Source organism: Jaculus jaculus, chromosome 3 (genome assembly GCF_020740685.1).
Source record: "Jaculus jaculus isolate mJacJac1 chromosome 3, mJacJac1.mat.Y.cur, whole genome shotgun sequence".
Taxonomy (NCBI): domain Eukaryota; kingdom Metazoa; phylum Chordata; class Mammalia; order Rodentia; family Dipodidae; genus Jaculus; species Jaculus jaculus.
The window spans coordinates 133,462,713-134,007,112 of record NC_059104.1 but is presented as its reverse complement, the minus strand read 5'-3'; the positions used below and the strand labels follow the sequence as shown (position 1 = coordinate 134,007,112).

Genomic DNA, 544,400 nt, shown 5'->3' with positions numbered 1-544,400 from the left:
CTACAGTTGAGACTCAAATGTGCTGTTTCTCCTCCAGTGTGGAGGTAAATGTTATAAGTAGTGATGTAAACATCTTGAAAAGTCAGATTAGGTGTGATATGTTGAAATAGCTCGGTGTATTTGGTGGGGTCAGTAGAGAAAGAACCCAGACCTTTTTTTGATCTAAGAGAGGCCAGAAAGTGAGAACAAGATATGAACATTGAGGATATTCTCAGCTCTGGCAATTCCCCTTGAGGAGGGTTAGGAGGCCAGAGTGGATATTGTGGAGGTTTAAGAAAGTAAGGTTTTTATCAAGTAGCCACAGAGGAGGAGACAAGCTAGAGGAATGAATGCAGTGTGAGGGGGGTTGATGGCAGACAAAGGGGAAGAACCTGGGTCTCCACTGCAGCTGTTAGAGGAAGGAGGCTGCACAGGCTGAATGCAGTCAGCTGAGAAGCAGCAGCGGGAGGCTGGGAAAACAGTCCATGGCAGTAGAGCAGCGGAGTATATAGGGAGAGATACCAGTTTTGGGGGTGTAGGCAGCTGGAACTCGAGGCAAAAGTGCATGGAGAGGAAAAGAGTAGTCAGCAGGTCAAACCTGGTAGAGGTGCCTTCTAGAAAAGCAGGCTTTTCCTTAGTAACTGGATTTAAAAAGCACTGCAAGATTGGCAGAGGTAAGGGAGGCTCTTCTGGTAGAAACAGGCTCTAATATATAGGGCTTCTAGCCATTTGCCATTGTGCTATAGGAAATTGTCTAAATCTGTAAGAATTTTTAGATCAGAGGTACCATCTTCAGTCCATCAATTGTCATCATCTCATTTATATTGTGGTAAACCTGCTGCAATAGAAGATCAGTTTCTTAGGTCTGATCTGACCTCTCTTCCCTTGGGCAAAACATTTTGAGATTATGTGAAAGGCATCCAAAGGGAGAGAGGCTTTAGATGCATGAGACTGAGTCATATGCATGACAAGGTCTGACAAGTCCATCAGGTAGGGCGGGGTAAGGGATACACAAGCATCTCCACACATCTTTTAATCTCTCAAGTATGTGATTCAAGGTCACACCAGAAACTTGACAAGATAACAAGCATCCTTCTTTGGGAGCTAAGGAAATATGATTTCTTGCTCAAGTGATATATCATCTGGCTCAAAGCTGAATGCTTTCCAAAGATGGCAGGTGTCCTGGTGACCCTATAGACTCACCAGAGGAGAAAGAGGACCAGTGTTGAGTGTGGCAAAGCAGGGGCAGAAGCAGAAGGAGGGAAGGGGGTTAGCTCCAGAGAGTAATCTATCTTGAAAGTGCCTCTATCCAGGTTACAGCACCATCTGTGTCAATTCAAAGTTGAGAATAGAGGTTTTAGAATCAGATGATACCTGGGGCCAAAGTTTTATTTACACCAAGCAACAGGATGGTGGGATTTGGAGTGAGAGGAAAGGAACTCTGAACTGCCTAATAGAAGAACAGTGATTATAATCTGTTTTAGGGAGGGAAATGAGGATCTTGCATTGTGCTGCACAGGGCACATGGGATGGGAGTGTGAGGGTGGGTTGATGCAAACCTCCATGATCAGGTTGTCTGGACCCCTTGTTGCATTCTTTGGAGAACTAGGCCTGGAATGTCATCTCTACCCAGAGCCAAAAGTGGTGGTTGGAATTAGCAGTCTTTTCTCAACCCTGGTGCAGTGAGGCTTAGTCAATCACCTAACAGCAGGTAGGGATTCCAATATCTAAGACCTGGTCCAGGCATAGTTGTTTGAAGAGAAGGAAAGAGGTGGTGCTCTTGAAATCTAACACATTTAAATCACTGAGGCAACCACAGACTGAGAGTCAGAGGAGAGAAGTCCATTTATAAAGCAAATAGAAGCTGAAAACAAGCCAGTGTAGTGTTTATGATAAAGTAGGCCTCAAAAATTGCTCAGAAGAGATAAAGGCCACTACTCATTAATAAAGTGAACAGTTCATCAAGAATACACATAGCAAGAAACATGGGGGGGAAAAAAAGAATACACATACAACATTGGGACTCCTGATTTTATAAAATATAGGTCCTGACACAATACTAGTAGATGACATGTTCACTCCACTTTCATCTACTGAGAGGCCCTCCAAATGAAAATTCAACAAGGACACTTCATATTGAAACAATACCATATAGAATGCACATTCCTCTCAGCAGCCCACAGAACAGAATAAAATAGACTACATTCTAGGCCACAAGTCAAGTTTTAACAAATAAAAAAAGAGAGAAATGTTTCTTTTTTGTTGTTTGAGTTTATTTGTTTTTGCAGTATTGGGGACTGAACCTAGGATGTTGTGCTTATTAGGCAAGCATTCTATGACTGAGCAGTAATGTAGAGTCTCCCAGTTAAGAAAAGCCCAGAGCTAGGTGAATACGATGTAGAATTCTACCAAAACCTTAAGACCAAATACCTACACCTCTTGAACTGTTCTATGAAGTAGAAGGGGAATGAAGACTATCAAACTTATACTATAAAGTTATTCATTACTCTGATATGAAAAATGCACGAGAATACAAAAACCCATATACACCAATTTCCCTGATAAACCTAGACACAAAAATTCTTTTCTATAAGTTTGTCTTTCTCTTTGTTGGCCTGTATTCGATCTGCCACCTGGTCTTCTAGCTTAGATATTCTGTCCTCTCCTTCATCCATTCTACTGGTGAGATTTTCTACAGAGTCTTTTTTATTTCATTAACTGTGTTATTCATTGCTAGTAATTCTGACTGGTTTTTCTTTATTATTTCTATTTCCTTATTTATGTCTTGTATTGCCTTCTTTATTTCATGAAATTGGTGGCCTGCATCTTATTTGATTCCTTTGATTTCCTCTTTAAGTTCCTCTTTGACTCCTTTGATTTGTTCTCTGACTTCTTTGAACATATTTACAATTATTCTTTTGAAATCTTTCTCAGGCATTTCCTCTAACTCGTTCTCACTGGAGGTCATTTCTGATGCATTAATACTTTTAGGTGGATTTATATCATCTTGCTTTTTAGTGTTTCTTGTGTTATAATGTATATATTTTTGCATCTTGGATTAAGTTAATGCTTGGATTTTCTAGCTAGTTGGGTATTCTTAGCTGTATCAATTGATTTGATGTTATATATTTTCAGGGTAGGAGCTTAAGGTGTTAGATGTGGCTCTTAAGACTCTGAGAGTATCTACAAAGGTGCTCCTAGGGGTTGAGTTTCCCTGTTATGGGAGTATTCAAGTAAGCTGAGTGGAATAAAATACAGGTAGATTCTAAAAGTTAACTAAACTGTACCTATTCAGTCAAAAACAGCCCCAAGTATGTATGCCAGAGTAGTTATTATAACAACCAGATCCTCTATCAACATAGAGGTTAAGATTTCTGGTCTGTTGAGGGATCCAAGTCAGCTTGTGACCAAGTGAAACCCTTCCCTGATGCAAACCCAGTTACCTTGGATGATTTTGGTCTCAGTCAAGTTGCTGCCTGGGTTGTCGGGCTGCTGTTCTGATTTCTGGAGCTGGGCACTGGCTTTTCCTGCGGGGCAAACCAAGCCTGGCAACTGTGGCCCTGCAGATCAGCTCCCCCGCTGCTGGAACTGCTGCTGCGAAAGCTGCCTCTGCTGGGTCTGTCAGCAGCTCAAGCTGCTGCTGCTGGGTCTGCTATTGTTGCCGCTCCTGGGTCTGCTGTTACCGGTACCAGAGCCGCTGATGTTGTTCCCGGACTCTGCTCCTGCTTGGGTCCCTTTGTCAGCTCAAGTTGTCATGGCCGGGTCCCGGGCCGCTGCTCTGTTCGCTGGAGCTGGGCTCAGGCGGTGGGGGAGGGGAGGGAGCCGCGGCTGCTCTGGTTCTCTCGCTGTTCCACGTGTTCTTCTACCACCTCACGGTCTGCTCCTCCGTTGCTCGCTGCTGCTCTCCCCTCACGTTTCCCGAGTTGCGGAGAGCGCAGTGTGAGGGGAAAATCCCGCACCTGGCATTTCCTGCAGCTGGAGCCGAGTCTGGCGGCTTTCTGGTGCGCCGGGGCTGCAGTGGTTGGCGGAGCTGCCGGAGCCACTTTTGCTGGCCTGTGCGGGCTCTGGATGCTCTGGATCTCTTCTACTTCTCCGCTGCTGCTTCAATTTCCTATACACCTCACTTTTTAGTAAAAGTATATTTTGCTGAGTTTTTTTTGGTCTTTTTCCCCCCAGGCTGCTTTGGCGTGGTACCTATGCCGCCATCTTAACCGGAAGTCTCCTAGACACAAAAATTCTTAACAAGTTCATGAAAATCAAACTCAAGAGCAAATTTCATTTAAATTTTTTGAGGTAGGGTCTTGCTCTAGCCCAGGCTGACCTGGAATTTCACTATGCTTTTCTTTTATTGAAAATATTTTGTATGCCACTTGTCCAGAGCTTTTCCTCGTCCTTCTATGTCCATTCTTCAAAGGACTTTTCATGGTGTCCAAACTATCCTTCATGTTCCATCCATGGTCCTATATATACCTATATATATATATACCTATACATACCTATATATACCCTAAATATCCACCAGAAAACTCTTAGATCTGATCAACATTTCAGCAAAGTAGCAGAATACAAAAATCAGTGTACAAATATCCATATACCAACAATGGACTTGCTGAGAAAGAAATTCAGAAAAAATATTCCGATTCACAATAGCTTATACAATGTGCCTAGGAATCAACAGCCACCAAGGTGAAAACCCCTCTACCCTGAAAATGTTAAGATGTTGAAGGGGACATTAGAAGATGGAAAAACCTCCCATGTTCATAGGTTGGCAAAATTACTAATCTACAATTTCAGTACAATATCCATCAAAACTGCAATGTCCTTCTTCCAACTAGAAAAAAAAAATCTTCTGAAATTATATGAAAGACAACAGACCCCAAGTATCCAACTCAATCCTAAGCAGAATGAACAACACCTAAGGTGTGATAATAACTGATCTCACATATAGCCATAGTAACAAAGCAACTTGGCATCAGCACAAAACAGACACAAAGACAATGAAGTAGAATAGAGGCTCAGAAATAAACCTGCAGTCGCCTTTTTAAAAAATTATTTTTATTTATTTATTTAACAGAGAAAGAGGGAGAGAGAGAGAGAGAGAGAGGATGGGCATGCCAGGGCCTCCAGCCACTGCAAACAAACTCCAGATGCATGCGCCCCCCTGTACATCTGGCTAACGTGGGTCCTAGGGAATAAAACATGGGTCCTTTCGCTTTGCAGGCAAATGACTTAGCCACTAAGTGATCCCTCCAGCCTAGTTACTTTCTTTTAGACAAAGGCATAAAACATGTTTGGAAAACAATCTCGTCAACAAATGGTGCTAGGAACACTGGATATCCACATGAAAAAGAACAAAAATAGACCTGTATCTGTAATCCTGAACACCTAAGTTCAAAATGTATTAAAGATCCTCTGAGCATGGTAGTTCATGCCTTTAATCCCAGCACTTGGGAAGCTGAGGTAGGAAGATGGCAGTGAGTTCAAGACCAGCCTGAGGCTAAAGAGTGAGTTCCAGGTCAGCGTGGGCTAGAATGAGATTCTGCCTCAAAAAAAAGAAGAAAAAAGGTATTAAAAACATTAATGTGGGATTGGAGAGATGGTTTAGCAGTTAAGGTACTTGCCTGCTAAGCCAAGGGCCTTGGTTCAATTCTCCAGGACCTATGTAAGCCAGATGCACAAGGTGGTACATGCATCTGGAGTTCATTTGCAGTGGCTGGAAGCCCTGGCATGCCCATCTTCTCTTCCTCTTTCCCTCTCTCAAATAAATAAAAATAAAATACTTAAAAAACAAACATTAATGGAAGATCTGGAACTCTGTTACTACTAGAGGACAATAGCATAGGGAATAATCCCCAAACTCAACAAATGGGATTACATGAAATTGAAAAGCTTCTGTATGGACAAGCAACCCATCAGTAAGTGAAGAGAGCCCACACAACAAGGGGCAAATACATAACCATACATAGGACAGGGCCGTCATATGTAGACTGCAAACATTAAATGCTGCAAATAAACGAACACACCTAGTGTGTGTGTGTGTGTGTGTGTGTGTGTGTGTGTGATATGAAAGTACAAAAGGGACCAAGAGAGATTGGGGAGAGTAAAAACATTCTGCCAGGTAAGCATGAGGGCCTGATCCACCCCGAATTCCATCCCCCAGAATACATATAAAAAGCTGGCCATGGCCACCCATGCCTGTGAGTCCAATATTGTGGGGAGCAGAGACTGGAGAATGGCTGGGGCTCACTGGTCAGCCAGTATGACCAAAAATGGCAGCTCTGGGTTCAGCATAACACTCTGTCTCAAAGAAATAAAACAGAAGAGAGATAGAGGAGGGCTTCTGACATTCTCTGCAGTCTTTGCACGCGTGCACTTGGAGGGTGTGCATCTGAACACACACATGCACAGACCCTGCACACAAACACTACCACACATACTATACTACCAAAAAAGAGAAGAAACTTTAAGAAATTTTACAAAAAGAAAAGGTGCTAAGAGAGGAGTGGAAGCAGTCTAAATGGAAGGGGAAAGGGTGGAGTAACAAGAGAGAGTAATGGAATATATGTGGCATGAAGAAGGGGAAATATTTGGGGGGAAGGAGACTAGCAAGAAGGGAACAAGGAGAAATGGGGGATGATGGTGAGGGAAGAGGATAAAAACAAGTATAATGACATAAATGTGAAAAAAAAATATATATAGCACATTGAAACCCATTTCTTTGTATGCTTACAAAAGTAATAAAATCAATAAAGTAATTATTTTTGTTATATGAATTTTGCCTCAATAAAAAAATGTTTTCAGTCAGGCATGGTGGCACATGCCTTTAATCCCAGCACTCGGGAGGCAGAGGTAGGAGGAGTGCCATGAGTTCAAGGCCGCCTTGGGACTACAGGTCAGCCTGGGCTATAGTGAGACCCTACCTCGAAAAACAAAAAACAAAAAAAAAAAAGAAAGAAAGAAAGAAAGAAAGAAAAGAAAAAAGTTTTCAGTGGCAATGTTGAGTCTAGAGGCCCAAGATCATGGGGCATATGTAGGTGTTCTGTTATTCCTGTTTTGTCTTGTGAGCTACTAATTGGGTCCTTGCTTTGAATCATTCATGGCTGTTTATTTTCAGTGAGTCCTCAGATATAAAAATTGTTGGATATTTTATTAAATGTTCAAGATTAGAAAATTTTCAGGATTCCAGAATTACCAGACCTAAGGAGGAAATGCTCGATGCCCTAAGGAAATGTCTAATGTCCAAGAGGTGGCCACTGGAAGTCCCACCTATGTGGCAACTCCAGATGCCAAGGGTGGCACTCAGTGGAAAGGACCATTCTAACGGAGGACACGAATTGGTTCTGGAGGCTTCTGAGTAGCATCAGCACTGGTGCCTTTGTTTTTGAAGTATGCTCTCCAGAAGATTAACTGGTTCTCAAGTATGAACTCCATAGTCCCAAGAATGCCCATTGCCATGGTCCCAAGAATGCCCGCTGCCCACTCATGGCAGAACTAGGGAAAGACAAAGTAAAGTTGGCTAAGGCCACTTGGCTGGATGACAGCAGTGCTCAGCGTCAGATTGTCCTGTCTGTGGACTTCTTATCGTCACTCTGCTTTTGCCAAAAAACTATGTATATTGAAGGACAGAGTGTGTGCAGAAGTCCAAGGAAAGCTTACTGCACCCAGCAAGGATGCAGAGCTACACTCAGCCTCACAGCTAAGGAGTAAAATTGCTTCCACAGTAATTCTCGCCTTCCTGATATTGCTGGTTTTCTCAGGCACTCCCCACCCCATGTCGACCTTCTGCTTCTTTTTTTAAATTGAAAAATGTTTTCCCTGTTTCTATGATGTGGCGTAGCTTTCCATGGGATATGTGAGCGAGCAAATTGCCTGCTCATCCCAGACAGTTCCCCGGTGCAGACCAAAGAAACAACTGTGTAAAGTCTAGCTCAGTGGGTGTGATGGCTAAATCTCCAGCTGTCAAACTGACAGGCTTTAAAATCACTATGGACACAATTTCTGCTCCTGCCTGTGGGGAATTTCTCCTCACGTATGTGAGGGATTTTGGAGGACCCACCCTCACTGTGGGTGGCACCATCCCCGGGGCTGGGCTCCTAGACTCCAGAAAAAGGAGAAAGCTAGCTGAGCGTTCATCTTTGACGACTTTCTCCTTGCCTATACGTGACGCCACATTGTGCTCCTGCCCTTCATCCCCATGATGAAACTTCTGGAAACTGTAAGCGTAAATAAACCCATAAACTCCCGTAAGCTGCTTCCGACAGATATTTTGATTCAGCAATGAGAAAGAAACTGATAAAGTAGGGCAATGAGTTTATCATGGTTACTTATATAATAAGACTCACGGGCAACCGAAACACTGAAAAGTCCCATCTCAGCATGTAGTCATGAAAGTTACACCCCAGGAATCACCTGCCCAAACTGCAGGCAGTTCTTCTGAAGTCTCCCCTCCCCCAACCATTTTAATTTCCTGTATAACCTCAGAGTGGCAATACGAGTCCTGCAACATTTCCGAGCTTCCTGAGTCTCGTGAACTTTGTTAGTTTTCTTGTCTTATGAGAGCCCCTCTTCGCACCGGGCGGGAATGCTTCAGTCCAGAGGTAATAGCCACCAACAGGTGCTTATCACGTCGATGGATATAGTCAGTGTTTGAAAGCCTTGCTCCTATCAGGGGTGGGCATCTAACACTGGTTGGGGATGGTGTTCCTTAGTATACTGGAACTGGCATTTAGACCCTTCTCGAGCCTAAACTATCACATGTAAAACTAGTACTGGTGGGCGCTGTGCCAGTCAGAGAGAGGCAGAGGACACGGGAGATAGAAAATCTCATTTGCCTACAGTATCCAGTGACCCGTTGAACCTGAGGCCTAGCTCTATGCTGTCATGAAATTTTGAAAGATTTTCCAGGATGCCCTTATACCAGGCCTGCAGACTGGACCCTTACAGCTCACTTAACTGACTCCTGCCAGGAATCTAGAGGGTGGGTAGCTCAAGTCTACATTCCCAGACTCCCTTGCAGCAAAGGTTGACAGGTGACTTAAGACCTACCAAGCACACACACACCCTGCAGGAGACTTGGAGAAAAGCATGCCAGGAGAGTGACTACACATAAATGACCTTCCTCAGAGCGGACCAGGACCTTGGATTTTTGGAGTACCAAGGAACAGGAAGTGGAGTTTATAGAAATATCATCGCATCTCATCAGGTATTTCACTTGGCTGAAGGATCATAGTTAGGTCCATGATCTACCCAGAAATTCACAACCTACAGAATAGGCTATAACAAATTTCCTTCGCTAAATAAATGAGTATATTCTGTAGTCTGAAACTAGGAATCCTGATTTATACAGAAGCCAGTAATAAATTTTTCTTATTGATAGTTGGAATTGGAAGACTATCACAGGCAATATAGTTTTAATCAATATAATTCAACATTGGATATAATATATTCCAAATTGTCTATTAATAACAGCCTTTGAGGGGTTGAAGAGATGGTTGTGTAGTTAAAGGCGCTTGCTTTTGCAAAGCTTGCCAACCCAGATTCAATTTAGAACCCATATAAAACTGGATATAAGTGGTACATGCATCTGGAATGCCCCCCACATGCCATAGGCAAATTAACTTTCTAAAAAAATCATTTGGAATTGATTTTTTATAAAAATTTCTCTTTGATCCAAATAATAGATTCTCCATTTTTAGACAGCTATGACTATACCCTGTAGGTTCAGACATCAAGACATCCAAAATTTCATTTTTCTCAAAAGGGATAATTTTAAGTCATTTGAGTCATGGGGAATATCTGATAGTTGAAACTTCATAAGAGATTTAAAATAGAAATGTCCTAAGCCAGAGGCACAAGGGGGCACATGCATCTGGAGTTCATTTGCAGCAGCTGGAGGCCCTGCGTGCCCATTCATCTTCTCTCTCTCTCTCTCTTTCTCTCTGAAATAAATAAATATCCTTTAAAAAGGGCTGGAGGGATAGCTTGGTGGTTAAGACACTTGCTTACAAAGCCAAGGGACCCAGGTTCAATTTCCCAGGACCCACATAAGCCAAATATACAAGGGGGCACCTACATCTGGAGTTCGTTTGCAGTGACTGGAGGCCCTGGCACACCCATTAGTCTCCTTTATCTCTCTTCCTCTTTCTCTCTCAAATAAATAAATGAAAAAAAATCCTTAAAAAAATCATAATTCTGATATCCTCACCAGAATTCTGAGGACTCTGAGGGCTGGAGCATTGTTCTGGTACCCGCATATAATGAGCAATAAGATTAGAATTAGAAGCCTTACCTAATCTCATCTCTCCACCACAGCATGGTGTCTTAGAAGCAAGTTTTCAGAGCTGAAACTTGGCTAGAAACAGCATAGGAAGAAAAGAAGACCCTCACAACATGTTTTGTATTTATGAGCATGCTAGCAGACTTGTAAATCAGAGGAATGGAGCTGTGAAAGATGCACTTGGCTCAGCCCCTGTTTGCTATTCCTTGTGTACTGGGAGCTATCAATTCAGAGGGGAGAGCATGAGTTCACAGTTCCAGCCTGCCTTCTTACTCAGTACCAGCTCTTCCCACATCACATGCACAATGCCTCGTTTCCACACACAGCCCTCCGTACAGATCAATGACTAAAGTGTGTAATGGAAATTTCCACTAAAAGAAGTTTCAATTCTTCCCCAAAACCACCCACTCCAATATAGGAAAATAGAATCATGACAGCAGTCTGTAGCAATTGTCAAAAACAGAAATGTTCACAATGGCTGGGAAGGATACAATTAAAATGCACAGGCAGATTGATGGTATAGGATGAGCCTTTGGTGGTGCCTCTGAGAAACAGTGCAGGTAAGGGGGAGAGAAGCCTGCTGCTAGTAGCTGCTCAGGGTCCTACAGGAGCCTGAAAAAGTGAGGCCACCAACCAGCTTAGAAAGTAGGGCCACTCTTATGATCTGTGATATTCATCCATCAAACTTATAAGGGCTGGAGAGATGGCTTAATGGTTAAGCACTTGCCTGTGAAGCCTAAGAACCCTGGGTCAAGGTTCGATTCCTCAGGACCCACATAAGTCAGATATACAAGGTGGCACATGCATCTGGAGCTTGTTTGCAGTGGCTGGAGGCCCTGGCATGCCTATTCTCTATCTATCTGCCTCTTTCTGTCTGTTTCTCTCAAATAAATAAATAAAAATAAACAAGAAAAACTTATAAGAAAAAAAAGGCCACTTTTCTGTATAATCTCTGGGGACTGTGACTGTCTGGTACCTCAGCTCCTGAGTTACTGCCCATTCAAGAGCCTAGAGAGTCTCTGATGTCTGGAAGACACCCCAGATTCCAGCATCAGTATTTGTTTACAGCAACAAGAGGCCGTAGAGCATGCACATATATACATGCATGTTCACACACACACACACATGTGCAAATAAATTTAAAAAATAAGGAACAAAGAGACCATTCTACAAAAAGCAATTTACAGATTCAATACAATTCAAATAAAAATTACAACTACATTCTTTATAGAAATAGAAAAAAAATCTATTTTAAAGTTCATATGGCAGCACAAAAGGCCTTGGATAGCCAAAAATGTCTTCAGCAAAAAGAATATTGTTGAAGACATTGCCATATCTGACTTCAAACTATACTATTGAACCATCGTAATAAAATCAGCATGGTCCTAGAACAAAAACAGACATGTAGATCAACAGAACAGAATAAAAGATCCAAGTATAAATTAATGTAACTATAGCCACCTGATTTTTTTTTACAAAGAGGTCAAAACACATACTAGAGAAAAGACAGCATTTTCAACAAATGGTGCTAAGAAAACTGGATATGTACATATAGAAAAATAATTCTAGATCCTTATCTCTCACCATGGGTAAACATCAATTCCAAGTGGGTGAAACCCCTCAGTATAAGACCTGAAAACCTGAAGGATTAGAGAAAAAAGTAGGGAGAACACTTCAAGATCTGTGTAGGGAAGGACTTTCTGAATAAGACTCTAGTAGCCCTGGCAATAAACAAATGTGATCTTATGAAACTAAAATGTTATTTTACAGCTAAGGAAATGATCAACTGAGTCAGTAGATTACCTACAGAATGGAAAAAAAATTTCTCCAGTTATACATCTTCATAGAATTAATATCTTGAATATACAAAGAACTGAACAAAAATCTTAGCAATAAAATATCAAATATCCAATTAAAAATGGGTCATGGAACTGAACAGCGAGCTCTCAAAAGAATTACAAAAGGCCAAAAAACAGTTTTTAAAATGTTGAACATCTTTAGCCATCAGGAAAATACAAATTAAAACTACTTTGAGATTATATCTCACTCCAGTCAGAATGGCTATTATAAAGACAAGTGCCAGTGAGGATGTGGGGAGAGAGGAACCTTTAGTCATTTTTGGTGGGAGTGTAAACTGGTACAGTCACTATGGAAATCAGTATGGAGCTTCCTCAAAAACCTTGTTCCATGTAACAGCTATACCACTGCTGGACATATACCCTATGGGCTCTACCCTCTACTTCATAGGTATTTGTTCTTCATGTTATTGATGCTGTATTCACAATAATAGGAAACAGGATCAGCCTGGGTGCCCAACAACTGACAAATGAATAATGAAGATGTGGTACATATGCACATGGAGTTTTATTCAGCTGTAAAAGTATGAAGTTATAAAATTTGCAGGAAAATAGATGGATCTGGAAAACATTATACTAAGTGAGGTAATTCAGGCTCAGAAAGACAAATGCCCCATGTTCTCTGTTATATATGAATCATAGCTCTGCATATTTATATTTGTTTGTAAATTGAAGTAAGAGTTACAATAGAGTCCTAGAAACTAGAACAAGGCTTGGAGGGAAGAGAAGCAGGGAGGGGATCATAAACAGGCAAGCAGGCAGGGTGACAGAATACAGGGGGTTGGGAAGATCTAAATGGGGGCAGGGGAGAAAGGGAAGAAGATGGATAAATAAAACAAATAAGTCATATATAAACCTACTTTTTGATAGCTAATTAAAAATGTTATATATAAATATGGAGAGAGAGTGAGAGCACAGAAGTACCTTGCCTAGGTGGAGAAAGCCTCAACCTGAAACCTTGCAAATAACCCCAGTGCCAGAGGTGGGTCTCCGAGCCCCAGTGAGTTGTTGGTCAGTGAGATCCCTAAAGTCCCTCAAACAAAGCAGGCTATTGCCAGCGTTTGGGTTTCCCACGTAAACTAAATGGTAAGACCCATTGCTGAAGACAACACATGCTATGGTGGAGGTACACTGAGAAATCAAGCTGAATCTGAGCTGGAAGCCTCTTTCCTGCTGGCCAGTTGACAGTGCTGGAAAGTGTTGGGCTGCAGGGAGAGAAAAAAGTTATCAGCTACCATAACTAGAGGTGGGTCCTGCAAGCTACACAATCAACCAGCCAGGCAAGATGTGCCTATAGATCTATTAGCTACTGTTAGCTGTTACCTTCTCAGTGCTGGCACAAATCACCCAATCAAACAGCTGCTGGCTAGAAAGGGGTTGTTTTGACTTACAGACTCAAGGGGAAGCTCTATGGTAGCTGTGGACACTGGAGCATGAGCAGAGGCCGGACATCACCTCCTGGCCAACATCAGGTAGACAACAGTAGCAGAAGAGTGTGCCAAACACTGGCAAGAGGAACTTGGATAGAATGTCCATTAGCCTGATCCCAACCACACAGCTCCTCCAGGAAGGCTATCTCTCCCAAATTGCCATCAGCTGGTAGTCTGCATTCAGAACACATGAGTTTATGGGGGACACCGAATTCAAATCACCACAAGGTGCAATAATGGCACATAAGTTATGGGGACAACTTCAGGTTCAGTGTTTGCAATAGGTGACTCTGAGACAGACAGTTTCTTGGGCCCAAGGTTGTATCTAATGTCAAGTGGGACAGTGCTGGGGTGGTGTGGAGTGAGAGGGTAGGAGACTGCAAACCCAGGTAAGTTGGCCTGACTCTGTAACATTCCATCTCTCCACCATCACTGGAGCTCTATCAGTTCATTCAGCTTTATTTAGTAGCATTTTAACTTTAAAAATATTCTCTTATGAGCCGGTCGTGGTGGTGAACGCCTTTAATTCCAGCACTCAGGAGAAAGAGGTAGGAGGATTGCCATGAGTTTGAGGCCACCCTGAGACTACATAGTGAATTCCAGGTTGACCTGGACTAGAGCGAGACCCTATCTTGGACTCCCCCCCAAAAAATTCTCATGTTATTTTGATCCCCCCTCATCCATTTATCTAATCTTGCTTTTGAACTTTTTCACTATTGGGATATTTCTCTGTATATCTCCCCTTGTTTTCATTTTTCTTTTTAAAAAATACATTTTATTTATTTGAGAGAAAGAGACAGAGAGAGAGGAAGGGAGGGAGGGAGAGAGAATGAGTGCACCAGGGCCTCCAGCCACTGCAGATGAACTCCAGATGCATGCACCACCTTGTGCATCTGGCTTACGTGGGTCCTGAATAGTCAAACTGGGATCCTTTGGCTTTGCTGGCAAATGCCTTAACCACTAAGCAATCTCTCCAGCCCTGTTTTCATTTTTCTAATCTCTTGTTCATATCTCTTCTCCTCTACAACATCGTTCTCCACTGCCCTTCTTCTTTCTCCTTTTGTACATTCAATCTAGCTTTCCCTCTTTCTCTCCTTTCCCTGTCTCCTTCCTTTATCTCATTCATTTACTATTTCCATACTTACCCCAAATAATTTTTAACTTCATAGGACATCCTACATTAGTTTAACATAAAGTTCATAGCATATTCTATAGTGATTTTATCATTTTCTATGATCATTGGTGAGGTTTAGCAGGCTGTAATTAACTTTTAGGATGTTTTCTGTATCTCATATGGTTTTATGTTATTGCCACAGCAGTTCTTTGGCCCTTTGCTGAGTAGTACTAAAAACTAAAACTTCAGAAGTAGGCTGCTCAATAAACAAGGTTCCAGATGAGATATTCAACCGACGGATGCACAAATTGCAACACAGAGATTTAAAATCATGAAAAAGCAAGGCAACATGACTCCTACAAAAGATCATAACTCCTCAGCTAATGGAACTCAAAGATACTGAAATAGGCAAAACTCCAGATGATGATTTCAAGTTTTCTGGCAAAAAGAATCAATGGCCTGAGACAAATTCAATCCATGTAGAGAGGCAAGGAAGCAATGTAGAGGAAAAGCCATCAAAGTGGATGAGCAATCATCATGGAAGAAAATTTCAATAACAAAATTGAGATTTTGATAAAAGACACAGATAGAAATGTTATAAATGTAAAAGTCAATGATTCAAAGTATCAACCCACACTGGTAAGCATCCTCAACAGATTTGACCAAGTAGGCAAGGAAGACAAGGTTGATGAAATACAGCATTCAGATATCAATAAGGTGGTGCAGGGGAGATGGCTCTGTAGGCGAAATGCTTACTGTACAAGCATGAAGACCTGAGTTCGGATCGCCAGCACCCACACTTGTTTGCTTATTTGCTCTGTCTTTCTCTCTCATTAAAACAAGGCCAGACTGGCCAGACTGTTGGGCTTGACTCAAAAAAACAAAACAAAAAAAGAATACCAGGGCTGGAGAGATATCTCAGTGGTTAAGGCACTTGCCTGCAAAGCCAAAGGACCCTGATTTAATTCCCTAGGACCCACATAAGCCAAACACAAAAGATGACGCATGTGTAAGATTGCACATGGGCCCAAGGTGGCACACATGTCTGGAGTTTGATTATAGTAGCTGGAGGCCCTGGTGTGCCAATTCCCTCTCTCTCTCTCTCTCTCTCTCTCACTTGTTCTTGGTTTTGATCTCACTCTCACTCATAAAAAAGACCAGTCTGTTGGGCTTGCCTCAAAAAAAAAAAAACACCAGGGCTAGAGAAATTGCTGAATGGTTGTGGTGGTTGAGGCACTTACCTGCAAAGCCAAAGGACTCAGGTTCAATTCCCTAGGACCCATGTAAGCCAGGTGCACAAGGTGGTGCATGCATCTGGAGTTCATTTGCAGCAGCTGGATGCCCTGGCATGCCCATTCTCCCCCCTTCTCTGTCTCTCAAATAAATAAAAATAAATAGATATTTTTAAAAAATGCCAACACAGAGGAGGAATAGAACAGGGAAGAATAAATTTCAAGGGAAGAATGTTTGAATGTCTGAGCAAAGGAGAGTTAGGAAGGCATTCATCATATTCAGCACAGTGAACCAACAAAACCCTGATACTAATTGTGGGTGGGTGGGAGTAAATAATCCACTGAACCTACAAAGCAACCAACAAAATGACAAGAATTAGCACATTTTTCTCAATAATAACCTTAAACACAAATGGCTTCAACTCACCAATAAAGCAACAGAGTGAGAGACTGGATTGAAAAACTAGATGTAACTAACTATTGTCTCCAAGAAACACATCTTACTGGTAAAGATTAACCCAGACAGAGGAGCATAGGATGGGAAATAATCTATCAAGCGAATGGAAACCCAGACTAAGCTTGTATAGCTACACTAATATCTGATGAAGTAGACTTCAACTTAGTAGTCAGAAGAGGCCACTACATAATAAGAGGAACACTTAATAAAAAAGATAAAACAATTATAAATATAGACATATCAAATGCTTGGGCTCTCAATTTCATAGAAAAAAAAGCACCAATGGGACATAAGAGGTCATGATAACAATCCCAACCAAAAATCAACAGATAAAGCTTTGAACTACACCATATAGATAAATTTGTGAGATATAACATCCAACAGAAAGAGAATATACATTTTTTTCAGTGGTCTATGAAATCTTCTTTGAAATAAACCTCATTTTAGGCCACAAGTCCAGTCTTACCAATTTTTGTGTTTTTCAAGGTGGAGTCTCACCCTAGCCAAGGCTGACCTGGAACGCACTCTGTAGCTTCAGGCTGGCTTTAAACTCACAGTGATTCTCCTATTCTTGCCTTCCAAATGCTGGGATTAAAGGCATGCACCACCACCTGACTATTGAAACAATCTTTTGCTTATCATAGCATAGTACAATAAAACTAGAAATCAATAACAACAACAACAACAAAAAAAACTAAAGATGTGAAAAAATACATGGAGACTGAGCAATATGTTCTTGAATGACAAGTAGGTCATTCAAGAAATCAAGAAGGGGCTGGTGAGATTTCTCAGTGGTTAAAGGTGCTTGCTTGCAAAGCCTGATGGCCCAGGTCAAATTCCGCAGTACACACTTAAAGCTGAATACACAAAGTAGCACATGTGTCTGGGGTTCTTTTACAGCAGCAGGAGGCCCTGGCATGCTCATTCTCTCTTTCATTCTCTTCTTCTCTTCCTCTCATAAATAAATAAATAAATGAGATCAAGGGACAAAGAAATGGCTTAGTGGTTAAGACACTTGCCTGTGAACCCTAGGACACAGGTTTGATTTCCCAGTACCCATGCAAGCCAGGTGCACATGGTGGTATATGTGTATGGAGTTTGTTTGCAGTTTTTAGAGGTAGTAGTCCACCCATTCTCTCTCTTTCTCTCTCTCTGTCTCTCAAAAAAAATAAAAATATAAAAAAGAAATCAATCAGGAGATTAAAAAGTCCCTCAAATCTAGCTGGAGAGATGGCTGAGCTGTTAAGGTGGTTGCCTGCAAAGCCTAAGGAACCAGGTTTGATTCTGCAGGACCATGTAAACCAGTTGCACAAGGTAGAGCATGCATCTGGAGTTTATTTGCAGTGGCTGGAGACCCTGATGTGCTCATTCTCTCCCTTGCTCTTCCTCTTTCTGGCTCTCAAGTAAATAAATAAAAATAAAATATTTTTCAAGCCCCTAGAGTCAAAATGAAAGTGAAGGCCAGACAGAAGGCTCAACAGCTATTTGATTTTCCTGTGCAAGCATGAGGGCCTGAGACTGCCTAAATTTGGATCTCTAGAACCCAAGTAAGCAGCTGGCCATGGCCACGCACATTTTTAACCCCAGTTCTGTAGCACACAGAGGTCAGAGAATTGCTATGGTTTGTGGTAAACAGCAAGCTCTGGAATCAGTAAGAGACCATACCAAGCACAAAGAAGCAGGTGAGTGAGGGAAGGAGACATTTGATGTTCTCTGACATATGCAGGTGAGCTCATAAGGCACAGTAGGTGAGTGCACAGGGTGTTCTATCAGTACATATATATGGACACATGATACATACTACACACACACACACACACACACACACACACACACACACACACATACACGGGAAACTTACCAGAACCTTTGAGATACAGAAGTCAGTTCAAAGAGGAAAATTTATAGCTATGAGTACTTATATTTTAAAAATTTGAAAGATTTCAAGTAAATAACCTAGTGATGCATCTCAAGGTCCTATAAAAACAAGAATTCAGACCCCAAAGCATTAGATACCAACAATGAATGTCAAGGCAGATATTCATGAAATAGAGACTAAAAAATGCATAGACTTGATCAAAGAGCTGTTTCTTTGTAAATATAATATTAACAAAACCCTAGCCAAACTAACTGAAAAAAAGAGAAGACCCAATTTAATAAAATTACAGATGAAAAGGTAAGGTTACTGTAGAACTCCTAGAAGAAACTGACAAATTACTAGACATATATGACCTACAAAAAATATACCAAGAAGAGAAAAACAATTTAAACAGATCCATAGCCACAAGTAAGATTAAAATTCTAATAAAAAGTTTCCCAATAAAGAAAAGTCCAGGACCAAATCAATTCCCTGCTGAAGTCTACCAAACACCAGTGCTCCTTAAACTGTTCCATAACAGGTGCGGAAGGAACCCTACCACACTCATGCTATAAAACCAGTGTGGCCCTAATACCAACTGGATAAGGGCACAACAATGAACAAAAACTGTTAACCAGTTTTCCCAGGATGCACAAGTTCTTGCAAATCGAATTTAAGAACACATTAAGAAGATTACACACCATGACCAAGTTGATTTTATTCCTGGGATGCAAGGTTGATTCAACATATTCAAATCAATAGATGCAATTCATCACATAAATAGACTTAAAGACAGAACCTACATGATCATCTCAATCAATGCAGAAAATGCCTTCAACCACTTTCAACATCTCATCATAATAAAAGCTCTAAGTAAACTAGTATTAGGAGGAGCATACTTCAACATAATAAAGGCTATATGTGGTAAACTTATAGCCCACATTATATGCAAAACTGAGAGCATTTCTTCTCACTCTGGAATGAGACACTCTCTCCACTGTAATTCAATATAGTGCTCAATGTCTTAGCTACAGCAATGAGAGAATGAAATTTTAAAAGGACATAACTACAAAAGAAAGAAGTCAAATTATTCCTATTGGCAAATGACATGGTCCTACATGTAAAAGACCTTAAGAGCTCCACCAGAAAACTCTTAGGGTTGATAAATACTTTCAGCAAAGCAGCAGGAGACAAAATCACCATACAAGATCAGCAACTTTTTACTATACCAATAATAAACTTTCAAAGGAAGAAATTAGTGAAGCAAATCCCATTCCAAAAAGCTTCTTAAAATCACTGTAATAGGGCTAGGGAGATTGCTCAGTGGTTAGACATGTTGCTTTCAAAGCTTGCTTGCCTGCCCAAGTTCAATGCTCCCTGTAAAGTCAGATGTACAACATGGTACATGCATCTTAAGTTTTTTTTATGGTGGCAAGAAACCTTGGAGTGCCTATGCTCTCTTTCTCTCACCTAAATAAATAAATAAATAAATAAATAAATAAATAAATAAAATATTTTAAAACCATGCAATAAACCTAACCAAGGAAGTAAAAACTTCTTTAGTGAAAACCTTAAGTCACCAAAGAAAGAAACTGAAGAAGACCTCCCATGCTCATGGATTAAGAGAATTAATACTGTGAAAATGGCTGTATTGCTGAAAGGAATGTACAGATCTGACTTCTGACAAAGCTACCAAAAACATATATTGGAGAAAAGATAGCCTCTTCAACACATGGTGTTAATAAAACTGGTTTTTATGTGAAAAATTATGTAACTAGAACCATATTTCTCACTCAGAATAAAAAAGTAGTTCAGGGCTGGAGAGAGGGCTTAGCAGTTAAGGTGCTTGTCTACCAAGTCTAAGGACCCACCCAGGTTCAATTCCCCAGCACCTGTGTAACCAGATACACAGGGTGGGGCATGCATCTGGAGTTCACTTGTGATGGCTCTCTGTCTGCATATCTCCCTCCCTTTCTCTCTGACTCTCAAATAAATAAATAATTAAAGGGTTTTAAAAAGTAGTTCAAAGACACATGTGATAGTAAAGTGGGTGGTGGGATACTGGATGTAGAAAGGTTTAAGTGGGGATGGTTCAGGGTGATGGGGGATAGTAGAGGGTAAGGTTGAGGTAACCAAAACATAAATGTTTAAAAAAGTTCATCTGGAAACCTACTACTTTGTCAGCTAACATAAAAATGTCTCAAAGACCTTCATGTAACACGTGAAGCATTGAAACTGTCAGGAGAAGACATAGGTAAAACATTCCAAAATACAGGCATAGACAGGGAGTTGTTAGACAGGATTCTAGTAGCACAGGGAATAATCCCAACCACTGAAAAACGGGATCACATGACATTTAAAAATTTGACAGTCAGTCTGGACAGTTGTTTTTGCTGTTAAGGCACTTCCCTACAATGCCTAAAGATGTAGGTTCAGTCCCCATGTTCCACACAAAGCCAGACCCACAAAGTGGACATGCATCTGGAGTTCCTTTGCAGTGGCTAGAGGCCCCGGTACACCCATTTTCTCTCCCCATTCCTTACAGATAGATAGATGAAATGTTTTTATAAGTTTGATAGTCAAAGCACAAGAAGAATTATTATTAGCCTAAATAAGCTTGTTTTTAAAAACTCATATTTGACTTCATTCAAAATTTAAATGTTAGCTGGGTGTGGTGGCACACTCCTTTAATCCCAGCACTTGGGAGTCAGAGGTAGGAGGATCACTATGAGTTTGAGGGCACCCTGAGACTACATAGTGAATTCCAGGCCAGCCAGGGTGTAGCAGACAGGTTCAGGTTCACTGAGATGAACTTCCAGACCAGGCAAGATCAGAGGAAGGGACTTATTGAAGCTTACAGATCCAGGGGAAGTTCCATAATGGCAGAAGAAGCTGGCCTGCTTTCACAAGACCAAACACAGAGAGAAAAGCACAAGTCAAAAGCCACACAGCATAGCACACTTCAGGAACTCCAGTTAGGCACACTTTGCATATCTTTAGATTGAAATCTCAAACCCACCATCACACCTTAGGGCTGGACCTAAGATTCACCCAGTAACACTGCCTCCAGCCAGATGGCTGCAGATCTAAACTACTACCTAATAAAACACTGAATATGTTGGGGGTTATCTATTCAAACTACCACATTCCACCCCTGGCCTCCAATGGATTCATAACCATCACACATTGTAAATTGTATGCAGCTCAACTTCAGAGGTTCCCCACAGTCAAAACCAATTTAAGATAGTAAGTCCTATAAAATCAAACACATTAAATACTTCCAACATATAAAGGCACAGAGGAAATATTTTCAACTGGTATAATGTATAGCAAGGAGTGACTAAAGCAATACAAACTCAACCACCATTAAACAAGCATCAGACTTCTGCATTTCAAGTTCAATATAACCAGAGACTGACAGTCTCCAGATTTTCCAGTTCCGCCCCTCTAGCTGAGCAGAGGAGCCAGGGAACACTTCCATTCCAGGCCAGCACTGCGCTCTATGGTAGCCCGTGTACAGTCCTGATATATCCAAAATATCTTCAGGTCTTCATGAAAACCATGGTCCATCATCCAAAGGCTCTTCCAGCCTATCAGGGCATCAGGCCCTGCCTCATGCTGCATCTCAACAGTGGCTCCTGGAACCGTGTGCAATTCATGACCACTCCTCACATTTTTCATGCTTCTGAAACCAATACCAGGTGTGCAGGACACAGCCACATTCTTTTTTGTTTTGTTTTTTGTTTTTTTGGTTTTTTTTTTTTGTTTTTTGAGGTAGGTTCTCACTCAGGTCCAGGCTGACCTGGAATTAACCATATAGTCTCAGGGTGGTCTCAAACTCATGGTAAACCTCCTACCTCTGCCTCCCGAGTGCTGGGATTAAAGGTGTGTGCCACCACACCTGGCTCACAGCCATATTCTTAATTCAGGGAAATAAACTGTAATCTTGAAAAGCAGGTTTCTTCTCTATTCATCGAGGAAAAAATGGAGTCACTGAAGATAGCAGGGTAGCAACAGACACAAGTGGGCCATCCACATTCCTCAGGGAACCACCCAACCACTATCCCTTCTTTGCCTAACAATGCCCCAGGTCTAGGTTTCCTGCCTCCTTATCTCCCACCTGGGCACTTCTGGTCTCCCACCCCAGCTTTTTCCCTTCCTTGCCTTCCCCCAACTGAAGAGCTCTATATAGCTCACTATCTGTAATCTCAAAGTTGACTGTGCTCTCTGCTCTTGAGAGTCAGTCCTGGCAGCTCATGTTTTTTCCCCAATAAAAGCTTCCATCTTTGCCTCAGAGTGGTCTCTGTGGTCTTGGTCACACCTGAGTCTTACATCTGGTGCTTGTGACTCAGAGAGGAGGCTTCTGGTTGCCCTCTTGTGCAGCCAGACCTCCTGTCCCCTGACCAGACCCCCGAGTTGCCATTTGACTCTCTGAAGGCTTCGGACCATCTCTATCTTATATGGGCTCTCACGCCCACCACAATTCAGCCTCACCCTTCTGCCCGTCTCGGTCTCCTCCGTCCATCTTGGTAAGCACCCTCTCAGGTTGGCCTGCTCTCGGGTTTCATCCCTCCTCATGGAAGCCGTGCTGGCACCCCAGGCTACACCTCTCAGCCGTTAGGCCCTAACCCCAGGTCTCCACACCTCGGGTCTCACTCTATGGTCTACTATCCCCTAAGGGGTGCCTTTTGGTTCAGCTGCACCATATTGGGACAGCCGCTCTCCCTCCCTCCTCGCCCTCTCCCTCTTGACCTCTCAGCTTCCACAGACCACTGCTTTCACCATAGGGAGCACAGTTGCCCTCCTCGCCCACTAACAGGCTATAAAGGTGACAGTTGTGACCTGTCCAAGTGGGAGGTGCAGGCCCTTTCACCTTACCAGGCCAGGCGTTCATAATGGTGTTCTGTGTGAACCCAGATTAAGCCCTGGTTTATTTTTCTCTCATCCTGTGGTGCTCTTTTCCTGTCTCCTTAAGAATGTAAAGCCGGGCTGGAGAGATGGCTTAGCAGTTAAGCGCTTGCCTGTGAAGCCTAAGGACCCTGGTTCGAGGCTCGGTTCCCCAGGTCCCACGTTAGCCAGATGCACAAGGGGGCGCACGCGTCTGGAGTTCGTTTGCAGAGGCTGGAAGCCCTGGCGCGCCCATTCTCTCTCTGTCCCTCTATCTGTCTTTCTCTCTGTGTCTGTTGCTCTCAAATAAATAAATAAATAATTAAAAAACCCTTAAAAAAAAAAAGAACGTAAAGCCTCTAGGACTCTTGGACGACATCTTATCTTTCTCTTCAACTCTGCCAATTTACAGGCAAATGGTCCAAAATACCCTGTTTTTCACTTTGTATGCAAGGCCTCTCTGCTCTACCTGCTATCCTCACCAGGTCCTTCTAGCCACCTGATCCCAACAGCTCCTCTGGCTCCTCCAGCTTCCTCAGCCTCTCCTGATGTCCTGCCTGGTAACAAGGTTTGCTTTTAGTCTCTGGAGTTGTAAATGGAATAGAAATTTAAAGTGGGAAAGCATAACTTCTGAATAAGTGAATGAATGAATGTATGAAGGGGAAATGGTTGTCTAGAATCTATATGGAAAGTGCACTTAAAATGAATGTGTGTGTGAGGCTGGATGGGCCTCACAGCCCTAAGGCTGCAGGATGGTTTCTGCTCTGAGCAGTACCACGTCATTGTGGGATGTTTTACACCAAGCCCACTGTACTACATGGCGTAGCCAATTTTTACTGTTGAGAGTCCCCCAGAAGGAACACTAAAAGTAATTAAGATCATAGGAAAAAGAAATGGAAGATTCTCTTAAGGAGTTGTAAAATGGCAGGATCGAAAAGCTGCCTTATGGCCCTGAGGGAAGTCCAAAACTCTCCCTGGAATTTAGAAACAAAGAAAGTTAAAAAAAAAAAAACAACAAAAAAAAAACTTAGAGCACCAAGGAAGTTCCAACTCTCCCTGAAATTTAGGAAGAAAAAAAAAAAAAAAAGGTTATTTCTTAGCTTCTCTTCCTTGCAGAGCCAGAGGGCTGCAAGCACAGGGAATGTCAGGATCCTGGCCCCAGCATGATGATGAATGAATGCCCAGTTGCTATAAACAGATGGGGAATTCTTATAAGAAATTTGTAACTGTTTTATATTTACTTTATTTTTCCATGCTTCTATGGAATTACTAACAGACAATAGCCTCAAGATTTATATTTAAACTTAGAAGTACCCAATACTGAGTTTGTAAAAAGAAATTCTAAAGTTTCTAATAATGTTCAAATCTGCTTTCATATATTTTTAAAATTATTTGTTCATTTTTATTTATTTATTTGAGTGCAACAGCCAGAGAGAGAAAAAGGCATATATATACATATATAGCATATATATACATACATACATATATATATATATATATATAGAGAGAGAGAGAGAGAGAGAGACAGAGACAGACAGAGAGAGAGAGAGAGAGAGAGAGAGAATGGGTACACCAGGGCCTCCAGCCACTGAAATGAACTCCAGATGCATGTGCCACCTTGTGCATCTGTCTAATGTGGGTCCTGGGGAATCAAGCCTCGAACTTGGGTCCTTAGGCTTCACAGGCAAGCACTTAACCACTAAGCCATCTCTCCAGCCCTGCTTTCATATTTTTAAAAAATATGTTTCAGGAAAGTTATAAGAAACAAAGTTCCAAAATTGATATGTTTATTCTGGGTAAATAGTGTAAGTCAAATCTGATCTACTCTTTCTTTAAAAATGTTATTTCAAAAGGCCTTTTGAGGAAAACTTAAATGTTCATATTAAAAGTCTTATGGTAAGGACAATAAACATTTTTCTTGGTAGTTATGAGATTGACTGACTAAAAAAGATAAACTAGAGGGAAAATTTTATATGTTGGATGTTAAATGTTTGAAGAAAAAGATAATTATAGAGTGGTTACATAGATTGTAAAGTAAAAGTATGTAGATAAAGATATGAGTAAGCTTAGACAGAAGGCTGAAGAGAAAGTACTTAGTCAGATTACAGACTTCTTGAGATATAAAATGACTATTAGCCTAAGGCTTACATCACACTAACAAAGTATGGCCCTGGCTGGTAGTGGGTTGCTATGGTATTTAGGTTGTAAACTTTAACTCATTGATGTTAATCTGATCATAATAATGGTCGTAAAAGACTAAATTTAGAGTACCCAACCAAGTTGACTAGACTCCTCTATTTGTCAAAATTTAACTAAATCTTAAGGTTAAAATTGACACATTAATATTTAATTGTCTCCTCAGGTTATTATATCTAAAACCCTGCCTCAAAAAAAAAAAAAAAATCTCAAAGAGGAATTATTTACTCTTTTTTTCCCTATATTATAAGGTAAATAGACCACACTAGAAACATTAAACAGCATTTATCTGTCACACACTTAAAAACTATTTACTTCATGGTGAGTAAAAGAAAATTCTGAGCAAAATTATGTTGTGATCTAAGATGTAATTCCTCAATTCTTCCAACAATCAGTCTTAATACTTTAGTTTTAAGTTATGTCATTACTGAACAAGTTTACCAAATTATCACAGGCAGAATTGTAGAATTGGTTAAGGTTTGAATAGTTATAGATTATGTTATAAAATTTTGTGTATGTTTGGAATTCAATATAGTTCTATAAAATTGATTTGGGAGAGATTAAAACTATTTTTTTTTTTTTTTTGGCTCAGCAGTTAAAGGTGCTTACTTACATAGCCAGATACACATAGTGGAACATACATTTGGAAATTGTTTGCAGTGCCAAGTGGCCCTCACGTGCCCATTCTATCTCTTTTCCATGAGACTTGTCTCCTTTCTTTATTAGATCATGGCATTTTAATTCAATTCCTTTATTCTTTGGGTATGGTAAATATAGCTAAATTAATTTAGGAACTAACTTATAGATTGATGGAAATCTTAGTTAACTTTTAAAAGTGCTAAATCTCCTCATAAAAATATGGATGTATGTATTATATAAAGGTATGCCACTTCTGATGAACTTTAAAAATTATATATTTTGCATGTCTTCATATTTAAGCCAAAAATGTTACTACTTTATATAGAGTTCTTGTTTATTTTAAATTCTGTCAACAGATTTTTTTGTTCATAGTTTACTCTGTGTATCCTCATATGCCTTAAATATGTAAACTCTACTTTTTGTTAATATCAGAGTTCCAGATATCAGAGTACTGTAATTTGCTTTATACAAAGGCCATGATGTTTAGCTATCAATAAGCATGCATCATCATGCCTGGCTAAAACTCTGTAATTTTAAGATGATTCTTGTCTTGCTTATGCTAGTTGTGCTATATGATTATCACTGAGGTTATAATCTAAGTTTCATAAAAAGTGACTTATTGTGACTTTATTCTTAGAAAAACTGAAAAAGCTCCACATGTCTTACGAAAATCCACTGTATGCAAACAATGTTAATATAGTTTGTCTAAGCTTCATTTAACAGTCATAAATATTACTTTTTATTAATGCTTATTTTTATTTACTTATTTATTTATTTGACAGAGAAAGAGGGAGAGAAAGAGAGGGAGAGAATGGGTGCACCAGGGTCTCCAGCTACTGCAACCAAATTCCAGACAAGTGCGCCCCCTTGTGCATCTAGCTAATGTGGGTCCTGGAGAATCAAACCTGGCTCCTTTGGTTTTGCAGGCAAACACCTTAACCACTAAGCCATCCCTCCAGCTGCTTTTAAAAAAATGTTTATTAAATTAAATTAATTAATTAATTTGATAGACAAAGAGGAAGAAAAACACACACACACACACACAGAGAGAGAGAGAGAGAGAGAGAGAGCGACAGAGAGAGAGAGAAATATTTCTTTAGTTCAACTTTAAAATTGTTCACTGGTAAAAGGTACTTATTTAAAAATTACTTTGTGTCTGTCATAATGTCTCTAATGTATGTTAAAATCAGGCTTGCTTAAGTCAACAATAACCAATTTTTATTTTATTCTTTAGCTACCTATAATCAGTCTCAGTCAAGGTTCCATTTAATTAATTGTCTCATTTCTGGTATCTTAAGTTCATTGCTTATAGAGATATACTTAAAACATGTTTCCTGCCCTAGAAAAAAAACCTTAAATTGCTGTTCAACTTCCAGTTTGGGGGTTAATTGGCACTTGCATTAATATACAGACTAGCCAAAGTTGTTTTCAAACATAGATCATAGGTTTTTATACTGTCTTGTCTTTTTCCTGGTATACAATATCTAGATTAGATCAATTGCCTTAAAGTTATTGATAAAATATTGTTTTCAGGGCTACTAAAATTTTCTACTTATACTTATAACTGACAGATACTTAAAAGATAGAATGTATATGCTTTCTATGTCCCAAATATAGCTTACACTGTTACCTGACATCTAAACTTAAATATCAATCAGAATGATTTTAAACTATTATGTCGTTCTCTAACCAGATCTGCTTTGCTAACCAGATATGCTCTGTACCCTTTTTAACTAATCTGTTTTGCTAATCAGATACATATAGTTTCTCTGAGTGAGTGATAACCATATGTAGAAGCCAAAATCAATTGAAAACACTAGAGTTAAAAGGATAACCAATATTTTGATTCCTGCTCCCAGGACAAAAGGCCACAGGAGATGATGGGACACTGGAACTTCTAGCCTCTGGTAATTTACCTGTCATCTTGATCAGAGAGGATATGAAGACCCAGAAATGAATTCCAGGTCAGTGTATCTGCAATAGGAAAGTCACATTGGAGTAAAATCAGTCTTCCAGGCTTTCCAAAAGAGGGAGGGCTACTTGGTCAGTACAGCCTTGACTTATCAGATGACAATGCTGAGAGTCATAGAACTCCTCACAGGTCCCTAAAAGTCTCTCCTAGAGTGTCATTATTGACTTCCCAAAACATACAGTTAATTCTGGCAGCCTACATGGTCTTAAGCACCCAGTGAGAAAAATATAACTACAAAATATAACTACCATGTAAACAGTGATTCAGGCTAATAGGTTCCCCTATCTGATGTTGTCTTACAGTACTAGACTCTAACATTAATGCAAGTCATCTGCCTCTGCCTGTCCCTGATTAACTTTGCCTTCCCTGATCCCACCTCTTCCCACTTGCTTTAGCCAAAATCAGAACTTTCCTTGGGCCCCCTCCTTCCTTAACCCTTACCCTATATCATCCAGAAATAAGTACAATGCCACCCCAATGAACACTTTCAAACTTAAACTCTCTTGTGTTCCTACTCTTCCTCTTATCCCAAAATGTCCCTTTGCCTTCAGTCTTGCCCCAAGCCCTTTATCTCTCACCTCTGAATGTTCATCCTCCCTTTACACCTGGCATTTTGATGTCATAGCTGTTGACAAGCTTTACATGGGGTCCACAGTGCCCATGTCTTTCACCTTCTCTATGAAAGCTGTCTGCCAGTGACTACCCCAAAGCCAGCTCAATACAGGGATGTTATGAGAGAAGTCTCTGCTTTGCTCAAGACCAAGTTGTAGCAACATACTACACTGGCCCTATCAATCTCACCACTCTGCAACCTCTAGCCACCATGAAACTGCCTCCTCATCACCTGCTCTGAAGAGGGAACCATGGACTACAATATCCAGCCTCTCCCATAAGAACTCATTGTCGTATTGTCAGCATGAAAAAATTAACTTTAGATTCTTATCATTAGCAGCTTATTAACACTTATCATTAAAAGTTTGAAAGTTAGGTCAGTACAAAATGTAGTCACAGCAAGAGGGTGACAGACACAAGGAAGTAGGTCATTCACATTCCTCAAGAAACTGCCCAGGCATTATCGTTCCTTGCCTAACAATGCTCCAGGTCTAGGTTTCCTGCCTCCTTATCTCTGACTTGGTCACTTCTGTTCTCACACCCTATGGCTAATGTAAAGAACAAAAGAATTATTTTTTCCTTTCTTATCTCCCCCCAACTAAAGAGCTCTATACAGCCCACTATCTGTAATCTCAAAGTTGGCTGTGCTCCACTCTTGAGAGTCAGTCCTGGAAGCTTGTGTTTTTCCCAAATAAAGGCTTCAATCCTTGCCTCAGAGTGGTCTCCGTGATCTTGGTCACTCCTGAACCTTACATCTGGTGCCGTGACCTGGAGGAGGCTCCCAGTTGCCCTCTTGGGAGGCCAGACCTCCTTTCCCCTGACCAGACCACCAAGCTGCCATTTGACCTTCTGAAGGCTTCGCACCATCTCTGTCTCATACAGACTTTCATATGCACCATGATTCAGCTCACCCTTCTTACCTTCTCCATCTCCTCCCTCTTTCTTGGAAGTGTCCCTTTCAGGTTGGCCTGCTCTTGGGTTTCATCCTTTATTGTGAAAACCATGCCTGCATGCCATGCTGCAACCCTGGACTATTAGGTCCTAAGCCCAGGTCTTGAGAAAGATGCACTCTTGACACCCTGGGTCTCTGGCTCTCTTTTCTACCATACCCTAAGGAGCCATTTGGTTTGGTTACCATCTCAGAACACTTCCTCTCTCATCCTCCTCTCCCTGTCTTCCCTCCTGAGCGCTCATCTTCCACTGCCAGCTACTTTGACCATTGGGAGCACAGTCCCCTGCCTTGTCCACTAATAGGCTAAAAAGATGACAGTTGTGACCTGTATAGCCTCTGCCCATGTGGGAGGCGCAGGCCCTGTTTACCCTAATAGGCCAGGGGGTCATATTGGTGTTCTGTGTAAACCCAGCTTGAGCTCTAGTTTATTTTTCTCTCGCCCTTGCTTTGCTCTTTCCCTGTCTCCTTAAGAATGTAAAGCTTCTGTGACTCTTGAACAACATCTTTCTTATCTTTCTCTGCAACTCTTTTTGGCCACAATAGAAGCTGGACAGTGGGTCTAAATGGCCTGAGAATGGTACTTTTGATTTCCAAATTGTCACTGATAAAAAAAATAAACTTCTGCCAATATACTTGGCAAATGGTTCGAAATATTCTATTTTTCACTCTGTATGCAAAGCATTCTCTCTGCTCTACCTGCTATTCTCACCAGGTTCTTCTAGCCAAGGTCTCGGGAATATGCTGTCATTCAGCCCCTCCCCTATATTTGTCCTCACCCTCTGCTTTTGAACCAGATGCCATAGAGGACCTGACCCCAACAGCTCCTCTGGCTCCTCCAGCTCCCTCAGCTTCTCCTGACACCCTACCTGGTAACAAGGTTTGATTTTAGTCTCTGGTGTTGTAAATAAAATAGAAATTTAAAATGGGAATGTATAACTTCTGAATGAATTAATGAATATGCGAAGGGGAAATGGTTGTCTAGAATCTATATGAAAAGTGCACTTGAAATGAATGTGTGTGTGTATGAGTATGTACATGGCTCACAGCCTTAAGGCTGCAAAATGATTTCTGTTCTGAGCAGTGCCATTTCATTGTGGGGATGTTTTCCACCAAGCCCACTGTGCTAGATGGCATAGCCAATTTTTACTGTTGAGTGTCCCCCCCCACCATTTAGGAACACTAAAAGTAATTAAGATCATAAGGCGGGAGCAAGATTCTCCTACTCTTAAAGAGTTATAAAATGACAGGAGCAAAAAGCTGCCTTGTAACCCTATGAAAAGTCCAAAACTCTCCCAGAAATTTAGAATAAAAAAAGAAAGGCTCTTTCTTAGCTTCCCTGCAGAGCCAGGGGGCTACAAACACAGGGACTGTCTAGATCCCAGCCCCAGCATGATGATAAATGAATGCCAAGTGGCTATAAACAAATGGAGACTTCTTATAAGAAATTTGTAATTGTTTTACATTTATTTTTCCATGCTTCTATTGGACTACTAACAGACAATAGCCTCAAGATTCATATTTAAATATAGAAGTACTCAATACTAAATTTGTAAAAACAAAATTTTCTAAAATTTCTAATCATGTTTAAATCTGCTATCATATTTTTTAAAATGTGTTTCAGGAAATTTATAAGAAACTAAATTCCAAAATCTGTATGTTTATTCTGGGTAAATAGCATAAGTGAAGTCTCATTCCTACTTTTTGTTTTTGTTCCTATTCTAAAGGTACTTTGGAAGAAAGGTGCTGAAAACAGAAATATGAAAATTGAGATTGGTTTCCATCAAATTTGGCTATGGCTTCTGATGATCTTAGAGGAGACCCCCAGTTGTGCATTGCCTTAAAGATCACAGGTACATTTTTCTTTGTTCCCTGAAGTTGAAATTCTTCTGGTGAAAAATTTTGATCGACATTTCAAGAGGAAAAAATGCTTTTATGTCTTTCAATTTTGCTAATTTGGACATGGAAGACATATGTGTTAATAGAGACCTATGTAAATTGATATGTACAGCAATCTATTTCACCCTGATTGTCTTCTTCACTTGTAGAAAATTCTCTTGTATTTTTTTTTACAAATAACATATATGAATTTTTAAAAAACTTTAATTTTTTTTATAATTAACAGCATCCATGATTGTAAATACCCCATGGTAATTCCCTCCCTCCCCCCACTTTCCTCTTTGAAACTCCACTCTCCATCACATCCTCTCCCCCTCCCAATCAGTCTCTCTTTTATTTATTTATTTACTTTATTTTACTTTTATTTAATTAATTTATTTATTTATTTATTTTTGGTTTTTCAAGGTAGGGTCTCACTCCAGGCCAGGCTGACCAGGAATTCACTCTGTATACTTAGGGTGGCCTCGAACTCTCGGCAATCCTCCTAATTCTGTCTCCTGAGCGCTGGGATTAAAGGCGTGTGCCACCATGCCTGGTTTTTCTTTTATTTTGACTGAACTTTATTTTTAACAGAAACTATGCATTATTTAATATGGTTATGAAATAAATTTTATTTATTTTGGTTTTTCAGTGTAGGGCCTCACTCTATCCCAGTGGGGTAGTTTGAATTGATGTCCCCCAACATATTCAATGTTTTACTAGCTTGTAGTTTGGATCTGGAGCTTCCTGGCTACAGACAGTGCCTCTTAGTGTTCAGCCCTAAGGTGTGGTGGTGTGTTTGAGATTTCAATTTAAAGATATGAAAAGTGTGTCTAGCTGGAGTTCCTGAAGTGTGCTGTGTGTGGCTTGTGCTGTCTGTGTGTTTGGTCCTGTGAAAGCAGGCCTGCTTCTTCTGCCATGATGGAACTTTCCCTGGATCTGTAGGCTTCAATAAATATCCCTTCCTCCATAATTGTGCCTGGTTTGGAAGTTCCTTGCAGCAAACCTGAAGCTGTCTGCTACAGAAGTTGGTATGAGGACTGGGCTAAGATGAACCTGGCCATGAGGATGTTGATCTTTTGAAACCTTTGTTTTGGAGGAATGGGCATGGACTTGGTGCTTGCAACTGAAAATGCCTTCTGGAGTGATAAGCCAAGTTTTATGGACTATTCTTTTTAAAAAAATATTTTATTTATTTAAGAGAGAGAGAGCTGGGCATGGTGGTGCATGCCTTTAATCCCAGCACTTGGGAGGCAGAGGTAGGAGGATTGCCATGAGTTCTAGGCCACGCTGAGACTCCATAGTGAATTCCAGGTCAGCCTGGGCTAGAGTGAGACCCTACCTCAAAAAATAAAAAAATTTAAAAAAGAGAGAGAGAGAGAATGGGCACTCCAGGACCTCCAGCCACTGCAAACAAACTCCAGATACATGTGCCAGTTTGTACATCTGGCTTTAATAGAGAACTAGGGAATCGAACCTGGGTCCTTTGGCTTTGCAGGCAAGCACCTTAACCACTAAACCATCACAGCCCCCAAACCTGGTATATATATGCTGGCTTTTCAATATAGGGTCGCACTCTAGTCCAGGCTGACCTGGAACTCACTATGGAGTCTCAGGGTGGCCATGAACTCATGGTGATCCCCCTACCTCTGCCTCCTAAGTGCTGGGATTAAAGGCATGTGCCACCACACCCGGCTTAAAACCTGTTGCTCTCAAATAAATAAATAAAAATAAACAATTAAAAAAATACAAGGGATAATAGTCACACTGAAGTGGATGCAGCAGAAAACTTCCAGCTGCCCTCCTTCACTTCATGTCTGGGGTCCCACTCCCAGTCACACTGGCCTTGTGGACCCAGGTGCAGCTGTGCACAAGGGCTTGCCCCCAAGCTTCTGGATGATTCTCCTGTCTCCACCTCCCTTCTTGCCCTAGATGCACTGGGATTACAGACACTAGCACTATGGCCTCAATGTTATGGACTATTCTGATGAGAGGTTGAGAATGCTAAGTGCAGACAGTATTGAACTTCGAGGCTTGGTTTATGAATTTTCTCAGGGGAAGAAAAGAATGCAAAGGACTTTGTTGGAACTGGGCTACTAGCATAAGAACTGGCTGCATTCTGCTGCCCAGGCCCAGAGGGTTTGATCAAGGTTAAATTTGTAATGGACTGATGTGCTTGGCTAAAGATAATTTGCCTGAGAAATTTAGAATCTTTAAGCTGGAAAACCTTAAGCAAGTTAAAATTACAGGCACTAAGACTGGTTTCAGGTTACTGAACCTGCTATTGTCAAAAAAATTAGCTATCTTAAGGAAGATGGCCCTACTGCTTTACATTAAAACAATGGAAAGGATGCCTGAAGAAAGACTATCATAGAAATGCAAACTCTTTTGGAAAGAGTTGACTGGAGAATGGAGTGACTAAGACCACAGAGACCTCTCTCAAGCAAAGATGGAAGCTGTTACTTGGAAAAAGAAACCATGAGCTGCCAGGGCTGACTCTCAAGAGCAGAGCACAGTCAACTTTGAGATTTCAGACAGTGGGCTATATAGAGTTCTTCAATTAGGGGAAGTTGAGCAAGGGAAATAGCTAGGGTATGAGACCAGAAGTGGCCATGTGTGAGATAAGGAGGCAGGAAACCTAGACCTGGGGCATTGTCAGACAAGAAGGGATAATGGCTCAGTGGTTCCTTGAGGAATGTGGGTGACCCACTTCCATGTGTCTGCCCCATCCTGCTACCTTCAGTGACTCCATTTTGTCCTGACCCAACATTCCAGCCTTTTGTTAATGATAAGAGACTAAGGTTAATTTTTTTATGTTGACTATAAGGGCAATGAGTTCTTATGGGAGAGGCTGGATAATGCAGTTGATGGGTCTCTTTAGGGCAGGTGATGAGGAGGCAGTTTCATGGTGGCTAGAGGTGGCAGAATGGGGAGATTGAAGGCGCCAGTGTAGCATGTTGTTATTACTTGGTCTTGAGTGAAGCAAAGAGTTCTCTCATACTATCCCTGCATTGAGCTGGCTTCAGGGCAGTCCCTGGCAGACACCTGTTATAGAGAAGGTGAGGGAGATGGGCTCTGTGCACCCAGTGACAAGACAGAAGGAAGAATAAAGGAGTTTGTTACTCTTGTCGAAATGCCAGGTGTAAAGAAAGGATATATATTTGGAGGCAAGAAATGGAGGGCTTGGGGCAAGAGGAGGCAGAGGGGCATTTTGGGATCAGAGAAAGAGTAGGAACACAAGAGAGTTTAAGTTTGAGAGTATCCATATGGGTGGCATTGTACTTCCTGGATGAGATAGTGTAAGGGCTAAGGAAGGAGGGGGCCTGAGGAATAGCTCTGATTCTGGCTAAGAGAACTGGGAGGAGCTGGGATTAGGGTAGGTGAAGTTAATCAGGGACAGGCAGAGGCAGACGGTATGAGTTAATGTTAGAATCTAATATTATAGGTCAGCATCAGACAGGGGAGTCTATTAGTCTGAGTCATTGTTTGTATTGTAGTTAAGCTTCTCTTACCAGGTGATTAAGACCATGTAGGCTGCCAGAATTGACTGTATACTTTGGAGATCAATAATGACACTCTAGGAGACACTTTCAGGGACCTGTGAGGAGTTCTATGACTCTCAGCATTGTCATCTGCTAGGATAAGTCAAGGCTGTGCTGACCAAGTGGCCCTCCCTCTTTTGGAAAGCCTGGAAGACTGATTTTCCTCCAATTTGACACTCTTGTTGCAGATACACTGACCTGGAATTCATTTCTGGGTTTCCACATCATCTCTGATCAAGAAGACAGGTAAATTACCAGAGGCTAGAAGTTCAAGTGTCCCATCATCTCCTGTACCCTTTTGACCCAGGAGCAGTTTCTATATCCCTACTTCCAATAAAATCATGCCTGCTTATCACACCATTGTTTAAAGAAGCCAACTGAAGAGCTATGCTAGACATTTAGAGTTGTTGGACATAGTTGTGAGATGACTGGTGCCAGATTTTTTCCTCTTTATGCTTGAAAGCATGAAATAAAGATGGAAACATTTGACATATACTACTTACACCCCACCAGGCATTTCTTCACTCCTTTTCTCTTACAACAGAACCTGGACTGTCTGAGTTCTTCATAGCTTTGCATGCAGTCCCAGCCACAGAGATTGGACCTGTGTTTGTCTGATGCAATCAAGGCTCTGTCCACGGGCACAGAAGAGGTTTGGGACCCAATTCTAGATGATAAGATATTAGAAAAGTCTCCCTGGAGGGAGACTGTGATGGATTTCTTAGTTTGTAAAGTAAGATACAAGGAAAAGACAGCTTCCTCGTCTGCTCCAGACATTGTAAGGCAAGAGTGTGCAGACCAGAGTCTGCCAGCCCTGGACAGCTAGCGGACATGGGGGTTTGGCAGACAGAGGCTGGGGAGATAGCGGGCTTTAACCACAAGGCTGAGGCAACACAGTCCTGCCTTGCTTGGGGCTTTGTACTATATGAGCCAATCAATCTCCTTATCTTTTAAGTTGCCACAGAGTGGGTGTTCAATTACTTGCAGCTGAAAGTGCTCTGAGTGACACAGAGATCCCTGTCTAAACACACATGATGAATTTTCAGAAGAGCCAGGATAAATCATTAAAAGAAAAGAAAATCCTAAAAAGCTGTCAGAAGGGAAAAAAGACAGATAGTTCTCAAAGGAAGGCAAATCAGACAAGCAGAAGACTTTCAGCCTGGTCAGAAGCTGGAACCCCATGGGGCAGATTTCTAAGTCTGAGGGAAGATGGCAACGTGCTAACAGTCAAGGCCAAATGATATGCAGCGTACAAACACTCTAAAGAAAGTCTTGAATGCCTATGGATTAAAGAAATTAACTTCGCATCATTTTTTAAAGAGGTAATGAAAAAGAGTACTCCAATAAAGGAAGACAAAATAAAAAAAAAAAAGAAAATACAAGTAACAAAAAATCAGTAATTCCAAATCCAGATGAGCAGTCTTTTTTTTTTTTTTTTTTTTTTTGGTCATTTGAATGTCTTGTTCTAATTTTAATGGAAATGCTTATAAAGTTCCACTAGTAACATCATATTTGCTGTGACTTAGTGTTATTTGTTTTTATTTTTGAGCAGTTTCAGCTTTCAGAGAAAACTGAGGATTACCAAAAGACACATCTCTCACAATTTCCCCTTATTTTTTTACATCTTATGTTGAGTTTTGGACTTTTGTAACCATAGATGAGCCAATACTGACACTGTAGCTTCTTTTGGCTGAGAAAGTTTCTTTGTAGTTTTAGCTTATTCAGATTTTTATCAAGTTGAGCATAAAGTTTTTAGATCTGAGAAATTAATCAAGAGGAATACAGTTCCTCTTCATTTACTAGTAATATATATTATTAAAATTCCAAAGTTAATAACAGTGAGAAAGGTGAATTCACCAAGTACTTAGATGATTTTTTTTGGGGGGGGGGAAGCTTAAATTCTTAACTCACAGACCACATTCAATAGCAAATTACATGTATAATGAAGATCTAAGCTAGGCATGTTGGTGCACACCTTTAACCCTAGCACAAGTACCTAATACAATTTAAATGTTATGTAAATAGTGGGAAATGTTAAAGTCTGTACATGATGTGAATGTGCATTTAAAAAATATTTTATTTGCCAGGAGAGAGAGAGAGAATGGGCACACCAGAGCCTCTAGCTACTGCAAGTGAACTCCAGATTCATGAGCCCCTTTTGTGCATCTGGCTTTACATGGGTCCTGGGGAACCTAACTCAGGTTGTTAGTTTTAACCACTGAGCAACCTCTCCAGCCCTGCATGGGCATGCTTTCACACACTTCCAGCCCATGGCCTGTTGAATCCACCCATAGGTGTGTGCTGTACACATTGCTCTTCAACATAGCACTGTCATCTCTAAAGTTGTTTGGAGAAGATGCATTGCCAGGAACACAGAAATGAGTGTGCACAGATGTTCAGTGCAGGACTGTTTGTAAAATTGCATGGGAAGTTGGTTAACTCAGTTATGGTACACAGACACAATGGAATCTGGTGTAACAGTTAAAAATGAATTGGTCATCTGGGCATGGTGGGGCATACCTTTAATGCCAGCACTCAGGGAGGGGGGCAGTGGGAGGAGACACTGTGAGTTTGAGGCCAGCCTGAGACTACATAGTAAATTACAGGTCAGCCTGGGTAGTGAGAGATTCTACCTTGAACATGCCCCTAAAAAAATGAAAAGAGCAAAAAGATCTAAGTAGAAAATCAAAGCCATGAAAGAAGAAAATATGGAAGAATGTTACTATAATCTTGGGGTTGGAGAGCCTTCCCAACCAAGAGCCAGAAACCAGGATCTATAAAAGGAACAAATAGATTAAATTACATAAAAAACATTTTTAGCCAGGCATGGTGGTATAAATCTTTAATCCCAGCACTTAGGAGGCAGAGGTAGGAGGATCACCATGAGTTTGAGGCCACCCTAAGACTATATAGTGAATTCCAGGTCAGCCTGGGATAGAATGAGACCCTACCTCCAAAAATATTTATTTATTTATTTACTTATTTTGGTTTTTTGAAGCAGAGTCTCACTCTAACTCAGGCTGACCTGGAATTCACTATGTCTTCTCCGGCTGGCCTTGGACTCACAGTGATCCTCCTACCTCTGCCTACCAAGTGCTGGGATTCAAGGTGTGCACCACCACGCCCAGCAAAATAAAAAATAAGAAAAATTAAGTCTGGGCTGGGACTCAGTAGGTAAGAGGGCTTGTAGCTAGCATGAGGCTCTGAGAGGACCTGGGACTGCTATGTTAAGCTGGATGTGCCTGTGCACACGTGTATTCCTAATCCTGTGGGGGAAGCAGAGACTGGAGAATCACTGGGAGTCCCTAAAAAGCACACGCACACTCCTTCCAAAAAGGGGTGGGGGGAAGCTGCCACTAGCCAAAAGGATACAGGTAAGGTAAGGAGATGCTAGCTGCCAGTGGTTGGGGCATGGAACAAATAGGTAGAGTAAGAGGTTGTCAGGACTGTGAGGTTGTTCTTAGGGTACTATGACAGGTACGTGATGGCACCATAGTGACAATGAACCCTGATGTAAATGATAAACTCAGAGGAACAATGATGTGCCAAAGTCAATAACTATCACATACAACACATACAAAAAATTTTTTAATCTGAATTCTATCCAACCCCCAGCCCCGAAAAGAAATGAAAGCTGCCCCCAGCAAAAGAAAACAGACAAGATAAGAATATCATGTATGCAGCGGGGCTGCAAGGCAGTGGGAAAGGGTGAGTGGCCAGAGAAAATGAGGTAGGTCCTGAACCCACACCAGGTTAGTTCCAGCCTATAGTGAAACAAGGCTGGGCCTGTGGTGAAGACTTCCCAGTGAGGAAGGCCAGTGGGAATCTCAGGGCAATAAATAGGATTCTGGTTGAGCCCATCGTGGCAGCTGGTGGAGTAGGGCCCTGGTCAACCTAAATAACAAAGTGAGACTCTCCAAAGAGATGCAATTGTTCAGGAATGAGTAGGGGACTGTGTGCTTATTATGACAGATCATATCCCAAGAGAGTGAGGTAAGGGGGAACTTCTAAAGGAACAAGTGAGAAGCCTATGTAAACTGTTTAGAAGTGAAAGCCATGGGCACAGGAGCTTGTTGCTGATTGGTCATGACAGTTACAGCCCAGCAACTCACCGTTACTAGGGAGACGTCTTCATAGGAACAGCCTTGGCTGCAAAGCCGTGGTCTACTAGGACTGCTTGTGGTTAGGATTAGCTGTAACTGGAAAGATGTCCTCATAGGAGTGGCTTTAACTGCAAGCTTATAGTTTGGCAGTACTTTTCAATAGTTCTTCTGATCAGGAAAATATTCATGAGCTCCCCCTACACCATGACCTCCCAGGTTCATTGAGCTTGGCTCTGACATAGTGACTCCATTTTTCTATTGACAACTTTCACATCCACCCATCAGAGGGATGGAAGGAAGGGATGGTTAGGACAATGAGACCCACCTCTTCTAAGTGGCTTTCTTCAGTCTCATCTCTCTGCCTCTTACCACCCCCTCCAGAGGCAGAAAAATCTCACTCTAGCTGTCTCTCAGTTCTCTCAGTCCCTGCCCCATGCCATCTCTGATGGAGTGGCAACAGGTGGGAAAAGGGAGATGAGAAAGGCACCTTAATACCATTTCCTTCCCCTACATTTATTTACTCTTAAGGGCTTTAAAAAAAAATCACACCATATAAATTCACCAGAAACAAAAGTTAGGGGCTGAAGAGTTGGCTTAGTGGTTTAGGGGCTTGTCTGTGAAGCCTAAGTACCCATGTTCAAATTCCCAGATCCCACTTAAGCCAGGTGCACAAGGTGATGTTTACACAAGGTTGCACATGCGCACAAGGTAGCGTACACATCTGGAGTTCTATTACAATGGTTGGAGGTCCTGGTGTGCCAATTCTCTCTCTCTTGCTCCCTCTAGCTCTTTCTCTCTCTCATTTAAAAAAAAAAAAGCCAGTCTGTTGGGCTTGCCTCCAAAAAAAAAAAAAAAAAAAAGTCTAGGAGCTGGAGAGATAGCTCAATGGTAAAAGTGCTTCCTTACAAAGCCTGACAGCCTGGGTTCAATTCCTCAATACCCACATAAAGCCAGATGCACAAAGTGGAGCATGTATCTGGAGTTTGTTTCTAGTAGCTGGAGGCTCTGACTCATCCATACTCATTCTCTCTCTCTCTCTCAAATCAGTAAAATATTTTTAAAAATAGTTTGGTCATGGAGGTGCACTCAAAAGTCTGAGGCAGGGGGATAATGAGTTTGAAGTTAGCCTGGGCTACAATGGTCTCAAAAAGAAATAATAGGTGGTAGATCAGTTTATAACATACACATAGCCATCGAAGCTCAGGTGGTTTGAATCCGAGGTCCCCAGAAAAGCCATGTGTTTTTAGTGCTTGGTTCCCAGTTAGTGACAATTTGGGAAGTGGAGCCTTGCTGGAGGAGGTATGGTGTTGGGAGCAAGCTTAAGGGTGGTATAGCCAGCTCCCCCTTGCCAGAGCTCAGTTCACTCTCCTGCTGCTGTTTTCCACCTGCTGTGGCACAGGTGATGCCCAGCCTCTGCTCATGCCATGTTTTCCCCTGCCATTGTTAACTTTCCCCTTGAGACTGCAAGCCAAAATGAAATGTTTCTTCCATCAGCTGCTTTGGGTCAGGTGCTTTGTCCAAGTAATGCAAATATAACTACAACAGGAGCACTTCAAGTGAAAACACTCTGATTTCATTTTATTTGAGTTGTGTAGGGTTGCACTTATTATCAACCCCAGAGCTAACTTGTGGTGATAAGCAGGGAGAATCCTTCATTCTCCAGCTTTTATCTCTGGCAGTATCCTTGAATTAAGCCACTGATGCAAAGGTGGTTTAGGTATCTGGGGATGTAGCTCACTTGGTAAAGTGTTTGCCTAGCATGCATGAAGCACTGGATTTGATTCCCATCAGTGCATAAACTGGACATAGTGACACACAGATGCAATTCCAACAATTAAGAGACAGGAGAAGCAAGGGCTCAAGGTCATCCTCAGCTATAGAGAGTTTGAGACTATCCTGGAAATCCAAAAGACTTATCTAAAAAAGAAAGGGAAGGAAGAGGAGGAGAAAAAGAAGAGGAGGAAGAGGCGCAGTGAGTCTCATTCCCTCTCATGTTCATGTCTTCCTTACATTCCACATGCTGCCATGGGCTGAAGCAGCCTGAAGACCCTCTCAAAATGTAGGCCCCTTGATCTTGGGCTCCCTACCTTCCAGAACTGCAAGAGATTTCTGTATTTTATGAATGACCCAGGCTCAAGTGTTCTATCACAAGAGCACAAACTAGACTGAGAGAGAGAGTTATAGAGAGAGAGTTAATCAAGAGCACTAGATAGGCACCGAGTCATCCAGGCTCTCCACGTGGCTTCAGGACTGAAGCTGCCACCTCTGGCATGATCAGGAGAGGGAAGGGGGAAGTGCCCACCGGCTCCCCATGCACAGCCCCTTGGCTGAGGAGGCCCAGCCACCTCTCAGTTTCAGGTCATTGGTTCCCTAAGTCACAGCTCAAACGAGCCACACAGGTGCCCTCTCTCTTCTCTCAAAAACACAAGGCCGTTACTTTCACTGCTGCAAAAGGGCAAATTCCTCCTTCATCATCCCTGCTAGCTGAGTAAAGTAGAAAAAGAAGCAGCAAGGCCTCACTTCTCTCTCCAGAATGCACACGTTGAATTGTCACACGTTTACTGGCAATCCAGAGGCAAGCATCTGGAAAATACAGCTTTGAACTTTCTAGACTCAGGAAGCACCCCCAAGGAAACTGACTGGAGGTTAGGTGGCCGAGGGGGCATCTGCTACAGCCCATTCCTGCTGGTGTCCTGTCCTCATGAGCTGTGACACACTTACCACCACCACTCAGTCCCTTGCATCATAATTTTGCAGCATGACCTCCCCTCCCAGGAACAGGCATATGGTGTGCTCATACATGTGTGTTCCAGAGTGACAGAGAGGGGCTTTCTGGAAGACAGGTCACAGGCATATTCATGAGGCTGAGGTACTTTGCTGAGTGAAGCAGAAGCCATATGAGCCAGAGCCACATTGAGCATGTGTAAGAGCAGATCTGACTGGAAGTAGTTTGGGGAAAACAAGGCTACTGAAAGAGCCAAAGTAAAGCAGGGGCTGACAGTTCATTCTGAGGGGGTTAGGTATTGGCCATCCAGAAAGTTGGGACTCAAAGCATTGGTTTTCAGAGCTCATAAGACTTGATAAATGCATGTGAAGAGCTCTGTTGTGCTTTGGGGCTACTTTCAGTTTGTTTCCCACTTAATTCTCACAGGCTTCTAGAGAGAGAATGTCTAGTCTGGGGCAGGAAGGATTGTCTGTGGGTGGCCCTGGAAGATAAGAAGCACAGAGAATGGAACGAGCACCTGTTTAAACTGCTCAAAGACTTTTTCATGGAAGCACAGGGAATGGAGATCAATAGTGACGTCCTGGGGTACACCAAACACAACCTAGATTTAGTACTTAAGGGCCCAGCTATTATTTAAAACCTTTTCAGTGGTAATTAATAAAACTCCAACCCCAAATGGCTTATATATTTTAAAGGAGCAGATGAGGGACTTATTGGCTTGTGCAGTGGGAACTTCTGGGGAGGGGACCATCGGGCTTCAGGAACTGCTGGACAGAAGAGATGAACATCCTGTTGCCTAGCAGCCCTAATGATAGCTGTGATTGTCCCAGCTTTGACGGTCCCACCCCATCCCAAGAGAGTGGGTTCTCTGATTGGTGGATCTGAATCACATGTCAAACCCTGCAGCTAGAAAAGGGTGAGGCCCAGTAGAGAGAAGGAAGGAGGGCTAGTCCCCTAAAGAGAAGGGACCTTCAGCCTGACACCAAATAATAATTTAAGCCCAAATTTGGTTCAACACCTATAAGGAGAAAGCAGGACTTTCTCAGGTTGAAAATCCTGTCATGGGGTGGAGGGCTTTTCTCAGAACCATTTCTCTCTTTAGCGTGAACATCCGGCTCAGCAAGTCTGCAGGGGCATATTAAAGTATAAAAGGCACCGAAACAAAATTGAAAATAAAATTTATGACCCCTTTTCAAACCAATATCCTAAAGCTGACCAAGACGACCAACCAGATAGAGTTCCTTAAATTGCAGGAGAAATTTAACGGACACTTATATTAAACCACAAGCATGCAGGGGGGAGTCTGGTCATTTTCTAGCTCCCCAGGGAAGGGATGAAGAATGTCTCAAAGACTTTGCTTGAGATAGAGAGATGAGGTGTGCTTGCCAACAGTCAGCTCATTTCTTCCTTATTTCTGCTAATCTCACTGATGCTCATCTATTATAGGGTCCTCAGGCCACCTCAGCAGCCCCCCATATTACTGCAGAAAAGTTCTAGTGAAGTAAAAAAAAAACTTTGATTTCTCTGGCTTAGGAGATATGGCGCCTATCGCCTATTTTAGTTCCCTCTTGCAATGCAGCCATTCTTCTTTGGCAGAATGGCATAGGAAGCAGTTGTCAGGGCTGCCTACGAACCCTGCAATATACCCACATGTGCACATACACATCATGGAGATTCTTTTCAAAGGGGCTAAGGGAAGACTCTAAACTACACTGACACTTCAACCAAAAGGCTCAACATATTCCACAGGACTGGGGCTAACTTTCCACTATAGAGAGTCCATCTTCCATTCATCTAACAGCTCGCTCTCTCTCTTTCTCTCTTTGAGGTATGGTCTTGCTCTAGCCCAGGCTGGCCTGGAATTCACTGTGTAGTCTCAGGCTAGCCTCAAATTCACAGCAATCCTCCTCTAAATTTGTATTTTTTTTAAAAAAAATTAGCTTTATTTATTTGAGAGAAACTGAGAGAGAGAATTATTAAATGGTACACCAGGGCCTCCACACACTGTGATCAAACTCCAGATACATGTGTCACCTTGTACATCTGGCTTACATGGGTCCTAGGGAATCAGACCTGGGTCCTTTGGCTTTGTAAGCAAGCTCCTTGACCACTAAGCCATCTCTCCAGCCCCTTCTCTCTTATTCTTTGCTAATAGGACTCTGGCTATGTCTGGATAGCATCATGTTCAGTGTGATGGTAAATCGTCATTTTCACTTTTACCAGATTTAAAGGCACCATGGAAACACCTCTGGTGTCTGTGAATTTTTTGTTTATTTTTTTTGAGGTAGGGTCTCACTCTAGCCCAGGCTGACCTAGAATTCACTATGTAGTCTCAGGGTGGCCTTGAATTCACAATGATCCTCCTACCTCTGCCTCACGAGTGCTGGGATTAAAGGTGTGCACCACCATCCCTGGCTTAGTGTCTGTGAATTTTAGCAGAGGAGGAAAAGACCCACCCTGAATGTGGACAGCATCATTCCATGGGCTGAGGGTCCCACACAGGATAAAAAGAAGTGAGTGGAGCACCAGCATTTACCTCTGTCTGCTTCCCATCCTCAGAAGAATGTGAGCAACTGTGTCATGACCCTCCTGCTCCCACGCCTTCCTGCCATGAAGGACTGTATCCCTTCAAGCTGTGAGCCAAAGCAAATCCTTCCTTCTTTCAACTATTCTTCTCAGGTATTTTGTCATAGCATTGAAAAAGTAACTAATATACTTAGCAACTAGGAACAGATCACGAGTCCCTCCACTGGTAATTGGAAGTTCAGGCAAGCATGTGACTAGCTCTGGGCAGTGAAACATAAAAGAAAAAAATCTATCAGGAACTTGTGTATTTGTTTTCCTCCCTAATTGGAGAGAAGCATCTGGAGAAAAAAGTGTTCCTTTTTTGCTGTCCTCTGTCCTCCAGTTTTGTACATATGCTATCATGCAGTACTGTTTGGAGCTCCTGAGACTATCTTAAACCAAGAATCGAAGATCTGACTTGCAGTCTCTGATCCACCATGTGAATGCCTGCTCTCCCACTTTTTAAGGTTCGGTAATGATCCTTATAATGCACAAGAAGGAAGTACTGTTGCTATAACAGAATACCAAAGCTTAGGAACTTTATAAAGAAGTATAGTTCACAGTTTTGTAGTCCGCAAGTCCAAGGTCAAGCAGTCCATCTCTTTGACCTCTGGTGAAGTCCCTCTTCTCCAGGCAGGAATGTATGCAAAAGAGATCACATGGTGAGAGGAAGGCAGAGGGATTCAGGATCAGGCTTGCTAATTTTGTAATAGTCCATTCTTGCAATAACTGCTCAGGGTCCCATGAGAACTTCAGGAATCCTTTCTGAGTGCAGATCCCTAGTAAACTCCAGGTTCCATTAGGCTTTACCTCTTAGAGGTTCCACCATCCCTTAATATTGCCACATTTGGGATTTCCCTTGGGAGACAAACTATATCCAAAACATAGCATGCCATATTCTGTTATTTGCTCCTTAAAGCAACTAACTATTACACTCACAGTTACCCATCTGGATTGAGACAGGACTGGGATGTGATGTTCAGCCAGTTACCATGATATTTATTTGGGGTCACAAATAAATTATCACATGAGTGATATACACTCTGTTGCAGTCAGGTTCGCATTGCTAGTAGAAATCACCCAACCAAGAGCAGCTTGCGGGAGAAAAAGAGGTTTATTTTGGCTTACAGGCTTGAGGGGAAGCTCCATGATGGCAGGGGAAAATGATGGTATGAGCAGAGGGTGGAAATCACCCCCTGGCCAACATCAGGTGGATAACAGCAACAGGAGAGTGTGCCAAACACTGGCAAGAGGAAGCTGGCTATAACACCCATAAGTCCACCCCCAACAATACACTGCCTCTCGGAGATGTTAATTCCCAAATCTCCATCAGCTGGGAATGTAGCATTCAGAACATCTGAGTTTATGGGGGACACATGAATCAAACCACCACATTCCACCTGCGGCCCCCATAAACTTATAATCATATGTGATGTAAAATGCATACCTTCATCCAACTTTAAAAGTCCCTATAGCTTTTTGGACAACTGCAACAACCCAATAGAGGTAATGTGATAAATGGTCCAGATTCTTTAGGAAGGAAGGTATGGGTCACCCCTCCAGGTAAAGAACCAAGACCTGCTGAGGTGCTTGCTGAAGGTGGTAGAAATACAGAATGGGTAGTAGAAGAAGGCAGTTACAAATACCAGCTAAGGCCACATGATCAGTTACAGAAATGAGGATTGTAATTGAAATGTTTCTGTCCTACCTTGATACAGAATGTTTGTACATATCTACACCAATATTAAGATTATACCACTAGTTAACTGTTGTTGAATTTATATTAGACCTATTATATTAGAGACTAAGCTTTGTGTTGGGGGGAAGATTCTGTGGCTCCGGTTGTAGTGGGATAGCTATAACATTTTAGAGGGAATTATGAGCTTGTTACTGTTTTCATTTGGAAACTAAGTATGATATAAGGAGATATGATTTGGTGTCAGGTTGACAAGGGGTGGTTTTGTGATAGTTAAGGTGTTGTCAACTTGATCTGTTTAGTAATCCACAGGAATCCCTTTGGGTGGGTCTCTGAGGTTGCTTCCAGGAAGGATTAACTGAAGGAGGAAGTCCTTTCCCCAGAGAGAGAGACCTTCCCCCGGAGCGGGCTGCCCTCTCAGAGGTGGACTTTATATAAGGAAGCTCTGGGTGAAAAGAGTTGCTTCCTTCCTTCCACTTGGTACTTGGCTGCTGGAGCTGCTCGCTGCCTCCCAAAGTTTATTGAAGACCAGCATCAGCTGAAGACCGGCGTGGATCGAAACCCAGCAGCTCCTCAGGAAGCTTCCAGGCCTTCAGTGCTGGGCTGGGATTGCTGAGGCATCCAGCAACGTGGACTGAGCAGCCACCTGGTTCTTTGATTCTTGGGCCTGCAAGTGCTATTGGACTACTATAAACTAATCCAATAAATTCCCTTTTTAAAATAATTCGTTCTAGCAGTTCTGTCCCTGTAGAGAACCCTGACTGATACACACTCCCACTGAGATCACATCTCCAGTCTCATTTGGACTCGCAGGGAGCATTCTTACCAACAGCTGTCAAGTCTAGACTTTTCACATGGAGCTAAAAGAAATGCACAATTATAGAATTTTTAGACATAACATAAAAGGCATGTGACTCTGAGTTAGCAGTGACTTTATTTATTTTATTTCATTGTTTTAAATATTTGTGCTTATTTATTTGCAAGCAGAGAGAGACAGAGTGAAAAGAGACAGACAGACACAAAGAGAGTGAGAATGGGCAAGTCAGGGACCCCTAGCCACAGTAAACGAATTCCAGACACATGTGGCAATTTGTACATCTGGCTGTATGTGGCTACTGGGGAATTGAACCCAGGTTGTTAGGCTTTGTAGGCAAGCGTCTTAACCATTGAGCCATCTCTCCAGCCCAGCAGTGACTTTAGATACAAGACGAAAAGCACAATCCATGAAAGAAAATATTGACAAAACAGATTTCATTCAAGTCAGAAACTTCTGGTCTGTGAATGACACTTGGGAGAGTGAAGAGACAAGTCACAGATGGTGAGAAAGTACTTGCAGAGCACATTACTGATAAAAGACTTGCATCCAAAACACAGAAGAACTCCTCTACATCAATAAGAACACCAGTAATATGAGCAAGCAAAGTAAAAGCAAGCAAAGTTGCTGAGCCGACTGAAGATGCGCACCGGTGGAAGCCATGCTTAGCTCAAGGATGCTCAACATGCATGTCATTAGGGAGTCACAAAGTAAAACATGATTGATGTGCAATGCACAATTATGAGAATGCCAGAACCAAAAATACCAGTAATGCCAAGTGTTGGCAAGGGTGCAGAGTACTGAGAACGTTTGTTCACTGAGGGCAAAATAGAAAAGTGAATGACTTTGGGAAAGACTGGTTGGTGATTGCTTATATCAAAACATAGGCCTGGGTTGGAGAGATGGTTCAGAGGTTAAGCACACTTTCTGCACAAGCATTAAGGCCTAAAGGAACCTGAGACTGTCCAAGTTTGAGTCTTCAGAACCCTTGTTAAACAGCTAGATGAGCCTAAGTAATGGTACCAAACTGTCTGTATTTATTGAAAAGAAAACTAATAAATTAAATTAAAAAAAAAAAAAACAGCTAGATGAGCTGTCCCATGGAGCAAATCAGAGACCTGGGAATTGCCAGAGCTCATGTTAAAAATACATAAATAAAAAGGCAAGCTCCAGGATCAGTAAGAGGCACCAGCTCAAAAAGGAAGGGTGGAAGGGATGGTGAAATGGTTTAGCAGTTAAGATGTTTGCCTATGAAGCCTAGGGACCCTGGTTTGATTCCCAGAACCCATGTAAGCTAGAGTGCATGCATGTGGAGTTCGTTTGCAGTGGCTAAAGGTCCTGGCACACCCATTTTCTCTGTCTGCCTCTCTCTCTCAAATAAATAAATAAAAATATATTTTGAAAAGAAGGGTAGAAGAGCAATGTGGCAGGACAGCTGACTTTCCACTCCTGACTGCCACCACTGGCTAATACACCCCGATGCAAGCAAGCACATGGGGTGCCTTAAGGGCACAGACACATGCACGCATCTCACACATACAAGCAAACAACTTAGACTGACAGTCCAGCAGCCATCTTTGATGTTTGCTCAAATGAGCTAAAAACTTTCATCCACACAGAAGCCTGCCACTGGGTGGCCTGGAAGCTTTGTTCCTAACTGTAAAACGTGGAGGCAACCAAAATGTCTCTCAGTAGATAAATGGATCAAGAGTGGTGCATGCATGCAATGGAAGATTATCCAGCACTAAAAAGAAATGTGCTCTCAAGCTACGAAAAGACATGGAGTGACATTTAATGCATATTACCAAGTGAAGGAAGTCTATCTAAAAAGGCCATCTACTCTATAATTCCAACTGTGTGACATTTGGGAAAAGGCAAAGCCACAGAGATGGTTGCTGGAGAGCAAAACAGCTAGCTGGGTTGGGAGAAATGACGAATACTTGAGCAGGCCTCAGCCTGCTGAAGCCATCCTCTGTAACACTACAGGGCATAATGTTGTATGTCTGTTCACGCTCATAGAATGTTCAGTTTTGTAACAAACTATGAACTTTGCGTCATTACGATGCCCCAGTGAAGACTACACAATTGTTACTCTGGTAGGGTTAGAATGTATGGGGATAATGGGAAAGGTTGTATGCATTGAGGGGCCAGCAAGGAATATATAGGAACTTACAGTACTTTTCCGTTTAATTTTTCTATGAATCCTAAACTACTTTAAAATTATTTTGTTAAAAAAAGCAAAATATAGGGCTGGAGAGATGGCTTAGCGGTTAAGCGCTTGCCTGTGAAGCCTAAGGACCCCGGTTCGAGGCTCGGTTCCCCAGGTCCCACGTTAGCCAGATGCACAAGGGGGCGCACGCGTCTGGAGTTCGTTTGCAGAGGCTGGAAGCCCTGGCGCGCCCATTCTCTCTCTCTCCCTCTATCTGTCTTTCTCTCTGTGTCTGTCGCTCTCAAATAAATAAATAAATAAAAATTTAAAAAAAAAAGCAAAATATAGAACTGTAAAACAAGGGGTGAATTCCAGTGAAAATTATGGACTTTAGTGAATAATAGTAACAATGTATTGCTGTTTATTCACCAATTGCCGCATTTTGTTCTATTCTAGCACAATATACTAACAATGAGGGAACTGAGGAAGTGAGAATATACGAAAATTTCCTGAACGTTTTGCTTAAATATTTCATAAACCTGAAAGATATCTATAACTTTTAAGAAATTGATTTCCTTAATTGCTATAGGCTGTTCAAATTGCTTTATCAATATTAGATGAATTATGGAAAATAGCACATTTCAAGGAGTTACATCATTCTAACGTATCTGTCATCATGGGGTCTTTTCCATTCCAGTACTTTTCCAGGTTCTTGGTGTGACAAATGATTTTCAGTTGAAATCATGCACTTTAGGTACTATGTTGTGACCCTAGATTTTTTTGTATTTCCTGTTTTAGTTGAATTTCTCTCACTCCACTCTCACAGCTGTCAGAAGTCATTGTTTTATTATTGCCAGGTGAGACTGAAGCCCAGGTGTATTAGTCAGGGTTCTCCAGAGGAACAGAACCAATAGAATAAATATGGATTATAAAGGGGACTTACTGGATTATCTTACAGGATATAATTTGGGCAGTACAAAATAGCTTTCTGTGAGCTTGTGCATCACAGAAGCTAGTAGCTTCTCAGTCGACAAGGCTGGATGCCTCAGCAGTCCCCATCTGGCAGTGGAGGCCTGGAAGATTCCTGGAGAGCTGTTGATCTTTGGTGCATGTTGGAAGTTTGATCAACCCGGTCCCAATGCCCACAGAGGATGGCCAAAACAGGTGAGATGCACACATGAGTGAATAGGCGGGGCAGCCAGGTAAAACACACTCACCAGTGAGTACTGTGGATAGCCTGGCCGCCAGGTGAACAGGGCTGTTTGCTCTCAGATCCTCTCCCACCACCAGAAGGGCTGCCCACTCTGCAGGAAGGATTTCCTCCTTCAGTGAACCATTCTTGGAAATGCCCTCACAGACACACACAAGGCATGCCTCTTGATTCCTAATCTGATCAAGTTGTTGACAACAGACCTTAGCCCTCACCACCATGTTTTTCAGTCAGCCTCCACTGACACCAAAGAGAGGAGGACTCCTTGTTTCTGTAAGGGAATGGAAGGAATTCCAGCTCCCTACTAGTCCTGACCGGGAGGACAGGAGAGCTTCACTACTGCTCCTCATATGGTGTCTACTGTCACCATGGGTATTGGGGAGATGTAGGAGGGAGCAACAGGGCTTCATAATGGCTTGTCTGGATTCAAGTACAAGCGACTGACTACTCAGCCTTCCCTGACCCCTTTCCAACAGGGCTGTTGGAGGATCTTGTTATAGAGCCTGGGGGAACAGATGTCTAGGCTCACTCACTTGGTTTGAGGGGTGCCACAGTTTTCCTGTGATATTTGGCTAGAGCAGAGCAACTTCACATGACATTCTACAAGTTACAAGCTGTGAAGCTGAAAATAAGTTTTCTAAACTATTAATAAGAAAATTGATTTTATTTTTTAGTTCTCTGTATGGAGGTTGCTGGAAAGATGGCACAGCAGTAAAGGTGCTTGCCTGCAAAGCCTAACAACTCAGGTTCAATTCCCCAGTGCCCATGGAAAGCCAGATGCACAAAGTGGCACATGCATCTGGAGTTTGTTTGCAGCAACTAGAGACCCTAGAATGCCATTATAACCTATCTCTCTCTCTCTCTCTCCCTCTCTCTCTCTCTCTGTCTCCCTCTCTCTCTCTCCCTCTCTCTCTCACACATATCTCTTTGTCCCTTTCTGCTTGCTAATAAATAAATTTTAAAAATATATCATTATTAAGTTACCAAAAACAAATTAAGTTTCTAGAGGTACTTTATAGTAGAAAATAAAAAAAATTTTTTTTGTTTATTTATTTATTTATTTGAGAGCAACACAGAGGAGGAGGAGAGAGAGACTGAGAGAGAGAGAGAATCGGCACGCCAGGGCTTCCAGCCACTGCAAACGAACTCCAGACGCGTGTGCCCCCTTGTGCATCTGGCTAACGTGGGTCCTGGGGAATTGAGCCTCGAACCAGGGTCCTTAGGCTTCACAGGCAAGCGCTTAACCACTAAGCCATCTCTCCAGCCCAAAAATAAAAATTTTTTAAAAGATTTTATTTTTATTTATTTATTAGAGACAGAGAGAAGGAGAGAAAGAGAGAGAAAGTGAGTGATAATGGGTGCACCAGGGAATCTAGCCACTGCAAACAAACTCCAGATACATGCACCATCATGTGCATCTTGCTGATGTGGGACCTGGAGAATCGAACTTGGGTCCTTAGGCTTTGGAGGCAAGCACCTTAACCACAAGCCATCTCTCCAGCCCCCAAAATAAATTTTTAAATAAGGTTTTAATCTTATCAATTTGAGAGAGAAAGATAAACAGAGAGAGAGAAAGAGAGAGAATGGGCATGCCAAGGCCTCTTGCCACTGCAAATGAACTCTAGACACATGTGCCACTTTATGCATTTCACTTTACATGGGTACTGAGGAATTAAATCCAGGCCAACAGGCTTTGAAGTGTCTTTAATTGCTGAGCCATGTTGTGAATTTATTCTTATTAAGTATTCACTTTTATTCATATGCTTTAGTTTAGAACTTAAATCTTCTCCAAAGGCACATGTGTTAAAGGCTTGGTCCTCAGAGTAGCACTTTCGGGGGAACTTTAAGAATAGGGCCTTGGGCTGGAGGGATGGCTTAGTGGTTAAGACATTTTGCCTGCAAAGCCAAAGGACCCAGGTTCGATTTCCCAGGTCCCACGTTAGCCAGATATACAAGGTGGCACACACATCTGGAGTTTGTTTGAAGTGGCTGGAGGCCCTGGTGCACCCATTCTCTCCCTCCTGCTTTCTCTCTCATCTCTAATAAATAAATAAATAAAATATTTTTTAAAAAGAATAGGGCCTATGGGGCTGGAGAGATGGCTTAGCAGTTAAGCGCTTGCCTGTGAAGCAGGAGGATCAAGGAAGCTAGTAGTGACTCAGCTCCAGAAGTCAGAAACCTCAGAACTGTGAGGACTAATGAAACAGCTTCACATGAAGCTGAATTCAAAAGCCCATGGCTGGGCCTGGGGAGACGGCTTAACAGTTAAAGTGCTTGCCTGCAAAGCCAAAGGACCCAGGTTCAATTCCCGAGGACCCACGTAAGCTAGATGTACAAGGTGGCACATGTGTCTAGAGTTCATTTGCAGTGGCTGGAGGCCCTAATGCACCCATTCTCTCTTTCTCCCTCTCTCAAATAAATAAATAAAAATAAAAATATCTCTTAAAAAAAATCCCATGGCTGTTAATTCAAGCCCTAGAGTCCAGAGGCTAAAGAATCTAGGGTCTAAACCGGCCGTGGCGGTGTGCACACCTTTAATCCCAGCCCTCAGGAGGCATAGTTAGGGGGATCACTGTGAATTCGAGACCACCCTGAGACTACATAGTGAATTTTAGATCAGCCAGGACTACAATGAGACACTACCTCAAAAAAAAAAAAAAAAAAAAAAGAATCTGGGTTCTGATGTCCATGGACAGCAACAAGAGTATCTGTTCTACAAGAGCCAGCGAAGGGAAGGAAAGAGAGAAGGGAAGGGAGGGAGGAACAGACAAAGACAGAGACAAAGAGATTCTCTCCCAATTTCCTGTTCTAGTGGAGCACCCCTTCCCCACCACAAACATACGCTACCCTTGCAAAACAGGTGGTGCCTTGCCCATGTTCAGACAAGTCTTCACTCAGTGCACTGGCGCACATGCCAGTCTTCCCTGGAAACACCCTCATGGCACATGCAGAAGAGTCCTTTCCCCAGCTCTGTAGGCGTCCCTCCATCTAGCCAGTTAGCTATCACACTCTGAGGCCAATGCCCACTAAACTTTCTATGTGACAGGAATCTGCCAGGTTTCTGGTGCACACAGCTAAATGAGGCAGTTGGACCCCAACTTTGAGGACTGCCAAGAGCATGGAGAAAACAGACAGCATGTGGACTCCCAGGGAACATAAGGGCCCAGCCTCGGGCACCCATAACAATTTTGAGTGAGATTCTGGGAAAGGAGCACCACTGACTGACAGTTTGCTAACTGGCTTATTCTGAGCAGGTGGAGCTGAGGGTTGACCTCTCTGGCACAAAAACAGTCTCCACGAAGGATGGCGGACCAGTGGCTGCTTCTGCCTGAAGAATTCTCAGTTGCTTATAAATATTACATTCTACCATATTTGCAAAGAAGGGGGAGGTGTGTGTGTGTGTGTGTGTGTGTGTGCATGTGTGTGTGTTCTTCTCTACTCCACATAAATCACAGAATATAAATTAAGTTCTTTCAGATTCTAAATTTGTATGTATCTATGAGATTAAAAAAAAAATGAAGGCACACCAACATTTCACAATGTTTCAAAAATGTAGCCCCCGGCAGATGACACGGAACCATTCGTTAGAAACACTGCTCCTGTAATCCCGCGTGAGGACAGAAGGCATCCTGGAAGCGCATGATAATAACAATGATTCCAAATACAAAGAAACAGGACAGGAGCAGGTAGGAAGATGCTAACTCAACTGAATGTTCAAAATGTTTTCCCTTGCGATGTGATAGATAGATACCTGCTTTCAAAAGATGTTAAGGCGATGGCATATATTATCTTTTATTTATGAAAGATGCTAGGTCTGCCCTGTCGGCTTCCTGGAAATTATGGGACTAAATGTTTCTGAGCCATCCTGATTTTTCAATCACTCACGTCAATCAGTCCCTAAAGTCCACTTACTAGATCTCAAGCAGAGACAGTGAATCTGAAAAATGTAATCACCATATCTTTGAGGTAAGAGATACGGCAATGCGTTTACTGAGTCCTTGCTCTATGCCAGGTCTGGAGCATCAATTTTCATGAACTGTTTTTCTCATCCTGCTGCCCTCTGGAAGGTGGCTATGATTTCAGTCTGTCTTCCTATTTCAAAGAAAAAGCAGTCACAGCCACAAAAGTGCTCCTGTGAGTCCCCAGCCACTTCCGAGCTTGCCTGGCCTCCCTACCTGTCCCCTCCTTCCCAGAGCATGCTCTAGAATGGCCCCAGCAACTCCCTAGTCTCTCTCTTGCTTCATTCATCACCTTCTACAGAATATAGAATAGTGCTTGTATAGTTACCTTTTCATTGTTAGGACAACACACCTGTTCCGAAGCAGCTAATGGAAGGAAAGGGTTTGTTTCTGACTTACAGTTTCTAGGGGAAGCCTCATCACAGTGGAGAAAGCAAAGCAGGAACAGACAGCTCGGCATCACATCTTCACCTCAGCCTGGAGGAGTGCACAGAGTGAGCTAACTGTGGTCAGTGTGCTAGGCTATAACACCCAAGGCCCGCCCCTACTGACACACTTCCTCTAGCAAGGCTTCACCTCCTAAAAGCACCACCACCTAGGGATTAAGTATGAGGGTTAATCATGAACACTCAGGCCCTTGGGGGACATTTTACCTTTAATTTACCCATAATTCCCATCAGCCACACACATGATGCCACTTCTTAGAGCTCAAAAATCTCTCCTGCAGCCTGTCCGCTTTCCAACTATGGTTTCTCTGCTTCTCTTCATAGCAGAAGCAAACAGCACCATCTCACCCTAGTCAGAATGGCTATCATCAAGAAAATAAATAGTAACACATGCTGGCAAGGATGTATAGGAAAAGGAATCCCTATATATTGCTACTGGGAGTGTAAACTGGTCGAGTTACCATGGAAATTGATATGGAGGTTTTCCAATAAAACCAAAAATAGAACTACCATATATATGACCCAGCGATGCCATTCCTGGTTATCTACCCTGGTTATCTACCTCAGTCAGCATACTATAGAGATACTTGCACATCCACATTTATTGTGATGCTACTCAGAGTATCCAAGGTATGGGAATCAACATAAATACCCACCAATAGAGGAGTTTTATTCAGCTATAAAAATAATTGTTATTTTTCAGGAAAATGGATGGAAGTGGAGATCATCATGTTAAATGAAATAAGCTGGGATTCAGAAAAAAAATCACATTTTCTCTAATATACCATATATAGATTTAAATATATATTTATGTGTACATAAATATATATGTGGGAGAAGAAAATGGGGAGGGAAAACAAGAGGATAATGGGGGAAAGACCAAAAATTACATGTTTCTTCTCCTGTGCAGAATCTAGGGTGTGTGTGCATGTGTGTTGAAGGACTGCTGTTAGGGAAAGGAAAGAGTCCAACTGGGACAGGGAAAAGGTGGGGTTGTTGGGAAGGGATATGAACAAAGAACAATGATATATATGTATGAAAATGCCATAATAAAATCAATTATTTTATATGTGTGATAGTTAAGGTGTTGTCAACCTAATGTTTAGTAAACCACTGAAATCCCTTTTCGGTGGGTCTTGGAGGTTGCTTCCAGGAAGGATCAACTAAAGGAGGAAGTCCTTCCCACAGAGCGAGCCCTTACACCAGAGTGGGTGGCCCAGTTCAGAAGGGGAATTTATATAAGGAAGCTCTGGGTAAAGAGAGCCCTTCCTTCTTCCCACTTGGCTGCCAGAGCTGCTAGCTGCCTTCCAATGTGGATTGAGGACCAGCACTTACTAAAAACCAGTGTCAACTGAAGACCCATGTGTATTGAAAACCAGAAGCTCCTCAGGAAGCCTCCAGGCCTTCTGGTGCCATCTGCAGTGCCAGATAGGGACCTCTGAGGCATCTGGCCATGTGGACTGAGCAGCTACCAGTTTCCTTTATTCTTGGGCCTGCAACTATTGGACTACCATAAGCTAATCCAATAAATTCCCTTTTTAAAATAATTCATTCTAGCAGTTCTGTTCCTCTAGAGAACCCTGACTAATACAGATTTTGGTCCCAGGAGTGGGGTAGCTGCTAGACACCTGACTGTGTGGCTTTGACCTTTTGGAGAGGATTTTCAAGAGGATTGTGGAAGGATTTGAAACCTTGGCTTAAGAGACACCTTGCAGTGCTGTAAGTACAGTTTGATGGACTATTCTGATTAGAGTTGAAAGACATGAATGCAATTTGTGAGGTTTGGCTTATGAGGGTGAGAAAGAGCTTTGCCAGGGCTGAGCTAGCAGTTTATGTGAGAAGTTTACTATTATGCTCATGTCCTGAAAAGTTGTGTAGGTTGCTTTGTGTACAAATGAGCTGGTATGAGCAGAGGGATATGGCACAGAAAGAAAAATCTTTGGATGAACTGTTGCCTGTTCAACGCAATTGAGAGATTATAACCTTTGAGACTGGGCTAGCTGACCTGCACTGGGGCAACAGGAAGAATGTAGACTCTTTTAAAGGGGCCTGAGTGCTCAAAGAGTGTCCTGTTTTTCAAAGTCTGCTTTATTCCCTGCTAGATTAACAAATTGGCACCCTACCTGGTCTTGCAGAGTATAAGAAATTCTGGAAAGAGGGTCATTGGGTTTGCAACATGGTCTTGTGTTTTGGAAATGGCCATGGGCAGTGTGAAGCAGGTTTGCTGGTTGCCAACATGGAGACCCACTGGAGCTGTGAGGATGAATTGTGGATTGCAGTGGAGACCCAGTGGAGCTGCCGGGATCACGAGATGACTGCTAAGGAAAGCTGCCTACCCCTATGAAGTTTCCCAGGACTGTGAGTAGCCTAGCTGGAGGGGCATTGGAATGCCAGAGATTTGTTGCTATTTAGAATTATCAGACTTGGAGATTTGTCATTAACTAGAGTTGTTGGATTTGGAGCTACAGAGTTTTATGCTTTCCCTATTTAAATCTTATATTGGTTGCATATTTCTTTGCTATGCCCAGTGCTATCTGTTGCAGTGTGAATGTTTATTCTGCACCATTATGGGTTTTTGAGGTTATTTTTTGGTATTATGGCTCAGTTAAAAGACCTTGTATTATGGGGATGTATGAACATCATTGGAATTGATAAAAACTATGGGGACTTTTAAAGTTGGATGAATGTATTGCATTTTACATCATGTATGGTTATCAGTTTATGGGGGCCAGGGGCAGAATGTGGTGGTTTGATTCAGGTGTCCCCCATAAACTTAAGTGTTCTGAATGCTAGGTTCCCAGCTGATAGAGATTTGGGAATTAACACCTCCTGGAGGGGGTGTATTCTTGGGGGAGGGCTTATGGTGTTATAGCCAGTTTCCCCATGCCAGTGTGTGGCATAATCTCCTGTCCCTGTGGTCCACCATATGTTGGCCAGGGGCTGATGTCCCCCCTCTGGTCATGCCATTGTTTTCCCTGCCATCATGGAGCTTCCCCTCGAGCCTGTAAGCCAAAATAAACCTCTTTATCCCAGAAGCTGCTCTTGGTTGGGTGATTTCTACCAGAAATGCTGAACCTGACTGCAACAATATGCTAACTAAAAATTAAAAACAAAAGTCCACAGCACTGATAACCTTTGTTCTCAACTTCTGTTTAAACTGAGCCCACAGTGGTCAGACTCCCAGTCCAAAGCCCTACCCTGCGGAGATGGCTCCAGTCAAAGTCACTAGACCCCACATGGCACTCCCATTATCAAATCTTAGTACCATTTCAAATGGGCCTCCACTACCAGAGGATGATACTGGCCTCTCCGTTTCACCTTAAGCACTTTCCCCAGAGCTCTCCCAGAACCTGCCTAGTCTTCCAGTTCTCTTTTAGGTCACAGCCACTTCTCAGGCTCCGTCATCATCCCACCTTCCCTCCCTCCCTCCCTCTCAAAGCCCTGATGCCTTCTGTCTCCTACGGGAGTGAATATGGAAGTATGACTCCCCCAGCTGAGCCTCCAGATCATCCCACAACCCTGACCAGTGCCTGGATGGCAGTTTTGGAGATGAGAGACCTGGAATCTGAAGTAGCAGCAAAGCCACACCTGGATTTCTGGCCTGGAGAAGCTGAGAGCTAATACATGCTCGTGAGTTTTTTAAGCTTTGATGTAATTCATTACGTAGTTATGGATAGATGGGACATGCCTCATCTGCGGCCTGAACTTTGCCTTGACTGGCTTCTTTGAAGAATCGTATCAACTGTTATGTGTTATTTTGTGAGCCAGTTGTTTGGGAAGAACATATTCTTAGGACTTTTGTTGGATTTTTTGTGTGTGTGCTCATAACAATACAAAGGTATGTTAATGTGGCAAGGTTAAAAATTCCTTACACACACACAAGATACCCAGGCTCTAATCCACAACACCTATGATTGTTACCCTGTATGACTAAAGGAACTTTGCAAATGGAATTAAGTTAAAGCTACTCAGACAGGGACACTGTCCTAGGTTAACCTAGTAGTGTCTAACTGCAATTGCAAGTGTCCTTACAGGAGGGAACAGAGGGACTTGACACAGGAAAAGGCTACATGAAGTCAGACCAGACTGAAGATGCTAAGTGGCTCTTTTTGATGATGGAGGAAGAACACAGGAGCCAAGTATGCTGCTGCATGCTCCTTGGGTAGGGCTGGGGGGAGTAAGTAAGAGGCCTTTCCCCTAAAGCCTGGAGGGACTGGCCTCCTAACATCTTGACTCCTCTAGGACACTGCTTTGGCACTTCTGACCTCCAAAAAATGCAAGAGAACTCATGTGCATTGTTTAAAGTCACCAAGCTTATGGTAATTGTTTTAGCAGCTACAGGAAATTCAGACAGTCAGCTGTCAGTGCAATCCATTTTGGCTGGGAATGCACCTTTCCAAAACCAGAAAGAAACCCCTTCTTTTCTTCTTTAAACTGAATGCAGTGCCAAACTACCCCAGTAGAAGGCACTTTGTAAGGGGAAGTGGCTTTCTGCAGATTCCAGGTGACTGAGGCAAGGGTCAGCCAGGTCCCCAACTCCACCACACAGCCTAGTACCCCAGGACTATATACCAACCCCATCACACAGCCTGGCACCCCAGGGCTGTACACTAACCCCACCATACAGCCTGGTACCCCAGGGTTACACCAGTGGCTGCTTCCTTTGCAAGTCCCCCACTCCCACACCATTCCACAGATCCAGATCTTTGGTTGCTAACTGCCTGCTCCTGCCTGCCCAGCAACTCCAAACTCACTCTGGTCTCATTAAACCATCTCACTTCTCTATCCTCCTGTAGCTGAACTATACCCTTCCAACAAAGTTCAGTCGCTGACAATTTGGCTCCTATTTGGGTTGCTCCCCTAAATCCCGGGATACCAAACAGTGCTTCCTTTGACTATAGTTAATAATCTGGAATTAAACTTCCCCTGTGTGATGTCTGTCTCTTGATTAGATCCAGCCTATGTATGATTCCAGGCATGACTTACTTTTAAGTTGAATCCAAATTAACATTTTCCCATCACTATCTAGAAAATCAACGAAACAAGAATACAAGCCCTGCTTTGTAGTGTTGGCCAATGTCCATGGTGTAAATACTCCTTCCAATGCCAATTTCAAGCTACCAACACCACATCACAGAGCATGGGTTTGGGAAGAAATAGATGCCCTGTGGCCACCATTATCTACTGCTTCTATTGTATTGATACAATACATGGATACAAGCCCCACATATGAGTAATAACAAAACGTGTGTAAAATAATTAGGAAGTGATGTTCATTTGTAATGTAACGTATTTAATTGCAGGTCCTTATATTTAATTGTTAACATGCTTGTGTTTAACAACTGGCTCACCAGATTCCAGACCACTTAAGTGTTGGCTCTTGTTGAGCAACACAAACCAGCTGCAGCCCTGCTCTGGGGCTAAGGCCTTGGGCAGCAAGCCAAGGGTGTGGGCATGCTTCAAGCCAGGGCTGACCCCTGCAGGGATCAAGACAGGTCCTGGGATGGCCTGCCAGGGAGGAACCTAGGTCAGGGGGAGGAGTGCAGGGGAAGAGTTTCTCAATTGCAGGCTTCAGTGATACCCTCAGTGTCTCTTCTCTCTTCAGCCTTGACCTTGTCTTACTTCATCCAAGCGTGAATGGTGACTGTCAGCCACTGCACCCTGGCCTGCGGAGTCAGCTCTGCCATGTTCCATGTAGCTGCAGGTGATGGCTGTCCTAGTGGTGGTGTTTTGCTCTCAGTTGTGGTCAGTGAAGGTGACGGTGAGCAGGCTGGCCCCAAAGGCCCCCACCTCACTAGGCTGGCAGAGGGACTATGGGCTGATGACCCACCTCCCATGGCTTTGCTCCACCTGTGTAGGGAGGGTAGGACTGACTGCCTTGGCAAGGACAGGCCCCTGTAGCTAAGGTTATCGGGCTCTGGGCCCAGCTGCATGTTGCTGGAAACCCTATCCTTGGGAACTGGAGGCGGATCCTGATCACAGAATGCTATCAGATAGCTCAGCCTTCCCCTCCAGAAAACAAAGCACAGTCAAGCCATCCGATCTTGCTCTTGCACTTTCCCAGGGACCAAAAAGACTAAAATAAATCCCAGAGGCGCTAGTCCCTCGCACAGCTAAAGCACTCCCAGTCCTGCCCCTCCTCCATGCTCCCAGGGCAACCCTGGGCAGGTCACGGACACCCAAGATCTCCACCAAGGGAGGGCTGATTGGGGGCAGAGCTGGGCTGGAGACTGTGATGCTGAGGGAGCAAAGCTGCCCTGGGCTTTGCACCAACACCAGGGGACCCGCTTGGGATGTGGTGGGTCAGGTCGCAAGAGGAGAGGGTGGCCTGGGCCTCGCCTTTTGCTCAAGCAGGTCTGGGAGACCGTGAATCAGAGCATGAGTGCGTGCATGTGCGTGCGTGCCTGTGTGTGTGTGTGTGTGTGTGTGTGTGTGTGTGTGTGTGTTAGGGACGTAATTCAAACCTTCTCAGAGAGCCAAAAGAAAGAGACAGAAAGATTCATGACTGAGCTGGTCTCCTCCTAGCGTGCTTCTTCTGCTCCCATGTCCTCCTTACAACTTCCTCTGTCCTTGTTGGACACAGCCCAGGTCACAAGCCAGGCCTTAGCAAAATCCCACACTGTGGGGCTTTCTCGGAGGATTAGGCTCCAACCCAGGGCCCAGAGGGGACTTTCTCAGGAGACTCTGCCCCCACCTATGCACTGACTGCTCCCTCCCCACTCTCCATGCCACCCTCTGCCAGGCTGCTCTCTAGCCTCCTTCCTCCTGGCCTCACTGCGGGGCCCTCTTGCAGACTGTTTCCAAGTCTGTTAGTCTGAGAAAGCTTCCGCTAACTGGCAGCAATGGTGGGTCACAGGTGCTAGCTGCCGCAAGAGCCTCCTGTGGTCCCCCCTCGCCTCACCTCTGTCCCCATACAAAGCATAGCCAAGTCACAAGTCATAGATCTACTAGTGAATGCCTTTCCTTGGTCTTATCAGTGAAAGGTGTATGAAAGAAGGATAATGATAACCAGAAGGTTATTCAGGAAGGAGAAAGAAAAAATATCAGTAAGTCCACACACATTGCATCTATGTGTACTGTATGTGTTTATATCTGCAGCTATAGTTACAGGTATTGATGGGTGCAGTTCTGTATCAATGTACGTTTATACATATATACACCTGCTGAGCAACCTCAGGGGATAGCTTCCAGTATCTCCTTGAATCATAAAGTATGCCATCTCTGTGTTTGCCATGCTTTGATGTCAGATGTCCCCCATAAACTTGGGTGTTCTGAATGCTAGGTTCCCAGCTGATGAAGATTTGGGAATTAACGTTTTCTGGAGGTGGTGTATTGTTGGGGGCAGGCTTATGGGTATTATAGTCAGTTTCCCCACACCAGTGTTTGGCACACTCCCCTGTTGCTATTGTCCACTTTGTGTTGACCAGGGGATGATGTTCACTCTCTGCTCATGCCATCATTTTCCCCTGCCATCATGGAGCTTCCCCTCGAACCTGTAAGCCAAAATAAATCTATTTTTTCCCACAAGCTGCTCTTGGTTGGGTGATTTCTATCAGCAATGTGAACCTGACTGCAACAGCATTTCTCTTCAAACTGCCTACTTTGGCCACTTCAGATACAGATTGGTTTTGTCCAGCCTGATTAAGACTAAATTAGTGAGGGTCATTGTGTCCCATGTGACTCTTCTGGAGTCTAGGAAGTTAAGCAGTGGGAAAATGAATGGGACCACCAATGAACCATATATATATATATATATATATATATATATATATATGTGTGTGTGTGTGTGTGTGTGTGTGTGTGTGTGTGTGTGTGTGTGTATGCAAATATCAGGCAAGGGCCTATGAAATAGGGAATCACTCTCTGGAATCTTAGAGGTCTATGCACAGGCTTCTTGTGTCATTATGTTGTGACAGCTAAATTATGTGCCAGGGGACAATGGAAACCCATACACTAAAAGGCAGCAACCTAGTAGATACTAGGGAGTGGGTACTGAGATCACATTGTTTCCAAAGTGAGCTCAAGCAAGTGTGATGAGAGTGCTGGGCTGTGCATGTGAACATATCATCTATGAGTGCCAGCCCATAATAAGGGCTACTCCATCAAGGTAGATTTGTTATAAGATAGGTCCTCAGACTATGTGGGACCCTTTGGAAAGGATGAGTCTGGTCATGTTGCTGTGTTGAGTTCTTGGTCAGGAACTTTGGGAGCCACGTGACAGGAACTCTAGGCTGCCATCCCTCCTCCCACAATGGGGAGCAGAGAACAGGTTGCCTCATCAACACTTCCGACCCCCGCCTCACATGGATTCCAGTGCATCCGTATAGCGTGGCGAGGTCCTACCACCTCCAAGGCAGGGTGAGCGGGACTCAGGGAGCTCGCGGTGTGACGTTGGGGCCGACTGCTAAGTGATGATGGAGAGGAGCAACCTACTTGTCCTGAGCCAGAGAGAAGAGACAGTGCAGAAGATGTCTGAATTCGAGTCACAACCAGACAGAACTTGCTCCAGAAATGACCTGCAGGAATGAAGGACATGTGAGCTGTGACAACCCTGTAGGATACAAGAGAGAGGTCTTTGAGGAACCCTGAAAAGTCCCCAGGGAAGAGCTGGCATTGAGAGCTGACAGAGAGTAGCAGGAGCAAGAGGAACAAAGAAAGAAGAGAAAAAGGAAGATGGAGGAGGAGGACGAGGAAGAATAAGGAAGCAGAGGGGAAAATGTACAGACAGCAAGGGGATGTGAGAATAAGGCGGGCAGGGATGAACATGCACAGGTAAGGAATGAATGACCACAAGGTGAGGATGTGGGGCTGTAGGGAGATGAGGTGTTCTACTTACCTTCATGTTGCTGGGACAAAACCCTCGACCCAGAGCAGCTGATGGTACGAAAGGTTTTTATTTTGGCTTACAGGCTCGCAGGGAAGCTGCATGATGGCAGGGTGGAGCAGAGGCTGGACATCACCTCTGCCACAGTAGGTGGAAAACAGCAGCGAGAGAGTGAGCCTAGCTCTAGCAAAGCAGAGCTGGGTGATCGCACCCCTGAGCCTGACCCCAACAGCACAGCAACTCCAGTAAGGCTTCACCTCCCAAGCCGTCATCAGCTGGGGACCAAGCATTCCAAACACAAGTTTATGGGGGCCATCTGCTTAAATCCACCATATGAAGCAAGGGGAAATATAGGACAGAAGGGTGAGTGATGGAAAAATGAAGATGATGATTATAAAGGACAGGGAGCAGAATGTACAGGTACCCAGATGGTAACTGTAAATGAGAGGAGCAGGGATGAGAGATTGGGGGTAGAAGGTAGGAGATTCAGAAAGGAAGGCAAAGATTAGAGGAATGAAGGGCATATAGATGAGGAATGCAGCAATGAAAATCTAGGTTTTATCTTAAATATCCTAGTTAAATGATGACAACAAATTCAAAAATGCCCTATAAACAAGACCAGATGTGCCTGCTGCAACCAATGGGAGAAGGTTACAGGGAGCCTTTAAGGAGGTTCTCTGTGCTTTGTAAGCCATAACTTTCTGGGAACAGAGGTTCCTATATCTGCTGCCACTATACCCTGTGTGGGTGACACAGACAGCTACTTTTCGATCAGCTAAGTTCCCATCATCATCATTATAATCGAAGCAACCTAGCTTCAAGGATGCTTTAGTATTTTTCATGTGCTTATCATGTCATCAGCCTCATATTCTCGAAGGAAGTGTTGTGAGAGGTTAAGTGTGGTGCAAGGAAATAGAACCTTCACTGAATAGGTGCGTCAGGTTTCAGCAGCAAGCTGTGAGGCACTGCTCAGAAAACATGGATGCTTTCAAAGAGGGAAAGCCAGATGGCAAGGAGGTAAGTCCAGCTCTGCCTTGACTAAGGGATCAGTCCTTTCCCACTCTGCTTGATGCCTCAGCCCATCACCTGCCTTTACACACCCTGTCAGGAGCATAATTACCCAGTGACCACAGTGTGGCCCCGAGACACTCAAGGACCTAAATGCTGTGGGCAGCAAAGCCTAGGAAAGGGAAGGGCTCTTTGGTCCTTGGCTAGAGTCCCATGTGCATCTGCATGCCCCTCTGTATGCTTTGGATGGAGCCTTTCCTCTGCTTTGGTCTACCTAAAACTTCAACAGCCTGTAAACCCTTTCGCAGCCAGCCAGCCAGCCTTCCCACCCGTGCTCCTGCATGGCTGTTACAGTCCGGTTCGCATTGCTGGTAGAAATCACCCAACCAAGAGCAGCTTCTGGGAAAAAGAGATTTATTTTGGCTTACAGGCTCAAGGGGAAGCTCCACGATGGCAGGGGAAAACGATGGCATGAGCAGAGGGTGGACATCACCCCCTGGCCAACATATGGTGGACTACAGCAACAGGAGGGTGTGCCAAACACTGGCATGGGTAAACTGGCTATAAAGCCCTTAAGCCCGCCCCCAACAATATACTCCCTCCAGGAGGCATTAATTCCCAAATATCCATCAGCTGGGGAGCTAGCATTCAGAACACCTAAGTTTATGGGTGACACCTGAATCAAACCACCACATTCCGCCCCTGGCCCCCATAAACTGATATACATACATGATGTAAAATACAATGTACCCAGTCTGACTTTAAAAGTCCCCATAGTTTTTATCAATCCCAACGATGTTCATATATCCCCATAGTTCAAGATCTTTTAACTGAGCCATAATACCAAAATAATAACCTTAAAAAAACCCAGAATGGCACAGAATAAATACTCACACTGCAATAGATGGCATTGGGCATAGCAAAGAAACATTCAACCAATACAAGATTTAAAACAACCAGGGCAAATATCAAACTCTGTAGCTTCAAGTCCAGCAACTCCATCCAGTGACAAATCTTCAAGTCCGATAATTCTAACCAGCAACAAGTCTCTGGCATTCCAATTCCGCCCCTCCAGCTAGGCTACTCACAGTCCTGGGAAACTTCATTGGGGCCAGCAGCTCCTTGGCAGCCATCTCATGGTCCCAGCATCTCCACTGGGTCTCCACTGCAAGCCACGGTTCATCCTCATGGCCCCATGGGGTCTCTATGCAGGCAACCAGCAAACCTGCTTCACACTGCTCATGGCCATTTCCAAAACACAAGACCGTGTTGCAAACTCAATGACCCTCTTTCCAGCATTTCTTATACTCCACAATACCAGGTAGGGTGCCAATTTGTTAATCCAGGGGGGAATAAGGCAGACTTTGAAGAACAGGACTCCTTGGGCACTCAGGCCCCTTCAAAAGAGTCTACATTCTTCTTGTTGCCCCAGCGCAGGTCAGCTAGCCCAGTCTCAAAGGTTGGAATCTCTCAGTTGCAGCTGAATGGGCAAGAGTTCACCCAAAGATTTTTCTTTCTGTGCCATATCCCTCTGCTCACACCAGTTCATTTCTACACAAAGCAACCCTGCACAACTTCTCAGGACATGGGCACAAGAGCAAGCTTCTCACACAAACTGCTAGCCCAGTACAGGCACAGCTCTTTCTCACCCTCATAAGCCAAACCTCACAGTCCATAGTTCTTAGTGCATTCAGGTCTTGGAGCTCAGACCAGAATAGTCCTTTAAGCTGTACTTACAGCACTGCAAGGCATCTCTTAGGCCAAGGTTTCAACTCCTTCCACATTCCTCTTGAAAATCAGCTCCAAAAGGCCGAAGCCACATAGTCAGGTGTCTATCAGCAATCCCACTCCTCGGTACCACTTTACTGTTACAGTCTGGTTCGCATTGCTGGTAGAAATCACCCAACCAAGAGCAGCTTCTGGGAAAAAGAGATTTATTTTGGCTTACAGGCTCAAGGGGAAGCTCCACGATGGCAGGGGAAAACGATGGCATGAGCAGAGGGTGGACATCACCCCCTGGCCAACATATGGTGGACTACAGCAACAGGAGGGTGTGCCAAACACTGGCATGGGTAAACTGGCTATAAAGCCCTTAAGCCCACCCCCAACAATATACTCCCTCCAGGAGGCATTAATTCCCAAATATCCATCAGCTGGGGAGCTAGCATTCAGAACACCTAAGTTTATGGGGGACACCTGAATCAAACCACCACAATGGCCCATTCGGAAACCTGCCTGGGACAGCTTGGCTCTTCTCAAGCCCTGAGTCTGGCTTCCCTGCACCCCACTCAGACCCTCCCAGGGGTCCATGCTAGTGTCAGTAGAATTCACGAGGGGCATCCAAACCCATTCTGTGCCAGGTGCCCTGCCACATCCTATCACAGCATGGCACAGTGGAGGTAGCAATGACCCTGGAGTGTTTCCAGAGGGTCACAGTGAAGCCTTCAGGGACTTCAGGATAAGAACACAGAAAAGGGATTGGTCATGGGCCAGCTCTGCAGAGCTGAGCAGAGTAGAAGGGGTGTCTAAAAAGGTAAATGCACTTGACATGGAGAGGACTTGTTGACAATCCCACCCACACAGCTCCATCCTCTTAGGAGGCCAGAAAGTGGGGATCAAGCTGGCTGAGCTCACCCAGGCTCTGCTGTTCCCTGAGGGAATGGCCTGACTTTTAGCCCAGACCCCTGGCTGAGACCGCACAACAAATCAATGAAGGGCACTCAGGATTGCTTCTCAGCCTTTGGGCTAAGATCAAGTGTGAAGGGCACTGAGGGACAAATTCAGGGTTATAACTATAGCCCCTTAGTTATGTCAGCTAGCGTGCTTACATTCTTTGGCATCTGGATATCCACAAATGTTAACCAGAACATACAACTCACCAAAACTCCATTTTCTCATCCTTTATGTCTATTCACCATGTCACCTCAGTACAGTGACATTAATCAGGTATAGCACTGGGAAACCAGGTTTTTAAACAGATGTGAACCAAACTTGGCCTTATCATTTTGTATTTTAAGAAGATGTCCCATGTAATATCAGAGCACTGGGGCCTCCTGTCACATGTAAATATGCTTAGGCCACTCAGGGAAGAAACATTGGCACTTCATTCCCAGAGAGAACTCTCATTCCACTCCCATATGTCTCTCCACCCTCCTTGTCTTTGTCTTGCTTCATAAATTCTCACAACTGTCATCAACTAAATGCCTATCAAGAGCCTGAAAGCTATGTTTATAGTATGCACATTGTTTCCTGATTAGATGCCTAAAATCTCACACCCAGGGAGACATGAGGTGTGTGAGTGCATGCATGTGTACTGAGTGTGAGTGTGGTCGTGCCTGTGCAAATGTATATGATGGTGATGACACAGGATAGGTGAAGGCCCCTTATCCTAAAGAAGATGCGTAGAAATACAGATAAGTGTGTTACCTGCAGGATGAATGGTTTTGGCTGTGGAGTCAATTCCCTCAGATTGTACATATGATGAAAGAGAAACTTGACTGCAGTGACATCTCATTAATTCAGTCCTGCTAGAGACAAAATCTAGTTGTTTTTTTTTTTTCCAGAAGATGTGATTACCTCTGAAATCACTCTAACTTTCACAATCAAAAGTGTTTTTGTCCTTAACCAAACTAGTCAAGACACAATTTAATTTCCTCCCATGACCGCAGGCCCTTCTGGTGAAAGCTGGGTTGTTCCATAGGGTACAATGAGGATGGCTTCAGTGGTAAGTGTGACCATCTGGTCCCCACAAAAAAGCTCCAGATAGCTGCATCTTTTGGATTCACACATTCTCATTTTAATGGTCAGCCATAACTGTGTGACCACAGCAATTCACAAACACCCAGGAGGGTCAATTATAGCAAAATAACCAAGGTGAACATCGTCATAATCAATTGAAGTGCTTTGATTCAGCTGACAGGTAATCAATTGTGCTGTAATCCATCTAGTTTAGGCTTGCAGGAGCCCGGAGAACAGGCTGGAGCTGGGATTCAGAGAAGCAGAGCTGGGATGTTGCAGGTCTGCACCGCAAGACAGCGTCTTCCAGCTTAGCTTGAATCTTCACACAAAGGCCCTGTAGATGGCTCAGTGTCTTAGAGCTCCTGGGAGTTCCCCCACCATAGTCCACAGAGGGCTGAAGGGGTAACCACTAGTTACCTTGTTTGTGGCATTTGCCAACCAGGTAGCTTTCTGAGTTCCACTTGTTGCTGGACCTGGGTGCCTACAGCAGACAGCCATTCTTAACCATGGAAACACTAGAGTTGCCTTACTGTATGTCTGTGTCATGCAAGGATATTTGAACTGTTTTACAATCTGTCTCACTGAGTGTTTGCAGGAAACTCACGAGGCATCATCTCCCCATCTGCAGCTGAAGAGATCGAGGCCTTGGGCAGTTAAAGATCACGGTGGTGGGCTGGAGAGATGGCTTAGCAGTTAAGCGCTTGCCTGTGAAGCCTAAGGACCCCAGTTCGAGGCTCGGTTCCCCAGGTCCCACGTTAGCCAGATGCACAAGGGGGTGCACACGTCTGGAGGTCGTCTGCAGAGGCTGGAAGCCCTGGCACACCCATTCTCTCTCTTTCTCCCTCTATCTGTCTTTCTCTCTGTGTCTGTCACTCTCAAATAAATAAATAAAAAAAAAAATTAAAAAAAAAAGATCACGGTGGTGCTGCTCAGGAGCTTAGCTTTTCTCCACTGTTGCCTTGAGTCCTGGTCCAGCTGAGCCACCCGCCGAGCTTCTCACCTCACTTCCTGTCTGCTGCAGGACTGAGAGCAAAGGGGTCATGGCTGGCCTCTGGGTCTGGAGTCTCCTCCTGCATTGTCATAGACTAGCAACAATTTTTGACATGTCTGACTTCATTATCGCCTCACAACATGTTTTCATGACAAATACATCAAAGTTAGCTGAACTAATTTGAGAATTCCCTCTCTCATCTGGCCATACATCATCTGCCCCCTTCTCTGCCATACGCCCTGACTGATCATGAAGGTCACAATGCAGCTGAAACCTGCAGTCTTGCGTGCTGGGATCCTGACCTGGAAATCCACACACCACTAAGACCTTGCATTAGTTATTGTCTTCACTGTTGTTACAAAATACCAGACAAAACAACTTAAGGAAGGAAGGCGAGTTAATTTTGGCTCACAGTTTCAGGGTAGAGTCCATACTGGCAGGAAGTCATGGAGGCATGAACTTGACATGGTTGGTCACTTTGCACCCACAGTTAGGAAGCAGAGAGCAATGAATGCTGGTGCCCAGTGTGCTTTCTCTTCTCTTTCAGTTCAGGACCCACACCTATGGAGTAGTACTTACTGCCCACAGTTGGAATGGGTCTTCTAACCTCCATTTACCCAATCTAAAATTTCCACATAGACATGCCCAGATGTTTGTCTCATAGTTTTATTTTATTTATTTGCATGTGTGTGGGGGGGGCATCTCTTAACTGCTGCAAACAAAAAACACCAGACACTTATGCCACTTTTTCTATTTGACTTTTGTGGGTGGCTTAGGAATTGAATCCAGGTCAGCAAGCTTTGCAAACATCTTCCCAGCCCCTAGTAGATAATTTTAGATGCAAGTTGACAATCAATATTAATCAGAAATCTATCTATCCCTTGTCAACTTGACACTAGAACATATCACTTGTAAGCCATAAACTTCCATCTTTTGTTACCATAGGCTAATGGTCATCTCATAATGCAAAATGCATTCAGTCCAGCTATAAAAGTTGCCAGAGTTTTTCACAGTTCCAACAATGTTCAAAGAGTTCAGGCATTCTCTTAACTGAGCCCCTGTTACACCTGGGCTGGAGAGATGGCTTAGCAATTAAGGCGCTTGCCTGAAAAGTCTAAGGACCCATGTTCAACTCTCCAGATCTCACCTAAGCCAGATGCACAAAAGGTGAGGCAAGCGCAAGGTCACACATGCCCACTAGGTGGTGCAAGCATCTAGAGTTCAATTGTAGTTGCTGGAGCCATGGTGCACCAATTCTCTCTCTCTGTGTGTGTCTCTCTTTCTGCCTAAAATTAAAAAAAAAAAAATAGGGCTAGAGATATGGCTTAGTGGTTAAGGCACTTGTCTGCAAAGCCAAAGGAACCAGGTTCAATTCCTATGACCCACATAAGCCAGATGCAAGGTGGTGCATGCATGTAGAGTTTGTTTGCACTGGCTGGAGGCCCTGGTGTTCCCGTTCTCTCCTGTCCCATCTCTCTCTTATTCTCTCTCTGTCTCTCTGTCTCTCTCTCTCTCTCTCTCTGTCATCTATCTGCCTCTCTCTCTCAAATAAATATGTAAATAAATAAATTAAAATTAAATATTTTTTAAAAATTACATCCAACATACAATAGTATGGATTAAACATTCCTATTTCAAAAAGAAGGAATTGGGGTATATCAAGGAAATATCAGACCAGAGCAAGACCAAAAACCCAGCAGGACAAACATCAAATCCTGCAGTTAGGTGTTCAGCATCTGTGGGTCATGCAGGAATCATCTGGGCTCTCTGGATGAGGAATTATGAATGCATAGTTCTACCAATCGCAGAAATTCTCATGGAATGGCATTGCTCCAACCATGTGAGCACTCCAAGCAGCATTTCACAAAACAGTTCTAACTCATGTGGATAGTATCACAGTCATCGCTTTATGTCTGTGGGGGATTGTTGCAGCTCTCCCCCCCAATATCAGTCAAAATTATCCAAAATAGTCACTGTAAATTCACATTGTCTGTGATTAAACAGTCAGCCCTCCATAGTCATTGGCACCCTATCCAGAGATTCAACCAGCTGTAGATAGAAAATATCCAGGAGAACATGGTGTCCACACTGAGAATGCACAGACTTTCCCTACTCTCACACGTCTATAAATTATTTGCACAGTGTTTTCATAACATTTACATCACATTAGGCATTATAAGGTATCTTTAAAAACCAGTAGAAGTTGACTATTCAGGGCATGTATATGTTATCTGCTTGATGTCAGAAAACCTCCAATCTCAATTCAGACACAAAATTATTTACTCAAAGATTTTCCCAGTCTCAGTGAAAGGGGAAAAAGTTTAGTGATGAAAAGTATGTGTGCTGGCAAGCATATTCCAGCCATTCTGACTTCATCCTACCAATCTATCTTATGGTAAGCCAGGAGGTACAAAACATTGATAAAAGTGGATTGAGATACCTCTTTAAAAAGGACGCAGGGTAAACAATTTTTGGAAACAAAAATGAACTAAGAACTCTTTTAACAGGTACACTGATGTATATTGCAAACAAAAGAATAACCAAAAATTAATATCCCACTGGAGACACAGCTCCTGGGAGACTGCAGCCAGTTTCCTCTCATCTCTTTGTATTTTTTTTCTCTATCAAAATGCTTTAGAGTTTGATTATAGAAAATTGCATTTTTCTGAAAATGGTATGAAATGGCAACACTATCTGTTAGTTTCTCCTTGCTGGGACAGAAGTGACTTAGGGAAGGAAAGAGTTGATCAGGTAGAGGATGGAGTCCATTATGGTGAGAAAAGGTTGGCAGTAACAGGAAACGGGTGTCAACTCCACAGGGAGGGAGTAGAGAGGGATGGATGCTGAGTGATCAGCTAGCTTGCTCCTTTTTATACAGCCCAGGAACCCAGCCATGGATAGTGCTGCCCACGGTAAGGGTGGGTCTTCTCAGCTCAGCTAAGCTGTCTACAAGTCCAGTGCACTTTCTATTGTGCAACACAGCCAGGTCCACCTCTACAAATCTAACCTAGAAAACCCCTCACGACAGAACCAGAGATTTGTTTCCATAGTCATTCTAGAATCTGTCAAGTTGACAACCAGATATTAAACATATCAGACACTATGCTATTTCTAGTTCCACAATGACTTTCCTACTTATTACCTTATTAAGGGTTGGAGTTTATGTTTTTTCCTCTAAACTTGGGTGGACCATTGAACCTGCATTAATAGATGGTGCCACAGAGATGCTCCACGACTTCTGGAGCAGCGCTGTTACAGGCAACACAGCTGCCACACGGCCACTCAGCATGCTGTGTAGAATCACGTTCTAAGCCGGTTTTCTGTAGTGATAGTGAAAAACCCAAGACATTGAAAGCCTAAGAGCATGGCACTGCTATTGGCTTCACTCTGATCACCATGGTCATGGATATTGTGGTAGATAAGGTCACACTGTATGGTACCTGTGGGAAAGGGAGAGATCATGGTGACACAAGCAAGTCAGACTGGCTCACTCTTTTACAAGAACTCACTCTTGCAAGGACTAACTCAGGATCCCATGAGAGCTACCTCAATCCCTTTCAAGGATAGCAACCCCAATGACCTAACCAAATCCTATGAGGTTCCACTTCTTGAAGTCTCTGCCACCTCCTAACATCAGGACACAGGGGACCAAGTTTCAACACATGACCCTTTGGAAGATGAAGCGCATTCACACTATGGCAAAGCTGAAGCAAACTCACGAACAGGCTCCTGTGGAGAGGATCCTCAAGGTATGTGAATATGAACCTTCAAGTGATGATGGCTCCAGCTTCCCAGTCTTCTAGCTATAGTCCCTGGGATCACAGAGAAAGAACAAATCATTCTCTTGTGCCTATCCAAATGTCCCATCCAGTCATCTATGAAAGTCAGCCGCTGTTTAAGACCACTAAGGTTTGAGGTAATTGGTTGCATAGCCATAGAACTGAGAGCATTAAGTAATCACAAAAATGTCTGCTATTATGTGCACACACTCCAGAACTAACGAGCCCAGATAAACATATCTAACACTTACCCGAAGAGAAAAAGAATAAAATATATGGCCTCTTCAAAATCTATGGGACATACTGCCCTAATTGATTACAGAGCTCTTATATAAATCTAAAGGACACAAATCAAAGAATTTTCAAAGAAAAGAGAAACAAGATAATCTGATTATGTGTTGATTCAGTTTTGTTTTTTTTTTTTTTTTTCAAAAGAAAAATCTTTATCTTTAATGACTTCGGTTACCAGGTTGTAAGATGAGAAGAAAGCAGACTGTTCACCGCTTTTCAAAGCATGGCTGAAGACCTTTAAAATGCATCTTATGAATTTGGAATCATATAACTAAAGACAAATGTATGCAATGTTCTTTTAGATGTCATGGTAAACAAAGTATGAGTTTGTGGTTTTGACTTAAAACATTTTTTGTTTTTGCTCCTGTGTAGGATGGAGAAAGCTGCAGAGAACTATGAACAAAGTCTAGATATGGGCAGATTTCCAGCATGGCACAGGACTCATTAGATATGACAGTGAGAGTATTAGATAAGTCTTCCAAGTAAAAAGTGATGAGATTTTTTTCTTTTTAATTTTTTTAGTGACAACTTCTATACTTACTGACAATAAACCATGATAATTCCATCCTCCCCCATTTTCCCCTTCACATCTCTGCTTTCTATCATATCCCCTCCCTCTCTCCATCAGTCTCTCTTTATTTTGATGCCAGTCTTTTTCTCCTATTATGAGGGTCTTATGTAGGTATTGCTAGGCACTGCAAGGTCATGGAGGCCAATTTCTGTTTGGGCAGTTGCATTGTAAGGTGAGGCGCCCTTCCTTTGGCACTTACATTCTTTCCACCACCTCTTCCACAATAGACCCTGAGCCTTGGAGAATGTGATAGAGATGTTTCAGTGCTGAGCACTCCTCCCTCACTTCTACTCAACACTATGGTGCCTTTTGGGTCATCCCAGCCAGTGGTCACCACCATCTGAAAAGAGAAGCTTCTCTAACCAAAAGTGAGAATAGCAATAATATATGAATACAAACATTAAGTGTAGTGATTTCAGGGCAGTTTGGTGAGAATAATATATGCATTTAGCCAGACAAGAGCAGGCTTTATACCCCTAAGGCTCATGACCTCCCCTGCCTTAGGCTTTTGATTAGGTTTTCAGTACCAGGCATGTATTCCCTCCCTTAGAGTGGGCCTCCAGTCCAATTAGAGAGCAGTTGGTTTCCCCCAGAGCAGACATGCCACTATTAGTACCTGTTTTGTTTGCCAAACTTGAGGCTTCCAGTGTCCACTGTTTTCACTGCTATTGACTTATGTCTCCCATAGGGCTTTACAGTTGCCTGCTCTACAGGGAGAAGGTTTTCAGCTCAGTACCAGCTTTATTTTTCAGTGATTTTTCTGCCCACACATGTAAAGGCTTCAGCAATAGGGTTTTACCATCTGCTACTCATGGGAAACCAAGGGCCTTGGCAAAAGCCTGTAATATTTTGGAGGTAGCAGGGACCTCTCTGGCCAACAACTCACTGGAAGGCATCTCATCCCTGGCACTGAAAATTTTCTAGCAGCAATCTATGGCTTCTGGATGTGCCATTATCCAAAGGAGTGAGTTTTCCTATGACTTATAATATCTTGAATTTTGATTGACCCTCCCCCCACCTTTCTTTTACTCAATATCTTTCCCTGGCCTCACTTAGGCCTTCCCACTCCTTATAATCTGTTCTTCTACTTACACATATATAATACCATCCCCTTAAGTCCTTCCTTTTCCTCCGTCCTTTGTAGCCTTTTTCCAGCTTGCTGGCCTCTGCTACACACACAAGTCTAAACAATTGTAGCTAGGATCCACATATGAGAGAGAACATGTGACATTTGGTTTTCTGGGCCTGGGTTACCTTACTTAGTATAATCCTTTCCCTGAAAACTTTATAATTTCATTTTTCTTTACCACTGACTACAATTCCATTGTGCAAATGTACCACATCTTTATTATCCATTCATCTGTTGAGGGACATCTAGGCTGGTTCCATTTCCTAGCTATTGTGAATAGAGCAGCAATAAAAAATTGTTGTGCAAGTATCTCTAAAGTAGTGAGAAGAGTCATTAGGATATATGCCTAGGAGTGCTATAGCAGGGTCATATGGTAAATCTATTTTTAGCTGTCTCAAGACCCTCCACAATGATTTCCACAATGGCTGTACCAGATTACATTCCCTCCAACAGTGTAGAAGGGTTCCCCTTTTTCCACATCCTCACCAATATTAATTGTTATTTGTTTTCTTGATGGTAGTAATTCTGACAGGAGTGAGATGGAATCTCAAAAGTAGTTTTAATTTGCATTTCCCTGATGGCCAAGGAAGTAGAACACTTTTTAAGATATTTATATGCCATCTGTACTTCTTCCTTTGAGAACTCTCTATTTAGTTCCATAACCCTTGTGTGTGTGTGTGTGTGTTTTGTGCTTTGTTTTTCAAGGTAGGATCTCACTTTAGCCCAGGCTGACCTGGAATTCACTATGGAGTCTCATGGTGGCCTCGAACTCATGGCGATCCTCCTACACCTGCCTCCCGAGTGCTGGGATTAAAGGCATGCCCCACCACGTCCAGCTATAGCCCACTTGTTAGTTGGGTTGTTTGATTACTCATTGTTTTGTTTTTTGAGTTCTGTGTATATTATGGATGTTAATCCTCTGTCAGATGCATGGATGGCAAAGATTTTCTCTCATTCTGTAGGTTGTCTCTTTGCTCTATTCACAGTGTCATTTGCTGTACAAAAACTTTATTATTTCATGAGATCCCAGTGGTTGATTAATGGTTTTATTTCCTGAGCAACTGGGGTTATATTCAGAAAGTCATTACCTATGCCAATATGTTGAAGGGTTTGCCCTACCTTTTCTTCAAGCAATTTCAGAGTTTCAGGTCTAATATTAAAGTCCCTGATCTATTTGGACTTGATTCTTATGCATGGAGAACAAGGATCTATTTTCATCTTTCTACATACAGATATCCAGTTTTCCCAGCACCACTTGTTGAAGAGGCTGTCTTTTCAATAATGAATATTTTTGGTATCTTTGTCCAAAATCACATAGCTGTGTCTTCCTGGCTTAACATCTGGGTCCTCTATCCTGTCCCATTGATCTACATGTCTGTTTTTGTGCCAGTACCATGCTGTTTTTGTTACTATGGCTTTGTAATATAGCTTAAAATTAGGTATAGTAATGCCACCAGCCTAATTTTTATTGTGCAAAATTGTTTTGGCTATTCAAGGTTTTTTATTGTGCTTCCAAATGAATTTTAGGATTGTTTTATCTATTTCTGTGAAGAATGCCACCAGAATTTTAATTGAGATTGTACTAAATGTATAGATTGCTTTTGGTAAGATTGACATTTTCACAATCTTGATTCTTCCAGTCCAAGAACATGGTATGTCTTTCTGTTTCCTAGTGTCTTCTGCAACTTCTGACTTGAGTGTTTTAAAGTGCTCATTGTAGCAATCTTTTACTTCCATGGTTAGGTTTGTTCCAAGGTACTTTACTTATTTATTTACTTATTGAGGCAACTGTGAATGAGAGAGATTCTCTGATTTCATCCTCGGCCTGTTTGTTGTAGTATACAGTAAAGCTACTGATTTCTGTGTGTGTATCTTGTGTCCTGCTACATTGCTAAAAGTGTTTATTGGCTCTAACAGTTTGCTGGTAGAGTCTTTAGGGTTTTTTATGTATAGAATCATATCATCTACAAATAATGATTATTTCATTTCTTCCTTTCCAATTTGTATCCCTTTTATGAGTGCCTCTTGCCTTATTGCTATAGCTAAAACTACCAGTACTATATTAAATAAAAGTGGACACCCTTGTCTTATTCCTGAATTTAGTGGAAAAGCTTCAAGTTTTTCCCCATTTAGTACTATGTTGGCTGTAAGTTTGTCATAAATACACTTTATTAAGTTGAGATATGTTCCTTCTATTCCCAGTTTCTGTAGGACTTTTACCATGAAGAGATGTTGGATTTTGTCAAATACCTTTTCTGCATCTATTGAGATGATCATGTGATTTTTGTCCTTCAATCCATTCATATAGTATATTACATTCATCAATTTGCATATGTTAAACCATCCCTGCATCTCTGGGATAAAGCCTACTTGGTTGGGGTGAATAATCTTTCTGATATATTCTTGCGTTCTGTTTGCCAGTATTTTGCTCAGAATTTTTGCATCTATGTTCAGGAAGGAGGTTGATCTGTAATTTTCTTTTTTTGTTCTGTCTTTGTCTGGTTTTGATATCAGGGTGATGTTAGCTTCATAGAAGGAGTTTGGTAGAATTCCTTCCTTTTGTATTTTATGAAAAAGTTTGATGAATAGTGGTGTTAGTTCTTCCATGAAGGTCTGGTAAAATTCACCAGTGAATCCATCTGGGCCTGTCCTTTTTTAATTGGGAGACTTTCTATAACTTCTTGGATTTCTGTACTTGTAATAGATCTATTTAATAGGCTAATCTCATCTTGATTTAATTTTGGTAGGTCATATGAATCTAGGAAATCATTCATTTCTTTCAGATTTTCAGATATATATATATATATATATAATCTTACACATATATAAGCTAGTTTGCTGTGTTCTCTTGGAATTCTTTCAGGAATTTGTTTTCCTCTTTAATTCCTTTGTTTTCTTCTTTGATTACTTTGTATATAGATAAAAATAATTTTTTTGAAATCTTTGTCAGGCATTTCATCTAAAACAGTCTCATTGAGGACCATTTCTTATGAATTTATAATTTTTTGGTGGGATCATATTGTCTTGACTCTTTGTGTTTCTTGTATTATAATGTTGCAATTTTTGATTTGATGCTTGGGTTTTCAAATAATCTGCGGTGCTTTTAGTTTTGGAAACCCGACTTCATGTATCTTCAGAGTAGGAGTTTAAGGTGCCAAGAGTAGCTCTTGTACTCCAATCCAAGCACAGAAGTAATCCTAGGGGTTGTGTTTGCCTGCTGTTCAAGTATTCTAGTGGGCTGGGTGAAGCAAATTACGGGCAAATTCTAAACAACTGAGCAATATACACATTCAATGAAAAACAGCACAGAGTATGCAAGTGTGGGGATTAGAATGAACAGGTAGCCTTATGAAACCAAAATCCCTAAGGGTGTGTGTTGCTCTACACTTTTAATCCTGTCAGCTGAGAGGTTGAGATTTCTGTCTTGAATTGGGCTCCAGGACAACCTGAATCTGAATCAGACCCTGCCCCCAATAATGACAGAAGCAAAAGACAAAGGCCTTATAAATCTGAAAGCATCAAAGGCAATGACAGTCAACCCTCAAAACAGCTTAATTGAGAATGGCAAAGCCAACCAAGAATATGTAACCCACAACCTGCTCTGACATGGAAGGAGAGATTAGCACTTCCAGTGCAGGCCTATGGTACCTGCTTTTTGTCAGTCGGCCTTATGACTTTTTGGGTGGCTTCCAATCTCATCAATGGTGAGTGCTCACCTCGATCCCTCTGTGTTGTGCTGTGGAACTGGTGTTCTGGTCAGCTGTGCTGGGTGCAATGTGTCTGAGGTTCACTGTTCTGATGGTTGGGGGATGAGAGAGTGCCAGAAGCCTGGAGTTGTACTGGAAATGCTTAGCTGGTCCCACATCTTTCAGCAGCTCCTTAACTGATCACCCGTCTTTCCTTCAAGTTTCTTGACTTTACAAGGAGGCTGATGATGTTGGAAAGTCCCCTCATTTGGTCTCTGCTCCTGCAACTTGGAGCAGGCACCTGGCAGATATGGGCATTGCACAAATCTTGTGGATAGGGGCCTAAGTGCCTCAGTGGGATTCTGGCTGTCTTCCTCCTTTCTGATGGATCTTGGCCTCTCCTGCTTCTCTGCTATGGCTAATAAAAAACCTGTACACCTTCACTTTTCAGAAGAGTGTTTTGCTGTGGCTTTGCTTAAATCCCTTGCTAGGCTAGTTTGGTACGGCCCCTATGCCACCATCTTACTGGGAAGTCCAAGTGATAAGATTTTATGCAACGTATATTAGTTACTTTTCTCATTTCTGGGACCAAATACCTGACAAGAAGCAACTTTAGGATGAACAGTTTATTTTGGCTCACAATTTTAGGATATAGTCCACCATGGTGTGGAAGGCATGATGACAGGAACATAAAGCAGATGGTCACATTGCACCCACAGTCAGGAAGTAGAGAGAGATGAATGTTAGCACTAAGCTCGCTTTTTCCTTTTTATCCAGTCCATGGAATAGTGCTCCCCTAGTTAGGAGTAGGTCTTACTACTTCAGTTACCCTAATCTAGAAACTCCCTCACAGACATGCCCAGATATTTGTCTTCTAGGTGATTCTAGGTCCTGTCAAGGTAACAGTCCACATTAATGATCACACAAGGGAACCACATAAGCTGACATCCAAGTGGGAGCGGACTCTACAGGGGAAGCTGAGGCACACAACTTCTCTCACCTTTGGTGGAGTATAGGACCTTCAGGTATGAGAGTATCACATAAGTCTTAGCAAGAAGTGAGAAGCCACACAGAGCTAGGGTACAAGTTTGGAGAACCTGCAGAACCAGAGGCCACAAGTTTGCCCTCACTCTCAGGGTCACTGAGTGAGAAGCGACAGGAGCAAGCAGGAGGCTGGGGAGCTCCCAGTAGGACAAGCAGTAGGCATCCGAGTAGAAATCAGCCCCACTGCTCCCAGCCTTCCTTCCTGCCTGTGCAGCCAAAGCCTTGCCCACAGGAGACAGGTAAAATCTAATGCATCTGAAGACAGAAGAGATGGACAACTACATGTCTTGGGGGAGACAGGGTGTTGCTGGGCAAACACCTGACCAGAAGCAGTTTATGGGAGGAAAGGGGTTATTCCAGGCTTATAGAATCCAAGGGAAACACCATCAATGGTGGAAGAAGCTACCTCATTTCCATAGATTCATAGCATACAGACACCACCAAACCAGCAAACACATCAGCAACAGCCAGAGCTCCAACTACTCTGAACACACCTTAGGCCCGGACTTAAGATCTATTCCCAGTGACACACCCTCCAGCAGGCTGCTGGAGAATCAAGTCACAAGCTTCATCAAAAACACCTCAGGCTACTGGGGTCATACGTTCACTACCAGGGTCATGCGTTCATATTCAAACCACCACAAAGGAAGAGGCAGCCTGTGGACCCAGCCATTCAGGAAAAGACCATGGCAACTGTGAGAGGAGTAGAAGCAAAAGCTTTCTATTTCTGAGAAAAGGCAAGAAATTAGTTAGGGCTTGGATCTTACACCAATACTATGCAGAGGCCTGCTGCCAATGGAGTGCATGAGGAGAAACACCTGTCCAGGAGCAACCCTAGATATGAGGTGGGATTTAGTTGCCATAGGAAGGACAAGCAAGAAAGATGAGTGTGATGGTTACGCGCTATTGTGAACTTGATATGATTAGGAATGGAATCCACAGGCCTCCCTCCTGGTTGGGTCTCTGAGATTGCTTCCAGGAAGGATTGACTGAAGGAGGAAGTCCTTCCCTCAGAGTGGACCCTTCCTCCAGCGTGGGCAGCCCTCCTGGCGGTGGGCTTTACGTAAAGAAGCCCTGGGAGGAAAGAGCTCCTCCTCCCACGTGGCTGCCTGTGCTGCTTGCTAGTGAGTGCTTCACATGCACGTGCATCTGTCCTGTTCTGCTGTCTTGGGTAGGCATTGGAACCACATTTTCTCAGCCTTCCAATGTGGACCGAGACCAGCAGCTCTCCAGAAAGGCTCCAGGCCTTCAGGGCTAGGTGGGGTCTGCTGAGGTATCCAGCCACGTGGACTGAACAGCTACCAGGTTCCTCAACTCTGCAAAGTGTTATTGTTGGACTATTGTAAACTAACCCAATAAATTCCCTTTTAATATAATTCATTCTGCGGGCTCTGTTTCTCTAGAGAGCCCTGATTAATACACTGAGAAAGCCCCACAATGAGGCTTAGTGTCTAAGAATAAGGTTGGACCAGAATGTCAGAGGAACACACACATACATAAGGAAGGCCAATGCTGAGTAACAAGGAAAGACACTGCCCTGGAGAAGAGCAGAGGAAGACCCCTCTAGGACAGCGACATACAATGACACTGAGAACCGCACCCCCCTCCATCCAAGCACAATGCAAAAGCACCCACTTTACAGAGCTGTTAGTGATGATAAAACCCAGACCTAGCTCAGCACCTAGCCAAGCTGCCCAGCCTTGCATATGAGAAGACAGTTAGAATAAGCATGGCCATTTGTGATAAATTATTTATCTATACAGACATTATATTAAATATTGTATTTATTTTAGAAAGTGACAATAGTATATATAATTGAAGAAAATGTATGCACTGTTCTTCATGGATGGCTCAGTCAATTACAATGAGTTAGTGTTTAAAAATATTTATTTGTGTGTGTGTGTGTGTGTGTGTGTGTGTATCTGGAGCTCAAACGAAGCACCCATACTGTTTTATACATGATGCCTGGCATTTAATCAAAGATTCCAATTTAAGAAAAAAGTGAGAGAAAAAGAAGATATAAAGCAAGTAACAGAAATAGATTTGGTGAGCCAGAGAGTTGGAAGAACCAGAGAGAAATCTTAAAATAACCATGTTTATGCATATAGTGAAGATGGCATGGGAGTCAATAAGCAGAGGGATGGAAATTCTGAGTGAACTAGAAATACTAGATATGTACCTTACAGATGAAAAGTACTTCTGATGAGCATATAAGTAGAATGAATACAACTTTGAGTTAATTTTTCAAACCTCAAAACTAAGTTAGAAATTATCCAAATGGAAGCATAAACTTAAAAAGGACATTTTTTTTTTTAATATTTAGGAGTTAAAACCATGGGCTGGCTACTACTGTCAGGGCCATTTTCTACTTTCTCAGTGTGAACTCACCTTGGTGTCACATTTATTTTTCTGTGAAATGAGTTCTTGGTCAGAGCAATCTCATATGAAACAGCTAACAAGGTATATATCCATAACCAGAATGCATTTATTCCAGTGAGAAAACATCAATGTCACCTCCATGAGGAAAAAGTTCCATGAACTTTATATCTTTGTCTTTATACTTTTATACATAGGACATACATCTAAAGGGTGGGGGTATAGTTCAGTGATAGAGCTCTTGCCTAGTACGTCCAAGGCCCAGGTTTTAATGCCTAGTATCACAAAAACAAATTTAAAAGACTTTAAACAAACAAGAACACTAGGTGCAGTGTTACATGTCTATAATTACAGCACCTGGGAGGTAGAAGTATACCAGAAATTAAAGGTCATCCTTGGCTACATAGCAAATTCAAGGCCAGCCTGGGCTTGAGATCTCAAAGAGAGAGAAAGAGAGAAAGAGAGAGAGAGAGAGAGAGAGAGAGAGAGAGAATATATGCTCCCAAAAGAAAGAATTTGTGGGCCAGAGAGATGGCATAGTGATAAAGGTGCTTGTGTGCAAAGTCTAACGAGCTGGTTTGATTCCCCATTACCCACATAAAGCTCTATGCAGTGGCACATACTTCTGGAGTTCATTTGCAGGGGCTGGAGGCCTTGGCACACCCATTCTCTATTTCTCTCCTTTCTATGCTGGCAAATAAATAAATAAAAATATTAAAATAGAACTTGTTCATTGCTAGGACTCTAATGCCTGGAAATGTACATGTCACATAATAGGGGCTTATTTTGGCTGGATGAAGGAACACAGTTGTTCTATAGCACAAAAAATTCAGACTTTATCTTTTTCTTAGATATCTTCTTTAAGATAAATGTTTCATCTTTCTTTTACAGGCTTATATTCTTCCTTTTCCTTTTGCATTCTCTCATTCTTCCCCACCCATGGCATGTGCACATACATATACATCTGCTGAGCCTATCTTTTTCAAAAAGTGTGATTGTCTTTACATTCAGCAGTGTTTCTGTCCACGTGGTGGCAAGTATCAGCACTGCATTTCTTTCTGTGATAGTATTCCTTGCTCATGCTTTATTTATTGGTTGGACATTTGGGTTGTTTCCAGCTTTCTACCATTCCAAATATGTAATTATGAACAATTTTTGGATTATATGCATATTTGCATTTTTTAAGATATATTTTTATGTAGTTGTTGGAGACAGAGAGAGAGGGAGGGAGAGAGAGAGGGCAATTGGTCATGCCAGGGTCTCTAGCCACTGCAAACGAACTCCAGATGCATGTGCCACCATTTGTGTCTGGCTTATGTGGGACCTGGAGAATTGAACCTGGATCCTTAGGCTTCTCAGGCATACCTTTACTGCTAAGCCATCTCTCCAGCCCCCATATTTGCCTTTTTCTTGAGCATGTACCTGTAAGTAGAGTCACCAAATTACATGACTGTATTTAACATTCCTATAAACTGTCAGGCTGTTTTCCAAGGGAGCTGAACCATTTTCTACCTGCATAAGCAACAAGGGTTCTAATTTCTTCACATTTTCACCAACACTTGTTATTTTGTTGTTTTTTAAGTGTTTATTTGGACTGGAGAGATGACTTATTGGTTAAGGTGCTTGACTGCAAAGCCTAAGGACTCATGTTCAACTCTCCAGGTCCCACTTAAGCCAGATGCACAAGGTGATGCAAGCATGCAAGGTCACACATGCCCACTAGGCGGTGCACACATCTTGAGTTTGATTACATGGTTGGAGGCCCTGACATGCCAATTCTTTCGATTTCTCTCTCGTTCTGCCTCTCTCTCTCTTTGCATAAAAAGGTCAGTCTGTTGGGCTTGCCTAAAAAAAATGTTTACTAGTTTATGAGAGAGAAAGAGTGAGAGAAATGGGCATGCCAGACCCTTACACCACTTTGTGCATCTGGCTTTACATGGATATTGGGGAATCAAATTCCAGCTGTGAGACTTTGCAAACAGGCACCTTTAACCACTGAGCCATTTCTCCAGCTCCATCACATTTTATTTTCTAATTAAAGAAAATATAGGACTGGAGAGATGGCTTAGTGGTTAAGCATTTGCCTGCGAAGCCTAAAGAACCCAGTTCGAGGCTTGATTTCCCAGGAACCACATTAGCCACTTGCACAAGGGGGCGCATGCATCCGGAGTTCGTTTGCAGTGGCTGGAGGCCCTGGCACACCCATTCTCTCTCTCTCTCTCTCTCTCTGCCTCTTTCTCTCTCAGTCAATTTCAAATACATAAATAAAAACACACACAAAAAATTAAAAATATAGGAGCCAGGTGTGGTAGCACACACCTTTAATCTCAGCACTTGGGCGGCAGAGGTAGGAGGATTGCCATGAGGTTGAGGCCACCCTGAGACTGCAAAGTGAATTCCAGGTCAGCCTGGGCTAATGTAAGACCCTACCTCAAAAATGAATTTAAAAAATTATAGTCATTCTAGGGCTGGAGAGATGGCTTAGCGGTTAAGCGCTTGCCTGTGAAGCCTAAGGACCCCGGTTCGAGGCTCGGTTCCCCAGGTCCCACGTTAGCCAGATGCACAAGGGGGCGCACGCATCTGGAGTTCGTTTGCAGAGGCTGGAAGCCCTGGCGCGCACATTCTCTCTCTCTCCCTCTATCTGTCTTTCTCTCTGTGTCTGTCACTCTCAAATAAATAAATAAATTAAAAAAAATTATAGTCATTCTAGCTCTTGAGTAATGTGGACAATTTCATGATATATGTGAACAAATTGGAAATTTTCTCTTTGAGCATTTGGAAAATCCATTCTGTGTTCTAGTCTATGATCTGTGGACTAATGGCTCTCCAGGGGCAAAACTGAGAAGCTGAAACTGTATCTGCTGCAACGTGTGAACTCAGATTTCTTTAAGATTTTTCTAACTGTCTTGAGCCAAGGAGGCTTCCTTCACTTGGGTAAGAAGTGGACTCCATAGCTGTCTTGATCTAAGGCATCCTTCACTTTGGTAGGGAGTGGACTTCATAACCAGAAGGTTCACCCGAGCCCTGCTACGGCCTTTGTTTAACATGAAGCCTATGTATTCACCAGAGAATCCCTCCTGTTTGTTGTCTAGCCCTCTCTCCCTGCCTCTACCCAGCAGCCACTTTCTTCCCCTAGCACTAACAAAAAAGATGAGGATATTATCCTTCTGCGCACCAATCTATATCTCTGCGTGTGAGAATCCATGAATTTTGCTGATTATGTCATAATTTTACATATCTGAGCAATTTCTTTACCATTTTCTGACATTTTGGTGTATCTGCTTGTTTGCTGATTTTTATCTAATTTCATATGTGTTTTGTGGTAAAGTTGTGCAAGTTTCTACCATATAGTGCTTATTTTAGTTTTTCTTAAGGGAGATGGTATGCACCAACTGCTCTCTGCAACATTTTCCAAAAAAAATATTTTTGATCAATACACGTAGGTGTTTAGCTAACCCTCAGACAGTCCCCACTGCTCATGCATCAGACGTTGTGCACTACTGTACACCAAGCAGGGCTCTCCTACTTGGGCAACAGCAGAGAACCAGTCCTGCCCACCTTCATGGAGCCTCTCCATAAATTATGTTCAAGTGTCTCAAGCAAAACCTCCTTATTGTGTACGAAAACAATGGCTTACACAGGGTAATTTCAATACCTCAAACTCAAGAATTGATAACAAGTGTCTCCAGGTAATCTGAATCTGCCCTCCACAGGCCCATGCTTTGAACACTCATTCCCAAGTTTGTGGTGCTATTTTGAAGGCTGTGGAGCTTTGAAGAGATGGGAGCTGAATAGCAGAAGTAGGTGACTAGAGGCACGCCTTTAAAAGATAAAGCTTCTACTCTGTTTCCTGGCTGCGCTGAAGAATAGCTGCGGCCTCATGTTCCACACAGAGCCACTCCCTCTGCCATGCCTTTCTTGTGATGGAATGGAACCCAATGAAACCAAGTAAATTTCCCCCCGAAGTTCTTTTGTCAAGTGTTTTGTCAAAGCAGTGAGAAAATAAAGTAACTAATAGAGAAAATTGGTCCCAGAGCAACAGGGTTGTTGCTGTGATAAACCTTTAGAACTGGTTTGTGGGAGGAACATAGAGGAATTTGGAGTTGAGGGCTATAGAAGCCTAAAGCTCCACTTAGTGGGTGATTATGGTGTGAGTTCAGAAGATGAGAAGGCCCTTTAGGAAAGACAGTAAGCAAGTTCACACATGCCTGACACTGCATCTGCCCCATCAACATTCCATCATGGATGGGGGAGGACCTCATTCCATAATGCTGCTGGGGGAGGGGCAGACATTCTTATCTTTTTTTCTTTTTTGGTGTGTGTGAATGCAGATGTGTGCACCCTGTGTCAGTGTCCTCTGTCGCTCTTCCACATTGTTTCCTCGAGGTAGAATGTCATTAAACCAGGAATAGCCATTTCAGTCAGATCAGCTGACCAGCAATCCTAAGCATTTCTCCTGTTTCTGTCCCCTGCAGGACTGACATAACAGGTGTGCATAGCCACACTCAGTTTTTTTCTTAATTATTTATTTGAGAGAAAGAGACAGAGAGAGAGAAAAAAATGGGCACTCCTAAACCTCTAGCCACTGCAAACGAACTCCAGATGCATGTGCCACCATAGGCATCTGGCTTATATGTACTGGGGAATCAAACCTGGGTCCTTTTGCTTTGCAGGCAAGTGCCTTAACCACTAAGCCATGTCTCCAGGCCCATACCTAGTTTTGTTTTTGTTTGTTTGTTTTTCACTTTTTATTTTTTGTTTGAGTACTGGGGATCAAACTCAAGACTTCCTAGGCCCTCATGCTTGGTACGTGCCCTTATCCACTGAGTCATCTCCTCTGCCCAGGGGAGACATTTTCTTCAGTGGTATAGCCACTGGTAAGTTGCCCATGCTCTGGAAATAGCCTCCCCCATGCTCCTGTAAGAAGCCCCAAGTAAACTCAGGGACACACACACACACACACACACACACACACACACACACACACCATGAAAATTGAAGGGGGACGAGTAGGGAAGAAGGTGTTCACTGGGAGCAGACAAGAGAATGTAATGGGGGCAAGTAATCAAAATACATTATATGTATTACATGTAAAAAAGTGTCGGGCTGGAGAGATGGCTTAGCGGTTAAGCACTTGCCTGTGAAGCCTAAGGACCCCAGTTCGAGGCTCGGTACCCCAGGTCCCACGTTAGCCAGATGCACAAGGAGGCCCACGCATCTGGAGTTCATTTGCAGAGGCTGGAAGCCCTGGCGTGCCCATTCTCTCTCTCTCCCTCTATCTCTTTCTCTCTGTGTCTGTCGCTCTCAAATAAATAAATAATTTTTTTAAAAAGTGTCAATCAATACATAAAACTTTAAAATGTGCTTGCGATTTCCATGAGAATAAGGAATTTATCAGGAATTGAGCTAGAGGATATTCATGTTACATTCTTTTGTTTTGTTTGTATTTTGAGGTAGGGTTTCACTCTAGTCCAGGCTGACCTAGAATTCACTATGTAGTCTTTGGGTGGCCTGGAATTCATTCATGGCAATCCTCCTACCTCTGCCTCCCGAGTGCTGAGATTAGCTCACATTACATTCTCGCAGAGAACCTGGCTGCTTTGTTCATGTCCTTCCAATGTTGTGCTGAATTTAAAGTACTGAGGCAGTAACATCAGCAAAATATAGCATCCAGGCTGTGAAATAGCTAATTCTGGTTGCTTTTGTTTGGATTTAGAGTGACACCTGAGGGGGAAGGGGAACAAAGTAGAAAGGTGTGAAATACATGCAGTTTGGTTAAAAAAAAAAAGTGGAATGTGGTTTTAAGGTTGTGGACAAGCTTCATGAGAGATTAGTGACATGAAAGAGAGGCCACACACTTCAAACTGGGACAAGAGCAAAGGCACTTTGAAAGCATTTGCCCAGGTTCAACTGCCCAGACACTCAGAGGTCACTGTCGCTGCGCTAAAAGGGCCATGGTCACATTTAAAGCTGGCAGCATAACTCGGTGATTTGCAGGCATGCAGAGAGCAAGAGTGACAGGGTTGTCACTTTCACCAAAGCTCCGGAGAAAAGCTGGCGAAGCCAGGCAGTGCGCAGGTCAGATTCCCTTCAGGGCCGGGAGTGGGCTTTTTGCACCAAGCTTTGAGAGTAAAGCGTAGACTGAAATAGAGGCCCCAGGATGTGGAGACACCAGGAACTCAGAATTTCTGCCTCGGAAATCTGCAGGCGCTGAGTGGACCAAGCCCGTGAAAGGCCATGTGTGCTACAGGAAGCAGGGCCGCAGGAGCAAAGCCCGTGAAAGGCCATGTGTGCTACAGGAAGCAGGGCCGCAGGAGCAAAGCCCGTGAAAGGCCATGTGTGCTACAGGAAGCAGGGCCGCAGGAGCAAAGCTACTTAGTCCTGTTAGTTCAGAGGAGGCCTCCATGGGTCCCAGATGCTGCTCGCAGAGCAAGTGACCTTAATTTTGTCCTACTGGGTTTTAGTGTTGATTCAGTCCAAACTTTCCTCTCTATGTCCCCCTTCCTCTTTGGATGAGCTTACTTTACCACTGTGTATTAGACATGTGCGAATTGCTTTTCGATCTTACAGGGTTTCACAGCTTGCTTAGTCTTGAGTCTCAGAAGAGACTGTGGACTTTTGAAAACAGTATTGGGACCTTAAGATTATGGTAACGTTTGAAGTTGGGCTATGCATTTTATATTAGGATGACCATAAGCCTTTTGAGGGCCAAGGTCAATGTGTTATGATTTAACTCTGAATTGTTCCCCACAGGTTATTTTGAACATGTAGCCCCAAGTTTGTGGTGCTTGTGTGTGTGTGTTCACACATGTGGGTATGCGTGCATGTAGAGGCAGAGGAGGTTAACATCAGGAGTCTTCCTTGATCATTCTCCAGTGTTTAATTTACTGAGGCAGGCTCTTTCACTGGAGCACAGCTTGCTGATTGGGTTAGTGCAGCTAGACAGCTGGTCCTGGGATCCTGTCTCCTGCCTTCTGAGCACTGGGATTATAAGGTGACTACCATGCCCACCAGCACTTATGGAGTGCTAGGGTCTGAACTCTGGTCCTTGTGTCTTTGTAGCAAGCACTTTTATTCATGGAAACATCTCTCCAGCCCCTGATGGTACCACTACTTTGAAAGAGGTGGCCTGGCTGGCAGATGTAGGGCACTAGGTATGAACTTCTGGAGGTTGTAGCTACCCTTGTTCCAGCCTGTTTTCTCTGCTTCCTGTTTGCACCATGTGAACAGTTGTTGCCACACACTCCCATCGCAAGGGACAGAGATGCTCCTGTTGCTATGCCTTCCCTGTCTTGATGGAGTAAAAAAATCTCTCTGAAACCATAAGCCAAAATAAACCTCTCTTTTCTTAGTCATCTCTGTCAAGTATCTGGTTAGAGACAAGAAAAGTAAGAGAAAGGCTGGTGTGCATGTGTGTGTGTGGGGGGGGGGATCTAACTCAGTGACAAAACATATGTCTAGCATGTGCAAATCACTGAGTTCAATCCCCAGCACCACCACAAAGAAAAAAAAAATCAGCTTACATATATAATCTTACCGTAGTTATTTCATTCTTCAGTGGAAAGATGCTGAGTAGAGCTTCTTTGTGTTCTTATCTAGAGATAGAATAAAGGTAACTATGTGTGACGACAAGTATGTTAATTTTCTTAGCTATAGGAATCATTTATCAGAACACCATGTATACCCTAAGTATATACAGGAACAACAACAAAAAGAGCCACATGTTGGGTTGTGATACACAGACATTGGCTCCTACCCATAACTGATGGCTAACCCCACAATACATGATCCACATTCCCCAACGAGGAGGGTCCCTGCAGAGAGGGGAGGACAGAGAGGAGGCTAACGATGGTACCAACTTGACTGTATACACTAAGTACAAAACTAATAATTAAAAAAAGATATAAAAAAGGCTACAAGTGTAGCTTAGTAGTAGTGTTTGCCTAGCATGCACAAGGACTTGGATTTGGTCTCTAGCCCACCACACACAAACACATAAACAAGATAAACATGAACTTATAAAAATAAACTTAACTTGGGCTGGAGAGATGGCTTAGTGGTTAAGGTGCTTGCTTGCAAAGCTAAAGGACAAAGGCTTGATTCCCCAGGACCCATGTAGGTCAGATGCACAAGGTGGTGCAGCTGGAGGCCCTGGCACGCCTATTCTCTTTCAAATAAATAAAATAATGCATTTTTTTCTTTGAAAAAAAAAACTTAACTTATAAATCCTCATTGTTCCTGTACTTCATAATTAACCCAAAGTGCTTAACTGAGTATTTCATGGAATAGAGGTGGAGGGGACTTTTCTTCATTCTGAGCTCTCAGTGTGATATTTGAAAGTCTGCATCAGATACAACTTATTTTCTACTCATTGCCGGTGGCATGAATTAAAATCATTTTCAAATTTCTTAGCTGATGATGCACCAAAAATAAATGCAATTCTGGCATGAGGCGCAGTGAAACAAAGTGGTATGACACAGAGGAGATATCTGTACATTTTAAAAATCTTGAGGCAGAGGATTTTTTTTAAAGGTACCTTTTTATAAGCACCATAAACCAGAATGGTTTCTCAGCAATTTGCAAAAATCAGATTAAGATGGTGCCATACCATACAAAAATATTTATTCAAAGCCAATTTCTGTTTCCTATCTCCCTGCAGGAACCTCAGCTGCCTCGAGGTTAAAACCTCCAGGACATCAGGGCACTAACTCACTCAGCAGATATATGAGGACCTGTTTGTGCAAGATGTTGTGCTGGGACAAAGGGGTGCTAGAAATAAATAACACGACACCTTCTCATGAGGAATCACTGGGGTAGATGCAAGAGTGCTGACAAAGTAAGGTAGAGGTATGATGATGATATAATGACAAATGATATGCTGCAGTGATAAATCCTGACTATCTAGAGAGCCATCAACAGAGAAGGGCTGACTGCTCTGACTTCCTAATATACCATAGTTACAGCTCATGGCATACATGCGTGGTCTGAATGGTTTGTCCTCCCACCTCAATTCCTTTTGAAATCCCAAGGTTATATTAGACAATGGGGCCTTTAGGAAATGATTAGGCCATGGGGCAAACCCCTCATACATTACAAATGCCCCAGAAAGACCCTGCCCACTTACACCATATGAAGACCTAGAAAGGATCATGGGTTCATTACTTGCTAGTTTGATTCCTCCACAGTTTCTACTAGATGTGTCTCACAGACCAAGTCTACCACATCCATGATGGAAGCTTTCCAGGTTGGCTAAAACTATGGCCATCACTTCCTACAAACTCTTTAGCACTTGGGCCCAAGTTCATTCACAGCTCTTTTCATGGATTCTAAATGTTTGTCTTTTCATCATCAACACTGTGGGGTTCACTATTTAACTCAGGCCCCCAAGTTCTAAAGCTGTTCAACTGGTTCCTTCATAACCAGGCTCACAGGCAGTGACCTCAATCCAGTGTCCAGGCTCCGCCTCATGTGGCTGCATTAGGAACTGTTACGGCACTCTTCTAGCTACAGCTAAAGAAAGGGTCAGGGAAAACGTTATTATGCTTAGCAAAGGGGCTGCTTCTAGTAGAAACAATACCTGCTTAACCGAGAGTCTCAAGAATAAAAAATATTTCCTCTTGGAAAGAAAGGTCCACACAAACTGAGACACCCACAACCCAAAGCACTGCTCAGCTCATGTTCTGGGACAAATTCCTCGGAAAAAATTCAAATACCTTTTTCTGGAAATGGGAAAGTAAACATAATGGGGATGCGTCACCTAGTGACCAGAGCTGGAACTGCTCTCAACAACCCCAACTCCCAGCCAGAATATTGCCTTTTAAAAGTAAAGCCTAAGGACCCCGGTTCGAGGCTTGGTTCCCCAGGTCCCACGTTAGCCAGATGCACAAGGGGGCGCACGCATCTGGAGTTCGTTTGCAGTGGCTGGAAGCCCTGGTACACCCATTGTCTCTCTCTCCCTCTATGTGTCTTTCTCTCTGTGTCTGTAGCTCTCAAATAAATAAAAAATGAACAAAAAATATTAAAAAAATATTTAAAAAAAAGTCGCCCATTCTTCAAACATTGTTACCACCAAAGTGATTTAATTCCCACTTCAGGTAACCTATAGTTAGTAAAGAAGGTGGAAAAGAATACGGTTTGCCCCGTGAGAGTTTCACTGTATCCAGGCTGGGCTGGAATTCTAAAGGCTAACATCCCAGCAATTTTCCTCCCTCAACCTCTGAAGCGCTGGAATTACAGTCATTAAACCAACACACTTGGCTGCCCCATTAGAGTCATAGAAATATTCCCAAAAGGTATTTTATACTTTCTAGGTCTGATTTTGGTTAACATCTCTGGTCATTAATACGTGGGGATGTCTAAAAATCAGTACTAAGATATTTAAATTTGTAAGGAAGAATATTTTTATTAATGTGTGCATGCCCAGTGGAGGTCAGCGGTTGAGACTAAGTAAGCATTCATCCTCAGTCATTCTCGACGTTCATTGATACAGGGTCTCTTGATGAACCTAGAGCTGACCAATCTGGTTAAGACGAGTCAGCCAGTGAGCCTCAGGGACTCTGTCTGTGTCTCCCCTGTGCTGGGCTTAAAAGAATGTGTCTCATCTGGCACTTCATGTGGGTGGTAGTGATCTGAACTCAGATTCTCATCCTAGTGTAACAAGCATTTTACCCACTGAGCCACCTCCCAGTCTTAAGAATATTAATTTTTAATGTCTCAAAATCAATACTGAATAAAGCCTATTTGGACTGGTAGTTATTACTTTTCTCTCCAATAAAAGGCCTACAACAGATCTGTAAAAACTCAGGAACATTTATCATAAAGAAGTACATTTTTCAGGACTCCCACCATTTTAATAAGTTATTCCCTGAAAACAATTTACTTCCTGATAATAAAAGTAAGTTATGATATTTAAGACAGAGCAACACTGAAAGCACATAAACACATCTATATTCTTAAGGTAATTGCAATTTTATTAAATTTTCAGTATTTTTATAACTTTTTACATTTCTGACAGATTTCAAACATGACAAACTAGACACATTAACTACATTTCACTTTATAAAGACCATACCACAAAGATGTTACACTCAAGACTTACAGATGCTGGAAGCCTATGGGGATACCTTTATTTAGCTAAGAGAATAGACATGCCCATTCTCTAGTCACAGATGAAAGGCTCCCAAGGCAGATGGTATTCAGGTAAAGTGGCACAGTGTTACTCAAGCAATGCACGTGTATAACTAATGTTATAGAAATTAAGTAGACTTTCAAACACCACAGAATTTGTTCTTTTGGCTTTAAGATTAAATTTTTTCACAGAAAAAAAAATGTTTCAGGCAAATGAAAAACAAATTCCAGGTTGGCATGGTTCAGTGTTTCATTTATTTTACCTTCATCAAGGCAAGCAAAGTACAGATGCTGTACATTAAAAACACACAAATACACCACTCATACCACATCATTTCCTACAAGCCAGAGACTCTGTAAATGCTGCTCCTCTCTGAAGCACCCAACCATGGCTAGATGTACAAAGAGCCATCCGCTGGTCCCACGTAGCCAACTCCAATCAGCAAGACATCTATGAGCGTCCAGATCCCCAGGCCACCGAAGCTGAAGAGTTTGCCGAGGCCTTCACGCCACTGGCCCAGGTAGAAGCGATCTGCTCCAAAGCCACCGAGGGTGATGCTGTAAGGAAACAGCAAAGTGGCCTGGACTCCATAAGTGCAGCCAGCTGTGGCTTCCTCACCACAGTCAGATTTGGAAAGGGTCTCAAATAATCACATCCTCTAATTTAGAGCATATGTGGTTATCTCACAAATTTATAATCCTAAATAATCATGACACCCCCCTCAAAAAAAAAAAAAAACCCCAAATATAAAAACGTGACTTCACATGTGTGAGGTCCTGGGTTCAATTCTTAGCAGCAGGGAAGAAAAAAAGAGGAGACAGCTAATATTCTCTTAAAGAAACTGACATCATTGCTTTTTAAGCCTAGTAGGGATTCAGGCTACAGAAATTGTGTGGACATGCAGTCAGGTATCAGAGTCTTGGAGTCTTAAGGCATCTAAGACATCTGGCTTATCTGATCAAGGTGCCTGTTTTTTTTTTTTCCAGTCATTTTTTTACTCTAAAAACTTAGTATTATGAATGCATTTTAAGGTTCCTTCAAAGTCTGAGGTCTAACATTATCGGGGTAATAGTTATTACAGAAAAATCCAAACATGTAATAACTTTAAAAAGTACCCATGAATAAGCTACAAGTGCCCAATTCTGTTGGTACTGCTCACTGGTACCACTCCTACCAAAGAGAAGTCAGCCCTCTGTATTCTAAGAAGGGCTCCACAGCTTAGTCAACAGCAACTGAAAATATTTGCAGGAAAAAAAACCTTGCATCTAACAGAGTATGTGCAATCTTTTTCTCGTCATGATTTCTTAACAATACAGAACCAGTGCTCATACAGTATTTACACTGTATGGAGTATGGTAAGTTATCTACAGTTGACTGAAAGAATATGGGAGATGTGCATAGATTCTATATAAATACTACACTATTGTATACAAAGGGACTAAAAACACTCATGGATTTTGGTATTTGAGAGGGTCTTGGAAGCAGCACTCCAAGGACAGTGAGGAACAACTGTATTTTGAAGCAAACTCCCAGTTATCTTATTTACAGTAACTACTTCATGTTCTTTTTCTTTCCTTCCTTCTTTTTTTCTTTCCTTTTTTTTTTGAGGTAGGGATTCCCTCTAGCCCAGGCTTGTCAAGAACTTACTATGTTGTCTCAGGGTGGCCTCAAACTCATGGTGATTCTCCTACCTCTGCACCCCAAATGCTGGGATTAAAGGCATGTGCCACCATGCCTGGCTTACAGTAACTATTTTAAAGAATCTATGTTGAGCTGTGAGAAGAAAACTGCTCATAAGTTCTTAGTTAGGTGTTAAATGTCAGCAATATAAGGAAGGCTGAGTGAGGAGGGTTAATAGGAACTCTCATCATCTTTGCAATTTTTCCATAAGCCTAAAATTATTTTAAGATAAGATTTGTGTTTTGCCAGGTCTAATGGCTCCTACCTGGTCCTCTTCCAACTTGAAGGCTGTGGCAGACTGTAGTGATTTTGAGGATAACCTGAACTACATAGCAAGCAAGACTCTGTCTCAAAAAGCCAAAAAAGCTTATTTTAAAAATCAGTTATTGGTTTGAATTTGAACCACTATAGACAAAGACTACCTAGACCAAGATGGTCAGTTAATGAATCTTAATTTTGTTATATCTAAACTTCTGTCTTGGTTTCCTCTTTCATTTTCTAGAGGCATCTTTTACCCTGGCAGGAATTTTCTTTCCCTAGCCCAAATTCTAATACAGTGGTTAATGGTAGTTTTGCCCTCTAGGGGTACTTGGCAATGACTAGAGGCATTCTCACAACTGGAGGTGTTCAGACAATCATTAGAAGGCTGCTGGGCATACTATTAGCCACAGGTCAGCCCCATGAAAAGAACTATTTGGCCACAAATGTCAACAGTGAGAAGGATGAGAAACTGCCCCACAATAAGCCCCGCACGCCTCAGGGTCCTAGGCTCAAAGACTTCAGCTGTAAACAGAGTAACTTTTGTGTGTGCACAAATTTGCAGTAGGTGTGATGTGGTGTGTGTGGTGAATGTACATGTATGCAGACGTGGTGCCCTGAATGTGCAGAGCTCAGTCAGGGTCCCCTCCATTGCTCATCTGCTTGTTTGCTTATGATGGAGTCTCTTCACTGATTCTGGAGTGTTTGTGGTTTCACAAGCCCCAGAGATTTTCTAGTCTCTGCTCCCCACAGGACTGGGGTTACAAATGTATGTGGCCATGCCTGGGTATTTATGTGGATTCAGGAACTGATCTCAGAAGTTTCAGGGTCCCTCCAACCTCAATCTTGCCTCAGGAAGTGGACTTTAACCATGTGGCCATCTCTCGAGTCTGTAAGTAGCATCATTTTTTCTTTTTTTTCCTGAAGATAGTCTTGCTCCAACCCAGGATGACCCGGAATTCACTATGTAGTCTCAGGCTGGCCTCGAACTCAAGTCAATCCTCCTACCTCTGCCTTTTGAATGGCAGGATTTGACCAGCAAGTAGCATCACATTCAACTAATCATTTTACTAAAGTCCCATCTGCGTTTCCCTGTAGTAGAAACACTGGCACAATTCTCTTAAAAGCTGTTGAAAAATTTAATAGTAACACATTGTACATTTTTATGTAAGAGTTACAGGTGTATAATTTGATGAGAAAATTATAGGCAATTTTAATGTTTTACATTTACTTTTTCCAGTTTTCAGTGAGCATATATTCTTTTTGTTAATTAAAATAAAAAAATATATTATAGACCTACATGTTTTAAATAGTTTATAAATTTTACTGACCTACGCAAATTCAGGATGTGAAAGACTGTATCTCTACAATGCATAGTATTTTGGGGAAAATGGTAACATATTTGTTACTGAATTCCAAGAAGGTATTGTCTGATTATGTAGCCTCCCACAGTAATGTTTCTTGGAGTTTATCTTACACAAGTGGTAGGATCTGAGTGAAGCATGAGCCTGGCTGGGTGCAATGTTGGGACGATTCCATTGACTGCAAAGAAATGCAATCAGCATTTTAAAGTTATTAGTACCAAAGCTTACCTTAGAGCAAGAGCAGTTGACCACTTATAGCCTCCAGTCCAATTGCAGTACAGCATTTTAGGAAAAGTGCGGTTACCTTACAAAAAAATTTAACACTTTACATTGAAATATGGATATAAAAATACTCTCATGGAGACTTACTTACACTCAGGCGCACTGTAATTTAGAATCTAAGAGAGTCACCACTTTTTACTACAATGTTCACTACAGCAGGCAGAACAAAAGAAAATCCTTACATAAACCCACAGTCATTACGCTTGTATCAATTAAGTTAGAGATACAATGGAGAAACATGATACCAAGACTTTTTGTTGTTAATAGTATGTAAGACAGAGAAGATAAATCACCCAACAGGAAGAATAAACTGAAACATTTCACATATGACATAAGTCAAACACACTGTCTATCCATGTAACTGACTATCCATGTATAAAGCAAAACAAAGTTGAATCTAACCTCATATCATCTACCAAAATGAATTTCACATGGATTATAGACCTAAATGTAAAAAGCCAAACTAGACTTTTTATTTTCATTTATCTATTTCTGAAACCCAGTTAGTTAGTTGCAAATGAATTCCAGACACATGGGCTATTTTGTGCATCTGGCTTTACATGGGTAAATTTACTGGGGAATTGAATCAGGCTGTCAGCCCTGGCAAGCAACTGCCTTTAACTGGTGAACCCTCTCCCCAAACCCAAAATTTAGTTTTCAAATTTCTTGTTAAGGTCCCTTGAGAGAACTCAAAGGAAAACATTTTGCTTACAAGCTTCCCTGAACTCTGACTTCCTTACCCAAGCAATGAATGTGGTCCCGTACTGTGCAGTTGGCAGGATAGCGCTCTCTAGGACAGGACACAGTCATGCAGCTGGTGGAATTGGAGCACTCATAATCTGTTTCAGGAAGCTGCCAGCAAAACCTGCAAGTCATGTTGATGATGAAGTTCCTTTGCAACTTGAAGTCTTGATCCTAAGCACCACAGAACAAGGAGACAGCTAGTCAGTCACAGCATGGCAGCTTGCTCCTCATCAGTAAGGCTGCAGCCATTGGGCACAAAAGTCCACAATGTTTACAGTTAGGAGCTAGCAGCAAGAACCAGAAAAACAGCTATAAAAACAGTATCAAGCAAAACATATACATATATACTGTTTACCAAAAGAAAAAACAAAACTAGCTAAACTCACATTAAAATAGTAAGTTGTTTCAGTGATACACTTTGACTTAGGTAACATGAGCACATGTAAAATAAATATGTGGCAACACATAAAAAGGAGGGACCTGGGGAGATGGCCTAGTCAGTCAAAGATCGAATTGAGGTCAAGGTCAAATCCATAGTCCCACATAAAAGCTGGGCATGGTAATGGACCCCAGTGGTTACAGAGTTGGGGAGGCAGAGACAAAAGATCCCTAGGGCTTACTAGGTAGTTAGTGTAGATGAATTTAACTGGTGAGTTCCAGGTTCAGTGAGAGAGCCTATCTAAATTTTTTTTGTTTATTTAATTAATTCATTTATTTATTTGAGAGCAACAGAGAGAAAGAGGCAGAGACGGGGGGGGGGGGTGGGGGTGGAGAGAATGGGTGCGCCAGGGCCTCTAGCCATTGCAAATGCATGCACCCCCTTGTGCATCTGGCTAACGTGGGTCCTGGGGAGCCGAGCATCGAGCCGGGGTCCTTAGGCTTCACAGGCAAGCGTTTAACCGCTAAGCCATCTCTCCAGCTTGAGAGATCCTATCTTGAAAAAAAAAAAAGTGGTCTGGTCTCCACACCCATATTAGATACATGAACACACATACAGCAAAAAAAAAAAAAAATTAAAGATGTGATATAGTAGGAGGCACTTATTGTTCCCTGTGTGTATTCATGCCATCTCTTCAACAAAGATAGCTAAAATGAAGAAAACATACACTCCTTGAAGGCCACCAGGCTCTAAGGAAGATCTAGGCTACTCAATCACAGCTGGTGTTTCTGTAGCTTATTAGAAAAGATCTGGGCCAAGAACAATTATATACTACCCACTAGAACTGGAAATTAATTAACCCTCCTGGAAAACAGCACCTAGGGGGAGTGTATGTTACATACTCCCCTGCATGTAAGCCCCCAGGAGCCATGTGTTGGGCTTCAAATCTTCCTCAGTACCCTTCGATCTCAGTTCCGCTCCTCAGGGCTCAGAAGAACCACTTAACAGTCTTGAGTCACCACTATCTTATGACTCTCCTCAGCAGGTCTGCCTCTTGGTTGATGTGCCAAGTGCTTATGCAGACTATGGTGGTTTGAAGCAAATGTCCTCATAAATTCATGTATTCTGAATGCCTGGTCCCCTGCTGATGACAATTTGGAAGGTGAGGCCTTGCTGGAGGAGGTATATGCCATTAGGTGCTGCCTTAGGGACTGTGGTAGTTTGAATGAATGTCCCCCAGTTGATTCAGAAGTTTACTAAAGCTTGTAACCTAGATCTCTAGCCACCTGGCTGGAGGAGGTGTCACTGTGGGCAGATCCTAGAGTCCAGCCCCAACCAGCTCCTCAGTTAACACTGGAACTGGAACAAGAGCAAGCTGATATGAAGGGGAATGCAAGGCTCTTAAATTTGGGAGAAGAGTATTGAGCGTTGAACCCAGGGATTCATACATGCTAAGTACATGCTCTACCACTGAGCTATATCTCTAACACCAAATCCAAGATTTTAAAATGCAGTTATAAAAGGTAATAAAAATCATTTCAGGACTACAGATGCCTTAGTGGTTAAAGTGCTTGCCTGTGAAGCCCAATGACCCAGGTTTGATTCCTCAGTACCCATGTAAGCCAGATGCACAAGGTGGTGCCTGTGTTTACAGTGGATATAGGCCCCGGCATGCCCATTCTCTATCTGCCTCTCTCTCTCAAATAAATAAATAAATAAATATTTTTAAAAAAATCATTTTAGGGGCTGAGGAAATGGCTTAGCAGTTAAGGCATTTGCTTGCAAAGCCTAAGGACCCCAGTTTGATTCTCCAGGACCCTCATAAGCCAGATGCCCAAAGGGGCGCATGCATCTGGAGTTCGTTTGCAGTGGCTGGAGGCCCTGGCGCATCCATTCTATTTGCCTCTTCTTCCCCCCCATAAATAAATATTTTTAAAAAATCATTTCAGAATATACCTCCCACACACTACAGGCAACACTTTTGACTTTATAAGCTACACTTTTAACTTTATAATGCATTTAGTTCAAATAAGCAAGCTGTAGTACTTACAACACAGGTAACAGAAGGTTTCACTGTACAGTCAAAAGTGACAGGCTTTCCATAAACACAGGAGAAATTTGTGGCACAGTCTATACAGTCTGCAGGAAGTTTGCTACACAAGCCATTACTCGGACACTTCATCACATAGGGTGGGATTTCAGTACTTTCTGTGAGAAGTGAGAGGGCAGCTTATTCTCTATGAACACTAACTCAAGTAACAGAAAGATAATTTTCTAAGGTTCCAAGAGCAATCATTAGCAATGATACAGCTTGAATGCAATAAGCAGTTAGAGCCATAATCTGACACCTGCAACTAGAGGGGCCTGCCACCAGCAAGCTGCCAGACCCGCGAAGCAGTGCATGAGGGAGAAGATTCCCAGGGGACAGTGAAAGCTAAAGGTACTCATGTGCAGATAATGCAGCGAAAATCCACAGTACAAATTAGGGGCTCAAAAGAGCCAACCACTTACAGATGAAAACCTAAGCAGACAGGACAGAGTTCCCGCAAAATCTGAGAGGGAGGACTGGACCAAACTGGAAGCAGAACACCAATCTCTCCCCATTTCCAACCCAATGTTGCTTTCATCTCAATTCACTGGGAAGTGAAGCCACTGACACCCTTAGGGCTCCAACTCTAGAACTAATGTCATTATTCTTCACTAGTATCTCAATAAGCCATAATTTGCTAACATTTGTAGTCTGATACTACCAAAGTTCAAAATAATTAACTCCCTACTCTAGTTAGTAATTTCTCCAGTAAGTTGCAAATTCTTTCCAACCAATCCAATCAGGTGTGAAATATATTTTTATCATTTGAGAATAAAAACTGTAAGTGCTATTGAAAAGAGAGGCTGTCAAAAAACAGGCAAAGGTGGCAAGAATTCTTGTGCTTTCTCTAAAGGACAGTACGCATTTGAAATTCAAGTAAGCCACTGCATTTACACCCTTCTGCCACTTTCAATCACCTCAGTGAGAGAACTCTGGAAGAGCCTGCTTCCATTTAGCAAAACACAACAAAGCCTCAAAACTGGATTTCCTTAACGTCACTTTATTAGTAGTCAATCTACAAAATACCATTTTATTTTCTAGTGCGCCTATTGCTGTGTGGCTGGAGGTTTGACAATCACAAAGCTTTATGCAGCCAGGCTAACCAATTGTGGCCTTAAAGAGGAGGAAACGAAGGAGCAAAAGCTCCCCAGAGCAGCACCAGACTTGGGCTTTTTATCAGGTGCTCTCTTACCTTTTGAATTCCCACAACAATGAAGAAGGCTTTATTACTAACAGGGAATGTAGCACTGGGAGGAAACTGGACGATAACAGAAATACGGAAAGAGAAGCGGAGTGTGGGACTGGATAAAGAGATGATCAGAGGCGTCAAAATGGCTGTATAAATGCCCTCGATTTACATTGTCGGAAACAAAATACATCACACAGTCATATACGCAAGGTGACTTCGTATACTAATGAAACTTTTGTGGAAAACAGAAAAAAGAACACTACTCGATATAAACATGCACATTTACTGTAGGAGAAAAGGTTTAGTACCTGCTGCCCTGGGAACTACGGTGAATGTACGTGTTGGGCCCGGATCCTTTATGGCCTGAGCGAGCGGCTGCGAATGCTCTAAATTCAAGGATCCTACAATTGGAGAAGCATGTTATTCATCCTGGGACGCGAAGCCTGGGCTTGCGGACTAACGCGCGGGGACTTCCGCCGGCGGACGACGAGCACGGCAAGCACAGGGTCCACACGGTCACTGGACACCGGGGGTGCAGCGGGTCCGGGTCGGTTTCCCCCGCCAAGCCCGCGCGGGCTCCCCCGGCTTAGAGATTCCGAGGAGGCGCGGCCCCCCGGCCCGCCCCGCTGCCCGGCACGCAGCCCCGGCCGCCCGCCCGCCCTGCCCCCGGCGCGGACGCTTCTCCCCGCTGCTGCCGCCTCTCACTCACCACCGCCCGACAGAATGTAGAACTGGGAGAGGAAGAGCAGCACGCGGCACAAGCGGCGGAGGCGCCGCAACGGACCCGCCGCTGCCACCATCTTGCCGGCGCGCAGGCGCACTTCCGGCCGTGGGCGGAGCCGCGGGCCGCGCCCAGAAGGGGGCGTGTCCACAGGTGTCTAGGGCGCAGGCGCAGTGCGTCAGCGTTAGGGCGCGGGTGTCCACGGCTGATCTCCGTGCACCTGCTTTCCGCGGCGCCCTCCGGCCTGCCAGGGCGCGAGAGGAATAGGGTGACCGTGGGACCCTGCCACTGTGTTAGATTGCTCGGTCCGCAAGTGGCCCTCACGCCATTGGACGTCGCGCCCCTCTCGCCACTGCTGAAGCCTGGGAGTGACCTAAGGTCATGTGACGACGTTAGTTTGTTGTATCCCCCGCGCACGGGATCCACCTGCCTTCGTTTTCACCACTGGCTTTAGGGATATGGGGCACTTAGGAGAAAATTCCCTAAGACTGGAAAAGGCAGGACTAACCTGGAAGGTCTGGAGCAAGAGCCTTGAGTGTGGGATTGTCACGTGGAAGGAAAGGACGAAGACCCGTCCCGCCCTGGAAAAAGCCATCCTTGAAGAAGGGAGCTGCTCTTGGCCACCTGCCCTGTTTTCATCAGGGTACACTGCTGAGGAAGCTAGCTGGGGAAGTGCTTCTCTTCTTTCTACCCACCTGCTACAAGTGCTTCCCCCTTCCTCACTTGTGCATCAGATAAATGAAAAAGGTATTTGGAATGGAGCGTGGCACATGATAAGCCCTCAGTAAACGTGAGCTTTAAAAATTATATCACAACCTTTACCTTCTACTATTACATTCACCTAATCTATGACACTTAGTTACTGATGTTTCACCATTCACATTATGCCAGGTAGCTAACTAAATGTTCAAGAGACATTTCTTGCATTTGTTTTGAATTCTGCAACACCTAGCCAAATGAATTGGTAACGAATTTCTTTACTGGCATAAAGCCACTTTCGTTTGGTTTACAGCCAATAAGGGGTTTCTTTCAGTTGAAATTAGAAATCCATTTAAGTCTATAAATCAGTGAACCCCATCAAAAAAGGTGAGCAAATGTGTTATACACCCATAGCAGAAAATACTGGAAACACCATGTGGTGCATTTTATCCAATATCTTTTTTTCTAAAGATAAGTAAGGCATAATTGTGAATCCAAAGCATGAAAATTTCAACTCCTCACCTACAGTGCAAATAACAGATTACACAGTGCTGAATTTCTTCAGTACTTCTTACTACTGCTGACTAGTTAAATAAAATAATGATTCCAACTTTGACACCCATAGCACAAAATACTGGAAACACCATGTGATGTATTTTATTCAGTATCTTTTTTTTCTAAAGATAAATAAGGCATAATTGTGAATCCAAAGCAGGAAAATTTCAACTCCTCACCTACAGTGCAAATAACAGATTACACAGTACTGAATTTCTTTGAATTTCTTCAGTGCTTCTCTTACTGCTGCTGACTAGTTAAAATAAATTAAGTAATGATTCCAACTTTGGACATAAAGTTTCAGGGTGAACTTTAGTAAAACAGCTGTAAAAATACCTGAGACATATTATAAAATAAGATCCCCCTCCCATATTCAAAAAGGATGCTGGACTTTTATCTGAAGTCCATACTTTGAGGGTGGGGTGGGGATGGAACCCAGGGCCTCATGCATGCTAGGCAAGTGTTCTTCCATGGAGCAGCATAACCAGCTCTGAAGCCTCTATTTTGAAAAAGAACAGACCTTAGTAATAATTTTTCTTAATCCTCACTTACTAGTGTTTCCCCTTTGAATGAATAACATTTTGCTACTGAGGTCTCTGACGTCATGGATTGTTTAAAAATTTCCCAAGCTTCTCCTATTATCACACTCAGAACACATTAGTGAATTAAATTATGTATACATAAGCAAATTATGTATATATCATTCTTCCTTTCTCAAATAAACCCATAAGTAGACCCCTGTCAGTGGGCCCAAAATTCTTAGAAGTGCTAACATCTTAAATGACTTAGAATAATACATGCCAAAGGTCAAAACAAAGTTATTGAGAAGTAAAAGGAAAGGACTTTAGAAGTCTTCCTCAGCACTGAGTGTACGAGAGCTCTTCAGGTTCTTCAGTTTATCAATGGCAGAAGCTATTGAGATCTCACCATGAATTTTGTTGTTTCTTGTCCGGACATTTACAGCATTATTTATCTTTTCCTTTTCTCCAACCACTATAGAAAACAAAGGGAAATAAATGTATTTTATTTTATTTTTTATTTTATTCTAGAAAGAGAGAGAGAGAGAGAGAGAATTGGCATGCCAAGGCCTCAGCCACTGGAATTGAACTCCAGACACTTGTGTCACTTAGTGGGCATGTGACCTTGTGCTTGCCTCACCTTTGTGGATCTGGCTAATGTGGGATCTGGAGAGTAGAACATGGGTTCTTAGGCTTTGCAGGCAAGTGCCTTAACCACTAAGCCATCTCTCCAGCCCAATAAATGTTTTAAATCAACAATTTACTAGCCATTAAGAGTCATATGTCACATATTTGAGTTTTCCTCGATCACTTAACTCTTGTCAAATGACCCTTAGTTCTTCCTCTGATAGTTAATTGTCTTAAGGGATGTGATGAGGTCTAATGCCCTCTACTGTCTCCTTCAGAGCACTGTACTGTGGTCTTGGGGCACAAAAGGGAGCAAGGAGCTCTTACAGACACCTGACTCCTCATGTCCTACTTAGTGAGTCAAAGGATGTGCCAACCAAAATTTTCTGTAATATGAGGAGAAGCTTGCATTCTCTAGTGACCTATCTTGTAAGATAATGTGGGAACTGGTTGCCATATTTATTGTTCTTTCTTTTTGCCACATGGGAAGAAGAACCTGGTAAGTGGAATTAAGTAGATAGTAAGAGAAGCATAAAGGCTGGAGTAAAATAGGAACAAGAAATAAGGAGAAATTGTCCTGCTGAAGGCTGAGCCCCTGGCTACTCTTCCAATAGATGGTTTGTTTAATTCTACTTTTCACATCATCACTCCATCACTCCAGTGCCCTGCTAAGAAGTGTCATCTGTGTCTAAGCTGTTTTGAAACTCCAGTTATCACAACAAGCCCAACTGCAATGTCACCGTTCTATTACAGAGGCAAGCACTATCAATGAACATCTGTTGACAGGACCGCTCTATGCATACTTATTTTTCTTTCTATAGACTCAACCTATAGCAGATATGAATACCATGTCATCAGACATATCAATATCAGTTTCTTTTGATTTAAAAATCACTTTCAAACCCAAAATTTTGGAGGCTGTATCCAACTACTCATGTATTTCTGGGACATTTCTTTCTGACCATTTTAAACTTGAAATATTTTATAACTATTAGTTTAACCCCAAGATGTCTAATAAGCCAGAAAGAGGGAAAATAGTATAGGCCTACTACCTGGCTGCAACATAAGCAGTATAACTGTACTGAAGAAATAATTTTCACATGTGTATTCAGTTTGGCTTGTGATGTTAACTACTGCTAATAGCACCACAGCATAGGACTCACGAAACTGTCACTCTTCTCCCAGCATATAAGAGTAACTGTCCAACCCAGGTCTCTTCCTTGTAAGTAGGTATTACACACTCAACTTGTGATCATCAGGTAGTTGGAGCATATGCCTCATTTTGATTTTTTGAATTTAAAGCCAAAACACAGAATTTCCAAAAATATAAACTCAACTTACCCAAAATAAAATTATATTGAGCCAGTTGTGCATTTCTAATTTTCTTATTTAGTGTACAGCTGTCATCTAAATCCACATCAGTCATAAATCCTTCTTCAAAAAATGCATTGGATACCTAGAAGAAAATTGAATGATTTTATTATTACGTTATTAATGGTAGCCAGACTCTAAGACAATCCTCACTGCTCCCCACCTACTAGTAGTGATACCTGTGTGGCTCCTCCTACCTGTGTTAGCCACAGAAAAGGGGAAGTGAGGGCATCTTGCTGAGACTAGGTTGTCAATGCCTTTCACTTCTCTCTCTCAATCCCTTTCTCTCTCTCTCCTGATCTCTTGCTTTGGGGGAAACCAGATGTCATGTTGGAGGGCATATGTCAGCCTGTGAGGAAGCCCACATGGTGAGGAGCTAAGGTATACATGCCTGAGCCCAGGGACTGCAGTTTCATGAGACATTGCCCCAAGCTGCCTATAGATGCTTACTTGGAAACAAAGAGGTAAAAAGTTTTTGTAGTTACATGCTACCAAGTCTTAAAGTAACTTCTTAAACAGCAACAGGTATTCTACCCTAATAAAGTCATGTGGGAGGTAAGATGTTCTTGTAGTTACATGCTACCAAGTCTTAAAGTAACTTCTTAAACAGCAACAGGTATTCTACCCTAATAAAGTCATGTGGGAGGAATAATTATGAGATATTTGAAAGTACCATTTTCTCAAAAGCATTAAGAAAATGGGTTTGGGGCTGGGAAGATGGCTCAGTGGGTAAAGGACTTGCACGTTGTAAAGACCAGAGGCTGGATCTCGAGTCTGTAAGCCCAGTTCTCCTACTGCTGGATGGAAGGCAGAAATAGGAGAAGCCCTGGGAGCTTGTGGGCCAGCTAGCCTGGGATATGCAGTGGTGAACAAGAGACTATACCTCAAACAAGGTATAAGGGAGGGGTGACACTTAAGGTTATCCTCTGACCTCCACAAGTACACAATAACATACCACACACACACACACACACAGAGAGAGAGAGAGAGAGAGAGAGGGGGGGGGAGGGAGAAGAAATATTAAGATTTAAAAAGAGAAAAGAAAAGCAAGAGTTCTGATACAACTACAAAGACATGATTCATGTGTTTGTCCCAAAGACTAAAGCCACAGGTTGTTAAATCAATGTGCTCATTACGAGAGGGTATATAGTTTGAGTGACTGGACCCCTGAAAGTAAAAGGCAGGAAAACCTTCACTTGCTAATAATCAAAGATGATCTGACTTCTTATCTCTTGCCTAGTTCCCTAGACCTATTTTTCCACAAACAAACAGGACCCCTCCTGGAAGGGAAGTTTCATAGGATTTAAACATTGTGGTTGGTCAAGTTCAGTCCCTGGAACTTGGTGTCAGGGCTAGCCTCTTTCTGAGAGAGCCCCTAGCCCTAACCAACCAGCTGTCCCTCAGGTTCACCTGAACTGGAAGACAGCCCACCACTACAAGGTTATAAATACCTTGGTAAGGAAAGGGTAGGCTCTCTGACCACTTGGAAATGTCCAGCTGTGGATGAATTTCCCCTTTGGCTAAGCTGAGGGGAGGGCCCCCTAGCCTTTACTCTCCACATGGGTTCTTTATCCCCTGTAGCTCCCCACATGGCAGGAGCTCCTGGAAATTTTTTTTTCCTCTTTTTCCATGGTTTTTCCAGGCCTTCCATGTGGGATCTTTAGCCACGTGGGTGCCTTTCCTTGGCTCTTTGCTTCCTTCGATAGATATAATAATTTAATAATTATCCTTCTTAGTATTTTTTGTTCAATTCTTTAATTAAAATTAGAAATGTACCTGGGGTTTGGAATTCAAGGACTTTCCTGGACCCTGAGCACCCTGTTACAATTATATACCTTAAAGCACAATGGCCTTTCAAATAAGTGACCTATACAGAATACATGCAAGGTTATTAGCTATTGGGTTTTACCTGAAGTGCATAATGTTCACAAGTTGGCCCCACAGGAATGACCATTATCTGACGAGGAGACAGCCAGAGAGGCCTGAAAAAAATATATATAATATGTACTTTCATAATCAGCTTTAAAAAGTATGACTTCACCAGAAAATAGTATTGGCAGAATGATATGGAAGCAAAACTTCGTTGAATTGAAATATAGTAGAAGGACAAATTTGGAATTTTGAAAGGGAAATAAGGAAAAGAATGGGTTGGAGCACAGATGGATGGCTATTCATGTTCTTGCACTAGTAGGCAGTTATCCCCAAGAGCCCCAAACTCCCATAGCCTGTATACTAGTATCACAGCAGCTTCATTCAGAACAGCCCCAAACTGGAAATACCCCAGATGTCCTTCAGCAGCTATCCCAAGCTACGGTGCATCCATCTCATGGAACATCATGGATTATGAACTAACTATTGATACTTTACAGAATAAAAATGAATTTCAAGGGAATTTCATTGTATGAAAATGTCCATCTCAAAAGGCTGTACACTATATGGTTCCACTTATGTAACATTCTTGAAGTGACAGAATTGTGGAGGAAGCAGATTTGTGGTTGTCAGCTCAATAGGCAGGGGTAGGATCCAGTATGTGTGGACTTAAAAGGACAGCGGGAGGGGGCATTACAAATAATGGGACTGTCTTGTACCTTGACTCATAAAACCTAATAGAACTAGATACAGCCATGTGTATAACTGAGTGCAGGTGAGAAGATCACATCTCAACAGGGTTGGTAGAATATAGGTTTCCTGGTTTTGCCACACTGTGTAATTCTGTGAGATGTAACCACTGGGGAAGACTAGGGAAAGCCTGAACCTTTCTGTACAGTTTCTTATGACTGTATCTGAACCTATGAATATGTCAAAATACAGTGTTTTAAAACTATGGAGGGGTAGGTGTAAGCAAGCTTGACCTGGGACACATTTACCTTTTTTCTCATCATAATAAGAATTTCACTTGATGGTAGAAAGGCATGCAGAGGGGACTATTACACAATGACACTTTATGAATATACATATTCATGTATTTTTAATTGCAGAAATAAAATTATACATATAATAAACATAATGAAAAGCAAATGCTTCCTTTTCTCTTATCTTACACGGCCCCAGACCTACTTCCCCCAGGAAGCCTCACGCTGGGAGACATTTCCATCACAAGTCTGGCAGGTGTCTCAAATCCTCATGTACGATGTGGGGGAGCATGCCTGAATCCCTGCAATGAAAGATGGCTCACTCCACACATCCGACCATCTGTCTCCTGCCACATCTCCTGATACCACTAGCTTTCTTTATTTACATTTTTGCAACTTTTCACTACCACTCTAATGCAAGACTTCACTGGCTCTAACCTATTTTAACCTATTTAAAGCACAGCCAACTATAAAGAAATAAAAACATGGGCTGGAGAGATGGCTTAGAGGTTAAGCACTTGCCTGTGAAGCCTAAGGACCTTGGTTTGAGGTTTGATTCCCCAGGACCCACGTTAGCCAGATGCACAAGGGGGCGCATGCATCTGGAGTTCGTTTGCAGTGGCTGGAGGCCCTGGCGTGCCCATTCTCTCTCTCTCTCTCTCTCTCTCTCTCTCTCTCTCTCTCTCTCTCTGTCACTCTCAAATAAATAAATAAAAGTAAACAAAAAAATTAAGAAAAGAAATATAAACATGCTAGCTCATACCCAGTATATATAATCATACATATACTTTTGGTGTCTGTGGAATTTTAATAGTTTAGGAGCTCCATGAAATTTCAGCATATTTCTCCAAATGAACTATCAGGGATACATATATGCAGACTTTCTAGCTCTCCAAGACTTTTGGAAGACTCTCAGTTATAGAACATTTACACCTTGTGCTTACTGCTCAGACACTGGCTTCTCTAGTGTCCCCTGACCTGAATGTTAAGTGCATACATCGATCTAGCCTCTGCCAGTTAGGTGCACAGTGTACATGCTGACTTGGGACATCAGGTGTACAAATAAACTTGCTGACTTGGAACATTAGGTGTGCAAGTGTACATGCTGACTTGGCACAGTGTCACAGAGAGGGCAACACTGGCACAATCCACCTGGCAAGGTGATGCAGAGGTGTGGAGCTTTCAGAGAAATATGTAGCAGTGGCCCTAGCTGTGACACCCAGTGTCCACTGTCCACAGTGGGAGCTTCAGGTACTGTGCCGAGTGACAGAAGCAGTGGGGGCAGGAGATTCTGAAGACCGAACCAAACTCCACGGGCAGACAGACAGACAGACAGACAGACAGTGTCTTAAGCATGGATGGGAAGCCAGTGGTTCATTAGTGGCTGCTGGCTTGCAACGCTCCCCTGATGCTGGAGGCCGCACCATCCCAGGCTGGTGAGCTGTCACTCTCTGCAGGTGCTGAGGCTGCTAGAGAGGCCGCTGCCTCTGAGCGCTGGGGGATGGAGTGAGTGCAATGACGCTGGCTCAGTAGCTGGCTGCTTTGCTGTGAGATGACTCCATGGTGCTGGTGGCAGAAACCCAGCAGGACAGAAGAACAAAGCAAACTCCAGGGTCACTATCTTTTCTAGGGAAATAACTATCTTTTATGTAGCTGGATCTTACATGATGAAAGGGATCCAATGTGATCCATGTGCCCCAACATAGACAGCTGCTTCCCTGGGTTATGATGCCAGACTGCAGGGTCAGCACTGATCACTCCTGACAGCAAATTGAGTCCTCAGAAGAGGAGCCCATGCATATGCCCTAGTGACCACTCTGTTCACTACTGAAAAATTCCTTGACAGTGAGGTCCTTTGGCTGGACAATACCAGTGTCATGGCCCATTTGGAGTAATCATCCACATTTCTCTTCCTCAAATCTGCCACCTATTTTTCTAGCTTAATATCTTCTAAATCTCTAGCCTTGTGGCCAAACCAGTAGCTAGAGCAGAGCCCAGTACCAATGTAACTCACCCTCCACTCCTGTGGTCAGTTTTCCTCCCAGGAAAGACCTCAACATGCTCCACTCGAGAGCATTTCCTTTCCCTAAATGGGCCTGTGCTGCTGGGACCATCCTCTGTGGGCTTATGATGGTGTGTTGTTCAGGCCCATTGCGGACCAGGTCTATACTCTTTCTTCCTCAGTTAATGGCTATAGGGATCCCCAGGGGTAAAAAATCACAGGTTAAAGGACATGGCAGTATAGAAAGACATGGAAATCCAGGAGATGAGACATGTTTACCAGACAGCAACTTGACCTTTGAAGGGTTTGAAATATGTAAAAAGATAATTCTTTAATAACACTACTGAGTTCTTTAAAGGGTAAATGGTACAACTTTATATCACTTTACCTGAGTTATTTCTGTTTTCTGGTCTGGCATGTGGAATAAGAATTCTTTATTTGCTATTTGGGTATTGCTAATTATAAAGCAGAAACCACCATTTTTTTTCCTACCAACTTGATCTTATTAGACATGATTTTTAAGAATGAGAGACATTGCTTTTTTTTTCTTCTTTATAGCACTTACCATTTTCCCCCATAGTTTTCTGAGAGAATAGCTATCATTCTTTCCACTGATCCCAACACAGCTCGATGAATGATCACAGGTCTCATCTTATCATCTCCATCCTTACTAAAAATGAAAATTATACATTTCAGTATTTTCCTAAGGTTGGTTTCAAGTCTAGAAATTCACATATTTAATTTTCACTGCATATTTATATTAGTGTTCTTGGGCATCTCTTCTTATCAAATTGTTTTGTTTGGTGGCTTTCCTCAAAAGAATTCTTTGCTTGATAATAGTTTTTGTTTACTTATTTAAAAAATTATTTGTTTGTATGTTTGCGCACATGTGTGCACAAATGCACACACGTGTATGGGCGCATGTGCCACGGCACAGGTGTGGAGGTCAGAGGACAACTTTGAGGTATCTGTGCTCCCTCTTCTTTGAGACAGCGCCTCTTGCTGCTGCAAACAAACTGCCAGACTGCAAGCTTTGAGATTAACTGACCCACAAACTGAGGATTCGCCTGGCTGCAGCTCCCATTGTCTTAAGTGCATTGTGATCGCAGATGCATGTGCCACTTTGCATCCAGCTTTACATGGGTGCTAGGGAATTCCACCCAGCTCAGCAGACTTTGCATGCAAGAACGTTTTTCCTGGCCTGTATAGATCCATTCACAAAAATGGTCATTCTCATTTGATCCAACATACCCAATTCCTGCCACTCTTCACTATTCATTTTAAGACTCATTTTCCAAATTGTTTCTGATTTTTTTTTTTTAGAAGTCCACTGGTAACTTTCCCTTACATATCTGAAAGCCTAGTGATATGCATCTTACATTTAACGATATCCTTCTCCCTCAGGGAAAGAATGGAGGAAGCACATTGTGACTTCCAACAGCAGTGAAGTGCACCGGCCCATGCTTCTCAGAAGAGGAATTTCATTTTAATGCCACAAATGTCATTTGTAACACTGAAAAGATTTTTGTGAGATGTTTTTATGTCAAAATTGTACCAGCCAGTTACTATGAAAACACATAAATGAAGCAAAACCAGAGACTTTCTCATTTAAACCTACCCCAAACATGTTATAATTGCATATTGTCAGTGTTGAACATATCACTAGGAACTAGGAAGATGGTTCCATGGTTAAAGGTACTTGCTTGCAGAACTTGCCAGCCTGGGTTCAATTCCCCAGCCATCCATGTAAGCTGGTTCAATAAGAGGTGCATGTGTCTAGTGTTCATTTGCAGTGGCAGGAGGTGCTGTGTCCCCCCACCTCCTCCTCCTCGCCTACTAAACAAATAAACATCCCACTCACAGCCATTACCGACTAGCTCCAGGCAAATGTCTGACTATATCCCAAGAAAGCTTCCTGGTGGAATGGGTAGCTAGAGTTCAGTCCAGTGCAGAGCTGAAGAAACCATCCCACCCCACAAAATGAAGCAGTATAGAACATTCCTAAACATAATTTGCTGTATCTTGTGTGGGAAATGAAAGAGAAGTTGGATGTCCTCTTAGCAAGCCTCTGTTTCCAGAAATTTCTGTTCTGTCACTTGTTTTAATCAATTAATAACATAAAATATGTTTATAATGTTATCAGGTAACCATTAGAATAAATGTTAAGTTTCCCTTAAATAATGCCAAGGGTGAGATGTAATATTAGATTTATAAATATGTTTGAAGAGAATTAGTATTTTTACAATGCTTATTCTTCCCAGTCCAAGAATGTGGTATGACTCTTCATTTAAACAATTCTTCATGGCTTTTGTTAAAATCTTATGATGCAAGCATCATATAAATATTAGCATAGTTTTATTAATATTAATTTCACACCTCATTGATTTGTCATTTGTTGCTTCTGAATGCAAGCCTTTCCCAGTAGTTGATTGCTAATACACATAAAAGCAGACTGGATTTTGTATTTGAAGTTACTGCTAGCTACTTCATTACTAGCTCTAATTTTCTCCATTTGATTCTATTGTATTTCTAGTCATTTTCACATCTACAAATACTAATGTACTTTCTCAATTTTTTGCACTTTAAGGATAACTCTGAGTAATATCACAAACAGGGTATGTTCACTGCTTTGCTAGTTCAATTGAGATGTTTTTGTTTTCTAATACATGCCATCATAATAAGGAAATGTCTTCATGTCATTTTATAGGAATGAATGTTTAATTTTATCTAATGCTACTCTTCAAAGCTGAATGCAACGGACAATGACAACACACTTTTCTATGATAAGCCTTCCTTTCTATCTTAGGATAAGATATGTAATCACAGTGATGACCATGATATTTCTCTCTCTTCTCCTCTGAACTTCAACAAACCACACCAGCTCTTCTTCTAAAATGCACCCAAATACCCCCACTTTGTTCTTCTCCATGACACCACTATGTTCTAACCATCTTCTCTGGCTTGTGTATAGACCACTGTTCCCACTCTGCTCTCTCCTTTCCATACTCCATACATCTAGGATGGATGGCTGCTGATCTGTTTCTCTTCCCACTCCTCCTTGGGTGGGGAGTGGCTATTTATTCATAAGACTCCCAGTAGGAAATACTCTACGAAAACTACTGGATTTGAAACATGCTCATGATTTTTTCCTCCAAAGAAACCTTCGTCTCTTGGTAGTTTTAATGACAAATTTTATCATGTATCTGAAAAACAAGTAACACCAAGTCTACATAAATCTTTTTTAAGAAACAGAGTAGGAAAGACCACATCCCAGATTTTTTTTTTTTGAGGTCAATGTTCTCAGATACTAAAGCCCATTAAAGACAGTGCAAGAAAATACAACTACAGATGAAAATTTCATATGACTTTCTCTCTGTGTCTGTCGCTCTCAAATAAATAAATAAAATTTTTTTTAAAAAAAGAAAATTTGATATGAATATGCACTCAAGTGTTATCAACCAACTATTGGGAGATCAAATCTAGTAATAACACTCCATGACCAAAAAGGTTATAAAATGTCACTCACTGTACTAATAAGCTTAAGAAACATTCATGAAATTCTTGAGACACCTGAATACTAGAAATATTAGGGAACTTTTTCTTTCCTTCATAGTACTAGGGACAGAGTCCAGAGCCCGGTGTCTGCTAAGCAAGCACTCTACACTGGGTTCCACCCCAAGCTAGAGAAGTGGTAACTCATTAAGAGGTGGTTCCTAGGTGATGAGGTCATGGGGCATTACTGTAGAGAAGGATTAATGTAGTGCTGACGTGAGTTAGTTCTCAAGGGAGTCAGTTGTTATAATGCAGGGCACCACATCCACTTACCCTCTTTACACAAGGCCATTCTCCTCTCTACATCTCTGTCATGTTGAGAAGTAGCAGGGCACCCTTGTCAAATGTCATGCTATTTGGACTTTATAACTGCCAGAATTATCAGCCAAACAGGCCTCTTTTTTCTGAGGTAATTTGATATAGCAACACAAAATGGATGAAGAAAATCCCCAACTAGATTACAAGTAGTAGACAAGTATGTACTGTGTAGCACATACGTGAGGACTCACTAAAGTTTGATTTTGTAGTTCTTAGGCTCCAATGGCCAATAATGCAGATGTTGGCACTAAATATTCACCAATTTGAATCACTTACCTAACATATGTGAGATTAAACCTAATGGGCAATTGGAAGTCCAGCTGAATGGTAGCACACTGATGGTATCTTCCAATAGCATCCTTGATTTTTATATCAATCTGTAAATTAAATAATGTTTGCTTAGAGAGTTTTTATAGTTTTGCTTTACTTTTTAAAAGCATATATACCAGCCAGGTGTGGCCACATTCATCTCTAACCCCGGTCCTGTGGGGAGTAGAGACCAGAGCATCCCTGAGGCTCTGTGCAAAAATAAACAGCAAGTCAGGGGCTGGGGAGATGTCTGAGCAGTCAAAGATGCTTGCTTGCAGAGCCTGCTGACCCCTGTTCAATTTCCCAGTTGCCCACATAAAGCTGAATGCAAAAAATGATACAAGAACCTGGCATTCCATCAGCAGTGGCGGCCTCCCACCCCACGCACAAATAAATAAATACACCGACTTTAAAAAAAAAAATTGGGGGGGGGTATTTTTATTTATTTATTTGAGAGCTAGAGACAGAGAAAGGGGCAGAAAGAGAGACAGAGAGAGAGAGAGAATGGGTGTGCCAGGGCTTCCAGCCACTGCAAACGAACTCCATATGCATGTGCCCCCTTGTGCATCTGGCTAACGTGGGTCCTGGGGAATCGAGCCTCGAACCGGGGTCCTTAGGCTTCACAGGCAAGCGCTTAACCGCTAAGCCATCTCTCCAGCCCCCTGCCAGTCTTTTTTAAAGTCTCTGTTGGGCTGGAGAGATGGCTTAGTGGTTAAGCACTTGCCTGTGAAGCCTAAGGACCCCGGTTCGAGGCTCGGTTCCCCAGGTCCCACGTTAGCCAGATGCACAAGGGGGTGCACGCATCTGGAGTTCGCTTGCAGAGGCTGGAGGCCCTGGCGCGCCCATTCTCTCTCTCCCTCTGTCTTTCTCTCTGTGTCTGACGCTCTCAAATAAATAAATAAATAAATGAATAAATGAAAAAAAAAAAGACTGGCAGGCTGGAGAGATGGCTTAGTGGTTAAGGCACTTGCCTGTGAAGCCTAAGGACCCAGGCTCAATTCTCCAGGTCCCACATAAGCCAGATTTACAAAGTGGCACATGCGTCTAGAGTTTGTTTGCAGTGGCTAGAGGCCCTGGCATGCCCATTCTTTCTCCCTCCCTCTCTCTCTCTCTCTTTCTCTCTCTCTCTCTCAGTCTCTTTCTGTCTTTCTCCCCCTCCCTCTTTCTGTCTCTCATAAATAAATAAATAATAAATAAAAGACTGGCAAGCTCTGGGATCAGTAAGAGATTCTGGCTCAATAAAGACCATGCAGAAGTAAGATGGAGGGGCACATTTGATGTTTCCCTACAGACCACCTACCACAGACAGCATCCCCTGCTGGAGGCAAGCGCATGGGGTGTCACGTGAGCACATAAATGTACATACCTTCCCCCACACATACATACATTACATTTTACACACACACACAATATGTTCAACTTACTTTAGGGCCATAGAATGCTCCATCTCCTGGGTTCATTTTCCATGGTTTTCCAAATTCCATCAAGCTATTCTGCAGTTGCTACATTGTTTTTAAGGAAGAAATTATTAACAACTTCTACTTTATTGTACACTCATGTTTTAGCCAGACAGTTCATAAAAATGAGCTGCTACAATTACTTAGTTACATCTACACTAGTTCAACATATACTTACTGGGCACTTTCTACACTCAATCATTTACTGGGTCGGGATTACATAAAGATAAATACAATGGTGTTTGCTTTGGAGAAATATATATCCTTTTTAACTGTGAGAAAGATGGTTTTCTAAACTATTCCAGGTAAGATCTTAGGGAAGGGATGCTTGGGCCCTTCCCCCAGTGCTTTCTGTCCCTCACACTGACCTAATGATTGGTCTGAGACCTTTGTCTTCATGTAGCATGAGAGCCTGTGTCTGCCCCTCCCCCCCACTGTGTATGTGTGGTAAGTGAGATAGTTAAGGTGGAAGACCTTGTGACTGCTTCTCTTCTGTGTTTTCTCAACCTCTGCTGTGGATGAGGGGCATCTCTTCTGATTTGTGGCTCTTCAGCCATTACATGCTTGAGATGTAGCATATGCTGAGGATGGGCACTGATGGTAAGTGGGTAACCACAGCAGTAGTAATGAAAGGGGCCTTGGACTCTTCTGCTATTCCCATACATACATCTTCCCTAGGAAGCACCGAACGTATTGGTACCCAGCAGGGGTAACACTTGTGAATTAGGATGCTGACTCCTAGGGCCATGGTAGACTTTCTCAGGGTTCTAGTCAGGATGTGGTCAAGACAAAAAATAATTCATTTCTGAGGTATCAGGAATGTCCCTTATGAGCCTAATCCTTCAGAAACACTTTCCTTTCTCCAGAGAGGTATTTTAAAGGCCTGGGAGGTCCCAGCCCCATTCTACTCTGTCCCTGAAGGAAAAAGTCACTCCCAGAGAAAGGGAGGCCTTGCTACAGCAAAGCAAGTCGTGCTGGACCTCCCCAGCCATTAAAAAGGCAAGGAGCAGCCAGGTTTTAGAGGAAAGCATAAAGCGGAGATCCCCATTTGTCAAGAGTTTCTGGGGACATAGATGAGGCCACTCAGTAGAAGCAGAGAAGACTGCAGAGTCATGGCTAGAAAAGCTTTCAAATGATGAAAGGTCCCTTTCAAGCCATTTCAGAGACTTGTGAGGACAACAAAAGTCCTTGAAGTGTTCATTTCACTGATTCCACATGATCAAGGGTCAAGGGTCATCACTATGAGAGAAATCCCCTAGAAGTACAAGCAGGTCCATTCCTTAGTGCCCTATTCCCGTGTGACCTCAGGCTTGGCTGCTAAATTATTTAGCCACATCATTTAAAATGAGCAAGAATGGTGGGACTCTCGTCCTGTTCTTCCCATGCCAGACCAGATCCACATCTCTCCATAACCCACCTGTGGTGATTTAAATGTATCATGCCCCCACTGGCTCATGTGTTTAAACACTTAATCCCTACTTTGTGGTACTGTTTGGGAAGATTTGGAAACTTTAGGAAGTGGAACCTCACTGGAGGAAGTGTCACTGGGGCAGGCGTTGAGGGGGCAGCCCAGCGCTGCTTGCTCTTGCTACTTCCTCTCAGCAGGTGTGATGAGCAACGCCGCTGTCTGCTCCTGCCATGCTGTCTGCACCTCAAACTTCCCTTGTAACAGCAAACTGAAATAAACACTTTTCCTTCTCTGAGATGTTTCTGGTTGGGTATTTTGTCCTAGCAATAAGAAAGTTGTTGACACACCACCAAATTCCAAATGACTGGAGTGACGATGGTATCAACAGTGACATCAATACCCAACACCTACTGATATTTGCACAAGCCTGGCACTGTGCCCATTCATACCTCTTACAAATGAATTTGATAAGGGATAGGAGTCAGTGCTGGATCACCACTCCACCACTGTCCTCTTTTGCTCAATCCTGAGGCTAAGACCTCTATAATCCACCTACAGAGCTGAAATGTGAAAGGATGTAAGTCACCTCTGAGTTTGAATTCTCTTTCTATTCTTCATATCAGGTAAATTGAGACAACATTCTTTCTGAGGCAGGCTATTCATTTGACTTTCACTCCCCATTGCAGGGACATGGAAGAAGAATGTTGCAAAGACAGAGAAGCTGTGGGGTGGAGACCCCATTCAGACCTTAGGCCTAACTGCTTCTGTGTTCTTCTGCCTGGCCTCCGTGTATGCATAACATCAAAACATTTTTCCTCCTGATGTACATTCTAGGAAGAAAAGAAGCACACTTGCAGACAGGGCAAAGTGTCTGACCACACCACAACCTTCATTTCTTTTGTAAAAAATGTATCTACTCATTTGCATGTATGTGGGTATGATGGGCACACCAGGACCTCTTGCCACTGCAAATGAACACCAGATACTTGCACCACTTTTTGTGTCCAGATAATGTCATTGGCTTGAGAATTGAACCTGGCTGACAGGTTTTGCAAGCTAGTACCTTTAACCCCTCAGCCATCTTCCCAGCCCCGACCACCTTCACTTCTAATACAAAAACTAACACAGGGTCACACCCCATCCTTTCCATGTTTAACAAGTGAAGCACATGATGTAGTCTTTAATGTCAGCACTTCACAGCCATGATGTGATGTGTGAGTGTGAGCGCCTCAGATCTGTGTGGGAACTCTGGGCATCCACATCCAGAGCCCGAGACTATTGAGTCAGACTGAGGTGATGACATGGGCATACACTGCAAAGCAGACCACACACCCCCAGCTACTGCATATAAGGGTAACTCTTATAAAGTTGCCTTGAAAACTTGCCCTGGTCATTAGTGACTGGCATTTAAAAAATATAAATCAAAACCTGATATAAACTTTAAGTATGAAACAAACATGTTTATGATCATTGTTATAGTGAGGACTGGATAACCCATTCTATAATCTGCATGTTTATCCCATAACTTTTCATTCTAAAATTTCTAGGGAAGATAGTTTCTCAGGTGTTTTCCATAACAACAAGAATGGAGGGAAAGTCCTTTCTCTTCCTTCTTACCTTCTCAGCTTCATCCCAAATCTCAATCTCTCCTAGGAAGTTTTCAGGCCTAGTCGACAGGTTTAATTGAAAAGAGAAGCCAAATGTTGAGTAGACAGATTGTAAAAACTGTAAACACCCTTTTATTTCTTCTTCAATCTGAAATTAAAGCAAGTGAAAAAAATTTTAAGCACCAAATTAAATTCACTTATTTTTTAAAAAATTATATGCATATGTGTGTGTTTGCACACACATGCACATATACAACCCTACCTCTTGCTGCTACACACAAATGCCACTTTTTGAATCCAGCTTTATGTGGGTGGTTTGGTAGGATTTGCAAGGAAGTGCCATTAACCACTGGTACTTTTAAAATTAAAAAGTTCTTCATGGGAGCTAGTAACAAAAGCCTGACTTTGACACAGTACAGAGGTCACTTTCCAGTCCCTACCCATTACTTCCTCGCACCTTCATTTGCTGCCAGAGGCCTGTCTGGTTCAGGTGAGAAACGGGCATGCAGGGCTCTGCACCATGCAAAGGAAGGGTAAGAAGGGCTGCTTCAAGGTGACAAGAGCCAGGCTGCAGCCAGAGGGTGAAGCGTCTGCGTGGGGTGGAAAGTCAAGAGTTGACACTGGGCTTCCATCTGTGCAGAGGAAACACTGAAGATGGGGCCAAAGTCAAAGGAGGAACTGGGTCAGGGTTTGCACAAGGCAGAGAAGGGAAGAAGAGAGGGTGGCAGGAGATAAGGCTAGAAGCAGGCAGGAGCCAGAGAAAATACTGCGGTAAAAGTTCTCTCTTTCTGCTAGACCTTCTCTGGCCCCACTGGAGCAGAAGTAGGAGGCGTCTCCAGGGGAGAGGAGTCCAGGAGTGCAGGCTCATCTGACCCATCAGGGTGTGAGGAGAGGATCTTAATAATTCAGAAATACAAAGCTCAGCTGGCTCCTGCACCATCTCAGCCGCTGTGGGTCACTGTCTATGAACCACACCCCTGCAGAGGGGAGAAATAGCAGTTCCTCAGTCAGTCTTCACCAGCATGGATGGGGCCACAGCATTGTGGTTTTATTCCCCCTGCTGTAGTATTTGTTTGAAATAGAGCAGATATTGTCTAAAAGCTACTCTTTTGAGGGCAAGCAGGCTTTTATTAGAGTTTTATTTGTCTATGCCTTTGGCACTTTTTGGTTACCAGCTTCTTAAGTTCCAAGTTTGGCATATACATGGAAAAAGAAATCCAAGGAAGTGACCATCTTCTTCCTTCTGAGTCCTTGATGTCTATCAACAGTGTGCCTTTTGCCATCACCTTTTAAACTCATGCTTTCATTTCTTTGCTTGTGTATGTGTAGTATGCATGTTTGTATGTGTGTAGGCACGCATGTATGTGGGTCTGGGTTCAGGCATGTGGAGGTCAGATGTTAATGTCAAGTATGTTCCTCACTCAGTCATTGTCCACCTTATTTTTTGTTCAGTTTTTTTTAAATTTATTTATTTGAGAGTGACAGACACAGAGAGAAAGACAGATAGAGGGAGAGAGAGAGAATGGGCGCGCCAGGGCTTCCAGCCACTGCAAACGAACTCCAGACGCGTGCACAGCCTTGTGCATCTGGCTAACGTGGGACCTGGGGAACCGAGCCTCGAGCCGGGGTCCTTAGGCTTCATAGGCAAGCGATTTAACCACTAAGCCATCTCTCCAGCCCTGTTCACCTTATTTTTTGAGATAGGCTCACTCAGTGAACTCGAAACTCATCAATTTGACTGGACAAGCTGGCTAGCAAACCCTGCTCTGCATGCTTCCCCAGTGCTAGGACTGCAGGCTCACACCACCGCACCTGACATGCATATGGGCTAGCGATCCAAACCCAGCCCCCACGCTTGCATTGCAAACACTTCCCCCACTGAGCAATGCCTCCAGCTCCTTGTGTGATTTTTTTTTTCACATACAAGATTTTACTTGTGCTTAGTGGAAAGAATGGAAAAAACGTCTACTTTATCCTCCCAAAGCACCTTCTGCCTATTACTTAACCAGGTTGTCTGTTTCTTCATTGTGCAGCCTGGTTCTTTAAATAGTCACAGTGTCAGTCCTTTGTTACATATATGCTTTGCAAACATTTTCTCCTAAGCTGGCTTATGTTTTTAATTCCCCTAATTGCCTTTTGGAAAGTAGAACCTTTAAATTTTGATGAACGTAATTTATTAATGTTTCTCATTTATGTTATTGTCTTTTTAGTGCTGTATCGTAGAGGTCATTAAATCTCAAATCACAATGATTTTCCTCAGTTTTTAGAAGTTTTACATATTTAGGCCTATGTTCCATTTGAGCTAATTTTTTATATAGTGTAAAGTCTGGAACAGTTTTTCTTTTTCATAGGGATACACAATTATTTCCACATTTGTTGAAGAAGAGGGGAGCATTATTGCCTAACAAACTTTAAAAATAAAAAACAAGTTGTTTATATATCTGGACTCTAGTCAATTTTACTGATCTGTTTAATCTATTTATTTTTACTTGTTTATTTTGTTTGTTTATTTGCAAGCACAGATTGACAGAGAGAGAGAGAGAGAGAGAGAGAGAGAGAGAGAGAGAGGGAATGAATATGGGCATGCCAGGGCTTCTAGCCACTACAAATGAACTCCAGATGCAGTGCCACTTTGTGCATCAGGCTTTACATGGGTATTGGGGAATTGACCCAGGTAATCAGACTTTATAGGCAAGTGCCTTATCCTCTGAGTCATATTTCTATCCCTGTTTAATCTATCTTGATGCCAATGCTATAATGTCACAATTGCTATAGCTTTTTAATCTCTTTTGAATCTGGCTGGTTAGCTCAGTTGGTTAGAGCATGGTGCTGATATAATACCTTTTATTAAAGTCAAGTATTAGTGAATGTTCCAACTTTGTTCTTTTTTTGATGGGGAATGTTGGTTCATCTCTGGTTGTCAATGTTTCAGGACTTAGAATGATCATAAAAACACATCTCTGAGAACGTCTGGGAGGGATTTTCTAGATTAGATAACTGACATGTGAGGACCCACCATAATAGTGGTAGCACCATGCCATGAGCTGGGGTTCTGGACTGGATGAAAAGGAGAAGGTGAGCCGAGCACCGGCATTCTCTCTACTTCGTGGCTGTGGATGCAGTGTGACTAACTGTTTCATGCTCCTGTCACCATACTGTCCCTGCTGTGATGGACTGTGTCCTCTTGAACTGTGAGCCAAATAAACTTCTTCCTTATGTTACTCTTTGTTAGGTATTTATCACAGCAAAGAGAAAGTAACTAATGTGGGGGGGGGGTGTTCTAGGTTCTTTTGATTTCCTTATGACTTTTGGAATAAGCTTGTTAATTTCTACAAAAACAGTCTGATTGGGCTGGGCATGGTGGCACATGCCTTTAATGCCAGCTCTCGGGAGGCAGAGGTAGGAGGATCACTGATAGTTTGAGGCCACCCTGAGACTACATAGTGAATTCCAGGTCAGCCTGGGCCAGTGCAAGACCCTACCTTGAAAAACAAAACAAAAAAAGGTCTGATTGGGACTGGAGAGATGGCTTAGCACTTAAGACACTTGCCTGCAATGCCCAAGGATCCATGAGTGACTCCCAAGATCCTGCATAAGCCACATGCACAAGGTAACTCATGCACAAAGTTGTGTATGCACACAAGGTGGCGGCACACACATCTGAAGGTCAACTGCAGTGGTTGGGAGCCCTTCCTTGATCTCTGAGTCACTTTCAAGTGTGTTCTTTACTTTCCAAATATTTGGAGGTTTTCCAAGTATTGGTTTCTACTATAATTCCACTGTGGTCAATGAACATTTCATTAAACCCCTTAAATTTGTTGAGTCTTGTTTATGGCCCAGATTTGCATGGGCTGTTGTGCTATAAATATCAACCAGGTCTATTGTGTGTCAGTATTTGATAGTGAGCTAGTTTGAACTAAAAAAAAAAAAATCTCAAGTTCCAGGCAATATTGTAAAACAAACGCTCCAAATTCCACCACATTTCCTTAAAATACTCTACTTAATGGAATTTAAGTCAGTAAAATAAGTCAAGGAGACAAAAAGAATAATAAATTTGAGGCTGGAAGACAGCTCAGTGGGCAAGAGCACATGTTGCACAGGCATGAGGAGCTGAGTTTGATCCCTAGCACGCAATTGTAAAAAGCAAGGATGGCCGAGCATGCCTGCAGACCTGGTGCTGAGGGAGGCAGAGACAGGAGGATCACTGGGACTGCCTAGTCTGTGTGACCGTTTGGACAGCTGTAGGTTCAGTGAGAGAGTCCGTTTCAAGGAAATAAAGTGAAAGAGCAATAGAGAAAGATGCCCAGTATTCTCCTCTGGCTTCTGCAAGCTTTTGCTTGGAGTGTGCACATCATACACACACACACACACACACACACACACACACACACACACACACACACACTTTATTCTAGAAAATTATTGACCTCAACCAAATTAGAGAACCCAAAACATGAAGCTCAGTGAGTCCTTAGACTGTAGATCAGACATTTCACAGCAACTCTGAGAGGAGATGTGACTCTGGGGCAGCCATGCTCCACCCTGCATCACTGTCTACCTGGTCCACCATGCAGAAGATGTGCGCGTCATCCTGCTGGAAGCGCCGGACTCGAGTTAAGCCACTTAGAGTCCCCGACAACTCATTTCTGTGAAGAACTCCAAAATCAGCAAATCTAATAGGCATTTCCCTCCAGGATCGAGGGCGATGGGCAAACATCAGACTAGAAGAGAGATGTGTGAAACACACAGAGTTTACACAGAAGTAATCAATATCAAGAACATGTTGTTAAACTCTAAGATAGGTGAATTCTTTATTCTGGTTCTTGGATCACAACACTAAAATTTTCTTCTACAAACTACTTTATTATTATTGGTCTACTTATCCATTTCTGGTATCCCATGCTCATGAGCTTCATGAGAAATGGACTGTGTGTTAATCACCTCCACATTCCTAGCACCAAGCATGGGAAGTACTCAACTAAGATCTTCAGTTGGACAAAAGATTTGTCTTTGGCAGAAATCACTACTGACTTAACTCAAGGCCACCTAGCTACTGTGTTCTTGATTCTCAAACCTGAAGCATAAAGAAACAAAAATTCACCTGCTCTACTTTCACTCAGCCTTCCTTCAAGGTAAACATCACAGCTTTAAATGATACCTATGGGAATAGAAGTTGAGAACTAAATTGACAGTGTTTTTGACAATGTGGATCATCATCTGAGACCCCAGCTTCTCTTTAAAAAGAGAATTAGAGCTGGGCATGGTGGCATGCACCTTTAATTGGGAGGCAGAAGTACAAGGATCCTTGAGTTCAAGGCCACCCTGAGACTACATAGTAAAAGGAGGGTTAGGTCATTTACATACTTAGAGTTATATACATTTTTTACATGCTGTCATCTTAACTTTGAAATTCTTTAAAAAAATTTTGTTTACTTTTATTTATTTATTTGAGAATAACAGAGACAGAAAGAGGCAGAGAGAAAGAGAGATAATGGGCATGCCAGTAGCCTCCAGCCACTGCAAACGAACTCCAGATGTGTGCACCCCCTTGTGCATCTGGCTAATGTGGGACCTGGGGAATCAAGCCTTGAACCAGGGTCCTTAGGCTTCACAGGCAAGCATTTAACTGCTAAGCCATCTCTCCAGCCCTTAAATTTGAATTTCTACTAAATATTAAAGTGTAAAAGGCTTTCTTCAAAGTTCAGAGATTTGTTTTAATAGTTGGCTTCTAACTTCAATTTACTAATGCTTGTGCCACATAGTGGGCATATGTGACCGTGCTCTTGCTTCACCTTTGTGTGTCTGGTTTATGTGGGATCTGGAGAGTCAAACATGGGTCATTAGGCTTTGCAGGAAAGTGCCTTAAACGCTTATCCATCTCTCCAGGCCATAAATAACTTTTACCTTACATTGGGGCATAATGTTAGTAAACTTCCAATTATAAGATATGTCCCAATTTCAGAGATGCTGATATGTGTGAAAAAGGCATCCCCATAGGAACCTGTTGATTAGGACAGTGTAGATCTTGCTAAAGAACCCAAACAGTATGTAAGATCCAATTTTCCTACAAATCTGTATATGTGAAATATATTACAATTAGGAAGACAAATACTACAACTTATAAAACTGACATGCAATATTGTCCTCTGAGAAGCACAAAACAACTAAATTGCTACCAGCTAACATTCCATGCCTGCCAAAGGATCAAACACATTTTATTTTTTTTAATTTTTTATTTATTTATTTGAGAGCGACAGACACAGAGAGAAAGACAGATAGAGGGAGAGAGAGAGAATGGGCGCGCCAGGGCTTCCAGCCACTGCAAACGAACTCCAGACGCGTGCGCCCCCTTGTGCATCTGGCTAACGTGGGACCTGGGGAACCGAGCCTCGAACCAGGGTCCTTAGGCTTCACAGGCAAGCGCTTAACCGCTAAGCCATCTCTCCAGCCCCAAACACATTTTAAAATTAATTCATTCTCCACAATGAAGTAACATGTCAAAGATAATTAACATCTACTATGCTTCACATTGTAGGAATGACTTCACTCCAAGAAGTGACATAATAACACAAAAGGCTAACAATGATGTGATATGTACTAATGCAAAACCTCTCTATATTTAACACTCACCAGTGCCCTGGACAGTTCATGGGTTTGAGGGCAAAAGTGTCCTTTTCAACCTCGAAGGTGAACATGTTCTCACTATAATGCTGCCAGTGGCCTGAGGCTTCCCAGAGTTTACTGTTGTACATATTGGGAGACAGAACTTCCGTGAAGTTACGCTTGTGATACTCCTCCTTCAAGACAGACATGTTTAATGTGAAAATCTGCTAAGTTAGAGCATGATTCCACATAAAGCAATACTCTGAACAATTACTTTCAAAATCAAGATTATATCTCCTATTAATTCATTAATTCCTTCCTGTAGGTGTGACAGTTTTGTGGATTATGAGAAAAAAATTATATATACATAGCAACTTTTCATTAGTGTATTTATTATATAGTGAACAACAGCACTATAATGTGGATGTGAAGTACCCACGAAGGCTCATATGTTGAAGGTTTGGCTCATAGTTGGTGTATCCAACCACTGAGAGTGGGGCTTGGTTGGAAGAAGTAGGTCACTGAGGATGTGTGTGTCGTCAGGGTCTGTATCTCAGTCTGGGCCCTCTCTCTTTCTCTGCTTTTTGGCTATCTTGAGATGGGCAGCTTTGCTGGGCCCTGCCCTTCTGCCTTGCTGTTGTGCCTCGCCACGTCAGGAGCAACACGGTCTGAAACCGCCAACAATGAGCCAAGACAAATTCTCCTTTTAAACTGTTTTAAGCATTTGACAAAAAATTAACTAACACATAGAACGTTTTGATGCTTTTGTAATTAGCAAATGAAAATCAATATATAGAAAAACTTGTTTAACTGTAACTAAGACCCCCAAAATGAAGCCCTCATGAAATGGGATCAGAAGACCCATCAAGGGAGCTCTGGGCATCTTTTTGCTTTGTGGAGATAAAGAAGGCCCCAGTCGGCAACCTGGAGAGAGGGCCTCAACAGAACCCTGCTGGGGTGGTTTGATTCAGGTGTCCCCCTAAAGTTAGTTGTTCTGGGTGCTAGGTTTCCAGCTGATGGAGATTTGGGAATTAACACCTTCAGGAGGCAGTGTTATTGTTGGTGGCAGGCTTATGGGTTTTATAGCCAATTTCCCCATGGCAGTGTTTGGCACACTCTCATGTTTTTTTAGAATATATATTAATTAGTTTTGTACTCAGCGAACAGTCAATTTGGTACCATTGTTAGGCTCATCCATGTCCTACACCCTCCCCCTGGCCCCTCCTTGTTGAGGTATATGGGTCATGCATTCTGGAGTTAGCCCACAGTTATGGATAGGATAAATGTCACTGCATATCATGACCCTACATATGCTCTGACATTCTTTACACCCCTCTTCCACAAAATATCCCTGAGCCATGTTGGGTTCATTTTTGGTGTGCTTCAGTGATGAGATGTTGGGGGCCTCTGGGTCTCTGGATCTCTGATTTGGTAGGAGTTGAATTTTCTCTGTGTTGATCTCCTTCACCCTTGTGCTAGTACCCGGTTCACCAAGAAAACAGCACCCTTGCTTGTTTTGCCAATTTTTCTTAGTTTCAGCCGGGGCCACACTCTCCTGTTGCTATTTTCTACTGTATGTTGGGCAGGGAGTTACGTCTACCCTCTGCACATACCATCATTTTCCCTGCCATTGTGGAGCTTCCCCTCAAGCCTGTCAGCCAAAATAAACCTCTTTTTCCCAGAAGCTGTCTTGGTTGAGTGATTTCTACCAGCAACATGAACCTGACTACAACACCTACCTTGCTGGGACCCTCTGAGATTTTCAGTTTCTTGAACTGTGAAAAATCAATGTTTACTATTTATGAAACGCTCAGTCTCCAGGCCTATAGGCCCAAACTGACCAAGAGAACTCCCTATGAGGTGAAGCATCGATATAAGTAAGAGAGATATAAAAGGAAATATAAAAAGCAAATTGGGGGCTGGAGAGATGGCCTAATGGTTAAGGTGCTTGCCTGCAAAGCCAAAGGATCCAGGTTTGATTCCCCAGGACCCACATAAGCCAGATGCACAAGGTGGCACACATATCTGGAGCTCGTTTGTAGTGGCTGAAGACCCTGGCATGTCCATTTTCTCTCTGTCTCTTTTACTTTTTCTTTCTCTCTCAAATAATTTTTAAAAAAGCAAATTGGTAAAATGCTACCAATTAGTTCAATCAGATGAAAGAAATATGAATGCTCTCTATAATTTTTTCTGTCTAAAAAAACTTTTTGAGAGAGAGCAAGAGAAAGGGAGAGAGACAGAGACAGAGAGAGAGGAGAGATAGAGAATTGGCCCAGGGCTTCAGCCACTGCAATTGAACTCCAGACACTCGCACCACCTAGTGGGCATGTATGATCTTGCACTTGCCTCACCTTTGTGCCTCTGGCTAATCTGGGATCTGGAGAGTAGAACATGGGTCCTTAGGCTTTGCAGGCAAGTGCCTTAGCTGCTAAGCCCTTGGATTAAGGCCTTTGCCTATGAAGCCTAACAAGCAAGGTTCAACTCACCAGAACCCACGTAAGCCAGACACACAAGGCGACACATAGTCACACATGTGCACAAGTGGCACACATGTCTAGAGTTCGATTGCAGTGGCTAGAGGCCCTACTGCACCAATATCCACCCCCCATAAAAAATAAAAATAAAAAAAGTAAAAGGTCAGGCAAAATATATCTGATGGTGTGCCATCAATCTCTTTCTTTAGAGAGTAAAGACAATCAGGTTCTGGGAAAGATCCAGCTCTATGACTGAGCAGTTTACAACTGGGACTGGTTTCCTCCAGTAACTGACTCGAAGAATTAAAAACCTCTTAAACAGTGAGACAATAGATTCTATTGCTTAAGGTCACCTCGTTTCTGGTGTGACAACACCCCTAGGAAACTAATGTGCTCACAAAGCACAAGTGGATCATCTGAGGTGATGGCAAGATAAGAGGTACATGGAATGGGTGGTGGGCAACAGCTCTGGCTTTTGCAACCCAGCCCTGCATTTGCCTACAGAGGCCACCGCTGGCACAGCTTCACTGAATTCTCTTTTCCTTGTCTTCTTACATGTAGGGCCCTGATGGTGGCTGAGCCCACAATTTAGGTCTTAGGTGAAACTGAGCTGAGGTCAGCACATGCTAACAAAGGCTGATGGAACTTTGTGTGAGGAGACAAATCATCCTAGCAGGGACAAAATGGGCGCTGAGAACATGAGAGGTATCTGTGCTGATTAATTCCTATCTGCAGCGGCCTGCTCATTCCTGCCTCAGGCACACCCATCACTTGCTGGGATAGTTACTTCTATGTCAGCTTGACAGCAGCACCAAGAGGTGGCAGATAAAAACCTGCTTCTGAGTGTGTCCCAGAAAGTGTTTCCAGAAGAGATTAGCATTTGAGTTTGGTGGGTTGGTTCAGTCAATCACCCTCTCCAGTGGATGTTCATCACTGAGCACCTGGACGGAACAAAAGGTGGAGGAAGGAGGTGCTCCCTCCTTTTGTTTCTTGCTTGTCTGCGGAGCTGGGACTTCAGTCACCTGCACTTAGACTTGGGTTTATACCACCGGCTCACCTAATGCCAATTTCTTATATTTCCCCCACTGTGTTTAACCAAAGAGAAACTCCAAAATGATGCCAAAAGTAGGATATGAGGGAAGTCAGGATACTTACTATGCCGCCCCACCTTTAAGAAAAAAAATTATCTGCACATACATGCATGTGTGTGTGCGTACACATGCATGCCATTCTTATAGCCAAAAACAAACATTAGATGCTTGCACAGATGCTACTACCTAGAAGTGACGCTCAGCCTCCATAGCCTGAGAACTGAAGGAAAAGCAAGACAAGACTAGTGCGGTAGTTTGAATAGATGGCCCCCAATATACTCAGTGTTTTATTACTTTGTAGTTGGCATCTGTAGCCACCTGGCTGGAGGAAGTGTCACTGTGCAGATCTTAAGGTGTGGTGGTGGGTTTGAAATTCCAATCTAAAGATATGCAAAGTGCCTAGTTTCACCTGGAGTTCCTTAAGTGTGCTGTGTGGTGTGGCTTTGGGGCTTGTGGCTTTTCTCTCTCTACTTGGACCTGTGAAAGCAGGCCAGCTTCTTCTGCCATTTATGGAACTTCCCCTGGATCTGTAAGCTTCAACAAATATCCCTTCCTCCATAACCGTGCCTGGTCTGGAAGTTCATATCAGCGAACTGAAGCTGTCTGCTACAACCAGTATAGCAACAGTGATGAACCAGCACTTTCCATGTACCTTCCTCAGAAAGTTACTGTGGAAAGAGAGTCTTCAAAACCTGATTAGAGATTAAAAAAACAAGTAAGCGGAGGTCAAGGACCAGGAAAGAAGGAATACAGAATAAGAGTGACTGAGGGAAAACCAGGGTGCTGGTGGTGGTGAAGAAAACAGAGTCTATGGCATCAGTTCATAAGAATCTAAGCATCACGTTAATGCTGGAGTGACAGAACCAAACAAGAAGATAAAAAAAACTACTGAGCACCAATTTGAACCTCTACAAAATGAGCTGCTTGGAGTTTTGCAGTCTTTGACAGAAGATAAGTTAGTGATAGATACATAAAAATCAAAACATTATAGATACAGTCACACAGCACTTACTGACAGGGATCAGTTCTGAGAAATGTACCTATGGGCAATTTCATTATGATAACATTAGAGTGTGCTCATATGAACTAAGATGGCTCCAATAACCTAATCCTGTGGGACCACAGACTGCTCATTATATTGTGGGCAATATACTCTTCTTTTTTTTTTTTTTTTTTTTTTGGTTTTTCAAGGTAGAGTCTCACTCTGGTCCCAGACTAACCTGGAATTCACTATGTAGTCTCAGGGTAAGCTCAAACTCACAGTAATCCTCCCACCTCTGCCTCCCAAGTGCTGGGATTAAAGGCATGCGCCACCATGCCTGGCTCTGTGGGCAATATACTCTTGATGGGACCACCATCCTGCATGCAGTCTGCTGTTGACTGATACATCACTACACACTACATCACTGTAACATCATGGGAAAGACAAAACAGGGAAAGACCACAAATGTAACTCTAGTAGCCCGAGTGGATCATCTCTGACTAATATTTACAAAGTCCTGATCATGGAAACACAAATGACTTTCCAATATATTTAGGTATTACACACAATTAGGTTTTTTTTTATTTTTTAAGAGAAAGCAAAAGAGAGAGAGAGAATTGGTATGCCAGGGCCTTAGCCACCGCAATTGAACTCCAGATGCTTGCACCACCTAATGGTCATGTGTGACCTTGCACTTGCCTCACCTTTGTGCATCTGGCTTGGGTGGGATCTGGAGAGAGATGGACCATGGATCTTCACTAAGCCATCTCTCCAGCCCTACAAATGAATTTTTACTCTTTTCTGTGCAGCTGCCAAATTACTTAGAATTCATGCCATAGACTACATAGAATAGCAGTGGGACACGGCCATCTTTTAGGAAGCAGTGCTTCATAGTGTAGCATTTTGTGCCAGAGAATAAACTTTCTCTTTTATTCTCAATCACTGGGAGAGTCATACATGCTATAAATATATTCTATATGCTCTAGTAACTTATATGGACAATAAGTGCATTTTACAAAATCAAAAAAAAAAAAAACAGGGCTGGAGAGATGGCTTAGCGGTTAAGCGCTTGCCTGTGAAGCCTAAGGACCCCGGTTCGAGGCTCGGTTCCCCAGGTCCCACGTTAGCCAGATGCACAAGGGGGCACACGCGTCTGGAGTTCGTTTGCAGAGGCTGGAAGCCCTGGCGCGCCCGTTCTCTCTCTCTCCCTCTACCTGTCTTTCTCTCTGTGTCTGTCGCTCTCAAATAAATAAATAATTAAAAAAAAAAAAACCAAAACAACTCATCTCCATGTTTTTTTTTGAAGATAAAATCCAGTACTAAGGCTCACCATTCTTGTATTATTAAAAATTAATGGACATACTTGACCATTCAATTATGAGATAAAATAGCAAGATGTAAAATGCAGTTAAATAGGAATAAATTCACACTTACTCGTATGAAATCCATAAGTGTATTATAAATGAAGGCTCCTCTGGGAAGAAAAAAACAGCTTCCAGGACTCAGATCATGGAAAAAGAAAAGCTCTTGTTCCTAGATTGAAGCAATAATTTTATTTCAAGTTTCATCTCTAGCTTAATATTAATCATAGTTGTGGCATGAGAGGATAAACCATGTGAGCTTATTTTCCCATACTCCACTGCTATGTACTCCAAAACCCCTCAATACCATCTCTAACTCTAGCTATGTAACAGCACATGTGGAACTATAGTTTACATGGTTTCCTAGCATGGAACATGGCTTTTCTGTCATCTTTTGTTATACTAATGTTTTTAGTGCAAGTTAGCTAGTTTGCTACAAATTAGTTAATTTGCTAAGTGTTCTTGGCACATTTAGAACATAAGTCCCACATGGAGACATCACAAACAAGCCCAGAAAGTTCATTTCAGAATGTATGCTTCAAATGACAGTGAAAGGTTGCATGGTGTCACCTCACAAGAGCCCGCCCTATGCCAGGCACCATCATGCCACGCCTCCTCACCTTAATGCTGCATGACTAGTCCTCGAGACAAGTGAAGACTCGGGGATGGGGAACTGTAAGTGAATACCTTGCCCCTCACATAACATGATTCAATAATGGCAGAACTGATTTAGAAACCCATCCACAGTAATGGCTTAATGGTTAAGGCACTTGCCTGTGAAGCCTGAGGACCCAGGTTCAACTCACTAGTGCCCATGTAAGCCAGATGCACAAGGTGGCACATGTGTCTGTAGTTTGTTTGCAGTGGTTGGAGGCCCTGGTGCACCTGTTCTCTTTCTCTCTCATACACACACTCTCAAATAAATAAATAATAAAAAATATCTTTTAAAAACCCATTTACCAGGTTTCAAACCTCATTCTTTATTTCTATACACTGTTTCTCCCTACATATAAAGTATATTATCAAGAGCTGGAGAGATGGTTTAGCGGTTAAGCACTTGCCTGTGAAGCCGAAGGACACCGGTTCGAGGCTCAATTCCCCAGGACCCACGTTAGTCAGATGCATAAGGGGGTGCACACATCTGGAGTTCATTTGCAGTGGCTGGAGGCCCTGGCACACCCATTCTCTCTCTCTCTCTGCCTCTCTCTCTCTCTCTCTCTCTCTCTCTCTCTCTCTCTCTCTCTCTGTCACTCTCAAATAAATAAATAAAAATTTAGAGAAGTATATTATCAAGCATACACAGTTTCTAAAAACAGCTTTATTTTTATATCATGATAAAAATTAACTCTAGCAAAACATTTTAAAGTTCTAATAAAACACACTAGAAGGAAAGAAGTCAGGACACATTGATAGTATGGACTTGAAATAACCCAACAGTGGGCAGCAAGTATCAGCAAATTTGAAGACAGGAGAGAGAAGAAGAAATATTTGTGATTTTTTAAAAAAAAATTTGTTTATTTGAGAGAGACAGACAGAGAGAAAGAGGCAGAGAGAGAGAGAATGGGCACATCAGGACCACCAGCCATTGCAAACGAACTCCAGATGCATGCGCCCCTTTGTGCATCTAGTTAACGTGGGTCCTGGGGAATCAAGCCTCAAACCTGGGTCCTTAGGCTACATAGGCAAGCACTTAACTGCTAAGCCACCTCTCCAGCCCATTTGTGATTTTTAAATGAGATATAATCACAGGGTAACCAAGGAATGCTTGTGTGATGAGGATGTGAGCATACCTTCCCGATTTTCCTGTGGTCTCGGTTCTTGGCTTCCTCTTGGAACTTTTCCCAGGTTTTCATCATTTTGTTATCAGGAAAGGATATCCCATAGATCCTTTGCAATGTTTCCATTTCAGGGTTGCCTTCCCAATATGTTGAGGAGTTCTAAACATCAAACAAGATTTTGGTAAAAATGATCAAACACTGAATTATAAGTAACACCATTTTTGAATGCATATATGATTTTCCACTATGATATCCACACTGCTTATTTACAAAAGTTCTTTTTTGCAGTGCTGGGAAGAATCTAAAATTGATTCTAATAAATCTTTTCATCTCAAATTACTAATCAGTATATTATGCAGTCTGCTGTGGATGAGGAATGACTATGAGAGGAAGTGGAAAGGAGGGAGGATTGAAGAGCAACTGTGATCACAAGCTAGAGCCAGAGAAGGTGAGAAGTTCATGAAGTGAAGACCAGTCTCACTGATCTCTGGTTCTGGGGTGAAGAGACACTCATGGGTGATGCTGTCATCCAGCCCCTCAGTTTACCTGTGAGAAACCAAAGTCTAGAAAGAATGGCACTACAAAGTTAGCCCCATGCCTCTCAATTTCCAGAGAATGTCCTCTCTTACACCTTCATAGCGCTCTCAATTTTCCTCTCCCCTATAGTGCACTATTCTTGTGTGGAAAAAAAGTGTTCTTCCTTTATTAGTCTATGCAAGAAAACCAACATACAGCTGTTCCTTTGTCCTATGGCCTTCCGCAGATACCAAAATCCACAGATGTGCAAGTCCTTTACATAAAATGGTGTAGTGTTTGTACATAACATCTGTAATCTTCCTGTATATGTTAAGTGATCTAGAATGCATAATGCAAAGTAAATGCTATGTATGTATGTTATAGTATACTGTATAGAAAATAACGACCCTAGAGAGTATATACATGCTCAGCAGCTACATTTGCTTTTTGAATATTTTTATCCTGTAGTTGGTTATATCCCAATGAGAAACCTGTGACTATAGAGGGCCAACTTTATAAAGAACCCTGCATGTAAAGAAGATATACACTGTAATATAATAAGATTATATGACAAACAAAATCTACATATTGTATTCTAATTACCAAAATGACAAATCCTTTTAGTCAAACAAGAATGAAGTTTTTTTTTTTTTTTTTAAGAAACGGGGTCTTGCTATGTTGCCCAGGCTGGAGTGCAGTGGCTATTCACAGGTGCGATCCCACTACTGATCAGCACGGGAGTTTTGACCTGCTCCATTTCCAACCTGGGCCGGTTCACCCCTCCTTAGGCAACCTGGTGGTCCCCTGCTCCCAGGAGGTCACCATATTGATGCCGAACTCAGTGTGGACACCCGATCAGCATAGCGCGCTGCAGCCCAGAACTCCTGTACTCAAGCGATCCTTCTGCCTCAGCCTCCCAAGTAGCTGGGTCTACAGGCATGCGCCACAGCACCCAGCAAGAATGAAGTACTTTTTATTACACACGCACACACACATTTTAGTTATGGACGTACTCAGTGTGTAAACAGCATACGTTGATACCCCCCTTACCCTCATCCCTGTCCCCCCCTCCAAAGGGACCCTATTTGGTTAGCCCCATGGGGATTGTAGGTTGTGCAATGTGGGGGTGGCCATCAGTTACGGGGAAGAGGCAGTGTCTCTGTGTGTAATGCCCCAACTTGTGGCTCTAACAATCTTTCCACCCCCATTCCACGAATTTCCCTGGGCCAAGTTGGGTTTGTTTTAGGTCCACTTCGGTGACAAGATCTTGGGAACCTCTAGGTCTCTGGATCTCTGAGTTGGTACGAGTTGAGTGTCCTCTGTGTCTATCTCCTTCACCCTTGTATATCATATGATTGAAATCCCTGATCTAGTTCACCTAAGTTTGCTATATTTATAACTAAAATGCAATCCTTACCTTGAAAATTTTTATGGCTTTAATTTTTCCAGTGTGTCTTACATGGGGGCCTTTACAAAGGTCAATTAGTGGACCACACCTATAATGAGATATTTAGGACAAGCATAGTTTTAACTTTTTGAACTATTTAATATAAAGCACATTATCATGTTTTAAATACAAGGGTTATATGTACAGGGGAAAGTTTTAATTTAGTGTTAAGGAGGGCAGAAAATCATCTAGTCTCAGATCCCAGACTGCTCTCTTTTGCACAAATTCAAATACAACAGCACATCTTTAGAAGGAAACTGTGCCTAGAGAGATTTCACCTTTAACTGTCACATCCCAGGGCTTTCAAACCCACCAACTGGGCTGGAGAGATGGCTCGGCAGTTAAGGCACTTGCCTGCAAAGCCAAAGAACCCAGGTTTGACTCCCCAGGACCCATGTCAGCCATTTGAACAAGGTGACGCATGCATCTGGAGTTTGTTTGCAGTGGCTGAAAGGCCCTGGCATGCCCATTCTCTTTCTCCCTTTCTCTCTATTTGCCTCTCTCTCTCTCAAATAAATTTAAAAAAATATTTTTTAAAAACCTATCCATTGTCATAAAACCAGAAAGCCACCAGCCTGCTTGATACTAATCTTCAAGAGTAAAATTTATTCAATGCACATTAACTGCATATTCTACTTTAAAAATACACACAGGAATAAAAACAGGGCTGGGGAGATGGCTCAGTGAGTAAAAAGTGCTTGATGTGCAAGTGCAACAGCCGGAGTTCAGATCCCCCAAACCCACACACAAGCCAAACACAGTAGTGGCGTTTCATCCCCACGTGCCTATAGCAAGAAGGGAGGAGGAGACAGGAGAACCGCGGAAAGCTGGTGGGCCAGCTAGCATGGCATTCACATGGCACACAACAAGAGCCCCTTCCTCAAACATGGTGGAAGGGGAGGATCCACACCTGAGGACCAGAGGTTATCCTCTAAATGTGTGTCTGGCATGCACGCACATGCACTTGCGTGCACACACACACACACACACCAATGAAAAACAGGTAAATGTCAAGGTTTTTAATTTCTTTCTTTCAGGTTCTCTGGTTTTATGATAAAATGCCCAATAGTTTCTGGTTGAGAATGAGATGATTTCATTACCAAGACACTTGAGGCTGTAGCTGGGGTTCCACTTGTGTACAGAATGAGCAAGCTCCCCAAACCTTAGCACAGACTTTCTTAAGCACAGACATATTAAAAAAGTTTAAATATAAAGAATATAAACCAGAGGGAAGAGTACTAAAAATCAACCAACTTAAGGAAAGTGTGGAAGTCCAGTATACTATCCATTGTGCTACCGAGCCACCTGTAAGGAACATTTAGGAAAGCAAGTCATATCTTTATCCCAACCAATTTTAAATATTTCTGAAGTTCACTGGCTAAAAATTAAAAATTATAATGAATACCAAAAAGGCTGGCTTAATGAATGGACTAATAAACAGAATGAAGCTGTATGCATGAAAGTGTCCATTCCTGTGATGGAAGGAATGCAAGCCTAACTAGCATGAAGTTCTTAAGATGGCGTCAAAGCCACCCCACAGAAGGGCCTCCCTCCAAATTAAATGTAAGCCATTACAACTGGCAGCACACAGCAAATACCAAGGGTGACTTAAGTAAGGCTCTTAAAGAATACCCAAAATCAAATTTTAGAAGCCATAAGTTTAAAACACAGCCTATCTTTTCTATATGTTCATTTATCATTTTAAAAAATGTGTGTGTGTATGTGTGTGTGTGTGCATTTGTGTCAGCCCCTCTTACCGCAAATGAATACCAGATACATGTGCCACTTTTTGCATCTGGCTTACATGGTTGGCTTGGGAGTTAAACCTAGGCATCTCAGGGCCTCATGTTTGTGACAAGTGCTCTTACATGCTAAGCCAATTTCCAGACTTCAACTGTTCTCTTTTTGTCTCATCATGAATCTCCTACTGCACTTAAGGTCAGTAGTTTGGACACTGAGGAGCATGGTAGAAGGCGTAGAGTCACCGTGAAGAGACAGCTTGTGTGGCTCTCCCTCCCATGTCACTAAGAATGCAGGAGGAAACAAAGACCCCATCCTAACAGCTTCTCCAAAGCATGCAGATATCACTGTCTCACCCACATGGAAGATGATCCTATTATATCAGCAAATGAAAACTGCACTTTATTACTACCTGATAGCTATAAAGGAGAAAATAAGAATTTCTAGCCTACAAAGTAACATTTGTAGGCTCCTAAATAAAGTGGCATATCAGCTAAACAACTGAATAGATCACCTCCCAGAAGATAAACTGCTTCTACTGCTAATGCCATTGAGTTCACCAATGCACACAATGCACACACACTGATGCACACAAACCTGTAAATGGTGGTGGTTGGGGTGTTGACCTTCTCCTCCAGAATCCTGCATTTAAACTTATTGTACTGCAGAGAAAAACATGTTTACATATGAGTACACGGAACAACAGAATGAAAACGTTACTCTTTTCAAGAATCACTGAAAGGCTGTCTGCTATGCCCCAGGTGTGGAGACACTATGGACACACAGTGTTCACAGACTCCAGCCACTGTGGCGAGTATGAGACCCCTGAGTCATAGTACTATGGACACATAAGACATAATCTGAAATTATCCATGCTTCAAAAGGACCTGAGAGGTATAATGTGGGTGGGAAAAGAATATGAAATGCTCATTAATTTTCATACTAGTATGTTTTGGAATAGTAGTTTTGATGTGTTGGGTTAAATAAATTTTTACTAAAAATTTAATTTCGGGGTTTTGCAGATGACTCAGCAACAAAATTGCTTTCCATGCAAGAGTGAGGGCCTGAGATCTGAGCACAATTCCTAGCACCCCTGTAAAAAAATCTAGATGTGACCATAAGCATCTGTAACCCCAGTCCTGGGTGGGTAGAAACAAGAGAATCACGAGGGCTCAGTGGTCAGCCAGGCTGATTCAAACTGACAGCCCTGGAATGGGGGCGGGGGAGGTAGAGAGTAAGAGTGAGTCTGTTTCAAGGAAAGAACACAGAAAAGCAATCAAGGAGGACATCTGAGGCTCTTCTCTGGCTTCCACATCTACGCACAGACATGCATACACTATACAACATACACACGCCAGACAATAATAATAATAATTCCAACTTTGTTTTACTTTTAAACCCTAGCTGCCACATAATTCATGTGGCTCAGATTTGTGGATTCTGTTACATTTCAATTGGATAGCACTGTCCTAGTAGATTTCATTTTAATTATATGAAGTGCTTACAATTCTTGGGTTCATTTGTTTAAAACATAAGCAAAATTTAGAGTAAGTCATGATATAATTACATTAAATAAACTAATATAAATTTTCTTTTCTGTTTTTATTGCTATTATCACAATATCAGGCATTTTACATTAAATAGCTACTTAAAGGAAGGAGACAGCTGTTGCAAGAGGAGAGAGCCCAGATCTGTTCAATGTGACTGTTTCATATCTATCTGTTAAAATAATTTTCTTTCAGAAAGGTTGAAGTGTTTAATCTTTAAAGGATATTCCAAGGAAGAACCCCATAGAATGGAAGGAAATGTTTGCAACTCATCTGTTTAAGAGACTGACATCCAGAATAGATAAGAAACTCCTGCAACTCAATGCAAATCACCACCACCACCAAGACCACTCTCATTCAGAAAGAGCCAAAGAAATGGCTAGAGAACTGCAATAAACAATTTCCCAAAGACGGTTCACAAATAGTCACCAAGTGCACTAAGACATGCTCAACATCACCAATTCATTACAGAAATGCAAATCATTACTTCAGTGATATGCCACTTCACACCCAACAGGATGGCTACATGGCTACATTAAACACACACACACACACACACACACACACACACACACACACAGAAAATAGTGTTGGTTAGAATGTGGAAAAACTGAGACACTGTATGTTGCTAGAGGGAATTATGCAACTATGTGGAAAATGCTAAGAAGGTCCTAAAAAATTAAAAAGTCAATTCCCATGTGATCCAGTAATTCCATAGCTGGATATATAACCAAAGAAATTGAAATCAGCATTTCAAATGAATTTCTACAGTTATATTCATAGCAGTACTACTCATAGCAGCAATGACAGGTGGGTGAATGGTAAACACATATACACACACACACACACAGAGAGAGAGAGAGAGACAGAGAGAGTGAGAGAGAGATATTATTTAACCTTAAAAGGGAAGGAAATTCTGGCATATTTCTCAACAATGAACCTTGGAGACATGCTGAGTGAAACAAGCCAGTAACAAAAGGTCAAGTACAGTGTGATTCTACTGAAATGAAGTTCTTATTAGATCCAGAGAAAAAGAAAGTGATCTGGGCATGGTGGTGCATGCCTTTAATCCCAGCACTTGGGAGGCAGAGGTAGGAGGATTGCCATGAGTTTGAGGCCACACAGTGAATTCCAGGTCAGCCTGAGCTACAGTGAGACCCTACCTCAAAGACAAAACAAACAAAAACAAAAAGTAAGTGAGAAGGTGCATGCCAGGAGCCAAGGAGAAGAGGGAATGGAGTATCAGTGTTTCATGCATAGAGTTTTCATTCTGGAAAACAGTGTTTAGACTGAGAGTGGTGATGGCTGCATAATGTATTTAATGCCACTAAGCTGTGTTAAAAATGGTAAAGTTTGGCTGGGTGTGTCTGGCACATGCCTTTAATCCCAGTACTCAGGAGGCTGAGGTAGGAAGATCACTTTGAGTTTGAGGGTAGCCTGAGACTATGTAGTAAATTCCAGGTCAGCCTGGACTAGAGAGTGAGACCCTACCTCAAAAAACCAAAAAAAAAAAAAAAAAGTAATAATAATAATTATTGTAAAGTTTGGTAGTGCAAGTGAAGTTGTCCAGTTCTGTCACAGACAGCCTCAGGTAGCTGGGGTGAACTTCCAGACCAGGCACAATATGGGAGGAAGGAATTTATTTTAAAATTACACATCCAAGAGAAGTTCCATAATGGCGGAAGAAGTTGGGCCCCTTTTCATGGGTCCAGGCTGGGCTCAGCTGCTGGGCAGAGGTGATAGGGTAACCTGGACCCAGGTTGAGGCCTCTAGCGGGGTTCAGGCAGATGTTACCAAGTACTTCAGTGAATTACTCCACGCATGGGAATGGAGTCTTGAATTCCAGGGATACAGGAAGTCATACTGCTGGAGCAAAACACTACAAGTATCGCAGAAGGCCTTTTCATTGTTGTAGATGGACTTTTGAGTTTGCTGTATGACAGACACTTTGCCTGTTCACTTCCCACAGAGTGTTTATAGAAACTTTCATCACTGGAAGTGGACAAAGGGCCAGCAGGCCAGACATGACCTTGCTTTTTGGTCCCATTTAGTATCTGGAACTTGTGTGCCCACTAAAGGATTTGGCTTTGTGATGGACATAGGATTTTTTGAGACAATAAATCTTCTCCTAAGGGTCGTATTCACAAATTGTATAGGTGTTGGCCTTCTGATATCAACTTTAATGTAGTTCATCTCTAACAAGTACTCAGTGAAACACCAAAGCAGAGACTCTGATGTGGAGTGGGGCTATGCCTTAGGTGTGCCTCTGAATGCATTTTATCCAACATTTTTTCATCAACCATGTTATCCTAACAGACACATTTATTGGATATTTAGTTGGAAATACTTTGAGGTTGACTGCAATTGGCAATTATATCTATGGAACCTTCCTAGGATACAGTACATTACGATTTTTGAAAAATACAGTAATTCTTCTCTCCCCATTTGCAACTCTCATTCTGCTGTACTGGCTGTCACTGGCACTGGGCTAGAACTTCACCCATGCTCTGTGTTCTTTGTGTAAGTAGACAGTGAAAGGAACAGTCATGATATTCTATCTTAAATGTGCCAACAGTCTTGGTGAAGTGATGATTTCTTGTCAAGATTGTAAATAAACTATCACTGTAGATATCTTAAAGATATAAAGCTACAAATTTCTCAGTCACAACACTATAATCCATTCCTTAAGACTAAATGAATGTATGTGTGTATGTATATAGGTTTTTTGAGGTAGAGTCTCACTTTAGCCCAGGCTGACATGGAATTCACTATGTAGTCTCAGGGTGGCCGTGAACTCACGGCGATCCTTCTACCTGCCTCCTGAGTGCTAGGATTAAAGGCATGTGTCACAACGCCTGGCTTATTTCTATAATAAATATTTTTAAACAAAAATTGGAAAAATTTTATTTTATATATATAACCATACCAAAAGGAATAATTATAATTTTTCCAAAATCAAATGTACCTTTTTAGTTTAAGCCCCTAAATGATAATATTTTCAAAATATATATTTAAGTACATTTATCAAAACAATATGAAGATAACACTAAAGTTTACACAAATTACTCTAGGTTAAATATTTAAGCCAAAAAATAAAAAATAAGCCAGAAAATTAATTGAGAACTTACAGAGAGAGAGTTTTGTACAGGATTATAAATATTATTATAATTAAGTCAGATTCTTTCTTCTTTAGTTTAGCTGTTTAGTTTGGCTTCACTTCCTATTCTGGAGTCAGACAACAATTCAATTGATAAGACAGAATAAGTAGTCAGATATTATTTATACTAAGGTTTATAAACACACACATCAAAATTATTCTCCTGGCTCTTTAACTACCTATGACTACCTGAAATTTTCAGGAAACACGAGGAAGGACAATGACATGGCAGGTGACTGTTAGCTCCATCGAGCAAGTTACTAGAATTAGAATGACTTGGTGAGCAATAGCCAGGAACTTGGAATGGGGGGAGCAGAGGCTGGTTTACAGTAGTAACTTTTAATACCCCCAGCAAAGGGCTTTTATTCCGAGTTTTCCCAATTACCTTAAACATCTCCAGCAGGGTGTTCTTGCTGACTTCCAGTCTTTCAAAAGGCTGCTTTTCTTTTATGATGGCTTTACACATGTTCTCCAGGGCTGACAGCTCAGTGCTGGACACTGCTCTAAAAAGAAACCCTGGAGATCAATATAGATCTTTGAGACACTATGCATTTCCTTTCTCCTCCGTCCTGTGGCCCTTACACGAGGTGACATGCTTTTTAAACTGAATTAGTACCTCCCTGTGCTAGATGTCAGAGGTGAACATGTCCACACAGAGCACACAGCTCAACAAAGGGAGGCAGGGAATGGAGAGATGCGGTGCGATAAACTGTTCTCCGTTGGGTTCCCTAAGGAAAATCCCTGCTAGGAGATGCCCCAGTCAGACTGTAAGGTCCTCCCAGGCCTGCTTGTCTCTGGTCTTCCTTTGCTTCAGAATTCATACTTTTGCTTTAAAAGGTTATATGAAGTGCTCCACGTGTCCCTACCCTCCATGGCTTATGAACTGCAGTCACGGCTGCTAATCTACACAAGGACTGAACTTTCTGTTCCTGGTTGGAGCTCAGTCACTCACTTGCCACATGGCTTCCTTGGAGTGCTGAAACAAATCATACATATTCCCACTGGGATCTGGAATGTTCTTTCTGCAGTTTCCTCAGGTTTTGTTTCATCCTTCCATTCCTGCCTATTTAATGGCACTTCTACCTTTCCTAGGCCTGTGTGGCACATACCTCCCCACTCCTGGTTTCTTTTCCTTCACCTACTCACCGCCACTTGATGGCAGCTGGCAGTGTGTATACTATCTGTCTTCCCCCAATATCTGTCAGCTCTAAGAGGTCATGCTGGCTTGTTCCCCGCTGAACCACCAGCACCAAGCACAGAACACATGGTGAGTATTCAAAAAGAGTCTTGTTGTTTGAATGAATCTGGAGTGCGGTAACAAGAGATGCTACTGGATGTGATACTGTGATATGATAGAGTGTCTAGACTAGTAACAGTGCCCTATGTATGTTGATGAGATGTTGGGAGAAGGGGATCCCAGAGAGCTCCAGATAGAAGCTGATAGCCAAAAGATTAAGACATGATTAATTGGCTGGAATATTGAGCTCCACCATCCAACCTTCAAAGAGAAGAGAGGGTCCAGGAAGTGAGTCAATCATCAATGGCCAATGATTTCATCAATAATTTCTATGTGACAAACCTTAAATTTAAAAACTCTGAAATAGGGATGGAGAGATGGCTTAGCAGTTAAGGTTCTTGCCTGCAAAGCCTAAGGACCCAAGTTCTCCCCAGAACTCACATAAGCCAAATGCACATGGTGGAGCACATGTGTCTGGAGTTTGTTTGCAGTGGCTGGAGGCCCTGGTGTCCCATTCTCATTCTCTCTCTCTCATAAATAAATAAATTAATTAAATTTTAAAAAAGCAAAACAATGAGACTCAAAGAGCTTTCAGGTTGATGAACATACCAAGGTGTTAGCAAGCAGTACAGCCCAAGAGACACAGAAAATTCCATGCCCTTTCCACAAGCCTTGTTCTGTGTATCTCTTCCATCTGCTTGGTCATCTGTTCCTTTTGTAAAAAGCCTTTACAATAAACTAATAGACTTCTGTGAGGCCTTCTAGCCACTAATGAACCCAACTAGTAGGTTGTGGAGACTCTATATAATAGCTGGTGGCTCAGATGAATGGGAGGCTTTGACTTATGACTGGCATCTGATATGGGAACAGCCTCAAGGGATTGAGACTTGCGTTTCAGTCTGAACTAACTCTAGGTCAAGTCAAAACTGAAATGAGCTGCTAGACACAGGGCCGGTATCCAGAGAGTTAGTGAATTTTGTGTGGAAGGAAGTGTTGTGTGGATAAGCACAGTTCAAACATAAGTAAAAGTGGTTCAGACTGGATAAGCCTGTAAGAAACAGCACTCTTACAGATGCTGAATGCTCTGTGAGGGAGGTCATTAGACATCAGGGACAATAGGAAAAGGCACAATGCACTGTTTAGTTTGGCTTCACTTCCTATTCTGGAGTCAGACAACAATTCAATTGATAAGACAGAATAAGTAGTCAGATATTATTTATACTGAGGTTTATAAACACACACATCAAAATTATTCTCCTGGCTCTTTAACTACCTATGACTACCTGAAATTTTCAGGAAACACGAGGAAGGACAATGACACGGCAGGATAAGGCAAGACATGAGTCTAAGTGAAGGCAGAAGTGACAAGATAGGAGAACAACAGGAAACAACTGTTTGAATTAGATTGGGCTGCAGAATTGTGGGTGGAGGTAAGGAGTGTGGGAGAATTGAAAGGACCCAAAGTTTCAGTTCTGGCCACTGACTGTATTCTCAAGGGCTATGAGGGAATCGGGATGGGGTGGATGAGGGCAGGACTGGCTGCTCATGATTTCCAGCACAGGCCTGTGGAGTGTGAGGCCTTGTGAACCACTGCCATCTGACACTCAAGTGTGTGAGACATTGGGCACCTTGACTGTCATAAGGCAGAGCTGAACCAACTGCTCGCTTTCTCTCTCTCTCTCGCTCGCTCTCTAAGAATTTAAGCTTGTGATCCTGATTTTCATATGTATTCATATGGGTAAACAACACATTCATCCTTCAGGAGGAAAAAAATGAAAACACTGAAAGTTATTCTTGAATCTAAACTCATTGAAAAACGATTTTCAGGACTGGAGGAGCTAGCTCAGCCTTGCAAGCATGAGAGCTTGAGTTTGGTCCCAGTCCCCACATGTAATACTGGGCATGGTGGCTCATGCCTGTAATCCTAGCACTTCCCCAGCACGGGGAAGAGACAGGAAGGTCCCTGGGGATCACTGGCCAGTGGTCTACCTAATTAGTGAGCTCCAGGCCAATGAAATAAGGTCTCAAAAGAGGTGGATGGCATTCCTGAGGATGACACCTGAGGCTGTCCTCTGACCTCCATATGCACCTACACCTGCATGTACACAAACATGAAAACACACACACACACACACACACACACACACACACACATAGGCATACATGCACAAAATCGGAAGGAAAGGAGGGGGAAGGACAAACAGAGGGGATAGGAAGAAGGGAGGGAAGGATAAAGAAAGGAGGAAAAGGAAGGAGAGAGTGAAGAAGGGAGGGGAGAAAGGTAATTTTCACAAATGGTTAACCAACTATAACCATATTATGCAATATATAGTGAATAAACTAATATGTAACCATTATAAAACAATGAGATACAAGCAAACACATGCAACCAGAAGCCAGTATTCAGTGGTGTTACCTGTCTTCGATGAACATGTCATAATAAAATCCATTTTCAACGGGTGGGCCATAGCACAGGTGGCCTCCGTAGTAGAGTTCCATGGCCTCTCCAAGAACGTGCGCACTGGAGTGCCAGTACACCTGCATGGTGCAGAGCAGAGAGGCCATGACCTACCACATTATGTCACAGAACATTAGTAGTGAACAGGGTGCATAAGCAAGTGGATACAAGTTAATGGGCTACATACCCAGACATCTAACACAATTCCTACTAGAAAGGGAATATTTTCTGCTCTGTCCCTGGCATCCTCCCAGAGCCATGTGCTTGGCTAAGTGTGAAGCTGTTCTTTGGAACTCTGCAGCTGCGGCATGGCTGCCAGCTATGTGGTTTCCTCCTGCGCCTGTCACTGTGGAGACTGGGACCATCCACTCAGAACACTGAACAGAGAGGCTGCATGGGAATTGTGCTTAGCCCAGAGTGGGAGAAAAGCTGAGGAATGCCTCATACCTGTTGCCTTAGGTTTTCGCCAAGGCAGCTTCTCTAAACTCTATGCAAACAACTAAAGTGGCTACTTGTGGATATTACCAAAGTCACAAGGTTTCATATCTACATAACAGTTGTCACATGTGACAGTGGAAGTTTGAAAGACGGCTCAAGACAAAAAAATGGTGGTATCAGGAAATGCCTGCTGGCTGCTAGGGACCCCCTAGTAGTGTATGCATGTGACCTATACTCAGGTCTTCATGTTTCTATACAAATACTTTACCAACTGAGCCATCTTCCCAGCTCTGAATCATTTTTAAGCATGATTTTGTTACTATTATATTGTTTTTAAACATGATTTTGTTACTATTATATTGTTTAGCAATTTCATGGTTGTACTCAACATACTAAAAACAAAAATCACAGCCAGGCGTGGTGGCACACACCTTTAATCCCAGCACTCTCGAGGCCACGCTGACACTACATAGTGAATTCCAGGTCAGCCTGAGCTAGAGTGAGACCCTACCTCACAAAACAAAAACAAACAAACAAACAAACAAAAATTATAATATGGTTTTACTGTTCCAAAGCACAACAAAAGAGGTGGATGGCACCTATACCTGAAAGGATGCTGTAAACTTAACATATATATCAGAGACCTACATAAAGAGTGGCATCCATCCTGTAGAAAACTGCATCTAAAAGTATTTAAAAGACAACTTCCCTACTTCTTCAGTTATTAAATTATAAAATATATGCATTTAAGAGTCTATTAGCAATCAAAAACCTCTTAATTTAAGGAAATAATTACTTTAAGAAACAACAAAGGTGGAACTGCGCTGATAACCTCCTCCATGTAGACCAGCTGACAGCAATCTGGAAGAAGCCATTCTACATGTAGTTCAATGGGAGAAAGAGATACCACCAGTGAAGATACTCAACAGTGGACACTGCAAGCCTTATAATTGGCCAGTCATCCCAAATGAGCCAACAGGTGCAATAGTGGCATGTCATGGTGGAAACCAACTGCCTTCCAATTGGACTGGAGGCCTGCTCCATGGGGGGAAACACATCCTGATACTGAAAACTTAAAACAGGGGTAGTCATGAGCCCTAGGGGTATAACATCTGCTGATGTCTGGAAAAATGTATATACTATGCTTATCAAACTGCCCAGTAAGCACTTCTCTTAATATTCATACCCTTCTATTAATGCTACTCTCACTTTGGATAGAGAATCTTCTCTTTTCAGATGGCAGTGACTTTGAGATGACTCAGAAGGTATCACAGTGCTGCAAAGAAGTGACTGGAATACTGAGTAACATCTCAGTCACATCTTCCAAGGCTCAAGGTCTCATGCAGAAGAGGTGGCGGAAAGAATGTAAGAGCCAAAGGAAGGGTAGGACTCCTTACAACATGCTCCCTCCAGACATAAAATGGCCTGGATATCCATGACCTCACAGTGCCCGACACTACCTACACAAGACCATCATAAGAGGAGGAAAAAAAGACCATGACATCAAAATAAAAGAGAGACTGATTGAGATGGGGAGGAGATATGATGGAGAATGGAATTTCAAAGGGGAAAGTGTGGGGGAAGGGAGGGTATTACCATGGGATACTTTTTATAATCATGGAAAATGTTAAAAATTGAGAAAATAAAAAGAAGAAAAAAAGAAAAGTACACCCCCAAAATAGAAATAACAAAGTAAGTTTTTTAAGCAGTAATATATATATCTATATATGTTCATTAAATATCTATTACTTGCCATATTATAATTTTAAATGTTCAAAATCAAAGCATTTCATTATTCTTGACTTCCACATGTGGCTTTCTCCATAATGTAGTTTTTTTGTTTTATTTATTTATTTATTTTGGTTTTTCAAGGTAGGATCTCGCTCTAGTCCAGGCTGACCTGGAATTCACTATGTAGTCTCGGGGTGGCTTTCAACTCATGTTGATCCGCCTACCTCTGCCTCCCAGAGTGCTGGGATTAAAGATATGTAACCATGCCCAGCCCTCATAATGTAGTTTATAACATAATGACTCAAAGTTTGGTTGCTTGGCATTTAAATACTTACAGCTTGAGCTTCCTCATTCTCAAACGTCAGCAGCTCTACAGTGGAATCTCCTTCTAATGGACGGTCCAGGTCCCATAATTCACCATTCACTTTAGCAATTACTGTGTTTTCAGCCAGTTCTTGACTAGTAAGGAAAACACCACTTGGGAGTTAACATTTATCACGAAAAATGATTCATTATGAGAAAAGATTTTTTTTTAACTTTCAGGGGCTTTTTAAAAGGGAGATAGAAAGTACCAGTATGAACTAATAGTATATATTTTTTGTTTCAACAATTATTTTATGCATAAAAGTAACACATTTGGGGGCTGCAGTGATAGTTTCATGGCTAAGGTGCTTGCCTGTAAAGCCTGACAACCTGGGTTAATTCCCCAGTACCCATGTAAAGTCAGATGCACAAAGGAGTACATGCATTTGGAGTTTGTTTGCAGCAGCTAGAAGCACTGATGTGCCCATTCCTCTGTCTCTCTTCTATCTCTGCTTGCAAATAAATGAAAATATTCAAAAAATTTTAAATACATTTGTTATTTTTAAAAGTTGGGAAATAATGAGAAAACAAAGAATAAAATTAAAATCACATATGAATCTTACCACCTAGATGTAACTACTTATAACAGTTTAGTACATGACTGCACATTCTTTTTTCTGTATATACATGGCCATCTCCTTCTTTTCTTAAAAAATATTTTTATTTACTTGAAAACAAGAAAGAAAGACAGAGAGAGAGTGTGTGTGGGTGGGGGGAGAGGTTGGCTTTTTTTTTTTTTTTTTTACCTAATTTCAGCCGCCAATTGATAAGGTGTTGTTTTCCAACCTTCCCCTTCCACTGTTTTCCCATCAGCCATTCTCACTGTAATCGCATTGCTTGTGTTCTTTTTTTCATAAGTAGCAGACAAAAGCTGATGTTCTGTCTTCAATGTTTCAAAAAACTTCAATCTTTCTTTTATAAAACTTGGTTGTTTCCCCTGAAAACCATTAGGGTAGAAAGAAGTTAACATACTCAGTCCACTTGCTGCTAGCTGCTCAGCTCTCATTTCCACCTCATCATTCTCAACATCCACAGGTGCTTGTCTGTCTCTCCACTTCTCCTGCAGGAGACCCACCCCGTCATTCTAAACCTACGGAGCTCTAAAGGCCCATCTCAAAGCCCTCCTTCTCTACTGCTCCCGACACCTCTCCGCCCCAGGGTCTCCTGCAGGTATGTACAAAGCTAACAGTGAACGCTTCTTCAGATACCACCCCTGGTACCACAGGGTCTGACTCCATTCACCCATGGGCATGAATGTCTGTGAATGCCCACATCCTTTACGTAAAATAGTACAGTATTTGCATGTAGCCTTCTCATACCCTTCCATATACTTGAAATCAACTCAATTACTTAAAATTCCCAATAAAATATAAATACTTGCAAGCAGTTGTTATACTGTGTTGTTTAGGGAACAGTGACCAAAGATGTTGCTACATACTCAGAACAAGTGCATTTTCCCCCAAACCCTTTCAATCTCCAGTTCACTGAACCATGGGTATGCAACCTGTGCACACAGAGATGGCACCATCTCTCTCCATTCTTTGCTTACTAGTATTCTCTAGTAACACCGTGCTTAATGTGCAGCCTAAGACAATTCTTTGGCCAATATGGCCAGAGAAGCCAAAAGGTTGGAAATCCCTTTGGTTGTTTCTCCTGCATTTGTCTGGACTCCACAACTAGACCAATCTCTTGGAGGCCAGGAATGCCTCCTCTGTTCCTACCAAATGCTGAGTCTGTCTAGCTGTTTTATTGATTTCTATTGTGTAATAAAAACAGCAGGTAGTTTCCTTAATATGAAAGAGCTCTGTGATCTCACCTAAAATAGAGTGAGGAATACTTTAAATCCAGCTGGTGATGAGCTTGTCTCTAAGCCAAGAATAATGTGGCCCAAATAACAATCTATCAGTAATCACGTTCTTATCAAACCACCTGCATGTTTTAAATTCCATGTAATAGTTTATATTGTTTGCACTGGAATGACATACCTCCGTGGCAGGCTCACTGGTCTTCAATTTCTTCTGTTCAGTGTCATTTTCTTGGCTTTGGCTTGGAGGCTGAAAGATAAATGGCATACCAATGACAAAAGCAACATGTCTGAAAACTGAGGAAGGAGGGGGCCAAGGCAGCACCCATGTTTGGAGGTTCAGAGCTGGACTTCCTCGGCACATGCCATCATCCATCTATCTACAACTTTCAGGGGCCACGTAACTGTTCAGGGTTCAGTCCTTCCTCTCTGCATTTCACATTCTGACTTTAAAGTGCCCCTACTGCCGCCGCCACCACCACCACAAACACACACACACACACACACACACACACACACACACCAGGGTCTGGGCACACAGTTCAATGGTAAAGTGCTTTCCTAACAGGCATTCTATTACCCACCACTACAAAACACAGAAACAAACAGCTTTCAATGTTTAACAGATCATGTCACTGGAAAATATGTAACTGCCAGCAGAGTCTTTGAACGAATTATTTCACTAAGGTGTCACGGAAAGTGCACCATAGCTACCCTCCGTAAAGAACGGAAGAACAAGGCACAGTATGACAACGTCTTCAAACTCAGATGTTTTTCTGGGTAATTTGTTCTTTAATCATCCAAAACATTAAAATACTGAAACTAAAGAATCATGTAAAATGTACACAGCCTTTCAAATCAGCCCACCAAAGCAGAATGAATAATAAGGAACAACCTGGGTTAAAACAGAACCAGTCATTAGAGGGCCCAATAACGGTTCACCTGCTGCCCACGGAGATAGTGAATCCTAAACATTTCAGTAGCCGTCCCCCGCCTTTTTTTTGGAGCTGTTTTTATTTTGTTTGAGTCTGGGGCTCAATCTGACTGGCCTGGTATTCGCTATATATCCCAGGCCGTTCTCGAACTGGGAACAATCCTCCTGCCTCCGCCTCTGGATTACAGGCACGTGCCTCAGCCTTTCGCAAGCAAATGGGAAATGCCATTTCTGCTACTGACAAGTGTGTGTGTGTGTCCGTCTATTTAAGCAGAGATGATGCCGCCAGGTCAGTTTGGAGACCCGATGGTCCTCGGCCCCAGGGCCCGGCTTACCTGCGCCGGCTCGGCCCTCGGGCTCGGCCCCCGGGCCAGGCTCAGCCGCAGGCGGCCCAGGCGCTGGCGCAGGTCGCGGTTCTCGGCCCGCAGCCGCGCCACCTCGCGCGGGAGGCTCGGGCCCTCGGCCGGGCGCGGCTCGTCGCTCAGCCGCTGCACCTCGGCCCACAGCCAGCGGATGTCCTCCTCCTGCCGCTGCAGGCGCAGGGCCACGGCCTCCAGCGTCAGGGCGTCCGCCATGGAGCCCGCCGCCCTCCCCGGCACGCGCCCCGCGCTCTCGGCGGAGGACCGGGACGCGGGCGGGCGGGGCCGCAGCTCCGCAGGGGCGGGCGGGGCGGGGCCGCAGCTCCGCAGGGGCGGGCGGGGCGGGGCCGCAGCTCCGCAGGGGCGGGCGGGGCTACGGTGAACGGCGGGGCGCGCCCAAGGTTGGGTGCGCCGCAGGCTTGGGCACCGCGGAGGGCGTATCGCCCACGCTCCAGGGCGTGTTCAGGTGCCTCTGGGGCCGCTGTGAATCCGTGGAAACCGTAACTATAGCGGCATACATTGATCCCTATTGACTCGTTTTTCTAAATGTTCCAAAATCTATGCAGGCCAATCCCCCCCCCTCCCCAACCACCACCACTACCCATACCCTTATCTCGGTCTCTTCTTGAATTCTTGCAAGTCTCCTTTTTTTTTCTTTTGCGGACAGGTTCCCAGAAAAGGCCATTGAGAATGGATCTTAGTGCCCAGGCCGCTTGGTGAACACACATAGATCTCTACAAAAGCTTTAAATCTGCCCAGCACAAAATGGCTGGCCGAGTCTGGGACAAATGCTGCAGATTTCTTGGCAGGAAAGAATATATATATTTTTAAGGGAAACATTTGCGCTGTCGGGCTATGGGAATAATGAACTCTGAAGAATTACATTTTCATGCTGGGGAGAGAAATGCTGACTGTCAGAGGAGGAACTGGCCTCCCAGGGAGAGATTTCACACAGTGCGGATGACCTGCCAGACCACCTTGAAGGAGACGCTGCAGAGACGCGATGGGTCAGTGAGGGCAGGAGCTTGTCTGGAACCGCTTAGTGATGCGAAGAACCACGAGCCTCTTGTGCTGTGTTTAAATCTAAACTTCATGTCGGAACCCCAAAGACGGACTTGAAGCTAAGGGACGTTTCTATTTGTTTCTTTTCCCAGTGTGACCACATTGAACAACTTTCCTTTGTCAGTTTTGTACTATTACTTGTCTATAATTGGCATGTTGAAGATGAATGGCCGGGCCTTGCTTACTGGGGCTGCCAGAGCCCAGTAACCCTAATCCAGTAACATTTATACTACAACTTTGTATCTCTAACACAAACTGACTTTGGCTATTTATTTAAAAATTTTTTAGTTTATTTTTATTTATTTGAGAGTGACAGAGAGAGAAAGAGGCAGTTAGAGAGAGAGAGAGAGAGAGAATGGTCGTGCCAGAGCATCCAGCCTCTGCAAACGAACTCCAGATGTATGCACCCCCTTGAGCATCTGGCTAACACGGGTCCTGGGGAATCGAGCCTCGACCTGGGTCCTTAGGTTTCACAGGCAAGCATTTAACCGTTAAGCCATCTCTTCAGCTCAACTTTTACTATTTTTACCTCTTAGAATGAGACATGTTCTAAGCTCTTTGCAAATGGTAACTTTTTAAATCTTCATAACAAGAGATATTGGTATTTTATCTCCTTGTAACTGGAGAAATTGAGGCACAGAGGGTATGTCTCAAGGTCAGTGTCACACTGCCCCTATATACAGAGCTGGGATCCAACCCAAGCGATCTGATGCAGTGTCTGCACAGCGACTCCGGTGCCTTTCAAATCTGGTTAATTTAGTCAAACATGTCTTATGATGTGCTATAGGAAATAAATGTCCCAAGAGCTCAGAAATGGGTGTTTATCTTGAACTGGGGTAGTTCAGAAAGTGAGAAATTGCTCTGGAAAATGAAGGTTGCGTGATGGAAATATGGATAAATGTCAGTGTAGATAATTCATGTGGAAGGACCTAAGGAGTACAAGTTGATCATATTAAGTTTATTGGAATCACAAACTGCTCCTAGGAAGAGGTTTGTGGTTGTTTGAATGTATGGCCACATAGACTCAGGTGTTTCATTAAAACTGAACTTGCAACTTGAGCCACTCACAGGCAGAGCCCTGTGTCACTGGGGCACGTAGGAAGCAGCAGCATGTAGTAGATAGCTCTGCAATGCTGGGATGAAACTCCATTATACTGGACTGGTTTGAATCTGATGTCCCCCATAAACTCATGAACTTTGAATGCTTGGTCTCCAGCTTGAGGTAATTGAGGAAGTGGAGGCTTGCGGGAGGAGGTGTGTTTCTGAGGCTGGGATTTGGAGTGCTATAGCCAGGTCCCCCTTGCCAGAGCTCAGCTCACTCTCTAACTGCTATCTTCCACCTGCTGTCTCAAGGAGTGATATTCAGCCTCAGCTCTAGCATCCTCTCCCTGCCATCATGAAGCTTCCCCTCAAAACTGTAAGTCACATTAAACCCTTTCCTCCCATTGGCTGCTTTTGGTTGGGTGCTTTATCCTAGCAACAAAAAGGTAACTACAACAAATACCTAATGCAATTCAAATGCTACATAAATGGTGGCAGTGTTGAGTGGGAAACGATAAGAGAAAAGTCTGTAGATGAGATGCTGGCGCATTTTTCCCCCAATACTTTCAGTCCGTGGTCTTTTGAATCTATCCCTAGGCGCATGTTGCATGCATTTCTTTTTCAAACCAGCAAATGTCACTGCTAAACTTTTTCTGAAGATGCATTGCCAAGAATACAGAAATACATGAGCACAAACGTTCAAGGCAGGACTGTTTGTAATTGTAAAATTGCATGGGGGATTGGTTGACTCAGTCGTGGTACACAGAAACAATGGATTTTGGTGTAACTGTTAAAAATGAATTAGTCACTGGGTGTGGTGTGCATGACTTTAATCCCAACACTGGGGAGGCAGGCAGAAGTAGGAGGTTTTCCATGAGTTAGAGGCCACCCTGAGACTATACGGTGAGTTCCAGGTCAGTCTGGAATAGAGTGAGACTCTACCTCAAACACTCCCCCACCCCCCTCCAAAAAAAAAAAAAAAAAAAAGAATTAGTTAAATCTCTGTAATTTCCAGGAACTATTTCGAAGTGAGAAAAAAGCAAAGTACAAAAGAGTACATGTATTATGTTACATGTGTAAGAAAGACGAGAAAATAAAGAATAAACCTATCTGCTCATCATTCATCTAGAAACAGAAGGATAAATTAACTAACAGTAAAGTTGGTTATGAATAAGTGTCAAGAGAGAGGAAAGCAGGGAGGAGAGGACACCAGACAGAATGATGTGACTTCTGTATCTCTCTGTATAGCTTTGGCTTCTGATAGCATATAAAGATTCTACATATTGAGAAAATTAAACCACTTTACATGAAAAAGGAGTAAGAGTAAACAGAAAATAAACTGAAACAAACTTAATTTAAATTCATATGGCCACTATAACCAAAGTAAAGGCAGTAGAGAAAAAAAAAAAAGGAGAGATTATGTATCCACAAACTGGGTCAGGGAAGAATTGCAAACAAATACTGAAATCCTTTTAGAGCATCAAGTTCTATAATTGCTTTTCCTAGAAGACCGAGCAAGATTTAATGTGTGGATGCTGGGATTTAGGGTTCCCATTGCAGAAGAAAGATATAAGTATGGAATGTGAAGTCAAGAACAATGATACTTGTAGCAATGAAGCCACCTAACATTATGGTCTTGGTTTTTAATATCTGTCTTTTGTAGAGGAACCAGGGTTCTTGGGAGCAAGGGCTATGCCAGGGCTGGTGCATGTGGGCTCAAGATAAAGGCTGGGGCAGTTTGTTTTGTTGGACATTAAGGAAGGGCTAATCACAACTATGATAGCAACATGTCACAGGGAGATAAGAACCAACTCAAAGGGCTTTGACTAAACAAATTGGTATCATTTGAAACTAAAAACTAAGTGCTTTCATAAATTATAATAATTCATGAATTCACATCAATAATCCAGAGGAAAAAATACAAAAGAAACATAAGTGAGCTTATAGCGCAATGCTAAAAACTAAGGGGAACGGACTCAGTAGGTAAGAGTACCAGCAATGCACATATGAGGACCTAAATCTGATCCCTAGCACCCACTGTAACCCCAGTGCTGAGGGAGGCAGGGACAGAAGGATAACTGCGCCTCCCCAGTCAGCTCCCAGGTCACTGAGAAACTCTTTCTCAAGGAAATAAGGCAGAAGGAGGATATGTGGCATCTTCCTCTGGCCTCCATATATGTGAGGACAGGACATATACATCTGCATCCACCTGCATACACACAAGCAACAAACCTTTTTTTTAAAAAAAAAAAAGAAAAGAAAATGCAGAAGGAAATGTGGAATTGGAACATGAGAAAGTCATTGTTTTGCCAACTTCACAAAGACTGAATTGCAATTACCTTGTTCAGTCTAGAGGCCAGTGTGAAAAGCAGCAGAATCCTTGCCCAGTGTTCCTAAAGACTATTAACTAGTTCCATGGAAGAAAACAAAAACTAAATTTACAGTGGCAAAATCGGGCAATGCCTTGACCAGGTGATCAACATTATTAAGTAATATTAACCTATCAGAAAGAGGTGGGCTTCATGTACCTCCAGATGTGACTTTGTAAAGAAGCCATGAAATCCCTATGGAAAATTCACAGCCTCAATGAATCACCCAGTCAGATCATAGAGAAACTTCACACAGAACCCAATGAAGAATATGCTTATAATGGCGAGGAAAGCAGTTGAATTCTTTTGTTGTTGTTGTTGTTGTTGTTGTTTGAGAAAAAGTTTATTTTGGCTTATAGGAGAAAGGGGAAGTGCCATCATGACAGGGGAAAAGGATGGCATGAGCAGAGGGTGGGCATCAATCCCTGGCAAACATAAGGTGGACAATAGCAACAAGGGAGTATGCCAAACACTGGCAAGGGGACACTGGCTATAATAACCATAAGACTGCCCCCAACAATATACTGCCTCCAGGAGGCATTAATTCCCAAAGTTCCATCAACTGGGGCAGTTGAATTCTTAAAAGGATCTTGATATCATAAAAAACTAAGTGACCCCCCCAAAACTATGTCCATACAAACATTCCAAACTAAAGGGAACTAGACTCATGACAATTAAATGCAGTATCTGACCCCAAGGTTAGGAGTATAGAGGCTATGAAGCGCATTATTAGACCAATCAACAAAACTAGAGTAGAGATGGCATAATAGGTAAAGTATTGATTTAAATTTATGATGTTTCCAATTGTTCCAAAGCCAAATAGACTATTTGTATTCTTTGTACAAAAACAACCACCAAGCTGACTCCAATATGAACTGACTGGTGGATGCATGAACCCACAGTGGTTACCAATCCATCCACAAGACCAGTATGGTTCTGAGCCTGTCAACATTTTGACATGGGGGACAGAGGAGGACAATAGGATTGGGACAAAAGAGAGGAAGGACTACCTTGAAAGAGGAAGGTCCTTAGGGGAAGGAGGGCAGGGGAGAGGGGACTTTAAAAAAAAAGGAATGGGAGCATGACAAAATTACTGTATGCTCATATACTAAAGTTAGTAATAAAAAACAAACTGAAGCATTTAGTTATAATATAATTTATAGTTCAGAGGGGGAAAAATTGTAGGAGAATAAACAGATGTTAAAGCAGAGGCAAACTAGTAGCTTCAATTGTAGTCTTCTTAAAACATCTCTCTAACTGTGTTACTCCCGTGAATAAACTTTAAGATGCTTCCTACTGCAAGTGGAGCAAAATCCAGCTTCTTACCAGGACCGGCCATGCCTGCAGATGAGCTCCCAGTGCCTGCTCCTGCATGATCCCAGGGGACGGGTGACAGGTAATGTCTATTTGCCAACTTTATCAGATCAGGAATCGGGTAAGAGACACACCCCCTGGGCAGGTCTGTAAGGGCTTTTACAGGAAGGATTAACTGAGGGAGTCTGTCTTTCCCCCAGAGTGGGAGCCGGTATATAAAGAGGCATCCTGCCTCATAGACTGAGCCACCCATTCAGACTCTTTGACCTGCAAACAGCCATTGTTGGACTGCCCTTCCCATGTTGAACAAGACAAACCTAATATTCCCTTTATAATATACATTCATTCCATTGATTCTGTTCCTCTAGACTGATTAATTAAATCCCCATACCCTCCAACACTTTATCATAGTTCTCAGAGCTCAGAATACATCAGATCCTCAAATACCTTCCACCCATTCTAACCTCTGGGACTTTACCATTCCAAATCTCTGCTTATTACTATTTTATATCCACTCTTTTTTTGTTTTTATTTATTTAGATTGGATAGATGGATGGATAGATAAATAAGTAGATAGGTAGTGAGTATGGGTGCAACAGTTCTTTTTGCCACTGCAAATGCATTCCAGATGCATGCACCACTTTATGCATCTGGTTTTATGTGGATATTAGGGAATAGAACCCAAGCAGTAGCATTTGTAAGCAAGAGCCTTTAACTGCTGAGCCATCTCCTCAGTCCCACTCTTAATATCTGACTACTTTTTTAAAAGTTTCTTTTAGCTTTTAATTTTTTTTATTTTTATTTATTTGAGAGCGACAGACAGAGAGAGAAGGAAAGAGAGAGAGAAAGAATGGGCGCACCAGGGCCTCAAAACACTGCAAACAAACTCCAGACATGTGCGCCCCTGTGCGTCTGGCCAATGTGGGTCCTGTGGAATCGAGCCTCAAACCGCTAAGCCATCTCTCCAGCCCCAATATTTGACTACTTTTCATCATAAAGATTTTAGCATGCCACCTCCCCATTCTATATAAGTGTGTTTTCCAGCTCTATTGTAATTATCCTCTGTATTTGCCTGCTTGATTTTGAAAGACCCCCAGAGGGAGACCTTCACTCAAGTCTTGAGATAGTACACACCCAAAGACACACGGGAGACCAAAATTGCTGCAAAAGCATGAGGCTTTATTCGGGAAACCAGAGCTCTGGGGTCGACACGTATCTCATGCAGGAGACAGAGGAGTCGACCCTGAGCCCTATTGGGTGTTTCTTTTTATAGGGTTTTTAGCAAGGAAGGGAAAGGGGAGGGGGTTTCACAAGGGTATTTGCCAAGCTTGTATAGTTATGTCTACATATCTTATTTGTGCATAACCAGAGTTTAAGTCCTTGGTCAGGCTGTCTTGGGAAACTATTTTATTATTTTGTTTTTTCTCAAAACTGTATTTTTGTTTATCCTCTTCCCGGGACATAAAGTTTAGGTTGATCCGACCAACCCATATCTTGGGCAACCTGCAGCCTATCTTTTAGCCTATTTTTTATTTACTCCTTTCTGAATATACAGTTCAGGCTGTCCCCTAGCTATAGCAACCAGCTGTTTCTTCACTAAGTTTACTTTAAAATTTTCTATCCTGCCTTTCAATTTTTTTTCCAATCCTACTTGCACCTTTTTTGAGCCTCTTGTTCATTATTGTTATATTTCATGTACCCAATACAGAATGGACTTAGAGTAAAAATGTCCTGCAACAAAACTACAGAGACAGAAGCACAGTCAGTAGCTGTTGCCAAGGCATGGGAGTGGGTGGGGGTAGGCAGAGAGAGCAGAGAGGATTTATAGCTCATGAAATATTCTTGGTGATACTATTGTGGTGGGTTGTCATACATTCTTCCAAACTCATAGAACCCAGTGCAGAAGACACTAAATTAAATGTGTAGCTTTATCCACAGGAACAAATGTACCACTCTAGGGGGGCATGCTGATAATGAAAGAGGCCATGCCTGTTGGGGGAATATATGGAAGTTCTCTGTAATTTCTGCCTAAGTTTTCTGTGAGCCTGAAAGAACTCTAAAATACGCAAATCTATTTCGTTTATTTATTTGAGAGCGACAGAGAGAGAAAGAGGCCAATAGAGAGAGAATGGGCTTACCAGGGCCTCCAGCCACTGCAAATGAACGCCAAATGCATGCGCCACCTTGTGCATCTGGCTTACGTGGGTACTAGGGAATCGAGCCTCGAACGGGGTCCTTCGGCTTCACATTCAAGCACTCGACCGCTAAGCCTTCCCTCCAGCCCCATATAAATCTTTTTTTTTTTTTTAAAAAAAGGAAAGAATAGGGTTGGAGGGATGGCTTAGCGGTTAAAGCATTTGCTTGCCAAGTCATAGGACCCAGTTTCGATTCCACAGGACCCTGGTAAGCCCGATGCACAAGGCTGCACATGCATCTGGAGTTCATTTGCAGTGGCTGAAGGCCCTGGCGTGCTCAATGTCTCTATGTGCCTCTTTCTCTCTCTCTCTCTCTCTCTCTCTCTCTCTCTCTCTCTCTCTCTCTCTCTCTCTCTATCTCTATCTCTATCTCTATCTCAAATAAATTTAAAAAAACATTTAAAGGAAAGAACAGAAAATGACCTTAGAGACTACAACATACCACCACTGGGTGGCACTATTTTCCCTAGAAGTTTCAGTGAAGGATCCCTTTAGGCAGCTGTTGCTAAGAACACAGCGGGGACTCTGCCTGCTGCTTCAGTCCTTCAGGAAACTTGGAGGGCTCCACAACTGTCACAGCCCAGCCGTGCATTTGTACCGCATCCCCCTCCCCCTGCTTTTGTTGGTGGGTGTTGTGGGTGTATGCACGTGTGTGTACAGACAGACGTGTGCCTTCTGCACACACGTGTGGTGGCCACACTAGAACGTTCTACAGGTGACCTCCTCTAATGCTCTTCCCCTTGTTTCCTTGAGATAGAATCTCTCACTGAGTCTGGAGCTGCCACTTTTCGTCAGGCTGGAGGACCAGTGAGCCCCAGAGCTTCTCCTGTCTCTGCTCCCCATAGAGCTGGGGTTATAGGCATGAATAGCCACGCCCAGCTTTTTACCTAGGTGGTGAAGGTCAAAAGCAGGCCACTTCAGACCTTCATGTCTGCACAGCAAGTGCTCTCTCCCACTGAGCCATGTTCCCAATCTTTCAGTTGTACTATTAGTAGGTGCTTATCACTGTAGGCTTTATTAGTCAGATAGGGCAAAAGGCCAAACGGGTCAGCAGATAATTGATATTGGAAAGATGGTTCTTTACAGCTCTGCAGAGAAGGGGCATCAGGTTCTTCAGGAGGCAGAGAGTGCAGGAGAAGCCTTTCCAGAGGTTCCCATAGGAAGGAACAGTGAGTCAAGGTGGCTCATTTAGCATGGGCAAGTTTTGGGGGATGATTGCCAGGCTCTGCAGTAACTACAGGTGCTATCCCTTGTGATCTCTATCTGTCCCTGTGGTGACTAGGAAAGGTGGACAGTGGCCCAAAGTCTAAGATCTTGGTAAAGGAGGTGGTGGAGGGGGCATGGGCTCTGGATTCGTTAGTTTGATTATGAAAAGCAAACTTTCCCAAGAGTTTTTTGCTAGCTCTAGGAATGGTCTAACTCTCAGAGGGCCAGTCTGTCCTCACTTAGCATCAGAACCTCATGGTGCCCCCCAAATCTTCCTTTCTTATTTTTTTAAAAAAATATTTATTTACGTGTATATGTGTGACGGGGCATGCCAGGGTATCCTGCTGCTGCCAATACACACCAGATGTATGTGGCACTTTTTCCATCTGGCTTTATGTAGGTGCTGGGGATTTGAACTCCAGGGAAGCAGGTTTTGTAATTGCCTTTAACTGCTGACCCATCTCCCAAGCTGCTAGGCAGTTTTTGTTGTTTTGGTTTTTTTTCTTATGAACCTGCAGATTAATCAATCTAGGGAGTTGTAAATTATAAAAACTAAATCCTCCATACCTATGCTATAGAAAAAAATCTAATTTCTAGTATAAACTAAATTGGCAAAAATGTTATGATAACCACAGATTTTGTTCACTAATTTCCTAATGAAGAAAAAGCCAGCAACAGTGGAGCTTTAAATCACTGCTCATTACCCGCTCATGGTCATAGAGAAAAGACACGTGAGATGTGGGCAGGAGAAGGCCCATTACCATAACTTACTTGTCACCACAGGGGAAAAGCAACAGGATGAGAGGGCACCTGAGAGAAGAGCTGACCATCTGCACATCAGATTCCAGGCAGGTGTAAACAAGAAGGCGGACTTGACACAATTGTATTATAGCCACACAATCTGCGGTGACACATTGCTTGTGGCAGCAGCCTGCCCTCAGCAAACAATAATCCCTTCTTCTAATCTGATTTTATTAAGTGGACACCAGGCTTGGCTTGGAGGCGAGGGGTCATTTATGGGATTGCATTACTGAGCCAAGGGATCACTTTGAAGGTTTTCAATGTATTTAAAAATAAAAGGACAATATCGTTATGAACTAGCAGCAGAAGACAGTTTAATAAAATCAAAAGACTGTTATGTACCAACTGGCTTTGGTGCCTGTCTTTCCTCACACCAATAGCATTGCTTTAAGGGGGTTTCAAACCCCAAAGCACAGTGGTGGGAAGAGCAGGGAGAGATGGACAGTGTAGTTGTGAGTTCAGCTTCCTACACTGTGATCTAAGTTAGACTGTGAGCCTAGTTTAGTTGGTATGTTGAAAAGAATAATTTACAGAAGTCCTAGAAGATGATTGTTTAGCACTGAAAGGAAGCATCTACATTAAATGGAAGCCAGCTAGGTTGTCTCCTATTTCTCTTTTGGAGTTTGCTGCTACCAGGGGTGGTGTATATACAACAATCCTCTTGGACCAAGACCGTGCGCTGCATTCTCCCAGCATTAATCCAATGCCTCCCTTCTCCCTGCACGTCTCTAATAACTCCAGACAGCAGGAGTCCTTGTTTCCAGGTGTCGGCAAGTATAGACACTGCCTGTGAAGCCTTGGAATAGCCAGCGCAGGAGGAAAATGTCCCCTCTCTACCTCGGGCAGCATGTATGAGAGAGGAGCCACATCTTGGTTTTATTCCTGTGAAACAAGGACCCACAGGGACAAAGAGAAGAGGAATCGGCGGCTGTCTGAAGTACTGGTGGGATATAAAGAGCAGATCCTGAAGGAAGTCCATCTGGGCCGGGTGCTCCCCTACCTGGTGTATGACGGGGTGTTCTCCCTGACTGAGTACAGAGAGATTCTCTCTCAGGACTGCTACCAAGAAAGAGTGAAATGTTTTTTCTTGAAGCTTTTTGCCAAAGGCCCAGCTGCTTTCTGCACTTTCTGCTCTCATCTGGAGGAGTTCTGCCCTTACCTGCTCACCTCCCTGTTCCTGTATCACCAAGGTAAGAACACGGTTTGCTCTGCAAAGCAGTAAGGACAATGATGATCAAATGGAAACACCAGGCACCTCAGCCACGCCATGTGATAACAACATACAACACTTCTCAGAAATCTCACAACCTACAAGCAACTGTCTGTGGTGCAAATGAAACGCTCGCACAGCTCCTGACACAGCTGGTGGGATTTCTAAGTGCTAATAGACAGACTTGTATCTGTTGTTTCAACGAGGATTGGAAGTGGAAGTCATAAAATAGGAATAGGTTAAGAAAGCTGGACTGAACTTTTAACCGATTATGGTTTTTCAAAAGGTTAGTAACTGTATGACCCAGCTATTCCATGGCTAAAGGTATACCTAGGAACAATGGAAACATAACTGCACCAAGATCTGCATAATAATATTCATAGTAGCATTATTCATGGTAACCAAAAGTAGAAATAACCTAAATGTCCATCAACTGGATGCGCAAAGTCCAATCTAAAATAGAATAGAATTAGATATAGAATTAGATTATTAGATAATTAGAATTAGAAATAGAATTCTGCTATCAGAAGGGATGAAGTGATTGTGCATGCTGCAGTACAGATGAGCTTCAAAAACCTCATGGAAAAGAAGGATGCTAGTCACAAAATGCCAAGCTGTAGAAGAGAAGGGACTCCCAGTTTTTGCCCAGGAGTGGTTTGATTTGTAAGGCTCAGGTGGAGAGAAGATTAACTCTTGGTGCCTACCCAGGAGTGACCCTTTGGTCTGTAAAGAGTGAATTAGCATTATGATGGCAGGAGCAGCAGCAGAAGAGGAGTGTTTGGGGAAATTTAATAGTGTTGCTTATGGCCTGTTGCTTGGGAAACCTGTTTCTGGCTTGGGCAGGATGCAGTGTGGTGAAGATTATAAAATAGTTTAATAACTTGTTTATAGTTAGCATCTGTGTTTTCACACACCAATTGTAAAGCTAAAAATATTGTCAGCCTATAAATTATCAACTTGCCTTGCTATGCATTTTACAACCAATTAAATAAAAACATATACAAGGTGCATTTCAGTAACTCCTTGATGAATTGTTGTCTGAGGTCAGAACATGGGGAGTTTTCAGGAGGTGGCAAGTTAGCAATTAGGTGTGGGGGGGAGGTTCTTGGGACTTGCTCTGAATGGAAACAGGGCCAAGAAATTGTTTCAGCCTGTGTCTAATTTCTTTGTAGTTTGAGTTTTCTAAGTTTCCTTCAGAGAGGTGTCAGGGGCACTGTTGATAAACAGTGGTGAGAACTTTAGCTCATTCTGTGAGATATGTTATGTCTATTAGCTTTTAAAGCACAGTCAGCTGTTGGCCATGAACCTGTTGAATGAGATAATGAAACTCTTATTTTAGCATAGGGACAAGTGGAAGTATGGAGTTACAGAAGACATAGACTGTGGGTCATGATCAGAGAAGCTGTTTCATCACAGGCATTGCCTGGAGAAGTGGACATCCTTTTTCCTCCTCCATGCTTGAGGAGTGGTGCTTGTGTCGCCTGTGGCCATAGTCTGCTCCACATCCAGGTGCCAAATGTAGAAGAGAGGAGTTCCTGGCACTTACCAAGGAATGATTTATGGGATGTGACACAAAGACACAATCTTGGACAAACAGTGTGTACCGAGTGACCTCACAGGGTGAATGCACTCTGACTACAGAAGTGCACAGCTAAAGAGAAGCTCATTTCTATTTGAGAGAGTTTATTTTCAAGGTTATAGGTAAAAAGTTTAAGTGGTAGATAATTAATGAAGAAACAGAGAGCACACCTAGGAATTTTTTTTTTTCTATAAAGGCCAATCATCAAAGGAGTATAAACACAAAAGAAAGTACTGAACCCATCCTATCTGGGGAAAGAGCAGAGGAGTCAGAGTTGCCAATTCTGTGTGCAGAGGTGGCAGAGTGATGCCTTATTGATAAGGCAGTTGACATGTCAGCTTCAAAAGAAAACAGAACAGCAGAGAATATATGGAGACAGTATATATGACTAATGAAATGCATCTACTGCTGGAAATTATAGGGAAGGTGTGGAGTGGATTAAAAGTTCAATATTGAGGGCCTGGATAAATGGCTTATCCATTAAGGTATTTGCCTGCAAAGCCTAAGGACCCATGTTTGATTCTCCAGATCCCATATTAGACAGACGCACAAAGTTGAGACAAGTGCAAGGTCATACACACCCACTAGGTGGTGCAAGAATCTGGAGTTTGATTGCAGTGGATGAGGCCCTGGTGTGCCAATTCTCTATTTCTCCTCTCTCTCAAAAAAAAAAAGTTCAATATTGAATCCCAACACCATATTAATGCACATAAAATGTCCTTAATAAGACTAGGACTGTAAAAGAGTATCTCAGCACGTGTCTAGGTCTTGCATTTGATCCCTAGCAACACACACACACACACACACACACACACACACACACACACACACACAGAAAGAGAGAGAGAGAGAGAGAGAGAGTCCCAAACAGACAAATCCCTAGAGACAGAAAGCAGATTAGTAGTGACCAGGAAAGCGGAATAGGGGGAAGGGGAAATGAGTACTTGTGAGTATATTGCTTTAGGAGTATGATGAAAATGTTCTGAAATGAGATAGTTGTGCTGGTTGCTCACTTCTGTGAATACACTTTTACAAAAAACACTGGAGTGCATACTTTAAAATGCTGTGATGTGTGAGTTACATGCCTCTACATCTGCTATCTTTGTATTAGCATAAAAGTCTTCTCTGCTGCTTACCTTCTCTCAGCTTTCCAAAGAGAGGCTGGCGGTCCCAAATTACCAACCTTTTCCTTCTTCAGAGATAGGGCTGCATCCTGCCTAGCGCAGTAAAGGAAGGAGGATGGGGAGGGAGGAGGACCGAGAGAGAAAAGTTGTGTAGAGCTTGATGGTGGGTCTAATTCAGGAAAGTGATAATAACATGTGTTCTGGAACAGTTGTGGAAAGATGGAGGCAGAGGCAAAAGGAGATGTTATCTGTGATGCTGTGGCTATGTGGGTATGCACAAAATGGATTTGAATATTTTGAGGTAGTATTTGTTTGCTGGTGTTCATTAGTTTATGATGTTTCAACAAGACTGAATTATAAAAGCACCCAGCTTTATAGCAGAGACATTGATCTTAAGATTTGTCCAGTGGGGCTGGGGGTGGCTCAGTGGGGAGCTTGTCACTTTAGTATGATGAGTTTGGGGAGGGTGAGACACCCAGAACCCACATAAAAAGCTGGGGATGGCCATACGTGTCTGGAACCCCAGTTCAAGGGGATAGATACCTGAGAATGTCACTGACCAAAAGTAGCAACTGGGGGTTGAGGTAGAGACTCCGTCCCAAAGAAGAATGAGGACAATCAATAAGGAAGGGCACTTTAAGTCCTCTGGGTCACGCATATACAAAGCCACACATGTATATACCGTGTAGTATACCATGCCACACATATGCATACATGCATGAGAAAACAAATAAATATTTGTCAGCATGGGGAAAGGTCTTGGCTTTTAGGGCAGTTACTACAGAGTTTAGGTTTATTGTAAAACTCCCATGCCACAGTAAAATAGTCATCCCACTAAACAAGTCAAGTTGGTGAAGATGAATATTTTAAATGGCTTTTTCTTTAGACCAAAATGTAATATAAATTTCTATTTCAGGGACATGTTTTAATCTGTTCATTTATCAACTCATTCTAACTTTATAGGAGCCACTGTGTATTATGCACCTGGACAAATAAGACCAGTGCAACCCTTGTTACTGCCAAATATCTCCTTGTCAATACGTATTTACAAACTGATAAATATCCTTTTTAAAAATTTTTATTTATTTGCAGAGAGAGAGAAAGAGAGAGAGAATGGGCATTCCAAGACCTCTAGCCACTGCAAACAAACTTTAGACACAAGTGCCACTTTGTGCATCTGGCTTTACATAGGTACTGGAGAATTAAACCTGGATCATTAGGCTTCACAGGCATGTTCCTTAACCACTCAGCCATCTCTCCAGCCCCTAAGCTGATAAATATTCTTAGAGTATAGTTTAAGATAATGATAAGTTTAAAAAAAGTTGGATGTCTATTGTGCTAATCATTTAGCATGTTAAGTAAGGAACAAACACCTCATAAGAGTGAGTTTGGTTCATTTGCATACTTAGTTTTTCTTTCCAAAGAGATAACTTTGGCTGAGGAGGAAGAGTCAGAAAATAGATCAATGGAAAATATAGCTGTATCTTAATATTTTACTTCTTTAAAAACTCAGAATCATATGTGTCAACTTGTTAATATTCCTTAAGTCTACAGCTAGAAGCATCAATACCTGTTACATTATTTTCTACAATTTTTGCATATTTTTAAGACACTACTAAGCAAAAATAAAAATATTTTATTTGAAAAGGGAATAAGGGGTGAAGAGATGGCTTAGCAGTTAAGGCACTTGCTTGCAAAGCTCAAGAACCCAGGTTTGATGTCCCAGGACCCACATAAGCCAGATGCACAAGGTGGTGCATGTGTCTGGAGTTTGTTTCCAGTGGCTAAGGCCCTGGCCTGCCCATTCTCTGTATATATATTTCTCTCTCTCTCTCAAATAAATAAATTAAAATAAATAAAACATAAAAAGAAAATAGTTTATAATTACACAAATCTATACACATGATATGATCTTGTATAAACATGCAACCACCATAAATGCCTAAACCAACTTTCTGGTTTGTATCATTGTAAGAGTGTTATAAAAATGCTAGTATGGGGCTGGAGAGATAGCTTAGCAGTTAAGGTGCATGCCTGCACAGCCAAAGAACTCAAGTTCAATTCTCCAGGTCCCAGATGCACAAGGGAGCACGCATGTCTGGAGTTTTCAGTGACTGGAGGCCCTGGCACTCCTATCCTCACCCACTCTATCTCTCTCCCTCCCTCTCTGTTTCTGATAAATAAATAAATAAATAAAAATCTTTAAAAATAATAAAAATGCTATTATGAAGAGTAGCTGGGTTAAGCCTGTAGGGACATTCTCTGTACTATTATTGCAGTTTAGATGTGGTTCTAAAATAACTCAAAAATTTGAAAGTTACAAAAGAAAGATTATAGCAATAGCATGATCAAAAGAGACCTGGAGAGATCTTTTAAAAAGCAAAAAAACAGAATTTCACCATTTATGCAGGCTGGACTCAACTCACAATATCCTGCCTACAAATCCTGAATGCTGAAATTACAAGCTTGCATCAACACATTCAGCACTGGAGAGATGTTTTTAAAAATTCAAAACCATTTTTACTCTTTTAAATACCATTTATCATTTTTAAAATAACAAACAGGCTGGGAGTGCTGGCACATGCCTTTGGTTCCAGCTCTCAGGAGGCTGAGGTAGGAGGATCACTTGTGAGTTCAAGGCCACCCTGAGGCTACAGAATGAGTTCCAGGTCAGCCTGGGCTAAAATAAGACCTGGCCTTGGAAAAAAATATATGGGAGGACATGATGTCTCAGTGGGTAGAGGCACTTGCTTGCAAAGCTCAATGGCTTGGGTTTGATTCCCCAGCACCCACCTAAAGCCAGATGCACAAAGTGGAGCATACATAAGGAGCTCATTTGCAGTGGCAGGAGCTAGCACACCCAGACTGTGTCTCTCTCTCTCTCTCTCTCTCTCTGTCCTTACTAGTAAGGAGAGATTTTTTTTTAATTGGTTGTTAGAAATATTATGTTACAAAAAGATGAGAAAGCCATGAAAACCGTGTCTAACTGACCACAGATAAGGTGACACATTCTAGCTCCTATCATTATATTACAATACTGTTTTAAATTCAAACAAAAATAGGGCTGGAGAGATTGCTCAGTGATTAAGGCACTTGCCTACAAAGCCTAACAACCTGGCTTTGATTCCCATGTAAAGCCAGACACACAAAGTGAACATGCATCTGTAGTTGGTTTGCAGGGGCTAGAAATCCCGACCCACCCATTCTTTCCCCTCCTTCCTCCCCCTTCTGCTTACAAATATAAATATTTTTAAAAATTTTATGAAAATACAACTTTTGGGAGGTACTGCAAAATCATCACAGGACCTCTGCATGATAGCCATGCATTCTAAGAACTAAACTGAGCTACCCCTCCAAACCCTTTATTTGTTTTAAAAGTTTTAAGAAATTTGCCGTTGTGCTCCTGAGCTCCCTACAGGATACCCTGAACCCTCAGTCTTTGGTATTCAAAGAGCATAACACTCAGATTTGTTTTGCAAAAATTAATTTTAAAAATGTTTATGTTTTCTTGCCATTTGAATATCATATCAATGGTCAGGATTTAGAATTTTAACCTAACTTTTATAAGCATTTCATTCCCAGGTGCTAATTCTGGGAGACTAAGCAACTCCTCTGCAAAGGCGCATGTACCTGTGGTGCGTGCGAGCTGACCCATCTTGCTGTATTGGACTCACTCTTTGTGGGTGCCCAGACAGTTTAATAATGGACTGTAATGACTTCTGTCTTGTAAAGACATCCACCTTCAAGAGGAAAACCATTTCTTTCCCTTATGTGGGGCTCTCATGAGCTTGTATAGACACATAGAAGGCCTGGCCATTCTCACAATACAAAACAGACCCTGCATCATTAAAATGTAAACCGCTGGGGCTGGAAAGATGGCACAGAGGTGAAGGGCACTGGCTGGGCAAGTTTAGGGGCCAGAGAGGACCTGAGTTTGATTCCCAGCACCCATGTAAAATTCTGGGTATGGCCACACATATCTGTAACTTTAGTCCAGTGTGGGTGCAGAGACTAGGGGAATCACTAGGAATCTGGCCGAGCAGTCTGGAAAAAACAAAAACAAACAAACAAACAGAAAAAAAAATCCAGCAGCTCTAGGATCAGTAAGAGACTCCCTCTCAAGTAAAGAAAAGTGAAAGAGACATGGAGGAGAACTCCCAAGGTTTTCTGGCTGGCCTCTCACTCAGGTACTTGGGATGTGAAACTGCCCGCCACATACACACCACATACTGCACATACTATAGACAGACAGACAGACAGACAGACAGACACACACACACACACACACACACACACACACACACACACACACACAATCAAAATGAATGCTGTTGGACACATCCTGGCATCAGGGTGGGGAGAAGTTATAAGGCAGAGTTCTCTGAAGCCAAAAGGGTCTCTTTAGTAAAAATCAGGCATGCCACTAGAAGAATGATTTAATTTATTTGCAAGCACGTGAAGAAGGCTTGGAGAGCAGCCCCCAAACCATCTTTTTTTTCTTTTTGGTTTTCTGAGGTAGTGTCTCTCTCTAGCTCAGGCGGACCTGGAATTCACTATGTAGTCTCAGGGTGGCCTCAAACTCATGACAATCCTCCTACCTCTGCCTCCCAAGTGCTAGGATTAAAGGCGTGTGCCACCATGCCAGCTCCATCTTTTTGTTTATGAGAGAGAGAGAGAGAGGGAGAGAATTGGTACACCAGGGCCTCCAGCCACTGCAATTAAATTCCAAGCACAGGTGCCACCTTGTACATCTGGCTCATGTAGGATCTGGGGAGTTGAACATGGTTCTTTAGGCTTCACAGGCAAGTGTCTTAATTGCTAAGCCATTTCTCCAACCCTGTCCCTGAGATTTACTATAACTGACACAGAAGAACACACATTTTGGGGAAATGGTTCTGGTGTCTTGGAAATGATTTCTGATCCTCCTTTTTTCTCCTTTCCTTCTTCCCAGTTTTGAACATTGCAAAGAAAATAGATATTTCCCCCAAACCTCTATATCCAAACAATCAGCATACATTCTTGAAAAAAATGACCACTCTATTGTTAGCCAAAACAAGCAACTGTTTATTTTCAACAGCTGGTAATGATTCTTTTAGCTAGGGTCTCACGTAGCCCAGGCTGGTTTGGAACTTGCTATGGTAGTTTAAGCTGGTCTTGAACTTATGACCTTTCTGCCTCCACCCCACCAAGTACTGAGACCAGAGGCATCTTCCACCACATCCAACTCATTTTTAAATAAGCTAACAAAATATTTCTCCAGAATGATGTGAACTGGGTCATACTTGTCTTGTTATGTGTTCTTTAAGATAATCACATTTCCAGAAGGGCAGCAACAGAGCTGTGACAGTCACTTATGTTATAATGCAGAGCAAGCCCAGAGGATCTTACAAGATGCATTCACTGAAGAGGAGACAGCAAGGATCTGCACTCCATGTGACCCTAGCAGTGTCTTTGACACTGAAGATCAAGAGCAAAGACTTCAATTAATCAACACGTATGTTCACTTTTTCAGTATGTCTACATTCAAAACAGCCTGTCTTTCTACCTTTTATTTCCCTCTTCCTCTCAGCCTTCTCATTGCTGTGTGCTCTGTAGCTAGCGGCTCACATTTTCTTTGATGTATCAGGGTCACTGTGTGATCACCTAGTTGGCTCATAGTATAAAAATAATGGTGCTTAGAGGCCGCTATTTCACCGTAGGCAGGACTAGGTCCAAAGCAGACTGATGCTCATTCCCAGCATTTTAATGGACATGCATGACAGGGGTACAATTCCAAAATCTGAATGAAGATTATAAATTGAGTGGGGGTCCCTAAAAATGTGTGTTAATGCTTCCTCCAAAATCAAACACTTCTAATGGCTTGTAGAACACTCTGCAGTTAGTTTTAGCTCATAAATGACACATTTTATAAACGAGAATAAAACTTAACTTCAGGCTCATTTCTTGAAGGTACGAGCTCTCCAATAGGAAAGCATTTGTGGTGGTTTGTTTCAGGTGTCCCCCATAAACTTAAGTGTTCTGAATGCTAGGTTCCCAGCTGATGGAGATTTGGGAATTAATGTCTCCTGGAGGCAGTGTATTTTTGGGGGCGGGCTTATGGGTGTTATAGCCAATTTCCCAATGCCAGTGTTTGGCACACTTTCCTATTGCTATTGCCCACCTTATGTGGGCCAGGGGGTGATGTTCACTCTCTGCTTATGCCATCATTTTCCCTGCCATCGTGAAGCTTCCCCTTGAGTCTTTAAGCAAAAATAAACCTCTTTTTCCCACAAGCTGCTTTTGGTGGGTGATTTCTACCAGCAATGCAAACCTGACTACAACAGCATTTATTTGAAATGAGGATCAAAAGCAACCATGGAGATGGTCCTTTCTCCATCCCTTGAGCCTCTGGAAACCTGCAATGACATATTGATGGTGTGTTAGCCATGAGTTTTCTTTGATTTTCTTATATTGTCTAAGTACCTAAGCTATGATAACCAGTCAATATTGTAGAAAATGCACAACCCAATATTTACTCACCAAGTTTAAATAGCCAGGATATATTATAAGTATGCACTGGAGTCTCCATTATCACAAGTTTTCTTTTTATTTAGAAAGTATATATCTCAGGCTGGGGAGATGGCTCAGTGGGGTAAGAGTGTTTGCTATACAAGCATGAGGGCCTGAGAGGGACTGATGTATCCTGACTTTGATCCCCCAGCACCCATATAAACATCCAGGCAGGGCCACACATGTCTGTTACCCTGGTCTTGTGGGGAGTGGAGACTGGATAATCACTGAAGCTCACTGGTCAGCCAGTCTGACTGACAACAGCTTTGGATTCAGTGGGAGACTCCATCTCAATGAAACACGCTGGTGAGTGATATAGAGGACGATGCCTGATTGCCTTGGCCTCCACATGCATGCACACAGGGCATGTGCATACATCACACACACACATGACACATGCACAAAGAAAGAGAAAAGAAAACAGGAAGTATATGCCCTGCTTTCTGCCCTGCTGGGTGGAGACCATGCAACCTTGCAGTAAAGCTGAGCCTGACCTCTGGTGGGCTTGGCCTCCATGCCAGGCAAGGAGGGTTTCTCAGACTATGGCTGTGTTCCTGGTCTGGGAGTGGCCCTTTATGGAGGGAAAGCGCCATCCAAAAGGTGATCCTTGCAGCGGATGTGTTTTCTTGCACATGACTGAGCTTGTCAATACTTCATCATAAAGGAAGGGTTCATAAGAACTCCACACCTTCCAGAGTAAAGAGTGGAAACTAACGATTGCTGAGAAAGGGGAAGTAATGTCCTTTAGTGGTGTAGCCACTGCAGGATTGCCCACTCTCCAGTAAACAACCTCCCACCCTTGATTAAGCAAGCCATGTGTGGTGGCGCACATCTTTAATTCCAGTACTTGGGAGGCAGAGGTAGGAGAATTACTGTGAGTTCGAGGCCAGCCTGAAACTACATAGTGAATTCCAGGTCAGCCTGAGCTAGAGTGAAGTTCTACTTCATACAAACAACAACAACAACAAAGAAAGGAAAGAAAGGAAGGAAGGAAGGAAGGAAGGAAGGAAGGAAGGAAGGAAGGAAGGAAGGAAGGAAGGAAGGAAGGAAGGAAGGAAAGAAAGAAGAGGAGCCCTTGATTAAGCAAGTGATTGAATTAAACCAGTGTATGTGTTAGGCGGGGGAGGGGGGGGCGGCAGCAAGGAATGAAAGGAAAATGGGAATCTAATGATAAGAAGGGATTTGGTGAGAGATAGTTAATGAGGTGGATGGGATCAGAATGTATTATTTACGTGTACAAAATGCCCAAAATAAAAGCAGGTATGGTGAGACGTGTGTACATTGCTCACAGCCCACACTAACGCAAGATTCTGGACTGTAGGTGCCTCCAAGGTTTGTTGAAGGAGGAGTTTCTGCTTCTTTGTCTCCTGATTGCTTTCAGTAAGGAGAAAAGGACAAAGCTGCATTTATGTAGAAATATAAGACAGATACTGAGAGATTGATTTATTTTAAGGAATTGGCTCACATGATTGTGAGGGCTGACAATTCCAAAAATTTTCAGGCAATTCAGCAGCCTGGAAACTCAGGTAAAAGCTGGGGTTGCAATCTTGAGTCTGATTCCCCAAGGTCTGCAATGTGGCAGCTTTGAATAGAATTCCTTCTTTGCAGGAAACCTTAGCCTCTCTCTTTGCCTTTAAATCCTTTAACTAATTAAATATGGCCCAGCCACAGCAGAGAAGGTCAAATGCTTTACCCCAAATCTGTTGTTGTGAATATTAATATGTTAATCACATCTGAAAAGTGAGTAAATAATTGGGCACTGCGACCCAGCCCAGCTGACATAAAATAAAGCATCATAAGCATTGTGCATTCTCAGGCCGACTGCTTAATAACCTCTGCATGCGGACTTTCACCTGGAAAGTGAGAGCAGTGGACAGTGCTGGCCTTGGGAAGATTCTGTGTGGATCTAAAGCACTGCGATGCCAACAGCAGCCCTCATGCATCCGTGCTCCCTTGCTGCATCCAGACCACTCTACATATACCCCTCAAGACCTGCTTTAGGGTCTCACTCAGCAGCATGTGCGCTGCATTTTCTGCTCAGCTCTTCTTTACTCTGATGATGAAGACAACAATAGTTCAGCCCAGGGCTTCCAATATCTTCTCTTGGCAGTGAATTTGTGTGTACAAGGCCTCCTGGCTAAGTTCATCCCAGCACTGCCTCTACACTGTTAGATTGCCTGGATCAAGCCCTGTACCTTCCTCCAGGGACAACTGAGACGTGGACCAAGTAACACATGCTGCAGATCTTCCTCGATTTTGACTTCTTGTCTTGAGTGAAAACATCTGGATTATTGCTCATTGAAATACCCTACCTCTTCCGGTTCGAATTGTTCTTCCTTCTCTTCTTTTTCTGCTCCTTACCCAGGGAATAAATGAAGGGAGTAATTTGTTTCAACTTAGCTGGGTCACAGTGCCCAGGCATTGGATTAAACATTCTGGATGCTTCTGTCAAGTACATTTGGTTCTATTGGATTTTGAACAAAAAATAAGCCGAGACAGCGTGGTTGACCTCAGACTGCCAGCAAACTACATTTGGGCACTTGATGTTCTATTCTCTCTTTCCATTCCTTCTCTCTCCCTCCTTTCCTGCCTCCATCTCTCTATTGGTTCTGTTTCTACATTTAGATGGAAATAAAAACAGTGCTCAGTAATAGATAGCTGCTGGACACCAAGGAAAAAGCAGTTCGGGCTCCAAAGTAGTAATCTTTGTGATTCCTGGGCTGAGTCAACAACTTTCCCCGCGACTATTTCTAAGCATCAACTTTTCCTTCAGAGTCTGTGTTGATGTGGGTTACTGTGGGTTAAGAAGTACACCAGAGGATCTAGGAATGGAGACCTGTGTTCCCTCTGTCCCTTGCCTAAATCCCAGTGCTCTTTATCTTTCTGAGTTTAAAGTCAAACTAACAATATTTCTGTACTTCCACTTGCCAAGGAAATGCCACAGCCAACCCTGCCTGCATCCTTTGGCTGACTTCTCTCCATGGCCAGGATTTCTGCTCTCACCAGCCTCCCGCCATCCATTCTTCCCTTCTTGCCCATGCATGTCTTCTTTCTCACTTTTCTAAAGAGAACGTTCCCATCCTGTGGGAGAACAGGCGAGCAATTTGGCCTGTTGGGGCCATACCTAGACATTCTGTCCATATTGGTTTTATCTTTCCATCTAGTTCCTCTAAAGTTAGTACTTCTAACTATCACTGTGTGTTTTCTACACACTTCCTACTATATCCTGCCATGATTTAAAGGTATAGTTAAATTTCCCTACCTACTGGATAAATTCTAAACAGGACTAAAGTCAAGCTTACCTTTAATGTGCATAATGGAGACTTTGTTCCCTTCATAAAATAACCTGCAACATGGGGATTTTTCTGCATCCATGAAACTTTGGTCCAAAATTAAAAATAACACTCATACTCATGTTAAAATGTTGTCCTGTTTAGAAACATATTATGAAACACCTAGGTCATCCCTCCAATGTGCTTCATGAGAAGAGCAGTACTATGGATCACACACACACACACACACACACACACACACACACACACACACATGCACACATTCTGTTAGGGTTTTGAGATAATAGCTGCATTATGCATATTTATTTTTATAAGGAAGTTGGAATTTCTTTCCTGAATGGTTTTTGCCACACTAAGAACAAAATCACCTGATTCCCTTGACCTGTTAAAGGACATTTCAAGTGAATATACATTGCTGTCATTGTGAAAGCACTGCCCCATGTCCTCTGTGTGACAGAACACATGCATTCACTACTCCCCTGAGTGTACCACTGGACATTTAGAAGGAATGGAATACAGCCTCTACCTTACTAAGCAGTCACAAAGATCAGGCAAAAGGAAGTTCTTCAATGTGTATCCCTCCTACTCACTAACTGAAACACAATTTCAGAAAAAAATTATCATGGTGGCTTTTTATTTTTCTTGATCTATTCCACAAGGGTTAAGAGAAAATGGAGTTTAACTGGGACACAGCAAATGTCGCCTTTCCTTCTTTCCCCACCTATTCAGTCATCAGAACAATGACAGACTTATTTGCTTACAGAGCCATAGATGGAGAAAAAAAAAATCAAATACAGAGGGTATGTCATAACCAATTTTAAGCTTCTTCAGGAGCTAACCTCAATTTTTAAGAGCAGAGAATAAATAGGAGAGTCTTCCATCCCTACCCACACATGCCTCTATGAATTCACCAAGGCAACAGTAACTAGGACCTAGGATCCACCAATGAGAAGCCAGTGACAGTGATACTGGGGACAGCCAGGTGGCAGCCGGTGACATAGGTGACAGGCCAACTCCAGACCAGGCAGCAACATATAGGCATCAGCCAAGGCTGTGTTGTACTTCTTACATTTCAGTGCATTGGAATGGAAAGAACGTGGGACAAGTGAAAGAAATACTGGTTACATTTTATAAATAAAAAGTGAACTCTTTGATCATGAGTTCTCTTTTGTGACTCTGTAGTTCAAGGAGGAGTACTGAGGACTTTCTTACTACAGGTAAAACTGAACAGCACTCAGGAGGCTTCTATATATCATTCTCATCTCCCTAGCACTGAGGTAAAAGTTTATACAAAATCCCAGGTTTAGAATCAGGCTCAGAGATGAGTGATTTCTTCTGTCTCTATGTTCTTTGTCCTTTTCAGAGCCCTGTGGTCTCCTGTAACCTGGGGTATCTAAACTTCAGAGCATGCGTGCCCACAATACTAAGATGTGGCCAGTCTGGTTCTTAAGCACAAGATGTGTAGGAAGGCCTATGACCCATGCTGCCCAACAGGGCCTCTGCTAAAGGCAGAAAATAGCCAAACCACTGCCAACTTGACCCAAAAAGCTTCGGGCACCACAGCAATAACTTATGCTTAATATATGCCTTGGATCCAGGCTCTTTGCTTGAAATCCCTGGCAATCTTATTTCAAAACTCCCCTCACTGGAGCGTGGTTAGACTCTTAGGTATGGTGCCCTGGAATAGATGCTGCCAGGCCAGCAAGAACAGTGCGGTGCTGTGCTATTCCTATTAGAGCTTGACCTGAGGGGCCTGAAGAGGCACAGACGAAGAAGATGGTGATTCTAGCTCATAACTCTTTGGGTCCCATCCCAGGATTTAAGGAGAAGAATAGGAGAATGGTTTCTAGGCATGGAGTGGGAAGAGGGTGAGTGTCTTTGGGAGGAACATGTAGAGACAAGAGTATTCTCAGTTGGATTCTTGCTCTGGATTCCCTCCTATCATGAGGAATCAGTGTCGCTCTTCCTCTTGGTTTCACCTTGAATTAATTTTGCTTTGTTTTTATCTTCAAAAGAAGGAGACTATCCTACATCAAATACAAGAAAAAAGACCAGAGTTCAATAAAGTTGGACAGAAATACTTGATGGTAGAGAAGCTCTAAGTCCAGTGCATCCTGGGATGCTGCTTCTTTCCAATTTTCTTTGTAAATTTAGCTTTTTTTTAAAGGTCTCATTTCCTTTTTATTTTTATTTATTTATTTGACAAAGAAAGAGGGAGAGTGACAGAATGGGTGCGCCAGGGCTTCCAGCCACTGGAAATAAACTCTAGACCTCTGTGCCCCCTTGTGCATCTGGCTAATATGGGTCCTGGGGAATTGAACCTGGGTCCTTTGGCCTTGCAGGCAAATGCCTTAACTGCTAAGCCATCCCTCCAGCCCTAGCTTTTTTTTTTTTTTTTTTTTGAGACTAGCAATGTACTCACTTGGTTCAAAATTCAAGGGATTCAAAGTGTAAATGATGACCAGTCTCCTATGTTCTGCTGTATTCAGTTCCCTCCCCATTTAGGAACAATTCCCACAAAGCTACAATTATAACACTTCTGTATTCATTCCAGATACATACATCTCTACACATAAAGTCTATATAAATTTTTCCCCTAAGAAAAATTATACTGAATATGGCACTAGTATATTGCATATATTTTTGACAATTTGCTCTTACATTTCATAGTACACATGGAAGATGAATTTGTGTCTGTTCCTAAGGAGCGTCTCCATTCTTTTCTCACAGTTACATAACTTTCACTGTGTGGCTGTATCATTAGTTATTTAAATCATCCTCTATTGGCTGAAATTTAGCTTATCTCTTGGTTTTACTGTTTTAATGTTGCCATGACGAGATCATGAACATAACATTTACATGGGTGTAAATATGAATGAATTCCTAGAAGGGAAATTGCCAGTTCAGTTGTCAAGCTGGGCTCTGGAAACATTGCACCAATTTACCTTCCCATGAACAATATGATTGTGTTTATTTCCCTGTATCCTTGGGGATATAGAATGTTATCACACTGTAGCATCCTGGCCAGTCTAGTGAGTAAAAATGATATCCTATTGTAGTTTCAGTATGAAATTTATTATTTTGAATGATGTTGAATGTAATTTAATGTTTAAAGACCTACACATGTCCCCTTTCTCTTGCTTCATATGTCTTGCACATTTTCTCTTAGAGTATTGGTCTTTTTCATACTTTTGCACATTTTCCTTTAGAGTACATGCACATCTCCAGTAGTACTTTAGGAAATGCTATGTCTTGAATGCTTGTCTCCTCTCAAGCTCATATTGAGATGTACTTGCCATTGTGATAGTATTATGAAGTGGGACCCTTCTGAGGTGGTGACAACATGGGCCAGGCTTTACCGTCAGGGGTAGAATTGGTTTGTCCCTTTGCCCTTCCGCCCTCTACCATGGGATAAAGCAAGCTCAGAATCCCTTACCTGATGGATGGCAGCCCCTCTGTCCTGGACTTCACAACCTCAAGAACTTAATAGCCAATAAATTCTTATTTGTTATAAATCATTCAGTCCCGGGTATCCTGTTATAATGGCTCAAATGGTCTAAGACATATAGCAATGAAATTATTCTTTAGAGGTAACTTGAGCTGAAACTTTTCTCAGAGTTTTAGCCTTTGGTGTGTAAGTGTGTGTGCATGTTTGTGCAAGAGTGTGCCTGCATGTGTGTGCATGTGTATATGGAGGCTAGAGGACAACATCAGTTGTCTTTCCTCAGGTGCTGTAATATTTATTTATTTATTTATTTATTTATTTATTTATTTATTTATTGTTGGATTTTCGAGATAGGGTCTCACTCTGGTCAAGGCTGACCTGGAATTAACTAAATTAACTATGTAGTCTCAGGGTGGCCTCGAACTCTCAGTGATCCTCCTACCTCTGCCTTCCAATTGCTGGGATTAAAGTCATGCACCACCATGCCCTGATTTTTTTTTTTTTTAATTTCTTGACAGAGTTTCTCACTGTCCTGGGACTCACCCGGTAGACTACACTGTAGACTGACTGGCCAGCAGGCTCCAAGGATCCTCCTGTCCCTGCCTCCCAGTGCTGGGATTACAAGCGCATACCATTATGTCTGGATTTATTGCTTGTCTTCTGACTTAGCCTATGGAAGGCTTTTGCAGTGGTTATTTCCCATGATCTTAAAGTAGTTAAATCTGTTCTGAGGCTATAGTGGTTGCTTAGTGGTTAAGGTCCTTGCCTACGAAGCCCAAGAACCCATGTTCAACTCTTCAGGTCCCATGTAAGCCAAACACACAAAGGTGATGCAAGTGTACAAGGTCGCACATGCTCACAGGTGGTACACACGTCAGGAGCTCAAGTACAGTGGCTGGAGGCCCTGGCTTGCCAATTCTCTCTCTCTCTGTGTGTCTCTTTCTCTCTCTCACACTGTCTTGCATAAAAATTTCTACCCTGCTTTGATACTGTTAGGTTTTATGTTACACATGGAAAGGGTCATCTCAGTATTTGATTTTAAACTATATTATTTTCTCTATTGGTATCATTATTTTATGGCACCATATTTTGCATTTCACCATTTGATCAATCACTTTATCCTGGAGTCAGGTGTGAGTTACGAAATTAACTTCACTTTTCCTCCTGCTTTGAACAGTTCTACTGTACAACAACAACAATTATTGGAATACTTTTTGGGATTTCATGTCCATTGTAAGTAACATTCCACTATGGACACAGTTTCAGGCAGAAATCTTGCTTCCTAAAAATACAAATTTCAGACTTGGGGAGATGGCTCAGCAGTTAAATGTTCTTGCTTGCAAAGCCTGTCAGTCCAGATTCAATTTCCCAGCATCCACATGGTCAGATGCAACAAACGGCACAAGCATCTGGTGGTCATCTGTAGCAACAAGAGACCTAGACATGCATACATGCATACGGAAACACACGCACACACACACAAATAAATGAAGAAAAAATTTAAAAACTAAGAATACAGATTTTCACTTGAGTCTTCTTTGTATCCCACAGGAGAGCTTTGGATTTTTCTTCATATGAATTGTGAACCTAAATATTTATTCTACTGACACATATGTTTAGTTTTGATGTGAAGTCTCCCTTTCCCAAAGGCTTATTAATTGAAGGCTTGCTGCTCTGTGCAAACAGCATTCAGAGGTACAGCTCTGTTGGGATCATAAGGGCTCTGCATTTGTTAGTGCATTAACCTGATGATCCATTCAGAGTTTGAATAGACCATTGGGAGGAGGTGGCGCTGTGGAAGGAGCTGATTGGAGGATGTTGGTCACTGGAGGTATGTTGTAGAAAGCTACATTTTACCCTGGCCCTCACCTCTTTCTTTCTGCTTCCTGTTTTCCCCATGGCCTCATTTTAGGCTCTAAATAATGGAGCAGTCAAAACATAGAGTAAGCCCTCTGAAACCATGAGCCCAAAAGGAACCTCTCCTCCTTTAAGTTGTTTCTTGAGTACTTTGTCACTGATTAAATCGTTAATAAAATCGTATGTTGTTACCCCCAACAAGAAACCCTACCATCTCTGCAGTAATGTTTACTTCTTTCTCATGCAAAGCAGATGAACAGGTGGTCTCTGCCATCCTGTCACTCGGGTATCCAGGCTCTTTACATCTTGATATGTTTCTTTCAAAACATAGCCTCCAAGTTCTTGTGGCTGAAGAAGACAGTATGGAGGAGAACTGAAGATCTTAATGTCCTTGACATGGACATAATGTAATTATGTTAGGTGTGTGTGTGTGTTCATGTGTATGAATGTGAGTGTGCATATGCCACAGTGTACGTGTGGAGATCAAAGGACAGCCTTGGGTGTTGGTTCTCACCTTCCACCTTGTTTTAAAGCAGTCTCTTGTTTTTGTCACTGCATTTGCCAGGCTAGCTGGCTTGCCAACTTCTAGGAGATTTTCCTTTCTCCATCTCCCATATTGGTGTAGGCATGCTGGGATTACAGACACTTTCTACTTTGGTGGGTGCTGGGGATCCAAACTCAGGTACTCAGGCTTGCACAGCAAGCTATTTTAGCCACTGAGCCATCTCCTCAGCCAATCATTTTGTTGGCTGAACTCATCACAAGAGCACCTGGTTGCAGAGTCTGCACAGACAGTCTCCTTGTGTGCCCAGGAAAGAGATAAGGACCAGATATGAGTAATATGGAGAGTTATTCTCCCATCACAGAATTATTAATTTGTCATGATGGTGAACTAAAGAAACATGTTAGTCATGGAAAGCCTCAAAACATTTGACTCAAGTGAAGCTAATGGAGGGGATGCTCTTCCAAAATGAGGAGCAAACCAAGACAGGAAAACACCAGACAATAAAACAAGACCCAACCCAGTACCTAGTCTCAGGGAAGGCCCGTGCCAATAGTGAAGAAGTTCTCAGGATGGCAGCTGGATTTGAGCTGAAAGAAGGAAGGCCAGGCCTAACATGAATGCTTTTGCTTGTACAGAGGAAGATCTATCTAAGAAGGAATCAGCAGAACGGAGCCAAACCAAGAGGCCAATGGCAGCATGGGGGCCAAATGATGTGGAATGAGCTGCCTGTATGTGATTTTGAGGGAAGCTGCACCTATGCTTAGAGAGTTATACACATGCCAATAACCTTCTTTTCAGCTCTGGTATTCTGTCACTCATCACAAAAGCATTCCAGAGAGACACTGGGAGACAATAGGCATAGAAGAAATAAAACTTGTCCACAAGGAATTTTCATTCTTGCTAAGGAAATTTTATCTGGCATTAGCAATTACAGTCTCTTCAATGGACCGAGCATTGTCAGAGATAATTCCCTTGCAAGTAATTAGCATTAGAAGTAAGGCTTTTCAGAAATGAAAACTATACTATCTTGATGTTGCTGTTCTTTTACAGACACATTTAAACAAAAACATTTTCCCTCCCTGTATCTTCCTTTCTTCCTTTCTTCTTTCTTGTTTTATTAGTTTTCAAGGCAGGAACTCACTCTAGCTAGGCTGACCGGGAACTCACTCTGTAGTCCCAGGCTGGCTTTGAACTCACAGCAATTCCCCTACCTCAGCCTCCAAGTGCTGGGATTAAAGGTGTGCAGCACCATACCCAGCTCATTTTTAATTGTTACGGTAATTAATATTGAGTGTGGGAATTTATCCCAAAGGTATAAATTTGTACATTTCAAAGGCTTCTTTACAAGAATTTCAGCACAGTTTATTACACATAGAAATTCTGGACGTAATTTAAGAGCCTAACATTACAGAACTGACTGGGAAAATAATTGTATACTTGGGCATGGAAAGCTAAAACTAAATAACTTCATGAAAAGTAAGGTATTCACATCTAAGTTCAGAGTGAAAGAAGTCAAATGACAAATTAATTCATTAATTTGAATATATGTCCACTTTGGAAAATATTTTCTTTGTATGTGTGTTCATATGTGGTGTGTGTATGGATGCACATGCATGTATATTCATGTACATGTGGAAGCCATCAGATATCCTCCTCAATTGCTTTCCTGTTTGTTTTCTGAGGCCATGTCTCTCACTTGAACCCAGAGCTTATCAATTAGGCTAATTTTGCTAGCCAGGTTACCCAAGGAATCCCCTGTCTTTGTCTCTCAAATTCTGGGATTACAGGCAGGCCAACATACCCAGCCAACCTTTGCATAAGTGCGAGGGACTTGAACTCCAGTCCTCATGCTTGCATGGTAAGTGTTTTATCCACTGAGCTATTGGTCCAGCCCCCTGAGAAAATATCTTAAATGTTATCTAGACTGTTGGTTTTGTTTCTTCTTCTTCTTTAAAAATTTTATTTATTTGAGAGAAAGAAAAAGACATATATAGAGATTTTCAGAAATGAAAACTATACTATCATGATGTTGCTGTTCTTTTACAGAAACATTTAAACAATAACATTTTCCCTCCCTCTATCTTCCTTCCTTCCTTCATATACATATATACACATATATGTATATGTGTGTGTGTGTGTGTGTGTGTGTGTGTGTGTGTGTGTGTAGAGAGAGAGAGAGGGAGAGAGAATGGGTGCACCAGTGCCTTCAGCCACTGCAAACAAACTCCAGACACATATGCCACCTTGTGCATCTGGCTTACATGGGTCTTGGGGAATTGAACCTGGGTCCTTTGGCTTTGCAGGCAAGTGCCTTAACCACTAAGCCATCTCTCAAGCCCTTGTTTCTTCTTGTTTTTCCTCTATATTCTTCAAATCTATAAAAGATTGACTGTGAATTTAAGCTGTAGTATTTTGTCAACATTAGACTTGAAAGTAAACTGAAGAAACATTTTGATCTTGTTGGTTTGTTTTTAAAGTTCTTTATTTATTTGCCTGTGCACAGTACAGGTGTGTGTATGTGTGTGTGCATGCATGTGCATGTACCCAGGTCTCTTGCTACTACAAACAAATGCCACATGCTTGCACTACATTTTAGCATCTGGCTTTATGTCCATGGCTTTGCATGGCTGACTGGGGAATTGAACTTGGGCTAGCATGCTTTGCAGGCAAATGCCTATAAAACCTGTGTCACCTCTCCAGCACCTTTGACAAAAGCATCATTATTTAAATATTGTAACATTTCCTCATGTTTTCTTTTAAAATAAATTAAGATTTAATGGGAGAGTTTCTCTTATATTTAATAACTTACATAACTATATAATTTAAATCATGGCAACATAATGTATATAGCATTTTTCTTTAAAGAGCTCTTAGTTTAGTAAATAAAACACAATAGGCACATTATAAAATTTAAGAATTAATTTAGGTTGAAATTTAACATTTGCTTTTCAAACTCTTTATTGTTATATTTAGTAAATCAAATTGTTAGGCTGACATATGACAAGTAGTACCACTTTTATTAAAAATATTCGAAAAACACTTACAAAAGCAGAGATCCAGGGGCTCCTAAGAGTTCATCACTGAAGTAGACCTAAAACTCACCCACCACAGCTCAGGGAATTTTGTGGAAGAGGGGGCAGAAAGACTGTGAGAGCCACAGGTTGAGACATCATGCTCAGAGGCTCCCCCCCAAATAACTGACTACTGCTCCCACAATGCATATACCACAACCCCATGGGGAATACCTGCATCCCCACTGAGGAGCATCCCAATGGAATGGGGTCAGGGACAAGGGAAAATAGAGTACCAACACAGGATGTATGTATATTAAACATCATGTTAATAATAATAATGAACATTAAAAATAGAAATATATATTAAAAATGCTTGAAGAAAGAACAATTAGAACTTCACATTGAACATTATTAATATTTAAAATTGAGTTAAACCCATAAGCCTCATAATTACAAATATTGATACACAAGATGTATGTACCTTTTCATAATAGAATTTGATCTAAAGTGTCTAAGTTATTTATGATACTCTCAACTATGTTCCCACATTTTCTTAGGAATAATTTGCTTCTTTTTAAAATATTTTATTTATTAATTTACTCGCAAGCAAATACAGACAAAGATATATATATATATATATATATATATATATATATAGAGAGAGAGAGAGAGAGAGAGAGAGAGAGAGAGAGAGAGAGAGGCAGAGAGAGAGAGAGAATGGGTTTGCCAGGACCTCTAGCCACTGCAAAGGAACTCCAGATGCATGTGCCACTTTGTGTATCTGGCTTTACCGGGTACAGGGGAAGTGAACTGCAGTCGTTAGGTTTTGTGGGCAAGTGCCTTAACCACTAAACCATATCTCCAGTCCCAGTTGTTTCTTTTCTTCTTCTTCTTCTCCTCCTCTTTCTTCTTCTCCTCCTTTTGTTTTGTTTTGTTTTTTTGAGGTAGGGTTTCACTCTAGCCCAGGCTGATCTGGAACTCACTATGTAGTCTCAGGATAGCTTTGAACTCATGATGATCCTCCTAACTCTGCCTCCCAAGTGCTGGGATTAAAGGTGTGTGCCACCACTCCTGGCTTCCCAGCTTTTTCTTTAAAAACATTCTTGGGGGGGTTGGAGAGATGGCTTAGTGGTTAAGGTGCTTGTCTCCAAAGCCAAAGGATCCTGATTTGATCCTCCAGGATCCATGTAAGCCAGATGCACAAGGGGGTGCATGCATCTGGAGTTCATTTGCAGTGGCTGGAGGCCCTGGCACACTCATTCTCTCCCTCCCTCCCTCCCTCTCTCTCTCTCTCTCTCTCTCTCTCTCTCTCTCCCTCTTTCTCTCTCAAATAAATAAATAAAATATATTAAATAAAAACATTCTTGGCTGGAAGCAAAGCTGACCACCTGCATTGCATGTGTTATGTCCCAAGTTCCAACCCAAGCCACCCCAATAAAAACCTTTTGTTTATCTTCCATAAGCCTCATTAATGATCATTGATTTCTGAAAGAAAGAAAGAAACAGAGAAAAAAAGAAAGAAAAAAGGAGAAGGAGTGGAGGAAGATAGGAAGGAAATTATTGCAAAAAAGTTGCATTTGTACTCGATATATACAGTCCTTGTTTTACTTGTTACTATATCCTAACCAATACAGTCTAACAACTATTTATTTACATTATATAATTATAAGTAATCTAAAGATTATTTCAGATTTAAGATAGATGGAAAGGATGGGTGTAGGTTTTATTCAACTACTCATTTTATATAAAGAACATGAATATGTATAAAGATGTCATAATGGTGTCTTTTCTTTTGCATGTTAACCAAAGAAAGAAAGAGAGGAAGGAAGGAAGAGAAGAGAAAGAAAGAGAGTGAAAAAGGAGGAGAGAGAGTCAGAGTCTGAGTATCCAAAGGTTTTTGGTATCCACGGGAGGATGGGTCCGGAAACCAATCCTCTATGGATACCAAGAGGGTAATTTTATATTCAAATACAAATTATATTTGTCAAATAAATAAATCAGAAAACATTTTTTTGTTTGTTTTTTGAGGTAGGGTCTCACTCTAGCCCAGGCTGACCTGAACTTCACTATGTAGTCTCAAGGTGGCCTCGAACTCATGGCAATCCTCCTACCTCTGCCTCCTGAGTGCTGGGATTAAAGGCATGCACCACCATGCCTGGCTCAGAAAACATTTTAATTCAATAAAAAACCGACTGTTTTTCAACCATGTCAAAAATATATTTTTCAAATTATACTTATTGGAAGAAATAGACAAACTCCACTTGTTCAAAGCAGGAATAAAAAGCAATACTCAGAATTCATAAAAGTATGCAGAAGCGATTGCTACAACATCACTGAAAAAATTAACGATGGTACTTGTTCAATATTTATAAACATAATTTATTGAGAATCCTTATGAGACATGCCTGAGCCCTAGAAACACTTTAAAATTTAATATTATATTATATGAGCTACAGATACTTTGTGTACCTTTTTCTATATTAATTCACTTCATCTTCTTAAACAGAATTTTAATAAAAGATGCTTTTTAACTTTCTCCATTCTAAGTTTACAATAAAGGTACTGTTAGGCTATTGACCTCATGTGCACGTGTGAAGCTTGAATTAACCACAACCCTCAGGTAACGCGAGGATGGAGCGGTGTCACCACTAGATGGCGCTATGAAGCAGTGATTATGGTCCACATTGTGTACAGCCTTCACGTTGGCAGTGATTTTTTTTCTTTTGTATAAAGAGCAAATCATTCTTAATAATTCTTGCCTTTCCCATTAGCACTGTCTTCTCTTCTCCTAACTTTGCTTTCATAAATTACCCTATTTTGAAGAAATGACAGCTTTTGATACATAATATCTGTTAGCTTAAGTTCTTTGGGTAAAAGTGTGGGCTTTGGTGAAGTTATATGGATTCTCCATTTTCTTTTAAGATTAACTTCAATGTAAACAACATTGTAAAGAAATGCAAATAATAGTTTCATAGACAACTAATTAAATCAAAAGACAGGATAGCATTAACAAAACCCAAAACTTTGTCATTCTTCATGATATGTGACTGCAAAGGCTTTAAATTTCATTGTTAAATCTTCAATGGAAAGAATGTTTTGGGTAGATAGGGTGAATTTTGTCCTTATCAAAGTGATTCAAGCAGCCAGCTTGTGTCTAATATCCTCTCTAATCAAAGCATCCCAGCTCCTGGTGGCTTCTCTGATGGGCATTTGCGCTGGGCTCAGTCACCCAGGAAAATACAATCATTTCAGTCCAGAGAGCTTTGGAAGCCAACTTCACTCTGCTCTGCTAAATTTTGTCCTTTTTCATCAGAAAAAAAACAAAATCCATGCTATTTGGGTGGGAATGTCACTCTTGTTCTCGTTTGTAATGCCTAGATGTAGCCCCAATCTCCTTCTTGATGAATGAATGAGAATGATGACTCTCCGTGTCTTGACTCTGTTCAGCTTTAAGCTACTCCCATAGGACAAAGGCTTCCTTCAGCTGACCAGCATTTAAGTGCCTGCATCAGGTCGAACATGGCTCCAGGATCTTTCACAGATACCAAAATCCATGGATGCCATTTACATATGACTGATGAACATTCTGCTGCCTATTACTTGTAATACCTGATGTGATATAAAAAGGTTTTATACTATAGTGGGCAGAGTATAATGGACAAGAAAGTCTATACAAATTTGGTACATTTGGTAATATTTTCAACCTACAACTGGTTAAATCTGTGAATGTAGGACCCAGGAACATGGAGGGCTGATTGTATACGAAGAAGCTCTTTTAAAAAATTTGTTTATTTATTTTTTTATTTGAGAGAGAGAGAGAGAGAGAGAATGGGCACACCAGGGCCTCCAGCCACTACAAACGAACTCTAGATGCATGCGCCAACTTGTGCATCTGGCTTACGTAGGTACTGGGGAATCGAGCCTCAAATGGGGGTCCTTAGGCTTCACAGGCAAGCGCTTATCCACAAAGCCAAATGTTGTGCAGAATGTACAAAAGTAACGTAATGGTTATTATCCTCAAGAACACATGCCCACATTGAAGACAGCAAGCATAAGTTGTTAAATAGTACAAGGCCCCATGCACCTAATGCACCTAGACACCAGACCAGGTGTTGGTAACATGGGGTAAAAGGAGTTTCTTTCCAAGTAAGGTAGGGAAAAAAGAGAGAGAGAGAGAGAGAGAGAGAGAAAGAGAGAGAGAAACTTCCTGGAAGAGTAAACAGGTCAGAAATCACAGGCTTTTGTCCTGGCTGTGTATTAGAGTTATGTTGGACAGTTCAAAACACACCAATGCCTGAGCCCTGCCCCTTGGACTCTGATTCTGTTGGTGTGGATGCTCCCTGGGTGAAGCCAGTAAACCACTGCCTTAGTGTTGATCACACATCTAGCTACTGGTCTAAAACTAAAGCATGAGCCAGAATGTAAACCAGCCTCACCACTTAGCACAGTGTTCAGTTCTGTTGGTATTCTAAGACACAGCATCCTCCATGAAGCAGCAGCAGCTGATGTGCCTTCTGGTGCAAGGACGGCCCTCATCTTCGTGTGTCCACACTTTGAGAAGCAGTGTGAAAGCATGAGTGGACTTTGCATACATTTTGAGGAGCGCAGAGAAGTAAGCATCCAAGTAAGTGGCCTAAACAAAAAGATTGAAATAGGAAGAATGAAGACATTCCCCAGCAACCTTCATTTATGGAGCTGGGGACAATTTCACTAGTGTTTCATCTAAGCACAGATGCCCATAGTAAACTCTGAACAGACATTAGAGAGGCATTATTAATAAACAAACTTCTAAGGTATTATAAAATGTCAGTATAACTTCTATTTAGTCTTCATTCCCACTTTCCAAAACACTTGATGTATCTAAGTAATAATTCCGTTAATTTACTTCTCTGTTTTCTGTGGGCTTCTCTTCCTGTTCAGTGCCATTAGCACAGTGATGAGCAAAGACTCTATGTTAAATTTTTTTGCATTTTCTCATTCTTCTTAATTTCAAATATATAGCAAGTAAGAAAATAAAGAGCTTTTAGGTACCAATCATTTGACTTTAACAATGGTCTTTTTTTTTCTTTTTTTTCTTTAAGAGAGAATTGGCTCACCAGGGCCTCAGTCACTGGAATGGAACACCAGACAATTGCGCCACCTAGTGCGCATGTGCGACCTTGCACGTGCCTCCCCTTTGTGCAACTGGCTTACTTGGTATCTGGAAAGAGATCAAACATGGGCCCTTAGGCTTCTCAGGCAAGTGACTTAACTACTAAGCCATCTCTCTAGCCCAATGGTCAGGTTTTTTTTATAGCTCCATCCACTCCCCTGCCCCTTGCCCAATCATTGTGTTTTATTGAACATAAAATTTACATATATCAAACACCATAATGACAAAGTAACAAAGTTTAGCTACATATTTTGACACATGCACATGCCTGTGTAACACACATTGCTGTCATGACACAGAGTGTGCTCATCACTCCAGAAACTTCATGTCCAGGGAATTCCTCACCAAAATAAATTCAGCTGTCATTACTTCATCTGTAGAGAGTTTTGCCTGTTCCAAACTGTCATCTAACTGGAGCATAGAGTATTTTCTTTTTTGTGTCCACATGTTTATGTGCTTCAGCCATTCAAGTGTTCGGTGTGCATGTGCTTGTGGAGTGCACATGTTTATATGTGTGTACGTATACACGCAGGTATGTGTATGGGTTATCAACTATCAACCCCATGTGTCCACAAAGACAATAGGTACTTGTGTCCCTTCCTTCTATGGGGCATGTGGATAAGGCCCTATTTGTTGGTCCTCACCCAGATCCCCACCACTGCACCAGCTGGAGGAGCAGGAGGCCTCATAACATCCTCAGGAGTTATCTGGAGCAGGAAGGACATGTGACGATGATAGAAGGCAAAGCTTGGGATATTCCTGTATCCATAAGGAGAGGATGTTTAGGGTTTGGGAGCCTAAGCTTCCAATGATGGAAGCAATGTTGAGAACTGTCACTGTGAGGACTCAGTAAATAAAAACTTTTGGTGGCCATAGAAATATCCTTCTGGGGGTGATAGAAAAGTCTTGATCTTTTGACTTCTTTGGGGTGTGGTGGCATGAGCAAGAATTAAATTAGGGTCTCAATCTGTCTAAAGCAGCAATCTAGCTGTTAGTTTCACTTATTGGTCTTCCTGACCATTGCCTTGGGATATTTGACTGATCTTTTGCATGTGCCATGCAATGTATGATAGCCACTTGGGCTGAGATCCATATAACAGCTAATAGAGCCAGTATATTTGGTCAAAGTATTAAAAACCTTACATAAGCCATTTCATTTTTCTTTTTTTATAATATTTTTTGTTCATTTTTTATTTATTTATTTGAGAGTGACAGACACAGGGAGAAAGACAGATAGAGGGAGAGAGAGAGGATGGGCACGCCAGGGCTTCCAGCCACTGCAAACGAACTCCAGACGCGTGCGCCCCCTTGTGCATCTGGCTAACGTGGGACCTGGGGAACCAAGCCTCGAACCGGGGTCCTTAGGCTTCATAGGCAAGCGCTTAACCACTAAGCCATCTCTCCAGCCCCCCTTTCATTTTTCATATGGCTTCATGGGTATGGGTTATATGGGGAGAATAGGCCAAGTCTGAGTAAATATTGAATCTCATGCCTTCCCACAATTGGAGGGCTCTAGTGAGGGCCATTAATCCTGGTTTTTGTGCTAATGTGGAGCTAGCTACACAGTAGGGGTCCTGACTTTATGACACGCATGAAACTCCTATCCCAAGAGACAGTGTTCCACAGCCATGACACTACTGTAATCTGTAAGCCAAGTGGCCCTGAGAGTCCTGGAGGTCTTCCCTTATACTTCAGGTTAGGGTAATTACTATTTTTTTTTCTAAAATTTTTTTTTTAATTTATTTGAGAGCAACAGACGCAGAGAGAAAGACAGAGAGAGAGAGGGACAGAGAGAGAGAATGGGCACTCCAGGGCCTCCAGCCTCTGCAAACAAACTCCAGACACGTGCGCCCCCTTGTGCATCTGGCTAACGTGGGGCCTGGGGAACCGAGCCTCAAACCGGGGTCCTTAGGCTTCACAGGCAAGCGCTTAACCACTAAGCCACCTCTCCAGCCCGGGTAATTATTTTTATGTAGGAATATTGTACAAGAACCTCATACTCAGGTCCAGTAAAAACATGACAGGGCTTAGAGTCTGCCAGGGTCCAATCCTTAACTCAGTTATTTGTAAGAGAAGGGTTTAGTACCTATTGATTTTCTTGTCTGAGATCCAGTAGAAAGCTCTAGAATTTAAGATTTTGATGACCTGGTGGGGAGACAGGGGGGATATAAGCTGTCATGGGCTATCCCAGGATTAACTTTGATGCTTCTTCAACCACATGTGCCACAGACACCAAGGTTTGGTGACAGGAAGGCCATTCCTATACCACTAACTCAGGGATTTGTTATGCAAGAAACCAGATTCTGGGAGGGTCTAGGTTAAAACTCCTAACACTACCTCCTTTGTTTTATGGATATATTCAGAGAAGAGCTTGCTTAAATTTGGGAGGGCCAATGCTGGGGCTACAGTTAAGGCTGATTTAGGTGTCTAGGACCTGATTCATCTCAGGAGACCATGGAGGGGTTTCCTTCCTCCACTGGCTCCCATTGGCCTTATAAAGGGAATCTAGTCCTGTAGTATCTGGCCATTTCCAGAAAAGTTCTTATTTAGTGAATGGAATACTCATGGTTACAATGAGGTTTTCCTGATGTCTGTAAAGACTTTTGTAGTGCCTGGCATTAAAATTAGCCCTAGAGAATGGGCCTCTTACTTTTACAGACTCTGAGTTCCCAGCCAGGTATGGCACTGGCCTGGCTCTGTTAGTTGTGAACAGAAAGCAAGGCTTTCCACAAAGGCCCAGTAGAAACTTCCTAGTTCATACCCTAATGGTCAATTGCAGTCTACAATAATAGCCTGGAGGCCTTCAGGCATCACTGGAGAACAGCACCATGTATGGGCCTTCAGCTGCTTACAGGTCAATTGGCCAAATACCACAAGCAAAAGATAGAAGAGAGCCCAAGAGAGTCAAGGAAAAGGGTCCTTGCATGGGCTACCAAAATGACATAGCAGGAAACAGTAGTGTCAGGCCAATGACATGGGTGGTAAAAGATTCACCAAGACAAGAAGGCTATAGAATTTGTTACTGTGGCTAATCCATAGCAGGAAAGATAGAGAGAAACTCAGTACAAAAGCATTCTGAGGAGCTGCTTTTCTGGAGGGATTTCCTTCCACCGGGGTAGGCAGGCAATGTTCCCATGTCCTGGTGCCCTGGAATAATTATATTCTAGGCTTGTTACAGTTAACTCTTTTTGATGGAATAACCATCTTGCTTGGAGGCAACAGCAGCCTAGCTTGTCCAACACCAGCCCATCCTGAGGCAATAGCATAGCCTTTTGCTGAGGCTGAAATAGCTCAGCAGCAACATCTACCCCCAAATGGTGTCTATAGAAAGCAGTGGTGGGAGCAGAGGGATCATGATGAGGAGCTCATGATGCAGGTTGGCACGGGCACGTGGATGCCCTTGGAAGCCATGAAAAAAGGAAACCTTACTATATTTCCTTGGCTCCAAGTCAGCAGCCTGTTTCCTAATTGCCGAGGAGGGCCTGAGAACTGGCTCTCAGCTCCACATCCCACTCCCCTATCCGTTCATGAGGACCGCTGTGCCATTGAGTGGCAGAGCCTATTGCCAGCCTTGCTTGGAGCTGGTACAGTCATATCTCACCCTGAAGACCTGGCATATCTGCCAAATTCTGTCCCATGCCCCCTGGAAAGCTAGGAAGACGAGCTCAGAACTTGGCACATGTCTTGGTTCCTGCCTCCTTGAGGTGGCGGAGCTGGGAAGGAAGGTTGAGAGGAGCAGCCAGGGAGCCACTGGCCAGGGTTGTGCACCAGGAGCTAGTCAGTGCACTGCTTTGGTAACTCAGAACCTAGTTTTGCATTACAATGCTGCCAAGGCTGTTTTGATGTGTGTGGGTGCAAGGCAAGGTCAAAAATGTTGCAAATCAGCCATTGCATACAGCTGCAAAACAAAAACAAAAACAAAAATCTGTTAACCAGAGTAGTTAAGAAACGCATCAGACTCTAGAACAGGAAAACAGGTCAGACACACAGAAGAGTACAGTGTGGACCCAAGCCAAGTTAGGGAGCACAGGAAGTCCAACACATAAAAGTGAAGGGAGTATTCCCTTCCAACAAATACTCTAAAGCAAAAGCCGGGCGTGGTGGCACATGCCTTTAACTCCAGCATTCAGGAGGCAGAGGTAGGATGATTGCTCTGAGTTCGAGGCCACCCTGAGATGACATAGTGAATTCCAGGTCAGCCTGGGCTAGAGTGAGACCCTACCTCGAAAAACCAAAAAGTAAAAAAAAAACAAAAAAAAAAAACCTCTAAAGCAAGATTAGACTGGAGAAGCAGTTGTCCAGCAGGGGAAAGGTATCTGGAGGCATGAATGTACTGAGCAATTGCTTTCTCTGCTACCTTCCCTCTAACAGGACATACAATTAGATACCATGGAAAGCGTAGAACTTTTAAGTGCCTTCCAGAAGTTGACTAGGATCTAAGTGTTGGAAAATGGGTGTGCGTGTTCTCTATTGCTGCATAGCCAGCCGCACCCAAATGTAGTATCTTTGGAAACACAGTGTCTGGGGTTCTAGTATGTGCATAGTGTGCGCTATCCAGCTTAGGGCGTCTCACAAGACCGCACTCAAGGTGTCAGACAGGGCTGTGGTGTCCTTTGTAGGCTCATCATTTGTAACAGGAGAAGGATTGACTTCTAAGCTTATTTATATAATTGCTGGCAGAATTCAGTTCCTTGTATTAGCATTGTTGGTTTGGGGAGTGTTAGAGCCTTGCTGTGTTCTAAGTGCATCTAGCTTGGGTGTTAGAGAGCTGGACATTCAGTGGCAGTCACTAAGACTCCCCAAGCCAGTGGCTCTCAAGTTCTTTATCTCCTGGTGGCACAGAGTAGGAAATGGGATGGAAGGAGGATGTACAAAGGAGGTAGAGAGGGCTGGAGAGAGGGCTCAGAGGTTAAGCGAGCTTCTTGCTCAAGCATGAGGGCCTGAGGGGGCCTACAGCTGCCTGAGTTAGACTCACCAGGACTCACATAAACCCGTGGATATGGCCTCCATGCCTGTAACTCTAGTCTTGCAAAGGGGGACAGAGACCAGGGAATTTCCAGGGCCCAAAAAAAGCAGCAAGATTTCTGGTATTAATAAGAGACTCTGGCTCAAACAAGAAAGGGTGGAAGAGCAATGGAGCCACCACAGGCTTGCGCCCCACGCAGCAGGTGAGCTCATAGGGCTCCACAATGGCACATACATGTGCACACAACACACACATACCATATTAGTTACATACATACACACATGCAAAAAATGAAAAAGATTGGGGGCTCGGGAGATGGCTCAGCGATTAAAGGCTTTTGCTTGCAAAGCCTGCTGGCAGCATTCAATTCCCCAGACACTCATGGAAAGCTGCATGCAGAAAGTGAGGCAACTATCTGGTGTTCCTTTGCAGCAGCAAGAGTTCCCGGTGTCTAGACCATGATACATCTGTATAGACATACTCAGCCTATATACGCACACCTGGATGCCTCTGGCAGGTGATGAGGTAAAGTGGGTTGTGCAGGCTCACGAAGAGCCTGCCAAAATTCTCAGGAAGTCAGAAAGTGGGCAGCCTGCCAAAAGGAAGCTGTGAGTGCAAGAAACAGAGAGAACAATGCACCAAGGCAGGTGGTCAGTCTGTTTCCTGATGAGTCAGTGTCAAAGTCCAGACAGATGTTGTTATCTCTCCTTGATGGCCTATGACTCTGACGGAACTGCCTACAATTTGAGCAACCTGGCTCCTAATCTCTGTCATTAGGGTGAGGGTCTTGCTTCTTCATTGATGGTTGGCTAGAAGCAATTCATCATTTCTTACCATGTGAATTTCTCCAGCTTTCTTTTCTTTTCCTTCTTTTTTTTTTTTTCCGAGGTATGGTCTCACTCTGGTCTAGGCTGACCTGGAATTCACTATTGTAGGCTCAGGGTAGCCTTGAACTCATGGCAGTCCTCCTACCTCTGCCTCCTGAGTGCTGGGATTAAAGGCGTGCGCCACCACGCCTGGCTTCTCCAGCTTTCTTTATCACGGGAAGAACATGAACAAAGTTTAAAAAAAAAGAAAGCAGTGTAAGGGAAAAAATATTTTTCAGCCTAATTTCAGCTTTGACACACAATCCTCTTGCTGTATTTTAGCCATCTCACCCTCAATGAGAGGGCTCTACACAGGGAATGAATATCAGGAGTTGGGGGTAACTGGCAACCACATTAGAAACTTCTTGCCAAACTAGAGGGAGGGCGTGGAAATGCAGAAAGAGTGATGGCATGTCAGTGCTGAGATTAGGCTATAAAAGATTGTACCCCTTCCTTTTGTCAAGTATTGACTTGAAATCACTGTCTAATCAGCTTGCACTATGGATGCCACTTCCTGAAGATGAATTTAGTCTTCTCAGTTAATACACAAGATAGCTCTAACAGTCCACATTTTATGGCTGAAAACACTGAGCTTCAAGGCTATGCAGCCAATATCCAAACCAAGGCCACAGTTCCCCTTGTACACAGGACTTCACTGACATCTTCTCCCTTAGATTAGGTGGCATGCTGTTCTCCAAGTGTTTTGAATCCCCAACAGAACTGAGAATTGGGTCCTAGGATAGAAATAAAAGTGATGTGTGCAAACTTCTTAAAGATGTGTGCATTTATGTCATAATATATTAAATATTGGTAAATTTAAATGATTAAATAAGGTTAACCTATATTCTATAAACATTTTAAAAATAAAAATGTTGTTATTTCTCGTTATAATGTATGTCCATATCCAATAAAATGCTAGAATTTTTCCATTTCTGGTAGGTTAAGTCTGAGGCTATTCCATTAAATATCTACATTAAAGAAGTACCATACTGCCTTAAGATTTAGGCATTTACATGAATAGATTCCAGAGTGTAACACTTTAATCTATAAAAAGTACTAAAAGTAACCATTACCATGGCAACATACTGCATTCATTTCTAGGCTCCAAAGGCAAAGCACTCTGGAGAGGAACATTTCCTGAGTGTTATGCGCCCTGATAGGAGCTTCATGGAATGGATTTTAAATCACTTCTAGCACTTAAAATTTCATTCCTGGATTTAACAGCAGATCACAGATCTTGCCTTGTTAGGGTTCTCTCCGATCTTCCCCTTCTTTCATCCTTCCCTTTCTTTCATTCTTCTTCTTTTTTAAAATTTCAATTATTTATTTGCAAGCAGAGAAATACAGAGTATGGATGTGCCAAGGCCTCTAGCTGCTGCAAACAAAATCAAGATGCACGAACCACTTTGTGCATCTGGCTTTACACCTGTGTACTGGGAACCGAACCTGAGTTGTTAGGTTTTGCAGGAAAGTGCCTTAACCACTGAGCAATCTCTCAAGCCCTCTTTCTTTTTTCTTTTCTTTTCTGTTTTTTTAGACAGGTTCTTGTTATGTATCTCAGGCTGGCCTTGAACATGTAGCAATCCTCCTGTCTCAGCCTCTTGAGTTCTGGTATTATGGGTATGCCAGCCAATCAATACTAGGCCCATATATGGTTTCTTTCTTTCTTTCATTTGTTTTTTTTTTTTTTTCAAAACAGGTTCTCACTTGTTGCCCAGGCTGACCTGGAATTCACTATGTAGTCACAGGCTGGCCTTAAACTTACAGCAATCCTACCTCAGCCTTCCAAGTGCTGGGATTAAAGGCATGTGCCACCTCGCTTGGCTCCATATACTGTTTCTCAATTAAAGAAGAGAATTTCATTGCATAGCAATTGCTGATTATGTGTATCTTTCTTTTGAAGATCTCAAAGAATAGATTTTAAGATGCATCTATATAAGTAAGGTAGTGAACAAATTGACAAGGAAGTAAATGCATGGAGTAATACTGTCCACAAGAATTGACTGTGGGACTGGATTGATGGCTCAGCAGTTAAGGCATTTGCCTGTGAAGGCAAAGGACCCAGATTTGATTCCCTAGGACCCATGTAACCAGATTCACAAGGGACACATGCAACTGGAATTCATTTGCAGTGACTGGAGGCCCTGGTGTGCTCAGATTTTCACTGCCTGTCTTCTCTCTCTCTCTCTCTCTCTCTCTCTCTCTCTCTCTCTCTCATTGTTTCTCTCTTTGCAAATAAATAAATAAAATTAAGAGAAAAAAAAAAACACCAAACCCACTGGTCATTGCTTAATACTTACTTTTAGGGTTTTTTGTTGTTGTTCTTGTTGTTTTGTTTTTGGAGCTAGAGCTAGAAGGAGACGGGGGGGGGGGGTGGAGGAAGGCCTCAGCCACTGCAATTAAACTCCAGATGCTTGCACTACCTTTTGGGCATGTGCAACCTTGTGCTTCCCTCACATTTGTGTGCCTGGCTAACAAGGGATCTGCAGAGGAGAACATGGGTCCTTAGGCTTTGTAGGCAAGTACCTTAACTGCTAAGCCATCTCTTCAGCCCTTGCCTTTAGTGTTGATAGCCACATGGGTGATGGCTAATATATTGCTGAGTGCAGCATATAGCACACATCTAGGCTATAAAAGGAACTTCTGCAAATCTAGTAATGAGGTAAGGCATTTAGCAACATAAATCCAAAATACCTCTGAAGCAGTGAACAAAGACCTCAGCAATCTTTCCAGCTCCAACCAGACTTTTACAGGACATGTTGCATTCTTTTCTGTGGTTTTACATAGCTGAAAAGAAATTTTAACTCCCTGTGAAGCTATTAACATGGAAGAGATGATAATTTATGGCTCAACTTAATAGGGATAGTATTTCATATTATTCTTGTCATTACATCTAAAAAATATATAATTGAGAGAGGAAGATCCAAAGCCAAGGAATGAGTGACAAAAGGGACAAGGACCACTCCATAGGAAGGTTTGGTCTTCCAAGCTGGACAGAAGGGTTGAGACTCAGACAGGTGGCTGCACCATGCTTGTCACTGAGCCATTCATGTTACTAACCAACATAGATAGGCCAAGATATTATTTTGTTTGGAAAATGCTTTTAGGAATTTTTTTAAAAGCAATTTCCTATGGTTCAGCCATACAATGCAGTCCTGACCTAGTAAAGACATCAGAGCTCCCGGGAAGATGAAAGGAGAGGTCATAAACACTCCTGCTAGTGAGTTCTAGAGACCTGTGCCTGGGCAGAGGAGGGAATTGGTTGGCTCTGAGAGCCCAACTTCAAGGAATCAATGGGTGTGCAAGTATAAGAGAGTAAGCACTGAGGAAAAAACAGACCCGCAGCCAATAGTCTCCAGTGGAACTCAGCAATGCACAGTGAGTCACTGAGTGTATCTGAGCATCTATGGCATTAAAAAATAAAAAATAAAAAGAGCCCAGATAGGTCCCAAAGCAGCCAGATAATAGATGCTTTGTAACCCCATACCTGGAACGGAGGCCTAAGTATACTGTCAAACTACAACGATCTAGATCAAAAATGTTGTCAGGCTAGAGAGATGGCTTAGTGGTTTAGGCCCTTTCCTGAGAAGCCTAAGGACCCAGGTTCAACTCCCCAGTACCCACATAAACCAGATGCAGAAGGTAGTGCATATGTCTAGAGTTCATTTGCAGTGGCTAGAGGTCCTGGCATGCCCATTTTTTCTCTCTCTCTGCCCACCTCTTACTCTCTCTTTCTTTCAAATAAATAAATAAAATATTTTAAAAATGTTAATTGTCTTTATTTTTATTTTAGGATCAGGCAGTATTTCATTCAATAAAATAAACCAGACCAAAAAAAAATATAACTGGCAGTGTAGTTTTGTGGTTGAGTGCATACCTAACATGAACAGGACCCTGGGTTTGATCCTTGGCACCATAATGAGTTAATTGACTATTTAATTAATAGTTAATCAACTAATAGATTAATTAAAAGCAAAGAAAAAAAATAAATGGTCCAGTGAAGTAAGTATGAGCGGTTGGCTTTATAGAAAGAAAAGAGCTGAAGGAAGCAGAAACAACCAAAAATCATACTGGTAATTTCAGTTACTTTTCTTATAAGGGAGAAGGAATAATAGAAAAATAACTGATTGGTTAACAAGCTGTTATTTCAGGTTACTTTTAAATGTTAGGATGATGCCAGAAAGAACCTATTGTCATGCCGATTGCAACTGGCCTATTTGGGAAATTTTGCTATTATCCCTCTAATCCCGGTTTCTTGGAAGTTCGGATAAAGAGATTACTTTCAGTTTGGGGTCATGGAACGTTAATGTAAGTCCATATTTATTTTTAGCCTGGTATGTTAGGGCATAGTGCAAGAGATTAGCTGAAAACAGTAGTTTTCCATACTTTTCAGTCAACAATACTTTGTTGAAGTGATGAATCTTTAGAATAAGTAAAGGCAGTTATGTGAGCATGCCCAGAATTTATTGTTGTTTTTTGTTTCGTGAGAACACTATGAAAGACATGCATCTTCCCGGAGGTACTCCTGGCCTATCATGCATGCAGTGCCCACCCAGCTAATGGCCCTGGGGGCTCAAGCCTAAGATAAGAATCCTAGCAAAGAAAAATGGCTTTGATGGAAAAATGGCTAAAGAATCATGAACATTTGATTCTGCATTTCTGTTTGATTTGCTGTGGAAATTCTTGTTTCATATTTTATTCTTAAATGCAAACATCACAAAGGAGTCAAGTAAGTAAAGTTATTTTCTTCACAGACACCACCACCTTCCATACATATAAAAGCCTCAATGATTTCATGAGCAAACTGTTAGAGCAAACAAATGAACTCAGCAAACCTGCAGGGCATAAAATTAACAAGTAAAAATCAACTGGATTTCATATGCTAATAATGAACAATCAGAAAGGAAAATTAAGAAAATGATTCTGAGACCAGGGAGATGGCTCAGCAATTACTGGAGCTTGGTTGTAAAGCCTGTCAGCCTAGGGTTCAATTTCCCAGCAACCACGTAAAGTAATGAGCTGCAATGGGAGGTGGAGCTACGGGAAACTGGAGCTTGAGGGTCAGCTCGTCCAACACTTATTTGCAGTCTGGCAGTTCATTTGCAGTGACAAGGGACCGCATCTCAAAGGAGGTGGAGCACAGACACCTTAGAGGTGTTCTCTGACCTCCACATGCATACCCATACCCCCCACACAATGAATAATATTTTTAAAAGAAAATAATTTCACTTATAATAGAGTCAAAAATACTTACAACTTAACTAATAGGCAAGAGCTTTGTACACTGAAAACTGAAAAATGTTGCTGAAAGAAAACAGACAACTCAAATAAATGAAAAGATAGCCCATGTTCATGAACTTGAAGATAATATTGCTGAGATGTTAAAACTACCCAAAGTAATCTACAAATTTAATGTGATTCTTATCAAATTCTCCTGGGTATTTTTGTGGGAAAAGTTATGTAAAAGGCTAACAAGCTTATGCAAGGATACTTAACATCACTGAACCATAAAGAAATGCAAATCAAAACCACAATGAGGGGCTAGGGAGGTGGCTCAGTAGTAGAATATTTTGTTGCTTAGTATGCCCAAAGCCCTGGATTTGATTTTCACTAGAATAAAAGAAGGAGAAAGAAAAAGGGGAAAAGAAAAAAAAAAAAAAACAGGGCTGGAAAGTAGCTTAGCAGCTAAGACACTTACCTGTGAAACCTAAGACTAATGTTCAACTCTCCAGGTCCCACATAAGCCAGACACACAAGTGACAAAAGGGTACAAGGTCACACATACGCACAAAAGGAGAAATTCAACTGCAGGTGCTAGAAGCCCTGGTGCGACAATTCTCTTTCACACACTCTCTCTCTCACACACACATAACAAAAGGCCAGTCTGTTGGGCTTCCCTCAAAAGAAAAATAAAGAACTTCAGTGATGTACCAACTTATGTCTACTAGGATGGCTACTATTAAAAAACAGAAGAGGGCTGGAGAGGCTTAGTGGTTAAGGCATTTGCCTGCAAAGCCCAAAGACTCATGTTTAACTCCAGATCTCATGTAAGCCAGATGCACAAAGGTGAGGCAAGCATAAGGTCAATTCTGTGTGTGTGTCTAAAATTAAAAATTTTTTAAAAAAGAAGATGGTGTGGCATTGGTATATAGTTGGAAACCTAGCTGCCTTCCTGAAAAACAAGATGACAAGAGTTGGTGAGGTGGTAGGAATACAGGGAAATTAGAAGCAGTGAAATGGAAAATAAGATGGTAATTCCTCAAACTAGAATATGATCAATCAATTCTACTTCTGATTATGTGTCCAAAAAAAATTAAAACAGGGTCTCAAAGGGATTTTTTACACTTACATTCACAGCAGTATTATTCACAATTGTTTAAAAAAAGAAGAAAGAAACTCAACTGTGGATGGATGAGTATCTAGATAGTAGATGTAGTTATCCATACATTAAAATATTCTTTAGATTTTAGGAGGAAGTGCTAGCCCGTTGTAACATGGATAGATCTTGAGGATATTATGTGACATGAAATAAACCAATTACCAGAGAAGAAATGATTTTTGATTCCACATATATGAGGTCTTTACAGTAGTCAAACTCATAGAGACAGAAAGTAGAGGGTTGGTTACCAGAGTCTGGGGAAAGGAGAAAATAAGAGGTGTTGCTTAAATGTACACAGTTTCAACTTTTCAAAACTGAAAATTTTCTAGAGATATGCTGTACAACAATGTGAGTATACTAACATTACTGAACCAGACACTTAAAAACAGTCATGATACACTTATATGTTTTATAATAAAAACTTTTAAAGGAATCATGAAAGTGTCCCATTCTGTTATAAAACATTTTAAGTTATTTAATAATTATGCATTGTAATGCATCAGTGAAGCATTCAAAATGTGACTACACTTATATTAAACTCCTGGGCTATCATTAACAGAAACGTCTCACTCAAGGCATTAGAACTAGAAGTCTTGTGCTATTTACTTGACAATGGGCTGTGTTCTGAGAAATGTGTTGCTAGGTGATTACATCATTGTGTAACTATCACAGGGCCCATCTACTCAAATGAAAATGACTTCTGTATCACTAGGTGATATAATCTCATGGGACCATTGTAGTAGTAGGTGCATTTTTGAACACCTGACTATACTTTTTAATTTTTTTTTCTTATAAACTACAAGAATCAATCCTTTGCCTTAGACATGATCACTGTGTGATTGATAGCTTTGAGGTTAATGGAGCTGGATTCAAATCAGGTTTACTGAACCAGTGAAGTTTGGTCTTCTGCAAGTCTCTTCACCCCCATAAATCTGCTTCCTCATCTGTGGTATGGATTGCTTTGAAATTAGATGAGTGAAAATTATTAACATGTATTTTCATCTCCCATTACCTTTCCACCCACCTCTATATGCCTTTCTTATGGTAATGAGTATGTTCTGTGGAGCCCACAGGGGATGAAGTTAGCCTAGAATCATCACAATCCTATTCCTAATACAAAATGCTTCTAGATCCTTCTAGAAGGGAAATATGGAAGGGTCCCCCAAAACAGGAAAGGCTGGGCATCCATATTAGGGCTTTTCCTCCCCCAACAGTCTGTTGGGGCCCCAGCCAACTCTGGCTGCAGTGTTCTGTTCAAAAATGTCTGCCTTCTTATAGATCTGGGTGTGGCAGTAACAAGGGGTCTTCATGTTCATTGCCTGAGCTCCAAGGCTCTAGAAATCATGGAATGAAAAGACAGCAATTTCTTATTCTCCAGGCAGTTTTTTGAAATTCAAGAGGAAAATTATAATTTCAGGGCACTGTTTTTTTTTGTTGTTGTTTTGTTTTGTTGATTGTGTGTGTGTGTGTGTGTGTGTGTGTGTGTGTACTTGTTGTAATGATGGTGGCAGGAATTTTGTTTGTTTTCAGACAAGTTCTCACCATGTAGTCCAGATTTGTCTTGAACTCATGATCTTCTTGCCCAGCTAAGTGCTGGGATTCCACCTCCATGGTGGGCTTAGAAAGACAATTTCTTCAAAAAGATTCTTTTGAATATTTTTGCGCAGTTTTCCCGTTTGTACAAATGATTTTCTGCATGCAACGTGATGGGATGACTTAGAAGTTGTTGATGTTCTGAGATCTAATCTAACCCAAAATCATCACGTAGTAACTTTCCCCTCTGCTCTGCTATTTGCTTGGAGACAAAAATAGAGATTTCGGGCTGGAGAGATGGCTTAGCGGTTAAGCGCTTGCCTGTGAAGCCTAAGGACCCCGGTTCGAGGCTCGGTTCCCCAGGTCCCACGTTAGCCAGATGCACAAGGGGGCGCACGCGTCTGGAGTTCGTTTGCAGAGGCTGGAAGCCCTGGCGCGCCCATTCTCTCTCTCTCCCTCTATCTGTCTTTCTCTGTCTGTCGCTCTAAAATAAAAAATTAAAAATTAAAAAAAAAATAGAGATTTCGACCTCGGAGCAAAGAGCCATTTATTGTATTTATTTAGTGTGTTATAATTAAAACTCTTGTGAATTTTGCAGCTTCATTTTGCAGAGGCTGAGAAAACCTTTTCTCAGGTTAGTTCAAGTAAATTCACACTTCCTGAATCCCATTTTGTGTTTTAGGATCTAAAAATTAACCTAAGGTTAAAAACAAAATGCAACCACTCCACTGTGGTAAACCTTGTCCTTTGTGGAAACAACGGGGGTGCATGTAACACATGTCCAGTGGTCATTCCAGAGACACACTTAGCAGCTCAGCTGAAGCTTGTTAAGTAGGGTTTAAACCAAAGATATTATAGCTCAACACATGCTTTTTTCTCAACTTTGGATTGAGGTCAGCTCCCAGACCCCATCACCAACTTTATTTTCACCTTTCAGATTGAATTCCTTTTAGATTAATTGAAGCATTAAAAGAAAAAAAATAGAGAGAGAAGGAAAACATTTCCAGAGTGGGAAGGGTCACTAAATGCTATTCATATTATTTCTCAGCCAGAATCTTCTGAGATAGCAGCAGCCTTAGAGGCTGTGGGAATGTTGGCCATTAGAGTTACTCTAACAAAGCACTATGCTATGGTTTAATGCACTCCCCTAAAGTTTATGTGCAAGAAACAGAAACTAAACAATTATGTGTTGATGGGACCTTTGGGGTTAGATGAAGGTATAAGGTAGAATCCCTGTGATAACATTTATACTTTGAAATATTTATATTTTGTTTATTTATTTATTTGCAAGCAGAGAGGCAAAGAAGCGAGACACAGAAAGAGAGAGAGAAAAAGTAAATGAATGAATGGGCTCACCAGGACCTCTAGCCACTGAAAATGAACTCCAGACATATGTGCCACTTTGTGCATCTGGATTTATGTGGGTAATGGGGAATCAAACCAGGATTGTTAGGCTTTGCAGGCCAGTGCCTTAACCGCTGAGCCATCTCCCTGGCCTAACATTAGTACTTTGAAAGGAAAAAAAAGAGAGACACCTTTAGAGCACACTGCTCTGTCATGTACAAAGTAGCAGGAAGGCCCTTGCCATGTGCTGAGCAAATGCTAGAGCAATGAGTGTCCCTGAACTTCCTCACCTCCCCAACTATGAGCCGAATTAACTTCTTTAGCAATTATCCTCTCTGATACTCAGCAAAGCCACAGAAAATAGACAAAACATTTCTCCATCTTCATCTTGGAGAACTCTTACACATAGTGAACGGGGGCATATCCTTCTCTTTAGCCCCAGAGTACTGCAAAAGCTAGCCCCCTGGAATCTAGGATATTGACCCTTAAAGACCTGATCCAAGGACCTGAACATTGTGTGAGCCTCCATCATGGTGGCCGTCACAACCACAGTGAAGGCTCTTCCTGCCTGTTCACAGTATTCTGAATTTTCAGAGCTCCCTGGTCCTGCTCTTGCTAAGGGTAGAATTGGCACTCAGTACCAACAGGTGTCTGTGGGTGCAAATGTCTCCATCCAGAATGTTCTGTGGTTTGGGAGGAAGTCGATTGTTATGGTTTTTATGTGCAATGAAGCTCATAAGCCCATGTATTTGAACTCTTGGTCCCCAGCTGGCGGCACTGTTTATAGGAGGTTGTATAACCATTGGAATAGGAGGTATGGCTGGTAGAGATGGATCACTGGGGTGGGCCTTGAGGATTATATCCTTCTGGGTATGGTCTAAGCTCTTTGCTGCTTGATCTGACAAGCTGTGAGGAGCTACTGCCTTACACTCTGTTACAGCCAGAGCCACACCAACAGCCATGTTTTCCTTACCATAGGGAATGTTTGCTATGAAACTGTGAGCCTTAAATAGTTTCTCTTGGGTATTTTGTCACAGCAATGGGAGAAGTAACTTATTCATTGGAGAAGGTAACATTTATCCTGAGACGGGTTATGCTGTGATTAGAGATGTGTGCCACCATGTCCAAACTGAGATGGTATTCCCCAATAGATTCAGGAGTTTTATTCAATCTGTAACTTGGATATCCAGCTGCCTGGCCAGAGGAGGTGTTACTGGTGTGAATCTGGAATTCCAGTCTAAATATATGCAGAGTGCTTGAACTCTGCCTGGAGTTTCTGGAGCGTGCTTGCTGGTGGTGGTGGTGGTGGTTTTTCTCTGTGCGTGCATCTGTGAAAGGGGGCCAGCTTCTTCTGCCAGTATGGAACTTCTGCTGGATCTATAAGCTTTAGTGAATTCCCTCCCTCCCATAACTGTTCCTGGTTTAGAAGTTCACCCCAGCAATGTTGAAATTGACTGCTACAGAAGAGGTCATCTTGAGCCACGTGTGGTGGCTCACACCTTTAATCCCAACATTGAGGAGGCAGAGGTAGGAGGATCACCATGGATTTGAGGCCACCCTGAGACTACATAGTGAATTCCAGGCCAGACTCTACGTTGAGAAAGAAGAAGGAGAAGGCCATGTTGATGTAGAGAAAGAGAAGCAACTTGGACTGAGATTCCAGGCCTTCCTCTGACAGCACATAGGGCTTTGGGAAAGCACTTTCCTCTCCATGTCTTCTTGCCTCATTTGTGCATGTGAATATATGCCCTGCCTTGAAAGTTACTCTCAGATACATGTGGGGAGAGCTATCTTGAAGTGGAAAATGGTATGTGTCAAAGAAATAATATGGTTGCTTGGTTTGCTGCTGTGAAGCAAAAGCATGCCAAGACACACCACTCTTAGATTTGAAATGATATTACATTAGACATAATACTTCCCACTTCATTGCCTCTTGACTCTATTCTAGACTGCTAATCATGAGATCAGGCTCCCTCCTATGCCTGTAAGAACAGCAGTAGCAGCAGAAGCAGATCAAGCTTCAGTGTTAGTTTAATCCAAGCACTCCAATTCCTCCAGTGCCAAACCTGTAGTATCTGCTTCGTTTTCACTTCCCCACACAGCCATACCCACAGGAAGTTTTAGAGTCTCCCACCCACAGCTATCTTAGAAGTAAAAGGAAGTTTTCCTTGGAAGGCTTAGCACACTTTTCAGCTTGCTCACTAGACTAAAATGAGTCTCTTATCCAATTTTTCATAAATTTCTGGGAAGAAGAGTAGGTCAGCCTCTGATCAACCACTCCCAGATCTGAAGGTGGGGTTTATTCCCCAGGCACGGGCACCATGGGATGGGGGCGACGGCTGAAGAACTGCATAAAATCAGTGTCTTATCAGAAAGGCAGAAGCAGTGAACAGATGCTATATGCTCAGAGAAGAGTTGAAAACAGGATGTCTAGTATACTGCTGCCTTTTTGAAAAAAATAAAAAATATGGAATAAAATCATACATATTTATGTGTAAAATATATTGGGAAAGATAGATATGAATTTTTGTGGCTGCCTCATGGGGATGGGTGGGAGAAAAACTTTCACTCTACACTCACTAATACATTTTATAGTTTTTAACCATATGACTATATTGCTTATGAGGGCCTGGATGTAGTTCAGTAGGTAGAGTGCTTGCCGATCATATATCAGGAGCAGGGTTTGACCCTAGCACATTGTAAAATGGGTGTGATGATACACACCTATTATTCCAGTACACCAGAGATCGAGGCAGGTGGATGAGAAATTCAAGGTCATTCTCAGCCTCATAGAGACCTTGAAGCCAGCCTGGGACACATGAGACCCTGTCTCAAAAAAAAGGGAAAATTAAAAATTTTGAGGAATAGAGGCTGGAAAGAACGTCAGAGCCATATACTGGGTCATGATACACAGAGACATTGCCTCCTACTCATAACTGGATAACCCCATAAAGCACAACCCATATTCCACAACAAGGGGGTGGTCAGGGAGGAGGCTAACAACAGTACCAACTTAACTGTATTCACTGAGTACAAAAGTAATAAAAAGAAAAAAACAACTTTTTTAAAAAATATTTTTTGTTCATTTTTTATTTATTTATTTGAGAGCTACAGACACAGAGAGAAAGACACATAGAGGGAGAGAGAGAGAGAATGGGCGCACCAGGGCTTCCAGCCACTGCAAACGAATTCCAGACGCGTGTGCCCCCTTGTGCATCTGGCTAACATGGGACCTGGGGAACCGAGGCTAGAACTGGGGTTCTTAGGCTTCACAGGCAAGCGCTTAACTGCTAAGCCATCTCTCCAGCCCAAAAACAACTTTTGATAGTAGTGAGTTGTAAGTAAATAAAGGTTTAGTTTTAATGAACAAAAGGAAATGCTGGGGAGATGCTCAGTGGGTAATGTGCTTTGTGTGCAAGCCTGAGGACCTGAGTTTGGATCCACAGAAGCCATGTTAAAATGCCAGGCATGGGCTGGAGAGATGGCTTAGCGGTTAAGCGCTTGCCTGTGAAGCCGAAGGACCCCGGTTCGAGGCTCAGTTCCCCAGGTCCTACGTTAGCCAGATGCACAAGGGGGCGCATGCGTCTGGAGTTCGTTTGCAGTGGCTGGAGGCCCTGGCGTGCCCATTCTCTCTCTTTCTCTCTCTACCTCCTTCTCTCTGTCTGTCACTCTCAAATAAATAAATAAAAATGAACAACAACAAAAAAAAAATTTTAAATGCCAGGCATAGTGGTGCATGCCTGTAATCCCTGTGCTGGAGAGGTGGGCACAGACAGTTCCCTAGGGCTTACCAGCTAGCTAGTCTAGCTGACTTGATGAGCTTTAGGCTCAGTGAGAGACCCTGTCTCAAAAAAACTTAGGTGGAGAGTGACTGAAGGCGATTCTCAACATTGACAAACACATGTGCATGTACATACCACACACATGTGGACACATAAAAACAGAATTTCAAAAACATGAAAATGTGAGGGGACAGTGTACTCCATTTCTGGATCCTTTCAAGGACTTTGCCCAGAATAAGGTGAAGCTATGCTTCCTTATTAACCTAAATGCCTAGTGGATAACTCTTGGATCAGACTGTCACTCTAGCAAACATTAGAGGTAGACTTGGAAATGTCAGAAATAATAGAATGATTAGACTGAGACTTTATTGCTAATGTGTTAAGAAGTTCATTGGAAAGGGTGAAAATATGTAAAAACAAATGGATAATGTATGAAGAAATACAACCTAGTCAATAAAAAACCCCACAGGAATTCTATAAACAAGTAATATGGTGAAGCCTGGGTAATGGCTCAGTGTATAAAGTTTGGATCTCCAGCACCCATGTAAATGTCAGGTGGTAGTCCACCTATAATCCCAGCCCTTGGAAGGTAGAGATGAGAATTCCCAGGGCAAGCTGGTTAGCTAGGCTAGCCAAGTCAGTGAGTCCTAGGTTCAAGAGAGACCCTCATTCAGTGAAAGTGATCAAGAAAGAAACATGATATCAATCTTTTGTCTCTACATGCATCCCAACACTCATGCACATATGTGTGCCCACACATTTGCACATGCATACGCACACACACATACAAACAACACACACAAGAAGAAACAAAAGGAGTATGGGAACAAAATGAAGGATGTCTTTGACAGGCTTCTAGGGAGACTGAACTCAGCTAAGGAGAGAAGCAGTGAACTTGAAGATGTATCCATGACAATGCCTCACACGGAAGCAAAGATGAAAAATACATAACTACAAATTAAGAACTAGAGAACAACTAAAGAAGGTGCAGTATACACATAATAGAAAAAGGACATGGCACTAGACAAATTAGTATTCAGAGTAATAAAGGCTGACATTAAAAATTAAGTACAAACACAAAACCACAAATCTAGGAAGCTGAAAAAGCATCAGTGAGGTACATATAAAAATTCATACCTTATATTCAAACTATAGATAATCAAAACAGGACACAAAGTTAAAAGAGAAAAAGAAAAATGCACCTTACTTATGGAGAAATGAGTACAAGAATTTATTTTGCTTCTCTTCAGAGACCATACAAGAGTAGAATGAAATATTAAAATTGTTGAAAAAACCCACCAAGCTATATCTATAAAAATTATTCTTTGAAAGTGAGAGATAAACGTTTTCTCAGAGAAATAAAATCAAGGAAAATTATTTTCTTGTAGACCTGTCTTTCAAGGAATGCTTATGGAAGATTTTCAAAGGGAAAGAAAGGTTTATAGTGTATTAGCCAGAATTTTCTATAGGAAAGGAACTAACAGAATGTCTACATATATTATAAAAGAGAACTTATACATTGGCTTACACAGTGGGAGCTGGATAGTTCAACAATGGCTGTGTGCAGGCTGGAGAACCAGAGAACCTAGTAGCTGTTTTAGATCCTGGCTGAAGTTCTATCAGTGGTGGAAGGAGCCACTTCCACACATCTAAGCAGAGAAACAACCAAACAGCTCGCAAAAACCAAAGGTAGCAAGCACAGACAAGCAGCAAGGACCCACCAAAGTTCAGACTGCTCTGCATAACTTTGGGCTGGAATCAGATCCACCTCCAAACATACCTTAGGGCTGGATTCCAGGATGTACTCCCCAGTGACATCTCCTTCCAGCCAGGCAGCTGGAGACCCAGGTTACAAGCTTTAACAAGATACCCGAGTTTATGAGGGACATACATTAAAACTACCACAGGCCTTTTGATATCTGGGCTGCCTTTTGGAGGGTGCCACCCATTTGGAAGGCAGGTCTCCCCCATTCAGTTATTCCCCTTAGGAAGTGCCCTCATCAACACATTAATAGCTGTGTCTTCTAAGTGATTCTAAATACCATCAAGTTGGTTGTCAAGACCAACCATCACATCTAGGTCACACATTGCAGGCTGCATGAAGAAAGACCACCAGAGAATGAATAAATGAAGGTCAAATGAAATATTTTCTTTTTCTCATTTTTAATTCATCTTACTGGCAAACTTGTTCAAAATAATAGTGGCAACTAAATTCTAGGTGATAATATCCTATAAATAAGTATAATAGAAATGGGAGGAGAGAACTAGGAATATGTTATTTAAAAACAGTACTTGTGAAGCCTGGCATGGTGGTAAATGTCTTTAATCCCAGCACTTGGGAGGCAGACGTAGGAGGATCACTGTGAGTTTGAGGCCACCCTGAGATGACATAGTGAATTCCAGGTCAGCCTGGGCTAGAGTTAGACCCTACCTCAAAAATCCAATAAATAAATAAAAACAGTACTTGAGGGCTAGAGGGATTGCTTAGCGGTTAAGGTAGCTGCCTGCAAAGCCAAAGGACCCAGGTTCAATTCCCAATGACCCATGTTAGCTAGATGCACAAGGGGGCTCATGCATCTGGAGTTCATTTGCAGTTGCTAGAGGCCCTAGCACACCCATTCTCTCTCTCTCTCTCTCTCTCTCTCTCTCTCTCTCTCTCTCTCTCTCTCTCTCTCTCCTTCTCTCTCTCTCTCTTTCTCTCTCCCTCCCTTCCTCCCTCTCTCCCTCCCTCCCTCTTTGTCTGTCAAGTAAAAACAGTACTTGGGCTGGGCATGGTGGTGCACACCTTTGATCCCAGCACTTGGGAGTCAGAGGTAAGAGGATCACTGTGCGTTCAAGGCCACCCTAAGACTCTAAATAAGACACTTTTAAAGAAACAGAATCAAACCACAGAGGGGTAGAAAATATTTGCAAGAAACTTACCTGACAAGAGACTATTCTTTAAAATATATAAAGAGGTAGAGCTCAAAACTCAAGAAAATTACCAGCTTTATATTTGAAAATGGAAAAAAGATCTAAATAGATGCCTTATAAAAGAAATACTCAGATGGTAATGATCAACATATGCCATTAGGGATTGCAAATTAAAATAACCATGAGAATAGCTATCATGAAAACAAATAACAATGAATGCTAGTGAGGGTATGGGGAGAGGGAAAACCTTATTTACTGTTGGTAGGAGTGTAAACTGGTACAGCCTCTATGGAAAAATCAATGCGGAGGTTTCTTTGAAAACTAAAACTAGGGCTGGAGAGGTGGCTTAGCGGTTAAGCGCTTGCCTGTGAAGCCTAAGGACCCCGGTTCGAGGCTCGGTTCCCCAGGTCCCACGTTAGCCAGATGCACAAGGGGGCGCATGCGTCTGGAGTTCGTTTGCAGAGGCTGGAAGCCCTGGCGTGCCCATTCTCTCTCTCTCCCTCTATCTGTCTTTCTCTCTGTGTCTGTCGCTCTCAAATAAATAAATAAATAAAAATTAAAAAAAAAAATTAAAAAAAAAAACTAAAACTAGGGGATGTGGAAATGGCTCAGAAGTAAGGAGTGTTTGCAAGGAGGCCTCAGGTTGGAGACTGCCAAGTTTACTCTCCAGAACCCACGTGAAAATCTGGGTGTGGCTGTATGTCTCTATTACCCCAGTCTATGGAAACTGCTGGGGCTCACTGATGGATATCAGCTCTGGGTTGAAGGAGATACGCCCATCTCAAGGAAATACCTAGATAAGTGATAAGAGAAGGATACTTGAAATTGTCCTCTGGCCAGCACACATATATACATGGGGCATGTATCTGCACACACATATCACACTTCTCTCACTCTCTCTCTTTCTCTCAAAACACTCAAAAATAAATAAAAGAAGATCAACAAATGACCCAACTTTACCACGCCTGGACATATACTCAAAGGACTTACTATGTGTGTTTAAGTAGGAGTGAGTATGTGAACAGCACAGGATACTGGAAAGGGGCCATGAGAAGGTGGGGTAAGAGGCTTTAAGGAGGGAAGGATAGTAGAACACATATGATATGAAAATGCAGGGGAATAATGGGAAAAATGTTTAAGCAGGGATGGGGGAAAAAGAGTTGGGTAGAGATCAACCAAAACTAAGGAAGCATGAAAAAAACCATAATAAAACCTACTATGTTGTAAGTTAATTTAAAAAAAAGAATTTGAGGGCTGGAGAGATGGCTTAGTGGTTAAGCACTTGCCTGTGAAGCCTAAGGACCCCGGTTCAAGGCTCGATTTCCCAGGACCCACATTAGCCAGATGCACAAGGGGGCACACGCATCTGGAGTTCGTTTGCAGTGGCTAGAAGTCCTGGTGCGTCCACTTTCCTCTCTCTCTCTCCCTCTCTCTCTCTGCCTCTTTCTCTCTCTCTCTGTGTCACTCTCAAATAAATAAATAAAAATAAACAACAAAAAAATTTTTATAAAAAAGAATTTTAACAAGAGGCACCCTTCATAATTGAATAATGCTGCTCCCAGAAGCCATAGGTTATTAAAGAAAACTCTCGGTGCCAGAGGTAGGATGCGTTTTCAATGAGTTTTCAATCAAAGAGGCCACTGAAGCCCCCAGAATAATACAGGCTATTGCTGCTGTTCTTGGTTGCTCACCAAACCAAAATGGTAAGACTCTATTGCTGAAGACGCCTCATACATTATTTTTACTGAGCTAGAGGCTTCCTCTTGCTGGCTGACTTTCATAGTGCCAGAAAGTGCTATACAGGTTGCTGGGGAGAAAAGTGATTAACAATCTTATGGCTCAGCTATGAGTCCTGCATGCTAAACCACTGATCTGACAGGCAAGATAGTTCCATTAGTGCAAAGGTGGCATAACTGTTATGGGGTAATCAACTGCTGTCTGGTCCACAATAAGGAATTCATGTCTAGTACTGGAAACTTGGTCAAAAGCCTATGGCTGGGGAGGCCAAAGGTCCTAAGGGGAAGTTACTGTTGTTTTGCTGAATAGAAATGGTAGGCCCATCAAATTGCCTTCAAATATGCTGCTTTTAGAATTGGTCAGAGAAACCTCTTTTTGCAGTGAGAAGTCGTGAATGCCGAGACTCATAACTGGTCAAACTGCTGAGAATAAGTGACTATTGAGTGCTCAGCCCTAAATGTGACATTTATACCACCCCTCCCAAAGTTCAGAGAATATCACAGGAGGTAAAAAGAATGTAAGAGCTTAACCAAAAGAAGGGAAGGAAAGTTGTGGAGGACTATCTACCAGACATTACATGGGCACCACACTCATGAACTCACTGCAGCTATGTTTACCTGCACAGTATTGGGTCTGTGACTATTCTGTCATGGGTTGGGAGAGGCACTCATGAAGTACCACCCTTCCCAGAGAAGCTATTGCTGGGGGAGGGAAGGATTTTCTTCAGTGGGTGTAGCCACTAGTAAGTTGCCAGTGCTTTGGTATACACCCCCTCCCAGCTCGTGTAAGCAATCCCAGTTAAAGTCAGTGGGACACACACACACACACACACACACACACACACACACACACAAAGTAGAAAGGAGACTTGTTGAGAAAAGCAAGTGGTTCAGCAGGAGTGTGAAGGGGACCAAGAGAGGATAGTGGGGGGGGGGAGTATGATCAAAATACCTTATATGCATGTGTGAAATTGTCAAAAACATAAATGAAACATAATAAATTGAGGGTTGGAGAGATGGCTTAGTGGTTAAGGCACTTGTCTGCAAAACCAAAAGGACCCAGGTTCTACTCCCCAGTACCCACATAAAGCCAGATGCACAAGGTAGTAAATATGTCTGGAGTTCATGGTGCACCCATTCTCTCTATCTGCCTCTGTTTCTCTCTCAAATAAGTAAATAAAATATTAAAAAGGTAAAATAATAATTTGAGAAAAATATGGTATCATTATACACCTATTAGAAACTGCCCAAACCTGAAAACACTAATGATGAAATGATAGTGACAATGGAAATCTAAAATGGCACAGTCATTTTGGAAAACATCTTGGTAGTCTCATACAAAACTAAACATAATCATACTATATGTTCTACCAATCACACTCCTTTGTATTTACTCAAATGAATTGAAATTACAATTCTACACAAAAAAAAATCCTGCATGTGATGGTATATGACTTTATCCCTAATTGTCACAACTTGGAAGCAACTGAGACATTATTCCCCAGGTCAATGGATAAGCAAATTGTAGTACATCTATATAGTGCTTATTATTCATTTATAAATAAAAGTCCAAGGAAGAACCTTAAATACATATTGCTAAGTGTGAGGGTTTGAATATGAAATGTCACCCATAAGCTCATATGTTTGAGTGCTTGGTCCCAAGCAGGTGACACTGCTTTGGGAGGATAAGAAACCTTTTGGACATGAGGTCTAGCTGGCAGATGTATGGCCACAGGGGTGGGGCTAGAGGTGATAGCCAGGTTGTTTTGGGGCCCAGTCTCTCAGCTTCCTGATTGTCAGAGATGTAACAAGCTATGCCACAAGCTCCTACCTCCCCAGGTAGAGGCCCATGCTTTTCTTGCCATGAAGCCATGAGCCAAAATAAATTCCTTGTCCTTAGGTTGCTTCTTGCCAGGCATTTGGTCTTCATGGTAAGAGAAATAAGCAATTTACTAAGTAAAAGGAAATAGTTTGCACAGGGAATGTTTTGTTTGATTCCAGTGATATAATATCATGGAAAAGTAAAACCATAATGATAGTAGAAATATCTTTGGTTATAGGGTGCAGCCAGTGGGGTGAGGAAAAATGAATCAATGAAGCACATACATTTTGTCATATAAAATATAAAATGACATGATGACATGATGCCATATAACAACATGATACCATGCAGTCTCAAAAATATAGTACTCTATAGCATAAAGAATAATTCCTTTATGTAAACTATGTACCTACATGTTTTTAAAAATTGAAGTTCCAGGCTGGAGAGATGACTTAGCCGTTCAGATGCTTTACTGAGACCCATGTTCAACTCTCCAGACTCCATGTAAGCCAGACACACAAGGTGACACAAGTGCACAGGACTGCACATTGCACAAGGTGGCACACATGTCTGGAGTTTGATTAAAGTATCTGGAGGCCCTGGAACACCAATTCTCTTCCTCTCACCCCTGCTCTCTCTATCTCTCTCTCTTGCATAAGAAAAGGCTAGTCTGTTGGGCTTGCCTCAAAAAAAAAAAAAAATTAAAGTTACCTTTGTATTTAACTACCTTTTATCTACAGTTTATTTTGTCTGAAATTTGTACAGCCATTCCAGGTCTTGCAAAGTTTGCATGATATTTTTATCCTTCTTTTACAACCAACCTTTGTGAGTCTAAAAATCTGTTTTCAAGACAGTATACAATTGCATGTTGCTTTTTTAATCAAATCCAATAATATCTGCCTTTTTTGGGGGGGGGGTTTGAGGTAGGGTCTCACTATAGCTCAGGCTGACCTGGAAGTCACTATGTAGTCTCAGGGTGGCCTTGAACTCATGGTGATCCTCCTACCTCTGCCTCCTGAGTTCTGGGATTAAAGGTGTGTGTCACCATGCCCAGCTAATATCTGCCCTTTTTAGAGGTATTTTAAAATTTTAGTTACTTATTTATCTGAGAGAGAGAAAGACGCAGAGAGAGAAAATGGGTACACCTCCAGCCATTGCCAACGAATTCCAGACACATGTGCCCCCTTGTGCATCTGGGTTACATGGGTCCTGGGGAATCAAATCAAGGTCCTTTCGCTTTGCAGGTAATCACCTCAACCATTAAGCCATCTCTCAAGCCCAATATCTGTCTTTTGATGGAAATTCTTAGTTTATTTGTGTTTAATGTTATGGTTTTCATGTGTATTATGAGTAGTGTATGTGTGTGGATGCACGTGTGTGTGTGTGTGTGTGTGTGTGTGTGTTGTGAAGGCCAGAGATCAAAGTTGGGGTGTCTTCCTCAGTCACTTTCCATCTTATTCTTTGGGACAAGGTCTCTCATCGAACCTTGAGCTTACTGACTTGGTATACTAGGTAGCCAGTGAACCCCAGAGATCCCTATCTCTGCCTAGCTCTGGGTTTCAGGCATGTACCATCATGTTTGACATGTTACATCATCTCTGAGTCTCTGAACTCAGGACCTCATGCAGCAGTTTACCACAGAACCATCTCTACTTCCCTATGTTATTGTTGAGGTGGCTAAAATGGTATCTGTCAGTTTTGTTTTTGAAACAAAGTCTCACTCCATAGCCCTGGTTGGCCATAAATTCTCAATCCTCATGCCTCAGCTTTCAAAGTGATGGGATTACAGGCATATGCCATTACACTTGTTTATATCTATCATTTAATATGTATTTTATATATGGCTCATGAATTTGTTTTGTTAATGTCATGAATGAACTTATTGCCTTCTTTTTATAAGTAGATAACTTCCAGTACATCATTTTAATTCTTTTATTAACATTTGGTTATTTTTAGTTGTTGCTTTAAATTAGATGAAGTTTGAGAGGCAAAGGTGGTACCAGGAGGCGGGTGAGGGTTACCACATGGACATAAACTACTGTCTATTCTCATTCTTCTGTATCACCTATTTAGACACCAATTACTTTCCTCTTCCCCTCTGGGAAGCTTCTGTCTAGAGACTCTGTAGGTCCCACTTTGGCCTGTAGCCCAGGTCTTGGCTGAGCCTAAAGGGCTTATAACTTCTGACCTGGTCTCCTTTGCACATCACCAAATATGACCTCAAAGCTTCCTGGATGGGTAGCCCCACATATGTGCCAAAGGCCAATCAGATGCAGAAAGTAGATCCTGAATCACTTGAAAGGACCTTTCAAATTCTATTATACTCTGGTTGCCTTAAAATAGTACTCAGAAAACTGTCTCCCCCTCTGTTTCCAGGCTTCATGTCCATTATAATTCTACTGAGTGTCAGTTGTGTTGTTGTCTAAATACCTTTTGCCTGATTTAAGATAAATTATTACTGAGATTGTAACCATTTATGAAGTGATTATTTAGAGTTAGATTTTCATGCTATAAAATGACAGGATATCTTACACATGTTTTCTGATAGATCTAGGGCACCAAATCCCTTCTGGATATTTTTCTCTGAAATTACACTGAAAGAAATAAACAGCTGTCAGGAGCAGGAAGACTAAACCATTGGACTGCTGACTCAGTGTTCTGGAAGTTACACTGTGTCCTAGAATGCAAGTCACATGCCCCAATATTCAAACTCATTTTCTGTTCTGAGGGTCAACATAAATTCACTGTGTGAGGTAGAGAGGAGGACAGGAGCACACTGAAAAATACAAATGCATGTACAAGTAACACCCTACCTTCTAGTTCAGGCATGCTCAAATATGTAGTCAATACTGGAAATAAGCCTGTTCTTATGATGGTTTTCTTTATCCATGATAATCACCAAATTATGCTATTGCTCATTACGTTGTCTTGCTTTTCCCTCCAAGACTATAAAATAGTCATAATGAAGATAGTACTTAATGAGTATATCACTCACACATTTCATGCTTAAGTAGCATTTCATTCCAGACTGTTATGTTGAGGTAGGGTCAAGAGGCTCCTTAGCTGGGGCTGAGAGTATTGCATTAGTTACTTTACTTATTCCTATGGCAAAATACCAGTGAGGACAGCCTACAAGAGGAAAGATTTATTTGATTCACATCTCAGACGGCTCAGTCCATGGTCACTTGGACCCATGTGCTTGGGCAGAACATCCTGGTGGCAAGACCAAGTGACAGAGAAGCTTCTCATCTCATGGTAGACAGGAAGTCCAGAGCAAGAGAGAATAGTCTGGGAAAAGCTACTTCCCAAGAATACCCCCTCAGTGACTCACTACCTCCAGCTAGGCCATGCTTCCTAGTGTTTCCAGATTCTCCCAGAATAGTGTTGGTCCCCAGCTGGGGGCCAAGCATTTAACACACAAGCCTCTTGCAGGGAGGGAATATTTTATATTCAAACCATAGCATGTGCTCTTTTTGGCAAGATGCTAGACTTAAAATCCAGGCTTTGTTGATCTAGTAGATTATGTTGGTTGCCATGAAAATGTCATCTCACAGCTTGGGCCAACCCAACAGTCTGAATAGAAAATACTTTTTCATCTATCTCTGCTATGCCTTGGAGCTTTCTCCAATGTTGTCAGAGGAGAATGTCCTAGAAGAAATGCTAAAGAAAATCCTTTTCTAGTCTGAAGGATGGAAGAGCAAGAAAAGCCTAGTGGGATTCTGGTGATACAGGCACTGAGTGTAAATCAGGAAGTTCCAGCCAGAAAGAGCCATGAAGCCAGTAAGGTGGTCCTGAGTCAGTGGTCATGGGATGATGTCAGGCTGAACCAGGGTCTGATGGAGTTGTGTAGAGGATGCTGCTGACACTAGAGCATCTCAGGTGGTAAGTGGAGGAGAAAACAGATCTTTTGAGGTTGTGTTGCATAAGAATGGTTCCTGAACCTGCAAATGTTACCAGCCCTGGCCTCAACACAGAGTCACACAGTGAACCAGAACCCAGGTAGCCAAGGGTATCACTGAGACCTGAAGACATGCCACTGAACACAAGGACACCCATAAAGATCAAAGTCCAGGGAGCTAGACAATGCCTATCTGAAGCTTATGGTAGATGGGACATTATTTGAGTTCTGTGGTTCATATGGTTTGTTTTATTGCTGGAAATAGGAAGTAGTTAAGAAAGAATATCATTCCTGTATATTTATTTTTTATTTATTTTATTTTATTTATTTATTTGCAAGTAGAGATAAAGGAGAGAGAGAGAATGGGCATGCCAGGGTCTCTAGCCAATGCAAATGAACTCCAGATGCATGTGCCCCTTGTGCATCTGCCTTATGTGGGTACTGGGGAATTGACCCTAGGTCCTTTGGCTTCGTAGGCAAATGCCTTAACTGCTAAGCCATCTCTCCAGCCCTGTCTTTGTATATTTACATTGTGCAAGCATCACTACAGGTAGGTTACAGATGGAAGGGAAGTATGTCCACACATAAGCGCACACACACACACACACACACACACACACACCCTGCCAATGATTACCCTGCTTGTGATCTGCTAATTTATATAGTGAGGTTCAGAACTTAACGGAAGTGAATGCTGAGGGAGGTCAAGAGGACACTTGCAACTCTCCAACTAGGTCCTGGTTCTGGAACCAGTGCTCAACCACCAGTTCTTATCTAGGGGAAGACAGAGTTGCTATGGCCAGGAGCCCTCAATAATTATCCAACTGTCATAGCTCCATGCTGTTGAGATGAACCTCCAAACCAGGTACTGTTTATGGGAGGATGGGATTTATTTCAGGCTTACAGATCCTGAGAAGTTCCATAATGGTGGAAGGGGCTGGCCCTCTTTCACAGATCCAAGTAGAGAGAGAAGAAACTGCCACCAACACCACCAAAAGCAAGCACCCAATCAATAGCAGGGAACCAGGCAGAGCTCACACTGCAGACCTTTAGGCTGGAACTAGATCCACTCCCTGTATGTAATACCTTAGGGCTGGACCCCAGGATCCAGTGGTAACTCTTCCAGCCAAGCGGCTGGAAATCCAAGTCACAAGCATTAATAAAACATTTGAATCTAATGGGGGACATAAATTCAAACCAACCCAGCAACTTGTGTTAGAAACTTATCCAGCCTCTTCGGAGCATACATTTCCCTGTGTATGTGTTTCTGTGGCGGTTATATGCACATTATTTTGCTTAAGTGACCACTTTTGTACAACATCAGATTCACTTTTTGCCCTGCCTTAGGGATGTTTGATTGTAGTGAGGGGTCATCAGTAACAGAGCATCTCCTGGGGCTCTGCAAGATGACGAGGGAGGAGCTGGAATCTTGGCGTGGTCAGCCTGCTCTTCTGGGATGCCAGAAACAATTTTCATCTTCCTAAAAGTTCCCAAGACTAAAGCAACACAACAAAATCCTCTCTAGGTTGAATCCTATAGACCCTGCCAATGCCTTTGAGAAGCTTCCTTAAGTTTAATATGAAGCTAGAGAGATGGCTCAGCATTTAAGTATGTTTCCTATGCAAGCAGAAGGGCCAGAGACTGGCCTGAGTTCAGGTCTCCAGATCCCATTTAAAAGAGCTGGGTATGGCCATTCATGCATCAACCCCAATCCTAGCAGGGGAACAGAGACTGAGAATAATAGAGCCCCACAAGTTCCAGAATCAGAGGAGACTCAGGCTTAAAACAAGGCCAGGTGGAAGAGCAAGGGAATGAGACATCTGAGGTTGCACTCAGGCCACTTCAGGGAAGTGACCCCACCACAGGTGAGTGTATGGAGCCCTGCAAGGGCACACATGCCTGCATACACCACATGCAGAGACACTCCACACTGTATTCACACACACATACACACACACAAATCAAAAGAAGGCTGGAGGGATGGCTTAGCAGTTAAGGTGTTTGCCTATGAAGCCCAAGGACCCATGTTCTACTCTCCACATCCCACGTAAGCCAGGTGCACAAAGGTGAGGCAAATGTGAGGTCACACATATGCCCACTAGGTGGCACAAGCATCTGGAGTTCGATTGCAGAGGCTGAGGCCCTACTGTGCCCATTCTCTCTCTCTCTCTCTGTCTCTCTCTCGAAAAAAAAAAAAAATTAAAAGAAAAATTAAAATTAAATTTTAAAAAAGAAGCTGAACAATATTTTCCTTATATTGTATTGAGTATACTTAGCCCACCATCTACTCTCATCTATTACTTGCAGTATCTCAAACAAGTTGTGGTCTCTTTATGAAAACTGATTAGGTTCATCCAGGCATTTCCTGCCTTCAAATCTCTGCACCATATTTCCTTCTCAAACTCTTTTATCTCCTGTTCTGTTTTCATATCTATAACTCTTTTCATCTCAACTCAGCTCCCATAAGAATTTCTAATATTCTCCTTGTAATGTTTGGCATATCTGTTAGGATCAAAGGTTAAAGTCTCACATGGTGGTCTAGAGTGGTAGGATGCTTCTTTTGGCTGAGAAGAGCATAGTAGAAGCTTCAAGGGCCTAGAAGCCTTGGCATTGTCTTGGTATTGAGAACGTTGGTCACAGCATTGGTGTTGAGAGAGACAAGCACCCATGGTATTGGAGCGTCACCTCAAGGGAGACCATTGCCATTTTCTTTTCTAAGTTTTTATTCAGAATTTTGATGACTCTAAACCACCTTGCATGTTTCTTTTCTTAAGCTCATCTTCTGCTAGAGAAAACTGTCACCCATGGTACCACATTTTATCTCAAAATGTCGAAGTGGCAAAGTTTATGTTCTATGTGTTTGAGATAGTTAGATTAATTGCCAACTTGAAAATTAAGATTTAGACCAACCTAGGAGACACACCTCTGGACATTTCTGTGAAGGCGTTTCAGGAGAGGTTTGACTGAGGAAGGAAGAGCCATCCTCATGGTGAGCCCTACCACCTCACTGGCAGAAAGTCAACTTCAAGTGTTGGTTCTCACTTTCCACCTGGTTCCAGGTAGAGTCTCGTATAATCACCACTGTGTTTGCCAGGCTAGCTGGTCTGCATGAGCTTCCAGATGATTCTCCTGTCTTCACCTCCCTCCTTCACACCAGTATTACATCTGCCTGGTTGTACCACCACTGCCATTGTCTAGTTTTGAAATTAATTCTGGGGGGCTAGAGAGATGGCTTAGTAGTCAAAACTACTTGCTTGCAAAGCCTGATGGCCTTGGTTCAATTCCCCAGTATCCACATAAAGCAAGATGCACAAAATGGTGTATGCATCTGGAGTCCGTTTGTAGTGGCAAGAGGATCTGACGTACCCATTTTCTCTCCCTCTCTCTTTTTCTCCCTCTCCTCTGCTTGCAAATAAACCATTAAAAATTTCTTTTAAAGAATCAATGTTGGAAAAGACCTTTGCAATTCAAATCATCTTCTACCCATTATGTGTTTAAAAAATGTGTTCAACCAGAATGCATTTGATTTATCTAATTTTACTACTTGTAGATTTTATACTATCTGTAGGCTAATGCAGGGAAATGTCAAAACTATGGTCAAAGAAATATATGCAACTATTTCATACTCACTAATCATCCATTTAACTTTACTATTATATACATGCATTGTTTTCTCCTATGTCTAGACTTTTTACTAAGTCTAAAAATTTAGGCAAGTATAATACAAACAAAAGAGGAAAGCCTTTAATTATATATGTGCTATTCCTCATAAATTCGAAGTAACTGTCCCACTCATATTAATACTTTAAAAAGCATTATAAAACAATAGATATTTTTAAAGTTCTCAACTGTGGGTGAAATAAATACTTTGCTCTTTTCTAAAACATTCAAATATATTTCTATTTATAACATTTAACTACACACACATACTTTAAAACTGTCTGGCTTTATTAGGAGGCTAGCATTTGGAAGCAAAAGACCAAAATATTGGCACCAAAAAATAGCTGCCAGGAAAATGTGGGCTGTTGTCTTAATAACGTGAGATATGATTAATGCTGTTTGTGGCCCTTTGTCATGGGTTGATAGGCTATCATTAAGTTCTAGTTCTTTTTTTAAAAGACTTTTTAATATTATACTTTTATTTCTTTATTTGTCAGAGAAAGAGGGAGAGAAAGAGAATGGGTGCATCAGGGCCATCAGTTGCTGCAAAAGAACTCCAGACGCATGTGCCCCCTTGTGCATCCATCTGGTAATGTGGGTCCTAGGGAATCAAACCTGGGTCCTTTGGTTTTGCAGAAAAATGACTTAACTGCTAAGCCATCCCTCCAGCCCTAAGTTCTAGTTCTTTTTATTGGTCAAGGTTTCTCATTATTTTTATCCTTTTATAGCCACCTTCTCCACCAAGTAAAAACATCATCCTTATTTTGGATCTCAATCATCTTCTTAGATTGAACAGCACTGCAGGGAGACAAGGATTTTCAACAAGTTATTCAAACACGCTGGGTGCTTATTTTTCACTGGGTACATTAAGTATCAGACAAAGGAGCTGAGAAGATGGCTCAGTAGATCTAGTGCTTGCCATGCAAGTGTGAGTACCCAAGTTCAGATCCTCAGACCCCACAGAAAGCTCGACACTATAGCACTAGCTTCTGTGATCCTAGTGTGAAGGAAGGAGGTGAAGCTCTGCCAGGCTCGCCTGACAAACACAGTGGCATAGAATGAAACAAGAGACTCTGCCTCAAACCAGGTGGAAGGTGAGGATCAACACCCAAAGTTGTGCAATAGAAAACTGAGACAGAAACTGGAATCTATGTGGGCTGCTACCACTCAGAACTGAAACATGGGCTAGAAAGATTGCTTAGCAGTTAAGGCATTTGCCTGCAAAGCCAAAGAACCCAGGTTCATTTACCCAGGACCCATGTAAGCCAGATGCACAAGGTGGTGCATGTGTCTGGAGTTCGTTTGCTGCAGCTGAAGGCCCTGGTGCACACACATTGTCTATCTCTATCTATTTGCCTCTTTCTCTCTATCTCTCAAATAAATAAATAAAATTTTTAAAGCTCATTGCTTAAGGTAGGGATTAGAGTGAGGTGATTAAGTAGAAGCTATTTCTATTTTTTTAAAAAAAACTGAAACATGTGTCTTTGGCTTTGACATGGCCAAGCAAAAATGACAGCAAGAAAATGGTTTGGACATCTAACATAACAGTAAGGACATTGCTGTTGGAAGCTCAAAGAAAAGTGACCATAGCGATCAAATTTCTGGCTGTTCTGTCACCTACCTGCAGAATCACAGAAGATAGAAATGCAGCTCATGGACATGTTCATTTGAAAAAGGAGATTTCCAAACACCCTACTCAAAGCATAGTTGAGGGCTGAGGAGATTAATGGTTAAAGTTGTTTGCTTACAAAGCCTGAAGGTCCAGGTTCGATTCCCAGTACCCACATAGAGCTAGGTGCACAAAGTGATGCACGTGTCTAGAGTTAGTTTGTAGCAGCCGGCGGCTCTAGCATGTTCATTTTCTTTCTTTCTCTCCTCTTTCTCCCTCCCTGCCTCTCAAATAAAGAAATATATATATATATGTATATATATATATATATATATATATATATATATATATATTAAAAAGCATGGTTGATTGCCTTTAACTTCATTGAAGTGCAAGGACAGTTAGACTGAAAAACAACTATTTCATTTTTAGACAAGATAAGGAAGAAACATAGTGGGCCCAAGATAGCATCTCTGGCTGGGAAAATATCAATATACTTCAGGGTAAAGATGAAGTCAATGTTTGGCTGAAATTCTACAAGTTTTTTTTAAAAATATTTTATTTATTTATTTGAAAGAGATAGACAGAAAGAGACAGAGGGAGAAAGAGAGAGAGAGAATGGGCACGCTAGGGCTTCCAGCCATTGCAAACAAACTCCAAATGCATGCGCCCCTTGTACATCTGGCTAACATGGGTCCTGGAGAATTGAACCAGGATCCTTTTGGCTTTTCAGGCAAATGCCTTAACCATTAAGCCATCTATCCAGCCCAAATTCTACAAGGTTTAAGGTAGAGTCTAGATGACTTTTTCAAGTAGGTAGTGTTTGTCTAAGAATCTTAAGGACATTTCTTCAGCAGCCTTGCATGTAGCCCAAAGTCAAGAAAAGCCCATGTAAGATGATCTCATGGTCAGCCTGGGCTACACGGCAAGACAGAATGCCCCACCCAAACAAAGAACTGTGCATTAGTCAGGGTTCTTCAGAGCAACAGAATGGATAGAATGAATATAGTATGAAAGGGGTTTATGAGACTGGCTTACAGGCTGGACAGTTCAACAATAGCTGTCTGGAGGCCGGAGACTGTGGGAACCCAATAGCTGCTCTCAGGCCACGCAGTTTCACTTTGGCACAGAAAAGCTGGAGAATTCCTTGAAAGCTGCTGGTCTGTAATGCACATTGAAAGGTTCATACAGCTGGGGTCCAATGTCCATGAAAGACAGTAGTAGCAAGGTAGACGCACCACCAGTGAGGAGCATGGGGAGCTCGGGAGTGTGCCTGCATTTTCTGAAGCTTCTGTATACATAGACTACCACCAGAAGAGCCGCCCACTCTGGAGGTAGGACTTCTCTATTCATCAGTCCTTCCTGGAAATAACCTCACAGACCTGCCCAGGACATTTGTCTGTCACTTGATTCCTAATCTGATCAAACTGACAACAGAATCCAACTGTCACGGACTGTGTATATAACTCAGTGGTAAAGTACTTGCCAAACATGTGCAAGGTCCTAGGTTCAATCCCTAATGAAGTGAATGCACATGTGCACACACACACATACAAATTGAGGGAAATTCAAAAGACAGAGTCAAGAGTATAGGAGCTGAACTCCATAGTCTTAAAAATAATGGATCTTAAAAAAATGGATCAAACAATCACTTCCAGAGAGCAGAAATGGACATAATGAAGGACTGTTTTCTGTGCCTGGTAAATCTGTGCCTGGCTTAACTTCAGAAATGTAACATGCCAATGACTGCTCCATGATTTTCATTCTATTCTCTGGTTTGTATAGCTTAGATATGAAGAGATTCAAGTAAAGTTGGCTGAGCCCTTTGCTATGGTGTGGAAGCCATGTGTCCAAGTGTGTCCTTAATTATTTTTTAGATATTTTTGTTTATTTGACAGAGAAAGAGTGGGAAAGAGAGAGAATGAATGAGCATGCCAGGGCCTCCAGCCACTGCAAACGAACTCCAGATGCATGTGCCCCCTTGTGCATCTGGCTAATGTGGGTCCTGGGGAATTGAACCTGGGTCTTTTGGCTTTGCAAGCAAACACTTTAACCACTAAGCCATCCCTCCAGCCCTCCTTAATGTTTTGGGGGAGCAGGAATCAGTCCTGTTCCTGTTGGCTATGGTCACCTTCCATGGCTAAATGAGTACAATGGAAGGACTTTTCACTATCCCATGCATGTCTTTTCCGTGACACCCTACATCTCTCACACAACACCCATCCAAATACACAGATTTCCTTTGTACAGACAATGTAAAGATGACTATGAAAAAAATAAGACTGAGGAGCCGGGCATGGTGACGCCCACCTTTAATCTCAGCACTCAGGAGGCAGCGGTAGGAAGATCGCCGTGAGTTTGAGGCCACCCTAAGAGTACAGAGTGAATTCCAGGTTAGCCTGGGCTAGAGTGAGACCCTATCTCAAAACCCTCCCCCCGCCCCAGAAAAAGACTGAGGGTGTTGCACAGTGGTAGAACACCTGCCCACCACTCAAGATGAAGTCCTGGGTTTGAGCCCCAGCCCTGCCCAACCTCCAATGTCCTTACATTTGATGATTGCTGGGCATAGTGGTACACACCTGCAATCCAAACACTCAGAATGAGGCAGAGGCAATGAAGTTCAAGGCTATCCTGGACTACCTGAAAGACTCTCTGAAAAAGACAAGGTAGCAGTGAGGATGGTTTCATCATGAATCTCCAAACTTTGTCCTTAAAAAATTCCTTAAAACTATCTCTGGCTCAGTCTAGCCTCTACCAAGCTATCTAGCTTGCGTTCTTCTCTGTGGTCTACTTCTGAATCCCTGTACATTCCTTTGGAAGGGTTCAGTTCTTGGATTCCATGTGACTGTTCAAGGTTTTGTTTGACTGGAATCTCAAATACTTGTCTCTTTCCCATTGTCTCTGTTAGGGGGAAAATGCCACGGAGACGTGTCCTTTTCAACTGATAGGAACATGTTGCTTCCTCAGAAGACAGAGCTTTAGTTTTTCCTCTTTTAATAAGAGTTTATATGGTGATATGGAGGCCTTGAGTAGAAGTTGCTAAGACAGATAAAGTACTAAGTCTGAAGTTTCAGTCCACGTGAAATTTAGTTTTATTTAACCTTTTTGGATTATGACTGAAGAAAATAATGAAAACTAAAATTGAGATAAATATTAAGGACAAAAATAGGATAGAATGGAAGAGGAATCTGGGGTTCTCCAGGCTCACCACCCACAAGCACTAGATAATTGCTTTATTTGGACCATTAATTTCAGTAGCTCAAGAGTTGAATAGATACCAAAAGGGAGTGAAACTTTCTTTTAAGCCATTGGCTTGCATGTTTATTTTAATTATACAATCTTAATTATAATATTTAAAGCTATTTACAGTTGTATAATTTAGGCACATTTACAATTTTGACACACTTGTATACATACATGTGAATAGCATTGCGTCATAAAGACAAAGCTGTTGAGAAGTTACCAGAATGATTATTTATTTATTTAAGAGCGACAGATAGAGAAAGAGAGAAAGAGAGAGAGAGAGAGAGAGAGAGAGAGAGAGAGAGAGGATGGGTGTGCCAGGTCTTCCAGCCACTGCAAACAAACTCCAGACGCATGTGTCCCCTTGTGCATCTGGCTAACGTGGGTCCTGGGGAATCGAACCTCGAACTGAGGTCCTTTAGGCTTCACAGGCAAGCGCTTTACCGCTAGGCCATCTCCATTCCACCAGAATGATTTTGATATTTCAAAACCCAAACACAAATATTTTTTTTCAATTTTTTTATTAACAACTTCCATGATTATAAAAAAATATCCCATGGTAATACCTTCCCTCGCCCACTTTCCCCTTTGAAACCCCATTGTCCATCATATCCCCTCCCCATTTCAATCAGTCTCTCTTTTATTTTGATGTCATGATCTTTTCCTCCTATTATGATGGTCTTGTGAAGGTAGGGTCAGGCACTGTGAGGTCAAGGATATCCAGGCCATGTTGTATCTGGGGGGAGCATGTTGTAAGGAGTCTTACCCTTCCTTTGGTTTTTTCTTCTTTCCGCCACCTCTTCCACAACAGAGCCTGAGCCTGGGAAGGTGTGATAGAAATATTGCAGTATGTAGCAAGCCTGTCACTTCTTTAAGCACCATGATGGCTTCTGAGTCATCCCAAGGTCACTGCCATCTGAAAAGAGAAGATTCTCTACCAAAAGTGAGAGTAGCATTAATATAAGGGTATGAACATTAAGAGAAGTATTTACTGGGCAGTTTGATAAGCATACTATATACATTCAGCCAGACAGCAGCAGATGTTACTCCCTAGGGCTCATGACTATTCCTGTTTTAAGTTTTCAGTATCAGAGATGTATTCCAAATATAAGGCTTGCAGTGTCCACTGTTGAGTATCTTCACTGGTGGTGTATCTTTCTCCCATTGAACTGCATGCAGAATGGCTTCTTCTAGCTTTCTGTCAGCTGGTCTACATGGAGGAGGTTATCAGCTCAGTTCCAGCAGGATTTCTCAGAGGCCTTGCAGCCCAAGTATGTGGAGTCTTGAGCAATAGGGTCTTACCATGTATTTCTGGTGTGAAACCAAGGGCCTCGGCAATGGCCCATAACGTTTTGGGGGTATTAGGGACCTCCCTGGTCAACAATTCACTGGAAAGTATCCCATCTCTGGCACTGAAAATTTTCTAGCAACAATCTACAGCTCCTGAGTGTTCCATTGTCCAAAAATGTAGGTTTCCATATGATTTATTTACATCATCTTAGATTTTAGTTAGTCCTCTCTCCACATTTCCTTTACTCAGTCTCTTCCCCTGACCTCACTTTGGGCCTTTTCACCCCATTAGTCTATTCTTCTACTTACATATATACAATACCATCCTACTAAGTACCCTCCTTCCTTTCTCTTCCCTTATATCTCTTTTCTAGCTTACTGGCCTTTGCTACTGAGTTTTCTTCCTACTTACACAGAAGTTCAATCATCTGTAGCTAGAATTCACATATGAGAGAGAACACGTGACACTTGGCTTCACCTGTTTCTACGAAAAGAAATCTGGCTCTTTGGCCCTTATGAGTCTTGTCATCTTGAGAGAAAGTCTGAGCTTCATGGTGTATCAGTGCTGTGGGGTGGCGTTTTGTGCTTGGTTTGCATGCTCAAGAGTGAATGTGTCCTGATCGCTTTCTTTTTCTTTTCTTTCTTTCTTGCTTTTTTGTGAGGTAGGGTCTTGCCCTAGCCCAGGCTAACACGGAACTCACTTTTAGTCTGAGCCTGGTCTTGAACTCATAGCAATGCCCCCACCTCTGCCTCCCGAGTGAGTGTTGGGATTAAAGGTGTGCGCCACCATGCCTAGCTGTGTTCTCATCTTGAGTTTCTGTTTCAGTCTTTCCCATCAAGACCTGGGTCTCCACACTTCTTTACTGGATGACACAGTTTCCCTCCTTTGGGAACCAGGCAATAGCTACAAACTCAAACACTTACAAAGCCCAGGTAGAAAAATGTGTGAGCTTAAATTTAAGCAAGCTAATATCTATCAATCATTTTAAAATGACATAAAATTTGTCACAAGACAAATAGGAATTTCAAAAAAGAGTAAGAATCAGGCTCAGTAATTTTAAAAATGCAAAATGTTTCAATATGTGAAATGATACTGTGGCAAATTGGAATAGGCAGATGTCATCTAAGAGCTACTTTTTGAGCTGGGTCTTGTAGTGCAGACCTGAAACCCCAGATACTCAATAGGCAGGGAGAATCACGAGTTCAAGGTATGCCTAGGCTGCAGGGCAAGTTTAAGATCAATTTAGACAACTCAGTGAATACTCTGTCTTAAATTTTTTTTTTTTTCGAAGTAGGGTCTCACTCTAGCCAAGGCTGACCTGGAATTCACTATGTAGTCTCAGGGTGGCCTTGAACTCATGGCGATCCACCTACATCTGCCTCCCGAGTGCTGGGATTAAAGGTGTATGCCACCACTCCTGGCTTAAATTTTTTTATATATACAAAAATGGGATTAGGGGAGAGATGGCTCAGTGGTTAAAGGCACTTGCATTCAAAGCTTGATGGCCTGGATTCGATTGCTTAGTACTCATGTAAAGCCAGATAGATATACAAAGTGGCACATGCATCTGGGGTTCATTTGCAGTTATAAGAGGCCCTGGAACACTCATACTCTCACTCTCTCTGTCTGCCTCATTCTCTCTGTCTCAAGGAAATAAATAAAAATACTTTTAAAAATGCACCAGGGAGATGGCTTAGCAGTTAAAGCACTTGTTGGCAAAGCCAATGGACCCAGATTTGCTTCCCCAGTACCTCTGTAAGCCAGATGTACAAGGTAGGGCATGTGTCTGGAGTTTGTTTGTGGTGGCTAGAGGCCCTGGCACACCCATTGTCTCTTTCTCTAAACATAAATAAATAAAATATAAAAATGGGCTAGGGACGTGACTCTGTGACTTAGAAGTAGAGTACTTAGCATATGTGAAGCTTTGGGTTCAAACAGTAACACACACACTTTTGCCTACCTTCAGCTGTTCAATTGCTGAAATGAGGGAAGGTTTTTGTTTTTGTTCAAAATGAATCAGATTTGTATATGAAAATTTCAATTTTAAAAAGTATGTGTTGATTGAAAATGTCTGTTACCCTCAGGCCACAGACTTGCAAGCTTTGCTCTGAACTCATAGTGGAGTGAGACATGGTTCCTATATTAGCAAGGTGCCATCCCTATTCTTAAATTGACAGGTGCCCCCTGGTTGTATTGCAGGGGCTTTGGGTTTCCCCCAGTTCCTAAGATTCTTTAGACACCCAACATCACTTTGATGTTTAGAATCCAAAAGCAGGCACTCTTTGTTTAACTTTATTATTAGTTATTTCATCATTGGATTATTTGCATCCTTAACATTCAGTTCATTTCAATATCATATGCTTTCTGATATTTTATATTGACTATTTTACACGTTTTTAAAATTTCTTTGAATTTTATTTTTATTTATTTGTTTATTTGACAGAGAGAGGGAGAGAGAGAGAGTGAGTGCACCAAGGCCTCCAGCCACTGCAAACAAACTCCAGATGCATGCACTCCCTTGTACATCTGGCTAATGTGGATCCTGGAGAATCAAACCTGGGTCCTTTGGTTTAGCAAGCAAATGTTTTAACTGCTAAGCCATATCTCCAGCCATATTTTACATGTTTTTAAAAATTATTATTGTGTTGTAATATAACCCTAATTCTTCAAGTGAACTGTGAGCTATTGGTTAAAGTTTAAAAGTGATGTTGAAAAAATACACAATGTATAAAAGAAGGTAAAAAAAAAATAAGAAGTTCTTGTTGCATAGGCATGAGTACCTGAATTTGGATCATCAGACCCACATAAAGCCAGATGATGTTGTTCTAGCTTCTGTATTCCCAGCATGCCTAAGGTGAAAAAGAAGGTTAAGAGAGGAGAATCCTCTGGAAGCTCACAAGCCAGCTAGCCTGGTTTTCACAGCAGTGAACAATAAGAGACCCTCATTTACTGAAAAAAAAATAAAAAGGTAGCTGAGCACAGCATTCATCTATTTCATTCTTGACTGCTAATGTAATGTGACCAGCTGCCTCAAGTTTCTGCTACCATGATGGACTGTGTGCCACTGAACTATAAGCCAAAACAAAACCTTCCTCCCTTAAATTGCTTCTTGTCAGGTATTTGGTCACAAGAGAATAATTAATGCACCTTTCCTTTAACAGTTTCACGATTTCCTTTCTCTGTGCCAATAGACTATTCTACAGCTTGATTTTAGCCATAAGCATGTGTTGCAGTCAGGTTCACACTGCTGGTAGAAATCACCCAGCCAAGAGAAGCTTATGGGAAAAAGAAGTTTATTTTGGTTTACAGGCTCGAGGGGAAGCTCCATGATGGCAGGGAAAACAATGGCATATGCAGAGGGTGGGCATCACTCCCTGGCTAACATCAGGTGGACAATAGCAACAGGAGAGTATGCCAAACGCTAGCAGGGGGGATCTAGCTATGATACCCATAAGCCCACTCCAACAAGACACTGTCTCCAGGAGGTGTTAACTTCCAATTGCCATCAGCTAGGGAGACTGGCATTCAGAATACCTGAATTTATGGGAATCAAACTATCATATTCTGTCCCTGGTTCCCATAAACTGATAACCATACATGATTTAAAATGCAATGCATTCATCCCACTTTAAAACTCCCCATAGTTTTTATTAATCCTAATGATGATCAAACATCTCCATAACCCAAGGTCTTTTAACTGAGCCATAATACCAAAAAATCCCTAAAAAACCTTATAATGGCACAGAATAAACACTCACACTTTAAAAGATGGCATTGGGCATAGCAAAGAAATATTCAAGCAATACAAGATTTAAACAGGGAAACATCAAATTCTGTAGTTCCAAGTCCAACAACTCTAGTCAGTGACAAATCTCCAAGTGCAATAATTCTAACCAGCAACATGTCTCTGGAGTTCCAATTCTGCCCCTCTAGCTAGGCTACTCACAGTCCTAGGAAACTTCATTGGGGCCAACAGCTTTCTTTTGCAGCCATCTCATGGTCCTAGCATCTCCACTGGGTCTCCACTGCAACCCATGGTTCATCCTCATGGCCCCATGGGGTCTCCATGCAGGCAACCAGCAAACCTACTTCATACTGCCCATGGCCATTTCCAGAACACAAGACCACATTGCAAACCCTCTCTTTCCTATATTTCTTATACTCCACAATACCAAGTAGGGTGCCAATTTGTAAATCAAGTAGGTAATAAAGCAGACATTGAAGAGCAGGACACTCTTTGAACATTCAGCCCCTTCAAATGATTCTACATTCTTCCTGTTGCCCCGGTACAGGTCAGCTGGCCCAATCTCAAAGTATAACCTCTCAATTGCAGCTGAATGGGCAGCTGTTCACCCAAAGATTTTTCTTTCTGTGACATATCCCTCTGCTCACTCCAGATCATTTCTATACAAAGCAACTCTGCACAACTTCTTAGGACATGGGCATAAGAGCAAGATTCTCACAGAAACTGCCTCTAGCCCAGTCCAGGCAAAGCTTTCTCACCCTCATAAGCCAAACCTCACAGTCCATAGTCCTTATTGCATTCAGGTCTTTCAACTCTGACAAGAATAGTCCATCAAGCTGTACTTATAGCACTGCAAGGCATCTCTTAGGCCAAGGTTTCAACTCCTTCCACATTCCTCTTGAAAATCAGCTCTAAAAGGCCAAAGCCACACAGTCAGGTGACTAGCAGCAATCCCACTCCTTGGTACCACAATTATTGTTGCAGTCAGGTTTGCATTTCTGGTAGAAATCACCCAACCAAGAGCAGCTTGTGGGAAAAAAGAAGCTTACAGGCTCACAGGGGAAGCTCCATGATGGCAGGGAAAACAATGGCATGCGCAGAGGGTGGACATCACCCCCTGGCCAACATCAAATAGACAATAGCAACAGGAGAGTGTGCCAAACACTAGCAAGGGGGAGCTGGCTATAACACCCATAAGCACACCCCCAAAAGACACTGCCTCTGGGAGGCGTTTCCGATTGCCCTCTGCTGGGCAGACTAGCATTCAGCATATCTAAGTTCATGGGGGACACCTGAATCAAACCACCAGAGCATGCAATTTATCCACTGAGATTTTGTTCTTGGCAATCAGAACTTAATTAATGGGAAGCTTTCCTTGCTTTCTAGTTGATCCTTTTCATTGCTAACCAAGCTTATTTTTGCAGGTATAGTATCCTAACTTTTTAAAAAATTTAAATTTTTATTTATTTATTTGAGAACAAAAGGCAGAAAGAGACAGATAGACAGAGAGAGAGAATGGGCACACCAGGGCCTCCAACCACTGCAAAATAACTCCAAATGCATGCACCCTCTTGTGCATCTGGCTTACATGGGTCCTGGGAAATTGAACCTTGAACCAGGGTCCTTTGGCTTCATAGGCAAGCACTTAACTGCTAAGCCATCTCTCCAGACTAGTAGTATCCTAATTTTTAATCATATCTTTCTTGAGTTATATTTCTCCTAAGATCAACTGATTTATTCACCTTGGACTTTCCTTAAAGTAATGCTTTAAAAATCATGGTAAGATATATTTAGCATTAAAATTTACCATTTTAGCTATATTTTAATTCTATTATTATTATTATTATTAACTATATTTCGTATGAATATATCATGTGTTCGTAATCTCTTTTCCCTCATCCTTGCCTCCATTCTGCTGGGGATCCTCCTCAGTATTCCCTATGGGGTTGTGGATTATGCATTGTGGGAGTAGCAGATGGTTGACAGTAAGATGTCTTTCAACCATCACCACCATGTATGTTAGTCAAGTTAAAGGGGAAAGATGTATTTAGGCTCATGATTTCAGAGGTCTCAGTCATAGTCCTTGGCTCTGTTGATTTTAGGCCTGTGTTGAGGCAGAACATCAATCATGGCAACAGGAGCAAGTGTTAGAAAATCCTCACCTAATTTTAGAATGGAAGCAGTGTGTGGGGATGGAATGAGGTAAAGTCCCCAAGACATGGCCTCTAGTGACCTACTTTCTCCAATTAGACCCCACCCACCTCCTCAAGTTTCCAGGGCTCAACAAGGTATCATTTGCTGAAGACCAGCCCTTCATCTGTGAGCCTGTGGGGGATATTTCATACTCAAATGATAACACCATGAACAGCAGAATATTTTATCTTCCCAAACTGAAACTCTGTGCCCATTAATGATGATTCCCTTTTCCACCACCTCCCCAGCTCCTGGTAGCCACTCTTCTACTTCCTACCTCTATGTATTTATTACTCTAGAAACCCCATCTAAGTGGAGTCATGGATCATTCATCAGTGTTTAGCATAGTTTACTTACTACAGTGTCCTTGTCACTTTGGCCTTCTCAGTGTTGCTGGCTTCTACCCCGTGTTTAGTGATCCTTGAGTCCATGTGTCTTCATGAGTGAAGGGGCAAGATGACTGCAAACAGTTTTCATTTTTCCTACAAGCCTCCCGGCTCATAAGGCCCAGAGTGTGGTCTCTGTAATAGTAGAGAGACAGCTATTACCCTTTAGGCTTGAGGGTGCTAAGTATGATGTCAGCAGGCAGCCTGAAGTTGTCACACTTGGCAAACTTAGGAGGCTTTTATAGAGTCCACTGCTAGCCTCTCTCCTGATGTGCCTGATGTGAACATTTATGGAATGATCCTAAGCCCTGATTGACTTCTTAATTGAGTCTAGCATTCATACTGAGATCCCTCTCTGGACAGACCGACTTTCTGTAGGGAGCTCTGGTGTTATTCTTCCACTATCTTTGAGTTCTCAGAAAAGATGGGAGGATGTGAATGGTGCAAGTCCCATGGTTCTGCTGCTAGAAATGCAGGTATTGATACAAATGAGATTTCCTTCCTTTTTTTAAGGTTGAGTATCTTTTTACTGTATGTTTATAGAACATTTCCTAAAGCCATTAATTCACTGACTGACATTTAGAATGACACCATCATTTAACCATTATACATAGTGCTGCAGTGAACATGGGTGTGTAGATATCTCTTCAATACACTGATTTCAACATATGTGAGTAAATACCAGAAACAAGGTTACTGGATTACAGAGTAGTTCTAATTGTAGTTGTTTTGAGGCTCTTCACTCTGTAACAAATGTACTAATTTATATTTCCACCCACAGAGTGTCAAGGTATCCATATCTTCACTAGCTTTCATCATTTCTGTCTTTGTAAAGGTACTGTGAAAGGTGTCAGAATCAAAATGAAGTCACTTGAGTCAACCCTAAGAACAAAAATAAATGAAAGAAAGATGAGAGATGTTGGAAGGAGAGTTCTTGCACATAATTGCCCAACAGTCCCTCACCAAAGATTGCCAGACCCCCACACTTGCATGGAGGTCACCACAACCTAGCCAAGAACTCCTGCAGGGACGAACCTCTAGCAACTGTCTGTTCAATACTGGATGGATGCCACTCTTTTTCTTGCGAGGGACGGGGAGGTAGGGTCATACTAGCCCAGGCTGACCTGGAATTCACTATGTAGTCTCAGGGTGACCTCAAACTCACATCGATCCTCCTACTGCTGCCTCTTGAGTGCTGGGATTAAAGGCATGCGTGGCTTGATGCCACTCTTGTTATCAATGAAATGTTACTTCAGAGTAATTAATGCAATTCTCCTCAGCTTTGTTGTTAAAAACGCCTTGCTTCAACCTCTTCAAATATGCCTGTCATTTTCTATAGCATGTGTAGCCCAGTGCACTACTCTGCTATTTCCAAGCAGATATAATTGGTCTTGGGTTGTTTTATTTTTGTTGTCATCTTTTTACCAACAGCCATTCTAACAGCTATTGTGATTTTATTTTATTTTATTATTTTTATATGACAGAGAGTGAGAGAGAGAGAATTGGCATGTCAGTGCCTTTAGCTACTGCAATCAAACTCCAGATGTGCATGTCTGACCTTGTGTGTCTGGCATACATGGGATCTGGAGAGTCAAACATGGGTCCTTGGGCTTTGCATGCAAGTACCCTAATGGCTAAGCCATCTCTCCAGCCCAGCCATTGTGATTTTAACTAGCATCTAATTGTTAGTGCTGTTGATCATTATTTCATGTATCTCTTAACCAGTTACATGCATTTTTTTTTAAAAACTCTTTATTCAAAATCTTTGCCAATTTCTTAATCAGATTTCTTGTTTTCTTTCTATAGAATAGCTTGGGTTCCTTAGGAATTGTGAATATTGGTTCTTTATCAGATGTATGGCTCACAAATATTTAGCCTCATGTATAGGCTGTCTCTTCACTCTTGTTTCCTTTTAGTGTAGAAAAATTTGATTTTAATGTAATTACACTTGTCTATGTTTCATTGCCTGAGCTTTTAAATATTTTTTTGTTTATTTTTATTTATTTATTTGATAGTGACAGAGAGAGAAAGAGGCAGACAGGGAGAGAAGAGAGAGAATTGGCGCGCCAGGGCCTTCAGCCACTGCAAGCAAACTCCAGACGTGTGCGCCCCCTTGTGCATCTGGCTAACGTGGGTCCTGGGGAATTGAGCCTCGAACCAGGGTCCTTAGGCTTCACAGGCAAGCGCTTAACCACTAAGCCTTCTCTTCAGCCCTGCCTGAGCTTTTAGATCTAAGTCTAAAAACATTTTGGCCCTAATCAATGTCATGTAAGTTTTTCCATATTTTTCTCTAATAGATTTATAATGGAATAGGAGAACACTATATTCTTTTTAATAAGCCACATTCAGAAAGACAAATACTTTCACGTGCATGTGTTGTCTAAAATCACTAAAGTATACAAATAGAGAGCAGAGAGCAGAATGCTTGTCACAAGGCTGGGGGCTGGGAGAATCAGGAGATGACCACCATGGAGTATAATGTCTCAGTAAGAAGATATAGTTTAGTTTCTTTTCTATACTGAGAGTTGTTATCACATAGCATGGTGCACATAACTTATAGTTGAGCTCAGGTTTCAATGTCTTTGGAAAGGTCACTCTCAAATTTTCTTATTAAAAACCATGTCAAAGGCTGGAGTGATTGCTCAGTGGTTAAGATGCTTGGTTGCAAATTCTAAGGCCCTGGGTTCAATTCCCCAGTACCCACATAAAGCCACATGGACAAAGTGGCACATACATCTGGAGTTCCTTTGCAGTGGCTACAGGCCCTGATGTGCCTATATGCTCTCTTCATCTGCCTCTTTCTTTCTCTCTTCTCTCTCAGATAAATAAATAAAATATTTTTAAAAACATGTCAAATATTAGAGGTAATGGATGGGTTAGTTGAATTTATTTGGCCCTTCCACATTGTATTTAAAATTATAATATCTGAGCTGAAGAGATGGCTTAGAAGTTAAAGGCACTTGCTCGCAAAGCCTGATTGCCTGGGTTTGGTTTCCCAGTACCCATGTAAATCAGATGTATCAAGTACAGTAATTTCTGTTGTTTGTTTACAATAGGAGGCCCTGGCATACTCTCCTTTTCTCTCTACCTCTCTCTTGTTCTCTCTCAAATAAGAAAATCAATATTTTTTTAAAAAATCATAATATCACTTTGCTGGTTTTTTTTGTTTTGTTTTGTTTTTTTTTGAGGTAGGGTCTCGCTCCAGTTTAGGCTGACCTAGAATTCCCTCAGGAGATCTCAAGGTGGCCTCAAACTCACAGTAATCCTCCTGCCTCTGCCTCCTGAATGCTGGGATTAAAGGCATGTACCACCATGCCTGGCTATAATATCACTTTATACCCCATAAATATGCACAGCTATAACTTGTCAATATATAATTTTTATCTCATTTATTTACCTACTTAGTGTTTTTTACAATATATATTACTTATTTGAGAATGAAAGAGAAGAAGGTAGAGAAAGAATGGGTGTGCCAGGGCCTCTAGCCACTACAAAGGAACTCCAGACACATGTACCCCCTTGTGCATCTGGCTTACGTGGGTACTGGGGAATTGAACCAGGGTCCTTAGGCCTTCAGACAAATGCCATAACTGCTAAGCCATCTCTCCAGCCCCCTACTTGGTGTTTTGTGTTTTTGATTCAGGGTTCACCCTATCCCAGGCTGACATGGAACTCACTTTGCAGCCTAGGCTTATTCTGAACTCGACAGCCCATTCTACCACAACCTCCTGAGTGCTGGTATAGGTATAGGTATGACCTATCACACCCAGCTTTAGATGTGGTTTTTGAAGCAGTGTCTTATGTAGTCTAGGCTGACCTCACACTCACTATGTAGTTGAAGATAACCTTGAACTTCTGATCTTCCTGCTGCTGGGATTACAGGTTTCACCATACTGGATTGGCTTATGTAGTGCTGGAGATCATACCTAGGGCTCTATGCATGCTAGGTGCCTTAGATTCTTTCTCATTTCTGTGACCAAATGTCTGACGATAAGCAGCTTAAGAAAGAAATGATTGAGGGACTGGAGAGATGGCTTAGTGGTTGAGGTGCTTGTCTGCAAAGCCAAAGGACCCAGGTTCAATTCCCCAGGACCCACATAAGCCAGATACACATGATGGCACATGCGTCTGGAGTTCCTTTGCAGAGGCTGGAGGCCCTGGTATGCTCATTCTCTCTCTCTCTCATAAATAAATAAAAGTAAAAATATTTTTCAAAAAGAAAGAAAGGATTGAGAAATACTAGGGGATGTTTCCTTTATGGCAGGGAACATGTGGCAGCATGGAGTGGTCATATTGCATTCAGTCAGGAAGCAGAGAGCAAAGAAAGCTGCTGTCAGACAGCTCTCTCCTTGTTATCCAGTCCAAGAACCCAGCCTGTGGAATGGTGCTGCTCACTAAGATAGGCTTTCTACCATAATGAACCCAATCACGATAATCCCAACAGGCATGCGCTAGTGGCTACTGTCCTGGGCGAGTCTAAGTCCTGTCAAGTTGAAAAGCAGTATAAACCATCACACTAGACAAGCTGTCTTCCAACTGAGCCACATCCCCAGACTGTTATATAACATCTTCAAATGCAGATCATTCATCTAACATCCCAGTGACTACAATGTCTGTTTTTGCTAATGGTTGTCTTTCACCTAGCTATATTCCTCAAGGCTGTCACTCTTCTAGTAAAGCTTTTATGAGGTCCCCAAAATCTTTATAGTTACTTATTTTTTATTTTCAAGAAGAGAGAGAGGGGGGAGAGAATGGACACCTGGGGCCTTCAACCACTGCAAATGAATTTTAGATGCATGCACCACTTTGTGTGCCTGGATTTATGTGGGTGCTGGGAAATGAAACTCAGATTGTTAGACTTTGTAGGCAAGTGCCTTAACTGCTAAGTCATCTCTCCAGGTCATAATTACTTATTTTAATCCATATTATACTATTAAAATTACAAATGTGAAAATCTTGTTACTCTTAGACATTTAAGCTTAATAAACAACTCTTATTTTACATACAATTTCATAATTTTAATCAAAATCAGAACAGTTCTTTCTACTTATATTTTAGTAAGTTCATACATGTAATGTTAAGTATCATTTATGCCCATATGTATGTATGTATGTATATATATATATATATATATATATATATATATATACACACACACACACACACACACACACACACACACACACACATATCACTAATACAACACCCTGGGCTGCTTAAACATACATTTTCAATGAAATTGACTGTCTCAAACATCTCAAATACATCAAGAGAGGGAGGTTCACATATGTAATAAAATTTTCCTAAGCATTTATTGGATCCATTTTTTAAAATATTTTTAAAATTTATTTATTTGAGAGAGGGAGAATGGGCACACCATTCTCCCTCCAGATGCATGAACAACCTTGTGCATCTGGCTTTCATTAGTACTGGGGGACTGAGCCTGGGTCCTTTGGCTTTGCAGACAAGCACCTTAACTGCTAAGGCATCCCTCCAGCCCCATAATACTTATATTTAAACACAACTTACATCAAGTACTGAGTTTTTATTCCTTCTAGAGTCTGTAAATTATTTAGCCAACTAAGGTGAACAAAACCATGCCAGACAATTGACATTGTAAGGTGATAAGTGTCAGACAGTGATATGATTCCTGGGCATAGGACCCAAGTAGTTCTAGGCTGGTCATCTTCTTGTGGAAACACTTCTCTGTCCCAGCCTCAGCAGTTGACAAATTCATGACTTTCAATTGTATCAATTAGTTTGTTGAAATTATCCAATTTCAATTTCTTACAATCCAGTGATTATTTTTAACCCACAGCCTTAATGACCTACCTTCCATTACTGAGTGCTTTCTGGATCGTGGTTATGAATTTCATATTTGGAGGTTCTTATTTAAAACTCTGCCCTAACACTGGAAATGTTCTCATGGGATTGCGCACCACTTAGCTGTAATTGCATTCTCCCTTTTACCTTATCCACAGTAGTTGACTATCCACACCTGTCCATGCTATACCATGGGAGAGATCTGTTCTACTTTTGTTTATACATTGAGATTATCCAATTTGCATATGTCAACATCCCATATTAACAATCTGTGTCTAAGTCATCACAGAATCTCTCATTTAATTTAGTGTGGCTAAAAGAGAATCATCAAATCTCCAAGCTTAGATGTTATGCTAGGCTTTCTGGGATTATTGGTCTATGGAAGCTGATTTCAGAGTCTCATCTCAGCGTCCTGCTGTTCATTTTAGCCTCTTGGTACATCTTTAACTCTGAAGTGTCCACATTTTTAAAATTCCCTTTTGTACCTATGACAACTATCATAATACCTAATAGTGTATGTTCAGTAGTTATTGACTGAATGGAAAAGATGATAAAATAGATTTAAAATTATGAACCTTAATCAGGTGTCCTGCTGTAATTCAAATATTTTCTGGAAGGAATTTGTCATATGTAAAGCAAAGGGCTGAGAATGAGCACATCATACATGCTGTTTTAACTACTGCTTAGTCCTTGGAAATTTGATACTTCATGTCAATCATAGCATCCATCTGACAATTAGACGCACAATATGAGCTTCCAGTTGCTTCTGATGAATATACCAGAATTTTATCACCCACATAAAAGCTGGGGGTAGTGGTTCATGCTTTTAATTCCAACAGTGGGATGGTGGAGCCAAAAGGATCCCCAGGGTTTGCTGGCTAGCTAGTCTAGTTGAAATGGTGAGCTTCAGGGTCAATGAGAGACCCTAGCTCAAAAAGAAAAGTGGAGAATGATTAAGAAGATAGCTGATGTTGACCTCTTAGTTATATCTATGTATGACATGTGCACTCATGTACACACACACACACACACACACACACACACACACCATATAAATATATACACACCATGACAAAAAAAAAAACAAAAAACAACAAATTCCCCCAAAGTCCCCAAGAGTAAAGTTCTCAAAACAGGTTCAGACTGTGTTGGAGCCTGGTGTAGTGCCATAATTCCAACAGTCATAAAAAGAAACAGGAGGATAAATGGATCCTTATTGATCAATCACAAATTCTTAGCTGGGTTATGTATTCAGACCCTGCCTTAAGCAAACAAATGACAAAAAGCAATAGATAGGTAGGTAGATGGATGGATGTGCAGACAGAAAAACAGACAGATAGAATGAAGCCATTAGATGGCAGAGGAATTTCTTGGTTTGAGTAGTTGAAAGAAGGTAGGCTGGGCAGATGAGCCAAGCTGTTGGGCCATGGGAGGGTAGATGTGGTAGGGGGACACTACAGAGTCTGGAGCACACAGTGACCTGTGACACCTCGGCATCGTCTTTCTAGAAGGCCCAGTAACCATGCTCCCTTTTAAGGAGAAATGCTTAGGAATTCACTCTGTCTGAAAGCTTGCACTGAAGCTGAAGGGAAGAAACTGACAAACAGCTCATAATGTCACACTGGTTTCCAAAGGTGGTTTACCCATTTATAGATACCAGCAATGCATTTGAGTCACCACCGATCCACGTTTTCCATACTTGTTACTTTATTTATTTATTTATTTTTTCTAGGTAGGATCTCACTGTAGCTCAGGGTGACCTGGAATTCACTATGTAGCCTCAGGGTGTCCTCAAAGTCTCCTCCTACCTCTCCCTCCTGAGTGCTGGGATTAAAGGCATGCACCACCACACCCCAGCTCAAACTTCTTACTTTAGATTTCATATTTCAGATATCTCCATAGATCATAGGGCGACTCACTGTGTTTTTAAGGTGTAGTTTCCATGAATACAAATGAAGTGAACACCTTGTTTTCATATTTGTGGTGATGTGTGAATTCTTTCTTTGTGAACTGCATATTGAAATATTATACATGTTTTCTATTATGTTGTCAATCTTTTTTCCTCTGATTGGTGGGCACTTAAAATGTAGTCATGTGCCCCATAAGAGTAAAGACTACAAATAAGACAGTAGCTTCATATGATGCTGTCACTTAGTCAAGTTGTTGCCTTTTCAATTCGTGTGGGCACATTCTATTATGTTCACACAAGGATGAAATCTCTGAATTTACCTCCCTTGTTAAATGAGGAATAACTCTGTGTGTGTGTGTGTGTGTGTGTGTGTTATGAGTCCTTCATACTTCATATTTCTTATTGCAAAGTTTTTTGGCAATAAGAGAGCTTCCACCCTTCCTTCTTCCATTTCTCCCTCCCTCCTTCTCTCCCTCCTCCTTCTCTTCCTCACCCACCCCTTTCCTTTCTTTCCTTTTTATCTTTCTTTCGGTGCTGGGGGTTGAACCCAGTGCCTCACACATGCGAGGCAGGTGCCTATCACTGAGCTTCACTCTTAGCCATCTTGTCAGATTGTAGTCTGAGGTGTTGAAACTGTGTCTCCTTTTATTTTCTAGTTTGTAAGAGTAGTCTTAGATTTAAATGATTGCTTTTATCATTTTTGATAGAACTTGCTGATGAAATGGGCCTGGAATTTTTTGCAGATTTAGTTTCTGTAATTATCATAAGTAGAAAGACTGAACATATGGCTTATCCTCTAAACTGGAGCATTTTTGAGAATTAAAGGGGTTATGAAAAATAATCAATGGACATTAGTATTAGGTGTAAACTGGGACTGTCATGGGCTTAATAAGATGTTAGGACACTATAATTATAAGGTTCCCCTTTGCTTATTATAGATTGCTTACTTCCTCCTGAATAAGTTTTGGTAAGTTATTTTTTAAAAGACTTTATCCATTTTTTAAATAATTTTTAGAGTTTATTGGTATAAAGAATTCATGTTAATCTTGCACTGTCTTTTTGATATCTGCAATATCTCTGCATGCCCCTTTCTATTTCTAGATATTAGGTAATTATACCGTCTCAATTTCTTATTATCTTTTTAATTTTGTTAAAATCAACCAAATAACTAATAACTTTATTAGACCTTTTTATTATAAGCTTAAATTTTATTTTTAAAATGCCATCTTTTTATTTTCTTCTACCTCTCCTATCTCCTACTTGAGAGAAATGTTTGATTAACTCTCTGAACATAGACATTTTAAAGTTAAATTTCCTTCTCTGTGTTATACATCAGAACTCTTACATGAAATACTTTATTGAAATTTTGTTTAAAATATTTTTCAATATTTTATTTAAATGCATGCTTTTGTTTAAAATTCTTAATATATGGGTTTTTCATTTCACATTGTTGGTTTCTAGCTTGATTGCTTTCTCTAAGAACATGTTCCATACAGTTTTAAATAATGAAAATGTATTGAGAGAGACTTGCTTTTTAAATATCTTTATCAAATATTGTTTAGAAAAATATGAATTGTATGGTAACTAGGTGAATACCTCACAATGTCAATTTTATTATTTTATTCAAATATGACATCTTCACTGGTTTCTGCTATTTCTATTAGCAACTGAAGGATATACTGTACAAAATACTCTTTATCTATTGCATCATGAAGTTTGACCAGGGCTTGTCTTTATGTATCTTGAAGGTATATATTCAAAATACACAAATTTAAAGTTGTATACTCCCAGCAAGAGGAGCCTTTTATCAACACCAAGTAACCTGTACTTCTATAATTTCAGCTTCTTTAAGGCTATTTTTCTTAATATGCTTATGTTAATTTTCTTTGAGAATTTGCTGCATATTTCATTTAATCTATAAATTTTCAATTTTCCTGTATTTTTATATTGTCAAGATATGTTTCTTGTAAATAATGTAGAGACAGAGCAGTGCATGGGATTGTTCATTTTTCTTAGAAAAAGAAGTGGTCAGATGTGTACTTATATACTGATTTATGGGCTTTGACCAGTGATTTGGTTGGATGAAACTTGGAAGGAATGTAACTGGAAAAGTGGAGACAGGAAGATGCTTGTGACATATATGAATGACCACTACAGGAGGATTTTAATAAGTGAAGAAGATGGTCTTATCCTGCGGACCCGATGGCCCTCTACTGTGGACCCAAGTCAGCCTCTTTGCACAGTCACTCCTGTCATTGCCAATGAGCTCATGAACAAAGTGGACACGGAGGCAGCAGCAGAGGTTGCATATGGGATTAGAAACACGCACTTCTACTCATCAAGACTGCAATGGCTTCCGGCCTGCTGAATTTCTAGTCTGCCAGCAATAAAGAGCAACCCGGGACCCTGATATGAAGACAAGCCCTGGAGTGACCAGTCAGCTACTGGGTGGTAGGTTAGTTACATTAAACCTCTTCCACAGTGGAGGGGCAGTGCATTGTTCTTAGTAGAATGGACATTTAGTCTGAATATGGACTTTTACCTTTCCCAAATTCATATGTTAATACCTGAACCCTCAAGGTGATGCCACTGGGGAGTGGGGCCTTAGGGAGAAGCACACAGGAAAATCTACTATCCACAGACACACAGAATGCCTTTTCCTCAATCATGGAATTCCACAGAGCATTGCTTCTAATCAAGGAACTCAGTGCACAGCAAGTGAAGCATAGCCATGGACCCACAGGATTTATCATGTTCCCTGCTTATCTAGTCCTTTTGGGCTACCATAACAAATTCCCATAAACTAGTGATCTATAAATAACAGAAATTTATTTCTCATAATTCTGGAGGCTGGGATACTTATGATCAAGGAGTTGGCTAAGTTGGGGTTTGGTAAGAGTACACTAGTGGTTCACAGAAACTATCATCTTGCATCCTCATATGGTAGAAGGGCAAACAACCCTCTTATGTCTATTTTATAAGGCCACAAATCTCATTCAAGAAAGTTCAAAGCTAATCACCTCTGCCAAAGTCCCACTATCTCATGGCATCACCTTGGGGAGGACATTGGCAGGTGAATTTGGAGAAACACACATATTATTTTGTAACAACCGACTTCATAGGATGGTGTCAGGGCCTTTTAAATATTAGAATACTAGCTATGTGAAAATGCTTTGCCAAGCTGGGCAAGGTTCTCTAGAAGGCAGCAAACATTTTGGATTAGCACCCAGCAAATGGTGCCATAACTAGAGCCAGGTTTCAGAAGGGCCGAGAATCATGGGATGCAATGAGAGTAGCACCATTCACTATAACCCTTAGTGGTTCTTAGCAATCTTATTGTTTCTTGTCCCTAAGACAAGATGCTCTGTTTGCCTTAGTTCCAAAGCAAGGAATGCTTTGTTTACAACAATGGCTCTATTGAGCTGGAAATTGGCCAGTTTGGACTTCTCATGCCTCTAGATCAACAAAGAAGGGAGTTGTTATGCTGCCTGGATGTTTTTGGTCCTGACCACCAAGAGAAGCTGACCACAATCCAAGTTACTGATTGCAGTGGAAGTAAGGGAGAGGCTGTTTGAGAAGAAGGCTATCTTTCAAAGTGTCTCATAGTATTACTAAGTTCTGTGTTAAAGCCCATGGAAAACTAGATCTTAATTCAGGAAGGGCAGCTATTCATGGCTAAGACCCTTTAGGAATAAGGTGTCAGTCACCCCACCAAGTCAATAACTACAACCAGAAGAGATGCTTGCTGAAGACAAAAAAAAAAAAAAAAGTAGAATACATAGTAATAAATATCATCTTTGAGTCTGTGACCAGTTACAGAAATCAGGACTATAGTTTTCATTGGTATTTCCTCCTTAGGGGTTTTAACTCGGGTAGGTAAGATCAAATACTGTTTGCAGAAATTTTTGCAAGCATATGTATGTGTGTGTACTGGGCCACTATTTAAAATGTGCTTCTGGGGTTAGGGTTTACTCCTTAGTCACAGAGTGCTTGCCCACTATGCACAAGGCCCTGGGTTTGATCCCCAGCTTTGAGGATAAAGAAAATAAGATGGAAAAATAATCTTAAGTATGCTTGAGGGTGGTGGTCAAAAGAATTTGAAACACTATCTCAGACGAAGGTGGAAAACATGGTAATTGCTGTAATCATGGCTACTTTGCTTGTTGGGAGTCAGGGTGGAAATGGTTTCTTTGGACCTTGCTTCCTCATCTGCCTTTGAAGTATTAGCTGGATTCGGAAAGGTAAAAGCAATTTTCAGTTGTTTGTAAAAATTTTTTACTTATTTATTTTGTATTTATCAGAAAGGGGTGGGAGAGAAAGAAGGTGCACCAGGGTCTTTTGCTGCTGCAAATGAACTTCATGTGCATGTGCCACTTTGTGTGTCTGATTTTACAAGGTTACTGGGGAATCAAATTTGCAAGCAAGTGTCCACAACTACTGAGCCTTCTCCCAGCCCGATATACATACATACATACATATATATACATGCATACATACACACACACACACACACACATATTCTTGCCTTCATAAAATGATGCCAGTTTTCCAGCTAGATATCTTTCTACATTGTACCCAAAACTTCATGGGTACCCCATCTTGTCATTGTATAAAATGAGATTTATGAAAAGTCTTGAAATATTTCACTTTGCACTCATGCTCCCACCTCAAATTCAACAAATCCTGGGTGCTTGCTGTATTGCAGGCAGTGTTCTGAGCTCTGGAGGTGGAAAAGTAGACAAAATACTTTCTGTCAGTGGGAGCTTTGTCATTGTCATTATTACCACCAATTAAAGCTTTTGCTTATAATTCTGTTCCACTTTTCTGTTTCTTCTTGAATCATTTTCAATAGATTGGTCTTTCTAGGAATTTTTCCATTTCATCTAGATTATTTGATTTACTGGTACATAACTGCTAATGGTAATCCCTTATAACCTTTTTTAAACTTAAAACAATTGTTTTTGTTTTTTGATTTTTCGAGGTAGGGTCTTGCTCTAGCCTAGGCTGACATGGAATTTATTACGTAGTCTCAGGCTGGTCTCGAACTTGTGGCAATCCTCCTACCTCTGCCTCCCAAGTGCTGGCATTAAAGGTGTGTGCCACCACACCCAGTCACTTTTAAGCTTTTTGATATGGTTTTTGAATACTGTTAAATGTATTGAGGACTTGTTTCCTATTTAATCTGACCTATTCTGAAGAAGATTCATGTGTACATTAGAAGACTGCGTAGTCTTTATGGTGGAATATCCTAGCAATGTGTGAGCCTAGATTGTTCACAGTGTTTTTCACATCTTCCATTTGCTTCTTGGTCCTTTGACTTAGTCTATTCATTGTGGGACCAATTCTTTCTGCCTTGATCTATACATTATTGAACCAATTTCTTACGGTTTTTCTTCATGTATTTTGGGGGCTCAGTTGAATGCGCATTTTTTTGGTAATTGTTATGTTTTCTCTATAGACTGATTTTTTTTTCTTTCTTTTTTTTTTTTTTTTTGGTTTTTTGAGGTAGGGTCTCACTCTAGCCCAGGCTAACCTGGAATTCACTATGGAGTCTCAGGGTGGCCTTGAACTCACGGCAATCCCCCTACCTCTGCCTTCTGAGTGATGGGATTAAAGGCGTGTGCCACCATGCCCGGCTTAGACTTATTTTTTTTTTAATCATTATAAAACTTTCTTATTTCATCTAGTAACAATTTTTGTTCCTGGAAGTCTGATTTTTCTGATGTTGGTATATCCTTTCAAGCTCTCTTTTATTGCTGCTTGCCTGTTAAGTGTTTTTCCATTTGTCTTCCATTAATTTGTTTTTAAAAATATCTTATTTATTTATTTGAGAGACAGAGGCAGAGGGAGAGAGAGAGAGAGAGAGAGAGAGAAAGGGAGGGAGGATGGGCGTGCCAGGGCCTCTAGCCACTGCAAACAAATTCCAGACACATGGGCCATCTTGTGCATCTGGCTTACATGGGTACTGGGGAATCGAACTTGGCTTCTTAGGCTTAGCAGGCAAGCACTGTAACTGCTAAGCCATGTCTCTAGCCCCTAATACCTGTTTTAAAGTATCTCTTACAGACAGTATGCTAAAATGCCATAAAATTCACTGTTGTTGCCAATATTCAGTTATTTTTCTTAAACAAACCCTCCGGATTGTTGCAACCTTTAGCTAATGTCCAGAGTTATAAAAAGGTTGGTTTTGACTATTTTTGCTGTTCTCCCTTTTATGGAGAAACGGATTTTTTTTAATGATTGTGAAAGTGCTTCTCTCATATTCCTTTCTATGTCACATTATCCTGAGTAGATCCTCCTGCTTTGATTATGTGAATCTTTCAGTACAGCATAGAATATTCATCAAATGTCCTACAAGTAACATGGTGAGTGATGCAAAAGGCCACACAGACATTAACAAAATATGAATATGGAAGGACAGCATCTAATGCTTTCAAGAGTATGGACTGGGCTGGCTGGGCTGGGCATAGTGGTTCTTCCCATATCCTTAGGAGGCTGAGGCAGGAGGATTGTAAGCTCAAGGAAATTTAGCAAGACCCAGTCTGAAAACTATTATTTTAAAGTGGGAGTATAGGGCTAGAAAGATGGCTCAGCAGTTAAAGGCACTTGCGTGCAAAGCCTAATGACCTGGGTTTGATTTCCAAGTACCCACATAAAGCCAGATGCACAAAGTGGCACATGCATCTGGAGTTTGTTTGCAGCAGCTAGAGGCCCTGGTGCACCCATTCATTCATTCATTCATTCATTCATTTTTTTCTCTCTCTCTCTCTCTCTGCTTGCAAATAACTCAGTATTTTTTAAGTTGGAGTGTAACACAGTGATGGTACGTTTGCTTAGCATGTATGGCCCATGGGTTCCATCCTCCATACTGCTCCAAGACCCTCTCTCCTGCATGTGGTGTGTGTCAAGGATCTGCCAATTTCTCATATTCTGTGAAGGCTAAAACTTCTGGACAAATGAAAGTGAAATAGACTTGGACTGCATTTCCAGTTTTAAATAACATTGGTCTTACAAAGTTGGTTCAGACTTTGGTTATCAAGACTCTTTGCCTGTGGCCCTTTAGCTGACAGATCCCTATTAAATACAGTCCACTGTGACCAGTGATCAATCATCAGATTGATTTTTAAAAGCCTGTCAGTGATGCCACTGGCCATGAGTTATGCACTCGAGGCACTGACAGCCAAGTGTGCATTTATGTTGCCAGATGGGAATGAAATTCAGGTGAAATCACAAGGTAATATTAATGATGTGTAAAAGAAATAGACAACTATGGGAATGTTGATGTTCCAGGGACGAAGCCAACAGAACTTACTGAATGAGCAAAGTAGATTATCAGCAAGGCCATGGATGGAGGATGCTTATAATCCCAACACTTGGGAGGCTGAGGCAGGAGGATTGTCATAAGTTTAATGCCAGCCTGGGCAACAGAGTAAGACCTTTTTTCAATAAAGATAAAGAAAGCGCGGCTGGAGAGATGGCTTAGCATTTAAGGCGCTTGCCTGGGAAGCCTAAGGACCCAAGATTCTATTCTCCAGGTCCCACGTAAGTAGATGAACCTGGCGGCGTACGTGCCTGGAGTTCATTTGCCGTGGCTAGGGACTCTGGAGCGCCTATTCTCTGTGTGTGTCTCAAACAAAAATAAACCAATTAATTAAAGAAAAAGAAAGTGGTTGTGACGGAAGGAATCAGACATACTAGAAGATGGTGGACAAAAGACAATTTCATTCAAGGACCGCTCTGAAATACTGCACCACAAACGATAAAGTGTGGAGAGCAGGTTACGCTTCAGGCACAGAAAAGATGCTCTGTGGGTACACGAAATACTAGAAGACAAGAACCGGTCAGGTTACTCTTGATAGTTTACTTTAGCCCAGGCTGGTCTCAGGCTCTCCATCCTCTGACGTCCCAGGGCTTGGATTAGGTGTCTTGCCACCACCCCGGACTGGATAAATTGCTTTTGAACAGAGCGCTTTAATTCTCAATTTTTGTGATATTTTAAATGGCAGTGCATCAATGCATTGTTTTTTTCTTTTTCTTCCTTTTTGTTTTTTCTCTCCCTATTCCTCAGTTCCACAAAAAGTTTAAACGTCATGGAGCAGTCTTAACTTTTCCCATTGGCTACTGAGGTAAATTTGCACTATTTGGCCATTTCCACTCTCCAGGACTACCGTGCGCACGAGGACTGCATACTTGTGCGTGTATAATATGCATGCGATCTATAGTGTATGAATGCAAAATCGTCCAACACTCCAAGGTGGAAAACAAATTATGATTACAAACCGTTAAGGGGTGGGGTAAGGGCAGATTTTAAAATCATTGCTGCCTTTGCGCTTCTTGGAGGGACCAGCCGTCAGTCCCCGAGGAAACTGAGGCACGTGGGGCGCGGCCTGCGGGCGCTGGGGGACGCCTCCCGCCCGCCGCCCCAGCCCGCCGGGTGCAGCGCGGCGCGGCGCGGCGCAGCGCGGGCGCCGGGACCGCGCGGGCGCAGGAGGCGGTGCGGGCGGCGGCGGGAGCGGCACGCACGGCGACGGCGGCGGGAGCCCGAGCCACGCACGGCCGCGGCGGCGGAGGGAGCGGGAGCGGGAGCCGGGCGCGCACGGCGGCGGCGGCGGCGGGGGCGGCGGCGGCGGCGGATGGCCCAGAGCTGATCTATGCGGCGCTTGGAGGGGCTGTGTCTGCGGCGGCGGCGGCGGCGGCGGGGCCCTGCCCGCGAGCGGAGCGGGGACAAGATGAAGTACCAGAAATACCTGACGGTGCTGCAGATGGCCATCGGCGTCACCCCCTCCAACCGCGGCAGCCTGCTGCCGCTCAAGAGGAAGCTGTGGTGAGGACGCGGGCCGGGGCGCGGGGCGCGGGGCGCGGGCGGGCGGGCGGGCGCGGAGCCCGGCGCCGCGGCCTTTGCGGACGCCCCGGGCTGGCGGGCGGGAGCGGCCGCCGTCGCCTCGCGGTGCCCCGCGGAGCGCGCGCGGCGCTGCGGCGGGGACCCGGGCTCCCGCACCGCCTTCGGGCCTCGGCCCGCTCTCCGTTCCGTTCCACACCAGCGACTTGTCGCTGCGAACGAACGAGCGCAGACCGTGCCCCGCGTTTATTCTCATTGTGCGCGGTCCGCTCTTGGGTCCACCGTGCACCACGCGCCGTTCCCACGCCGAGGGGAGGAAGTTGTGAGGTGAGACCGGCGTCGTCCGGGGCTGTGGTCTCGTCGGCGTGCATTCCGCGTCTCCCAACCTGCTGGCTGGCTGGGGTTGAGGCAACAGAAAAGGACACCTTAGACGAAAATGCCCGGAAATTACCCAGCTCTGGCTTACATAGTCCTTGTCTCTCGGAATGTATGTTGCATTTTATGAGCGTCTAACGTGTCCTATGGGATCCTAGTAGCCAACGCATTCCACTGGGTTGAGATGCAGGCTGAGGGTCCTGTCACAAAAGAAGTAAAAGAAAGAGGATAGCAATTATGATACTCAGTGGTTATTTTAATTTTAAAATTAGTGATCAGCAAACGTCATAAACATTTTGTTTAGTTATTCAGTTTCTCATTGAATATAGGCCAATTGAATCCTAAAGTTGTAGAGAAAGGAAAGAAAGCTGCCCTTCGGCATGTGGAGAAAGTAATTACAGCTTTATAAGACATGAAAGAATGATTCATTCTGCAAAAGTTGATCAGCCAAAGACATGATGGTCTAACAAAAGATAAAAAAAATCCCAGTAGTGACCAGGAGTGCAGGGACAGTAACCCTGGGCCAGATTCAAGTTTCAGCCCTACTGCACACTGTGTGGCCTTAGCTACTGCAAATCTGCTTCTTCTGTAGGAAGGGACTCTTGTTACCTACCTCATGATGTCACACATCAACTCTGACCATGAACAACACAACTTACTCCATTACCACACCTGGATGAATGACACATGCTTAGGAAATGTTAGTGTCTTCTCCCATGTGTTAAAAACGAAGAAACCTTTATTCCAAAAAAAAAAAAAAAAAAAGATTAAGCTTGATAATCAGCCAGGAGCAAGCTATAGAAGTCTACACTTGGGAGAGTTGGTTGGCAGCAGTTGAGTTAAACTCCTTGGGGCTACATTGTGGGACAGTGTTAGAGTGCTTGCTCATTATGTGACTTTGAAAGATAAAAATAAAATCGTTCATGGAAGATTTATCAAACAAACGAAGAATAGGTCACTCTTAAACTGAGCTTGGTGGTGAATGCCTGAAGTTCTACCACTTGGAAGGAAGATCATGAATTTAAGGCCAACCGGGGCTAGCCAGTGAGACCCTTTCTCACCCTCCTCTCCTGCCCGCCCCCCCCCCCCGCATAAAAGATCACTCTTATAAAACAAGATGCAGTAATATTTAATGACTTCTTGCACTGATGGCATATAGGAGGAAAAGATGTCAATGCCAGCAGTCTTACTCCAACCCTATGTTTTTCCCATGCGTTTATCATGTTCTAACAAACTACACGTGTTGCTATGTACTTGTTGTCTCCCCACTAGAATGAAAGTGCATCAAGGAGTGCTTGGTCTTAGTCCTTGCTAAATCTCTACAAATGGCATCTGTCTCTAAACAGCTTCTCAATAAATATTTGTTGAGGAAAAGAGCAAATGAGCTCTGTGGGCCAGTGCTGAGGATCAAACCCTGAACCTCACAAGTGCTGTGCTACCTAGCCCCATTGCCAGCCTAGTAAATTAACTCTTTTATTTTATTTAATATTTTTATTTAGTTAGTTGACAGCAAGACATAAAGATGCAGACAGATAGTGAGAAGGGATGCACCAGGGCCTCATGCCACTGCACATAAATTCCAGATGCATGTGCCACTTTGTGCATCTGGCTTTATGTGGGTACTGGGGCCATCAGACTATGCAAGCAAGTGCCTTTAGCCACTGAGTCATCTCACCAGTCCATAAATGAATTTTTAATTTTTTTATTTATCCATTTTGTGAGGGAAAGTGTGTGACAGAGAGAATATGAATGGGCATGCAAGGGCATCCAGCCACTGCAAATGAACTCCAGGTGCATGTGCCCCCTTGTGCATCTGACTTACGTGGGTACTGGGGTATCCAACTTGGGTCCTTAGGCTTCTCAGAATAGCACCTAAACACTAAGCCATATCTCCAGCCCATAAATGAATTTTTAATAAAACATGACTGAGGATGATTGTTAAGGAAATCATTTTCTGTGTGTGTATGTGTGTGTCTGTGTGCACGCGCACATATGTTTATGTGTGTGTACATGTTCTTGTGTGAGTGTGAGCTCATGTGTACATGTGTATGGAGGTCAGAGGACAACCTCTTTGGGCCAAACACAAATGTGGCTAGCTTACAAGCTTCTGGGTGATTTTTCTGGCTCCACTTTCTTCTGCCCTAGGCTCACTGCTATAACAGATGCCATTGCTACAGCATCTGGCTTTATGTGGGTTCTGGGGATCCAAACTCAGCAACTTATATTTGCAGGGCAAGTGATTGGTCCACTGAGCCATCTCCCTGCCTCAGGAAATCATTTTTTTAAATATCCGTTTTTTAAAATGTGAGGATGGTATTTGTGAAGCTACATTCCCCAAACACAGTTTTCCCCAAAACAGTTTGTGAAGAGACTACCTGAAGAACTACAATCCAGGTTTTTTGTTTTTTATTTAACTCTAGTAGTTGATGTTGAAAGCTAGCTGTAAAACAGGGACAGTGATAAAATCCATCTTATCAAGACATCATCTGCAAAAGAAGGGTGGTTTTGTGTAAACTCTAATTTTAAATAAGTGTTTTAGAGTTTCCACTCAATGCTAATTTGCAAAGGTTAACCTAGTTCCTACAGTGGCAAAGTGAAGAGCATACTGTACAAAAACTCCTGTGTGGGTGGTACTTTTCAACACAGATGTATGATTTTTTTTAAGCTGGAGAATATTGTGTTGCCCAATTTATGTAGTCCTTATTTGCTCTAGAATTTTTTCCTAGATAACATTTTTTTTGGCAGTGTTAGAGCAGTTTCTCAAGGAGAATTCTGAGATGTAAGGCATGGCTAGAAGATGGCAGAATCCACATCCCAACTCAAGAGTGGTAGGTGGGAACTGGTAGCAGACGTTGGCAACGTTGGTATGTCAAACCTTAGAATGCAGCAGCATTGGTACACTTACAAAGTGTGAGATTATACTATGAAAATTGGCTGTGGCTTGTGTGAAGAGTTGGATTAAGGTGTGTGTGCACTCTTTCCATGTGTCTCTGTCTTTGAATGACTGGGTTCTGTCTGAAAGAACTGCATGCCTGCAAAGCTTGTGATGGAGTAAAGGGTAGAACAGGATGACCTCATGCTTTGTTCCCACGCTTCTGTCTGGCTTGGGCGTTTGTGTCCAACAGCTTTCCTTTGCTCAGTGTCATCTATGTTTCGTATTGGCTTTGCACATATCTTAAAGAACAGTATATTTGTGGGCCACTTGAGGTGGAAACCAAACCATACAAACAGACCCACGTTGTGGAACCTGTAAGAACGCTGTTCAGCTCCTGTTTGCTCAGCTCCCCATTTTCCTCATTATTTCCTAGAAACCAGGCGTAGGATTGTTTGTAGTGTTTGGTTCTGAATCATTATTGTTGTTAAGGCTTGAGTAGGAAGTTTCCCTAAAATGCTTATATGTTAAAGACTTGATCCCCAGCTAGTGGCTACAATCCTTGATAGGTGATTACGCCATGCGGGTGCTGACGCAATTAATTGATCCAGTGATGGATTTATAATTTGACAGTATCCTTGGAAAGTAACAGACGAGGAAGTAGGTCACTGGAGGCATATTCCTGGAGACTGTATCTTGTCCTGAACCTCTTCTGTCTGACTGGTCTCACTTCTGTCTGCAATGTGGTGAGCTGCCACGTTCTACCGTTTTCTGTCTGTGCTAATACTCCTCCTTACCACAGCCCTGAACAACAAAGCCAAGTGACAGTGGACTGAATCCTCCAAAAACTGAGCCAAAGTAAATTGTTCCTTCTTTTGAATTGTCTCTACCAGGTGTTTTTCACAGGGACAAGAAGATTGTTAACACAATTGTTTAGGGTTCTCATGAGGCCTGTTAGAACCCTACCTTAGATAGGTATAAGTGTCTGTCTTTGGTAGCTCTTGAATTGCCAGTGATAAACAGCCATAGGGTACTGTATTTCCCAGGGCTGCCAGAACAGATGACTGTGGACTTTACAGATTAAAACAAGAGAAATGGAATCTTTCACAGTTTCACAGTTCTCAAGGGCAGGAGTCCAAATCCAAGGTATACCTACCCTGGAAGCCTGTGTGTTTGATTCCTTTTTGTCCTTCTTGTTTCTGGTAGTGCTGTTTGTTCTCAGGGGCTGCATCACCTCAGCTTCTGACTCAGGTTTTTTTTTTTTATATTTTTATTTATTTATTTGAGAGCGGCAGAGAGAGAAAGAGGCAGATAGAGGAGAGAGAATGGGTGCATCAGGCCCTCCAGCTACTGCAAACGAACTCCAGGCGCATGCACCCCCTTGTGCATCTGGCTAACGTGGGTCCTGGGGAGTCGAGCCTCGAACCGGGGTCCTTAGACTTCACAGGCAAGTGCTTAACTGCTAAGCCATCTCTCCAGCCCATCTGACTCACTTTTTACACAGCATTTTCCTCTGAGTCTCTCATCTTCTGTTTCTTTTTTAACATTTTATTTTTATGTATTAGAGAGAAGAAAAGAAGGAAGGGGAGATAGAGAGAGAGAATGAGGATCCCAGGGCCTCTATGCACTGCAAAGAAGACACTCCAAACACAGGTGCCTTCATGTGTATTTTGCTTATGTGGGTTCTGGGGAATTGAACCTGGTCCTGAGGCTTGGAAGGCAAGTGCCTTTACTGCTAAGCCATGGCTCCAACCCATCATCTTCTGTTTCTTATAAAGACTATTGTCACTGGATTTAGGGCCTACCTGAATAATCCAGGGTGATCTAAAGAACTTTAACTTAATTACATTTGCACATACCCTCTTTTTAAGTAAGGTGTCATTCTAAGATGAAATTCAGCCTGCTCTTCTGCAGGCTAAATACTAATTACTCTGACCTGTTCTTATATGAAATGTGAAAAATCTTGCCATAATAATGGTATTTCCAATAGTCCTAGTGTTTGCACTGAGTGGTTTTAGAAATACTTAGACTGATCTTAGAGAGGAACAAATGTCATTTCACTTCCTTTATACTCCTGACTTCCCTTGTCATTTGCTTTGGCTATCATTGAAAGTCATATAGTATCAACATACTCATTCAGGTGGTTGTTCAGTAATCATTTTACTACTTTGCATGGATAGTAAGAGCTTCTGGCTAGTAAATTATTTGGAGCCTCTATAGAAATGTTTTCCAAGCATCCTATCTTTTAATATGGCAACTCCCTAGATACCTTCCCAGTGTTACAAATGTGGTCATTGATATGCCTGGAATCAGACACCAGCTTTTCTTCTGGTTGTCGCTGTTAAAAAGACAATAGAGCAAGAAGATGATGGGAAGAGAGAATGGCTGAAATAGGTACAAAATAACCAGGAAGTATGTTGTAAAATAAGAGTTTTCTGAGGGTGGTCCCTGGTATAATCTTAGGTCACTGAAGTCCTGCTGTGACATCCCAACCCTTTCAGTGTTTTAATGGGAAAATTATAAACAATATCAATCACACACATTTTTATCTTCGGGTGTAATGAAGAATCATTTACTATTAATCTAGAACATGAATTTTTAACGTTTTCTCCTTTCTGATATTTATAAGCAACTGTGTAAGGAAGTGTCCTTAGAAGGGTTTGGTATACTTTTCGTAGTCCTGCTGTTTATTAGCAGTATCCAGTGTCTCCTGTTCTCACACCATTGTTTGGAATTACCCACTTTGGGGTGAAAGATGCATTGCTGTCACTCATTAGCATTACCCTTAGGTTGGTTATGGCCATTAGTTACTGATATTTCAAAATTAATATCTTATAGAGGGATTGCCAGCTGTTAACTTTGGGGACAATTTTGTCCTTATATAACTGCTTCCTTTTTACCATGTTGCTTATTGAAGTTGGCCCATTTCCTTGTTCTTGAGTTCTTTCTTACTGGGAATTCAAAATGGGTAAAGTAGATGAGCTTGGCAGTTGTTTGTCCTAAGTAGGTTGTGGCCAGTCAGAACTGGCTGTGGACAGCTCCTGATGTAGACATGGACAGAATAGAAACCCAATGCTCCCTGACACATCTGGCTTGCAAGGATGGGGAACAAGAAAACCTTCCAGCAGAGAGAAGAGTCTGGGAGGGATGGGTGCACAGTGTCAAGGAGTTGTGTTGATTGCTCTGCGTGTATTGTGGAAGAGTGAAATTTAAGATTTCTAAGATATTTAAAGAATTTCAGTATGCCATGTTAAAAGTTGAGCCGAGCTAGGCATGGTGGTGCATGCCTTTAATCGCAGCACTCAGGAGGCAGAGGTAGGAGGATCACCATGAGTTCAAGGCCACCCTGAGACTACATAGTGAATTCCACATCATCCAGGGCTAGAGCAAGACCCTAACTTTAAAAGCAAAACAAAAACAAACAAGCAAACAAAAACAAACAAACAAACAAAGAGCCATCTGGGTTTGGACAGCAGCAAGTGGTGAACCAGGAATTTACAACTTTAAGGTGTGATGGGATTGATAGGGTTGTGTTGGTGTTTACTCCTCCCACACCCCCAATGGAGAACACACACAAGGGGCAGAACTAAATGCCAAGCCATTTAGTGAGTTGGTTATAATGTCTGGGCAGGTACCAGCTATCACCCAAATGATGGTCTCTTGGGAAGCTTCAGCCTGGCTACCCTTCAAGCCCTGAAACATCTTTCCTCCCCTCAGAAACTAAGATAATGTAGCCTGTCGCACAGGCCAGCGCTGACCTGACAGTGTCAGGTGAAGAGGAGGGTAATGGATAGAGCTCCAGGTGCCAGGACACATTTATTCTGTGAAAACAGAAAGTCAGATGATTGGGCCCTATGATCCTGCCTTTTAGACACATTGTCCATGCCCACTGCGGAAGCATAGTTCCATGAGAAAGTTGGGAATGGGGTGGAGAGGGGCAGACATTTTTTTCACGATTACCATCTATGGATGGCAAAACAGGATTAAGATTTTGGGGGAAAAACAACTTCCTTGTACGTTACACATTGATTTCTTTATTATTCAAGGGAGCATATAGAAGGAGCTTACACTGTCAGCAGGAGTATTACTCTAAGATTTTTTGGATCTGTCCCCAAAGTCCAAGTTACTCAGTTCAGCCTCATAACACCAAAGCTGGGGAAAAGTGACACCTTGAGATAAAAGTGCATGCATGCATACATACATACATAATCATCCATGCCAGGTGAAGCTGTCTTTGCTGGGCTTTTTGTACCCAAGTATAGCTCTTCTCATCAGATATATAATATACATTATTGCTGTATGTATGAGGGCTACTTAAATCTTTTCCACTGACCTCTTCTCATTGAAAGAATTTTTGTGAAACTCTAGGTATATAGACCAAATATGTATTGGTAAAAAATCATGAAGAAATTTACTTTGAAGTAATTATTTGGTATACATATACTTTTACCATTTATTAAAGACTGAGACAAATTTGCTTAACAAGAAGGGTATGCTTATGTGTTTTTACAAAGACAAACTTGGCTGAATATTTGAGACTGCAGGACATAGAATATCTTTAAAGTTTTGATTACATAAGTAGCCATCAATATTGAGAAAGCTGATTTCAATAAATATATAGTACAAAATGAGAGACATGTGTTTAGGGCCATTTCAGAAATTGTTGGAAATTTTGTTCTACTCCAAAACTAAAATTCATTTAACAAGTTTCTATGAAGCTCAAATCAGCAACTCAAACGGCAGTTTTTTTTTTTTTTTTAATATGGAATGCTTCACGAATTTGCGTGTCATCCTTGCGCAGGGGCCATGCTAATCTTCTCTGTATCGTTCCAATTTTAGTACATGTGCTGCTGAAGCGAGCACTCAAATGGCAGTTTTTACAATCAAGCATTCTAGTACAGTGCAATCTAAAGATTTGCTATTTTGATACTTATACTGAGGAATGATGGCAGGAAAATAGTGTTTTCTGTTATTTTTTTAAAAATTGTTTTATTTTATTTTATTTTATTTATTTGAGGAGAGAGAGAGAGAGGCAGACGGGCACACCAGGGCCTTCAGCCACCACAAAGAACTCCAGATGCAGGTGCCACCTTATTTATGCATCTGGCTTACATTGGTCCTGTGGAATCAAACCTGAGTTCTTTGGCTTTACAGGCAAGTGCCTTAACTGCTGAGCCATTCCTCCAGTCCATCCGTTATTTTTTTTAATGATTATGTTTCTATAAGAGTAAAAATCAGCTGGGCGTGGTGGCACATGCCTTTAATCCCAGTACTCAGGAGACAGAGGCAGGAGGATTGCCAAGAGTTTGAGGCCACCCTGAGACTCCATAGAGAATTCCAGGTTAGCCTGGACTAGAGTGAGACCCTACCTTGAAAAAACAAAAAACACAAAAAAATAAAAAAGAGCAAAAATATTTACAAGTTCAGTAAAAAGTGCAGTTGTAACAATGCAGTAGTCTAGAATCAAGATGTTTTATACAGTATTTGTTGGTGTTGCCTGGTTCAGGGTCATGAGCAGTCAAAGTGCATGTGTTAGGTGTTTAGCCTCAAGGTGGCAATGAGGTCACATGGTGTGGTGTAGGCAAGTGCTGCTAGAAACACTCACGGATCTTTTGACTTTGAATTAATTTTTGGTTGTTTTATGTTCAGAAACCTTTTGCTATTATCAAACTTTTTATGACTCTCACATTCAGTTATGCAGCATCTGTAAGATTGTGACCCCACAGTTTAAGAAGCTATGATCTGTAGTTATCCTACTGTGTGGTAGCATAGCAGAACTTCTTGCTCCTATCTGTGACACCAGCAGTATACATTCCTTGTCTTCATAGCCTCACCAGCACTTGTTATCTTTAATCCTTTTGACAATGGCCATTTTTACCCATTGATGAACCTTTCCCCATCTCTTCCTTCTCATTACTCTCCATTTCTAAGCAACATCTTACTTTTCAGAGATTGACATTTTCATAGTATACATAGCAGTGGGGTCTTGTAGCACTTACCTTCTTTTGTCTGATTTATTTCACTTAATGGCACTTAAACCTATCCACATTGTTGCAAATGATAGGATATAATTCTGGTTATAACTAAATAGTATTCCACTGTTTGTGTATACACACACATTCACACATATTTTCTTTATTTGTGCATCAGTTGCTCAACACCCAGATTGTTTCCCACTTTAAAAAATATCTACTTATTTATTTGAGCAGGAAATAGATAGAGGAAGATACAAAGAGAGAGAGAGAGACAGAGAGAGAGAAAATGGATACACCATGGCCTCTAGCCACTGCAAACGAACTCCAGACACATGCATCACCTTGTGCATCTGGCTTACTTGGGTACCAGGGAATCAAACCTGGTTCCTTAGGCTTCACAGACAAACACCTTAACTGCTAAGCCAGCTTTCCAGCCCATTTCCCATTTTGTTGACTATTGTGACTAGTAGTACAATGGACATGGACATACAGATGTCTCTTTAGCACCCTAATTTTGTTTTCTTTGGATGTATCCCAAGAGTGAGATAATTGAATCATATGGTATTCCAAGTCCCAGGTTAGCCTCAAACACATAGCAATCCTCCTACCTCTGCCTCCTGAGGGCTGGGATTACAGGCGTGGACCACTACACCTGGTGATAGTACGATTTTTAATTATTTGAAGAGCCTCCATATTGTTTCCCAAAATGGCTGCACTTATTTACAACCCTATCAACCATGCACAAGGTTTTCCTTTTTTCTACATCCTTACTAGCATTTGTTATCTTTAATATTTTTTATAATATTCATGCTTATTGAAGTGAGGAGGTAGCTCCTTATGGTTGGGACTTGCATTTGGCTATGACTAATGATACTAAGCATTTGGTTCAGGTACCTATTGGGTGTAAGTTTATCCTCCAGGAAATGTACATTCAGTTCTGATGCTTCAATAATCCATTTTCTTAAAAATGGACAACTATTGCCTGTTATTTTGTTTGTTTACTTTGAGATAGGGTCTCACTAGGTTGCCCAAGGTAGTCTTAAAAGTATGAGTCAGGCAATCTTCTGCAGTTCAGAAGACCGCAGCACAGTTGGGTGTGTGGTTGAAGGAGCATGAAGGTGTAGAGGAGCGGAAAAACAGGGACATTTGGATATGGGGTCCTGGGTTGGTTGACACTTTACCCTTACAGTTGTGCCAGCACAGTCTCCTGAATTACTGGTAATATAAGTACACATTACCTCATTCCAGCTATGCAGTTTTTAAAAATTGAATTTTTTGCTATTAAATTTTTGTATTTCTTCATATATCCTGGATATCTTCTGTCTTCTTTCTGTCAGATGTTGTACACATGTTTTTCTTCCAATTTTGCAGGTCGTCTCTACATTGTATTGCTTGTTTCCTTTGGAAGCATTTCAGTACAATGAGTCCCATTTGCTTATTTTAAATTTTGCTTCCTGTGCTTTTGAGGTCTTGTCCAAAACTCTTGCCCATTCCAGTGACTCAAAGTACTTCCTTTTGAATAAAGTTCTTCATGTGTGTAAAGAAGATTTTGCCCTGTGGAGAAGATAACAGAGTTGTCCAATGTGCTTGTTTTTATGTTGAGAATCAGGAAAGCAGCATCCTGAAATTTGCACTTTGGGAACTGGAACTGGAAGGAGGCCTTTTTAGAAATTCAGTAAAGTAACAATTTCTGTAAAAGCTACAACCTTATCAGCAGTGTTCAGGGTAAACAATCAGTAAAAAACAAAACAAAACAAAAACACCATCTGTGGAGTAGGGTTTCTGAGGACTCTGCAGTGTACAGAATAGATGGGTCAGTGTACCAGGCGGAGAGCCTTGCACAGCTGTGGTCCAGAATGTATGCAAAGGCCTGCTACAAAGGTTCCGTGTGACTAGCTTGAAGGAGTGTCAAAGGGTGGAGGGCCAGGCAGCAGGGACACTTGGAGTTAATTAAATGTGTTATTATGGCTTGATTGACTCCTAACCCTCACTGGTTTGTGCCCGCAGTGACAGGGTGCTTCTTTCTTACTTCCTAAAGTAAGTCGTTGTGGGTTCTGGGTCAGTGAGTCAAGGCTGTTCCCAGAGGTAGCTGTCTGTCAGATAAAAGAGAAATTTCCTGACAAACCTCCCAGCATTGTGTCTGGAGTCTTTAGCAGAGCCATGGAGAGCGGGCAGCAGGCACAGTTAGCACTATCGCAGGGATACGCTCCCTAGTGAAATATAAGTAAACATTAGAAAACACCAGCAACCCCGGAATTACCAAAGTGAAAAAATAGAGGACTGAATCCCCACAAAGACAGAAAACAGTGGATGGACCTGACTATTTGTGGAATGATAGAAAAGAGCATTGTAGTAATGAGGTCTAGACACTTTAGAAATTTAGAATTGTCTCATCAGTAGACAAGTGAAAGGCCAAATTGGCAAAAATGAAAGCAAATCAGCTACCTGGAGGATTAAATGAAGGAATCAAAGAGCCAAGGATCAAAAGAAAGAAAGAACAGAGGCTAGGAAGCTTGCAGGCACTCAGAGAGGGTATGGGGCCTTCCTTGGAAACGTGGTGGTGCTGAGAAAGAAGGGAGTGTAGATGTGCCATGCTGTTTATTGTTGAAGAGGAGGTGAGGAGACTGAGGAGCCTAAGTGTTGGCAGACAATGTGAATTTAGGGCCTGGGGAGATGGCTCAAGTGATAAAGGGCTTGCTTGCAAAGCCTGCCAGCCTATAAAACCAAATGGACATTTGTTTGAAGCGTCAAGAGAACCCTTATAAACCTATGTGTGTGCACACACACACCCACATGCACACATACTTTTTAAAAGCATGAATTTAAATATGTATAGTTGGCTGTCTGTATCCTTGGATTACATATTCAGATTCTACCAAACTGTGGATATAAATATTTGAAAAAATTATGCAGAGACTTAAACTTTTTAAATTATTCTCTCCCTAAAACACAACATTACAATTATGTGATGACATTTACCTTGTATCAGGTATTACAAGTAGTCTAGAAATGATTTCAAATATATGAGAATGAGTGTGTAACTTATATGCAAATCTCCACCATTTTATATAAGGATATTGAGTGTCTGGATTTTGATGTCAGAAGGAGACCCTGGAGTCAGTTTCCCACAGATACCAAGTAACTGTGTGTGTGTGTCTTTATAAAAGTCGTGTGCATACATGTATATATATGAATCTTAGTGCATGTGTGCTTACATGTAGGAAGCTGGAGTTAAAATTGCCCTAGTATACTTTCAGATTACTGTTACTTAGAAAGGGAATGACATCACAAGGCAGGTGTGGTACGAAGAAAAGTCAATCAATTTTTTTTTGTTTGTTTCTTGAGGTAGGGTCTCCCTCTAGTCCAGACTGTCCTGGAATTCACTATGTAGTCTCAGGGTAGCCTTGAACTCACAGTGATCCTCCTATCTCTGCCTCTCGAGTGCTGGGATTAAAGATGTGTGCTACCATGCCCGGCTCGAGTTAGTCATATTGATAAAACAGAAAATTAAGAAGAATGCATTTATATGAAAAGAAAAACCTGTAAAGCAATATGGCAGGAAAACTTTAAATATATCAATTCCCATAAAAAATTCAAATGGATTAAATTAATCTCAAAAATATTTACTCACAGATGGGATAACAAGAAAACCATTTCAGCTACATGATAATAGGTATAGGCACCAACTTAAGACACAAGAAAGCAGAGAGTTTTGGGAAGACCGAAAATATAGGTATACAAATAACTAGGGAAAATTTAATATAAAAATATAGCTGGGGAAAATTGTCATCAGAAGAAATCACATTAAGATAAATCTGCCAATGGCATAGAGACTTTTTATATAAATTCCTAAGAAGATATATGTCATAAACATTAAAGCAATCAAAAAATGTTTGGCTGGTCCTAGTGGTGCATGCCTTTAATCTCAGAACTCGGAAGGCAGGGGTAGGAGGATCACCATGAGGTTGAGGCCACCCTGAGACTACATAGTGAATTCCAGGTCAGCCTGGGCTAGAGTGACACCCTACCTTGAAAAACAAAAACAAACAAAAAAGTTTAAAGTATAAAAACAAACACTAATAGACACGTAAAGAACAATTGACAAATATCTTTGGGTGGGAAATTTTACAATAGTGCTTTTTGTAAAAATCATTAGTTCAGCAATATACAAACATAATGAGGAACCTAGGGTTGAATTATAAAATAATGAAGTTATATTCCCAGTGGGCAATCTCATGCACATTTCTGGAAGTATATATTTTTAAGACCTTCTGGAAAAGCTGTACCTGTTAACCTTTAGAAAACTCCTACCCCTGAACCTGCATTTCCACTCCTAAGACTCTTAAATAAATACTGAGTTTGTATGCAAAGGTTATCAAAGTTGTTCATTGTTTTATGGTTTGATAGTAAACATTTGAAAACCAAATGCCCATCAATAAGTGAGTGGTTGAATAAATTATATCATGAAATACTGTCTGCCTATTAACAGCAGTGAAAATGGGCTTGTCTCTCTCCATGATTGAAACTGGCTGCTTTTTAGACCCAGACTCAGAAGACATAATTTTCTCTCCTCTTATGATCTATCTCCCTCATACCAGCAGCTTCAGAGATTTACAGCCTGCTTGCCCTGTAAGTTTTCTCTCAAATATTAGTAAAATTGTCCTTGAGCTTAAAAAGAAAACAAGAGTATAATAGTTCTGCATGGGGTATATGGGAATAGCTTCAAGTTCTGTTAAGTGAAAAAATGTTGTGGGGAAAGAAAGAAACAACATAGTCATGTTGCTTAAAAAAAATAGTCAAAGGGAACTAAGTCACAGATGGAAAACTATGAACATTTGTGTAGAGATTGTCTAAAGAACTGGGAATCATGGTGTGCTTAGAAAACAGCTACAGGTCTGAGATAGAGGAAGAGGACAACTTTGACTTTTCATTTTCATCTCTCTCTGTAGTCTTGAAATCTACCATGACTATGTGAATGCATTACTTTTGTTCTAAATTGTAGGCACACCCAAACTGATCTATTCTATGACATTTCCTCTGTCTCATTAATATATAAATAAATTGATTTGGCTAACAGAACCAGACATGGAGATTATACGTATAATCCCAGTACTTGGAAGGCCTAGTCTGGGCTACTTAGTAATTCTCTGTCCTCAAAAACTTAAAATATCTACCTATTTTGCTAGCACTCCAGCTTGTATGTCATTTTAAAGCATTGAGAGACAAATGTCTTTTAGATAGAGTTTTAAAGATAAAAAATTAGGTAGGTCACAAAAGTTGACAATTATAGAAACATGGACCGTATTGCAAATCGGAGATAATCTCATCAAATAGGGAAGCTAACGTTCGTAAACTGCACTCAAACCAGCGTTGTTGCTCTATCAACTTTATCATCTCTGGAGTAATCCACCGAGAGCTTCCTGGTAGGTGTTCAGAGCACCTTCTCTGCAGCTGGTTTGTTCTCCTGCCATCACCAGCAGTGACACAGAAATGAAAGGGCATGTGACAGTCTTGTGGTTTTGTGTGTGAACATATACCCCGGGGTGCACTCTTGAAAGCACAGGTTATTTTCTATTGTTTACATCTGTATTTTTTGTGAATCTGCAATCATGCTGAACTAGGTATTGAGTCTCGTTTAAATATATGAGTTATTTTCATGCTTAACTGAAGCCCGCTGAGCAGTATGTGGATGTGCGCAGTGACAGCTGACTTGCTCTGGATGTGCCACGCACTGGACTAAGCACTAAATAAATCACTGCCGGGGGGGGGGGGTGGGGGGAGCCAATGCCAAGTTGCCTAGGAAACCTCAGTCTGGTCTTACTTGCTTTTTTGTGATGGTTGTAGTGTTGACTTTTCCTGAATCTTAATGTTGCAATATTTGAACTCTTGTTATCAAAAATTTTAAACTAGCTAGCTGCCAAGACATATTCAGAAATGATATCTGATAGAATGTAGCTTCCTAGTTGGAAAATGAGTGTATGACATCTCCATAGCAACCCTTAAGTCAATACTTACCTCAAATTTGAGAAACATGTTCACCGGTAGACCTGCCTTATAAAGCATTTTCCCCCTCTCTTGCAGGGTAACACCGTCCTCTGAAAATCCTAATGGTGCTACTTGTAGTGTCAGCCAAGGAAAGCCTTCTCTGAGACGAATTAAAGGGCGACTACATAGAAGCAAAAGCCTTGATAGTATCGATTTCTGTGAGCTCACTGTAAGTGAACTGGCCAATGCTTTTATCTTTTCAAAAAAATATGAAAAGTTTGATGTTGTTACTTTATTTTCATAAAACTGCAACAGGCTTGTTTTGTGGAAGGCATTTATTTTTAAAGTGGCTTACCTAACAGGTTCCCAACCAGAATTCTTTCTTAGCTGGTGTGCACGTGATGCCTTTTTACTAACTGGCTCATAATGAAGATTCTACTGCAAAGACAGAGAATTAAGTCCTGACTCTGCAACAAAAATTAAATTGACTATAATATGACTGTGAATTTCTATGACAACCACAAATTCATTTTCATTTAAATGAGAACTTAAGTATCTGATTAAGTCCAAACACCCAATTTCCTGGTAGTATCAAACAGTAAAACTCAAGTAATACCAGGGTGGATCATGATTCTGTTAGTGGTGTTTTCTTCCTCAATGATAAACATGAATGCTGTGGGTGTTTTTTTTTTTGTTTTTTTTTTTTTTTTTTTTTTTTTGCAGTCCATGTGTCAGGTTTTCATATGGGTTTGTGGTATATTCATTCATGATTTTGAAGGAACACTGGCACTTGTAGGTCATATTCAACTAAGAGATACTGTAGTATTATAAAGGAATACTGGAATATTCTTTGCCTAGAAAGGTTTTATTTAAATGTATGTTATAGGATTCACTGGCAGATTAATGGATGTTTACAGTTTTTAGTAGACTATGTGTACTCATACAGAGATGGCTTAGCAGTTAAAGGTGCTTGCAATCACGGCCAGCTGGCCTGGGTTCAGTTTCCCGGTACCCATGTAATGCCAGATATACAACATGGTGCATGTGTCTGGAATTTGTTTGCAGTGGCAAGAGGCCCTGGCAAGCCATGCTCTCTCTCCCTCTCTCCCTCTTTCCTCATAAATAAATGAAATAAAATAAAAATAGTAGTCATCATCTACTAAGAGACAGAGTGAAGGAAATTAGAGTTAATATCTTAAAAAAAGAGAAAAATAAATTCTGAATCATAAAAATATTATTGACCATTGTTTCAAAAAAAAAAATCTATCAATGTAGCACTAGAGTATAGCATATGACAGACACTATTTTTATCCCTTACCTATAATTGATGAATACAAAAGCCCAGTAAATGTGAATGCTCTGTTTTTACTTCCTAAAATTTGTTTAGTTTTAGTCATTATTTTAATAAAATAATTTTATTCAATTATTTTACTTAAAATGGTTCCTGAACATTTTAGTACAAGACATAAGCATGTGGGATGTGATCTGTAAGTAAATATGTAACAAGTAACTAAGAAGTAAAGACAGTAGATTCTTGACAAGCCAGTCTAACAGTGAAAGTGACTAGAAAATGTACATATGCTTTAAATAAAGTGCCTGCTTTTTAAAGTGAAGTAGTGACTTTGAGAAATAAATCTGTATTTGTGGAAATGTGAGATGGACATTGACATTTTATTGGTTCTTTTTTATGATGTTCCACATCATGATCACTGATGCATAACCTGATAATGAATTAAGTTGACATGTTATCAAATGCATTTACATGCTTAAGCACTGTCATTCTTGTTGGAGAAGAGGCTAAACTTTCTTTATAACATATCAGGAGAAAGTTTTTCCTTGTTGATTACCCCTTATCTGAAATGCCTGAGAACAGGTATGTTTTCAATTCAGGATCTTTTATGTTTATCTTTTAGATTTTTGTAGATTTGTATAACTATAATGAGATATCTTGGCAATGGGGCCTCTAGTCAGAGCACAATATTCATCTATGCTTCATACACACTTTTAGACATAGCTTAAAGGTAGTTGTATTCAGTATTTGTAGTGAACTTACATTTGTAGTATAACTTGTCTCGTGAAATCAAATTCACAATTTATCCTATGTAGCAGCATGTCATTGCTCAAAATGTTTTGGATTTTCAGGTAACTTCTACTTTTTCACACAGATAAAATGCACATTTAAACTGTCAAGAACACTTGACAGAGGAAGTTACTCTTTTATTATAATTAGTATATTTGATAGTGTTGCTGTCTGGTTCGCATTGCTGGTAGAAATCACCCAACCAAGAGCAGCTTCTAGGAAAAAGAGGTTTATTTTGGCTTACAGGCTCGAGGGGAAGCTCCACGATGGCAGGGGAAAGCGATAGCATGAGCAGAGAGGGTGGACATCACCCCCTGGCCAACATAAGGTGGACAATAGCAAAAGGAGAGTGGGCCAAACACTGGCAAGGGGAAACTGACTATAATACCCATAAGCCCGCCCCCAGCAATACACTTCCTCCAGGAGGTGTTAATTCCCAAATCTCCATCAGCTGGGAACCTAGCATTCAGAACACCTAAGTTTATGGGGGACACCTGAATCAAACCACCACATTCCGCCCCTGGCCCCCATAAACTGATAACCATACAAGATGTAAAATGCAATGCGTTCAGTCTGACTCTAAAAGTCCCCATAGTTTTTATCAATCCCAATGATGTTTATACATCCCCATAGTCCAAGATCTTTTAACTGAGCCATAATACCAAAAAATAACCTCACAAAACCCATAATGGCACAGAATAAATATTCACACTGCAATAGATGGCATTGGGCATAGCAAAGACACATTCAACCAATACAAGATTTAAAACACCAGGGCAAACATCAAACTCTGTAGCTTCAAGTCCAGCAACTCTAGCCAGTGACAAATCTTCAAGTCTGATAAATCTAACCAGCAACAAGTCTCTGGCATTCCAATTCCGCCCCTCCAGCTAGGCTACTCACAGTCCTGGAAAACTTCATCGGGGCCTGCAGCTCCTTGGCAGCCATCTCATGGTCCTGGCATCTCCACTGGGTCCCACTGCAAGCCATGGTTCATCCTCATGGCCCCATGGGGTCTCTATGCAGGCAACCAGCAAACCTGCTTCACACTGCCCATGGTCATTTCCAAAACCCAAGACTGTGTTGCAAACTCAATGACCCTCTTTCCAGCATTTCTTATACTCCACAATACCAGGTAGGGTGCCAATTTGTTAATCCAAGGGCAAATAAAGCAGATTTGGAAGAATAGGACACTCCTTGGGCACTCAGGCCCCTTCAAAAGAGTCAACATTCTTCCTGTTGCCCCAGCACAGGTCAGCTAGCCCAGTCTCAAAGGTTGTAATCTCTCAGTTGCAGCTGAACAGGCAACAGTTTACCCAAAGATTTTTCTTTCTGTGCCATATCCCTCTGCTAACACCAGTTCATTTCTACGCAAAGCACAACTTCTCAGGACATGGACATAAGAGCAAGCTTTTCATACAAACTGCTAGCCCAGTCCAAGCAAAGCTCTTTCTCACCTTCATAAGCCAAACCTCACAGTCCATAGTTCTTACTGCATTCAGGTCTTGCAGCTCAGACCAGAATAGTCCACCAAGCTGTACTTATAGCACTGCAAGGCATCTCTTAGGCCAAGGTTTCAAATTCTCCCACTTTCCTCTTGAAAATCAGCTCTAAAAGGCCAAAGCCACACGGTCAGGTGTCTAGTAGCAACCCCACTCCTGGAACCACTTTACTGTTGCAGTCCGGTTTGCGTTGCTGGTAGAAATCACCCAACCAAGAGCAGCTTCTAGGAAAAAGAGGTTTATTTTGGCTTACAGGCTTGTGGGGAAGTTCTATGATGGCAGGAGAAAGTGATGGCATGATCAGAGGGTGGACATCACCCCCTGGCCAAAATAAGGTGGACAATAGCAACAGGAGAGTGTGCCAAACACTGGCAAGGGGAAACTGGCTATAATACCCATAAACCCGCCCCCAACAATACACTCCATCCAGGAGGTATTAATTCCCAAATCTCCATCAGCTGGGAATCTGGCATTCAGAACACCTAAGTTTATGGGGGACACCTGGCTCAAACCACCACAGATAGTTTACTGCTTGCCTTGCTTCATGTTAGACTTGATCTGGCTAAAGTCCACACAAGGAAGAAAATAGCATTACTCAAGTGCACTTCCCATCTGCAGAATTAATTTCTTTCTTATTTTTGATAACCTTCCGTATTTGATTTTTATCTCAAAAGTAAAAAGTTCAGCATCCCAGAAGGGAAAGCATTTTGGCGTTGAAGCTATAAGACAGAGAAAGGTCAGTTCCAGGGAGGAGTGGTGTTATAGTGCAATAGCACATGCACTTGGCTTCATGGATGATTTTCTTAACTTGCTTAATTTATTCAGATTACTTAATATACAATGATATAACTGTGGCCCCAAAGTGCACATAGTTAAAGCCTTCACCTGCAGCTAAGGGGAGAAGGCAGGAATGGTACCTTTGGGGTCAGTGATGAAGCAGGAATGATGGGCTGTGACCATGATCAGGCCCTCCTTAGATTCAGGGATGGAAAAATGGGCTGAGCAGGAGGGCTCAGGGTAGTCTCAGGCCAGGGCAAGAGAGTATAGACCTCCTCCTGGCCTAGGTCAGGAGCCCAGAGTGTCACATGGTTGACTGGACAGATGTCCAGAGGCCAGAGTCAGAAGTTTATCATTTTCTAGGAGGAGGTTGTGAGGGAGGTGCCCTTCAGGATAAACCAGACAGGACCACCTGCCCCAGGAGTGGAAATTGGGCTTAGCAGGCTGCAGTGAGGAAGATCTGAGGCAGGCACAGGGCCTGGATGCCCAGGCTGACAGGGCTCAAGGGTTGAGGAAGAGAGAGGTCAGAGGAGTTCCCAAGGCAGCCTGGCCCAGGAGCATCCTGGCTCATTGGACATGCTCAGGGAAAGCTGCATCCCCCTTAGGACCTCTCCATCTCTACTCTTCTCTTTCTCTTTCTCTTTCTCTTTTTTTCTTTTCTTTTCCTTCTCTCCTCTCCTCCCCTCCCCTCCCCTCTCCTCCCCTCCCCTCCCCTCCCCCTCTCCTCCCCTCCCCTCCCCTCCCCTCCCCTCCCCCCCTCCCCTCCCCTCTCCTCTCCTCTCCTCTCCTCTCCTCTCCTGGAAAGGAGCTGAGGAAATTGTCGTACAAATGTGCACTTATGAAGGGAGGCTGATCCCAGAGTGGAACCCTGGGATTTGTTCTTTCCATTGCTTGGGCTTCTACTGGTATGTTCAGTGCAGCCACTACCCATAACAGTGTATGCTGTGCATAGTGCTTTCAAACTTGAACTCCCCTGAGTGCATCATTGACCGCAGGATAGACAGGTTCTGGACCTTGATAACCCAGTAGCCAAACTGGATTCCTATTATGAGATAGGTCACAAACTTCTGAATGGAGCCATTCTCCTGGGTGAAGCCCAATATGCCCTTCTCAGTCTTCACCTTCTCCTCCTTCACATTGTTTATGATTGAAAGGCATCCAGCAAACCCATGCCCCATTACTTCTTGACAGGAGTAGCAACACTCCTTAGCCTCCACAATGGCAGCCTGCATGGAAACCCATTGTCAGTGTGGAGACTCCAAGCCCCAGGGCCTTGAGTATATGCCTAGCAATCTGTAGGCCACCATCAACCATGAGTGGTACCCAAGCACTGGGCATACCTGAACACTTTGTACACAGCAGTGCCCTGTGGATGGTCACAGGCCATCACTTCTTGATTGATGCAGATGGAGCTGTGGCCTGTGTCCACATGCAGCCTATCCACCAGCATCAATCAGGTGCTTGACCTGGGCTGCTGTCACCATATTCACCCCAGTCACCTGGAGGTGAGCGTATATTTCTGCTTGATGTAGTAAACACGGTGATCTGATTCACTGAGTTCTCATGGGATGACTATTGGTGCCTGCCTAGGCAAGCAGGTCCAGGTGGTATTTTTCATCCTGTGTGCACACAGCTGCCCCACACAATAGCTGCTTGTGGGAGTCCAGTTCTTTAGGTCTGTGCCTGCACTGATGGCCACCACCTCATGGTGATCACTGACATTTAGCAGCTTTCCTTTCTTGCTGTATTGCATTTGTCTCTTTCAACATCACACCAGCTGGACCAGCTCTATCCACAGTGTTATCACATTGCTGAGGAAGGTGTCATGGTCCTTCTCAGTAAGGAAGTCAGTATCTCAGTCCACCAGCTTACTACCCCTGGAACCTGTTAATGATGGGGATGCCAGAGAAGCTGTGCCATATTGGCCTCCAGCACATTACCTGTGGTATGTGAGGGGCACAGAACCATAGGGTTGGTGGTGAAGCCCTGCTCAAACTTCTTGACCTTCAACATTTTGTTGGCCTAGATCACTGGTGTGCAGTTGTGCTTAATGAAACCAATTCTTCCCATCAGAGCCCTGTCACAGCGTCCATGGGAGAGGAAATCAGTGGTATCTTCTTCAGTGTGACCTGGGTCAGGGCTGATGTCGCATCTGCCTCATCAGCTATGAAGTCCTTGAATCCTGGCAGGATCAGGAAGTCATTGTGCATGAGGCTATCAGTGCTGACAAAGAGCTGCCGCTGTATGGTGACCCCATCCTCGGGGCCCTGCTGATCAGATAGTCCCCCCTTACTGCTGAGAGTCATTACCATCTGACCCAACATAATAGCCATCCACCCACTGCTGCTCTTTGTTACTTTTTTTGTGTGTGTGTGCCCTGAAAGACTTTAGCATACGATTGTCCATCTCCTTTTACTAGTGGGAAAACATTAACAAAATCCTGTGGTTGCAATCAGTTTGATTTTTTTCACAATTTGAATTTATTTTCTTTCTCAGGTCTTCACAGTCATGGTTGGTAGGGCAGCAATTTATTTTTATTTTACTTTTGAACATGTATAGAGTGTTAAGAGTTTTTATATTGAATGTGTTCCATTTTTAGAACAGCCATAAACTGATTCTGCAAAAACAGTATTTTCAAGAGAGCTTAATAGCTTGGCTGCTCCTACTTCATATCACAAACATGGTACTTAATACTGTAATGTTTAGTTACATGAGTGTTACTAAACATGGGACTTAAAAGGAATTTTTGCTATGCTTTAAAAATTCCATCTTTTATTAAAAAATAAAAAGCCGGGCGTGGTGGTGCATACCTTTAGTTCCAGCACTCGGAAGGCAGAGGTAGGAGGATTGCCGTGAGTTCACGGCCACCCTGAGATTACATAGTGAATTCCAGGTCAGCCTTGGCTAGAGTGAGGCCCTACCTCAAAAAAAAAAAAAAAAAAAAAACAACTTAATCCAGTTTATGCATTAAAAAAAAAAAAATGTTAGCCAAGCATGGAGTCACACGCCTTTAATGGAGAGGCAGAGGTAGGAGGATCACTGTGAGTTTGAAGCCACCGTGAGACTACCTAGTGAATTTCAGGTCAGCCTGAGCTAGAATGGGACCCTACCTCAAAAAAAAGAAAGTTTTACACTTCTGGAACTTGGATTGGATAAAGGTTTCATAGGAGGGGAAAGATGTTGAGAATTAGTTTTCAGGCTTGGGTTATAAATCAGGGAATGAGTGCTTGTCTGGATGTGGACATTCTAGCTCCTTTTATAAACCCTACAGTATAATTGACTGGCATCCTACTTTACTGGAGAGCCTGGCTTCTAGCCAATTTTCCTGTATCCCAAGATACTTGGTGAAATTTTCCTAGACAAGGCATGAACTGGATTGTTTGTTTTGTAGATGTACCTAGAAGATCTGAGCTTCTCCTTGACTATATTTATTTATGTATGGAGGGGGGAGGGAGAGAATGGACATACCAAGGTCTCCAGCCACTAAGAGTGAACTCCAGACACATGCCCCACCATGTGTATCTAGCTTATGTGGATTCTGGGGAATTGAGCCTGGGTCCTTAGGCTTCCCAGACAACTGCCTTAACCACTAACCCTTTTTATAGGTAAAATGCTATAGCTAACTATAGATCAAAAAATATTTGAATGGGCTGGAGAGATGGCTTAGGAGTAGGTGGTGCAGGCATCTGGAGTTTGTTTACAGTGGCTAGAGGACCTGGTGTACCCATACATTCTCTCTCTCTCTCAGATAAATAAATAATATTTTTAAAATATTTGAAACAACTTGTTTCTATACTGAACATTTTAGACTTTTCTTGTTGTTATTACCCAAACAATATGACAATTACTTATATAAAATTTTCATTGCATTAAGTATGATAAATAATCTAGAGATACGTTAAGTGTATATGGGAGGATATGTATAGCATATATATTAAAATACTGTGCCAGTTTTTATTAAGGCCTTGAGCATCCTTGGATTTTGGCATACATATGGTCCTAGAGCCAATATCTTCTGGAACTAAGGGTGACTATGTGGAGGTAGACAGTCATTAATAAGAAGAAAATGAGCATTGTCCTTCAATATTTACATACTTAGCTATTCAGCTTAACTTGGTCATCATTATAGGTTCAGAGTGGTAGGTTTGCATTTTTGTTTCTGTTCCTCTTCTTGGGTTCTAAATATATAAAGAATTTTAAGGAATGTTTGGAGGAGATAAAGAGAGAGAGATATTGCTTAAAATCTTTCATCTTTTCTTCATCATATTTCCTCCCTAAGGTGGGGGTGTGGAGCCAGTCGGGTAAAGTTCATTCATTCAGTTTATGGGGAATCAATCTATCTAGAGCTTAGATAATTTATTTTTTACTCTGTGAGGGTAAACCTAAATTACCACCTAAATATTTTTTTAACCAACAGAATACTACAAAAGGTTTTCAGCACAATAAACAGAAATAGCAATTCAGTTAATAATCTGTGGTAATGTGCCCTTGGCCCTGGATGCAGTAATCACTGGTACCCTTTAGGCAGAAATGATAGACACTGTGAATCCTTAGAGAAGGTCTGCCATGAAAGGGGCCTAGGGTCTTTGTGAAGCAGCCCAAGTAACAGTTCTCTAGGGTTTCTTTTTAATGATCATCAGTCTTTCACATTTGAAAAGATTTTTTTTTCACTTGATAAAGAGGAATGTCTGAGAAATCTCATAAAAAAGGTATGTAACTACATGAAGATATCGATGAAAATTTATTCATCTCCTTTCAACTTCAAGACCTCTTACTATAAAATCTGTGGGACAACCAGAGACCTGGCAGCTGAACAAGAAAAATAAACAGTGATAATTGAGTATTAAAATAGTGAGGATTAAGAAGCAAGAGGATATGTAAGATAATATAACACAATGGAAATATAGTCCAATAATACAACCAACTTATCTCTTGAGCTCTCTTTTTTTATTTATTTTTTAAAGTTTTTTTGTTATTTATATATTTATTTGAGAGTGACAGAGAGAGAAAGAGGCAGAAGATAGGTAGAGAATGGGCACACCAGGGCCTCCAGCCACTTCAAAGGAACTCCAGACATGTGCGTCCCTTGTGCATCTGGCTAACGTGGGTCCTGGGGAATCGAGCCTCGAACCGGGGTCCTTAGGCCTGACAGGCAAGTGCTTGATTGCTAAGCCATCTCTCCAGCCCTCTTGAGCTCTCTTATGGGAAACATGCCAAAGAGCTTTCAAATAAGGGAGAAGCTTTTGGGGTAGGCAAAGTGCATGTGCCTTGTGGAGGTATTAGGAGTGGTGTGGGTGGGTGGGTGGAAGGAATATTAGAGGTAGAGTTGGAACTGGAAGTGGTGATTATGGCAGTGGAAATGGTAAAGGTGGTAACAGAGGCTGTGCTAAAAGTGGAAGAGGTACTATTAGTGGTGGTAGCATGCTTTGGTGGTAGAGAAGGTAGGGGTGGTGTTAGAAGTAGGAGAGATGGTAGAGGTCGTGTTTTGGTGATGGAAGGGTTAGTAAAGGTAGGGATGATGTGGTGGAGGATATGGTGAGCTCGAATTATTTGATGGTGGTGATAGATGTTGTGGAGGTGGTCATAGAAGAGGTGAAGATGGGGATGCAGAGATGGCTTGGTGGTTAAGGTACTTGCCTACAAAGCCTAAGGACCCAGTTTTGATTCCCTAGAACCCATGTGGTACATGCAACTGGAGTTTGTTTGCAGTGGCAGTGGCTAATGGCACTGGTGTGCCCATTCTTTCTCCCCCTCTCTCTCTCTCTCTCTAAAAAGTAACAGTTAAGAAAAAGATGAGGTGAAGGTGGTAGTGGAAGTAGAATATGTTGTTGGTGGTGATGGAAGTAATGATGGTAGATGTTGTGGAGGTACAGGTGTCAATGATAGAGTGGCAGAGGTGGAGTGTTTTGGTGATGGAGAGGCACAGATAGTAGAGACGGCAGTGAAAATAAGCATATTATGGTGGAAGAGGTGGAGGTAGTTCAGTGAGGTGGAGATAGTGTGCTTTGGTGATGGAAGAGGCAGTAGTGGTAGAGGTAGAGATGGAGGTAGGAAATGTGGAGGTGAGAAAGGTAATGGTAGAGATAGAAGAGGTAGAGGCAGTAGAGATGGAAAGGGTAGACGTGGTAGAGGTGGTAGAGGTGGCGGTGGTGGAATTGGAGGTGGTGGATGGTTCATGATTTAGGTATACATGTCAAAAATTTGCATGAGGGCTGGAGAGATGGCTTAGCAGTTAAGCACTTGCCTGTGAAGCCTAAGGACCGCGGTTCAAGGCTCGATTCCCCAGCACCCATGTTAGCCAGATGCACAAGGGGTGCACACGTCTGGAGTTCGTTTGCAGTGGCTGGAGGCCCTGGCACGCCCATCCTCTCTCTCTCTATCAGCCTCATTCTCTCTCTGTCTGTCCCTCTCAAATAAATAAATAAAAATGGTATGAAATAAATACAACCAAGTTTAAAAAGATAGAAAAGCTAAAACCAAAGATAGAAAAGTATGTGATACATTTTAGGAAAAAGTATGGCCAGGTAGCTAAAATTCAAAGAGGTATAATGGATGAAGTAATATTGTGAAAACTTGTCTATCCAGAGAAAATTCTTCCCCAAGTTCCCTCATTCTAAGACATCTTTGTGTTGCTATACAGCCTTATAGTTATATTGTTGTAATTTATATGTACATATCACCTCTCCAATTTCAAATATAGGCTGTATTTCATAAAGCTGGGTTGTTTTCTAACATCTGGCATAATGTTAAGGGCTAAGTAGAGCTCACTCTGTAAATGTTTGTTGACCAAATAAGAAGATATGATTAAGTGAACAAATGGCCTTGATGGCAGTCAGGCCATGAGGTGTGTTGAAAATGGAAACAGCAATCATATTTTCACTGTTGCTTTCAATGTCGGTGACCATGGGAAAGAATTAGCCAGGACTGGTCTGGTGTTTTCCCGGCAGAAACACCCCAGAAAAGGTACTGTGCTTCTCTTGGCAGCTAATATCAGAGAGCCCATGATGTCATGCCATTCCACCATGTAATCCTGGTCATAATATGTCGGCCAGTTTTCTTCACTTTAATTCGCCATTCTATTGTAACCAATGAGCATTTGGTGGAGTGAGAGTCCAAGACTACACCAGTGTTTCTCTTCAGACTTTCACCCTGTAGTCTTAGCTTCCACAGATGATGCTAAGTCAGCCTCCTCTGGATTGGCTCACAAGTCATGATTTTCTGTTCCTTCCATGCCTTCTGCCAACCTCAGCTGGCATTTTACTAGAAATAAAAGTTTTCCTTTTCTGTCACGACCAATGCAGCTATGGCCTGTTAGGGGCGACTCGAGGATTAGAAGGAAAGAAACAAACACACAAGTAATAGAGTGAAAGCTGGGATGGGTGGTCTGCAGGCTCTGCTGGAGACACTGTAGTATCACCCAACCAGCACTGGCTTAATTTATACTCAAGCAGAATAAGTTGAAAAAGCATGGGAACAGTGGTGGGAGGCAGTGGAGGACAAGGTCAGAGGATGTAGGAATGAGGCATTTGCAGACTTGTTTTTCTGCACTACTGTCTTCTGCACAAGGTCAGGTCCGTGCATACAGTCCAAGAGGAGGAATTAAGGAGGAGCTGTGCCCCGCTCCAATCTCTGTCAGTTCAGCTGGAGGTAGACATAGCTGTGCCTATATCAGTGGCTCCTACTGGCTATGGCTCTCTATACATAACCTATTTATCTTTACTTTCATTCATTTCTTTTTTTTTAAATTATTTATTTATTTATTTGAGAGTGACAGACACAGAGAGAAACACAGATAGAGGGAGAGAGAGAGAATGGGCGCGCCAGGGCTTCCAGCCTCTGCAAACGAACTCCAGACGCGTGCGCCCCCTTGTGCATCTGGCTAACGTGGGACCTGGGGAACCGAGCCTCGAACCGGGGTCCTTAGGCTTCACAGGCAAGCGCTTAACTGCTAAGCCATCTCTCCAGCCCTCATTCATTTCTTTATGTCACTGTGGAGGCCATGAATTCCTGTTTTATCCAGTGGATCGCTAAGTATCTCTTGACAATCAAATTTTACTGACTTAGCCAGTAGAAGCTCTTTCTGACTGCCTCCTGTGCTATTTTGACATGTCCTCAGTCTTTGAACATTCCCTTGTTTTCTGTATAATGTGCTCTGGCCTCTATCTGTGCTGTTGGTGCCCAGTCACAAATAAGCCATTGCTTCAAGGAAGCTCTGGATCCTTTGGATAGAGGAGGGTACTTAAGCCAAGGTGCAGGGCCCGTTGTTCTCATTGCTTTCATGTCTTTTGCTCTCTTAGCAGAAACAAGCATACAAACATGTACACGCACACATAATCATTTATAACTGTTGTGTGCTTCATGGCCTTGAGGTTTTTAATTACTTCTAATTTTGTATATAAACGTTTCCTTTAAATATGTTACAGGACAGATACAGTATGTAAATATGTTACAGGATAATTTTTTTTTTAATTTTTACATTTATTTATTAGAGAAAGAAAGAGAGAAAGAGAAAAAAAGAGAAAGGGCATACCAGGACCTCCAGCCACTGCAAATGAACTCCAGACATGTTCACCCCTTGTGCATCTGTCTAACGTGGGTTATGGGAAATCAAACCTGGGTCTTTTGGCTTTGCAGGCAAACACCTTAACCGCTAAGCCATCCCTCCAGCCCACTAAAAGATTTTAATTTAGTGTTGCTTTTTGTATGTAGAATATGTGTGCGTGGTGTGTATGTATGATTGCATGTGTGTGGGTGCACATGTGTTTATTTCTCTCCTATGCATTTATTGAAGCAGTCCCTCTCACTGAAGACAGGCTTGCTAATTCTGTGAGACTAAGTAGCCAGCAAGCCCCAGGGACTCCCTGTTTCCACCTGTGGCACCCTGAGCTCCGAGGTGTGCCACCATCATACCCAGCATTTTCATGGGTTCTGGCGACCTGAACTCAGGTCCTCACACTTGCACAGCCAGCACCTTACTGACCAGATCATTTCCCCAGCTTCCCTTAGTGTTTTTAATATGTATTAAAAGAAATCAAAGCTTTTGACTTGCAAAGTACTCATATGATCTCCTTACTGTAAACTAATTCAAGGAAGGTTAGGTAAATTCATGGACTGGACAGTAAGTTAGTTTGTAGCACACAGCCATGCCACTAATCCCTTATGTCAAGGGAGGATTCATTCATTCCCACCCGCCTCCCTTCTCTCTCTTATCTCTTTAAATCCCTATAGTTTAGATGAAAACCTGATGGACTGGAGGTCTTGGATTTACTAGTGTCTTACTAGAGTTTATAGCAGTTTTACTGTTGGGACTTAATCTGTGGCCCCTCTCCTCCATGAGAAAGTGAGCTCCATCAAGGTGGAGGCTGAGTGTTCATTCATATCTCCTCAATGTACAGTATGTTGTTTTGTCCATGTAGGTGCTTTAGTTGGGTGTGGTGGTGCACGCCTTTAATCCCAGCACTCAGGAGACAGAGGTTAGAGAACCACTGTGTGTTCAAGGCCAGCCTGAGACTAATTCCAGGTCAGCCTGGGCTAGAGTGAGACCCTAACTGAAAACAACAACAAAAAAAAATGTTGATTTGCCAAAATACAGAGTGCTCGTGCAAAAAGAGAGAGAGAGAAGAAAACATCCTCACAGCTATTCACACATAGATCATCTCTTTGGGGTTCCTGGTCCTTGTGGGTTGGCCCTCCCTTGTTACGGTTTACTAAGCTAGCACTTGGCATAAGTCGCCAGCCCTTCATCTGCAAACTAGGCATGACAACAGAGGATGGCAAGACCCCTGTCGACCCCAAGGGTGGGGAATGCACTGCTGGGAGGGGTGTGGGGGGAAGGACTCTCCCAGGATTATCACTGTCATTAATTTCCAAAGAATAAGGAGTCAAAGAGATCTGAGGCTGATCTGCAGGAGAAACCTAGCTATTTACATAACATTAGGAATTCCAGAAGCCAGCCTAAATACATTTTGCCAAGTGACAACTAATTAGTGGTAGATTTTTGCCCTTGTCACTTTCTTCAATAAACTGCACTCATGGTTGCATTCATCTAACCTCTTACCAAGCCTTGTGAGGATTTATGTTTTTTTAAAGAAATAATTCTAAGTGCAGTGTCTATAAGAACTCCATTCTTTTTTATTTTTTTTGGTTTTTCGAGGTAGGGTCTCACTCTGGTCCAGGCTGATCTGGAATTAACTCTGTCATCTCAGGGTGGCCTTGAACTCATTGCAATCCTAAGAACTCCATTCTTACAAGTAGTGTTAGCATCCATCTCTGTCCAGCAGGCTGTCTAGATTAGCTTTACAGCTCAAAATTTTCTCTTTTGTATTTGTGCTAGCATCTTCTACCTCTTTAGAGTTTTTCCAGTAGCAACTACTAGTTGGTTTGTTTGTTGGCTCTGGTTTTAGACAGAAGTCAATAAGAAACAGGCCTTTTAGAAATTTAGTTCTTAATGAAATGAACAGAAAAATATAATGTCAAAGAAGAAACTGTGAGGCCTTCAGAATCTGCTTAATGTATGGTTCATAAAGTCTCCTGTGGAAGTAGTTCTTGGATGCTTCAGTTCAGATCTTGAATGACCCCTCCCAAAAGGCTTGGTTTCCTAACCTTTAGCATGCTTAGGAGATGGTAGAACTGTTAACTGGTGGGGTCCCTGGAAGTGGATATTATGACTCTGGCCCCTGTCTGTCTTCCCCTAACTTCTTGGCCATCGTGAGGTAAACAGGCTTTGTTCTGCATATACTCTGCCCATGGTGTACTGGGCTGCTACTAGCCCAAAGCAACTATGGACTGAAACCATGACCCAAAATAAGTCTTTGCCCCTTTTAAGTGGATAATCTCAGGTATTTTGTTGCAGTAATAGCAAGCTAATTATCACACTGGCTTTTACCGCTCTTCATTTCTAGATTTTAGATTTAGGTCTTGTCTGGACTGAAGAGCAGCTGCCACCTTTCCTCTTCATTTCCCCAACCAACCATCTGCCCACAGCCTCTGCATGCAGATTAAAGGACTGGCCTCCCAGCCAGGACACATTGTAACCATGCCTCATTATAGTTCATGGAGACTTCCCTCCCCACACACTCACCCCATCATCACGACTTTGTTATCAGCAGCAGCATTTACCTGCATTTAGATGTCTGATAGAGCCTGGACATTGTCTACAGCCATGAAAGCAGTGCAAGGTGCTTCAGGGCCATAAGTGCCTAAAGCTCCTTGGGACAGAAAACATCACAAAGAAGGTGGCCACTGAGCTGGACCTGAAAGGTCACACATGACTTTGTTAGGACAAAATGTGTGGAGATGGTCATCAGCTTGAGGGAGCAGAGGAGAGAATGAAGCTGGAGCTGGGTGAAGGACCCGAGCCATAGAGCACTGCAGAAATGCCCTAGGCTAGAGAGGGTCATGCATAGGATACCCACCTTCCCTTCCAGCCAGTAGTTTTTCTGTTCTGCTTTCGGGAGAGGGACACAAATCATTTCTTTGGAAAATGGAGTTTTGCTGCTGGGATAGGAATGCTAATGTAAGAGCCAGGGGCAGATGGGCAGAGGACCCAGCTAAGGACATTCAGAGGGGAAAGATGAAGAAACTGAGGAAGGGGAGTTTCCAGGGAGCATATGATCCACAGAGGCCTTAGCCGTAAATGCAGAGGGAGGATAAAGGCAGCCAGGGGAAGAGAAGGTCATTTGAGGAGGCAAGGCAGATCTAGCACTCATTTTTTTTTTTTAATCCTTAGAGGGAAGATAGTATAATTTTTTCATATAGTCCCAGAACAGAGAGCTGGCACTGTTTTAGAATCTCAGAACTGATGTCATACATTTTTGAAAGTCTGTACCTCCACTCCCTTCCCCTGAAAGGGGTCAAGGGTAGTGGAGTTCAGCCTTCCAGTACTTTGCTTGGGGTGGTTAGTGGGGCAAATGGAGAGTGTGGGGGCATCTGGAGGTGATTGGTGATAGTGGCTGATGACACTGGCCCAGCAGACAGGCCAGAGGAGGCTAAAAATATAGAAATTAAAAGAACATCTTCATGAGTATTGAATAAGTTAATTTATGGAAATAATTTGTTATGTAACATGGGTCTGCTTCAGCTTTTCACAGGTCATCTTATTTCATTATTTTTCACTTAATGAGCAGAATCATTTGTTTTCCACATTTATTACTGAACAGAACAAATCATTCTCAAGGAACGTAACAAATAGCATAGTTCATATGTCGATTTGTGTGTACATGTACACACATGAAGAATTTCAAGTGTATGTAGGAAATATTATGACTTATTTTAATACCAGTATTTTATTTTTACTTATGTAACTGGGTAGTTTTAATTCACCTGGTTATCATGTGACTTCTAGCATAAGAGTGAAAAAAATGTGAGTTTCAGAATATGATTTCTATTTCTAAACATGGCTATATATTTGCAGTGCTGGTAGGAACAAATCCAGGGTCTTCCACCTGCTATGCTAATGCTCTGATACTGAGCTCCATTCCCATCCTTTGGTTTTTGAATCAGTATCCCTCTATGTAGCTCAAGCTATCTGGCCTTGAATTCATTATGCAGCCTAGGTCTCCGGTCTCAAACTCAGGCTTCTCCTGTCTTAGCCTCCTGAGCACTGGAATTATAGGCATGCACTACCATGCCTAATTTCAACCATTCTTTTTGGGAGAAGTCCTATATTTCATGTAGCTGTGTATGGCTTATGGCATACCTGAGAATACAGACTGACAGGGAATATTTTCTGCCTTATGGCAAGAGGGAAACAAAATCTTGTTTTCTTCAGTTATGACTTCACAGGCCATGGGAAGACTTTTTTTTTGAGTTTAATCTGCAAGCTGTCACAAAACCCAACATTCTCTAGAATATTATGACCTGTTTGTTGTAGAAATCTCACTTTTGGAGTCACTAGTGCATAACAACTCTGTTTTCAAAGATTGCTGTGCAATTACATAGAATTTTGGTCCTTTCAGGCTGCTATAACAAAATGCCAGAGACTGAGTGTTTTGTCAATAAAGATATATGTGTTTCTCATGGTTCTAGAGACTGAGAAGTCCAAGATCAAAGCAGAGACAGATTTGGAGTCCAGTAGAAAGAGGGTAGGTTGGCCTCCAATGTAAGGGGATCCTACTGCCAGGGTTTGCACATGCTGAGCAGCTGCTCTACCAGTGAGCCACTTCCCCAGATGACTCTCTTTTTACAGGCATCTCACTGTGTCCTCAAGGGGCCAAAGGAGAGTACAAGTTCTTTCAGGAAGCACCAAGCCCATTCATGAAGCTGCCACATTCATGACCTGATCACTTCCCAAAGGCTCGCCTCTTGCTGCTATTACCTTGGAGGTAGGATTTCAACACATGAAGGGGAGGGGAGTGAAGCAAACACAGAATTCAAAGACTAGTATATGTACAGCTGGAATGGTGTGGGTTTTGCCTTCTCTTGTGACTCACTCACACTGTAACCAGCCTTTGCCTGCAAAGTTCTGAGAGCCAGGCCTGGGGCCTAAGGATGGGCCTGGCAGGGACTGAGTATAAGTTTGGGAAATGGCTGCTGGTGGGAAAAGCTTGATACCTGTAAACTTTTTAAAAATGTTTTATTTATTTGCAAGCAGAAAGAGAAAGAGAGAAATAAAGAAGAGAGACAGACAGAGAGAGAATGGGTGCACTAGGGCCTGTAGCCACTGCAAACAAACTCCAGATGCATGTGCCCCTTGTGCATCTGGCTTATGTGGGTCCTGGGGAATTGAACCTGGGTACTTTGGCTTCACAGGCAAACACCTTAACCGCTAAGCCATCTCTCTAGCCCTGATACCTGTAAACTCTTATTTGAGAAGTACATGGAATTGGAATGAGAGAGGGTTGAAACGTTCTAGAAGGGGCATTCATACCACACCCAGCAGCAGGTGAGCAGGTTAGGTTCACAGTGTGGGTTCAGCCCAGGCAATACCAAAAGCCCAAAGGCCCAGATGCCTCTTAAGCTCTCAATACCAGCTAGACCATGTGACCTTTGCTATTAACTGAAGATCTTGAGCAGTGAGGCATGGCCAGCATGATATACTTGTGAACAGGGAAGATGTCATTGACGTTGAGCCTGAACATTATCTCAGGATTTGACTGTTCCACTTTTGCTGCAACCGTGGACTCTTACATAAGGTTTTACAGAGGCAAGCTGTTATGTCCATGCTCCCGATGTTACTGTCTATGTGTTCACATTGCCCACATCGAGCATAGGAAAAGTATATTTCTGTTGAGTAGGCCTTATCCTCAGTCTTCAGTGGACACACAGTAATTTTAGGTAGAATCTCCTCCCCTCAGGGCAAGCTGGCCAGCCGCAGTGGCAATTCAGCAGGCCACAGGGGGGCAGCACTCTCTAGTGTGTGTGTTGGACTGCGCTGCTGAAGCTCCACTTTCTGTGGTTAACACACTATTTTGTTGCCCCTGTTGTCACCCCTCATAGCTCTGCCTAAAGTTATGACAGGTGGACTTTAATGTGGAAATGAAAGTGGTAAAACGTTTCCAATTTGGCTCGCTAGCTGCAACTAATACTTGGAACAATGCCAAATGGGAGAGTGGGAAATCCAGCTACACCGTGCTTGTTCAAGGGTGAATTATGATAAATTAAGGATAGTAGTAGAATGGAAGCAGTAACCCTAGTTTACTCTTTGGGGAGAAAACAAAAATGTAGGCATTTCAGCACTGCTTTGAAGTGTTATGTGCTATCAGTAACAAGTCAAGCTTTTTTGTTGTGGTGTTTTACTTAAGTGGGTCTAAATTTATTATTTAAGGCTAGCTGTTTAACTAAACTTCAAACAAGACTTTTGTTTTATTGATCCTTTAAAATCATAGTTGATATTTATGAATGGGGGTGCTGGGACTTCAGGGTAAAGGCAGATGGATAGATCCAAAGCATTTCCAGAAGAGGAGAGAATGCTCCAGAGAGGAGACCAGCCCCATAGGATGATTGGGAGGAAGGATGGGGAGGAGGCTTCACTTTCTAGGTGGGTACTGAGATTGAAGGTTAAGGGCAAGGGCAAGAGTGGGATTCTGGAGAGGGACTGTGTCAGATTGCTGCTTCAGAATGAAAGGAGAGTGGAATGCCTGGAGCCTGCCAGGAGTGGTCAAGGACAGTACCAGGCCCAACCCTGTGTGCTTCTCAACAGAGCACCTCAGCAGTGCAGTGGTGGAGTGCTGGCTCTGTGGGTTTTAAGGGGTGTGCAATGAAAGACAGAGCTGAGGTTTTAGATGAGGGTATGAATGATGGTCCAGGATGGACCAGACTGGATTCATACAGGTGAATTAGAAGAGTCCAGAAAGGTAGGAGGGCTCCACACACACACACAAAATATATATAGATAGAGAGATGGGGGTGGCTTTGGGAATGGCTACAGAATGGAGTGGGGTTAAGGTCACTGAGGGCTGATAAAGCCAAGGTTGTTGGAATCATTTGGAATGACCATGGGTAGTTCTGCAGGAACTGACTTCCCAACTCCTGACAGTCTTTCTTGGTCATGGTTAGTTTAATGCTGCTCCAGAGACCCTTCTAACACTACTAGCATGTCCAGGGAGATGCACAGATAAGGGCTTAGAGAGTCATTCCTGGTAGGGCCAATGGATGGAGAGTTTACAGTTCTATGGGGTGGCCACTTGTAAGGTACATATAAATAATTTACATTGGGTTAGGTTTTGAGAAGAAAATTGAAAATAAGGAAACTTTGAAGGGGTAAAAAGATGATTGTTGGAGGAAGCTTCAAGTAATTATACAGTTAAATGCTTGAATGACTTCAGAGATCTACAAGTGCTAGTGGGTGTGAAAACAAAGACAGAAAAGCTCATTTGGGCAAATAGCAGAAACATCTGTGGAATGTGGCATAATATGAGTATAAGAATTTCTTTGTGACTTCATTTCTGACAGTCACACTTCAGAGCCTTCGAAAAGAGGGAAATAATGTCAGTTTCCCTCTAATGGTACTGCTTTGATACTACTTCAAAGACTTCCACACTTAATTTACTAATTTATTTTAATGTGCAGGAAGTTAGCAGCTGACCTTATTGAATATTTTGAAATCCATAGCCATAAAAATCTTTGCAAGCTATACTTCCTTAATTCCCATCAACTCTTCACACCCTGCTAATAGCAAAGCACATAATTAGCTTTTGCGCATAATAGTTGTTTGTATTTGAAGTCGAAAAACACTTAAGAAGTCCCAAATAGCTCAAGTGTAGGCTTTAGTTATGCATATCCTTAGAAGGTAAGCTGTCTTTTAAAAAAATATTACTCATATATTTTAGATCCTTTTTTAGAAGTAGTTAAGGTCAGTAGCCATTCCTGTTTCTCCAGTTTGTCCGGTTAGTGACATAAAGATGTCACTAGTAGTGTTGAGTTAGCGTCATGCAGGGTGGGGTTGACTTTTGATAGGCCAGTGGGAAGTGTACAGTTTGGACGTGGAAAGGGCTGGGAACATCAGCGAGAGCCCGGCCCTACTCTATTCCAGAGAAGCAACCTTAACATAAATTATATAAAGTACCGTGAATCATCATACTCCTTGTTTAATAGATGTGTAGGAAGACATGGGTTGGGTTATTTCACTTTGAATTGTTTTACTTTGAATTCTGCATCTTAAACAGCAATTATGTAATTGACTATGCAGCATCCAAACATTCATTGCATGAAACACTCAGTAATATTTATGGAGTGCCAGCAAGGAATGGACAGTTGTCTGATCCAGCCCAATGGGATAAATGAAGAGTTAGCTTCTTCTGAGTAGATAAGCATTCGTAAGACATTTATGTCAGTGGTTAACTAGTTTCTAAAACTTACCTTAGGACTCGGGAGGTGGCTCAGCGGTTAAGTATACTTCCTGCATAAGCATGAGGGCCTGAGAGGCCGCTTAGAATCTCTAGATCCCTGTATACAGGTGTAGCCACATGCACCTGTAACCTCAGTCCTGCACAGGGGAGCAGAGACCAGCAAATTGTAGGAAAAAACAAACAAACAAGCAACAAGCTCACTAAGGCTTGATAAAAACTGGTGGAAGAGTAATTGAATTGGACATCTTTCTATTCCGGCCACAGTAGTCAAGCATGTGGAGTACTGGAAGGGCACACACCTGTGCACAGACCATACACCACACCACACACACAGCTCCACACCATATGCACACATGTACCGTAGTGCATCCACACCATAGCACACATATGCACACCATACACACACCAGAGTACACACACACCACACCTTATACGTACCATAGTACATACACACACACAAGCAAAATTAAATAAACTTTAAAAACTTGGTTTTGCCTGCATTTTTATGACGTCACTCATACTCTGTACTACCTGTGCTAGTTATGCCATAGATAAGCTGAAGCAGAAACACAAGTAATGAGGTGGTTTTTCTGTATCTAGTAAGTCCTCAGATGCAGCTTAATGGGTATTTCCTGATTGAAGGTGAATTTTGACATACTTTGGAACTTAAATAACCACATTTACCTTGATTGAGGGGTTTCCTGACCTCATCAGTTTGAAATACTTCTGTTGTAACACCAATATTTTCTCCGGACTAGTAATCATGGTTCCCTTTCTCAAGACCATCCTCCCCTTCTGCCCTTGCTTTCTTCGTTTCCAGTCTCTTCAGGCTTTCTGTAGGTGAGCATTTCTTTGGCTGAACAGATCTCCACCATCTTGACCTTAAAACCTTCTACCTGGCCACACTTAATGACCATGTGATTTGGACCCTACCTCTGTTTCTCTGTATGGTTTTCTTTGCATTATTGTAATCGAGCAGTTTTCTTGACACTGGCCCTTCTGCTTTTGTGCTATTGCTGTGGTAAACTGGGGATGCTCAGTCCTCCTTCAGCCTCCCCAGCTGGGGAATTAGGTGTACAATGCTGGGCTCAGCCCTGTAGTAGCCTTTCCGAATGTTCATTCTCTTAGTGTCTTTGCAGGATATAGCAGTTGATAACTGCCATCTTCTTGAGATTCTCAATATCCCAGTTCTCCCCCCAACTCTCTGATAATATATTCATTTTCATTTTCTATCTTTCTCTAACATCTTTATATGGTCATCCATCCAACATTTAGTCCTCTTATTATCTAAAACATTTTATTTATTTATTTATGAGAGAGAATGAGATGGGCATTCCAAGACCTCTTACCATTACTAACAAACTCCAGATACATATGCCATGTGTGCGCCACTGGGATCAGGTCTTTTTATAAATCGGAGATCCAACTGGGATGAGCCTTGTTGCCAAGTTGAAATGTATATGGAGAACCTTAATTGGTTATTGGGCCTGTGGTGGGGAGCCCAGACTCAGAAAGGGCCCAGCAGCCGGGGAGTGGGGGTCAATAAGAAGACTGAGGGAAGATGTCTCACCAAGGCAGGGCAGCATCTGTGTTCTTTTGAGCCTGTGTCTGTAGCTAACTACCTGTGAAAGACTACCTTGCTTCTGTCCTCAGTCCTTCTCTTGATTGTTAACTGTTTTGCTCTAAGAATGACTTCCCACATGGAAATCTAGTCACATAAGACCTTACCTCTTCCCTACCTGCTAGCTTGCATCTTCCAGCCACTGATGGATACCATTGTGCGAGTGAGCCACTTTCACTTCTGATTCAACTTGTATATATATGTGCATGTGTTAATGTAAACAAAAAACCCCAAATATTAACAAAGATGTATGTATGCATGAGAGATTATTAATGGCTGTTTTGCTTTTTCTATTATTTGGGAGGGTTGCTATTTTTTCTTTTTCATTTTAACACTTTAATTATAAAATATTTCAGATATACCCAAGTCTTTAATTACAGCACTTGGGAGGCTGAGATAGGAGGATTACAGTGAATTTGAAGCCAGTCTGGACTACCAAGTGAGTTCCAGGTAGCCTGGACTATAGTGAGATGTTTTTCATGTGTATATCTTTATAAATTTGTACAATTCATAGTTACAGTATACTATCTGTAAATTGTTTTCCATAGTTCTAATACTATTCAAACCAGTTTTAGACTTTTGCAGTAGAATGACAGTAAGGAAACAAATATTTCTGAACAGGCTGAATATTTGTATTTCAAAAATGGAAATTAAAGGTGAAGAAGTTCCATGTTTTCACTGTGTCTTGCTCTTTTTATGGGAGCCAGGAGTTTGGAGACAGGGTCTTTGAATTTACCAAGTAACCAATGATGACCTTGATTCTCTTGCCTCTACCTCCCAAGTGCTGGGATCATAGGCATGCAGCACCACACCCAGCTCCCTGCGTCTGACTCTTCATTTAATAAGTCATATTCATGCTTTTTCTTTTATGCTTTTTCTCCTTTAATGTTTTAAAAAATATATAACTCAGGGTCTCAAAGGTATTCTCTTGTTCTATTTGTTTTAAGTTTATAGTTTGCTTTTCATGTGTCTTTCTTTAATCCTGATAGTTTCTTCCCTCCTTCTTTTTTTCCTTCCCTCCCTCCCTTTTTCTCTTTCTCCCTCTTCTCTCTCTTTATCTCTTTTTGATGTAAATCCTCATGGTGTAGGCCAGGCTAGCCTAGAACTCTTGATCCACCTTCCAGATGCCCCCTGTCAGCCCTTTGCTATTTTCAGTATGAACAAGTAGCTACCTTGGCACTGTATATTGATGTTTCATTTTTCCCATGCTAATGTATAATACTTTGTCAGTATCACATAACCTTACATGTATAAATTTGTTTCCTTTCCATTGGTGTCTCTATTCTTGTAGAACCCATGCTTTGTTAATACATCTTTTTTATATTTCATTTATTTATTTGAGAGAGAGTGGGGGAGAGAGAGAGAGAGAGAGAGAGAAAGGCAATTGGAAAGAGAATAGGCATACCAAGGCCTCCACCCACTGCAAAGGAACTCCAGATACATGTGACATCTTGTGCATCTGGCTTATATGGGTACTGAGGAATCAAACCTGGGTCCTTAGGCTTTGCAGGCAAATGCCTTAACTGCTAAGCCATCTCTTCAGCACTGTTAATATACCTTAATAACAAATCTTGAAACCTGGCACAGAAAATGCCTTCCTGGCTTACCCTGGTTATTTAAAGTTAACTTAAGGGCTGGAGAGATGGCTCCATCGTTAAAGGTGCTTGCTTGCAAAGGCTTTCAGCCCAGATTCAGTTCCCCAGTACCAATGTAAAGCCAGATGCATTAAGTGGTATGTGAATCTGGAGTTTATTTGCAGGGGTAAGAGCCTCTGGTATGTCTCTCTCTTTCTCTCAGATAAGTAAAAACAAAAATTTAAGTTGCTTTAGCCATGCTTGGCCCTTTGATCTTCCTTATACATTTTATAATACTGTCAGAGTCCACTTCCCCCATACATACAATCTGATTAGAAGTTTGATTGAGATTACAATGAGTAGAGTTAGAACGGGGAGAATTAAATAGTTTGAATTCTTATTCCATGCAGAGTATATACTCTATACTTATGAAAATACTTTCACTATTTTTTTTTAAATTATTCATTTATTTATTTGAGAGAGAGAGAGAGAAAGAGGCAGGGAGAGAGAATGGGTGCACCAGAACTTCTAGCCACTGCAAACAAACTCCAGACACATGTGCCACCTTGTGTGCATCTGACTTACATGGGTATAGGGGAATTGAACTTGGATCTTTAGGCTTTGCAGGCAAGCACCTTAATGGCTAAGCCATCACTCCAGCCCCCTTCAATAAACTTTTATTTTATGAGACTGGGGAGATGCTTAGCTGTTAAGGTGTTTGCCTGTGAAGCCTATGAAGCCTAAGGTCCCACATAAGCCAGAAGCACAAGGTGACACACAGTCTCATGTGTCTGGAGTCGATTGCAGTGTCTGGAGGCTCTAGAACACCAATATTCTCTCTCTCTCATAAAAAAAAAAAAAAGAAATTTGTCTTGGGGCTGGAGAGATGGCTTAGTGGTTAAGTGCTTGTCTGTGACGCCTAAGGACCCCAGTTCAAGGCTTGTTTCCTCAGTACCCACATAAGCCAGATGCACAGTGTGGTGTATGTGTCTGGAGTTTGTTTGCAAGTGGCTGAAGGCCTTGGCACACCCTATTCTCTCTCTCTCTCTCTGCCTCTTTCTCTCGCTATCTGTCTCTCAAATAAATGAATAAAAATAAACAAAACAATTTTTTAAACTGTCTTATGTGACTAGATTTGTAAGATAGATTTACGCTGTTGTAAATGTCTTACAGTTTTAAATTTCTAGCTCTGCTTGTGTACAAATCTGTAATTACATTTTTGTCATAAAAAGCACCTTGGTTATTCTCATGGCTTTTCTGTGCAAACTTTCCAGTTCTGTTTGTGATGGGTTCATGCCTTCCTTTCTGATCCGTAAGCCCATGCTCTCTGTCTCAGTTCCGGTTGGATGGCAGTCCCATGCTGGCTGGAGGGTTGAGGGTGGATTGCTTCTAATGCTTCATCACTAATTCCTGTTGTATGTATACTTGCTGCATGCTTTGTAGATAGCTTTTATCAAGTTGGAGAAGTGGCTTCATGTCTCAGTTTGATATGTTTTTGTCATGAATGAGTGTGGAATTTTAGGAAGTGTTTTTCTTTGTCCTTTGATCTGTCAGTTTGGTGAACTGTGTAATCATACTAGTAGATTTTCTGGCATGATACTGTTTTATGGTACTTGGATAAATTGTAGTTAACATTGCAGAATTGGGTTTTCTGACATTTTGTTTAAAAATTTTACATGTATCTTAAAAGAAACATTCATACTGTAATTTTTATTTGTAATTTTGTTTGATTTCTGCATCTTCCTGGCTTCCTTCTGTCCACTGATAGCATCCTTCTCTCTGTAGTGGCTGTGTGGAGCACCTTCCAACAAGTGTGTGCTGGAACTGCCCAGGTCTGCCTTCCGGCACAAGTGCCTAGGGTTTTGTCTGTGTGTAGGGTCTTTTGAGGGAAAAAGTAGAAATTACTGATTCAATTTCTTCAAGTTTTATGCTTCTTCTTAACTCAATTTAAATATGTAGTTTTCTTTACGATTTAGCTGCATGTGGTAACAAACACCTGTAGTCCCAGAACTCGTGAGGCTTAGGTAGGAGGATCATCATATGTGTGAGGCCATCCTAGGGCTACAGAACAAAAAAGATTGTACCCCCAAGCTTTTTGTTTGTATTCATAGAATTCCTTATAGTGTGTGTATGAGGGGCTGTATTTCTGAAAATTGAATCCAGAACCTCATATATTCTAAACATCTGACTACCACTGGGCTATAATTCCTAGTCCTTTCTTTCTTTCTTTCTTTCTTTTTTTTTAAAGATGTATCTACAAGTACAACTTTTTTTTTTATTTCTGGTATTGTTTGTGCTTTTTCTTTTCTTTCTTCCCCCCACCTTTTTTTTTTTTTTTCCCAAGGTAGGGTCTCACTCTAGCTCAGGCTGACCTGGAATTCACTATGTAGTCTCAGGGTGGCCTCAAACTCATGGCAATCCTTCTGCCTCTGCCTCCCAAGTGTTGGGATTAAAGGCATGCACCACCACACCTGGTGTGCTTGTGCTTATTTTCAATTTCAGTAATTTCTGTTCCTATCCTTTTGGATGCTACTGTTTTTTTCCTCTGTTCAAATCACATATTTAAATGATTTTTTAAGGCTTTTTTTTTCTTTCCTCATATGGACTTAAAATTTCAACATTCTTTTAAAGTAGTGGTTTACCTAAATCCCATTAATTTTGATTTTTGAGTGCTTTTTTCCTAAGGTTTTAAGTGTTTTCTGATACACTTTATGGTTTGTTCTCTGGCCTGTGATTGTTGAGCAGTGTACCCATATGCTTCCAAGAAGAGAGATACAAATTGATATTCTTTTTGTCCTTGACTTCTGATTTCCTTGTATGACCCTTTAATCATAGTTGAATTTTGCTTTATTGTCTAATAGCTTAAAAATATTGTGGGAGGGGCTGAGGGTGTGACTCAGTAGTGGGATGCTTGTCTGGTATGTGAGAGGCACTGGGTTTGATGCCTAGCATCGTCCAAATGAAGACAGAGAAGAAGAGGTTGATGAAGGGGTTGAAAATAATGGGTTCACTAATCAGTGTGTCTTTCCTTTAGATTAGGCTGTGAGTTGCTGCTCAGCTTTTCTCTAGTTTACTGAGGCAAGTGTGTTAAAATCTACTATTGGGATGGAGGTTATTCATGTTTCCTTCTACTGATTGAGTTTGGCTGAGGGGGGTTTTCTTGAACATGTCTCTTGGTGACTGTATGTGCTTGAGTTTCTGACAGCTATGTGATCTGCAGGATGAGTTTGCATAGGTTATGTGTATGATCAGCTTTATGAGGTAATGGTAAACACTTCCATAGAGTGGCTTAAGCAAGTTGTAATCGTACAGGCAGTACTTGAGAGATCCTGTTATCTTTAGCAACCCCTTAGTGTGTTGTTTTGTTTTAACTTTATCCAGCATGGTTGGAGTGTATTCCTAGCTCATTGTGGTCATAGTGTACATTTTCCTAATTATGAATGGGGTTGAGCCTCTTTTCATATATTTGTTGCTTTTGTATAGCTGTCAGTTTTCTGCCCAGACAGTCACTTCTGCCTTTTACCTTGTTAAAATTGTATGCATAGTAGTTTTTAATTTTGTTCTCATATATTGGCCATCAGAGTCATTGTGGGTATGTTTCCATTGCTGTGGTTTCTGTTTTTTTTATGTCATCTTATCTTTTTTGTGCATTTGATTGTTTTCATGAATACCGAAAATACTCAAAATCAGCTGTGGTCTAAGATGATGGGATCTTCTTCCAGAGTGGGTATGTGCTTGTGCCAGGCACATGGGACCAACTTCAGTTTCAAGGACTGTGATGATTTAAAACCTATGAAGGAACTGGTCGTGGTGTTGCATGCGTTTAGTCCCGGCACTTGGGGGAGTGAGGTAAGAGTATCACTTTAAGTTTAAGGCCAGCCTGGGGCTACAGAGTGAATTCCAAATCAGCCAGGGCTAGAGTGAGACCCTACCTCAAATAATAATAATAAATAACCTATGAGGGGCTGTGAGCTCCTGTTTATTACTTATTATTCCACTCCAAATGAAGGCACTAGATTTCCTGACTCTGGTGGGCCTTCAACTCTAGTTTCTGTCTGTTGACTCAGCTACATTCTCTGGAATAGAGAAGACTCCCAATGGGCTGGAGAGATGGGTTAGCAGTTAAGGCACTTGTCTGCGAAGCCTAAGGACCCAGGTTCAATTCTCCAGGTCCCATATAAGCCAAGTGCACAAAGTGGCTCATTTGTCTGGAGTTTATTTGCAGTGCCTAGAGGCCCTAGCATACCCATTCTTTCTCTCTCCTTGTCTTTCTCAAATGAAAATCAATTTTAAGAGAGAGAGAGGAACACTCCCAACAGGAAAAGTAGCTGTATATGTGACTCAACTTCTCAAAACCCCAGAACCTTGGGATGGCCCTTTTTGGCTGTTTTGTTGATTCTTTTTCCTTCAAGAACATGCCCTTTATATTTTTGTATTCATACAGAGGCTCAGTTTAACTGACCTATTAGTCCCAGAGTCTAAAGTCTAAAGTCCCTCTGTACATATAATTTTGCTTCTTTTTCCTTTTAACTTCTGTTTACTTCTGTCTCTGTGGATTTTATGGGGCTTATGTTTTGTGCAATTTAAGTGTTTTATCCATGGGCTGGAGAGATGTCTCCGTGGTTAAAGGGTCTCACTTGCAAAGTCTGATGGCCTGGGTTGGATTCCCCATTACCCATATAAAGTTAACAAGGTGCCATATGCATCTGTAGTTCATTTGTAGTGGCAAGCAACCCTCTTTATCTCAAATAAATGAATATTAAAATTTTTAAATAAAAAGTTTTAGGTCTGGAGAAATATCTCAGTAATTAGGCCTGCAAAGCCTAACAACCCAGGTTTGATTCTCCAGTACCCACGTAAGCCAGATACACAAAGTGGCACATGCATCTGGAGTTCATTTGCAGTGGCTAGAGGCCCTGGTGTGCCCATTCTCTCTTCTGTCTTTCTCTGTGTTTATATCTATCTCTTTGCTTGCAAAGAGATAAATAAAATAAAATTTTACTTTTTTATCCAGTGAAATAAACATACTTCAATTATTTATACTTCTTTTTAAATATTTTATTATTTATTTATTTAACAGAGAAAGAGGGGGAGAGAGAGAATGGGTGCGCCTGGGCTTCTAGCCACTGCAAACAAACTCCAGACGTGTGCATCCCCTTGTGCATCTGGCTAACATGGATCCTGGGGAATTGAACCTGGTTCTTTTGGCTTTGCAGGCAAATGCCTTAACCACTAAGCCATCCCTTTATCCCTACTTATACTTCTTTATGATACTTATTTAGCATATTTGGATAGACTTGTGATCCTTATATAGCATAGTTGGATAGGTTTCAATTGTGTTTTATGCTTTGTATTTATTCAATATTTTTTATTTTGAGGGGTCCTTAATAATTTCAAATATACTTCTCTTATAGTTTTTATCTGACAATTTTATTATTTTTTAAATACTTTATTTACATATTTGAGAGAGAGAGAAAGAGATCTAGAGGTAAACACAGAGAGAAAATGGGTGCACCAGGGCCTCTAGTCTATTGCAAACTTAACACCAGACGTATGTACCATCTGGCTTTATGTGGGTACTGGGGAATTGAACCTGGGTTCCTGTCTTTACAGACAAGTGCCTTAACTGCAAATCCATCTCCGCAGCCCCCAATTTTATGCTTTATTTTTTAATTTCTCTGATTTATTTAAGTACCTAGAATAGAGGGTGATTTTTTTTTCAGGCAAGAGACTTTTTAAAGAGATTTATTCAAGAACATGTTTATTCTTTCACTGTTAGCATTCAGATAAAATGCCAAAGGTAAGACAAGATTGATAAATGTGACCAGATAAATAACAATAAACTAGATATAGAAAATGTGCCTTGAAAATATTCCTTAAGATGGGAGGAATCAATCAAACCTAGAAATCAAAATTTAAAAAATGTAACTAAACCAGGCATGGTGGCACATGCCTTTAATCCCAGCTCTTAGGAGGCAGAGATAGGAGGATCACCATAAATTCAAGGCCACCCTGAGACTACATAGTGAATTTCAGGTCAGCCTGAGCTAGAGTGAGACTCTACCTTAAAAACCAAAGGGAAAAAAAATTAACTAGATGAAGTTATTTGTCACACATATGAATTTATTTCTTGTTCCCAAATACTTGTTAGGTTAGTTCCATTCGATGCATTTATTTATAGAACTTTTACTAGTTGCAGAACTAGGGCAAAGTTTATGTAGTAAAGTTTTAAAGAAATAGCTTTTGCTTGTGAACTCTGACCCTACTATCTGTGCTTTAAAAGCACACAAAAAAAACTTCTTTAAATTGTTTCACTTTTAATCATGGTGCATTGATTTTTCAGGGACATATAGTCTCAGCATATTGCTTACTCTGCTGGAGGGAGCTAGGGTCATGCGATAGGATGCTAGACCTCTTACCCCTGGCTCGTCTCTCCCTCCCTCCAGACTGGCTGGTCCCAGGAGATACTCATGGTCCCAAGAGGGGCCAACGGTTCAGTGGGGTACCCAGCAAAAATGAAATAGTGGAGGGAAAGACAAGGACCTGGTAGAGAACCAAGGAACTACCTTCTTTTCTGTGATAGTCAAGGTCTGTCTGCCAATAATAAAAGCACTGAACTTTTACCCCTTAAATGGGCGAATTTTATGGTCTGTGAAATACACCTCAATAAAGCTGTAAAAAAGAAAGATCTGCCTGTCAGAGGAGTTGAAGGAGAATGCACCAGGGACTGCTGACCTACTCACAGATCTGAGGTGCCTGCCAACTCAGTGTGTGCTATAATTAGATCTGGAGCATCCTCAGAGGCCTGTGCTAAAGGCCTGGTCTTCAGCATGGTGCTATTGAATGGTGGTGGAAACCTTCAAAAGTGGAGGCTGGCAGAAGACTTCAGTCATGAGAAGTGTGCCCTCAAAGAGGATTGTGGTCCTCTGGCCTCTTCTCTCTCTCTTCTTGCTTCTCAGTGGTCAGGAGGTGAGCAGCTCGTTCTACCACAGATTCCCTCATGATATACTTCGGACTGCTACAAGTGCAAGGGAAGCAGGGACAGCCACCATAGACTGAAGCCTCTGAGCCCCTGAAGCCACAGTGATGGAAAGCTGACAACACAGTGTGACAGATACTTCCCAGAGCAGCACAGAAAAGGAAAAAGTGTGTTTTTAGGAGTAATGACTCTTGGTGGGTAGTGTGCCTTCCAGCTTGTCATTACTGTACCCACAGCAGTAAATCAACTTCTTTTTTTTTAAAAAAAAAATTACTTATTTATTTGAGAGAGAGAGAGAGAGAGAGAGAGGAAAAAATGGACATGCCAGGGCCTCTTGCCACTGCAAACAAACTCCATATGCGTGTGCCATCTTGTGCATCTGGCTTACATAGATCCTGAGGAATCAAACCATGGTCCTTTGGCTTTGCAGGCAAGTGCCTTAACCACTAAGCCATTTCTCCAGCCCTCTTTTGGTTTTTAATAACAGAAGATAGCATCTAAGAAAGCACATGTGTTTGACAAATGCTCACCAGGAAGCAGATAATGTCACCATCCCCATCTGAAGATGGGGAAGCACAGGTTTGCAGACATTGAAGAACTTCTTGAATAACCAGATCAGAAGATCCAGGGCCTTCCTACTTCACCTCACTGTTGGCATGGTGTACGTGAGGGTCTTGAGACTGAGCGTCGGAGGAATTTGAGGGTCATCATGAAAGGTGCCATCGCAAGGGAAGCTTGAGGGGATTTTCTTCACACTTGTCACCTATGCAGTGCCTTCTATGTAGGGGTTGAGGGAAGCAAACAGACCATAGCTCATCCCTGCTGCATTCAGATTTGCACTAAGAAAGCTTGATCCCTCATTCTGCATGGTCATCTGGGAGCAGAGTAAGAAAAGCATGTAAAACTGTGCAGTATATTCTGGAAAACAGATGAATTTATGTCCACTGCCACAGACATACAATATTAAGTGATATCTTAGTCCTTTTTCTGTTGCTATAACAAAATTCCTGGAGATTAAGCAATTTATGAAGACTAGAGGTTTATATAGCTCATGGTTCTGGAGGCTTGGAAATCCAAGGGTATGGCACAAACACCTGGCAAGAGGTTCTTGTTATACAGCACATGGTGAGCTGAGCCAGCTAGCCAGAGAGTTTGAATTGATAACAAAGCCCCTCCTACAATAGCCCATTAATCCAGGAATGGATTAATCCATTGTGAGATCAGCACATTCAATTTAAAGGCCTCACCTCCCAACATTACCAGTGGTGGCAATGTCAGAACCCTCATCAATTCATAAAGGTGTCACCTCTGATCATTACCATTGGTAGCAACAAGTTTCAACATGAGTCTGGGAGGGAACAAACCAAAGCAATTGGTGACCCCGTTTAGTTGCTGTGTTTATAAATCACTTCAGACAGGTGACAGGAAAGTTCAGACTGCCATAAACCCAAGTCTGCCTAGCAGAACCAGCTCTTAGATTATTTAAGCAAAATGATGCTACAGGGAGCTGCTGGCATAGGTGGACACAGCCAGCATTCCCGTGGGATTAGCCTTGCTGTTTACAACCAGTGTGTGCTGGGAGGCTTTCAGCCTCTGCATTCCATCAAGCTAAGAACACTGGCATTTAAGCGTGGCGCCTGTCAGATAGGAGTCAGTGCTGTCCTGGTGGCCTAGACCCTGCCACATTCCTGGGATAGCACAAACTGCAGCCTTGCACACTGGGGCTGGTCAAGAGTGCAACCAAGTTGAATCTCATGGTCTCAGTTGCAGATTTCTGGGGAAGAGCCTGTGATTGGCCACCCTCCTCCCAAATTAGTCACTGTAAATAGGGCTAAGGAGTGTCCTAACATTGTGCCAGCAGAGTGGTTCTCAAGGGAGGGGGTGTTGTTCAGATACAGCCACGAATTCCCACATCCATGTTACTGTAGACATATAGAATGTTCAAAACATGGATTTGTACATATATGCTTGTGTTCTGCTCTTTTTACATATAGATGTCAATATTCTTTATATCAGAGCCTTTGAAAATATTTTGATGTTATATTAATAGCTTTTGCATGAGCATATTATGGTTTATTCATTTTGTGTGTGTGTATGTGTGTGTGTGCTTGCATGTTCACATGTGTGAGTACAGGCACATGTGTGGAAGTCAGAGGATAATTTTCCAGGTTAGTCCTTGCTTTTCCACTTTATTTGAGATGGGGTTTTTCTTTCTCAATCTTGCTCTGCTGTTGTTCATTGCTGTGCTTGCTACAGACTTGCAGAAGATTCTTCATCTCCCCTCTCATCTAGCTGCTAGCATGTTGGGATTTGCTACAGCTGCTGGCTCTTCTGTGGGCTTGGGGTGGAACTCAGGCACTTCAGCTTGAGCAGCGAGCACATTATCCCCTGAACCATCTTCTCAACCCATTATTCACTCTTTTATTGTTAGATATTGCAGTCTAGTTGGCATGATGATGCATGCCTGCAGTCCCAGCCCTTGGGAGGAGGAGGCAGGAGGATGGTGAGTTCAAGGCCAGCCTGGGCTGCACAATGATTGAGCTTGGACTACTTAGTGAGGCACTATCTCCAAAAGACAAACAACAAAAAAGAAGCCTAAGCCACAATGAGCTACCAGTTTACTCCAGTTAGAATAGCTATTGTCAAATAGATTTTTAAAAATAACAAATGTTGGCAAGGACACAGAGGAAGAAGAACTCTCACACAGGTATAGTCATAGTAAATGGTATGGAACTCCCCCCCACCATCACATTCCTTAGTGTATACCCAAAGGAAATGAAGTCAACACATTGGAAGACATCTGCATGCCTATGTTTATTGCAGCAGCATTCACAGTAGCCAGGATATAGAACTGAGTTAAATGTCTGTCAGCAGAGAAATGGATATACTATTCATCCATAAAGAAGGCTGTAATTCTGTCAGTCGCTACAACATGGGATGGAAATAGTCAAACGAAATAAGACAAATACTATATGATCTCACTCATGTAGCATCTGTGATAGTTTATATCATGAAAATGGAAAGTAGAATAGTAGTTACCAGAGACCAGAGGGTAGGAGGAAGAGAAGATTAATGGATACAGTGTTACCTTTTGATAGGAGGAATAAGTTCTGGTGTTCTATGGCACAACAGGATTAATATAATTAACAATAAGGCATGTCTCAGTCAGAAGAGGGAATTTTGGATATCCTTATTATAAAGAAATGACAGGGCTGGAGAGATAGCTTAGCGGTTAAAGCACTTGCCTGTGAACCCTTAGGGTGCATGTTCTACTCACCAGATTCAGTGTAAGCTAGACACACAAGGTGATGCAAGGTCATACACGTGCTCAAGGTGGCACATGCATCTGGAGTTTGATTCCAGTGGCTGGTGGCCCTGGCATGCGAATTCTCTCTCTCTCTCTCTCTCTCTCTCTCTCTCTCTCTCTCTCTCTCTCTCTCTCACTGTTGTGCTGTCTCGCTCTCATTAAAGAAAAAAAAAAGGCCAAAAGAAAAAGAAAAGTGATAAAACTTTATAGTGATACTAGATGTGGTAGCATTCACCGGTGGTCTTACAGAGTTGGGGAAGTGGAGATAGGCAGATCCCTGTAGCTTACTGGTTAGCTAGTCTGGCCTAGTTGGTGAGCTCTAGGCCAATGAGAGACTCTATCTCAAAAAAGGTAGAAAGATGGGCTGGAGAGATGGCTTAGCGGTTAAGCGCTTGCCTGTGAAGCCTAAGGACCCCGGTTCGAGGCTCGGTTCCCCAGGTCCCACGTTAGCCAGATGCACAAGGGGGCGCACGCGTCTAGAGTTCGTTTGCAGAGGCTGGAAGCCCTGGCGCGCCCATTCTGTCTCTCTCCCTCTACCTGTCTTTCTCTCTGTGTCTGTCGCTCTCAAATAAATAAATAAATAATAAAAAAAAAAGGTAGAAAGGCAAATTCTCAGTTCTCAGTTCCCATTTTAACACACAAAGCCCACTTTCCCAAAAGGAACATGGAATTTATACAGCAACCCAAAGTTCCCACCTCTTTGTTACAGTCAGAAACATTTGGGCTGGGAATTGCTGAAGAGTAGTGTGCTTGCCTCACATTTGCTCTGGCTTCCATCTTCAGCTCTCAAAAAGGTCCAGGGTAGTATGAATATGTGCTAGATTTGGTGTGATAGAAATTGCTTGTTGGGGTTGTAGAGCAGTGGCTAATGTGCTTGCCTGCAAAGCCTAACAACATGAGTTGAATTCCCCAGTACCCATGTAAAGCCAGATTCAGAGTGGTGCAAGCATTGGGAGTTTGTTTTCATTGGCTGAAGGCCCTAATGCACCCATTCTCTCTCTTTCTCTCTCTGTCCTTCCTCTCTCTCTGTCTGCCTTTCTGCTTGCCAATAAATGAATAAAAATTTTTTTAAATTGCTTTTTGGTGTCCTTGTTTCCATTACATTTCCATTACAGTTGGGGCATTTTTCTAGTTGGACAGAATACTTATATATAATCTCCAATTATATTTTTAAGCACTTTAAAAATTATTTATTTATTTGAGAGAGAGAGAAGAAAGTAACACACCAAGGTCTTCACAACTGTATATAAATTCCACACGTAAGCACCACTTCACGCATCTTGCTTTACATAGGTAGTGGGGAATCAAAACTGGGCCACCAGGCTTTGCAAACAAGAATTTTAAACTTCTGAGCTATCTCTCCAGCCCTGTGTTTTTTCTTTTAAATTTTATATAAAGTTTTCAAGTAGAACTTTAGCATTTTTAAGCTGGGCAGGGTAGCATACACCTTTAATCCCAGCACTTGGGAGGCAGAGGTAAGGAGGATCGTCGTGAGTTCGAGGCCACCCTGAGACCATATAGTTAATTCCAGGTGAGCCTGGTCTAGAGTGAGACCCTACCTCGAAAACCCAAAAGAGAAAAAAGAAAGAAATTTAGCATTTTTATATAGGTGTTTCATATTTTCCCATTGCTTTATAGTTAATTACAATGTCAGTGATAATCTCATTACTTTTCATTAGCCTGTTCCTGTTAACCTGTTTATTATCCCATTATCGTTTTCCTTGTTCTGTTACTATTTCCTTTCTTCACTTTTTCCTGTGGCTTCTAGTAACCATTTAATTTCCCTTAAAATACCACCTTCAGTGTTACTCTTCAAAATATTTATTCTTCTCTAGAGATGAGAAACTTACAACCCTCAATTAGACATTTTCCCACACAGCTAACCCTTGCATTTTCACACCAATTACTTCTTTTCACTTTAACTAATTTTAGAAGATTCCAAACTGCTAACTAAAGATTTTCTTAGAAGCTTAAAAAGGGTAGCCTTTTACAAAAATGTTTATGTATAGCCTAAGAACCAATCTACAAATGAAAACTATTAATGTCAAGTTAATAGACTATAACTTTCATTGAATTGCACATTCATTTTCATATTTTTGTGGCTTGTTTTATTTACTAGTGTGTGGGGGGAGGAGCACAATGGGTCAAACAAATGTCAGATGCTTGCACCACTTTTCTGCATCCAGTTGACATATAGGTGGCTTGTAAATTGAAGCTGTCAACAGGTTTTGCAAACAAACAACTTTAACTGCTAAGCCATTTTCCTGGCCCCTGGTTTATTTTTCAATTTACACACCCTTCCTTTCTCTTTTCTCTCTTTCCTCTGTGAAAGGAAGGAGGAGTTATATTCTTTTACTGTCCCTAAAAGTCTTTCCTTTTTGTTCCAATTATTACTTTATCATTGGTAGCCATGGTGAAAGGATCCTGGCTTTAAACTCAAAGGAAACACCAAGTCTGAATGACAGTTCTGAAATTTCCCACCTGTGAAGCCAACTGTTAGTATCTAAGCTAAGTCATGACTGAATAAGAGAGATGTTGTGCTAAGCTATTACAACAAGCACTGATAAAGTGTGTATCTAGCATGCTGGAGGCCCTGGGTTTGATTCCCAATACATCGTAAACTGGGCATGATAGCATAGGACTGTAATCCTGGTACCTGGGAGTGGAAGCAAAATGATCAGGTATTCAAGGTTATCCAGTCAATGTTGCCTATATAGAGAGTTTGAGACCAGCCTGGGCTACTTGAGACTCTGGCTCTAAAAAAAAATGAAAGGAAAAAAGCAATTAATGAAAATATAAAACTTCCTATGTATCAAGAAAATTATCAAAAAGAAAAAAATGGTAGGCTGGAGGGATTGCTTAGTGGTTAAGGCATTTGCCTGCAAAGCCAAAGGACCCAGGTTCGATTCCTCAGGACCCACGTTAGCCAGGTGCACAAGGGAGTGCATGCTTCTGGAGTATGATAGCAGTATCTAGAGGCCCTAGTGCCCCCATTCTCTTCCTCTCTCCCTCTTTCTCTGTCAAATAAATAAATAAAAATAAAATATTTTTTTAAAAAAGAAAAAAAATGGCAAAACAAATAGCTTTCATCCTATACATTATTATGTAGATCACTCATATTGATAAACATAAGTATGCTTACATTACTACTAAAAATTAAAGATACTTGGAACTGGGACTGGGACAGGGGCTTAGTGGTAGAGCATGTGCTTAACATGAAAGGCCCTGAGTTCAGTCTCCAGCTTCTAACGCAACATCAAAATTAAAATTTAGGGCTGGAGAGATGGCTTATCAGTTAAGCACTTGCCTGTGAAGCCTAAGGACCCTGGTTTGAGGCTCAATTCCCCAGAACCCATGTTAACCAGATGCACAAGAGTATGCACGCATCTGGAGCTCATTTGCAGTGGCTGGAGGTCCTGGCGTGCCCAATCTCTCTCCCTCTCTCCCTCCCCCCCCTCTCTGCCTCTTTCTCTCTGTCTGTCACTCTCAAATAAATAAAAATGAACAACAAATAAATAAATAAAAATAAAATTCTCACATTAGGTGGTAAATTAAATTTTAATTCTGTGCAGTGGGCAGAGACACACAAAGTAATTGAGATGTGTTAGAAATAAAGGAAGATGTCTCAAAAAAATGCCTTAAAAATAAAGTCATGCTATCAGACAAGGTAAAATTAAGGCCAAAAAAAGCATTGCTTGAGACAAAGACTTCATATAATGCAAAAGGCTATAATTTACTGTGGAACAATGGTAGTGTTGGCTATCTAGTCTAAATAACTAGTAGCTGCTTTCCTGAAGCAAAGAGCATAAATCTGAGAGGTCAATTCACACTGATAATAGGGAGCTTTGATATGCCTCACTCTTATTTATATAGTCAAATGCAAAAAAAAAAGTCTATAGATGGCCTAACTAAATAAAAACAAGGGCTGGAGGGATGGCTTAGCAGTTAAGGCATTTGCCTGCAAAGCCAGAGGACCCAGGTTCAAATCTCCAGGACCCACGTTAGCCAGATGCACAAGGGGGCACACACATCTGGAGCTCGTTTGCAGTAGCTGGAGGCCCTGGCATGCCCTTTCTCTTTCTCTCTCTCTCTGTCAAATAAATAAATAAATAAAAATAAAAATATCTTTAAAAAAGAATAAAAAACCAAGTTCTGTTTGTACACCTCCATACACATGAATATGCATGCACATATACACAAAAGAGCTGTAGATTCTTTTGAACTCTGAACTCCAGTAATTTGGAATAATTTCATTAATTAATTTATTAGCATGAAGAGAGAATGGGTGCACCAGGACATTTTGTCACTGCAAATGACTCTAGATGTATATGCCACTTTCTGCATCTGGCTTTATGTGGGTATTGGGGAACTAAACCCAGTCACTAGGTTTTGCAGGTCAGTGCTTTAACTGATGAACCATCTCTCCAGACCTTCAGAATATATCTTGATTTCAGGAGTACATGAATTACACTATTTGACCTTACACTAAAAGTTTCTTACATTACAGTATTAAAAAACAAAAAATTTCAAGCCAGGTATAATGTCTAGCATTTATAATCCCAGTATTTGGGAGGGTAAGGCAGAATTGCTGGAGATAGGCCGGGTGTGGTGGCACACACACTTTTAATCCCAGCACTAGGAAGGCAGAGGAAGGAGTATTGCTATGAGTTTGAGGCCACCCTGAGACTCCATAGTGAATTCCAGGTCAGCCTGGGCTACCTCATAAAAAACAAACAAACAAAAAAAAGAATTGCTGGAGATCAAGGCCAGACTTGGGTTCGTGTATTAATATTCTCAATAAAATGTTTTAAAAAATAAAGAAGTAGTCCACAAGTGCCAGAACATTTCATTATGATAGGAAGCAAAGCAACTGTGAACAACTATAAGGTCCTTAGGAGACACAGAGCCCATGTGAAGAAGCTCTCACTTGCCAAATATAGTACAGGACTTAAGAAAAACACACCCACACACCAATGTAATTCATTGAAATTAAGAATATAAAATTTAACTTTTTAAGAATATTTTATGAAAAAATGATAAATAATATTTTGAACTGTATTAGGTGAATTAGTACTTAGGGTTAGTAATTAGGGTCTTAGTCTTACTCTGAAAGTTAACATTTAAATGGAAAAAGTTATATACTTACCCTGCCTTTCATATATCAACTGTAATGCAGGTAAACACCTGTCTTATGACAGAAAATTGTTCTTTATAGAACTCTAGTTGTTTGCTTCTAGGAGAATGGGAATGAAGGAATCAGAAAGCCATCATTTTATGACCCTTGTTGACATACTTGAAGCAGTGACCAAAAGTGGGTGAAATTTCTTGAGAAAAGTTTGAGGAATTTTACCTAATCTACTGAAGGATTTCCAAAAGGAGCAGCTTACCCTGAGGTCTTCCCATTAGGGCACAATAGGAAACATATGGAATGCCCTATGAATAATAATTATTATTGTTATAATATTATTATTGCTAATAGGAAGAATACTGGGCCTAATCACACGTCTAGAGCTAACTTCCATTTGCAGAAGATAAGGGAAAGGAGAGTAGAAATTAAACAATAGTGCCATTAGAAAATCAGCAGACAGACCCAGAATGTGAGTCAGGGACAAGTGCCCTGATGAGTGAGAGTGACCTCCTGCATTAAGGAGAACATGAAAGAACGCCACCAAAGCTAAGAGTATGTACCCCGTATATTAGTTACTTTCTTTTTGCTATAAACCAGTGTCTGGCCAGAAGCAACTTAAGGGAAGGTAGTGCTCATTTTTGGCTTGCAGTTTCTAAGGGTTGTCTCCTGGCAGGAATGGCAGACTGGCTCATCACATTGTAGTCAGGAAGCAGAGGATGAACAGGAAGTGGGGCAGGCAGCAAATCTCCACCTCCTGAAGGTTCCACAAACTTCTCAAACAATAGCTAGACACTAAATGTTCAAACACATGAGCCTTTGGGAGTTTATTTTACATTCAAACCACAACATCCTGTTTATATTAAGATCTAGTATTTGGGGGAAAAGACATTTTAGAGACAATCAGGGAATTCTGATTATAGGCTGAATGTTAGGTGATACCAAGGAGTTCTTACTCATTTTTTTGTTTGTTTGTTTGTTTGTTTGTTTTTTGTTTTTTTGAGGTAGGGTCTCACTCTGGCCCAGGCTGACCTGGAATTCACTATGTACTCTCAGGGTGGCCTCGAACTCATGGTGATCCTCCTACCTCTGCCTCATGAGTGCTGGGATTAAAGGCCTTTGCCACCATGCCCAGGTCAGTTCTTGCTAATTTTGTTGAATGTTATTACATTATGGTCATGCTTTTTTAAAAATGAAGTATATGGGGCTAGGGAAGATAGCTCAGTTGGTTAAGTCCTTGCTTCATAAGCACAAGAACCTGAGTTGGATTCCTCAGCATACACATAAAACTTCCAGGTATGGCGGGAAATGTCTGTAATCTTAGCACTAGGGAGACCATCCTGATGCTTATTGGCCAGTCAGCCTAGCCTAACAGGTGAGCTCCCAGCCAATTAGAGAACTTGTCTCAAAATAAAATGGACAACATTCCTAAAGATGATACCAAAGTTATCCTCTGGCCTCCATAGGCATGCACACATATACATTCACCTGCACACATGAACACATTCATGTGTGCAAAAATAAATAAATGGATAAAACAAAATGCTACATATTTTAGAGACATGTATTGAAGAAATCATTGTTTCCTTTAAAAATATTTAAGAATGAAAAGAAAAAGAATCATCAGAGCTTACATTGTGGCAATCAAATACCTGACAGAAACAACTTAAGGAAGGAGGGATTTATTTTGAAGCTTGTTGTCTCAGAGGGTTTAGTCCTTGGTCACTTGGTCCTATGTTCTTGGATAGAAAGAACATCATGGTAATGTAGTGGAGGAGGGCTGTTCTCAGGGAGAGGTTGAGATTGGGGACCCAGTATAACCTTCATAGGCTTCCCCCAGGGACCTACTTCCTCCAACTAGGCCCCACCTCCCAAAGTTTCTAGAACTTCCCAAAATAGAACCACCAATTGGGAACCAAGACTTCAAAACATGAGCTTGTGGGGACATTTCATATTCAGAGCATAACAGTAGGACAATAAAAATCTCGGATATTTGAGTGTAAGGGATGGATCTGTGGGGCCATTCTTTCATCTTTTGAGCATAAAGTCACAATAAAGCATTTTTAAGCTGTTGAAAGGTATGTGATCTGTCAAGGTGGGAATAAGCCGAACTGTCTTAGAAGATAATGGCCATGGACAAGTGCAGCTCCAGTGTAGCAACAAGGCTCAGGGGCAGTGGAGGGAGAATCCAGAGCCAAGGTGTGTGCTGGTGTTACTGCGTGGCTTGCTGGGGAACTGACCTCAGCTCTTGGTGCTGTTCCTTGCTGGCAGGAGCTGCTGAAGACTTTCTGCCTGTCTCCCGCTATTCCCTAACAGTGCCTGGCCCTATGTGTTGGCAGAGAAGGTGCTGTGGAGGCTGGTGGGGTGGGGGGTGGGGGTTGGTGGATGCCTCTTGGCTCCTCTACAGGAGAGGGGAGAAGCAGAAGTCACAGATAAACAGGTGGATTCAACATTAGGCATCTGCCTGAAGTGGAAGCACCTGGGAGGGCAGTGAGCTAGATGAAAAGAATTTGGTTTGAGGAAATAATGACTTTAACTTCAAGGCAATGCTATTCTAAGATGAGAAGAGGAGGGGAAGGGAGTGTCCTGAGTATTCAGAATCTGGAAGCTTCAGGTAGGGTTGTCGAGAGAATTATTCACATGGATAGTGAAATTATCCTAGGTTAACTGAGAAGTTCTTCTCTGCAGCCCCCAATATTTTATCATGAATATTTTAAAACCACAAGAAAGCTGAAAGGTCTTACAGTAGATGCTCATATATGGAGTACCTGGATTCTACCTTTATTATTTTTGTTTTAATAGTAGGCCTGTTCATCTATTGTTCATTCTTGTTACATTCTTTATTCATTCCAAGTGAATTGCAGACATTAGCATGCTCCTTGCTAGCAGGAGTTTTAAGAATTTAAGTTGAGAGTAGTCTTTAAACTGGCAGACATTGCATTCTTTTAAATCTGGCTGGGAAGCTGCCTGACTTCAGGTTTCAAAAGATGACTCAAGTTTTGAATCAGCTTTGGGAGCCGAGCCAGGCCCAGGTGGAGATAGAGCCACCCTCAGTCTCCTTGCTCAGCAGGAGCGGCTGGCCCTGGCTGCTGACTCCTCAGGCTGGCATTTACCACCCCTCCCATCCTGCACTACCACACACCCCTGCCTAGTAGAGCAAACATTCCTATGTACCTAGAACACAGCTGTATCTTAAACAGTAAAGAAAAGGAAGTGTGGTATTGTAGGAGAAGGCTGAGAGGGATGTTCTGGAAGAGAACTAGCAATAAGAGTGTAATTCTGCCATTAAAACATAGTCGTCTAGTTAGACTAGTCTATCCTTCAATGTGTTTTTCCTCATCCTTCTACACCTTGGTTGTTCTAACCTGAAGTGGACAAACTCAATCCCATTTGTTTTTTAAAATATTTTATTTATTTATTTATTTATGAGAGAGAGAGAGAATGGGTGCACCAGGGCCTCTAGCCACTGCAAATGAACTCAAGACACATGTGCCACCTTGTGCATCTGGCTTATGTGGGTTCTGGAGAGTAGAACCTGGGTCCTTAGGCTTTGCAGGCAAGCGCCTTAACCTCTCCAGCCCTCTATCCCATTTCTGATACTTGCCTATTACTAGTATTATAGACAAAATTACCACCCAAGGTGAAATCTAAGAGGAATAGCCTTGCATTTTATTAAATGCTAATGTAAAAAGAGCCTTTTTTTCTCATGAACCACTCATAACTTGGGGTTTATTTTTACCTCTATGGAGAAAAAGGAGGTAATACAGCAAAACCATTGCTATGTTTGGTTTGGACCCAATACTGGCCCCTGAAGTGGAACCAACTTAGTGTGCACTGTCACTAACATGATCTATGACCCTGGGCATGCTCTGGTAGTACTCCAGTTTCTCCATCTGTACATGATGATGATGATGATGACGTCTTCTCAGCCCTTCTTGCTTGTGAAAATCCACAAAAAAAAAAACAAAAAAAAAAACAATGCAAGTAGAAGCTATTGTGGCAGGTATCTCATCTCCCTTACAGTCTATTGGGAGGAGAGAGGATTGGCTTGATAAGGCCCCAGTCATATGATAATTTAACACTAACACTAGGGGATGTTCTGCATGCAGAGTCCTCTCCCAGAGGGTCCAGAAGAAATTGAAACTATAGGAACAGATGAAAACCTTATCTTTATGGCATTCTTATTCCCAGGCTTAACTAGGAAAGGGTGGTCTGGTCCTGAAGTCCTTCTGATGAATTATTCTCCTTGTCTCTCACTTCTCAAGAATCTTATCTGGGGCTGGGGAGATGTCTTCGCAGTTAACACACTGGCCTGTGAAACGTAATGACCCAGGTTTGATTCCCCAGGATCCACGTAAGCCAGATGCACATGGTGGCACATTTATCTGGAGTTCATTTGCAATGGCTAGAGGTCCTGGAATGTCCATTCTTCCCTTCCTCTCTAGTAAAAAAAAAAAAAAGTAAAGAAAAATAAAATATTTAAATAAAAACAGAATTCTTTCCACAGATCAGCCATCTCCACTCAAGCTCTTGTCCTCACAGCTCTGGGTCTCCAGTATCATCTGCATTCTCTCTGAGCCAGTACTTTACTAGATTGCACTATACCCTGCCACTCGGCTAGTTTTCCTCATAGCACTCTATCTAACAATATATATTTGTTCATTGCCCCTTTCCCCATTAAATGAAAACTTCACAAGGGTAGAAACTATTTTTTGAGACTGTTTTAAGTAGCCTAGGTTAGCCTTGAATTCTGTGTACCCAAGGCTGACACTGACCTACTCATCTTCCGCCCTCCACCTTCCAAGTGCTGAGATTTTAGGTGAACACTACCATGACCAGCCAAGAGCTTAGTTTTATCTTCTCTGTGTCACCAGCACCCAGAGCCTGGTACATAGTAAACACTTGATATACAGTGTTGAGTGAAATAATCAGAAACAAGGCTGCAGGCCTAATACAAGGTCAGAAGCTTCTCTCCCCTACTACCATGGACCTACTGCCTTTATTCTGAGGAATGCTTTGCTTCTGTCCTCTGGGCCTGGAGGGACCCAAGTGTCTACTTTGTAATTGGTGATTTGCTTGGGTAGAGAATTCTAGCTTAGGAATTATTTTCCACTGAATTTGTAAAACATTGTTGTACAAAGTCTGAGTGTTATTATTGAGAGTTCTGATATTGTCCTGTTTCCTAAATCTTTATGTGACCTGTTTTATTTATTGTCCTGGAAGGTCAATGTCTTGTCTTTATTCCTGATATGGTAAAATTTCACCACTCTATTCCTTATGATGTTCTCATCTCTATAAGTATTCTAGAAGGTTTTTGAACATGGACATTGAAGTATTTCAGTTTTAAGGAACTATCTTCTGTTTCTTCTTTGCTCAAATATCTTATTTCCTTTCTTGTTCTATTAATTTGACATTAGACTATCTGCATCAATTCTTATCTGTTCTGTTTGATCTAAATTTGTTTTTGTGTGTTTTATAACAATTGGGTCTCATGTAGCCCAGGTTAGCCTCAAACTCACTATTGTGCACAGCTGAGCTGCCATCCTCTGTGTCCTGATAGATAGTCACTATGCTGACAAGGATGACCTTGAACTTCTGATCTTCCTGTTTTCACATCCTGTATGCTAGGAGTGCATATGTGCAGCAGCTGGTTTATGTGGTGCTGGGAATCACAGCCAGAGCTCTGTGAATGCCAGGCAGGTACATTCCTGAGCTACATTCTCAATCCTCATTTTTTGCACTATGTGCTTGAAAAATTCTTTGATTTCACTTTTTTTATTCCTTCTCTAACATTTTTGTTTTTTAGGCAAGCTCCACAGGCTGGCCTTTTTCATGAGAGAGAGAGAATATTGGTGTGCCAAAGCCTCCACCCACTGTAATTGAACTCCAGATGCATGCACCACCTTGTGTGCATGCGCTACCTTGTACACCTGCATCACCTTATACATCTGCAAATGGAACATGAGTCCTTAGGCTTTGCACTAAGCCATCTCTCCAGCCCTTTATTTCTATTTTTAAGTCCTTTCTCCTTACTTATGTTAGTTTCTATATGTACTTTTTTAAAGTTTCTCTAAAATGACTTCTGAACCTTTATTATCTGTTCATCTGAAAGAGTGAGTCACTAGAAAGCAAGAACTAGAAATGATATTGACACTCCCAAGTTCATAGCAGCATTATTCACAGTAGCCAACAGGTATAAGCCACCCAGGTGTTCATTGATGGATGAGTGGTTACAATGTGATATTATTATCCAGCCTTAAAAAGGAAGGCAATTCTGACATATGCTACCATGAAAATGAACATTGAGGAAATTATGCTGAGTAAAATATGTCACAGCAATGAATAATTGTATGATGCTACTTATGTGAGTTACGTTGGTGGCTGCCAAGTCTGAGGGGCAGGGTCAGAGAATTACTGTTTGGTGGAGACAGAAATCTCACTTGGGAAGAGGAGAAGTTCTGTGGTGCCTGGTGATGATGATTGCACAGTATGAATTCACTAAAGAGGAACTGTATGATTCAGAATAGTTAAGATGGTAAATTTTATATTTTGTGTACTTTATGACAATAATTTAAAAAAAGCTGTCATTTGTAAGCACATTGGAAGCTTTTAGCCAACCATCCCTTTCCTCAGGAGAAGCTTGGACACAGGGTCTGAGGAGGCCCTGTGGCCTCCCTATCTTATCCTCTGGCTAGGTCCTGCTTCCCTGAGCCTGTGGCTGGGGTCTCAAAGAAGATTGGTTTCTTGGCCATGATCCTTCAGGAGTCTCTTGCTTTTTCTCTCAGTTTCAATCCCCTGATCACTTGGATCTTTTGTTCCTTGTGAATCTTTGTCCCTTCTTTATTTTTTTGGCAGGGATTCAAGAAAGAGAAGAGATACCATGTGCATGCTATTCCCTTCTTAATTAGAAATTGGCACGGGTATTTTTTTAGTAGTAGCATTTATATAATTATGAGTATATCATTTTAATCTTTTTAATCTACTCACACCCAAATAAAAATTCAAATTGCTTATATTATCTTACTTTTCAGTTCATCTTATTACCCACATCAGTATAGCCATCCCCTGGGAACCACAGTCAAGAAGCACAGTCGGTATCTGAAACCATTGTGCAAAGCATTGTGCACAGCTGAGCTGCCATCCTCTGTGTCCTGATAGATAGTCTGAGGCATTTTTTACAGAAAACAGAAGCTAATGGTAGCAATAATGAAACCTTTAAGGACTATGTTCTGAGTATTTCACCTTTTGCCAGTTCTCCAAAGAAGGTTGAAAGATCTTTCCAAAATTATTACACATAATGCCATGAAAAACTGGTGTAAATGTGTGTGTGTGAGATGGAAGCATGGGTGACCAAGAGTCTTAGAAGGAAATGGGTATAAAATGTCATAATCCACTGTTCTATAACACTTTATCCCAGTTTTTAAATGTAGTACTCTGTAATGATACTGAAATGAAGCCATGGAGCAGTGGCTCTTATGGACAGAGCTGGCCAAAGAGACCAGAGAAAGTGGCATTTGTGTAGGGCTTTTAGATCCCCCAAGCTCTAGTAGTTTCCTTTTTAACTGCCTATCATGGGAAGTAAATGCAACTTTAATACCTTTATTTTTTTTCTTGTTTAATTAGGGACAAAGTTAGTCAGCCTCCAGTGGATTAATTGTAAGAGAGTTCATTGCCCATTCAGGGGCCCAATGGTGTCATCTCCAGTTGCTCTACTGCACTAAATCCTGTATGTGAGATGAAGACCGTGTGTCAGCCTGGGCCATTCATGGCACTCCTGAGACCTTACAAAAATGCTAGGCAGTATTGAGTAACAATATATTGGTATTTTAAGACTGTGGAGTTTCTGAATGGCTGGCATTTAACAGTAATCTTTTCTAACATAGATTTAAAGCAGCTGGTTTTAAAGGATGATAGCTCCTTCCACTGAATAAAAATTTCAAAGCCCACAAATGAGGAAGTTTTTCAGTAGTGATAGTTTTCTTATTAAATTTAATTTCAATTATTGCAAATTGAATGTATTAGATTTATATAATATCTTAAATTGGACTATGCTAAAACAAAGAAAACAACCACATACTTTGTGTTCAAAAATGAATTAAAAATTTTTTTAAATTTAATTCTGAGTGAGAGAGAGAGAATGGGCGCACTGGAGCCTTTCAGCCAACTATGAATGAACATCAGATACGTGTGTGACATTGTGCGCTGTGTCACTGTGCGTCTGGCCACGTGAGACCTGGGGATTCAAACATGCATGCTTAGGCTTTGCAGGGAAGCACAGTAACCGCTAAGCCATCTCTCCAGCCTTAGAAAATATTTTTACATAACCGCTATATTTAAATTCTAGAAATGGTCACAGACATTAACGAAGTACTTCACCTGTAACACTTCACTTACTCGGTCTCTCAGTTTTTCTAGGTTGTATGAAATCTTATTGGAAGAAGATTGAGCAGTGGGTAAGGTTTAAGTCTTAAAGATCTTGTTAACAAGCAAAGTTGAGTCCACATCACAGTGAATGTGACTGTGGTTTGGGAATTGTTTTGATCCAGCCTTGCATCAGTGGTAGTGATTTTTCTAGGTGACATGGAGTGCAGCTGGTAATGGGGGTGATTGAGGAGATGGGGGCTTGTTAATATCTGTTTCAGCTAAATTCATATAGAAAAGAATCTGGAGAATAGTTGGTCTGATATTTATTTTATTTCTTCCTCTCTTCTGTCTTTCTTTTGCCACCATATGTATGTATGTGTGGTATGCATGTATGCTTGTTGACACAGATGTGTGGCTTTCATTTGGGCTGTGGCACAGTACGTGTGCGTCAGTGAACTCCACTCACTTCTTTCTATACTCACTTGCTGGCTCTAGTAGCAATACAAGTGGGGCAAACAGTACAACTGATCAGGGTTAAATATGAGCCCTCCTGCTGAGAGCTGGTGTGTGTATTTGCTCATTGTGTGGTATGGAGAAGCTCAAGGCCCCAAATGTGTCCTCCACTGCATCCACTGTGCCGGCCCCAGTGAGAAGATGGAGAGTAGTGAAATGGCAGTGTTTCCTGCCCCTGCCCTTACAATATTTACCTCACAGGTTTCTAAGTCTTAGAGCCATTGCAAAGCTAATGGAATCAGAGAAAGTCATTTAAGAATATTTCTAGAGCTAGGATGTAGCTTAGTTGGTGGAGTGCTTGCCTAGCATGCATGAAGTCTTGAGTTCTGTCCTCAGTACCTTATAAGCCAGGCATGGTGGCACAGCCCTGTATGTCTGTATGTGGATTCAAGGGTAGGCACTCAGCCTGTGGCAGTGGGGTCCTTCTACCCATAGTGCCACTCCTTCAGGACTGATTCTGACTCTTGCAGTGCCCAACGCTATCATTACCAACAAACCAGAAGCTCTTCTCATCACATTTTCTGACACCCATCATGGTAACACATTATGTATACAGGTTTGTTAGACAATCCTCTTGGCCTTCTGCTGCTTCCCAAGTGTGATGGTTAAGTTTGTGTCAACTTGATCTGGTTAGGAATTCACAGACATTCCTTCTAAGTGGTTCTCTGAAGTTGCTTCCAGGAAGGATTAACTAAAGGAGGAATCCTCCCCCCAGGGTGAGCCCTTCCCCCAGAGTGGGCAGCCCCTCTTGGAGGGGGGCTTTATCTAAGGAAGTTCTGGGAAGGAAGGGATCCCCTCCTCCCACCTGACTGCAGTGCTACTTGCCAGTGTGGACTGAAGAGCAGGATGCCTCCAGGCCGACTGCTGAGGAATCCAGCCTCCTGGACTGAGCAGCTACTGAGTTCCTTGACTCTCAGGCCTGCAACCTGCTATTGGTGGACTGCTCTAAGATAATCCAATAAATTCCCTTTAATATATACTTCATTCTATCAGTTCTGTTCCGCTAGAGAACCCGACTAATTCACCAAGACACTGTGACAGCTCAGCCCAGGGCTTCTAGAGGCCAGTCAGAGGAAAAAAGGAGCATTTGGGGAAGTTCTCCACGGAACATTCTTCTTCATTCTTGGGCTCTGAGTGAAGGACTCAGGAACCAGAGGAATGCCATGATAGGCTTCAGAGTCACCAGTAGGCCTAAGTTTCTGTTTCCCAGCAAGGTTTAAATAAGAATTTAATAGTTACTGAAAAAAGATCACAAATTGCTTATGCCATACATTTCTATAGTCATAAGACAAGTTGCTTAAGTTCCTCAAACACACATAGCCAATCACAATAAAGTACCTAATCTTGAAATTCCCTTAGCCCCCTGCCCACCAGCTCTGCCCCCCATCATCCTAAGCCTATCAGAAAAATACAAGTGCAGTTACTACTTAAATCTTACTACTTAAATCTACCAATCATGTAACCATTCATGTACATCTTTGTTCAAATCCCTATAAAAAAAAAACCTGCCTCCCTGCTGCTCAGGGCTCTTGTACAGATCCACTACATTGGTGAAGTCAAGAGTCCGAGCTTAAGCCCGAAATAAAGCTCCTTGCCTTTGCATATGTGTTTGATTCTCCTTGGTGGTCACTGGGGGTGCCGAGAATTGCATAACATGAGAATCTGAGGTGGGGAAGGGGGGTGCACTTTACAATGTAGATGATCAAAATGGTTAAATCAGTTTTTTGGAGACACACAGCTCTGGGTCCCTGGAAGGCTTCTGCAAGGGGCATGTTAATGTTGAAGTCCAGAGCAGGCTTTAGGGTGGCTTGGTGATCTGGCTGGCTGGTTACCTCGGCCAATTTCCTGTCCCTCATGCTAGAAAAGCTTGGTTTGGAGCAGAGGATCACAGACCTAAAGTCACAGCACTTGGGAGTCTGAGAAGTTAGAGACTCCTAGCAGGGAGGAGGGGGAGGGAGGGCACATTGCCCCATAGCATTTTTATCCAGTTTCAGGAAGTGCAGGCACACAGGAGAGAAAGCAACTTCCTGTGGTCTTATGTACTTCTGGAACCCCCAGTTTCTCCTCTTTCTTTCAAATCCTCTTCAGTGCACCCGCCTGGCCTCTCACCTTTCCTTTTCTCCTTGGTTTTGATCTTCCTTCTGGCACTGCTGGCTTGACCTCTGCTTGCTCTGTTGGCACTCTGGGTTAGCATGTTTTTGGCTTCAGATCTGTATCTTCCTTATCCTGTGCCAAAAAGTATCCAGCTGGTTGGTGGTAAAAGGGGAACTTCAGCAGGGATGATATTATAGACCCAGGCAGCAGCAACACCGGGGGCTTGCCAGAAATGCTCAGCCTGGCCACTCCTAACCCTGTGCATCAGAAGCTCCAGAGAGGCTTGCCCTAGAGCTGAGTGTGCTACTGGCTGAAGTTTGAGGACCTCTACTAGTACAATGAAAATGCAAGGCACCTGTCTCTCCCAGGACCAATGAGTGGCTCTCAGCCTGTGTAGCCTTTACAAGCTCAGCTCTTCAAGCTCCTTTCTGACCAGATGGCAGCCCCTCACACCCCCCAGTGATACCATGGACCCTGGCAACGTGGGTGCAGTGGCAGAAGGCTTTAGTCTATGGTCCTGAGAACAGTGCCATGACAGCTGAATGTCACTGTTATCTCTCCTTGGAGGAGAAAGGTAAGTATAGGATGTCTGGTGGGAGGCTAGGGGACAGGAGGGAAGGCAGTGAAGGAAATGGCAATGTTTCCTGCCCCTGCCCTTACAATATTTACCTCACAGGTTTCTAAGTCTTAGAGCCATTGCAAAGCTAATGGAATCAGAGAAAGTCATTTAAGAATATTTCTAGAGCTAGGATGTAGCTTAGTTGGTGGAGTGCTTGCCTAGCATGCATGAAGTCTTGAGTTCTGTCCTCAGTACCTTATAAGCCAGGCATGGTGGCACATTCCTGTTCAGGGTCATCCTCGGCTATATTGCAAGTCCATCCTGGAATACATGAGACCTGGTCTCAAAAAAAAAAAAAACACCTCTTGAAGAATAGTTTGAAAGGAAACCTGGAGACCAGTACCCTTGAGTATCACTGGGATCAACGTTTGGTGGTACTATCACTATAACCCTCCCACAAGACATAGCAAACAGATTTTTTTCTTCTTTTGTATTCCTATGTCTTTTCTACAGTTATTTATTTTGCAAATCCCATCCTTATCTCTTCCCTGCTACCTATTTTCTAGACCAGTGGCTTACAAGCTTCAGTGCCAGCAGAAATCATGTGGGTTGGCTGTCCAAGTGCAGATTCACACCCCACTGCAGCGACTGTGGTGGCTGGATGAGACCCAAGAATCTGCATTCCTGACAAGCACACCAGGACATTTTGGCCTCATGGTCCTTGAGCTGCCTTGCTGACCCCTGAAATAGAATGCACACATCCTGGCTTGTTTCAGGGCTGGAGCTTTGCTGTGTGTTCCTTGCAGATTGAAGTGGTTTTCAAATCCACAGGAAAAACCTTCACATATAGAAATGAAAATGCTAGAGATGCGTATTTACTTCGTTCAGGACCTGACATGAAGCTCTGGCTGAATGTTGGTTGTGATTTAACTTTGGAGGTTACAATGGTAAAAGGAAGACATCAAAATGAAACATAAGGCTGTACCTAGCAAACGTTTCCTGTAGAAATTCAATGAAGACCCAAAGGAAGAAACTATATTCATTCAGGGGTAATCCACACAGATGAGTCGAATTCCTAACTTGAGATGAGCTTTAAATCATATGAAATATGTCTTACATTAAAAAGTTAACATTGTTTGGCTTGCTCTGTTAACACACTTTACTCGGATAAGTTAAATCAATTTCCAATGTGATAGGGATGCATCCCCCTGAGGTTTCCTAATACCACAACACTATGGAAAGCAGGGCCTGCTGGGAGAGCAAAGTCTCTGAGAAAGGCTTTGAAGATTGTTTTCTCATCTCCTTTTTATTTTTATATGCAAGCAGAGTTCTTTGTAGTTCATCTTATCTCTGTCTTTAGCCAGAAATATTTTGGCCCACGAAAATAGAAGAAAATCTTCAGCTCAAAGTAACTCAAGTGCAGAGGGTAAAATTCCATTCTTTGAAGTAAAATATTTTTTTTTGTTTTGAATCTAATGATACTTATTTTTCTGTCTTTATGGGCCTTTCTCCCAACACTTCCCAGGTCATCAAGGTAAGAATATTCTAGTCATTTCTAGACCCTCCCTGTCCCATTCTCACTACATAAATAGTAAGTCCAGAATAGCAAGTTTTATGAAATCCCTCATAAATTGATTCTGCTCACCACTCTTGCCTGTTGTTTGCCCTTGAACAGTTCAATTCTGAACCCTTTTAGGGTTATTAACTTCATTAGTAACTGATGAGCCTTCTAGAACAATATCTATGCATGAAAACACACACACACACACACACACACACACACACACACACACACACACTTTTGTAAATCTTCTAAGAGACCTTAATAATGGGCCCTATCTTAATCATTTGCTCATTCAGTTCTTCCCACAACAAATAAATCCTCCATGTTTATATAAAGGCAATCTTTCCAATATAAGTTCAATTCTCTCACTCTCTAACTTATTTAGCCTAGTATTTTTTATGAGAGAGAGAAAGAATTGGCACACCAGGGCCTTAGCCACTGCAATCAAACTCCAGACACATGTGCCACCTCGTGTGCATGTGTCACCTTGTGCATCTGGCTTACATGGGTCCTGGGGAGTCAAATCTGGGTCCTTACGTTTTGTAGGCAAGTGCTTTAACTGCTAAGCCATCTCTCCAGTTCTACCCTAGTATTTTTTTAAGACCTACATATTCTGCCTTCCTTTGCCCCCTTTTCTTTTCATTTCCTACCTCCATGAACTTCCTACTTCCTTCAAAAGATGCTATAACTTTTTCCTGCTTATATTAACCTGCTGCCCTTGGATATAAGAATGCTCACCCACTTAGCCTTCCTTTCTGCCTCTGTTGAAAGTAGCTTTGTTTATTAGTCAAGGCTCTGATGGAGTGGTTGTGGTTCATGGGACTGTCTGTTACTTGTCTGCTAAACTCTGCTCACCCTTACTTCCTGTTCTTCTGTAAACTACCTTGGCTGAGGCACTTGTATGTTGAACCAGATGAACTTACTGATATTCAGCTACATTTGAATTCTGATCTTTAGGTTCCTTGCAGCAAACCCACTTTTCCTTGGCACCTAGTTTTGAGAGCTTGGGCATATGCATATAGAAGCACCACCATAATCAAGATGCCAAATAGTTAATTCTATTGCTTTCAAAATATTCTGTCATGCTACATCCTGTATTGGTTTACACTGCAAATAATGTAATTTTGTATAGTTTGACCTAATATTTAATTCAAGTATCTATTTATGTTCGTATGTTGAGATCCATGCCCTCATTGTGAAGGGTCAAGGTAGGCTTTGAGAGGTGAGTAGGACATGGAGATGAAACCCTCTGAATGAGTTTCATGTCCTTAGAAGCAAAGGGATGTACACCCCAGAACGTCTCTCTCTGCCATGTAAGCACCTCGCAAAAAAGCTGTTGTCTCCCCTAGAAATGGCCGTTACTGCATCTGCCGGACCCTGATCTTGGCCTTCCTAGCCTCCAGAACTGGAGGAAATACATGTCAATTGTTTAAGCCCTCTAGACTGTAGTATCTTGTTCCAATAGACTCAGAAAACTTCAGCTACTTCTTGCACCTCATTTGATTATAATCTTCTCAAGAATCCAAACTGTGCCTTATTTTCTTTTCCCCAAAGCTTCTAATGTTGGGCCTGGTTCAGTTTATGTTCCCAGGGCTCAAGTCTTAGTTGAATCAACAGGTGAGTGCATGGCTATCAAAACTAATTATGAGGTTTGCTTTAATTATGAAATTGAGCCTCTCATGCTCAATTTCTGGCCTTTTCCTTCTTCAGCTAAATTGACTAATGGTTTCCACCAGGCTGTGCCCAGTTCTGGAGATAGTCCTAATAAAATTTGCCTGCTACCTAGCTCCAACAGTCTGAGTTTTGGGCTCAATTCCGCACCTGAACAAATATGGTATGCTACATGTCAGATTTGAAGCTATACTGTTACCTTGGGACAACCTGTGTAGCCACAGCTGACTTGACTGCATTTGAGTAGCTTACTTGAGAAACACCTAGGAAACAGACGATTGGATGTAATTGTGAGGTTATTTCCAGAAAGGTTTAACCAAAGAGGGAGGCCACACCTTAAAAGTGTCTGGCACCATCCCATAGGCTGGGATCTTGAACTAAATAAAAGGGAGAAAGAGCTGAGCACCAGCATTCATCTCTGCTTCCTGACCACAGATGCAAATGCAACCAGCTGCCTCACATTCCAGCCACTGTATCTTCCTCACCATAGTGGACTATATCTCCTTGAATTGCAAGCCAAAATAAACTCTTCTTTCCTTAATTTGCTTTTGTTTTGTCACCACTATGAGGAAAGTACCTAATACAGTGCATTACTCGCACTATGCCACATATAGACTTATTTCCAACTTTAATGAAGTATCACAGAATCACACTCAGGTAGAAAGCATAGTCTCAACTGTTTGGTTTAATTAAAATGTATTCCTCTGAATGAACAATGTTGGAAATGTAACAATAAACATGATACCAGAAAATATTTTAGAAGTGGAGAGGTTGAGGGAGTGGTGAAAGTGTTCAAAAACAAGGCTGTGTTTGGGACTTCCTAGCGATAGGCCAAACACTTTGGCAGAGATTCAGGTATTGTAGCAATGAACTTGGGTGGAGAGAACACAGTAAAGTCACTCTTTCCACTTAAGTGCTTAAAAATACAAACACACTTTGATGTTAAAGAAGAAAGTGAGTGTACATAGAGAATAAGTTCTGTATTTATTTCTTCTTGGGTTTCGATAGCATTTGTCAGCATAAGTAGTCCTCTCTCTACTGCCTGCCATTGTTTTGCACGGAAAATGGGTATTAGATATCAATTTAGATTTGGGGAAGTGAGTGAAAGTTCAAATGTTTTTTCCAGATAAGGCGTTTTCTCCAGTGATGTTTTTTTCTAGTACAAATCAACAAATATCATGTTGCCTTTTATTAGTGTTTTCAAGATTTCACTGCAGATATCCCAGCCTTTTGTGGAGAAAATATCTGGATCGTTCTGGAAATTCTCATTCGATTGAAATTAGCAATAAAGACCTAAAGAATGTAAAGACCTAAGTTAATTTCTCCTGCCTGCCTCCTACAACTTAATGAATAGGTGGGTGGGTTCCATGTGAAGCCCTTGGAAGGGTTAACACTTGGTTCCTCGGGGGTCTGAAGTTCACTTGCAGACTCCCTGCACCAACATGTAGACATGGCATTTGATGGGTGAGGTGCTCAGAGCATTTGTGAGTGAGGTTTGAGAGTTGGCACAGCGGGGAGCAGTGGTGCTCAGAGCAGCACCAGTACTTCTGATAGCAGAACCACTCTCGCTCTCCTCGCTGCTAAGGACTAAGGACTTGGGCCCTTTGTTCCTGTCCGTAACTTTATTTGAAGAGCAATAGAATCTCTCCTTTCCAGATTACCACATTGAAATAGCATTTTTAAGTTAACTAATCTTTCCTATTAAAGAGCTAATACTTATATCAAGCAGTCACTTTTTAATGTACGAATTAATTCTTCATGTTCCTGATATCAGATAGCTGAAACTAACTCTTTGATATTTACATGGGAGCAGGGTGAGACAGGAAGGGAAATTTTGGAGCGAAAATCAGAAAACAGGCCTTGGAGAGTCCCAGATCTGTGTATTGGCACAGCAGGATGCTATGAGACCTCCAGAGTGGGAGAAAGGAATACCTGGAGAATGGCTGTGAGGACAAACTCCAAGTATAAGCAATCACTAGACATTTGGTTGCATTGACAATCTTCCCTGACAGAAATCTTCTTATATTCTAGGATGACACCTTAACAGGGAAAACTCAAGATGCTGTTTTGAATTTTTCGGGAAGAAGCAAGGCCTCCAGCCCCATTGTTTCCCAGGGAGGCCCCACACCATCCGTCCTCGGTCCCCACCTGCAGTACTACATGAACCTGGCCTCTCCATGGTTCACTGACCAGGAAGCTGTACTGTGCTTCTCTGTCCTGGGTTTACCAGGGCTTCATTATAAAAGCATGATTGATTAAACAATTGACCATGACATTGAATTCAATCTCCAGTTTTACTAAGCTCTCTGAAGGTCAGGCAGCTGCAAGTTCAAACCCTCTAATCATATGGTTGGTCTAACTGATGGCCAACTGGTGGCAGGTCTTCAGCCAGGGCCTCTGAAGGGCCTTCCAAGAGTCACCTTATTAGCATAACAAATGCAGTCTTATCATTCACAAAACCACAAGGCCTTTAGAAGCTCCATACCAGAAATCTGGCACACAGTCCAGACAAATGCTTTATGCCACATAATGCATTTAAATAGTTTAATAAGTGTGAGAAGACTTAAATATCTTCAACCTTTACCTTTCTTTTGGAAATTGACTTCCTAGCGCTAAGTATTGGACTCATTCTGATGTCTATTGATTTGTCTACCTTAGACATTACCACTGAGTTCCTCACATGGAAGAGGACCTGGCAACTCTCCCCCTCATGTCCTGCCCTCCAAAGGTCGGAGCAATACAATTGTGATGATGTACTCACTATTCTTTGCTGAGCCAAGAAGTGTGTGATGACCACTCTCCTCATACACCCCGTGCAGCTTTGCTTTGCTTGTGTATGCTGAATAGTCATCAAATCGTTTCTCAGAATTGAGAAACAGAAAACCATATGCATGAAAACAATGAGGCTGATTACACTGGGTGTGGTGGTACACGTCTTTAATCCCAGCACTAGGGAAGCAGAAGTAGGAGGATTACCATGAGTTCGAGGCCACCCTGAAACTACATAGTGCATTCCAGGTCATCCTGGGCCAGACTGAGACCCTACCTTGAAAAACTAAAAAAAAAAAAAAAAGAAGAAGAAGAAGAAGAAGATTACAGAATACTTAATATATATATATTTTTTAATTTTAGTACCATTGCTTTTCCTTACACGGCTTCCTGGATCTGACACATGTGGACACACTGTTCTTCAGATCCTGGCACAGCTGTTGTCCTCAGTGCTCCTCACTTCCTTTTAGGAATTTGCTTCATCTCTTCTATTGCTTGAGTCCATTAGTTTTCTAAGAAAGGATATAAATCAGTTTGTGATGCTTTCAGCTACAGATAATAGCAAAGTAAACGTAGCTGAAACAGGAAGGATGTCTATTATAACGGATAAGCCTGGAGAGAAACTGTAGTGTAAGCTTTTATTTTCAAGGTCTGGGATTCTTTCCAACTATCAACCCTGTGAGGCTTAGTTTAAGGATTTGGCCTCCTGGGAAAGCTACAAGGTAGCTACCACCTTGCAGGAGTCCTTTGCAGACAACAAAATCTGGAAGTAAAAGCCAAGAAATTGTTTTTCTTAAAACCTCCTGGCCAGTAATCTCAGCACAGAGCAAATGGGCAGAATTAGAATTACCACAACCGGCTTTTACTAATAAGGATGCAACCTCTTGGGGGTGAAGGTCCCTCATCAATACCGATGACTACTTAATACAAATACTGGGGCTTGTTATCAAGGAGGAACAGGGACGGACAAGGACTCAATAGTGGCTGCTGTGTCAAGGGAGGTAAGGTACACTGAAATCTGAGAGAATCTCTATGCAACCAGCACACTTGGAAGCTTTGTAGGTTTGTCTCTCCTCACTTTACAGGAACAGTTGTCTTCTAGATCCGCATTGTTTCCATGCTAGTCCAGTCCCGGGTCCTTTCTATGTTCTTGTTCCTCTCTAGCCTTGGAAGCTTTTAGAACCTTCTCACTATCACAGTGTTCTAAGGTGTCATGAAGCAGGTGTTTTGTTTTTTAAATTCACTGTGATGGGCACTTAATAACTGAGGCACTTTCAAACTAGAAAGTGCCTCTTAAAGTTTAAGAATTTGTTCTAACCTAATGTGTTTCTTTCTTTCTTCACCTGTTTCCTCCCATGTTTTTCTTTTCCTGCCTAATGAGATAGTTTCTTGACTTTATTTTCCAAATTTCTGTTGATTGTAATTACCCCTTTTGGCACTTCTGTTTTTAATTTTTAAGACACTTTTGTTTCTATCTCCTTTTTGTATGATAAGAAGAGTGGAAGAACTGGTGGGTGAAAATCCCGGGCAAGTTTGTTGTATAAGCATCCTAACTGATGATTTTCAGTGCTCCCTCCTGGTCGGTCGGAAGGTTGTCTGGTCAAAGATGAGGTTGAAGGGACCTGGAGGGAAGGAAGGAGAAGGGTCTGGAGACTGTGCACGTGGGTATGCTGGATGATTTAAAGCCACAACACATACAGTGTCAGAGCTTCAACAAGGGGTTTGTTATTTCTCCCATTAGTGTTCCTAATTTCCCAGATATTTGCTTTTGCTAATGCTTATAGATGATATTAGGTGTGTCCTAGTTACAAATAGAATGCATGTTTAATACAGAAATGTTGGAATATCTGAGAATCTCAAAGGAAATAATTGAAGAAGGTAGTGAGACCAGAGGAGATAAATTACCCCTCACACTTCCGTCAAGCCACAGCTGAATCCACAGAGGAATGGGGAGACATGAGTGTTGCTTACATGCTGAATCTGATAATGAGCGCCGGGGTAAAGGAGACAGACCCTGAGGATACTCAACACCTACCAAAGCAGAGATCCAGAGGCTCCTAAGAGCTCATCACTGAGGTAGACTTAAAACTCATCCACCACAGCTCAGGGAATTTTGCTGAATAGGAGGTGGAAAGATTATAAGTGTCACAAGTTGAGACATCATGCCCAGAGGCATTCCCTTCTTCCCAGAAATAACTGGCTGCTGCTCCCACAATGCATAAACCACAACCCTATTGTGTTGAATACCTACAACCCCACTAAGGAACACCCCAACGGAATGAGGCTAGGAATGAAGGAAAAGAGGGTACCAACACATAATGTATCTAGACAAAGTATGTTGTTAATAATAATCATCATTAAAAAAAGTTTAAAGTAAATGCATTGATCTATTTAAAATATTTAACACAGTGTGAGGGACATTCTAAACAGACACACTGACAATTATTTGTATGCCGAGAACAATCAGATTATAATTAAAAATGATAATTAGATGATTAAGATTCCTGGTTTTCATCCAGGAGGCCTGGGTTCGACTCCTAGTGTGGGAACGCTGTTATGGTTTTTGAAAATGATAACTAGGAAATCTTATTCATTCTGTAGTAAAATATGAAATATATTTTTATCATTTTTAAATTTTAGTTTAAAATTCATATTTATTTCTGTTCATGAATATGCACAGATATGCAATAGTTGATCTTGACCTCTGACCAGTAAAACAATAAAATGTTCTGCATTGGTGTTTTTAAAAAAATTGTTTGTAGCTGGACATGGTGGCGCACACCTTTAATCCCAGCACTCAGGAGGCAGAGGTAGGAGGATCACCATGAGTTTGAGGCTACCCTGAGACTACATAGTAAATTCCAGGTCGGCCTAGGTTAGAGTGAGACCCTACCTCGGAAAACCAAAAAAAAAAAAAAAAAATTGTTAGCCAGGTGTGGTTGCGCAAGCCTTTAATCCCAGCACTCGAGGCAGAGGTAGGAGGATCAGGTAGGAGGATCGCTGTGAGTTCAAGGACAGCCTGAGGCTACATAGTAAATTCTAGGTCAGTCTAGGCTAGAGTGAGACCCTACATAGAAAAAACAAACAAATTGTTTGTGATTAAACTGTTCAGGTACCCAACATTAGTATTTCATTGTTTTCTGTGGTCTAATGATATATAAATATATTGATGATGTACCATCTACTTATTTTTTTAATTTACTTGTGTGTGTTGGATGTCTGTATGTGTTTGTATGGGTGTAAGCTTGCCATAGCACATATGTATAGGTCAGAGGACAACCTTGTGGTGTTTGTCCTCTCATTCCACCTCTACCCCCCCTTTTTTTTGAGACAGTCTTGCTCTAATCTAGGCTGATCTGGAATTCATTCTATAGCCTAGGCTAGTTGACCTCAAATTTGTGGTAGTCTTCCTAGCTTAGCTTCCTGAAGGCTAGGATTATTGGCATGAGCCACTACACCAGATTTCTTCCTTCTCTTGAGATAGGATGGCTTCTTGTTTTTGTCATTGCATGCTTTAGTGTATGTGGTTTGAGAGCATTCATGCACAGATTCTTGTGAGGATGTATTTCCAACCCACGAGGGTGAGCAGAGGGTGTGACTGCTGGATCACACAGTAAAAAGTATGTTTTATTTGGTAACGAACTTCTAACTGTCATTTAATCAAGATCTTTTTTTTTTTTTTTTGAGGTAGGGTCTCACTGTAGCCCAGGCTGACCTGGAATTCACTATGGAGTCTCAGGGTGGCCTCGAACTCACAATCCTCCCACCTCTGCCTGCCTCCCGAGTGCTGGGATTAAAGGCGTGCACCACCACGCCCGGCTAATCAAGATCATTTTTATTTTAATAGGGGACATGGCAATTTATTGTGAATGCACACTAGTGTTTATTTGACTAATTTCAAATTTTCTCATTTTCTCTCTACACTGTGGACACTGTTCTCATCATGTCCTTACAATAAATCACTCAAATTTTAATTGCTGAGTCAAAAGATCTCTCCATTTAAATTGTGGCATCACCTGACCATTTTTTCAAAGGCTCTGTACTAATTGATGGTTCACCCATTAGCCATAAAGGTAACTGCTGCTTCTCAGACTTCTGGTAACATTGCCAACTGTTGTATTTGTTTTCATGGGCTATTATAACAAAGAACCACAAACTTAATCTTTCACAGTCCTAGAGGCCAGAAATCTGACATCCCAAGGTCCCGAGAGCCATGTTCCCTTTAAAGACTAGGGAAAGAATCTTTTCCCACCTTTGGGAATCCAGTAGCTGCTGGCAGTTCTTGGAGTTCCTGGATCACTCCAGTCTTTGACTCCTGATTCACATAACCCTTTTCCCTATCTCTGTAGGTCCTCTCCTTCCCTTATAAGGACACTAGTCACTGGGTTTAAGGCTCACTCTAATCGAATATGACTTCAATTTAGATAGAGTAGTTCCTCTTAGCCACAGGGTATATGTTCCAGGCTCCCCACTGGAACCAAGGATAGTCAAATTATCAGGTATCGTGGCCATAACTTTTGTACTTTGATGATGTAGTTACCATTGAGTTTCTGGGACAGAACGCTGGGCCCAAAGTAGCTGATGGGAGGACAGAGTTCATTTTGGCTTAGAGTCTCTAGGGGAAACGTCATGATGGCAGGAAACAGATAGTCCTAGAGCCAAGGCTGCACCTTACTTCTTGACACAGTAAGTGAAAGATAGCAGTAAGAGAAGGTAGGCAGAGGAAGCTGGTTATAGCACCCCAAAGTCTGCTCCCAGAAACACACCTCCTTCTGCAAGGCTCCACCTCCCAAACTGCCATCAGCTAGAAACCAACCACCACAGATAGGCAACAGCAAAACTGCCACTTCTTTTCCTTGGCAGTTTTATGGATAAAAGATTGGTTCTTAGTATAAAGCTTAACAACCTCAGCAGTCATTTTTGTTGTTGTTTACTAGAGAAGTTTCGCCTTGTCACTTAAAGGAAGCATTTTATGCCTTCTCCTTGTATCCAAATTGCTAGAATTGGTACTCTTATACTTTGGGGCCATCATTAGAGGAAATGAGAGTCACTGTACAAATACCAAGTCACCAGGACAGTTAGTCTGATAACCAGGATGCCTGCTGACTCACAGGTGGTCTGTGTGTACACAGCATGCACATGCTAGACAAAGCATAGCTTTCAGGTCCCAGGTGGACCGAGCGCCATAGTTCAAGATGTCAGCATAGTACTCAGAATGACATGCAGCTGAAACCTATGAAATGTTTACTTCTGGAACTTTCCATTTAGTATTTTCTGCCCACTGTTTACTACAAGTACCTGAAACTGGAGAAAGTGAAAGCACAGATGGAGGAGAGAGTGGCTCTTGTAATTGTATCTACAAAACCCCTACTTGCACATTCTGAAGGTCCAGGTAGCCATGAGTTTTGAGAGTTAGTATTCAACTCACTGCAGTCATCTTAAATTGTTTTTCTTAATCAAATAGGGAAAACTTCCTGTTTTTTTTTTATTTGTATTGCTATCACTACTAGAGGTATTAAAATTCTTTGATACAATTATTCACACTTCTTTTCCTCTTAATGTGTGTGTATGAGAGAGAGAGAGGGAGAGAGAGATGTATGTGTTTGTGTGTGTGATTATAAGCACACATGTGGAAATCAGAGGACAACTTTGGCTTTTACCTTGTTTGAGGCCAGGTCTGTCGTGTTCACTGCCATGTTTGCCAAGCTAGTTGGCTTTCAAGTGTTTGGTCCACTCTCCTATCCCTACCTCCACAATTTTGCAGTAAGTCCATTACAGACACTTATGCTGCATGCCTAACTATATGTGGTTTCTGGGTAATAAGTGAATTATTCACTGAACATCTTCCCAGCCTTATACATATACATATACATATACATATACATATACATATACATATACATATACATATACACATACACATACACATACACATACATATACACATACATATATATATATACATATATATATATATATATATATATATGAAATATTTATTTGTTTATTTGAAAGCAAGAGAATGGGTATGCCAGAGCCTCTAGCCACTACAAATGAACTCTAAACTCTTGTGCACCTGGCTTTACATGGGTACTGGGGAATTGAACCTGGGTCCTTTGGCTTTGCTGGCAAGCGTATTAACCACGAAGCCATCTCTCCAGCCCCTACACTTATTTCTTGTTGTGTACATTGTTGAAAGCCCTTAACTGTTTTCCATTAGGATGACTTACCCCAACTCAAGAAACAATCCTCAGTTTATTCTTATTGAAGAAAAGAGGTAGAGCCTTGACTTTCTCATACAGCTCGAGTATGACTGACTGATGGGTTACTTCTCTTGGCTTCCTCCTATAATATTATCACAAAGCTGATCACTTCTCCCTGCTTCCTTTATTGCCTGCATGGGCCAACCAGTTTTAGCTCTCAGGTGGATTTTTATAATTTCTAGGTAGCTGGTTTCCCTACCTCAAGACCTGCTCTCATGTCTACACAGTAGCTCAACAATCCTTTTGGAATGTACATAGGTCCCCTCACTCCTGCTCAGTATCTTGAAAGTGGCTTCTAAACATTTAACACAAAATCTGGAACCTTCAGGATCCATTGTGGAAAAGACAGTGGAAGGAATGTAAGAACCCAAAGAAGGGTAGGGCTGCTTGCAATGCATTCACAAAATGGCCTGGATATCATTGACCTCATATTGCCTAATATTACCTACAAAAGACCCTCATAATAGGAGGAAAAGATGATGAAATCAGAATTAAAGAGAGACTAGTTGAGAGGGGAAGGGGATATAATGGAGGGTGCATTTGTGAGGGGGAAAGTAAGGGAGGGAAGGGAATTACCATGATTTATTGCCTATAATTACAGAAGTTGTTAATAAAAAAGTCATTTAAAAATCTGGAGCCTTAATTGGGCCCTTGGACTCCTCTGGAGGGAGATTCTGTTCTGCCCTGGTCTCCTTCCCTTTTCCAATCACATGTCCTGAGCCAAGACTTAAGAGCTGAATCTTGGTGAATTCTGCTCCAATGAACTCTCTTGAGCTGTTCTCAGGCCCAGATCTAGCTCCAGGAGGTCAGAGGATTGATAACATACTGTCCCTGGGCTCTTCGACTTTCCAGTTCTTCAGTTTGTTTCTGTATGCATACGATACTATATCTTGAGGCTTCCTACTACATCTATATGTCTTTATTTGGATTTTTTTATCCTTAATTTGCCATAGAAGGAATTTCTCATTGCTTTGATCTGCTTAGATTGTTGCTTTCCAACAGGAGTTTTACCTCACTTTGTGAAGAAAAAAAGACCAAAACTTGAGACATGTAAAAGGAAATTTTTCTGATTTTTAAAAGATTTTTGAGGGCTAGGGTGATGGCTTAGTTGATAAAAGTGCTTGTTATACAAACATGAGGATCTGAGTTCAGATCACCAGCACCCACATATAGTCAGGTGGCGCAACATAGATCTGTAATCCCAGTTCCGGGGAAGCAATAAGAGGATCCTAGGGCTTTCTGACTATCTAGTGTAGCAAAATGGGTGAGCTCCAGGTTCAGCAAGAGACCTTGCCTCAAAAAATAAGGTAGAGAGTTATCAAGAAAGATACTGATGTTTACTCTGGCCTCTACACACATGCATACATATGCACCCACATGCATACAAACACATATACATCACACACATGACAAATACCTTGAAACTTGGTAAGAGTGAACATTTTCCAGTTTCTCACTGAGGTAGAATTTTAATTTGTATCCACGGTCACTGTTTTGCCATGCAGCATGAAGCTCCTTCTAAATAAACATTACATTTGTTCATGTAAGAAAATTGAAGATGAAATCTGTGGTGTGCATGATTGTGTTCTTTGAAACCAGTCATCTTAAATTTCATACAGAGCTTGGGAAATATAATACATGAATATTTGGAAAGTTTAGTTCAGGTTCTACCCTCCTCTGAGTCAAAAGCCACCAAACAGAAGAAGCAGGAAGATGAGCAGAAACTGGGAAGGCTCTTGCTGAAGTGTTTACAGCATGCACTAGCTAGCTTTTTTTTTACAGAGGCCAGTATGTGAGTCAAAACCTGACCTGAGAAAAGAGACTTTCCTTGCCTGCCTGACAGTTTGGTACTTTTTCCCCTTTAAAAGAAAATGGCATGTAATGACAGAGATGCTGATTTGCTGGGAGTTTCCTCATTCTCTAGTTCTTAGCCGTTCCCTGTGGATCAGATTAATCCCTGTACAGCAGGGCAAATGATACCTGAGAGCAGTTGATTAAGAAAATGAATTCTGTCTGTAATCCCAGCATGCAGGAGATGGAGACTGGAAGATCAGGCATTCAAAGCCAGCCTAGACTACATAGCAAATTCAGTGTCAGCCTGGATTGACTACTTACTCTAAAAAGAAACAAAAGAAAAAGAAAAAAAGAAAAGAAAAGAAAGAAAAAGGAAGGAAGGGAGGGAAGAAGGAAGGAAAGGAGAAAGGGAGGGAGGGAAATGGGAAGAGATCCTAGGGAATGGGGATATAGTATAGTGGTAAAGTACTGGCCTAACATACCCCAAACCCTGAAAGGCTGTTTCCTGAGTTTGAACTCCAGCACTAAGATGAGGAGGATGGTGGTAAGGTATTCTGTCCTAACAGAACAGGTTCATAGCAAAAATAAAAAGTATATTAATAAAGAGTAGCTTCTTGAGGATTGGGAAGATGATGTAATTGGTAATGAACTTGCTACACAAGCGTAACAACCTGAGTCCAGGTCTCCAGCATGCACATGCACAGCATGGTGGCCAGCCTGGAATCAGAGCACTTGAACAGAAGAGACAGGGACCACAGCGCATGCTAGTAAGCTCAACTAGCTGAACTGGAGAGTTTGGGTCAAGTGAAAGACCTTATCTCAATAAAAAGATGAAGAAGGATTAAAAGAAAGACACCTAACAACAATCTTTGGCCTCCACATGTATATACACACATGCAGCCACACATATGTGAACACACACATCATACCCAACTAATTTCCTTATTCCTGATCAATAATAAGAATGCTTGTAAATGAGATTAGGAATCTAACCTAAAAATGTTAGTGTTGTGATTTCATTAAAATGAAGCTTACTGACTGATTTTTACATATTAACTATTTATTCTATCTTTAGTCTGCTAATGATTTTTTCTTCTACCTGTACTGTAATTAGGACAAAGTACAAATTAATAATACCAAGTATACCTATATTTTTCCCAAGTAAGTGATTCTGTGTCTTTCAAATAAGTAACATGGGAAAACAGTGAAAAACTTTTTAACTTGGGGGTTGAACAGATAGCACAATGGGTAAAGTGCTGTGCTCACAAGTGGAGAATCATAGTTCAAACCTTAGTACCCATGTGAAATGTTGGGCATGGCAGTGCATATCTGGAATGTGAGCCCTGGGGACACAGAGACAGGCAGCTCCCTGGGACTCACTGGTCAGCTGGCCTAGCCTATTTGGTAAGCTCCTGGTCAATAAGACCCTGTCTCAAAAACAGATGGACAGCTTTCCTGAGGATGACACCCAATGTGTCCTTTGGCCTCCATATATACTTGCACAAGTACATCCCCAGACACATATGTATGTGCCCACACATATATGAACATCCATATACCATGTGAGAAATAATACATAAAAGTAGAAAGAGAACCATGAGAAGGGAGAAAATGGTCTTAAGTGAGGGGGAGGTATGGAAAAGAGAGGTAATGGAGTACATGTGACAGGAAGGTTAAAGAGACTTTTTATGGGGGGGATTGGTTTAGGTAGAGTCTCGCTCTAGGCCAGGCTGACCTAGAATTCACTATGTTAGTCTCAGGATGGCCTTGAACTCATCGTGATCCTCCTACCTCTGCCTCCCGAGTGCTGGGATTAAAGGTGTGTGCTACTATGCCTGGATCAAAGAGGAGACTATTTTTGAAGAAGGAAGCCAGCAAGAGAGCACAGGGGCATGGCACAGGGCAGTGGGGGGGGGGGTGTTATCATAAAACAAATATGACATATATCATGAAAATACCATAATTAAACCCATTAATTTATAGTCTTACTTAACAAGTGAAAGGAGATGGAGAGATGGCTGTGTAGATAAAGTGCATGCCATTCAAGTGTGAGGATTGTCTTTTGGATCTCTAGACCCACAGAAAGCCAGACCTGGTGACACAGGCCTCTGGAGTCCCAGTGTGCCTCCTGTGAGACTGAAGATGGGAACAAAAGACTGCCAGAAGCTTACAGACCACCTTGCCTGGCTGTGCAGCACTGAGCAAGAGACCCTGCTTCAAACATGGTGTAAGGCTTAGACAGCTGAGGTGAGCCTCTCTGCCACGTTGCTATGGCAGTGTGCATGCCACACATGCTTATAAAGATTTTGTTTGTTTGTTTTGTTTGCCTGGTTTGGAGGGGGTGAAATTATTTATATATATATTTATTTATTTATTTTAGAGAGAAAGAGAGGCAAATAGAGAATGGGCATGCCAGAGCCTCTAGCCACTGCAAACAAACTGCAGATATATGTGCCACTTGTGCACCTGGCCTTATGTGGGTACTGGAGAATTGAGCCTGGGTTTTTTGGCTTTTTTGGCATTTGCAGGCAAATGCCTTAATCACTAAGATACCTCTCCAGCCTAGATTTTTTTAAAGTAGCTTCTTAGGTTGGTGCTAAGCATACGATGAACACTAAGAAAAGATTTGTATCATGATTGGCCATGCTACAAACATATCATCAACTGAGTGATAACAGGCCACTTGTTCACTACCATGGGTCATGCCAGAGCTCACCAGAGGCCCCTGTGGTTCTTGGGATCTATGAAAAGAAAAAGTCCAAGAAGTGAAGATGGGGACTTCTCCCTCCTCAGACACTGTACTTTACTGACTTTTGCTTTGGAGATGTACAATGTAAAGATGTGTTGCTGACTAGAGTTGACTGAACCAAATTATAGTTGTGAAAGCAAGAGCAGTCGAGCCAGATAACAACTATGTATTTAAGAACATTTAAAGGAAACATGTGTGATCTTCAGAGTCTGGTACCTGTGCCTCAGGTTGGTACACAGAGTAGACACAGCCAGTATTATTGTTTTCAGTAAAAATCAAACATTATCTATAAGCAGGTCACTGACCCCATGACAAGTTGTCCTTTTCTATAGCCTTGGCTTAGATGTTCCAGTTCCTGTAGGTTTTCCTTCCCAGAATGCTGTCTACTGTTGTGTGGTCACTTCTGATCAGTTCTCCTAGATAGCTCCATTGGTGTAGGTCATGCCCCTCCTGGGTGATCCCTTAATCTTCTGTGCATTCTGGCAAGCTGCCTCCAGGCCCCAGACAAGAGAAAAGTAGTTCTGCCATTAGATCATGAGCTCCTGAAAGGTGGTTTTCACACCTTGCTTGTATTTGTGTTTCTGGACGTACAAGGTCAGAATGAGGCATGAAGTACACAGTCCATGGGGCTTACTGATTTGCGCCTAAACAAAACAGGAGACCCATGATATCAGGCATTGTACTTTGCATTTATCCACACTCTAGGGTGCGTGTGCGTGTGTGTGTGTGTGTGTGTGTGTGTGTGTGTGTGTGTGTGTATGTGCTGCATAGCTAGTGACCTGCTTGGGTCACAAACCATGATGCTCTCCATGACTTCTGTCTCTTGTGTTGTCATATGACTAATCCAGAAAAACTTACCTTGGCCACATGCAGAATACATGATGTTGTGGCTGCTTCTTACTACCCTCCTGGAGCCCGTCATTAGCATCTACCTGGCTTTTAGGAACTTCTGTTTTCACAGTTGCCCTTCTTCAGTCCATCCTGCACATACATCAGAGAACCAGAAGGACCCTGTTAAACGATAAGGTGCATTTTGCCATGATACAGACCTGGAGAAAATGGCATAGACAGGGCTGGGAAAGTGGTTAAAGAGGGGGTAAAGAGCTTACTGCACAAGCATGAGGACCCCAGTTCAGATTCCCAGCACCCATGTAAAACTGCGAGGTATGGTAGTCCATACCTGTCATCCAAAGACATCCTCGGGAAACCTTGGATAGCTAGCCTAGCTGAATCAATGGATTCTGGGTTCCATGAGAGACCTTGCCAGGGTCTCTAGACACTACAAACTCCAGATACATGCAACACTTTTTGCCTCTGGCTTTACATGGGTACCTGGGAATTGAACCCCAGTCGTTAGGCTTTGCAAGCAAGCAAGCACCGTAACTACTGAGCAGTCTCTCCAGCCCCAGTGTTAATTGTGTTTATCCTTACTTTGTCTCGTCACACTTGATATTAACTAGCCATTCTAGCTGAAACCTTAAAAAAGGAGCCAAAAATATCAGTGCACTTTAGTATCTACATACCATACATATTTTCATATATTAAAAAGCATCCATTTATTGTTTTCTCAATTCAATGAAAATTTGAAATGGGAATGAGAAATGAACATTTTGTATTCATTTTATCAGTAGATTATATATTAAATATAACCATGAAATGCAAGGATTATTGAAATTAAAGCATAAATTTTGATGGTTAACCTTAAATTCTCAGCTTGATTGGATTGAGAAGCACCCAGGAGATGAGTAAAGAACACCTCTGAGTTTGTCTGTGAGAGCATTAAGAGATTAAGAGGGGAGGATTGGTCCTAAATGTGTGTAACACCTTCCCATAAGCTTGGTGGCCCACATGGAATAAAAGGGGAAAGGAGTAGAAGCCAGCTATCAAGGTATTCTCTCACTCTCTCTGCTTCTAGACATCAGGATGTAAACTGCTCTACCATATCCTCTCCTCCTTAACAGAACAAACCATGACCCAAATAAACCCTCCCTCTCTTAAGTTGTTATGCTAGGTTACTGCAACAAAATATGACTCACCCATAAGTGTTCTAGTACTATGTTTTGACTGTGCCCCCCAAATTATATTGAAATCGTGCCCCCCCAAATTGATAGTATTAAGAAGTGGTTCCTTTGGGGAGTTGATTAGACTGTGAAGTCAGAGCTTTTGTGAATGAGATTAGTGCCCTTATAAAAGAGATCCAGGGCTGGAGACATGGCTCAGCAGTTAAGGTGCTTGCCTGCAAAGCCTAATGACCCAGGTTTGATTCCCCAGTGCCCACATAAAACCACACGCAACAAGTGGCACATGCATCTGGCATCTGGAGTTTGTTTGCAGTGGCTAGAGGCCCTGGTATGCCCAATCCTCCCCCTGCAGCCCCTTGCAGAAAAAAAAGAGACCCCAAAGAAGCTTTCTCACCTCATGTACCATGCGAGGACAGAAGGCATCATCAATATCAGACACTGTGGTTACCAGGGTTATTCTTGGACTTCCCAGCCTCCAAAACCAAGAGAAAGAAATGTCTATTGTTTATAAGCTACCTTGGCTATAGTAGTTTGTTATAAGACTGAGAGAAATTGGTAGGAAGTTTGTTTCTATAACAAATATAGACATGTGTGACTTACAATTTTGTTGTTCTACAACATCATAGAGTATATGTGCATAAACCGCAGTGGTCCAGGTGGCACAAGAACTGTAGAGGATTCACTCCCCCACCTAAATTTTGATGAATAAAGCCGCCAAAAGCCTTGTGCAAGGGACCCAGGCAGAGGACTACCATTGCAGGGATTCCCTGTCACACCAAACCAGTAATGTGACATACCACCTGTGGTGTGTCATTCTGCCCGGGAGAGCTGTAGGCACCCAGCTGCATCATGTGATAGTGCACTATGGGCTCTGTTTGGTCCCCACTCAGACCTACAGAATTTTGATGTATGACACATTCACATTTCTTTATGATATACTTTGATACATTTTTAATATTATCTAATCATTGTTTCTTGGGCATAGAGATAGTATATATCCTCCTTTTGAGTGATTTCATTCCTGTTCATCTGGCCCTAGATATATAGTTAATTAAATCACCTGTAAAAACATGTTATGATGAAATGGAATGTCTTCTTCCTTTCTCTATTTTTTGTAAAATGCTACCAATTGCATAAATATTGCTTTATAATATCTGATTAAAATGGATAGGATATTGAGAAGGATGACAAAAGGCAGGACTTTATGACCCTTTACCTTCGCCATGAGTGAACGAATATAGATATCAAAGCTTTGATTTTATATAGTACATGCTACAAAATGGGAAGGATAGGAAAATGAAATCCCATTCAGAGAGGGTTTTTTTCAGTAGTTCACATTTTTACATTTTCACTATAGAGGAAAGAGATGACTTTTTGATTTCAAATTCTCAGAATTAAAGTTGGGACTGCAGAGATCTGATCTGTGACTCTGGGTGGTTTTCCAGCATGTCACCAGTCACATGTTCATCTGGAAGGTTATCCCTTACCCTTCACAGGAGGACTATAGCTAGAAAAGTTTCAGGGTGTTGGGTGCAAGACATGAGATTTAAACTCCAAGTTCCTGACCTTAGGCATTCATAGAGCCACAGAAACATCTTAGGGAACATGCTGCCTCTAGGATGAGAGGGGCTTTGGACCAAGGCACCCAACATGGTAGCACTTGGCCTGAGTGCTAATGCTGTGTAAGTACCTTTGCCCATTTGGTACCTGTGTCGGGCACATACTGACCAGAGCTCTTGGTGAGGCTTCAGAGCATCTGCACTGGAAGAGTGCACATTACCCAGCAGAGTTCTCATTAGCAGCGCTTGCACGCCTGTGCCACACTGCTTCTCTGATATAGAGAGAGGTTGTGAGAGAGTTATCTTTCCTCCCTTAGCAACTGTGTGGAACTTCACTATCACATTGAGTGCCATGAAGGATGCTCGCGGGTTGTGTATTCAACATACCAGAGAGGTTCTTCCTTTTACAACTGAACACTTGTTTAACAATCTTCCCTGGAGTTTTGTTAGCAGTCAGTACTGTATTTGCCACTTGATAGTTTCTAGACTCCTTTTAAAAAAATAGTTTATTTATTTATTCGCAAGCAAAGAGAGTTAGAATGGGCATGCCAGGGCCTCCAACAGTTGTAAACAAACTCCAGAAGCATGCACCACTCTGCATTTGGCTCCACGTGGGCACAAGGGACTTGAACGCAGGTCATTAGGATTTGTAGGCAAGTGCCTTAACCAATGAGCAGACTTTGTTTCTAGAATCTTATTTTTTACTCTTCTATGAAAACTGAGAAAATGTGCTCTGGCTTCCATAGCCTGACAGCTGACTATTTTGTTCCCCTAGGGAAATTGCACCAATAGTGATGGGAGATGCCACTGTGACGTGGTATTGAGCTTCCTCCAGCCTTTCCAGCTTATAGATGATCACTGATAGCTAAAGAATCATGTAACGCAATGACTTTGCTTCAGTTTCTTTCAATTGGCCTTCCCCTTTTATTTTCTGTCTTCAGTGATTTAAAACAATCATTTTCATACCTTCTAGGGGTGTTGGTTTCATTTTCTCTGCTGATTCAAGAATTAAAAGGCAGGAAAGGATTTAAAAGAATAAGTTTATTTCAAAGTAAGAGGTAAGGAAAGCAGAGAGAACAGACTCTTCAGGGAGGAGGGAATTCCAGAGTTGGCAAGTCCACCAGTGCCAATGGGAGCTGGGCTTTTATAAAATAAGGGAAGCCCACTCATCTAGAGTCCATGATTGGTCAGCTTAAATGAAGGTGAAGGTGCTCATTGGTCCATGAGGCATCCAGTACTGTTCAGGTCTCAGAAAGCTGGGAGAGGGGCTGGAATCACCCAGGCCAGGAAGAAGAAAGAAGTGGGGTCACCTGCTGACGGTTACCTACCACACTTTTCCCTATCTGTCTGTCTAGCTACAAGGAAACAGCTTATCTCCTATAGTGTTTCATTTTTATCTTAAATAGAAAAATCTCATTTCCCTGCCAGTGGGGCACCCTGCCCTGGTTTTGTTGACTTCTCTTCTGGCTTGATGGGCTCAGGGTGACCACCCTGACCTAGTATGGACCTTTTGGTTTGCTGAATAGGTAATACCACTGAGGCTCTGAAGAAGGGGAAGAGGAGGAAAGAGTTAGTGACTTTGGAAGGAAAAAAAGAAGAACTTTTGAGCAGAAGGAAGGAAATACCTAATAGAATAAAAACAAAATTGGTTTGCTATGAGGTAGTATAGGAAAAGTACCAGATCTGCTAACCATCCCCACCCCTCTGCCCACAAAACTCTGTAAAGATTCCTGTGCCCAGAGAATTCCTTGTAGCATTGGGTCTCTTCTGGCAGAGGGATGGATAACTAAGTGCCATCCCACAATGGGAGAGTCTAGCTAGAGACCAGGTCCTGCCACACCATTCATGCCAGTTTCCTGTGGTGCAGCTGCATAGTGGAGCCTGACTCATATCATACCTAGTTACAGGAGAGTCTGGGGAAGCAAATGACAGATAGGAAGGTCGAAGAGGGGCTGCTGTCCTTCCAAAGGGCTGTTGTCATTGCTAGTATTTAAAAATGATGCTCACTTCATATTTCATTTTAACTTACCAAATTTGTCATTCAGTTAATGAATCTGATTAGTTTTGTATAAGATGTGACTGTTGATTCTTTTTAGTTTGTTAGCTTTTCTTCAAATATTTTAAACTATACTTCTAGGTTTAATATATTTTATTTTAAAGCATTTAAATAATCCAAAAAACCTTAAAATGCTAGCATTTAAAAAGTCTAAAATAAAACCCACCTACTAAACACGTAAGTAAGACAAATATTGTTGAACATAGCTATATTCATCAAAAACTTTACACTTCTGATATGTCTTTCAGCAATACTAGAAAGACCACTATGACAAATTGTCTTGATATTCAAAATCTTCAGTGTCAATTATTCAAAGATTATCTTATGCTTCACACTAAAGTAATGCACACATGCTGTGGGTTCATTTATTTGGGGGCCTGTCTTCTTTTTCTTCTTCCTCCTCCTCCTTTTCTTCTTCTTCTTCTTCTTCCTTCTTCCTTCTTCCTTCTTTCTTCTTCTTCTTCTTCATCTTCTCAGGCTTGGTTTATCAACTATGGTAGCAGACCTGCCAGCTCTGATCTTGGCAGCAGGAGCCTTTGGCCTTCTGCTGAGCACATTTTCTGGGCATTTGAAGCTGAATGCACAGGATCAGATCCAACCTGCCTCTGCTGCCTCACTGGGCTCTGAGCTCCTCTATTATTATTATTCTTGTTGGAATTTTAGCCCTACTCCAATACTTGGGCTGATGACATGCATGGCAGCCCACATTCCTCTCATGCTTCAGCCACGTGCTGTTGTCATTCTAATGACAAGAGAGAAAGCAGATGGAGGTGCCCTGAGTTCAGAGGACTCTGAGCTAGAGCCCCATGCAGAGAACGAATGCAGCCTGAGGGTGTGTGCTGGTGAAGGTAGAAGCACTGAAAATTTGTATCTGGAATGTTTGAATGTTGCTCACCCATTTTAGGAAACGAAATCATTTTCTTCACACTTAAATTATTGCCTTACAGTTTTAAAAGTGACTCAATTCATAACTGGGAGCTTCTTGTATGACTTCATTTCATTGGAAGCGTTACCATACTCTGGGAATTAATTGTAATGTTACACTTTGAGATGAATGTTAATACTGATATAGATGTGAGGGAACTTTGTTTCAGTGCTAAGAGAAATAAAAACTTGAGACTACAGTGTGAGCTCTCAGGCAAAAATCTTAAGGGGAAAGCAAAAAGGTTGAGGAAAAGGGAGCAGCGTTGACCAGGAGTTCAGACTGCAAAGAGTAGGCTTTTGATAGAGCTGTTGGAGTGGTCTGGGGTCTGGTAATTTTTCTTAGTCATGAGGATGGTTTTTTTGTTAATGAACTCTCTTTGTTATATGCTAAGGAGCTTTTCCTATATAAGGTTCAGTGGCCAGTTTGATCTTGGAGATATCCTGGCACTGTTCTTCATCCAGTGGGTTTTTCTCTTGTGATAATGATTGGGCTGAAGGGATGGCTTAGTGGTTCATGCAATTGCCTGTGAAGCCTAAGGACCCAGGTTTGATTACATAGTACCCATGTAAGCCAGATGCAAAAGGTGGTGCATGGGTCTGGAGTTCTTTTGCATTGGCTTAGAGGCCTTGTTGCACCCATTCCCTTCCTCTCTCCTCTCCTCCCTCTCTCGCTTAAATACACAAATGTATTGTTACACTGGCTTATTAGAACAGCAGACCTAGAAACATATTCTGGCCATTGAACTCCATTGTCTCGTTTGGCGGCGAAGGTGAAGATGAGCATCCAGAGCATGGCAGTGGCTTACCAAGACCATGCTCATCTTTCCAAGTAGACCTCCTCTATGCTCCTCCTCCACTGGCCTTGGATATGGTGATCTTGAATTTATTACAGACTTTGCCCATAATGCAAGTAAACAAAATGAACACCTCCAAAACTGCATATTATTTGAGGCTAAAAGTAAGTGTTGTGGTTCCTCAAAAAGTAGAAAGGGTGGGCATCCAGGTAATATTCTTAATTGCTAAAGGAGAGATCAAGATTTTCACTTCCTAAACATTACAGTAGGATTTAATTCTTATTTGAAAGTTCTCATGGTAATTTTACAATCATATACTTAAAAGAAATAATCATGAAGATACAATATTTGTTACCTGCCCATTATTGTCCTATTTTTTTCCTTAAGTTCAAACAAAATTGGCCAAACAAATATTGAGAATATGTTTTACTTGTCCAGGATTATTTTGTTACTTTGACTTCCCTATTGTGGAATACTTCAAAAATTCCCTAATAGAACATCATTAGTATTACTCAAGTGTTGCATTTTTTAAGTAAAAACAGCTTTTATTATAGTAACAGACTTTAGACTTCCAGAGTGCATCTACAGAATCAGCTGCCTGTGTTTCTTTATTTCTCTGTAAAATAAATATCGTGTGTGTGTGTGTGTGTGTGTGTGTGTGTGTGTGTGGTATATAAAGGGGTTAAGGTACAGGCACGTTTTACAGTTTGTTGACAAAGAGAAACTTGGTGGGTAATAGGCCTTGTGGATTAAGGATGTGATAACTTGTCCTCGCGTGTCTCAATGAGGGTCCCTATTTCTGCTTCAGTGCTAAAGTAAAATCTTTTTGCCTTCTACTATTATGAACCAATGAAAAGCATTGAAAAACAATAATAAAATGAAATATAGCTGATCATGGTAACATGTGGCTATAATCTCAGCTTTTAGAAGTAGAAGCAAGAAGACTAGGAGTTCAAGATTGTCCCCAACTACATAGTAAACTTGAAGCTAGCCTGGGCTACATGAGACCCTGCCTCAAAAATAAGTAATTCAATAAATATTTTAAATTTAATTTTATTTTTGATTTTAATAAATGTGTATAATGAATTTTGATCTTATTATCCCCAATGCCCATCGTATTATCCCCTTCCTATTCCAGTTGAATTCCTTCTTCTTCCCACCTAATCCCTTTCTTAGGTAAGGGGTCTTTTACTGGAGTATGGACTACTTTTGTTACATGAATGAGAGCAGCATAGCCACTCTGGGCTCTGGGTGGGCTTACAACTCAAGCCAGTGGCTTTCAAGTTCTCACTTTGAGATTAGCAAAGAATTGACAAATGTAGACACAAAGAGGGTAAATTATGAAAGATTTATTTTAAGAGAGAGTAGAAGAAAAGCAAAAAAGCTGTCAAGCTGAGATGGGATCCTCCCTCCGAGCTGAAGGAAGTCCCAAGTGGGAAAAATCCACCTGGCAGTTCAGATCAGGTCTTTTTATAAATTATGTGTCCAGATGGGATTGATTTTATTGCCAAGTTCAAGTATATATGACGAACCTTGATCAGTTGGTGGGCCAGGCAGGAGAGTTCAAACTCAAAAAGGGGTCCACCAACGGGGAAGAAAGACAATAAAAAATTAAGGAGGAAGAATCAGGAAACTGTTCCTTTTCCCCATCTTGAATCAGATTGGAATTCTCTTTTAGTCTCTGAAGGGCAGGATGGTATCTATGTTATTTCCGTCCAGTGTTCCTAATTGACTCCTTGCAAAAGAAGTTTACCTTGTTCCTAATCTGTATCAAATTTACCAGTGGCTACACCATTGAAGAACATAATTTCCCTTCCCCTAGCAACCACTAACTGCCATTAGCTCCCCTAGGAGGAATGAGTCTGATGAGCCCCCCAGCCCACCATCCATGATGAAATGTTGATGGGCTTAGTCCTGTGCAAGAAACCATATTACTGTGAATTTATGAGTACCATGGCCATTTCACATCCAGAAGATGGCATTCCACAGCATTCCTTTCCATCCTCCAGCTCTTAAATTGTTTCCTGATGGTCTTCCTTTTCTTGATGTTCCTTGAACCTTGGAGTGGTTGCCCTAGATGTCATATTTAGGGTTGCACACACAGTCACTACTTATTCTCCATGTTTATGCCGTGTCTGTGGTAGTTTGAATGTGAGATGTCTCCCACAGCCTCATGTGTTTGTCATTAAGCCTCATACTTGACCTCCAGCTGTTAGAGCATTTGGGAAGTGGAGCCTTACTAGGGGAGTTGTGTCCCTGGGGTCAGACCTTGCTGCATCCTCCCAACTGATGTGACAAGATGTGATGCCCTGCTGTCTGTTTATGTAGTGTTTTCCTCTTCATGATGAAACATTCTGGAAATAAACCCTTTCCTATCATAAGCTGCTTCTAGTCGGGTGTTTTGTCCCAGCAACAAGACAGTCACTGTTACAGTGTCTTTGCATTAATCTCTGTGCACTACAAAAAGGAAGTTTTGTGCTCCAGACTGAGCAGCACTAGGGAATAAACAAACATTGAGAAGGCAGATCGAAAGTCTGTCCATTTAACCTAACAACAGTGGCAGGTACCCACCTACAGCCTATGACCTCCTCAGGCATGGGCCTTTGAAGAAAAATGAGAAAAAAAACAATGGACCAAATGATGTATATATATCATCTCTATCATATATTTATATGTATGTAAGTATATGCATACAAGCATACATTAAGTTGAGAGAACTTTTAAACAATGTCTTAATGAAATATTAAATTGTATATTAAAAAGTAAAATTGCATTTAAAATAAAATTATTTCTTATTGAATATGCAATGTACTATCTTGGGATTTCTTTTCTTTATATAAATGACATTAGAATGTTTTTATGCACTGTTACACACTCTTTCTAAGCATCATTTTAAAATTCAACATTATTTGCTTATGTATTCTTTAATGCATTTTTAGACAATGCTCAGTTCTTTTACTGTGATGAACATTTTTAAGCAGAGTCCACTGTCTGTGATTGTTTCTTGGGCTAGGTCCCTGAAGTACAGTTGCTTAGTCATGGATACAGATAGAGTCAGGGCTCTGGTTACATGTACTGTCAAATTGCCTTGCTAAAGGTTTGTCCCAGTTTACTAGGCTACTAACAAATCTTATCCAAATGTCATAGCTCTGGCTATTGGAAAGATATTAGCCTTTAGACTAATCATTTCTACTGCAAATAGTTTTCAATTTTGTATTTGCGTATAGACTTATTTATTTATTTGTAAACATGGTATCATGTAGCCCAGTCTGGCCTCAAACTTACTACATAGCCAAGGAAGACCTTGTATTCCTTGTTCTTCTGCCTCTACCTCCCTAGTGCTAGGATTGCAGCCTAGTTTACACAGTGCTGTGTATTGAACTCAGGGCCTTGTGCATATTAGGCAAGCACTCTATCAACTGAACTACAACCTCAGCCCCATCATATAAATTATAACTGAAATAAGAAAAAGTTTAAATTTTCTGGATGGTAAAATTTGTCACTCTGTTCCTTTTACATTTTTCTGTTATTTCTTAGCTTAGAGAGGCATTTCTTTTCCTGAGGTGTTTTGAATGTCTCATAGATTTTTCTATCTTGACAAAATTTTCCTTGTGGAAATCTTAAAATTAGGCACAATTTATCTTGGTATGTGAATATGGGTGAGAGGCCCATATTGTGTGTGTGTTTATTCTGAATTACTTTGGGCAAGCCTTTTCACTTGATTTTATTTGATTGATGTGTGATATGCTCCTATTATGTGTAGGTTTTGTTTCTGGCCCATGGTTCTACTCATCAGTCTTTCTATTGGTGTTATAGTACTTATATCATATCTTCAGTACTTTTCTGCTTAAATTCTTTAGTTGTTCTTGCTTGTTTTTATTTTAAATGAATTGTTTTATTGTTATCTTGCAAATTATTTTGTGAAAAACTATCTACTTGAAATTTTTTTTTGTCTTCACCATCAGGCACATAGTATGGCATGCACACTTACATCTTAAATATCATATTGATTTAAATTTGCTTGGATTATGTGTTTGGAATCATTCATGTGTGTATGAATGCGGGCCATAACACACATGTGGAAGTCAGAGGACAACCTTCACTGCCAGTTTTCTCCTTGTACCTCACTGGAAGCAGGATCCATTGTTCTTATTTACTACTGTGTTTATGAACTTAGCTGGTCCCTAAGCTTCTGGGAGGTTTTCCTGTCTGTCTCTTATGTTGCTGTCAGTCTGCTAGGATTATAGAAGCCCGCCATAACTTCTGACTTTTTTATGTGAGCTCTGGGGATTTGAACTCAGGTACTGAGACTTTCCATAATGAGTATTTTATTTATTCAATAGCCATCTCTTCAGCCCTTAATTATTATATTTCTCACAAAAGTTTACAGTTTTCTTTAATTAGAATGCACATATGTCTCATAAAATCATTCTTACTTTATTTATTTATGTATTTATTTATTTGAGAGAGGGGAGGGAGAATGGGCATGCGAAGGCCTCCTGCCATTGCAAATGAACTCCAGACTCATGTACCACCTTGTGCATCTGGCTTTACATGGGTACTGGGCAATCAAACTTGGGTCCTTAGGCTTTGCAGGCAAGTGCTTTAACTGCTGAGCCATCTCTTCATCCCCATTACTTTTTAAATAATTTATTTATTTATTTATTTATTTGAGAGTGACAGACACAGAGAGAAAGACAGATAGAGGAAGAGAGAGAGAATGGGCGCACCAGGGCTTCCAGCCTCTGCAAATGACCTCCAGACGCGTGCACCCCCTTGTGCATCTGGCTAACGTGGGACCTGGGGAACCGAGCCTCGAACCAGGGTCCTTAGGCTTCACAGGCAAGTGCTTAACCGCTAAGCCATCTCTCCAGCCCCCCATTACTTTTTTATATTGTATGTTTTGATGTATTAACTTATATCCAGATTTATAATAGTTGGTAAATTGATAGTTTGTATCTTGGTTTCATCCTTTACGTATATATTGAAGTTAGGCTTGCTTCAAATTTGTGATGGTCCTCCTGCCTCAGCCTCTCAACTACTGGTATTAAAAGTACATGCCACTATGCCTGTTTTGCCCACTTATGGATTATATCTAGTTGCTTCCCATAAATAAAAATATTTTATTAGTGTTTCAGTCAGGTCTGCATTGCTGGTAGAAATCACCCAACCAAGAGCAGCTTGTGGGAAAAAGAGGTTTATTTGGCCTTACAGGCTTGAGGGGAAGCGCCATGATGGCAGGGGAAAATGATGGCACGAGCAGAAGGTGGACATCACCCCTGGCCCACAAAAGGTGGACAACAGGAGAGTGTGCCAAACACTGCCAAAGAGAAACTGGCTGTAACACCTATAAGCCTGCCCCCAACAATACTGTACCTCCAGGAGGCTTTAATTTCCGATTGCCATCAGCTGGAGACTAACATTCAGAATACTTAAGTTTATGGAGGACGTCTGAATCAAACCATCACAATTAGCTTTCTTTTTAATTCTTATATTTTGGGTTTTTTTTTCTCATGTTTCATTGACTTGAATATCCAAAAAATATTTTAAAAAATTTTTGAAATAGGATTTCACTGTATAGCTTAAACTGTTCTTGAATTTATCATCCTCCTGGCTCAGCTTCCTGTATACTGGGATTACATATGTGTACCTATAGCTTAGGCTGGCCTTGAATTGCTTTGTATGTGAAGATAACCTTGAATTTCTGATCCTCTCGACTCTACCTCAAGCACTAGGATTATAGGAATGCACCACACCTAGCCTTATGTGGAGCTGGGGTCAAACTCAGGGCCTAACCCATGTTAGGTAAGCATTCTACCAACTGAGCTACATTCCCAGCCCTTAAAATAATTTTTTAAATTATAAAATAGGAACTTAATAAATAGCTGGTTATAATAACATGGTATATTTTTAAAGGAAATACCAAGTTGTGCAGCAATTCTGTGGAACCATACACAGTTTGTTTCAACTTAACTCATCTCCCACACTGCTGATGTTTACAATATTTGGAACACACAGTGTTTTAAATTGACATCTAATCCAGTTTGCTTCTGTTGGCACCAGAAGCGGCACAGCCTGGATTATAGATGATGAGGGGGTTCAAATCTGAAGTTGTTTAGCATAACCTTACCCTTGCTGTTATGTGTGGAAAACCCTCTGGTATTTGTTCATCTCATCTTCCTACGCCTCCTTCCCCTTCTTCTGCTTCTTTGAGCTGTGGCTTGTCAGCCTTCACCTGCCGTGTTTCAGAATACTACACATGGCTCCCTGTGATGCCTTTTTTATTAGTTCATGGCAAAATGATTTTAGGGGAAAAAAGGAGAATATGTTTTCATAATCTGAATTTGATCTATGCAGAGCATTGTTCTTTATTGAAATACTGCCTTTCTTCAGTGTCTAAAATGCCCTTTTCCAAATGTTTTTAGACACCAACATGAAAGGTTGACAATTCTAGGTTACTTCTGATTCCCTGATCCTGCTGCTTTATTTAATTTACTCACAGACAGCAGAAAAGAATATCTGATTGTTTATCAGTTCTTTGTTTCTTAAAGCTTTCAAACATAGGCTAGCCATCTGCTGACTGCAGAGCTCCAGCCAAGCAAGGACACGTTGGTCTTATTGATGACTGGCAGGAAGAGGCTAGGGAGCCAGGAAGCAGAGCTGCAAGCTTTGGGCTGGCCCACAGCCTTCTGAAGGGCTTCCCTTTCCTGTCCCAGATAGTGACTCAGCCTGTCCCCTTACATGGGAACATTGTAGAGAGAAACACTATCCTGAGTCCATATGTTCAGGTCCAAGCCTCATAAGTGCCTATCACTCATTCTCCAGCCCAGTCCCCTCTGAGCCTTGGTTCTCACCTTGGAAGGTGAAAACGTAAAACAGTGGTGAATGTTGGGACTCTTCCCCACAGTGGCAGAGGAGAGCAGGATCCAGATTCCAACAGAGCCCAAGGTAGAGGACTAGCAGCAGAGCACAGCCAGAGATGCCATGCCTGGAGCTAGGAACAAGGATCCCCTCATTCATAAGCACTTCTGCACAAAGCAGTGCCTTTGAAGGCTGCAGCCACAGAATGATGGAAAGCTTTCAGTGTGGATAGTGAATGAGAGTGGTAAGGTATTCACCCCCTGCCCATGGTTCTCATTAGCCCAAACCTGCTGCCTGCTGAGCCACTTAGAACTAGCCATCTCCAGTAGTGTTTGTTGCATGTGCCTTGAGCTATACACCTCTGTATCCTTATCTTCTCTCTTCTCAGTTGCACAGATAGGCCCCAATGGTACAATATTGATGCCTCAGGTAGTATGGGCATTCAAGAAGATATATGGGAAAACAGTACATGAGAAAGGCTTGAGATATTCCTGGATACAAGGCATGGTGGTAATATCTGTAATCTCAGGAACTGAGAGGTAAAAGCATGAAGATCAGGAGTTCAAGTCGAGTCTTAGCTACATAATAAGTTCAAGATCAGCCTTAGCTTCATGAGACCTTGTATTAAAAAAAAAAAAAAAAGCAGGGCTGGAGAGATGGCTAAGCAGTTAAGGCATTTGCCTGTGAAGCCTAAGGACTCAGGTTTCATTCCTATGTACCCACGTAAGCCAGATGCACAAGGTGGTGTCTGCATCTGGAGTTTGTTTGCAGTAGCTAGAGACCCTGATGTGCCCATTCTCTCTCTCTCTCTCGTAAATAAATAAATAAAATATTTTTAAAATAAAAAAATCAAAGATATTCCTGTAAGATAGCTGCACAGCTTTAATTCAGATACTCATTCTAGGGCTAGGAGTATAGTCAGTCATAGAGGATATGCCTATGCCTAGCATGTATAAGGCCCAGATCCATCCCTGGCACCTCAGAAACACCATATATATGCTTTTCTACAGCTTAATGTTTAGTAAATGTTATGTTACAGAGCATTTACAGAATTTATTAGATCAAGTTTTACTCAGCTCTGGACAACCCATGTTAGAATTTCTGCATTTGAAAGTGGAAGGTAGGATAATCAGTCCTAAAATTTTAGTTTAAGAAAGAATGAGGGCTGAGGAGTTGGCTTAGCAGTTAAGGCACTTGCTTGCAAAGCCAAAGGACCCAGGTTCGATTCCCCAGAACCCACATAAGCCAGATGCATAAGGTGGCACATGTATCTAGAGTTCATTTGCAGTGGCTGAAGGCCCTGGTGTGCCCCTTCTCTCTCACTCTCTCCCTATCTCTTTCTCTCTCTCAAATAAATAAAATGAAAAGAATGAAATGCAGTGCCTGTCAAACTATTGAGTATCAACCTTCACCCATCAAGATTCAGTGACTGTGGGGGAGGAGGTATGGCTGAGAGCCTGGAGTTCAATATACCTTAACTGCCATTACTAACCTCTGCTACTCCTAACACAGGTAGTTGAGGGAGCCTCTGCTGAGAACCATTGAACAGATGACTTCTAAGGTTTCTCCAGACCCATAACACATTATATACAGCCTCACTTGTGCAAGGATAATACATCAAACACTACTGGCATGTACTTGCATGTACTTCTTTCAAAATATGTTTAGAGTTCTTTGCTCTCACTGTGGGTTCATTAATACAACAAGTACAAATTAAGAGAACAGTCTACATAATTTAGTAGAAACAGGTGTGCCTTCAAGTTCTGTCATTTTTGATATTGGGAATTGAACCTAGGATCTCATGGCTTTTAGGGAGAAACCCTAACACTGGAATATGCCCCCACCCAAATTCTCTTTTGATAACAATCTCTAGGAAAGCCTTGTTTGAGGGGTTTCTACTAGTACAACATTCAGCCTAAAACCTTTCAAGAACTTCCAGATTCAGCATATGTGTTTACTTTATTAATCTCATAGGAATGAACTGCAATTGTGATATTTTGTCAACCAAAACATGAGCTTGTGGCACGTCAGCTCTGTGTATAGTTTGTGAATTATCTCATAAGCTTAAGCTGAATATATTTTATCAATGAAATATAGCCACATACTCGAATAAGATATTAAAAGGATACTATTCACTGATATGAAGTTCTTGTCTCACTAAGTTGTTTTATTTCTTCCTTTTGCTTTAATTAAAAATAAACCTTATCCTGATAATTAAAGTTGGAATGAAAAAAGATACCTTTACTCAAAATACTTTTTCTTCCTTGTCATTTGGTCTTTTCACTCAATGGTTTTGATAAGATAAAGGATCCCAGGATGCAGAGGAAAAAGAGAACACACAGTATTTCACTGTGTGTTGTGTGCAGGGAGAGCACACAAATGGTGCCATTCCTTGACATGCAGATGGTTGCTGCAAGGAATGCATGAGATTATTTTAATTCATTCTGTAACTCCATGTCCCAGTCATCATACAAAAGCTAAGAAGTTTCACCCCTAAGTGAAGAGCAAATACCATGGAAGTCTAAACAGCTCAGAGTGAAAAGAGCACAGAACAACATTTTTGCATTCCTTGCATTCCCTGAACATTTTGCACAGTCCCCAACTTTCTTCCTGATCCTCCAGTGCCTCCCAAACCTATAGGAAACATGCCTACCATTATAGGAGCAAATCCCAAGACAGGCCTGGAGTTTGGGAGAAATCTTTGTCAGATTCCAGATGAAATTTCCTCAACAGTAGTTAGTTGGAGGAAGAAAGCAGGTTTTCAAAGGATTTCATTCTCAGGTAACAAAATCAATCAGAAATCTCAACATTTTAGCATGGGTATCATTTTTAAAGGCCCTTCTCAGCTGGGTGATAGCTCGAGCCTGTGATCCTGGCACTTAGGAGTCTGAGGTGAGAGATTGCTGAGTCCAGGCCAGCCTGGTCTAGTGAGACTTTGAATGAATGTATTTTCTTTCATTAGCAGAACAGTGATCCTGAAGTACATGGGGGCATTTTGCCTCCTGCCAATTAGATCAGTTCTTTCAAACCACCTTTTTAAAGAGTCTAAGTGTAGTAGCATTTTTTGTATTGCTTCCATATAGGCATTCTGGAAGAGACAGGATCCAACTGGGCACAAGCAGGCAAAGGTATCAAAGGCATTTGAGCCAAGAACTCATCAAAGGTTCTAAAAAGCAAATAAAACTTTTTTTGAAAAGCATATAACTTACCTCAGTTGAGCCAATTTCTCTTAATTTAGGAAGAGTAATCAGAGAGGGGCTTTCTTTTACACATATATGCACTATTGCTCTTCACGGTGGCCAGCTACCTAACCCTATTAGGAATTTTTTGCTTAAACCAAGTGACAAACTTAATTTTGCTCCTGCTCCATCTTGTGCATGATATCATGTGCCTCCTGGTCATTTTGTGGCCCATTTTCCACAATCTATTGAGTGATTTGTTTGTGTAGTCATTTAGAATGAAGGCACCAAAGTCATTTTCAGAAAGGTTATTAACGCCTCTAAAGTCTCCAAGAGAGGCAAGGGAGCCCTTGTCTGTTGGCATGTCCAAGGAGGGCATGACAATCATTTCATATTTCAAGGTTACTTTGTAGTGAGCTTTCAGTCTACTGATAATCTCTTCCTGAAATCAAAACACAAATGCATGCAAAAAGTACCTGGTAAAAAGACTGACAACATGTTCTTGTTGTTAGAATAACTGATAATGAAGGGCTCCCTAGCTCTCTTTTATCAGGGCATCTGGTGACTTTAGAGTTGGTGTGAGTGTGTGTAAGGATGGAGGCAGGGTGGAGTGTGACTTCTAAGCATCTGGTACAGACAATAATTCATCCAAAGTTGTATTTGATGCTATCCCTGGATTTCCTGTTAGAAGGTGTCATAGAAATAAAAAATTTCAAATTTTGATACTAGCCAAACAATGCTAAATTCAATTACCAAATAGGTAAATTGTAAACACCTTTGAAAGATCTGAAATATATCTATGAGACTTTTTTGTGTGTGAATCAACATTCTTGAATACCTTGCTTTCTGTAGCACAGAACACATTTTAGGACTGATGTACATTGATAGTATTAGGAAATAGATTTCTGTTAGAACTACGGTTTCATAGTTTAGAAACAGTTTTTTTTTTATTTGATAACCTCCATACATATAGAAATATACCATGATCATAGTCCTCTCCCGAATCCTTCCTCCACTGAATCCCTTCTTCTTTCCAACCAGTCTCACTTCTATTCTGATGTCATTATATCTCTCTCCTATTATGTAGTTCTTATATAGGAAGCATCAGGGGATATCAAAGCCACTTTGTGTCTGGAAAATAGAATTGTAAGCACTACTTCCCTTCCTTTGGCTCTTACATTCTTTCTGGCACCTCTTCAACAATGGTTCCTGAGCCTTAGAGGGTGTGATAGAAATATCTCACTTAGTGCTGAATATACCACTGTCACTTCTCAGCATTTTGGTGAGTTTTAGTCTCCCCAGTGGTTACTAGCATCTGAAAAAAAAAAAAAGCTTCTCTAACCAAAAGTGAGAGCAATATTATTAGTGTATGGACATAAGCAGAAACAGGTTTTTTAAAATTTCATTTCTCTGAGGATCTGAGAATTACTGTTGAATATCCACAATACTACTTGAATAGACATCAAAATTATCAACCTGTTGAATGGATCAAATGTAGAACTTACTGACAGCATATATGAAGAACATTATTTGGTTAGTTTTGTCATACGTATGTGTAGTGCTGAAAATCGTATCCAGGACCTCCTACATGCTAGGCAAGAATGCTACTACTAAGACACACCCTAAGCTCTTACATAAAGTTTTAATGAGTATTAGATTGTCTGTTCCATTTAATATACCCAAGATTAGCAGAAATTGAAACAAGACATAAAGAGCAAGTTACTGGGATAGGGACATGGATTGCTCAGTGGATAAAGCATTTGCCACACAAGCATAAGAACCTGAGTTTGGAACCACAGTACCTATGCAAAAAGCCACATGCTGTGGCAGTCATTTGTAATCTCAGCCATGCCTAGGAAAGAGGGAGGTAGAGATAGGAGAATCCACTGGAAGCTCCAGAGTCCACCAGCCTGGCCAGAGCCGTGGTGAATAATGTGAGACCCTTCCTTTAAGAAGGTGGAAGGCAAGGACCAATTCCCAAAGTTGTCCTCTGGCATCCATATGTGCATGGTAGCAGGTACACACCAGCATTCACACGTACGTATGCACATACGAACATACACGTACATACACTAGAACAAATGAGACTGGTAGGGCTTGAACTCAGACAATGAGGCTCTAAGCTTCTCATACTTAGGCACCACCTGTCTGCAAAGGATGTACCAACACACCGTGAAAATTATGAACAGAGTTAAAAGCCAACCTTCACAATGGAAGAAACAGTCTAACCATTCATCTGATGAGGTATCTAAAAAATTCCTGCAACTCAACAGCAAAACACCACCACCACCACCTAGGCCTGGGGCTATAGCTCCAGCTCCACGTAGAGTGCTTGCCTACATGTATCAGGCCTTGTGTTTGACCTCCAGTAGTGCAAATAAAATAACAATAAATGCAGCCAACCTGATGAAAGAATAGACAAAGGATTCGACTAGGCATTTCCCAAAGAAGTTATATGAACAATATTGAAGAGCATTAATTACCAAGTATATGACAATTGCAAATAAATATTACAGTTATAACCATATATCTGCCAGGATAGGTATTATTTTTTAAAAGATGACAAATGTTAGTGAGGATGTGGAGGCATGAGAGCTCTTTTTTTTCTTTCGTTATTTCCTTCTTTATTTTTTGAAATAGTTTATTTATATATTTATGAGAAAGAGACAGATAGAGAGAAAGAGAGAATGGGCATGCCAGGGCCTCTAGCTACTTCATATGGACTCCAGTCACATGTGCCCCCTTGTGCATCTGGCTTACGTGGGTCCTGGGGAATCGAACCTAGGTCCTTAGGCTTCACAGGCAAATGCCATAACTGCTAAGTCATCTCCCCAGTCCACTCTTTATATGTTTATTTTTTGAGTCAGTATCTTGCATCTCATTCTAGCTCAGGCTGACCTGGAACTCACTCTTTAGCTCAGGTGGGCCTCTGACTCTTTGTGATCCTCCTATCTAGGCTTCCTGTGTCCTGGGATTCAAAGTGTGAGCCACCATGCCTGATTTAGAACTCTTAAACATTGTCAGTGATTCTGTAAAATGGTACATCAGTTTTGGGAAATAATATAGAAGCTTCTCAAAAAACTTTGAAATACGGGCTGGCGAGTGGCTGAGCGGTTAAGGCTTGCCCGCAAAGTGTAACAACCCTTGTTTGATTTCCCCGGTGTCCATGTAAGGCCAGATGTATAAATTGGCACATGCAGCTGGAGATGGTTTACAGCAACTAGAGGTCCTGGTGTACCCTTTCTCCCCCAACCCCAGCTTCTCTCTCCTCTCTCTGCCTGCAAATAGCTAAATAAAAATTTAAAAACTTAGAAATAGAACCTCTATTAATTCCACAATGCTACCATTTGAAAAAATATGTATGCATATACATATATATGTCTTTGAAATAATTGCAGGAAGAATCTTGAAGAGACTCATACCTCCATCTCAGTTTCTGGCAGCATTATTCATTAGAGCCAAGATATGGACTCAACCAAAGTGTCCACCAACAGATTAGTAGATAAATAAATGTATTATGTGAAAATACAGTGGAAAATTATCCAGTTTTTAAAGAAGAAATATGCCGTTGAACATATTGATGAACCTGGAGCATATTATGCTCTGTGAAATGAGCTAGACACAAGAGGACAGATGATGCATGGTTTCACTTACAGGAAGCATCTGTAAGCGTCAAATATGCAGAAGTGAAGGTGACACAGTAATGATTGCCAGAAGTTGTGGGTGCTGGGGGTGGTGGTGGGTGAGGAGTGGAGAGTTGTTTATCAGTGTGTATAAAGTTTCAACCATGTAAGATGAATAAGTTCTAGAAATGTATTGAACATAGCACAGTGCCTGTAGTTAACATCATTATGTTGTATTCTTTCAAACCTAAGAGACTAGGTCTTATGTTATGTTCTTTCCACATAAACAAAACTCCAAAGGCAAAGGAACACAACAAAGCTTTGGGGCTCATGTTGGTTACATCTAATTACCTGGTTGTAATAATGTAAATGGGTATTTTTATGTATTTACACCTACTGACTTGTGCATACTGGGCATATGCAACTTATTTTATGTCATTCATTCCTCAGTGAAGCTGACAAAAGGAAGAGGAAGAGATTCTATACCATAGGTAGTTTTACCAAAAAACACTGATATACATGTGTACACAGGAAATGTTTTAATAAATTGTTGAATTATATAACCCAAGAAATTACCAAAGATATGATAGAAGAAAAAAAGCAAAAATATTAGATAATTAACCCGTTTATAATTTGACATTAGCCTCATATTAATGAGAAACAGATTTGGTGATTGGGTTTGGTTCTGGGATTGAACCAAGGGCCTTATACGTGGCAAGCATAAACCCTGCCAGGAAACCAGAACCCCTCTCCACCCAACACAAGGAAATTGAGTTTTGTTGTTTGGGTTTTTGTGACAGAGTCTTTTTATGTAGCTCTTGCTGGCCTAGTTAAGCCATGCTGGCCCTGAACTCCTGACAGTCTTCCTCATTTAGTCTCCTAAGTTCTGATATTAAAAACATGTGTCACTATGCACCAAGCCTTTTTTTTTTTATTTTATAGTACATGTGTATTTCACAGGAGCTGACACAATTAAAACATTCTTTATTGCCATTCTGATACATTCATTTTCCATTCTTTGTAAACCAGACCAAGGCGTGTGCAGAAGAGTGTGTATCTGACAGCACAATCCTGTCACATGCAGCGTGGGCTCAGAAAATGTAGTTAGGGCTGGAGAGATGGCTTAGCGGTTAAGCGCTTGCCTGTGAAGCCTAAGGACCCCGGTTCGAGGCTCGGTTCCCCAGGTCCCACGTTAGCCAGATGCACAAGGGGGCGCACACATCTGGAGTTCATTTGCAGAGGCTGGAAGCCCTGGCGCACCCATTTTCTCTCTCTCCCTCTACCTGTCTTTCTCTCTGTGTCTGTCGCTCTCAAATAAATAAAATTTAAAAAAAAAAAAAGAAAATGTAGTTAGTACAGCTAACCTCAAACTTGCTGTCATCGTAATAGATACTACCTAGAATTCCATATGTACTTTGGCACTACTGTAAAAGTTGACCTTGACATTGATTCACTGATCATGAATATAGCCTTAGAAATATAAAATAAACCTAGGGGCTGGAGAGATGACTTAGTGGTTAAGGTGTTTGCCTGCAAAGCCAAAGGACCCTCGTTTGATTCCCCAGGACCCACATAAGTCAGATGCACAAGAGGGCGCATGCGTCTGAAATTCATTTGCAGTGGCTGGAGGCCCTGGCATGCCCATTCTCTCCCTCCCTCCCTCCCTCCCTCCCTCTCTCTCTCTCTCGCTCTCTCTCTCTGCCTCTCATTCTCTCTTTCCCTCTCTCTTTCTCTCTCAAATGAATAAATAAATAAAAAGAAAGAAATATAAATCTAGGTAAGAGCATTGCTGCACCAACATGAGGACATTTGTTCTACCCCAAGCACCCAAGGAAACAGCCTGGCATGGTTGCACATGCCTGTGACCCCAGTGCTGGGAGGAATGGAAACAGGAGGATTGCTGGGGCATGCTGGCCAGCCAGTATAACCAAACTATGGGATGATCTACTTTTAGTGAGAGACTCTGTCTCAGGGAAGTAAGGTGGAACACCAGTTATGGAGAATGCTCAATGTCTTCCTATGGCCTTTACATATATGCATATGGAGTGTGTACACACACACGCAAGCACACATTGCACACATACTACATTTGCCCTTAAAAGTAAATGAATAACTAAAAAAAGAAATACAAGAAATGTAAACCTAATATAAAAAGGAAGAGGGGCTGGAAAGGTGGCTTTGTGTGTGCACAAATAAATCAGTAATTAAAATAAAAGACTTGGAAGACTGGAGAGATGGCTTAGTGGTTAAGGCACTTGACTATGAAGCCTAAGGACCCAGGTACCATTCCCCAGGACCCACGTAAGCCAGATGCACAAGGTGATGCATGTGTCTGGAGTTCTTTTGCAGTGGTTGGAGGCCCTGGAACACACATTTTCTCTCTCTGCTCCCCCCCCCCCACTTTCTTTCTCAAATAAATAAATAAAAATAAAACATTAAGAAACAAAGATTTAGAGGAAAGAAGGAATGAAACAGCAAAACAGAGGAAGGACTGTATAGAAAGAAGAGGGTCCCCAGTGCAATGGGAATGGGGAAGAATGGACAAAAGAGGATAATAGGATGAGAACATGCTCAAATTATAGTATGTTCATACATTAAAGATATAAATACAAAAGAAATATTTATAAAAAGATCAGGGCCAGGGAGAGGGCACAGCAGTTAAAGGTACTTGCTTGCAAAGCCTGATATTCTAGGATTGATTCCAAAGTATCCAAATAAAGCCAGATACACAAAGTGGCACACGCATTTAAAATTAGTTTGCTGTGGCAAGAGACCCTGACATGCCCGTTCATTTTTTTCATTCTGTCTGTCTCTTGTCATAAGTAAATAAAAATAATTTTAAAAAATTTTCAAAATTCAGGATTATATTCATCCTTAGCTACACAGAGAGTTTAAGGCTAGCCTGGGACATAGGAGACCTTTCTAAGAAAGAAAAGGAAAGGAAAGGAAAGAAGAGGAGAGGAGAGGAGAGGAGAGGAGAGGAGAGGAGAGGAGAGGAGAGGAGAGGAGAGGAGAGGAGAGGAGAGGAGAGGAGAGGAGAGGAAAGGAAAGGAAAGGAAAGGAAAGGAAAGGAAAGGAAAGGAAAGGAAAGGAAAGGAAAGGAAAGGAAAGGAAAGGAAAGGAAAGGAAAGGAAAGGAAAGGAAAGGAAAGGAAAGGAAAGAAGGAAGGAAGAAAAAGAGAGAAAGAGAAAGGAGGAAGGGAGGACCCCCTCAAAAAAAAAAATTTCTCCACTGCTGAATAAAGGCCACTGGGGAATGGTGGTACCCTCAAGGCTGTCCTCTGGGAAGGCTCTGATATTACAGGAGTCACCTCAGCCTATGAGTGTTGCACACAAACTGGAAATCAGGTGAACAGAGCTTGGAGGTCTCATCCCAGCCTCAGGAGCTCTGCATCCAGGTGTCTCCTCCATTAGATGTTTTTATGCCCCACTGAAATGGTGTCTGTTTTAATCATTTGTGTGGGACAGCAGGTTTGGGGGCCTGGAGGAGGCACAGACATTACTGAAAGAACAAACTATCTTCTGCACTCCTTCCAGGCCAGCCACTCCCTCTTCCCAGCTTCTGGTTGGTCCAGGAAGAATGGCAATATTATACAAGCAAACATAGAAGCAGATACGTATATCTACACAAAAGGGAAGTCATTTTTCATGTCAGCTGTTTACATGTAGGATTGGAAATTATACAGAGATCCTAAAATTGTAAGAACATCTTTCAAAGAATGCTTCTAGAGACTTTATTTTTCCTCTGTACATTTCTGTTCTAAGAACACACTCTTGTCATATATTGAACCAACATGATTTGATTTATAAACATGAAGTAGTGTTACTTTCTTAGGAATCTATCAGCCTCAGCCCTGGTGTTCCCAGTGGCTCTTGGAAAGTAGAAATTAAAAGTGACTCCTGTAATATCAGAGCCTTCCCAGAGGACAGCCTTGAGGGTACCACCATTCCCCAGTGGCCTTTATTCAGCAGTGGAGAAATTTTTCATGGACAATAAAGAAATTTAGGTTGCACTTCATTAGTTGCAATGAACCAGCTTTTTAAAAAATAATGTTTGTAGGGAAAACAGGCACATTTCATTAAAAAAAAAAATGGCCAAGGGCTGGGCATGGTGGCACACGCCTTTAATCCCAGCACTTGGGAGGCAGAGGTTGGAGGACTGCTATGAGTTCAAGGCCACCCTCAAACTACATAGTGAATTCCAGGTCAGCCTAGGCTAGAGTAAGACCCTACCTCGGAAAACCAAAAAAGAAAAAAAAAAGGCCAAGAGACTGGACAGATGGCTCAGTGGTTAAGTGTACTTCCTGTACAAGCATGATCACCTGACGGGCCCTGAGGCAAACCTGCTTTTGAATCTCTAGAACTCACATTAAACATGTGGGTGTGGCCACTTGCACCTGTAACCCGAGGTGGGGAATTGCTGGAGTTCACGTGGGGAAAGGGAGGAACAGGAACAGAAAACGACAGTATCAGTAAGAGACTCCAGCTCAAACAAGAATGGGTGGGTAAGTGATTGAGCGGGACACCCGATGTTCTACTCTGGCCACTGCAGGCAAGCATACAGGGTGTCACCAGGACACATACACATGCACACACCTTACACATACACACTCAGGAAAAAGTAGAAGTCCAATAAGCCAGGCATGGTAGTATGTACTTATGGTCCCAGCTACTGAGGAGGCTGAAACCAGAGAATCACTTGAATAGAGAAGTTTGAAGCCAGCCAGGGCTACATAGGAAGAACCTGACTCACAACACTAGCAAACAAAAGTCCAGTAAGGATGTGAAGGCAATCTATGACATCTGTCATTCCATTGATCACCAAGGTGGACCTGGCTGACCTCTAGCGAGGCAGGTGTCTCCTCCCTTTCTCAGTGCTTCATGTGTGTCCCTCCCTAGGTTGCATGCTTGGTGGGATAGGACAGCTTTTCCTGCATAGAGGAGGACCATTCTTTCTCAAGTGTATATGAGTAGCTTTGCTCCCCTGCTAGAACCTCCCAACAAGCTCTCAAAAAAAAAAAAAATGTATTTGTTTCTTAAAAATAAATAAATAAATAAAGCCGGGTGTGGTGGTGCACTTCTTTAATCCCAGCCCTTGGGAGGCAGAGGTAGGAGAATTGCTGACAGTTTGAGGCCACCCTGAGACTACATAGTTAATTCCAGGTCAGCCTGGACCAGAGTGAGAGTGAGACCCTAACTTGAAAAACCAAAAATAATAACAAATAAATAAATAATTTTTGCTGTGGCCGGAGAGGTGGCTCAGCAGTTAAAGGTGCTTGATTGTAAAGCTTGATGTCCTGGAATCGGATTCTATTCCCTAGTACCCATGTAAAGCCAGATGCACAAAGTGGCATATGCATCTGGAGTTCGTTTGCAGCAGCAGGAAGCCCTGGTGCATCCATTCTCTCTTTCAAAAATAAAATATTTATCAAAAAATCTTCCATTTTATGTACTGGAATCAAAGGTTAAAAGAAATCTAAATTTTTGTGCGTTCATTACCACTTTACATAAAATTACAAGAACAATGAATTTGAATTAATGTAATTGCCTAAATTAGGAAACACTAGTTATCCAAAACTGCCTTACCAGTACAACAAAATAAGCTGACTTATTTCACAGAAAACTGATAAAACTGAGCGAATGGAGCTAACCCCATGTTTACCTGGTTGAGTCCTTACTGTGTTCTCATGAATATGTGTCCTGAGCACTCAGGAGGTGATACTAACTTGTCACAGAAAAAGGACTGGTGCAATTTCGGGCTGGTTGATTTGTACTTGGAACACTGCCATGCCTCAGTCTATGTGGCTGCAGGCACTTGGACCTTCTCAATGTGTGGACCTGTAGCAAGTGCTCTGTATGAACCAGGAGCATAGACACACCTTGCATATTGCAGAGTTATGCTGTCCAGAGGAATTTTCTGTGTTGCCTGCTGCAGTTGCGACTGACTACTGGAAGGATGAGTCACTTGGAACGTGGTTTCATGTGTCTGACATGCAGTTTTGACTTAAGCAGTAACTACTTCAGGTCATTGGAGGTGCCACTCCAAAGGAAAGACAGTGACATTTGCTCCTAATATTAGAAAGAGAACCAAAACCCATATCCTGCCTTTGGGGGAGAATTTATGGACTTAAATGTGACATCTACAAGAGTAGTCAGCTCTTAAAAATGTACACAAGGGCTGGAGAGATGGCTTAGCAGTTAAAGTGCATGACTGCGAAGCCTAAGGACCCAGGTTCAATTTTCCAGATCCCATGTAAGCCAGATGGACATGGTGGCACATGCATCTAGAGTTCCTTTGCAGTGGCTGAAAGCCCTGGCACGGCCATTCTCTCTCTCTTTCTGTCTCTCTCTCTCTCTCTCTGTCTCTAATAAATCCTTAAATTTTTTTTTGAAAAATGTACATAACTGATTTGCTTCAGGAATTCAAACAGCCAGCAGGAAAGAGAATTGAAATGTATTAAAACTAGGAGGCCAGCTATAGCTTTCAAATACTTCAGTAAAAGGAAATTCAATAGATGAAACTGTCAAATTCACTTTTTAAAAGGCTTTTATGGGGTGCTAAAGAGATTATTTAGTAGTTAAAGGCACTTACCTACCAAGCCTGGTAGCCTAGGTTCAGTTCCTCTGTCTCTCTGTACTTCTTTGTGTGTGTGTGTGTGGTGTGTGTGTGTGTGTGTTTGTATTTAAGTCTCTTAAGGTAGTGAGAATATAGCTCAGCTCAGTGGTCGAACACTTGCTGAAAGGTGTCAGGGCTTGGTTCAATTCACAAAAAATATACACACAGACATGCAAACAATAAAAGACTCTTAGTCATTGGCTAAAAGACCAAAGGTTTGACTTCCTGCTGGCCTACAGATGGTCATCGTGCCTGAAAGGGCTGTATTCTTAATACAACAGAGTAAGAGTCCCCTTGACTTGTCAGACTTGGATTTAACATTTCTTATGAGGAACTGCTAGATGACTGCTGCAGTCAGATTCGCATTGCTGGCAGAAATTACTCGACCAAGAGCAGCTTGTGGGAAAAAAAGTGTTTATTTTGGCTTATAGACTCAAGGGGAAGCTCTATGATGGCAGGAGAAAATGATGGCATGAGCAGAGGGTAGACATTACCCCCTGGCCAACTTAAGGTGGACAAAAGCAACAGGAGAGTGTACCAAACACTGGTAAGGGGAAACTGGCTATAATACCCATAAGCCCGCCCCCAACAATACACTGCCTCCAGGAGGCATTAATACCCTAATCTCCATCAGCTGGGAACCTAGCACTCAGAATACCTCAGTTTATGGGGGACACCTGAATCAAACCACCACATTCCATCCCTGGCCCCCATAAACTAATAACCATACGTGATGTAAAATGCAATGCATTCAGTCCAACTTTAAACATCCCCAAAGTTTTTATCAATCCCACTAATGTTTAAACATTCCTATAGTCCAGAGTCTTTTATTGAGCCATAATACCAAAAAATCCCCCAAAGCCCATAATGACACAGAATAAACACACTGCAAAAGATGGCATTGGGCATAGCAAAAAAATATTCAACCAATACAAGATTTAAAACAACCAGGGTAAACATCAAACTCTGTAGCTCCAAGTCCAACAACTCTAGTCAGTGACAAATCTCCAAATCCAATAATTCTGACCACTGACGAGTCTCTGGAATTCAAATTACGACCCTCTAGCTGTGCATTAAGTTCTGGTGCATAAGATGTATTTTCCTTTGCATAGGGAATTAGATGTCTTGTCTCAAAAGTTCACAAACAAGTTTGGAAGCAAAAATAAAAAGAAACTCTAGGGCTAGAGAGATGGCTTAGTGGTTAAGGCACTTGCCTGCAAAGCCAAAGGACCCAGGTTTAATACCCCAGTATCCAAGTAAGCCAGATGTACAACGTGGTACATATGTTTGGAGTTTGCAGTGGCTAGAGGCCCTGGCATGCCCATTCATATTCTCTCTCTCTCTCTTCCTCTTCCTCTCATTTTCAAATAAATAAGTAAAAATAAAATATTTTAAAAGTCTAACTTTGTTTAAAATGATGGTTTTCTCACATAATGAGAGAACCTGACTCATGAATTTGCTGGATGGACCCCTCTCAGGTCATCACATGCCACTTTATCAGCTCAGAGAACACAACAAACAACTTGCTGAGGTTTCTTCTATTTCACAATGGGATGGATTCCTTTTCCAACGCATGGCATTGTCCCTGACTCTGTTTGCTGGAGGCTGTTCTCATGGGGTTGATGATGCCACTCCTAACCACAGCCTCAAACAGAGATGTGCTATTTGTGAAGTTTGTCCTCCTCCCTCAATGCTGGGGGTGGGGGACTTAGTTCCAGTGATCCTAGTCCCTGATCAACTCTGACAGCCCACAGCAGGGACTGTGCTGTGCTCTGCAACCCTATCCCTCACTGTCACCCCGAGGGCCCTTCTCTCTCCCTTACCTCCTCCTCATAGAAAGAAAGCCAGGACACAGTTCCCACATTGCCCTAGAACAGACCCTGGCTTTATTAATGTGACTACACTTCTCTCATCATTATTTATTGTAGTGGTTACTGTCATAATGAGAACATGGAATAAATGTCGTCTTGGCCTAAAATCCAAACTTTGCAACCAAGAGACTCCCTGTGGGTGGCACATCTAGGAAAACAGAAGAGGAAGTAGAAGAGAAAAGAACTACTTTTCCCTCTGTCCCCTTGTTTTCTTTTAATAAATTTTCAAGACTATTGGATAAGAGTGACGTTTAATGCTGAACTTTGCATAGCATCGAATGCACTTCTTGTTTCTTGGCAAAATGTAAAATAATGATCCACAGTTCCATTTACAGCAAGATAAATTCTAGTATTATCTGGAGAGAAATATGTGTCTGTTTTGAAATGAGGAGAGAGGCTATGTCTCATGGCTGTGAAGCTGCATGACTTACCAGTCAACTGATATTTGTTCTTACTACCCCCCCCCCAAAAAAAGTTGCTGGGCATGGTGGCACACACCTTTAAAGTCCCAGAATTTGGGAGGCAAAGGTAGGAGGATTGCTGTGACTTTGAGGCCACCCTGAGACTACGTAGTGAATTCCAGGTCAGCCTGGACAAGAGTGAGACCTTACCTTGAAAATCAAAAAGACAAAGAGAAAGAAAAAACAAACAAACAAAAAGGAGTCTGTGTTCCAGATCCAGCAGAGGAAAGTATTGGAACAGAAAGTCAGAAATGGCTAGCAAACACAATGAAAATTCTCCTGATCATAAAGGAATAGTCCTTTTGTTCACAAAAGCAACTGAGTTATCACAAGATAGAGACTGCATAGAGAGATGTGGTACCCTTGCAAGGTCAGGCCCTGGGAGCAGGGGTGACTTCCTCCCAAATATGTGCCCAGCACCTTGGTAGGCAAGGAATGCTACCTTTGAATTTGTAAACAAGTCATATCTGAAATTATCTTTATAACCTAAGTGACACAGGGAATCTCTCACATATATATGAGTTTAGAATAGTGAGCAAAATACAAGCAGTGAGCTGGTATAATTAATAAGAAATTCATTTGCCAAGTAGACATCAAAAGAAATGCCTAGAGCTGCTTGAAGCTCCCCAAGCTCTGATGCTCTTCCAGGACAGAGCTCACCCTCCCCAGAGCAGGCCTTAGTGTTCACATTTGCTAAAGTCCTAGAGCTCCTTGGAAGTTTTCTTCTCCTAGTTGGAATGTTGTTTGTCCTGCAAGGCCTCTTTCAGACATGGCTTAGAATCTCAAGTGAACTGACTGGCGTGTGTATGTTTGTTCTGTAGTGGTGTTGGCCCTTATAGGCAGGGACCTGGCCTTAGTCCCATGTTCCCATGTGTAATTCAGGAACATGGACTTTGCAGAGTGAAGAGGGCATTTAAGATGTGCATGAGACTTAGGGTGCACTTGTTGCATGACCCAGAGCTGTTGACTGGACCTTTCTGTGCTGTGACCTTACCAATTCACACTGAGCCCTCAGTGCAGGCTAGGATGCACTGGAGAAGGCTTTCATGGGAGGGTTTAGTGCAGGCACTCAGGTGCACTAAGCTTTTGCCCATTCACCCTGTCTTTCACTTTAGGGCTCTTGCCGAGAACTTATGCTGCCACCCAAAGATTATAGCACTATTTCTTTTTCCATATAAATAAATATTAAGACCAGCTTGACCACTGCGGTGATGCAGAACTCTCCTAAATGCTAAATAATGACAGTAGAGTGTTCAATATTAAGTGAGACATCTCTATCACACTCTCCAGGGCTCAAGGACCCATGCAGAAGAGGTGGTGGAAAGAATATAAGAGCCAATGGAAGATGAGTGATTGATTATTACTGACTTCAGACACAAAGCTTCCAGACACAAAGTGACCATAATATTCATGACCTGAGAGTGACTGTGCTACTAACACAAGACTTGGATAATAGGAGGGAGAAAATGATGACATCAAAATAGAAGAGAGGGGCTGGAGAGATGGTCCAGTGGTAAAGGTGCTTGCAAATAAGTAAATAAAATTAAAAAGGATAGAAGTGAGACTAATTAGAAAGAAGTGATTCAGAGTGGAGGGGGATTTGGGAAGAGGAAAAGGAAGGATGGTGGGAGGGGATTATGATAATGACATATTGTCTGTATTTATGGAAGTTGTCAATAAAATGTTTTAAAAAATGAAAAGACCAGCATGGTAGTATATACCCATAATCCTAGATTTTGAGAGACAAAGGCAGGAGTATCCTAGGCTATAGTACAGTGAGACCTTATCTCAAAAAAAATCAAACAGGAAAGGAGGAAAGAGGGAAAGGAAGAAGAAAGGAGGGAAAGAGGGAGAGAGGAAAGAAAGAAAATGAAGAGGGCTGGGAAGATAGTTCAGCAGTTAAAGGTAGTTGCATGCAAAGCCTGCCAGCCTGGGTTTGATTCCCCAGTACCCACATAAAGCCAGATGCACAAAGTGGCACATAGGTCTTTACAGGAGCAAGAGGCCCTGGGACGCCCATTTTTTTCTTCTTCTTTCTGTCTCGTAAATAAATAAAAAAAAATGTTTGAAGAAGAAGGGAAAGAGGGTGGGAGGGAAGGAAGGGGAAAAAGATCTTAAAATCTCCAGTGTCAGTGTCAGATATTTAGTGTCCCCACATTTTCAGCTTGTCAGGGATGAGACATTCAGGTGACATTGTCGAATGTAAAGTCCCAGGTTTCTGTAGTATCTAAAGTATGTTTAAAGGGTTTTTTTTTTTTTGTTTGTTTGTTTGTTTTGTTTTTTTGTTGTAGGGTCTTACTCTAGCTCAGGCTGGCCTGAAATTCACTATGTAGTCTCAGGGTGACCTCGAACTCACTGTGATCCTCCTACCTCTCTCCCAAGTGCTGGGATTAAAGGCGTGCACCACCACGCCCGGCTCAAAGTATGTTTTGTTGTACTGTCCTTGAACTGTGTTGTGATTGCTGTTCATTTTCTGTTCTAGTCTGTGCTTTCATCTTTGTCTTGTATTTCTAAGTATGAATTTGAGCCCAAGGCTCTTCATAATCACTAACTAAAATAAAACAAGACCTCAATCTAGGGAAAGCAAAGAATGAGAGGAGTTGCCACATACTGTAGGCTAGCACTATCCAGTCCACATTTATGCTCATTGTATAAACTACCTCTCTGACCGAAGAGCATTCTAGAGACTATAAGAAAAATAACAAACCAAGGTAGCTGTGTGTGGGATTGGAAATTAAATGTTGTCACTGCATCCTCCAGCTGACAGGCACCTGGGCCGGCCTGTGGCTGCCATTGTGTGCTTCCCTGCCTACTTGGTTTCTGCCGTGGCCAGTTCCTACCAGCCACCTGGCCTGCCGGCCTTCCTACAGCTGTGTGCTCGAGACTCAGATCTGCCCTCCTCCAAAACACGCCCAGAAAATCTAGAAGCACTTTGGTGGCCTTCCCATTCAAATGATCACATCATAAATGGGCATAATTACTCCTTGATGGTTTATTCATAGTTTTGGTTCTTCCTGTCTTCTATCAAGAAGCTCTTGGGGCTGGAGAGATGGCTTAGCGGTTAAGCGCTTGCCTGTGAAGCCTAAGGACCCCGGTTCGAGGCTCGGTTCCCCAGGTCCCACGTTAGCCAGATGCACAAGGGGGCGCACGCGTCTGGAGTTCATTTGCAGAGGCTGGAAGCCCTGGCGCGCCCATTCTCTCTCTCTCCCTCTATCTGTCTTTCTCTCTGTGTCTTTCTCTCTGTGTCTGTCGCTCTCAAATAAATAAATAAATAAATTAATTAATTAAAAAAAAAAAAAGAAGCTCTTGTTATGTTTCATCCCAGTTTGGCTAGCCAATGTTTCTATTATGTGCTGCTTTATTAGAAATGTTACGGATTGTTTATGTTCCCTCCTGGTCCTGTGAGAGGGGAGTTTTCTCTCAGGGCCTCTCAGGGGGTTTCAGCCTGATGATGGCCGGATTCATGCATGCTCCACGGGTACATCCAAGATGGTTTCTTCAGGCACATGGTGAGGCCTCAGCTGGGATGGCTGCCTCCTGTGTGACCCCCACACACTACTTCATAAGGAGACCTTTCACATCAGTTGACTACTCTCGTAGCAAGTATGTGAAAGAGACTCAGGGCAAAGCTACAAAGCAGCATAAGATCAAGTCTTGGAAATCTAGCAGCTTCCCTTTCAGTGCATTCTAGGGGAAGGGCAAATAGAGAGGGGTCTTGCTCATTGGAGTGTGTGGGAAGGGCTGCAGTTGCCGGGAGGACAGGCACGTTAGGAGATGGTTATCCACAGCTAGGAAAATAATATGCATTTTCACATTTGATTATTTTGTCCACATTGATTCAAATGTTCGAGTTTTACTATTACTCTCATGATTTTTGAGTCCTCAATCTTTGCTTTCATTTCCTGTTTTGTGCTTTTTGTTGTTGTTGTTTTGTTTTGATTTTGCTTTCTTCAAGGTAGGGTTTCACTCCAGTCTATAGAGAAACCTGGAATTCACTATGTAGTCTCAGGATGTCATCGAACTCATGGTGATCCTCCTACCTCTGTCTTCCTAGTGCTGGGATTAAAGGTGTGTGCCACCATGCTGGCCTGTTTTGTACTTTTTTAGAGCTGTGATAAATATCCCAAAAGTTGGGTAAGTAAAGTGAACCTAGAGTGTTGACAGAGGCTTCTGTTTCCAGTTCTAGATTAGTGCCTACTGTCCTCTTTAGAGGAGTATCTTTCTTTGCTTTGTCCAGTCCAAACATGGCTGAGTAACCAAGGCTTGGCTCTGGGAAATGCCTCCTCTTGCTACATGGCCAGCCTTGTGGAGGTGGCTGCAGGAGCAAAGTCTTAAGCTATCGGGGCTTGGCCACAAGTCCCTTTGTGACCTTGAGCTGGTTATCACATGTACTTGGACTTGGTTTCCTCCCTTTGTCTGAATGTAAGACAATCATCTTGTTAGCTTTATTAATTTCCCTTATCCTTCTCTCTGCCTTCTCCTTTCATTTAAAGTGACTCTTCAGTCCTTAGGCAGGTGCAGAAGCTGGGCTGTGCTCCCCAGAAGGCAGAACCATATCCTTGCTGACAGCCCTGCGGGGGACAGGTCTCCTGACAGGAATTGATAAGGGCACATTATGTAAAATCTGGAGGGCAGGCCTTTCCCTTTTGGGTCAGCACTCAGCCTGGAGCTAAGAGGGCTAATCAACAGAAGCATTTTCTGTGTTCATTCCAGAGACTTTCCCAGGGGCACAATAAATCTCACAGGCCTGTTTACAGGAACATTGTTATTTAACAAGCTGGGCTCCTGAGCTTAAGAGGTTTTGGTTTCATCAAATCTAACCCAACCTGCTACATTCATCTGATTCATTACCAGCTACTCATGTTGCTCTCTGTATGCTAAGGTCATTTTGCATATTCAAAAATAATTTGGGGGCTGGAGAGATGGCTTAGTGGTTAAGCACTTGCCTGTGAAGCCTAAGGACCCTGTTTTGAGGCTCAATTCCCCATGACCCACGTTAGCCAGATGCACAAGGGGGCGCACACGTCTGGGGTTCCTTTGCAGTGGCTGAAGGCCCTGTCGTGCCCATCCCCTCTCTCTCTCTCTCTCTCTCTCTCTCTCTCTCTCTCTCTGCCACTCTCAATTAAATAAATAAAAAGTAACAAAATATAATAATTTGGGTGTGGGCATGTTGGCACATGTCTTTAATCTCAGCATTTGGGAAGCTGAGGTAGGACGATCATTGCTGTGAGCTCAAGGCCAGCCTCAGACTGCATAATGAATTCCAGGTCAGCCTGGTCTATAGTGAGACCCTACCTCATAAATAAAATAAAATAAAATTTAAAATAAATAATTTTTGGGCTAGGGAGATGGCTCGGTGGTTAAAGTTTTAAAGTGCATGCAAAGCCTCCTGGCCTGGATTCAATTCCCTAGCACCCACATAAAACTGGATACAAAGTAGTGCATGTATTGTCTGTCTGTCTGTCTGTCTGTCTCTCTCTCTCTGTCAGACACACACACACACACACACACACACACACACACACAAATAAGATTTTCATACATAAGACTAACCTTACAAGAAATAAAAAAAATATTCAAAAGTTTTCTCTCTTTCTTTTGTAACCTTTCACCTGTGTGAAAGCATTGGTCCTGGTTCTAATCTACTTTAAGTAAGCTAGTTTGTCTCATTTATACATTCAACAATGCAGTTTATCTCATTTACACATTGATTCAATACATGTTGTTTTGAGCACCTGCTTGGGAAGACTTGAACATTGTATTAGAAAAGTAAAAAGATGATATCCAGCCTTCAGGATGCAGGGATCTGGGGAAGAGGCAGAAGGTGTGTGGAAGGAAGCCATTTGATTTGGGCTCAAGGGGAGCAGGATCAGAGGGATGTAGGACTGAACCCAACTCCAATGTGGATGACAAACTGTGTCTTCTTCAACCTTGACCTTACAGTGCAACCTCATGTCATGGAAGTGTGGGGTAATTCTCTGAGGCTCCATGATTGCTGAGATACATATTTTCTAAATTCTGATAAATACTGCCAAATCTACCAGAAACGTTTCATCTCCTAGACATTCCTTTCAACAGCATCCCCATGAGAGTTTTCCCAGGCTCGCCTCAGAACGTTGCTGGCATGATGAGTAAAGCACACCGTGTCTCTCTGTGGGGAAGGCACCTCTTTGTATCTGTATTACAAACATCTTGTGTGTGTGGTTGAGTTGGAGTGTAGAAGCCCTTCCCTCTTTGAGATTATTCTCATGTTCACTGCTTACCAGTGCTTTCTCTTATACCTTACTTTCATATTTGGAAATTCAATCTATTTGAAATTAATTTTGCTATAAGGAATAAGATTAATTTGGCTTTATTTATTTTCCCAGATGACTACCCAGTGCATTTAAAACACACTTATTGAGTAATCTCCCCCCCCCCCCGGCTTTATAGTAATATAACCTTAACAAATTAAATCCCTTTATATATTTTAAAGCCCTTACCATGATCCACTGATATTTTCTATTGATTTCCTCAGTTTCAAGCTGTTTTAATACAAAAGTATCATAATGTGATGCTTCAGACTTTGTTAGCAAAATCTACCTCTGTATCCCTAGAACAGTCTTTGAAGGAAGCTTGATGCGACTTAATTTTGAGCTCTTCTACTTGGAGGCTCCATTTTCTCAACAAAGATTGGGAAGTATGACCCAGCTATTTACTTCACTTAATTTATTTTTTCCTTGCCTCTCTTCCCATCAGTGAATGTTTATTTCCTGTTGTTGTGTGCTAGTCACTGCTTGCTTGGGGCCTGAGAAGACAGGAATGTTCCCTTATTCTTTTCTATCACAGCTTAGCCTTGGCCTCTGTGACTCTTAGAGCCACACAAATTTACAGGGATAGAAATTAGAGCTCACTGAGAGATTGTAAACAAAGCCACATGCCCAAAATGGAAAGAAGCCTCCTCAGTCCCTGTTCTATACTTTACCCTAAGTCTTTTATCAACCACTGAACAGCCATCTCCTGCTGACCAATTTTTTTAATGAAAATATTTGTCTATGTTTTATTTATTTGAGAAAGAGAAAAAGGCAGATAGATAGCTAGATTGAGAGAGAGAGAATGAATGGTCATGTCAAGGCCTCAAACCACTGCACGTTCACTACAGACACATGTGCCACCTTGTGCATCTGGCTTATGCGGGGCTTGGTGAATCTAACCTGAGTCCATAGGTTTCACAGGCAAGTGCCTTAACCACTAAGCCATCTCTCCAGCTCCCAATTCGTTTTAATGTCTGAAAAACTACAATGAGTAATGAGGAGGTATGGCTCAAATCCTCTGCTGGTTCTATTTAAAAATGTTATTTTTAAAAAAAAATCTTTATTTATTTAAAAGAGAGAGAGAGAAGATACGAATATTGGTCTACCAGGGCCTCATACCACTGCCAACAAACTCCAGACAGATGTGCCACTTTGTGTGTCTGACTTTACACGTGTACAAAGAAATTGACCCGGTTGGGAGGATTTGCAAACAAGTATCTTTGACTACTAAGCCATCTCCCCAGCTCTTAAAATATTTTTTGTATATTTTTAAATTTTTTATTTATTTATTTGTGAGCGACAGGCAGAGAGAGAAAGAGAGAGAGAGAGAATGGGCGCGCCAGGGCTTCCAACCACTGCAAACGAACTCCAGACACGTACGCCCCCACCCCCCATGCATCTGGCTAACGTGGGTCCTGGAGAATCGAGCCTCGAACCGGGGTCAAGTGCTTAACCAGTAAGCCATCTCTCCAGCCCTCTTAAAATATTTTTAAAACCAAATTTTTATCTACTGAAACAATTTTCAAAGAAATATATGCATCCAATAAATCTATGGAAAGATAATGGAGAACTGTGAAAAACTTCTATTTAGTGGCAAGGGAAAACAAATACTTCTCCCTTGACATGAGCTCATATGGGCCATGTTGGAACTGGCAAGGCTCTGTATGAAAGAAAGGCAAGTGTGTTACCTTCTTCCAGGTTGCTGCCTTTCTTTTTGAATAAACGGTTTTGTCCTGTTATCTTTGTGATGGTTATGACTAAAGCATAGATATGTCACAAACATAGATAATTTTGTATTTGATGTTTTTTGCTCTTAAGTTTGCTTTTACGGTTAAATGACTAAATTGTTATGTTAGCCACAAGTGCTGCGACCTGTGCTTTGGTCAGCTTTGATGGGTTGAATTTTCTTTGGTTAAGGGATGTTTCAACATCTGTTAGCACATGCTCACTTCTTTCATTTTACATTGTACATAATCAATCTTATTTGGCTTAGATGTATGTCTAAAGCCAACTCAGTAGATTCTACAGAAGAACTTGGAAGCAGGAGTGAGTCTGGAGTCTCATAAAGGTGTTGTCAGGCTCAAGCTGAGTGCTTCCTTCTTGTCCTGAGTGCCCAGGGTCCTGTTGGTGGCTCTCTGTGGTCCTTCTTTATGAAGGCACCTCACTACCTCCTTGTCCCCACCACCTGGAGCTAATGGAATTCCTTCCGCAGTTCTTGATGGCTTAGTCCCCAAGTAGAAGACTTTTTTTGGTGGCAAATATACTTTGCCTTTTCAGTTAACTTGTTGATGTGAGGCAAATTATATTTTCCAATGGATCAAAAACTTTGGGATACTTTCCGAACATTCCACAGTAATGTTTTCTGAAGTGACATTTGACTTATATAAAAGAGGCCTGTTTTTCCCTGCATAAATGTACACGAAGTACTGCTTTTGTAACCTAGTAAATAAGATCCCACACAAATTCCACATGACAGACTGTGTGGGGAGTTCACATAACAAAATGAAGAATGCTGCCTGCTTGTTTTCTAATCAATGTGCAGTTTTTATTGTACCCTACATCTGTCTGTCAAACATCATGTGCAAACACAGAAAGAAATGATGTGTTAAAGTACACTGATCAAACATGGACCCTTTCTGTTCCTGAACAAAACACACCCATTACTGCAGCTGTCCTTTATGTTTCAGAAAGGATGAAGGCAAGCTCTAAATATAGTTCATGACTTAAGCTAATGCTAAGTTTGTGAGAGAAAATGTGTTGAAATTTAGGTGGGTGTTGCCAGGAGGAACAGGAATGTGGGGGCAGGACCAGGTGACACAGGGCCAAAGTCATGCCAGATGTAAACGCAGATTTCAAAAGATTTAACAGAGAATTAATATGCTGCTATTTTGGTAAAGGAGAAGGTGTCAGTTCACTAAAGGAAGGAGAAAAAATTCTTAAAGCTGTATTTACATCAAAGTTTATGTCAGCTCTGTGTTTCCTTTCTTCTAAGTGCCCATGATAAAAGTATGCCTTTGAGATTGTTAATTGCAGATTTATTTCTGTCTCGTTACCAATCAGGGACAGAAAGCTTCTCTTAAATAGCTTGTGTCCCTCCGTTTCTGGTGCAGAATGCAGTGATGTGAATTGATATGAGTAAGACTGGGTGTTTCTCTAGCATTTCTGCTCCTCTGACACACCCCTCCCTTTTTAGCACTTGCTCCTCTAAGTTGCTTGTTAAGGTTCCAGACAATCAGGTCCACTATTGCTTGGTATAGGTCACGATGCTCAGCTTGGCGCTTGTGCGTCGAGGCTGCTTGGTACATGTACATCTTTCCTAATCCTCTGCAGCAGGACTGATGTTAGAGGCTTTCCAGTGTTTTATGTATTTGTGCATGTTACCTCTTCCTTTTACTTAACAGATGCTTGTTGAAATATTTTTTGCAACTAAAATATGTACTTGTTCTGAACATGATCATCTTCAAAAATTTCCCAAGGTCTCAGTCATGGCGGCTTTCCCTGCCTCCCAAGTTAACAGAAGCAGCTCCTCGTTGGGCGCAGTAGTTCACACCTTTAATGCCAGCACTCCGAGGCTGAGGTAGGAGGAGCACCAGGATTTGAGGCCAGCCTGAGTTACAGGGTCAGTTCCTAGTCAGCCTGCCTACAAAAAAAAAAGAAAGAAAGAAAGAAAGAAAGAAAAGAAATGAAGGAAGGAAGGGAGGGAGGGAGGGAAGAAAGAAGAAAGAAAAGAAGGAAGGATAAAAAAGAAGTGGCTTTTTTATATTCATGGAAAATGCTAATAAAATTTTTTTTTAAAATTATTTAGACTTAAAAAAAAAGAAGTGGCTATTTTGGGACGGCTGGTATTTTGGGGTTGGTAGATCCTGTCTGGGTAAATTTTTCAAGAAGATAGAATAAAAAAATAAAAAAACCCTCCAGGGCTAGAGAGATGGTTAGCAGTTAAGTCACTTGCCTGCAAAGCCTAAGAACCTATGTTCAATTCCCTGGTACCCATGTAAACCAGATGTACAAGGTGGCGCATGGGTCTGGAATTTGTAGTGGCTGGAAGCCCTGGCATGCCCATTCATTCTCTCTCCATGTCTGCCTCTTTCTCTCTCTCAAATTTAAAAAAAAAATATTTTTCAAATCCTCAGGGTTTACATTAAAATTTGTAACATAAATAAATAAAATATTTCTTAAAATTTTGTAAGAATCAACAGCTTTATTCCCTACCCTGTGACTCAGTACACACACACAGAAGACTTGGCTGAGCAGAGTGGAGAGAAATCAGGCAGCTCTCTTAGAACTAGGCTACGTCTTCATTTCAAAAGTTATGGATCTTTTATGAGTTATGTTTGCATTTAGGGCAAATAAAAGTAAATTGTGCCATTCATTAGCACCAGAATCCTCACCAGAAGTATTGAAGCCAGTAGCTGCAAAGAACCTTTACTTCCCAGGGAACTGGATGGTTTACTGGCAATACCTTCATCAGGAAAGAAAACATAGTTCAAAAGATGTTTTCACAAATTATATATTTTTCTTATTACCACAAGAGACCCCTAACCATGAGTATAGACTTTGCAGAATAGCAAGTTCAGTGAATGTGTTGTTCACATTCTGGGGGAAGGGATGTGGGTCAGACACCCTAATGTCCAGAGATTAACTCCATCCTCTATTCTCTCACCTCTGAAGACCAGCCTACTTCCTGAATTGTCCTTGGGGGTATATGCTCTTTTCTCTTTCTACATCATCACCCTTTAGCATGGGAATGGGTCACAAACTGGAATACTTTCCAGGACCAGGTGGAGAACATAACGGGCAGGACTGTTGGAGTGATGGTACCCCAGGGAGAGCTTGTCTGAGCCTCCTCCCCAATGTGGTATTCAAGAGCAAGTTGGTGTTTGTTTTCTTTTTCTTTTAAATTCTTCTAGCCAAAACGTATCTACCAGCTGTAGTAGCTGAGAACTGGTATGGCCTGAGGATTATTTCTAGGTCCTTGTCATGAAATATTGCTGGGCTCACCCAAACACTTCTGGGTTCTGCCACCTGGGATCCATCATCTATAAGGTCATGGATCTTTTCTCTTCTTTTCCTCTCCTTTCTTTTCTCTTTTCTTCTTCTTTTGTGTGTGGTGTATGTGTGTTTTGGGGTGGTGGAGATTGAGCAAACATGTGTACATGTGGAAGCCAGAGGACAACCTCAGGTGTGTCACCCTCAGGAACACAGTCCACGTGATCTCTCATTGAACTGGAGCTTACATGTTGAGTAGTGAGATCCAGGAATCCTCCTGTGTGTATACCTTCTCAGTTCTGGGATTATAAATCCTCACTGCCACACTGAACATTTTCATGTTGGTACATGAGTCAGGGCCTCCTGCTTGCAAAGCAAGCATGTTATCCACTAAGCCTCCATCTGTCTATTGTACTCCTAAAGCACAGATGTGATAATGTCACCTCCTTGCTATACAAGCCCATTGCCACCCTGGGAACAGCACACGCAGCCTTGTCTCCAGCTTTACATGGAAGGTCCTTTGCCTTGGCTCTAACTTTGCCTCTGCATCTTCCCCTGCCACTCCCTTCTCCGTATGCTTCCCACAGCATTCTTGTCCAGAGCCTTCGCAGATGGGTTTCAGTGACCCTCTCCAGTGGATCCTGGCTTAAATTGTAAAGTATTACTTCATTAGTTCCTTCTTGGTAATCCTACTCCACTGCATGTTTCAGCTATTAGTCCTGAACAGCCTACACTGGAATATTTGCTCTCACTAAACTTAGAAATCCTAAAGAATAAGAGTCAGAGTTCTGCTTTCATAATCTTTCTTTATTCCAGATACATAGTCATTTTAACACAATCTGTCTGGGTCTAAATTTTCCTATCTGAAATGAAGATGTTGAACTAAAATTCAGTGGTTTCTTTTTTAAGAATATTTTACTTATTTATTTGAGAGAGAGAGAAGGAGGCAGACAGAGGGAGAATGGGTGTGCCTGGGCCTCTAACCACTGCAAATGAACTCCAGATACATGCACCACTTTGTGCATCTGGCTTTACATGGGTACTGGGGAATTGAACCCAGGTCATTAAGCTTTGCAGGCAAGTGCCTTAACACTGGAGCCGTCTCTCCAGCCCCCAGTGGTTTCTTAATTAATTAGAAGTGCACATTAAAATAACTTGGAATTCAACAGATGGTGCTGGGTCTGTTGTTCATCCACAAGCAAAGGAATTAAGTTAGATCCTTACCTTACCATATACAAAAATTAAATCCAAATGAGTCATAGACCTAAATGTAAGAGCAAAAGCTGGATGACTAAATCTTCATGACCTTGAATTAAGGAATGAATCCTTGATATATTACATGTATAAATAAATGATAGAAGAAAAATAAGTAGGATACACAAGGTGACACATACATCTGGAGTTCATTTGCAGTGGCTTGAGGCCCTGGTGCATCCATTCTCTCTCTGAAATAAATAAAGTAAATAAATAAGTAAATAAAATTTTGAAAGGAAGACTTCCAATGTCAATTCTGACCTCCACATGCATGTGTACACACATAAGCCACACACATATGCAAACACACATACACGTGCACGCATCCCATATGAGCCCAAAACAAAAAAAAAGCCAAAGAATGTGAATAGAGCTTTTTCCAGAAACATGCAAATGGCAAATTGATACATGAAAAGATGCTGCGCATCTTAATTGTCAGGGCAAACACATCAGAATCACAGTGAGAACCACATCACATCCTCTAGAATGGCTATAATCAGAAAGATGACTTATAACAGGTGTTGGCAAGAGTGCGTGAGATTGAAACCCTCATGTATGTTGATGAAGATGGAAAATGATGACACTGCTTAGAAAACAGCAGCTCTGATTTTGAAGCAGTGTTTCACTCTAGAATAGGCTGACCTGAAATTGGCTGGGTGTCCCAGTCTGGCCTCAAACTCATGGCAATACTTGTACCTCAGCCTCCCAAATTTAGGTATTAAAGGCGTGAGACACTATGCCCAGCTAGGCAGTTCTTTTTAAACATAGAGGTATCATGTGACCTAATAATGTGACCATAATTGGAATCATGTCCACTTAAAAGTTTTATGTGAGGGCTGGAGAGATGGCTTAGCAGTTAAGCACTTGCCTATGAAACCTAAGGATCCTGGTTTGAGGCTCGATTCCCCAGGACCCACGTTAGCCAGATGCACAAGGGGGCGCATGCATCTGGAGTTCGTTTGCAGTGGCTGGAGGCCCAGGTGTGCCCATTCTCTCTGACTCTCTATCTTTCTCTGCCTCTTTCTCTCTCTCTGTCTGTTGCTCTCAAATAAATAAATAAAAATAAACAAAAAAAATTTTAAAAAGTTTTATATGAGTATTCATGGGGCATTATTTCATAATAACCAAAAATTAGAAATAGCCCAAATGTTCATCAATTGAAAAATGGATAAACAAGGGCTGTAGAGATGGCTCAGTGGTTTGATCCCCCAGTACCCACCTAAAGCCAGATGCACAAAGTGGTGTATGCACTTGGAGCTTCTTTGAGTGGCGGGAGGCCCTGGCATGACCATTCTCTCTGTCTCTGTTCTTTTCTATCCTTCTTACTGTTTGCAAATAAATATCTAAAGAATAAAGAAAAATGGATAAATAAAATATATTATGTCTGTACAACAAAATAGTGTTAGAAAAGGAACTAAATGCTGATATTGTGGCAATGTGGATGAACCTTGAAAAGATTACACTAAGTGAAGGAAATCAGTCACCAAAGAATACTTCTTGTGTCACTCTATCTCTATGAAATGCTTAAGCAAAACATAGCTACAAAAGGTAGATTCATGATTGTCAAGAGCTGGGGCCATTGCTGATGACTGTTAGAGATGACCGCTACATAGTTTCCTTATTGAGGACCCAAAAATGTAGAATTTGGTAATGATGATTACAAAATCTTATGAATATACAGAAACCCAATGAAGTGTGTATATTAAACTGGTGAATTTTATGGAATGTGAACTTCAGCTTAATAAAACTTTTTTTGTTTTGTTTTAAAATTGTTTTTGAGAGCCTCTCTAAAATGCATGTGTGATAGCTGTCCTGTGGTGATTGAGACACAGTATTACTGCAAGATATCTTGGGCTCTGTCTGCAACAGGGTATTTGTTTTGTTTTGTTTTTCAGGATGTTTTTTGTAAGTACATAGTTTGTGTGATGTAGCATGAATGTTATGTATGCACATGTGTGCTTCCTGTGTTTGGTGTCCCCAACACAGCCTCTGCTCATGCCATGCTTTCCCAGGCCATCATGTTACTTCCCAACAAAACTATAAACCAAAATCCTTTTAAAGCAGCGTTTGTTTTATCCCAGCAATGAGAAGGCAACTATGACATTTGTGTATATTTATTTCCACCTGAAATGTTAGAATTGGAGTGTTAATACAGGGACAATGGCAAAACCAAAATAAACCAGCAAAAGCCAAAGGCATAAACATTGTCAGTTTGAAGATTAAAACAAAATAGAGCAATTATTAATAGAACATTAACAATAATAATCTTTGACATCATGAAACATTTGGTAAGAGTCACCAACTGAAAACACAATTTTTAAAAATATTTTATTTTTATTTATTTATTTGAGAGAGAGGGCCTCTAGTCACTGCAAATGAACTCCAGATGCATGTACCACCATATGCATCTGGCTCACATGGGCACTGGAGAATCAAACCATAGTCTTTGCAGGCAACTACCTTAACCTCTAAGTCAGCTCTGCAGCCCACAATTTTTTTAAAGTAGCTTATTTCTTAACAATATGTACATGTATATAATATATTTTGATCACATTCTCCCCAATTACTTTCTCTTGGTTCCCTCCCATTTCCCAACTAGTCCCTGTTCTATGTTGATTTCTCTTCCTCTTTGGCTTTTTTGTTTGTTTGTTTGTTTTTTGAGGTAGTGTCTCACTCTAGCTCAGGCGGACCTGGAATTCACTATGCATTCTCAGGGTAGCCTCAAGCTCTCAGCGATCCTTCTACCTCTGCCTCCTGAGTGTGCTGCTCTCTTCCTCTTTGGGACTCACTAGGTTTAACTAGGGCTGCTTGCATGAGCATACTTGGGGGTTTATTTATGACAACATGGGCAGCTAGCTTCTCAGTGGCCATACTACTGAAGACAATCTTTCTTTTCCCCAGCAACCATTAACTGTTAATATCTTCTCATCGAGTGATGCATTTTTTGTTTTGATTTACTTTATTATTTTTTGTTTGTTGCTCTACTTGAGATTGAACATAAGACTCCACACATGCTAGTCAAATGCTATGTGGCAACATTTCCCATTCTTAAAAATCTAACAGTCATTAAACCAGGTGTGGTGGCACACTCCTTTAATCCCAGCACTTGGGAGGCAGAGGTAGGAGAATGGCCATGAGTTCAAGGCCACCCTAAGACTACATAGTGAATTCCAGGTCAACCTGGACTAGTGCAAGACCCTACCTCGAAAAACCAAAAAAAAAAAAAAAAAAAAAGAAAAAGAAAAGCTAATAGTCCACCCCATAGCCACATTAGACTACACTTCCTTTTTTCCCTCCCTTCTTCTTTCCCTCCCTTCCTTCCTTCCTTCCTTCCTTCCTTCCTTCCTTCCTTCCTTCCTTCCTTCCTTCCTTCCTTTCTCTTTTTCTCCCTTTTTCTTTTCTTTGTTTCTTTCACTCTAGATTTTGACCCAGGGTCTTGTGAATGCTAAGCTTACCAGTGAATCCTCTAGATAACCTCAAATGCTGAATACTTCTGGTTCCAGTTGTCCACGAGGATACTAGAGCTCAAAGAGCTTAATGCTGTGTCTGCTAAGATACAAACCGTAGAGTGTTAGAATATGACACCTCACAGAAGCCAGAAGGTTTTGTTGTTCTCATCTTGCTTTTGCCCCTGGGACCTTGTATGAGCCACGTAAACTCTGGTTCCCCTTTTTCTTATTTTTTTTAAATAAAGGACTTGGATTCTGAGACTTCAAAATTCCTTCCAGGCTTGGAAAGTCTCTGAGAACACGCTGGATTTGTAAGATAGCTACTGAAACATTTTGTTGCTGTTTTTGTCCTCTTGTTTTTTTTTAAATTAAAAAAAAAAAAGTATGAGAGAGAAGAGAAAGAGAGAATCAGTGCTCCAGGGCCTCTAGTGACTACAGTAGAACTCCAGACATGTGTGCTACTTTGTGCACATGCATGACCTTGTGTGCATGTGTCACCTTGTATGTCTGGCTTACGTGGGTTCTTGGAAGTTGATCCTGGGTCCTTAGGCTTCGCAGACAAGCATCTTAACCACTAAGTCATTTCTCTAGCCCTGTCCTCTGTTTGAGATAAAGTCTTGCAATATAGCCTGTGGCTGGTCTTGAACTCATGATGCTCCTGCCTTGGCCTCCTGAAATTTTCTTTTTCTCTGAAATTTTATCATTATAGATTATGTACACATCAACTCTTTGTCATTAGAAAATGATTATCAGTTTCAATCAATTGGACAAGTTATTGAACTGAATTTTTTTTTTTTTTTCCATTTTGAGGTAGGGTTTCAGTCTGGCCCAGGCTGACCTGGAATTCACTATGTAGTCTCAGGATAGCTTCAAACTCATGGTGCCTCCTACCTCTGCCTGCTGAGTGGTGGAATTAAAGGCATGACCACCATGCCTGGCAGAACTTAACATTTTTTAATTAATTATTTCTTTCACGTTGTATTCAGTGTATCAAGTGCGTCCATTATGGATTGAATGTTTATGCTTATCTCAATTGGTGCATTGAAATTCTACCCCCAAGGTGACGGTATTTAGAATGCCCTTGAATGATAAGTAGGTTATAAAAACACATCCTATAAGAATGAAATTAGTGCACCTTTGAGAAAGACTTCCTCTGTTCTCAGCCACAGGAAGATGAAACAAGAAGAGGGTCATCTTCAACCCAGGAAGCAGGCTCCAGAACCTGACAATGTCAGCACCCTGATATTATGCTTCCAGCATTCAGAACTGTGGGAAATAAATGACTGTCTGTTGCCTAGCCACCCAGTCTGGTGCTTAGTGATAGCAGCTTGTTGGTCTCTTTCAGAAGCATGTGCTTTATGCAACTAGGCTTGTGACGTGGAAAGGTATCAGTGGGCATCCTGAGCAAGGCTATGGTGATGGCTGGAGGTGCAGACAGGGGAGAACTACATCTGTAGCCATAGGTCCCCCTCATCAGTCCCCCTGACACATAATTGCAAAGGTAGAGTGGAACCTGGCAAGCATGTTGGCCCACACCTTTAATCCCAGCACTCAGGAGGCAGAGGTAGGAGGATTTCTGTGAGTTGGAGGCCAGCCTGGGATTGCAGAGTAAGTTGCAGGTCAGCCTGAGCTATTATGAGACCCTATCTGGAAAAAAAAAAAAGTAAGAATGGAACCCGAGTAGCAAGCAGGTAGCTTTAAATGCACTGAGCTGAAAATAGAGCAACTTCTTCCAGGCCATTTTTCTTGCCCTTTAGAGAATTGTCTCTTGATGCTATGAATAGCACTTGACTGGAAGGCACCCTTCAGAACATTCGTTTCTAAATCCTGAATCACCTCGGTGATTTTTAGATACTATAGTAACAAGGACTTTTTACTCAGATGAAATATCCTGTGTGTATTCAGAATAAAGAACAAGAGGGAGGATAAAAGGAAAAACAAAGCCTTAGACTGTTGGGATAGAGAGACCCCAAATGAAAAGAGGGGGGAAATTGGGCCCACACTTCCCTCCTCCACCCACTGTTAACCATCTTTCCATCTTAGTGAGAAAATATGTGAGAAACCATTTAAAAGGAGGAGAGGGTTATTTTGACTCAGAGTTTCTGAGGCTTCTGGCCATGGTTGCTCAGCCCAGTTGTGGCTTTTGGGCCACTTACAAGGCAAAATATCATACTGAAGTGTGAGGTAGGAAAAACTGCTTGCTCATGCTGTCTGCGGAGCAGAGAGAAAGAGGAAGAGCCAAGGTCTCAAAACCCTTTTCAAGAGCACACTCCTGAGGACCTAATGTCCTCCCATTAGACTCTGCTTCCTAAAGGTCCCACTATTGGCCCCTAGTGCCACAGGCTAGGGACCAAGCCTTTAACTGATGGCCCTTTGAGGGACATTTAAGATCCAAACTATCGGACATCCTCAATGACACCAGTAGTTTCTATTGAGAAGCTACCTCCTGAAACGAGGCTGTGGGTGGAGTCTCCACAGTGATTGACAATCTCCCTGCTACCTTACTTGGGCTACCTTTATTTGTGGGATGGCAAGAACTGTTCTTTTTGCTTAGCATTTCTGGTGGGTGGATTCATGTGGGTAAGAGCCCACAGATTCATTATTTCTGCTGCTTTGGATTCCAGATTTCATTTTTCTGAAGTTTTAAAATTTGGCTTTATTTTTATTTGTTTATCTATTTATTTCACTTCTTTATTTTTTTGTTTATCAAGGTAGAGTCTTACTCTAGCCTTGGCTGACCTGGAATTCACTATGTAGTCTTAGGCTGGCCTTGAATGCACAGTGATCCTCCTACCTCTGCCTCCTGAGTGCTGGGATTAAAGGCGTGTATCACCATGCCCAGATGACTTTATATTATTTCATTCACCAAACTCACCTCCACACTTGCATACTATGGAAAACTTAGAAATTTTCTATAATAGAAAAATATATAATTTCACCTTTCAAAGATAATAAATGTCAATACTTTAATCCTTTCAATCTTTTGTTCAGTATTGCACTAGTTACTTTTCTTGATGTGACCAAATGCCTCACAGAAGCCACTTCAGGGAAGATCTAATTGGACTCATGGGTTGAGCAGGCACTGTCTACCATGACGAGGAAAGCATGGTAGAGCTCATGGTGGCTGGAGCATGAGGCTGAGATTTTCCCATGTTGGTAGACTGGGAAGCAGAGAGCTTGGGTTAGAAGTGGGATTAGGAGTGCGGTCAGCCTACAAACCCTCAAAGCCTATTTCTACCAGCCAAGCCCTACTGTTTCGTAACCTCCCCCAGAGCTACACCAGCTGGAGACCGGACAGTTCACATGCAAATCATGGCATTTATATGGGTTTAAATTATTTTTATGCAGCAATCAATGTGTTAACATGTTGATGTTTCTTATCATACTTGTCCTTGTTATTAAAAATGGCATTTTAAGCTGGGAGTGGTGGTGCACGCCTTTAATCCCAGCATTTAGGAAGCAGAGGTAGGAGGATCGGTGTGAGATCAAGGCCACCCTGAGACTACCTGGTGAATTCCAGGTCAGCCTGAGCTAGAGTGAGACTCTACCTCAAAAAACAAAACAAAACAAAACAAAAAGGCGTTTTAAGGCGGGGGTGGAGCAGGGGGCATGCTGGCACACACCTTTAATCCCAGGAGGCAGAGATGGTAGGCAGAGGTAGGATCACCATGAGTTCGAGGCCAGCTTGAGACTACATAGTGAATTCCAGGTCAGACTAGGCATTTTAATGCTTAAGTAATATCAGTATAGGTAATGTGTAATAAATAGTCATGAATCCTCTGTTGACTCCCCGTCTAAGCAGCTTTTGTTATAAAGAATCCTTTAGTGACCATATCTCATAGGAAAGAACACATCCACATGGCCTCAGTCATTACCTTCTATATACTAGGGCTGCATACTAGGGACTAAGTATATAGTTATTTGATTAATATTCCTATCTGTAGCTGTTTCCATGTGTAAGGTTTCAAAAAGTAGAATTACTAAGTCAGAGAAATGGAATAATCTTTAATATAATAAAATGTGCTCGTTTAAACATTTTTGTGTGGTTAGTAAAAGGAGAAATTCAACAGGGTAGTTTCAGGATGCAGGAGTGGATTTCTGTCTCCAGAAGTAGGATAGCATCTTGGCTTTGGCGAAAGACTAGCACAGTACTGAGCTCTGCTCACTTATACCTGCCCTCTTTGCACATGTTCTGCTTTTCTTGTTTGTCTGTGGAAAGGGCTCCTCTGCTTTTCTTGTTCTTGTGGCAAAAAAATGATGGCGCCCTCCCACCCAGGGCAGATGCCAAGAGACACAATGGAGACATCCCTCTTCTGTTTTAGAAGCTTCTTGTATATGGAATTAAGTAACTTATATACTTACATCCACTTGCTATGCATATCTTTTTTTTTTTTTTTTTTTGCTTTGTTTTCTGAAGCAGTCTCACTCTAGCCCAGACTGACGTAGGAATCACTCTTTAGTTCTAGGCTGGTCTCACAGCAATCTTCCTACCTCAGCCTCCCAACGGTTGGGATTAAAGGTAGGCACCACCATACCCAGGCTCTAATATCTTCTTTGGTCCATATTATATTTATAGTAGATTTCCCTAATCCATAGCTATAGAAATATTTTTCTTTATTTTCTTAGAGTAGTTTCAGATTTGTTAATATTTTTAAGTCTTCAGAGGTACAATATCTGACAAGGATGCCTTCCCCAATTGCCCCACCTTGGGCACCCAAGGGTGAATCTGTTCCCTTTCTCCAGCTCCTGGTGAGTACTCTGGCATTTCTGGCCACTAACATACAGAAGGCTTCATTTCCAGTCTTTGGCTCTGTCTCCATGTTACCTTCTCCTCTTCTATTGCTGACAAATATTCTCTGCCCCACTTGGGCAAGGACATTTATCACCGGATTTAGGGCCCATCAAAATAATCTAGGATGGTCTCCCCACTCACAAACCCTTAACTTAATCTCCAAAGACACTCTTCTCCAGTAAGATCACTTTCACAGGTCCTAAGGATTAGGGCCTATCTTCTTGGGGTCCACTCCATGCACTGTACAGCCCGCTATCTTGCAGTTACCAGTGCATGGACCATGTATCCAGTTACTCATTTTTGAGGGGTGTGTGTGTGTGTGTGTGTGTGCGTGTGTTCTGAGCCATTTCCTTAGAAAACAGCATGGCAGGAGAATGGTCTGTTCATGTTCACAGGCATTACTAATGAGTGGAAGTACTACAGGGTATCCATTTTCTTAAATAGGATTCATGGAAATCTAGTTGTCATATAGTGCAGATGCATTGCTACTGCCTAGATGAGATCTCCCTTAAAAAGACTGCCATGGGCCAGGTACAGTGGCTCAAACCTTTAATCCCAGCACTTGGGAGGCAGAGGTAGGAGGATCACTGTGAGTTCAAGGATACCCTGAGACTACATAATGAATTTCTGGTCAGCCTGGACTAGAGTGAGACCCTACCTTGAAAAAAAAAGCAAAAGTCTGCCTTGGCATGTTACTACCATGGGATGCAGATTGGCATTGTGTAAGTCATTCCTAACAAAGGTTATTCATCCCAGAAAGTTTGGCTTTTGAAAGAAGGAGATACTTTCAGGATCCTGAAAGCAAGCATATTTAAGAACTTGGCAAAATAGCATTTTATAGACTTTTTAGATTATTTTTAGAAAAGAGCTTTATTTTACTTTTGATATGTTGACAAGAAATCCCATGGCATCAGTTGCTCTTATTCAGTTTTTATAGCAAGAACATTGTATTAAGTATAATGTCTGTGGAGAAAGAAATAGAGAAACTTTCAAGAACATACATCTCTTTCTTTGTTTTGTATATATTTTTAATTAAAGTTTTTATTGAGATAATAGCAGTTTCATATGCAGTTGAAGAATCAACCCACAAATACTGTCAGCTTTGGGGAGGGGAAGGCAGGAAGTTTTCTGGAAGCTTAAGGCCAACCTGGTCAAATAGCGAGCTACAAGCCAACAAGGGCCTCATAGTGAGACCCTGTCTCAAAGAATAGTAACAACAAACTAATTATACAGAGATGCTTTCTTCATTTTGCCCATTGTCACCCATTGCTAAGGTTTTACAGGATCATAGTATTCATAGCCGAGATACAGGTGTTGATACAATCCATTGATTATATTCAGTCATACTCAGATTTCTCCATATTTATTTGAATTCATGTGTAGAAGTTTTATACAGTTTTATCACCTGTGCATGTTCTGCAGGTTCTTGGATCTACCACTATAGTCAAGATATTGAATATTTCAATTTTTTATTTATTAATAAATTTTAAATGTTTTATTTTTAATTTGTTTTTTTTTATTTGACAAAGAAAGAGGGAGAGAGACAGAGAAAGAGAGAGAATGAATGGGCACACCAGGGCTTCCAGCCACTGCAAATGAACTCCAGACACATGTGCCCCCTTGCGCATCTGGCTAACATGGGCCCTAGGGGATCAAACCTGGATCCTTTAGCTTTGCAGGCAAATGCCTTAATGGCTAAGCCATCCCTCCAGGCCTATTTATTTATTTAGGAGAGACAGAAACAGAGAATGTGGGGGCCCCAAGTCCTCTTGCTTCTGCAAACAAACTCCAGATACTTGTGCCACTTTTTGAGTCTGGCTTTACATGGGTACTGGGGAATCAAACCCGGGGAATCAAACCCAGGGAATCAGGCTTTGTAAGCAAGTGCCTTTAACTGCTAAGCATCTTCCCAGTCCAAGATACTGAATATTTCTAACCCACTAAAGACTCCCTCAGGTCACCTTTCATAACCACATCCACTTCTGTCCATCTTTTCCTCCCCCCCAAGCAGGTCCACGGTCATTAGCAATGACTGAGTGTCCTTCTTTCTGACGTTACATTTCACATTGTGATATGGATGAATTGAGAAACCAAAACAAGATGGAATTTCGGGAACTGGCTTATTTCTACCTAATTTTGTGACAATTTATCCAAGTTTTGCAGATCTCAATACTTTGTCTCTTTTTATTATTAATAGAAAACAGTCTATTTGGCGATTTACTTGTTGAAGACCACCTGAGCTAATTCCAGTTTTGAGATATTTGAAACCACTTGGAACATTTGTGTACAGTTTTCGTAGGAACCTAAGCCTTCATTTCACTGGGATACATGCCCAGTGGTGCAATTGCTGGCTGTACTAATTGCATGTTTCATTTATAAGAAACTTGGCAAACTTTTTCAGAGTGGCTGGGCTATGTCACATTCCCTAGCCCTGTCCGAGAGAGCCTGCATCTTCACATCCTCTTTGGCCTTGGGTGGTGTCACCAACTAGGTATGTCACTGACATGCAGAAATGTCTCCTTGGGGTTTCATTTGCATTTCTCTGAGGCCTAATGATGCTGAGGGTCTTCTTCTAATTTATTAGCCATACAATAAAGGACATACCTTTTACTCATTTTTAATTTGGACTGCTTGTTTTGTTACTGTTGAGTTTTAAATTTGTTAGTCTAGTCTGTTAAATATGTAATATCAATCTGGGGTTTCTCTTGTCATCCTCCAAGTCTTTCAACAAAATAAAACGTTTTTAATTTTGATTACGTCAAATTGTTCAGTGTTTCCTTTTGTGTATTTTCCAGTTGGGGTACAGTCCACTTAGTTTTTGTCTGTCCCTAGAGATCAAAGGTACTCCCTCTCCCTTCTAGTGGCTTTCTAGTTTCACATGTAACCACTCGATAACCAGGTGTTTTTTTTTTTTTTTTTTTTTTAAAGTAGGATCTCATTGTAGCTCAGGCTGACCTGGAATTCCCTATGTAGTCTCAGGGTGGCTTCAAACTCATGGTGGTCTTCTGTCCTCTGCTTCCCGAGTGCTGGGATTAAAGGCGTGTGCCACCACCCCCGGCAACGCTTAGTTTTGTACAAGGTATGACGTTTACATCTACCAAAATTTGCTCAAGATTCTCCTTATTCCATAGAGTTGCTTGTGTACCTTTGACAAAAGTCAGCTGGGCACATTTTTTTTAGGTTCCCTTCTGGGTTCCATGGATCTTTGTGTGCCTGTGCCATGCAGCCTTTGTGGGAGGAACTGCGTCTATCTTGAAGTCTGGTGGATTGATTCCTTTATTATATTATATTCTCAAATACCATTTTAGCTATTCTAATGCCTTTCTACATAAATGACAATCTTTATATCTATAGATACCTGTAGGGATTTTGATTGACATTTATTCTTTAAATTTTTGATTGAATCTGTAATATTGCCTCCTACTTCACTTAGGAGAACTTTTTTTTTTTTCTTTCCAGGTAGGGTCTCACTCTAGTCCAGGCTGACCTGGAATTTACTGTGTAGTCTCAGGGTGGCCTCAAACACATGATGATCCTCTTACCTCTGCCTCCTGAGTGCTGGGATTCAAAGTATGTGCCATCATGCCTGGCTCAACTTTGGAGAACTTTAAAAAAGTTTCTTTTCTTTTTATTTGTGTCATTTTTGCTAGAAGACTTATAAGTTTGACTTTCTACCCCAAATAACTAGTGCTTTTTTCTTTTTTCTTGATCTTCTAACTTCTAATTTCTGCCCTTAGCTTTAGTACCCCATTCTTGTTGCTTTCATTGGGCTGGCTTTTTATGTAAAAAATAAATAAAAAATTATCTTTTAATGTAAAAATTTGGTACTATAAAGTTTCCTCTCAGCCACTACTATAGTTACATCCCAGTATTTTGTATACTTCAATATGTGTCCATTTTCAGTCAGTCTTATATATTTTATGATTTCCTTTAAAGCTTCCTTTTTGACCTACTGTTTAGTTTGTTGTTGTTATGGTTTTGAGTCCCATCTCATGCAGCTCAGGCTGGCCTGGAATTTGCTGTGTATATAGCAATGGCTGGCCTTGAACTGCTGACCCTCTTGCCTCCACCTCGCTAAGTGCTGGGATTACAAGTGTGTGTCACTGCGTTCCACCAGCCCACTGGCTATCAGTGTTGTTTCACATGTTTAGAGCTTTCCTGGCTATATTTGCTGTTCTTGTCTAATTTGATTTCATCATGGCAGAGAATCCACCTGCAGAATTGCAGTTATTATTTTACTTGGTTGAAGCATGTTTTATCACCCCAAAAATGATCTTTCTTGGTGAAAGTTCTAGGAATGCTTAGGAAAGAAAAGTTGTATTTTGCTGAGGTTGTTCAGTGGTCTGTGCCAATTCGTTCCTATAAAGTTGGCTTGTTCAGTTCTTTTGTAGCCTTGCTGAGTTTCTGTCTAGCAGTTCTTCATTTCTGAAAGGACCTGCATTCCCCAGTGGTGATTGTGGCTTTGATTTGTATCTCCTTTCCAGCTTTATCAACTTTTGCTTCCTGCATTTTGAGGCTCTGGTATTTGGTGCATGCTAACATTTCTATTTTCAGTTCATATTGAGTTTAGCATATTTTAAAATGTTGGAAAATCTAATTCTAGCTATTGTTAGTTACCACTTTATACTGTTTGAAACATTTTATAGTAGTAAAGAGGATGTAAAATACAGACTAACTGGCTTTTTCACCTTCCTACTCTGCATCTGGGAGCTAGAGCCCAGCTAGGAAATTCAGCCTAATAGTGGACCAAGTTCCTCTCCTACCTGAAGGCCCTGGCCCAGGAAAGAGTCCACTGAACTAGTGAAGCCTGGTTTCTGGCATCGTCGGTATGGTACCCAGTCAGGACCCAGAATGTAAGTGCCTGGTACTGCCATGAACTCTGAAGCCATGCGATCACAGCAAAGGACATTTCCAAAGTGGGATCAAGTAAAAAATGAAAAGAATAGGTCATCTTTGAAATCCCTGAAAACTGATAACAGACCAGAAAAATCCAAATATAAGCCACATTAGGGAGAAATATTTTACCTTGACTTTCCTTCTGTCACCATATCTGAAAGCCTACAGAAAGATATAAAGGTTCTGGGAGGGCAAGCAGAAGACTTTCTCAGCAGAAATATCAGGTATCTTATTTCAGATAATAAAAAAAAAAGCACAATTTGTGCAAACACTGTGTTGGGTTTCTCTTGTTCCAAGTCTAGAATCTGCATGTACTATGGAAACTACCTCACTTCATCCCAGCCCTGATGGAAGTTCATTTAAGTCTTGAGACACAGGATGCTTACCAAGGAAGATTATTAGTTGAAAAAGCTGCCAAAGATCATGATCTCGTTCCTGCAAATAGTACATTGTCAAATGTCTTATCATGGGGAGTGAAAATTCTTCACATTGATGTCATTAAATACTACATTGAATGAAAGAAAAAAGAGTTGTATTTACTGAAGAAATCAAATACATGTATAAGAGATGTAGTTGTGGGGAGGTTGGGTTAGAACACAAAAATCAAGAAGAATCAAAACCTTTTTGTAAAGGCTGAAGGTATGAGCCAATTTTATGTGCCATTTTACCTTTGGCTAACCAATATGCCTGTTACAAACTAGTCTACCTAGAAGCTCTGCAGTCCATTGATGTAGATAATCTATCCATCATCCAAAAGCAAACTCAGACTAAATTAAGAATTCATACATATAGCAATAAATATATGTATATATGATATAAATATAATAAGTATATGTGTATGTTCATTGCCAGTTTAAAGCAAAGAAAAAGAGGATGTTGTGAATGTTGCTTAAAGAAATATGAAGATCTGGACACTTACCTTCTAAGTGAACACCAAAATTTTGTACACAGTAACCAGTATCAAATTGATGTTATTATATCTGAGTTAGTTTTTAAAATATTATTTATTTATTTATTTGCAAACAGAGATAGAAGAGACAGAAAGAATGGATATGCCAGGACCTCCAGCTGCTGCAAAGTAATCTAGGTACATGCGCCACTTTGTGCATCTGGCTTTATGTAGGTACTGGGGAATCAAACTTAGGTCCTTGGGCTTTGCAAGCAAATGCCTTTACCACTGAGCTATCACTCCAGAACTAAGTTAGTTTTTATTTCATGGAATATGAAACAGATACATTTAAAAAGAAAAGATTACTTAATAAAATACAGTATAGAAGCCCTTTCTCCTGTTTCCAGGAAAAGTGTTAAAAAAATAAATAAAATACTGAGCTCAAAGAAATGCTAGATTTGCATCCTATTTCCCAAAAGGGCTCCAGGGAAAATTGTGGGCAGGTAATCAATCAAACAGAATATCCTGTATGAAGAAACCCAAGAACCTGAACAGACACTCATGTTTCTTTCAGAACCTATCTCCTGCCCTTCAAAGGAATTGAGAGGACTTGATAGAAGATGATTAGTGAAGGTTCAGTGTTAAAATGCAGCTGAGCATGGCATAAAGCAGAATGTTACACAGCTACCTCCACACAATAGTAAACAGGAATGTAGTCTTGATATTTTTAAACAGAAATTATAAAGGAAAATGAATTAGAAGAACTAAAGGTATGACTGTCAAAGCATGCTACAGACATATGTACCAGTTTAATTTTTGTATTTTATTTAGTTATTTGAAAGAGAGAGAGACATAATGGGCATGCCAGGGCCTCTAGCCACTGCAAATGAACTCCAGATACATGTGCCACCTTTTACATCTGGCTTTACACGGGTGCTAGGGAATTAAATCTCGGCCCTTGGGCTTTGCAGGCAAGTACTTTAACCACTAAGCCATCTCTCCAGCACAAGTTTATTCTTTTAAGGGTAGATAACTGTCAAAGTATGCTACAGACATATGTACAAGTTTCTTATTTTAATACAGATAATCCATCCCAATCAAAATTCAAGTTGGATCCTATACACTTTCCAGCAAGAGATGTTACAGAAAAATACTTTCATCCAATATTTGGTCATGATTCTGTCCTGATGACAATAAACACCTCAAAGGAAATACCTAACCACAAAGGCAAAAGCTACATTTTATAGTCCTCAGGAACCTGATGAATGTGACAAGAATATGGATGACTTACCTTCTGGTAAAATCCATAGGAAAGTGAGAATATTATTAGGATGAAATAAAACAATGTGGAACCAAATGTTGAAATAGATAACAAAATAACCAAATTTCTTATTGTGTAAGAAGACAGCACTTGTAGTTTACCAAAACAGTCTCTATTAGACTTATTTCAGACTAGTGCAGAGAAATCAGAATTTTGGGGTTTCACAAGCTATACTGAAAACAATGGTGTATGTGATATTTTAGATATCTGGGGGAACAAGTTTAAATAATCTGTTGTTCACATTTTTCTTTTCCCCTTCAACTTCTACATTTGTTGGCTTTTGGTCTTTAATCCTCTTTTCAGAAGTAATAAGGATCATATCCTTGAAATTTTTATATGTATTATGATTTTTTGCATGCATTCTTTACAGAACCATATATAAGTATTAGTAAAGGTGATTGCAATTTTATAGGATTTAATAGCTGTTACATATTACAGAATGAACTTATCACTCATTTGAAAAATACAGACAGGCAAATTTTAAAACAAAATTTTCTGCATTGATATTGTAGGAGCTACTATACTAATACTTTATTTTTTCTCATACCCAACTAACTGGTTATGCTTGATTTTTGGTTTATTATATGGTGTTTTATTTTTTTGGTGGTGTTGGATGTCAAACCTATGGCCTCATGCATGACAGATGACAGGCAAATGTGTTGCCATTGAGCATATATACCCCTAGCCCCAGTGGAGCTTTAGTTCTGTAAAACATTTTTTTCATTTACATTATTTTATTTGGAAGTGTTTATACCAGTACAATGAAACTAAACTTTAGAGACAATGCATGTCATTAGCTTAAAGATTTTCAGTTTGTGATAAACAGAGGCGTGGAGATTATTTACATTATGAAACATTTCAGAACATCCGTGGGATGGGCAGCTGCATATAGCGCCATTTCAACAGTGATTGCAGTCTACATACTCTTGAAGCATGTCACCACCTCTAAGACACAGTCCTTGTGATCTAGAATGACTGTGGTGCTTCCATATTCTGGGAGAGAACTTTGTCTTCCGCCTTCATGCTAACTGGCTGAGTCTCTCACATCTTCCTTAGAGAATAATCCCACATCTGCTACTATTGTTTTCAAGACTTTTCCCTGAGATTTTTCTCTTTTTTGTTTTAAGGTTTCACACTTTATTTATGTACAAAGAACTAGCATGATCTTTTACTGGATGGATGGAGCATCTTGGAATAATCCATTTTAGGAAGGTCACTTAGTCCAACTTTATGAATCCCATGTCCTTTGCATACTGGTGGAAACACCGCAGGTCCATGTTCAGCCCGTTCTTCTGAATCAGACCATGGTCGTTCCAGCAGACGCAGCAAGAGTGGGAAGCCCCCCCCCCCCCAATAAAAAGAGTGGGAAGCCCGGGCGGGATTTTCATGGGTGACTCCAGTAGAGCTGCTGGTGACCCATCTTGCCTTCAGAAGTCCAACCAGGAAAAAGGCAATTTTTCTGTTTTGATTCTGTTTATTTATTTCCACTGATACTATATCAAACAACAAAATAAACTTTCTAAGTACTTGTTCTTCTGACTTTTGCTGCAGCAACCTACTGTTTTAGTAGGCTTTGTGGAATAACTAGTAGTTCATTTTCTTCATAAACTCTACACAGGGCACTTTTGCCTTTATGCTTGCCACTTGATGATTTATGTCATACTTATGTCTATGTTTTTTTTTTCTTTTTTAAAGACTTGTTTTTATTTATTTATGAGAGAGAGAGAGGAGAGAGAATGGGCGTACCAGGGCCTCTAGCCACTGCAAACAAACTCTAGACGCATGAGCCACCATGTGCATCTGGCTTATATGGGACCTAGAGAATCAAATCTGGGTCCTTAGGCTTTGCAGGCATGTGCTTTAACTGCTAAGCCATCTCTCCAGCCTTTTTTTTTTCCTTAATAAATATTTTATTTATTTATTTGAGTGAGAGAGAAAATAGAGAGAAATAGAAAATGGGCACACCACAGCCTCTAGCTATTGCAAATGAACTGCAGACACATGCACCACCTTGTGCATCTGGCTTATGTGGGTCCTGGGGAATCAAACCAGGGTCCCTAGGCTTCTCAGGCAAACGCCTTAACCACTAAGCCATTTCCCCAGGCTCTATGATTGTTTTAACTGTACTACTGTATGTCTTTATAGGAAAAGAACTACTGTGTTAGCCTCAAAACTTATCTACAAAATCTCTGATACCCACTCCTGTCAGGAACCAGATCCTAGTTCCCATCTTTTTGGATGTAGGTTGGACTTAGTGACTCACTCCTAACAAACAAAATAATACAGAAATGATAGTGTTTAAGGTAGGTTGGGTCATACACAGCCTTGTTGTTTCCACCTTTCTTTCCCCCTTGGATCAGTTGCTCTGAAATAAGAAATGAGAGCCCTCAAGCAGCCAGGAGTGGTCTGTGATGGGGAATGGAGGCTTCCTACAAACAGAGGTGGCCATCTTGAAAGCAAATTCCAGTGTACAGACAATGTGGCCCCAGTATGTGTCTTCACAGAAACTTCAGGAGAGCCCCTGAGCCACAGCTTCACTCAGCTAAACTTTTTCTGGCTTCCTGGCTGGGTTCCTTACTGCTGCTGTGCCGTAGGCTAGGTAATTTATAAAGGAGAAAGATTTGTTTCTCACAGTTCTGGAGACTGGAAAGTCCAGGACCCAAGGTACCAGCATCTCTAATGGGCTTCTTGCAAAAAGCATCACATAGAGAGATAGAGCAAATATGCTAGCTTGGATCTCTCTCTTCTTACAAAGCCATTAATGCCTTCATGTGCCTCACCCTATGACTTTATCTGATGTTAATTCTCTCTCAAAGTCCATGCCTCCAAATCCCACCATAATTAAGTTTAACCCATCAACTTTAGGAAATACATTTAAACCATATCACTGACCTTTAGAAACCATGTGAAATAATGTTTTAAGCCAATTGTGTGTGTGTGTGTGTGTGTGTGTGTGTGTGTGTAGCAATAGATTAACATGCATATATATTCCACAGTATGTTACTTTGTAATACATGTGAATTAAATATTTACTAATTTCTTTTTTTTTTTTTTAATTTGAATCAGGTTTTTATCATGTTTTCACATGACTTTTTTTCTCTTGGAGCCCAATCCTGTTTTCTTCCTGTTTCACTCTTGACTGGTTCTTTAAGACCACTACAGTTTACCTTAACCTCTTTACAATGTCTGGAACAAGGAAATGAAGTAGTCTCTCTGCTTCTCACTTCCTCTTTGTCCAGGTCTCCCCTGGGTTTCATTCCCTCACAGCTCTGCTATTGGCTCAGCAAATGAGTGGAGGAATTACTGACTTCACTAACTGTGATTTGCCCCATCAGGCGCCGGGGTGGGGGAGGGGAGCTGACCAAGGAACAGCATCTGTGCTGGGCTCAGCTGGGGAGCAGTCAGGAGGGCCTGCGAGGACCTTTGCTGGGGAATGCAGCTAAGGGAAGAGACACCACACCGGCTGGGAGGAAGGGTCTGGTCTGAAGGACCCACTGGCTAGTTTAAATATGAAAGATTTTAATTCTTTTTTTTTTTTAATTATTAAATATCTTGTTTCTTTGGGAGCGCAGAGAGACAGACAGAATGGTCATGCCAGGGTCTGTAGCCATTGCAAATGAACTCCAGATGCCTGTACCACTTTGTACATCTGCTTTTACTGGAGAATTGGACCCGGGGTGGTTCGGCTTGTCAGGCAAGTGCCTTAACCACTAAGCTGTCTCTCCAGCCCAGAGGTTTTAGTTCTGAAGGACAAGAAACAGAAGTAGCTGGGATTGCAGCCCTATGGTGGTAAAGAGAGCGCTTAGCATGCGCAGAGCCCCAAGTTTTATCCTCACCACCACCACCTCCACCTCCACCACAATAAAAAGCAAGCAAAGGTATGGCCAGGTATTTGTAAAAGATCAGCTGAGGTCAATGTGGAGATTGGATTGGAGGGGTTGGGAGGCAAGAAATAAAAAATGAACACTTAGTTGGGCTGAGGAGGTGGTTTAGCCGGTAAAACACTTGTCCCACATGCATGAATCACGGCTTTCTATGTTTTCACATGAAGTTTTTTCTCTTTGAACCCAACCCTGTTTAGATCTCCCGAATCCATATAAAGAGGGACACTACAGTGCTGGCTTCTGTAATCCCACCACATTAGAGCAAGAAGGGAAACCAGAGACAGGAGAGTTGCCTAGTTTACAGGCCAGCTAGCCTGGCTTGCAGTGGTAACAATGTTAGACTGTGCCTCAAGCAAGGTGAAAAGTGAGGACTGGGGCTGGAGAGATGGCTTAGCGGTTAAGCGTTTGCCCATGAAGCCTAAGGACCCCGGTCCGAGGCTTGGTTCCCCAGGTCCCACGTTAGCCAGATGCACAAGGGGGCGCACGCGTCTGGAGTTCGTTTGCAGAGGCTGGAAGCCCTGGCGCGCCCATTCTCTCTCTCTCCCTCTCCCTGTCTTTCTCTGTGTATGTCTCTCTCAAATAAATAAATAAATAAATAAAAATTAAAAAACAAGTGAGGACTGACACCCGAAGTTCTCCTCAGACTCCCACATGTCCACCATGGCACATAAGCAGCCACACTCAAGCACATGAATGTGTATACACACAAACATCACACACACACAAAATTACAAAAAAAATGCAGTCTTAGTAGATTGGATGTCCTGATATATAATTTTAGACAGGAGGCAGTTGGGGCGATGAGAAAACTATTTCATTGCATTGGTAGCTGAGAGGGAGTAGGCTCAGGAAGGTCAGGGAGTGGAGAAGCTGCATGGCCTCCCTGTGAAGGTTGTTATGCCCCTGGCTGTGGGCAGGAGGTGGACCGGGACTGAGCCAGCATTCTCTGTGAAGGATGTCATGCCCCTGGCTATGGGCAAGAGGTGGACAGGGACCGAGGCAGAATTCGGTGCAAGCAAGGAAGGCATCTTAAATCATTAGTTCTTTTTATTATGAACTTTATTGCTTAAATGTGTTTTTAAAACATTTTATTTATCATTTGAAAGAGATAAAGAAAGGCCACCTGAGCAAGTTGCCAGGGCCTCTTGCTACTGCCAATGAACTTCAAATGCATGTGCCATTTGTGCTTCTGCCTTTATGCTAGTAGTGAGTACTGGGGAATCAAACCAAGACAGCCAAGCTTTGCCAGCAAGTGCCTTTAACTGACGAGCCATCTCCCTAGCTCTTAAATGTGTGATTTTAAAACCTTTTTTTTCCATAGAAATTTAATATTTTAATTTATTTCTTAATAGTTTATAGTTCTTTCTTTTTGTTTATTTTTTTATTATTTACTTATTTGAGAGAGACAGAGAAGGAGGGAAAGAGGGAAGAAGGGAGGGAGAGAGAGAGAGAGAGAGAGAGAGAGAATGGCTGCACCAGGGCCTCCAGCCACTGCAAACGAACTCCAGATGCATGTGCCACGTAGTGCATCTGGCTTACATGGGTACTGGGTAATCAAGCCTCAAATGAGGGTCCTTAGTCTTCACAGGCAAGCGCTTAACCACTAAGCCATCTCTCCAACCCAATTTTTTATTTAATATTTTATTTATTTATTTGAAGGAGAGGAAGAGAATGAGAATGGGCATGCCAGGACTTGCTGTAAACGATCTCTAGATACATGTCCTACTTTGTGCATCTGGCTTTATGTGCGTACTGAGGAATTGAACCCAGGCCATCAGACTTTGCAAATAAATGCCTTTCACCACTGAGCAATCTCTCCAGCCATAATTTAAAAAAATTATTTATTTATTTATCTTCAAGCAGAGAGAGATAGAAGAAAAACAGACAGAGAATGGGCATGTCAGGGATTCCAGCCACTGCAAATGGACTTTAGATGTATGAACTAATTTTTGCATCTGTGGGTACTGGGGACTTGATCTCTAGTCGTTAAGCTCTGCAGGCAGGTGCCTTAACCGTTGAACCATCTCTCTGGTCCCCACAATTTTTTGAATGATTGATTTTTGCAGTGCTGGGGATACAGCCCAGGACCTTATAAATGGTAGATGAGCATTCCACCACTGAGCCACATCCTCAGACCTCTCAGTTTTTCTATGTTTCTTCTTGTCATTTCAGCTTACATTGAAATCTCTTTTTAAATATACTAACAGGGGCTGGAGAGATGGCTTAGTGGTTAAGGCATTTGTCTGCAAAGCCTAAGGTCCCAGATTTGATTCTCCAGGTCCCACATAAGCCAGATACACATGGTGGCACATGCATCTGGAGTTTGTTTGCAGTGGCTGGAGACCCTGGCATGATCATTCTCTCTCTCTACTCCCCTGGTGCTACTAAATAAATAAAAATAAAATCTTAAATATACTAATGGGCCTGGGAGGAGTCTTCATTTATTTCCATTAATTATCTCTGGGGCTTCCATTTCTCTCTATTTCCTAGAACCATCAATTAGATCTAGCTGCAAAATATGTCTGTTCTTGGATCTGTTTTTAAGGATTTGATAGTTAAATATGAGTTTACATGTGTATTTATCACATGTTTCTCTTTTTAAAAAATATTTTATTTGTTTATTATTTATTTTACAGTGAGAGAGAGAGAGGCACACACAGAGAGAGTGAGAGAAAGAGAGAGAGAATGGGCACACCAGGGCCTCCAGCCACTGCAAACAAACTCCAGACACATGAGCCACCTTGTGCATCTGGCTTACGTGGGTCCTATGGAATGGAACTAAGGTCCTTTGGCTTTGCAGGCAAGTGCCTTAACTGCTAAGCCATATTTCCAGCCCACATGTTTCTTTTTTTCTTTTGATCACATACCCTCCTGTTACCCTCTCTTGTCCTCCCTAACCCCTCTCCCCTTCCACCGAACCTCTTCTTCCCAACTAGTCCTTCTTTGATGTATTTTTTCTTACCCTTTTCTACCATCCATGATGGAATATTAAGGAAACCAATACTGTACAGGTCTTGTGTAGTTAATGATACTTGCTGTGAGATCATGAATTCTGTGACTACTTCATGTCCTGAAGATAGCGTTCCCAAACATTCCTCCTTACCACCAATCCTCTGGCTCTTACAGTCTTTCTACCCGCTCTTCTGCAGTGTTCCCTGAGTCTTGAAGGGGCTGATTCATTTAGCTATTTTATTTAGCACTGAGCATTCAACAATGACTTATTCTCAGCACCTAGATGAATCTGTATTCTCCCCAGTAGTCACTGACAATTATAAAAAGAAGCTTCTCTGACCAAAGGCAAGAGTAGTACTAATCTATGGGAATAAATGAAAATATTAAAATATATAAATATATATATATATATATACACACACACATATATATGTATGTATGTGTGTATGTATGTATGTATGTATGTATGTATGTATATACACACATACACACACAGAAGGCGATTTGATGGGTATAACATATGTATTTAGCCAAATAACAGTAGTAGCTTTCTCCCATAGAGCCTATGATCTTCCTAGCCATAGACTTTTGACTAGGTTTTCAGTAATAGGCCTGAATTCCCTCCCATGGGGTGGGCCTGATAGCTGGGAAATGTATGATTAGCTCCTAGGGAGAGTCTAGGAGAGAGGAAGAGTCACAGCCTGGACAGCATTGTCTCTTTGTCCTGTGTATTTATACTTATTTTTTTTATATCTAGTGTCATCTTAGTGAGATTTAGCAGCAGAGATAAATATACATGTAAACTCCTGTTTAACTATCAAATCATTAAAAACAGATTTACCATGCCATCATTGAATTCAGGAGTGTTCAATTTTGTCAGTTTTCTGCTCTATCTCTTGAACCCAGCAACAGTATTTTATTGACACAGGTTGCAGTTAAAAAGTTTCTGCACTTGGCTTCCTGGACACCATACTCGGTCTTCTTGGCTGCTCATTCTTAGTGACCTTTGCTGCTCCTCTTGGGGTTCTTACCACTGGTCTTGGGTCTCCTCTCTTTATCTGTACTCACTACATTGAGCGCTCACCCCACTCCTGGCTTCAAACAGTATCTTTACTAGATAACTATCAATTTACCCATCAATTATACAGCCTAGGCCTCTTCCCTAAAGTCTGGGTTCACAGGCAAATCAGCAGGTCTACATGGCTGTCTAGTACACGTCTCTCATACAACACCTGAAAATCTTGCTCAGCTTCCCAACCCCCAGCATTCTCCACAGTCATACTGTCTTCCATAGTGGTAATGTTCTTCCTTCAGTGGTTCAGATCACAGTGTTTTCTCTAATCATTAGCTCTTCTCTTTCTGTATACATTGCACTGCATCCACCTGTCAGGGTCTGTTCATTCTACCTTCAGGATGCATCTATAGTATACTGGTGGAATCCCCCTGATGGTTCCTTTTCTACTCATGAGCTCAACCAGAGGTCACTGTCAGCACCTCCTAACTAGCTACTGTGTAGTCTTCTCCAGCCCTTTTCTGGGAAGCAGCCTATGGTTTGTATTTTAATGGCATTCTCCATCTCTCATTGGAATAAGGATGGCCTGCAAAGTCCAACCTCAGCTCCAGAGCTTTCTTGACTTTGTCCTCTACCACCCTCAGTGGCCTGCTCACAGTGCTCAGACCTACTGAATCTCTCCCACCACAGAGACTTTGCTGTCTCTGCCCCCTTGCCTTGGCTATGTTACCCTGTGTATCCACATGACTCAGTTTAGCTCTGTGCCCAGATGTCTTCTTAATGAGGCTTTCCTGAATCTACAGAATGGATTAGCCCTTGCCTTTTCACCAGACTATCCTTCACTATTTTTTTCTGTAGAACTTCTTAAAAAAATTATTTGTGTGTGTGTGTGTGCGCGCACGCGTGTGTGTGGAAGCCAGAGGAAAACATATGGTGTCATGTTCAGGAACACTATCCACCTCATTTAAGACAGGGTTCTCATTGGTGTAGAACTTACCAATTAGGCTACACTAGCTAGCCAGTAAGTTCCATGGTTTTACCTATCTACCTCCCAGCATTGCTAGGCATATAGGCATATGCCACCATGACTGGTATTTATGTCAGTACTGGGAATTGAACTTGGATCCTGAATCTTGTGAGGCAAGTACATTACCCATTAATCCTCTATTCCTTTCATTTCTTATACTTCATAGTAGTATGTAGGGTATCAATTTATTAATCCATGGGGGAATAAAGAAGACTTTGAAGAACAGGACATTCCTTGAGCACTCAGTCCACTTCAAAAGAGTCTATTCTTCCTGTTGCCCTGGTGCAGGTCAGCTAGCCCAGTCTCAAAGGTTACAATCTCTCAATTGCAGCTGAATGGGCAGCAGTTCACCCAAAGATTTCATTTTTTCTGTGCCATATCCCTCTGCTCACACCAATCCATTTCTCTGCAATGCAACCCTGCACAACTTCTCAGGACCCAGTTATAACAGCAAGCCTCTCACACAAATTGTTTGTAGCCTAGTCCAAGCAAAGCTTTTTCTCACCCTCATAAGCCAAACCTCACAGTCCATAGTTCACTGCATTCAGGTCTTTCACCTCTGACCAGAGCAGTTCATCAAGCTGTACTTACAGCACTGCAACATGTCTCTTGGACCAAGGTTTCAAATCCTTTCACATTCCTCTTGAAAATCAGCTCCAAAAGGCCAAAGCCACTTAGTCATGTGTATAGCAACAATATCACTCCTAGTATTAACATTACTGTTGCTGGTAGAAATCACCCAACCAAGAGCACCTTGTGGAGAAAAAAGAGGGTTATTTTGGCTTATAGGTTCAAGGGGCAGGCTCCATGATGGCAGGGAAAACAATGGCATGAGCAGAGGGTGGATATCACTTCCTGGCCAACATCAGGTAGACAACAGGAACAAGAAAGTGTGCCAAACACTGGCAAGGGGAAACTTGTTATTATACTCATAAGCCCACCCCCAACAATACACTGCCTCCAGGAGGCATTAATTCCCAAATCTCCATCAGCATGCAGCCTAACATTCAGAACACCCAAGTTTATGGGGGATACCTGAATCAAACCACCACAGACATCAATAAATAACTTATAGTCACAATTAAGAGGAAGCAAAGCATAGTTCATTTTTTAAAAAGAGAGCATTTTTCTTGAATATTTGTATGCATACTTTCTCATCCACAGGCTCATTTACTCCTTATGGAACCAATGTTTATAAAATCCAGCGGTTATCCTCATCTTATTGATGAGGTCATTGAGGTTCAGAGAAGTGAGGGTTTAGCCATACACAAATAGTGTATATTTGGCAAAGCCAACACTAACGTAATGAGTTTCTGGGATGTAGGAGCCCCAGTTATGCAAATACCCAGTTGTGCTGATGAATAAACTTGAATATATAGTTACATAAGTACTGATATCTTATTACTACTAAAAGACAGAGGTCATAAACTGTTACTTGATTCCCAACTACATCTAAGTTATAGTCAAGAAAGGTATTAGTTGTATTTTTAAATATCATTCATTTATTTGAGAGAGAGAGAGAGAAAAAAAGAAAAAACAGAGAGAAGAGAGAATGGGCACACCAGGGCCTGTAGCTACTGCAAATGAATTCCAGATGCGTGCACCACTATGTTCATCTCTCTTACATGGGTACTGGGGAATTGAACCTGGGTCCTTAAGCTTCACAGGCAAATACCTTAACTGCTAAGCCATCACTCCAGTCCTCAATTGTATTTTTGCCTGTTTTGAGGTCTCACTCTACCTCAGCTGATCTGGAATTCACTATGTAGTCTCAGAGTGGCATCAAACTCACAGCATTCCTCCTACCTCTGCCTCCGAAGTTCTGGGATTAAAAGTGTGTGCCATTGGGTTTGAGAGATGGCTTAGCAGTTAAGCATTTGCCTGTGAAGCCTAAGGACCCTGGTTCAAGGCTCGACTCCCCAGGACCCACATTAGCCAGATGCACAAGGGGGTGCACTCATCTGGAGTTAGTTTGCAGTGGCTGGAAGCCCTGGCGCACCCATTCTCTCTCTCTCTCTCTCTCTGCCTTTTTCTCTCTCTGTCTGTCACTCTCAAATAATAAATAAATGAAAATGAACAAAATTTTTAAAAATCTGTGCCATGGGGCTGGGGAATGGCTCAGCAGTAAAGGCGTTTGCCTGCAAAGCCAAAGGACCCAGGTTTGACTCCTCAGGACCCATGCTAGCCAGATGCACAAGGAGGCACATGCGTCTGGAGTTTGTTTGCAGTGGCTTGGAGGCCCTACTGCACCCATTTTCTCTTTCTCTCTCTCTCTTTATGAAATAAATAAAAATAAAATATTTAAAAAACCTTGTGCCAACATGCCCGGCTTCTCAATTGTATTTCTGATATTAAATATTACTTTCTCAATTGTCATTTAAAATTACTAAAGAAAGGGAAGGGCTATAGTCTTAACTTTAAAAATCTTGAAAATCTATGAGCTGGAGATAAAGCTCAGTCGATAGAGTAGTTGCCTAGGGTTCAATCCCCAGCACCACGGAAAACAGTCTGGGCATTACATGCTTATAATCCTAGTACTAGGGAGATGGAGGCAGGCAGGAATGTTAGAAATTCAAGGTCAATCTGCTACATAGAGAATTCAAGGCCAGCCAAGAATACATGAGATGCTATCTCCAAAAAAGAGGGTTGGCGAGATGGCTCAGCAGTTAAGACACTTGCCTACAAAACCTAACAATCTACGTTAGATTCCCCAGTATCCAGGTAAAGCCAGATGCACAAAAATGGCACATACATCTGTAGTTCATTTGCAGTAGCAGGAGGCCCTTGTCTGTCTCTCTTCTTTGTCTGCTCACAAATAAATAAAAATATTTTGAACAAAAGAAAGAAAAATATAAAGAAAATATTGTTTTAATCTTGAAAATTTGTTAATCCTACCAGTTTTAGCTAGAAAATTGAGATACAAAGTCATGGCTTTGTAGTGACATTTTTGTATGTGACAAAATATTACTAAGTTAGACCAATTGAGGACAGAAAAAGTTGAAATTAGTCAAAAATTAAAATTACAACATATAAAGAATTTTGCTTACACTGTAACTTCAATTAAATGATAGCTGAGTCTTGCAAAGTATAGGTCATGAAGGGTGGGACTCCTTTAATTAGTAGTTAAGAATTTTATTTAATTAGCAGGTTGTTTGTAAACATGAACAAGCATAAATTATTTTCAGTGGGTTAACTATGCTGAGATATTTCTCTCCTGCAGTTTTGTTTGGTAAGCTTTGGGTTGTGGACTAGCCAAAGGAAACTATTCTGCTCTTAGCTATGTAACTGGTCAGGGCTCATCATGAACCCTGACTTCCAGACTTCAACCTGAGGAAAATGATAATGACTTTTTGTGGAAGAGAGCCTTTGTCTATAGTCATGAATGAGTCAAATCTCATCAGCCAAAAAGCAGCCCTCAAGCTGGCATCTTTTGAAATGGACTTCAAGAACTTAGCCATGAGGCTGGAGAGATTGTTCAGTGGTTAAGGCTCTTGCCTGCAAAACCTAACAACCAGAATTAGATTCCCCAGTACCCACTTAAAGTGAGATGCACAAAGTGGCTCATGCATCCGAAATTCTTTGCAGTGACTAGAGGCCCTAGTACACCCATTCTCTCTCTCTCTCTCTCTCTCTCTCTCCCTGCAGGGCATGGTGGTGCACACCTTTAATCCTAGCAGTCAGGAGTGTGAGGTAGGAGGGTTGCTGTGAGTTTGAGGCCAGCCTGAAACTACATAGTGAATTCCAAGTCAGTCTACAGCAAGATCCTACCTTGAATAATCAAAATAAATAAAAACTTAATCATGCAGGGATTTGTCTTCTGGAGCCCATGGCTGGCACTTTCAGACTTCCATTCTGTTGCCTCATAGGGAAACTGGTCCCAAGTCCCCAGGCTAAGTTAAACTTGCTATATTGTCTGTCCATCTCTTGCCTTCTATCTGTCCTTAGCCTGTTCTGTCTATCTCTCCCTTTCTTCCTCCCACTCATTCTTCCCCTCTGTCATATGTAACTTTATTGGTATATCATGGTATCATCATCATAATTCTGGGCACCTATGATGCCCAAGCCTTTTATTAGAGGCTTCTAAGAAATTAACATGCATTAACTATGAATAATTAATGAGGCTCTCAATGGTATTTTTCACATAGTGTACACTGATAAAACCCAACCTCCTTTTCTCTATCCTCTTCCCTACATTCTTCCTAGCCTCTCATAATCAGTACTCTACTCTGAGGCCCACAATTATTAGCTTCCACCTAGAAGAGAGAATATGTCATTCCTGTCTTTGCCTGGCTTATCTCAGTTAACACAGTGTCCTCCAGTTCTGTCCCATTTTGCTGCGAGGGGTTTCTCTTTTTGCAGCTGAATAAAACTCCATTGTGCATATATGCCACATTTTCTTTTTTCACTCATCCACAGATGAATACTTAGGTTGATTCCATATCTTAGTTGTTATGAATAGTGGCACAGGAAACACAGGCATGGGGGTAGCTCTTTGTCATACTGATGTCATTTCCTTTGGAAACATACTCAGCAGTGGGATATAGCAGGATCACTCACTTGCTAAATCATTTTTCATTTTTTAAGGAATCTCCATGATGGCTGTCCTATTTTACATTCCCCCCCAACAGTGTATAAAAGTTTTTCCTTCACATCTTTCTCAGCACACTTTCTTTTTTAATGATGATAGACATTCTAAATTAGAGTGAGATGAAGTCTCATTGTACTTTTGTTGTGCATGTCCCTGAGGGCCAATGATACTGAGCATTTTTTCACATATTTATAGGCTGTTTATATTCTTTTGAAAATGGTCTATTCAGATGATTTTCCAAGTTTTTAATTAGAATGATCCTTTTGTGCTTATTTTTGTGTGCATTTTACACACTGTGGATATAAAAACTGCCAGATGAATACTTAACAGGTATGTTCTCCCATTCCTTAGGCTGTCTCTCCAACTCTGTCGTCTCCTGCGCTGTGGAGAGACTTCATTTGATCAACCCCTTTTGTCTGTTCTTGTTTTTGTTTTCTGTGTTTTTGAGGTCCTACCCAGAATAACTGATTGCAACAGAGTCTTTAAATGTTTCAGGTCTTATATGTAGGTCTTTGATACATTTTCAGTTGTTGTTATTTGTTATTTTGCATAGAATAAGAGATAGGGGTCAAACTTAAATCTACTGCATGTGAATATCCAACTTTCCCAGTATCACCTACTACAGAGGCTGTTTTCCTGGATACTCTGTTGTCTGAAAGTGAGCTGGTCAGTTTCGGGAGATCTCAATCCAGTTGCACTGGTTGATGCATCTGTTTTCATACTACTACCACGTGGCACTGGTTACTGTGTCTCTGTAACATGTCAGGTGCTGTGATGTCTCCAGCTTTATCATTTTGGTTTATGATTGCTTTGGCTCTTTGGGTTCTGTTGTGTATCCACATAAAATTCAAGGCTGTTTATTAAGTACTTGAGGAATAGAAGTATTTGGTTGAGGCTGCATTTCACATTTAGACATATTAATAATATTAATTCTTCCAATTCATACACATAAAAGATCTTTTCATTTACTCTGTGTGTGTGTCTTCTTCGATTTCTTTTTTCAGTGTTTGATAATGTTTATTATAGAGGTCTTTTACTTCCAAGTTAAATTTATTCCTAAGTATTTTAAATTTTTACAACTATTATGAATGGAATTATTTCATGACTTCTTTCATAGGAAATTTATTATTGATGTATAGAAAATTAGTGTTCTTTTCTTCTGTGGACCTTATGTTTTTTGAGGGTGGAGACCTTCTTGCCCTCTGATTTCTGACCGTTTCTTACTGGGACAAGGAGAAAGGAAGGAGATTGCACACTGTTTTGAATTTCTGAACTAAAAACAGAGGGCAATGAGAGAATGAGACAGGACTGTTTATCTGCCCTTTCCAGTTTCTCTCCTTGGTTCTTTGTAACTCACACATCATGGAAAGACAACCAGAGACAGTGAGAGAGTCCACCCTATTCTAAGGATTTTCTAGAATGGCTCTTCTGTATATAAACTAGGGGACCAGATGTCCTCATTTGTCCAGGACCGTCCCAATTTTAACACTGAAAATTCTGTTTCCCAGGAAACCATTCTCAGGAACACAGAAAGTACAAGCTTTTGGCAGTGGGCACTGAAGGTTGGGCAGAATGGGGGTTACAAAACCCAAAAGACAGCTGCAAAAAATAGAATATGAACACAACATCGCTTAGCATCAGATGGAAACCACACAGATTATCCGTTCTCGGTAGTAGCTGTTACGACGGAGGAGTGCTAGCACTGCTACTCCAACCCAGCAGTTTTTAAAACCCCACTGCTGATGTTGGCAACTGAGACTTGCTGTTTGCAGTAATGGACTATCCACCGCTGCCTCACTCAGAGCCACGTGACTTACGTTGCAATTAAGGGCTTTGTAATTATGACTGTTAAGAATCCGTCTTTGGCTCTTTAGCTGTTTATTCACTGTTGCGCTTTGTATCGAGAAAGTGCTAGCAGGGGTTCTTGAATTAGAAAATGAAGTACCAAATCATCTTCTTGACTTCTGTGGAGATTTTGATGAAATCTCAGAAAACATACATCTACAAAAGATTGCTAATATCTAGTCTGAATACAAACTAAACTCTGCTCATGCATCTGCATATTCGGCATATCTTGCAAAGGTAAATTTGGGGAAATTCTAGCCAGTCTACCAAGTAAGCTGAAATTACCATACCTACTAAATGCCTTGTTTCCAGCAAATATGACATGCTTAACAAGGGCACGATTTGCTTACAGATAACAATGAGACCCAGAAATATGCTAGTTTAGGGTCACGTTCAAGTTTCCTCAAGATGAGCACAAGCACAGAACAGAATGTGTGATTTTATAGACATTGAATGGGATATGCCTCCTTTTAAAATTTTGTGGTGTTAAAATGTTGGTGTTTCTTCAAAGTATACTTTAGAGTGTGGGGCAAAAGGAAGATTCTGCAGTTGGTAGAGAGTGAGGCTAGGAATGGAGAGAAAAAGCACTGAAAAACAAATCTGTACTATTTCCTCAGAAGTACTAGGTGATCTTTGATGGTATCAGAGTGAGAACCTAGAAAGAGTTGAGGTGTAGTGTTTGGTGCCCTGTGTACCAAAATGGACATAAAAAGACTTTTAGGGCTGGAGAAATGGCTTAGCAGTTAAGGCATTTGCCTGCAAAGCCAAAGGACCTCAGTTCGATTCCCCAGAACCCACATACAGATGCACAAGGTAGCACATGTGTCTGGAGTTCATTTGCAGTAGCTGGAGGCCCTGGTGTGCCCATTCTCAATTTCTCTTTTCTTCTATCACTCTGTCAAATAAATAAATAATTTTTAAAAATACTCCTGTTTTGAAATAGACTTCCACAAAAAATACTTTTTTAGTCTGAGGAGATAGCTCAGTGGAGATAGCTCAATGGTCAAAGGTGCTTGCTTGTAAAGCCTGCCAGCCCAGATTTAATTCTTCAGTTTTCATGTAAAGCCAGATCCACAAATATTGTGTTCATGCATCCAGAGTTCATTTGCAATAGCAAGAGACCCTGACATGCCCATATTTTTGCACTCTATCTTTCCCCTTGCAAATAACTAAATATATTTTAAAATAAATTTTTCTGTTGCCAGAAATATGCAAGCAGGTTAAATTATACTTTCTCAAACTGAACTATATTGATTTTTGCAAGTTCAAATTATATTTTATTTAAAACCACTTTCCCTAAGAAAGGGAGTTTTAACTAATATAGTGTTTAAAAATGTTGGGAAAATTTTAAAATGTTAAGCTATAACAATTCTAGGAAAGAACATGAGAGAAAAACCTTTATAAATTTGAACCAAGGAAAGAGTTTTCGGTCTTGATTCCAACAGCAAGACCTGTAAGAGGAAAGTTGGGTACATGGGATCTTGCTTGCAAAGCCTCCGGATGGCTTGAGTTCAATTCCCCAGTACTTATGTAAAGTCAATGCACAAGTGGCACGTGCATCTGAAGTTCATTTGCAGTGGCAAGAAGCCTTGGTATATCCATAGTCATTCTCATTCATTCTCTCTCTCTCTTGTAAACAAATAAAATACTTTTTTTAAAAAAAGGGCTGGAGAGATGGCTTAGCAGTTAAGTGCTTGCCTGTGAAGCCTAAGGACCCCGGTTCGAGGCTCGTTCCCCAGGTCCCACGTTAGCCAGATGCACAAGGGGGCGCACGCGTCTGGAGTTCGTTTGCAGAGGCTGGAAGCCCTGGCATGCCCATTCTCTCTCTCTCTCCCTCTATCTGTCTTTCTCTCTGTGTCTGTCGCTCTCAAATAAATAAATAAATAAAATTTAAAAAAAATATTTTTTAAAAAAGGCAATCATCCAGGCATGGTGGCACACACCTTTAATCCCAGCACTCAGGAGACAGAGTTAGGAGGATCACTATGAGTTTGAGGCCATCCTGAGAATACAGAGTGAATTCTAGATCAACCTGGGCTAGAGTGAGACCCTACCTCGAAAAACCAAAAAAAAAAAAAAAACCAACAAAGTAATCTGTCCTCAGGCTGGGGAGACGGCTAAATAGTTAAAGATGCTTGCAAAACCCTGTGGTCCTTGTTCAGTTCTCCAGTACCCGTGTAAAGCCAGATGCACAAAATTGGTGCATGCATCTGGAGTTTATTTGCAGCAGCAAGAAGCCCTGGCATGCCCATATACACACTCACTCTCTTTCTCTTTCTCTCTCTTACACATGTACACACACCCAGAGAGGCGGGGGAATAAATATATAAATGAATTTTAAAAAATAGCTTACAGAAGTAACCTTTCCTCCAGGAAGCAGCCTGCCAAGAAGATGAAAACACTGGCTTTGGAAAGAGACAAAATAGCTTTTGGGTACATATTCTACAAAGTCTTGGCATCTAGAATATATAAACAAGTTTCAAAACTCAATGATAAAAGTAAACAATCATATTAGAATATGAACAAAAGATATATATCTATCTCCCTGAAGGAGATATGCAAGTGGGCAAATAATCATAAGAAAAGCCTTTCAACCTCGTTAGCAATCAAAGAAATGCCAACTAAAACCCTGATAGATCATTGTACACCTATCAGAATGCCAAAAATGGAAAAGCAGTAATAACACCACAGGTTGGCAAGGATGCAGAAAAATTGGATCACTCTTGTCTTGCTGGTAGGTATGTAATGTGGGACTACCACTCCTTTCCGAACTAAATGGATTTGCCATACAACCTACCATTTGCATTCTTGGGCTCGGCTGGAGAGATCACTCAGCAGTTAAAGGTGGATTGCTTGAATTTCTGGGCATTCAGTCCGGCTAAATGAAAAGTTATTTTCATGAGGAAAAGTTGGACAGTATATTCATTAGTTTTATTTATGATAGCAAAAGTTTGGAAACTGCTAATATGTTCTTCAGTGGACAAATGAACTATCAAAAGGAAGGAGCTGGCTAGAGAGATGGCTTAAAGGCACTTACCTGCAAAGCCTAAGGACCCAGGTTTAGCTCTCTAGAACCCACATTACCCAGATGCACAATGACACATGTGCACAAGGTCATGCATGTGCGCAAGGTGGCACATTTGTATGGAGTTCGATTGCAGTGGCTAGAGGCCCTGGCATGCCAATTCTCTCTTTCTCTCTGTCTCACAAGTAAAATAAATTTAAAAAAAAAAACAAAAGGAAGGAGCCACCAATACACGCAACAACTTGTTTGAACCTCAAGGAAATTATGTTGGGGTGTTCGGGGTGAGGGGAGCCAATACCACAAGGTGATATATGATCCTATTTACATAACTTTCATGAGGTACCATAATTATAGAGGCAAAGAACAGATTAGTAGTTACTAGGATTTAGGATTGCAGAGAGCTGGTGGGTGTGGCTCTGAGATCAGCACCAGGGAGTCTTTTGGAGACAGTTGAATAATTCATTGGAGGTGGTAAATCAACGCATGCATGGCAGTGAGATCTGAACGCCATGTTTGGGTTGGTACCAATGTGAAATTTCTTTTTTGTTGTTGTTGTTGTTTGTTTGTTTTTGTTGGTTGGTTTTGTTTGGTTGTTTGTGACAAGACCTCAAATACCTCAGGCTGGTCTTAAACTAACTCACTCTGTAATCCAGGTTGACCTTGAACTGCTGGGCCTCCCGCCTATTCAACAATGGATAGATTTAGGCAACTTGGTTAAGAAAAGCCCATAAATTCTGGGACTGGAGAGATGATTCAGCAGTTAAAGGCACTTGCTTGCTTGCTGGCAAAGCCTGTCAGCCTGGGTTTAATTTCCCAATACCCACATAAATCTAGATGCACAAAATGGCACATGCATCTGGAGTTCACTTGCAGTGACAAGAGACCCTGGTGTGCCTATATACCAAATCTCTCTCTCTCTCTCTCTTTTTTCCTTTCCTTTTTTTTTTTTTTTTTTTTTGAGGTAGGGTCTCACTCTAGTTCAGGCTGACCTGGAATTCACTATGTAATCTCAGGGTGGCCTTGAACTCATGGCGATCCTCCTACCTCTGCCTCCGCAGTGCTGGGATTAAAGGTATGTGCCACCACACCTGGCTTACTCAGTCTCTGTCTTTCTCTGTCTACGGCAAATAAATTTATAAAAGAGAGAGAGAGAGAGAAAAGAAAAGCCCATGAGTTCAAAATGATGGACACTTTTGAAGAATTGAAAATGATTTCTCACAAGTCTAAAAATGAGTTCATGATAGTAATTAAAATGATAGGAACTACACACTCCAATGCTGTTGGCGAGGATATCTAACTTGATGGCATCACATTGGACAGACACCATAGATCAGCATGCTTGAGAACAGCAGAGCTTCATTTCAAAATGAATTTTACATTTGACCATATTCAATTTTATCACCACATAAAGAAAAAAATGATGTCTTAACTATTGCAGGCAGTTCAAAAAAGTATGCTTAAAAAAGGAAACAGCAACATGTCTTTCTGTATTGAGAACAAAGAGAAACAGGCTACATTTTTTTCTTGATCTTATTAAAAATAGGTAATAGGTTTAATTTACCAGTTTGTGCTTACGCTTTCCGTTTTGAAGGTTTTGGTATTTTTATATCTTAAGAATACAAAATATAATTCCAACAAAATAGCCAATAAAGACATTTTTGTTTCTTTTATTTTCAAGGTGGGGTCTCACTCTAGCCTAAGCTGATTTGGGATTCTTCTAGGTTGGACTCAAATTCATAGGGATCCTCCTACCTCAGCTTCCTGAGTGCTGGGTCTAAAGGTGTGCACCACCACACCAGGCTCAAGAAATTTTTTAAAAGTTAAAATAAGCCAGGCGTGGTGGTGCACACCTTTAATCACAGCACTTGGGAGGCAGAGGTAGGAGGATCACCATGAGTTCAAGACCACCCTGAGACTACATAGTTTAGATCAGCCAGAACTACAATGAGACACTACCTTAAAAAACCAAAAAATAAAAATAAAAAAAGTTAAAGTTAAAATACATTGCTGCATTAAAAAACAGAAACATTTTAAAGTATTGTGTTTTCACATATTATTTAATTAACTCTATTGACTGTTACTAATTTATGTTCTCCAGCTCTGCTCTATCTTTGTTTTGTTTAAATAATTACATTTAGGTAGCATAAGGTAAGTAACAGAATGATACATAATTTCACTTTTGCTGCTTTTTTATGTTAAAACAGTAATGTGTGTAGTTACTAATAAGTCATATGTTACAGCCTTAGCCTGTTTGTGCAGCTAAATGCCACAAACCAAGCAAGTTTTAAACAACAGAAGTTTATTTCTCACAATTCTGGGGTCTGGGGACACAGGAGAAAGGTGCTGGCAGGTGTCCATGATTGTTGGGAGTTGCTCACTGCTTCCAAGATGGCATGTTATTGTGATGTCCCCTAAAGGGGAGTGATGTTCTCTGACTGGACAGAAGAGCTGGGGCCAAGAGGACAAGTCACACCCTTAATACCATTAGCAGATCCATCATTCTATTTGCAAGAACTCCACCTGGATGGAGACTTCATCATATCCTACGTTAGCACTCTAGATTGAGTGGCAACACGTGAATAAACTTACTGATAATTTCCATAAGTATAGATAATAAACCATGAAAATCCCTCCCACCACCCTCATTTTCCTCCTGCCCAATCCACCCTCCCCTGAATCCCTTCTTCTTTCCAATTAGTTTCTTGTCTGTTATTACTACTGTATCCTGGGTTGATACTAAAATTGTTCGACCCATAACAACAGTGGCAGTAAGAAACAAGTACGTCCTGTTGGGACTGGCTTCCTGATCCACCTCTGACCCACCCCTGTCTTCCCTGGAGGTGAGAGGGAAGGGGGAGCCAGCTGTGGACACACTGATCTACTGCTCCTGCATGGCAGCATGAATCATCACTGGCCGGTTGGCTCCTGTCCCTGCTCACAACCAAGCTTGGTGTCACAGTGCACGCATGTTCCTAAGTAGCCTCAGCGTAGCACCCTAGGCACAAAGACAGGGGTGAGAGAGAGAGACGGGGAATATGAGGTCAAAACAGAAAAACAACCTGGAGAACTTATTAAAGAAATTCAGTTGCTGGCACATCTTAAAAAGATACATAAGTATTTTTTGAGTAGAAGGAAAAGATGAAGTAATAAGTGAGAATGAATGAAAAGTCTGCAGAGTGTTGCTCAAGTTTTCAGCTAATCATGGACACTTTCAAGATTAAGTGGGAAGATACAGATTTGCAATGTTTTAGATGCTAAGCGCCTTTCTTTTGACTTCAACTGGTTCTACATATAGGAACTAACTTCAGATTTTCTGCTATTTTAGGAGCCAGCTCCTAGTGCCTGCGTTCAGGATATCAGAGAAATGAGTTTGGCTTTGTTAGAATGTTTCCAAACAATGCAGAGACAGGAAGCCACACCCTTTCAAAACACACTCTCACACATGTACTTAAACTCAGCTGGATTTTTATGGTTTTAAATTTGCCCAGATTTTTATAAAATTTCATTTTCATGTAGTATGCATGCCCTGTGGAAATATTAATCACGTTTAAAATTAGAGCTTCTCATGGCAGCAAAATATACAGTTTTTATAGTAAATATCTTTTCAAAACTTGTAGACTTACAAAAAACTGCATCCCACACTGGCCTCATAGTGTCAGGACTGAAAAAGGTCTTTAGTTATTAACTATTTATACCACTGTTTGTTGGAGCTATAGCAGATCTTAGCATTTATACAGCCCACTCCTCCTTGCCCCACAGTCCCTCTCAGGGCCCCTCCATTGTACAGCCAAGGAAGCTTTATTCCCAGAAGAAACTTTCTCCAGATAATTTGCATCATGCCCTTTCCGATGACTTCACCATGTGTGTCCACATGTTGTTAACCAGAGAACATTGTCATTATTTTGAAATTAGGTGGGATGATGATGAATCTGACACCTTTTCCTTGGTCGTCATCCACAATGTGTTTCCCTTTCAGAAAGGGAAGGCAGAGCTCTCAGAAGCAGGACGTGTTCCTCTCAAAAAGGAGCCTGGGGGGAACCCTGATTTCTGTGGCACTAATCTTAAATTCAGCCTCAAGTTTTCACGTGTCTGTTGGAAGTTTCACAAGTAATAAATATGCCACCAATGGTTACTTTTGAAGTCCATTCTTTCCCAAATACCCTAATCATCTTTTGAGGTCATTAAACCTATTGAATAATCTTAGTTCCAAATATGTAACCCCCAAAGGCACTTGTGACACTGACTAAAAACTAATTTGCTAATGCAGGATGGTGTAAAATGGCAATTTACTCATAAGATTCTTGTGCTCTAAATAATGTACTTAAAACTATCTGTGTTTGCAAAATAGAAATGAAGAGATTGGGAAAATATTTAGCTATCTTGAATTTTGTCTTTTCCAAATACAGTGTTTTTCTAATGATATGGAATGAGAAGTATTTTTTAATCTTTTTTATTTTTATTTATTTGAAAGAGGCAGAGAGAGAAAGAGAGGAAGAGAGAGAGAGAAAGAGAAAAAATGGGTGTGCCAGAGCCTCCTGAAATTGCAAACGAACTCCAGACATATGCACCATCTTGTGTATCTGGGTTACATGGGTCCTGGGGAATCGGACCTGGGTCCTTTGGCTTTGAAGGCAAGTACATTGACTGCTAAGCCATCTCCCCAGTCCTTATGAGAAGTATTTTAAAGTTACTTGATTCAGCTAAATTGGTCCATTGTATTATGTTCAAGCTTTTCATAGTAAAATTTAAGATTTTCTTCTCATGAAAATACAACAAAACAAGTGCATGCAACTCTCTGCTTCTTCCATATTCACCACAAACATTCTCTAATTAATTTTTTATATTTGGATCAAACATTTACAAGTGAAAACCTGTGGTCAAGAGGAAACTGCTTTGTTCTCTGAGCATGTGGATTGAAGCATCCTCTGTTGGAATGTGCTCCCCCCACCCTATGATTCCACGTGTCGTAGGATGGCCCAGCATGTCCCTTACATGAGGGAAGGTCAACTAGACTGGGGATGTGACTTCCATGCAGTGGATACTGGGATGCAGAATGATTTTTCAGGAGAAAGGCTGAGTCAGTACCAACAACCACAAAGACCAGTGAGATCTGGCTATAGAAGAACAGAGCTAGAGGCCAACCATTTGGTCCACCAAGGGAAATGTTGTCAGTTCTTCTCATCTGTGATACCCTGCCTCTGTCCATGAGTGGAGTAACTCTGGCACTTGGTTGGAAAGAACTTTATATACATGAAAAGCAATAACTGCCTTTAAAGCAGTTATTTTTTATTATTTTATTATTTTTATTTTTAATTTTTTTGTTTATTTATTTGAGAGCGATAGACAGAGAGAGAAGGGGGGGGGGAGAGACAGAGAGAGAGAATGGGCGCGCCAGGGCTTGCAGCCACTGCAAATGAACTCCAGACTCGTGTGCCCCCTTGTGCATCTGGCTAACGTGGGTCCTGGGGAATTGAGCCTCGAACTGGGGTCCTTAGACTTCACAGGCAAGCGCTTAACCACTAAGCCATCTCTCCAGCCCTAATTTCTTTTTTTTTTTTCCCTGAGGAAGAGTCTTGCTGTAGCCCACGCTAACCTGGAATTCACTATGTAGTCTTATGGTGGCCTTGAATTCTCAGCGTTCCTCCTACCTTTACCTTCCCAAGTGCTGGGATTAAAGGCATGTGCCACCACACCCAGCTAGAGCAGATTTTTTTTTAATATGCTATTTTCTTTCTTTCTTTCTTTTTTTTTTCTTCAAGGTAGGGTCTCACTCTAGCCCAGGCTCATCTGGAATTCACTATGTAGTCTCAGGGTGGCCTCAAACTCACAGCAGTCCTCCTACCTCTGCCTCCCCAGTGCTGGGATTTCTAATGACATAGCATTCCCATTCAGACATCTTTATTTGGTACATGCCACATACCCCAGAGTGCTAATCTCTTGTATACATATTTATGTGTGTTTGTCTATATAAAACTTCTATATGTTTAGCCTTATGTATCAGTTAGTAATTACTGTGTAACAAAGTACCCCCATGCTTACTTAGCATCTTAAATAAATGGTCTTGATTCTGTGATCTGGCAAGTTGGGCTCAGAGCAAATGAGTCATTCTTTCTTAGCCTTGCCTGGGCTCAATCATGCAGCTGCTGACAGTATGTGGCTTGGCTGGGGCAATATGGTCTAGAATTCCCTCACTCATATATCAAGAGCTTGACAGATTATTTGCCAGGGAATTGTTTTTCCTTTCCACAAGATCACTTCAGCAGTCTGAAGTTCTGTTGTAGATTCTGGGTTCTCAGCAGTGCAGGCAATGAAGCCACTGTGCTGAAGTGATGTTCAACCTCTCCTATCGTGTTGACCCTGTCACCAAAGCATTTCACACCACTGCCCAGCTAAAAGGGATAAGAGAAAATATAACATCTGGGAAGAGCTTAAATGACTTCATAGATAAGCACCGAAACCACCGAGCCATCTCTTCAGCCCTTTGGTTACTTTTTTGTTTTGTTTTCTTGGTTATTTTTCATGATTACAAAAGTTAAATGGGGGCTGGAAAGATGGCTTAGCAGTTAAGTGCTTGCCTGTGAAGCCTAAGGACCCTGGTTCAAGGCTCCATTCCCCAGGACCCTCGTTAGCCAGATGCACAAGGGGGTGCACACATCTGGAGTTCGTTCACAGTATCTGGAGGCTCTGGCGAGCCCATTCTCTCTCTCTCTCTCTCTCTCTCTCTTGCTTCTTTCTCTCATTGTCTGTCTCTCTCAAATAAATAAAAATGAAGAAAAAGTTTTTAGAAAAAAAGTTAAAAGGGAGTGAAGGAGAGGGCTCAGTGGGTAAAATGGTTTCTAGGCAAGCATGAAGAAATGACTTTGGATCCCAGGCACTCACATTACACTCTGGGCTTGTTGTTCTGCGTTTGATATCCCAGCGCTGGGGAGGCAGAGAGAAGAGGATCCCAGAAATTCCTAGCTGGCAAATCAGTGAACTCTGGGCTCAGGGATAGATCTTTCTATCAAACAATAAGTTGGAAAGCAGTTGAGGAAGACATTCAACATACACTTCTGGCTTCTACATGCATGCACACACATGCATGCACATCTGCAAACGTGCAACACACATGTACATGCATGCACATGTAAATCACACACATGTACATGCAAAAAAATAAATTGGGGCTGGAGAGATGGCTTAGCGGTTTAAGTGAAAAATAAATGAAATTCAGAATAATAAATGATGACTGTCATTTGCTGAAAAAACACAAATCAGTGCTTGCTTCAACAGCCCATATACTAAAATTAGAATGAGACAGAGAATGTTAGCATGGCCCCTGCACAAGGATGACATGCAAATTTGTGAAACATTCCATATATTTTTAAAAAGACAAAAGACAAAAAATAGAAAGAAAAAAACACACAAATCATATACTTCTATTTTGTTCTCCCTCTATACACATGTGCAGGTGTATACACATATGTACATTAAAACAAGGAAAGCAATCTAGACATAAATTTATAGTTAGGTTCAAATGATAATATTCTTGGGTAATAGAGATAGAAGTTCCCTGGATTTAAAAAACACTGGGCTGGAGAAATTTCTTAGTGGTTAAGGCACTTGCCTGTAAAGCCAAAGGACCTAGATTCAATTCCCCAGGACTCACATAAGCCAGATGCACAAGGTGGCACATGTATCTGGAATTCATTTGCAGTTGTTGGAGACCGTGGTGTGCCCATTCTCTCTTTCAGTCTCTCTCAAAATAAATAAATAAATAAAAATTTTAAAAAATTATTACTTATAAAATTGAGGAAGAGGGTAAATTCCAAAAGACTCGGGCTTGCATTAACAACAGAGAGAAGCAGAGCTGGTGGGCAGCTCTGGAGAAGCTTGCTACAAACTGAATGATATCTACAGAAAGAGATGTACTCAGCATTGCCCAGATAATTTGGGGCCTGATATAAGATGAAAATCAGGGCTGTTCAGTAAGTCAGAAAGGGCTGGAGGGATGGTTCAATAGGTAAGAGTCCTTGCCAGGGAGGCATGAGGGTCTGAGACCCTCAATTCCCCAGGACTCAAATAAGCAGCTGGTCATGCCCAGACATGCCTGTAGCCTTGGTCTTATGGGGAGTGGAGACCCAAGAATTGCTGGGGCTCATGAGCATGGCAACTCTGTGTCAGAGAGAGACTCAGCCACAAGCAAATATGCAGATGGGATGAGCAGTTGTGGGGGAATACCCAAAGTTCTTCTCTGGCCTTCACATGTACATACACAGGGTGTTCCTATGTGCACACACACACAGGCTTACAGCACACACAGCACAACACATGCACACACACACAAAAAAAATAAAATTAAAAATGTTTAAGTCAGAAAAGGGCCATTAAAGCCATTAATTACAACCTAAAGCATTTTCTTCAACAACTGCCATCATGCCTTGTCATGTTTTTTATTTGCTATTTAATGCCATTCTATATAAAGAATAATTAAATATGAAAATTGTTTTTACTGTTTATATTGTGCAACTCCAGTTTTGAGTGCAAATCTTAAGAGCATTTAACTCATATGAGACATCATGAAATTATACAATTCAAACTTTGTGGCTTGTCCCTGGAGGATGATTCAAGCTGTCTAAAAGAGACAAGAATAAGCCAATTTAAGAAGGGTGGAAGGAAAGGTAGAGGGCCCCATCCTCTTGTGCAAAGCTGGCCTGGGGAGTAGTCCTGGCCTGGCTGGCAGAAGCAGAATGACAGAAGCACTAGCCCCCCCAGCCCTGGTGCTGGGCCTGCTCACTTGCCAATGTCCCTTCTCAAAAGTCTAAACTGCACTGAGAGAGTTGGAGGAAGGTGGTCACAAGGCAGCTGCTCCAACTTATAGGAACCACCAATGATCTTTAAACCCCTAATACTAGATAGCTTGCTTCCTGCATCTCAGCTGGGCTACAAGTTCACCCCCACCCCAAAGGAACTTATCCACCAGACAGGAAGTAGTGCTGCCTAGCACTGGCCCATGTGCTGTCAAAGATACCATCGGTACACATACTGGCCTAGCTTCTAACTTAAGTTCTTGTCAGGGACATCAGTGGAGCACAGTGTGGGAAACAGCATTGACTTCCTGTGGTGGTAGCAGACAACCCAAATGCCTCCCAGGAGGTGAATGGTGGCAGGACTGTGAGACAGGAGTGGCCCAAAGTGCATGTTCCCCTCTCCCAGACCTTCATTTCTTTTTTCTTTTTCTTTTCTTTTTTTTTTTTTTTCAAAGTAGAATCTCATTCTAGCCCAGGCTGACCTGGAATTCACTGTGTAGTTAGTCTTAGGGTGGCCTTGAACTCATGGTGATCCTCCTACCTCTGCCTCCTGAGTGCTGGGATTAAAGGTGCACACCATCATACCCAGCTGAGACCTTCATTTCTGAAGTACAGATCCAAAATGAAATTGTTAGGATTCAAGAGATCAGCTTCAGACTATGGAAACCTCAGTGCAGGGCCCTTCTGCACAGGGATCTTTCCTGTGCACTTGCATTGGTGAACACATTTCATGGCAGCCAGGTGTGAATAGGAATGTTGTTGTTGTTTCTTTAATTTTTATATATTTTATTTATTTATTTATTATAGAGTGTGTGTTTGCATGTTTGTGTGAAAGACAGAGAGAGAGAGAGGAAGAGAGACAGAGAATGAGTGCCTGTAGCCACTGCAAACTTCAAACATATGCACCGTGCATTTGTATATCTGGCTTACATGGGTACTAGGGAATCAAGCTTGGGTCCTTAGGCTTTGTAGTCAAATAATTTTAACCATTAAGCCATCTCTCTAGCCCAGGAATTTTGCTTTTGGGTTTAAGATGGGAGACACCAGTGGAGCCTTGAATTGTTAAGAAGTAGAATTCTATGGCTACTGAGAGGATGGAGGTGAAGCAGAGAGAGGACAGAGCTGAGGAGCTGAATCCTGAGGTGGGGGTCTTAGTCCAGGGGAGGAAAGTGGATACTCAGGGATGTTTCTCAGTATTTTAACAGGAAGGGAGGAGTCTCCACTCTTTAAAAAATTTTTTATTTTATTTTATTTATTTATTTGAGAGCAAGAGAGAGAGAGAGAGAGAATGGGCGCGCCAGGGCCTCTAGCCACTGAAAACGAACTCCAGACACATGCGCCCCCTTCTCCACTCTTTAATCTCTATTTCCCCCATGGAGAGATACTGTGCTTGGGCTGTGTGGAGGTCTTTGAGGAATCATTAGGAGAATGTAGAAGGGGAAAATAGTTGTGAAGAAGAGAAGACACAACACTGCTCAGAGATGAGCCAGGTACTCTACAGGTTCCATACTCACAGGGTTTTGTAGCTCCTGTGGTGCCTGTTTGGGTAATATGCAGGAACCCAAACAGATGCAGCATGGTAGCCCCAAAGGACTCTTTATTTATTTATTTTTTTGGTGAAAAGGTCTTGCTATTTAACTGTGACTGGAAGAACTGTTCTTTACTCTGAAATGAATGAAAAGTCTTGATTTTATTCTTTATATGTCCTGTTTTTTTTTTTTTTTTAAAGACAGAAGTGAAGGTAATAGAGGGTAGTTAGGAGGGTAGATATGAATCACACATGATATATGGATATATGCATTATGGAAACATCATTCAAACCCATTAATGTCTACAATTAAGGTGAATTAATACATAATAAAAAATAAATTTGATAACCATCTTTTTTATCCCTTTATTACACCAAAATGTACACAATATACATTTTGCCACTTTTTAATAATCCTTAAGTACACAATTTGTAATGTTTACTTTGAAATAAGATTGGAAATTGATAGTCCTATAGTATATTCCTAAACTCTTTTTTGAAATTTTACTGATTTATAACATTTGGAAACCTTGAGTAGTAGTAAGTTTCTACCTGATTTTACATTGTTACATGACTTCTGGCAAATGAATACAATGAAGCAATTTATAGAATAATGATATGGTATAGGAGAAAGATAGAATTATTGATGTTTTATTGTTAAATGCTCTGGTAAAGTTCTTCTGTTTTAGTGTTTTTGTACATATTGTCTTCTATGAGTTTATCAAGATTGTCTCATGCTCCACTGTGGTCCTCAAATACTTCCTTTGTGCATTTCATGTATAATTTCATAGCTCCTACTAACTGACATAAATATGCTTTTCTAAGGATCTTCTTTACAATGGAAGCATAAAATAAATATCTACAATGTAGTTGTGTATATAGTTGCTCATTAAATCTAAGGTTATTTCTAATAAATGATTCTAAGATTGTAAAGATTTTACATGCATTGTGCTTTCATTCTGAGCCACAGACACCAAAAATCCCACAGGAAGTTGTCTTTGTATGTGTTGCGGTTTTTTAGTTTCCTGTTCTGTTGCAACAGATGATTAGAAAGAAATCTGTACATAGAAGGAAATTCTTCATTGAAATTTATTGTGACCTTGAATTGGAATATTTTCATTTACTTGTATTTCTTTCCACCATAGGAATTAAAGCCACACTCACTTATAATCATTAATGTTATAGTATAATTTGAAAGATGTTTTGGTGTTCAATGGATAATTTTTGTTTGTTGATTTTTTGAGGTAGGGTCTTGCTCTAGCCCAGGTTCACCTGGAATTCACTATGTAGTCTCAGGGTGGTCTGAACAACACATTGATCCTCCTACCTCTGCCTCCTGAGTGCTGAGATTAAAAGTGTCTGCTACCACTCTTGGCTGGAAAACTCTTAATTGTTAAAGTGAAGAGTAATTCTCAGATTATACTCTATGCTTTCTGCTCCCTATCAAAGCTTCTCACCCAAAATAGAAATGAAGACATATAGTTTTAATCCTTGATAGTAATGATTTGTTTAAAAAATTATGTATCTTGGTAGCTAACAAAGTAATAAGTTTCACTGTGACATTTTCATCTTTGTTTTTATAATGATATACCCAAGCATAGTTTCATATAGTTATATAGTTTAACAAGTAGTTCAATTTACAGAGTTTGATCTAGCTGTTCAAAAGAACATTGGAACATTTAAAAATATTTTATTTTTATTTGTTTATTTGTTTGAGAGAGAGAGAGGGAGAGAGAGAGAGAATGGATGTGCCAGGGCCTCCAGCTGCTGCAAACAAACTCCAGACGCATGTATCACTTTGTGCATCTGGCTTTATGTAGGTACTGGGGAGTTGAACCCAGATCATTAGGCTTTTTTTTTTTTTTAACCACTGAGCCATCTATCCAACCCTAACTAAAGTTCTTTTTAAACTTAAGTTAAATTTATTTTTAGTTGGTACATAGAAATTCAAATCATACATATCTGTGGGTGTCATATGATATTTAATACATTGTTTAATGTTAAACTGCATTAAACTATATGTGTGTGAATATATATTATCTCCTCAAACATTTATCATTTATTTGGGAAGAAAACATTCAGAATCCTTTTTTCAAGCTTTTTGAAATATAATATACATTATTGCTAAGCCTCCATGGGAACATCTTAAAGTCATTACATTATTGGTTATTGTTTTTGTTTTTTTAAGGTAGGGTCTCACTCTAGCCCAAGATGACCTGGAATTCACTATGGAGTCTCAGGGTGGCCTCGAACTCACGGCAATCCTCCTACCTCTGCCTCCCGAGGGCTGGGATTAAAGGCGTGTGCCACCACTCCCGGCAGAAGTCATTACATTATTATTATTTTTAATATATTTATTATTATTATTATTTTGGTTTGTCAAGGTAGGGTCTGACTCTAGCCCAGGCTATCCTGGAATTTAGTCTGTAGTCTCAGAGTGGCCTCAAACTCATAGATATACTTCTACCTCTGCCTCCTGAGTGCTGGGATTAAAGGTGTGTGCCACCACACTTGGCTAGCAATCACATTATTAATGGAACTATTTTATTGATATAATTTTAAAGCAAAGTATTCTCAAGGTGAAATTTTTTTCACTTGACCTCAGTTTTTAAAAACCATGGCAAAAGTAAAACTGACCAGAAATATTAGAGCTGAGACAGATTGCTGTAATCTAACATTGAAGTTGGGAGGCTTGATTAAAAAAAAAAAGAAGAAAGAAAAAGAAAGAGAAAAGAGTGACAAATGCAGAGTCAGTGCATTTGCAAATGCTGCCTCTGAAACTGGGTGTTACAAAGACACCCTGCGTGTGTCCAGGCAGATTTGCTTATTATATATCTTATTAAATGGCAAAACTAATGTGGATGGTCTTCAACAGTACTTTTTTTAAAAACTTTTTTTGTTTTAATTTATTTTTTATTGACAATTGCCGTAATTATAGACAATAACCCATGGTAATTCCCTCCCTCCCCCCACTTGACCCTTTGAAATTCTATTCTCCATCATATCCCCTCCCCCTCTCATCAGTCTCTATTTTATTTTTGATGTCATGATCATTTCCTCCTATTATAATAGTCTTGTGTAGGTAAACATTACTTAAAAAAAAAAAATAACAACCTATCAGGGCCAGCCATGGCTGCACTTGCCTTAAATCACAAAATTTGGGAGGCAGAGGTAGAAGGATTGCTATAAATTCGAGGCCACCCTGAGACTACATAGTGAATTCAAGGTCAGACTGAGCTAGAGTGAGACCCTACCTCAAAAAACCAAAATCAACCAACCAAACAAACAAAAAACAACCTATCAAAGTCCCCCCCCCCCACCTCCCAGGTAGGGTCTTGCTGTAGCCCAGGTTGCCTGGAGTTCACTTTGTAGTTTCATGTTGGCCTGGAAGTCATGGCACTCCTTCTTCCTCTGCCTCCCAAGTGCTGGGATTAAAGGCATATGCCACCACACCTAGTTTATCAAAGTTGTTTTTTTTTTTTTTTTTTTTTAATGGTGTTTGCTCATAGGTAAATTTAAATCATCATTCTTAATAAAGTGATATTTTACTCATAAGACCATTATACACAACACGATTTTAAACCAAAATGACTTCAAAGTATTTTGTAGCTGGTGGTGGTATTTTGTTTTTGTTTTTAGGCAGTTTCACTGTAGCCTAGGCCAACCTGCAACGCAGAGTGATCTGCTTACATCAGCCGCCAGAGAGCTGGAATTATAGGTGTGAGCACCACGCCCAACTGACTTCAACTATTTCTGTGAAGAAGAAAAAAAATAAAGAAGAGGATGTGATTTGCAGAATGCTCATTTGTTGTTCAGTTGGCTTAGAGTTGCAAAATATATGATGCTTTGAAAGCTTAATTCACATGTTGTTATGATGTATGGACATTTCTTGGTTAGAATCGTTTGACTTTGTGGCACAGATGAATTCAACCCATTGTTTAAAACCTGGTGTTTATGCTTTTTTTCTGTTTCTGTTGTGCCTTTTTTAAAAAATCGCTATATTAGGTACTTTAAGGATGTTACTAAGATGTCATTTAATGCTACTGGTAGGAATGGTTTCCTATATATTCCTAGATGTGCAGCAAGGCAGTTGCTATGGGAGGTGTGTGCAGTTGCACCTTGCATCCCTTTCTGTCTAGCTTGAGGTGGTGGGGCAGGGTATAGATACATGTACAAGGCAGCCTGATGTCTTCATGTGTCAAGAATTTCAGCACTCTTCACAGCCAAAGATACACTATTAAGATCCTTGTCTAGAGGGGCGGGAGGGAGGGACTGGGATCTATCTCAGAGCCCAATGTGGGGTGGACCAAGATGTAACAGGGTTTCAGCGCTTCTCAGACTGGTTGGCCCCAGGAGCGCCCAGAATCTGTGACCAATTGGTTTGTCGCGAGGGAGGGCAATGTCCTAGAGCTATAGAGCTTCCTTGATATGCTATCCACAAAAAGAACATTCTTCCTTCAGTAGGATAACTGCCCAGGCACGAGGTGACAGTTGTGACCATTGTTATTTGCCCAGTTAAGGAAAGGACAGTCCGGTTTGGCCAGGCCCGCCTTTCCTTGTCACTCCTGCGTGGGACTGCTCTGGCACGGTTGGTTGCTCGGCAAGTACAGAAGTCTCTGTGGGGAATCGGAAAGCTTTGGTACCCAGGACTTGGGGGTCTTCGGGGGGTGACTTCTGCCGGATCTTCGGTTCAAAGCAAACAGGAAGGCTCGCACAGCAGCGGAAACCGCCTTGCAAGTTACTTGGATAACTGAGCCTTTTCCTTCCGCGCTGGGACCGGACCCCGGCCTCGGCCCCGGCCCCGCCCCCACGCAGGCCCCGCCCCCGCCCGGCCGGGCATGCTCAGTGGGCCGGGCTGGCAGGTTTGCGTGGCTGCCCGGAGTTGCCGGCGACGGCTCAGTTCGCCGACGCCGCGTCCCTGTCGGCCGTGCGTTCCGGGGAAGTTACGTGCGGGAGCCGGCTCGTGCGGAGACGTCCGGGGGATCGTGGGGCGGGCCGGGGGGCCTGGGTGCTGGCGAGGAGCGAGCCCGACGTGGCCGGGCCGCGGGAGCCGCGGGAGGCCGAGCGAGCGGCCGCTCTTTGGAGGGAGGCGCCGGCCGGGCGCGCCCCGCGGAGAAGACCCGGGCGGGGCGGGCGCTTCCCGGACTTTTGTCCGAGTTGAATTCCCCTCCCTGTGGGTCGGGCCTTTCCGGCTGCCTCCGCCCCTGCCCCGCTCGTTCCCGGGAGATGTTTATTTGGACTGTGGCGTGAGGAGCGGGCGGGCCGGCGAGCGGCGCGGAGTTTCGGGTCCGAGGAGCCTCGCGCGGCGCTGGAGAGAGACAAGATGTCCGCCAGAGCCGCGGCCGCCAAGGTGAGCGCCTCCGCGGCCGCCCAGGGCTGAGCCGGGCCGGGCCGAGGCGAGCGCGGCCGGCGCCCCGCCCTCCCCCGTCGGCGGCTGCCGGGGGCCCTCGGGGGCGGCGGCGGGGTGTGAGCGGGCTGCGGGGGCCTGCGCGGCGCTCGGAGCCCCCGGAGCGGCGGCGGGAGGAGGGGGCTGTGGGCGCACCCCACGGCTGTCGCGGGCAGGTGCACGGCTGCCGGCGTCCGTGCCTGGCTCCGGCTCCGGCTCCGGCTCCGGCGGGCGGGGACGTGCAACAGGTCTCGCGCCGGGAAACTCGCCGCGGGCTGAAGGTTCCGCGGTACCTGGAGCTACCCGGTGGATACCCCGAGCTCGGGGCTGGGGTGTCATCTCCCCGCAGGCTGGTCACTTGCTGTCTTGTCTGTGGAGGAGTGCTGGTGCTGGTGCAGGCAGTGCTTGTCCCCGGCGAAACTGTGCAGTTTCGATCTGATGTCACCCGCTGCGGTATGCGCAGGGCAGCGATAAAGCGTTAGACAAAAAACACTCAGCTTGTGTATGGTAGGTAGGATTTGTTTTTATGTCATTTATGTGACATGACTTTGGAAAATGGAAAGTTCTTAGCACTTTAAACTTTTTAAAATAGTACAAAGTGCCCACCCAGGAGGACAATAAGATGGATTCACACGAAGACCCGGGAATTCTGCGCATAACTTTTTATTCTTTTCCCCCAAAATGCTTTAAAGTGTTATTTTTTTAGATCCCTGAAGTGTAACTTGTGTATTAATTAAAATGCTAAAATTCTTAAAAGCGAGTTAGAAAACTCCCTTCCGTGTATTTTAATTTTTCTTATTAATAAGTAGTGCTTGTTCTTTCTCTTAAACAATAGCAAAAATTCAAAGTGATGAGTACAGAAATCTTTTTAAAAAGTCACTTCAAACACAATTGAGGTACTTAAAACAGGTGGTGATTTTATGTTTTTTATTATTATTTATTCATGACCTCTGGAGGCAGGTATACTGTGCCTTGAAGTTTCTGAACTCATAACAGGACCTTTTGTATTCTGGCTGGCAGAACTTAGCGGTTACATTTCGTAGTGAACAGATTGTTTGAAGGAATGTAGTATTCTTCCTTTATAAACAATTTCACTTGTACCTTTTTGACCCTACTTTGATAAGGTATAATCTAAAGGTAAAACTTGAACCAAAAACTAGAATAAAAGGCAAAAAATTGCTTACGTTATTTACCTTTTGCTATTTTATAAAATAAGTTTATGTTATTTACCTTTCTGGGGCTTCCTTTCCTGGGAGGAAAGGCTTTGTTTTCATATTCCACAGAATGTCACTCATTCCTGAAGAGTGCTTGGTATTCAAGACAACAAACTCTCAAAGGGTTATTTCAGTAAGAGAAATGTTTTCGATTGATTGCTATAGTAAGTGATTGAGAAGTACTTTTACACATAAATTATGGTATTGAGATTTCATGGCATATTACTGTCACTTGTTTACATTGTAGGGTTATTTGCATACTTTATTTATGAGTGAGATGAGAATTGAAAGCTTATTTTCTTGGATGCTGTATTAAAGGGCCGCCTTGAAACCTTAGAGCAAGTCCAATCACAAATAAGCAGGTAAATGGAGCTATAATTAATCCCTTGCTGTTTCCCTCAGATCACATTTAAATTTTAAAAAAATGTTCATTCATAAGAGAAAGAGAGAGGAGAGAGAAAGAATGTGTACATGTGTGCACATACCAGTGTGCCAGGGTTCCCTGCCACTGCAAACAAACCAGACACTTGCACCACTTTTGGAGTCTATCTTTATGTGGCTGGCTGGGGAATTGAACCTAGGCTGTCAGTCTTTGCTAGCAAGCGCCTTTAACTGCTGAGCCATCTCCTCATGCCCCACGTGTAATCTATTAAGGGACCCAAACATACTTATTAAGAGCCCAACACTTTCAGTGTGTTCATAGAATGATTTTGATTCTCTTACCCTAAGTTAAAAAATGCACTTAATTTTGTAGCTTTCACTTTTTTAGCACAATAGTTGTAGAATTGTTGTCTAAGCCAATAGTTACGATTCTGTGTTTTTTTTGTAATGGTTGAATAGTTTATACGTGCTGCACTTTATATCATCATTGCCTTATTGGAAATATATTTTAACTTGTCTCTAGGATTTTGTTATTTGAATGAGTATAACTTATTTATTTATTTGCATTCTACATATACATAACTAATGTATGGCCAAGTCTTAGAAATGAAATTGATATGTCAAAGGGTGTATGCATTTGAAATTATGGTAGATACCAAAGAACTATACAACAATAAGTATAAGAAACATAAGTGATCTGCTTGAAGTTTAAAGGAGGACATAAAATCTTAGTCAGTTATGTAAAACTTTCTGGATAAAGAGAAGTCTGTAGGTTGTAGAATTGTCCAGTATTCACAAGTTGATGTTTAAATGTAGTACAGTTCCACATAGAATTCCATGGTAGTACTATAGAAAACTTGACCTCTTGATAAGTTTATCTTATCAAATAAATGAGTGGGAGTCACAAAATTTTGGAAAAAGAAAGCTCTTTCAGAAAACCGAATTTGTTATAAATTCAAAGTAATGTAAAGTAAATGTAGTGCATAGTTCAGGAGTATACTGGAATCTCAAAGCACAGAAGCATGTGTATTTATGTGCTTTTGGTGATTATGATCCACAGCATTTGTGGAGTAAGGTCTCACTTTTTGGATGCAGACAATGGAAATAGAGATAAAGTAACTTGCCCAGACTCAAACTTAACCAAGTAAGAGGGAAAGGGATTTTTATATACTAAACTAAGTTAGATTATTGGGAAAAGCATGTATACAGTGGAAGAACTGCTGGTTGTCCACGTTTCAGAATATTTACTTTCTGCCTCATAGGTAAAAAAATAATAATAAATTGAGTTTTTGACAAAATACCAGAAAAATATTGTAGGGACATATAATGTGTATATGCTGAGTTGTAAAATGTTTCTCTGTGCACATTATGATAAAGGAAAAAAACTAAATTTGCACTGGGTTTTGTTTTCTAATAAAAATTACTTCTGGTAAAATTATTTGAAAGTTGAAAGCGATAATTTCAGGGTGGTTCTCAGCCTCACCAGATCCTGCTTAATTGTGTAGGAAAATGCTATGAATAATTATTAGGAACATTCAGTATATTACAGGAAATGGTTGAAGTAAGTCACAATGGCCTCTGGATTTTCAGGCTGTTTCACTTTGGAGGCAATACAATTAATTTTTACTTCTGGTTATATCTGCAGTTATAATGTATATTAGGATGAAAATGATATTACGCCATTTTTTTTTAACCATTGTACTATTGATTTAGATGGGGATTTTCAGGAATCACTACAATAAGTGGGGCTCCATGGGACTTTCTCAATAGCTGGACATTTGTGAATCTTATGAACTGCAGATAGTAGCTAAGCTATGAACAAAACTAATTGAAGCATTGGTCTTAATAGATAGGGAGTATTTCCTGAGTAATTATTAAACTAGTTTTAATTTGGTACTTAATTGATGAGTCCTTGCTTCATATTACTTCGAGTAAAATAAAAACCCAGTGGTTTGAGAATTCACTTGTAATGTGCTTACCTCTGAATGATCTTCATTGTAACCATATTACTGTTCAGTCTGCTTAGTTTGTAGTGTTTTAGGAAAGGCCTTTAACTATGATGGTGTATTTGACATTTCAGGTGCACATGGTTAAACCATATGTAGTTGACTTTATAATCCTAACTAAATTTTCAGCATATTCATTTTAGGATAACTTCATAACTTTATGAATTATGCTATATCCTTTTCCCCAATTGATGTTTTGATGTTAGGAACTAGTAAAGAGAACTTTGAGATTTGAGGCAGTCATGTTGCACATTGATTACTGTCAGTGATAGAGGCTCAGCCATCCTCACCAACAGATAATGAAGTTGAAACCTAACTGTTGCTTTGAGGACTGTACTGCAGTATGTATAATAGTGCTTCGTGTTTGGTTGGAGAGGGAAATTACAATAGTTTCCCTCCTTTTTCTAACCTTTTATTTATTTTTTGGTTTTTCAAGGTAGGCTGACCTTGGATTTTACTGTGTAGTCTCAGGGTGGCCTCAAACTCATGTTGATCTTCCTACCTCTGTCTTCTGAATGCTAGGATTAAAGACATGCGCCACCACGCTTGGTTCCCCTTTCTTGTTAATCCTAGAAATAGTGTTCTGCTCTTTAATCTTTTTCCTATTTGAAGACCAAATATAAGCCCAGTCAGTTCTAAGAATAAAACAGTATAAATAAGAAATGCTGCTAAGGAAAATGTCTTTAAAACTTTTGGAAATATAATCCTGTCTTTTGCTATAACCCTGGTATTATAAAATGACAGCCTACTGAAAGGGAGTGCAGCTTTAAATTCACATGTAGTGTAGTGCCACCCATCCCTCCAGTGCTCAGGAGCAGACTATCCCAGACCTGCGCCGCGTGCATGCACACCTCATCGAGTCCTGACTTGAGCAGAAAAGGTACCGAAGACCAGCTAGTTGAATGAGAAGTGTTAGAGTTTTCGATCAAATGTCAAATAAAATTTAAAGGATAGCTTACATTTAGAGTTCCTGTAACTGGAACTTGTTTTGCACACTTGGGAATTTTGAAGAGTTATTTCAAAAAAAAAAACCTATTCATTTCACAATATTTAATCTTGTGGAGAGACCAAATTTTACCAAGTTTTAAAGTTCTCTAAGTTGTGCTTCAGAGTAGTGTGTCATTGGTAAGCCAGCAAGAAAAATGGGCCTTTCACTTTCTTTGACCTCCAGTGCTTCTTGATTTATTTATTGCAGAGAGGAGTAGCTTCAGGTTGCTCCCTTATGGGCTAGCCAGGTACTTTATTTCCATTCCTTCTTAAACTGATAAATTCTTAATAATGATTGAGAAGTTTGGGTAGATAGGAAGGACATTAGTAAAGGTTTCATATTATGTCCTAAAATGGATGAAAAAATAATTGGACTCTGAATGATTAGCCCTATTGCTTTAGAACACACAAAAACCAATATTACCAAACTTTGTACAATGAAACCCACCATTTGAGGCGCAGGAAGGCCTTGACTCTTGTGTTTAGAACTGAATCTTTCTTTTATTAGATTGTAGATGCATTTCAGTCACATGTATTAGAATAACCTGTCTGGTGCTCAACAGACTATTTGGTCCATACCTTTTTTTTTGGTTGTTCGAGGTAGGGGTCTCACTCTAGCTTGGGCCGACCTGGAATTCATTATGTAGTCTCAAGGTGGCCTTGAACTCACGTCGATCCACCTATCTCTGCCTCCTGAGTGCTGGGATTAAAGATGTGCGTCACCACACCTGGCTCAACAGACTGTTGGAAACTGGTTGACTGAAGTATGCACTCACTCTGTTTGAGCATGCACAGAAAGAAGGTGAAAAGAGTAGCTAAATATTATTTTCTAAGATTTAATTAAGAAAATGATTCAAATATATAGTTTTTCTGATTTGGCTGAAAAAAATATTTTTTTTTCAAGGTAGGGTCTCTTGCTCAGGCTGACCTGGAATTCACTATGTAGTCTCAGGGTGGCCTAGAACTCAAGGTGATCCTTCTACCTCTGCCTCCCGAGTGCTGGGATTAAGAGTGGGTGCCACCACGTCCTACTGTTTTAGCTGTTTATTTTTATTTTTTTATTTTATTTATTTATTTGGGAGCAACAGACAGAGAGAGAAAGAGGCAGACATAGAGAGAGAGTGGGCGCGCCAGGCCCTCCAGCCACTGCAAATGAACTCCAGACGCGTGCGCCCCCTTGTGCATCTGGCTAATGTGGGTCCTGGGGAATCAAGCCTCGAACCGGGGTCCTTAGGCTTCACAGGCAAGTGCTTAACCGCTAAGCCATCTCTCCAGCCCTTAGCTGTTTATTTTTTTGAGACAATGTTTCATGTAGCCAAGGCTGGCCTTGAATTCAATCTTCCTGTCTCCTCCTCTTAAGTGCTGGGATTACAACTGTGAGGCATTTCACCAGCTTTTAAACAGTTTGAGAAGACTGAATACTATATGTTAAGTTTATTTAGTTCTTTTCAGTATGTAATTCTAAAGATTAATAGGATACCGGTGATGACTAATTTTTTTTGTTAGCTTAACAAACTTGGATTAAACACATTTTGGATTAGAGCCCTGTCCTCCAGAAGCTGATCATTTTCAGCTGCTCTATTTATGCATACAATGATTAAGTTTAAAATTTTTTAATTTGTTGAGTATCAGCCAAAGAATTTTGGGCTGGGAATACAGCTTAGTTGGTAGAATGATTGTCTAACAATCACAAGGCCCTGGGTTCAATCCCTAGCCCTGTTATAAACTTGGTATGGTAGTGTATTACTGTGAACCAAAAAAGTTTAAGGTTGTCATTAGCTGCAGAGTTTGAGGCCAGCCTAGACTACATGATACTCTGTCTTAAAACAAAACAAACAAACAAACAAAAAAAACATTAAAAAATCAATGCGAGCAAAATCACACTTACAGTAACAGCATTCCATGCTGTTGTGTTTGAGGAGTCAACAGAATTATATCTGACACAATCTGTATTTTTCTTTGTCAGTTTTTGCAAATGTGAATTGAATATGGACCCCTTTGTGAAAATGTTTTTTGTTTATATTTGGGATAAGTATCTCAGTTGAAAAGGTTATAACTGAAATTATATACAACTTTGTTGAATATACTGACTTGGGAAATGGGTACTAAGCTAGCTATTGTTGCATTTAAGGTGGAACAAGTTGTGAAGCATGTAACCATGAATATTTAAAAAATTTTTGCATTCAACATTTATTTATTGCACGTCTTGTATGTGCCAGGCTCTGTTGTAGCCTCTAGAGCAGCGAACATTTCTGTGCTGGTAGAACATTATCTTTATTCTTATTTTTGGTATGTGTGTGTAAAGAGGGAGGATACACTTCATTCCAGTAAGACACAGGTACCTATGAAGAGCAGAGGACAACTTTGGGTATTGATCCTTGCCTTCTTCCTTGCTCGAGGCAGGGTCTCTTATTCATTGCTATATTTTCCTGGTTAGCTAGCCTGTGAGCTGTTGGGAGATTCTCCTATCTCAACCTCCCTTCTCATCATAGGCATACTGGGATTATACATACCTGCCACAGTGTCTGACTTCTACGTGGATTTGGGGGATTCAAACATAGATACTCATGTTTGCATAGCAAGGTTTGTTCACTGAGTCATCTCAGCCCCTAATGGGGCTTTTCAATAGTGAGCATAAACCACAGCAAACAAAATACCATGCATAATGATAAGTGCTAGAATTCCTAAACATGTCATTTCTGGGTCATAATTTCCCATTCCCACACATTACATCTATTTTGTCTTCTGTGGTACTTATTTTCTAGCTTTCTTTATAATTTTACCACCAGTTGTGCATTTTACCAACACTATAGTTTTGCCTGGCTCTACACTTTACATGTAGCTACTTTTGCCCAATACTGTTTGTGACCTTCCTGCATTAGCCTCTCAAGCATAGGGATTACAGCCATGTACTACCACATCTAGACCTCTGTATCCTTTTATTATTATTTCTCCTTCTTTGAAGCAGGGTCATGAGATACAGTACAGGCTGGCCTCAAACTTGTTATGTAGCACAGATTGATATTGAATTCATAATCCTGCCTTAGTCTCCTGGGTGCCAGGATAGGATTAGATATGTATGTCAGTGCACCCAGTCTTCATAACCTTTTATTAAAGTAAGACGACTTACTGCCTCGTTGGCTTTTGGAGGAAAATAGTTTGACTTAGATTTTTTGACTTTAGTGTTGAATAGTGTATACATATTTTAAGGAATAAAATTACATAAGCGTATTAGCAGATTGTTGGACTACTAACAGTATGTGAAAGCTGCTTTTGGCAATCTTATGATGTGTATCTTAGAAGTCAAATTGATTTAAATTTTGAGGACATTTTATGACTAAATCTTAAATCTGTCATTATAAAGTATTTTTTTTAAACCTTATGTCCTGTTCTCTTTTATAAAAATTAGTTTGTGCCGGGTGTGGTAGCACACACCTTTAATCCTAGCACTCAGGAGGCAAAGGTAGGAGAATCTCCTTGAGTTTGAGACTACCCTGAGACTACAGAGTTAATTCCAGGTCAGCCTGGGCTAGAGAGTGAGACCCTGCCTTGAAAAAAACAAAGTTTGTTTGTTTGTTTAAGAGCAAATCAGATAGAGAATGGGTGCATCAGGGCCTCTAGCCACTGCAAACAAACTCCAGGTGCATGTGCCACCTTGTACATTTGGCTTTATATGGGTACTGGGGTATCAAATTCAGGTCCTTAGGCTTTTCAGGCAAGTACCTTAACTGTTGAGCCATCTCTCCAGTCCAAAATATGTTTTTTTTGTTAATATTTTTATTTATTTGAGATATATAGAGAAAATGGGCACACCAGTGTCTCTAGCCACTGCAAACTCGAGACACATGTGGCATCTTGTGCATCTGTCTTTACATGGGTCTTAGGGAACTAAACATGGGTCTTTTGGGGTAGCCGGCAAGTGTCTTAACTGCTAAACCATCTCTTCAGCCTGCTAAAAGCATGTTGTAATTAATTTGTGTGAGTGTATGAGCACACCGGGACCTCATGCCACTGCAAACAAATGCCATATGCATGCATCACTTTCTGCATTTATATATATATATGTATGTACTGGGGGATTGAACCCAGATCTACAGGATTTTGCAAGTAAGCACCTTTAACCATTAAGATATTTTCCTAGCCCATAAACTCTGTTTCAGTAGGCATTTACTTACCTGACTCTGATAAGACCACTAAAAGCTAGTGTTAGGAGAAACAGATATTTTGGATAAAAATATGTGAAGATAAGTACTCTTTTCAAGATACAGTTATAGCACATCTTCCCCAGTAATATGAAGGAACTTTAGAAGACTTATTTACTGATTTGTTTTTAAAACAAAGGTATTAGATTATTTAATCAAACAGAAGTACACAAAGCCATACTGATGCTATATTGCCTATTAAATCAGAAAACAGTGGGCAAGGGAAGTGGGTTTTTTGGGGGGGGTATAATAATCTATGTTTATACAGATTCATAGTCCCACAGTGAACTAAAATTGGAATACTATGTTACATTCATAATTGCTCATAGTGACAATGTGAACTGAAATTTGTATACTACCTCTCATATGTGTTGGTTCATAATACCAGTATGAACTGAAGTGAAGTTTCTTTTTTAAACTTTTTTTTGGTTTCTTGAGGGTATGGTCTTGCTGTAGCCCATGCTGACCTGGAATTTACTATGTAGTCTCAGGCTGGCCTCAGGTTCACAGCCGTCCTAACCTCGGCCTACCGAGTGTTGGGATTAAAGACATGTACCACCATGCCCTGTTTTTTAAATCTTTTATTGAAAATTTCCATAAGTATAGACAGTATATACCATGATCATAATCCCCTCCCACTACTACAGTTTTTCCCCACATCAATCTCCCCCTTCACTGTATCTCCTTTCCAGTTAATCTCTCTTCTATTTGATGTCTTCCTTTATTGCTCTTTACCATATTTATTGAGACAGGATCTCACACAGTTCAGCTAATCTAACTAGCTAACTTGCCCCAGAGATTTCCAGTCTCTGTCTGCAGAGCACCGAGATTATAGTCATACTGTCACATTTGCTCAGCATTTGTACTTGATTGTGGGGTCAGAACTCAGGTTCTCATAGTTTTATGACAACTACTTTACAAACTGAGCTGGGTCCCCAACTGACTGTTCTGTTACTACTTGTAAACTCTCTCTTGTAATCCAAGGATTTTAGATTAAATGTACTTGTGATAGTTATACATCTACTTTTAACTTGTACATGTGTCCACTTACATGTTCACGTGTTATAAATAAGTGTCAGGTGAAGATGGAAAGGTGTTAGGCAAGTCTTAGATTGGACAAGTAGCATGACTCATTAGAGCTGGAAGAATGGTACAACAGCATTTGGAGAGCTTGGGCTTTTTACTAAAGGAAACAGTTACTGACTATACTCAGCTTCACCTCGTGGTTTTCCTGAGAAGGTAGGCTGCATCTTCCAGTGTTTCACACAGGTTGTCAATCTAGATTTTTATATAAATGACACCAACTTAAATCTTGCTTACTCATTGGATTTTATTTATCTTCTTTCTATGAAATATAGTTTTATATGTATAAATATATGTAAAACAAATGTTCATGAATAAATTATTATAAAGCTGCCTTCCCATCCCAGGGCAGATTCTGTACACAGAGAAAAGTCCAGGAAGATAAAGATAAGGACTGAGCCAGGCATGGTGGCACACACCTTTAATCCCAGCACTTGCGAGGCACAGGTAGGAGAATTACCATGAGTTTGAGGCTACCCTGAGACTACATAGTGAATTCCAGGTTAGCCTGGACTAGAGCAAGACCCTACCTAATACACACACACACACACACACACTTTAAAATATTGTCATTGAGGGGGCTGGAAAGATGGCTCAGGGTTAAGGCACTTGCCTGCAGAGCCCAACGAACTGAGTTTGAGTCCCCAATACCAGTGTAAAGCCAGATGCACAGGGGGGTGGCTTATGCATATGGAGTTTGATTGCAGTGGCTAGAGGCCCTGGTGCTCCCATTCTCTTTCTGTCTTTGTCAGGCCACAGAGCATGTCTTTAATCGTAGCACTAGTGAGGCAAAGGTAGGAGGATCACTGAGTTCAAGGCCAGCCTGAGACTACCTAGTGAATTCCAGGTCAGCCTGGGCCAGAGCAAGACCCCACCTCAAAAAAGAAAAATAATACTGTCATTGAGTAACCCTAAATTTCTATCACTGTGTCAATTTAGAGTCTAGGATCTGAATTCAGGCTGAAAATAGAGGCAGAGCAAATGTGAAAATGCAAATACTACCCACCTCAAGGTAATTGTTCATTTAGAAAAAAGCCCAGTTTACAAAGTCTTTAAAACATTTTGAGTGAAGCCCATGTTGATATCAAAGAAGCACATAAGAATTAGTTTTGTGTATCCATATGTGTTTCTGTACTTAGGTGATTGTGTAGGTCAGTTTCAAGTCAGCAAGATGTCTGTTACCTAGAGTCCTTTCTGGAAGGTCCTTGTGCTCTTGAAACACTTGAAGATTTTCTTACAATGATATTAAAGAAATATCCTTTAGTTTGATGGATTAGACAGTAAAGATTTAATGAGTATTTGAAATCAAGTATAATACCTCAGTTGGAATATCTACCTTACTATGGTAAATAATTGATTGGCAAGTTTACTTGCTGAGCATCTCAGATCTTTTTACTTGTTCCACCTGTACTTTTATGGGTTTTAGGTTCTGAACTCTGGTCCTCATACTTAGGCATCAGTCTCTTTATTCACTGAACCATCTACCCAGCCCCAGTGCCTAGATTTCTAAAATATTGAGAATGAGAGTGAGAAAGAGAATGGGTGGGCCAGGGCTTCCAGCCACTGTAAATGAACTCCGGATGCATGCACTACCATGTGCATCTGGCTTACGTGGGTTCTGGGTAATCGAACCTGGGTCCTTTGGCTTTGCAGGCAAGCACCTTAACCACTAAGTGCCATTCCTCCAGCCCAGTGCCTAGATTTTTAAATGCATTAAGTGTTACAAAATGATGATGTTCAAATTTTTATTCCTTCTTGATTTATTAGATGGAATCTGTAAAAGAAACCCCTCTTTATCTGCCACTTGGTTTCCCAGTGGTACTTTTTATAGGAAAGACAGAAAAGAAACTTGATTTCTTCCCTATTTTTCAGAGTACTATAATGATTGTGCCAGTGTTTATCGTGTTTTAAAACATAACTAGAAAAATGGATGAATGAAAGCATATTTGATTCATTTTAATACACGGTTACAGTCTTTATTGTCAAGTTACTTTATTTTGAAGTTTTCAAGTATAGAACTTTATATGTGTATATATAAGTTGGTGACTTTTCAAATTAAATTCACCTCTTTGTTCAACATCTGGGTCAGGAAGGAATCTTGTGGTAGAACATACCTTTAATCTTAGTACTTGGGAGGATTGCTGTGAGTTCAAGGCCAGCCTGGGACTACATAGTTAATTCCAAGTCAGTCTATGCTAGAGCAAGACCCTACCTTGAAAAACAAAAAAAGAAAGAACAATACCAATAACCTAGGAATTTACCCCAACCTCTGCGCCAAAACATAATCCTGCTTGATTTACAATAGTACAAACCACTTTTGGGTTTTTTTGAAGTGGGATCTTAACTCTAGTTCAGGCTAATCTGAAATTCCCTATGAATTCTCAGGGTGGCCTCGAACTCAAGACAGTCCTCCTACTTCTGCCTCCCAAGTGCTGGGATTAAAGGTGTATGCCTCCATGCCCAGCCATTTTGCATTTTTAAGTTAAAATAAGCATTTGTAGCTTCTGTAACTTAAAAAGTTCGTATGTATTGAGTGACAAATATAAACATACAATTCTAAAGTTCGTTTTTGTAAATGTATCAATATACCTTTTATTTTGTTTCTACAAAACTTGTATCTTCTGCATTATTCCATATATCATTATAATAATTTTCTACCCACTTTAAAAAATTTTGGAAGTACTAGGTTTACAGAAATGTTGATCCCCCCCCCCCCGAAATCTTCCAGTATTCTGTTAGTCATTTATGGTATAGTTATGCCCATCTGTTACTTTGATTCTATTGACTTTTATATTGTAGTTGTTGCACTTTTATTTTGATAATACTTTAATTTTTATGTTTAAGGAGTTATTACCTTAATTATCTTTTATTTTGTTGACTCCCTGAATCTTTCAGGGATAGCTTTAGAACCTTTCTTCATTTAACTTTTGACCATCTCCATTTTGAGAATTTAAATGTCAATTCCCAAATTGTAAGTATGTGTCTTCCACTGCCTTTTAACTTACGCTATTCTCTTTCTTTGTATTTCACTTGTGTAGCAGTGATCAGAATATTAAATACATAATTGCACATTCATAGAGGGTCAGGAAGCCACCCTTGTAGTTATTCTTAGTTTGTGGCTCATTCTCATCCTAAGAAGTCATTTTGCTCTATTTTAGATGGAAGAAAGGCCAACAAAAAAAGGAAAAAGCAAAACAAAAACAGAACTGGAGAGATGGCTCCATGGTGAAAGGGACCTGCTTGCAAAGTTTGATGGCCTGGGTTCAATTCCAGTACTCATGTAGAGTCATTTGCACAGAGCGGCACATGTGTCTGGAGTTTGTTTGCAGTGCCAGGAGGCCCTGGCATGCCCCATTCTCTCTCTCTCTGCTTGCAAATAAATAAATATAAATAACGTTTAGGAAAAAACACCCCAACGTAACAGCTTTGGTCACTGAAGGAACCATAAAAAACATCACCAGTTCTACCTATCAGTGTTTGGTTTTCTCAGTGGAAGACTGAACCATATGGGTGCTTTAAGACAAAAAAAATGTGTGTGTGTATGTGTGTAAGGGCCTAACAATTTTTAGGTCTAGAGATTTTGCTTTTATATATGGTAATAAAGTGTATTGATCTCAGGTTGAGATGTCTTCAGTTCTTATATTTTGGTATATTCTGTGAATAGTAACTGTTTTATACTAGCTTCTTTGGTTTGCATGTGTCCTCACAGGCAGCTGCTTCTCCTTTAGCTCCCCTCCTTCCCCCAAGAAAAGTTACTAGCCCATAGGGTCATCTTAGTCCTTTAGTAATCAGATCTTTTGGTTTCTCTTGTACTGTCTTGTTGGTTATTCTTAGATCCTATCTACTCTGGATCTTTCTTGATCCTCAAACCTATGTACCACGTATCTGCTTCTCATATCTCTGTTCTGATGGCTCCCTAGGTACCTTAATAAGCCTAAGACCACATTTATAATCTTTTCCTGCCCTTTAATTCAGCTTTCCCATTAAGAAACCTATGAGAGCCATTTTTATTTCCTCTCCCCTTTCACTTTAACTTGCTAACTGATCTCTCTACCTCAAATACACCTTTTACTTACAGTCTTTAGAATGAATTCTAATTATATTGTTTGATTATATAAAATTCATTAATTCTTTTCCATTAATTTTTTTTAAGATCCTTGACATATCACAAGGCCCTGTTGTGTTCTGGTACCTTTGCAATTTCTCTTTTTAACCCTCTCCCTTTTAACAAATTGTACTAAGTCATAGGAAAGCAAGCTTGTCAGTTATGCCCTCCTGTCTTTCCCTGTTTGATTCGTAATTAACCCTAAAGGATCGTAGAACCATGAAGAATTGGGATCTGGGCTTCTGGCAAGAAGCCCTTCAGAGTTGGTAATCTGAGTACTATCTTTGCCAGCTGGAGCCTAGAACAAAGAAACCAAACAAACTCTTGGTCATTTCTGAAATACAGCTTTTTGCTTCTTCAGAAATTATGATTCTGGTCAGTTGATACTGAGTTGAAATGTATACAAAATAAATACAGCAACCTTGAATGGCGGACACTTTGGAGGCCAGTAATGCTTCATTAATATTTGAATTTGTAGCCTGCTCATTAGAAGTGTAGTCTAATAAATAGACTTGGAACTCGAAGAATCTTTTTTCTTGAAATAATCCCATCTAGTTTCCTGATTTTATAAATGAGGAAAACTAGGATCATGTTTCTTGTTTGTAACAGTTTTGGCTCTGGTGTCCTTATTTCTGGGCTAGTTCATTTTCAATTTTAAAAAAATTATTTAACTAGTTTATTTATTTGAGAGAGAGAGGGGGAGATAAAGAGGCTGATACAATGGGCACAATAGGACCTCTAGCCACACTGCAAGGGAACTCCAGATGCCTGTGCCACCTTGTGCATTTGGCTTACATGGGTACTGGGAAGTCAAACCTGGGTCCCTTCGTTTCAGAAGCAAGCACCTTAACCACTAAGCTATCTCTTCAGCTTGATTTTCAGGTTCTGGTTTTTTTTTTTTTTTTTTTTTTTTTTTGAGGTAGGGTCTCATTCCAGCCCAGGCTGACCTGGAACTCACTTTGTGGTTCCAGGCTGGCCTCAAATTTACATTGATTCTCATAGCTCAGCTTCTTCCCAAATTCTGGGATTAAAGGCATGTACCACCAAAAACAGCCCATTTTCAGTTTTAAGATTGTTCTACAGTAAGTAATAGTACTAGAACCATAGTCACATTTAGGGAACTAACACATTATTTCTTAGTTTCCTTCAAGCCTAAATGTTGTGAGAATGAGATTGGTGTGATTTAAAGGAGGTCTTTGTGCAGATTATGCAAATAAATATTCATTCTGTTTTTTAACACAGCAAGCAAATTTACAGCATCAAAATTAGGTTTTAAATATGATTAAGTTGTACATTTCAAAACTGTAGAAAAGTAATACTCTCTTGGCTTCTGTTTCTATTCTTCAGAGTCTCTTGTTTTTTAGGTATTCTTCCAGAACAAACCATTCTCCCTGTTCTGAAGGCTCAAAATTCTCATTTATCAGAATTGTTTTTTTTTCTTTTTGTAGTGTTATAAAAATAGTGCTTAATAAATATACTGGCACTAAATAGGTTTTTAATGAATTTTAGCTTTAATTAGGCAGTGAGTTATTATAAGGTGCTCTTTTGGCTAGCTTAGCATTTCATTATCATTTTCAAGTATGTAGCAGAGTGGAAAGGCTTTTTAAAATCGATTCCTGAATCTGGGTCACTAAGATATCATTTTCTGTATTTGTATCTTCTTTGTATGTGTTCATCTGTCCATTCTTCATTTCATTCAGAATCCTCAGAAGCCTGGTTATATAGCCATGGATATGAAATTTTGCTGCTTTTGCCATGAAGCAAGTGAAAGGCAAGAGAATAGAGAGAGATGACATGGAATGTGGTTTAAGCTAGGAATACATTTCTTTGTTTATAAAAATAAGCACTAATAAATAATACGTATAAAATAGTGATTCATACGGTAATTAAGCTGGTCTAGTGTGCAGGTCAAGAGTGTAACTAGTAACTCCATTTGATGTTTTGTGCTGTATTACCTTATTGTACAAAGGTCTCTTCAGAGAAATGAAGCTATGAAGGCTGTGTGGTTTCATTTCCCCTTCCCCTTCCCACTGAAACCCTTCTTCCTAACTAGTACCTCTTCAGCTTTGATCAGCTTGATTTTAAGAGAAACTTAGCTACATCGTTATTACACTTTTAGGGAAGCCATTGAATTGGTGTGGATGTATACTTTTCTAATCCCTCCTAAGTAAAACCTTAATTTTCAAATAGAATGTCTTGGTATTTTTAATTTTTCCCAATGTACAAAAGAACTTATCTTTCTCTTACTACATTCTTGGAGATTTGCAATCAAACCTTAATGATACTTTGCTAACAATAGAATAAACACCTTTCATAATAATAAAGCACAAAGAAAATCCTTTAAACTTACATTTGATTTTTCTTAAAAGTCAAACTAAAAGTAAATATTGAAATTTCTAGTAGGAATGAATTTAAGTCTAGTTTAAAATATTTTGCCAGTTTATTCTGAGTGAAAACAAGAAAAGCAAAAAGATAAAACACCTGATTAAAAATACCATCCAGAATCCCTTCACTTCAAAGATGATCAGTTAACATTTTGTATATTCATTCAGCCTTTCCCCCATACTTAGTTTGAATAAAATTAGAAGGATACAAGATGGTTCATAATCTGTTTTCCTTCCCCTAACAATAAATAGTGTGGTCATCATATGGCTGTTGATACAGTGTTTCATACCAAAGAGTATGTTATTAAGGAAAGGATCTGTTATCAGATCATTTGCAATTTTGGATGATAGGGAAGAGATTAAAAAGGCAGTGAAGCCATGCTATTGGTCAACAATTAGATCCAGAAAATCTAGTTTAGGACTATGCAAGCAATTCCCATTGTTAATGTCAGCTGAGATTGCACAGACTGGCTAATGTTGCAGACATTTTTATTGTGTATTTTAGTCGCACTGTTGATGTTTAGCACATAAACAAGCACCATCAGTGCTTGCCATTGATTGAGGAGATTAGTTTTTGTTTCTTTTCTTTTTAAGTGATTTAATCTAGCTGAATTCTTTCTGGGGGGGGGGTTGGTTGGAAAAACAAAACAGTTTTGTTTTCAGGGGAGGTTTCATTAAAAGGAAGTCTTGCTGCACTTTTTTGGAAGATTGAAACAAAGCACTGATAAAGTTGGCAGTTCTTACCTGTGGGAGTACACAGAGAGATCCCTTCTCTCTCCTCTTATTCATTTAGTTGGAAAGTTAATCCATTTGCTTTGAATTTAGAGAAGCAGCCGTTCTTCATAGTGATTCATTTTCTAAAGTATTATCAATCCAACCAAAGTTACTGTGGGAATGAAGAAAGGGGTTCATGCTACCTTGATGGTCATGTTCTCATGACACTGATAACAGGCTAACTAAAAACAGATCTCATTTGTGAAAAAAGCATTTATAATCATAGGTGACAGGGGAATGTTATGCTTAGTATTTTCTTCTTTAATTATATACCCTTTGTTAGCTTTGAAAATTCTTTTGTAAAAAACTTACAAAAACATTTAGAGATCTGATATCTTAAGTGGGTAACATTAAGTGAGACCGCATTGCTGTAAGCTTCAAAAGCCATTAGCCCAATTCGGAAGAAATTAAGCTCATCCTTTAAATTATGTATGTACGTGGAGGGCACATATGCCACCTTGTACCTGGCTGGCTTTAGGTGGGTGCTAGGGAATCGAACTTGGACCAATAGACTTTGTAAACAAGCACCTTTAACCTCTGAGCCATCTCCATTGTCCTGGTGTTCATCCTTTAGATAGTTTTGATTTCTAACTTTTATTCTTTTCTGTCTGATGTTAAATATGAAGTTGCTGAATTAGCACTAACACTGATTTTCAACAACCATGAAACTAATGTAGACCAGCATCTTGTCTAAATTAAGTTAAAAACAAAGGAAGTTCCTATGTGTTGTTTTCCTGTCCCTTTAAAACAAAAGCAAACAAAAACCTGATAGATGGTAAGCACCTTTCAGAGAATCTTTTTAATGTTAATAGTGTGAATTTTGGTATAGTATTGAATTGTTTACTGAATGTGTTCATTCTTTTATTAAAAACATTTTCCTAAAAAGTAAATGATTTTTCTTTTCCTTTATCAGAGCACAGCAATGGAGGAAACAGCTATATGGGAACAACACACAGTGACGCTTCACAGGGTGAGTTTCTGTTGCAGTGACTAGTCTGTGTTATAACTCAGGATACTGGCAGCTTTTGAAAACAATAGAGGAAAGCCAGATGTCAGGAAGCCAAAAGAAAGGGAGTAATTTTCTATATTCTTTTGTTTAAAATTAGACTTGTAATAAATTCTTACTAAGGTCAAAAGTAAGTGTGATGACTTTTTCATACATCCTTTTGGTCATTTGTATATGTGCTGTTTTTGTCTAACTTAAGAAGAATGAGTAGACAAAAGATTACATGAAATTATAGACCTCATCCTTCTGATTGAATGTACATGTTTTGTAAGCTTAGGGTTTAAAATTAAATCAGGTTGTGTTCATAATAGAATCTTGAAAGATACTTACTCATTTGAAACAAGCCATTCCTTAAGCAATTACAGATAGAAAGTAGACTTAGAAGTGAAACTGTTTTGGATTTGAATTCTAGTTCAACATTTCTTTTGCTTTAGAAATAGGTAAGTGACCCAACCTCTCTTTTAAAAACCCTTGGTGTTTGCATGCTTGAAATGGGGCAAATGACATCATTCTTACCTTACCAGTTTCTAATGTGACTCCCAAATTTACCTCTTTCTTTTCTTGGTAAAAAGCTGACCATTGAGTCCCTCCCTTTTAGAGAATAATATGAAAAAAAGGTCATGGGCTGGAGAAATATCTTAGTGGTTAAGATACTTGCCTGCAAAGCCTAAGGACTCAGGTTTGATTCTCCAGGTCCCACGTAAGCCAAATGCACAAGGTGGCACATGTATCTGGAGTTCTTTTGCAGTGGCTAAAGGCCCTGGCATGCTCATTCTCTTTCCCCCTCTCTCTTTCCTCTTTCCTCCCTCCTTCATTTCCTCCCTCCCTCCTTCCCCTTCTCTCTGACTCTAATAAATAAGTAAAACTAAAAACTTAAAAAAATAGGTCATATGCTTTGCATTTATTATTTCTCTTAGCTGTATCTATTTCTAGGACATTGGAAGGGGGAGAAAACTCATGTTTCTAGACACTACCACTGATTATCTCATGAGTGTTGAGATATGCACATAATATAGTTAATTATTCAAACCCAGTGGTTTGAGATAGGATATCATTGACTTTTTGTCTTACTAAATGGTGAAAAAAATCATTCAATAATACTAATATTAACTTTAATTTAGAAAACTGAACTATAGCTTCCTGTTATGTAAAATATCTTCATAGGTAGCATATGTGTGATTAGATAAATTAACTTCATTCCTATGACTTTTGTTACCTGGCTGTGAAATAATATTTGGTTTCATTTTATCACTTTACCTTTATTTTTTACCTTTGTTTATATATTTATATTTATTTATATACCTTTATCATTTTTGGCACAATTAAAATACAGAATGGTTCCAGTGCCTAAAATATTTGCTTTGTAGGGCAGAGGGGATTTGGGAGGCGAGAAGGGGGTAGTGGGAGGGGATTAAGATCATGGTGTATTGTCCATATGGAAATTTTCAATGAGAAGTTAAGAATAATAAAATTTAAAACAAATTTAAAATTTATAATAAAAGGTTCAAATGGCAAAAAAATAATGCCAACTTTGCTTTGCACTCATTTATAGTCACCTCTGTCCCTTCACTCAGCATTTAGCCACAGATCTGTTGTTCTTTTCCTTGATGTAAAAATAAATAAATTCATATGCTATGTAGTCTTTTGAGACTTACTTCTTATTGTGCAAAGATGAATGCATTTGAGACTTCTCCTGATGCCACTTCTATTGACAGTTTGTGAATGTATACTCATTTATTCATTCTCCAGTTGTATGGTACATTTAGGTAGTTTACAGTTTTTATTGATTATGTATAAATCTGTTTTAGTATATAGATTTTTTATGTGAATGTGACTGTGTACTTCTTGGTAAACACAGGAATGGAATGGCTGTGGTTGTATTGTATAGTAATTGTTTCATTTAATAGGAAAATGGCAGTCTGCATGTGCATTCTCACCAGCAATGTGTGTGAATTGCATTCCTGCTGTGTTCTCAGCAACACTTAATAGTATCAGGTTCCCCTTAACTTTTTTTTGTTGTTGTTCAATTTTATTTATTTATTTGAGAGCAACAGACAGACAGAAAGAGGCAGAGAGAGAGAGAATGGGCACGTCAGGGCCTCCAGCCACTGCAAACTAACTCCAGATGTATGTGCTCCCTTGTGTATCTGGCTCACATGGGTCCTGGGGAATCAAGCCTCGAACCAGGGTTCTTAGGCTTCACAGGCAAGCGCTTAACCGCTAAGCCATCTCTCCAGCCCACCCTTAACTTTTACCAATCTGATGTTTAGTGATGTGTTTTGTTGTAGTTGTTTTGAGTTTGTGTTTCTCTGAAGATTAATTCTGAATATGTTGTGCTGGTTCATTTTTATTGTCCACTTGACTGGCTTTGGAATTGTCTAGGAGTCTCTTTTTTTAAAACGTTTTATTGGCCTCTTTCATACATAAAGACAGTATACCATGATCACAATTCCCTTCCACCACCTTCCTTTCATCCCTCCCCTATCTTCCTCAACTGAATCCTTTTTTCTTTTCAAATAGACTCTCTTCTATTTGATGTCATTTTCACTTTCCTATTAAGCAGGTCTTACGTAGGTAGCATCAGCCGCTACGAGGGCATTAATATTAGGTCACATACTGTCTGGAAGAGGATATTGCAAAGCATTCTTGAACCTATTCCTTTGGTTCTTACATACTTTCTGCCACCTCTTCCACAATCCTTGAAGGTGTGAGAGAGATGTTTAGGAGACAATTCTAGGTGTGGCTATGGGGACAGTTCCAGAGTGGTTTAGCTGAGAGGAGAATCTCTTGACACTGCAAATGAATGCCTGCCAGACTTTATGTGGCTGCTGGGAATTAAACCTGACTGATAGGCTTTGCTGGCCAGCACCTTAACTGTTGAGCCATCTTTCCAGCCCCTAAATATGGTATTTTTTAAAATGGCATGGCTATTTTAATATTTTCACTTTTGTTTGCATTGAACTCAAATTGCTGTCTTTAGTAGTTGCTTTAGTTTCATGGAGGCTAGATTATTCATTGAAAAATGAAGTGTGATTGCCATCTTTATGTTTATTTTTCTTAATGTCTTTTAGTTATTAAAGAAGCAAAGTCAAATAAGATATTTATATTGACTAAAGGCTTGTTTCTCCTATGTACTATTTTGCTTGATTTTGTTAGGAATTCAGGTGTGGGGAAATACTAAATTCACTACGGAGGGGAATGTGGAAAGATTTTGAGTATTAACAAACAGGTATTTAAAAGTTTTTGAACAACTTTTTTTGTTAAAAGGACACTTTTTTATTTTTAAATTTAAGAAAGAGAAGGCTGGAGAGATGGCTTCACAGCTAACTTGCCTGCAAAGCATAGGGATTCATGTTTGACTCTAGGTCCCATGTAAGCCAGACTCACAAAGTGATGCAAGTGCACAAAGTACATGTATCTGGAGTTCAGTTTCAGTGGCTGGAGGCCCTGGCATGCCACTTTTCTCTTGCTCTGTCTAGCTTACTCTCACTGTCTCTGTCAAAAAAAAAAAAAAAAAAAAAAAAACGCTTTGCCAATGTAAGCTGTGAGACTTATGCTGAAGTATATGTAATTCAGTTGACTTCATTCTTCAATGCTACAGAATAATACTTTCAGATATCTTAGTTCTTGATTTTCTAGTTGATAAAGAATAAAATTTAGATTATCTAGAACAGGAACCACAACCTTTTCTATAAAAAGCCAGATAGTAAAGAAGAGAGCCAGATAGTAGATATTTTGGGCTTTGCAAGTTGTAAATTACTGTCATGGTTATACATTTTGCAGCTTTATTGCAAAACAACTATAAGCAGTAGGTAAACAAATGAATATGGCTGTGTTCCAGTAAGACTGTATTTATACAAACAGAAATCTGGACAGAGTTGACCTTTGGGCTATAGTTTGCTGGCATTGAGCAAGAGCTTTACAGGTTTATTATAAAGAAAGGAATCAACTAGGTTGTTCCAACCTTACCAGAGTTTGTGATTCATTTGGTGTGGGATAGGACTTTAAATATCATTTAAAAAAATGTTATAGTTTGAAATGGAGGACCATGACTTCTGGCATCACACTTTATGGAACACTGACAGAGGAATGAAACAGTCTGTTATGCTGTGGTGATCCAGTGACTTTTTTTTTTTTTTTTTGGTTTTTCGAGGTAGGGTCTCACTCTGGTCCAGGCTGACCTGGAATTAACTCTGTCATCTCAGGGTGACCTTGAACTCATGGCAATCCTCCTACCTCTGCCTCCCGAGTGCTGGGATTAAAGGCGTGCACCACCACGCCCGGCAGATCCAGTGACTTTTGACAATGATAGTAAGTGGAGATAATTTGAAGCTGTATTCTTTTGGCAATCTGGAATACATGTGTTCTATATTATCAAATAATGGAAATCTATAATTATATAATGTTTGAATGAATTAGAAGTCATATGGTTTAGAACACTGATAAGCAAAATGTATGAATGTGCCTTCTTTCTCTCATTTGTATTCTCTGAGGAAACATCATTTTAGAATACTATAAACCAATGAAATTCAATTTAGCTTTTAAAATTTTTTTAAGGTATTTGAGAGAGATACAGAAGAGGCAGGGAGAGAGGGCTTCCTGTCACTGCATATGAACTGCAGGCATGTGTGTCACTTTGTGCATCTATCTTTTTTATGTGGATCTTGGGGAATTGAACCCAGTCCACCAGACTTTGCAAGCAGATGCCTTTAACCACTGAGTCAACTCTCCAGACATTTTTTTTTTTTTTTGAGACATGGCTTTGCTATTTATCTTAGGCTGGCCTTGAACTCAATGAGTAGCCCAGGTTATCTTCAAACTCAGACTAATCCTCCCAAATGCAGGGATCCAATTAATTCTCCAAGACCAAGTAATTATTTGGCTTCCACTTTGTGCCAAGTACTGTTAGAGACCCTGAAATTATATCAGACTCATGTCAGAGGGCATGTAATTCAGTTGGCTTCACTCTCCAATGCTACCGAATAATACTTATAGATATCTTAGTTCTTGGTTTTCTAGTTAATAAAGAATAAAATTTAGCTGCTGGAGAAGACAGCTTAGCGATTAAGGTGTTTGCCTGCAAAGCCAAAGGACCCTGGTTTGATTCCTCAGGACCCATGTAAGCCAGATGCACAAGGAGCTGCATGCATCTGGAGTTCATTTGCAATGACTAGAGAGCCTGGGGAATCCTGCTGTGTTTAGATGGTCACAACAACAAAAGTAAGCATAATATCTGAGGTTAAAATGGATATGGGCTGGAGAGATGGCTCAGTGGTTAAGGTGCTTGCCTACAAACCCTAATGATCCAGGTTTGATTCCCCAGTGCCCATGTAAAGCCAGGTGCACAAAGTGCTGCATGAATCCAGAGCTCATTTGCAACAGCTAGAGGCCCTGATGTGCCCTTTCTGTCTGTCTGTCTTCTCTTTCTGCTTGCAAAAATACATACATGTATGTATATATGTATGTATGTACACATGCATGCATTTTTAAAGGTGATAATGAATTGTTCGGTTTTATCCCAAACACACAACAAGTAGTAGCTTCCTAAAAAATAGTATAAAATCTTATCAGTGACTGCTGTGCTGTTAAATATCTATTGGCCCATACCCAGAATAGTTGTTGTTGTTCTTCTTCTCCTCCTCTTCTCCTCCTCCTCCCTCCTATTCTTCCCTCCTCCCTCTCCCTCTTCCCTCCTCCTCCCATCTCCCTCCTCCCTCCTCCTCCCATCTCCCTCCTCCCCTTCACTCTTCCCTCTTCCTCCTATCTCCCTCCTCCCTCTCCCTCTTCCCTCCTCCTCCTCCTCCCATCTCCCTCTTCCTCTTCCTCCCATCTCCCTCCTCCCCCTCCCTCCTCCCCCTCCCTCTTCCCTCCTTCCCCTCCCTCTTCCCTCCTCCCCCTCCCTCTTCCCTCCTCCCCCTCCCTCTTCCCTCCTCCTCCTCCCTCTTCCCTCCTCCTCCCTCTTCCCCCTCCTCCTTCCCCCTCCTCCTTCCTCCTCCTCCCTCTTCCCCCCTCCCTCTTCCCTCCTCCCTCTTCCCCCTCCCTCTTCCTCCTCCCTCTTCCCTCCTCCCCCCTCTTCCCTCCTCCCTCCTCCCTCCTCCCTCTTTCCCCTCCCTCTTCCCCCACCCTCCTCCCCCTTCCCCTTCCCTCCTCCCCCTTCTCCCTCCCTCCTCCCCTCCCTCCTCCTCCTCCCTTTTTCCTCTCCCCTCCTCTTCCCTCTTTCCTCCTCCCTCTTTCCTCTTCCTTCTTCCATCCTCCCTCTTCCGTCCTCCCTCCTCCTCTTCCCTCCTCCCTTCTCCCCTCCTCCTCTTCCTCTTCCCTCCTCCCTCTTCCCTCCTTCTCTTCCTCTTCCCTCCTCCCTCCTCTCTCTTCCCTCCTCCCTCCTCCCTGTTTCCTCCTCCTCCTTTTGGTGTTTTGAGGTAGGGTATTGTTCTTGCCCACACTGACCTGGAATTTTCTCAGACTGGCTTCAAACTTACAGCCATCCTCCTACCTCAGCCTCCCCAGTGCTGGGATTAAAGGCGTGTGCCTCCAGCCACTGAAAATGAACTTCAGATGCATGGACCACTATGCATCTGGCTTTGCCTGTATACTGGGGAATTGAACTCAGGTCATTATGCTTTAAAGGCAAGTGCCCTAACCTCTCAGCCATCTCTCCAGCCTCAGAATAAGTATTGTCATTACAAGATTTTTAAGACAAATCTTGGTCTCTTGGAAAATTGTAGATATCCAAAAGTAGCCAATTCTTTGAAGTGATGAAACATTTCACTATAAAATGTCATTTTGAACACATGGTGATATTAAATCCATTTCTCTATAACAAGGTTTTTAAGTACTGAAAAGCTGCTAAGCTCATGATGGCAAATAGTTTCTAAGTTTTAAATTTTGTTTTAAAGTTGCATTTTCATTATTGGCAATATATCCGATTGTTTTCCTTAAAATAGCAGGTTTTTGTCAATTTTGGAGAAAAATATCAAACGTTCAGTTTTGCAAAACCATACATTCCTTCAACTAACAGTGGTCTCTGCAGTCCCCTTCCCCTTCCTTTTCCATACATACCACAAGTTCTTTTTGCAATCACACAGTATTTCCTTATAAGACTGAGGTGCCTTATGCACACTTCCGATTTCCTTACATAGATCGCTGAGATAGTTAATTAAAACTCTTTGGTACTATAAGTCATTCTGAAATAAAACTGTGTAGAGGATGGCTTTAATAATTGTTTTTTGTTTGTTTTTGGTCAGTCTTGATATTTATCTCCCTAAAATGAAATTCCCTTGTCATTACCCATCACTGTCTAATACCTCAGTTATATCTAGCTATAGACAGCAACTATTCTAATGTATGTCTCTTGATTTACCTTTCCTATATTTCATATAGATGGGCTGATATCTGATTTCATAGCTTCTTAATTCCTTTTTATTTCCAAAATGGTCTTCCTTCAAATGAATATACCACATTTTCTTTATCCATTTATCAGTTAGTGGACATTTGGGTTATTCTACTTTTTGTCTGCTGTGGTTAATGCTGCTGTAATATTCATGTGGAATGGAACTGGTTTTCCTAAGAAGAATATATTTACTTATTTGAGAAGGAAAGGGGGAGGTAGGGAGGGAGGAACAGGTACTAGGGCTGCAAACGAACAACCGATGCATGTACCACTGCTTCTGACTTTATGTGGGTACTGAGAAATTGGACCTGGGTGACAGGCTTTGTAAGCAAGTGCCTTTAGTCACTGGGCCATCTCCTCAGTCCATATTTTTGCATTTTAAAAGTCAGTTTTAGCCAGGCATGGTGGCGCACCCCTTTAATCCCAGCACTCGGGAGGCAGAGGTAGGAGGATTGCCGTGAGTTTAAGGCCACCCTGAGATTACATAGTGAATTCCAGGGCAGCCTGGGCTAGAGTGAGATCCTACCTTGACCTCCCCCAAGTCAGTTTTATTGAGGTACAATTTAGTAACAATAAAACTTACCGATTTTGCATGTGTATAATGGATTTTCACAACTGTATATAGCCATGTCATGTGACTCTCACCAGTCTGGCTCCAAACATTTCCTTTGCTCAAAAAAGTTTTCATGGGTGTTAGTGAGATGGCTGAGCATTAAACGTGCTTTGTTGCAAAGCCTGATGGCCCAGGTTCAGTTACCCAGTAGCCACATAAAGCCAGATGCTCATAGTGACACATGGATCTATAGTTTGTTTGCATGGCAGGAGGCTCTAGCTTGCCCACTGACTCACTCACTCTTTGTTTTTCTCAGCTGCTTCTGTCTCTCTCAAATAAGTAAATAATACATTTTTTTTTTATTAAAGTTTTCTTTGGCCAGAAATGGTGGTGCCTATCTTTGGAGGCTCAGGCAGGAGACTATGGAGTTCCAGACAAGCCTGGGCTATATAAGGAGAACCTCCTTCAAAACCAAACAACTGACCTCTTTTTTCACTTAGCTTTTGAGATTATCTAAGTTTTTATGTATCAGTAGTTCATCTCTTCCTGCCTCCCCTTTTTTTGACAGGAGTCTTGCTCTCTGTATAGCCCACTTTGGTCATTTTTGATATTGTTGTATCCAGTGTTTATTGGAACAAGCATTCTCATGTAATGATAGATAATTGTAGTATATACCCATACAAGTGAGAATGATCACACAGATGCAATAAGATTATAGTTTTTAAGTTTTTTATTATATCTTATATCTAATAATGGGTTTCATTGTGGCATTTTATGCATGTATATAATGTATTTTGATTTTTATTATTCCTGTTATCAGTTGTCTCTCTTCCACTCCTGCTAACCCTTCTGCTTCCCAACTAGTCAGTCCCCTTTCTACTTTTATGTCCCTCCCCCAACTCAGTACATTTAATTAGGGTGTTTACAGGAGTATGGGTGACTTACCAGTGTCTATACCACTGAAGAACATGTCTTTCCCTCATCTAATAACCATTAACTACTTCAGTAAGAAACAGAGCTTTGTGAGCCCTTCTTCCCAACTCCACGTAGAAGGTTGATAGGTCCACTTTTGTGTAGGTCTACACAGCTGCTAAGAGTGCAACAGCTGTGCCATGCCCAGAAGGCACTGTTCTAAATCACTCCACTCCTTCCTCTGGCTCTTCCTTTCTTTCTCTTTCTTTCCCCACAATTTTCCTTGGGTCTTTTAGAGGTTGATGTACATGTTCCATTTTATGGATGAGTATTCAACAATCACCAATTCTTACCATTTGACCAGTGATGCATCTCAGTAGTGACCATTGCCCACTACCAAAGCTTCTCAGACCAAACCTGAAATCAACACTAATCAATAGCATAAATATAAATACCTTGAAGGCATTTTGAGGCTCATGTCCATTTAGCACACCAACTGCAGTAGCTTTCTTACTAAGGCCTATGACTTCCCAGCCATGGGCTTTTGGCCAGATTTAGTGGATTGACCAGATTGAATTTCCTCCTGTGGACTGAGCCCCAAATGTAACCAGAAAGCAGTTGGTTATCCTTACAACTGTCTTGCCACCATTACACCATTGAGCACATCTTGTCTGACAGGTTGGTAGTCTAGACACAGGGGTCTACAGTTAAGAATGTTAATTTTCCCCCAATGGCCTACATAATACCTTGCAGTACTATAAAAGCTAGCCAGCAAGGAAGAAGTTTTTATTTAGCTCATTTCCAGCCTGATTTTTCTCTATCCTGCATCCAGACCATACAGTATTTTCACCAGTAGTTTTGCCATCTGGTTCTGGTGGGCATGCAAGAGCAGTGACAATTCTCTACACTGTTTCGAGGGTTTTAGGGGTCTCTGTGGCCAATAACTCATAAGGTTACCACCTTATGAGTCACCTACCATGGCATTGGTATTTTCATTTAATAACCTTAAGGCTTCTGGGAGCAACTTTATCTACCCTCACAGGGGTATCTCTGTTCATACTTAAAAAAAAAAAAATTATTCATTTGAGAGAGAATAAGGGGGAAGAGGGGGAGAGAAATAGAATAGGCATGCTAGGGTTTTCAGCCTCCGCAAACAAGCTCCAGATGCATATGCTACCCAGTGTATCTGGCTTATGTGGGTCCTGGGGAATTGGACCTGGGTCCTTTGGCTTTGCAGGCAAGCACCTTAACCATTAAGCCAACTCTCCAGTCCCTAAAACATTATTTTTAATTAGCTTACAAAGTAGTAGATTTCTTTAAGGCTTTTAAATACTTAGGTGTTTTATTGTTTGCATTCCATTGTTTATTTAGATGTTTAAGCTCTCACATTGTTTTTATTCCTCATTGTTTTTCCAAGCTGATGAGCACTAAGAAATTATTTTGCCCACAGAACTATAACCGTACATTCCCAGACAATATAAATATGTGGGTCAACTAACATTAAAACATCATCATTTTATCTGTTACTTTAAAATTATGTTTCATGGCTCAAAAGGCATATAAAATATTAGATGTCTGCTCAGTTCATTAACAGAAACCCACTTTTTGTTGCATGAGACTTGAGAGGGAGAGTCATAATTCAAACAAAAATGAGTTGGTAATTGGTAGGTATGGAAAAAGGTTATTACAAAAAATTGATTAAGAATTGTTCAGCTACAACAAAGCATCTCTACCATTTAAAATATTTACTAAAGAGCATATTCTACATGTTCTGCACAAGATAAGATATTTGATTACAAATATTTGATAGCCTCTTCCATTCTTTCTTCAGGTTCTCCTTGTTAAGGTATACCTGAGTACAAACATTAAGTTAACTGTAAGGCTTTTTTTTCATCTGGAGACAGTGTAGATACATGCTTCTATAACAAAGTAGATTTTCAAAGTAGAAGTTTTCCCATAATGGTACAAAATATGACAAATAGACATTAAATAATCACCAGAAGACATGGTAAAAGTTTAAATTTTTAATGATTAAGGAAACCTGATGTATACAAGTGAATGTGGGATATGCAAGCATAAAGTGTGCAGAAATATACATATATATACATATATGTCCTACAACATTTGAAATGACTAGAACAATAAGCCACCTAATATCTACAGAGGCCTTAGTTCCTGGAATTTTGGTTCTGCATATTACTAGGTTATTTCATTCTAAATGTCTTATGCATTGATGAGATTCTGGCCCAGGACGACTACATTTCAAAACAACCATGGTTTGGCTATGTGATTTTAGTAAAGATTAGTTGCTACAAATAATAAGCACATGGTAAATACTGACGAGCAAGGATCTCTTGCTAAGTGACCAAATAGGTTGATTATTGTAAGTAATAAGGAATCTCACTTGCACAGGAGCAGGGTGGTTCATTTGAGCCATGTTAGTTTAGTTTTTTATTTAAAAAAATAGGCTTATAAAAGAATTTTTAAAAATTAAATACAGAAATGATGGAAAAAATCCAACTCCATTTGAAATTCTCAGTGGATTGAGTATGAAACTGGGGCAAATGGGAAATGAAATGAACCTAACAAGCAGTAGCTGCTGTTCACTCTTTAGTCCAGGCATACTGAGGTGGAACAAAGGAAGTACACTGAGGTCACTCATCCACCCCTGAGCTATTGTTAAATGCTCTGAAGATTTCAGTTCAACACTCCTGAGGCCATGTTAACCATTCTTTTGGGGGCTTCTTGGCAGAGTAGTAATGGGTTTCTATAGTTTACTTGTCTGCATGGATGTTGTGCTGTGCCTGGCAACAATCTGCATTGCACTGCAGAAACTCCATACATGTGTGACCAAGAACGCCATAAAACTCACCCCTCTATGAAGGTGTTCCTTTCCTCTTGTAGTATGTTCTAGAAGAAATCTCTGTACTGGAAGCTTGGCTCTTAGTCTTCTCAGTGGGTCGTAAACTTCATTATAGTTGACTCTACCCACCACCACTTATCAAGATTATAACAATTTGGGCTGGAGGGATGGCTTAGCAATTAAGGTGTTTGCCTGCAAAGCCAAAGGACCCAGTTTTGATTCCCCAGGACCCATGTTAGCCAGATGCACAAGGGTGTACAAGTGTCTAGAGTTCTTTTGCAGTGGCTGGAGGCCCTGGTGTTCTCTCTCACTCTTTTTCTGTCAAATAAATAAAATATTATTTTTTAAAGATTATAACTTAACTCTTGTAGATTTTTAGCATATAATGTGATGACATTTTTTGTTCTTAACATAAATATTTTACTGTAATTACATCTCTAGGCTCCTGGATTTGGATTTGGAATTGCTATATCTGGTGGAAGAGATAACCCTCATTTTCAGAGTGGGGAAACCTCCATAGTGATTTCAGATGTTCTGAAGGGAGGACCAGCTGAAGGACAGCTACAGTAAGTGGGATTTTCCTTGGTGTTTGACAAATAAGCACTGTGTATTCTTTCTTAGTGACTGCTGTGTTTATATTTCACCTGTACCATGACTTATTTAGTATTTTCCCTTAAGTGAAAGTACACTTTAAAAAATCTTAATCTCTGTTGAGTAGACAACTAATATCACTTACTTTAAATACAAAGTAACTGCAAAAAAAGTGAAAAAGAGGGCTGGAGAGATGGTTTAGTGGTTAAGCACTTGCCTGTGAAGTCTAAGGACCTCAGTCGAGGCTCTATTCCCCAGTATCCACATAAGCCAGATGCACAAGGTGACGCATGCCTCTGGAGTTCGTTTGCAGTGGCTAGAGGTCCTGATGTGCCCATTCTTTCTCTCTCTCTCACTGTCTCTGCTTTTTTTCTCTCTCTCTGTTGCTCTCAAATAAAAATAAAACAAAAATTTTTTTTGAAATAGTGAAAAAGAAAACCTGGGGCTAGAGACATGGCTCAGCTGCTAAAGGTACTTGCTTGCAAAGCCTAACAGTCAAGGTTCAGTTTTCCAGTACCTATGTAAAACCAGATACCCAATGTGACTGCATGTGTCTAGAGTTAGTTTACAGTGGCAGAAGGCCCTAGTATGCCCATACTCTCTAGCTGTCTCTCTCTCTATATATATCTTAAATATTTATTTATTTATTTGTTGAGAGAAATAGAGACAGAGAGAGATAGAATGGGCACACCAGAGCCTCCAGCCACTGCAAATGAACTCCAGATACATGTGCCTCTTGTGCATCTGGCTTATGTGGGTTCTGGGGAATCAAACCTGGGTCCTTTGGCTTTGCAGGCAAGCACCTTAACTGCTAAGCCATCTCTCCAGCCTTTTTTTTTTTTTTTTTTTTTTTTTTAAAGAAATGGTGCAACTCAGTTTAAGTAGCCTTCAGGATCCTCTTACCCTAAGTCTTGTTGTTTTGTGTTAGGAGAGTAGCAAGATACTGAGAAACAGAGGACACACTAGGGTAGGGAAGGTGAGAAGAGCTTCAGAAGGACTGAAAGACATTTAAAAGGATTAAAACTTCCCTTTTTAAAAAGGAATAACTTTTAAATGGCTGAATGACTTAGTTTTATCTAATATTTTCTAATTCAACTCAGATAATCATATATTAGGTTAGCTTTTCAGTCCTTTGTGGGGGAAACACCATACTAATGCATTTGAAACAAATAAAATGACCTGTGGCTAGTTAATGTGCTAAATGCTCTTGTGAAAGATCTGAAGTAAACTTTGACATATATTTTCACTCTGAAGAAGTCAAATAGATAATTATCTCAACATTTAAATATTTAGGCTATTCTTCACAAACTTGTGTGTATGTTTTTGTAACATGCATTTTTGGTGACTTTTTCCTTTAGGGAAAATGACCGTGTTGCAATGGTTAATGGAGTTTCAATGGATAATGTTGAGCATGCTTTTGCTGTTCAACAACTAAGGAAAAGTGGGAAAAATGCAAAAATTGTAAGTATTGTTTATCTTTGATTTAGTAGAGGTTTTATTTGGTTCTTGAATTTACCCTTCTTATTTAGAAAATGAAAACTGAGGGCTGGAAAGATGGCTTAGTGGTGAATGCATTTGCCTGCAAAGCCAAATGACCTTGGTTTAATTCCCCAGGATCCACATAAGCCAGATGCATAAGGGGGCCCATGCATTTGGAGTTTGTTTGTAGTGGCTCCAAGGCCTTGGCATGCCCATTCTTTCTCTCTCTTTTTCTCGTTCTCTCTCAAATAAAAAAATAAAAATAAATTTAAAAAAAGGAAAATGAAAACTGAAAGAGTAGTTTCAAAGTTAATTGTTGACAGGTGTGTTTCTTACTCTTCTACTGGTGGGTATGTTTAATCAGAATTTAGAAACTGGGAAGTCTTTTACAATTATGAGAAGGGGTGAGTGAATAACTATTTTATGTCTTAATGTTTCCTTCTCTTAAGTACTTAGGCTAAAATGGGAATGGATTTTGGCAAGCAGTCTGTTTGAAATGTGTGGCTTTATTTTCTAGTAACAAGATTTGTTTCCTGAGAAGTTTCACATTCTCTCTTGAACCCACATCATCTCATACTGCCTATGTTACTATGTTGTACTTTGAGAAAGTCTAAAGAGTTTCTTTGTAGAGTTGCTCAGTGTGCATTTCATGTTATTGTTTTATGGTCAAAGTCGGGGATGACAGACATGCACTACCATGCCTGGCTGATGAGGTATGGGGCAAGCACTCTGCTAACTTAGCAGCATCTCCAGTCCACCAAATCCTTTACTAGAATTGAAAATCCCTGTTTCCTGTATCTTATTCTAATATTTATGTTAGTTCATTTTGTTTTATATTTGAGTCTCTAATTCATCAAAACCATTTTGAAACAGGAATTTTTCCCCAAAAGGATTCTTGTAGCAAAAATTTAAGCATTGTCATTAAACTTGCCAGGTACCATTGAAGTGGGTTAACTGCTGACTGTAATATAAATGGAGAATCATAACAAAATTGGATGGGTTTGCTTCGGTTAAGCACCTGTTGGGTACATACATATTTTATTACACAGTTGAATGCCTGGCAAAGAACTTCCTTAGAAATGTGAAATACTCATTTTAGGCTAGATGAGTGTACACATTTATAATGCCCATCACCTGAGATAGAGTCTTGGGAATAGAAAAATCCAGAGAAACAGCTTTTATGGCGATTATAGAGCAAACTGAAGTGTTCAGTTGGTGACTCTGCATTTGTTGATACACTATGAGAGGGAAACTAAACATTAATGTACTAGTACAGAGTATACTTCTCAGTATAGTATGCTAGAGACTGAAGTAGAGGGGAAACTTAAAAGCAGGGAATCAGGAGTGATTTTGGTGAGTGTTACGTGGTAGGGCCCAGCCATTGCAGGGCGCCCTGAGAGAGAAGCAGCGGCTATTTCTCTCTCCATCTTATCAGCACATTGGTAGATTGTTCACATACTGCCTCCCTTGTCTTATCCTTCATCTTCAAATCTTTCTTTCTACATGGCCCATCCTGATCCATCTGTGTAAGAGTAGGAAGTAACAATATTAAGTGAAGATCACTCTTTAAAGAAATTTAGAGATGGGTGGCAACGTAGAGCCACAGATTATTATTATTTATTATTTTCAAATCGACACTTAAGTTCAAAATGTTTGGCATAGGTGCAAGTTTGTGCTTCTTTTATTTTGGGCTAGGGTCTCACTTTAGCCCCCGCTGACCTGGAACTCACTCACTCTGCCTTCCAAAGTGCTAGGATTAAAGGTGTACTGTACCACACCTAGTTCACAGAAGATTATTAGATTAGTGGGCAAAAGATAGATAGGTAAATAAGGAAGAATTAAAGTTCCAGGTAATTTAGGGGATTGCAGCTGATGAAGAAAGCTTTTGGCTGGAAGATTAACTTGTTTTTGAGAGCAGAAGGGTGAACCAAGTGAGATACATTAAAGAAATTTTAGAAATGGAAGGGGGATTAAAGTTGCACTGATCACCATAAAGTAGGTTGAGTACTTGAGACTTTGATGAATAGTTTTAAAATATCTGTGTTAGCAAATTTCATGGAGAGGCAACACCATGTAGATGAAAGGATAGCTGAACAATAGCAGGAATTCTGTCAGTGAAAGGAGTTTATAGAGGCCCCAGTCAGCAAATGGCAATACTGGGGTGGTGTTTATCATGGCACATGAGTAGAAAAGGTCAGTGGAAAGTCACTTAAATGTGGTAGCATGGAGTTTCCTCAAAACTTGAGAGGAAGAAAAACAGAACAATGAGAGAATTTATGTACTGAAACAACAGAAGAGGATGATGGTACTGGAAATAAGAAGTGAAAAGTTGGTCTGGGAAGATGGTTCAGTATGTAAAGCACTTAGTCTGCAAAATAAGGAGCTGGTTGAGACAGAACCCATGTAAAACCAGAAGTGGTATTTGTCACTCTAACCTCAGCCCTCCTAAGACAAGCTGGGTGGCAGAAATCAGAGCTTCCCTGGAAGCACACATCTGCAGTGGCAAACAAGAGACCCTGCCTCAAGTAAGGCGGAAGGCGAGGACAAATGCTCAAGAGTTCCTCTGATTTCCATATATGGCTCTGTGTCATGTTTGCACTCACACAAACAAAACACAACTTTGAGAAAAGAATGAAAGATGCACAAACTTGCACCTATGCCAGAAATTGTAAATTGAAACAACATTGAGATAGAAAGCAGTTTGTGTCGGGGAACTATAATGAACTAATGTGTTCCAGCATATTAAACTGCATATTAGTTTTGTGATAAATTGATCCCTTTGAGATCTGGCAGGACAGTTGTGGATCTTGATATTGATGCATTAAGAAAATTTGATTAAAAAATTGAATTGGGCTTGTGAGTGTGCTGTGGTTTTGGTTACAAAGTATCCATAGTATATTTGATGGCAGTAGAGTACAGTTTCTGTCCTTCATTCTACCACCAACAGTTATTAGTTCCTGGTAAGTTTGAGTATTACCATAGGTAAGAACTTTCTGAGTAAAGAATATATATGTTTTAATATATGTATTTATTTGACAGAGAAAGAGGAAGAGTAAGAGAATGGGTGCACCGGGGCCTCCAGCCACTGCAAATGAACTTCAGACACGTGTCCCCTTTGTGCACCTGGCTAATGTGGGTCCTCGGGAATCGAACCTGGGTCCTTTGGCTTTGCAGGCAAATGCCTTAACTGCCAAACCATCCCTCCAGCCCTAAAGAATGTATTTAAGGGCTGCAGAGATGGCTTAGTGGGTAAGCGCTTGCCTGTGAAGGTGAAGGACCCCGGTTTGAGGCTTGATTCCCCAGGACCCATGAAAGCCAGATGCACAAGGTGGCTGGCACATGCATCTGGAGTTTGTTTGTAGTGGCTTGAGGCCATGATGTGCTCATCTCTCCCTCTCCTTCTCTCTGCCTCTTTCTCTGTCTGTGGCTCTCAAATAAAATATAATAATAATAATAATAATAATAATAATAAGTATTTAATCCACTATTGCAAATGTGTCGTTTAACCAAAACTATTGCTCAGTAGAGTAGTAAACACAGTCGTAGTGGAAATTTATTCTTTACAAATTGGTCATGATTACTTGAATGTTAATCTCTCCTTCAAATTTAACTTCATATAGGACTAGAGAAATAAATGCTCCTCTCTCTTAGAAGCTGAACGTACATGTATGAAAATCAGTTATTTTATAATCTTTTTATTTGTAGACCATTCGAAGGAAGAAGAAAATTCAGATACCTGTGAGTCGTCCTGATCCTGAACCGGTATCTGATAATGAAGATGATAGTTATGATGAAGAAGTACATGATCCAAGAAGTGGCCGTGGTGGTTTAGTTAACAGAAGGAGTGAGAAGAATTGGGCAAGAGAAAGAAGTGCAAGTAGAGAGAGGAGCTTGTCTCCAAGATCAGATAGGCGGTCAGTGGCCTCCAGTCAGCCTGCCAAACCCACCAAAGTCACATTGGTGAAATCTCGAAAAAATGAAGGTATTTTTATCAACTTGATAATTATTTTCCCATGAAGATTTTAAGGTTAATTTGCATTTTTTCATGTCTTTGCTTTATTCTGTTTCAGTTTCATATTCATGTTCTCCTGCTATAAGTCAAGTATTGTTATGGCAAGCTTTGGAGATTGCCCTTTTTCTCTTAAATAATTCTGCTAGAGCAAATTGCAATTCAGATAAATTGTGTAGTAGTTGGATTTTGATTTGTTGTGACATAACAGCCAAATACAAATTATGCTAACAAGAATTGTCACACCATCACTAAATGAAATTCAGTGCTTTTCTTAGCTGCTAGGATAAGTTATATTAGTATAACCATGGGGTTTATTTATTTTTTTTGTTTATTTTTATTTATTTGAGAGCCACAGACAGAAAGAGGCAGATAGATAGAGATTGGGCACCAGGGCCTCCATCCATTGCAAACGAACTCCACATGCATTCACCACCTTGTATGTCTGATGTACATGGGTCCTGGGAAATTGAGCCTCGAACTGGGGTACTTAGGCTTCACAGGCAAGCACTTAGCTGCTAAGCCATCTCTCCAACCCCAAGGGGATTTATTTGTTTACTTATTTTTGGGTGGGGGAAGAGAGGATATTTTGTAAATGGAGGAATAGAAGGGAAGGATGTTTCTTTAAAATGTGGGGGTCTCCCTCTTTTTTTGTCTGTTTTGTTTTTTATAGTAGGGTCTCACTCTAGCCGAGGCTGACCTGCAATTCACTATGTGGTGAATATGGGTGGCCTTGAACTTATGGCAAACATCCTACCTCTATCTCCTCAGTGTTGACATTAAGGGAGTGCACCACCACACCTGGATTTTTACAAAATATTTCTTAAACCGAATCACAGCTACTTTCCCTCACTTCATCTAATTATCTGTAAAAGAATGGAACTGCTTCTTTTGTTCTGGTAATGTATAACTGATCATTTTGATCTAAAAGATATTCAAGAAGGAATATTATGAAGGCTTGCTCTGTTCCAACTTAACACTTGACACATCTACTTACTACTCCCAGCTTTCTAGTGGACTTCTCAGTGAAACTGTCTGCACTTGATGGTTTTACTTCATTCACTGCTTTTGATTCTTTGTGGCCTAGAATCTAATCCCCAGTTCTTAAAACTATTTGCAATAAATCCAGTAGTGATTCCTCTTTCTTTATCTTAATTGACTTTTTACTACCATTTCACATAGGTAACCACTTCCAATTTAAAAAATTTTAACTTCTTTGGGCTTCTGTAAAACTCTTAAGCTGTGGTTCTTCCTTCTTTTCCAGTGTTCTTTGCAACCATAGTCTCATCACCCTATCCTTTAATGTTTGGTAGGTTTCTGCCCCAAAATCTTTGCTTTCACTTAGTATGATTTCTTTCTGATAGTCTCATTTACTCCTGTTGTCTCAGGTCACTGCTAACAAGGGCAGCACTTACTTCTGTAGTCCACATCCATATACTCTGTGATCCCAGCTTAATGTTAGACATAGTCACTTAGTTCTCCCATGTGAGTTCCTCTGACTCAGCACACTTAATGAAACACATTTCTTAAAGTTTTTTGTTGTGCTTCTAATGAAGTATTTAATTGAATATATTCCTTCTCCCCAGTTTCTCAAACCAAGCCAAGGTAACACATGGTACTTACCCCTGACATCTCTTTTCCTATGCATAATGAACATGTTCTAACTTGCTAAATACTGCTCTTCTCTGTCCCATTTCTTTCTCCATTGCCATTGTCCCTTTTGAGGCTGTTAGTCTCTTCAGTGAATTTCTCAGTTTTGTGACTAGTCTTTCCCTTTCAATGAGTTCTATAAACTCTTCTATGAAGATTTCCTATATTTATTTTTCTCTGTCTGCTGGTATCTCAGTGTCAGCTACCCTAGACTTAGGACTTCATTATATCTGCCAGGTTCTTTCCTTTATATATTTTGGTGTATTAGTTTTGAACCGTTCATCAACACCCCCAGCTTCCTTTATACAAACATATATTCAGGATTAATTTTATTGTTTCTTAGGTTTAAGTTACAGCTGTAGTATTTCTTCCCTAAGGAGGCTTTGTCTGACCCCCTATTCACTCTCTCACACTCTCTCTCCCTCTCTCCCTCTCTCCCTCTGTGTGTGTGTGTGTGTATAAAACCTTGCACTCAGTTCCATCATTTGGATGCTTTATATTATTTGTAATTGCCATGGTAACATTTTTTTCTACTAGTTAGTAAGTTGCCAAAGTACAAGGACTGTCTCATTTGCTGCTTTAGCTATAGTGTCAGACAAATCGTTATATACCCAAGGAAGTACTCAGAATAAATGAATCGCTAATATACAGGAAATATTTTGGGGCCATGTATAATAGCTTTTGGTAAGTTTTAATCTTGAATAAGAATATTTATTTAATATAGTATTCTTCTTTGATGTAATGATCATTTTCAAGGCACTTAGAATGGCCAGTATATATTCTCTAGTCTTGTTCTTTTCTCTCTAATTCTATTCCTGTTTATGTGTACCCTTTGTGTATTGACCTTAAGTTAAACTGTAACTGTGATGGTACTTTCAGACTCTTGAATGGCAAAATTTGCTCATTTATTTCAGAATAAAACAATTTCCTGTGTTCCATATTTTAGTTTGGGTTTTTGCTTTCTTTGCTTTTAAATGCAATGAAACTTTGACCTCTTCACATAATCAGGAGCATGTCTTTTACTCTTGATGCTTTAGTGGTAGTTACAGTTATTAGTATTGTTTTTTGTTTCATTTTTGTCTTATTGAGGTAATCTTAGTGTATAGCCTCGACTGGCATCTAACTTGAGATACTCCTGGGATTATGGGCATACTCTATCATACCTTACTTAGTTTTTTGTTAATATACATATGCATGTATTTTATTATCTGCAAGGGGAAAGACAGATAAGAGAATGAGCATGCCAGAGCCTCTTGTCACTGCAAATGAACTCCAGATTTATGTGCCACTTTGTCCATCTGTCTTTATGTAGGTACTAGGGATTGAACCCAGTCCAGCAGGCTTTGCAAGCAAGTGCCTATAACTGCTGAGTCGTTTCCCCAGCTCTTGTTTATATTTTTGTTTCTTGTTTGCTTTTTTGTTGTTGTTGTTGTTGTTGTCATCATTTTGTTTTGAGACAGAGTATTATTGCTCAGGCTAGCCTCAAACTCAGTATGTAGCAGAAAATAATTTTGAGCTTCTGATCCTCTTGCCTCTATCTCCTGAGTGCTGGGACTCCAGGCTTGTGCCACTAAACACAGTTTGCTGCTATCTATCAGTATGTCTTTGTAACTCTCTATCCTCTGACTGCCCACTCACCCACAGATACAAATACTGTGGCTTCAGTCTTGGAATCTCTGTTGGTTGTTAGAGGAGACAGTGCTGCTGTTCTAGCTAACCTTTCTTCACATCTGCATGGTCATTGCAGTGATAAGTAGTAGTATATACTAGTGCTATGAGTTTCTCTCCAGTACTGGCTATAAAATCATAAACCTAGGAGTCAGGAAAAGCAAAACTAGTACCTGATTGGGAACCATCATCAGTAAGATTGCCAGACCTTCAAAGTCCTCTTAAGCCTCAAATAATTTGCTTTTTAAGTATAATATTCTTTACATATTTTAAGAAGCTAGTGTATCTTTACATGATTAGAAAGAAATTGTGTAATATTGCAGAATTATGGGAACACAGGTTGTCATTTGTTTGAACCACACATTTACACTTTCTCATTGACATTGCAGACTTTTTGATGATTAAAGTAATGCCTTATTTTCAGAGTTGTGAAACATTTTTACATCTCTTGTTCTTAGAAACTTGGTGTTTAATAATTGTTAGTCTTACAGTTTAAACTCTACTTAACTGTCTTAGGGTTTTGTACTAAAGACATTTAATAATATTTTTTTCAGAATATGGTCTTCGACTGGCTAGTCATATATTTGTAAAGGAAATTTCACAAGATAGTTTGGCAGCAAGAGATGGTAATATCCAAGAAGGTGATGTTGTCTTGAAGGTACAGTCATACTTTTATGATGATCTTAAGTGCAGAGCAAATTTTAGAGTTAACATGTAACCCCTGCTCATATTTGAAACAGTTTTGCTAAAAAGAATTAAAAATCAGTGTTTGTTTATGTCCATTATTGCATGTTAGCAATATTTTTTAGGTTAAAGTATTATTCTAAAAAGTAATTACTTCAAATATCTATCATTGACAACAGGATAATTTTGATAATTCTAGATATCAAAATGCTTTTAGTTTGCTTAGAATGTGATAGGTTTTAAGAGAAATCTCAATATGTGATAATTTGATTTTTATCTGACAGGAATAATGGGGTCAGATTTCCCCTTTTTAGAAAGGTTTTTTGAGGTTTCAGAAAAGTATAAAGATACTATTTTAGTCCTTAAAGCAATTCAAGAAGTAGTTTGAATATTTCTGTTTGTAATACATCATACTAAGTTGCCATTTGTACTTTGTTCAATAAATAAATTTATTAAATTTATTGATAACCTTACATATACATAATGTAGCCTGATCATAATTCCATTCCCTCTACTCCCTTTTTGCCCCTGTACTTTGTCTTTTACTTTTCAAACGGTAGTTTCTTTTTTGTTGCAGATAAATGGTACTGTGACAGAAAACATGTCATTGACAGATGCAAAGACATTGATAGAAAGGTCTAAAGGCAAGTTAAAAATGGTAGTTCAAAGAGATGAGCGTGCTACTCTATTGAACGTCCCTGATCTTTCTGACAGTATCCATTCCGCTAATGCCTCTGAGAGAGATGGTAGGTGATTTATTTCTTAAAATACTAGGAAATTTTAAAATGTTTGCATGAAATAATAATTTTCTATAACTCAGGCATCTTCAATATGTAATAATTATGTGTGTGTGTGTGTGTATGTGCCTGTCTGTTGGTATCGTTCTTTAGGCAGCTCACACCTATAGTTTTGGTTTGATCACTGGTTGATAATACTAATCAAATTATTCTATATGAAATAATGCTATCTTATTTCTAATTACGTTGGAATGCCTTATACTTTATTATAACCATTTCATCAGAAAATAACACCTTTTTATTTAATAGACATTTCAGAAATTCAGTCAATAGCATCAGATCATTCCGGTCGCTCACATGACAGGCCTCCTCGTTGCAGCCGGTCACGATCTCCTGACCAACATTCAGAGCCCTCTGATCATTCCAGACATTCTCCCCAACAGCCCAGCAATGGCAGGTAATAAGAGTCTTATTTAAAATAGAATGCTTTGTTTACTTGCCATATTCATTCAAAAAGTGCTTAGAAATAGAATAAAAAGGTAGGTTTTCCTTTTCTTTTTGTTTTTCTTCCTCAGTTTAGGCACTTATCTAAAATAATAGGCAATCAGACCTTTTCTTTAAATGATAGTTAATACAGTTTTTAGGTATGCAGGGCATATAATATCAATCACTGTTCAGTTCTCTCTTATAGCACAGAAGTAGCTAGCTGCCACGGTATGTAAATCAGTGAACATGGATGTAGTCATTTTACTTACAGAAACCTGTAGCTGCTTTAGTTTGCCAACTTGTTAACATTAGTAGAAAAGTAAACTGATAATACGACCATTATGGAAGGTAGCTTGGAAGTTCTTAAAAATTTAAAAGTGAGTTGGGAGTGGTGGCACATGCCTTTAATTAATCCCAGCACTTGGGATGCAAAGGTAGGAGGATCGCCATGAGTTCAAGGCCTCCCTGAGACTACATAGTAAATTCCAGGTCAGCCTGTGTTAGAGTGAAACCCTACCTTGAGAAACCAAACAAAAAAAGAAAAGTAAAATCACCATTATGATCTAGCAATCCTAATGCTGCGTATATTTCCAACAAAGAAAAATCATTAACTTGAAGAAATATCTGCAGTCTTATGTTGTTATAACATTGTTCACGATAGCCACAATAAGGAATTAGCCTTTTTACCAGTAGTTAAATGGGTGAGGAAAATGTGCTTATACATACAGTACAATTATTAATTATAATGGATAAACCTGAAGAACATTATGTTAAATACAGTAAGCCAGACACAGAATAATACTCTATGCTCTTATGTATGGAAGCTAAGAAAGTGGAATTCTCTAAAATAGAGGGATAAGGAGATGGAAGAAATAGAGATGTTGGTTATAGAATACAGAGTTTCAATACTGAATAAGTTATGGAAACCTAATGTATGCTGTGATGCTGTAGTTTAATAATGTATTCCTAGGTTTACTGAGATTAGATCTTAAGTACTTTTATCATATACTGTACTTAAAGTGATGGCCAATTAGTTGGTTTATGATCATTTCTCATGGTGTACACATTATTTTACAGCTATCATTATGTATCATATGTGTGTAATTTTGTGAGTTAATATCTCAGAGTAAAGCTAGGGAAAAAACACATATTTGGTCCCATAGCTGAAGAGATAGCTTAGGAAGTTTGATTTGAGATTTAGCTGCATAGAGATGTTACCTGAAACCTTAAGTTGCTAAGAGGAGCAATAGGAGGAGGTGGCCAAGGTCTGGACCACAGGAAGAACATAACAATAGAGAAGTGAGGTGAGGGAAGAAAATGAAGCAAGGGAGGATGGTGAGGATATGGAGAGAGGAGGTAGAAACTGAGAGAGCTTTTGAAAAGCTTTTAAAAAATAGTAATGGATGTGTAAGTGTGATGGTTTAAATATGAATGTATGGCTCCCATAGCCTTAGGGATTTTTGTTTGTTTGAGGTAGGGTTTTGCTCTGGCCCAGCTGACCTGGAATTTACAATGTAGTCTCATTGTAGCCTTGTACTTATGGCAATCATCCTACCTCTGCCTCCCAAGTGCTAGGATTAAAGGTGTGTGCCACTACATCTGGCCCTTAGGGATTTGAGATTTAGGTTCAGTTTCCTACTACTTAAGTCTCCAGTACCCTGCTGGAGGATGTGCCATTTAGTCCAGCTGTAAGGTGTGTAAAGAACCAGGTTTGAGCGCTGGCTATTTGTGTTTGGCTGTTGGTGGTGTCTCTCTGCTATAGATCTGTGGAAGTGAGCCAGATTCTTCTACCATGATAGCACTTCCCCTAGATCTGTAAGCCTGAAATGAACTCTTTCCTTCCATAAGCTGCTTTTGGTCAGGTGTTTTTCCATCAGTGAGAAAATAACTGCAACAGAAAATTGGTACCAGGAGTGGGGTTGTTGCTGCAATAAATCTGACTGTGGGTTTTGGTCTTTTGGAAATTGGTTATGGGAGGAATATGAATTTGATACTTTGGACTGAAGAAGGTTTGAAGTGCTGTAAGCAGTGCCTTATGGGCTTGTTGTAGTCAGGTTCACATTGCTGGCAGAAATAACCTGACCAAGAGCAGCTTGTGGGAAAAAAGGGTTTATTTTGGCTTACAGACATGGAGGGATGCTCTACAATGGAAGGGAAGACAATGACATGAGCAGAAGATAGACATCATCCCCTGGCCAACATAAGGTGGACAAAAGCAACAGTGTGCCAAACATGGGCAGGGGACACTGGCTATAATGCCCATAAGCCCACCCCCAACAATATACCACCTTCAGGAAGCTTTACTTTCCACTTGCCATAATATGGGGAACCCAGCATTCAGAACACATAAGTTAATGGGAGAGCCCTGAATCAAACCACCATATTCCACCCCTGGCCCCCATAAACTTATTACCATACATTATTTAAAATGTAATGAATTTAACCAACTTTAAAAGTCCCCATAGTTTTAAACAATTCTAATGATGTTCAAACATTCCCCTAATCCAGGGTCTTTTAACTGAGCCATAATACAAAAAAAAAAAAAAAAAAAAAATCCCAAAACCCGTAACAGTACAGAATAAACATTCACACTGCAAAAGATGGCATTGGATATAGCAAAGACATATTCAAGCAATACAAGATTTGAACAGGGCAAACATCAAACTCTATAGTTACAAGTCCAACAACTCTAGTTAGTCAGTGACACGTCTCCAAGTCCGATAATGCTAACCCGCAACAGGTCTCTGGAGTTCCAGTTCTACCCCTCCAGCTAGGCTACTCACAGTCCTGGAAACCATCCAGGGCCAGCAGCTTTCCTTACCAGCCCTTTCGTGGTTCTAGCATTTCCACTGGGTCTCCCCTGCAAGCCACAGTTTATCCTCACAGTTCCATCGGGTCTCCATGCAGGCATCCAGCAAAACTGCTTCACACTGCCCATGACTATTTCCAAAACAAAAGACCATGTTGCAAACTCAGTGACCCTCTCTTTCCTGCACTTCTTGTACTCCACAATATCAGGTAGGGTCCCAGTTTGCTAATCCAGAGGGAATAAAGCAGACTTTGATGAACTGGACACTCCTTGAGCACTCAGTCCCCTTGAAAAGCGTCTGCCTTCTTCCTTTTACCACAGTGCAGGTTAGCTGGCCCAGTGTGAAAGGTTGTAATCTCTCAATTGCAGCTGACTGGGCAGCAGTTCACCTATAGATTTTTCTTTCTGTGCCATATCCTTCTGCTCATACTACTTCATCTCTGTGCAAAGCAACCCTGCATAGCTTCTCAGGACATGGGCATAATAGTAAGCTTTTCACACAAATTGCCTCTACCCCTGTCCAGGCAAAGCTGTTTCTCACCTTTAGAAGCCAAACCTCACAGTCCATAGTTCTTACTCCATTAAGGTCTTTCAGCTCTGACCAGAATAATCCATCAAGCTGTACTTATAGCACTGCAAGATATCTCTTAGGCCAAGGTTTTAAATCCTTCCACGTTCCTCTTGAAAATAAGCTCCAGAAGGCCAAAGTCACATAGTCAGGTATATAGCAGCAAATGACATCACTCCTTGGTACCAACATTATTACTGTTGCAGTCAGGTTTACATTGCTGGTAGAAATCACCCAACCAAGAGAGCTTTGGGGGAAAAATTGTTTATTTTAGTTTACGAACTAGAGGGGACACTCCACGATGGCAGGGGAAGGGACATCACCCCCTGGCCAATATAAGGTGGACAATAGCAACAGGCAAGTGTGCCGAACACGGGCAAGGGGACACTGGCTGTAATATTCATAAGCCCTCTCCTGACAATACACCGCCTTCAGGAAGGTTTAATTTCCAGTTGCCATCAGCTGCGGAACCTAGCATTCAGAACATGTAGGTTTATGTGGGACACCTGAATCAAACCACCACAGGGCTGTTCTGGTGGGAGTTTAAAAATGCTAAATACAGAGAGACTTGTGGACAACATAAAATACACACCCATGGGCTGGAGAGATGGCTTAGCGGTTAAGCGCTTGCCTGTGAAGCCTAAGGACCCCGGTTTGAGGCTCGGTTCCCCAGGTCCCACGTTAGCCAGATGCACAAGGGGGCACACGCGTCTGGAGTTTGTTTGCAGAGGCCGGAAGGCCTGGCGCGCCCATTCTCTCTCTCTCCCTCTATCTGTCTTTCTCTCTGTGTCTGTTGCTCTCAAATAAATAAATAAAAAAATTAAAAAAAAATTAAAAAATTAAAAAAAATTTAAAAAAACACACCCACATCTGCAAGTACATTTTTAGAAAATAGTTTACATGTATAAAACAAATCACATTAAAAAAAATAAGCTTATATCATTTCTCACTTTGGCTAAGATCTAAGGTAAAAAGTAAGGGAGTTCAAATATGGCAAAGAGTTGGAGAGATGGCTCAGTGGTTAAACAGTGCTTTCTTGCAAAGCCAAATAGCTTGAGTTAAATTCCTCAGTGCCTATGTAAAGCCAGATGCTCAGATACTGTAAAGTGAATATAATGTACTCAGCATTCTTTCTGCCTTCTCAGAAAACTCCTTGACAACTCTATTCAGTGCCTGGAAGAAAAAATAGTACAGAAAGGAAGTTATTTTAATTGCCATTAAGAAAGAACTTCAGTGTGTTCTTATCTATTTGTTTCCATGTAAAATTTAGTGGATTAACTAAAACATCCTGTGTAGTCATACTTGAATGTACCTTATTTTTTCTTTGTCATGTATTGGGTACAGCCCTTTAGGTAGAAATCTGTCAGAGGAAAACTTTTGGGGCTATGGTTAATTTAGCTTCTTAGCATATTTGAGATTGTTCATTGTGGCTGATATTATCCAATTTACCTTTATAGAACTAATACCTATTTTTTTAATCATCCCTAAATGATACTACTCTTGCCTACCTTTATACAATAAAGGAATTTCTGAAAAGTATGCACTTTCTATAGCATGAATTGTTTAGTTTGTAATGGGGGTGGCCTTATAAAGAGTATTTTACTACACTGACTGACTTCTGGTTTTCATGTTGTTACTATATATTTCTTTGAGGGGGGGGATACGGTGTGCCAGGGCCTCTCACCACTGCAGACAAATTCCACATGCGTGCACCAACATGTGCATCTGTTTTATGTGGGCATTGGGGAATCAAATCTAAGTCCTTAGTTTTAATTTGCATTTCCCTAGTGGTTAATTTTACAGTCAGCTTTATGTTGCTGTGATGAACTTCCAAATGAGGCATAGTTTATAGAAAGAATGGAATTTATTGGAATCTTACAAATCCAGGGGAAGTTCCATAATGGCAGAAGAAGCTTGGCCCCCTTTCACAGGTCCACACACAAAGATAGTAACACCCACCACCAGCTCAAGCAAGGACACTCCAGGAACCCCAGGCAGAACCCAGGCACTTTGCATATCTTTAGACTGAAATTCTCCCTCCCCCCACCCCCAGTAACACTTCCTCTTGCGATGCAGCTGGATTTCTCATCTTGAATAAATAAATAAATAATAAATAATAAATGTCTGAATGTTACATCTTGAATAAAACTACTGCATCCTTTGGGCGACATCCATTTAAATTATCACAGTTAAGGATATTGAGCACTGTCTTAAATGAGTATTAGCCATTTGTTTTTCTCTTCTCTCTTTCTCTCTCCCTTCCTCCCCCCCCTCCCCCGCACACACATTTTAAGGTAGGGTCTCAGTGTATGTAGCCTAGGCTGACCTGGAATACACTATGGAATCTCAGGGTGGCCTCATACTCATACCAATCCTCCTACCTCTGCCTCCCAAGTGCTAAGATTAAATGTGTGTGCCACCACACCCAGTTTGGTTATCCAATTTGTCCAGCACCATTTGTTGAAGATGCTGTCTTTTTCCAGTGTACATTGCTGGCAACTTTGTCAAAAATCAAGTAGCTGAGGTTACTTTACCTTAGGCTAGTTCTTCGTTTCTGTTCTATTGGTCTATAAACCTGTTTTTATGCCAATACAATGCTGTTTTTGTTACTGTGGTTTTGTAGTATAGCCTTAGATCCAGTATGGAGATAACCCCAGAGGTGTTTCTTTTGTTGATGATATATTTGGATATCCAAGGCCTGTTGCCATTTCATATGATTTTTGAAATCATTTTTCTATCTCTGAGAAAAATAATGCTAGGATTTTTCTTGGTATTACATTTTGTATATTGCTTTTGATAGAATTGCCATTTTCTACAGTATTAATTCTACCTACGCAGGAACATGGGAGGTCTTTCCATCTTCTCATGTCCTCCTCAATTTTTTTCTTTGTGTTAGTGTTATTCCAAGGTATTTGAATTTGTATGTGTGTGGGGGTATGTGTATGTCTATTGAAAATGGGACAGCATTACTGATATCTTTCTGTATTTGTCCTTTGCATACAGAAAGGCTACTGATTTTTGTATCCTGCCACTTTTCTGAAGGAATTAATTACCTTTAGAAGTTGAGGTAGAAAGTTTCGGGTCACTAATGTATAGGATTTTGTCATCTGCAAATAGGGCTACTTTGACTTCTTTCTTCCCAATTTGTATCTCTTTTTATTTCTTTCTCCTGTCTTATGTTTGGGCTAAGTCTTGTGGCACTATGTTGAAGAGCAGTGGTGAGAGTGGGCACCTCTGTCTTCTTTCTGATCTAAATGAGAGCTCCTTGAGTCTTTCCCCATTAAGTACGGTTGGGCTTTAGGTGCTTTGTGTATAACCTTTATTGTTTAGAGAGATATAAACCCTCCTTGCCTAGTCTCTCCAGTGTTTTGATTATGTTGTGATGTTACAAGTATCTATTGAAATGATCCATGAATTGGTCTTGTGTTTAAGTTCATTCTTGTGGTGTATTACATTAATTATTTTCCAGCATCAAGGTACTGGGAGCCAGGGATCTAGCCAGTGATGAACCAGGAGTCCAGACCTACTCATGGCACACGTGAGCCAGGTCCCAGCATTCCCACACCAGCATCAGGTGTACCAACAACCTGGGAGGTGGGAGGTTGTTTTTATATAAAACAACTCAGTCAGTTAGGAAAGGGAGTGCTAGATATATGATGAAATGTTTCACTAATGGATAGCCTGACATGCTGAAGCAGTTAGGTTCTGATCCAGATATTAAAGGCACAGAGTTTAAAGAAGTTAAATGAAGGGTCAATATTTAAGGATTGGCTAGTAAGACCTGTAGGTCTGTCGCAGCTCCTCCCATTCCAGGGCTGAGATGCAGCCATCTTGGAAAGGGCACAGCTTTACTCACTGATGGCAGAGAAATTTTGGTATGTTGCTTAGTGAACTTGTAGGATGTTTGTCTTTCAGAATAGTTGGGAAAGATTTGTGGGGAGCTGTATCTTTTAGAGACATTGCACTACTGAAGTATCTGAGAGAATGGCTTGGGTAAGCCAACTGGTGGCCACTAAGTATTCATGCCCATCCTACCCTGTAGGAGCACACTGAGAGGATGCAGTCCTCTTCTTACAGGGCCTCTGCCTTCTGCCCTCTTCAGGGAGTAACTGGCTTAGTTGATTTTATACAGGTAGTTTTTCCACTTAAAATATTAATGCCTGTGATAAGAGTACATGTTATTTGCTGCCCTGTTTATAGAGTTAATAGGGCAAGAAAGTTTTATTTCCAGTGAGTCTATTTATGTGAACTGAAAAAAATTTCCAAGCCTTTTTTTTTAACCATTTTTTTTTAAAGCAATGGTCTTTTTTAGAACTTTCAGCCAGCCCAATATCTGATGACTGATAAGTCCACAATAACTGCAAGTTACAAATCCAAAAAACTCGAAACTTGTGTCTGCCCTTCTACAGCAATGCCTTTAAGGGATGTTGAGGGCACTTTAGAATGCCAGGAGTTTCCTTCTTAATTACTAGGAGGCTGATTGTGGAGTAGAAACATGATTCAGAACCTGAACGGTTTTTCAGATATAATCAGCTATCACAGCTAAAATTGTTTAAGCAAAATAGTGTTATTTTGGAACTGCTTTGTAAAGAAGGCTTGGGGAGATATTCTTTTCTCAGTCTCACCAGTTTTGTCCTTGTTTTTGTTTTGAAACAGTGACCCATTATCTACCCCTGGCTGGCTTGGAACTCTTTGTTGCTCAAGCTGGAATCAAATTTTTGGGCATTCTTCTTGCCTCTGCCTTCCAAGTGCTAGGATTATAGGCATATACTGCTATGGCCAAGGGTATAAACAGTTTCTTTCAATAATTGCTACTAATTGTAGATGTATTTTACATGTGTAAATTCAGATTTTGTTTGACAAAGTGTTTATATTTGCTCATAACAGAGCATTTTAAGTGTTTGAGGAAAGTTGATTATGGTATTCTACACCATCATTCTAGATCTGCTGTGCCAAGCATCATAGCCACTAGCCATGTGTGGCTACTGAGAATTTGAAATGTTGCCGATCCAAATTAATATTCTAAGTATGATGTACCCACTAGAATTTGAAGACTAGGTACGTTAAAAAGAATGTATACTTCCAAGTTGGGCATGGTGGCACACACCTTTAATCCCTGCACTCGGGAGGCAGAGGTAGGAGGATCTCTGTGAGTGCGAGGCCACCCTGAGACTCCATAGTGAATTCCAGGTCAGCCTGGGCCGGAAGTGAGACCCTACTTCAAAAAAAAGAATGTATACTTCCATTAATTTATATCAGTTATAAGAATAAATATTTTAAATCGATTGGGCTCACTAAAATTTGTGAACGATTTCCCTTCATTTAACTTGAGTTCTAAAAATATTTTAATTGCACAGTTTAATGTATAATTCTTTCAAACAACACTTTTCTGTTTCTTTATGTATTATTGGAAAATGGCTCCATCTTTTGGTATATAATGGAAGCACATGAAAAGATAAAATTTTCTAAATATTGCTTCTACGAAAAATTTAAGAATGATATGAATTCCATTCATTTGAAATGCTATTTTAAAAGGCTAATTGCTTTTAAATTCATAATAATTGTATCATAGGACAAACAGGTAGTAGATTACAGTAGGTATAAAAATTAGCCCAAACAACTTGCTAGCTCTATTTATGTGATATATGAATTGAGAGCCCCATTTTGAGTTTAATAATGTATCTGATCATAAGAGTCAAGATAGTAATTTAGTTACATTTTAAACTTGGATTTTTAAAATTATTAGGAAGAATATTAATTGAAATCATTTTTGTTTCATATTAGTAAATAGTTCAAATTTTGCTTGCCATAGAGCAACATAAATGTATTAAGCTATTGAATTTATACAGTCTTATAATCTCATTATTTTTATATTTATGTCACTTGAAGTTTTTTTTTATTTTTTTTTTTAAATTTATTTATTTGAGAGCAACAGACACAGAGAGAAAGACAGATAGAGGGAGAGAGAGGGAATGGCCACGCCAGGGCTTCCAGCCTCTGCAAACGAACTCCAGATGCGTGTGCCCCTTTGTGCATCTGGCTAACGTGGGACCTGGGGAACCGAGCCTCAAACTGGGGTCCTTAGGCTTCACAGGCAAGTGCTTAACTGCTAAGCCATCTCTCCAGCCCTCACTTGAAGTTTTTAATGCAGAAAGTACAGAGAAAATACTTTGACCCTTTCACCTCTGGGTCATGGTATAACAGAAATAAATCATTTATTTTTCTTAAACTAATTTTGATGTCTTACAAGTTATGACTAAAAGTTTTGACCTTTTCTGATTTGGCTCATTTTGGTATGAGCTAGAAAATATATTAGCTTACTTAATTTTTTCCTGTAAAACTTTTGCTTACATGCAGCTTATTTTATATTATGTGTGTGTATATGTGTGTGTGTGCATGTTTGTGTTTATGTGTGTATGTACTCATATGCAAATATGTGTGTATATCTTAATGTAGAATATGCCCCTATGGAATGATTACATAAATCTGAAAGTAGAAAGTAAAAAAAATGCTTAATACTTTTACCCTTCTGTGGAGAAAACATAAGAAGAAACTTTTTCTTCACAGGAGACTGGTAGAAGTATACGTTAATAAGACCCCAATTTTTTAAAAGATAGTTTTGTAATTAACTTTGTCATTTTTCAGCCTTTATAAAAGTAATATAAACATGTATTATTGTAAAAATTTAAATAACCATAAACCCGAAATTCCTATTAGTTACTCTTTTGTCCACTCTCTGTGGGAGTAGATTTATAGAAGGAATTTTAAAATATCTTAGTGGTGTATGTATTCTGTAAGTTGTGCATCTACATATTTTTTGCAGTTATTTTCATGTCTGTATATAGTTGTTTGATCATAACTTCAGTACTTCTTATCTTCAATTGTAAAATCAATGTTACCTTATTAGAACAAGTAAATGAGGTAACCTCCAACCAGCTTCACTTCACCCCAAGTTCTGGCTCTTCTTGAATGAATTTGTCCATACTCATTTCTAATTTTTTCTGTTTGGTTCATTTATTTTCAATTTTTAAAATCAGAAATAACACTTAGCCAATGTGTTGCAAATAAATGCAAGTCTTGATGCCTTTTTCTGCCCAGATAAATGATATTAATCTTGTGAAATACCTTCATCTTCATGACTTCTGAATTTTTACAGACATTTTATTGACATTCCAAACAATGACTAGATACTTAGCATAATACACAGAGTTTAGGTTAAAAATACATATTTTTTAAAGCTAAGCATGGTGGCACACTAAATCCCAGCACTCAGGAGGCATAGGTAGGAGGATTGCCGTGAGTTGGAAGCTAGCCTGAGACTACATAGTGAATTTCAGGTAAGCCTGGGCTATAGCCAGAACCTTCCTCAAAACAAAACAAAACAAAAGAAAACAAAGAAAAGGAGACTGTTTAATACTCTGCTGTGGTCAAAGATAATAAAAAGACAAATGGCTGATTTTCAGAGGTTCAGAGAATTAATTCTACCTGTCAAATTACCATCCATAATTCTACCTTTGTTTTGTTTGTTGTTGATTTTTTGGTTTTTCGTCAAGGTTTGGGTCTCACTCTAGCCTGGGCTGATCTGGAATTTACTATGTAGTCTCAGGGTGGTCTTGAACTCAGCAATTTTCCTATCTCTGCTTCCCGAGTACTGGGATTAAAGGCGTGCACCACCATGCCTGGCTCAGGTCTTGGTTTATCTTTTTTTTTAAGAAATTTAAAAATATTTTATTTGTTTGTGAGAGAGAGAGAGGAGGCAGATAGAGAATTGGTGTGCCAGGGACTCCAGCAACTGCAAACAAACTCCAGACGCATGCATCTGGCTTATGTGTTTCCTGAGGAATCAACTGGGGTCCTTAGGCTTCACAAACGCCTTAACCACTAAGCCATTTCCCCAGCCCCCTGTAAAAATTTTATACTGTCAATCTTTTCCTTTATTCTTTACATCCTCACTTGCCAACTGAGAGTAGAATTATTCGCATTACTCAAATTCACTGGCAAGGGTATGTTTATAATAGGTTTATAATAAATATAATATAAATATTTATTATATATCTTTAGGATATATAATAAAATATATGTTTATAATAAATGTGTTCTAGGAATTTTAGTAAGCTCTGAATTATAGGATAAATTGTGCATGCTTCATTCATCAGTTTTACCCATGGGCACACACTCATGTGAAGTTAGGACTAGTATACTTAGAGTTTCTCAAATTTATTGCCAAGATATAATCTCCATTCTAAGTTCCAGCATAGAAAACTTTTATGATTTATTAAGACATATTAAGTGTATGAGCTGTCACATGAAGTAATGTATTACTTTCAATGAAAAACTTCCTATTTTTTTTTAATTTTTTTGTTATTTTTATTTATTTATCTGAGAGTGACATACAGAGAGAGAAAGAGGCAGATAGAGGGAGAGAGAATGGGCATGCCAGGGCTTCTAGCCGTTGCAAATGGCTAGAAGTACCCTTGTGCATCTGGCTAACGTGGGTCCTGGGGAATCAAGCCTCCAACCTGGGTCCTTAGGCTTCACAGGCTAGCGCTTAACCGCTAAGCCACCTCTCCAGCCCAGATTTTTTTTTTTTTAAATATTCATAGGACTCACAAGCTATTGCTTGCAATAGAAAGCTTTCCCACATTCATTATATTGGTATGGCTTCCCACCTGGAGTTCAGTGATGCACACTGAGTTAGGACTTAAAGCTTTCCCAGATTAAATACAATCATGGTTTATCTTTTTTATTTGGAGTATATTTATTGACCTTTAAAAATATTCTCTTGGCTCAACTTTTATAATTCCTATTGTTCTGGAGAAACTTAATATTTTGTTTGTTGCTATTAAAACTGACATCAGGATGAGTATTCTTAAAAATGTCTTGTTTATTATCATACAGCTTGGTACTTCTTTAGGATAAATTTTATAGGTGAGATTATAGAGTGTGGGAGTAACTTCCATTCATTGCTTTAATGTCTTTTCTTCTTAATTAAACTATTTGCATGTGTGTATATACAGCAGAGCCTCTTGGTGCTGCAAGTGACTACTAGATAGCTACACAACTCTTTTTGTATCCAGCTCTATGTAGGTGGCTTGAGAATTGAACCTGGCTAAGATATTGCTTACTATTTTGTCTTGTACAACCCTAGCAGCTGATGAACTTTATTAAATCTGTGCATGTTCATTATGTATTTGCATATATTTTTGGTAAATTGCCTCCTCTTAGTACATGCCCATTTTCTCCTGTTATTTGATTTGTAGTTCTTTATTTTTCTAAACATTATATTCTTTCTTACATATGTTATTAGTTCATTGTGTAGTGTTAAAATTGAATTCTTAGGCTGGAGAAATGATGGCTTAGCAGTTAAGGTGCATGCCTGGGAAGCTGGAGGACTCAGGTTCGATTCCGTAGGACCCACATAAGCCATATGTACAAGATGGCTGGCACATGCGCCTGGAGTTTGTTTGCAGCAGCTGGAGGCCCCGGGCGAGACCATTCCCTGCCCCTTCATAAATAAACATATGTCAAAGAAATTAAAAAGTCTTCCTATTTATTTTTGGACTTTGTGAAATCATTTATAAATAGTTACTTGAAGTAAAAAGAAAAATCTAATATATATCTAATATAATGTGTTTATCTCAATTCCTTGCATGTCTTTTTCTTTGTTTTGAAACTTGCTACCTTACTGCCTCAATCTCCTAGTGCTGGGCCCCATCATACATGGCTAACTTTATTTTTAAATATATATGTATATTTTTTCATATGAGTTTATTGGTGTGCCAGGGTTCTTGTAACTACAAGAGAAAGCCAGGAAGTGTACCACTTTTTGCCTGTGGGTTTACGTGGATGCTGGGTAATTGAATCCAGGCCACCCAGCTTTGCATGCATGCACCTTTAATCACCGAGCCATTTCCACAGTCCTCACTAACTATTCTTGTGTTGTTATTTGTTTGTTAACTGTTTTTGTGTTTCTAGGCAGGGCCTCACTCTAGCTCATGCTGAACTGGAATTGGAATTCACTATGTAGTCTAAAGGTGGCCTTGAACTCACAGTGATCCTTCTACCTCTGCCTCTCAAGTGCTTACATTAAAAACATATGCTACCATGTCCAGCTAGTCGTATGTAATTACTGTTGTTCATATGGTATGACTTTTCTACCATGAGTCTATATTTCAAAAGGCCTGCCTTTCTTATCCACAGGGTAAATTTTAAAGTTTTTTGTCGGTACTAGGGAGGTGGCCCAACACATAAAGCATTTGCCACAGAAGTGCTGAATAAAGCCAGTTGCTGTGGTGAGTGTCTCTAATCCCAATGAGCCAATGATAAAATGGGAAGCTTTCAGGACAGCTTGCCTAGAGAACACAACAATAGGCACTCTGTCAAACAAGGTGAAAGGTGAAGACACATCTCAGGTTGTCCTCTAAACTCCACATGTACATTGTGGCTTGCACACATGGAAAAATTAAAAACAATAATTTTTTTTGTTTAGGACTTTATTATAAAATTGGTTTTTTGTCATTTATATGTGTAGGAACCTAGTTTGTCTAAATTTGCGGGTAATTGTCACAACACCATTTATTAAATAGAATGTTCATTCCCAGAAGTTTTAGAATGTCATGTTCTTGATAAACTTTGATACTATGGCTGTAGAGCTCCATTTTTATTTTTGTTACATAGATGACAAAGGTCTAGGTTTATTTTATGCTATACTAGCTTTAATTACTGTTTTTATAGTATTTGTCTTTGCTTTTGAAGTTACCCTGCTTCTCATACTCATGAGTTTTTCAGAATCACCCTTTTTCATATTTTTTTAAAATTATGTATAGTCTCCGGAGCAGAGAGGAAGAGAGAATTTCTAAACCTGGGGCTGTCTCAACTCCTGTAAAGCATGTAGATGATCACACATCCAAATCAGTAGAAGAAATTACAGTTGAAAGAAATGAGAAACAAACACCCAATCTTCCAGGTAAGCATGAAAAATACTGAGTTCAAAAAACAAAATTGCTGCTAGACTACAGCAGTTGTCAGGATTTGTAGATTTTTTTAAATATTTTATTTCTTTATTTGAGATAGAGAGAGAAAAAGAGAGGATGGGCATGCCAGGGCCTCCAGCCACTGCACGTGAACTCCAGATGCATGCACCCCTTGTGCATCTGGCTTACATGGGTCCTGAGGAATCAAACTGGGGTCCTTGGGCTTCACCAGCAAATGCCTTAATTGCTAAGCCATTTCCCCAGCCCAGGATTTATAGATTTTTAAAAATGCAATTGCTAGTAATGTGTAAATTTTACCATATGTGGCTTTTTTTGTTGCTGAATCACACATACATTTTGTAGGATTGTCTAGTGGATGACAGGTATCCCAATGGTTTTATGTGGCTTTTAGCATTTTCCTTATGGATAGGAGATTTGTATAGCTCAATTGCTTTTATGAATAATTTCATTTTCTAAGTCACAATTCATGGTCAACAGCTACTAGCAGTGAGTAAGGATTTTTTCTAACAACTATTAAAGGCAAACATTGGAGAGCTAGGAGTGTTAGAGTGCATGCCAGCAGGCATCAGGGCCTGGCTTTGATTTGCAGTGCAGGTATGAGGAGAAAAGAAGGGGGGGGAGAATACTGTATTGTCTTCAAAAATTTAAAAAGAAAAGTTTTTAAAGAGAATATTATGTTTTCTTCTACTACTCTTCCACCTTACTTTCTTGAGACAGTCATTCTGAACTACCATTTTTTTGGTCAGATAGACTGACTGACTATGGAGACACAGCAGTCCTTCAGTCTTTGCCTCAACATTAGGGTGAGAGGCATGCATGGCTACACCCTGCTTTCCATGTGAACTTGAACTTGGGTCCTTATGCTAGTTCATCTCCTAACCTCTAAGCCATCTTCCCAACACCACATTGATCATCCTGATAGAAATTGGTTCTCTCTCCTTTCTCTTGTTTGTTCTTCCTTGGAACATAGACTTTTCAAACCCTAATACATAGAACTATAGAAAGCAGAGGTGGCCAATGTAATGTGGGCTTATAACAGACTTCAGAATTTACAAATATATTCTGATACTTATAGTACTAGGTTCTGTGGACTTTTTTGTTGCTAAATCACAACATACATCTTGTAGGATTGTCTAGTTATTTCACTAGTGGGTGACAAGTGTCTCAGTGGTTTTATAAAGTGAGTCCTACACAATATAATTTTTTTTTCTTAGAACCAAAGCCTGTGTATGCTCAAGTTGGACAGCCAGATGTGGATTTACCTGTCAGTCCTTCTGATGGTGTTCTACCTAATTCAACTCATGAAGATGGAATTCTTCGGTAATGCAACTTTTAAAATTACATTGTCTTTTTTTATTCCTCATTAAACACTTTTTTTCAGAATGATGATGTAATTGCAAATGATATTGCATGTATTTTTAAAATAGTATATTATGTGTAGTACTATGATTTGGCTTTTTTCTTCATTTAACAGACCCATGTACAATGGAATAAGAGCTTAAAGAACAAAGAAACCTTTTGGGTATTTTCTTTCTCATCACCTTCTACCTTGTTTTTAGGTCAAGAATAAAATAAAGAATGTTTTCTATTAAAATGTCAGAATATCCACAAGCTTTTTATGTCCTAGCCTTTGATAAACAAGTAGATAAGTATTTTTCAGTTAGCATTACTGACGTTTTGGTGCTGATAACTTTACTATGGTACCACTCTTATATAGTGAGACATATTTAACAGCAGTCTTGCTCTTTAGATACAACCATTTGTGACAACCAAAAATATTTACAGTGTTTCCTGAAGGGGAAAGATCTTTGATTAATAAAGCTTTTGTAGCCAGGCGTGTGGTGTTGCACACCTTTAATCCCAGCACTTGGGAGGCAGAGGTAGGAGTATCACCAAGAATTTGAGGCCATGCTGAGACTACATATTGAATTCCAGGTCAGCCTGGGCTAGAGTGAAACCCTACCTCAGGGGAAAAAAAAAAAAAGTGTGTGTGTGTTATATATGAGAAAGCTTATCTAGATTGGTTACTGACTCAAAAAATAAGTTTTAGCTGGCCATGGTGACCATGCATTTAACCACAGCCCTCGGAAGGCAGAGGTAGAAGGATTGCTGTGAGTTTGAGGATAGCCTGACACTACATAGTAAATTCTAGGTCAGCCTGGGATAGAGTGAGACCCTACCTCAAAAAAAAAAAAAAAATTGATAGTACACACATTTTATTACTTTGTATTTTGTACATGGTGGACTTGAGATAGAGATTTGGGGAACAAATTTCAAACCTTCACAATCTTCAAATTTGCTGTTGCTACGTGTCAAAAGAACATGATATGTGATACTTGAAAATGAGCAAATCTCCTATGGTGCGTTAGATCAAGATGTGTCCCTCTCCTTGGCTTTCATTATTTTCTGTATCATAAAAAAGGGGAAAGGTGGTTGTTAACTCAGTACCTATCTAGGCACAGAAGTAAGTATCAGAAATGTTTAAAATGCTTTCATTTCAGTGGATAATTGAAACAAAAACTGAGAAGGCATAGTCTCCTTTTTCTTTCTTTTTTGGGAATTGCTTGAAACTTCAATATGGCTACAAAAATATGCTTCTCTGGGAGAGCCCTGAAAAACAAATACCAAAGAGGATTTGAGGATATGGGCAGGGTTAGGAGCTGAGCCAAGCAAGATTTGTCCAATGAGTAGATTTGAAGAAAAGAAATGAGTGTCTGTTGTTGTCTTTTTGCTACTGCAAGTAGTTGATATAATGTAGGAAGTACCAAATCATTTAAGGCAAATGACGCTGACAGAGAAGGCCCAAAGCTATCTTCTGCCAGTGCTTCTCAAAAGCCATTTTAGCAGAATGCAAAGTGCATTCAATAAATTTTATATTTTCAGGTACTCTAAACTGGGCAGGGTTAATTTCAAGGATAGTTTTATTTCCAAGGATTAGTATCTTTGAGAAAATAGTTAAAATTGCTGCCTGTGCAATCTGAGTAATCTCAAATACCTTTGACTTTGTAGGAAACATGGATATCACCACACTAGTAATTGATTCAGTACATTTGTGATATAACTGGTATAATACAGTTTCAGGGAGGAATCAGGATTTTACCAGCCTTGCCTTTGAGTGATCCCTTCCAACCGCAGGTAGCTCATTAATTAGTTCAAAAGAGCTAGAAATCTCCCTGAACTTACTTAACTTGTACTTTTTAGTTAGCTCACTAGGTTCTAATAATTTGGTTATTAGTTAATGAATTAAGTGGAAAGGGACGTTTTTTCCGCCTTCATAATAGTGAAAGTAGATAAAGTAACATCTTTTTAGTCAGGAATTTGGAGGTCCTAAAGTGAACCTAGAAGGGAAACATAAAGGGTAATTGTGTAATTAAGATTTTATTTTTCCCAGACATTCTTAGGGACATTTCAGTGTTTGTTTTAGGATACCAGGCTTTAATACTACTTGGATAATGGAGGAGATGTATAGGGATCTGTCTCTTCGAGTTCTCTTTCTTACAAAGTAAGGGATAGCTTGGACATGAGGTTTAGCTAGAAAGGCTGAATGACACAAGGTTTTCATTGTAGAGCTAGAGAGGTTGCAGACTAAGTGAACTTTCAAGAGCATGCAAACTGCAAATTCAAAACTCACTCTCCACTGACTGTAGAGATTAAGTAATCAAATTGACACTCTGCTGTTAGGAAAATTAATAAATTTTGTGGTTTAGCTCCTTCTACCTTTATTAAGTGAGACTTTATTTACTCAGTGGGATTGGTGTGGAAAAGTAGAAAAAAATTTTTAATCCATTGGGAATTCACTATACATACCTCTTAGAGAGCAGGGAAAACATTGTTTTTTAAGGAAGTTTTAAAAATTAGTCTATAAAGTAATACTAATTATGTCACATTTAGATATTGCACATTTTAATTTTTAATCAAGTTAAAGGTATATTAAATCTGGTTTCATATTGTAATACAAATTTTACTTGATGAATTAGTGGTATGTAGGGGGTTTTAGAAATGATAGTCCTTTCTTTCATTCTGAATATAGCTTTTGGCCTAGCACCATGCTGTAATTTTCAAAGCATCTATTAACTGTTTCAAATGAACTATCTTTTAACAGGCCCAGCATGAAACTGGTAAAATTCAGAAAAGGAGATAGTGTGGGTTTGCGGCTAGCTGGTGGAAACGATGTCGGAATATTTGTAGCTGGTGTTCTAGAAGATAGCCCTGCGGCTAAAGAAGGCCTAGAGGAAGGGGATCAAATACTCAGGGTATGTCAGAACATCAACTTCTGTGGAGCTAAAAGTTTAGATAAGCAGGTACCATACGCAAAACTCGACTATAATTACATTGCAGTTTATTCAGTATCTTGAACTAAGTTTAAGAGTCCATCAGGTATAGCTTGCTTTGAACTGGTCACTTCTCATCCCTACATTTGCTCTTGTAGTCACTGGTGTGGATAGAACCTACAAGGAAATAAGTCTTAGATCCCTACTATGTCTACCAAGTAGTCTTTTAAAGTTGAACTATAAACATTCAGACTGACAAGACTACCCAGCAACTTTTAAGTGTTCTTCCCCCATGAGAATAGTCTTCCTAGTAGTCCATTTCACATACCTTCTTTATTCCAAATAATAGTACCGACAAAAAAAGATGGAATTTATCCAGAGAACATGGATACTGTATTAAATAGCGTTGAATCTTCATACTGTACTAAGAAGTAGGATCACTAACAAAAGCCAAGAAAACTTGAGGTTAAATGCTACCTACCAGTTTTGTCCTTCTCTTTTCTGTCTCCTTCCCTTCTTTCTCTTTTTTTCTCCCACTCCCTGTACTTCAGTGTTACCTCATAGTAATATTATCTGCCTTTGTCTCTCACTTCTCATTTTGGAGTATTCAAAGCTCTGTTTGCTTTCTGGTAGATAAACTGTGTCCTATTTTAATTAGTATATTGAGAGTGCCCTGCATTTACTCTTATTTCTCTACCTCCAGGTCTTCGTTGCCTCCATTCTGATCTCTGTCTTTTTTCAGCCTTCCTCCTGCCTATGCACTTAATTTATTCTCTTGACTGCTCTATGGTCTTTCCCCCTGTCCCTCCCCTCTAGTTCTTACACTCTCTCATTTCTCTTCTTTGCTATTGACTAGTTTAAGGAATAGTTGAGTTCCTTTCCCTGCTTTCTTTTTTAGTCAATGGTGGCTATACCATCTGGCACACTCGAATCTGACTTTTCACAACTATCACTGACACTGGTGTCAGTCTCAGCCCACATTCCCTATCATTCCTTCCTTAGCAGGGTTTGAGGATCAAAGTTGATCCACCTTGGAGATGCTATAACATTGGCATTCTGATAGTCTTACAGTCACTTTTTTTTTTTTCCTTTACTGTTCTACAGTTTGGGAGTATTAATGCTTGCACTTTCTCTCTCGTTCTTTTCAGCATGCAAATGAGTAGCCCATAGTCAGAATTTCTTCACCCTGAGCCATTTCCTGTGACTGTAGCCACTTTTATCTAGTCCTCCTTTCCCTTCAGACTTACACATGTCAAAAAGTCACAGCATGCTGTGCATAGTGGCTCATGCTTATACTCTCAGCACTCAGAGGAGACTGAGGTAGGAAGATGCTGAAAATTTGAGGTCACCCTGGGCTAGAGTGAGGCCCTGCCTTGAAAAGAAAGTCATGACATTATCTCTCACTAATTTCCTTTTGACAGTATTTTTACATTATGATACCTCCTGATAATTCTTGCATTGTTCTTTGTCCACTTAGTTAACTCAGAAACACTTGAGCACAACATATGTATTGATGGTCATTATATCAGGGAAATTAAATAGATTTACTTTATTATCCACCTCACATCCTGTTTTGAGGTAATCAGGATGTACTAGATTTTAAAGCAGATTCTTATTAGTTGGTTTTGGTTTTTACATTAAAAGTAAGGAGTACATTTTGATTATACAGATTTTCTTTTCAATGTGGAAAATTTTCAAAAAGTAGAAAGAAAAAAAAAACCCTATAGGGCTAGAGGGATGTCTTAGCACTTAAGGTGTTTGCCTGCAAAGCCAAAGGACTCAGGTTCTATTTCCCAGGAGCCACGTTAGCCAGATGCAAAAGGGGGTACACACATTGGAGCTCATGTGCAGTGGCTGGAGACCCTTGTGTGCCTATTCTCTCTCTCCCCCTCTTTCTCTGATAAATAAATAAATAAAAATCCCTATAATTCGGATAACAGGCGACATTTGGTTAGGTTCATTTTGAAACTAAAGTTATTTACTAATATAAGTACATATTGACTTGGCAAACATGGAGCCTATGTTAGAAAATGGCTGTTACCAGGATGCCATAATGTAAATTGTCATTTTAAAGATCTCATTTCTTTTTTAGGGGTTAGTTAAAAAGCCAGGGATATATGGTAACATTTGTAGAATTAATAATATTCACAGATTTTGCAATAATATATGTTGTTATTTTGGGTCAATTTAGACTTGAAATTACATTGGTTATATTATTAAATAGCTAATTATTAATCAGTTTGATTTTGCTACAGCTGTCTCTGAATGTCAGGATATATTGTGACTTCACAGTTTCCACCTTTATGCCTTTACTCACTCTATTAACTTGGTTTCTGTTTGTTTTAAATTAGAGCATACTATGTTTTTCAAAGTAAAATAAACTTTTCCCTATTAAATATGTGTTTATTTTCAAATTAGGTAGACTCTGAAAATGCTTGTTTCATGGATAAATAAATATATTTCTGTTCCTAGAAGACAGCTAAAACTAACTTATAAAATCTTATTTTAATAGGTAAACAATGTAGATTTCACAAATATCATAAGAGAAGAAGCTGTTCTTTTCCTTCTCGATCTCCCAAAAGGTGAAGAAGTCACCATATTGGCTCAGAAGAAGAAAGATGGTAAGATACTCCCTGGAAATGGAAAAAATAAACAAAGAGTAGTTTGAGGACTTTCATAGGACTTGGTTCGGTTTTTCTAAATAAACCAGGGCAACATGAGGTAGCTCGTACCTGTAATTCCAGCACTCAGGTTGATGTAACAGAGTCACAAGTTGAAGACTAGAGTGAGAATCTTCCAAAAAGAAATTCAAAGTAATTTACTCAAAGTTGAATGATAATTGAATTTGTTGATCTCAGAGAGTTAATTATTTAGAGATACAGGACCCTACACTGTGCTTTTAAGCAGCAGACAGTAATAGGACCAATGCTAATAGCCAACAAATCATAGAGAAAATATTTGTTGAGATAGCTATTAGAGCAATATAAAAGTATGTGAACACCTTCCAAACTTTTTGCTGCTTTTGAAGCAGTACACTATGAGGTTTATTACCATATTCAAAGGAATACATAATTTTTCTCTGTGATAAAACAGATGTATTTGTTATTGAGAATGAGGTTTGTATTTTGTTCTTGTTTTTTAGCCTTGACACTACTGACTTTTTGAACCAAGTAATTCTGTTTAGGGACCATGCTGTGTGTGATGTTTCAGAACATTCTTATCCTGTACTCAGTAGTTGAGAGACTATCAGTACACTTAACTTGCCCATCTCACTTCAACACACTTTAGTTTTTCTATTTGTTTCTGGGTGTGTGTTTGTTTATTTATTTGCAAGCAGAGAGAGAGAATATGAGGCGGGGTATAGATCTCTTGCCACTGCAAATGAACTCCAGGCACATGCGCATCTGGCTTTATGTGGGTACTAGGAAATTGAGCCCAAGCTATCAGCCTTTGTAAGCAAGTGTCTAACCACTGAGCAAACTCTCCAGGCCTCTATTTTTGTTCGTTTGAGACAATGTCTCATGAGCCAAGTTGGCCTTGAACTTAATATATAAATGAAGATGACATTAAACTGCTAACCCACCTAGCCTTGCCTTCTAGGTGTTGAGATTACAGGCATATGCTACTGTACCTGGCTTAAGCCAGTTGAACTGTTAGAACTTCATCAGAGGTACTTGCAGATTTCCCTGGAAGGGTGGGGAAACAAAATCACTGTCATTTGAGGAACAGTGGTTTAGAGTATGGAACTGTCTGTAGTGTTTGCAGATGCATTAGATGCTATAAATAGAGAACAGGTATTTTGCTTGCAAAATGAAAGTACAAAGAGTTGCCATTTCATGAAATAATGTGATGAGTACCTAAGATACAGTACTTGGCTGTGGAGATGGCTCAGTGGTAAAGGCACTTGCTCACACAGTCTGCCAGCCTGAGTTCACTTCTCCAGTATCTGTGTATGAAGCCAACTGCACAAAGTGGCACATGCATCTGAGTTTACAGCAGCAAGAAGCCCTGTCACACCAATTCTTTTCTCCTTCCCTCCCCATCTCTCCTTACAAATAAATTATTTTTTTAAATACTTAATGCTAGGCGCATAAGAATTCAACATTGATTAATGGTGGTATTTTTATTGATGGTGCTATTAGAAACAGCATCTTTACTTCAGGTTAGTTTCTTAACCAACTAAGTATTAATGTGTTTCTTTTCCTCAGTTTATCGTCGCATTGTAGAATCTGATGTCGGAGATTCGTTTTATATTAGAACCCATTTTGAATATGAAAAGGAATCTCCCTATGGACTTAGTTTTAACAAAGGAGAGGTGTTCCGTGTTGTGGATACCTTATACAATGGAAAACTGGGCTCTTGGCTTGCTATTCGAATTGGCAAAAATCATAAGGAGGTAGAACGAGGCATCATCCCTAATAAGAACAGGTATGAGTGCTTAGTTACTTCTCCTAAAATGAATTAAGTAAATGATGGCAGTTATTCTCATTGAGAAATTTTGGTACTATTGTAATATACCTGACATAGTTTTATAAATTCTGTTCCAACTATTAGGATTGAAACTGCACGTGAACCTTTTATCTAGTATTTTGACATTTCATTTCATTGTTGGTCTTTGTCTGATTGCCTTTTAAAAATTAATGTTTATCTTCCCTTTAAATAGAGCTGAACAGTTAGCCAGTGTACAGTACACACTTCCAAAAACAGCAGGAGGAGATCGTGCAGACTTCTGGAGATTCCGAGGACTTCGTAGCTCCAAGAGAAATCTTCGAAAAAGCAGAGAAGATTTGTCAGCTCAGCCAGTTCAGACCAAGTTTCCAGCTTACGAAAGGGTTGTTCTTCGAGAAGGTAGTGTCTTTTCTGTACATTAGCCTCACTTTTTTTTTTCATGGCTTAAGAAAGAGAAATATAAATTACAATTTATTTTTATTTCTTTTCAGCTGGATTCTTGAGGCCTGTAACCATCTTTGGACCAATAGCTGATGTTGCCCGAGAAAAGTTGGCAAGAGAAGAACCAGATATTTATCAAATTGCAAGTAAGTAGCCTCAAGACTTAACAGCTAATTCCTTAATAAAAAGGATAGTTCTGACTCAAAAATAAAACTTTCAATAAGTGAGTAATTACAATTTACCTTATTTTAATTTGGAGGGAAGGCTGAGTGTGTCCAGTGTTCGCCAGTTCCCTTTTAATAAGAAAAATCGGGGTGGAGAGATGGCTCAGCATCTAAAGGTGCTTGCTTGCAAAGGTAGATGATCCAGGTTTGATTTCCCAGTACCCACATAGAGTCAGATGGACAAAGTGGCACATGTGTCTGGAGTTGAATTCTAATAGCAGGAAGCTCTGGCACACTCATAAACACTCTGTCTTCTCTCTCTCTCAAAAATAAATAAAAAGGGCTGGAGAGATGGCTTAGCGGTTAAGCGCTTGCCTATGAAGCCTAAGGACCCCAGTTCAAGGCTCGATTCCCCAGGACCCACATTCACAAAGGGGCACATGCATCTGGAATTCGTTCGCAGTGGCTGGAGGCCCTGGCGTGCTCATTTTCTGTCACTCTCTCTCTCTCTCTGCCTCTTTCTCTGTCACTTTCAAATAAAAAAACATAAAACAAACAAATAAATAAAAATATTTATTAAGAAAAGAAAAATTGCCAGGCATGGTTGGCACATGCCTTTTAGCCAGCACTTGGGAGGCCAGACTTCTGTGTAGGAGAACCACTGCTAGTTTTGAGGCTACCCCTGAGACTACAGAGTGAATTCCAGGTCAACCTGGGCTAGAATGAGACCATACCTTGAAAAATCAAAAAATAAAAAGAAGATACCAGGCGTGGTGGCGTATGCCTTTAATCCCAGCACTCGGGAGGCAGAGGTAGGAGGATTGACGTGAGTTCAAGGCCACCCTGAGACTCCATAGTGAATTCCAGGTCAGCCTGGGCTAGAGTGAGACCCTACCTCGAAAAACCAAAAAATAAAAATAAGTAAATAAAAAGAAGAGAAAAATCATCTCTTTTGAAACTCTTGGCTGATATAGAAACTGCTTCACCTTGAGTTTGCTTCATCCTCACAATAACACTTGGGAGTCAGAATACTTCTCTTTTTTATATTACTCTTTATTGAGTTGCAAAATTGAATGAAGATAGTTAATTTCTGAAAATTAGATTTACAAACAAATGATAGTAAAATTTAAGCAAATTAGAAAATATTTGTTTTCCCATTCAACTTATTTTTTCAGAAGTGCTTTGGTCATTGCAAATAACATTTTATTTGGGGACTGTACTTATAACCAAATCTGTGGTTTTTAAATTTAGGAAATGCAGCTGTGAAGGTTTCTGGAGCTCAGCTTTGTGGGATAACACATCAATTTACTCTGGTTATTTTACAGACATATGTTAAGGGGTTCAGGTAGCTTAGTCATGTATCCTCTTTGAATCAGTAAGTCTTCAAAGGATTATTAGCATTTTGTTCAAGCAGAGGTCCCAGTTGAACTGTCTCCTCAGTTATCCTGTGTCCATCAAGTGTGTAATATTACCCTGCTTCTCTCATTCTCTGAAACTGCTTGCTCATCACCACTTGTTCTTTCAAATCTCTGGAGCCTCTGCCCTTCCTTTAAAGCTTTCTTTTGCGACCAGAGTCACAAACATTGCTGCTGTTTTTAAGAGGAGAACTACAAGGAAATTTCTGTGGTGGCTTTTGGAAGTAAGTCCTAAGCTGCACTGAGCTTATTACATGCTGATAGAAGAGGGCAAGTTGCCAAGGTGAAGTCATAGACTGACTGTCTTGCAGCTACAAATGAATAGCTTTGGTGCTTCCAGTTTGTGTATTGATGTAATTAAGGTGTCTAACCTAGAATTTCACAGCAGTTTGTTATAACATTCTTCCGTTGGTTAATGAACATGCCAAAGTACTGATCTCCTCAGCACACAGTGGGTAAGCAGGTCTCAGCACAGAAGTAGCCTCCTCACTTTTACATTAATATGTCATACAAACATTAGCATCATGTTTGTATGTCACTGTGAGAAAGGGTGGGAAATAGTACTCTCATAAGCCATATTTTGGAGCTTCACAGAACAAAATAAAAGATGAGCATCCTTAGGTAAACTTGTGAATGATTTTGTTTTTTTGTTTTTTGCATGTGCATGTGTGTGTTTAATAGGTGCAGTGTGTGGTGCATGTGGATGTTATACCTCTTGCACCATAGTGGCCACAGGGGAACATTAGGTATCTATCAGCCTTCCTTACTCATCCACTTGTTTCCTTGAAATGGAATCTCTTCACTGATTCCAGCTTTTGAGCTTTAGTAGTTTCATGAACCCCAGTAGTTCTCTGCACCATGCATCCCACAGGACTGATGTTACAATCATGCATGGCCACACCCATCTATTTACATCAAATTTGGTGGCCTTAGGTCCCTGCCCACCCTCTGCTTGTGTGAAAGTGCTCTTGTTCATTGATCCATTGTTCTAGCTCAGTAGCTATTTTTTTTTTCTTTTAAAACTTTTTATTGTCAGCTTCTATCACTGAAGACAATAATAATTCCCCCCCATACTGCCATTCCCTTCCTCTTAAATCCAAAATCCACCCTCCATCAAATTCCCTGCCCCTTCCAAGTTCTTTTTTTTTTCTTTTTTTAAAAAAATATTTATGTGTGTGTGAGAGAGAGAATGGGTACACCAGGGCCTCTAGACACTGCAAATGAACTCCAGATGCATGTACCCTCTTGTGTATCTATCTGGCTCACGTGGGTCCTGGGGAATAGATCCGGGGTTCTTAGGCTTCGCAGGCCAATGCCTTAACCACTAACTCATTTTCCCAGCCCAAGTTTCCTTTTTTTTTTTTTTTTTTAAATTAATTTTCTGTTCTGCAAGTACAGGCAGTTTGGTACCATTGTTAGGCTCATCCGTGACCTACCTCCTCCCCATTAGCCCCTCCTTGTTGAGGTATATGAGTCGTGCATTGTGGAGTTAGCCCACAGTACGATAAATGTCACTGCATATCATGACCCAACATGTGGCTCTGACATTCTTTCCGCCCCCTCTTCTGCAAAATTTCCCTGAGCCATGTTGGGTTCATTTTTGGTCTGCTTCAGTGATGAGGTGTTTGGGGGTCTCTGGGGCTCTGGCTCTCTGATTTGGTAGGTGTTGATTTTTCTCTGTGTTGGTCTCCTTCCCCCTTGTGCTGGTATCCGGTTCATCAGGAAAATAGCACCCTTGCTTGTTTTGCCAATTTTCTTTAGTTTCAGCCGGGGGAGGTATGATAGGGTGGCTCTCTCCTTAGGATCTGCATCTATCTGATAAAGAGAAGCAGATTCTCCAATGGAGAGTAAGTTAGCACCAGACAAATGAGATAGCCCTTACTTTTTTAATAGAGAGTTTAATAGGTGTAGGCCCTCTTGTAGCCCATGATTGATGGTAGCTTGATATTATAGAGTGGGCTTGTGTTTGGATATGGTTCTGACTTGTTTCCCAGCTCCAACATGGGTCTTGAACCACTGAGGGGATCAGTTAGCCAAATCATGTAGTTGGTTCCCCACCATGGCTGTGTGCCACTATTGCACTTGTGTGGGCATCACACCAGGTTATTTGCTGCTAAGTAGGTTGGACCAGGAGTTGCTTGGACAGATATTGGTCGTTTCCCCCAGTCACCCACGTAGCACCTTCTGGCCCTAGATGCGCTGACTGTCTGGGGACTGACTCTCTCCTGGCTTCCAGCCATGCCGTTCCATTTTACTTGTCAGCTGCATATGGTGTTAATGGTGTTCAGCAATAAGGTCTTAACCACTAACCTTTGGTGGGTCATCAAGTACTCTGACAGAAATCTGTCATTCTTTTAGAAAACCTTGTAGGTTTCTCTGATCAAAAGCTCACTGTGGGTGATAGCCCCATGCTGGTTCAGTAGCTAATATTTTAAGTGGTTGGAGAAACACGCCGAAGAGTTAATGAATTACGGGATTGGAGAGATGGTTCAGCAGCTAAATGCACTAATTTGTTAAGTCTGAGGAACTGGGTTCAACTTCCCAATGCCCACATAAGCCAGATGCACAAAGTATCACATGCGTCTGGAGTTCATTTATAGTGGTGAGAGACCCTGGCACACCCATACTCACTCACACACACTCTCTCTCTCCCCTCTCTCTGCTTGCAAATAAATTAATTCTTAAAATATATTGTATGTTCTTTGTACCAAACAGAATTACAGTTTTACTGTCCTGGCTTTAATAGAATCAAGCTCATCAAAACAATTTGTGTTTTTAAGTCTCCATTTCATTTTAGGTTGAGGGAATTGGTCATATGTGAACATTTTTCTTGGCCAAGAGACACTGTTAAGTAACTTTTACTCAAGTAAGTGTAGGTAGGATCTTGCTCTAGTCCAGACTGACCTGGAGTTCACTGTGTAGTCTAAGGATGGCCTCAAACTTACAGCAATTCTCCTACCTCTGCCTTCTGAATGGTGGGATTAAAGGCATGTGCCACTACATACAGCTTCATTAATTCTTTATGGTGTGTAGTATCTATGTAAATACTGTTGATTTTGAAATGTTCATTATGGGCTTTTGCATTTTTGTGATTTTTAAAATTATTTGCCTATAGTTCTTGGGGGGTCTGCCTCCTTAAATTTATACCCAAAGCAAGTCCTCATTTCCTTTTCTTAATCCTAGCCTGGTTGGGAAGCCTTTATCTAACCTACTTTTTTAGCTGGGCAGGGAATCAGAGTGAATGGTACTCTGTTAAAGTCTTTCAGCCTTCTCTAGACATTTTTGGATTTTGCAAAAGACAAGGAGCTTTCGGGATGATCTGCTACTAACCTAATGGGTGGAATCCCTGCTGCTAAATAGGCCACAGTGCACTAGACAGTCCCCTAGCAAAGTGTTACACAGCATGCTCAGTGTTTGAGAAATTCTGATCTTAGCAATGGAAATAATGTTGTTTTGTTTTTGTTCTGACTTCTTGAATAGAAAGTGAACCACGTGATGCTGGAACTGACCAACGTAGCTCTGGCATTATTCGTCTTCATACAATAAAGCAGATAATAGATCAAGTAAGTTAATGAAGGTTGTCCTATTAATAAACTGTAATGTTTATATTTTTAATTTTGAGTGGGAAGAGATTTTATTTGCTAGCAGAAAGTAATTTTCCTAAGATTGTTACTGATTTACCAATAAATATCATCAGAAAATTAAGCCTTTACTAAAAGAAAATAATAATTATTTTCAAGAGGATAGTTACTATAAGCATCAAAATATGGTACTTCCTAACTACAAAAATATATGGTGTTCACATATAATTAATCAACTTTTATGCTACATTAGTACAATTTAAGGTGCACTTATGATGAGGGGATGTGAGGAAAATTAAGTTGCTATACTTATTTTCACTTTACTGAGCACAGACAGTACTATCAGCCTGCAATTGTAGTTTAAGTTAATTATGTTAGAAATCATTGAAATATTGGGGCCTGGGAAGTTGGGTCAGTGGTTAAAGGCACTTGCTTCCAAAGCCTGCTGGTCCTGGTTCAATTCTCTAGCCACCCACATAAAGTTGGAAAGGCATTAGATTACAGTAGCAAGTGTGCCCATATGTACACACTTGTGTAAATAAATGATTTTAAATTGAATTAACTTGTGATTTTATATATATATATAATATATTTGAAGCAGGGTCTCACTCTGTAGCCAAGGTTGGCCTCAGACTCATAAAGTTCCTTCTATCTCAACTCTCCTGAGGGGGATTAAAGGCATGCACCATCATGCCCAACTCTGAATTCAAATTTTTTTTTAATTTTAATTTTTTATATATTTATTTGAGAGACAAGAATTTTTTTTAATTTAATTTATTAGTTTTCTTTTCAGTAAATACAGGCAGTTTGGTACCATTATTTAGGCTCATCTGTGATCTACCCCTTCCCATTAGACCCTCCTTGTTAATGAAAATGGGTCGTGCATTGTGGAGTTAGCCCCCAGTTATTGGTATGATAAATGTCTCTGCAAATCATGACCCAACATGTGACTCTGACATTCTTTCCGCCCCCTCTTCCGCAAAATATCCCTGAGCCATGTTGGGTTTGAATTCAAAATTTTAACCAGTGCTCCCTGTAGCATAGGTTGTGGCTTCCTCGGTAGGTGGTAGATTCTTAATGATATCTTGTATCTTTAGATAAATTTTTCTTTCTCTCTCCAGGACAAACATGCTTTATTAGATGTGACACCAAATGCAGTTGATCGTCTTAATTACGCCCAGTGGTACCCAATTGTCGTTTTCCTTAATCCTGATTCTAAACAAGGTGTAAAAACAATGAGAATGAGGTTATGTCCAGAATCTCGGAAAAGTGCCAGGAAATTATATGAACGATCTCATAAACTTCGTAAAAATAATCATCATCTTTTTACAAGTGAGTATATCAAAGCCACCTTTATGTGTAAAATGTCTAGGCAACAATGTAGAGGTAAAAAGTTACATTGTTAAAATACTAAAACTTATATGACATCTGCCTGGAGAGCTTACATGTTAACATCTGAAAGATTGGTGGAAAGGAAATGTACAGTGCCAAAATAGAAATTTCTAATGTTTATATCCTTTGCTACTATCTTTTCAATGATGATAGAAAAGGTTGAAAGAATTCTCCTGGCTTTTGGCAGTGTTCTAACCATAAACCTACATTGTTAATTCATTCCAGCTACAATTAACTTAAATTCAATGAATGATGGTTGGTATGGTGCATTGAAAGAAGCAATTCAACAACAACAGAACCAGCTGGTGTGGGTTTCTGAAGGGAAGGTAAGTAACTTCCCATTACTTTTTAGAACCATTAGATAGCTAAGTAAAAAGGCCTTAGAGTTACCTTTTGTTTCTTATTGGAAAAGTTAGCTCTTAGGCTTTTATCATTTGTATGTAGGGGCTATAAAAGTTGAAAGTTCTTAAATTTCTTCCTTTATTAGATTAGCACTCTAGTGGGATTCTCTACTAACAATTCTTAGACTATACTGGAAAACAATTATCACTTTGCCCCTAGCTGACTGAGGAGAGACAACTTTGAATTTGGCTTCAGATTTGGCTGACCTTGGGGAGCAGAAGTTGCTCTAAAGGCAAGCAGTAGATGGAAATACTGTCAACCCTTATCCCCTTGAGGGGTGTCACAGTAGCCACTAGCCCATTAAAGGAACTAAGAATTCTTAAAGGCGGTTCTTAAAAAGGCTATTCTGTATGTTTACTCCCATTTTTACCTTTGCAAGCCCCTCCTTCCCCCACTCAGCACCTTTTAATATCCTTATAAGCATACTGGGAATATCAAACAAGCAGCAGGTCTTCTCTGCCTTTGACTTTTGATTTTTACAGACACTCAAATGTCTAACTCTAGATTGATCACTTTCTATTGTCAGCATGGTTTTATAGCACATTTTGTGGAAAAAGTCTTTTATTTGAAGAGTTAATCATTTTGTTCAGTGTACACTGTTGAAGGAGCCTTTTTTAAAAATGTCTTACCTTCAATCCATGTCGTATTAGTAAGTTTTTGTTGTTAGAGAATGTTGAGAGAAACTCTTTTTTTAAAATCTTTTTGTTGTTCTTTTATCTTTTTATTTGTATTGCCTTATTGGCTTGGTTTTCATGTTTGCCCCTGCATGCTCCCCCCTTTTCCTCTGCCTGGCTGTTGTTCAGATGCTCTGGCAGTGCATCCTGCATGCTTAGGACCACGTGGCCTCTGCAAGAAAAAATGTTAAACGTTTACATTAAGAAATATTGTCAGAGATCTCAGCTATACTAAAGCATTAGAACTGTAGTTTTTCTCATTGGGTACCAGTGTGGGATGGGAGATGGACCGTGCAGATGAGATTTCATCACTTTGAATAACTTACATGCCAGTATAGACACTGTGTAAGAACACCAGAGTGGAAAAACCCACTACACCACTTAACAGCATCCCATGGAATTTTACTTTTCATAGCTCTTTATAAAAAGGATTGAGGCGTCTTCATACTAATCTTACATAACTGCACAATTCTCTTGGGTATTTTTTTTTTTCCAGAAAGAATGTATTGTGCACTAGGAAACTCTTGTAGTCATCTTTTCCCAGTTCACAAAGTAGATATAACAACCTGAATCATTCTTTTAATTAGCAAATATTCTCTAAAATTTATCTTTGTAGTACTATTGTATACTTCTTTTGTTCTTGTTTTGTTTTTAAATTATGGATTTCCTTAGCCTTTCATTTGAGGAAAAATAGAACATCTTCTACTGGCTAGGTCGATGCATTTTGTAAATCAGAAAAAATTGTTTTAACTTAAATCAGCCTTGGTTTCTCTTTCTTGTCCCCTTCCATCCAAGTAAGTATGATAGAACAGAAGAGTACTAGCATCCTCTCTCACTGACTTTCCTAAAGTAACTATTTGGACCTAATTGCTGGGAAGTTTCTTTTTTGCAAGGTCTGGCATACTCTTGTGATTTTCTATACTAACTCAAGAAAAGTCATCCTGAAATTTTCTTAACGTAAATGTAAGATTTCCTGCTTCAAAACAGCCCATGGTTCTTCTCACTTCTGTTTTTCAAACCAGATGCAGAAGCTAGGTAATTTAGTGAGTTCTGTTGTTCTTCCAGAGACTTGAAATATTTCCCCAGCAAGTTACAGATGAGAGGAGATAGCAAGAAGACTTCTCAGCTATCACCATTACAGTCAGAAAGTATTAGGAAAGATTCTGTTCTAAGAGAACACAACTGTAAATTTCTTTCTCTATCTAGCCTTGCAAGTGCTCTGACAGAAACCAGTTCTACAGGGAGGTCTGACTTACTGTGATCTTATCAGGAAGACAGTGTCTGCAGTCAGGCTCTTAAAGATTCAAGATGGGACTACTTCGTGAAAAACTATATTCAGGCAGCCTGACTCCCAAAACCATATTCTTGGTACAGAGACCTGCAGAGCTGCATACACAAACCTGATAGTTAACAATAGTGCATCTTCCTGGAGAACCAGTGTTCTATATCTCATTAGTCCATGCTGAAGTGAGCTATTGTGATTTCTACATCCCACATCCTCTGATCCTTCTGTTCTCATTCCTAATAGGGGAACAGTGCTTATTAAGCAAGCTCTTTAGAGATTGATTTGTTCAATCCAGGTGCTAGTTTCAAATGAATGTCCAGTGGCCATGTGGATTGCAACCTCATAGTTATATTTCCCTTATATACTTCTCATTTTCTTTCTGACCCACTCATAATCTGTTAAGCATAGAATATTAGAAACTAACTCAGCTCCTAAGTTCTTACAAAAGAAAAGCATAACATTTCTATTTCCATCCTTTTTCACTTCTGTGAAAGCTAGTGAAGAATTTCTTCTTAATTGAATGGAACAAGCACCACATAAGTGATGATTTTCTGTTGTGTTCATAAAAGCTTTAGGGACCAAATAAAAAAGTGGTTTTCTAAATATACATTTTCTCTCACTCAACTTGACTGTGGGGTTTATTTTTATAGTTATTCATACATGTGCTGTTCTGTCAGTATGTCCTTGTTTGTGTGAACTTGGTTTGGTAGCATTCTCCGTCTTCACCTTGCTTTTGGATGAAAAGCTAGTGAGTAGGTTCATACACGTGTCATGCCAGAGTTCCTTCCTGTTCTCTGTGGCTGGGCCTTGGAGTCCAGTGTGCTCTTGCTGGGCCAGCCAGTATTTTGTTCATCCAATCTCTTCACATCTCAGGGGATGCTATGTGTATCTGCATGTGTGCTTGTTGCAGTCTTCTTGACTTTTCTCTACCAGAAGTTTCAAGAAATAGATATGATTTTATTCACAAAAATTAGCCTTTCAATCTCTCTTATAAAATAAAGGCCATCTCTTAAAGAACTACTGAATAAAATTTTTAATTTACTTTTATTTGACCCAGGCGGATGGTGCTACAAGTGATGACCTTGATTTGCATGATGATCGTCTGTCCTACCTGTCAGCCCCAGGTAGTGAATATTCAATGTATAGCACGGACAGTAGACACACTTCTGACTATGAAGACACAGATACAGAAGGCGGGGCCTACACTGATCAAGAACTAGATGAAACTCTTAATGATGAGGTGGGGACTCCACCGGAGTCTGCCATTACACGGTCCTCTGAGCCTGTAAGAGAGGACTCCTCTGGGATGCATCATGAAAACCAAACATATCCTCCTTACTCACCACAAGCGCAGCCACAACCTATTCATAGAATAGACTCCCCTGGACTTAAGACAGCCTCTCAACAGGTAAGCAGCAAGCATTCAACGTTTTGTAGTTAGAGGTGCATTATTAAATTTGAGAATGGTGATGAGTTAAACAATATACTTTTTCCTTTATCCAGATTACAACTTAATCTTTAATTTTAGATTAAGAGTACCAAGGGCTTAATTCTAAATTTTGTTGGTTTAGCTTACACCATAATATACCGAATTTAAAACAAAATAATAATTTAGTAATGAGGTCATAGTTTAACATTGTTACTCAGCACACTTAAAGTATATGTCTACCAATCACTATAAATTAACGTGGGAAGATAACAGTAAACCAAAACACTATATTTAAAATAATTTTAAAAACTTCACAGAAAGCAGAAGCCTCATCTCCAGTCCTTTTCCATTCGCCTGAAAAAAACCCAGCATCATCAACCTCTGCAGTTAATCTTAATGTAAATTTAACTCATGTCAGACTGGAGGAGCCCACCCCAGCTCCTTCTACCTCTTATTCACCACAAGCTGATTCTTTAAGAATACCAAGTACTGAGGCAGCTCACATTATGCTAAGAGATCAAGAACCATCATTGTCGTCGCATGTAGACCCAACAAAGGTACCTCTGCTGCAGTGCTGCACTCATTTGTTGCTCTTCATCAGCCTAGTACATGATCATTTTTGCTTTGCCCTTTTAAGTTTTTTTTCTTTATTTATTCTTTTCTTTTTTTAACCATGGGCTTATATACCCTAGTGCTTTTAAATCATTACAAATTATTTTAGTTTCATAGTTTGCATGGCTTCTAGTGTAGACTGATTATTTGAGACCAGGACTTTTAATTAAGATCTGTGCTTTAATATTTTTATTACTTTTACTTATGATTTTTACTATCCCCCAGAATTCTTGAAACCTATATAAACCTTTGTATGGTTATGTAAATACTGGTGTTCATAAATTTATAATCGTTATCTTCAATGTCAAAATCAAGTAGAATCAATTGTTCCATGCATTAATTCTCTGATAAATTTCATAATTATCTTTAATAACTCACTTAGTATTTATTTAGTATGTGTCTAAAACATAAAAGCCCCAACCTGCAGTATGAATCTTTTCACTTAAATTAGCTCTCTCCATTAATATTCTCTATCCTGGTAGTAAGGTGTAAAGCATACACTATTTACACATTTGAAATCATAATTTAATCATTGCCTAATAAAATAAACTAGAATTAGAAACAAGCCTGTCTCTTAAGTGTGAATTTTTTATACAGGTATATAGAAAGGACCCATATCCTGAAGAAGTAATGAGACAAAATCATATTTTGAAGCAACCAACCATTGGTCATCCAGTACAGAGGCCAGACAAAGAGCCAAATCTGAACTATGATCCCCAGCTTCCATATGTAGACAAACAAGCCAGCAGAGACCTTGAGCAGCCCACATACAGATATGACACCTCAAGTTATCCAGACCAGTTTTCTCGAAACTATGACCATCGCCTACGGTATGAAGATAGAATTCCTACATATGAAGAACAGTGGTCATATTATGATGACAAACAACCCTACCAGCCTCGGCCTTCTCATGATAATCATCACCCTCGAGAACTTGACTCCAGACAGCACCCTGAGGAGTCTTCAGAACGAGGCTATTTCCCACGTTTTGAAGAGCCAGGCCCTCTGTCATATGATAGTAGATCACGCTATGAACAGCCACCTAGAACCTCAACCCTACGACATGAAGAGCAGCCAACCCCTGGATATGAGGTGCATAACAGATACAGACCAGAAGCACAGCCCTATTCTTCAGCAGGATCTAAGTCATGTGAACCGAAACAGTACTTTGACCAGTACCCACGAAGTTACGAGCAAGTGCCGTCACAAGGATTTACCTCCAAAGCAGGCCCGTATGAGCCTCTCCATGGTGCTGCAGTTCCTCCTCTGATACCCTCCTCTCAACATAAGCCAGAAGTTCTGCCCTCATCTGCCAAACCCCTGCCTCCACCCCCGACTCTAACTGAAGAAGAGGAAGATCCAGCAATGAAACCACAGTCTGTGCTCACCAGAGTTAAAATGTTTGAAAATAAAAGATCTGCATCATTGGAGAACAAGAAAGATACAAATGACAATGCCAGCTTTAAGGTAAATAAATCTTTACTATCTTGAATGCATGCACACAGAAGTGAAGAGCAAATTCACAGTGCTGCTTAGCTCCTTTCTCCCCTTCAATGAAGCCTACTTTGTAATTGTCTGTTCCTTGGGCATCTTTGTCTTGTCTCTGCAGCCTCCAGAAGTAGCTTCTAAACCTCCAGGTGCTTCTGCTACTGGTCCTAAATCTACCCAGAATCAATTTAGTGAACATGACAAAACTCTGTACAGGTGGGTATGATTTGTGGTGTAGAACTGACAAGAATTTGTCTTTTTAGGGAGAAAGCCATCTACTGTGTTAGTAAAGGGAAGGTATGAAAAGGAAGACAGGATCTTATTCTCCAAACAAAACCAACCAACTTTCCTAATTAAAGCACTGAAGGGGGGGCGGCAGTGGATCTTTACTATACTTCCTATAACAAATCCTTATACCATTGGTAAACAAGTCTTATTTTTAATATATATTTTATTTATTTGATAGAGGAAAAGAGGCAGAGGCAGATAAAGAATATGGGCACGCCAGGGCTTCTAGCCATTGCAAACTAAGTCCAGATGCATGTGCCACGTTGTGCATCTGGCTTACTTGGATAACCTAAGGAATCTAACCGAGGTCCTTTGGCTTTGCAGGCAAGCGCCTTAACTGCTAAGCCATCTCTCCAGCCCTAAACAAGTCGTTTGAAAATTTTAAAGCAAGTGATTGGAATAAAAATTTTTAAGCCATATTTTTTCCATTTTAAGTGCTTTCAGATGTGAACTCGCAGACTTATTTTAGTTTAAATCACTCATTTGGTGAGCATGCATAATTTCTCAATTTGTGATAATCATATCATCACAATAAGCTAGCAGTCTATTTTCTGCATTATAAAGAGTGATGCTGAGTCTAAGTAGAGTTAAGTAGCATACAGAATGTGCTAGAGCTCCCAGAGATGTCTAGCCCACTGATCCTCATGCTGTGGACTCATGCTACTAAAAAGTGGTAGGCTGAACTTGAAATATAGCTCTTGTGCCTAACTAATAGTTTTTTTTTTTAATTTTTAAAATATTTTTATTTACTTATTTGAGAGCGACAGAATGGCAGAGAGAGAGAGAGAATGGGTGGTTGCACCTGGGCTTCCAGCCACTGCAAACGAACTCCAGGTGCATGTGCTACCCAGTGCATCTGGCTAAAGTGGGTACTGGGGAATTGAGACTCGAACCAGGGTGTTTAGGCTTCAGCAGCAAGTGCTCAACTGCTAAGCCATCTCTCCAGCCCCCTAGTAGGTTTTATTTATAGGTTTTATTTACTGATTGTTTTCACTTACAATAGGATGAACTATTGACATATTAACTTAGTAACTTACTTTGTTTTCTGTCTGCTTTCTGTGCCCTCTAGAATTCCAGACAAATAGGGCTATTTACTCATTGGAGAACCATTCATTGATCCTGGATTAAAAGTTCTTAAAAATCTCCTTTCTAGTTAAGTCTGTCATTTACTGTTGCTGACATTGATGTTTTAAGCAGTTCTCTACTGCCTTGGTTGGCTTTTCTTTCCTCTTATTGTCTACTTTTTCTCATTTGCTATGAGACCTCTAAACAGTTAATCATCATGCTTTACTAAGTTGTACTAAGGGACTTCCCAGCCAGAAAGAGCCTACCTTTGAGGTGTGTTTGGAGTATCCATTTGGATTGTTTGCTTAGATCCCGAATGATTCCAGCAGTCAGTGAAAAACTTAAGATAAGATTTCTAAATTCCATTTTTTTTTTTTAGAATTCACATCTAAAATGTTGTTTGCTCTGTCATTCCTTATTTGTTAGGGTTCCAGAGCCTCAAAAACCTCAAGTGAAGCCTCCTGAAGATATTGTTCGGTCAAATCATTATGACCCTGAAGAAGACGAAGAATATTACCGAAAACAGCTCTCATACTTTGACAGAAGAAGTTTCGAGAACAAACCTTCTACCCATATGCCTGTCAGCCATCACTCTGAGCCTGCCAAACCAGTTCATTCTCAGAATCAGCCAAATTTTTCTAATTATTCTTCAAAGTAAGTTATTTCACCTAATTTGTCTGACTTCCTAACACTGAGATGAGACCATTTCAGTTGTATGTGGAGTTAACCACATCAATTCAGTTCAGTATATTTTTAATGAAAGTAATCAGATACAATACATGGCTCCATATTATATATACTATTTAGTGGCTGAAGTATATGGTTTTTGTTCTCCCTGATAACACCTATTTAAACTTTTGTATTAGAAAAGATGCTAAAAATCAGAGTTTTGATGGAAAAGAGTAAACTGATGACCTGCAACTAGTGACTCTTTAGAGATCTTGCATGAGGTACACACATTTAATGGTGATTCTTTTTCTTTTCTGTTTTTATTTTCTAAATACAAAATTAGGTATCTGAGGGGGTCACTGAGGAGAAATACCAGAGGTTTGTTTTGGTTTTGTTATTCAAAAACTAAGAAAGAGCTTGTCCCCCCCACTCCCTTGGAGAAACAAATAGAGCTTTGGAAATGTTCAGGGTTTTATGGTCCAGTTAATAGACAAAGAAACCAAGATCAGATGAAGTGAAATAGTTTCTTGGCTCTTAATCCTTTCTTTGTCTGTGCTACTTATTTCTCATAGATTCTGTGTTGGTATATTTCTTATTGTGCCCAGTGAATTGGTGCTTCCCACTGGTAATATACCTGTGTTAGATTTCTGGTTTGGTCCTGATGACAGAGTTTGATCCCAAGAGTTGGATATAATCCAAAACAGCCATCAGTGGGTTCATGTCTCCACAAAGCAGAACCCACAGAAATAAAAAACATGATTTGTCACAGGAGTTTGTTACTATAATGATGGGGGCTGCCTAAGCATGCTGTAGGTCAGAAGGCAGGTAGGTGATATAGAACAGAAGACCTAAAAGGAGTTGGTGAGTCTCTAAACTCAGAGAATGACTACATTCTTAACCTGATTAGGTCTGGTCTGACCACATCATCAGCAGATGAGAGATTACATTGTAGTACACCTAGATTAGTGTTTGTTGGAGTAACTAGGATTATACCTCAGCCTACCAACTTTGACATACCAGAAGTCATCACATACCAGTTTTGAGCCTAAGATTAAATATACCTAGATTTTTTTGCTTAATTAGATGCATAGGATTTTATAGAACTTGTCATTTGTAATTTACTCTTGATTAAAAATTCTTTTAGAGGGCTGGAGAGATGGCTTAGTGATTACGGTGCATGCCTGTGAAGGCTAAGGACCCTAGTTCGATTCTCTAGGTCCCACATAAGCCAGATACACATGATGGAGCATGCGTCTGGAGTTTGTTTGCAGTGGCTAGAGGCCTTGATGCACCCATCTCTCTCTCTCACTCGCTCGCTCGCTTACTCTCTCACTTTCTTTCTGTCTCTAATAAATAAATTAAAATAAAATCTTTAAAAAAATTATTTTAGAGATCCCAATACTCGGGGGCAGAGGTAAGAGGATCACCATGATTTGAGGCCACTCTGAGATTACATAGTGAATCCCAGATCAGCCTAGACTAGAATGAAAACCTACTTCAAAAAAACTTGAAAAAAAATTCTTTTAGAGTTCATTTAAAACTTGTTCAATTGAAAACCTGATTTACCTGTACATCCCCCCCCCCAGACATTATTATTTACTTATTTGAGAGAAAAAGAGCAAGAAACAGATAAGAGAATGGGTGTGCCAGGGCCTCTAGCCATTGCAAATGCAAAGTGAGACAGATGCATATCTCACTTAATGCATCTGGCTTATGTGAGTGCTGGGGAACTAAAAGTGGGTCCTTAGGCTTTGCAGACAAGTGCCTTAACTGTTAAGCCATCTCTTCAGCCTCCCCCCCCCACCATCATTTTAAATAGTCTTAAGTTTAAATCTCTGTTTCTACTAAAGAAAACAGTTAATACACATACAAATGCAGACTAAACACTGCAGTGTGTATTACTTTAAATGATGTCTTAATATTCCCTCTAACATGACACTAGACAGGTGCCCACTGTCACCTAAGAAGAGTATCAAGGCAGGTGAGCTCACTTGTAGTAAGGTAAAAGGAAGTATTCTGTAGCAGTCATTCAGAATTCCTCCATTAAATTCATGAATTCTTTTAGAAGAGGGCCCAGGGATGTAAAGAGTTAATTTATGCTTATACATACTTGTGAAACAGGATACAGTGCTAAAAGAACACATTTGGTTCTATAAAGTAAGTTAAAAGATATGCCAGGGAATCAGATGAAAGGCATTTCTTACTTCATGTTAATTTGATTTTCTCAGATGAAAGCTTAATAGCTTATTTATGATATATAATGTTTAGACAAGGACTAGAATATGTTGAGGTACAGTATTTGATGAGTTATTGAAACTCACTGCAGAGCACAGTGTGATAGGTAGGGTACATCAGACACTCTCTTTTTAATTAATACAGCTAGCTCTGGGAAGAGAAACCAGTGTAGCTGGTAATAGTTTTCATATATTAGAATGAAATATATACCATCCACTTGGCTTTTAAGAACTACATAAGATTGATGGCAGATACTTCCTGTGTTTATGTGACACTATTAGATGAGAAAAAGCTATGATAGTCAAGCTTGCCAGCTTTGCAAATAAGGTCCACCCACCACAAGCTGAGCTTACTGTTGGAGGTGGGTGAGGTCTTGCTAGAAAGGAATATAGTTAATCCAAAGCCATGTTTCAAAGGTATATCTGTTTGTATTTGCCAGTTCATGTTATATCACTTCTTCTATGCCCTTACTTTCAGAATTTTTTTTGCCCTTTCTTTTATCAAGATTCATTTATTAAGAACTTTCTGAGTATACCTAGTTAATGTTCTGACATGGTTCGTTATTCTGTGTGTGTGTGTGTGTGTGTGTGTGTGTGTGTGTGTGTGTGTGTGTATTTGTCTGTCTGTCTGTCTTGTCTGTCTGTCTCACTATCACTCTCACTCTCGTGATGCTGAGGTCTGAACCCAGGGCGTGGCATGTGACTGACTAGTACTCTACCACTGAACTACACCCTCAGCCTGGCTCGTTTGCTTACTAACCATTAGCAACTGTAGTAGAAGTGAGTGGCACTGGATACAATCTCTGGAGTGGGCAGGCAGAGTATAACTAATAAGTTACATGTGTTTAACCTATTAGTTATTTCTTTGGTAAAGTGAGAGTTATGAAGCAAATTGTATGAACATTATGGATGCTGCTTAATATTTTGAAATGATTTTTGAGTTCCACTTGATGCAAATGTACTTAGTTAGATTGACTATTTTCTTTCATTTTTCTATTGCGCTTGCTTTGCCATCACTAGATTTCTTGGCTCTTACACTAGCTATGACTACTTGAAAAGGAACATCAAGTGGTAAGACTGGCATTAATGTGAGGATGTTACATGACATGTCCCTCACTGTTTCATTGGCATTATGTGCACATTCAGATACTATTGCCATCTTTAAATACTTAGATTCAGTGCATGCAAGCACTATACCAGTGTAATTTTAAAACTAAGTCATAAAACTAGACTTCCTTCAGCAAAAGTCTTATATGAAAACAAATATGTGTTTCAAATGTATTATTGTTTGTGCACATAAACCCAGTGTAGCTTTGGCACCCTGCAGTAAGGTTTAGATGGCAGTGTTGCAATTATGGGTCTATTTAGATCTCCTTTGTTTGAATTTTACATGTTACATAAACAATTGGCAATCTACCTTAAATGAGCCTTGTAAAGTAAAGCAATACTTGCTATTCTACAGCCATCAAAGAAAGCAAAACAAGAGTGGTACATCAGGGGCATATTTTAAATGCCTTTTAAAAGATGTTCTCTTTTTCCAGTGTTACTGGAATATAAGTCTGCTCATTCATTGACTTACTATGTCTAATTTTAGTCTGTAACAGCAAAGTTGAATAGCTTTGACAGAGTTTTATGTGGCTTAAAAAGCCCAAAATATTTACCTGGCTCTTCATTGAAAAGTTTGCCAACCTCTGATCTATGGCATCATGTTTTATGGTGCTTTTTAAGCATGCCAGATGCCAAGACCTGAGATTTAAAAAAAATTAGAAGTGGGTTTAAGGAAGGTATTTGCCAAGATTCATTTCTCAAGATACTTGCAAGACTTCCTTAAACTTATCATACCTGTTTTTCATAGCTATCACAAGTATTAAAAAGCATACCCAAAATTTCATCCGCCTTTTTGGTTGATATCTTCTGGATGTTTTACTAATACTCTTAAAGTATCTGTGCTGTCTTGACATTTTTTTGTGCCAGTGAATGGTTGGATTTGTTTGTATATTTTGGTAGAGTAGCATCCCATTCTCATAGAATAAATTGTGACATTACTAAATTATTAAAACTTAAAAGTAGTTGGAGGAATGAGAGCTTGTTGAGTGATGAGTTTGTTTTCAGATATTGGGCATTTTCTTCCTTTTTTTTTTACAGGGGAAAACCTGAAACTGATACTGTGGATAGATCTTTTGGAGAGAAACGCTATGACCCAATCCAGGCTACGCCTCCTCCTCCTCCATTGCCCTCACAGTACACTCAGTCAGCTCCACCTATCACCAGCTCTTCTCTCCACATACATTCTAGGGCCATACAAGGTGAAGGTAAGAAATTTAGAAATCTATACTATTACTATAACATACTTAGGAAATTACTCTTCTATAGTTCTGAAGCTATATGATTGTAAAGTAAAAAAAAAATACTAAGAACATTTGGACTAGTGACAGTATAAAGTAAGAATTTTGTTGAAAATATGTTTCTTGTGTTTATAACTGACCATTATATTGAACAGTCTTTTTTATAAGACTTTAAAATCTTTTTTTAATCATAATTTTATGCTAATCTCCAAATCTTTTCAAAAGTAGCATTTGTTTACCAGGATGTCTAAATACTTGAATAGTTCTTTATAAATATTGTCCTTCCACATCTTAAAATACGGACATAAGAAAGCCAGTTTTACATAAAAAGTATCCCATTCTACCTTGCCTCTTTGCATTTATATTTGGTAAAATATTAACAGGGTAGATAACATAGATCCAGCCTATTCATGTGAGTAGTGTAATATTTTGCCCTGAGAATATAGCACACTTTATTCATTCTCCTGTTTATGTTTTGTTAGTACAGATAGTACTTCTCTTTTATTTCCATAGGAGTGAAATTCCAGGATATGTAAGTCTTCCAGCCAGACAAGTTGTTGTACACACTGATGATACAAAGACGTGATGGTGCATGCCTGTAGTTCTGGCACTTGGGAGGCAAAGGCAGGAAGGAGACTATTGAGTTCAAGATCAGCCTGGATGTTACATAGCAAGTTACATTACTCATCTCATGGGAATAGAATCTAATGTTTCACCCTTACGTTAGCTGTAGGGTTTTGTTGTTATAAGTTGTCTGTAGTCCTAGTTTATTGAAAGCATTTTGTCAAATGTTTTCTCTCATATTAACATGATTTTATCATTTTACCCTTTATTTTCTTTTTTAAGGTTTTGTTTTTTAAAAAATATTTATTTATTTATTTATTTGAGGTCGGGGGCAGACAGAGAGAGAGGGAATGGGCACACCAAGGCCTGTAGCCACTGGAAATGAACTCCAGACACATGTGCCACCTTAGGCATCTGGCTTACATGAGTCCTGGGGAATTGAACAAAGGTCCTTTGGCTTTGCAGGCAAACACCTTAACCACTAAGGCATCTCTCCAGCCCCCCTTTGTTTTCTTTTTTTAATATTTTATTTATTTATTTGACAGAGAGAGAGAGAATGGGCATGCCAGGGTTCTAGCCACTGCAAATGAACTCCAGACATTTGTATCCCTTTGTGCATCTGGCTAACGTTGGGTCCTGAGGAATCGAACCTGGGTCCTTTGGCTTTGCAGACAAATGCCTTAACTGCTAAGCCACCCCTCCAACCCTACCCCACCTCTTAATTTTTTTAATGTGCTAAGTTCTGGTAGTAGATTCGTGAGGAATTTTGATTAATAAGTTGTTGCTTTTTTTTTTTTTAATGGGCTTGTCTGGTTTTGGTGTTAAGCTTGTACTAATTTCATAAAAGATAGCTTAAGACATGTTCTCAGTTTCTCTTGTTTTCTCAGAGAGTTTCTAAAACATTGGTGGTGTTTTCTTTAATTTCATAGAATTCAGCTGGTACTGTTCTACACTGCCTAGAGCATGTCTGGTCTACATTTTCACCAACCTGAACTTCTAGGTTTTGTCATTTATATGGTTGTGATACAGTATTTTAATGTTTTGTGTTTATTTTTGTTTGCGTTTTACATTTTCATGATAGGGAGATGAGTTAATGGGGCATTCTAGTTTTCACTTCTGTCTGCCAACTGAATTTTTCTCACATATATAGAGGGCTTCCATGTAGGTATTTTATGCTAATTATCAGGTATACATTTTATACATACCTTCTCAGTATGTGCCCTTCTCTTGGTTTTGATTGTGTTTGAGTCTTTTAATACTGACTTGTTCAATCAATATGCCATTCTGTTTGATGAATATTGGAGAGGGATTGCTCAGACACCAATTTTTGGAGGTCAGAGCCCTTGTAGCCTGACCCCGAATCCAAAGCAACAGAATACACAGCAGCACTGTATGTGTCCCTCAGCATCATAGGTAGTCCCCAAGGCTTAAGAACTACCCTGTGACTGTGTCACTAAGATCTAGGCCTTAACTCCAGTGGCAGAAGAGACATAAAAAGGATTATTAAAGCTTTTTTCAGGAAGTTTAAAAATGCATATATGCTTGTTTTTCAGGTAACTCAGTGTCTTTGGATTTTCAGAATTCTTTTGTGTCCAAGCCAGAGCCACCTCCACCTCAGAGTAAGCCAGCCACTTTTAGACCACCAAACCGAGAAGATGCTTCTCAGACTGCTTTCTATCCTCAGAAAACTTTCCCAGAGAAAGCTCCAGTTAATGGGGCCGAACAGACTCAGAAAACAGTCACTCCAGCATACAACCGATTTACACCAAAACCATATACAAGTTCTGCCCGACCATTTGAACGCAAGTTTGAAAGTCCAAAATTCAATCACAATCTTCTGCCCAGTGAAGCTGTACATAAACCTGATGTGTCTTCAAAAACTCCCACTTCTCCAAAGCCTCTTATGAAAGTGCATAGTTCAGCCCAGCCTCCTGAGTTTGACAGTGGAGTTGAAACATTCTCCATCCATACAGATAAGCCTAAGTATCAAGTAAATAATATCAGCACAGTACCTAAAGCTATTCCTGTGAGGTAAGATACTTACTTGCCTTTGTTTAAAGAGTTGGCCCTGTGATTGTCTTACGTGTTTTCTGGGGACAGGGGGACTGGTTATAGATGGGGGCCTTGCTATGTAGCTGAGGCTAGGCTTGAACACATAGAAATCCTTCTGCCTCAGCCTCTTGAGATTAAAATTTTTTATAAGTGTGCTCCTGTAGTTTGATGTGATGTATGTGATTTTTGACTCGATAATTTGAACTCTACCTATAAATTGAAGAGTTTTATTGCAATGAATGCTATTATGTAGAAAGTCCTCCAGGAGGTACAACATGTGAAGTAATAAAGCAAATGTTCATATATAGTCAGTAAGGATCGTCATTATCCTATGTTACCAATAACAGAGATTAACTGGCAGAAGGCAGTGTGTCCAATGCTACACAGTTAGCCAGAAATGAGCCTGATTGAGCCTCTGGTCATCTGACCTCAGAACCTGTACCCTTGGCTAACTATGGCTTCCTGTAAACTATTTCCATCTACTATAACTATCTACTGGTGGGGTACATTTGAATAATATTATGGAAATACGGATATCTAGAGTCCTTACCTATTATTATTCATTAAAGACACTGCAAAAAAGAAATGTAATGATCTCAGAATGTTTACCTAAAACATAGTAAGGTGGTTGAGCAAATGAGACAAAGCCTACCTAGAGTCCTCACTAAGGTACTCTTTTTTGTCTTCTCATTACATAGTGTGGGCCAGGCCCATCTGGCCACATAACAGCTCAGCCCAGCCTTCTAAATCTACTTATACTTCGAGCTCATGAGAGAAGCACTCATGGGCAGAACCAAGGACCGGGAAGGCCATCTGCAGTCTACTTCTCTAGAGAAAAGCTGATTATGTCATTCTGCCTTCCTGACTCTGTGCATGTCACTAGTAGTCAGGAGTGGGCTCAGGGGCCTCTTTCTGTTGATGGTCTATAGGCCATGGACTGTATTACAGTCCATGCTGGAGTGAAGTTGCAGTTACCCTTCATGCACATGTACATTGTTGGTCCACCTTTCTTACTACCCTTAAGTCCTGGCTCAGAACTTTACTTCACATAGTCTTGATAGGCTGTCTCCATTTTTGAAACAGTTGCTGATACCACATCCTTTTTACCCTTGATAGTCTCTTGTAATAGGTTAGTTTACTTCCTCTTTATGGATACTTGACTTGTACTAGAGTATGTGGAAATACTGCATATTTGAAGCTTGGGAATCCTGCTTTTGACACTGAGCATTTTGTACTCAGGGAGTGCTTAGGAAGGTCATTATGTGTACACACTGAAAATTCTAGGTAAATTTTATTAAGTCTTAACATGATCTCCACTGTAAAATGCACTCGTGTTTTGGACAGTACCTGACAAATGCTGTATCACTCACTTGGAATATCTTCCAAACCTTCATGAATTATGTATTTATGTATTACTAAGAAGGAAAACAAAAGTCTGACAATTAAACTGTGCCTAACCATGATTTCAAGCAACTGTTTCACAGATGTTAAAATGTGCTGATTAAGACCAATGAGGTTTTGTATAATCAAATTAAAAACCATTAATGGTACTTGACTAGTTATTTTCAGAAATGCAATTGATTTTTCTAATTGAGATAAGCCCTGAACTATCCCTCTGAGTAAGACCTTTTTACTAAAACTTACCATGTGTAAGGTATTATTAAACTGTTTGGAGAAATAAAATTTAAGCAAACCACTCATACATTATTAGGAATTTTAATCATTAGTTATTTCTGAACCCTCAGTCCTTCAGCTGTAGAAGAAGATGAAGATGAGGACGGCCATACTGTTGTGGCCACAGCCCGAGGCATATTCAATAGCAATGGTGGTGTATTGAGTTCTATAGAAACTGGTGTTAGTATAATTATCCCACAAGGAGCCATTCCTGAAGGAATTGAGCAAGAAATCTATTTCAAGGTCTGCCGAGACAACAGCATCCTCCCGCCTTTAGATAAAGAAAAAGGTAAATGTATTTGTTTTTCTGCTTGGCTATACTAATTCAGGACTTTCCCCAAGTACACTTTATAGTTTATAGTGTACAGCCAGGGTTATAAGCTGGTAGTTTCTCTTCTGCATGTTCTAGGCCAACCACAACATAATCTTTCTATAATGAGGGAGTCTCTCCAACGAGCTATCTACAGTGGAGTGCTGTTAAAAGCATGTGGTAGGTGGGACACAGGGTAGCCTCAATGTCCTTTCACATAGCATACTTTACTTTCAGTGTAAAATAAAAAGTGATGTTACATGATGAGCCATTGGGCAATCCTTACATATGAATGTCAGCCTGTCTTGCCTAATTTAATGGAATTTGTTAGCCTTTCCATCTTGAGACAGGTTAGGTAGCATTCAAATAGAGAGGCTTTTCCTTGCCTACCAATGGATTGAAGATATGGTAGGCCTTTTGGAGCACTGATGTATAACTTGTACTCCGAAAGCTAGCTCTAGTAAGTACTCAGACAAATAAATGAAATATCCTAGAGGGAAGTACAGTATGTTTCTGAATGTCCCAGAGGACTAGGAATACTGTTATCTTCATCATTTTTCTAGATCAACCAGGATCTTATGAACTGTTAGGATTTCTTTCAGTGTCTTTTAGCAGTTATTTCCCTGAATACATTATTTTAGCCTAATTTCTTAATGTTTTGGTAGAATACTGACATTTTATTATAACTTGTAATATTCTGTCTTTAAAAACAGTGGTACTAACTATGTTGGCCATATATGAATGCTTAAAGCATCTGTAGCAAACATTTAAGATGAGACAAATATCCTTGTACATAGTACCATTTATGAATGTGTTTTGTACTGTAGCCCCATATAATCAAGAGCATTAATCCTTAGCTGCATGTTGCTACTTAGCACTTGAAATTTGGCTCAGATACTGACTTTAAAGATTTACTATATTAGTTATGTGTTGCAATTGTGTTTTGGCTATATTGGGTTAGGTAGATATTAAAATGTCACTTTATTCTTTTTACTTCCTAATGTGGCAGCTGAAGAGTTTTAAATTATATTGATGACTTCCATTGTGTTTTTCTTGATAAGTACTGCTGTAGAGACCTAACCTTACTTGGCTTTAAACTTCAAGTATATAATTAGAAGTGTGAAGAGAACTGTGTCTAAAAGGAAGACCTCACTTCTCACATCTCCCCTTCCTTGGCTCTAGGTGAAACTTTGCTGAGCCCCTTAGTGATGTGTGGGCCCCATGGCCTCAAATTCCTGAAGCCTGTGGAGCTACGCTTACCACACTGTGCGTCTATGACTCCTGACGGTTGGTCTTTTGCTCTAAAATCATCCGACTCCTCGTCGGGTATGCTGTCTTCCCTCTGTCCTCTGGGGGCTTTGGGTACTGTCATTGATTGATGCTTCCTGAGCTGTGGGTTTAAAAGTCTTTGCTCTGTTTCTGTGGCCTCATAGGCATCACTCGTATTTTTCAAATTTGTTTGTGGTGCATGCGTTATAAACGCATGTGGAAAGGTAGAGAAGTTTCTTTAAAAACTGATTTGGCCTAAGTTTGATAGTTTGTGATGTTCAAAAAAATTGAATATGATCTATTAAAATTTTCAGGGTACAATGGGAGAATTTTTATTTTCCAGCATATAAATTTTAACATAATAAAATAACCCCATCTGCCAGGCATGCTGGCACGCACCTTTAATCCTAGCACTTGGGAGGCAGAGGTAGGAGGAATGCCGTGAGTTTAAGGCCACCCTGAGACTATGTAGTTAATTCCAACTCAGCCTGGGCCAGAGTGAGACCCTACCTCAGGGAAAAAAAAAAAAAAAAGAAGATTCAATCTCTTTAGGAAATTAATTTTGGTTACTATTTTTTAATTTATCTACACAGAATTTATAGTAGAGAAACTTGAAACTTGAAGGACAAAAGATCTTTTATTGTGATCTTATGTGGCCATGTTTTTTTTCTCCCTCCAGTATAAACTTTTCAATAAATTCTATTATTCACTATTTTAAGTGATTTTTTAAACTCTTCTAATCATAATGTCAAGGCTTCCAATCTCACATTTCCCACTTCCTTGAGTCAGAACTGTCTTATCACTGATATAGTTCACATTAAGAGGATTTGGTGTAGAACACAATAAAAATTTAAAGTTTTACTTGTAAGTTTTTTTTGTTTTTGTTGTTGTTGTTGTTGTTTTTTTAGGTAGGATTTCTTTCTATCTCAGGCTGACCTGGAACTTACTCTGTAGTCCCAGCCTTGAATTCACAGTCTATCTTCTTACCTCTCCACCTCTCTGGTGCTGATATTAAAGGAGTATAAACTACTACATGTGGCTTAATCTTAAATTTTTATAAATCAGATGAGAATTGCTGTTGCAACTTGAAACAGTATTAAATAAAGGGTTATGATACCCTGATTATTGTAGAAGCAAATTTTACTAATACCAGGAGAAAAACATACATAAATATGTATTTCTAGAAAAAAACCCAAACACCTCATTTTAACACAATTTCTTTAGCTACTCCATTTGGGAAACCTTTTAGTAGCCTAATTTGAGTCAGTGAACTAAGAGTCAAACAGCATTTAAGATATGCATTCTGAGGCAGAAAGATTGCGTCACAGAGTTTAGGCCAGTGTTATCTACTATGCAAGATCCAGACTGGGCCAGGAAACATGTCTGGGAAAAACTGTGTTCCATATTAACAGACTGCATTTAAAATAAATATTTTTAATTTTTAAATTTATCTGAAACCAGAAAGAGAATGGGTACTCTAGGGCCTCTTGGCACTGCCAACGAACTCCAGATGCATGTGCTACTTTGTGCATCTGGCTTTTTGTGGGTAATAGGGAATTAAACCTAGGTCGACAAACTTTGTAAGCAAGCACTTGACCACAGAGCCATCTCTCCACCCTAAAATATGTTAATTTTAAAGCTGATTTGGATAGGATCCTTTAACTGTTTACTGCAGTTAACTTGCTTTATACATGATTCTTTCTTGACTGCTAAATGCAGTTGACTTGATTTCCAGCTGTTATTTCCAGTATGTGATAAAAGATAGAACTTTTTCTATGTTACATTGAAGTAAGTTTACCCAGAAAATAGATGTACCTTTACGTAATTTGATATGGTCTAAGAATACTTTGGCTACTACAAAATTTTGGTCAAGTCAGTGTAGAGTAGGTAAGTACTGACTTAATTCTAGCAGAAACTGTTATGGTGTAAAGAAATTTACATCAAAGAGAAGAGTTTTGCTGTTTTTCTAGGTAGGTTCTTGCTCTAGCCCAGGCTGACCTGGAATTAGTCTCAGGCTGGCCTCAAACTCACAGTGATCCTCCTATCTCAGCCTCCTAAGTGCTGGGATTAAAGGCATGCACCATCACACCTGGCCAAGAGGAAATATTCTTAATTCACACAATTGTCTTAATTCTGCTAGCTTGCCTACATAAAAGCATAGCGCTAAGGAGTTTTGATGTAAGTACAGTATTCTAAAGAATAGAAGAAAGTCATGTCTAAGCATATGTATTTATATTTGCCCCATAATGGCAAGGCATTATGGGTAACAATTCAGTCTACTGTAGATAACAGCAGTTTCTTCTTCTCCCATAGGTGATCCTAAAACCTGGCAAAACAAGTGTCTTCCTGGAGATCCGAATTATCTTGTTGGAGCAAACTGTGTTTCTGTCTTGATTGACCACTTTTAATTTTTAAAATATAGGAACTTGATTATTAAATAATGTGAAGATGAATTGAACTTTACTAAATCTGAATGGAACCACTCCATTTGAGTATTATATTTTCTTAGAATTGATACTACAATTGTTAGTATTCAGCAGTTGTTTGAACTGATGAAGATTAGTGAGCATGCCCCTGAACCATGGTCAGAAAACATGCTGCAAGCTGCATGTTTGTGTTTGAAGAACTGTTGGTGTTGGCTAAAGGTTCAAAGATATTTTGCTTTGTAATGATTTTTGTACTTTTTTATGGTCACTGTTTAACTTCACATACCGATTTCCGTTAAAATACCAGCCAGTAAAGGGGTTGCATTTGAGTTCTGTTCTTTCCAAAGTACGTTCAAACTTTATTATGGCCCTGGCCAAGCATATACATCTTATTTTATTATGCATGAGGTAATATGCACACTTCTTAAAAAATGCACCTGGACTATATAACCAGTTTAGTGGATTTAACAGAAATGTACAGCAGGGGAGTTTATTACTTTGGGGGGGGGGTTCAAATGAAGACAATTACTTATTGTATATGAAAACACATTTTTCTTAGGGAAGGACACCAAAGCATGTGAGACTGGTTCCATGGCCTCTCTGGATCTATAAATTAACCATATCACCACAGTCATACTAACCGACAGGAATGCCTTACCCTCATGTTTTTAATTCTTAGATCATTCTCATTGTGTATTACTAAGTTTTATGGGTTTTGTGCATATCTAGATACTGTATCATGACAAAGATTGAGTAAATTGTGGATTTGATGGCTGGCTTCAGAAATGTGTAATCACCCAGAAGAAAATAATGGTGTGATTTAAGGATTTCCTTTTTTTTTTTTTTTTTTTTTTTTTGACAAGAGGCAGTGGTGGTTTTGTTCTTTTTGGCTATGCATTTGAAGATTTTTGATGTTTTAAGGATGCTTGTACATAATGCGTGCATACCACTTTTGTTCTTGGTTTGTAAATTAACTTTTATAAACTCTACCTTTTTATACATAAACAAAACCAGGTTTCTAAAGGCTACCTTTGTATTCTCTCCTGTACCTCTTGAGCCTTGAACTTTGACCTCTGCAGCAATAAGGCAGCATTTCTACACACACAAGGTCATTTTTTAAGAAAAGAATGCACAGAGTTGTTACATTTTTAAGTGCTGCATTTAAAAGATACAGTTACTCTAGTTTGATTAAATTCTTGCAAAGTATCCCTACTGTAATTTGTGATACAATGCTGTGCCCTAAAGTGTATTTTTTTACTAATAGACAATTTATTATGGCACATCAGCACGATCTCTGTTTAGATAACACACCACTACATTCTGTTAATAATCATTAGGTGTGACTGGATTTCTTTTGTGGTTATTAAAAATCTCAAATTTCTAAACCTGCAGAATAAAACTTTTTAAAATAAAGTGCTAGTTTGGTCTGTTTGCCCACTGTTTCAATTTCATGCAGCCCTGCTCACCAGTTATCACTCATGTCACCTGCTGCCACCCCAGTTACAGTTCTGTGCATGTAGTCTGTACTATGTGGTCACTGTGTACTGCAGGTAGGTGTGATAGTGAAATAGAGGCAGATTCCAGACTGCTTTCTATTCTGTGTGTGGTGTTTATTCACTAGGACCGATTTTCATATGCCTCCCCCCCAATTATAACATGGACAATTTACTATCTTACTACACTGGGTAACAAAAATGATATTTACTAGAGATAAATCTTCCACTGTAGTGACAGTACTTAGCCACCACCCCTGTTGACATTCAAGTCATTGGCATACTGGTACATTGTTCATCTTTGTTGAAGAGGACAGATAAGTGCTCTTCAAACACCGTGTGAAGGGCTCAGAAGACGCAGCAGAGGATGGTCTGTGGCCACCATCTTGATGGTGTTCCAGCTAAGTGAGGAAGAGCCACACACAGGGAGCTTCACTAAACCAGGGATCTCACTAGGAGAGCCCAGCTTCTGGCCCAGCCACCCAGTGTCTGCTGTGTAGGTAGAGGAGGAGGGGATAGGGGAAGGACTGGGGGGTTCTCCTGTTGCTCAAATGTTCTTTACTTTTTCCTCTGGGTCTCCCATAACTCATATTGATATGTCTAATGTGACCCAGATGTAGGTTTATTTTTCTAAGTTTCATTTTATTTCTAAAGATTGGATATTGTTGAGATAGGTATTTTGCTATGACTGCTAAGCTGGCTTTTGAACTCCTGTCTCAGCCTCTTAGTGCTAGGATTACAGATGTGCACCCCCATTGCTGGCTCAGATTGGATGGGTTTTACCAATCTACCTTCTGATGAGCCCCACTAGTAAACTTTCATTTTCATTTTATAAGTTGTATGTATGTATACACACTACACACACATACTGTCTTCCTACTTGTTGATGGACTACACTGTGCCATTGCTGTCATTACCTTTCTTAGCATTGCAACCCTAGCCATGATTTCCTTTAGGTCTTTGAACATATTATAATAGCTGCTTTGAAGTCTGCTGAATTCAACATCAGAGCCCACATCAGTGTCAGCTGGCTGCCTTCCCAACCTGAAAAATATGGGTCATATTTTATTTGTATATCCCATCATTGTCTTTTAAAACTGGTCACTTTAGGGGCTGAAGAGATGGTTTAGCGGTTAAGCGCTTGCCTGTGAAGCCTAAGGACCCCAGTTCGAGGCTCGGTTCCCCAGGTCCCACGTTAGCCAGATGCACAAGGGGGCGCACGCGTCTGGAGTTCGTTTGCAGAGGCTGGAGGCCCTGGCGCGCCCATTCTCTCTCTCCCTCTATCTGTCTTTCTCTCTGTGTCTGTTGCTCTCAAATCAGTAAATAAAAAATTTAAAAAAAAAAAAAAGAACTGGTCACTTTAGATATAACATAGCAATTCTGTATTCTGTATTTTGTTTCAGTAACTTCACTCAACAAGTCTTGCACAGTCTGAATCTCAGTGTGCTCCACTACTGTTTGTAATCAGTTCAAGGTTAGCTTTGGTTAGGTTTGGTTACTCAAGTCTGCCTGCCCATTGCCTCAGGATCAGCATGTCTGCCAGCCATTGATTGATTAGATGGACCCAGACACCTTGAACTGCTAAGGCTTCCACTTTCAGTGGATTTGTGTGGAATCTAGAAGATGCATTCAGAGTTCAGTCAGTAAACAAGTGTATCCTAAATACAGGCATGAGTTCTCTCATTCCACCGGAGGCACATGTGTGTGATGTCTGCTCACAACTCTCGATGGTGCCGTGTACAACCTTGCATGAACACTTAAGTCTTGCAGACAACCTACAACATTGGGAACCTACCAGGGCCTCCTATGGCTCTTGCTCTCTCATCTTTTGATTAAGTTTCTGGCTGGTTTGCTGTGAAATGACAGTCATGATGGTATCATCTATTCTGAGGAGTGATTGTAAGGTGTGGGTGAGTTCTCATGGCTCAAGTGTTTAGAACAAGCCAGCTCTCAGGAGGTGCTGCTGACCCACCCATCCCCTCCCCCTCTCCACCACCATCAGCAGCATTTTCTGACTGGGAGCAATCTTCTTGAGGAATCAGGTAAAGTGCCATCTGTTGGCTGGGGTCCCAGAAATAAGCAAATGCCTCTCCCAGCTTTGCAGGCGGCGTTTTGGAAGAAGCTTTCTTTGAGAAGAAAGGTTGAGTTTATGACCCATGGTTCAGGAATTGAGAAGCTAAGTAACAGCCTGGTTTATTGCGGCAGGCAAGGTTGAGAAAGGGATGTGGTCATTACATTGAAACCAGCCACCTTCTCAGCTGCAGAAGGAGCACCAAGCTCCCAGATGGCACCTTTCTTGCAGGTAAGCTCCTGCATCCACACCATTGTCTTTAAACCATCTTGACTGGAACTTGGAGGAAGCCAGAAGCCACCCTGCATTGTTTTATCTGAAAACCAGAGAGGACTGTCAGGTCCCAAGGGCCATGTGTGTCATCTTTAAGGTAGTGATTACATGGTTTGGGCTCCTTGTTCATGACATGTGGTTAATAACCCAACATCACTGATGGCCAGGGCCTGGATAGCCACCTTACTTTCCATTTCTTACATCTGGCTCTTAGTGGGTCTGAGTGACCCATGCTGCTCCTCCATGTAACACACTCCCAAGAAATCTCCAGTACCTCCCCAGGAGCACCCCCATTTTGGGGTGAGATGAAAGTAGGAAGTACTGTCAGTTCCAACTCCTAGGTGAGTCCTGTTTAGGAGGGGGAACAGCACTTTCCCAAAAATGTGATCACCTATGAGAGAACCCTTCCTAGAAAAAGACCTGAAAGGCCTGCTCAGCAATAGCAGCCCAGGGCTTGGTTTTCAAGGGCAAGATGAACTGTCAGACCTCACTTCCTGGTGACCCTTGGCCAAATGGAATCTCATCGGGGGAACCGTAAATCCATACCAGTTAGCCTACTGTGAGCCATACCTGATCGCCAGCAAGTACATGGTGACTTCCCACCACTGTGCCAAGGAAGCTTGAGTACCTTCTGGTGTGAAAGAGTGCAGGCCACTGAATGATGTTCCAAGCTCTTTAACATACAGGGGAAGTCCTGGCCTTGGTCAAAGTGACTCAAGGGTTAACTGAGATATTGCCAGGTCCTGTGCCCACGGACACAAGGCTCCAAGCCATCATCAAATAAAGAAATGGTAATCTAATATGCCACACACTGAGCACACCCCCCACCTGGGCCTCTTGCTATTCACCAGCATCTGCAAGCAGTACTTGGAATCTGCATTTGAGTGAAAAAAAAAAAAATGACAAGTTCTTTGAGCCAAAATGTAGGTTTTAGGGCCATTGTCCAGTTGTCACTTGGCAGTGGCATTTATCTTCCTTTGTTAAGTGGGCAGCAGGACACTTATTGGTCTAGATCTAAAACTAGACCCTAGGCTGCAGGCCCTGGTGGACCAATTTTGGAATGACTCGGAGTATGATTGGCAATCTTTTTAAAACAAGCTGTTTCCAGAAAGTATGAGGAACTTCCCTACCTTTACAGTACACTAAGTAGGTAAGCATTCTTACTGCTGCTTACTCTCCAAGGATGAGTCTTACTTGCAGGGATTCTCTCTTCCCTTCCCACTTTCCTGCTTCCTTAGTGCCGATACACAGAAGAAGTGGGGGAAAAAATTAGCCAGCCCCATCTCAAGCCACCCTAGGTGGTCATTTGAACTGGAGGGGAGAGAACTGCCAGACTGCCACCTACTGCAAGCCTGCCACTTTTCATGTGGTCCAGCAGCAGTTTGCTGTGATCTCCTGAGCTTCCTAGATGAGGCTTTATGCAGATCGTCATTCTTGTCACCCTCCTCTATGTGAGCTGCAAGCAGTTGCCTATTCTTTGCTAGAACCCTTTGTCTTCTGTGGCAGCAGGATGATAGATACTGTACAGATGGCAGCTGCTCTTGGTCTCCTGTGCAACAGCTCTGATGAAAGAGGAGAAAAACCAAACCCTTGTTCCCTGCTCCATATCCTGAGGTCTCCAAAGTCTGACATTATTGGGGCTCAAAACGATCCCCCAAAGTGAAGGCTTCACAAACAGTATGACCTTCTGACTCTCAGTCTGCATTCTATCTTGAGGCAAGCCAAGGAAACTAGAGTTCCTCTTTCCTGAGCTGCTTGGCAGACACTAGAACCCCTCTCCACAAAGCCAGCAATAAAGCCTAGAAATACCCCTCTGTGGCTGGCGGGTGGGGGGGGGGTCGGGTGGAGCTCCGGTAGAACATTTGCCTAGCATGAACAAGTCCCCAAGCTTGATTCCCCAACTCCTTAAAAAAAGAAAAGAAAATCGTATGCATTGGGCTGGAAAGATGGCTCAGCCATTAAAGGCGCTTGTTTTGAAAAGCCTGACAGCCTGGGTTTGATTCTGCAGTAACTACATAAAGCCAGATGCTTAAAGTGATGCATGCATCTGGAGTTTGTTGCAGTGGCAAGGGGCTCTAGTGTGCTCATTCCTCCCTCCCCCCACTTGCAAATAAAAATATTGAAAAATTCTTACAATTCTTCTGTATAGGTGTTGCCTTAAATGTTGTGAGCTGCCCTGGTTGGTTGTTGGTAATCGGATGCTGCTCCATAGCGTTCCTGCACCATTCCTGAGAAGAAGGAATGCTGCAGAGAAGTCAATGTTACTTGATTGTGAAATGTCTCCCACAGGTGCATGTGTTGAACGTCTGGACTCCAGCTGGTGGCACTCTTTTGCAAGCAACTGCCTTTAACTGCTGTGCCGGCTCCCCAGCCTGGGAGGTGGGGCTGATTGGAGGACATAGGTAACTGTGTACATGTCTTTGAAGGGTGTATCGAGTCTCTTGTTCTTTCTCTCTGTTTCATGTCTACCATGCAGCAAGCCATCTCCTTCACACTCCCCTGCCACCATGATGTTCTGCTCAAGTGCGTAGGGTCAACGATCAGATCATGGATGGAACCCTCCCCAAACTATGAGCAAATTTGTTTCTTTGAGGTAATTTGGTCATAGAAAAATAAAAATTACAGCCCAAAAGAAACTGAACAGACAGATCTTGCATTCCCAGTCTGCTACTACTAGATCACACGCTTCTGTCCAGTCATGTCTGCATGGCTATCCATACTCATCATACTGGGTCTTTCATCTCAGTCCCATGTTACATAAAACTGACCAAATTAATTGCATATGTTTTTCTTTTGTTAACTTGTCTTGTTACAGTGGTGTCATTAATGGCCCTTTATTAAATATTTTATTTTTATTTAGTTATTTGACAGAAAGAGGGAGAGAGAGAAAGAGAGAATGGGTGTGCCGGGGCCTCCAGCCACTGCAAACGAACTCCAGACGAGTGTGCCACCTTGTGCATCTGGCTAACGTGGGTCCTAGGGAATCGAACCTGGGTCCTTTGGCTTTGCAGGCAAATGCCTTAACCACTAAGATATCCCTCCATCCCTCACAGCCCTTTATGATGAGCAGGAAAGGGGACCACTCTCCTTTTCCCACCCCTATGCGATATACTAAGAATCAAACAATGTCACTAATTCTGGGCAGGGAACCACCCTGTGGGGATAAGGACGCCAGGCCAGGCAGGGCCTGAGCTGCTCAGATCTGGCCCACTTCCTCCTGGTCTGTTTCCACCCATCCTCTGCACTCTTTTCCCATGTCACTCCATCTCCTCTATGTCACTCCCATTCTCTGGTTCCTGGCGGACTTCCTGAGCTGAAAACCTATAGAACCATGTGGTTTCCCCTTTATAGTTACTCCACCACTGTGTGTTTAGAGGCCAGTCTCCTGCCACAGACAGCATCTTGGGACACCTGTCCTCTCTGCTGTATTCCCTGGTCTATCATCTTACCTGTGGCTCCTTGGGGATTTGAGCCTGGGGGTTGCCCTGCAGAAGGCTGAGAGCAGGAGAGCTGCTGCTGCTTCTCTTCTCCCCTGGCCCCTCCCCACGGGGTCATGGTCAGGTCCCCTCCAGATGGCAGTGAGGAAGTAGTCTTCCAAAAAGGCCATTCTCTCACTAGTCAGCCTCACAGAGGTCACTTCCATAACCACTCACTTGTCCAAAGAACTGGCCAGTTGCCAGCATCTCTCATCTGCTTCTGCCACAGGGCCTCTCTGGGCCCACAGACACCCTCTACCTACAGGACTGCTTGCTTTTCCAGGGCTCCAACTAGATTTCACCCATGGGTGCTGAAGAGCAGACCTCTATGCATGAAGGAATTCAACATTTTCCCTGGGGGTCTCCCTTCTTCCTAGCCAGGGCTCGCCACACCAGTGCCCTCCATGCCCTGCGGCGGGTTTGTCCAGAAGCACGCCTTGCTTCATGTGGCCTTCCCCCCTTAGCTTGCCTGAGCGCAATTCTCACTTCCTCCAAGAAGTCTGCCTTCACTGCTCCTCCTCATCCCCACCAGCTGACCCAAGGTTTTACCCACAAGCCTCCAAGAGCTCTGTACCCTGTGTTCTAGCCATCTGCACACACAAAATGCCCAACAGTGCTTGTGTGTGAACTCATTTCCTCAGAGCCACTTTTTGTCCATTTCCCCCTGCCCCTGGCCTAAGAGCTGAGGAAGCCTCTTTGGCTTTACAAGCAGCATTTTGGGGTGCTCCCTGGCAAGCTGGACCCCTGCAACGAAACTAAGGTAGCAAATACCAAGAAATCTGAGTATTTTGCTTGGCATCCTCCAGGTAACCACAACTACTAACCTTGGATATCTGTCATAATATTTGTGGCCTTCAAGGACACTCAACGAAACAAGCTCCTTACTATCAATAAGGGATGAGGATGGGGCCCCACTAGGAAGGGGAGGGCTCCGCAGGATGACAAGCCTGTGTAGGATCTCCATGTGGATTGTGAAATCCAATTGTATTTACAAACCACAGTGCTCTGCAGGGTAGCTTTCCTCACAGTTTCAGCTTCTACAGTAGCAGAAACAATGACACGGAGGGTGAGGAACCACAGCGTCATCTCTCTCACTGCTCTGGTTAAACTTTAGACCAGAATATCCCCTGACACCTGAGACAGAAGAGGAGGGCCCAGCTTTTCCCAAGGCCTCCAAATGCCACCACAGCTGTTTCAGATGTCCCCACTGTAGTTCACAAAGAGCCTTTGACCTAACCAGGACAGCCAGGCCAGGAGGACCCTTGTAGCCAGCACAGGCTGCCATGACTATGTCAGGAGAACACTGGGAGCATGTGTGAGCCTGCTCTTTGTGTCTATATAAGCAGTACTCCTCTCGTTGTTATTGGGCCTGTTGGCCACTGTTCTCCCTCATTCTGTAGCAGAAGTCCTATTCAATCTTCCTTCTGACAGTTTTTTTTTTTTTCCCCCAGTGAGAGGGCACTTCACGCTTGAGCCAATGCTTTCAGCTGTCCTTGGAGCCACCCAGAAGCAGCTACCCCAATGGGGTACAGGTGGAGTGTGAAGAAGGTGCTAGACTTGATATTTGCAGCCAGAATACCTTATTGTGATTGTAGATTTACCCTTCTTACTCAAGCTTGACCTTAGATAATTGCCCTTTAGAGTGCTGTGTATATTTCTGGTAGAGATTAGGAACAAGGTAGTCTCCTTTTGTAGGTAACTAATTAGGGACATAGGCCCAAGAGAACATACATGTAGACCTGCCCTAGAAGCTTAAAGTGGGGATTATAGATGTTGTAGTCCCATAAAACACTGCCATTTCAGAATCGGTTATATCCACCCTCAGATGGTCCTATAGCAACCTAAGTCTATCCATTTACCTGGGTCCCCTCTATCCTCCAAGGCCCAAAAGTCAACAAGAGTGGAGGCTCTAAAATTTCCTTTATTCCCCATTTCAGCCTGAAGAAATTAGATGGAGCCACCACCACCACCCATCTCCTAAATGATTTTAGGGACTTAACACTGGAACATGAAATGTAGGTAGGTAGATATTAAGACTTAGAGGTCCTTGGAGGAAGGATTCCTCCTCTTGTTTCCCTGGTAACATTATAAAGGAAAGGAGAGGCTGTCAATCACTCACTTAGTCAAGTGACCACCTTGCACCTACAAACATTCTAAAGAGGTAGGAGGACTAGTTATCTCCTTAATGAGATTATGTATGATGCTTCCAAGAAGCCCCTACCTTCATTCAGTTGCTTGCAGACCCTCATTGATCAATCTACCCACTTTTTTTGAGTTCTAACTCAAAACTAACTTTTCCTTTTCTTTGGATGCTGGTGGAAATCCTAAACATGCTTGACACTTGGGCTTTTCTGCTTTTTATATTTGTGGCTCCAAGCACCTGGTCTGGCAGCCCCTCTCTCTTTTAGGGGGATCTCCCTCCCCGCTCTCTCTGGAGGGTTTTGCTACATTTTCCTTAATGAAGTCTATATTTTGCCCTCTTTTCTTTCGTTGTAATTTTTTTTTTTTTTTAGGTAGGGTCTTGCTATAGCCTAAGCTGACTCAGGCTACCTCAAACTCACAGCGATCCTTCTATCTCTGCTTCCCAAGTGCTGGGATTAAAGGTGTGCACCACCATGCCCCATTGTCTGCATTTCCTGGTTTGTCTTTGTCATGGGATGTGAAGGAAGGTGAGATCCTTGGCCACTGCAAGTCCAGCCCACCTGGGCTCAGGCTTCGTCAACCCTTCAAGTCTGCAAGCTTGCTAATTACATCCCAGGCTTTGCATCTTAGCTTCTCATGGAAGTTGGTCAGCTGAAGCCCACTGTGCCTAGAATGCAAAGACCCCTTACCTGCACATCTCTCTATGGCTCCTGAGAGGAGCGCTCATAAAGTTATGACACAATTTTGTGGTCTTTTCTTATTCAAGAGCGCTCCCTAGTGGCTACATGTCAGGCAACACTGCTTCAGAGTGTAACACACCTAAGGCATTTTCATCCCAGAAATTAGAGCAGAGCCTTGAATGAGGAAATCCCAGTCCAGTAGCTGCAGAAAGTGGTGTTACTATTAGCTAGCAAGGGCATATTAAATTTTCAAGATTGTCCTTTATGCACAAACTCCTAGTCTTCCAAAGACCAGAATCCTTATGACTCGATCTCCTCCTTTCTCTCTACAGCCATGTTTGGAGGGAACTTGACTAAACTTCCCCGAAACTGAAGAAGCAGTGGAGACCCACCTGCAGGCTAGAACTTAGAGGAGGGAGTAAATGGGTGAGCAAGTAAGAGCGTGGATGTTGAGTGCATGAGAGTTGTGTGAAAGTACTCATGGATATGTGAATTGTGTATGAATATGTGAGTGTGTGAGTGAGAGAAAACATGTGTGAGGGCTGAAGAGATAGCTTAGTGGTTAAGCGCTTGCCTGTAAAGCCTCAGGATGCCAGTTCAAGGCTCAATTCCCCAGGTATCATGTTGGCCAGATGCACAAGGAGGGCCCATGAGTCTAGAGTTCGTTTGCAGTGGCTGGTGACCCTGGAATGCCCATTCTCTCTCTCTCTCTTTCTCTCTATGTCTGTCGCTCTCAAATAAATAAATGAAAATAAATAAAAATATTTTTAAAAAACAACAAAAAAAGTGTGTGACTTTGTGGAAGTCCTCAGGGAGTCTATAGCTTTCCTCCAACAACTGGAGCCACTTCTCTGAGCTCCCCTAAGCCAGACCCTTCATGTGTCCAGTGCCACCCCACTTTGCTTCCAGACGGAGAAGATTTGGCTCTGGAGCCCTGTTTGTGTTCTTGCTCATTTTTCTCTGCCGTTTATGTTCTCTTTCTCCTGCCTGCCAAATGCGTATCCTTCCTTTCCTCTCAGCTTCCCATCCCGTCCATGGCCTTGACATCACAGATGAATCTGACAGGCTGCTTTTTACCTAGATTAAAATTGCTTCAAAATAAGGTATTCAAGATCTGCATGCCATTGAGTTTGTCACAAATACGAGGTGCAATCAGCTGCTTTGATCTGACAGGTGGCTGATGGCTGTGGCGGCTGCAAGTGTGCACATCTTGCAATTCTCTCTCAGGGTGATGCAAGTGCGTGCTGGTGGCTGGGACAGGCTGGAGTGTCATTTTTTTTTTTTTGTGAGAGTAATATATGCATTTTGGAGTGTCATTTTTAAGTATAGTCATGGTGCTTGACAGGTCGGATATTCCATGGAATTGGCCCTTGTCACTCCCAACAGCCACTTCCAAGTACAGCTGGTAAGTCACCATCTATGATAATGGAGGACAGGACAGTGAAATCAGTATCTTATTGAAAAATTTGGAAGTAACTCACCTTCCCTTCTCCAAGCCACTGATGACAGAGCGTGCGGCCAGGCCCCTTTTGGAATGAGGCATGGGCCTGTCCCTTCCCTTCCTGGAGGAGCCTGAGGGGAACCAGACAAAGATAGCCTCTGGGAATCCTTGGAATGCAAAGGACAACTACTCAAGGACCAGGAGTTACAAATGTGCATTTTCCTCCTGAAGCAGATCTAGTGAGAAGTGCCTTGATCCTCACCTCAGTCCTTTTTGGAGGGACTTCATTAGGTTTCCCAGCAGCTCAAGAAGCAGAGGAGGCCCACCTGTAGGGGTGGAGCCTGAGGGCATGAGTATATGTGTTTGTGAGTGAGTGTGTGTGCATGTGAACAAGTAGGTTGTATGTAAGTACATGAGTGTACACAAATTTTGTATGAGTGTGAGCCATATGAGAAAAATGTTTATAAACGTGTGTGAGTGACAGAGAAGTGTGTGACTGTGGCAGAAATGGAATATGTGTAGTCACTCTTCAACGTTAACTTGATTGCATTAGGGAGGCAGGTAAAGCACATCTCTGGGTCTGTCAGTGAGAGAATTAGATCACGTGGACTGTAACCTACTCAATGGATTTATCTCCTGATGGTTTCACAATATGCTGGCATTACTAGGAGGAGGCAAAAGGATAGCCGGTGGGACTTGGGAAAGTAGGGTGCTAAGTGTGTATCCTGTGTGTGTAGCTCTGGCTTCTTCCTGTACTTCTCTCTGCTTCCTGCCTGCCATGATGTGAATGGCTCTGTTCCATCACACCCTTCCCACTGAAACCACTAACCCAGATAAATCTTTCATCTAGTCAGTATTTCTTTTCTTGGCATTTCCTCCCATTCAAATGAGAGCTTAACTAATCCAATGTGCATGAATGTAAGCTGTATGAGATTGTCTATCTGAGTATCAGTTTTGAGTGTGGAAGTATGTGTGTGACTGTGTGGGTGGGTGTGAACCCATTTCCTTTCCTATGTGACTTATACCAGAACTGTAGGCAGCTTGGGCAAGTTTGTACTGCAGGAATTGGTGGGACTGAAATCCACACAAGAATATTAGGTAATATTGACTTTTTCTTTTTCCTAAGAAAAGAAGTCAGCTTTCTTCAGTAAGCAGCACCCTTTTATTGTCACCTGCAGTTCTGGCACTTGCTTTGTAGTGAGTTTGTCTTCTGCACATGTAGTGTGCACATGCACCATGGATGGTGGCGGTTTGTCTACTCATCTACAACAGCTCTTAGGAGGATGGGTAGAGCTAGCTTCCTGTATTCTCTGGAAAACCCAAATGTTTAGGCATTGAACAATGCTATGGGGAGAAAAAGCAGGACAAGGTGCTAGGACAAAAGGATTCAACATAAGCTGGGCACTAATCCCAGCATTCTGGGAGGCAGAAGTAGGAGTATTGCTGTGAGTTTGAGGCCAGCCTTCAACTACATAGTGAATTCCAGGTCAGCCTGGAATAGAGTGAGACCCTACCTCAAAAACAAACAACAAAAAATAATTTGACATATATAGGGTAGTACCATAGGTTGGTACCATGGTTGATGTGTCCCCCAGCAAGCTATACTAAAATTTCAGCTCCTAGTACCTGTGAGTGTGACCTTATTTGGAAATAGGATCTGTAGAGGTATAATTAAGTTAAGATGAAATCATATTGGGCATTATAGGAGTCTTGACTAAAGGGGCCTCTTTCAGCCCAGATGGGCTGGACTGAAGTGGTTTAAGACTATATTAAAATATCTTTTATAAAGTCTTCAACACTGGGGCTGGGAAGATAGATCAGTGGATAAAGGTATATGCTTGAAAAGCCTGTTGGCCCAGGTTTAATTCTTATCACCCATGGAGGCTGGATATAAAAAGTGGCACAAGTGGGCTGGAGAAATGGCTTAGCGGTTAAGCACTTGCCTGTGAAGCCTAAGGACCCCGGTTTGAGGCTCGGTTCCCCAGGTCCCACGTTAGCCAAATGCACAAGGGGGCGCATGCGTCTGGGGTTCGTTTGCAGAGGCTGGAAGCCCTGGCGCACCCATTCTCTCTCTTCCTCTATCTGTCTTTCTCTCTATGTCTGTCGCTCTCAAATAAATAAATAAATTAATTAATTAATTAAAAAAAAGTGGCACAAGTGTCTGATGTTTGTTTGTAGTGGCAAGAGGACCTTGCACACACACACACACACACACACACACACACACACACAAACACAAACACACACACACACACCCTCATGCATGCAAATAAAAATAAGAAAAACATTGAACTGTGCTTCATACTGACTTTTCCTAGAATTGTTTCTTTTGGTGTGTTTAAATTGTAAATCCGGGCTGAGGTGAGGTTCCTAAAGTCTAGGGGGACTCCTTAAGCTCCCGAAGGTGTGTCTCAGCCCCCTTACCACTGACAAGACCAGCTCACATAGACACGCTAAAGCCCTTGGACTTGGTCTCATATGGGACAGAAGGCCATTTTAAGCAGGGAACAGCTTAACTTCACCTAGCTTTTCTATAGAGAATGGAAAAGGGGTGACAATGTGAAGTAGGATGACCTATTAAGATGTCATTGCAAAGGTCCAAGAAAGATGGTAGCAGTCTGGGGTCAGGATGGGGGTGAATTGGGAAGGGGGGCATGCAGGGCATGCCAACAGAATTGCCAATGATTTGCCTCGTAGGTGATAGAATAAGAGGAGTCCAGGCTGTCGGCTCTTTTCCTGAGCTGGTATCCCACACCTGCCAGGACACAGGTGACTGAGGAAAGGGACAGCAAGTATCTACTTTGGGATGCTTTAGGTATGAAATGCTGATTAAACATTCAGAAGGCTTCTGTGTTTTTTTTCTTCAAAAGATGATTTACACAGGTTTCTCACATTCCTTAAAGGCACATGCCTGTGATTTGCACGATGTAGATGAATCTAGCATTCAGAACAGATCCTCTAAATGTGCTCAGCCACAGAAGTAGGAATAGACTATGTAGCCAAAATGTGGGCTCCCAGCTCCCCTAGGGGACCCGTGTGGCTGTGAAGCTGTGTGGTGGCAGTGTGCTGCTTGGGAAGAAGACCTCAGTCAGCTCACTTGTGAAGCTCACCAAGTATGGCTTTAGTGACAGGGTTTAAAGCACAGCCCAGTCTTTTGTCCCCAAGATGTAGTTGGAGGAATGCAGATAATGCCTGGAGGTCTGCCTCATCACCAACAAAGAAGCAAGAAGTTGCAGTTGATGTCATGCCCTACCCAGAGCTGAGCGAGCCATTTGATCAGGACTTGCAAAGTTGAGAAGGGACCAGAGAGGTACTAGCAGAGGACAGCAAGGTTGGCCTTTTGGCTCCATAGAAAGTCCCCTGCAGCTGCTGCTCTAGAAGCAGTGCTGAGGACATGAGGGCTTGTTGCAGTCAGGCTCGCATTGCTGGTAGAAATCACCCAACCAAGAGCAGCTTGTGGGAAAAAGAGGTGTAGTTTGGCTTATGGCTTACAGGCTCCAGAGAAGCTCCACGATGGCAGGGGAAACAATGGCATGTGCAGAGGGTGGACATCACCCCCTGGCCAACATAAGGTGGACAATAGCAACAGGAGAGTGTGCCAAACACTGCCATGGGGAAACTACCTATAAAACCTATAAGTCCAACCATAACACTGCCTCCTGCAGGTGTTAATTCCCAAATCTCCACCAGCTGGGAACCTATCATTCAAAACACCTAAGTTTATGGGGGGCACCTGAATCAAACCGCCACAATGCTGTTTTGCACACTTTCTTATTTTTAACCACGGAATGTGTCCCTGGCTTTAGAGAACTCAGCAGAGGAGAATCAAAGCAGTGGGAAGGCACGATGCAGGGCAGTGTCCCCAGTGAGGGGTGACCAGCCACAAGGGCTGGCTGTGATAAAATCTCCAGGGGCATGAGGAGGGGCTAGTTGGGTGAGGGCACATGGCCCACTTGGAGCAGGTTCCCATTTAATGGTGGTGATTTTCTTGGTAGAAAGGTTCAAAGGCTTTAAGAGCTTAAATAACCAGAGACTTGGAATAGTCACAATGGAATGTGACAAGAGTGGGCAAACTTTGGGTCTCCCCAGGAGTGATATGTAACTTGGAGATTTTTGACAACATCTAAGAGTGGCAGCCCATAAACAGAAAATGAAGAAGGAACCTGGTACATTGTGGCAAAATTTGGTCAGGGATGTGGAAAGGACAAAGCCAAAGGAGTACCAACTGTTGGTGAAGGAACCTTGAAGATGGGCTCAGATCTAGGCAATGCAGAGTAACAGTCATAGCCACCCACATGCCTATATGCTTGGAGTCCCTGTATGTCCCATGGTCTTGTGTGGGTCCAAATAAGCTGGTTAGTTTACATTGCAGTTGGAGATCTCCTCCCATTTATTTCAAAGAACATGGGACCACAATGGTACCACCACCCTCAACTCAGTTTTGATTTCTGGGTTCTCTGCTATGACACCCAGCCCAAAGCTGAGGAGGGAACATCAGAGTACAAGAGTGGCTTTAAAGGCATCACACCAGAACTGGCATGTGTGAACTAGCTGCAGTGGACACTGGGAAATATTGTGTCATGTTGAGTAGGATGCTGTTCAGTGACCAGCAGCTGCTCTTTCATGGCACTGATGACATGGACCATGGAATCCCAGAATCATAAGGTGTGACTGGGAGCTGAGAAAGACCCCTACAAGTTTGAAAAGGGTTTTTGTTTTTTTTTCCACTAGACAAAATTGGATAGCTTAAAAAACTCACTTCAGGTCTGCGGAGATTGCTTACCAGTTAAGGTGCTTGCCCGAGAAGCCTAAGAACTCATGTTCAAATCTCCAGGTCCTATGTAAACCAGACACACAGTGATGCAAGTGTGCAATGTTGCCCATGTGCACAAGGGAGCGCATAGATCTGGAATTTGCAGCAGCTGAAGCCCCTGGCATGCCCATTCTCTCTATGTGTCTGCCTTTTTCTCTTTCTCTTTCTCTCAAAAAAATAAAAAAATAAAATAAAAATAAAAACAGCTGCTCCAAAACTCACTTATTTTCCCAGAGCTCATCATGCCAAATCTGCATGAGAAATACCATGTCTGCCAAAGGTGCCAACTTGTCTGGAAGGTTCTGTGGAACTGAGGAAACAATATGAAACAGTAATGCTATATTCACCACAGTCATTATCATTGGTCTGACTCAATAGTCGCATGTCTTCTGTAAACGAACAAAGGCAAACAACCTCCCCCCATCCCAATCAATGTGTTTGGTTAACTTTTTAGTTGTAAGTTGAATAAAATACACAGTCCTTCACATCATTTCTATTTTTTTATTTTATTTTATTTTTTTTTTTGGTTTTTCAAGGTAGGGTCACTCTGGCCCAGGCTGACCTGGAATTCACTATGGAGTCTCAGGGTGGCCTCGAACTCACAGCAATCCTCCTACCTCTGCCTCCCGAGTGCTGGGATTAAATGCGTGCGCCACCACGCCTGGCTTTTCACATCATTTCTAAATTACATTAGTTACAACAGTTATCCTTTACATTTTATATATAAGAGTAATGTCAACTGCAACACAATTGTTGTATTTTTTATTTAAAAATATGTTTTATTTATTTATTTGCAAGCAGAGAGATAAAACAGAGACAAAAGAGAGAATGGGTGTGCCAGGGCCTCCAGCTACTACAAATAGACTCCAGATGCATGCACCACTTTGTGCATGTGGCTAGCATGGGTACTGGGGAATCAAACTCAGGTCATTCGGCTTTGCAGACGAGTGCCTTAACCACCAGGCCATCTCTCCAGCCCACAAGTTTTGCATTTTAAATACCTGTCAAATATGTGTTGAAGACTTTGTCCCCAGCTGATGGTGCTGCCGTGGCAGACACTGTAGGAGGTGGGCAAATTGGAGGAAATGCATCACCAGGGGCAAGCCCTTGAGGATGCTGGGGACACAACCATCTTCTCTGCCTTGACAGTGTGCTGCCAAGAAGAAAGCAGCTTTCCTTCACTCTGTTCTTCTCTCACCACAGGCTCAAAGCATGAGGGCCAAACAACCTTAAATATAAGCTATGCACCCAAATCAACTTTCATTTGTAATAAGTCACTTGGCTCAGGTATTTTGTGACAACTATGAAGAGCCAAGTAGTAGTTATAGTTTTTTAAAAAAACACTTTTTAAATATTTTATTTATTTGAAAGAGAGAGAATGGGCATTCCAAGGCCTCTAGCCACTGCAAATAAACTCCAGACATATGCACCACCTTGGGCATTTGGTTTACGTAGGCCCTGGTGAGTTGAACCTAGGTCCTTTGGCTTTGCAGGCAAGTGTCTTAACTGCTAAGTCATCTCTCCATCCCAGTATTATAGTTGTATGGTAATAGGAGAAAATCTTCCCTTTTCCTGACACTTGAGAGGAAGCTTTCAATATTTTTCTATTGAGCATAATGCCAGTTATAGGCTTTCTAAACATATTTTTTTAGCACAGCAATTGTGTTTCACCTTTTAGCTTGGTGAGTATATATATATATATGTATAATTTGAAGATATAGTCATAAGTCTTCTTTATTCTGTAATGCTGCATATAATGTTTGATGTTGTTAAACCTGATTTGAGTTCTGAGAATAAATATTATGAATCATTGAAAAAAAAAACTAACTTCAAGTGTTGGTTGGCCCCACTGGGAGATAGCTGCTGTGAGTTGGTGTGGTGAAGTTTAAAGAGACTGAGAAACTTTGGCAGATGAAAAAGTTAATTCCTGAGACCACAGCTCTTGGCAGCCAACCAAAGGCGCTTCCCACATCCAAGATCCGAAATGACCAAGTGCGCAGCAATGCGGCTATGCCTGCTAATAATCATTGCACAGAGGTAAGGCTCGCAGCATTGGGGAAAGACAGCAATTAATTTTTACAGTACAGAAGAATTAATATTTAAGAATTCTTAAAGAAAGAATTCTTCAGATTTTAATATGATGATGTGTTAAGTGGAATATGCTGGCAAAATGAGACTGTCTCTTTCTAATGCTAGAACTTAAATGATTCCTAGAAAATTCTCTCTCTCTCCCTGTGGTGAGACCCAGGGCCTCATTAGTGCCAGGCCAGTGTTGTACCACTGAACCAGTGAGCTATATGTCCAGCCATAGGCTGCCTCTTCCTCTGTCCAGGACTCTTCCATATCCTTGGGAAAGTCCTGATATAGTGAAGATCAAGTACCCAGTTCAGATAGAAAGCTCTGGGGGCTGGGCACAGGGTTAGGGGACAACTTGTGTGGACTCGGAAGTATGTCCCAAGCATAGGATGGGGCAGCAGAGGGCAGGCAGGAAGATGTTCCCACAGTGCTCACTTGGCAGGCATGTTCCTCTCCCAGGCTAGGTGGTAGGGTCCAGTTTATTAAAATAGTGGACCCATGAAGAAGAACCCGTGAACTGAGTAGATAAGGTGAATCATGAATATCACTGTGGGAACATTCCTTATCACATTGTAAAATTTACTCTTATTTTGGGCAAAACCCTCACAAATCTGATTTATGGTAAGTATGCACAGAAAGATGGTGACAAAGCCAAAACTGTGATTCACTTCTTTTTAGACTTCTCTGCTATCCAGTGAGGGGCTGCATTTCCCCACAGTAGTCCACAATCTGTGAGCAGACTGTGAGACTCCAGCAAGCTACTACATTTTAGGGAGGAGTGCACTGACCTCTCAGGTATACATGGAGAGGAAAGCCCTGGTGTCTTGAAGGTTAATGCGTTATGCAAATGGATGAGAACAGTGATTCCATCGAGCAGTGCTTTTAGCGTAGTTTAGTAATGACCCTTAGAGTAAGCACTAATAGTGACATGGGGACTGTAAGCCATGAATGGTTTTATGACTCATGTGTGTGACAGCCTTAAATTCCTGCACATTTGTATATCTATAGCTCATTAATTATTGTAATTGTTAACCTAACTTTACATGCTTCTTATTTGTTTATCCTTGGGTTTTAAAGTATAATCCAACAGATAAATTAGTCAGCCAAATTAAAATACAGTGAGAATGCCCGAATTTTATGATGCAAACTTACATCTTGTCAAACAATGCAGCTCTCAACATTCTTCCAAGTGTACCTTCACTTTCTCCATTAAAACTCTTAAGGGCATCTTTGACCTTGTTTGCTGATTTTCATTTAATAAAGAATTCTTGGCAGATCAGCAAAAATGCTGTATTTAGAGCTACCCTCTTAATTAATGTAAATTTTATTAATGCTTTAGAATATTTATAATTATTCAATTCTAATTGGAAAGGTAAAAATAAAATGCTACATAAAAACATTTTATTTTTATTAATATCTACCTATTTATTTAGGTATTTATTTATGAGAGAGAGAAGAGGCATTCCAGGGTCACTTGTTACTGCAAATGAGCTCCAAACACATATGCCACTTTGTGCATCTGGTTTTATGTGGGTACTGGGTAATTGAATCCTGGGCACACAGTCTTTGCAAGCAAGTACCTTTAATCACTGAGTCATCTCCTCAGCCTATAAGCCATTTTACATACAGGTGTATCATATTTTTATCTGTCAATAAGAAAGCCAAGTGTGGTGGTTTGATTCAGGTGTTCCATATAAATGCATGTGTGCTGAACACTTAATTCAGCTGGTGGCAATTTGGGAAATGGTGCCTACTGCTGGAGGTATGTTGTTGGTGGTGGCTTTGTGGGTCTCATAGCTTCCCTTGTCAGTGTTTGGCACACTCCTCTACTGTTGTGCTTTGTGTCAGCTATGCAAAGATGAGTACAGCAATAAAATTGGTACCAAGAGTGAGGTCATTGCTTCTAGAAACCTGATGATGTGGCTTTTGGTCTTTTGGACCTGATTTGGAGGAGGAGTGTGGGAGAATTTGAAATTTTGGCATAAGAGATGCCTTGCGGTGATATAAGCACAGCTTGATGGATTTTGGTCAGAGTTGAAGGACCTAAATGCACTAGAAAGTGGGTACTGTGGGATTTAGCTTTTGATGGGGAAGAAAGAGCTTTGCTTTTCCTGGGTTAGAAGCAGTTTGTGTGAGGGGCATGATGTCTGTGTCCTGAGAACTTGTGCAGGGTTGCATTGTACAAAAATGGACTGATGTGAACAGAGGGATATGGTACAGAAAGAAAAGAAAGCTTCAGACTAAAGACAGTTCAGCTGCAATTATTTGAGATTATAGCATGAGATTGGGCCAGCTGTTCTCCATTGGGCAGCAGGAAGAATGCCAACTCTTTTGAAAGTAAGGGGCCTGAATGCTAAAGGAGTGTTCTGTTCTTCAAAGGTGGCTTTATTTCCCACTGGATTAACAAATTTGGTAGTCCACCTTGTACTGTGGAATATAACAAATGTAGGAAAGAGAGGTCACTGGATTTGCAGTGTGGTTTTGATTTTTGGAAATGGCCATGTGCAATGTGAAGCAGACTTATTGGAAATCCCTAAATGGAGGCCTGATGGAGCCATGAGAATGAACCTTCAGTTGCAGTGGAGACCCAGTGAAGATGCAGTTCTATGGGACAACAGCCAGCTTGGATGGGTTGGAGTTTTTCTGTGGGCTTTTGAGCAGCCCAGCTGAAATGGTAGGTTTAGAACTCAATAAACTTGTCTCTGGTTAGAATTATCAGACTTGGAGACTTGTCACTGGTTACAGTTGTTAGACTTGGAGCTACAGAATTTAATGTTTGCCCTATTGTTTTAAATCTAATATTAGTTCAATCTTTGTTATGCTCATTGCCATCTTTTGCAGTGTGAATGTTTTTTCTGTGCCATTATGTCTCTTTTGGTTTTATAGCTAACCATTAAGACATCTTGGACTATCAGGATATTTAAACAGAGTTGGGTTAATAAACACTATGAGAACTTTTAAAGTTGGAATGAATGCATTGCATTTTATATCATGGATGGTTATCACTTTATGGGGTCAGGGGTAGAATGTAGTGGTTTGATTCAGGTATTCCCCAGAAACTTACATGTTCTGAATCCTTATTCCCAAGTTGATAGCAACTTGAAATAGAAGCCTCCTGGAAGAGGTGTGCTGTTAGTGGCTGTCTTATGGGTGTTATAGCCAGCTTCCTCTTGCCAATGTTTGGCACACTCTCCTGCTGTTGTTGTGCACCTGATATTGGCCAGGAAGTGATGTCCACCCTCTCCTCATGACATCATTTCCCCTGACATCATGGAGCTTCTCCTTGGGTCTGTAATCCAAAGCAAATCCTTTCTTCCCACAAGTTGTTTTTGGATGGGTGATTTGCGTTAATAACATTGAAGGTCACTACAAAACCAAGTTTGCTGAATTTTTTTTTAAAAACATGTATTTTATTTATTTGAGAGAGAGAGAAGGAGGGGAAGAGGGAAAGAGAGAGAGAAAATGGGCAGGCCAGGGCTTTCAGCCTCTGCAAATGAACTCCAGACACATGTGCCACCTTATGCATCTGGTGTATGTGGGTCCTGGGGAATCGAACCTGGGTCCTCTGGCTTTGCAGGCAAGCACCTTAAACACTAAGCCAAGTCTCCATCCCTGAATTTTCTTTTTAAAAATATTTAACTAATTTATTCGTGCACGAGAGAGAAAGAGGCAGAAAAAGTGAAAGAGAATGGGCACGCCAGGGCCTCCAGCCACTCCAAACAAACTCCAGATGCATGCTCCACCTTGTGCATCTGGTTTATGTGGGTCCTGAGGAATTGAATCTGGGTCCTTTGGCTTTGCAAACAAGTACTTTAACCACTAAGCCATCTCTCCAGCCCTGAATTTTCTTAATACTTGAAATTTTCATTTGATTGAATTTTGATATCAATTTTGTATTCACATGGTTAAAAATTAAAGAGATATATCTAAGTAATATGATGAATGTTCCATATAGTGTCATTTTTAATAAATAGGTCAAACCAGGAACAACCTAAATTGCTGCTAGTAGTGGATGGATAGGTGAAGTGGAATCATGCTGCTATGCAATATCAGATAGTAATAAAAATGAACAATTAATTTCTCATGTAGCAATATGGATGAGTCCCACAAACATAACTTTGAAGTCTAAAATTATTTGTACTGTATGATCCAATTTATGTAAAGTTCCAAAGTAAGGTAAAACTAATCCATGGACTTAAGGAGCATGATAGTAACCTTTCTAAAAGGGACAGTAATGTTCTGGAAAACAAAGCATTACTTCTGAAGTTGTAGTTTTGTTTTGTTTCTTGGTCTGGGCACTAATATCTGCTGTTAGAGGAGGATAAGGACCACTTGGCAGCTGCCGATGTGAAGACTACATTTATTATTTCACTGAGTGGGTCCCAGAAGGGAAAACATAAGAAATTTTAAGTGCTTGATTTTGTCAGTTGTGATTGTAGTTTGTGCCCTGGGCAGACACTGTGTGTGTACAAGGCTGTGTAATAGGAGTCTTGTGCTTCAGGTGGGAAAGCTGAGCTGACTGCACTGCAGGCCGTCTTGGTTGCTTATTGTCTATGCTCATGCATTGCTCTGAGTTTATTGTCTCTTGTGAGCTTTGGCAGGATAAACACAGCTAGGAATTGCTGTAATTATGAAGTTCTTTTACAGGCCTGTCCCACAGTCCTCTCTTAGTCAGGGAAAACAGGTTACCTTAAAGGCTAAAGAAAATGATCAGCATTGCACACTGTCACAAGCTGCCTTTTCTGTTTTGTTGATTTATTGCCTATTTAACAGGGTGCAGTTTAGGATGTAGTGACTTTATTAGTGTGAGTTCTAGCTTTTGTGACCATCACATTCCGCTGTGAAAATTCTGCTACCACCATCCATCCAATCACAACACACAATGATTGTCAACCTGAAAAATCCCTCCACTCCTTTTTTTTTAAAAAATAGTACTGTTTCCCCATTCTGAACATGGAAACCCCAGATTTGTCTATTCCATTATGACATGTGCATATTGATTTTGGCTCTTTTCATGAGGCACAAGGCATTTGAGACTGGTTCACACTGCTGTGAGTCTCAGCTCCTCTTCCCAAAAGTTCTGAGCAGTACCAATCCAGAAATGAACCACAATCTGGTTGCAAAATCATCAGCTGATGGACATCTGAGCTGTTTGCAGAGTTCTGTGATAGTGAATGATGCTGCTTTGACTATGTCCACATTAAAAAAAATACACTTATTTGTGTGTGCCAGCACTTCTTACTACTGCAAATGAACACCAGTTGCTTGGGCCACTTTTTGCATCTGGCTTACATGGGTGGCTTGGGAATTAAACTGGGGCTGGAAGGCTTTGCAAGCCAGTACATTTAGCCACTGGGAGCTATCTTCCTAACTCCTATGTCCAAATTTTTAATGAAAATAACATTCATGTCACTACTAGGGTAATATAATTACTGGGTCATACAGTTCATATGTTTAACAAAAGAAGAAATTGGCAAACTGTTTTCCAAGGTGGCTATATCACCAGCAAAGGTGTTTCAGGGCCTAGTTTAAGGTACACAATGATTTGGATTCGCAGCATCTTCCACTAGCAAACTAAGGTTTTCTTTTTGCCTTCTTGTGTAGGGAATCCACGGACCCACTTACTGTGGCTTTGCAGTGGTGTCTGCAGTAAAGAGCCTTTGTAACCCTACCCCCGCAGCATGCTTCAGACTAGGCTTCTGATTTGGTGTTTGTTTTTTCCAGAACACCAGGATTAGAGGAATGAAGAGGTTCTAAAGGCAAAATTTTATTTACTTATTTTTTAAAACTTTTGTTTTTTGAGGTGGGTCTCACTCTAGCCCAGGCTGACCTGGAACTCTATCTGTAGTCCCAGGCTGGCCTCAAGCTCACAGTGATCCCACCTCCTGAGTGCTGGGATTAAAGGCATGCACCACCATACTTGGCTTTTTATTAATAAAAAAGAAAACTTTCTATTAACAATTTTTATACTATAAACAGTATACCAGGATCATAACCTCCTCGCACTATTATTCCTTTTCCCCTTTCCCAATCCTCTCTGCACTGAATCCTGAAGGAGAAATTGTTTAAAACTCCAGTTTGCACTCTTAAAAGACAAGGACAGTATTTCAAATTCTTTGATAGTACTTAGTTTGGTCTGCCTGAAGTAAGTTCAAATCAGCAATAGACACTAAGACTTGCAGATTTATGAATTGTCTAGTCATTAATCCATGAGGTCACAAGTTATTAGTCCTAAAATGTGCTTCCCTAATGGCAACCAGGACTCAAATTTTCAGCCAGACATGTTTAAGAGTTTCAGAGAACTCAGCCAATTTAAATTTTACAGTTATATTTGTACTTAACTTTTCATGGAAGCTGTAAGGTAGGGCAATACAATTTTTCATTATCTTTTCAAAGTTTTTATTAACATTTTCCATGATTTTAAAAATTATCCCATGGTAAAACCCTTCCCTCCCCCCCGCACTTTCCCCTTTGAAATTCCATTCTCCATCATATTACCTCCCCATCTCAATCATTCTACTTACACATATACAACACCAACCTATTAAGTACACCCCTCCCTTCCTTTCTCTTCCCTTTATATCTCCTTTTTAACTTACTGGCCTCTGCTACTAAGTATTTTCCTTCTCATGCAGAAGCCCAATCATCTGTAGCTAGGATTCACATATGAGGGAGAACATGTGGTGCTTGGCTTTCTGGGTCTGGGTTACCTCACTTAGAATAATCCTTTCCAGATCCATCCATTTTTTCTGCAAATTTCATAACTTCATTTTTCTTTACCACTGAGTAGAACTCCATTGTATAAATGTGCCATATCTTCATTATCCACTCATCAGTTGAGGGACATCTAGGCTGGTTCTATTTCCCAGCTATTATAAATTGAGCAGCAATAAACATGGTTGAGCACATACTTCTAAGGAAATGAGTCCTTAGGATATATGCCTAGGAGTGCTATAGCTGGGTCATATGGTAGATCAATCTTTAGCTGTTTTAGGAACCTCCACACCGATTTCCACAATGGCTGGACCAGATTGCATTCCCACCAGCAGTGTAGAAGGGTTCTTCTTTTTCCACATCCCCGCCAACATTTCTGATTATTTGTTTTCATGATGGTGGCCAATCTGACAGGAGTGAGATGGAACCTCAATGTAGTTTTAATCTGCATTTCCCTGATGACTAGTGACTTAGAACATTTTTTTAGATGCTTATATGCCATTCGTATTTCTTCCTTTGAGAATGCTCTATTTAGCTCCATAGCCCATTTATTGATTGGCTTATTTGAATCCTTATTATTTAACTTTTTGAGTTTTTTGTATATCCTAGATATTAATCCTCTATCAGATGTATAGTTGGCGAAGATTTTTGCCCATTCTGTAGGTTGCCTCCTGGCTTTATTCACTGTGTTCTTTGCAGTGCAAAATCTTTGTAATTTCATGAGGTCCCAGTGATTAATCTGTGGTTTTATTACCTGAGCAATTGGGGTTGTATTCAGAAAGTCTTTGCCAAGACCAATATGTTGAAGGGTTTCCCCTACTTTTTCCTCTAGCAGTTTCAGAGTTTCAGGTCTGATGTTAAGGTCTTTTATCCATTTGGACTTAATTCTTGTGCATGGAGAAAGAAAAGAATCTATTTTCATCCTTCTACAGATATATATCCAGTTTTCCCAACACCATTTGCTGAAAAGGCTGTCTTTTCTCCAGTCAGTGTTTGTGGAATTTTTATCGAATATCAGTGGCTATAGCTACCTGGACTTACATCTGGGTCCTCTATTCTGTTCCATTGATCTACATGTCTGTTTTTGTGCCAGTACCATGCTGTTTTTGTTACTATGGCTCTGTAGTACAGGTTAAAATCAGGTATGGTGATACCACCAGCCTTATTTTTGTTGCTCAGTATTATTTTAGATATCAGAGGTTTTTTGTGATTCCAAATGAATTTTTGGATTGGTTTTTCTATTTC

At 41.1% G+C, this 544,400-nt stretch overlaps 3 protein-coding genes, 2 non-coding genes and 4 pseudogenes across 14 annotated transcripts; 4 read left to right on the top strand and 5 right to left on the bottom strand.

The window, feature by feature from the left end:
* Positions 1 to 92,928: 92,928 nt before the first annotated feature.
* Tm2d3 (TM2 domain containing 3) lies at positions 92,929 to 101,907 on the bottom strand. Its single transcript, XM_045145555.1, has 6 exons — positions 101,804 to 101,907; positions 101,403 to 101,495; positions 99,867 to 100,024; positions 97,434 to 97,608; positions 96,640 to 96,715; positions 92,929 to 93,666 (listed from the first exon to the last, which is right to left on the bottom strand). Exons 1-6 carry the CDS (start codon positions 101,892 to 101,894, stop codon positions 93,501 to 93,503), a joined length of 759 nt encoding a protein of 252 aa, XP_045001490.1. The 5' UTR covers positions 101,895 to 101,907; the 3' UTR covers positions 92,929 to 93,500.
* A 1,239-nt stretch (positions 101,908 to 103,146) lies between these two features.
* Positions 103,147 to 151,825, bottom strand: Tars3 (threonyl-tRNA synthetase 3). 2 transcript variants are annotated; one of them, XM_045146228.1, is made up of 19 exons: positions 151,718 to 151,820; positions 149,999 to 150,067; positions 148,760 to 148,950; positions 147,986 to 148,109; positions 145,440 to 145,561; positions 142,172 to 142,289; positions 137,680 to 137,744; positions 135,313 to 135,391; positions 133,392 to 133,538; positions 131,675 to 131,773; positions 125,721 to 125,887; positions 123,649 to 123,811; positions 119,101 to 119,238; positions 116,043 to 116,120; positions 114,586 to 114,686; positions 111,005 to 111,109; positions 107,495 to 107,567; positions 105,556 to 105,670; positions 103,147 to 104,062 (listed from the first exon to the last, which is right to left on the bottom strand). In XM_045146228.1, the coding sequence occupies exons 1-19, from the start codon at positions 151,793 to 151,795 to the stop codon at positions 103,914 to 103,916; spliced, it is 2,181 nt and encodes a 726-aa protein (XP_045002163.1). In that variant the 5' UTR covers positions 151,796 to 151,820; the 3' UTR covers positions 103,147 to 103,913. The 2 variants fall into 2 exon arrangements, with proteins under 2 accessions (XP_045002163.1, XP_045002164.1); XM_045146229.1 differs by lacking the exons at positions 123,649 to 123,811; positions 125,721 to 125,887 and having other exon boundaries at positions 151,718 to 151,825.
* Positions 140,417 to 141,153, top strand: LOC105943986 (annotated as a pseudogene).
* Positions 151,826 to 250,575: 98,750 nt separating the features above from the next.
* Positions 250,576 to 519,389, top strand: Tjp1 (tight junction protein 1). 9 transcript variants are annotated; one of them, XM_045144907.1, is made up of 30 exons: positions 250,622 to 250,748; positions 266,067 to 266,199; positions 443,995 to 444,051; positions 456,244 to 456,368; positions 457,752 to 457,854; positions 461,578 to 461,854; positions 465,754 to 465,857; positions 466,461 to 466,629; positions 466,930 to 467,077; positions 481,310 to 481,449; positions 482,692 to 482,797; positions 485,580 to 485,730; positions 488,261 to 488,369; positions 489,957 to 490,176; positions 490,412 to 490,596; positions 490,689 to 490,784; positions 495,698 to 495,780; positions 496,920 to 497,130; positions 497,416 to 497,516; positions 500,609 to 500,959; positions 501,298 to 501,537; positions 502,190 to 503,059; positions 503,202 to 503,296; positions 504,860 to 505,087; positions 508,357 to 508,407; positions 509,482 to 509,648; positions 511,799 to 512,276; positions 514,043 to 514,260; positions 515,464 to 515,568; positions 517,864 to 519,389. In XM_045144907.1, the coding sequence occupies exons 1-30, from the start codon at positions 250,654 to 250,656 to the stop codon at positions 517,956 to 517,958; spliced, it is 5,511 nt and encodes a 1,836-aa protein (XP_045000842.1). In that variant the 5' UTR covers positions 250,622 to 250,653; the 3' UTR covers positions 517,959 to 519,389. The 9 variants fall into 9 exon arrangements, with proteins under 9 accessions (XP_045000841.1, XP_045000839.1, XP_045000842.1 ...); XM_045144905.1 differs by having other exon boundaries at positions 515,464 to 515,607; XM_045144906.1 differs by lacking the exon at positions 508,357 to 508,407 and having other exon boundaries at positions 250,576 to 250,748; positions 515,464 to 515,547.
* On the bottom strand, positions 258,767 to 258,873 carry LOC123459636. Its single transcript, XR_006636395.1, has one exon. It is a non-coding gene; the product is annotated as a U6 spliceosomal RNA (small nuclear RNA).
* On the bottom strand, positions 271,253 to 272,635 carry LOC101605518 (annotated as a pseudogene).
* Positions 389,676 to 393,073, top strand: LOC101605230 (annotated as a pseudogene).
* Positions 393,127 to 393,329, bottom strand: LOC101611295 (annotated as a pseudogene).
* Positions 417,499 to 417,605, top strand: LOC123459678. Its single transcript, XR_006636436.1, has one exon. It is a non-coding gene; the product is annotated as a U6 spliceosomal RNA (small nuclear RNA).
* Positions 519,390 to 544,400: the final 25,011 nt, after the last annotated feature.

What these genes read in the sequence shown, in the direction of transcription:
- Tm2d3 (XM_045145555.1), bottom strand. Translation starts at nt 101,894, where the DNA reads ATGGTGGCAGCGGCGGGTCCGTTGCGGCGCCTCCGCCGCTTGTGCCGC. An exon ending in GGACCACATTCATTGCTTGG is followed by an intron (nt 96,716 to 97,433) that starts GTAAGGAAGTCA and finishes TTTTTTTGTAAG; the next exon opens with GTAACCGCACTTTTCCTAAA. An exon ending in TCAACTGCTCTTGCTCTAAG is followed by an intron (nt 93,667 to 96,639) that starts GTAAGCTTTGGT and finishes GTTTCCTTACAG; the next exon opens with CATCACCCTCGGTGGCTTTG.
- Tjp1 (XM_045144904.1), top strand. Translation starts at nt 250,576, where the DNA reads ATGCGGCGCTTGGAGGGGCTGTGTCTGCGGCGGCGGCGGCGGCGGCGG. An exon ending in TTAAGACAGCCTCTCAACAG is followed by an intron (nt 500,960 to 501,297) that starts GTAAGCAGCAAG and finishes AAAACTTCACAG; the next exon opens with AAAGCAGAAGCCTCATCTCC. An exon ending in CATGACAAAACTCTGTACAG is followed by an intron (nt 503,297 to 504,859) that starts GTGGGTATGATT and finishes CTTATTTGTTAG; the next exon opens with GGTTCCAGAGCCTCAAAAAC.
- Tars3 (XM_045146228.1), bottom strand. Translation starts at nt 151,795, where the DNA reads ATGGCCTTTTCTGGGAACCTGTCCGCAAAAGAAAAAAAAAGGAGACTT. An exon ending in AGAATGAGGAAGCTCAAGCT is followed by an intron (nt 145,562 to 147,985) that starts GTAAGTATTTAA and finishes TGCACCATGCAG; the next exon opens with GTGTACTGGCACTCCAGTGC. An exon ending in GTGAACATTATGCACTTCAG is followed by an intron (nt 105,671 to 107,494) that starts GTAAAACCCAAT and finishes ATTTTCTTCTAG; the next exon opens with GTATCCAATGCATTTTTTGA.